General features: G+C 44.1%; 14 protein-coding genes across 19 annotated transcripts; 7 read left to right on the forward strand and 7 right to left on the reverse strand.

The window, feature by feature from the left end:
* Positions 1-245: 245 nt before the first annotated feature.
* Positions 246-93,430, forward strand: LOC118697795 (chromatin remodeling regulator CECR2). Its single transcript, XM_036400672.2, is given in 20 exon segments — positions 246-431; positions 49,482-49,576; positions 69,540-69,723; positions 70,416-70,555; positions 71,016-71,120; positions 71,721-71,770; positions 74,062-74,231; positions 74,954-75,031; positions 79,875-80,031; positions 83,730-83,859; positions 84,135-84,172; positions 84,258-84,349; positions 84,623-84,749; positions 86,127-86,560; positions 88,069-88,197; positions 88,281-89,079; positions 90,610-91,340; positions 91,342-92,006; positions 92,857-92,962; positions 93,168-93,430. Coding segments are annotated over 20 exon segments (4,422 nt in total). The 3' UTR covers positions 93,174-93,430.
* A 17,811-nt stretch (positions 93,431-111,241) lies between these two features.
* Positions 111,242-122,062, reverse strand: ATP6V1E1 (ATPase H+ transporting V1 subunit E1). The gene is made up of 9 exons (XM_036401347.2): positions 121,903-122,062; positions 118,450-118,515; positions 117,474-117,583; positions 116,947-117,013; positions 115,112-115,201; positions 113,784-113,852; positions 113,334-113,428; positions 112,427-112,514; positions 111,242-111,856 (listed from the first exon to the last, which is right to left on the reverse strand). The coding sequence occupies exons 1-9, from the start codon at positions 121,933-121,935 to the stop codon at positions 111,794-111,796; spliced, it is 681 nt and encodes a 226-aa protein (XP_036257240.1). The 5' UTR covers positions 121,936-122,062; the 3' UTR covers positions 111,242-111,793.
* A 1,185-nt stretch (positions 122,063-123,247) lies between these two features.
* Positions 123,248-162,557, forward strand: BCL2L13 (BCL2 like 13). Its single transcript, XM_036400631.1, has 7 exons — positions 123,248-123,404; positions 129,440-129,600; positions 137,732-137,842; positions 138,776-138,932; positions 140,875-140,944; positions 146,051-146,194; positions 155,371-162,557. The coding sequence occupies exons 2-7, from the start codon at positions 129,477-129,479 to the stop codon at positions 156,178-156,180; spliced, it is 1,416 nt and encodes a 471-aa protein (XP_036256524.1). The 5' UTR covers positions 123,248-123,404; positions 129,440-129,476; the 3' UTR covers positions 156,181-162,557.
* A 207-nt stretch (positions 162,558-162,764) lies between these two features.
* BID (BH3 interacting domain death agonist) lies at positions 162,765-181,613 on the reverse strand. Its single transcript, XM_036400202.1, has 8 exons — positions 181,543-181,613; positions 179,118-179,173; positions 170,705-170,806; positions 169,257-169,323; positions 167,256-167,442; positions 165,872-166,014; positions 164,876-165,079; positions 162,765-163,637 (listed from the first exon to the last, which is right to left on the reverse strand). Exons 4-8 carry the CDS (start codon positions 169,263-169,265, stop codon positions 163,626-163,628), a joined length of 555 nt encoding a protein of 184 aa, XP_036256095.1. The 5' UTR covers positions 169,266-169,323; positions 170,705-170,806; positions 179,118-179,173; positions 181,543-181,613; the 3' UTR covers positions 162,765-163,625.
* Positions 181,614-185,008: 3,395 nt separating this feature from the next.
* On the reverse strand, positions 185,009-345,506 carry MICAL3 (microtubule associated monooxygenase, calponin and LIM domain containing 3). 3 transcript variants are annotated; one of them, XM_036400848.1, is made up of 43 exons: positions 345,250-345,506; positions 291,292-291,667; positions 285,634-285,841; positions 284,175-284,291; positions 283,366-283,467; positions 282,641-282,796; positions 282,006-282,106; positions 280,764-281,021; positions 280,094-280,209; positions 278,697-278,823; positions 278,093-278,186; positions 276,802-276,949; positions 275,359-275,555; positions 274,352-274,464; positions 273,814-273,876; positions 272,918-273,091; positions 271,824-271,916; positions 266,347-266,442; positions 264,213-264,269; positions 262,263-262,367; positions 259,701-259,808; positions 256,982-257,089; positions 256,148-256,334; positions 252,710-252,798; positions 251,517-251,604; positions 232,456-232,651; positions 227,910-228,136; positions 226,696-226,785; positions 223,463-223,600; positions 221,269-221,331; positions 218,438-218,542; positions 217,726-217,854; positions 217,241-217,332; positions 214,462-216,343; positions 213,461-213,555; positions 209,873-209,923; positions 208,179-208,286; positions 206,948-207,041; positions 202,077-202,127; positions 193,500-193,565; positions 191,054-191,153; positions 190,002-190,075; positions 185,009-189,917 (listed from the first exon to the last, which is right to left on the reverse strand). In XM_036400848.1, exons 2-43 carry the CDS (start codon positions 291,553-291,555, stop codon positions 189,733-189,735), a joined length of 6,915 nt encoding a protein of 2,304 aa, XP_036256741.1. In that variant the 5' UTR covers positions 291,556-291,667; positions 345,250-345,506; the 3' UTR covers positions 185,009-189,732. The 3 variants fall into 3 exon arrangements, with proteins under 3 accessions (XP_036256741.1, XP_036256740.1, XP_036256742.1); XM_036400847.1 differs by lacking the exons at positions 202,077-202,127; positions 221,269-221,331; positions 226,696-226,785; ... (4 more) ...; positions 266,347-266,442; positions 271,824-271,916; XM_036400849.1 differs by lacking the exons at positions 193,500-193,565; positions 202,077-202,127; positions 221,269-221,331; ... (5 more) ...; positions 266,347-266,442; positions 271,824-271,916.
* A 15,245-nt stretch (positions 345,507-360,751) lies between these two features.
* PEX26 (peroxisomal biogenesis factor 26) lies at positions 360,752-365,881 on the forward strand. Its single transcript, XM_036401421.2, has 5 exons — positions 360,752-361,050; positions 361,400-361,540; positions 361,916-362,232; positions 362,913-363,059; positions 363,450-365,881. Exons 1-5 carry the CDS (start codon positions 360,872-360,874, stop codon positions 363,551-363,553), a joined length of 888 nt encoding a protein of 295 aa, XP_036257314.1. The 5' UTR covers positions 360,752-360,871; the 3' UTR covers positions 363,554-365,881.
* Positions 365,882-369,358: 3,477 nt separating this feature from the next.
* On the forward strand, positions 369,359-378,429 carry TUBA8 (tubulin alpha 8). The gene is made up of 5 exons (XM_036400902.1): positions 369,359-369,435; positions 373,110-373,332; positions 374,370-374,518; positions 375,066-375,746; positions 378,006-378,429. The coding sequence occupies exons 1-5, from the start codon at positions 369,433-369,435 to the stop codon at positions 378,291-378,293; spliced, it is 1,344 nt and encodes a 447-aa protein (XP_036256795.1). The 5' UTR covers positions 369,359-369,432; the 3' UTR covers positions 378,294-378,429.
* A 2,999-nt stretch (positions 378,430-381,428) lies between these two features.
* Positions 381,429-393,684, forward strand: USP18 (ubiquitin specific peptidase 18). The gene is made up of 11 exons (XM_036400938.2): positions 381,429-381,546; positions 384,353-384,550; positions 385,199-385,295; positions 386,732-386,877; positions 388,405-388,484; positions 389,276-389,422; positions 389,823-389,918; positions 390,425-390,595; positions 391,321-391,452; positions 393,026-393,075; positions 393,408-393,684. The coding sequence occupies exons 2-11, from the start codon at positions 384,382-384,384 to the stop codon at positions 393,484-393,486; spliced, it is 1,167 nt and encodes a 388-aa protein (XP_036256831.1). The 5' UTR covers positions 381,429-381,546; positions 384,353-384,381; the 3' UTR covers positions 393,487-393,684.
* Positions 393,685-397,693: 4,009 nt separating this feature from the next.
* LOC118697544 (aldo-keto reductase family 1 member B1-like) lies at positions 397,694-408,257 on the forward strand. 2 transcript variants are annotated; one of them, XM_036400250.1, is made up of 10 exons: positions 397,694-397,759; positions 400,814-400,981; positions 402,248-402,364; positions 403,016-403,093; positions 404,457-404,579; positions 404,789-404,895; positions 405,663-405,744; positions 406,217-406,300; positions 406,714-406,796; positions 407,603-408,257. In XM_036400250.1, the coding sequence occupies exons 1-10, from the start codon at positions 397,694-397,696 to the stop codon at positions 407,640-407,642; spliced, it is 948 nt and encodes a 315-aa protein (XP_036256143.1). In that variant the 3' UTR covers positions 407,643-408,257. The 2 variants fall into 2 exon arrangements, with proteins under 2 accessions (XP_036256143.1, XP_036256144.1); XM_036400251.1 differs by lacking the exons at positions 397,694-397,759; positions 400,814-400,981; positions 402,248-402,364; positions 403,016-403,093 and adding an exon at positions 403,662-403,681.
* A 5,723-nt stretch (positions 408,258-413,980) lies between these two features.
* LOC118697543 (aldo-keto reductase family 1 member B1-like) lies at positions 413,981-423,303 on the reverse strand. The gene is made up of 10 exons (XM_036400249.2): positions 423,176-423,303; positions 422,778-422,945; positions 422,209-422,325; positions 420,803-420,880; positions 420,277-420,399; positions 417,012-417,118; positions 416,777-416,858; positions 416,257-416,340; positions 415,345-415,427; positions 413,981-414,620 (listed from the first exon to the last, which is right to left on the reverse strand). The coding sequence occupies exons 1-10, from the start codon at positions 423,239-423,241 to the stop codon at positions 414,578-414,580; spliced, it is 951 nt and encodes a 316-aa protein (XP_036256142.1). The 5' UTR covers positions 423,242-423,303; the 3' UTR covers positions 413,981-414,577.
* Positions 423,304-428,261: 4,958 nt separating this feature from the next.
* Positions 428,262-436,254, reverse strand: LOC118697548 (aldo-keto reductase family 1 member B1-like). The gene is made up of 10 exons (XM_036400255.1): positions 436,180-436,254; positions 434,348-434,515; positions 433,923-434,039; positions 432,547-432,624; positions 431,873-431,995; positions 430,632-430,738; positions 430,426-430,507; positions 429,626-429,724; positions 428,750-428,832; positions 428,262-428,482 (listed from the first exon to the last, which is right to left on the reverse strand). Exons 1-10 carry the CDS (start codon positions 436,243-436,245, stop codon positions 428,440-428,442), a joined length of 966 nt encoding a protein of 321 aa, XP_036256148.1. The 5' UTR covers positions 436,246-436,254; the 3' UTR covers positions 428,262-428,439.
* Positions 436,255-439,395: 3,141 nt separating this feature from the next.
* On the reverse strand, positions 439,396-445,022 carry LOC118697545 (aldo-keto reductase family 1 member B1-like). Its single transcript, XM_036400252.2, has 10 exons — positions 444,941-445,022; positions 444,691-444,858; positions 444,271-444,387; positions 442,999-443,076; positions 442,602-442,724; positions 442,019-442,119; positions 441,790-441,871; positions 441,218-441,301; positions 440,738-440,820; positions 439,396-440,015 (listed from the first exon to the last, which is right to left on the reverse strand). The coding sequence occupies exons 1-10, from the start codon at positions 445,013-445,015 to the stop codon at positions 439,973-439,975; spliced, it is 954 nt and encodes a 317-aa protein (XP_036256145.1). The 5' UTR covers positions 445,016-445,022; the 3' UTR covers positions 439,396-439,972.
* Positions 445,023-446,953: 1,931 nt separating this feature from the next.
* Positions 446,954-453,900, reverse strand: LOC118697546 (aldo-keto reductase family 1 member B7-like). Of its 2 annotated transcripts, none has more exons than XM_036400253.1 (10): positions 453,835-453,900; positions 453,320-453,487; positions 452,218-452,334; positions 450,944-451,021; positions 450,165-450,287; positions 449,597-449,703; positions 449,354-449,435; positions 448,360-448,458; positions 447,435-447,517; positions 446,954-446,996 (listed from the first exon to the last, which is right to left on the reverse strand). In XM_036400253.1, exons 1-10 carry the CDS (start codon positions 453,898-453,900, stop codon positions 446,954-446,956), a joined length of 966 nt encoding a protein of 321 aa, XP_036256146.1. The 2 variants fall into 2 exon arrangements, with proteins under 2 accessions (XP_036256146.1, XP_036256147.1); XM_036400254.1 differs by having other exon boundaries at positions 448,360-448,442; positions 449,350-449,435.
* A 10,753-nt stretch (positions 453,901-464,653) lies between these two features.
* On the forward strand, positions 464,654-480,074 carry BPGM (bisphosphoglycerate mutase). Of its 2 annotated transcripts, XM_036401252.1 has the most exons (4): positions 464,654-464,745; positions 465,731-465,823; positions 468,215-468,870; positions 476,927-480,074. In XM_036401252.1, exons 3-4 carry the CDS (start codon positions 468,270-468,272, stop codon positions 477,118-477,120), a joined length of 795 nt encoding a protein of 264 aa, XP_036257145.1. In that variant the 5' UTR covers positions 464,654-464,745; positions 465,731-465,823; positions 468,215-468,269; the 3' UTR covers positions 477,121-480,074. The 2 variants fall into 2 exon arrangements, with proteins under 2 accessions (XP_036257145.1, XP_036257146.1); XM_036401253.2 differs by lacking the exon at positions 465,731-465,823 and having other exon boundaries at positions 464,670-464,745.
* The last annotated feature ends 66,593 nt before the right edge of the window (positions 480,075-546,667 follow it).

Consider the following 546,667-nt stretch of genomic DNA (forward strand, 5'->3'; position numbering starts at 1 on the left):
CGCAGCGGCGGCCGCCCGCGGTAGGGGGGGCAGCGGCAGCAGCAGCGCCCCCGCCGGCCCTGAGCCGCCCCGTGCGCGGGCGGCAGCGAGGGGGCAGCGCGGGGCCGCCGGGGGGCGGCCGCTGAGCGGCGTGGCGCCGGGGGGCGGGCGGGGCCGCAGCGCCGAGCGGCGGCGGCACCACCACACGCAGCCGCCCGCGGAGTGAGGGAGGCAGCGACCGAGCGGGCGGACGGCGGCCGCGGGAGATGTGCCCGGAGGAGGACGGCGGCTGCGGCGGCGGCGGCGGCGGCAGCGTAGCCGGCACCGGTGGCCCCGAGGCGGCGGCTGCGGTGGCGCTGGACGAGCTCCGCTCCTGGTGGGAAGTCCCGGCCATCGCGCACTTTTGCTCGCTCTTCCGCACCGCCTTCCGCTTGCCCGACTTCGAGATCGAGGTGAGAACCCCGCGGGCGCCGTGCCGCGTCCCGCCGGACAGCCCGCGGGCTGTGTCCGTGCCGCCGCTCCCGCTGCGCCTCCGCTGCCCGGCGGGTCCCTCACGCCTCTCCCGCTGCCCCGCGATGTGCCCGGGCGCACCCCCGGCCCCCGGCGAGCCGCTGGACTCCGCCGGGATGCGGCGCGGGGCGTTCGCTCCGCTCGCGGCGGACCCGGCAACTTCCCCGTGCCTCCCGGGCGCGCTCGCAAACTTTGGGCGCGCCCGTCCCGGGCGGCGGCGGGCAGGAGCCCCCCGGCTCGGCGGGCGGCGGGGCGCACGGCGGGGGCGCAGCGGGGCCGGCCCCGCCGGGCCGCATTGTTCCGCCGCCGGGCCGGTGTCCGCACACAAAGGTGGCGGGGGGACGGAGGCGGCACGGAGCCCGCCGTGGGTCCCCCGTGCCCAAAATGGTGGCGGCGAGAGGCGGGCCCGGCCCGGTGACCCCCCAGCTCCCCCGGGGCTACCAGCCGCTGCTCTTGGGGGGTTTGCCCGGCCCGCTCAGCTGTGCCCGGGCCGGCTCCTTTTGTTGCGGGTGGGGGTCCCCACCTGGCCGGTGCCGCCGGAGGGTCCTGCCGAGCCTTTCTTGCGCATCCCGGCGAGGCCGGAGGGCTCCGCGGGGCACCGCGCCGCTCATTGTGCGGCTCCGCGGAGCCGCCGGGGCATCGACGGTGCCTTCACCGCCGCCCCTGTGCCCCAGCGAGGGAACGCTCTCGGCTTTCGTACCTCCTGACTCGTTTTCCCTTGTAACTTTCTCGTGTGGCTTGTTTGGGTTTTAGTTTGTTTGGTTTTTGTTTTTTTCCTGCTTGATTTCAATTCTTATTTTCATGTTGCGCCGCTAATGTCCCGTAAATATTTTGTGCGCCGGCTACAAATGTTACAAACAAAGTGTGTGCTGGTAGGAAATCTTTTGTGCTTGCTGTGAAAAGCTATTCTTGCCAGCGCGTTGGCAATAAACCGGGTGAATAACGTGGTGGCGTGTGTTTTTTAAAGACAGTAATTGCCCCGTGAATGCGAATTCCAAAGATGCTTAAAAGTTCAATGGGATGCGCGAAGCCCTAAAGAGCAAAACTCCTCGAGCAGGATGTGGATTTCTGAAGAGGGGGAATCCCTTATGCGGTACGAAATCTTGAAAGGGGATAAGATCTCTCAATGATGCAACTTCTTGCGAAAGAGAACTCCCCTCCCCCTCCTATTGATGCCAAACCATTAAAGGGGGAGGCTCTGCGGGCCCAGCAGCGTAAAGTCTTGAAGGAACCTGAATTTACAATGATAAAAGGGCCAAGGCACTAGCCTTTCACCTTTGGAGGCAATTAGCATCTGGCTTGCTTCACAAATGAAGTAAATGTGGGCTCCCCTTTGCTTCCCGGAGCACGCTGAGGCTGGGGGAGTTAACATCATCACTCGGAACAAATTAACTTGCTTTTTTTGGGGGGGATGCCCGGGAGGAGGAGAGGAGGAGGAGTGCGGGCGCGTTGGTGCTGGGGGTGTTGCAGAGCAAAAGCAGCACACCGTCCAAAACATCGTCCAAAAAACCCTCGGTGCACGTGGATGGCCGGCAGCCCTTGGCAGAAATGGGGTTTAAAGCGTGGCGTTTGTCCGAGGGTCGCTGGAAATTGCGTTTAAAATCGGGATGCTGCCAGAGGACGGCTGCGGCTGTCAGAGCTCGGCACGTGAAGTAAATCTCCTTCTCCGGCACAGTGTGAGCCGCTCAGCACAAGCCGTTTCAAAAGTTGCTGTTCGTTGAAATTCACCATCTCCTTACCTCTCGCCTGGTGTAGTTGTTCCACTCTCACCGCTGGCTTGGGGATATCTGGGAACAGATCTTTGCACAAAGAGCTTGCTCATGTTTTGAAGCCAATTTCATGTTTTGAAACCAATGGCCAGCGATGGGAGTTACACTTTTTTCCTAAGAGTATTGCTCTGTGTGTTTTTGGTTTTTTTTTTTTTTTAATTTGTGCTTTATTTAGCTGCATAAAGAAGATTTCTTCCACGGTTTTGGACCTAATAAAATACCAGTGCTCCTTCTGGCTGGTCTCACTGCTACCTCTGAGACATGCTTGGGTTTCAGGGGTGTCTGAATAAAATGGAGGTGGCTGTTCTTCTAGGGGTTTGTGGAGATGGCAGGATTTAAAACACATTTTACAGGGAAATAAAACTAGCCAGCCATCAAAAAGTGAATCTGCTCATGCGTGAATGATATTTTCTTGCTTTAGCTTTGGTAATTGTGGAGAGGTGTGCTTAGGGCTGAACAATGTATTGGAGTATTCCCCTTCCCTCAAAAGTTACTGCCCCTCGTGAGGAGCCCTGGGGTGATTACCCCAGTCCATTTGGGCATAGAGTGAAACGGGTGCTTGGAGTGAATCTTGATTGCAGAAGGAAAAATGGAGATCTCGAGCTCAGAGGGTTTCATCTGGAGGATGCTCATGCTCAAACCCCTTGAGCTTCCCAGCTCACGTTTGTCCAGTATCTCTAAGGGATGGTCTTACACTGGATGCAGCTGTCTCTTCTTGGATTTTCTCTTCTTCCTAGGAGGTGTCAGCTCCTCTGAGCTTAAATTCTGGCTGGTGGTGCTGTTCTTGTGTTTTTCTGATACCAGTGTATCTCCAGGGAGGAGTTTGGTGCTAAACTCTTACAATATCCTTACAAAAGGCAGAAGTTTTAAACAAGCCTTAATTCTGCTTGAAACAAATATTCCCTGCTCTCGCTCTCCCTCCAGTTTCAGCAGGTGGGTCAGGTTAAGGTTTCACTGCTACCGTCCCTGAAGTCCTCAAATGAGACAAAACCTGATCTTCCAATTTGTGGTGTTCTACTGGTCATTTTTAAAAAGCTCTGGGTATTTTTTGTTTTTTCTTTCCCCCATACCCCTTCCCCCCTGATATTTTTTTCCTTCTGGTGGGTTTCTCCATAGCTAGCTGGAAAGCTCTGTAATGATAGGCCATCTGGACCTATCCCTCCTGTGCTGAGCAGATTTGATGAGGGTATTTGAGAAGTTTGGGGCCTTTAGTAGTTTAGAGAGGCGGAATGGAGCTCTTTTATTTTATTTTATTTTTATTTTTCCCTTCCTTTTCACTTAAAATGCAAGCCCTTTACCCTCTGCTTATTGGCACGAAAGAAAGTGAAGCTTCCAGGCTTCCAGATTTCCAGATGTGGGGCTGCCATCAGCAGCTGGATGGCAGAAACCTGGTGAGCAAATGTTCTCATTTTCTTTTTGCTGGACCTGTGCATAGCCAGAGAGTGCAGGGAAGGGGTGTCCAAGGAGAAAGAGGCGCATCCATCAGGCTGGACTCTGGGCATTGTTTGGGGAGGGGGTGGGCACAGCTGGCCCTCAGGCTGGCTCTGGCAGATGCAGGCGCCTGGGCTCCTCTTTTTAAATCTCTGCTGCAGCAGCATCACCCGGCAATGGGCTCAGGAGGGGCTCAGCTACTGCCAGCAGGTCAAAAGTTCAGTGGGACAGAAGCGGGTGCTTCGGGACGTGTTCAGCTTCATGCTGTGTTTTTACATGGATCTGAGGATGGCAGAGAGCACTTCTGCCTTCTGGGGTGGGTTGGCTGCTTTTTTTTTTTTTTTCCCTTCCTCCCCTTTTAAATGGCTGCCTTGTCAGCCATCTGCTGTACAAAACTTGCGTGCCACTTCAGAAGTGGTCTTTTGGTTCTGTTGGCTTGGTTGTCATGGCGTATTTCTTGGTGGTTTGTAAAATCACAGAATGGGTAAGGTTGCAAGGGACCACACTGAGTCATCTGATCCAACCTCCCTGCATCACTCTAATCTGCATCAGGGAGTTTGTCCTTACCTACTCTAACAGCAGCACTGCAGCAGGAGGAGGTGTGGCTGTGTGGGGCAGGTCTTTTTTTTGGTTGTCATTGCCTTGATGGACAGAAAGGATGCTTTCCACAGTCAAGTTAGTGCAGGTGATGATAGCTAGTGATTTATTTCCCTCTTCAAGACTGGACTGTAATGTGGGACACCTCTTGTGTCAAAGTATCTCCTGGCCGTGTGCCCTTCCTTCCCCTGTGCAACTGAAATGTCCTCCTGGCAGCTGTGGGGGTTGTTTGTATCAAAAATATTGGGAGAATATTTAACGTTTTCAACCGTATTTCAGCACAGCTTGAAAACGCTGGACAGGAGCCAGTGTGGCATGGCCACCCAGCTCTTTGGCATGTGCTCCCAGGAGCTGTGGACTCCAGCATTTAGGAACTTCTACCTGGGTAGGTCGAGGGGCGGTTGGCTTTCCAGAACGTGCTTGAAAATAGTCAAAACATTGTTGTTAACTTAGTTTATTTGGAAAAGGGGGAAAAGCCACATTACACAGGGAAAACATAAATCTTTTCCTGTGGTTTTTAAAAGCACCTTTGGGCAAATTGCCTCTGCTGTTAACTTCACTGCAGCTTTAAGATGCTTTTCCTTGCCTCTTGCCCCTTCCTAGCACTTCAGGCTCTGGCTCTGCCTTTAGGTACATTCCTCCCACCCGCAGGCAGGGAGGGCACTGCTGCTCCTGCCCACCTTTTTCCTTCTCTAGTGTGGTATCTCTGTGCAGGTCCTTGAACAGGCTCCTTCTGTCAGGAATATTATGTGGCTGTTAGAAACCAGCAGCTGCTACTGCTCCCCTGGGTCCCCCAGCAGGAGGAAGAGTGTGGAGAGAGGAGAGCTGGAGAAGGAGAGGGCAGAGAACAGGGTTTCTTCTATCTGTGCAAACTGGATACAGCTTTAAAAGAGAAAAAAATTAATTTGTTAAGCAGTGTGATAGAATTTTAATGCTTTGAAAGGAATTTTTCTTAGTGAGGGCAGGATGGCTAAATATGCTCTGACCTCCACTGTCATATCATGTTAAGTCCTGCTGAAAATTCTCTGTGGGTCCCCTTGCTCTGCCCTTTGGGTGTGTCCCTTGTGATCCGTGACACCAAAATGGCACAACCTTCCTGTTCTGTCAGTGGTTGTATGGGGTTAATTACACAGACAGTAGGGTTTGGTACCCAGGTACAGCCTCCACCCCTCTGTAGCTATTTGGGTCTGGTGCTGCATTCTGGTTGGCATTACAGTAGCATATCCAATGTCTACTGCTGCCTCATCCTGCTCTGTGGTAGTTCAGATGGCCAGGTGGTTTCTGATCAGAAGAATTTAAAATCTAAGTAAGATCAATGCAGCAAGAAGGTGCTGCAAGCTGATGAAAGTGTTGGTGAATTCATGTAGGTCAGCAATGTTCATTGAGGGTAGTTCTGAGTTTAAATGCCTTTTCAGTAGGAAAGTTCAGTCGTTGGGATGTCCATCCCTCCTGCCATTTGCCTGATCACAGTAGGCAACATTAAAGTGGAAGGGAGTGGGCAGTGACTGAAGCAACAGTGAACAATAGATCTGCTGGTTAAAACTTCCCTCTCATGTGAAGCACCTTGCTTTAGAAAAAAAACACACTGTCTGAGGAAAGGTAGAGTAACTGGCAGTGCAGGGAGAGGTGCTGTACAGAGAGTAGACAGGGTTGGAAAAGATTATGGAATTCAAATATACTGAAAAGACAGTGTTGGTCCTGTTGTGTGGAGAGACCCATTTATGGACCACTGTGTGAATTTGGGTTGTACACTAAGGTCACTCTGTGATGGCTCTGCTTCCCCTGGGCAGCATCAGCTTCGTCAGAGTAGAGGGTGTGAGCTGGGTGTTTATTGTTTAAAAAACCAAACAAAATCAAAGGTTGTTTGTTTTTTTTTTTCTTTCTACCTGTCCCATCTGCTGTTTGGTGCAGTTGCTGCAGTGCCCCATCCCTCTCCCCATGTTTGTTCCAGCACCACTTCTTACATTGCTGCTTTTGCTGTCTTAGTTATTCTGTGTGCAATAGAATCATTAACACTCTACATGTCAGTGCTGGGCTCTAGAGTTCATTGAGATTAATGGAGGGGGGAGAGATACTTCTCAGAGCTGTTGTTTCAAGTGGTCTGCAAATTGGAAAGCAGTTTCCATTTCAAATGCAAGTCACATCTTTCCCAACTGTAGATCTTAAACTTTTACACAAGTGTTTACCTTTTATGTAATGATACTCTAGTGTAATTGGATACAAAAAAAAACCCAAAAAAAACCAAACACAAAAACCCCACACCAAAAACAAACCAGAAAAAAACCCAAAATAACAACCACAACAAAAAAAGGCATAGGTAGCTCAGGAGGCTGATACATGAGTTAAAATGTTATCTTAAGCCTGTGAAAAGAAACAAGTAGTGACTGCACGAAACCAAAGGGTGTCTGAACAATGGATAAGGAAGGTTATTTTGACAGCAACATTTTGAATGGATCTGAGTTAGGTGACAGGGGAGTTGGGGAATGACTGTAGCAGTAGAAGGCAGAAGGGAAGGAGGAGCACGATAAGAATTTCAGAGATTTGATGGAGCACATGGAACCTGATATTACAGATTTTATGTGGTGTTAGTATAGGCAATTCTTCTGCTGGCACAGCTGACACAGAAAATCATGCCTGGTGCTAGCTGAAGTGCTTGTGTACCCACAAGTTTAACAGTTTAAGCTGAGTTTATTTTAAGACCGATTTAAGATAATCAGGTGCAAGTCTTTCCCCACTAGAAAAAAAAAAAAACATAATAGTTTGTGCAGGAACTTAAATATGACTTTGCAGTTTGCTTTGTTTGAGAAGACCCAAGTACTACAAACAAACCTGTGCCAATTCAATCAACCCATCTAAACTTCTGCACAGCACATCGAAATCGGTCCTTGAAAGTTTTTCCTTGTGGAATTTGCTCTAACCAAAGCAGCTAAAAGTAACACCTTTAAAGTGTTGCAGCTTTATCTGTAGACCTGCTTAACTGTGGTCTTTCTCTCCCAGTGCATAATGCCGGCAGAGCTGTGCCATTCTGCCCCTGGCATCTGTTAAGTGCCTGCATGAAGGGTGAAGAATTAACTTTTGTAATGGCAATGGATGCTTTCATAGACTTCTTTCAGGCAAAAATCTCCTCCAGAAGAGAGCTATGGGTAGAAATGACAACAGCCAAGGAATTAAAATTCCTGAATTAAAAAGTTTATCATGTAAACATTATTGTAGGTATGTATGAATTTTTTAAAAAAATTTTTCCCCCCCTCCTCGTTACCAGAAGCAACAGCATCTGCTGTGGTGGTGGGAACAATGCAGCCTAGTGATTCCTCCTTCCTTACAGTAGAGAATCCTGTTAAACACACAAGGCTGTGCCTCAGAGTGTATCCTTTCAGCAGGCTTGTTCCTTTTAATGGGTGCCCATTCCTGGGGTCTCCATTGTTTCACCAACAATAGCACTAGGGGCAGCTGATTTGGTTGACAGAAAATGCGTTAATTTAACAGATCTATTCCCTTTAGCCGGTCTCCTTCCTATTGTGCCCCAGTTCTCCCCCAGTTCCTGGGGAGGAGGGCCTCGAGAGCAGGGTCTGTTAGGTGGAAGGCTCCTGCAATTAGGAGGGGTTTGCAGCCTTTTGTGTGAGGAACAGAAAACAGCTGATGGGGAGAAGTGGGGAGAGCGCAGTTTGCTTACTGCCAGAACACTCATTTTCTGCTTTTTGGGGAGGGCTTTACAGACTGCCTTTACAAGGGAGGGGGGAATAACTCGACACTGGGAGCTGATGGCAGTCAAGGTCTTTGCTGCGCTCAGAGGTGGTCTTGCAGCCCGATGTGGCAACGCCTTTCAGTGCTGGCTCAACTTCTTGACAAACTCTTTATATACTATAAATGCTTAGCTAAAACACCAGCTTTCCACTGAAAAAGCAAAGCTTGGTATTATCAACGGTAGGACTGCAGAGAGCTGGCTGGGGAAGGCAGTATGTAAAGTTAACACCAAATTACTTGAAACATGAGGGGTGTAATGGTCCTCAGGGACCCCTACCCTGGGCTAGCTCACCAGTTCAGCGTGGTTTTAGGACTGGTCTGGTTTAAACAGTGCAGGCTCTTCACCCTTGGGTGCACTCAGACAGGTTCAGCCCTTCTCTGCAGTAACTTATCTTGGTTCAGTAACAGAGGGGGGTATCTCTGTTGGTTTTTACATCAGTGTGGTCAAGCAGACACATCCAGCCTGGTGGGAAGGAGGGTGCCTGCACTGCTGAGGGGGCAGTGAAACATGAAGCTCCTCTGCTCCTGGGGGCTGCCGGCTGCCAGAAAGATCTTGGCTGCCAGAAAGAAGATCTCGCTCCCTTTCAAGCCCTCGCTTCAGCCACGCTTCTGACTCTGTGGTTTGCCCCTTTCCTGGCAGCGTCCCAGCTGCTGGCTGGGTTTTTGTGGGGGTTGTTGGTCTGTGGTGGGAGCAGGACCTCCTGCTTTTGGTGGCTGCAAGCTGCTGGGTCAATCCACTGTGGCTCTTGAAACTCTAGCTGTAGTTTAGTTCTGGTTGCTGGGGCTGGTGATGTAAAAGGAGCTCTGGAGAGTCTTTTTCCTCCTCTTTGGTAAAACTGTTAATTCTCTGGCTCTTTCTCTCCAGCTAAGCCTGCTGTAAAGGGGCCAGAGCTTTGCATGGCCATAGAGTTGAAGGCAGATCTACTATTCTCCTTTCTGGTGAGCCCTGTGTGTAGGGAGTTGTGTGGCAGCAAAAATATTTATATATCCATAACACAAGGCAAAGAGTGTTGTGGTTGGAAGGGTTTTTTTGGTTTTTTCTTGCTTGGGTTTTTTTGGTTTGTTTTAGGAGGCAAAGGGTGAGAGTTCACTTAAAGAGCTTGACTCTTAATAGAGCTTGTCATTGTCACTAATATAAAACAAATGATGAGCATGGGAGAGGAGTCAAAGGCTCCCTCTTCTGGTGTTCTGGAAAGGTTCAAATACTGAAAAATAAGCAAGGAAAAAGACCCTTTCCATGCTTTCTTGTGGTATTTTGTGACCTCACTCAGGCCTAACCCATACCGGCCCACCATGCAAGTCTTTTCTTGTCCCATAAATACACAACCTTAACAGCTCTCTGTGGAAGTGAAATGCATTTTCAAATGCAAAATATGTTGCACTTGTAAGTAAAAGTGAGCCCTGGTTTCAGAAGGGTTCCCAATGTGAGCATGGAAGATGGCAGCCCTGCATGTCCCTGCCTGTGACGTTTCTCAGTGCTTCCCTTTGCTTCTCCTCTTTACTGCATCCTCCTCTTGCCATGGCAATGTCATCTGTGTCCCGTGCATTTCCCAGGTCACACGTGTGCACTGGCATGTAAACATGTTTGGGATGATTGGAGGGGCTGAGTATGCTGAGCACTCCCTCTAGGAGAGCCTGTCCAAGGCTCTGGCACTGCTGTTGCTTGCGCTTGAGTCAGTCCAGAATTCAAAACTTATTAGTGGTTGATTGATGGAGAATTGTGCACAAGGAGTAATAGTTTGTTGAAAATTTTAGATGGATTTTCTAAAAACCATTATATAAAAGTGTAGTGACTCTGAAATTAATAGAATTTCAGAGCATTAGAGAAGGGACTTTTTTCCTTTCATATTTTTTTCTTCACTGGAGAGCTGGCCATCATGGGGCTTATTTTTCCCCTGTGTTGTTAGTGTGGACTCATGGGCAGTGTCTGCTGGAGCCTGAGGGATTCTCAACCTGCCTTCAAGGCAGCAGCTCCTGCCACTGTCACAGCCGGCAGTAAAACTGCTCACCCGGATTAAAAACTTCTCTAAAGTGCCCTGTGCCTCCCCAGAAGCAGTTCCCCCAGCCAGCTCCCTCCACAGCCCCACAAAAGGGTTGTACCAGCATGGCTGAAGCAGTGGCACAGGAATGGAAACAGGCAGCAGGGAGGGGAAGGGCTTTTTATAGCTGACACTTCTGCTGAAAGAAACGCTTATCGCACTGCAGCCCTGGGTAGCAGGTGGAGTGAGCCTGCACAGGTAACAACAGGTCATGCAGCAGTGAGGGCACCTGGGGAAGAAACCTTATCAGTAAGACCCTCCCTGAAAGGGCTTTGGGTTATATCAAGCCTTGATTCATTTGTATTTTTCAAGTGAACATTCTGGTTAGAAAAGTTTTCATTTGGAGTTAGGTGGTGAACCTGTAAATTGTTAATTTCGTAGTCAGTCCTGAACGTGCTGCTGAAATCGGTTAAACTTCACTGGACCTGAGAGTCTTGATACATTTCTTTTTTCAAGTGAACATTCTGGTTAGAAAAGTTTTAGTTTGGAGTTAGGTGGTGAGCCTTTAAATTGTTGATTCCATAGTTAGTCCTGAACATGCAGCTGAAATCAGTTAAACTTAACTGGAGCTGAGAATCTTGCACAAAACCAGAAATTCTTTTTGAGAAAATTCAATCTTTCTCAAAAAAAACAAAAAGATTTCCCACAGAGAAGAAGGTTTCTCTGTGGCTCTGATCGCCCAGCAATGCAGATATCTATCCATCAGGAATTGTTTGCCTGTGCTGAAGAGGCTGGAGCAGCTTGCCTTGTGGGACAGGGCAGCCATGTAGAATAAACAGGGAATAGCAGTCTCGATTTCCTTTCTTTCAGCCTGATACAAGGTGCAGAGGCACTGAAGACTATTTTGCCCTTAAGATAATTGTGAGTTGGAGAGGATCAAAGGGCTTGAGGGGGCTTTTTTGGTTGAAAGGGGATTTTCTCCATGGACAGCTGCAGTAGTGCATTAGTAGTGCAATGGATTATCTTTCCATGATCTGTAGGATCTCAACCAGCTATCGAGGGGCCCCACTGAAGGCTGCTGCTTGGGGGAGGCACAGTGAAAGTCTCCTCTAGCAGGGAGACCTGTAATGCCTGGGAGCTCGGACCACTTGACTCCCCCTGCCCCAGCAGGGTGGGTGGTGCTGGATATTCTTAGACTGCAGATAGTGCTGGGAGCATGGGGAAAGGGAGCCCAGCTCTCGGTCTCAGTCGTGTCTAACTGCAGCTGATGCCCTGCATCCACCCTGCTCTCCAGTGGAAGTGCTTATTAAGGAATGTGAGAAGCGAGCTGATTCCAGCTGCTGTGGCATCCCTAAAGGGAAATGTGTAATTTGGGAGGGTGTTGCAAGTCCCTCGGTGGAACAAACTGCTCTCTGTAGTAAACATCTGACATGCCAAATGCCTGGACTTTGTCATTTTGGGAAGTTTTGGATGATGGCTGCTCTGCAAATAGCTGTGCCATTGAGAGGGTGTCCCTGCACATGCCTGGATGGGTATCTGTATCCTTGCTCTGTGCTTTTCATTCACTGCAGGGAGGCAACACATCTGGCCTGACTGTGGCAAGGGTGGCAGGAGGGGATGGGACAGGGCTTGGTGCTATCAGAGGTGGGGATCAGGTCATGCTGTGCCTCCCTGACCTGGTTTCAGGGCCCGGGGATGAGGGGGCTGGAATGTGCAGGGCGGCAGAGCTGTCAAGGAATGCTGGTTCCCAGGTGGCCACGTCCCCAGGTGGCCACTTCAGGGCCTTGTGCTTGGGCTCAAATTGCATCTGTGCTGGTTAATGAGTGCTGGAGCAGCCCTGCCCCACCAGTCCTCCTGTGCACACCTCCTCAGGTAGTGAGTGGGATGCCAGCAAGAAAGGGGTGACCATAGCATCTTGTTGGGTGTTAAACTTACCCTCCCAGCACTTTCAGAATTTTCTGTTAAGTTTAATGATGGAATCCTTATGGCTTTTTGGTTGGTTGGGGTTTTTTGGGACTAGTGAAACACAAAATGGGACAAATCCAGCTTTGGATTTCAGGGCTGAGGTTTTTTTGGGAGAGGCAGTTAGAAAGCCGTGTCTTTATTTGTAAGCAGGACTAGTTTCAGAATTTAAGGGTCGCCATATGATGTTGTGTTGTTTTTCCTTGGAGTAGCAACTACAGTTTATATTCATTGCCTAGTCCTTAGCCAGTTGGCAGAGAGACTGCTGTGAAGGGATTGATTGTTAGTGGATGCTTCATTGTGCTGTCCAAGCCTGACTTTCTTGCTCTAACCAGTTTCCTTCAGTTGGAATGGCTGTAGTCAGCAGAGGGAAGAGAGGGAGATGAGTCTCTTCCCTCTCAGCAGCGTTGTTTCTTGTTCATGGGATATGCTCAGGATAAGAAGGGTCAACAAAAAGTGTCAGCACTTGAGCATTCTCACAGAAAGCCGGCTGGCTGGCTGCTGGGGACTGCTCTCACGATTTTTCTGCTTCCTCTTGTGATTCTCTCAGTGTTTGTTTTTGGAGTGGTGACTTAAAAGTAGCGCTGTTTGGTGTGAGCATCCTGGAGGCTCCGCCCTTTCCCTGGGGGAGGCACGGATGGGAGTGGAAACATAATCAGGAAGATGATCTGGAGCTCAGAGAGGCGAAGACACGCTGGCAGCTGTGGCAATTGAAGATGAGTTAGTGTTTAAACTGGCAGTGAGGACACACGCAAGTACAGAGGCAGCAGAGCAGGCTGGAGCTTGGACAGCAACATCTGCCAGGCTCCTTGGATAGAAGCTGGGATGGTTTGGTCCTGCTCAACCACATCCTGCTGCAGCTCCTCTGATAAACCTGGGCTAGCTAATTAGAGCTAGGCTGTGTGCAGCTATGCACAAGGCAGCCGTGCTGTACTGGCGTAGTGGGTGCTGCCGTTTGGGAAAGGGAGCTTGAGCTGGGTCTGAGCAGGGGGGGTTTGCGAGGAAGGGGAGGTGTGTGTCAGGCTTGGGCTGGGCTGCACATCCCACCCTTAGGCTGAACAGCAGCAACTGGAAGAGGACAGCTGAGCTAATGCTTATAAGGTGGAGGAATGGAAGACTCCACACCAGGTCTTGGAAGTATGATCCTAACCCTCTGCTTGTCTCCTGCTTTCCTCCCCCACTCCCAAAGCCCCTCTTGGGCTGTGTGGAAGTGTCCCAGTTCTTGCAGCTGTGTTAGTTGTAATGGGTCATTTAGTCCTGAAATCCCTGTTTGAAAGGGGCAAGTCCTTGCCTCGTGTGACAGCTGCCGCCTTGCACTTCTCCCCAGGCTGGAAATAACTGCATATGACACAGGAGCAGCTCTGGCATGGGGGAGGGAGGAGGGTTTCTGGCTCCCTCTCAGTGCTGTAATGGCTTTGCTGTGTGCCTCTTCTCCCATGTGGACCATAGCAGAGCCATGCCCCACATATTCAGCGGATCTCTCAGCTGGCAGTGCCCAGGCAATGCCCTTAACAGCCTGGCACTCTGCAGGCTCTGTAGAGTGGAGCCTTCCTGTGCAGCTGGGAGCAGGACAGAAGGGATGTGAGGTGGTGGTGGTGGTGATGCTTGCCTGGAGCATCAGGGAGCCTTGCTGTTGTGTGCAGAGGCAGAGACAAGGAGAGGGAAGGTGGGAATGTTTCTGCTCCCTGCTCCCCTCTTCAAAATCCAAAGCCTTGAGCCCATGGAAACCTGGCCAGCTTTTCCTTCCAGCTGAAGGGCTGTCTCCTGATTGGAATGACAGCTTTGAACTGGAAGACATTATTTCATTAGCGTGCTAATCAGATACAGAGATTACCTGATTGGCTACTTAATAATTAAATGAAGTTGCCTGTAATTCTTTGAGCACACACAGAACTAATTAAATTAACCCTTCACTGCCCTGCATGCCTGGGACACACTTGTGTGAAATGGAGAGGGCAGCTTCCCCAATGTGGGGACTGTGATCAGAAGGGGGTGGTGGTCATGAAGTAGCCACTGCAGGACTGCCAGAGTGGTCTTATCAGGAGCCTGGAGAGGAGAAGATGATGCACTCTTAGAGCCTTTCACTTTAATTTGGCACACCTGCTGTGTGATCAGTGTGTCTGGCAATGGGCTACCAACAGATCCTGTGTCCAAATAGCAAAAGAATGCACTGGGCTCATGGAGTTGGTGCCAAGGCATGGGCAGTAACCCATCCCATCACCTAAGGAAGCAGAGAGAAGGAAAACCTGCACTTGGCAGTTCTTGAGGAGAGACAGTCAAACAGAGAACTGAAGATGTTCTCCTGCACTTTTGAAGCATTACTCTTCCCTGTCCTCACTGGCATGTGGGCACAAGCCAGGTTCTTTCCTTGCATCTGGCAGGATTCCACCAATTCAACTTCTTGTTGACCACCTATTTCTCTCTATTCCTGCAGTGTCTGCCCCAGGAACTGCACTTTGCACATGCTCACATGCTCATTGGGGTGTATTTCCAACAGTTTGAGGAGGACACAGAAGTCATGTCAGTGCCATAGCTTGCTTTCATTATAGATTGAAAAAAAAAAAAAAGTGAAAAGAGTAATAAACAGAAAGTCTCCTTGTGTTCTCCAGCCCCTGTGCTATGCCCAAGCTTTCAGCTTCTGTGATGCTAGAGGTGTGGCAGTTTAAAATTTATAGTGAAAAGCTGATTTTTATAATGTGTGAGAGAATTGTTACCGTGTTGAAGGCACTCTATGTTTGATCATTTCATTGCTAGGGTGAAGAGTTAGCATCTATAATTTTTTTGTATCCATTTTTAGTGCTAAGCACTGGGTTGAGGCAACAGAAAAGCTACCTTATAATAATCCAACTCTCTTCCCTTGCTGCTGCCACTGTCTCCTTCTAGACTTTGCCCATACATGTTAAAATGAAACTGTCAAATTAAGCACATTTCACTGTCATCCAGAGCTAAACTTGGCAGAGAAGAGCCCTTGGACCTTCTGGCCTAAGTTAACCACGGCTGGCTTCAGCTACCCCAGTAAGGAATTGCTGTGGCATGCAGAACAGCTTTCCCCTTCCCCGTGGTCCATGTTGCTGACTCTGTCCTCTTTTTCCCTGAAGATTGGTTGTAGCAGCAGTGTCCTTGGAGCCAGCAGAGGGATAAATATCCCCAACCACTGCTTTGTCTTTAAAATCTGGCTTCCACATGACAGGCAGCCCAAAATGCTTTGGAAAACAGGTCAGGAGACAGAAGAAATCAGGGAGGATGGGAAACAAAAGGGCAGCTTTCAGGGTAATTAGATGGTTTCAGTGCTCCTTCTGGCAGGGAGCATTGGCTGGTGAGACATGACCCCCTGTGCTGACTCCCTGCCGATGTGGGTGTGCTGGCAGAGCGTGAAGGGAGAGCAGAGCCAGCGAGCCTTGGGATGTCCTTGTGTCCCTACTGATCTCTGAGATTTACCATCTCCACTTCCCAGCCCTTGGACCTGCTCTCCCCACAAGCCAACCTTTGCTGTCCTTCCTCCAGTCCCCTCTGCCTCCCTGGGTCAGACCCAGGTCTGTGATTCCCACCTGTGACTCCCAGGCAGGGGCTCTGGGAAGCATAAAATGCTTGCCCCCATTTTATGAGCCATGGGTCTAAAAGTGTGGGTTTGGGAGAGGCAGGGAAAGTGGGTACCATGCATGTACGGTCCAGCTGGAGCCCAGATACTGCTAGGCTTTGGTGTTGTTAATATTTGATGGTGTCTGTTGTAAAAGGGCAGTAAGTAAGGCTGGCAGATCTGTGTCTGGGCTGTTGCTGCAGTAGAAAGAAAGCTGTTCTCAGAGATTTCTGAAACAAAAGGTATTCCAGTGTGTGTTGAAGTGGCCATTTAAACACATCTGACCATAAAGATGCTCCTTTTGAGCAATTTCGATATCAGAGCTTGCGGGACTCACTCCTGTGGGCAAAATCCTGCTCCATCAGACAGAGCCTGAATGCTGGAGATTGGGTTTGGGCATGGAGTTCAGGGAGGCTTTTTACCTCTTGTGTCCTCCTCTTTGTTTTTGTTTATGGGTTTACAAAGTCAGATTAGCATTTCAATGTTGGAGGCAGAGCCCTTGGGCAGTGGTGGAAGGCAGCCTGGTTCAGCAGGTTTGGGATTACTGCTCCTTTCCCAGCAGCAGCGAGGAGCAGAGCCCGAGGCTTCTCCCTGCTGGGAAAGCACCCAAGCTGCAGCCCACCCCTCCAGCGTGTCTGAAGGTGGATGGGCAGTGTCACCGGGAAGGGTAATTAGCCTTCTTTTCAGGCAAGGATAATTGTTTTATTATTTTAAATAATAGCACAAATTCTGGGGGAATAAAAAATAACCCCCTAAGAGCTCTCAATCCAGAAGCTGTTCACTTTTTCTAGTTGTAGCTGCTGGTCTAATAGGTGTTGCCTGTGCACAAGCTTGGCTTTGCTGTAATCCTGGGAATCTCAGAATCCAGAGCTCTCTTCCTTTAGTAAAACAGAGTATTGAATAAAAGAGAAGCCCATGCCCCTTTCCTCTCTCTCAGGCATAATGCTGTACTCAGTCACACTGGTGCAAATTTAGGGCAGGGCCAGTGGGTTCGAGTCAATGTACTCCAGACTCATGTTTGAATTGCAGAAGGTGGTGTCTCTTCTGAAACCAAAGTTTTCTCTTTGGGCTATTCTGTGTTTGTTCACCAGAGCTGGCTGCTGCTCCGTGCAGTACCCAGTCCATGTGCTGGGAATGCAGTGCATGGGAGCAGGCTTAGGTGCTCCTGCAATTCAAGACTCGCGTGTGGGTGGAGCTTGCAAACTTGCATTCAACAAGAAGCTTAAAGAGGTATTTTAAGCACAAGAACTTATTTGTGTTTATTGCTTCTTTATTCTGAAGAAAATGTGAAGATCTTTTTGTAATGTTCCCCCAGTTTGATTAAATTGTTCATGTGGCTTTTCTCCCCATGTGCAAATATGGCACTGTATTCTTTCTTGGAAGACTCTAAAAAAAATCTTCTCAGCTTGTAGCTGTTAACAAGAAGGGATCTGAGTCTGTGTAAAAAACCATATTTCTTTAGATTTGTTCCACCTGCTCAGGTGCCTCAAGTCAATTTCTGATTTCTTTTGTTCTATATATATATTTTGTAACTGCCAGTACTTTGTGCTGCCTCACTTATGCTAGGACACTGTGCACACACCTTCATTCCTCACTCCCCTGCACATTGCTGTTTGTCTGCAGTCTGGGAGAGGAGTCGTTCGGGGTGCCAATATGTTAAGCTGTTGAGAGAATGGGGAGAGCTGAGATGAAGGTATTGTTATGCTGGAAGGTGTTAATTGGTGCTATCAGCCACTTGTTTGATTTCTAGACCATTACAGCAGTCCTTGAAGTTGTGTCTGAGCCAAGCAAATGGCAGGGGCTCTGCAAGTTCCCCATCTTGTCTTTTTTTTGAGTGCTTATTTCCCCACTGCCACTCACAAAAATTAGCAGGGCTCTCTCTGCACGCTTGAGCAGAGAGGAAGTGCCTGGGTGTTGGGGGTACTGCACAGAAATTGTCACATTGCTTGTGAGCCCTGGCCTGGCACCCTGGCTTGGCAGGGGATGGAGAGGAGATGCTGAATGGTGTGGGGATGTTTCTGGGTTCCTTAGAAGCAGAGGAACTCAGGTACTTGGGGGATGTGATGTTTCTGTGATGTTTCCTGCTTTAGAGGCAGATGCTTAATATTATTTAGGGCAGAGCCCTCCTGTAAGGCCAACACCCAGCAGCCAAATAAAACCTCGTATTTATAGTCCAGGATTTCTTCCTGGAGAGAGGACAAGTGAGAGTGTCCATTCCTCCCCCTGTAGCAGGAGCAAGATCTGCAGCAGAAGAGTGGCTGGCTCCTCTGCAGCCAGGGGGGAAATCCTCTTTACAGCTGCTCTTTCTCCTATAGCTGGGAAGTAAGGAAACATCCTGATTTCCCTGATTTATTTTTCTGCTTTTTTCCCGGGTGCAATAAGAGGTGGGATGGGGAGTAGTACCTGCAGAAGCTTGGAGTCAGGGTGCATTAATGCCTCCCCTTCCATCCAAAGGTCCAAGGTGTGTTGGACATTATTCAACCATAACTTTGTGTGGACCTCTTGGCATACATAGAGACACATGAATCCAGCCCCAAGTTCCTGCTCCTGGCATTCCTTTGGTCATGGTGGGTGGAGTGTTGCCACCCTGGTGTTCCTCCTTGGTGTCGTGGCTTTGCTTGCTGCTTTTCCTGAATGTTCATGCTGTGCACCTGGTTTTGTGCTATGTCATCTGTGGAAAATGGAGTGACAGAAGGCAGCTGAAAAGAGAGGTGATGCTAAATGGAGGCTGAGAGCTTGAAGGTGTAAATGGCCAATGAGGACCATTATGAGAGGAGAGTCAGTCAAGACTTGATTTCAGAAAAGACTGATAAGGAAACCCCAATATAGAATCACAAAAATGTACAGTCAGAGTGGACCTTTGGAAGTCTCTTATCCAACCTCTTTGTTGGATTCAGGCTGTCACCAACAGTAAGTCAGGTTAACCATGGTCTGAGGAGTGCATAATTTCTCTGTTCTTTTCTATTCTCTGAATGCTTTTCTCTGTTCCTTTCCCTTTTCCCATTCCCCCAAAAGAGAGCAGAATTGTGAAAAGAGTTAAAAGATCATTTAGCAATGCATGGTCTAAAACTGCTGAAATTCAGCTTGGGCAAAAGGGAGGCTTTTAGTCCTGAAGCAGGGATACACCTTTTGCTAGCATTTTTTGAAACTCCATTTGAGCTGTGACTGACAATAAGTCAGGGTTGGGAGCTGCCATTCCTTTTTTCATTCTGTAGGGAATAGTTTTCCTTTGAGGGATGGTTGCTGCTTGTGCAGGAATACCTTACTTCAGGAGTCATTATGCAGGCACTCCAAATGGGACCTGTGGGTAAGCACCACACAAAATAGCAGCTGTTGCCCTGAGAGAAATGCCTTAGGCCAGACAGGAAGATTTTTATTTGTTTTATTGTTGAGAACAGATAGCCAAGGGTTCTGGCCTTTGGTCTTTTAATACACAGCTTGTTTTCATCCACTCCTACCTGCCTGAAATCTGTGTGATTATCTGGTCTCTAAATCCCTATCAGCACCTCCACAGGTATTCCAGTGCAACTCTTTCTGGGGCTACACTGAAACAGGTCAGGCAGCTGATCTGGACAGTGGATAAAAAAACCTAAAACACCTCGACTCCCATTCCCTCCAGTTATTTTTTGCCTGGATTAGTTTCATGAGCTGGCTTACAGAGTGGCCTGGCAAATAGTTGTGCCGGCCATACCGTGCTGTGGAGTTTGGATAAGCAGTGGGGATGAGCAAAGGGGCAAGAATAATTTAGTGTTCAGAGTGGACTGTCATGTCAGACTGATCATGCAGACATTTATCACTGTCAGTGGAAAGAAATTGAACTTGGAGAGATGAGAGGAGTCTATTTTAGAGTGACATGAATCACTCTGAAGGTGTTCCCCTCTTTTCTCCATGGATGATGATTGGGAACTGAGTGTACCAGCTCTGACAAGACATCAAACTTAAACCTCACTTTGACTCTTGTATTTAATAATGAAAGTATTGGCATGCCTGATTATTGTTTATAATGCTTCACCTTCAGTGCTGTTGTAAATACAGAAAATGTCACCATCTGGATGCAGAATCCCAAACTTCCTAGCAGGGCAGTTGGGGCAATAGTGATGCCATGAAAATCCAGCTGCTAACCATGTAAGTGTTTGAAGATCTAATTATTAGCTTTGGGGAGGGGGAAAAAGCACTTTTAACCACTGCCCATTGCCTTACACCTTTGGGTAAGGCTGCCCAGAAAATGCTGGTGGTCCTGCACACTTTTCAGCATTTCTGTCCTTCAGTGCTGCATTCAAAGACCAGTATTGCCTGCTAATGTAATTTATATTTGAGCTCAAGTGGTGGTGATGGTAGAGAAGGTGCCTCTTTCAAATCACCACTGTGCCATGAGAGTGAGGGGTTTGTTGTACATTATTGGGGTGGTTTTTTGTGTGTTGAAACCGATGCCCAATGATTACAAATTCAATTTCTTGACAGGAATCACTGCAACCTTTAATTCAGTGCCTTGTACCTGTAGATGATGATTTTAATTACAGGGTGGTATGCTTTTTCCATGGGCTTGCTCTGTATGGTGGGTGGTGCTGAGAGTACAAACCAGGGCTGTGCACTGAAGGAAGCTGTTGGCTGTGTGGTTCTCACCTTGTTTGCTAAAGAAGCTGGGAAGTGGGCAGGATATGAGAGATGGAGGCTGCCACAGGGAAAGAAAGGATGCCTGTTGGTTACAGGAGGGTGTAGTGCTTTATCTGCCTAGCCAGAGGCAAGGCAGATGTGAGGTCCAGAGCTTTCCCCTCCTCTGCCCTAAGAGATGACAGCTCCTTTTCATCCACCAGTTCAGCTTTGTGGGGCTGTGCTTGTCAGGGAGGAGAGGCAATGATCTGGGTTTCAGAAGCTAAATTTTGGTGGGATTTTGGTTTGTTTCTCTTTTTCAGCTGAAATTACTTTGGATGTGTGGCTTACAATAAAGCCCTAAAATGAGTGGAATAGGAGTAGGAATGGAGGAATAAGGATAGGTTTTTCCAACTGAAACATACTGATGTTAAGTTGCATTTTCAGTCTTAAGCACTCATTTTTTGCAGATTTATGACTCTGGTGAGTTGCTTATGCCTCATTTCTCACAAGAAATCTTATTTACCTGGCTGGGTAGTGGTGCTCTCCCCCAGAGCAGGTCAGGAGACGTTCCTCTCCTCAGCTGTGGAAACAAATTCTTCACAAACTATTGTGGAGCTGGGAAGGAGCTTAGGTGAAGCCAAGGGAGACTGGCATAAGTTACTGCATCGGCTGAAGCACAGAGGGCAAAGGCTCCTTCACCCACCATTTGTACTCCAGAGCTCCAGCTTGGGCCCTGGCTCCTTCCATGTGTCTCCATTCCCTGCAGCTGGTCATCCAGATGATCCAGTCAAGGACATGTTTTTCATTTGCTGAATTAGCCAGCTGAGGAGCAGCCGTGGGTATTGGTCAGCACAGGGAACCAAACCAGGGAGATGTGTTAAAAATGGCAGTGTTGAGTTTATGTCAGTGCTGCTCTGGCAATTCTGGTTCAGCCTGAAGCATCCCAACTGTATGGCTAAACTTCAGCTTTAGGAAGTGTTGAATGTTTGGTGCTGAAGGTGGGATTGGGAGCAGTGCTGCAGGGAAGAGCCAGCCTCTGTCACAGCTTCTCTGGTGGCCTCAGATAATAAGGCACCACACTCCTCCTTGCTTTCCCTGCCTCTGGGGTGTATTGCTGCCTACCTACCTTCTCCCAGCCCTGGGAAAAATAACAGTTAAGTCTCTGTTGTGTTTTAAATGCTGCCATAAAAATGCAGGGATGGGGCTTGTGGGATTCTTTTTGGGGGTGGGGGGGACAATCTCAATTAGAGGTGCACCTCTTAAACAGAGAGGTGAATTTTGCTGGTGTTGATCAGTTTTTTCCCTACCAATTTCTCATTTGTCAAATAAGATTAAAAATCATTAACTTGTAAATGGATTGAGGAAAAAGTTAATGCTTATTGGATTGAGATGCTGTGTGGAAGCCACCCCACAAAAGTCTGTGAAGCAATTAATAGCTTATTTGGTGGCCAGGCAAGGAAGCAATGTGGCAAATTAGGCATAGGGATACATGAAGAATAAGAAGGATAAAAATCAATATTGAACAGCTGTCTTTACTTCCTAGTCTCACACTCCCATGTACTGAATGAAGCATAATGGAGATGTGATTACTCATTTTATTAGTCTTGTAAAGGGTTTGAATAATGGGACAGACCTCAGGTTGGTTTTATAGTCCTGAATGTAGCATTTCCCCCTTCACATGCTGTCACCTGAACCATTGCAGAGTCTGCAGCCTGCACAGAACACATGAAAGAAATAGGAATAAGTGAGGCTGTGCAGCAATGTAAAACCTGAAATACACCACTTAACAGTGAGTGAAGAGTGGAATAAAGCTTTGCTTGTCCTCATTTAGGGGAGAAGAGGGGGGAACAGGGGAAAAATGACCACTGAGGCTACTGGAATTGAAGGAGCTGAGAAGGGAGGGAATTGCCTGGATCAGCAGTGTGCAGAGTGCCTTACTGGTGGTTGGTTTGAAGTGTCCTGGTATCAGATGGCTTTCTGACTGTGTGATTACTAGCAGACTCAAAATTGTAGGATATGCAGCTCAGACTCAGAAGACATGATTTTTCTGGTATACATCTGTAAGACCTAACTTTTTCTTTTTAATAACCTAACTATTGTAGTCTCAACAGATCCATGATTGCAAAAATGCAAATTTCTGTATGTCTGTTGAGGTCGGCTGGCTGTATGGGGTGGATGTTGTCAACAAGCTGGCTGGTGCTGCTGCTGCTCCAGTCTCTTCAGGGATAATAGAATCTGGGAACAATTAAGAAGCAGAGTAATCAGTTCCTGGGGGCAGGAGCGTACCCTCTTGCTTTTCAGCATTCCCTTGGCTGACTCATGAACTCTGTTGATTGACTTGGGAAGCAAATGAATCCAGCTCTCCTCCACAAGGAAGAGTTATGGAGGCAAGGTAGTGAGAGGAATACATCAGATCTCAGGCAGCTTCTGCCCTCTGTGCTGTGAAATGTGTGGAATTTACAATGGTTACTTAGCTGCTAAGCAAGTGGGATTTTTTTTTTTTAACTTCGTTTTTGCCCTTAAGCCCTGTCCATCCTTTAAACTGAGGACTACAACAAGCTATAGCTGGGAAATGCTCACACATAGGCACAGAGGACAGTCTTGGCAGCTTGCTAGAAAACAAACTGTAACTAACTATAATTGTCCAAAAATGTATGCAGCCATAAGATTTGCAAGCACTTTGTAGGGGCTTTGGTAAATGAAGGAAGTGGTGTGTTTGGATTCCCATCTCCTTGGGCTCTCCTCTGTTATTCAGCTGTTCCCCAGCTGGCAGCTGAGAACTTTAAGGTGCAGGTACACATCTCCAATGCACTCTGTTTCCACAGTTCCTTCCTCCCGGGAGTCCTGAGTGTCCGTGGCTGGTTAGTGAGTGCAGGCAGGCAGGATCCCTGGGAGCCAGGCAGGATCCTGGTCTCACAGGTGTGGTGCAGAAGGGTGAGGTGACGTGCCACAAGCCTGCTGCGTGACCCTGGGCAATCTGCAGCACAGACCAGATCCTCCCTCTTCCAGCCCTACATGTGGGGAACACCAGAGCACTTGAAGCACGAGAGTGCTCAAAACGTTCCTTTTTTTCCTTTGGCGTTACTTAGTTCTTTTGCCAAACGGTCTCTTCTTTTTTCTTTTGATTTTTAACTACTCTGTTTTGATGGTGGTGTACTCTAGGTAGTTACTCATCTCCCAGGCACATGGGGAATAAAAACTTGCAGTACACCAGAGCGTGTGCAAGGCAGGGATGGGCTGCACGAGCAGGACTCGCCCCTAACCAAGTGTGGTTTATGGTATCTTGCATTCTAGGATGAGAAAAAGACCAGTGGTAAAAAATACTCCCAGAGGCTGAGTGTAGTGGTGACAGGAGAAGCCGCTGAGGGAAGGAGAGGAGACAAGCCCATGGAAAATAAGCTCCTGCTCCCTCCAAGACGTGCATGCAGAATGATAGCGGGGTGGGTGTGGGGGCGTGTAAGCAAGTAACATCCCAGAGGCTGGAAGAATAAAATGAAAAGGCAGCAGGATCAGCCCGCAGATGAAAGGCAGCCCCTTTAACATTTGCTCCCGGACTCCGGCAACTCTCAGCAGTTGGCTGGAGACTAAGCTGGACGGTCCTGTGGAGCTCCAACAAAGGGACGAAACAAACCCCCGTCCCCCGGGGCCCCCCTCCCCGACAACGCGTGAAACAACTTGATAAATGATTGCTCTGTCAGGGGACCAGGGGATGGAGACGTCTGGGAGTGCAGGGGGAATGTATCTAATTCAGGCATCAGGGGAGCTCAGGAGGGGTGGGAGAGGGGAGCAGGCCAAGGGGCAGCAGGATGGGACTGTGAGGGTCCCCTGCCTTGGCAGCAAAATTAATAAATACGGCAGAGTGGGAAGGGGTGAGTGGCTCTCTGGAGAGGTTTCTGGGGAGCAGGCTGTCGGGGCTTGGGGGGCTCTGGTGAGTCCCCCTGGCTGTGCCCTGCCTCCAGCCCCCATGCTCGCATTACCTCATTTACTGAGGATGGCAGGAAATACAAACCTCCCCCCAGCTCCCAGCCCGTCCAGCCTGGGCTGCTGATAGCATTGAGAGCTGCAGAAACAGGAGCCCATGCCCTGGCTCTATTCAAGGGAACATTAATTACCCTAAAACAAAAACAAGAGGAGTTCACAGCTGGGGCCCAACACTTCAGATTCCCCCTCCCTCTGTCCCTCCCTCTCTCCTTCCCTGCTGCTCCTCCAGTTTGTGCACACCAGCTATTTATACAGCCTCCCCTCCAAAATGACTGAAACTGGGCCTGAGCACCCCTGGTGCCCCAAACTCTGCCAGCGGGGTTTGTGGGGGCTGTGCAGGCATCTTGCAGGCAGAGATGGTCCAAGGGCTGGGGCTGTGCTGTGAGAGGAGTGGTGTCCCACCACCACCCACCAAAACCAGGCTGTGTATTCTGTGAGAAGCTGTAGCAGCTGGAATAACGAGCATGGCCCTACATGGTCCAGAAACCAAGCCTTGGGTGGCTTATCCTGGCAAGTACAGGAGGGAGCACTGGGGAAACTTCAGGGAGTCCTGCTGGAAGAAAATAAGGATTTGGTGGTGGTGGTGTATTTTTCTCCCTCCCCCTCTCTGGGAGTGGAGCAGAGAACTTAATTTAGAGCCCTCCCGAGCTGCTGGTTAATAGACGCTTGATCCAGGAGGCAGCTGCTGCCACCACTTGCAAGGTGACCCAGAGCCCTGTTCCAGCGTGTCCCAGGCCACTATGTCATGTCCAGTTGCCAGGAATAGAGAGTGCAGCAATGTGTATAAATAAATAAAATAGGGTTTCAGTGTACTTCTGTGTTTGGCCGATGAAGAGGAAGGGCCTGGCTTCAGGAGAACTGAGTGCCGAGCTTTGTTGTCGTTCTGGTAGCTGTCACCCATCCAGAGAAGTTGGCCCCAAGCCTCACTCTTGGGGCACATCAGCAGGAGTTGATAACAAAAATAGGTAAAACGCGAGGAGGAGTGTTCTGAAACATGTGGAGGGCAGTGCTTGCCAGCTGTCAGCTTCCTGTCTTCACAGGGGAATTTGATCTCCCCGGGAGTTGCCCTTCCCCTTCTCCTCTGCCATGCTTTGGCACAGGGTAAGGTGGCTTGCCTGCAGTGGAAGCAAGCAAGCTTCCCTCTGACTGTGCACCAAAGGCTAAAATGCCTGAGTCTTCAAAACCCTCTAGGACCTCTTCTCGTGTCTCCAGAAAATTACCAAATACCCCACAGTTTGTCAGATAATAATTTTTTAACATCTACAGTTGTGGTGTGAAAGCTGTGAGAGGAGCACGTGGAAGTGCTGGGCTGAGCAGCCCCTGCCAGAATCCAGCACCTGGAGTGTGTTACTGCAGGGTAGCCACTGGCATTCATTTTGGGCTAAGTGAGAGGTGTTCAGCTCAGTTAAGCAGACCTATATATAATGTGGAGTGGCCTGGTTCGAGCAGGCCTGCAGATTAGGGGGAGAGGAGATAGGGAATTAGTCAGCCCTGTTAATGCTTTACCTGGCAGTGAGGAGGAACTGTGGACGGCTGTGCCTGCTTTCCTCCTGGCAATGCAAAGGCCACCAGTGCTTTGGTTTGTCACAGAGATTGCTGTCAGCCCTGGTAATAACCCCCTCAGACTTCACTTTTACAGTGTGCCAAAGTTGTACTGTGTCAGAAAAACCCAATGTGTAGAAAGACTCTTTGTGCTATTTGGATTGTCAAGAAAGGAGGCAAGAGTAGATAGAGGTTTACAGAATATTGTCTCCACAATTTTTCTGTACTTTGGTTTATTTCTTGTGGACTTGAAACAATGAGAATAAATAGCCACTAATCCCACAAAAAAGAATTATACTAGCAAGGCAAAGAATGATGTTCTTTATGATCACTTGCATTGGGTTGCAGCACCTACAGTTATGCAAGTGTAACACAGGATACTTTTTAGAATGCAAGACCCTTTCCCAGTCTAGCAGGGAACAAACACTGGATTTTTGCAAGTGTATACAACAGTCAGGAGTGTAGGCAGACTTTTTTTTTTCAACTTGGGGCAAGTTGCCAACTTGTTTAGACCATCATCAACCATCATGATGTAGAACTCCACCTTTTTCCCCAGCACCCTTGCCTAATAGTCTGGGCAATAACCTTTGCAGAAGACCAGAGGGGACAGCTGAATGCAGTGGTTTCTTCTAAAGCCCTTGCAAAACTACCAGAACTTGGAGTCTTACATAGTGATAGTTGTTGGTTGATGGTTTTGGGGGAGGTTTTTTTGGTGTTTTCTTTTTTTTTTTTTTTGAAGGAAGTAATTTCCTTCACAAAAGGGAAGTATTTTTTCATGCAAGACATAATTAAACTGGAATTCATTGCCACAGGATGTTGTGGATGCCAGAAGTTGAGATAGGTTCAAAAAGCAATTAAACAAATTCATGGAAGCGAAGTTCATCGAGGGCAATTAAGCACAAAGATACAATCTCTGGCACAGGAAGTCTTAAGCCACAGCTTGCTGGAAGCTGGTAGGGGGGAAGCCTTATGGTATGCTTACACCATTCTTGCACTCACCAGCATTTGCTGCTATAGGGGCAGGATATCGGGCTCTGTGGACCTTTGCTCTGGCCCAATCTGGCAGATAGATTCATCTGTTGTGCTTGAGGCATCCCAGTTTTGCTAAGGAAGTGCTAACAGCATGTAGAGATGTGAGTGATCCTTCAGAGTCCCTTTCCTGTGTCTTTTTTTGCCTGCAGAAAGCAGAATCAGGACCAGGTCTTCTGGTGGCACAGAGAGCTGGGCTGGCAAGCAAGGGAGGGGGGCAGTGGGGAAGGAAATGAAACCAGGCTGCTCCACCACTGTCCTGCTGGCACATGACGTGGTCTGCAGAGCTCTCATGGTGTGGTGTTCGTGGATGAGCTCCAGACCCTTCATGTGCCTCCAGAAAATTTGTCTGTGTGAGTCCTGTCTTCCAATAACCTGCCCTCATCAGCCAACTGCTTCCTCTGGTGTGCCCAAAACACAGGGCCTTTGAAAGTGGACTTAAAATGAGACTTCATGCTGATTAATAGCATGTAAATACATAGAGCAATTCTTCAGATGGAAGTTAACTTGACTTTTAGCCTTTTCTTTAATTTTAGGCTTCCTGCTTTGCTTGAGAAATTTGAGCGCTGCTAATATGACATTGTATTAAGTGGTGTCACTCAATGTAGATAACACGTGATTGTAACTTAGTTATTAGAAAACACCTGATTTGTCTCAATTGTGCCTCTTAATTTATACTGAGAACCATAAAAGCAATAATCAAACCCCCTCAGGTCCTCCCTCCCTCCCTCCCTCCCTCCCGTTGGCGAGCCTGTAACTAACCTGTGCTGTGAGAGGATATTTATCAGGGTGCCACAGGGCCCAGGAGTAGTTTCTGTCTCCAATTCACTGACAAGTCAGAGGAAGAAGTAGGCAGTGTATTAATTCATTGATGTTAAAAAAAAATGGTAAAGGAGTACTGCTCAAAAGTACAAGAACCTAGAGAGGGATTAAAAGTATGGATAAAGAAATTCAAGTTGGAAAGTTTATGCTATCACATGTGGACATAAATAATATAAATCAGAGGTAGTTGTTGGGAACATTCTGGATGTGAGAACAAGTGTGCCATGTCTTATGACTTTTAGCCAAAACCAGTATTTCATATTTGCTTGAACCTTGAAGGTGCTTAGAGAACATGATCCAAGTGTATTCCCAATTCAGAGAACCAAATTGCACCCAGTATTTATTATAATTTTTAAAGCATTTTGAGTCCAATGGGTCATGTTTGTGTTTTTTTGTGGAGTAAAGCAGATCACTGGATGGATCAAGGGAGGTAGTAAAAGTGTGATGTTTTTCTTCTTAAATGTAGCCCCTGCCCTTTTGTGTAACTTTGTTTCTGGATGTCTTGGTACAAAAAACACTTTAAAAATTGTGGAGAAGTCACAGAGTATCAACCAGAATAACAACATGAGAATGATCCTTTTGGAAAGAAATATTGAAAACCCTGAATATAGTGGATACTTACCTCCATCTGTAGGACAGAGACACCAAGAGAAACAAGGAAATTAGATGATTGAAATAACAGGAGAAAGGAGAACAAAAATAATTCTAAACACAAATAAGTATTCTGAAGCAGGAATAGGAAGTCCTGCTCATGAAAGACTTAAACTAGACAAATACATTATGTCTGGCAGAGAGTAACCTACAAATAGTCCTGGGTTAGAAACAGCATTTTGTATGCCTTTTGTGTCCCTGAATTTTATCCCCAAAAAAGTGGATTGGAAAGCAGGGGATGGTTGGTATCATGGGTTCATCTCAGTAGCCAATATACTAGAATTATTTGAAAAAGCAGGAGAATAGGGACACTTGAGATGTGTGTTCTTTTGGCAGATTTGGGCTAGGCACTGAACAAGTGCCTTGGGATTTATTGGAAAGTCTAAGAAGGAATTAGATGGCACATATACAATGGTTTTGCTGTGCATGTCAGCGCTCTGGAAGCCAGCCAGCTGTGCTCAGAGGTTGGTTTTTGATGGAGATGTTTTCCTTTTCCCTCACCACAAGGAGAAAAGGTTGGCATCTCATTAAATAGTGGTTTTTTACCAACCTGATGGCCATCCACCATCAGTGTAATCTCACACCCACCTTTCTCTTTGCCTGAAGTGGGCCATGGTACATGACCTCCAGGGCAGAAGTGCAACCCTCCTCCTCGTCAACATCACAACCATGTCCAGTCCAGGTTTGGTCTGTGCAAATTCAGCCACAGCTATTCTGCTTTTCAGGCCTTACTCTAAGCTGAATGGATAGGAAAGTGTTGGGAAGACCTGCAAAAAAAGGTCTCCCCTTTGATTGGGATGGAAGAGTTGGTGGTAGTGACTGCAGAGTTGATGTTGGCTCCTACCACTTTTCAGAGAAGACTGAATGTTTTAAAGATTAAAAGCTCTGTTTCTCAGCATTTTTTTCCTGCTGTCCATGTGGTGACTTAAAGCATCTTTTCCTTGAATGTAGCTCACACAATGAAGCTAAAATCATGTCTTCCCAGTTTCCTTCCTCTTTCATTTTGAGCTGCTTTCATGTACAAACCATCCACCTCCTCAGAGTGAACCCTCTGAGCAGGTTCTGGATGAGGCCACTTGGCTCATTTCTAGTCCCAAGTCATGCCTAATAGATACCTTGGAAGAAAGAGTAAAATCCTACAAAGACAAGTGGGAAAACTGCAGAATTCTCTTGACTCCAATTGCTAACACTGTTGATGTTTTGAGTTTTTAATCTCATTAGTATTATTCCTTCAATAAATACCTTGCAGAGAAGAGTTCTGTGGTTACTTTTGTAAGTGTGTGGGTGCAGCAATATTTTCTTTCATCACTTCTAAATCTATTGTCTATTATTTAGTTGGACGACTCCTTGCTCCTGTCCTGTTGGGAGAAAAAGAGGGTGGGAATGGAGAATAAGTGCATCCAGATGGCTTTCTCTGACTGTTTTATGTTTATCATATGGTTGGATTGTTTCACCTCTTACTTACCACCCCTTGAACGTAACCCAGAAATTTGAAAATCATTAGAGTTCCTATTCAGCAGAGTTTTTAATGGACTGTAGGCCATCCAAAGTCATGCTAACAAGGGTTCAGTGAGTCTTGAGTTTTGTAATGTGTGTGTTTTGTAACTGCGTTCTCAGATGAGAATCTTACTGGGGCTGTAAATTTATGTCAGCTTTTTCTGGGCTTTTAAGTTTCTGAGGTTTTGTTTTGTTACAGAGGCAAATGGGTTGAATGCCACATTTGAGAGAAAAACTGTGTTATCCATATTATTCTTTATCTCTCTAATACAAGCTCCACATCTGGTTTGTGGTTTTGACAACGACTGGAAACTAAGCAGATGTTTTCCCTGTGCTGTCCACAAGGCCACTTAGATCTTTCTCCAAATGGTTACAATTAATGTGAAACCCATCCATGTCTACAATTAGTTCAAACTCTCCTTGCCAATTTGCATAACCTTGCACTTGTGTGCAGTAACATTTATTTGCTGTAACTTGGGTGGATGCTTTGGATTCATACTATTAGTTCTTGCTGGTTTTATTTAATTTATAGAGCAGTATCATCAACAACTTTTTCCCCCTATTTCACATTGTATATGCCCCTTTCCAGATCATTTAATATATTAAATGTTGATCATAGTATCCACCCCTGGGACTTCCCCCATTAACCTTCTTGAAAACTGGCCATTTATTCATGCTGTTCGTTTTTCCTAAATTAGCTTTAATCTATTGACAGATGTTTACCTCTCACCCCATGACTAGTTTCCCTAATAGACTGTGGTGATTAATATTACCAAAGGCTGTTTGAAAATTCAAATTAATTATATCTACCAATTTTTCTTTACCCACTGTCTTGGCACTCCTTATAGAAAACACGGGTGTGCCCATTTTTCTTATGGAAATGCCATGCTAATCTGAGCCTGCTGTATGGCATTAATCTAACTTTCATAACTACCCAGTTGAGCCATTTTACCAGGTACTAAGGTAAGGTTTACAAGTGCCTGTAATTCCCAAGCTCACTGTTGCTTTTTATACACAAATCCCGGGTATCACCTGCCCTGCAGCTTTGCCACTTCCTAGTTAATTTTAATGACCAAGCTGCCAGCAGAACGCATAATGCGCCGCTCGGCTCCTAATGTAGTTTGAAACTCACGCGAGCCAGCGCTACCTGGGCCAGTTTGTTTCCAATTTAAATTAATTTTATGTGACTCCAGGCATCAGTGGCAGGCTGCCCTGGGTTTTTACAGCGCCTGCTCTTGAGCTGCTCGTTACTGACGCCCGCCAAGGGCCCCTGCAGGGCTGTGCTCTCCATGCCTTCCATACCCTCCCTATACCTCTGGTACACCAGCCTGTTTGGTGTAGCCAGCCCAGCCTCTCACTGTGGAGATGTTCTTTGAGAAGCTCTTCCAAGTATCTTGACAAGCCCTTACCCTCAGAATTCTAGGAAGCTCGACCAGCTCTGGTAAAACTAGAGTTTTTAACTTTTAAATTCAAACAAGCAAGCACTAGAGTATCATTTGAGTATGATTTTCGTGATTTTTGCCTTTTATGTTAGTTAAAGTTGGATTATTTCTGGATCTTCCTGCAGTCTGGAGGTTTACAGCCAAATTAAGTCTTTACATTCAAGTCAGTATTTTCTTCTGTGCATGTCTGAGCAATTTATGGCTTTAATGTTCATTTGCTTGAATTTGTCTTTAATGTCTTAAGTTAAAAAATCATATTTGTTTCTTCATGTTTGCAGAATGAACTGTTTCTTTTGACCTATATAAAAGTGCTTTTGGTTAAAAAATTGAGTTTAAAAATGAACTACAACTTTTTAAGATTTGGTTTAATTGTCTTGAATGAGATGCTTAGCACCTAAATCTGATTTACTGCAGTTAGCCAGCTGTTCTGGTTTGTTTCCAGTCTTTAGGGTCTCCGTGGCCCATCTCAGCATCTCATCCTCCCCTGAGCACTCAGCTCTGTGGTCAGGCTGTGGGTAGGTGCTTGGCAGCAGCCAGGGCACTGTGAGATGGGCAGAGGAAGGCTGATCCACTGCAAAATAACACAGCAAAGAAAACTCAGCCAGATAAGCAGTGTTATGATTAAAACCCCTAAAACCTCCCCATAGCCTGGCCATCAGTGGTGCCCAGGGCAGTGAGCAGGCACAGGGGTCATGCAGGTGGAGGAACTGGGCAGTGCTGCTCTGAAGTTACCCTGGGAATTTCATCCAGAGCGAAGGGAATAAACAGAAATGAAGCGCGTACTCCTCGTCACTCGCAGATGGGCTCCACACATGTCAAGGCTCAATTTATCCTATCAGTAAGGTCTATTCTGGGCTCTTCTGTGTTTTCTGCCAGTTCAGTCTGGGAGTTGTTTTACACCTCTTGGCAAATATTTGGTTTGGGAGTTTCTAAGTATAATTTAAGTGATTGATTAAAAGGCAGGGAAAGCTTCAGCTCTTACTGGTTAGAGTAATTTCAAATTTACCATTAGATAAGTTTTAAAGATATTAGTGTATGCTAAGCATTTAAGAGTAAAGCAGAGGATCCAAGCAGCCTGTACTGCTGTTCTTGAAGACTTTGTGCTGCTGCTGGTATTCCAAGTTTATATTCCAAGTTTATATTTGCTTTAGTGATACAGTTAATATTCAAATGATTAAAGGTTTATATTCCTGAGGGGGGGAGGGTGTGGGATGGTGGGGAATCAGTAGAAAGCATTGAGAACATGAGGCCAAGCATTGTTTCTTTATTTCTGAGTACCAAGTGTATCTTGGATGCAGACAGACACTGCAGTACTTGGTACATTGTACCAAATTATCCCTTTTGTCTCTCCTCCTGTTAGTGTCAGGCTGGTTCCTTCCCATAGCTTTGCATTTGCAGCATTGTCCTTCAGAGGCATTGCAAACTTGCCAGCTCCTTAAGCACACTTCCTGCATCTTATATTTTTGACTGGCTTGGAAACCTGTTCCCTTCACACCTTCTTGGGTTTAATTTCCCTGAGCTGATTTCCTGCAGTGGAATGATTCTTTCCCCTGTCCCTGCTGCTGTGGTTTCATCCCACGCTGGGACTGCTGGGTGTTTGCTGTCCTAACTGTGCTTCTTCAGGCCCCCACAGTGCATCCTGGATATTTAAAGAATTCAGCCTCATGGCTTTCCTGTGCATTAAGAAAATATTTTCTTGGTTTTGTGGAAGAGCAAAGTGAAATGCAGAGCATTGTGAAGGAAGTCTGGCTCAGCTGGGGGATGAACTCTGATCTCCACGTGTCTGCCCAGTACCTTGATTACGTGATCATCTCCACTGCTTCATCTCAAATTTATCTGTGGAAGTTGAACCATCGTGTCAAACTGCATTTTTCATCTCTTTTCTCTCGACTCTGCTTATAGCTTGAGGCACTGGAGGAGAGTGGAGTTTTTACATGTTGGGAGTCTTCTTCAATACTGCTCTTTTATCCCCTCTTTTTGCCTCCCTTCTTGCATCTCAAGTTGTGAAATCAAGTCTCTTTTCCTCTCTACATCTGAAATGCAGCTTTCTGTATTCATGCACATACTTGCCATCAAAAGTTTAATCTCTGTCCTCCGTTTTAATGCTGTAACAAGATTTTATTATTTTTTTTAGGACCCTCACATTTCCCTTCCTCTATGACATTCAACCCTAGGCAACCAGTATTTTCTGCATTTAGCATCTAAGTCATGTTCTTTCCTGGTCAAATTTTAGTGTCCCCAGCCTGATTCAGCATGGAATAGAAACCCTTTCCTGCCTTGTACACAAAAATGGATGTACAGGGTTAGATCAAAGGTCCCCCTAGCCCAGCATCCTGTCTCTTGCTGTACAGCAGATGCCCATGGAAGAGTGTCAGTTCAGGGCAGTCAAGCAATGATACTTCCCTAGACTGTGCTACCAGTCTCTAGCTCATTTGCAGCTCAGAAACTTCATTTTGTACCTAACAGCTGTTGAGAGATTTTCCCCCCCTCCTTCTGTTAGCTTACCTTTCTTCTGTGAACCCATGTACTCTTATAGCATCCATAATATTCCATGGCCAAGAGACAGAAGAATTATTGCTTGTGCAAGGAAGTGTCTCCTTTTTGTTCTTTCTGTCCTGATAATTTAATTTGCTGTCTGTCCATTCTTTTTTCAGAAGGGACTACAAGCACTCATTCATTGTCCATGCCATTTCTGGCTTTTTATTGTTTTGCATAATTGTTTTTTCCTGCAGAACTTGTTTCATGCATTTAATCACTGTTGTTCTCCTTTTCCAGCTTATCAGTTCTTCTGTCTTCTTTTTCCCCAAATCTGGGGTCCAGAACTGTGTGCAGTGCTTGTGGTGTAGATTCACTCTGCATTCATACAGAGATATATTGATGTTTTATGTTCCTTTCCTCAGCATGCCTACTATTATTATTTCATTTTTGACAGCTTCCACTATATTGCTTCAACTTTCAGGGTTCTGCACACTGCTGCTCAAGCTGCATCTCTGCTTCTTGCACTCTTGCTTGTGATCTGGACCCTGACAGTTACTCTTCCTTCACCTGAATTTTCCTTTTCCTATTTTTTCTGCCTTTTTATGCTCCCACCATATCTGAAAGGGCTTTTTTTCCTCCAGTGCTCCTACCCACCTTGATCTCTAAATTTCTGTCAAAGAGTCATACTACAAAGCCCTTCAAAAGCATCTGCTCTTTTTTCCTCCCTTATCTAGTCTACCAGCACTGTCAGGCAACTTTCTATTATGCTGGAAATAAAAAATGTCTCTAAGATGTGTGCCAAGCTCACAGAATGTAAATCCACATATGTATATCCAATCCACTCTTCTTTTTTCTTCTTTCCTCTTCACCATCTGTCTTCTAATCTGGTTTCTGTGGGCATTAAGGTATAATTTTACACCAGTCCAGTTAATTCCAAGTTTAGTTCTAGTTTCTACTGTTCAAAAGTGTCTCATGCTAATGGAGCTTAATCTGCTCGCACCGTGCACAGCATCTCAAGGAAAGCAGCTCTGATTTTCAGAAGCAGTGCAGGAAAGTCTGGGGCCTCCTCTATTCCTGTCTGGCAACTTTTGGATAGAAATCACTCAGATGATGCATGTAAATTCTGCCTAATAAGCCTGATATTCCTGTGCTGGGTTGGACCCTCTGCAGCCCTGCTGTGCAGATGTGCAGATGTGCAGCCTGTTTGTGTCCCAGCACGCTGGATCACACACAGATGGACTCTGTGGGCAGGGAACACGCAGGGGCCAGGCTGGACACACACCCAGAGCATTGTGGTTGTTGCTTGTACTGAACACTGGGTCAGCACATAAGTTTTTGTCCAGAGTTGTCTTGGATTAGCAGTGCTGGCTGGACCTGTAGGAGAGGAATCTGCCATCAGGTGCAAGTCCTAGTGTTGCTGTGGGCTTTAATCCTGACCAAGGTATTGCAGGGAAACTCTGTTTTTGTAGCAGTATAACCCACAGTTGTACTGCTATAGGTATCATTATTGCAGATGATTGAATTGCCCTGATTCCTTCTCTCTGCCCTAAGAGTGTAGAACCTCTTCCAGAAGGGAGTTGTGAAGGGCTCTGAGCATTTGGAAAGTTGGGTGTTGTGTTCAGTTGCTCCCATAAGGACCTGGGACCTTTGTGACAGGGATATACAACACCCTGTGGGTGCAGTGATCAAGTGCCCTCCTTCCCCTCTCCTCCACAGCCACAGAGTTTAGCTGCAGTGTGGCTTGGAAGGCCAGCAGCATTTCAGATCCTCCAGCTGTGGAGGTGCTGAGGATAACTCTGTCCTTTAGGCTGCATCATTACATTTACACGAGATTCACAGAAAAGCCCAGATCTCTAATGTAGAGCTCCACACCACTTAATAGTGGATTGGCAGAAATCTCTTAGCTGAGCATTAAGTTCAGTTAAACTAAATCAAAACTGATTATTGCTGTGATGGCCAGAGGTCTAGCCTGAGAGTTGTTGTGCTCAGTTTTAGTGCTCTGCATTTGGCTTCCTGTGTGATCCTGGGCAAGTCACTTAGCTTGTCTGTGAGAAGCCCACATGGGTGTTGTGAGATTAAATGCCATAAGGATGCATGAAGTTTTCTTGTGAGTCTGTTACTGGGCTCATACAGAGTTTGAAGCTAAAGTTAGCAAAATCAGTCCTTCTTTGTCAGCCCTTTCTGTGTCCCAAATGGTTTCTGTGGTTGGGAAAAAACCCCACACTTAAAAGTTGCCATATAACCAAATTTCACAATTACACTTGCATATGTACCTGAACACATGATGTCAGCACTTCAGTGATTACTGCTGAATCTGATGTTGATGGCGATACTGGCAGTGTGATCTGCTTCTGCACTGAGTGTGGCTCAGAGCCATTCTGATGTTAAAAAAGGGACAGAAACAATCAGTAACCCCTGCTGCCAGGCAAAGGAAGGATGAGGGCTGGAGCAGACAAAAGCTTAATCTTTCTCTTTCTCTCTTTTTCTAACAGTTGGAGCTAATCGCTGATAACCAACACTAAAACATCTGAATCATAAATCTGTTCAGCTGCTCTGTGACTCACAACAAACAGAGTATGAACTGTTTGTGCCTTAGCTATTCTCTTCCCTGCTGAGCTCTGCCATGAGTTATCTCACATACAACCCCGTCTCGTAGTCTTTTCAGGTTTAAAGCAAAATTCCTGTAATGCTTTTTACATTTTAAGTCGCTGGGGCACTCTTTCCATGCTAGCTCCCTTTTAAGGTAACTTTAGGCAGAAGATAAAATCACAGCAAGGAAATCCAACGACCAGGGATGCAGCCTACACACTCATCTTTCTCCCTTCTCCCCCACTCACCCCCCCAAGAGCTGGGACTCCTGCTTCCCACTATTGTGAGAATTAATCCTTTAGTGCTCCTTGCTGCTCTACCTTCCATATAGCCAATAAGCCCAGAGTGGCTGAAAGATTGGATCTGTGTCTAAAGGAATGAATAGCAATGGATCACACTGCTCTAGCTCTTTTGCAAGTGCTGTTTGGAAAATATCATTTGGTTTTGTTTGAAAAATAATTAAGATATCTCAGTTTATACAAAAGTGAGTCTGAATATCTTTGGATTTTTTTTCTTTCTTCTTGGATCAATGGACTGCTGGGGAAGAGGGGGGAAGGAAATTCCTAACTTTGGACCCCAGCTGGAAATCAATACAAAGATAGTGCTGAATGCTATTCCTTGACTGCTGGCTGTGGATGTGCTCCTGTGTTGACTGAGGCTGCTCACAGTAAATGAATAGGTGAACTTTTTCAACACTAAAATTTATTTTGGAGGAAAAGGAAGTGACGTTACTTTGTTGTGGTTGCTTAACTGTCTTCTGTGCAAGAAACCCTGGAATGAGTAAATTTTGTAGGCTGCAGAGGAGGATGTGATTTTTTTTTGTTTGTTTGCTTTTTCTTGTTCTATTTCGACTGTGTGGAAATGGTGTGGAGGTTATTGAGTTCAAACGACTTCCTGAGATTTCTGCATGCTAGAAGGGAATGACTTGGGAAACAGTCTTTGGAGTTCCTCTTACTGAAGCAATATTATATTAGCAAGGCTGAGTCAGAGGAAATGTTGCCAGACATCAACACAGTGGGACTGAGTTCCCTGGGAGTGACCAGGTCAGAGTCACCTGAACTCATGGGCAAGAAGGTTTTTTAAACAGCAGCAGCATGTGAATGCATTGATCTGAGGGCAGGGGTGTGCAGAAAAGAGCTGTGCTCAGTCTGGGAAGATGTGAGTCTGAAATGTTGCAGTGCAGAGCACCAGTAAGGCTCTCCATGGTCTCTATTAAGGAGCTTTGGAAATCATGGGATTTTTTTAATGCTCAAATGTTTTGTATTAATTTTATGTAAAAGTTTGAAGGGGGCTACTACAGGGACACTAAAATATGAGGAGGATGTACCTATGACAGTTTGGGAGGGATGGCAGGCACCTTCTGAAAGGAGACTCCAAGCCAGTACTGCTTTTCACAGTGGAGATACCTAGGATGAATTTGTTAGGAAGGAAAGTAGTGATCCTTGCTCCCAGCACTGAATGTTCTGTGTCATCTCACACTTTTGGTATTTTTTTGTATTGTACTTTTGAAATGCTTCATTATTCTTTTAATTGAATTTATTTTGTTGTCTTTTGAAGTTGTTTTTAACATTCCTGCAGTGAAATCAGACCCTGAGGAGGAAAGCTGTTTGTTGAGTTGCCCAGGCAGCAGCATGGCTTTTCCTAAACTTGAACTTTCCCCAATTTCTCAGTTTTGCTCCTTTTGAGCACCTCCTTTGGACAGTAATGCTGGATAGGATAAGACATTTCCTTCACTGCTGAAAAAAAAAAATGTAGTTGGTAATGTTGTGACTCAGGATTCTTGCCCATATGAGGTGCCCAGTGCAGGTGTCCTTTTCTGGTATCTGTGAGACCTTCTGTTTGGAGAAGTTTGAGCAACCCTGCTTGTATGGAATGGCTGAACATCATCTGCTTGGAGGGGTCTGTGAAGAGTTAAGCTGTATTCAGCCTCATAGGAGATTTAGGTATTTGTCTCTGCTGTGCACATTGAGAAAGAGCAGAGAATAGTCAAGTGGGTTGCCTGAAGTCATCCAGCCTGGCAGAGCTGGGAATGGGTTTCCTGGCTCACAGTACTGTACTTTAAACCAGTTTTTTGAAAGGGATAATCTGTATGTTCAAAGAAGGCTTTATAAAGCTCCCATTAACCCCTGTGCCATACCTAGTGAGGAATCTAATTTATGTTCTGGCAAATGAAAGCAGCTTCAGAGACCTTGGTGCTGCAGGTCACTGTCAGACCTTCAAGGTTCGTTGCCACCAGTTTAATTTTTCTCCTGGTTGGATTTGACTCTGTCGTTCCTGAGAAAGGAGGAGCAAAATTTACTCCTGAGCAAAGATTTCCAGAGACACCCAGCTGTGGATAACTGAGAACAGGGTCCATGCAAGGGTTTTTGCTCTGCTATGTATTTTAATGTATAGAATGTCTAATGTCCCCATTCCTTCCTTGAAAGAGGGACCTATTGGCAAAACTCCCTCTTTTTTATTGCATTTTATCACTTAGTCAGGATCTCAAGATCTGAATTCCAGTAGCCAATGACTGGAAATGTCCTTTCAAACTAAAATGTTGAACTTTAGAGTTTACCCCTGAGTCCTCAAGCTACCTTATCTGAACAGCAGGGGAGATTTTTTTCCAGTTTTCTCTTCTGTTATCAAGGTGGAACACAGCATCTGAATGTTAGAGGAGTAGCAGTACATTAACCTCAGCCTTGCTTTTACTCAAAGATTGCAAGTGTTCTACAGGGTTGGCTAAAAATTATCTAACATTTGGGTGGGGGAGGAGGGAGAGACGGACAGAGATTTAGCTCTCATCACTGTGAATGCATGAAGTGAGAATAAAAGCCAGGCCTTTCCTGATCCCATGCCCTGCTAATAACACTTTTACAAGCTGGTTATATAATTATCTGTTATTGGGAGCCTTTTCCCCCCACTTCAGGCAGATCAGCTATTTCATCCAACCAAAGTGTTTTGTGCAGATTTTTGTGTAATCCAATGTCATCAGTTCTGCACTGAATTGCAGAAACAAAGCTGGCTATTACAGTTTATGAGATGCAACAGACTTTTGGGTCAGTTTTTTGTTGTCTTTAAGTATAATGAAACAAGTCTGGGTTTTTTTCCCCCTTTGTTTCATATTCTGGATGTCAGGAAAATTTAGAAGAAAAAGGTACTCCAATTAATGTCTGTAGAATAAGTATTATAACAATAGAGCTGGTTTCCTCTATGTCTGGGCAATAGTTTGCTGCCCTTCTCTCAAATTATGAGTCTTTTTATAACATGTGTTTTAAGAGTGTAGTTAGCATTAACATTTATGAACATAATAATAATTATTTGCCATTTCTGGCAGATAGAACTATTATTGTGTAAATAGCCAAGTGTTTGTAGCAATCTGCAAATTTATTGGCTATAAAGACAGCTTTAAATTAAGCTGGAGAAGAATTCCTTCATGGCGTGTGTGTTGAAGAAGATTTTTATCCCATGCTCTGGAAGGAGAGCCACAAGCACTCCATCACCTTTTTTATGGAGCAGCCCTGCCAGATGTGTGGAGTAAAACGCAGAGCACGGCTCCTAAGCACGCAAAGGGCTCTGTGCTGTTTCCCTTGGCAAACACACGTGTGAGCCAAGCTCCTTCCAGATGGGAGTGAAGTGGATGGTGGTTCATGGTCACCTCAGGCCATGGGGAGAATGTTGGGTTGCTTGCAGTGTGTTGCAGAAGCAGCTCCTGAGTTTTTGCACTTTGCTCTGACTCAAAACCCGGGGGCTGCCAGCTTTTTGCTTGGTTTTCCTGAGCACCTCCTTCTCCCCTCTGTCTTTCCCCAGCTCTGGGGAAGGGAATGGGAATTCCCATGGGGCTCCTGGCTGCTCCTAGCCCCAAGAGCAGTTGCCTTGTCACAGGCAGCCCTGTTGGGTCCTGTTTGGGCTTTCATGAGGGCAGCACCTCGTGTTCCACGGGATGCTCGAGCAAGCTCTGGATGGGGAAGGTGTAATAGGCAGCAGTCGCTGGGGTAGAGGCTCTGAGTCCAACCAAGCTCTAAAAGCTATGGCAGGGTGGTCTTTCCCACACATCCAGTGAAATACAGATCTTTTTGGACAGGGCTGAAGATAGGGTGTGAATCTGGAGAGAGAAGTTCTTGTATTTATTTTGACATTAGATCCTGCACTGACGTGCCTTAGGAAGCCAGCTCTGTGTGACTTGCATTACAATATTCAACTGCCTGGAAACACCATTTCCTATTTCAGGCTTCTCCCTTAGTGCATATACATCTCATTAAGGTGGTAGCATCTGGCTTTGTTGTAATGATTTTTAAAAGAAGTATAAAAGCCATTAATTTTTGTATTGAAGTATGTCTGGACTGCGTGAGCATGGAATAAGTTCAGAAAGTCTGATAGATAAACAAGATGATACTTTTGGCAATCCAGAGGAGAGCAGACACAGATCTAAGAGTACAGAAAAGACCCATTAGCTCTTTAACAGTTCTAGCAACTGTTATGCCACATGTTTTTAAAATTTATTCTTAGGCTTGAGACTAAACCTGTTGCAAAGAGGCAGCTCACACATCTGAGTAGCTGCCTGGCTGCTTCATCAGGGTTGATAGCAGTAGGCAGCTATCTCATGCTTTTTCAAATCCTTCTTTGCTAAATTAATAGGAGAAAAAAATGGTGCTGAAACTTGGAAAGGTGGAACTCACCCACCTTTCATCTTGGCAGTGGCAGAAACACGTGGGGCACCTGTGTGTGGCTGCTGCCTCTTTTTCTCTCTCAGTGGCTTTCCTTTTGTCCCACCCGGAGCAAGGAAGAGTTTTCAGTGCTGGCAGCACTTCCAGACCACCCTCCCCACTGAACCCCAGGCAGGGTTTGTTTGTGCTGTGTGTGCTATGGGCTGCACTCTGCACAGCATCCAAGGAGAGGCAGAAGAATGGCTGGCTGTGGAGATCAGAATGAAGGGAAAAAGCAAGAATTTACAGCCTGTTTCTACCTGAATGTGTTTTACTGTTTCACCCTGCTTTTTCAGACAGTGGTGGGCAAGGATCTGTCTTCCTCTGTTGTTGTTTTTGTTTGAGGGGCAGAAGGGATGTGGGGAAATCACCTGACTCCTTAAAGGATGATCTGGACTTTCTGTTTATCTCCAGGCTCATGGAGATAAGTTGTTTCATGGCTTGCATATCACCTGGCTGCTAATAACATCCTGGAGGGGGGAGCAATGTAAATGCCAGAGGAGCATCATAGGTTGCTGTACAGGAGAAGTTTTGTGGGGAGTTTTGCAAACCAGCTGCATAGCTTAAATGCCCTGGTGCCTCATAATGGCAGGGAGTAAATCCCCTGAGAGTTTTGGCCAGTGCAGGAACTACAAAAGTGGATGTTGCTTAGATAAACCAGTCCAGCTGTATTAAAAGCAGTGAAAATTCCCTTTAAAAATTATTTTCCCAGTAAGTTTTGAAATCTTTGCACAAACTTTAGCCAAGCAATCCATTCCAGATTTTGGCACTCATCCTTCCCCTTCCCGGTGCTCATGCTGAGCAGATGAGTGCAATGGCCAGACCTAAAATGAAGAGCATCTACAGTCTGATCTCATCCTCCCTTGCTGCCTTTGGCTGGAGAGGAGGAGGAGCTTTGAAATCGGATTATTACTTCGAGCCTCTTGGCTTTGGAGCTACAGACTGTTCCCCACGTTGCCAATGGGCTTAAAAGCTTAGCAGAACTCCCACTAGGTACCCAGGAAGCCTCTTACCGCAGGAGATGGTGACACGGCAGGATCAGCTGTTCTTTATTTATCGTGCAGCTGAATTGTCTGGGGAGGGACCATCGCTAACCCGCTGCTGTTGTTTCCAGAAACAGCATCCAAACAGGTAGAGCTGGTGCAGTTCCCCACCAACAGGACTGTGATCACCTAAAGTGCTGTGTAAAACACTTGCTAAAATGTTTAGTCTTTAACTGCTGGTAGTGCTTAGGCCATAAATGGGAATGTTAAATCCAGCATATGTGGAGGGAAAGAGTTTGGGGTTGTTTAGGTTGGGTTTTACCAGCAAGGTACTGCTGGCCTGGGACTGCAAGAGCTTAGTTATGTATAATCTATACAGTATTTTCGGTTAGTTTCAGAATGGTGCCCATCTCTAGGTGCCTGCTCACCACTTTTCTCACCCCATCTTTCCAGGGGAGAAAAACAAAAACCAAATCCTAAACCAGTCAGTCTGCGAGTAGTTTACTGATCTGAATAATTCTGACACTCCATCCAAGCACAGCTACTGGGAGAGGGCTTTTCTAGGCAATAAGAAATGATACCTTTCTGTCTGAGGGTGAGGCAAACAGGATGCAATTCAAACAGACTGTGTTTCCCCTCACACTGTTGTGTTTGGAGGCTATTTTCAGCTGGAGGAGAAGAACTTGTGGCTTGGGCAATAGTAGTCAGTCATTTTGGGATGGGGGGGAGGAGAGCAGTGTTTTGGTTTGTTTGGTTTTTAAGACCACAGTGCCAATACTTTTCCCATAAAGGCATAGATCTCTGATTAGAAATTTAGGCAGACTGGTGATAGGCTTGCTTTTCTTATTTGCCCTTCACAGGCCTCTTGGAATTCTTCCACAGGGTCTGCAAGAGGTCTGCAAACCCAAGGCTGCAGGTTCTGCTGAGCCTGAAATTTGCTGTGAAGCCAGCTCAGCGGCCAGTACAGTGCTTGCCCCTCAGCCAGCATAACTGGCTTATGGTAAATGGCATACATTATCTGCACTGAAGGAAGAGGGGATTATTTTGAAAGGGAGAAATTATCCTTTGGAGGGAAATAGCATGATCTCCAAAGGCTTTGGCTGCTCGTAAAACTGCAGAAAAAGAGAGATGATTGCAGTGGCATCAAGTGTCAAGCCTTATGGCTTCTCTCTTAGCCCCACCACTGAGTGAAGCATACTCATGTGTGGATGCTGGGGCTTGTGTCAGTGGGGCTGTCTGCAAAATTGCTCTGCATGTGGGTGTGTGCCTCCCCTTTCTTCACAGGTGACACAAGGCTTTGCTGAATGGTCTTGAAATGCTTTGATGCTCTGGGATGGCAACTGCTTTAGAGGCATAAAGTACTAATATCCAACTGCTAAACAGAAACTAATCACTTGTTACTTCAGATGCACCCTGTCCATCTGAAAAGCTTCTTTGCCAGGGGCAAGAAATGGAATGAGTAGCAGTTTTACATCTTTAAAGTGATGACAGTGCATACATTCATAACAAATGTAGTTCTCAAATCTCTTGCACTGCAGGCAAGATGAGCTAGGAGGAGAAGAAAGCATTATTAGCACTGGTAGATGGCTATGGGGCATGAGGGAGACTGGATTGATCAGTCTGAAATCTCTTTTCAGTCCAGTTTAGCCACACAACATGAGTGAGCTGCTCGTTTGTGTTTGTATTACACAGCAGTGAAAAATTCCACTTGAGAGCAAGGAGCAGAGCAGCATGCTGTGCAAATAGGGGAGGGTCCTGTCCCAAGGGAGAGATCAGGCAGCAGCTTAGTGTGGATGGAGAACTCCAACTGCTCTGGCAAGTGGGATAGGTGGTACATAGGGAGTGATGGTCTCAGAGTTTTAATCCTGATAGTGGGGGTAAAGGAAGGCACAATGTAAGTTTGCCTATAAACCAAGTCTGGAAAATTCTAGCCTGACCAAAATGCCCACTGGCATGGCAAAGAGTTTGCACTTGCAAACCTGCTTAGGCTGAGCTGAGCAGAATTCAGTGTCTGTTGCATCCCCTTTCATAGCTGGAGGGAGCTGCTGGAGGAGAGGATGACATTACCCCTGTGCTGCTGGCACCAGCGGGGAGCATGTGGGATTTGTACTTTGCAAACAGCCATAACGTGGAGGCAATGTGACAAATTCTCCCTGGCTTTCTGTTTATAGCCAATCTCCCTCATACAAAGCTGTCATCTCACACCTCTGCCTAGCCCTGGAGTAACATTATGCTCCTATTTTACAACATGTTTGAAATAGCCTTCAAAGTCTGCTCTCAGAAAGTCGAGGAAGGTATACATTTCAGAAGGCACTGGCAGGCATTGAGGGGGAACCTGAAGAAACGGGGAAAGGAATACCTTTCCTGCTCTTTCTTTGTCCCCCTCCCCAAATGATAGCTCCCTTCTGACAGGATGGCTTTTTTCCTCCCTCAGGTATTTGCTCTTCATCCCCTGACCTCATAGACACCAGAAGAGAGGCTCAGAGAGGAGCTGGGACCACTGTGGTTATGAGTGTCATTAACCCCTTCACCTCACACCCCAAACCTACTGTAGAAGGCCAGCTTGGCTCCCTCTGAGCTTGTGGTCCTGAGGGTGAGGTGAAGAGGATGGTGTTTGCTTGAGGCAGCTGCTGACTTCAACCCACTGCCAGGAGCACAGGGAGGGCATTCAGCACCCATTTTCCTTGCTGTGGAAAGGCAGAGTGAAGAGATTGGGGATCCTTTTAGCTTAGGAAACCCTAAAGCCCTGGAGGATCATAGAGGGAGGGGGCAGCATGCAGGCTCCTGCAGGACTCTGGGGAAGGTGGGAGAGCTGCATTCAGCTGCAGACTTGGATATCACATAGTGTTTCCAACAGCCACTTAAGATGGCATGTCTGGGAGACTCCACCAGGACCAGGAGCTATAACTTCTTTCTGAATTTATGGCAGCCAGCTAAACCCACTGCTGTTTGCCCCTGTAGGGTACCCTGGCCATAGGAACACCCCTAATGCCCTGCAGTGTCCTCCTGCCATGTCGTGCAGAGCACTCTCAGTAGGCTTCATATTTTGGAAACTATTTCCATATGATGGCAGGGATCCCAGGCAGGGAGAGCACAGCACTGGGCTGCAGGCAGCTGCTGGGTGGGGGCTTGATTCCCTCAGGCATTCTGAGAAGGTGCTGGGGGCTGAGCACACTGACTTCACACCAGAGGGATAAATGGTGCTTCTTGGAAGAATTTCAGGCCTGCACTTGACTTTCCATCTTCCTGCCCAATCCCACTACCCTGTGGCATGAGTTTGCCAAACTTTTGCCCAGATGCCTGTTGTCATTAATTATCTGTGAGGAGAAAAGAACATCCTGACTTGACTCAGTGACAGCACTGAAATTTCAGAGCATGGGCTGGGGCTAGCTCAGCACGTCCTGCTGGTGGCTTTTGGTGATCTCCTAAAGCCTGTTGAGTCACTTTGGAGCATTGCAATGGAAAGCTGATAACAGCAGCTGTATGGAAATAGAGCTGAAGGGATTGGGGTTTTTAAACTGATGGCTAACTTGGACAAGGCTTAGCTGTGCTTAAACTCGTTATGTCCATCACATTCAGTTATAGATGATTCAGCTCCAGCACAGAAGAAACCTCTAAACTGTAGTCCTGTTCCTCAGCACCCAGCCTGCTCACACTGGGCTCTTGCACGTTTGGAGGAGTCTCTCTTCTGAAACAAAGTCCCCAAGCTTTGTGAGCTGCCCTTTGCACAGTCAGCTTGCTGGAGCAGGAGCTGGAGGCTGGCTGGCTGCTTTCCACAGCTCAAAAAAAACCGTGTGCAGCAGCCCCGTGGTCACCCCATGCCAGCTTGGGGACAGTGGCATTGCTGTTGGGAACTCATTTGTTTACTTTCATCGGGAAGGTTGACTCAAAAATCCGGGCAGATATCAAGAAGGCATCCAAAGCAGTGATTGTTTCAGGCCCCCAGCTGGTGGGTTTAACCATCCCTGCCCCAGTGCTGGCTGTGGGGTACCCTGCCCTCTCCCAGGGAGTGGGGATGGACAGGATGGTGCCTCTTGCCTACCCTCCCGGCCCTGCTTTGGGCCAGTGCTCCTCCTGGGAGAGGTGGTCACCCTTGCTCCCAGCCTTGCTCTGGCAATTGCCTCTTCCCAACAGTCCTTGCCTGACTCAGGGGGGATTTAGTACCGGGCTGGGGGGAGGGAAAGACGTTAAACAGGCTTTTCCCTAATGAGGTGTGACGCCAGCTGGAGAGGGGGAGAATCCTGCTTTTCTCCTGTCTGTTGCTCTCTCCAGCTAGAGGAGGAGGAGATGTGTGTCCCCCCCTTTTCCTCTGCTGATTTGCTGCTTCTTCTGTTTCCTTTCTGTGCTGTCCCCAAAGCGTTTTGGCAAGGTTCAGATTTCTGTGCTCACAGCTCAGTGCTCAAAGAGAAAAGAGGAAAAACAAAAGGATTGGAGGCGTGGGGAGGATGGTGGCGGGGAGGAAGCTGAGCTGCTCGTCCTGGCCAGGCTGGAGGAGTGTGGGGATGGGTGACCGAGGCAGGGTTTGCCCTTAGGACCAGGGGGGTTTTAGTGGCTTCTTTCTCCTGGCATCAATTCATCTCCCTCTGTTTAGATGTGCTGCTTGGGCAGTGTGCTGCTTTGCTGGCTGTCCCTTGTTGGAGGGAGAAGGCTGGAAAAATCCTCCTGCTAAATGTGGGTTGAAGCATTAGGTGAAATCCTGAAGGGATACTAACTCTTTGTTTGTGTTCCTAAGATGTTAAGATTTGCATCACATCTTCCTACTGTGTCTGTCCTTCCCACAGCACTCTGAGTGTGTGGGAAGAGTCTAGAATTTGGGTGTTTCGGGACTGGAAGCTGGAGAATCCAGTGGAATAGAAAATCATGGCATTCAGATACAGAGGGCTGATGGACCCAGCCCTGGCTTCGTTGCTCAATCCCTGTGTTCATTCATCAGGTTCCTCTCACTGCTCCTACCCTTCTGTCACAAGCAACAATAGTTGAAATGTAGACAGAAACATTTCAGGACAATGTCAGTAACCTTTTTCCAAGAAAAATAATCACAGTAATACTTGGACTGTGCCTTTACCATAATATTCTGGCACTGAGTGTTACTGTTGGCAGGGAGCAGAAGATCAGGATGGGCTTCAAGGAAGCACCCATGGCATTGGGGAGCATGGGGCAGGTGTCTTTGTACAGAAGCACTGAAAACCTCACACCTGCCAGGGATGGGCTTTCACTGGCCCCATGCTGTGTGTGCTGATGAATCTTGGCTTGTTCCAGAGCCCCTTAACCCAGCATGGCACTGGGACTCTGCACCCAGCCCCAAATTGGTCTGCATGCCCAGGCTGTGAGATCCATCTGGGTCTGGGTCCCCAAAATTTGTGCTACACCTGCCCTAGAGTTGAGGACCAGGAGCACCCTTATGGGAGGGAGAGGGAGGGGGAACAGCCCATCCAGGTGTTTTAGTCCCTGCCCAGGAGATGGCATCTTGCCCAGTGCCCCAGCAATGCCCCCCTGCTCCTGGGGTGACCTGCCAACTCCAAAAATGTAAAGGTCAACCTCGGCCTGGAAAACAATGGCTGCAGATAGGGGCTATCTGGGGCACTTGTGGCCACTGCTGAAGGAGTGTTAGTCAAACAGCAGGCTGAAAAGGCTCACGGGAAGCAGTTTAAATATTCCTCATACAAAAGGCTGTCACATCCTAGCAGGGGCAGACTGCTGACTGACAGCTTTAATGAACAAGTGTATGTGGGTGAGGGAGAGGCTGAATGCAGGGAGGCATCCTGGAGACTCACTTTCCCCCTGCCCATCATTCTGGGTTCTGACATGTCATTTTTCACAAGCTGCAGGTTTATTGTGGTAATGTGGTAACACACCTGGGATGGTTTAGCGTATCATGTGCTTTAGGTCGTCCCTGCTCCCCTCTCCTCCAGGGATATTTATAGAAGGCATATGTCCACTAAAATATTTTGCAAATAAAGTAAGTCAACACTTCTAAAATACCAGCCACTTATCAGGGCCAGGGCCAGGAGCAGGACTCAGTCCTTGTGGGTCCCTTCCAGTTCAGGACATTCCATGATTGTCAGTGAATTCACTCTGTAATTACTGTTTATATAACATGATTACTATTTATACAACAATACTATCACTCTGTCCAAGGCATGGCAAGCAGCAACTGCAGATTTTGTGTTAACTTGTCATTAAGCAGGGTGCTCATCTAGAGGCAGGGAACAGAGATTCCTGGTCCTTTCCCTATCTCTGTGGCAGGGACACTGTGTCAGGCTTTGGCTGCTTGCTGCCCTTTCCTTACCTCCAGTTCCCACGTGTAATAGATGTGTTTAGTGCATTCTTCACAGGGCAGGTGTCAGGCTTCCACTCCCAAAGCACTTTGCATGTTGCACAAGAGGTAAATAAGAGCAGCGTTGGTAATGAAAATATGCCATTAATATATTTCCAATAAAAAACTACAAGCGGCGTTTAAGCTGCAATCTGTTATCGATAATTTTATTACTGCAGTTACTGCGGTCTAATAAAAAAAGCACTTTCTCTTCTTTATTGGGTAAGTGCCAAAACGTTTATCCTTTATTCTCTGGCCATTAACCTTTATTCTGTAGCCATTAGCTTAGCTATTTGTGTAACAGTCTGTTGAGTAACATTCAAGTAGGAATTTGTATTCAATCCATTATTTACTCTGAAACCCAAAAAGAATAGCTTCTTCTGCCTATATTGTTTATCCATATTAAATCTTGTTAAATGCTGTATGCTAGTGATGATAAGTCTCAGAGAAAGTGGATTTTTCTTACTGTGAATAATTTTCTGGTATACAAATAAAACTTTATTTAACTAAATGATATTTGGAAAACAAAGCTTGAAACTGCTAGCTGAAAAAAAGATATTTCTTACAATATGTGCAAAATTCATAATAGCTTAATTTCAGGAGTTTATCATTTTTGTGGATCGATTTCTGCATCATGTCTTTGTGAACTCTGCTGTGCAAGAATAACCCGTGCTATTCTCCATCGAGGATTGAGATTTTGGTTCACCAAGTCTGACATCCCTCCATCCTTTCTCTCTTACTGGAGTTGGGGGAAAAAAAGGAGCTGAATAAGAAATAAGTTAAATAATCAAAATGCCTGCTTTTCTTTGAGGCATTTGCTTGCTAGCTTTCAGCCATTTCTGGCAATCCATCTGAAACTGCTACTTCTGGGTTGTAAGTGGCTTTTAGTGCCCTGCTTTCTGAGCACGTCTTTTAAATTGAGCTCACCAGCCTCAGTGAGTGGAGGGAAAGCAGAAGAATGAAACTGTTGATTCCTGTCCATCAGGTGAACATGAGAGAAATCATGCCTTTCTTATTAGGCTGTAGTGTATCTCAACCCCACTGAACCCTATTTTTCTGCACCCAGACAAAAGCATTAGTCTTCTGGCTGGAGAATGACTTTCAGTAAAAACCTTTCAAGGTCTTCCCATAAACTCTTGCAGTGAAGAGGTAGTAGAAGCAGTATTTTTAATGATGAGGAAGGTCAGTTTACCCCATGTGTGCTCTGCTCTGTACACATACGTGAGGCTGCTTGGGTCTTTTTGGTCCAGATGAGCTAGCAGGAAATTTTAAGGAATTAGTTTAATGGTTGGATTTATTTTTTTTCTCTCCTTTCTGCTCATTAGGAACTGGAAGCTGCTCTTCACGGGGATGATGTGGAGTTTATCAGCGACCTGATCGCTTGCCTTCTTCAAGGTTGCTATCAGCGCAGAGACATCACGTGAGTAACCTCTCTCTATGGCTTAAGCACTTTGCAAGGGGAGCTAATTAACGCTGTGGCGGGATGTTTCACGGCTTCGGAGTGATGACATGGCAGTGCTCAGCAGCCACCAGCAATCAGGCCAGATGCTTCACAGAGTGAAAGGGAATTCGGGTTCTCTTGGGTTGAGTTGGCGGCTTCCGTTAAGCAAACCCCTTTGTTCAGATGCCGTGCAAAAGGGAATGTTTGATGCTCTGCTGTGGCACTCACAGTGAACATTCACATCTGCTGTTATGCTCTGCGCTCTGTTTGGTCAAATTAGTGATATTAAGTCATCACATATGTTTTCAGCATATTTGTATGTACTGCATAGCATAAAACTTGCTGCTCTGCACACACCTCACTTGCATGAAAGATCCCATTTGCTTTACATAAGGACAGCAATGATTATTTTCTTAGAAATAAAAGTATTGGAATCACTTCAGCTGCAGGATGTTGGAAAGTGATTTGACATGCTCTCTTGAGGTTTTGACATCCAGAGACACTTTGTCAGTGTCCACTAAAGCAGCCTCCCAAATGGAGACATCTGCAGAGCATCATTCTTTAGAGGGACTGCCACTGGCACAGCCAAATGTGCTTCCAGTGATAGCAAAGGCTTGTTGCAGTGTGTTTTATTTGTTCTCTTGTGAATCATGTTAATAGCAAAGCATAATTGTGGGGACAAAGACAGCTTGGCAACACATGCAGTTGCTTGGAAGCAGTCCTGCTCCCTAAGATCCCCCTGTTGTGGAGAGGCTCAGGCCGGTGCATAGGCAGAACCATAGGTGCTTGCATTGAAAGCTCTATTTCTAATTAACTGATTATGTTCAACAAAATTTATATAGATGATTTATATATGCATGTGCCACTTAATTAAATTCTCTTTCATTGCTGCATAGACATTCAGCATCAGTGGGTATCAGCAGCTGAATTAGGCGCCTTTTTTATTTTTTGCACTGCTTTTACTATCTCCAAATGATTGATTGTAAAGGGTCTGCAGTCATGTGTATCTTCTTCATCAAAATAGCCACACAGCAATATATGACCTGCTTGTAAACATGCAGCAAGTTCATTTCTTCTTACCAAAGCCATCAGAAAGTAGAGGCTTAAGTGTTTTGCCCACCTGTACCAGTTTACCCTTGTAGCAGCAGTGGAAGATTTGTCTTTGATAAAATTAATGAATTTTGTGAGGTTCTCCAAAACTCTCCAGATCTAAGAGTGTCCACTGAGTGATTGCACTGTGTAATTGCCTCCCCATTTGCAACTCTTTTAACTAAGAAAATTCAGGGATGAATCATGGGTGAGTAGTTGGACACTGGCAAGTTGTCTGTCTGTCTGTCACCCTGTCAGTCATGCTGGGGATGGCCTGAGTTGCCTGAAGAAGAAACCAGCTGCACCCTTTCTGCAGCCTCCTGTAGAAGGGGGTTACCTTGTGGGCATGGGGATAATGAGGAAAGAAATTTCTGCAGAGGAGACAGGGAAGAGGACACAACAGGAGCAGTGTGGTGGGAATGGCTTAAGGGATATATCAGGAAAACTGCCTGAAACTGCTGGGATGTTAAAGAGAAGAGGTGAGCTCTGAAACACTTCAGAGGAAGCAATGGGGGAGGCTACCTGGAAACAAGAGGGAAAGATGCTGAATGCAGAGGGATGTCATGAAGGAAGAAGCATTAAGATGTAGTCTAAATATGAACATCTGAAGATAAGTAAAAGTGATGGCTTGGATACACTTCTCAGAAGCAAACTTGCCACACTGTTTCACACTTAAAACTCTCCATGTTCCTTGCTTGTTTCCTTGCAGCACCTTTTTTCCCCTCTAACCCCAGTTCAAGAGGCACAGGCCTTGGCTGGTGCACAGCTTCCCTCCTGTACCTTGTTTTTCCTCAGTTAGTGGTAGGAAGCTGAGCCTCTAATTGATATTTTGAGTGCTTAGTAGACAAAGCCATGCAAGTGTGAGAGGCAGGATTTGTGTGGGGTTTAGACTTGGCTTTTCACAGTGGCCCAGGACTCCATTCTTCTCTGCTGCAGACAGATAAGAGGTATCAGTCTTGGGTGGGAAAAATCAGCAGTGTCACAGATCATCCTGCTGGTGTTTCTGCAGCATCTCTCCAGTCATTTGTGCCCTGCATGCTCGTGCTGAGGCTGTGAGCTGTTCCTGTCAAGGCTGTACATTTCTGTTCCTTGTTGCACCTCAGAGAGAAAGGCAGCAGTTTGTTCTCATGCCTGCTCTCGGGCTGGGGCACTGCAGCTCAAGCTTGGGATGCTTCATAAAACCTCACTTTTCCTACCTCTCCGAGGGGTTTTGAGGTTTAATTAGTTCTGTGTCGGGTCTTACATCTTTGATGGCCAAAATGTTATCTGCCTATGCTTTCTCACAGTCTGTCTGGGAGCAGCTTGCAGCTCTTGTCACATCTGTTTTGACGGTGCGCAGGACTGGGCTGCCTGGCTTTAATCATGCATCATAGAGGGGTATAAAACTGTCACATACCTTTGCTAATTATAATGTGCTCTCAAGTAATTTTGGAAGTGGCTGAGAGCCCTTCTAATGCTCAATTTAACATGCTGTAGTTTGACTTGCTTTCCATTCTTTGAAAAAAAAAAAAAGAGATTTTTACTTTTGTAGGCTTCTATGATCCTTGGTTTTGAAGTAGAGCAACTTTGCCTTGATTTTGGTATTGTTTATGACAGACTTTTTTTTTTATAAAAAAAGAATCACATACAAGAGAGACTGCTTTTTACCCTGCTTGATGTCTGAGGAGCGTTGTCTGGTAACATAAGACTTTCTTTGAGTTATGGATATCTGTGTTTAACTACAGAGACTACTTAATGGGATGCTACATGATCTTCTCCAAAGTCTTATTTATCATAACCCTTCATAGCTGTTAGGGGCACTCCATTGACCCTGGTTCTTGCTGTGTTTAGTACTGTAGAAGTACAGAACAAAAACCAGTTGCCTGCATTTCTGCATCTTTAGCAATGACCCTGTAGCTGCCCTTGCCTGGCACCAGGTAGTTTGAGCACTTGGCCAGGACAGTTTCCCTGTTTCTCTATTTTCACTCTGAGCCAAAATACTTGTGTGTCATGATCTGCAGCTTTTGTTGTTTTATAAATACTCCTCATAGTGTCCATATACCATCTGTATGTAACTACTATGGGTGCAATAGGTATCCAAGGCATGCTTTGGTTTGATGCCACTGAGATTGCCCACAGGTTTTTCCTGCTCCCAGCTCTTTTGCACAGGTCTTAAAATGTCTATGTTTTCTTTTAATTGCTTCAAAAGGCAAATGCCCAGAAAAACTCTTATTAGAATTAGGGGGTTGCAAAAAAAAAAAAAAATTAAGCAGTTTGAAAAAAATCCTGGTGCTTGCTTCAGATTCTCTGTGATATAAATTGGGTAGCTGCATAGTCCCTAGGGGCTGCCACTTTAATTCCAGCAGGAAATGTGGCTTGATGACTTGTATGAAGACAGGAAGATCAGAGCTTCAGCTAACGGCAGCGGCCGCAGCAGGAGCCTTCTGCAGCTGTTTTTAAGTAAGAAGTGATGGTGTGACATGGATGTGTACACTCAACTAAAATATTCCAGAAAAGCTCCTGCTGTTCAGCTTTTCTTTGGGTGAAACTCATTCTTCAATGTTCTGTTATTGCACTTTTGCTGTTTTTCTAATGCGATGGCATAAAAAGTTTCAGTAACTTTATCATGTTTCTTATTGGGAGGCATTTTGTATGCTGCTACTTTGGCTCAAAAACCATCTTTGCTGCTTTTTCTTATGTTTTATTTTTTCAACATGCACAAAGGTCAGAATGTGAGGAGGAAGAAAAATATCTCTTGCTTTTTTTTTTCCCCTAGGCCCCATGAGATTATTTTCTTTTTTTACACCTCAGGGGATTGGTTCATCAGTGTAACTGAAAAACTCTTTTTGGCTTCTGTGCCACCAGAGGGGATTTGCTTCCTTAGGAATCTCAATTGTTTTTTTCTTGTTATTTCTTCCCAAATGCATTGGAATATTTTTTTTCCCCAAGGGGATGATTGGTTTTGCACCCACTTTAAGCTCTTTTGGGATCCCTAAACGATCCTTGGAGCCTTTGGCTTGTAGTTTGCACCGGGTTTGTTCTAATAGGGATAATAAGAGGATATTCCTTAACTCCTCCTCCCTTCCTCACAATTGTTTAAATTATTTCTGTGGTATCCTTAGTGGTGGCATTGAGAAACACTCCCAGTATGGCATCTGAGAGCTGTATTTCCTACTTGCTGTGTTGCCAGTCAAGGACACTGTGTCTGTTCTGTGTATTTTCTAACACTTGTTCTGTAATATTTGTATGTTTAAACTTTCATCAGAAAGAGAGAGATAATCTGAAATCTTCTAACCTACTGAGGAGCAATACCTGTTTCTGAGGACAGTGTTTAATAGCTCTGGATATTTTGCTTCTTCCTTCTGCTTTGTCACTTTTGTCCAGCCTTGTCCTTTATTCTGTGTGGACCGTGTGCTTTGGTAAAAGAGAGCTTAGCATCTTGAAATCACCCTTGTGCATGTGCCTGCATGAACTGTGTCCTCCCAGAACTGCTGTTTGTCAGTCTGGTGTGGGGGATAAGGTGGCAGGCCAATAGGAATGGCAAAGCAGAGCTGAGATTTCAGTCTCATGGATACTGTGTGAGCTAGGCTGTGGAGAGAGCTAAGCCAGGGTACTGAGACTGAGCTGAATGAATTCACCACTTCAGTCCATGCCATAACCTCTGGGGCAGCCAGCCTAAGCTCAGTCACAGCAGACCTGGTGCCCACCACCTTTGGAAAGAGCTTTAGCAGCTGGCTCTTGCACCAGTGACCTTGATTTTAACCACTACTTCCATGCCTGGCCACAAAGCACCTCACTAACTCAGAGTCATATTCATGAATGCCAAGTGAATATCAACAAGATCAGCATTATTTACAGTCTGACTTTTAACAAGTGCTGCCTTGCATACATCATGGATATTGCTGGATGGCCTCTGGAATCAGCCTGGTATCCTCAGCACAGGAGATACCGTGAAGGGGGCAAGGGAGATGAAGTGGCTGCATTGCTCATCTTGAATCTAATTTTAATATTTATTATAGTAATAGCCAAGCCATGCAAGGTGAGCCTTTTAAAGGGTAAAAAGTGAAAATGAAGCAGCTGGCAGGTGTTGGCAAAGGAAGGATGAGATTACAGCAGTAAAATAACACGGTCATTCAGAGATTAATGAGAAGCACAGTGGAATAAAATTATAGAGTTGAAATATAACTAAAGCTAAGTAAATGTCTTTGATTCTCAGATGGATAAAATGAATCTTTAAAGAAGAATTTGAAGAAAAGTTGGTAGCATGTTCTGGAAGTGCTATTCCATGGATAGTGGTGGAGAATAAGGACTGAAAACAGTGAAAGAAAAAGAGGAAAAGCTGTGCTGTTATTGTCAGGGCAGATGGATGAGAGACAAACAGATTGGATTGCTGGGGAGAGGGAGTTATGCAAAACATTGACAGGGAGGAATAGGTGGCTAAACTTCAAAGAAGGAACAGGGAACAGTCAGCAAAGGGTCTTGGAGATTGCAGTGATGTCATCGTGCCCATGTCAGAGCATGAAATATGAAAGGGACAGCTGTATTTATAACTTCTTGATGTTGCAAACCAAGTACTCTGGAGAGGAGGAAGAAAGCAAAGATGAAAAAAGAAACTGAGAAGGCAAGTGAAAATATCTTCTCCTTTCAAGGAAGAAGGCAAAGGATTGGGTAGAGAGACAGATGGGGGTGTGAAGTTCAGTGATGTGAAACCTTTGCCCTCACACTTGAGGCTTGCAGGGATGCTCCAAAACACTGGTGCAGGATTTTTGCTCCAGCACAGTTGGCTTTGCAGGCCACTTCCCAGCACCTCATCCAAGTTCAGAAAACAATGTTTAGTCTAAGGGTGAATATTGGAGAAGATCTGAAGTAATTTTTTTGGAGCCTTTTAGCCTCAGTGGGCTTGATGAACAACTGGAATAGCTGCTGGCCAGCTGCTAGGCCACTGTGATGATGTGGTGTGTCATGTCAGTCTCTGTTCTAAGTCACCTTTGCTTTACTTTTTCTCCCATTTTACCTTCCAGCCTTCCTCAGTTTCTTTCTGCCTCAACCAATGTAGTGGTGTAAACTTTGGAGAAAAGAAGATGAAAGACCTGTACTGAAACAAATCCCAAAAGAGACTTCTTTAGGACCTATTTATCTGTAAACTTGGGTTTATCCATGGTCTCCAGAAAGTTATAATGTGTGGGGCTGGTTCTAAGAAATGAATTTGCTAAGCTTATTTGCTTCAAGGCAGCCCCATGCTAGATTTTATGCCTCACAGGGGACTCTTTTCTCTGACATTAAGTGTATTTTTCTATGAGCAGTAAGGCACAGAAGGGCTTGTTTCATATGGATTTGTGCTGTAATACAGGCATGTGTCCTATTTCCCCATCATCATCATCAAGACAATAACTCCAGCTTCTTCTCCACAGTGCTCATCATCACTGTAATACCCTAAGGTCCTCTCTGCAGCCCCCAAACAATCACAAGTGCTTATGGCACAGCAATGCTGTTGTCTTTCCTTGTGGCAATGAATTGGGAGCATGCTTTCTGTTGATGGGCACTAGGAATGAACAATGCAGCATTAAGCTGGCTTCACTTGTTCTTCAAGGATCCAGGAATGAATAGTAAGTAATGATCCTCTTCCAGTCTCAATGTGGAGCATGTAAGCCCCATTCCTATTTGCTCCTTCAGAATACAGGAGATGTATTTGGGTCTTTTGTAAGTTAATCAGCTCCAGCCCCCAAGGAGCTTCTCGAAAAGAATCAAATAACAGCAGTAGAAAGAAAGAAGCATGTGGATTAAAATTGGCAAGTACATATTGAAGCCTGGCTAAATGCAGGTGAAGGATATTGATGAGAGAAGTGAATTGTCATTGCAGAAAAACCAAAACCCTTGCTGTTCAATCACAAGGTGAAATCTGGGCTGTAGATACATTTGTTTATTCTGGACCATCCAGAAGACTGTGTTCATCCCTCCTGAGATTGAGAGTACTGTGGTTTGAGAGTACTGTAGCTTCATTTCATCATGTCCAGAGTAGCTTCTTGTTGGGGCACACCTTGTGTGGCTGGTTGCTGAGGTCACACAGAATAGGACACTAAACAAGGAACAAAAAATCCATGCTTTAAAAGTCAAAAACATGCACATGAGGCAGCATGTGGCAAGAGCAGGGAGTGCAGCAGCTGTTCTCAGCCTTCATTTGTCTGTGTGGCCATCAGCATCCCTCCCTGCACTTTTCCAGCTCGGAGCAGTATGTGCTGGCTGTGTCCCCATCGTGCAGGAGCCCAGGTGTCCCTCAGCAGAACCCAAGGCAGTAGCCAGCAGCCTGCATCTTGACAGTGTATCACCCCCCAGCAGTGTTACCCAAATCCCCCCAGTCATCTTCCCCAAAGGAACTTGTTCATTCCTTTTTGAGCACTCAGATCTCTCTTGCTCCCTTTTTTCCCCCTATCAAACAACATGTAACTAGTTTTCGGGTTAGTTAATAGTTCTGACACTGGCTCTTTTTGTTTGGATCCTTCAAGAGATTGCCCTTTGTTATTCAAAGCCGAAGGTACTTGACACACCAGCAATGCAGAAGCCCCGGGGCTTCAAGCTGTCCTGGCTGTGTGATCCTTATGCCTGTGAGCCATTCCCATCCTCAGCGTCTGATAAGCCTTGGGGAAGAAATGGGAAAAGAATGCAGCACTCCGAATTCCTGAGGGGTGCTGGGAGGTATCCATCCACGTGGGGACTGGAGGATGTTCACCTGCTGGCCAGGGCCTTTCAGATTCAGCATTTCACTGAATTCAGCTGCCAGGGGACCCTTCTGCCTTTGACTTTCTTTACAAGGCTGACAAAAATCTGGCTTCCAATCTACCTATTAGGAAGAAAGGTATCTTGCCTTTGCTAAGTTATTTGCAGAAATGTCCAGGTCAGGTGGTTTTGTGTTCAGGGCCAGGAATTGCTTTTTGAGCTCTAAAACCAACCCTAGGAGCTGCTGTCTTGGATTTACTGTACAGCTCTCTGGAGAACTCAGGTTCTTTGGCTTTGTGTTGTATTCAAAAAGTGGCATAATTTACTGATAATGTTAACTCTGTTGGTGTCATCCAGCCTGTTGATGTGCCTGTAAAATCTCCAGTTTGGCATCAGCATGGTTTAATCTTCTCTTGGTGATCTTGAGCTTCACCAGGGGACCAGCTGTGCCCCACATTGAAGCATTGTTCCTTCAGTCTTACTCTGCACCTCTTCTTGTGCACCAGTACCTTTGACATCACAACCTATCATGAAAACATCTCTTTGCCTTTATCTTCCCATCCTTTGGTACCAGTGTTTATTTGTGCCTTTAGCACACAGCCTCTGCTGGCTCTGAGGCTCAGGACCTCTCTTTTGCCTCCTGCCATTCTGCCTTGGCCACTGGTCTCTGTCACTCACTTTCTGATTCTGAACATGACAGAGTTATCTGTACCTCAGAGTCTTGGGAGATTCTTGTCTCTTGTTCTGAACATGCTCTGAAGGAAAAATTCATATTCCTGGAATATGTATTATGATCTAGCTGTGGTGATAGATCTCGTTGGACAGGGAAGTGTTGGGCTCCAGCTCTGCTCAGCTCTCCAAGCCTATTCACCAGCATGCCAGGGAATTCATTGCTTAATGAAAGCTGTTTTCCCTGGTCCTCCCCAGCCAAGATCAATGTCATCACATGGCAGGAGATGGCCTGCACATAGACATCTCCCTTGTGTGTTCTTGTAAAATCACAGCTTGACAGCAAAGCTTTTTAGGTGTGATAGGCATTTTCAGTTCTGTTTTTAATTTATCATGGTTGATGGTGTGAGGCGACTTCTTCCCTTGGTCTTTTGCACCTCAGATGTAAAATGTGATGGCATCAGAACTGGAACCACCCTGTTGTAGTGCCTGCTGTGCTTGCCTTGCTGGGGAAAGCTTTCATAACTGATATTGCCTCTTTCTTGGGCTCACATGGTTCAACAGGTTCCTCAAGGCAGGAAAAGAGTAGCTGACCTTTCTGGGGACATGCAGCTTGTCTCCTCTTTGGTTGCTGAACTGTTCAGTGCTACCCCCACCAAAGAAGCAGAAATCTCTTACTTCTCGACAGACATTGGAGCTTTCTTCCCATTTAGCCAGGCAGGAGTCTGACCAACCTTCTCAGCAGGAGTTTTCTGGAAGTTCCTGTATATTTCTAGATGCAGTATTTACAATTTCAGCCATATCTCAAGGAACTGAGGTCTCTATTTTCAAGCCTTCCTCCGTGCTGGAGCTGTAGTGCAAGTTTCAACATGGTGGTTGAAAATGCATATCAGTGACTGATTACAGAGCTGTTTTCCTCTTGCAGTTTAAAGCTACCCTTGCTGCTTTCATGGGCTGTATATCACATTGAATGCAACTGATTTGTTCCTGCACCCTTTGACTAATGGTTTCAGGGTAGTGCCCTAAAGGTAAAATTGAATAAACTGTGAAGTACAGAGTATCTGTGGGGTTAGTGTGTCAGCAAAGCTGGGCAGGTGTGTTTAAACACACATTTGGTGTGAACATGGTCACCCTGAGTCAAAAACAGCAATGCCCATGGAAAGTAGCATTATCACTCTTAATTTATTGTATTTATGCAGATGTAGTTAAGGGACAAGACAGTTTTTAAAACTGTCTCTAATTGTCTGTTCTTTCTACGCATTCAAGGTAAATAATCCTTTCTGTTCATCTAATGCTGCATTAATTAATTCATGTTTTCACAAATATATATAGCAATACAGTTTGCTCAACATAGTGATGTTTCAGGGTCTTTCTGCAGAATTCTTTCCCCCCTGTTTTAATCCACTTATCCAACTCATTGATTTGTCATTATTGGTTTTCACTCAAATTGCAGCATCAGTAGTGGGGGGTGGAGATCCTGCTTCTCTGTCCAAAACCCTGCATGTAGTGAGAGCACAAGTCATCCCTTGGTGGAGATTGTGCAGAGACTTACTGAGTTGGACGGAGGAGTTGAGCTAGAATTGAAAGACAAATTTTATTTTAGTCCTGCTAATATTCCCTGAATCTGTCTGGGCAGTGTTTGTATCCTCCTGCTTATCCCCTTTCCCCCCAGGATTTTCTCTTCCTGTAGTACCACATACCTTCAAGTGTTGTTTGGAGTGTTTCTGGCTGCTCTGGTTTCATTGATACCATGTTCCTATTTCTTCCTTTCCCTAATCAAGCAACAAAACCACTGAAGCAGCCCTTGCTCCTACCTAAAAAACATATGCAGGCCCCTGCACCCAGCATGCATCTAGTTAGCAATATGTGTCTTCCTCATCCTCCAAGAACTGCATAATCCACCACCAGGCTTGGCAAATCCAACCCCTTTTCCCTCCAATGTTTCACATCTTCACACCAATCACTTTCCTTGCTGGCTCACTTGGCCATGTAGGCTGCTGGTCTCTTGGGAAGGGGAGATGGATGCTGGGCATCTGCTCACTCCTTCCTCTATTGTGGTGGTGGGGAGGGTGAGGGAGAAAACAGCAAGGCAGATAAGGGCAGTGAGGAGCAGCTGGGCATAGGTGGAAGAAGGGCCATCAGTGCCTTCAGGTCGTGTTTCCTTCTCCTAAAATTACTTTCAGCTTCTCACACGGAAGGAGAAACAACAATATGCCTTTTTGTTGCCTCCCTGTGCTTTGAGGTGGTAGAGGCAGGGCCACAGCACGAAACACTTGTGGCCCCTCCTGCTGATCCTGGGGATGGTGATGAAAACAGAGCAGCCCTGGCTCACAGAAGGGTGCTTGGAGCTCCTGCAAGCCAGGAGACAGAATATGACAGGACAGTTCAAAGTAACAGGTATGTGTGATTTCTCCTGCCAGTGCTGCCTTTCTCTCACACAGCCCAATTAACAGGGGTCACAGAGCACTGATTAGCTGCCTTGGCGTTTTGTGAACATAAAGCAGTGAAAAACCCAGGGTGAATGGGGGAAAAAAGATCAAATAGACACTTATCTCAGCACTCCTGCCTGTCCCTGGCATTTGCCAGCCTAAGGAAAGAGCCTTTCCAGAAGAGACCAATGCAGGACAGTGCTGTATCTGTGCTGATATCTCTGCTGCTTTTCTGCCTTTCCTCAGGAAAATAACAAACAAGGCAGCCCCAGCAGCTGTGTCATTTGTAGGGTGGTTGCTAGATAAGAGCCAAATCACTAGAGAAGCGTGGGCCACAGGCAGCTGGGAAGATCAGAGCGTGCCCTTTTGCCACACTGGTGTGTGAGATGGCTTCAGCCCCTCCTTGGGAGGAGTGGACTTGCTGCCTCCTGTCCTTTGTGCAAGGGAAGAAGGGTGGGAGGCAGCACATACCAGCCCAGGGGAGGCAAAAGGGCATCTCCATCTAGTTTGAGACTTGCTGAGCGTGGTCTAGTAATGCTAAGGTGCCCAAGCTGGCAACTTCCATGGTTGCTCAGGCTGTAGCTGGGGTGAGAAATCTTGACAAGCACACCTGGAATGTTCCTGAAGGGTGGGCAGCTGTGGTGACCTCGTGCCTTCCCCTGTCTTCCTTCATCCCCCCCATTTTTTGGGGTGGCAAAGCAACGCTCCCACTTCAGCTGTCATAGCCAGGTTAAGTGGCTGCACTTGCTTCTGTCAAGCCAACACATGCTCCTGTGGTGTGATCCCTTATTAGAGCAGACAGCCCACATCAGCTCTCCATTCTCCCTGCCTCCCCAGAGACACTGCCTCGCTCCAGAGCTGTTCCCATTCTGCTTCTCTGTGGGATGCAGCATGTCTGCCAGCTCCCCTTCCAGCTTCCCCAGGGCTGATTGCATGGAAGATGGAGGAACAAGGAGCAGGAGGAGGGTTCTTATAGCTGCTGACAGCCATGGGTTTTCACAGATGATTTTTCCCCCCTCTCCTATAGATGAACACTTTTGGAGTTCAGGTGGGAAGTCCACCATGTAAATCCAACCATGTAAATTGGATTTCTTTTGCAGGATTGTGCCACCCATCTGCTGGTGAACCACCTGTCCTAGCTTAGTGTTACTGTGTTGGAGGAAAGGTCCAGAACCTTGATGTCTTCTCTAAGCATCACTTCAGCATATTCTCGAGGTGGTCTCTGATCTCTGCCACATTTAAGTTCTGGAAGTGAGTTATGGGATGGACAAATGAAGAGCAGGGAACAGGAATTGTTAGGGTGCTGAAATTACTCTGCTGTCCCTCACTTTTGTGGAAGACATGGATGTATCTTTCATGGATGTGGAAGCCTCCAACTGGTCACATTTCAGACTGCCAAATCCTGGAGTTAGGCCAGATTGTTCTAGGGAAGAGCTGCTGCTACTTAATATTTGCTAACTAGGTAATCTTTTGTCCTTCTGTTTTGAAACAAAACAATGGTTCCAACGTAGAAAGATTGTATTCCCATGTTCAGCAATGATGAAGACAAATATCCTTGTGTGGAGAGCCCAGTGCCATCCACCTGCTTAACTCTTCAGATGTCTTTCTCTTCCCTTACCTGACGGCCACACAGGTAAGCCACAGAATTACTGAGGTTTGGGCAATGTCTGCATTCAAAAAACTAGTTCTAGCTTGCCATGGAGGACAAAAGGCAGACCTGTACTTGTCTTGTGATGGTCTCGTGCTCCAGCGATCTCTGCTATCTTTACAACTCTGGGAGGAGAAACTTCACTTTGGAGGTCTGATCGATGTAATTTGAATTTTTTTCCCCCCTACTTTGTGATCTCTTTCAGGGTCCATTAATGTCAGCTGTACTCTTGTTCACAGCCACTACAGCAGGTTTTCTCCAGGCATGATTCAAAACAGGCACTGAAAAGCAGGATGTGTCTGAGTGTGTGTTTCCTTCATCACAAGAGCTCTGCCTTGTTGGACCTTGCCGAGCTCTGTCACAAGTACGGTGTGGAGTTACTGCTCCCTCCAGACTGTCCTTGGCTGGAATTTTTGAGGTCTGTCCCCATCAGTGGTGCAGCTAGTGGCACTGCTAAATGTGGCTGTTAAAGGCCAAGGTCATGACTCCTGGATCTCCTTGGTCATTTTGCTCTGCTGCAGGGAATGTTCTGTGGAGAAACAGAACATTCCCTTGGGCCTCAGGCAGTTTGGTCACCCTGGTGACAGGTTGGCCCTTGGTCTGAGCAATATGTGCTCCCTGTTGGCTTGCACACCTCCTGAGCCAGCTGCACACACAGGCCTTGGAAGGATTCCTCTCCAACCCTCTTCTCCCCCTGGAGGATGGGGTGGTATCTCTTTCCCCCCCTGCATCATACTTGACTTGGTTTCTCAGTAGGGTAAATTGAAGGTGAAGTACAAGCTGGTCCATGAAGCTTCCTCCCCCATCTCAGATAAGAAAGCTCATTAATACAGTAAAAAAAGGTCTCCATTGTTACATGAGAGCTCAAGGTCAGGCTGGTAGTAGTAACTCATATTGCTTCTAAGGTCAGCCTAAGCTTTCTCTTTCTGACAAGCCACGATAGATTGATCATGGGGGCCCTTACATTATTTTTTTTTCTTCTGAAATAGGCTTTGCTTCTCCTGACCGTGTTAATGATGTTTGACTGAGGTCATCCTAGCAAACCCTGAATCCTTCCCATTCCCTTCCAGAGGGCTTGCCTTTGTGCCAAGGCATTGTATGCTTGTTAGGAATTAAGCTTTCCTGTTCTCTGCTGCAGCAAAGGAGCTGTCTTCATTGGAGAGGCGAGAAATATCTTGAATGCCATCTGTCAGTTAATGCTCTCATTAACACCTGAGTGACTCCCAACACCAAGCTGGTGCCTTTTTGCCAATTCAGAACTTAAAAGGTGCCAGCCCATAAGGTGAAATATCTTCAGTCCATAAAATTAATTCCATTATAAAACGTCTGTTCTGGTAAGACCTAGATTTTTGTGGGTTTTTTCTTTTTTTTTTAAACTAGAGAGATCAACGAGGCAAAGCCAGTTCTCTTGAGTGCTGTGAATTAGGTGTCCAAGAAGTCTTTTTTCATTTAGTACTGAGAACCTCCTAAAATCCACACTTGTGCTGGGTGACTGAATGCATTCAAGTCTTTTTCAGCTTTTAAAGCCTTTACTGGACAGAAGTATCACCTCTGTTATTTCCCATAGTGGCTAACTCTGTAATAGGAACTTCAAGAGTAATTACATTTATCTTTAAATGGTCTTTGGTAGAAAGGCTGAGCTCTCCCAGTCTTGTTTTCCATGTTCCTCCCACATACAACTCTTGGACAGGAGTTGGAAGAGGTCTGTTGTTGTTCTTGCTCTCTGTCATCCTCTGGTTTTGTCAGGGTTCTTGGTGTTAATCTCAAGAACAATATACTGTCTGGGATTAGATGCAGGTCAGCCTTGCCTTTTTCCCAGCAGTTTTAGCTCAAGAGCATGCCAGTATTTACTCTTCCATTGCATTTTGTAAATTAAATGAAACAAGAGACTTAAAACACTGTCAACATGATAGATATTCTAGCTAGTGGGTCCAGGCAATTATTTGGCATCTACACTTTCAGAAGGCTTATTTGTGTGTGCCAGCAGTGTCCAAACATTGTTGGTAAATTTTTGTCTCAAATATTTCAGATCCTTACTCTAATGTTTCCTTTAATCCAATATTTGCTCCCATAGGACCACAGATTTTGTGAGGGGTGGGTTTTAGGGTTTTTTTTTAAGAGCTGTGTGTTGGGGGAGGGCTTGTAAAAAAATTGGCAGCAGTAGACCAGATAGGGCAATGTGCTGTGACAGTAATTCCACACTTGGGCCATGGCATGCTGCCTGCAGGAAGCACAGATTGACACGGGGACTCTCTTACTGAATCAGTGTTTGGTTTAGCTTTTGTTTGTTTGGCTTGATTTTGTTTACAGTTTTCCAGCCAAGATTTGATTTACTTTGGAGTCTTTAAAACTAAAAGCACAAGTGACTCCGCTTCCTTTGGGCATGAGGATAAAAAAATAAGCATTGTGTGTCTGTACAGATAATTCCAGCCCCAATTTGCTCAGAAGGAATTTCACGTTGAGTTTGCTCCTACAGGGTCCCTGTGGGGCCGGGGTCTCTAGGTGCAGCTGTTCCCTGCCAAACATGCACACCAGAACTCCAACCATTTTTTCCACGTATCCCATCAGCTCTGTGAAATTCTCACCCTCTGTTCCTGAGGTCTCCAAAGGAGCCCCTCTAGGAAGCCGGGCACGGTGACGAGAGCAGTGGCCAAGCTTCTTTTTTCTGACAGCAGAGCATGACCCCACGCGTTCAAAGCCGGGGAGATGGGAAGGGTGCCTCTCCTTTGAGCAGGGGAAAACACTGGGATTGCCAGGCAGGGGGAGGAGTCCTCAGCTCCCCTCTCTGGAGCACAGAGAAACCTCCCTCTTTGGGAGGCAGCCGGGCAGCAGATGGCCGGGCTGCGGCGCTGAGCTGTCAGGGCTGGATCATTTCTCTGCCTGCTCTGGGCGCTGATACCCATGGTGGGGAGAGGAGCCCCTCCCTCAACTTGCTCCATCTTCTTTATGCCCTGATTTTTCTGCAGCTGCTGCTAAAGATCACAGGCAACTTGAGCTGCAGGCTCGGTGGTACTCTTGTGGATTGTCTGACACTGTTCCTCCCCTTTGACACAGATGTGCTAGGTCGTGTCCTTCCCTGTGCCCCAGATTTCTCTTTGTATATGCAAGATACGATTAAAACTTTCAACCACAGTTGCAATTCGGCTTCGACCTCCTTTCTAATCTTTGCAGCAAAAGACAGGGACCTCTGACAACAGCCCTGTGGTTTCAGAGTATAGCCAGGGATAAGACTAAGAATTGCACTGGGCTCTTGAAAAATCATCTGCATCCACGTGGGATGTACCACATAGAAATGCATGTACCGTTCCACCACTGCCCCACTACAGCTATCCAAATTGCTTGGCACATCGAGGGGCAACTGCAAAGCAAGGGATGTTTTGACAAGTGAGGGAAAGTTTATCTGTTTTATGAAATATTAATGGTACTAGTCAAGTTGGCATGGGAGAAGTTTTAGAGCTGCAGAGTTCTTCAAGGTACCTTTTCTGATCTGTTGTAGCTGGTTTCTGTAGTACTTTTCCTCGGTTACTGAGCTGTGTGGAAGCTGCCTGTGCTACACATCAGGAAGTGGTTGAGAGGTGGTGAGAGTCGTGGCCCGTGGTCTCACACTTTTCTTGTAAATTGTTTCTAAGACTCCCAATTTACTTTCAGAAGAGGGTTGGTTTTCCTTTGGATAGATGCCCTGAGGCAGAATGTGCCCATGTACCGGTTCAACCTCCTTGGGAATGCTCCAGTTTGTAGAGAAAAGGACACAACTGACCTGACACTGCCTCCACTTGCTGAGTGTTTTTATACATCTCAGTGATGCTGAGAACCTATGGAGAAGAGATACATCTGTCTCCTCAGCTCAGTGATTTCCTTCCTGCCCTCTTCCCACTTACAAAAGAGTTTTTGGAGGTTCTCAGGTGCAGGTAATTCCATTCCTGGATCCAGTCTCTGATTCTTGGGTTTTAATTTTATAGGTAATTCTAAACAGTTATTCCTGGGCATTTCTACTTAGAGCAGGGAAGAACCCCAAGGGCAGGGTTCTCATAGATTGCTGTCCTCCCTGCAGATTTTCTTTTCCAAATCAAGAGAGCTGTTTCAGAAACTTTTTCAAAGGGAAATATAAGAGATGGGATAAGTGAAACTTAACTGTAGGTGTGGTAGACAGGGTGAAGACGAGCACCATCCATTTGTCTGGAGAAAAGAGGTCGGTTCCCATTAAGAGGGAAAATATAAATTGGGTAAGATTGAGAGTGATTGGGAATGCCTTGAGACATCTGTTTCCCATCTCTGGTTCTTATTTCTATCCTTATTCAAAGCGACAAATGCACAGTAGCTGTCTTTGAAAATTGATGGGGGTAGGAACTCAAAAGTACTCTTAAGAACAGAGCTTGTAATGCACTGAACACCGGGTGGACGGCGGAAATTTCTAGTGTTAGCCACTTATGTGAAAGTCAAACTAAAACCAAACTGGTTAAATCAACAGAGCCAGTCCCTAGGGGGAAGGAGAGTTACATAGGCAAAGATTTCAAATGATCTTCTGGAATTAAACAGCTTCCTGGATCAGTTTTCTTTGAGAGCAGCCAAAATGATAAAGCAAGATAAGTGAACTCGTGCAAGTGGTAAAAGTATCTGTCTGAGCCATGCCTTCCTGCTTTTTTTTAGGCAGAAAAAAAAATAGGAGTAGATAGAACCCTTTTATTTTTGTGGTTTCTTTCTGGAAATCCTTTTCATCTGCTAGTTATTGAGGATCCTAGGGAAACTGCTTTTTCAGTCCATTTTATTGGAAATAGCCAGAACCTCTGTATCAGATTTGATGAAATAATCTTCTGCCTTGAGCTCTGGCAGAATTGAAGAACTGAACTTGTGGGGCTGAAACTCAAATGCTGTCTGAGAGCTTACAGTCATTTGCCTTCTGGTTCTGGACTAAGCATCCAAATACCAGTGTCGCTTTACTGCTTTCAGGAAAAGATGTTCTAGTCACTGTTTCTGTTCTGGGTAGACAATCAAAGCTGCCTTTCTCTCTTTCTCTCTTTCTCTCTCTTTCTCTCTCTTTCTCTCTCTTTCTCTCTCTTTCTCTCTCTTTCTCTCTCTTTCTCTCTTTCTCTCTTTCTCTCTTTCTCTCTCTTTCTCTCTTTCTCTCTTTCTCTTTCTCTCTTTCTCTCTTTCTCTCTCTTTCTCTCTTTCTCTCTCTCTCTCTCTCTCTTTCTCTCTTTCTTTCTCTTTGTCTCTCTCTCTCCCTCTTTCTTTCTTTCTTTTCTTTGTTTTAATCTAATGGCTTCTATAAATATCTGACATTTAAGACAAGTCATCAAATACCACCCTTAAAATGTCTGTAAAGGGAATCTATTATTGTCCCCCTTTCCCAAATCAAAGTCCTTGCTGGAGGTTAGGTCTTGGGATATTTGAGAAAGACAATGAAGGAATGCACAGCTACTTCAGGTAGGTGTAGTGTGTACTGAATATTTCACTTTGAAAAAGGTTGTTTGTTGTAGTTTTCACCCTAAAATTACTACTTGAGGCAGTTCTGAGGCATTTCATAAAATGTCAGTCCTCCCTTTCTGACTGAACTTTGTCAGCATAGGAGGCTGTTCCAAGTTATATTTGTCTGATTGCTGACATTAGTAAAACAACAACACTTGGGAACACTGATGCTTTGCCTGTGTCATGCAGATGGAACAAACTCCAGGTTGCAGAGGACACTAGGTCCAGGTACACTGAAGCATCTGTTGTTAAATACAACCAGAGGGCTGGTAACAGTGTGGTATGGTGAGAGCAGATATCTCTGGGAGGTCAGCTTGCATTTGACGTCAGAAAGAAGCAGGCTGGTGAGGAGGGATCTGCAGGGTGATCTGTGCTTCTCTCTACCCAAGGAGGAAGGGAAATGCTGCCAGGTGGACATGGCTTGAGGCATCTGTTCCTTCTTTCTCACAGTCACTGTCCAGTCATGGTCCTTGCAAAGAGCTCTGCTCTTTACCCAATGTGTGAAGACCTCCGTCTAATAGCTAACTTCTTGTTGACTTTTAATGATCTTTCTTCAGCTGGATCACACTCCTCCACCTCTTTGTTAAAATATAATAGCTTTTGTAGAAGTTAGCAATTTCTCAGGGAAATGCAATTCTGTAGTGCTGGCGCTGTTCCATTAATCATATAGAGTAATCTGCTTGTGCCAAAAACCTATCAAGTGGAGCTGCCTTTTTGAGAGCTGGTGGGAATGTGTACCCAGTGGTGTTCTTGCTGGCATATGGACTTCCCGTGTGTGCAAGAATGGCTGGGGCATGGGGGGGGTCCCCTTTTACACAACTCCAGCAGGCTGAGCGAGCCTGGCAACTCTCAGGACTCAAAGTCATATGGACAGATCTTCAGAAAGTTTTATATTTAGGGACATGGCCCCTTTTCCTGAAATTCCTTCCCCTGACATTTTGGGCATTCAGAGTAAAAGCTTAAGTGTCATTGAAATATAGACAGGAGTTCTTTTAGCCTTAAGCTCCATCAGTGGTCTTAAACATGTCAGATGGGGACACTCATTCTCAGTGCTAGATGAGGGTGAGAAATATCTTATTCCTTGGGTTTTATGATGAACTGCTGGCAGTGAAAGTAGGACTTAATGTGACTCAGCTGGAAAATCAGAAAGATCATTTTAATAGTAATATTTATGAAGAGCTCAAGTGTTCAGCTTGATGATCTGGGAGAGTACAGACGGGGGCTCCTCTGTAGTACTGACTCCTTTTTGGGAGGTGCACTCCTGTTGGGGATGAGCCTTGTTGTGTGGCAGTGTCCAAGCCACGTGTTTGAGGTGGGCTGTGCAGAGGTCCTGCCAGAGCCACCAGTGGAGGAACAGGCAGAAAGTGGCAGCACCCATGGGGGTGGAGAGAGAGGAGGCCAGGGACCACATACAGCAGCAAAGTGGGGAGGAAGCAATCAGCTATGCAAAGTCTCAAGCCACTGAACCACGGCATGAAAATTTCTTTAGAAGTTGAGAGGAGCAGGGCTTGGCAATGAGAGATGTGAAGGCCAAAGGGAAATCTGAAGAAAATTGTCTCCACATCAAATGGAAAGAGTTGGAAGGGGAGCAGACTCAAATTTTGTTGCACCCCATTTTAGTTAAGGGTGGCTGTTGATGCTAGCACAAGGCACTGCCCGTTGGGATAGAAAGGAGATGAGTTGCTACCATGTTTGGCTCATTCTGCTTAGAAAGAAATAAGAGTCTGTGTATAAAAAGCTGCCTGTGACGTGACATCCTGTGATGTTGCAATGAGATTGCTGTGTTTTGGGAATGTGAATGACGGAGCTGCACCCACCATAGCCGACAGTTTTCCTTCAGGTGCTCTCTGTCTCTGCATCATGTTGGTTGCAGTTGCTTGGTGCACCAGGTGTTTCTGGACATGGCAGACTACAGCAAGTACATGAGATTCTTTTCTTCCTTGGTTAGATCCCAGACGTTTCACAGCTACCTGGAGGACATCATCAACTACCGCTGGGAGCTGGAGGAAGGGAAGCCCAACCCTTTGAGGGAGTGCACTTTCCAGGAGCTGCCCCTGCGCACGCGGGTGGAGATCCTGCACCGCCTCTGCGACTACCGCCTCGACGCAGACGATGTCTTCGACCTCCTCAAGGTGCTTTGGGCAGCAGCGAGGAGGGAAACTGTGTGGCCACAGGAGCTGGGCCAGATCAGAATCTTCCTGGGATGAGAAGGGGTCACAGTGGGTCAGCAGTTCGCTTTGCCCTCCTCTGCCTTGCTCAGAACTTGGGCCCTTGTCCTGTGTGGATGTATTCATAACATGGGAGTCACTAAGGAAGTTGGCTGCATTGGCTACTCTTTCTGCAAAGAGTGAATTTGGAGGTGCTTTAATAGTAATGGCAGGGCTGTGAGAGCAGAGACTGCTGCCTTGCTGAGGGATGCTGTGAGATGAAAGGATGGGGATGAAGTATACTGGGGGAGCTGGGGGAGGGTAGAGCAGGGGAGGGGGGGAGGGAGCTTCTCAGGGCTGTGCGTGACTGTCGCCAGCACTAATTAGACCTTCCCTGTCAGGAGCACCAGAGATGAAATGTTAAAACGAGAGAGGCCATTCAAATTAGAGATGCCAATCTAAATCCCTCCCTGGACAGAGAGAGAACGTCATCTTCCCCCTGGAGTAACATTTTCCCAGCTCGGCCGGGAGGAGCAGCTGTACTGCTGCTGTGGCATGGTGGGAGGGAAGGAAGGAGGGAGGGAGGTGTTTACCGAGGGGTGTCATCATGTTTTGTGTGACAATGTGGCCGCTTTTCAACTTGTCACCGTCTGGCGGGGGGCTCCCGGTGGGCGCAGGGCTTGGACGCCGACAGCCTCCGCGTGGAGCCGCTGGGCGAGGACAGCAGCGGCGCCCTGTACTGGTACTTCTACGGCACCAGGATGTACAAGGAGGACCCGGTGCAGGGCAAACCCAACGGGGAGCTGGCTGCAGACAGGTAACAGCCCCTCACACACCCCCTCCCGTGTCTGGGTGCAGGGGCGAGGGCGGCACGGCCCAGGCTGGAGGGGGCTCCTCCGCCTGACTGCTGTTGTGCCGGGGGGAGCGGGGCCTGGGGAGGGGCAGCGCGGGCGGGACCCGAGTTGCCAAGCAGGCTGGGGGCTGCCATGCAGCCATGCATTGTGTCCAGGCAGCCTGCAGCCTTTGTGGCACCGGCAGAGCCTGCTGTGGGAGCGATGCTGCCTGCCCCACCGCATTCCTGCCTGGCTGCCCCGCACCGGCGGCTCCCAGCCAGTGGGAATCCCTCCTCTCCCCTCCCCGTCCTGTTGCTGCTCTGATTTAATCCCTCCTTTGGTTGGGATCCTAGCAGCTGTTCCGATTTCCGTGCCCCTCTCCCATCCTGCCAGCCTCGGTTGCCTTGCTGGCAGATATTTCATGGTGGTTTTGCCATTTTTCAGGGGATGTGGGGGGCAGACAAACACCCCAAATGTTCCTGGGAAAACGGGCAAGAGACGAGGGCGACCTCCAAAGCGGAAAAAACTACTGGAGGAAAATTTGCTGAGGTATGGAAGGGTTCTCCCTGCAACAGATATAAAATACATACATTCCCAGAGGGAAGTATAATGTATCTCTGGGGTTCCCCCAATAACTATGTATATACCATGCGGCCATCATTTCAAAGCAACTCAGAAGTGAAACAAACTCAGACTTGGTGGATGCTTTGATTACTCTCCAAAGTGGATTCTGACTGAGCTGGAACTTTGAAACAGTGGGCATCACTCTTCCAACCACCTCACTTCAAATGCAGTTCCACCATGCAGTGCTAGGGAATTTGCTCTTGATAAAGTATACTTTCATTGTGTGGCTTGAAGCCAGAAATCCTGGCCACTCGAGTCCATATAGATTTTGGGATGCTTCCCTTAAAAACTGAGATACTGTACTTGCCAAACTTCATCCTGCTCCCTTCACTAATAAAAACTTTATGAAGCTATGATAGATATATAATTGAAAATATGTATCAAATGTGTGTTCTACAGTGTTCTTTTCATGGTTTTGCTCTGCACTGAATAATGCGGTGTTCCCTATTTTTCTCCTCAGAAACAGCTGTGTTTTGGTGATGTGATGTACTTATTTTATCGCTCCTTCTCTTTCTTTTTTGGTAGGGAGAAGGCAGAAGAAAGCTTGCTTATCCACGAGACTCAGATAAGAAATGGTAAAGAGATTTTGCAGTATTGGGGTTGATACCACCCGCTAATAAGGCTCTTAAATTATCAAAACCCAGAGAGATGCCTGAAAGACAGCCCTGCCTTTCTCAGGAGAGTCCTTCTGCTGATGGTTGGGGCCAAGTTTGGAAGGAGGGGCTTGTGTTACAGACTGCCTGGCATTTTGGAGCCTGGGCACCTGCAGGTTTCCTATTTTGTCATGGCTGAGTTGGGGATGAAGAAACCTAACCTGCTGGGATACACTGGAATTCAAAGGCTCACCTAAAAAGGCAGGCTGTGAATGGTCCTCAGTCTCCCAGGGGTAAGGTAAAAACACACCCCTCTTGTTAGCAGGTGTGTTTTTCAGATGGGGAAGAGAGTGGTGTCAGTGATGCTAAGACAGGGAAGGAAGAACCTTTTGATCCTCTCACTTTTCCTTCCTCGTGGCCATCGGGTGGCTGGGAGTGGTAAACAATGTCTTGGGGGTACCCAGGTAAGGGTTAACGAGGCAAAAAGCGAGTTAGCAACATGATGTGAAAGTGAGTTCAAGGGAGCTGGGACTCATTTGTCATACATGTGTATCCACTGGCTTCCACAAAACCCAGGGACCCAGCCTGCCTGTTGCCTCACAATAAAAGGCAAGGGTGGCATTGTCTTTCCCGTGCCTCCTTCCATTTGCTCTTTGTCTTCAGATTTCCTGGCGGCCACTCCGGCTTCTCTGGAGCCGGGCGGCAGAGCCAGAGCGATGCGCGTGAGGCGCTGGGGGTTTTATCAGATCATTGTCTTCAGCAAATTGTGTCACTTCAGCTGCAGAGTAATCTTCTGCTGGCACAAAGCAGTGCCTCAGTCCTGTTTGCTATTGAAATGAGTTGTCCGTGGGCAGCTGGCAAGGGAATGAGAAACAAGGATGCAGGCTCTAGGGGCAAGATGCAGGTAAGCTCCCTGCTGCACGTGGGCAAGGGATGGATGGCTTTGTGTAGCCAGAGCAGCAGAGCCAGCACAGGGCTGGACCTTTGGTGTCTCAGTTACCAGTCCCCTGTGCATTCCCACAGCTGAAACTCTGTGCCACAGCCACTGCACCCCAGGCACCTGACAGAGGGCACGTGCTGGAGGGAGCCTGCAGCTTTTCAGCCTTCCTAGGATGACCTGACAGTTTGCATGTCACAGCCACTCACACTTCAGATCCACAAAGAGCCCAGAGTCAGATTCACCTTTTTTACTTCTTTTTATTTTTCATTGTAAGTTTGCTTGAAAATATATTCAGAAGGTGCATGACATCTGCCAGTGGTGCTGATGACCATTGCTGTCTTTCCCAGAGCCAGTGGTTAGCCCTAGAAAAGTCTGGAGGGAGCTGAGAACCCCCTCAGCCTGAAGGTGTCTGATCCAAAACTTTCCCCACTCCAAAAAAAAAAAAAAAAAGAGCAACAACCTTTTTCTGCTCAGAGAGCATCCTGGGGCAAAAGCATACAAGTTGCAACCCATGAGGCTTCCCTGCTCTGTGTAAACATTTGTGGAGCAGGAACCACATTCCCTTTCTCCAGGTGGGTGTTCCAACCACAATGCAAGAGAGCCCTTCCTTCACAATTAATATTCAAATGTTTCACACAAGGTGGAACAGCTCTCAAAGTGTCTTGGTGGTTGGGACATGCTTCAGAGCAGTGGGTGATCTGCTTCAATCCCACTCTGGATGGAGCAGGGATGGGATGTGAACTTTTGGAACTTCCCCCTCATCTGGCAGCCTGATGAACCCTGTCCTTTGCTTCCTCTTCTGCTCTTTCAAGTGCCTGCAAACAAAATATTTCATTTGCAGAGACCAGGAGGATTTGTTTCCCTGCAGAAATGGTTTGCAGTGCTTTAAAAAAAAAAAAGCTTATTTCAAATTACATTATTTTTTGATGACTTTATTCTACTGCCAGACTAAATCAGGCATTTGCAGTTCCCTATGTCCTGCTCTGGCTGACAGCCCCCATTACAAAAAACAAATTAAATTATTTTCTCCAGTCTACAATAACTGGAATGTGGCCTTGCTACAGGGATGTCACACTACCTGTGTGTTGCCACGTGGCACCGTTATTTCTTCACCTGAGTACTTCCTCTCTATCTCGGCATCACTCTCAGAGGCAGCAGTGCTTCTGGTGCATGAAGAGAGCTTTGGGTCTATAGCAAATGGAATATTTTCTGTAACAGTGGCCTTTGCCAGTGTCTTTTACTCTTCCTGAGCCCTGAGGGGAGAAGAGAAGGGATTGAGAGGAGCTGTTAGTCATAACTGCTGTGGAGATAACATCCTTTCATGTTTTTGAAGGGTCCCAGGGGCCTGGCCGTGGGACATGGTGGTTGCTGTGCCAGACGGAAGAGGAGTGGAGGCAGGTCACAGAGAGCTTCAGAGAGAGGACTTCCCTTAGAGAGAGGCAGCTCTACAAACTCTTGAGTGAAGACTTCCTGCCGGAGATCTGCAACATGATTGCACAGAAGGTGAGGAGACATGACATCCTGTTTACCTCTCTTTGACCACTTCCAAGAGCATGGATGCTTGCTGAGTGAAGGAGAGCTAAATCCAAGCAGCCTGTCAGCCCGTTCTGCTCCCTGCACCTACAGCCTGCAAGTCAAATGGATGCTGGGGCTGTTGAGGATGTGTGGATGGGGGGAAGACTCTCCCCCATGCAGTGGCAGTGCTGGAGTCAGTGCTCGAGGATCTGGTTGGTGATTGCACAGCAGTGTAGGTAGGGTGGCTGAAGGGGTTACTGTCTTCAGCCGTGTCCTGTGGCCCTTTCCTGCTAGCAGGGGATCTCTGTGCTTTTGAACTGCTGCGATTTACAGCCTGGCTTTTCTATGCAAACTGCCTGTGATTCTGCTTTTACTGCCCTTTCTCTGCTGGCTCTGCTGAAGGGGCACTGGCTGCTTAGCTGTCCTAGCTAAGCCCCAAAACTCTGAGGGGTGTTGTCCGTCAGCTGAGTGTTTCCAGGTGGGACAGATCTGGAAAGGGATCCTTCGGCTGGATGGCTTTGTAAAACAGGCTCTGCAGTCAGCGTGCTGTTCTTGGATTGAGTTCAGTTTGCTTGTTTGCTACCCTTGTAAAGATAATAGGGATTTCATGGTCACTTCTAGCCCTCAGAGTTTCTCCTGCCAGTGTCACCGATGTGCCCTAATTTCCTCCACTCTCTTTTTCCTTCCCTCAATTCTCAACCCTGTTTCAGGAGAAGCGTCTGCAGCGGACAGAGTTTTCTCCCAGGTGGATGTCTGACCATCAGCCCATCAAACCAATCAAGCAGGAGGTGAGGGGGGGTGCGAGGGGGAGGACGACGGAGGGAGGCAGAGCAGATGCCTCCTGGGGGAAGAAATAAACCGCAGCATCGCCATTCAGTGGGAAGGAGTCGCTTGAAAGTGCCTGTGCTGAAAGAGAGATGGGTGGTAATGCCCGTCAAAGGCAGGCTGACACCCGGGGTTTCTATGGCGAGCAGGGAGGTGCTGCCCTCTGGATCGCACAGGGAACCGGCCCCGCCGCAGACCCCGCTGCAGCTGCATATGGAAATCTGCGCTCAGTCTGGGGAATTCCACTTCAATGAAAGTGCTGGCACATTCGAGGCAGTTCAAAGAAAAGTTGAAGAAGGATGAGAGGGCTAGAAGAACCGGCTTACAAAGGGAAATGACAGAAATTCAGCCAAGGGGAAAACGTGAGGCTGCAAACACATGAGGGTGTAGATAGCGCCAAGGGAGAGAATGACTGATGCAGTATGGAGCTGAGCTAGGAGGGGGTCAGCTGGAAATGGAAGTCACAATTTAGGCTGCCTAAAGAAATGCTTATCAAACTGCAGCCTTGTGGGCTCAAACGGCGCTTTCCGTGCCTCCTCACCCTCATCTCCTCTCTGCCCCATCAGTGCAACAGCACTGCTGCTGCTTGAGGGTCTGTGCAGTGAACCAGACCCAGGAAAATGACTGGAGTTAAATATAACCTTTTTCTTTGGTCGGGGTTATTTTTAACATAGATCAGTTTTCCGATCCAGTTCACCACACAGCCCCTAACAGCCACACCAGCACAGGCAGGGACACGGGGCTGTGGAGATGGGGGGTCTTTGAACTGGCAACTGCTACCCAAAGCAATCGGTCAGACAGCACCAGATTAGCCTCAGAGGAAAAAATTGTCTCAATTCTATCAGGCTGAGGCATAATCTCTCACTGTAGATGTAATGGAAACGTAGTTACCTGGTGTTTTGTCAAATCCTGGGAAATTAGGCTGCAGGGAATATGCCATGTGAGCTAGAGTCAGGGGTTCCCCCAAAACAAAGGAGAAAGTACAGGTCCCTGTGCAATAAATGTAATTACTTAGAAACAGATGAATAAAAGGAAGGAAGAACCTCTCATCATGCTGCAGATAAAAGCCTGCCGAGAGGAAAATGAGACCCCAGCGATGGTCAGTTTGGGGCCAGAATTGCTCTCTGCAAAGCCCACCATGCAGGAAGCACAGGGACACATGGTTGTTCACAGGCAGCAGAAATCCCAGAGGAGGAGGGGAGTGGGAAACACATGGAGCCTGAATGATGCTAATCAGTACCGCAGGTGCTCCAGGTCTGCAGCAGCAGAGGGCTGTTAATTGCTGCCTGTGGGCCAGTGAAACCTTTCCAGCGAGCAGGGGCCCTCCTGGCACATGCTGTGCCGGGACAGGGAGCCAGCCAGCACCACAGTGGTGATGGTCACACTGCTCCCCAGCAGGATGTGAGGCCATCCCTGCCATGGGACAGCCAGGGAAGTGCCAGCATGTCTGATGGCTTATTCCTCAAGCCGGGGTGGGCAGCCGGCGAGCCTGGGGGACAAAGCCTCAGCCCGGTACAGGTGACCTCCTTCTCCTGGCTGCTGCTTGAGTTGGAGATGTAACTGATCCATGGGCTCCTGATCCTGCAGGGGATTTCTCAACAGGTGGTTCAGATTAGCTCCTCATTAAGAGCCGCCTGAGCAGCACCCTCATTAGGAGAGCTGCTGCGGAAACCTGAGCGGGGGAAGGTTTGGTAGATGAGGGGCCAGGGCACCCGTGCCTTCTGGCCTCCTGCCCCTGAAGTCTGATACCCAGTGTCTGGAGAGCAGAGCTAAAGGCAGAGGTTTGGCTGTTTCAGAGTCTCAGGGCAGGGGACAGCAGCGATGTTGTGTCCTGGAGTGCTCTCTGCCGGAGGGAAGGAGGCGGTGATGCCTTGGTCTCTGTGGTGTTTATCCTCTGAGTGGGGAGGAAGCTGGAGAAGAGTCCTGTCCTTTTGCCACCTCCTTTTGCCTCCTCCGTAGTCAGGAAGGAAGTTTAACTTGTGCTTGGTTCTTGCTTTTGTCATTCCAACAAGTGTCTGCTTCCACCAACCCAGTAGGAGTTTACTGGTTCGTGTTTGTGTATTTTTTTAACCCTGAGTTGAGCACACTCATCCCCAATGGACTTAGGTGGGACATCAGGCAGAGGTACCTCTGAAAATCAGGTTGTTTCTGTGTCTGAAGTGTCTCAAAGAGCCCATGCAGCGCTGTTGCTGCCCTGCAAGTGCTGCAGGGAGTAAGTGCAATTGTGGGTGTCTACTGCAGTCCCTGGGGCTCACTATGCTGTGTTTGTGGTTTCTGCTTTTCCCTTTGCTTTCTAGATCTGGTAGGATGACACCCTCTCCTTTGTTTAAAAGTGCTTTGTTGATGCCATATTTGTGTTGGCTTGCTCTGGAGCATGCTGTGGATCCTGTGTCATGCTGTTAATGCTGAGGGTGCTGAGTGTGCCCTGCAGGCTTGGAGAGGTTCTGGTGTGAGCACTGCAGCTTGCATGTTGTGTTCCTGTTTCCTTAGGCTATGAGTGATGGAAGTTGTATTAATCTAGGGAAAGGGAAGGTCTCACCTGTGTACCAGCAATCAAAGAAATCCTAACATGCCAGGCTGGCTTACATGTAGTGGTTTGAGAATGTAAAGGCTGATGGTCACATCCTCATTACAAAATATCTTGACATACCAAGTTTGGTGGCGGGTTCCTGCTCCACCTCTTTCTCTTTACCTGGCTCTTTTGGTTCCTATTGCAATTTAAAGATTTGTCAAGAAAGTCAGAGGAAAACTGTTTGACAGTGGTCAGGATCAGGCCTGAAAGGAAGTTGTTTGCAGCTCACGAGTAGCAAATCAGATGGCAGAGCTTTTAAGAAAGGGATATAAAAGAATCAGAAGTGGAAATGTGGAACCCAATTCTCTAGGATCTTGACCTGTTGTCCTTGTCATAGCACAGTCCTGGGCATCTTGGTGTTTGGATATTGATCAGGGAGGAAAGGTCTGAGAGACAACTGGAATAATCATGCCAAGGAACTGAAAGGATTGCTTTATAAGAAAACATTTAATCTAGCTGTAGAAATGTGGGAGTGTTGTGTAAGTGTCTGAGGAGTCCATAAGGTAAAGGCTGGAATGTGACTGAAGAGAAGGAGAATTTATGTTCAGCCAGAAGAGCATAACTAGGAATAATTGGATGGAATGAGGGGTTGAGAAACAAACTTCAAACTGATTGTGAGGAGAAGCTGGCTAATCTCAAGGCACCTGAACTCACAGAATGATTTCCCTAGGAAAGAGATAGATGTGTAAAGTGATAACATTTTGAGAAAGATATAAAATGGAAAATAAGAGAATGGTTCCCTTGTGAGATGAAGCTCTGAGTTTCACCTTAAAGGATCAGCACAGAATAGGTGGGTTTTATTGCCCAATCTGTCCCTAAATGCAGGATATGGTCCTAATTTTGTCAAGAGTCCCATGACCCTCTCTTGGACACTTCTCTGTGACTGTTGGTGGGTGAAGCATAATTCTCTTAATGTATTGTTTCTGCTGGTGATGATGCATGGTGCTCATCTACAGACAACTGGAGTGGGAGTTTGTAGGGCAGCACAGGGCTGTGTAGGGGAAAGGGAGGCAGAGGGGGAATGAATGTGCAGTGAAACCAGACAACATTTCTAGGTGTTCATCAAAACACCCCCAGGTTCCATTCCTGGGCAATGAAACAAGGACAAAATAGTAATTGTGGTGCCAGAATTTTTTATTTTTTTCCCTGGGGATTAATAATGGGCCTGGAGAAGTTGATGGTCTGAGCAGCAGCCAACGGACCCCGGCTGATTGCTAATCCTCAGGAAATGCCTTCTGCCTAAGTGGTGGTTGCTGGTTATTCCCTGAAAGTGAAGTTGGAGCAAACTGTAGGGACATTGTTTTTTCTGGTTGATATTCCCTGCTGATATCCCTGTGCAGGATTAGCTTGCTTTGCTCTCACTGGGATAGCATTTGGTTCTTTTGGCCCAATGCATGAGGGAGGAAGAATATCTTGGTCACAGGGGTAGGAGTGGCTGGTGGATGACTGATACATTTGTCTTAGAACTAAATTAAGGTAATAAAGATAATTCCACACTTCCATATACATACCTTATACTTTACTGGAGAAATAGAAGCAGGCAGTCCCCGGTCTGGGAAGCCTGAAGTCTTAAGTAGGATCAAACACAGCCTTGCAGCCTGCTGGCAGTGAGGAGGTGAGAAAGTGGGGCAATAAAGAGCCAGGTGTCCTTGAATGAGAGAACTGGTTTTGGGACCCAGCAGGAAAACTGTCCAAACAAACAAATGAGAGCCAGTTCAGGGGAGATTAGCACACAGAAATTTTGAACAGGAAAGGAAAACATTCCTAATGCTACCTTGACGCAGGGCTGTACCAGATGCTTTTCCTATTGAAGTATTCTGTGTTTTGCAGCAGAGACAGGTTTGGCAAAGTAGTCCTTCTCACACTTACAGTCAGAGCTCTGCTAGCTGGAAGAGGTAGAGGTGTTGTGTAAGGGTGTCAACAGCCTGAATCCTTTGCCCAGAAGGGAAGAGAAATGCGGGTGGTGCATCCCTGACAGAATGGCAGCTTGTCTAACCCATCGCTTCTCCTTCCATTGTCCTTGTGTCAGTAGGATTTCATTGCTTGGCAAATAACTTCCCTTTCTATGTTGCTTTTCATCTAGGAAATCGTACATTCAAATCCTTTTTCCCCCTTTTTTTCCTCCCAGTCATCCATTGTAGGTGTGCTTTAATACCTCCTTCAAGTAAACCTGCCTCTGCTCAGCATTCAACGAGCCACTGAGTTACAATTTTTGGTGCATCACTGTGTTACAGGTAAACCCAAATGTGCTGAGCTCAATGGAGAAGCAGAGGCGCAGAGAGGAAGAGGAGGAGCGCCAGATCCTTATAGCAGTGCAGAAGAGGGAGCAGGAACAGCTGCTAAAGGAGGAGAGGAAGAGGGAGATGGAGGAGAAGGTCAAAGCAGTGGAAGGTAACATGGAGCCAGTGTGGAACAGGAGTGGAAGCTTTCAAAGTCAAGACTGAGATCTTGAATTAAAGTCTGCCATTTGCATTCCTCCCCTGCCAGACTTGCTAATGAGAATCTTTTCTTGTGCTTACCTTTGATAAGTTGGTCTGAGTGTAGTTTCTTTTCCTTTGTCTGTCCTCTCAGTGTTGGTGGCTGTTCTCTAGGGCACCTTTAGACTGTGTTGTCTTCTTCAAATTGTGCTAATTTTCTTCCTTGCCCCAGCTGTAAATTTTTTTCTCCTACTATTCATGTTGTTTCTCAGTTCTGTCTCCCCACTTGCCTCCTCATGATTTCCCTGTGTGCAGGATTAGCTTGCTTTTCTCTCACTGGGATAGCATTTGGTTCTTTTGGCCCAATGCATGATGGAAGAAGAATTCCCTTTGAGGAGAAAGGGAATGGGATAACATGGGAGTAGCAAGAGTAGTATTTTTATATTACTCCTGGCCTTACCAATTGGAGAACTAAAGATGAAGGGACAGGCTACATAGAGCACCAGAGGTGGCAATTTCAGGTGTTGGTCTAAAACGTTTGTGGTTGTGAATTAAATGTTGATTTAAGCTGTTCTGGAGCAAAGAACCATGTTGTGTTGATTGCATCAGATCAAGGCACAGACAGCAGGCAGTATATGTAGGTATGGGTGTCAGAGCAAGCTCATTTCTCTCTGTTGGCCTCCCTTATGGGGCCTTCCTTTAGCTTTCCTTCCACAGTGACTGGCTGGGCTGTTGTAGTTCCATGGAAAGGCTGAACGTCCTCAGAAAGCTGTGGCAATGTGGAGCAGGATCAGTATAATTGAGTCCCAAAGTGGATAAAGAATCAGAAAAGGGAAAAAAAATATTAAGTTCATGCTACCCTTCTAAACTTTCCAAAATGAAACAGTTTGCTCCCAGATGTTTGGTAGGAGGCCAGATATTATCTAAGAATAGCTTCTTTTACCTGCTTACCTTTCTAACCATTAGAGAAACCAATTACTTCCTTGGCCTTCGTGTATTCCTGGTTGCTAGTCCTAGCTAATCAGGTGCTTTAAATCTAGACTCACCCAGCTCCCATATCTGCCACAGATATCTGCTTCCCCTGGCAAATTGCATATTCTCTGTGGTTTAATGCTTCATCTTTATCGACAAAATTAGTCATGAAGTTCCACAAGAGCCTGCAAAGATAAATGTTCCTGTAAAATAGTTTTGGTTTGTTATAAGCCACTTCCTTTTCTGGGTAAATGCAATCATTACATCGCTGGATTCAAAGACATCAGAGCCATGCAAAGAAACTGGTGTGAGGTTGAGCAGTAGCCTCTTTCAAGAGAAGTTAGCATACATTCTTGCTTTTATTGGCACAGGTGCTTTAATTTTGTTTTGTGCAGTTTCTTTCACTTAGTTTAAACTCTTTTCTAGTCCATTTAGGCTTAGTCAGGAGAAGTCTTCTTTTAAGCTGGTGCAAAACCTGTTTGCAAAGGTTATGTTGACTTGTTCAGTTCAATCACTACAGTATTTTTTTATCCCTAGAATAAGCAGCTCTCCAGGTAAAACTGGCTCCTTAATGATCTTTTCTTAGTACCAAGCACACCCACCACTAGCATTTGTTGTCATGACAGTTCTGATGTCAGTTATGATGGAGAGGAAATGATTTGAAAATTAAGTCATTTGTTTTACTTGGTTCAGACTTGTTAAAACTGGACATCTGACAACAGAAATTTTAGGGTAACAAAGATTTTCCTCTAATTTTCAGTCTGTTTGGAATGTAGTATTAATTTTTATGGCCTTCTGTAGAGGGGAGATGTGGAATATCTTCTCTGTAATGAAGTTCACTTCTCAGTTTTGGATGGTATTCCTGTTTTAACATCACATTCCTGTTTCCAGCCCAAGATTACACTTTCCCCAGCTCCAACACAGCCCCCAGGTAGCAAGTTTCCTGCTGGGCCCATCTGCACTCTCCTGAATTTATAAGTGAGGGAAGCTTTCTACATTTCTACCACAACAGCAGGTTAGAGTTTCCCAGTTCTCTTTCCAGGTGCTGCTTCAACATAATCTCTCACATATATGAGTTTCTAACTGTTTGAGGTATTTTTTAGGGCATTATTTAGATTTTGAAAGCTGCTGGGTAGGACTTGACCTGGGCCAACAGTATGAGAATGAGCTCTGGCAGTGATGTTGAACACACAATGTTAATCACTAGCTGTGGTAGAGGCTCCTGCTATTAATCCTAGCTGAGATCTGGTACCAGGGTAGCACTCCTTGATTGCTGTCAGTTTACCAGGTCAGATCCTTGGCAGACGTTGGTGGATTTCTACAATCTACACAAGCTTTACCTCTTGGCTGCTCTTGTCATGAGATTTTCCATTTGCTGCCCAAATAATCACTTCATGTTCTCCTCAGCTTTCTCACTTAGGCAGCCATTGCAATGCCATCTAAGGATTGCAAATTTTATGAAAGCAGCATGAATTCTGAACAGTGCTTGGACTCAGATATTCCCTGTTACCTGAAATGGGGTGTTGGACTTCTGGTCAGGCAATTCTCTTAGATTCTGTGGGACACCTAAGATGCAAGTCCTATAATCCCAACTTCAGTGCTACCCTGAGTCTTCTAACAACAAATCTGGGCTTTCTTTCACCAGTCTTTGACATATCTGCCAATGAATGTCCCTACAAACACTCACCTTGTAGCTATTCCTACTTTTCTTGTGCTCTCAACCTCCATCCCAAATTTATTTTCCACTGACAGAGTAGGGCTTTAATAAACATTTTTCCACCGGAGGTGGTATCTCTTGAGTAGTTGGCATTTTCCAAAGGCAGAGCCTCTGCCAGAGTGTGATAGCCAAGTCTCCCTCATCTTTCTTTCACTCTGGGTGTTCCCTGACGTGGCCTGTTCCTGTGACATCTCTCCCTGAACATTACTTTCACAGAATTCTGCTCCTGCAGAAGGTTGGTCCAACCACAGGTGTTTCACAAGTCAAATGAATTCAGATTTCCTATAAGAAAAAGGAAATGAGGTTCATAAGAGCCCATAAACTTTCTATTATGAAGCAATCTGTTGGCCAGCTGTCTGGTTGCAAACCACAGGTTATATTACCAGCATTGCTTCTTCCTGTGTCTCACTTCTTTAAACAAAAGCTGTCCCAGTGGCCCTCGTGTGTGGCAGGTTGCTCACTCTGGCTGCTGGCCATGAGGACCTACCTGAGCAATCTTCCCAAAGCCAGCCATGGAGGATAACAATGACCCCAGTTACTCATTGCCACTCAGCTGGTAGAACTTCCCTCCCTCAGCGCTGCTCCTCATCCCATTCAGTGCAAAGCTGCCTCAAGTTCACCTGCCTGAGGTGAAGCCCCTAAAGGAAGATAACAACAAGCCAGCTCTTGCCATAGTGCTGTGCTGTGCCTAGGGCTGGGTGTTGAGCTTCCCTCTTTGTGCCACACCACTTCTCGAAGTTGCCTAAGGCAGCATCTGTGTTACAGTGGTGTTTCAAAATCTGTGACTGTAACCAAGGGAGGATGACGAGGCGTGGTGATGGTGCACTGTATTCTCACCTCACCTGCTCCTGTGCTGGTGCTGCTTTTGCTGAAAGAACAAGACCATCTCACTGGAGCTCTTGAGAGCTGCGGGAACACCTTCTGTTTCCCTGCCAAATATGGGCCAAGAGTGCTGAATGGTTTTTCATCTCTTCCCACTGCAGAACGGGCCAGGAGGAGGAAACTTCGTGAAGAGCGGGCGTGGCTGCTGGCACAGGGGAAGGAGCTGCCCCCTGAGCTTTCCCACTTGGATCCCAGTTCCCCTGGCAGGGAGGAGCGAAGGACCAAGGACATGTGAGTACACAATTGGGCATTGCAGCACACAAGTGTATTGAAGCAGAGTAAGTATGGCAAGGAGAGGAGTGTGATCATTCACAGGAATGCAGGATGGAGAGCAGTGAGAGGAGTAAGCTGAGAAACATCTGGGTTTGGTCCATATGAGAGGAGTGTTTGTGAGGAGGCCTGCTGGCCAGCATGATGGCACTGCATGGGTGGAGGAGAAGATGAAGTACAGAGCATGTCTTATCTATTCTCAGTCTGCATATTCACTATGGTGCTTCCCGTTACAGCTTTGAACTGGACGATGAGTTCACAGCCATGTACAAAGGTTAGTCCCACTCCAGCTTTCTCAAAGTGAAATGCTTCTGTGTGTTTGTGAGTGTAACCATTCACCTTTCTCTTGCTACTGCCAGTTCTAGATGTAGTGAAGGCTCACAAGGACTCTTGGCCCTTCTTGGAGCCTGTTGATGAATCCTATGCTCCCAACTACTACCAGATCATTAAGGTATGGAAAGTGGCCCAGCCATCTTGACTGATGCCCTTTGTTGACTGGGATGCAGTTTTTTGGAAGTGTTTTGAAGTTTGATGGGCTGTATTACTCTCACAGTTGATCTCCATGATTCTGGCAGTCCCTTCTAGCCTTACAAGTCAAGAAAACCAAAAATGGTTGGCTGCCTCTCTGGAGAGCATCCTCTGCTGCCCATGCCCTCTCTGAGCTCTAACTTTGTAAGCCCCACTGTGCTTTCTGTAACTGAAGGGAAGTTTGGTTGTATTCCAGGCCCCCATGGATATCTCCAGCATGGAGAAGAAGCTGAATGGAGGTCAGTACTGCACCAAGGATGAATTTGTGGGTGATATGAAGACCATGTTCAGGAACTGTCTTAAGTACAACGGAGAAGGCAGTGGTAAGAGCAGTAAGATATTGCATTTGTCTATTTGCAGTGCTCAGCCAAAGCAAGCAGTGCCCTCTTCCTCCTCACCAGTACTTGATTTGTGATTGTGCTCTTTCAGAATATTTTTGGGAGACCAGATGAAAGGGTAATAGTTACTGAGACCTGCGTTGGGTTTTAGTGAGGCTTTTAGCACAGTTTGGTCAGGCTGAATTGGGTCATGGCATACTGAGGACTGCCATGGTGGTAGATGATGAAGGCAGAGCACACAAAGAGAGGAGAGTCTGTTTCTTTGGAGCTCTTTCCTTCAAGTGTTTATGTGTGCCCCTTTTCCTCATAGTAACTAATACAGAATGAAAAGCATTGCAGTCTGGTTAACTGCCAGTGTTTGTTGAGTACCACAGGAAAGTGAGGAGTGAACCATGCCTGTCCTTTGGATGGAAAATGTAGTTTTTAGCTTCCTTGGCTATTGAAGGAACAACGTGAGTGTGCAAATGGGAAATCCTGGGTTTAATTGCCATGCCAATTAAAATTCTATGTGTTGCTTAGATAAGAAATCAGTTCCCATATGGTGGGTCATCACTGCAGACTGTCTCACCAGCAACACCTGGTGAGAAAGGGAGAGCAGCATTAAGAACAAATCAGCTTGTTGCTGTTGGCTGCAAGTAAAAGCATACCTGCACTGCCAATGGGAGAACTCTGTTCCTCAAGGAACTTCAGGGTTAGTTTTATGGAAACAACTGGAAAGTCGCTTCCTTCAAGGCCTTGTTACCAGCACCTCTCACATGTCTTTTCCTTCCTATCCACTCAACAAAAAGTAAAAGCACATCTCAGCAGAACTGTCCAGTACAAATGATGCAGTGGGGACACTGGTGTTGGCAATAGCTTTCGTGTCAGGGTCAACAAGTGCTTTGGAAACTACACAGATAAATGTGTTTGCTGATTTTCCTCTGTCTTGTGGCCCACAGCAGAGACCTGAATGAGTCCAAGAAAAGCCTCTGAAAGTAATCAAATAGCATTGCTGGAAGTTCACATTTCTTCTCTCAGCACTCCTGCTGGCTAACTGTGCAGGTCACACATCTCTGTGAGCAGAGGTGGCGCTCCCCTAATGTAATTCTTGGCACTAGGCTGGACACTGAGTTAATGCTGACTCTGCAGGCCCTGCTGCCAGTGGTACTTTGTCATGCCTGTGTGCCTGTCCTCTGCTGGGGTTACTGAACAGAACTGATGCTGTGTTGCTTATGGAGTTTAGGAACCAAAGCCAACTAGTTAGAAACAAAAGTCTTCCTTGGAGAAACTTGGCAGAGGGGAGATGATTTATCTGATGTTGCATAATTGCTTAATTGCTTCTCTCTACGAGGCTCTGACATTCTTGGGGGTTTTTGACTGCAGAATACACAAAGATGGCTTACAACTTGGAGAGGTGTTTCCACCGAGCAATGATGAAGCACTTCCCTGGGGAAGATGGAGACACAGACGAGGAGTTTTGGATCAGAGAGGACGGGAGAAGAGAGAAGAGGAGCCGGCGGAGCGGCCGCTCCAGCGCAGGCAGCGTCTGGACTCGATCACGAGACCCAGATGGACCTGGCAAGAGACAGCAACGCCTGGAAAATGGAGGAAAACCTCCTCCATATCGAGCTGCTTCCAGGGCTCCTGCTTCTTCCTCCTCTTCCTCTTCCTCCTCCTTCTCCTCGTCCTCTGTGGATGACCCAAGTGGCAACCCCATGCAGGCTGCTCGAGAAGTGGGCCCTTCCAATGGGCGAGGCTTCCCCCGCTCCCTGCAGTACGGCGGCATGCCCAGCCCTGTGCCACATCCTGGACAGATGGTAAGAGAGCAGCTCCTGCTGTCCTCTGCCCATCAGGACAAGGGAGGGAGGGAGGTAAAGGAGAATGAAACTTCCTACCATGAAATCCTTAGTGCACGTCAGGAACCTTTTCCCAGAGATAAAGGGTCAGAGCTATGGTTCCTCCTTTCAACCCTTAGATTTAAACTGGTGCAATTTAAGTCTTTGCCACATTAGGTGGGGGCAATCTCCTAATGTTTCTCATGGCTCACATGTCCCAGTGTAGGTTGCACAAACTGATTGCCCCCTTCTCTTCTCTCCTTGGAGAGTAGCCCCAGTGTGCATGGAAAGCTGTAATATTTCTTCCCTTACCCCCCAGTTTATGAAGCTGAACAATCTGGTCTTCTTTTGTCTCAATTGTTTACAGATGCCTGGTAACTTTGTGCCATCTGTGTACTACTGCATTTTGTGCTTTGAGTATTTATAAAAGCAGTAAACTGAATCAAACAAAGGCCACCCTGGACTGCAGCAGTGATCTATCTTTAGCCCAGCATTTCTTCTCTGAATGTCACCTCTGTTCTGCCTCCCTTCTGGGCTGTTCCTCACCCATCCTTCACTGCCTTTTCCATTTTAACCAGTGATTGCTTGTGGTGTGATGTATCTGCTGTTCTCCTGAGATCTAGGCTATCCCTTGCCCTTTTAGCTAGAGATCAAACAGAATTTTTAGAGTGTTTCTTGTGCTGCAGATAGTGGGAGGCAGGTAGGAGAGCTGGAGGCATTGAGTATTTTGAAGGAAATCCAGCACATTCCCTGTTGTCTTCCTGCTTCCATACTCTTGTGGTCCATTCCTCTTCTTGAAGCAAACCACTGCCCCCTCCAGCCTTATTTCTTGCAGGCCCAGTATTTGGGTGGCAAGTGAGTGTATTGCAGCCTTAAGTTCAGGGGTGAGTTGTGGTGGTGTTCGCAGGAATCCCAGGACGAGGGAAGAGATGAGAATCTTGACTCCATGTTTCAGAAGGCTGATTTATTGTTTTATGATATATATTACATTAAAAGAAAATTATATATTAAAACTATACTAAAAGAATAGAAGAAAGGATTTCATCAGAAGGCCAGCAAAGAAAGGAAAGGAATGATAATAAAATCTTGTGACCAACCAGAGAGTCCAAGACAGCTGGACTGTGATTGGCCATTAATTAAAAACAACCACATGAGAGCAATCACAGATGCACCTGTTGCATTGCACAGCAGCAGATAATCATTGTTTACATTTCGTTTCTGAGGCCTCTCAGCTTCTCAGGAGAAAAAATCCTGGCAAAGGGATTTTTCAGAAAATATCATGGCGACAGTGAGTGGCTGAGGCGTGACAGAGTGGCTTTGATAAGGCTGTGTCACCTCACAGAAGAGAGTGTGCAGCTTTTCCACAGTGCCTCCAAAACAGTCCAGCTCCTTATCTGTGCGGTTACTCCAGCCTTGGCTTCCCCTCACCCGCAGTACTTCTGCTGCTTTTATGCACTTCACAAATTGTTCTATTTCTCCCCGTTCCTCAGAGACCAGCGGTGCCAGGAACCTTCGGCCCTTTGCGTGGATCCGATCCCACCAAGCTGTACGGCTCTCCGCGAGTGCCCGAGCCCCATCCCGGAGACCCGGTGCAGCAGCACCAGCACTTTGCCATGCAGGTGAGCCCCTCCCGCGTGGGCTGCAGCACCCCAGGCCCCGCAGGTGCCTCGGCTGTCACTGAGACCCCCCTCTCTCTCCGCAGCCGGCCGTGGGACTGAGCGAGCACCGCGGGCACCGCCTGGGCACTCCGGAGAAGCAGGCGTGCGCGGCGCCGCCCCACGTGGCCGGGCTGGGCCCCCGCCTGGGCTCCCTGCAGCTGGGCCGCCCGCCCGATGGCGTCTACCCGCCGGCCCAGTTCCAGCAGGGCTTCCTCCCGCCACGGCACAACGGGCCCCCGGGGAAGGCGCCCGAGGGCTCGGAGGTGCCCCCGGGACACATGTACCGGCCCTACAAGTACCTGAACCGCGCGCATCCGGCCCTGTGGAACGGCAGCCACGCCGGCCAGCCGGCCGTGGGGCCCGAGGAGAAGGCGCCCATGGGGCCGGGGCCCTCGCTGCAGCCCCGCGTCCTGGGTCATATGATGGACCCCCGGGCCATGAGGCCGCCGCTGCCTCCCAGCCAGTGGAGCGAGCAATCAAATTTCCTACCTCACGGGGTGCCTCCCTCAGGGTACATCCGACCGCCCGGCAAAGGCGCCGGCCAGAGGATGCCGCAGCCGCCGGCCGCTCTCTTTGGGGGACCGCCTCAGGTTCAGAGAGGCTGCCAGGGCGGGGACTCCATGCTGGACAGCCCCGAGATGATCGCCATGCAGCAGCTGTCGTCCCGCGTGTGCCCGCCGGGTGTGCCTTACCACCCCCGCCAGCCGCCCCCGCCGCACCTCCCCGGGCCCTTCCCCCAGCTGGCCCACGCTGCCTCTGCCAGCAGCCAGCCCCCAAAACCCATGGGAAATGGGAGCTCACAGGATCCAACCGGCCAGACCATGGACATGGACAGCAACCAAGGTAACGCCCTCAGTGCCCACTGGTAGCACTTCACCTTCCCTGCCTGCATCCATCACCTCCACCGCTCAGAAAATAATTCAAATCTTGATTAAATATTTGGGGGGAACAGAGGTTTTACACAGTTTTGGGGTTTTTTTAAATCGAAGTTGGAATACATTTTCTACTCAGGGCATTGCTTAGATTTTTCTGGGACTGTTTTGTTTCACTGAGACCTGCCAGAGGTCCCCTCTGTCCCAGCTTTACCTGCAAGTTATCAGTGTGCCACGAGGTGCAAATGCAAAGCATAGTCTGTAATGCTTCTAGAGCTCACCTGGAGTTAATTTAAAAATTGGATCTGCAGAGAGTTAGGTAAGGAGAGGAGATGTTATGTGAATAAATGCCTTAAATATACTCCTTTGAGTGTGTGTAAGTACAGCTTCTCCTCTGAAATGCACATCTGCCTTATGAGCTCTCAACATCTTAAAATCTTCACACGCCAGGGCTGCCCAAAAGCCCTTGAGCAGCTGTATCAGTTCAGGTGGGATGGCAACATGTCATGCATGCCCTTACCAGTTTCTTTCTGGTTGAATTTCATTTGTTCTATCCGGTAAACTACAGATAATAAAAAGGAAAGAACCTTAAAAATAAAACCTAATGTAGAGATCAAAAAAATTCAGAGATCAAAAAAAAAACTTTTTCATTAATTCTAGCTGGTAAAGTAGAGATCAAAACCCTTGTATCTTTTATCAATCCCTTGTGTGCCTTGCACTAAGAGGAAACTCTTTCCTTGTGTGGCATTGCTTAAAAGTTATCATCATAATTTAGCTTGCTGGATTTAGAACACAGACAGAGGAGAACACTGAGTGATTGCAGGACAGGGCAGTCTCATCTCCAAACCACAGTTGGTTGAAATATGGCTGTGATCAGCTCTGTAGTATCTCAGGGCATGGTGGTGCTTCTGCCCAAGCTGGATGCAAACAGGTTTTGCGGAGGGTGGGCTTAAATTTGATGTTAAGAAGAAATTCTGTTCTGTGAGGGTGGTGAGGCACTGACACAGATTGCCCAGAGGAGCTGTGCATGCCCCATCCCTGGAAGCGTTCAAGACCAGGATGGGAGGGGACTTTGAACAATCTGGTCTAGTGGAAGGTGTCTCTCTCCATGGCAGGGCAGTTGGAACTACATGATCTTTAAGGCCCCTTCCAACCCTAACTATTTTATAATTCTGTGACCAGAAGGGATAAGACAGCCTGAAATCAAGCTGCCAGTACACCAACACCTTATGTTGCTGTCATGTGGACCCCAACTCTGCCTCTCCTTTGGGCAGCCTCTGCACACCTCTGTGTCAGAGCAAACACGTGTGCCATGTTATTCCAGAGGGGCTGTGACTTAGTGGTGGCTCGCAAACTGCAGTGTCTACCTGTGCCATCATTCACAGAGAGATGCAACTGATGAGCAGTTTTTAAAAGAGCACTTTTAAAAGAAGCAGCTCTTAAAGATCACCCAAATTTGCAAAAGTTACTTATGTGTTTGACTTCCTTCCCTCTCTTTCAGTGGACGCACTGGCGGGCATGGACGAGAAGGCTCAGTGCGTCAGCATTCCCGACGGGGCCTACGCCAAACTCCTACCTCATCCCAAGCTCCCGCTGCCCATGGAGTGCACGAGGCGCGCCGTGCCCCCGGATGGGGAGGGGGATGGCCCCGCTGGGAAGGGCGACCTGAAGGCAGGGCAGGGCAAAGGCGCGTGGTCAGCAGAGAGCGGCTACGCCGGCGACCCGGGCTGCGTGAGGGACCTGGGGCCCGCCTCCGAAAGAGGGGGCGCCCTGCCTCAGAACGGGGCGGCGGGCGAGGGGCCGGCAGCCGGCCCTGAGGGGAAGGGGCTGGCTGCCAGCCTGCTGGAGAAGCCCCTGTGTGGTGGGGGAAAGGCTCTGCCCGAAGCAGCCGTGCCTTGCATGGGACAGGGCACCGGCCTCCCTGGCGTGGACGCCACCTCCATGGGGGCCACCCCCAACCAGTTTCATCCCCTCTACATGTCCGGTCTGGAATACCCCAATTCAGCCGGGCGGTACCACATCAACCCAGGCCTGCAGGGGTTCAGCCCCGTCATGGGGGGGAAGCCACCTCCTCCTGCCTCCCACCCCCAGCATTTCCCCCCACGGGGTTTCCAGCCAAGCGGCGCCCACCCCGGCGTCTTCCCGCGGTACCGGCCGCCCCAGGGAATGCCGTATCCTTACCAGCCGCAGCCCCAGCCCTCCTACCACCACTACCAGCGACCGCCCTACTACAGGCTGCCCGCAGGGCTACTCAGACTGGCAGAGACCCCTCCACGCCCAGGCCAGCCCCAGCGGGCACCCCGGTGCCCACCCGTCCCTGGGCAGGCCCCCTTTCCCAGAGCGGGGGCTGCAGGGCTGCGAGGCGCTGAGCGCCGCCATGGCCTCTCCCAGCCGCGTGGACGCAGCCAGTGCCAAAGAGGTTTCTCCGAGTGACGGGCAGGAGCTGGGGCCTGAAGATGAGAAGTCCGAGGAGTCCCAGGAAAGAGCGGAGAGTCCCAAAGAGTTTCTTGATTTGGACAACCACAATGCAGCCACTAAGAGGCAGAGCTCAGTGGCAGCGGGGGAGTTCCTCTACGGAGCCCCCCCGCCACACCTGGGTGCAGGGATGGGATTTGGCCCATCAGCTTTCCCTCCCCATGGGGTGATGCTACAGACTGGCTCTCCTTACGGATCCCGGCATCCTGCCAGCCACTTCCAGCCCAGGACCTATGGATCGCCCGTGAATGCTCACCTGTCTCATCATCCAGCCTCCGGCCAGGCCAATGGCCTCTCTCAGGAGGGCCCCCTGTACCGCTGCCGAGAGGAGAACGTGGGTCACTTTCAGGCCTTGCTGATGGATCAGAGGGGCAGTGGAGGTGGCATGGGGGGGCCACCCCAGGACTTGTATAGACCCTCGGGGTAAGATCGTGTTTTCTGCAAGAAGGCAAGGTGGGAGGGGGGTGATGCCTGGGTGACCATCAGTGTTGGATACCCTTGAAGGGATATGGCTTCAAGTCACAGGAGATGGCAAGTCAAGTTAAAAGGCTAAGAGGTGGCTCTTGGACTCTTGGAGTAAGAGTGCTAAGATGGAGAGAGAGTCTCATTGCACCTCCTTAAAGCAAGGAGCACTTGCTGTCATGGAGAACCTGTCAGCCTGCTTCACCCATCCCCACACCAGTGCTGAGCTTCCCCTGACAGTGTTTTGCTAATGTCTCATCAAGGGTTGAGCGTCTCTTAACCACACGGACTCTTGCCATTTTCTTTGCAAATGTTTTATTTAATCTTGCTTGTAGTGGGGCAGAGTCACTGACTAAAGTGGAAGTTTGCCTCTTGTTGTGAACATCTTTATGTTGCCCTCTTTTTGTCCTCTTGCTTTGCCCCTTCTCTCTGTGTCAAATTTCCATCACAGAAAGTTACTTCTCACTAAGACTGCGTATCACATTTTATTCCCAAGTGGAAAATACTGCTACTTCAACAATTCTCTGTTCAGTTTTTATGAATGTCCTTCAACTGTTACTCTTTTGTCCTCATCACAGCATCAAGCCCTTCCTTCTTCTAGTATTCAGGGAACTTGGCTTAAAGCTAAGCCACTGGGGGAATGGCATGGGTTGAGGGCTGTGTTTTGGGGGAAAGCCAGACAGAATATACAAGACAAATGCTTGTATGCTAATGTTGTATGTATGCCTTCAGTGAAGTAGTTTTAACCAAGAGTGGGGATTTGCTCCTGACATTCATGTGCTAAAACTCTCTCCATTCAACCTGACTGCAGAATGCAAATGCATCAGGCTCAAGTTCCTTTCCCGAAGATGCCTACAGCAACCATGGCCCGGGAAGATTTGACATCACAAAAACCATCAGCATTGCCTCTGGATCAAGTAAGGGCTGCTAGAGAGAGCAGAGCTGAAATGCAAGTCTTTCTCCTCCCAATGGTTAAGGATTGAGGTGTTTGGTGAGGGTGGGAGGAACTGGAGGGAGCTGTGAACTTGGGCAGATCGCTAGCGTTAGCTTTGAACTGGTTGCATGCAATCACGAGATTATTCCTTCCTAAAGCTGCTCCAACTCTTGTTCTTCCTCTTCCAGAGCTAGTCCAAGAAAGGACAGACTTCATGAAGACGAAAGCCACACGTGATTTGGACAAGGGAGAGGAGGGGCAGGCCCTGCTCCCACCCTCCCCTGGCCCCAGCAGCATGGAGCTTCCCGGGTCCATGGAGCACGGCGCCGTGACGGATTTTGTGCTGGAAACCCGCAGAGGTGCTGGGCCCAGCCAGCCAAGCAGCTGGATCACCACACAGGGCACCCCAAACCAGTGGCTTTCTGTGACAGGAGACTGCGTCTCATTCAGGGTTTGAGGGATTTTTTTGGGTAGGGAGGGTGGGGTGGGGGTGGAAACTTTCATTGACTGCTAAACTCAGGTATATTTTTCAGGGTGGAAGAGGACGATGATGGAATTTTACTTGTAGTATTAACGTGTGTGTGTTTTGGAGCTGGATCCAGTTTACAGAATTTAACCTGTTGCCTTTCTAAATAAATTTCTGTTGTTGGTGAATGTATTGTACATAATGGGGGAGGGGGTGGGCCCAGCTTGTAGTGGGCTTAGCACTGGAGGAATCATTAACTGTTTACAATCATATCACACTGAAATCTTTCAGGATAGGGTGAGGGTTTGGGGGGAGTGGGGAGAGGTGAGGAAATGTGTGATGGATGACTTGCTGTTCTCCTTCCTGTCCTCTGCAACCAAGACACGACCCCATGGCCGGTTGACTTAATAGCAGGAATTGCTCAGGAGCATAACATGTCCTCCTCTCTCTCTTCTTCCTCCTTCCCCTCTCACCCCCACCTCCACCCCTCTGGATCCAGGGCCTGAGTGCACTTCCAGCTCCTGTCATCATGGGGGAACAAGGAAACCAGGACCAGGAATTGAAACCAGGGCAGGACACCCATGGCATTGTCCCTTCTGCTAGTATAGTACCCTTCTCCCTGCCTTTCTGATAGAAGAAATGTGTGCTCTAGAAAACAGAAAACAGCATAACTGGTCATCTTAAAACTTACTTTGGTGAAACCAGTGCAGCTGCAGGTGGAGCAACACCTATCCAGTAGAACAATTTTGTGCTAATCTGTACTGCCCTGCTGCCCAAGAAAAGTGCCCACCTCTTTGTCTGACCCTGGGCTAACTTCACTTCTTAGCAGCAGTGAAGCAGAAAGTGCCAAGGCTTCCTGAGCACTTTTGCTGAGGAGGAAGAGCAAGAGGCTGCCTTGGGGGAATGGCAGGATTACTGCAGTGTGAGCCATTTGTTGGATTTGGCATTTGCAAGTTGCAGGTGAATTGGGAAGCACTCAAGCAGTCATTCAGAGTTAGATGTGGAGGTTGATTGGCTCAGAAGCCAGGGACAAAAGGGCTGCATGCTGCAGTGGAGTTGGTTTTACTTTGTTGTCAAGCAGCAGGTCCTACAGGGCCAGTGGAGTACTGCACTGGAAGAGCCGTCTGTGCCAGTGCTTGGACAGCCACTGCTTGTTCAAGTGAGCTCTGTAGGAATTTCATCTGCATTTATTCACATCTTACAGCTAACAAGCAGTTGATTATTCTTGGGGAAGCTGGAGTAAAATAGGGCAGTTGTTAAGTTATGAGACTGGGCAGCAGGAGCTGCTGGGAGCACAGCTCGAGTGAGCAGGCTGCTGGTTGCACTGGGAGAGGACAGTGGTTGAAAAGAGGATCTGCCAAGGAGTGGGACAGAGGATGGCAGCAGCAGGAGGACAGAGCAGCATGCCCTTTAGTCTGTGTCATACCAGCTAGAGGAGGAATACTGTCTCCAGTTTCTGGAGGATTTTTCTGTCTGCCTTCTTATTTTGGATGGTGCCATCACCCATATCTTTAGCTGGATTGCACCAGGATGCAGGACTGTACTGCCTTTATCCTGCTGTGTAGATCTGCCACTAGCTGGCAGAGCTGTTCGAATAAATGGCAGGTAGCATCTGACTGAGCCATTGCTCCTTCTGTCCTAAGCTTTTGGAAGAACAAAAAGCCTAAAAGATGAGACTTATTCTTTCCTGAAATAGTTGGGAAAAAGGAGGACTGCCATGTTAGTGCTCAGTGAGCCTCACTTCTCTTGCTACAGTACTGCTGCCTCTGATGAGCTGTGTAAGGCCAAGGCATTTTCCAAGCCTAACAGGAGTTAAAGTTCCTCATGTGATGGCACAAGTTTGCTTCCAGATGCAGCTCTTACCCACTGCTGCAGCCAGCCTGGGAGCTGGAGCTGCTGGCTGCTTAGGCCAGGCAATTTCCTGGGACATCTGTCAATGTACTGGGAATGGCTTCCAATATCTATCTACAGATGCCATTACATTAGGAAAGGGAAGGTGGGGTTTTTGGTGTGAGGTTTTTTTTTTTTTTCATTTGTATTCATCTGTCAGGGAGCAAAATGGTGCGAGTGTAACTCCTGTAAGACAGCAGTCCTGGGACAAGCACAGTTGCTTCTCCTTGTAAAGCAGTCTTTACTTCACTGTAGATATAAAAATAATTGAAAATAACAGATTTAAAAACAGAGGAACTGGAAAATATAGCAAAGCATTTTGTAAGAAAGCATTGAAAACTCTGGAAATGTGGATGTAGATTCTGCAAAGAACCCTGCCATACTTCAGCCTGTCTTCTGTATCACAGCCAGCTGAATATTTGAATGGGGCTCTCATTCAGCCCATGGTGAACGTTGCAGAACAGGAGGGTTTTAGATGCTATAAAAACTCTCCAAGCAGGCTGAAGCACACTTCAGCTGGAACTGGCACTGAAAACATGGTTCTAGTGGTCATGGCCTCTGGGTGAGGACCAAGCCTCAATCAAAACAGGAGACAGCTAAGGAGGGCAAGAATTGCTTGTGGTCTGCCTGGAGAGGGTAGTGCAGTGTCAGACAGTGATAGATGAGGCAAACCTGGGAGAAGGGTTTGACTTGCAGGTGTGGAAAACAAAACCAAGAAGTGAAGCTGACTCCTCTGGAGGGTTTCTAGGTAAATGGCTCTGAGGTAGTCAGTAATTTTCATTGAAGTGGCTAACAAGCTGCTGTTGTGAGGACAGATGGTTCCTGTTAGAAGAGTACTTGTAAAGAATACAGGGAGCTATGGCTGGGCTTTCCTGAGGACAGGACGTGCTGAGGCAGAGAAATGCTGCTGGAGTCTTAGATTGGAGTTTCCAGATTTTCAAATGCTTTGTTCATAAGTGAGGGTTGGGGGGTTTTCTTTCCCTCTTACAATATCTAGGGATCCCCTGAAAATCGGAGCCTAATCTCGCTAGGTACAATCTGAGCAAATCACTGAAAATTGGCTCTCCTCAGAGGGAGCAGCCCTGGGAGAGGATTGCTGGGCTGGAATACCTGAGAAAATGTAAGGAGGAGCAGATAATGTGAATTTTATTACTTCCAAACCATGCTGCTTTGTAAATATTGTGGAAGATAGGTTTGAGGGATTTATAAGAGTAGCATTACAGCTGTTTATGTACAGAGTGGTGTTTTGTGCCACAGGTTGGATTGCAGTGCAGGAGAAGTGTAGCTGCACTTTAAAATAACATGGCTTTTGAGTGCCATGCTTGTGCCACTATCCTAAATTTTGAACACAATACAGAGAAACTGCAGTGCATTCCCCAGCATTGTTGTAGTACAGTATATTACCAGGTGGCCCTTTTTCAGAAAGCATCCTGAACTAGTGACTTTGCAGAATTTCCTCTGGCTATTACTTTTCCCATCTGGGGAATGTGTTTTACTATAATCACATATTTCATGTTAAATGAGATTATATAATACATAGAACAATTATGAAGTTGACCATGCCCAAGCACAAAAATTTCCAATGTTCTCAGAAGATCTTTGTGTGCTACTCTACCTTTTTAGCCTCTTGCTCTCCCCCACCACTTCCTCCTTTCTAAGTGGTGTGTGGTGGTGTTCCCAAGCTCCCTGGATGTCAAGTTGCCTTTGCACAGGCTGTTGTATAAAATCCCCCTGAGACTCTGAATCTTTGGGCATCTTAGGTGATACAGGCCCTGACAATTCAGCTGGAAAGGGCAGTCACTGAGGCTTCACTGTGACTTTTAGCAAACTTAGAAGAAGTTTGCAGTCTATAAATTCCATGGTGTGACCCACCAAACCACTCAGGCACCAGCCTGCAATGAGGAGGACAAAAGAGGAAAGCAAATTTGAAGCTTCAAGGCCCAACTAGTTTGATTTGTGATTTTGAGGAGACACTTTTCTTGGAAGCTTCTGATTCTTTCTTGTCTGCCAAATGCCTTTTCCATGCAGACTCTCCGAAGCAAATCGCCTGTGTATATTTTTGTAAGTGTGGTTTCTCAGGGTCTTGGAGAGCTATCAGCTTTATGATGTCTTATCTGAAAGCAAGTCACAGAGACTGTCTTTCATTCTGCTGACTGAGGCAGCTCCCCTGCAGGTTCTCACCCCAGCACTTCTCCATTTAAAATGAAAGTATAATTAGAAAAGAACCTTTCTTTATTTTCTCCACTGATCCCTGTCAGGCTTTTGTTCATCTCTCTGTTCAGCCAGGGTGGTTTCTTTGTTCTTGATGGCTTCATTCTGCTTTCCTTTCCTACAAAGACTGTGTTGCTGTATGCTCTGTGGAATTTCAGAGAAGGTGCTGAAATGAGTGACAGGGAAGTGTCATCCCAAAGGGTGGCTTGGAGAAGACCAGCAGTGCAATCTGTGATGGTGTAGTTGGTCCTGGTTTCCCTTTCTGCAGAGCAGCCATGCAACTGGGTCTGTACTTAATCAGAGCAACCCCTTAAAAAGTTTTTATTGTGGTGCATCAGTGGAGGAACAGAGGAGTTTGCTCTTGCAGAATTCCTGTTTTGCTTTAAGCAGTTGTGTGAGTGCCAGGTCCTTCCTGCAAGGCCAGGACTGAGATAGGCTGTGCAAGGAGGGCTGCAGCCCCTGTGAGCTTTAAGAGCCTGTGCTTATTGTGAGGCAGAGAGCATCTCAGAGGTTGCCCTTGCAGCCTCTGCCCATCTGTACCTGTTTAACATGGTGGGGGTGAGCACACTGAGAAGGAGAAGCCTTTTAACCAGCACATACTGAACTGCTCCTGCTGGCTTTCTCTGCCCACCTCCCACTCTGACAAAGAGCTGGGGAGGGACCCATTTCCAGCTGTCTCCCAACAGGAGCTCCTGGGGACAACCAGGGCAAGGCTCAGTCCACCCCTAGGCAGGGAAATTCAGGACAGGGTTTAATGGATTTGAAACTAGATAGTAACATTCAAGTGTACCTTTAGAAGTGAGCTGTGTTGTGCCCTTCCCTTTTTGATCACTGTCTCACCTTGGCTGACATGCAGGATTTGAGAGACCATGGAGCATTTTGTAGGTCTAACACTGCTGGTCTTGACTTGACTGAGGGCTTTTTTCCTTCATTTGCAGCCATGGCCTAGATTTGTTTTGGCAAAGGTCTTCCTCTTTTTGAAACGTGGCTATCAAAGTGAACAGCACATCCAGGAGAGAGCTACGTCCACCAGGGAAAGAGGGGACAAAGGATTAATTAGGACTGAGGCTTAATTAGGATTTTCACCAACTCTAGCAAGTCCCTCTGTGCTTTGCCCCTTTTATTTGGAAACGCTTGGCTCACTTAGCATAAGGGCAGTAAGTGGAATATCTTCTCAATAAAAGCAGCACTGACTCTGTGTGAGCCCAGCTCCCTTGTTGTGACCAAAGTCAGACCAGGGAGCCACTGGGGACTCCTTTGGGCATCCATGAGTAAGAGACCTGCAGGCGCCTGGTGCACTCAAACCGTGGAACACGGCAGGGGAGCAATCTCCCTTTGTGAAGCCAGCCAGGCAGCTCCAGGAGCCCAGGCCTCAGCTCTTAGTCTGGAAAGTCCTGATTCCCTTCTGTATCATATGCCAGCCCTTCCCCTCTCCTTGCTTGCCAGCTTTCAAGCCTCTTTCCCTCTGCTGGCTGCCCTGCAGTCGAGGGCAGAGATGAAAGCTCACTGCCCACACGAGCACAGGGCACAGGGCTGGCCCTGCCAGCTGCACACACACAGGCAGCAGCTGGGGAGGCACATTTACCCTCCTCATGAAATCAGGCTGTCCTCAGTGGCCCATGAGTGTTCTCTCTGTGCCCCTGGGGTTTGCCACCCAGGCTCAGCAGTGTCTGTCCATCTGCCAGTACAGGGGTTTGCTCCTGGTCCCAATGCAGGGCTCCCACACGTGATCCTGCCATGTCTGCCTCCAGGAGGGTTTAGGTTAAAAATGCCTGTGCATATGCTGTGTACAGCTGTGGAAACTCTTGTCTCTCCTCCTTGATGGATCAGTGAATGCTGCTGCCTGGTCTTTTTCTGAGCAATAATAACATGCAGCAGTGCAGCTTTGACCTTCCTGTTCTGTTTTAGGGCTAAGGTGGTTATGGAACACACTGGGGGGGGGGGTCTTCACAGTCTCAGTGGGAAGCAAGGTGCTCTCTGTGGCCCTACATTTTATCATGCCATGTTCCTGCTTTCCCAGAGACTGCTGGGTTGATTTAGGTAGCCATGAGAGAGCTGGTTGCTGCTTCTGTGTTTGGGAAGGCAGAGAGGGAAGGGAGCATTTGGGTAAAGTTGAGCCTCATCCATCCAGCCATCCATTCATCCAGAGAGCAGAGCACCTGGAGGAGGGGTGGGTGGAGCACTGGTTTAATGCCTCTGGGGGAGGAGAGTGACCCACTGCTGCTTCCCTTGCATTGCTGGGGAGGGAGTGGGGAAGCCTATGCCACTACATCCATTCATTTTCTGAAGTTGGGTAACATTGGGGTTGTCTTTGTATTATTGTAAGTTTGTAAAGAATGTAATCTGTCTGTCGGGGGCACAAGGAGAAAACGGGGGCCTTTCTCTTTTTGGGTGAGGCTGTTCTTATGTTGCTGTGCTTTTTGTTGTTGGGCAGGGGGGGGGGTCTAGTGGCCATGGGGGCAAAAGCCTGGCCCTTGTCAGGCTTGCAGCTGTCCCAGGGTGACAGGAGGGTGAGCTGAGGCTGCTGCAGAGACCTCCCACACCAAGCTGTGAAAATGCCTCTGCCTGTGTCCCTCAGCGGGGGAAACCTGACCTCTGCAGTGGGGCTCTGCACTGGCACGTTTTGCTGGGTGTGCTGGGATGTAACACTCGAGGACTGGGCTTGCTTGTCCTCAGCTCAGTTGGAAACTGGGCTGAGCAGCTGCCCATGCTGTTCAGGAAAGGTTGGACTGGATGGGCTCAGTTTATCAGCTCAAGGAGTTCATACTGGAGCTGCTCATCCCAGCGCTTCTGTCCCCAGCAGGGCCTCGGGGGCTGCACCTCTCCATCCCCCCTTGCCCAGGAGCCCTTTCCTTCCTCCCCATCCTGTAGAGCACAGTGTCAGGGATCCTCTTCTCTCTCCTGCTGCTGCAAAGTTGTGTGAACTTTCCTGGTCAATACTGGAAAGGGGAATGCTATTTATTTTTATATTGTGTATATTTTGTCTTGGTCTGCTGATTACCTTTGTTCCCCAAGAGCGACAGTTACCTCAATAGTTAGTTTAATACTGTGTGTTGGGTAATTTTTTTAAAGAACTTTTTAAAAATCTTGATCCTTGGAGGTCTGTAGATTTTATTTCCATATGAATTGGTTATTTTGTATAAAGTACATTCTTAAAATAGCAATCACCCTTGCTGTATGTGTGTTTTCTTGTCTCCTGGACGGTCTCCCTCTTCCTTTGCAAGGGGAAGTGGATGGGGGTGGGAGGATAACACAGAGGGCTTTTTTTCAGAGAGACAAAGCCCTGGACTGCAGTCAAGACACCGTTGTGCCACCTGTAATCCATTTACAAGAGAGCACCTGGAAAGCTAATGGGGATCATTTCCCGTTCAGGAGCACAGCTGTCTGCCTATGAACAACCCAGCTGTGGAAACGAGATGCTGTCACTGTTTTCCCCCCAAAGTCCCTGGTGGGCTGTGGGTTTTCCTGCAGCCCAGGTGTGCAGGGAAGCCTGCCTCTCTCCCCAAAACACACCGTGCTCTTGGGGTGGTCTGTGCCCCCACATCCATGTGAAACTTCTCTGCTTTAAAAGTGGTGACTGCCCTGAATGGAGCCCATGGGGTGATGCTGCTAAGGAGGAGCTGATGTAACCTCTGTGACTCCCCTTTGTGCTGGTCAGTGATGCCCTCAGGGGCTGTTAGAGGAAGGGAAAGCCTTTGGAGCCCGTGTGTGGTGGTCCAAATGAATACTGGGCCCAGAAGGGCACTTGCTGGTCGCTGTTTATTCAATCTCCCAAGTGAGATGGGACAGGGGTTGCAGCAGGGAGGTGTTCAAGACAGCTTAGCTCTTCCTCACCAGGTATCAGCATCACAGCCAGGCACCGGCCATGCTGGTTCATGCTGGGAGGTGCCTGCTGTAGGTGCATGGAGGCAGCTTGCACTTGGCCATTGCACAGCTGCTCTCTGAATAAATGACTTGCTCAGTTCTGCTGATTCTGCAGCTTTACATCAGGACAAAATTAAGGTGATTCTCCTTAAAATTTGATGCCAGCAAACAGAGGCATGTAGGGATGAACAGCAGAAGGATGGGGGCACAAAGGCTCCCAGGTGCATGCTGCAAGCCTTTTCCTTCTTCTCAGCTCCATCCAGTGAAATCTCCCTCTGTTTCCTCCAGGGCTGCTAACAGACGCTCACATCTCCTGCCAGAACAGCCCTGCAGCATCGCCTGCTTGCTCTGTGGGCTCCATCTGCCCCTCCTGTGGGATCCTCACTCAGGCTGGGGCTGCTCCCAAGCTGAGCACGCTCTCCTGGCTCTCAGCACCAGAGCTGCCAATGCAAAGAGATGCCCAGGAAACATTTTTCCATGGTGCAGGACTCCAAACTCGATGGCCAAGCCAGGGGCCAGCATCTTTTCTGGCCAAGGAAGCTCAGAGGAGCACACGTAGGCAACTTCCCATCCTGGGCCTGGACCCCAAAGCCGCCAGCCAGGTGCCAGAGCTGCCCCTGCTGTCCAGGGCAGGCAGATGAAGTCAAACATCCTAGCAGGGTTTTTCCCAGTCCAGCTGCAGCTCCAGCCCCTGCAAAGGCTTCTGAGGACCCTGGCTCCTTGCTCCTGGGGAGGATGAAGGGCTGCTCTGTCACATATCCCCCCTTCCCCTCTCCCCTCCTCAGGGGCCAGAGTTTGGGGAGACAAGAGCAAGCTGTCCAATTTAGGAAGGGAGGAATTTTGTCCCCCTATCAGTCCCAGGAAGTGTTTGGGTCAGAGGGGATTGGCACAGGGAGATTTTTAATCCTGGGGCTAAGCCGGCACAGAGTGGGGTCGGCACTAATTGGAACCAGTCCTGGGGAAGGGGCAGATGGAGCTGCTCCTTTCAGAGCTGCCTTGCAGCCCAGGCAAAGACAAAGCTTATCTGTGCTGTAGGAAATGCCTTGTCCTGATCTTGACAAAGTGTCAAACCAAGCCACGTGTCCCTTCATTTTTTTCTACCTTTCTTTCTCCTACAGAATTCTTGATTCTTCTCCTATTCCCTTTATTCATGGGCTGGCAAAGCTACTCCCACCCCCTTGTACAAAGGGAGCTTTCCTGAGCTCTTAGGCTGAGGCTTTAAACTCTCTCTCTAGCCTCTTTCTTCCTGAGAACAGGGATGCTTCCCAAACACAGCTCTTCTCCCCAAAAAAAGCCATTTCAAAGCAACTCACTTGTTCATGTAGGCTTGAATTTGGGATGGATTTGATTAATCAGTTTCAACAGGGACCAGTTTAGTGCCCAGTTTGGGTGTGGAAATAAATGGCAGCCACTCACCCCCATGATGGGGCAGACCCTGGGAAAGCTCTGATTCCAGGCAGGCTATGCCACAGCTGGAGGATGATGCAGCTGTAATGGAGCTAAAAGCAGAATTTTGGAAATGCCTAATGGTGAAGGAAAAACCAGAATGTCTTTGGCATGATCAGTGTTTTTTTGGGATTTTCTGGCTTTGGGTTTTGGTGGGATTTTTTTTGTGGAGAAGGGTGTTGGTTGGTTTTGTGTATTTCTCTAAAAAAAGAAGCATCTTGCAGGTAAAGTTCCCATCTTGAATTTTCTCATTAGTCACCACACTTTAGTGAATGAATTTTCTCATTAGTCACCACCTCACAGAAAGGCTGGACTAAGGACATTTGGGATAGCTCAGGAAGACTCAGTTTTTGGCTAAAACAAATTATTTCTAAACGCAGAAATGTTCACTAATAGATATTAGGAAAAACAAATGTACACATAAGTTAAAATATTTTGATTTTTTTTTCTTCCCACATTGAGATGAAAAGTGCAACTTCTCCAAGCAGATGGGGATCTCTCAAAGGGTGGGACCCTGCTGTATCTCCTCCAGCACACAGAGCTGCAGTTTTTACTTGGTGGAGAAGTCAGAGGCACAGGAGGGCAAAGCAAAGCCACTGGCCTGGTGGGATGAGAATGTACCTGAACCCCTTGTTCCCACCCATGAGCTTGGTCTGAGGTGCAGCGTTGGTGCCTGGATGTTTATACACTCACAAAACGAGTATTGGAGTCTCCCAGGTGCTAAAATAAAAGTAAACTTGCTCTGGACCATAACAAGAGCCCCCAAATGGCAATTCCCAAGGGCCAGCAGCAGAGACAGAGAGGTTTTACTGGAGGAGGTGGGAAGGGGCAGGGGCTGGGGTTTGCCGTGGGCTGGGGCAGCATTTCAGGGCTGCCCCCTCCTCTTCTGTCAGCTCCCGGAAGCCTCATGGCCACTTTTTAAAATTCCTTTCCCAAAGAGGCTGCCAGGGTGGAGGGATCATAAAAAGTTCAGCCCCTTGTCACGAACGCTCCCCATCTTCCGGGGCCGGTGGGCAAAAGTTGTTAGCAATTTCCTCGGGCCATGACCTTTGTTTTGACCATGGCAGAGGAGGATTGCAATCCATCAAAGGCTGCCTGGCCTGGGGAGAGGGCTGAGCATAGAGGGGGGAGCCTTGACCAGGGGCAGGGGGCACAAGGACACGGCTTTGCCCCTCAGGTTTGGTGAGGAGCAGAGGGGGATGCTCAGCTGGAAACTCGAACTTCCCAACGTGGGATCCAGTGAGGGAAACTTCACTGTGCGGGCCACAAGAGAAATTTGAGAGTTTGCTTTCATTTTCTTTCCCAGGAGGGATACTGGATTACAATTTACTGCATCAGCAGAGTGGGGAAAGATGTCCAACAGAGCTTGTGCCTAGAGCCAGCCCTGCAGACCAGGCAGCCACATCAGCACCTAATTCCAGCAGGAGCTTGGGCAAAATGGGAGATGCCAGCACATTTACAACCTCCCAAGCCCCAGCCCCTATTGATCTCTGGCTTTTCCAGGCTGCATGGGTTTTTGGAAGATCCCATAGGACTGTGTTTTGTTAGGAAAATCAGCGGCAAACTAGAACTACCCCCTGGGAAATGGCTGGCTCCCACAGACACCTGCCTCTCCACTCAAGTTCCCAGGGGGGCAATTCATCCCTGGAGCATCCCTGGTGCTCCCCTGCACCCCGGTGTCCCCTTTGAAGACATAGCTGCATATGAAACAAATCTCCCCTGCGGAAATGCAGCCATGCATACCAGTCTACTCTGCTTTCCTTGGCTGCTTGCCCCTGACTCCCTGCCTCTGATCTCTGTTTCCCTAGGGAAATGCACAGATTCCCTTGGGAAGTTCCTCTGTCAGTTATCCCCCTGATGAGGCCCTTGGAGAACACCTAGGTTTTGGGATCAGCAGGGAGGGTTGCAATGTTTCACTTGTCCCCTTTGGGACACCAAGCATGGCTTTGTAACACCCAGACCTTCCTTTCCAGCCCCATCACTGGTAGGACAACCAGGGCAGGTTTTCCCTAGGAAGGAGCTGTGTCCTCACTTCCAGGCACAGCAGAGCATGATATGGAGAAGTGTCCTGCTTATTTCCTTGTTTGACAAGGATCTGTTGAGCATGGGGAGAAGAAGAGAAGGGAAAGAACTTTTCACACTTCAAAGTGAGAACCTTAGGCTGTGTGAGGTCGCTCCTTGGACTGGGAGGCACACGAGTCCCCCAGCAATTTTGCAGAAGGCAAACCAGAGCCTTCTGTAGGAATGATCCTCTGCTCCCATGCCAATTGATAGCCTGTGTAGCTGAATGCCCACCTCCCTTCCCTCTGCATCTGTGTTTTGTCTGCCTGACTCACACCAAGGCCAAACTCTCTCTGTCTGTGTGCAGTGCAGTCAGCAGCGCTGGGGTTTGATGTCTGTGCCATCCCCTCACACCATGATCAGTTGTACACTTTGTACACCAGGTGCTGACCCCAGGCCTGCTGCCATTTAGCCCCTGCCAGCACCAAAACACTAAACACAGCCCTCCCTCCTTGCCATCCTGTGTCCATGCCCATCTCAGAGGCCGTGTCACCTTCTCTGGGCTCACCCATTCTCAGGCCTCACTGAAATCAAAGCCCCAGAAGGTGCTCTCCTTTGCCCAGATCCTGCTCTGCAGCTCTCCCTGCAGCCCAGACACCCCTCCATGCCATGGCCACAGCTCCCCGTGGCTCACAGAGCTTTGAGGGGCACCAAAGTGCTTGCCCTGGGCACAGGCAGGTTTGGGAACAGCGAGGAGCCAGGGCTGGAGCCATGAGTGCCTGCCTTTCCAGCAGGGCTGATGCTGCCTGGGTGCTCTGAAGGAGAGGAGCTGTGGAACATGGGAAAGAGCAGCAGCTTTGGGAGAGCAGCCCCCTGTCCCAGGCACGCCTGGCTCTGGGCCTGCCCCACAGGCGGGTGCCCACGGAGGGAGCAGATGTTCAGGGAGATCAAAGGGGCTGCTCTGCTCTGCTCCTGCATCCTCCTGTTCACGTGTGTGCACACACCCCCTGCGCCTCCCAAGAGACTCCTCATGCTCTCTAGCTTCTCTCCAAGATATTTTCCTTCCCTTCCTTTGTTTGCTTTCCAAACCCCCGTTTCTCCTTTGGCACTCCCAGCAGGGGAAGGCACCCTTTGCTCCCACTAACCATATCCAGCCTCACGGGTTTTCCCCCCTGCTGCCCTGCCTCTGGCACTTGGTGCTGCTTGGGTGGGAGGCACAGGGACCTCCTGTCACCCAGGGGGAGCTGCAGCACCCCTGAACCCCCTACCCACGATGGCTGGGAGCAGCTGAGGGGTGTCAGCTTCCCACAGTGACCAGGAAACCCCCTGGAGACGTCTGCCTTTGCCCCCCGCAAATTCCTGCAGCTCTCTTATCCCTTCATAGTCCTGGGGAGTTTCTCAGCGTCTGCTGAAGTCCTGAGACCCCTGTGGATGCACCAGGTGTGATACAACACCTCTAGCACAGGGTGAAAATGCTTTTCATGCTTTTCACCAACATGGAAAGCCTTTTTGATACATCACAGGTCTCCAAAGTAAGCTGCATGTAGAGGAAAACACTGTTAGGGTGCAAGAGGAGAATACAGTTTGCACTATTAATAAATAAAACATATTAATTTATATTTATATAATCCTTTTAAAATTTATAGTTTTGTTATGCTTTATAATATAATCAGTACAGTAGTACCTGCATACTATCATTTATACCTGTATATGTAATTTATAAATCAACGTATTTATTTGGGCATATGCCCCTAGTATATGTTTTTTACTTTTACCAATATGGGTGCACAACCAAAAGGGCTGGCTTAAATTACCAGCTAAAGGTTTGAAATCAAAGCAAAAGGTGACGCCTGAATGCCAGAAATTCAGCAGCATGGACACCTCTTTATGGAGATAAAGTAGCCAAGCTTTGGTGAGCTCCAAGGTTTTGCTCCAAGGGTTTGCCTCTCCCCTCTTTTTCCCCCAGCACAACACAGCCAGAGACCTTCCAGTCACTACATGTAGCTGGTGCTCCAAGAAAAAGGGAAACACAGGATGAAAAATGAATGGTTAGCACAGAGCAATAAAAGCATTCAGATGCAGGGAGATATGGTAGCAATGTATTAAATGGGGAACAGAAAAAAAGCCAGATGGTTGATCCAATTTACTTTACAACTCCAGATGACTTCACAAAGAGGTCACTTGGTGAAACTGAAAGGCAAATGCTTCAGCTTGGATGAAAGCAAACAGCTCATGCCTGCCAACATAACGTGGAGGAGACCAAGGAATGTCCTGCAGCAGAGCAGCACTGACAGAGCTGGAGAAAGAACGTTTTCAAAGGTTTTTAAGAGGTTATCACCTTTAGCCTGCATTGCAGCTGTAGCCACTGTTTGCTGGGATTAACACTTCAAATGCCAGGATTTTAGAGCGTGAGTGATGAACTGCTCATGCTCCTCATCAAGAGCACACAGAACAGCAGCACTTCCTGCCACACAGAGGTGGGATGTGGATGTCTTCAGTGCTAAAATTCTCATATGTCCATTCCTAAAGTCCAGCAACTCAGCAGTACTATCCCACAGAGCCCACCAGTGGTGGCAAGGACACCTGGCAGGTCACCCAGGAAGCAGGTGAAGGGAGCCTCCCAATTCCTGGTGTCCCAGCCCTGACTACAAACAATTCAAAGGGCTTGGAGTTGAGAGCAGAAGCATGGAACTGTATGTGCTTTAACTGCTTTATTTTTTGTGCAGGAGGGGAAAACAATAATAATTTAATTTTTTAGCAGTATTAATTTTCTTGTGCTGCCACCCAAACACTGCTTTGGGATTAACTCTGGCATATTGCTGCTGGAAGTGAGGTTCCTCTCTCCTTCTGCAGCCCTCTGAGGAGAAGCACCAGCCTTTCTCCAGAAGATGTTCCAAAAAGGTTTTGTCTGTGCCCACCTGAGTAAAAGTGGCCTTTGTGGGAAAAGGAGTTACAGTGGCACTGCAGGCAATGGATGAAAGAAGTTTTGCACAAGATAACTGCCCCTCTCACTACCAGGAATACTTCCATGTGCCCCTGTCTCCCTTACTTGCGCTCAGTTCTCCAGCTAAGACAGCTGTTCCCCTCTCCTGTCCACTTCCAGCCCCTGTATTTGGGATCTGCAGCCACAGAACATCCCCAAGGTTTGCACTGGGGTGGGGTTTGTGCATCCCTTGGTGTTCAGGCAGTGCACACGTGGGCCAGGGGCTGACTGAGCTCCTGCAAACCCTCTTGGGACACAGGAAGGAAAAACAGCCTCTAGAAATGCTGGGGGGGACCACCCTTGATATTTTCTTTGCACCCTCTCCCAACAGATCAGCCTTGAACTGGCTAAAATAACGTGGTAGCCTTGATTTCCACAGCTTTTGATTCCCAGCATGTACCAAGGGCTGGGAAATGACATTTTTGGCCCATCATCAGCTTGATTTTAACCCGAGAATGCTCCTGTACAGATGTTTTTCTTGCTTTCTCTAAAGCAAAGCCAAAGAAACAGTATGGGATGCTCTGAATGAGATGCCTAGGAAGACAGATTTGGGGTTTCCCAGCCAGCTCTACTTTGGCTGAGAGCAGCAGGAACATCCCAGCCCTGGAAGGGCCTTCTTGTCACGGCCTGTTCCCTGCAAACATGTTTGAGAGGCAGGATGGGGCCCCCACCTGCCTCTCTGAGCTGCCTGTATCAAACAGCACACGCAGCCAAACCACACTGAAGTCTGTCTGGGCTCTTGCTTAGGGCTAAACACCTTTTGCCAAGCTGCTTTGCTGCACTATCAAGCCTTTGCTCTCCACAGTAACAGCTCAGAGTTCACTTAACTAAAGAAAATTATTTGTTTTGAATTTTCCCCTGGGGTGGTTCACTTTTTTCCCCCAATTTTTCTGTTCCTCCTTCACTGCACTTTCTCTGGAAATGAATAAATGGGTAATTTTCTTTTTACCTCCCCAGCTATTTCAGGCACAGGCTGAAATGTGTGTCCATGGAGGTGGCCCCAGCCTGTGTGTGCTATTTGGCTGTGTAAGGGATGAGCTTACACTTTCCTCTTTTCCAGGAGATGCATATTCTGCTTGCTAACATCAGCAGGTCAGGACAGGGGCATCAACAGGCAAGGTACCATCCATCTGCCAGCTTCTGGGTGTTTTCTTCCACGCTTTCTCTCTTCTGGACACTTGCATGCACTTCCAGGCATCATTCATACATCCTGATTAATGTTAATATGCCTAGGTGTGAAGACTACCTTCTAAAACAGGGTTTTGATTCAGATGTGCAGGAACATTTCAAATCTTCTGGTGACTACTTAAGTGTCAAGCCTGCTCTTAAATTTTCCACTGCCAACTCTGCAGAACAAGTGCAATATTATCCATTTCCCTAACTCCTTTTCCATTAGGCTGAACCATCTCACTGTTAATCTGCAGTGCTTGCCTCTCCCATCACAACATCACAGAGAATTTTTCCTCATTTACTGCCTCCTTTGTTCTCTGTATTTGTCCAGTTTCTTAAGGTGCTGATCTGGCTTAGGGCTTGTTTACTGTGCCCAACTGGAATATTATGCATGCTTATACAAAGATGAATAAAGATCAATATTCTCATTGATTTGCCCTGGGCTTCAGGCTACTTTCAGCAGTAAAGCTCAACTTACAAAGCTGTGTTGCAACAATGCTCCAGGAGGAACTCTGAAATTATCCTGAAGTGCTGCTTTTGCTTCACATGTGACTTGCAAAAATCTGTGTACAAACACTGAAGGAAATTTGGATGAAAACATAACAGGGTTGGTAACTACACTAGGTACACCTGGATGGGATAGCCCATTTTCCTCTGCATCTCTAAAAATCTTGGTGATAGTTCCTCTTAGCTGGAATAAAGGACCAGGATGTTCCAGATAACGCCTCAGTCAGCTTTGGGGGAGCTATAGGGGGTACAAACCCCCTAGTCCTGGACTCCAGCTGTGAGGTACAGAAATCTGAGACCCTTTCTTAATGACCTGCTTTGAATCACTGCTGTCACTGACTAACATTGAACACATTCCTGGGGACACCCAGGAATTTTTTGATCCAAGTGTAACAAGTTTCTTCCTCTTTCCTGAGAAGGAAGATAACAAAACTAACAGAGAAAAGTAAAAGGTAAATAACTCCAACATCTTCCAGTGTGAGAATCACAGTCAAACACTTAGCTAGTTACTATTTGGCTTTTCAAAAGTATGCAAGACCTGGATTTGTGAAGGTCTTGCTACCTTCATGAAAGAAACAGACCATGAGATCCTGCACAAACAGTCTCATTTTGTCACAGACAAGCATCTGCAGATAGCTCACTGATGAGCTGGATGAAACCATCAGAAAGGACCAGAACACTTCTGCTTCAAGTAGTACTCTTTAAATCCAGAACCAACACAGCTAAGCATGCACATGCAAAGGCTCATCCATCACTACACGTGTGTCACAAAACCAGAGCCCAGTGCTTTGTCAGGAAGCTGGATCAGCAACTGTGACAAAAAGCTGTAACAGGTATCCAAAATCTAGAAAGAGGGGGACTTCAATCCAGACACACTTATTGCCCAGCACAGAAATGTGCTGAAAAGCAAATGAAGAAATAAATGCCATAACCATCTATGTGGAAAACAGGAGCTGGAGCCTAAATGCAGCAGCAAAGAGCAGTAAAACCAAAAAACCCAACCTTGCTAAATAATCTTATTTCCTAAGAGCAAATTTAAAGCATTTCTTCCAGAAACAGATTAAATAAGCTTGGAATCAGGATTTCCTTAGCAGTCAATCTCCATTTGAGAGGAATGAGACAATAAAAGGCTTATCTAGCATTTAGAGTTTACCTTACATGAAGGCACACACATTAGAGCCTCAGGTTAAAAACACAGCATAAAACCAGTGTTGCTGCAGCTTAGCAAATGCCCTTCATGGCACAATGTAGAATTCGTACAGTTCCTGGTTCACTGCAATCCTTAGAGGAGATGATTTCAAAACATATTTAAGTTGCAATTAATCAGCTGCTATTTTCCATGGAAGAAATCTCAGAATTGAGATTAGGAAGAGTCAGGGTACAGTTTGGATCTCCTGCACAGAAGCAACAGCCTTGTGATGGGAAATGGATTGTGTTTGTTTTATCTAAGCAGCACAGTTGTGTTATTGTAGTTTTCTCCTTTGACAGAAGATAGAGGGAGCAGAACTACTGACCCATTTTTCAGGGAGAATGATGCTCTAGAATCCTGGAGTCCTACTCAAAAGCCTTGCCTGCAATCCAACATTATTCCTGCAAATAGCTTGACACTGCTCCTTGCTCTTGAATTCCAGCTTCACAGAAGAGCTCAGGTAGGAAGTCCTTGCACAAACAATCCCACTTTTCAAAGGTTGCTGGCAATGCCCCAGAGAGAAGTGACAAGGAACTCCATACACACACGCATTTTTATTTTAATAAATAGAGTTTTACAGGCTCAGGCTTTTTTTTTTTTTAATCACATATACAGAACAGGAAATGCCTCACCAAGTAACATGAATTGAACTACTAACCTTGGGAAGGAATACATGCCCTCTAGAACACTGAAGACCATAACTGAAAGGGGATTTGACATCAGCAGCAGAGTAATTTACTTCACAGATCAGATAACTTGAGAGAGACATGGCCAAAGCAAAGAGAGTGACCCTAAATGCACCACTTGTCTTTAGAGAGTCACAACAGTGTAAGGAAAGCCAAGAGCCCAAGTGCCTCCATTCCCTAGTGCCACTTCTGGATGAATATGTATGTCTTCACATCCTTTGAGCAATGCATTCTAACCACAAGTAGAGAGGCTAAGCACAGCAGGTATGCAAAATTATTCGATTGAAGAACAGATACTGGATGACACAGTAATGTTAAATTTCAAGATTTTAAATTAGCAGATGCTTTTGCATCCCCTTCAGTATGGCAGTGGAACAGATCCCACCTTCTCTCATAGAGGTTTAGTCCAAAAACTTCCTGTTGGCATTAGCACCAAAGAGAGCCACTCTGATTTCTGGCATCATCTGAAGAGAAAGAACACATCAGTTATGTGAAATGGGCAATAAAACTGCTGCAGGTTCTTCCTGCAGGCACTCTGGGATACTTAGGTTGGCTTCAAAATTAACAAGTCAGTTCATCTGAGCTTGCTGAAGTCTTTCCCTGATCACACATTGCCTGCTACTCCATAGACTGAAAGCACTGCCTGTACTGCAGCACATGAAAGAGATGCCAGATCTAGGGTTTTTTGCACTTGGGTGTAATAGGTCTCAGCCAAAGTTTGTACTCAAGCTAGCTTCAGTAATTCAAGTTAGCCTCAGCATTTCAGCATCTTGATTGCAGTGCAGTCATAACCAAGGCCTGCAGTATCAAAATCTATAGAATTTTATGCTTAAGCTTAATTCAAAAGGAATCATTCTGGGGAAAGCCATGTTTTTGCTGTAATTTGCTTCTTTCCATTCAAAAATAACTTCCTACTTGTCATTCCCAATGAAATCTGATGCCATGCACTATTGTGACACTTTGGAAACACAAGGATTTCATTATAAGAACTAGTTAATTGTATTTTGTTTACCCAGGTTGTTGGAGAAACTCACCTGCTGGGCTACAAGGTCCAGCCGACTTTCCAGGGTATTAGAAACTTTAATTTTACCATCACTGTTGTAGATTTCAACACCTCCAGCACTAAAGATGGACAACAAAAAAAGAAATTATTCAGTGAAATCCACAGGCCAGGGTCAGAATGTAGCAAACATATCCCAAATCAGCATTTATAGACAAGTCAGATACATGGCTAACATTTCTCTTTTTTTAAAAAACAATCTTTTTGATCATGTCTTAACAGGAATCAGCACAAAGAGATCCAGTGAAGCAGCAGCACAAAGCATCTTTGGAGTTATCAGGGACCACATCTATGTGCAAGGACCTCATTAGCATGTTTTAAATGGAAATGGAGCTTTGCAATTTGTCCCTTCAAAACAGCTTCTGACTCTGTGTTATTAAGACAGCTGTCACATTTTGGGAAGTGAGGAAAAGAGCTAGAAGTGCTGTTTGTTGGCCCATAGATAAAGATGACAGAATATACACCTTTGTCTATGGTACCTCTATGATACCATATGGAAACAGAGCCTTGCAGACAGAACAGACATAAACCCTATCAAGTGATTATCCTGCAGCACTTCAAGACTCAGTTTGCTTCATCTTCTCTCTCCTTAAAAGACCACTGGCTCAGTTCCTATGCACAGTTATCCCCTGCTCCAGTACTGTGAATCTGGCTGGAGATTGCACAAAACTTTTCCTCATATTTTTTGGTGGAGACAGTGCTTCTCTGCAGAAAACTGCAGAGGGTGTGTCCGATAAACTCAAATAAATGCCAGTTCCACAAGAACAGCAGCAGCCACTTTGAGGATATTCCACACTTAATTTTCTGACACTTATGTGAGCTGTGGCTTGAAAAGTTGCATTAAGTTAGTGTCCTGTACAAAACAATCCCATTTTCCTTACATATCTTCTGGCAGGAAGCTGTCTTGGTCAATATGAACATCCACATCCCTTTTTATGGCGTTTTTGTAGATGGGAATGCTCTTCTGTACAGCAGTCTAGGACACAAGATAAACCTACAGTTAGCACTGACAAATGCTACTGCAGCACCTGGGTTTGATCATTCAATCACTTGTACTAATAAAATGAAGGGATTGAGGCCTTTTTTTTTTTAATTAAACAAATGCATTTCAGTTTGGCTCTTCAGCCAAACCCAGTTATTATTCTTAATACTGTAGCCATGTCTAAAGTTTCCAAGGTAATATCCAAGCAGGGAAACGACCCCCAACTTTGGAAGCACATTGTAGCTGCAACAGAAGTGCAACAAGCAAAGCCTGTTTCCATATCAAACAGAGAGGGGGACCCGAGCAGCAAATCCAGCAGGGCACTGTCAAAATATTCCAGGTGTCTCACCTTAACCATGGGGAGATCCTGCTTCCTGCACCGAACAACTAATCTGGGCTCAAGCAGCTGGTAGAATCCCTGCAAGGAATAACCATTATAACCATTTCAGTTGCAGGAAGTCAATGTTTTCTTTGTCACAATTGTTTAACCCCAAGAAAGGAAAGAAGCTGATCAATTTGAAACCCAAGCCCCAACAATATCAGCCTCATTTATTCAGATCTTTGCTCACGAGTTTACCTCATGCAGCCATTCTGAGAGGACAGCACCAATATTTGGGGAAGAGCCCAAATATGGATGATGTTTTTGGAACTCAAGTGCAACTAAACACATGGAATCTCAGGACTGTGGTGCCCAGTTACACATAAGGATCACTGCTGTCTAAGTAGACAGAGCATGCCACCAAGGCCTGGAAGACATGCAGCAGTCTCAGAAGCCTGTTCTAATAACTCCTGCCTCGCAGTTCCTGTGGTTATACCTCAGGCTAGAACAGAATAAAGTGAGTTTAGTTCCAGTTTGAAGGGACCTACAATGATCATCTGGTCCAGCTGTGAGCACAGATCCCTCACTGGATCTAACATAATGAGCCAAGAGAATTGTGGCCAATTTGAAAGAAGAAGAAAGGGTTTTTTTTGATGTAGAGCAACACCAGACCTGAGTGTGAGAAAGAAACAACAGCACTTGGAGGCACAAGCTGAGAAAACTCTGCCAAGTGTGACAGGAGAGCTCGTGATGGCTCCTGGGAGCTCACAGCAACAGGACCAGTCTGTGCCAGAAGGAGGCACCAGAGCTCACAGCACCGACCTGGCCAATGCTTTCTGGACTTTCAGCTCTTCATTTCTGGGCTTTGAGGATGTTCTTCTAGGCAAGCAAATCTCTGGTTTCTGCTTTCTGGGCCTGCTTCTGTCACAGGCTCATTCCATACTACAGTAAATTTGTCAAGGCTTATGAAGTCTCAAATGCTGAAAAGGTTTTCAACAGGTATTGACTGACTTGAGGGCTTGGAGGAGTAGCCTCTGACAAAGGAGCACTTGATCCAAATCATCACTACAGAGCTTAATGTGTGCACCCTAAAATGAGTGTGTGCACATCTGCAATTATTCTTACAATGGACCTGCTGCTGGTATCCCAGGTTCTACAGCTCAAAGTAAGCCACAACCTTGTCTGCTCAGGACCCAAGACTCAAAGATAATGAAATGATGTTTAAAACACAAGGATCACCCAGATCAGCATTTGATGCAGACTCCAATGCAACTGTAACTTTCAGAGGGCCATTTCTTACAAAAGAAACCGAGGGGGCTAGGGGACAATGATCCATTTTTTACAATTTAAATATTTACCTGTAGAACTAGTCCATCCAGCAGTGTCTGGTACCTGGCAGTATCCTTCACCACCTTGGCAAGTCTCTGCTTGGCCTCATTCAGCAAATCCTACATTCAGAAGAAATCAGATCAGCAGAGCCCATCTGTTTGGCATTTGGTTTCATGCCTACCAACTTTCTGTACTTCTATTATAGCTCTCACACCCTGCCAACACGTAAATGTACACTCCAGCTGGTGTTCATCCAAGCTAGACCTCCATCTCTGTGCATGGCACACCATCCCTGCCCAACACTTCCCTTCCTCCTGCCCTGGGCTGACCTCATTCTAACCTGACAATAATTCCTTTTGTGTGAAAAAGGGAGAGCTCAGGAGTTCCATTCAAAAGAATGGTACTTAAAATGTTAACTTAGATAAATTAAATATGTAGTAAATAATTGCTTCATGTAAAATAATGCAGTTGTCCAAATAATTTTTTTTCAGCTTTATGGTTGAGCAAAGAAATCCAATCTATTTTTCCATCAAATAATATTCAGGTTAGGTATTCTTTAATTGTAAGTAAATGCAAATAAAAATTTTAAAGAGAGAGCTTATTTTTAATTTGAAGTAGCTCTCTCGATTATCTTTACTCAGCAAATTAGTATTGGATGGGATTGAACTTTAAAGAAATTTTTAAAGAGTCAACTCAAAGCTCCTAAAACTGAACCATCAGGAATACTTCAGACAGAGAAACTCTCTCCTGTCCTACCTCATGGTGTTTAGAAAAAGAGTGCACAGTAACACAATCAGTATGAAGATATAAAAGTATCACAGTTTACTGTCATGGTCAAACCTAGTTATTCTGTCCTCCCTAGAGAAACTGCATTTCTGGAACTGCTCGTCTCTCATGAAAGAAGCCAAAGATCTGATATGGAAAGAAAGAGTGAGCAGCATGTGACTTTAAATGTCTTAAAATGAGGAAGACTGTTTAGAATTACTCAGAAGCATGAGGCTGAGTCAACAAATGAATGAGGAAGAGATTACCAGCAGAGACTAACACAACAGAGTTAGCCCTTGAGCAATCCACCTTCCTCCTCTCTGGGAATACAATCTAAAGTTTGAAACTCATTTTAAAGAATCAATAAACTAGTGATTTTCTTCTGCTAACTCTTCTTTTTCATGGTAGCATCAACCTAAACATTTATCCCATCTTTTATTTTTGACTTCCACGGGCCTCTCAAGCTTTTCCAACAGCTCAACAGCCCCATCTAGCAGAATATGGAACACCCAAACTATCTCTGAGGTGGGAGAGCACAGCAAAGGTGCTCAGTGAGCAGAATGGGCACACACTGCCCGTGGTGAGAGATACACACAGGAAACCCAAACAAGCCTGAATGCAGCCTGTTCTGATGAATGATTACTCACTCTCTGTGTCAACACACACAATGGTCACCAGAACAAGAAGCAAAACTTTTCATGGCCTATGGGCCATTGAAGGACACAAAAACTCCCACTGAGTGGTGTTTTAAGCCTCCTTGATTATGCCATGCTGGGTTTTTTATATAAACACTGCTTCAGGCAAACAGAATTTCAAAGTTCTACCAACTGTGTAAGAGAGAGTTGCTGCTCTTTAAGGAAACAAGCTACTGTGCAAATGACAGATACAACACTGCCTGCAACGCTCCTGGCAGACCAATGTACTTCCCTAAAACAGCAGGTAATGGAAACTGTGAAAATACGAAGATAGCAAAGCTGGACTAAACCCTCAAGGGAAGCAAACATCACTCTATCAAAAATCCTATTTTCTGTAGAGAACAGTTCCATTTCCTAACTTATGGCAGAGATAGAGACTGTGTGTCTACTTCAGAGATACTCACTGCAATAAGGTCATCCCTTGCCTTGAGGACCTTCAGCCTTGCTTGATTCATCAAGTTGGACATCTGACTGCAAGTTGCATGATAAAGTTGAATCAATCCATCAGCCTTTGACAGAAGAACTGTAACACTTGCATTTAAAGGTAACAATTCTACAACACTTAAAGCCAAGGTCCATTCACCTGTCTGAATCTGTTTCTGGACTTGCACAAAATATTAAACTGCAGAAGCCCTTTCTTGGTGACCCAGCCAAACTAAACCCAACATGATCATTTGTCCCAGGGTAACAGACCAGGGTAAAGTTCTAGATGTTAATTACATAAAGAAATGGGAAGGATTCTTTCATCACACTGTTATACTATTGTAGCTCAGCTCTGATCATTTCTCCCCCAAAAAAACCAAACTCATAATTATAACTAAATATGTTTAAACACAGAGGAGTGTTTACAGGGCCAGAGAATTTTGTATAAAATGAATAACAAAATTCAAACTCAGGCTCTGAGGTCAGCTGTCTAGCCCAAGCAACTTACATTTTCTTTTGCTGTTCAATTTGCTTCTCCTTCTTTTCATAATACTCCATGATTTTCAGCCTCTGTGTCTGAACAAGGCGACCCTTCTCAATGTTGAATTCTTCTTCTGCCTACAGTAAAAATTAAACAACTGAAGTGGAAATTGATTCCTTGGGCTGAAAAAAACAGAACCAAAATGTAACAGAGCACATTCACAGACAGGATAGGATGATACAATCTATGGTTCCAACCCTTCATCTCTTTAAGTAATTCTTACACAAGGAGGGTTGACAGCACAGCTTTTAATTTATTTTTGTAAAGCCTCACAAGACAGAATGTAAAAAACATGGATAATTGTCCTACTTATATCTGAAAATCCAATCTCAGCTTCCTAATTCTGTCTGCAGATCTTCAGGAATACATGCTTTAGTACTGATTAAATATTTGTGTAAACCTAAATGTTTAAGGGAGATTAAATATTATCAGCAACATGTATGCTGAGTCCAATACCAGCAAGGCATTTCACTAGTGCAGATTGCTGGGGCTGAAAAGCACCATTAATCCTTCTTCAGTAAACATCTATACTCTAACACCAGGTTAATATTAAACCCAGTCTCTTGTGGCTTAAGCTAAGTGAAGCATTCAGCAAGTAATTCAACTCCTGCCTTAAATACTAATTTAGTGGGGGAAGGTGTTCTACTCAATCCAGTTGAGTCACGTTACCTCTCAGCTCTCCTGATTGCTCAAAAAAAGGGTTGAACTTTGATATGAATATATTTATATTCAAGAACCACCAAAACATTGACCAAAACCAGCTCTGAGTCATTTTCATTTGTCAAAAGCTAAGAAATGCTATCTTTGTTTGGTACATTTTTGCTATGTACTAACTAAACAAAAACCAGCTGTAGCTTACAAAGGTTCTCTCTGAGACTTTCAGAGCAGGATGTGGGAGGCAGTTTTCCTTTTGCACTTACTGACAGTGAACTTCCATTTTTACCTTTGCATCTATTTCTTCAGCCTTTTCATTGGCTTCCTGCTCGATGAAAGCCATCATGTGCTTGATCTGTAACATGAGAGAGGAAAGAAAATGTTTTCTGTAGGAAAGGACATTGACCAGAGGAAGTAGGTGTATATATCTACTCATCTGTACATCCTCCATATCCATTTACTATTTCATACAAGAGTTTTGCAAGGAAATGTCATTAAGCGTACACAAGAGCCAGTTAATCTTGACATATATTACAAGAAAACCATTTTCCCCAATAATTCTACATAATGCTGTTTCACTAGCTGCCATTAGAAGAATGTACTTCAGGTATGCAACCACAAAAAAGCCCAAAACAAACCAACCAACCCCAAAGTAAATTTGTATAAACGCGAATCTATTTTTGGGTATAAATGCAAAGGTATTTTTGTTCTTTATTAATGAGCCCAACTTTTTCACCCTTGGGATTATTAAATAAACCTCCCAGACTTCAAAAATCCTCAGACAGCAAAATGAGTCTGTTTGTTACGACATTTCCGTGAAACATAAAGATTACATAGATGGCATCTCAATGAACCTGGGCCTTCAAGAGGTGCACAGTGAAGCAAAGCAAAGTGCCACTGACCACTCTGGTCAGATCTGTACAGCCACAAGCTCCTTGGAACACCAGAGACACTTCTTTTGGGAAACTGTAATAAATTCTGTAAAAACCTATAAGGTCACTTTGGAGGGGCTGGGGAAGGAGACAGCAGCAGCAATGCTCTGTGACCCAGACCACACCAAGAATGTCACATGCTGCTTCAGAGCCCCACAGGAACCAAGAAGTTCTACTTGAAAAACATTTCTGAAGCCACCTCAAAGCACTACAAAGCCCAGGTCCAGCAGCTGAGAGAGCAGGAAAGCAATCAGACCCAGTTCTGTTCATCCATCACATGCCTCTCTGTGAGCAGACCTCAGTTCAGGTTCCCATTTGGGGCAGACTGGAAGGACTCATTCCCAACTAAACTGCAACTGGGATGAGGCACAGACACTTCCATGGCCAGATGGAGCAGACCCTAAAAACTACTGCTTGCACTTAGCAAGGAGACATATTTTGCAGAAAATTCAGTCTGAATAAACTCACACAAAAGCCTCTATTTATAGAATATTTATAGTTAAAATGTTTTAAAGAGATTAGAAAGGTGCCAAGGTGAAAAGTGAGCCAATGTGCAGCACTAAGCCCATAGAGATGAAAAAACAGAAGTGAAGAAACAAGTGGAAGATTTTAAACACATGTTAGCACAGTGGAAGAAGTGAACAGTAACATCTACATCCTCAAAATCAAATCAGCAGGTTTTCTTTTAATTTGTGTCTGCAAAGACTCTCAAGTGCTTGTCCACCTACCCTGCATTTCAGAAAGGACAAGAGAGGCATTTGAAATAAGGATATAATTTTGCTGAATAGCCTATTGTTGAAGAAGACTTGAGAACTTAGCAGCAGCAGCCTTTATGTGACTGAGTCACTTCCTCCAGGGTAGTTGGGTTTCTGAATTTTGGAAAAGCACTTTTAACAGTTCTGGGTGTTCAGGAAACATCAGAGGTGTGTAAAGAAAAGGAATGAGATGGAAGCAAGCTAATATGGAATGCACTTCTCCTAGACTGATAAGACTGTACAGTGTTACTTCCTTCAAAAGCTGCTGTACTCAAATCCCCTTTTGCTTTTTCTAGAAATGAAGAGAGATCCAAAGTGAGATTTTCACATCAAAAAATAGGATTAGTTTTAATAACAGTGACAAAAAAGTATTTTGAAATGAGAGACTTATTTTAAGGCAGTATTTCCTATAGAAAGGAAGAAGGGGTTTTCCTGACAGGAGCAGTGTGATCACCCTTTCCAAGGGAAGTTGTAGATGTTAGATGGGCTTCAGAAGTGACCAGATGGAGCAATGTATTAAATACCTTTGACAGAACAACAAAGCAAGTCTGACAGTGGAAAAAGTCTCAATCAGAGATGAGTTTCAGAGTGACAATCATTAGAAGTGTGGTGGCAAGGAGGACCTGCTGGTAAGTTCATACCAGACTGATCCACATGCAGGATTGCCAGCCATCAGCACTGTCCAGTTAACAGGATCATCCTGGACTCAGGAGTGTAAAACACTGACAGGAATGTGCAGATGTGGAATGCCATCAGTATTACATGTTTGACACATCACCAGAGCCTGAACTGACCTTTGAAGTTCAGGGTCCATTGTGGCTGAGCAAGACCACCCTAATGTCAGCTTTATTTTTATTATCATAAAAGAGGCAGGGAAAAAAAAAACCAAAACACACGAGCTTTGCAGATAAAAGGAATACAATGTAATGTTACAATTCTCCTTCTGGAGAAAGGCAACCTACCAATTTTACTTTCATTGTGATGCTTCCTTGCCAAGAGACTATGTTTACTGAATGAGAAAGTGAGACACGAGTACTTGTGATGCAGAGGACGAAGGGAACTCGCCTGGTCTGCTCATCACCTGCAGAAACTCCCCAGACCAGCGCTGACTGGATCTCCAGGGCCTTTGACACCACACACCAACCCCAACCCAGCTGAAAGCAGTTTTTTTAGCTGAGGACAGTGTTTACTGTCAACAGGGAGAGGGTGTCCTGCCTCTGGAGGGGTGTGCACAGCCAGACTTCAGGGCTGAAAGTTTCCATTGCAAGCCAGCCCCTACTCTGCTTAGGATGTAGAGCTGAAAAGGGCATTCAGGAATGCTGAGCAGCCCACCCACATGCGAAGGTACAGCTAACTGCAGGTTACACAGCTACAAGCCGAAAAGAGATGGGAAATCCTTAGGGAACCATAGAATCATTATGGTTGGAACAGACCTCTGGGATTACCCAGTCCAACCATCAACCATAACCTTTAATACACTAAACCACTTCAGATCCAGACACCTCCAAGGATGCTGATTCCATCACCTCCCTGAGCAACTCATTCCAATGCCTGACGACCCTGACAGCGAAGTATTTTTTTCAATATCTGATGTGAATCTCCCCTGTCTCAGTTTAAGACTGCTTTCTCTGGTTCTCCCTTCTGCACGAAGAAGAGACTGGCCCTCATCTCTAAGCATCCACCCCAGCAGCCTGTAATACACAGTGCTCATCTGAGGCTCTGCATTTACCCGTCCTGAGGTGCAATTAACCCCTGCAGACAGCACACAGCCTGCTCGGGAACCCTCTCGTCACAACCTGGCCTATCACGGCACCAAAACGCCTCATGGAAGTTCCCGTGGGGCCCATCCACCCCGGCAGGGGAAAAATCGCCTTGTCGGCAGACTCCTCTATCCAAGCCAGGATCCTTCCCCTCCACCGATCTTCCGTTCCCAGAGCAGCAGGCCCGGTAGGGCAGCAGGCCCGGGCCAAGCGCTGCGCTGAGGGCCCGGCGCCGCCAGCCCCGCTCGCCGCGGCCCCTCAGGGGCTCCGCTCGGGCCGGGCCGCGCGGCCCTACCTGCTTCTGCACGTCCGCATCGCTGAGCGCCATGGTGGTGACAAGGACGGTGACAGGGGCGGTGACAGTGACAATGACAGTGACGGTGGCAGTGGCGGTGGCAGCCGCAGGCCCTGCAGACGCGGCCGGTGCCGTCGGTGGCCGCGAGCGGAGTCAGATCCGGTTCGGGTCACGGCCGGGGCGGGGGCGCCATACGCCCCGCCCACCGCGCATCCGGACCAATAGGAACTCGAGGAACCAATGACGTAACACCGCCATATATGGTGGTCGCGTCGCTGTCGCTGTCACTGTCCCGGTGTCATTTACCGGGAGTTAAAGCTGCAGCAGACAGCGCTGAAACGCGGGACGAGCTCGCCTGCCAGCCCCCAAAGCCGCTTTATGTTGGCAGCAGGGAGAAGCAGAAGGACGCAGGAAACAGCCGGGCAAGGGGAGGGCAAGGAGGGCCTGGCAGCAGGCTGGCACTGCGGCCATTCTTTTCTTTATGGCAAAATTCAAATAAACTTCATATTTCACGAATTATGGCATAACTCAAAAAAACTTCAAATTCAAACAAGCTTCATCATCTGTAATAGTATTGGTTTGTTCTAATTACCAAGAGGCTTCCACTTCCACTCTGCAGGAACATTTGGCGGAAAAGACAAAACCATTCCTCGACAAATCACTGTCAAATGTGGTATTCGTCACATCCATGCTTCTTTCTGATTTATTTCAATTTCCTTACTTTTTTCTGCGCTTTTTTTTTCCTCTGTGGAAAAGCTTCTTATAAAACTCTGTGTGCAACTTTGCTGTCTTTTCATATTGCCTTTATAATGCCAACAATCAGCTTGTACTTCGGGTCTGGAGAACGCTTTACTATTACTTCAGGCACCATCTAAATAATATTGAAACCAGGTTTTGATAAAGAAAAAATAACATATTATAGCAAATGATAACGATGTCTATTATTATAAAATAAATATTGCTAAATAAAATAACAAATACAGTTGGAATTATATCCAGGCTCTGTTTCTTTTCCGTGTGCCCTCTGCCTTGCCGGGGGCGTTCGGTTTGGGACTCTGACCCACCGAACCCACACCTGTAGCCACATGACCTGGAGGTCAGGGCGGCAGGAACTGCACTGCCAAGGGCTCCTTTTCCTCCGAATCCACGAGGAAACGGGACAGGTTGGCACAAACCCCCCCCTCCCCACATTTATTCCCGGTGCCGGAGGCTCCGCGACCGCCGCGAGACGCTCCCGCCCCGTCACGCGGGCGGAGTCCCCGCCTGGCCCCGCCCCCTCCCTGGCGCGAGCCGTGACGCGCGGCACGCGCCGCGCCGCGCCCCGCGCGCTCCTGCCCCCGCCCCCTCCATCATGGCGGCGGCGGCGGCGGCAAATTAGGGCAGAGCCCGCGCACCGGGCGCGCTCCCGCCTCCCCCCCTCCCCTCCTCACCGCCCCCGGCGGGAGCGACCCGGGAGCTGCGGCCGCTCCTCCACCTCCAGTTCCTCCCCGCGGCGCCCGCAGGTGAGGAAACGGGCGTGGGAGCGGGCGGGCTGGTTGTTGATTTATTTTTGTTTGGTTTGTTTATTTCTTTCTTTCCCTGTCTGTCTACGTTTACTCATTAATTCAAGGGTGGTGGGGGAGCGGGGACCGGCGGCCCCGCGCGCTCCCGCCCCCTCCCGCGCGCGCACCCCCGTCCGTGAGTGGTGGGAGGGGGGGGCGCGGCGAGCCGGGAGCGCGCGTCTCGGCGGGGGCAGGCGCGCCCCCTGGCGGCCGGTGCCGCTGCCGGCCCCGCCGTGGCCGAAGGACCCGGGGCACCCCCGGGACTCCCTCGGGGCACCCCCGGACCCGGCGGGTAGCGGTGGCGAAGGGGCCGTGCCAGGCTCCCGTCGGCGGCTCCCCCGCTGCAGGGGCCGCGGCCGCGCGCATGCTGCGAGTCCCGCACGGCGCCGCCGGTGACTCATCCCGCCGCCGTGCCCGCCCGGGTATAAATAAATATCTCATTCATCGCCGTAGTAACTGAGGGGCTCACGCTGCGCTCCCGCCGGCGGCTCCGGCGCCGCTGAAACTTGGAACGGCTTTTTTCGGCTCCTCAAACCCAAACAGGCACCTTAAGACAGAAAGTGAATGGGAGCTCGTTAATAAAAGCTGTGCTTGTCATAATTTAATGCTGTGATGAGATGGTTTGAAGCTGCAAAGGATTGAGGACCTTCGTGGTGGGTAACGCGTGCAGCTTTTGTTTTTCTTCCTAGAAGAGAAATCACCCCGTTTGCCTAGAATGCCCACCTAATTGCATTTCTGTCAAAGGTCAGCTACAGCCACTGTCCAGATAAAGAACAATTATGTTTTCCAGTATTTCTATCCATTAAGTGCCACCAGAGGATCAGTATTGGCTGCAGTATTGATTCATTTCCAGTAGGAACTGACGTGTTTGAACTGAGCATTTCTCAGTTTATTATAAACAATCTCTTAGTCATAGCCTCAGACACAGTTGGAAAAGTACTCCGGAGAATTTATCTCCCAAGCTGATCACAACTGGATGCTTTGGATAGTCCTGCCTGTTATGGGAAGTCTCTTCAGAGACAAACTGCTGCAAGGTTTAACTAGCCCACACATGCAAGTCTCACCCAAAATCCCCACATCTGGTAAGGCTGCAGAGTGCCTGAATATTTTCCATCTTGTTGATACGGGGTGTGGCTCTGTAGACCTGCAGCTCCTTGAAATTGGGCGCGTTTGGTAAAGGGCACCGAGGCTGTAGGTGCAGCTGAGCTGAGCGTGGCTGCCTGTTGCAGAGATTGATGGCAGGAAGACGACCCAAACCGTGAGCATATCGAGGTCAGGAGGCCCTAAAGATGATTTGAGCTGCAGTGCTGCCGTCCTGCTGCCTCTGTGCCTGCCCTTGCCTGGCTGAGCACTCGCTGGCTGGGGCTGTGGGTGCATTGCAATAATTCAGCAGCAGCAGGAGGAGTTCTGCCACAGCAGCTCACAGGGTGACTGGCTTTATGGCTGGTGAGTGAGGCTCCAGGTGGGGAATGCATCCAGCTCTGGAGCGGTTCCATTTTGGAGTGGAAGCTGAGGGCCGTGGTGCTGCTGTTTCTGAAATCCATAGGTGCCATTGTTTGTAAAAACCAGCTGAACTGCTCTGGGCAGTCGAGCAGTGATGTTGCATTTTGGGGTTTGAATGATGCAAGCAAACACATCTTGATGCCCAGTGGGGTTTTACAGACAGGGGCTGAAACACGGGCTGGCCTCATGGCTGGGGATTATATTCGCTGTATTCATTGGTAGGCTTGTGCTGCCCATTATCCAATTTATAACTCTGCTGTGGATTAGGACGTGACAGATGGGGAAATGTCAGTCCTGCTGCAACTCCTGCTCTCAGGTCGCTTGAGCAGCTCAGCCCACATGAAACAAGTGACAGCAGGGCCGGAGGAGGGACAAGCTAAGTCAGCTTCAACAGGTATAGCCTTCTGTCCCCCAAGGGTGCAGGAACTGGGAAAGGTGATTTTTGTTGTAGGGAGTAATTGGTAATAATGTTGATCTCTGTAGTTTTGTAAGGACGTATTCCTGCAGAGATCTTGTTAAATCAGAAGCAGCCCTCTTGCCCTGGCTTTGAGACCTAGGGAGTCTGTGTAACTCCTTATTTCCTCTGCTCCATTGCACCTCCTGTACAAGCTTTTCATTTTAAACACTTTCTGCACTCTCTTCCATTTTGCTCCTTTAGTGGAGAGCTCTCTTTCCTCTGATCTGGTCTCTGAAGCTGTGTGTCCTTTTTCAATCCCCCTCATTCCTGAAAAATGGCCTTTTCTGAGATATTTACAGGATCTGAGTCAATATTTTTGTGTTTGTCTTTGTAAACAAAACCAGTCATTCTTAATCCTAAAGGAGTCATTCAGTTTCTGTGCTGTGGGCTTCTCTCAGAGGAAAATCAGTGATTCTGAAGTGCACTTCCACTCATGACATTCTTGTATGTGAATTTGAAGATTTCTTCCATTCAAGTTCTTGAGTCACCTTTCTCATTTCATTATAAACTGCCTCTCAAAATATATCCACCAAGGTAATTTTTTTAATCATTCTTTCCCCAGGGGAACTTTACCCACTATTTAAATAAGCAGTGGTCTCATTCTCCCTCTCTCTCTGTTTTTTTTTTCCCCTCCTCCCTTCAGAAGTGCTGAGCTGTAATTTTTGTGAATTAGGCCTCCCTGTTGCACTGTGCTGTTTTGGATATCATGCTTGTTTTCATCAACTATTTTTTATTTAATTTTTTGCATTGTTTTGGAATTATATTTTGAAGAATAATCTCTATTATATATCCAGACTTGTTCTTTGGTCCACAGCACAGTTTCTGGATGTCTCTGGACCATCTGTCAGGCTGATTTTTTTCAGGAGAGATCAGTTCAGGTTGTCTGGAAGGGCTCCCATTCACTGTGTAGGCATTGTGAGAAGCGTTTTGATTTCAGGGCTGTGGATCTCTACTGAACAAACCAGAACTGAAACAGGCTGGGGAGCTTTTGCTTTTTGGGGAATGGCACCTTTCCCACCTGGTGATGTCAACATGTGATGGTGTGGTGACTGCACGTGGTCTGAAGAGCAGATCTATTGTTAAAGGATCCTAAAGTCTTCAGAGCAGGTTTTTTTGTTTTTTTTTTTCTTTTTCAGATCTTCCTGCTGTATAAAAGTCTCAATTTTGGAAGAGGCTCAAGGGTAACTGTTGTTACAGCAAAAGCTGTGGTTCTTCTGTGCTGTGGTTTCTTAGGTGTCTGAAGCAGGATGTGCTGCCTGTGGATCACTTTGGGATGGAAGAGGCAGCATAGATGAAGTGTTGACTCCAAGTTTATTGTTTCCTTTGTATCTAATTTGCTACTTTGGTTCAAGCTGCAGCAAAGACACAACTCAACCTTTCTGGTAAAGCCTTTCAGGCGTTTTTAAATACAAGGAGCAAGAGGCAGGCCTGCCATAGTATGGTCTTCATCAGAGAGCCCTTTTCTGTTTTCAGTACTGAATGAGTTTCAGAAACTAGAGTTTCTAAAGAGAATAGCCAGCCAATTTTACACCAATTCTTTTCCTTTTACAGCTTTGAGTCTGGTGGTAAATTTTTCTTTGCCAAGCTACCTACTCCCACAGCAACCATGCCACAGCACAGTTCTAGTTCTGTTTATCCTCAGTAACCAGTGTGCAACTGCTGTTAATCTGAATTCCTTCTCAGGGAGGAGGGATTAGAAGTTAGCCCAGGCATCTTGAACAGCTAGACAGGCAAGTGCTTTTCTTTTGCTTTCTTGGTTTATTATTATTATTATTATTATTATTATTATTATTATTATTATTATTGCCTCATTTGCATATTGTTTTTTGGTTTTGGAACCTGATTCTTTCTTTAATCCCAAGGCATTTCCAGTGCAATCCCTAATTCTCTTGAGAGGGTCCAATTTCTCTTCCTTGTATTTAGCATTTTGCTCATTCTAACTGCTTTAAACTTTAAACTTGATTAAAAAAATCTTCTAAATATAACTGTGTCTCACATTACTAAATTATCTGGCTCTTTCAGTGCCTGTTCTGTAGCACAGTCTTCCTTGTGTGCTTTTCATTTACACATCCATTCTGGTGGCCAAGAATGGGCTACTGCTTGTTTGGGAATGACTCTTTGAAGTCCTGGAGAACATAACTTGAAGAGTTTGTCAGAAACCCCTGGATAGCCTTATTTGATCCCTTAAGTTGACAGCATGTTGGAGGTAGTTATCCAGACTTGGCCAAACAAAAAGAGCTAAAACATGTTGATTAATCTCAAACATCCTTTTCATCTCTTGCATGGTTTTTTCCCCACTTCCATGTTGTTGTTTGAGATTTTACTTTCACCATGTTACTTTTAATTTCTCTCTACATTAGTTTTTCCCGCAGATCTTATTTGGATATTTGAAAAAAGCAACAAAACAATTAGAGTGAAACAGGGAGGAGTTTTTTGGCCAGGTGTTGCTGTTAGGTGTGGATTTCTGGTTTATACTTAATAATGTCTGGGTGAGAAATCCAGGACAAACAACCATCTGTTCTTCCAATCCCTGCAATGAATGTGGAGTTTACTCTGTAGACCAGATGTTTTCCATTGATGTTGGAACAGTAAAATTAATTCGAGGCAATTTTGGTCACTTTTTCTGTGTTTCAATTTTTGAGAATCACAGTAGCAAATCTGTGAAAGCAGAGAAAATATTCATGGGAGGCTTTGGGAAAGGGAGACTCTTCAGAACTTGTCTTTTCACCAATGTTGTGGTTAAGGAAATGTTCAGAATCTGTCAAAACATGAGACTAATGGTCCATTTCTAACTTCCATAAAAATCCATAGGCTCTGAGCCCTGACTTACACTTCCAAGCGTGGGATTTATTTTCTGTGGGGTGTACTCCAGCTGTTTTGTTCTTGTAACAGCAAGGAATTAAGAAGGGCTGTGGAAAACTGACCTGTGCCAGTTGACAATTCCCCTCCACCCTACTGAGGCTTGCTTCATCTTGTTTTTGGCCTACACTTTCAGCTCGAGGTGTAAACTCAAAATCTAATATAGAACTTGATCAAAATGAATTAAATACCACAAATATTGGGAAAAATTAACTGTGAAACGTACTGTCATTGAAAAGCATCAGTACACCTCTGACCAGTGTGTTTAAATGGAACCACCAAACAATGGGTGAGCATTTTAGTCAATGAAATGAAGAGCTGGACTCTTCAGAGACTAGAGGATGGCCACTCTTAAGTTTAACCATCCTGCAAATAGAACAAATTAAAACACAATTTCAGCTAACAGACACTTGCCTGGTCTCTGACAACTTCTGTCCTTTTCAAGTTTGTGACTTGGATTACTAAGAGGCTTGTAGAATTGAAGGTCAACCTTCTATACACATCTGTGGGGGCAAAAAGTGCAGTTTTTTATTAGTCCACAACCCAAGGAAATTATAGACTCAGGATAATTCTAATTCTAAATGCAACTTTTTCATGTGAATGATACAATAGACTCAATAGTCCAGATTATTTAAAAGATAAAAAAATCAGAAAATAGAAGCACCTTTAGTATCATAATGAAAAAAAAAAAAGGGTTAAATAAATAAAAAAATAATTCTGTTTTGGGGCAATGGATAGCCCAAAAAATAAATCCCTGCAGCCACACCAACTTGACAAAAACCTGTGTTGAGGGACTGCTTGTTTTGCTTGCATGGGAGCGTGACCGTGGCAGGTCAACAATTTTTGATAATTCTGTTTTGGGGCAATTGGTAGCCCAAAAAATAAATCTCTGCAGCTACACCAATTTCACAAAAACCTGTGCTGAGGGACTGCTCCTTTTGCTTGGGAGTATGACTGTGACAGGCAGGAGTGGGAAATGCCACTGCTGGCAGCAGGCAGGAGCTGCACTGAGGCACAGCTGGGCTTACTCCGCATGGTTATTATTAAAATAAGAATGCAAAAACCTGGATATTGCTTCAGGATTGTTACATAATTCCTTGTTACGCGTGGGTTCATGACCTGTTGCATGTTGCAGCCTTATAACCCAACCAACAACCCCTTTCCTGTTCCCTGACAGCCCTCCTGGCTCCCCCGAGCGCAGCACAGCCACCCCGATGGCGTCCGCTACTGCCGTGCCTGTAGGATTTCACTATGAAACCAAATACGTAGTGCTCAGCTACCTGGGCCTTTTAGCACAGGAGAAGCCACAGGAGCATCCTCCTCCTCCTCCAACTCAAGGTAATATTTGCATATTCATCTCTAGCCATTTCCGTGTGCAGCTGGGTTTGCAATTAGTTCTTGGGGTGTTTCTGCAGGGGTGCAGAGCGTGAGCCTGATGTTCAGTGTAATGAATCTCTTGGTTTGTTCAGTGAAAAACGAATAAGTTTCAGTTTAAAGATGAGAGATGCTGATGGAAACAAAGCTGTTTGTGTGTAGATTACTGTTTTAATTTGAGCTATGCCAGGGCTGACTGGTGTTTGGGAGGCAAATAAGTGGTTTTAGTTGTTGTCTTGAGGCTAGGATATATATTACCTTTGGAGGGATATATATATTACCTTTGTTGAGCCAGCATGAGAATTTCAGCCCATGCCTGCTATTTTTTTGGGACACAAGTGGAAGTAAGCAGGGGTGAGGTGATGTTTATTGGCATAAACTGAGTGGTGCCTTGAGCAATCTCCTGTGCTAAATAGTTTTGCCCTATTACACTGAGGCTGCTGTTGTCACTCCGTGCTGGTGCAGAGATGTGGCCTGTGCTACTTGTGTTTGTTTATTTATTTATTTATTTATGCAAAGTCAAGGGCTGCACAGAGTCAGATGTTTCTTCCACGACAGGTTTATGGAAAAAAGAGGGTAAATAAATAAATAGAAGGCAGAATTAAATAAGTTTGGTAGATTGTGTTTCACATAAAGCTAGGATATAAAACTGTTCTTTATTTTGTGGTGGCAAGCACTTAAGCAATGTTGTTTGTCAGGATTGCCTGTGTGACTTGTCACTTCTTAATGATGTTTTAGTCACTACTAGTTCTGTGATTCAGAACTTATTCTGATGAAAGGAGACTTGAAAAAAAACCCAAACCAAACAGAGACAGTCTTCAGAATCTTTGTTTTCTTTGAACAATCATTTAAGAATGCATATGCTGTCATTTACTGAACTTACCTGTCATCAAGTGAGAAATTCCTGAAAAGAAAAGATTATGGCAGACCTGCTTTTCTGCTTGGTACTAAATCACATAGCAAATATTATATTATATGTAATTCATTAAATTAATGTTATGTAATTAATAAACTGTAATTCATAAATACCTTTGTGTATTTAAGGTATGTTTGCTACTTCCATTTTGTCTGCATCTGTGGTCCATGAAAGGAGAGGCACCTTAGCTGTTTCATAAAACCCTTTGTTGAAAAATGTGCTTATTTTAGCAATGACATCTTATTCTGAACATCCCACCCATTTATAACTGGGCTGTAACTGGAAATGTATTGAGTACATATAAAGGTTCAATGTGTAAGAGTCTGCTTTGTTCTAGAAATAGAAGATTCAGAAAGGGAAATGCTAGTCTTAAAGCTTTTAAAATGATTTGGCTGTAGTTACCTTTGAAGTATTTGCAAATTGAGGTGAAACCTTTCATTTTCAGAATCAGTTGATTCTCATTACTGGAACCTCTAAGCTTCTAATCTGAATTTCAGAGGTATATTTAAACTCTCTAAAGAGGAAGCTACAAATTCTTAAATTAAAATTTTGTAGTGACTTAAGATTTTACTTCTCAGATATTGTTCAGATGTGTTAGCTTGGGTCACAGCAGCCCGTAGTTTGATTTGCTACTGAAATACTCTAAAGCATTCATACTTTACAACTTCTAAGAGGAAATCTTCCTACATTTTCCCCGCCTCATTTCCCAAACCAAGCAGTGACCACAATGTCTCCTCTCCTGATCATGTTTCACTTTAATTAGGTCTGTCTTTCAGTGGTTTTGCTGTTTTCTGATCTTTATTTTTAAATAATTTTGCCTTACTTTTAATTTGCCTACTCGTTTCTCACTCTGTATTGTAATGCTTTGAATGGCCTTCATGCTGTATTGAACTAAGCAAATGCTTTATCCTTCTGCTTCAGGATTTGTTTCATTCTTTCCTAACTCACTTTTCCTGGTGGTGCTTTTCTGCCTTCCATGCTTTTGAGTGGTTTCTTTTGTGTGCTAGCTACGTTTTAAAAATCCCTTCTCCCACTTTTGCTCACCTTGCTAGTAATGAAGCAGGTTTTGAGGTGCACTGCTGGGCTGTGTGTGGTTATTCCAGAGTTCTGTGTGCATCCCCACTGATGACTGAGCAGTTTACATACCCAGTGAGCGTCTCCTTGTTTTTTGGCACCTGGCTGATGCCTGCTGGCTGTAATCTGCAATCCCCAGGAGGGGAGCACAGCCCATAATGGATATTTCCTGCCCTGCCTAATGCACTGCTGGGAGGTGTACTGGGTGTTACAGTCCCCAGTGTGAGCTGAGAAACCTGGTGGGAACAAGAGATGAGAAAGCTGGGAAATAGAAATGAGCTGTTGTCCGGAATCCCATCTTGAGGAGGAGACTTCTGGGTTTGGTGACAGACACAGGAGGAGTAGCAGGAGCACAGCATTCCTGCCTGCCAGTGTGTTTTCCAAGCACTGTCACCAGTTGTTGATTCAACACTTTGAGTGATCCCAAATTCCTTCCATTGTAGATTTCTGTGGCACTTCAGAATGCTGGTCAGGAGTCTTTCTACTCTACGGCTGAACACCATTGATTTGTGAATTGAGAGGATTCCAATAAAAAACACCTGTCCTTAATCTTATTTTGCTTTCATTTGGATGTTGTGCTGACAGACCTTCCATGGGAAGCAATGAAGCAGCAATTTTACCTATTGCCTGTTTTCCTTTCCACTTGCAGAACAAACTCCTGTATTTTGTGTTTCATTCATATGAGGTCTTGACTAAGGTTTGCAGCACCTTCTCTTCACTTATTTTTCTTAGATCCAAGTAAGACTGTACTCCTGGTAAGTTTTCTGAATCATATTCAGTGTACTGGGAGTAGCCAGGAAGACAAGTTTCAGCTTGCCCTGGTGGAGTTGAGCTCCTTGTCTGCCTGAGAGGGAGAGAGAGGGACTCCTCTAGAGGGCAGTTCAGTGCAGGATCCCAGTTCCAGCCACCTTGTGTCACCCACTGGGGGATCTTCTGCCTCTCCACTGCATGTGTACCAAACATGGGAGATGAGGAAAAAAGGTGCCCTAGGTGTTGGTAGGGTTTCTGTATTTCCCTTGAGTCTCCTTCTACCTCAGTGTCCCAAATTTTGGTGAAGTTTTGACACTCCAGTTAAACTAGAAGGTGTATCTGGTGGGTCAAAACCACCCAACCAAAAAAGTGATCCTTCCCAACAGGAGTGGTACTGTATTATCTCTGCCAGAACTACCTCTGTTACCACCTTCTGCCTCTGTTTTCCTGCATTTTGTACTACTTTTTTTTTTCTGGTGTATGTCTTTCTGTTCAAAAACTGAGATAAGAATAAAATTTTAAGATAGATTGATAGATTTCCAGTTAAAACTTCTCATTGTTTGTAGGTCTAATGTGCTTTGTAAGACTGATGATTTTTGGAGGATTTTTTTTTTTCAGTAAATAAAAAATTCAGAGAAATTACATAGAAAATTACATTGCTGTGTTTTCTTTTGGGTCTCTTGGTTGGTCTTGGTTTTGTTGCAAGAAGGATGGCTTCAATTACAAGCACTAAAATCACTTCTGGCTCCAAGCAAACAAGGTTGATATAAATCAACACCTGATGAGGACTTGGAAATTTTTATTTTGCTATCTTCTTTTCAGCACAGGGACTGAAGAGAAAGCCATCCACAGTTTTCCAGACTCTTGAAGAAAAGACACTTTTACTGAGCAAGCTAATCTTTAAACATTATAGCTCTATAGGCTTCTGTAATGGATTTCAGTGTCTCCAGAGGAAAATCCAGCAAATTTAACTGGCCGATGCTTAGAGAGCTTTTTCTCATTAGTTTTTCCAGATTAATGATTCTGCATAACAGTCACTGCAGTTTATTTAAAGCAAAATCCATTAGCAGTATATTCTGTTACTTTTTGGTAGGTGAACACATCAGATAATTTGATAAAACACATAGAGTAGCATCACCTGTATAAGTCAATGTGGTTTGAGGCAACAGATGAGTACCTATATTTAAAATGTGTGGAAGCCCTCAGTACCTATATTTAAAATATGTGGAAGCTCTCAGTTGTCTGTTCTTTAGATTGTGCAGAGATGCTTTGTATTTTTTCAGAACTCTTTTCATACCTATAAGAACTGGTTCAGACACAGAAAATAATTATTAAGTATTGGAAAATATCTCTACACTTTTCCCCCTGAAGTCACTCTCATTACAGAAGCTTCCACTCTGCTGCAGTTAGTATTATTAACTTTTCCAGTGAGTCAAAGTACTTTGGTCTTGTGATTCAATGTATTTATATTATAAATGTTTGTTTATATTTTATCAAGGAGTGACTTTTGATGTATTTCTCTATTTTAATCTACTTCCCCATTGCTTGACATCATCCCATGAGCTTGTGGCTACAACAAACACTGTGAAGAAAATTAGGTTTTCTGTGTTTTTCTGACAGAGTGAAAAATCTTAAATAATCCCTTAGTTTCCAGAGCATCTGCAAAGTTTATAGTCAGTGCCACTACTGCATGGTGACATAGGTTAGTCAAGAGGTGAGCAAGGTTTTGACAGTTTTACAGTTTCCCTGAGGTGCATGCTATCCACAGCACTTTAATCCAATTATGGTCCTCAGTGTCCTTTCGGCCATTCATTGTCTTTTTGGAATTACCATATGAAGTGATGCATGGAGTTAGTGATCAAGCCATTTTCCTGGTTTCCCACACATGGTACCTACTGTTGGCTTGTAGGAAACTGTTTTTAGGTTGGTTTTGGGCTGTTTGGGCTGTAAAGATTCACATTGTAGGTCAGAGCAGTCCAGTTCATGGTAATAAGGAAGTTATTCTCTTAAATGAGGCAAGGAAAAGGAGCTTTTTGGGGTGTGAATTCCCACTTGGTTAAGCTTCCTCTCTGCTCACAAAAAAAAATAGTGTTAATTGGCAATATCTTGTATCTTTTTAATATTTTAAACTTTTTCAGTTCCTTTTAAGCTGAGCATTCTTAGAGTTTATAAAGAGCTTCTTTTAAACATCTCTGAAATTGAGGGCTACTTCTATGTGTGGCAGTCCATGGTCTGGAGTTTGCTGGTGTAATGGATGTATTTTCATTAAAGGAAACAGATAAATACATTTGTAAAGAGATTTTGTATATCTTTTTCACTTCTTAGAGCTTACAGTAATTTTAGAGTGTTACTTAATGTTTTAAAAAATGAGAGATGTTAAAGAAATATTACAGTCATGCTGAAAGTAAATTTTTAAGTCAACTGGACAGAAGTTAATATAGAGACCTAGGAGAACTCAAAAATGAAGATATTGTTAAATAAATTACAGGCATGAAAGAAAAAAAAATTCAGGAGCAATCTGTGACATCAGTGGCTTTCTTTTCCAATCATCCTTCATTCCCTTGGACTCCAAAGGCATAACATCTTTTTAGTCTCTCTTTATAGTCCCTGCTGTCCCTTGTTAGCTGAAATTTTGGCTCAAGCACTGTAGAGTGAGGTGTGCAGACTGTCTAGCTCTGATGAATGACTTCCATCCCTCCTCCTCCTGAGATCAACCCTGGCAAACAGGTTACTCTTGTATTGCTACTGAGCTTCTGGAGTTTTACTGAAGTATTACATTTATTTAGTAGTCAGATGCTCCCTGATGCAGTGCTTGATGGACTTTCAGAACACATTTTCTTTTGCTTTTTAGGTTACTTCCAGATACCTGAAACCCAAAATCTTAACAGGAACATAATTGTGCCAAAGTGAACATTTATTCCATAAAAAGAAAGTAGAATGCACTAACTTGGTTGTGTAAGACTGGCTTGGGAAGAGCCTTGCAGAGTTGATTTACCAAAAGCCCAGAAGAGGCAAACTCATTTCTGGAGCACAGGAAAGCATTCAGTACTTATTATGGCTCTTACAAACACCATTTCTGGTGTGACCATTTGCATCTTTGACAATGAAAATATATTCTCACCTAAAACAAGCTGGTTTTACTGTTTTCATCTGCCTGTTTGTGACTTGGAAGTTGGATAATTGAGAAGAAGATACCCCTCACTTAGGACCTTTGCTGTGTGCAGTGTTTGCTGGTAGCAGTCAATATCCAGGAGATGCAGAAAGCAGGAATCCATTCTTTATTAGGGGAATAAACAGTGCAAAGTCACTGCTGTGGGAGGGGTGGGGTTTTGATGTTTTGGCATGGCTGAATAGTCAGGTGCTCTCAGAATCAGCAGCTGCTGCAAAGTTGTGGGTGTTGGGAGATGGAAACCATGGAGTGCTGTGCTGATTATCTAAACAGCTCTTTTGTACACTGGCAGCAGTGGAATTTCTCTTCCTTCCATTTTCTGGGTGACTTGTTATCAGGTATGACAGCTTGTCAGGGGTGATCATTGTCACATTATTCCTGTGAGAATGGCTGCTCCTCTGTCCTTCCAGGCTCAGGGAAAGCACAGGTTCACACAAGGGCTGAACTTGCACACACTTGTTGCACTTGACTCCAGAGCAGGGACTCCTGACAGGGACTGACAGGGCATTAACCAAAAGGAGGAACAGCTTGCTCCTCTCTGGAATTTATTACTCAGCGTGGCAGAGATGCTACTTGGGAAGGGATTTAAGAAGCTAAGTAAAGTTATTCTGAACATATGTGGTTAAGTCAAATGGAATTAAAGTGACTGGTCACAGAAATATATGAAAACATTTTATACTGACTTAAGCATACATTGGTTTAGAGGGATCCTTGTGCTGAGTTTTTAAGCATTAACACATGTTCAGTGGGTTGATACTGTGGATTTTTAACATCTTTTTCAGTTGTAGGAGACCTTGAAAGCTTATTGTCTAGTGTATTTTTAATCACAGAAAATGCACAGTGTACTTCACTAGTGTGTAGTTAACCACACATCTGTGTGTGTTAAGTGCTTTTACAGTTTTTACACACCCTTTTATGAAATTCAGTGATTATATGTGTCCATTGTGGAAGAAAAGGGAAGGCAAGACAACACTTAAAGTGAGTTCCAGCAGAGAACCAAACCAAAGGAGACAGGCCACAAAGCTGTCATTCACGAGACCACCAAATTATGATTTAGTGCCTCCAACCCAGGAATGAAAAAAGATGTGCCAGACAGCTCCCCTGGCTGTTACAGGACTTACCTGAAGATATGGGTGTGAAGTGAAAGTGATGAGGAGGAAATTGAGTCAGATGGCACCAACATTACAGATACAAATCCTTTCCCTTTTTGTTTTCTTCACTGAGTGAAGAATGTCTGTAGAGCAGAACATTGTCTGGGTGTCTGGGTAGAACTGTAGCCCTGGGTGTAGGTGCAGAAAGGGTGAGAAATTCAGATGTCCTGAATACCTGGGTTTATTTGGAAACAGTTTTGTGTCTCTTGGTACAGAATAATGATTAAGATGACTGAGAGTCTGTGTAACCCTGACTGATATGGCTGAAACAACTTCTGTTCCCAGTATCTAGAGTCAGCACATGGAAAATGTATTTGTGATCCCAAACCATGACATGGGAGTTCTGGGGATATGTAGCCATTTCAAATTCCTCAATTTCTTGGTTAAGAGAGGAGAATTGACAACTGACTGACAATTGTGAGGTCCTTTGCTTCTAGTCTTGCTTGTGAACCCTGTGTGGGTTGAGCTGTGGCCTGTGGACTCCTCACGGCCAGGGAAATGATGCACAGTTCACAGGCTTCAGGATTCTCAATTGATGTCATTGCATAGTTGCTCTGAGAATGTTGTAGATTTTGTAGGCATCAATATAAATTTTATATTTTGCTGCTAAAAATCAAGCTTATGCCGGTCTGCTTTGTTTTGGTGTAGTTTGATAGTAAATGCATTAGGTGTGATGGCTGATTGTTGATGTGCCTTGGTTTGCTTCTGGTCTTAAATGGAAGACGTTGCTGTTAAAGTTCCTGTGTATCCTGTTTGTAGCTTTACAGTTCTTTTTTTTATTTTATTTTTCATGATTTGATTTTTATTTGAAGCACCAGTTCTACCTTGAATAGGCCTGGAAATTTATCTGTTTCTGGGTTCGTGTAATAAAACTTTCGTAGTAAGTGCTCTGGAGGGATCATACTTGCTGCTGTCTGAAATCCAGTGTTCACCTCAAATTCCTTTATACTTAATATTTCAATACCATCTTCCATTTTCTATCTTGTTTGAAACATGGAATTAAAATATTTGAATGATTTCTCTGGTTTCTTTCAGGGACTCAACAACAGCTTATGGCACAACATGCTCTGGAGAAAGAGGCTTTGGAGAAGATTAAAATAGAAATCGAGGAGGAGCTAAAACGTCTTGATGAAGAAATCTTGGAAGGTGCTCTTCAGGTTTTCCAGTTTCAATCCATAATCTCTATGCACTGTAATGGTGGTTAATTTGTAACAGGTACTCCAGTTAAAGAGATTTTTGAATGCCTTGAATCTCTTTATCCTCTTCCCCCCACAAGATTTGTACACATTGCCACATGGAGTAAAGTAGTTAAACGTTACCATTTGGAGTGGTGGAGCCTGGCCAAAGCAAACAACTGGATGAGATTTAATAGTCTACTATAAATAATGAAAAGTAAGCAACCCTTAAAGCTGCTGCACTTGATGGCAGAAGTCCTCAGGAGCTGATATGTCAGGGAGTGTGCACTTAAACCTTCAGATTTCTCCCTTCCACAAGGTTTATTTTTTGTGATATGCTTTGACCTGGAGATGTGGCTTTTATAGGACTCCCAGCAAGGAATGATTTCAAGCCCATTTTTGCTTTGTATGTGTGTTGCAAATCAGAAATCTGAAATAGAAACACTCTAGAGCTGTTTAAGTTCTTTCATATGGAGCTTTCTTAGAAGTTTTAAACTGAGAAGGGAAAGGTTATATGAACAAAATAATATTTTAAAAACTGATACTCTAGTACTGATGCAGAGATGTCCATGTGAGGATCAGTTCACTATGAGAAGATGCCAGGGTTGGCATCAGCTTAAAATGGGAGAATAGCTGCACATTCAGCAAACTTGCTGCTTAGGATGCAATTGTAAAACAAGAGCTGGTGGGGAAATGTAGCTCAAAGTCATCTCTGCCTTGTAAGTAGCACTTTCAGAATGTATTTGGACAATTTTACTATGATTTGTTCATTGTATGCTTTGACTACAGAGCTGTGATTTCTTTTGTCCCTTATGTAAACTGTGTAAACTGCTGGGATAAGAAATCTGAGTCCGTTGATGTTCTTCTGTGAATCTGTTTGATTTTGTGTACCTTCTTCTCTCAGCATTTACCACTACAGGGTTTGACTGCCACACTTCCCCAGTGTTCAGCCCTGCCAACCCAGAGAGCTCAATAGAAGATTGCCTGGCTCATCTGGGGGAGAAAGTGTCCCAGGAATTGAAGGAGCATCTGCACAAAGCACTGCAGAGCTTGCTTAGCAAGTGAGTTTCCATTTGCTTTTTCAAAGGTGTTTCCTTTTGCACTGTGTCTGCTGCTGGAATGCTGAAGTTGGGACTGCATCTTGTATTGCATTTCCTTCTTTTTCAATCTTCCTTTATCTGGCTGGGTGTTTTGTTTTGTTTTGCAATGTAATGTGCAAATACTTCTTTGTGGTATTTGCCCTTTGCAGCAATGTAAGTTCTAAAATTTTTCTAAGCTTTTGTTGCTGAATTTTTGAGGCTGCTTCAAGCAGTTTGAGTTGCTGCCATTGCCAGTTTCATTAATGCTGGGCTGTAGCCACATTAATGTCCTTAGCCTTAGAGAGTGGAGCTGAAGGTTTGTTTGTGGTCTGGCCCTTGATGAGAGGGAGAGTCTCCTGGAGAGGATGGTATTACAAACCTTGTGACCACCCTTCAGGTGCACATCTGAAGCAGATGTGGGCCCCTGGGCTAACCTTGGGGCCTTAACATCTGTCCTGCCAGCTTAAGCTTATTGTGTAAATAGCACATTGCAGTTGACGTGCTAGTACCTTAATTAATGTCTTTGCAAATTGGTACAATTGTTGTGGTTGCTTGGTTTTCTGTTATAAATGATGAGCCTGCAATTAATTGGATCTACATGAACTACTTGAGGCTTTTCTGAGTGACCTCCAAAATGTGTTGGTAGAGAGCTGGAGTTGGAAGGTGCTGCTTTAGGAAGAGTTGCATAAATGCAGCCATGCATTTAAGGGGTTCTAGTTTGTTGATATTCTGATGTTCTAGGCTGTCTAGGTTTTCTATAGGAAAATATTTGCTTTCTAAGTAATTTTTTGTTTATGCATGTACATACATAAAGTCAGAAATGCCTGTGAAACCGTGTTGCCTTTTTCTAAGGCAAACTAGAGTTACTGTTTAATCTCTTGATAATATCCTTCCTGCAGCTGTTCCTGCTCTGCTCATCCCACTGATTGATTTAGATTTGGTTTCAAAGAATTAATGTGCCAAGGAAGTCAAGAGAATGCCCTTAAAATGACAAACCTAAATTATGTTTTCCCCACTGTGCTTTAACTCAGTTCTTTTCCGCCTGTTGCTAGAGTAGTGCTATTTCATGCAATACTTATTAACTTGGCTTTTATTTTCCTGCCCTCTGATAGGCATATAAACAAGTGTTAGGGTACAGTAGGCTGTTAGATCCTGACAAGTTCCTGGAGTTCAATAAGCAATTTTCTCTGCAATGCCAGTTACCACTGTTTCCATTAAACTGAAGTTTGAACTTGCCTTTTGTAATGGTCTGGGCTGACAGTTGCTTTTGAAGCAGTGCATCTTCTGCTGTCACTTGGCAGAAAGCCTTTGCTGCTGTTGACTCTTAGCTGCCAAATGATCTTGGAGGAAAGAGCATTGGAAGACAGGAATTTCATCATCCCAATTCAGAGAGGTAGAGATGTGATAAATCTAGAATAGAGGTATCTACTGAAGTATGAAGGGGTTTTGTGATCAAAAGTGCTGTTTCTTGCAAATAAAGGTTTCAACTCTGACATGTTAATATAGTCAAACAGTCTGTATTAGTCCATAGCATTTTACTCTGCATTGGCCTCAGCAGGTATGAATTTCTTAGTCGAATTTTCTCTTTAAAATCCTAGATTATAAAAAAACATATGCAAGAGCTTAGAAATGTTCTAGCATATCAGACAACCTACTTATCTAATGTCTTTTAAGTTGTAGAGTATCAAATTATTAGGAAATTCACCAGTTACATCAAAGTGTACAAGTGGGAGAAAGGTGATGCCTTCCTGACCCTGTCTGGTGCTGGTGTTTTATGTCCTGAACCACAAGACTTGGTAGCTCTTGAAAATGACTTGCTGTAATACATGTGCAAATATTTTGTTCTCTGGAAACTGAGAACTTTGTTTTATTCATGTTCTTTTGTTTCCTTTTATAACTTTCAGTGTTGGTTTAACTTCTGCAGGCCGGTGACATATCAGGAGTATCGGGAGCGCACGCAGGAGGCATCTGCTCATGCCAGTGGGTGGAGCAAGGTACCACATCAGTCTCTTGCACTTGGATGTGTCCTTGGATATGTCTTTTATCTCCTTGATGTCCATATTGTTTGTACTAGCTGCAGCTTTTCTTCACAGAGGGCCAGAAATAGAAAGAACTTGGTTTTAGTATGAAATAAATGGCACTCTCAGAGTGGTAGATGTGCACATAGCGGGTAGTTTTATAGATAATTTAGCTAGAAGTTGCTGAATTGAAGTGTTAGGTCAACTTTCCTTTAGTTTGGTAAAATGGAAAGTTAGACATGTTGCTTGACTTATTTTTTTTTAATTCCCAAGAGAGGTTAATTCGTGCAGCAGTTTTGGAATGAAATCTGAGATGGTTTTTTCATAACACTTCTCTACTCTTTCTCTGCTTCAATATCAGGTTTAAAATAAATGTAAAAAAGAGGGCTGAACATGGTGAAAATAAAAATTGACAGTATCTTCATGATATTTAAATTGTTCAGAAAACATAGGGATGGTGTTCCTACCTGATTTCAAGAGTAGTTACGTCAAATGATAGGAATCTTCTTTTTTAAACAAAATGCAAATCTGTAAATGAATTATCTTAAATTACTTTTAATGTAGAATGAGTAGATTACTCTTCCAAGATTCATCTTTCATTAATCATTCGAATTCATCACTGTAATCATTCTCTGATGGGTTCAGTGGGCATCAAAAAAGAATGAAAGAATGAAATAACTACTTGAAAATGTAGTCACAATTTGAGTGTTAAAATGTAGTCTTTTTCTTAAAATGTAGTCTGAAATCTTTTCCCCCCCTTTGCATTTTTTTTCAAGAAAAACTTTTTCCTGACTAGATTTCCCTGCTTACTTCAGAAACTGTTCATCTAACCAAGGGTGTGGGCCCTTGTACAGCAGTTTAATAAACATTGCATGACAAGTTACTGCCCATGGCTCCAGCAATTATCATTGCTTTATGTGTGTGCTCTTTCAATTTGTCATCTTGTGATTCACAGCATTTTGGTTTAAACAACCATGAAATCTGATTATCAAGAAGGTGGCTTAAGCTAGCACATTTCACTTTTCAGCTGGTGAAAGCTAAAGCCAGCATAAAACCAGGCATTGTGGCTCAGCTGGCAAGGGAGGAGGTGCATGGGGCTTCTCAGGTCAATGTGCTTTGCGTCCCCACCTCCTGAAGATGGATGAATCCTCCTGGCTGGATGAGTGGGCTGCGTTTGGGGCTTTCTGATCCAGCCTCCTTTGCTGCTGCATTCCTGCAGCTCCTGGGGCTCAGGATTTCAGTCCCCATCAGTTGTGGTGGAGAGCATCATCCAGAACATCTCTGTCATCAACTCTGCTTGCCTGTAACATTTGCTGCTGCAAAACACACAGTCCATATGAAAATGCCATAAAAGCAAACCAGAGGGGAAGTTTTGTACCCCAGCACAGCATCTGTTTGTATTGTTTTTCTGGTAGCTTGGAGCTCCAGGAATGCCCAGCAGTTCCTTCAATAATCTTTGTTTTGAGGAGATGAAGTACATTTATGTTGGTTTCATTTCCTTTTAATTTCCTTTATCATTTTAATCAGAATTGTGTTTTGTAACAGAAGAAATCTGGATACCTTTCCTGCCATCCCAGCTCAGCTTAATTTTTACTCTGAAGAAGCTGTTACAAAAACACGTTCATGTTGAATTCTGGAAAGGACGAGGGTCTTCATCTTCTATTTGAAATAAGGCTCTCATTTAAAAAAAATTCCAAACCACCTCAGACAGGGCAAATTGAATTTCTATAATAAAATGAACATAATTTTTTTTTTAAATACGGCACTGCTGAGTTTTTATGCTTTTTGCTTAAAACTGATTAAATACATATGTCCAGAATGCATAATCCCACTGTTGTGCATCATCTGAAAGGACAACAGATACTGGTATGGAGAGCCAGTTGAACTGGTGAGTAGGGTAGCAGTTATCTCAGTGTCCCATTCTTACTGATTAAGGGGGGCAAAGAATAGTGCAACAAAAATCTAAGAAATAATCATGTGAAGAATTGGGTTAATTTTAAGTTGAAATAGTCAAAAGGTACACAGAACTGCAATAATTTTGAATCTAGTTTCCTCAAAAAAATACAGCTTCCTCTGAACTTTCTTTGTCTCTTTTTTGTGTACATTTAAATTTGTAACATTGTACAATGGGATTGCAATAGTGTAGTGGACACAAGAGTTTCATTTACACAATCAGCTATCTTCTGATAGCAAAGTGGATCTTATAATGATTCCCTAGAAGTTTTCTCCTGCCAACTTTTTTCTCTGTGTGTTTTTCTTCAGTCAAAATATAAATAGCCCCTAGCATTCCTTCCCAGGCATGCTGGTGGAGGGAGTTGCAGTTGCTTTGAATTGCAGAGGCTGTGTTTTTACTTTGTTCTAGTTAAATCTCACCACTGTTCACACAGCTGCTCTTCTGTACACAAAGGTGGTGTTAACATCCATGGAAGTACTGTGAGGTGATTTTTTTTTGTGAATTTAGGGCCAGCCTCTCCTGTTCCTGCTGGTCTCAGGGGCAGGAGTGTCAGAATTTCAGCAGGAAGAGAAAGCTGGGTGGTGTTTGCTGGTCTGTGTGGGACTGGATGTTGGAGTTTGAGCTTGGTCCCTCACTCTGAGCCCTGAAGAGGCTTGCTGAATTTGGGGTCAATGGGTAGATTTGGCATCAAGCTGGCAAAGGAAGAAGGCAACAATCATATTCACTATGCCAGCATTTTAGCTCCCTTCATTTCCCAAGCAGCCCTTCCTTGCTTTTGTTTCTTTTGCCTTCAGCCTCATTAAATGTGAAATATTTTGAGATCTCAGTGTTCATGCTGCTGTAGAGTTATGTGGGTGTGCCCAAAGCCTCTGAAAGATCCCTAGCTTTGAGTTTGAGTTTTTTTGATTCCTCTTGACACCTCATCTTGACCTGTTCCTTATATCTCTGCACTGTGATCTTGCACCTCTTCTGCCTCTGAGTTGAGGTTAATAGTAAGAACCTCAAAAACCCCAACACTTTTAAAATTCAAACACTTCTAAACTTCTGGCACCATGACACATCCCTAGTGAAGTGTTAACAGTTACCAGTGTTAACTGTTCAGCACAGATCAACACTACTATAACCTTGTTGTAGGAAGTCAGCTGAGACTCCATGTTCTTAGTGCAGGAAAAGCCAATTCTTTATTCACACAACTCATTTTATACAGTTTTTACAGGCCTCATGTGCAACTTTAATTGGTTAGCAGCTTTCTTGCTGTTGGTCAGTAAGAGATATTTTACTTCTCTGTCAAATCTCTCTATTCTTGAATTGTTTACATATTTTCTTCACTGATTCTCATGGGACAGATTTCATGTTTATGCAGGTGCTAGTTGTTTTTCTCCCCTAGAATTGGTTGTTGTGTTAACAAACTACTCATACCAAGATTGTTTTTGCATGGGAACTTGCAAGTACTCAGCTGCACCTAGAAGTGACAGGCCAGCTATTAATTTAGCAGAGCAGGCCTGATCATATGAGGCCTGCTATGCTAAATTAATTTATAATATATTCGAAATATAATAAATAATTTATTTCTTAAATAATTCTAAATTCTTTTATAAATTCTTTTATTAATTTCTTTTATAATTTCTTTACCTGTCTGCGACATAACCTGCTGTGCTAAATTATTTTATGATATATTCTAAATACAATAAATAATAAATATATTCTAAATTCTTTTATAAATTTCTTTTATAATTTCTCTGTCTGTGACATAACCTGTCTGCCACACTCTTGTACTCCTTTGTTAATCGGCTGGAGCATCTTAAATTTATCAGATTATGGGCATTTTTAGGCCCTATCTGGTTTTAGTAGTCAATCTCAGTGTGATGCCACCATGAATTTAATACAAATCTCAACTTCAGCTTACTTGCCTATTCATCTTCCTCCAGCTTTGCACACTAAGGTGTGATTTCTGGTAATAGCAGTGCAGGATATTTACAGAAAGGAGAACCAGGCTGATGGGGGAAGAGACTGGAGAGCAAAGGAGGCATTAGGAGTTGAGTATGAGCAGTAGCAGAGCCTTCATGTCCCTTGTGCAGCTGGGAAACAGCATTCCAGTCTGCACAGTGAATAGATGTGCAGTGCAGTTGACTCAATTAAAATGCAGTAAAACAAATATTTTTCTCTTGTGTCATAATAAAGCTTTTTCAGATGCTAATGACTGCAGTTCATGCCAGCTTCCTGACCTTGGCGAGGTGCTGCATATGAACGAAGCCCAGAGGGCCACTTGCATGCTCTGTGAGAATAAATTTAGAGTTTAAAAGTTCAACTGCATGTTGGTTAGATAAACAAAAACATAATGTCAGAAGGAAGTGTCTAGAACTGTATAACGTGAAGGAGGTGGATTCACAGTCTTGCATCTTCCAGAGCAATTTAGGTTAAGGCTGAACATTCAGTTTAAAGGTTTCTAAAGAGGAATGGGAGTAGGAAATGAGGGAGGAAGATCTCTCTGTGTTAAATTTGGTATCAGAGGGAGAGTTTGACATGGAAAGGGCTTTGTGCTTGTCATTTTAAACGTGTTTGTAATGCTATGCTGCTGGGTGGAGGTGTTTGTTTCTGTCCTGCCTCAAAGCTAAGTGTGAACTTCTAAAGAGACTGTCTAGTGCAGTGTCCCTGTTCAAGAATGTGTATGAGTTTGCTGTTTGCATTTGGATGCATATCCCTTTAAGCTGTTTATGATGTTGTGTCTTTTCACCTCTGGGGTAGCAAGTTCTGGACCTGTTCTGCTTCTCTACCTGAACCCTGTGCTGAGAAAAAAGTGGGGCTTAAGAAAACACTGCAGTGTTGTTCTGTGAAATTCTTTTAGATTAATTCTAAATGTGAAATTCTCTTAGTCTAACTCAATTAGACTGTGGGTTTTTGCTTAGCAGATTAAGTGCTTCCTTTTTAGTGCATTTTGTTGTGTGCTTGCCTTGTGTCTTCTCAGAAATGAAGTGTATAGTCCCTGGTACATTTGGACTTGAAGACTCAGACCTTTTCTGTGGACACATGAATTCTGCTCTAGCTGCAAAGTAGTATTGATAATGCTTTCTGTATTTATTTATTCACACTCTTTTCTCTTTTTTTTCTTTTTTTTTTTTTTTTTGAAGGTCTTGGTGCCCCTGGTTCTGTTACAACAATTTCTGATGGAGCTGACCAGACGGGGCCAGGAACCACTGAGTGCCCTTGTGAACTTTGGGGTGACATATCTAGAAGATTATTCTGCAGATTATATCATTGAACAAGGAGGATGGGTAAGAAGACCTCATTTCTAAGTGTGATCCTAGTAGGAGTGAAAGCTAAGAGGGGTTGCTAGAAGTAAATAGATGCAAGGAGGAATGACTCCGAAAAAAAAATTTTAAAAATGCTCAGGAGGTCAGGAGCAGAAAGGGATCTTGGGCAGTCATCTCTTTCTCTTCTCTGCCCCAAGGCAGAACTGACTTTCAGCCATTCATTTCTGATGTTGATATTAAAGACCTGAGTGATTGGACTCCACAATTTCCCCAGGCAGTCTGTTCCAGTTTTTGCATGGTTTGTTGGATGCTTGTGGTGGTTTGACAATGCTGTTGAAATTGAAGAGGTCCTTAGGTGTCAGATAACAATTAATTTTCATACAGTGTGTGTTAAGGTGCTAATTTCTTGCAGTATGGTGAGCTTTGTGCTGCCCTGTTAATATACATGGAGCACTGCATTTGGAAGCAGAAACCTGTAACAAGAGGTTATATACCCAAAAAGCTCCTCTTTTTAATGGTATCTTCGTCCTCTGGTGACTGCTGGAAAAGGAATTTGGGTTTTTTCCTCCTCTTAAATTTCAGAGAGTTTCTTAGCAGATAGGTAATTGGCGAGCACTTCATACAGAAATGTCAATAGGTACTAATTAATTTTTATTATAAGTGATAAGATAGCTAAGGCATGTTAGAGTTTATAGCTGTAGAGGAACATGCATAGAATAAGCAATCAGGATTTCTTTGTGCTGCATTTTTCCTTGTAGAAATCATTAATTCATGGTAAGCAGTGTTCCTGAGTCATGGCATGCTGAGAAAGTTTCATTTAGAAATCCTTCAGAAAGGCAGCTCACAGCTGATGAGCTGAGTCTTGAAGGCTGAGCCTAGGATTACTGGGTTTGGGAAGAATGCCAGATTTGAATGGAATTAATCTGGGATTTGTGAAATGGCTCCAGCAAGCTGATTTATTCTAAAAAGAAAAGCTGTTCAGGAAAACCCAGTGATAAAAAAGTACTAGTAGGAAAAATCTCTTTCAGAAGCTTCTCGTATTTCAAGAGTTTACCTGAGGGGTTTTTTGGAAGAGTAGCTTGTTCCAGAATTCTGCACATCTGCACCTTCTTTACCTGTTCCCTTCCTGGCAGTTGTGGAGAGCAGTTCTCAAGGCCCATGGGAGGGATTGTTTGTCTTTAATGGACAGAAGCACTAACAGCACACAGCCAAATGACCTTGGGTCATTTGATAAATGCACTCATATCTCAAAAGTATTTTCATCCCAGGGCAGGCCCTTACTTGCAGCTTTTACACAGATCAATGTTAGTACTTCTGTGCTTTTCTGCCTTGTTTTTTGACCTCCAGAAGGGCTGTGCTGTGTTCTCCAGCCCCTTTTTGAGGCCTGCTGTAAACACACTTCATAGAGCTCAAAGCTTCTAAAAACAAGCAGCTTTCCAGCACGGCTGTGCTTGGTGTCTGGCTGGCTGTGCAGGGATGGACAGATCAGGGTGGGGGTGTCCAGTGAGCTCCCAGCCTGTCTGTGCACATCCAGCCAGGCAGAAAATCAGACTGACACAGGCAGGGCAGCAAACAAGGCAGAGCTATTTTTGAAACAGCACAAGAGGCGAGGAAAGAGACTAGGTGATGAAAATCCTTTCCAGATGAATTAATGTAGCTGCACTAATCTTTGTGAGTTGCTCTGGGCATGGGCTTGGGGACCCACTGGGCATGTGGCTTTTTGTGGAGGAAGGGGAATGTACGGTTATATTTTATTTTTTCCTTCCTGTGAGGAAAAGGTTCATTTTCACCCTGTGGTGCATTTCTGGGTTTGTTCCCAGTCTATGGGATGGCAGTGCTGGGAGCAGGGCATGGGGCCAGGATGGGAGGGGTTGTGTTCTGAGAAGGGCCAGGAAGAGCCTGTCAGGCTGGTAGCCACAGGGAAGTGTTGGAGTGTTTGAATTTTCTGAGATAAGCATCTGCCACGGGGGCTCTGTGTGCTGGATCAAGTTGACAGTAATTTGCTTGAGCCATAAGGGCAATGTGTAAACCTGAGAGTCTCCGGTGACTCATGGTGCTGTGACAGTAAGAGGTTCAATTTTTGTGTTATTTTGGAGCTGTATGAAGTTAGGTCTTTCCTGCAGCAGCTGAGAGTGAGATTGCTTAAAAGTGAGATGCAAGAATAGCCTGTGTGGTTTTCTGTGGATCTGGAGCAGAGGAGAGCTTCACAGGAGTCAGCTTTTCAGGGCAGACCTGAAAAGCTCTGTAGTGTCTCTGGTGATGTCTCATCCCTTGGCACATTTGGGATCTTCCTCAATTTTTGGATTGAAGTCAACCTTTGCCAAGAGGGGAGTAGCCAGTCAAAGGTAAGGGGTCAGCTGAGCCCTTCCTGTGCCTCACTGCAGATCTGTGGAGTCAGAATCCCACAGAGCTGTGTCATCCATTTGCTGCATCATTCTCTGCAGCCACAGTGCAGCTGGAAGAGCTCCCAGGGTTCTGCATGTGTGTAAGACTTGAGGCTCTCCTGTGAGCTCAGGAGGCTTCTGGGTCCAGGAAAGCATCTGACTGAGGATGGTACACAGCTAACCAGAAGCAAAATTTCCAGCTCAAGGGAGTAAAGGTTTACAAATTGGGTAGCTATGCAGCAGGTTTCAAGAAATTGGCATGGCTTCTGGGAAATGAGAAATTCGATATCCTGGAGGATGAGAAGTTGCTTTTTTATTTTCCACGCCAGTCCCACAGAGATATGGTGCTGAGATGGTGTGTTGAAACAGTGAGTGCTCCCCTCCCATTCTCCCTTCAGGCACTAAAATTGTAATTCAGCTAACTTTTGATGACATTGTGGGACTGGAATGTACTGGTGGATTGGTGAGGGAATGGCTGGCATAGTTTTATGTTCCCTCTTTCACTAATTGCTCTGATAGGTTTGGCTGCAACTCTTGCATTTACCTGTTTGACTCCTAAGTTTTAGCATGACCTCTCTTTTGGAGCAAAAAGCATGCTGGGCTTTCCAGGTTCTCCAAACAGACACATGGGGGACACACATTTCTTCCTCCTGACTACTGGGTCCACTGGTCCTACTCAGACCTTCCTTTTCCATCTTGAGCCATTGCAAAACAATACCCAGCTGGATTTACAAGTAGCTTTGTTCTTTTCTTTCCTTTCCCAAAAGCAGTCAGGGCTCTACAGACACACAGTGTGTAGAGCATGCTCTCCCCTCCCCTTTGCTTTCCTCTTTCTCCCCTCCCCTTTGCTCTTCTCCCCTCCCCTTTCTCCTCTCCCCTCCCTTCTCTCCTCCTACCTCCCCTGCCTTCTTGCTCTCTCTGACTTCTCCAGGGCTGAATGCTGCTGCATCAGAAGCAATTCTTGGTCTCCTGGAAAAGTGCACAGTAAGACCAGTCTGTTGGTAAGGATTTTTTCCCCTCTTCTTTCCCACCCCTTCCCAAATAATTCATTTCTTCTCAAGTTCTGCAGATCCTGTTTTCCGTGGTTAGATTGCATCTTTTTAGAAATACCTGGGAATGTCTATAAGGAGGAAAGAGTGTAAGTTTTCTTAGAAACTAGCTGCCTTTTTTTTTTTCTCTCTGGTTCCCCTTCCTGTTACCAGCCCCTCTGCTTTCCCCTTGTTTGGACCTGTTTATCAGAGTGCAGTTAATAAAACCTTTCTTCTCAGCCTGGGAGTTACATTGTGACCCGTGGCAGAAATTGTCTCTACCTTCCCAAGGGTCTTGTCTCATGGAGTTCAGACCTGGATTTGCATTTAACTAGTTAATTGCCCGTGTTGAAGGGGTAAAAGTAAATTTGCTTAAAATTTCCATAGTGTTTACAGTTTCCTATCTCAGCCTCAGAGGAGCTGTTCTCTCTGTGTCTCCAGTGTTTTGTCTTGGGCTTTGCAGCTGGTTTAGTTGTTTTCTTTGCTGCTGGTGATTGAATAATGCACATATTACAGAGTGTTGACAATCAGGAGGAGAAAGAGAGTAAAGAGGCAGTTGTTATCCTCGGGAGGTGAGGTAGTCAGTTTGTGCTTCCCAAGATGAAAATCTGCAGCAGTCCAGGTGTCTGCCCTGGGAATGACAATGCAGAAATAGAGACGTGCTCTGCTGGAGAAGGGAGAAGTAAGTTTAATGTGGCAGAGATGCAAGAAAAGGTAGTCTAGTTAGAGGAGTTCTAGAAAGGAGTTTTCCTTTCAAAATAATTCTGCTTGATGTTTGGAATACTGCAGTGAATGGTCCACTTTTATTTATATGTAACTTTTTTGGTACAGTAACAGATTTTTAAAATTTTTAGGCACTGTGGCTGAAGAAGGACATTAAATAGTAAAGAAGCAACTAGATCTCCTTTCTCTTTTCCCTTCCAACAACTTCAAATCTGAAGAAGTGGTCTATAAATAACTGAATTTACCTAATTTTAAACCCATAAGACTGAAACCTAAAGGGTGTTGCTTTGATGCTGGCTTTCTGCAGGTTGTAGAGGTTGTGTTGGAAGGCAGGGATGGAAGAGAATCATTTCTGCATTCCTTGAAGGGAATGAGAGCAGTGGCTGCAATATCAGAGTGCTTTGATGTGGTTCACTCGAGCCTTTTCCTTTTTTTTTTCCTTAATAAAAAGTGCAATCCTATTTGTAAGAACTCTGCTCTCTTTTTCTTGGCTCCACCTATCTTGACAGTTTCAGAGGGATGAGCAGAGAGGCACAGTAAGCGCCTGAGGGCTTTTTGGGACTTCTTTATATTTTAAAATGTTTTTTTCTGTATCTGAGTGTTGTCAGAAGCTCCTTTATAATGCATTTCTCTGAAGGATTAGCTGGGTGATACTGTCAGATCTGACTTCCACGAAGATCTGAAAAGGTTTGGTATAACTGGGCTGGGCATGGAAACAGGAACACATGGAGCCACAGCCTGAGCACACCCAGGTGGGAGTGAAGCCATTCCTGGGCACAGGCAACCCTGCCCCAGCACACAGCTGCTTCTCTGCCACAGCTACAGATAATGGATGCAGCAAGCACATTCCCAGCTTGTTGCTGTGGGAAGTTTGCTTATTTCCCTGTGGGAGATGTCTTAGGATCCCTGGACATAGGCCAGTTCTTGCCTCTTGTTTCTGGATTTTAGCACAAATGCATTTGATGGGTTCCCAGTGCTCATTGCTGTGACACTCTTGGTGTGGGGAAGGTAGCCACAGAAGCATAAGAGTGTCCTGAGTTGGAAGGGACCCCCAAGGATCCCTGAGTCCAAGCTCTGAACCACACTGTGTGCCTGAGAGCACTGTCCAAGCACCTTGGGAACCTCATTTCTGTCTGGGATGGGTTATGTTACAAGATAGTCAGTGCCCTCACCTCAGAAACTTCCTAGCTGAGTTGAGTGTTCGAAATTTTTATCATAGCCAAGATTGCTCTCCTGGGACACTGTGTTCTGCAAGCATTTCCTCTTGAACCTCAGGATACTCTTTTTCTCAGGGATTTTATGTGGCTCTGTTCAGTTTCATGTTGAGGGGTTGAAGCTCAGGGAACATGGAGGTTTTTTCCTCTGGTGGCTCTCTCTGACCTGTACAGAATTTTTGCCTGTGTTGGACAAAATCAGGATCTGGGGGGTAAAGGTGGCTTGCTGGGCTGTGTATTTTTCAGGTGGGGTTTTTTGTGTCTTCAGAAATGAGTTTTGTGTGAGCTGCCTATCCATATATCCATGCTTGTTTCTACTTTAGGAACTGAACCAGAGAGACCAGTTGAGCTTTTAAGAACACTTAAAACCAAACCCTAGAAGAAGCTTCAACAGCAGTTAGACACAGCTCTGTTGCATTTTCCTGGTCTTGGGAAGGACATTCAAAGTCTGCTCTAAGATGCAGCAAATGCTCTGTTGGACACCTTAATGGGGATCTCCTGTTCTAATCTCATCTCATCTCTATTACAGATGCAATGTGTGTTACTACTCCTACTATTTTTTGTAGAGAAAAGAGTTGCTTTTATCTTTGAGACATTCAGAATTTTGATTTGAGTATCTCTTGGCACCAGAAGCAGCTTTGCATAAATCATGCTGAAATTATTGTTTTGGTAAATAAGGATTTTTTTTTTCCTTATGTGCAGTTAAAGGTTTTCCTGTTTGCCAAATATATACTATAGGTAATGAGCCTGTTTGTTTGTATACACTTAATAACAGACATATTGGAAAACTATGAAAGATAATATAGACAACATAAGAGTCAGGTTCTATGTTTTGGGGGAGGTTTTGTTATGTTTGCTGTCTTTAAATCGTAATTGAAAGTTAACAGGTGTTTTTAAGTAACAGTTCTGTACTATATTATTGTAGGATCTTTCAGACTTTTTTTTCATTATTTTGTTACTATCTTGCTGCTGTCCAGTGTGGCTCACCATACTGTAGCCTCTCCTGAGGGCAGGTGTGCCACATTTGTTCACAGTGCTTCCTGTCACTTGTAGAAGTGGAACTTGTGGATTGTGGAGCATTCCTGGGTCAAACCCCATAGGCTGAGGACAGTGATTGAATTCTGTAGCTGATCTTTTCCCCAGGACTGCCTCATGGGATGTGGCCTTTCTTGCTGTGTTCTAACCAAGCAGGGGAATGTGCAGTTCTCTGTCTCCTAAGGTGTGCCAACTCTTCCCTCAAGTGGCAGTGGTTGGGATCAGGAGTGGCAGGAACTGCAGTGAGGGACTCCAGCTTCTCTACCACACCTGATGTGGTTCTCTAAACATGCTGGATGAGGAAAAGCACTCCCAAGTTTGCAAGTTTGCAACTGCAAATATGAAAAAGAGCAACCCTGATGTTTCTGGTTTGAAGCAGTATACTGTCTACTTACAATAAACAAAGCAGATAAAGAAATGCTTACATACATTCCTTACTTACTATTAAATCTAAAGTGTAGGGCTTATATAAGGCCTCCTCAGGTTATTAAAAATCCTTCCATCCTGTCCTGAAATAATCTGCCTGTTGGAGCTTTGCTTCTGGGTCACATCTGTGGATGAATCAAGAGAATTGTCCTAAATGTCACTCAGTTTTTATCGCAGCTGCTTTAAAAAGAAAAAAAACCCACCAAAGTGCAAACCTCAACTGAACCAGCACAAAATCCCAGCTTTATCCGTTGACTTTACATATTAAATCTTAATTCAGCTCAAGAAATATTAATCATGTATCCTAAATAATGCCTATTACTGTCTGGATTTTCAATTAAAGCTTCATGAGCTTTTGACGAAAAAGTGCTGGAATTGCCAGTGTGTCAGCTCTGCCCCAGCCTTCCCAGCCAGGGAGATGTGTCTGTCCAAGCCTGGGGAGTTGTGGCCCTGAGGCACTGACACGGAAGGTAAATTGTCTGTAAAGACAGAAAGGAATCAGCCAGGCTGCATAAGGCTCTGATTTATAGGGAGCCAGCAGCTGATAACTCTTTTGAGGTCAGCACAGTTTGCAGGAGAAAAGGAACAATAAAACTCTTGAGTCCCTTTGGCCCTCCTGCTGAAGGCAGGCTGTGGTGTAGTGTTGCTACACTTATTAACAAGGTATTTGAAGCTAGGAGGATGGCCCATGTTCCTTGTGTAACCATCCCTTCATTTCCTTACCCTTTCCAAAACAGTTTATCTTGCATGTTACCCTCTGGATGTGCCCAGATCTTGCCTGTATTTTGTGAGAAGCAAATCTCCAGTGAGAGTATGTATTTAGAAGTGTCAGCATGGTTGTAATTTCAGGGCAATATCTGTCCCCACTGTCCCCACGACTACAGGTGGCTCCATTCTCCCTTCTGTGGGCTGCTGAGTCATGGCTCAAAGCCTCTTGGCTTTCACCAGTGCACAGGGTGTGACTTCAAGGGAATTCAGGCCATCTCAGTGTAGCCCTTGTTGGTGGGTTATTTTTTTTTTGTACAATCACCAGAGCTCACAAATCCTCAGCAGCATAGTGTGGTTTTGGAATATTTTTGTATATGCCTTATGCTGAGTGAGTCAGTGCATGTGTGCACTTCCACTGGAATGTTAAGAGCAGAGCTGCTATCAATGGTGTGTGTCCCTGTTCTTTCTTCTAATGTCATACCACAGGCATGGTCTAGTGTGTTGTGATGTGGTGTGGACAGGAGATAAATTCATCCTGATCTGTGGGAGTGGAGAGCTGAACAGAGAGGAGGATAGTACAGGGGTTCATGATACTGCAGGTTTTACCCCTAAATATTTTGTTGTTTAATTGCAGTTTTTCTGAGTCTGTATCACCTGTGGAAATAAAAAATTTACTTTGATTGTAGGTGTCTGTTAGTGGCTTATATTCCAGTGAAAGTATTTCCTACTTAACAACATCCAGGGCAAAACCTGCTGGCCAAAGGAGTGAGTGTACAATCTTCTCAGTGTCTCATGCTGTGCCAGTGAGGAGAGGCACAGGAGGCTGGGAGGGAGCGTGGCCAGGGCAGCTGGCCTGAGCTGGCCAAAGGGATATCCCAGGCCATGGAACATAGAGCCCAGGACATGAACTGGGCTGATTGCAGGGAATCAGTATTTAACACTTGCGGTTTCTCCAGCTGAAACCCATTGTCCAGTTTTCAGGATGCCTACAGATTTTTCCTACCTAAATAAAAGCAAGCAAACCCTGTCACCATGTCTGGGTGTCTGTGCTTGGTTGTTCGTTTCAACTTCAGTTGTGTAGCCAAAGTTACAATGGCAGTTTTTGAAAGTGAACTTGTTGAAGAATAGCTAAAATTGTAGTAAAATACTAGAATTACTGTAGATTCCAACTTGTTGGTACAAAGTAGAAATTCATACTTCACATAGCACTGGAAATGGGATAAAATTAATATAAGAGGAAGGCTGTTAGATGAAAATGGACAAGCAATAGAGAGCACTTGCACAGAAAGGAGTGGGGAGTGGTATTCAGCTGGGATCATGTACTTGTGTTTGCTTTCTTTTTCTTTGTTCCATTGCAGTTTGGTTTCAGACTTCAGTGTCTTGTCAGGTTAATAATGACCATGTGGTGCATTTTGGTGATGTCATGGTGATAAAGTCAGGGAAAGGAGGAGCTCCCAGCAAAGCTCATGTGAGGGGTTCCATTCTCTCGACACGTCAGCTGGACCAGCTGGGTCCTGTAATCTCTACTGAAATGTAGGTCAGGCAGCTGCTGCTCCTGCAGAGGCTCTCTCATCTTTCTTCCAGCTCATCAAGTTTCCAGGTGTCCTGTTCTGTTCTGTCCCATACAGGAGGGAACACTGAAGGAATCATTCACGTGTTGTGTCCTCCTTTTTTTCTAGGGAACAGTCTTCACTTTGGAATCCGAAGAGGAAGAGTATCCCGGGCTCATTGCAGAGGACAGCAATGACATCTACATCCTGACCAGTGACAACTCAGGGCAGGTGAGCCCCCCGGAGTCCCCCACGGTGACCACGTCGTGGCAGTCAGAGGGCCTGCCCGTCTCCCTGTCGGCCAGTCAGAGCTGGCACACGGAGAGCCTGCCAGTGTCCCTGGGACCTGAGTCCTGGCAGCAGGTGGCCATGGATCCTGAAGAGGTCAAAAGCCTGGACAGCAACGGAGGGGCTGAAGAGAGGAGTGAGAACAACTCTTCCAACTCTGACATTGTTCACGTGGAGAAGGAAGAGATACCAGAGGGGATTGAGGAAGCAGCGGTGCCAGCTGGTGCTGCAGAGACCATACAGGCAGCCTTTCCAGAAACCTCTGCTTCTTTACAGGAAATAAAACCTCCTGAAATTGCTGCTGCTGAAAAAGCACATCCCTCTGCACTTCTGCGTACAAAACAGGAGGAAAAGGGAAAAGCAGCTGAAGAGCTTGTTGAACCTGAAATCCCCGTGTTAAGTAAACCTGTCCCAAAGTTAGCCCCATCAGAAGAAAAGGCTGCACCAGAACCTGAGAAAATACTGCTTCCAGGGGAAAAAAAAGCGGGGAAAGAGGGCCATTTGGAAGAAATAGAAGAGAAATCCTCAGCTGCAGAGGAGAAGCCTATCCTGTTGCCAGAAGGGAAATCTATACTGCTGTACGGCGGGGCTGCCGCGGTTGCTATATTGGCCGTGGCAGTCGGAGTAGCGCTGGCGCTTAGGAAAAAGTAACAGAGCTCTCTCTCGAGGAGGAGGGAGGAGAGAAGAGAGCACATCCAATTTTTGTAGTTGTGTTACCTAAAGGTTGAGCTGCCTGCTGTTTAATTGGACATTTGAGTAACTCAGTGGTGATGAGGTGAGGTTGTTCAATAAGCCTCCAGCTACGGACAATCATGTTTTTAGTAGAATTGGGGCGGGGACTGGTTTTTCGTGATTAAAGTACGGGGGTATTTTTAAAAAAAAAAACAAAAAAAATCTGCAAATTTAAGAACTTAAAGTGCAGGTGCTGAAGAAAGGGGTGCTCATACTCTAGGAACTGGAACAAAAAATCCCCAGGGGAAGGGGAGAGCCAGCTGCTGCCAGCCCCTGGAGATTCTGGCTTCTCAGATTGATCGCTATTGCAGCTGTGCTGTCTTGTCACTTCCAGTTGCGCCCCCGAGTCCCTCCTAACAAACATTAGTCAACCTGAGTCCTGTAGCGAGAGGCTGGTGTCCCTTTTGTCTCAGCTTCCTCTCAGGTACAGCACTGCTCCTCATAACCTTCCAGGTTCCTCCTAAGCCCCAGTGGGACAGTGCTTATTCTTACCTCTTGGCTCACACTGGTTTTGGCCCCTAACCTTTACTGGAGCCCCATCCTGTGAAGATGCTGCCTCTCTATAGCTGTATTATCTCTGAGCATCCTGGTGTTGCTGGGGCAGAGGTGCTGCCCAGGAGGGTGGGAGGGACACTGCTATTTGCTGGTTTGAGAATCCATTTGCTCTGCTCCTGCCCAGCCCACTTTACTGCAAACCCTTCAGTTACCAGAGGTACGAAATTGATGCTGGACACGGTGCCCTTGGGATCCCTACTCTGATATCTTGGGTATATTCAGCAAAAATACAGCAAACCCGTGTGGAAGCAAGGCCAGTGCCTCAAGTGCAATTCAGATATTAAATGCTCTGCTGTCCTGTGTCACGCTGCAGTCTGCATTGTCTTTCCCAAGTTAAGCACAGAGTGTATTTAGTCCTAACTTGGTCTTGCCTGTGGCAGAATCCCAGATATATAAAGCAATGGATTCTAGTAATTGAGCAAAAGAGCATTAAACATCTCTATCTGCTTGTTCCTGACCTGGCCCGGAGTGCTGTTCAGTGCGACTTCTTTTGCGACTGTGAATCTGTAATTACCTCACTTACAGGTTCACAAATCATGAGCAATTAACTTTGGCAAAAAAAGGAAATCCCCCTTCCTGCAGTCACACCACTTGAGGTGTGCGTGGAGAGAAGCCTTTTGAGTACTGCCCTGCTCCTTAGTGGGATCCAGCCGCAAGTGTCCCTCCTTCAGCACACTGTGTGTCTGTCCTTGTCCAGCTGCAGCTCTGTGGGCAACACCTTGGGCTTCCCAGGCAGGACTGATGGATCTCTGAGGGTTGGTGCTGGCACTGTGGCTTAGACCAGATGGAGGAAGGTGAAAGGGAACTTGTGGTAATGTAAAAAACAAAACATGAGCTTATGGGGGAGTCTTCGCAAAGCACAAAGACAAGGTACTTTTATTTCTAAATAACCATATCCAGAGTACATCTCTTGATGAGCCTGTTTCTTAAGGGATCTCAGAATGAAGAGATCTTAGCATATTCTCTATTTTAGGATATTCTTGCTGCATTTTCCTATCCCAGGATGCTGGAAAGTTAGTCAGAATGTGTCAGATTCTGAGGAATTATTTTTGTGTAAGCTTTTGTGAAATGGATTTTCTAGAAAACTTATTGGATTTTGAACTGTGTGTGTGTAAAGTTGACTATTAAGAGGAAGGGTTGTGTGTATACTGCAGCTGTGGACTGAACTTGAGAGCGCTGGAGTTCTGGATGGTACTGTTGATCATTGATTGCTCTTCTTCCATGTACAAAACATAGCAGGTTGGCCTTATCAGAAAAAAAAACAAACCCAAATCTTTTATCACATTTGAAAGTGGAATTGACTTTTTTTTGCCATTTTCTGGTGCCCTGCTGGTACTCATTGCTGTGCTGTGTCCCCAGAAGGGGTCATTGGGACCTCCTCATGCCACAGGGGCTCTCTGGTGTCTGCCTTCCCACCAGGGCAGTTCCCCCTCCTGGCCCCTTGCAGGAGCTTCCCCCATGTGGAGGAGAGGTCTCTTCATCTCCGTCTGTCATGGACATGCAGGAACAGCTTTGCTTCATTTCACATGTTGTGGTTATCAGGGTGTGGTACAGTCTCTGAGGTGGCATGGGCAGCTTTATTTATTGCTTGGTCAGGTTGGGGCAGGGCTGCTCTCCTGCTGCTTTGCTGATGGCTTTGGGTTCCTCTCTGGGTACCACCTGTTCTTAACTTACATCCCCTCCTTCCTGAAGGGAATGAACCTGCTTTTGGTACAGCCCCACCTCTAGGCACCCAGCAGGTTACTCTGAGGCAGAGATGGAGTCTGAGGACACTCTGCATAACTTGTGTACCAATGGGGGAGGGTGGAGCTGGTGTTACTTCATCTTCTCTGTGGATTGATGGGGTTGTTTCAGTAGTAGTGTGGAGATGGGTAGAGGACAAACAAGAATAAATCCAAGCTGGCAAGGGAAGAAGTTAAAAACTTATTGCCACAAGGAGCCGAGTGGGGCATGAAATAAAAAGCATCCATGCACAGCAGTGAGAAGGTGGCAGCAGTAGTAAGGAAAATAAATGACTGTCAGGCATTTTCATGGTCAGGCAGAAGCCTTGAGTATCTGGTGTGTTGCTGCACTTCATGGAGCATCAGTTGCACTGTATATTTTGGTTACTTGGTCCTTTATTTATAATATTCTTTTCCTTCTGGGGTCCTTTAGATTTGGCAAGTCAGCAAGAATTTGAACTGACCACATGTTCAGAAAATTTATTGTATGAGTCTCTTTCCTCTGGGAGTACTCCACTAGTTAAAAAGGTCAGCTGTGGGCTTGAATTCTGCAAAATTTGGAGTCCTGTGGTCAGGGCTGGGCCTTGTGGAAGTCACCAAAGGGGGTTAAGCTCAGATGGCAGTGTTCCTACAGATCTGAGTGAGAGGCTGCTCTCTTAAGAGGTGAGAATTAGAAAATGGAAGTTTTCTTCCCCTCTATCTGCAAATATATTACAGTAACCTTAAACTGCAGGCTCCAGTTACCCTGAAAGGAGTGATGCAGCCTCTCTGTAGTGGATCTCTCCTAGCTGGCAGAGGGAAGGCAGGAGCTATACACTTGCAAAAGGGCATATAGAATTACTTCCACTTGTGTTGCTCATCCCCTTCTCAGAAGTGCCTCAATATCTGTCCTCTAGTGGCCTGTACTTTAATAAAATATCTACCTTAGACCCATTCTTATCCTTAGCATACCCTAAAGCTGAGATGCTAAAACAGCAGAGGGCTGGATCTGTGAAAAAAGTGGGAAGTACTTACGGAACTGCAGTGGGCAGCATGCTCAATAAGGAGCTGTCAAGGGAAAGGCTTTCAAGGTAAGGTGCAACTTAATTCAGCTGTGCTTAATTCTAAGCTGTGCTTAGCTGGGCATTGTGGCTGGGAGCTGGGCAAGGACTTTTTTCAGCTGGCACTGTAGGAACAAGAGGCTGAGAGCACAGACAGAATTCCTGTGTTGCCCAAAAGCCCAAACTGCAGATGCAGGGCCCTGTCCCAGCCAGCTCCTGTGTGCTGGGTGGAGCCTGGTGGGCTCCTGAGGCCCTTGAGCTGTGGGGCAAGTCAGCACTACCAGGAATCCATCCTTGCTGTGTGTGAGGGCTTCCTTTTTCACTCTGGCTGTGCTCAGGCAGCTGCAGCTCAAGTGCCAGGTGGAAGCTGCAGTGCTGAGTGCTCTTACACAGGACAAGTTTTGCTGCCAGAATCCCATTTCCTTCCTTCCCCCTTACCCCTGATCACAGCTAGGCTAAAACTTTGGACTGGATTTTTAAACTAATCAATGCTTTCTAGTGGTCACAAATGAAAAGTTTAATTGGTACTAAACAAGCAAGCTGCTGAAGTTTGGTCTTCTTTCATTTTAATGATTGTAGAAGATAAAATAATCTGAGGTCATAAACCTTCCCTATATTCATTGTCAGTTACAGGGTTATGGCAGTACTGCAAAGCCCTAGTAAAGTAGATGTTGCTATTCTGGGAAAAACTAGAAATGCTTCTGGCTCTGCAGTCACTAAGCCAGAGCAAGTTCCTGTTACAGTTTCAGAGTGTAATTACTACAATCTTTTGTTGTGAAATGGGGGAGTGGAGAGGTGCACGTGGCTGGCCCAGGTGTGATGCCTACAGGCATCAGAAAGCCCAGGACTTCAGTAGAATGTCATATTTTGGGCTCTGTGTCTGCTCTTGTTGGAGCACAATGAGAGAAAGTGTTTCCCAGTGAAAAATTCCTGGTTAGTATCTTTATTGATGCTCTGGATGAAGGCATTGAGTTGAACATTAGCAGATTTGCAGAGGACACCAAGTTGGGTGCAAGTGTTTGTCTTCTGGAGGGTAGGAGGGTTCTGGGAGGGACCTGCACAGGGCTGGATCCATAATCTGAGGTCTGAACCACATAGAAGGTTCAACAAAACCAAGTGCCAGGTCCTACACTTCGGGCACAACCCCTGCAGTGCTGCAGGCTGGGGACAGAGTGGCTGGACAGTGGCCAGGCAGGAAGGGACCTGGGTCATGACTGACAGCAGCTGGACATGAGCCAGCAGAGTGCCCAGGTGGCCAGGAAGGCCAATGGCCCCTGGCCTGGATCAGGAATGGTGTGGCCAGCAGGAGCAGGGCAGTGATTCTTGCCCTGTACCTGGCACTGGTGAGGTCACACTTCGAGTGCTGTGCCCAGTCCTGGGCCACTCAGCTCAGGAGGGATGTTGAGGGGCTGGAGTGGGTCCAGAGAAGAGCAGCAAGGCTGGTGAGGGGTCTGGAACACAAATCCTGTAAGGAGCAGCTGAGGGAGCTGGGAGTGCTCAGCCTGGAGAGGAGGAGGCTCAGGGCTCGTCACTCCACAAGTACCTGAAAGGAGGGAGTAGCCAGGAGGGGATCAGGCTCTTCTCCAAGGCAACAGCAACAGGACACAGCCTTAAGCTGTGCCAGGAGAGGTTTAGCTTGGATATTGGGAAGTTCTTCACAAAAAGGGTGACTGGACATTGGAATGGGCTACAGGGAGCTGCTGGAGTCACTGTCCCTGGAGGTGACTGATTTAAAAGACTGGATGTGGCACTCAGTGCCATGGTCTGGTTGGCAAGGTGGTGTCTGGTCATGGACTGGAGTTGATCTCAAAAAGTCTTTTCCAAACCTCAGGTGATTCTGTGAAAGGTGGAGGGGTGTGAGGCACAATATCTGCTCTACCTAATGAGGGCAAAAGCTGTGGCTTGGACTGCTTAATTTCAGCATCAGGAAGGTTGCAAGAACAGTATTTCTTTGACTTAATGGATGTACCTGTGCTTAAGAGTGCAAGCTCTGTATTGCCATAACAAAACAAAAAAAAAATGGAAGGGGAGGTGTTTATAAAATTTAAGCTAGCACTACTTGACTCAGGTAGAGCAAGCTCTCAGGCCCAGAGGGAGCAGGTCTAGGCAACAGAATTCAGTTTGTGTCTGGTACAGTGAAGGTACCTGACCAGGACTTGGCTTGGAAGGGTCAGTAGTGTTAAGTCCAGAGGAACCACAACACATCACTCTGCTCCACCTCCTTCAGTTAAATAACTTTATCTTTTTTTTTTCCTACTTAGAGCTGACCTTCTCTCAGTCTCTTGGGTAGGCTGACTTGCTTCCTCCAAGCTAGAGGTCTGTGGTGATGCTGTAGAAGTGGGGGAACTCCTGTTGGCTTCCAGTGGAAGCTGCTTTTGATCTCCCTGCAGTATCTGCAGGGCAGGCAAGGGACACTATCAATGTGGACACAACAAACTGCAGAGGATGCATCTTACTGCTGTACCTTTAGGGGCTTTGCCCTCAGTTTTAACTTGCAGGATAAGCTTTTATTCAACTGTAAACCTAAAAACCCACGCAGACCAAAAGAATGCCACTTGATTTGTTAAGTAGTAAAGACTAATGGGACTGGCTCTGAAGCTGCAGGTTAGGGGATCTCTTCTGCTGGGTGTAAGCAAATAGTGACAGACTTGCAGGGATTTTGGATTCTGTTCTCAAGAGGCCTGCCTGGGGGAAGAGACCCTGACTGGTCCTCAGGTCACCCATTATCCCAGGAACTCGTCACACTGCTGTTCTTCCAATGTGCAAGTGCAGCCCTTTGGGGAAAACTGTCGAAAGCTTCTTGTGCCATTTGGTTAATAAAAGTGTTTCCACCTTGACAAGAAAGTTCTTTCCAGCTTCATTGTTCAATATTCAGTTCAAGTGAAGGGGTATGTACATTTTTCCCTCTGCTAATGGGACACTGCTGTAAGACCATGCCCCCAGGTTGCACTTTAATAAATGGTACAGTTTTCAAAAACAATGTGTAGACTACTTCTGTGCTTCCACTCTCCCTGTTTTAGTGCAGGCACCAGAAGAAAAGGTGGTTTTACTTACAGGAAACTTGCTTATTCAAGGCACAGGGACAGGACTAGAGTGTCTCTACTGCTGGCAGCTGCATCAGAAGCCATGGTGCATTAGAAGAATACCATGAGTACTTGCACAAACAATTTTCAGGTGGAGACTGAAAGTCTGCAGAGCCGTAGTAGCCATCAGAACTCAAATTTTTATTTAAGTTAAAAAACCCTACAAAATATTTACATACTTGGAAAATTCCTGAGGCAGATGGGTCACAGATGACACATTCATCACCTTGTCTGATTATTTATCAAACAACCTGAGTCCAAGTTTGTTCAGCCTGAGACTACAAAATATGCTAGTTTTTCTTAGGCATATTCAGGTTGCAGTCTCAAAAAACTTTCCCTGTGCCTACTCCACCCTTTTCTTTACATTTTTTTCTGTCAGTTTTATTTTTCAAGGAAACAGAGGAGGATGGTGATTGATACTGAAGTATTCTGTGACTACTGAAGTCACCCTTCTCTGGGCACACCCCACCCTGTCCTTCAGGGACCTGTTCCCTCCTGCTTCCGGCTTCTCATCAAAATAAACCTGATTCCCACCTACCCCCGCTGATGGCCACCCATTCCATATCCTGAGGCCTTCCTGGGAACAACAATCAGCATGGCTCAGCTGCAGGAGCAGGGCTGGGAAGTGAATAACTAAAGCAAAATCCTACAGCTGCTTAGAAAAACCACAGAGGACTGGCCCTGTGGAGGCACAAGGCAGGCTCTGCACAAAATCTGCTGCTGCTAAATTAAAAAAAAATACTGTGAAAGGAAAGAGGCAGGCACTACTCCCTACAGGTACTGGCAGAGCTGGCAGGCAGCTCACACTACTATTACTGCTGTGCTAGTCTACAAAAGCCGATCTATGAAGCCCTGCCATCCTTTTCACAGGTGTATATCAAAAGTTAAGGGTAAATAATAGGGTAATCTTCATCCATCAGAGAAAATCTTCAGTAACTCCCATGCTCTACACAGGCCTGGAGAGCTCACTCACCCAGCTGGAGGGAGAGAAACAGAAGGGGCATTATGAACAGCAGCAGGGTTCTTCTCCCGTGCCAAGCCCTGCCCCGTGCCTGCCCAGGGCAGCTCCAGCGTGCACCAACACTGCCACCTGCCGTGCTCCTTCCTGCCCGAGCCAGCAGCAGGGACACGGCCCCGGGGACAATGAGGGACAGCCCCGGGGCCAGCTCCAGCCGTGCCTGCCCAGGGCAGCTCCAGCGTGCACCAACACTGCCACCTGCCGTGCTCCTTCCTGCCCGAGCCAGCAGCGGGACACGGCCACGGGGACAATGAGGGACAGCCCCGGGGCCAGCTCCAGCCGTGCCTGCCCAGGGCAGCTCCAGCGTGCACCGACACTGCCACCTGCCGTGCTCCTTCCTGCCCGAGCCAGCAGCGGGACACGGCCACGGGGACAATGAGGGACAGCCCCGGGGCCAGCTCCAGCCCTCTCCTTGCCCTCGGTGCTGCCAGCCAGCTGGGGCAGCAGCACGGGCCAGTCTCACACAAGTGACTTATGTCTGGCATAACTCAGCACGCTGGAGCCAAACTGAGTGAAGGGAAGGGCAGAGTTGAAGGACACGGCACAGTGACACCATGCCCAGGGTGAGGCAGAGTGACAGTATGAGCCAGGCCCATCTGCAGGTTGCTGCCAACACTGTCCCTGGCAAGGCTGCAATGCAGGAGTGTTCCTGCGTCTGCCCAAGTGCCAACAGAGAACAGGAACAGATTTGACTATTTCTCATTGCTAGTGTTAATTCTCAAGAGCAATTCCTTTCCCCTTCCAGCTCTCCCAAGCTCTAGGGAGCTGAGGAAGACAAGAGCAGAGAGCTCAGGGTCAAGACACTGGGGAAATGCAGCCAGTAGAGCTCAGGTCAGGCTTTCTTTCCCTGAGGGAATGAAAGAATCATTAACCAGAATGTTATTGGTAGAGCTCCCTGAGGAGATTGCAGGAGGAGAGGAGCAGTCACAGCTCTCTCTGCCTGACAGAACAAATGCACTCTGTTCACTGGCTGCTCTGAGGGGGGGGGGGGGCAAGCAGATGTGACATGACCCCCTGAAGCACGCTCACTTCCAGAGCTCTGCGGGGACTGGCATTGCCTTCTGGCCCAACCTCCAGAGCACTACAGGGAAAGCAGCAGGCCACAGGCAGTCCAGAGCTAGGCCACCTCTCAGGGAATAACCCAGGACAGCTAAAAGGCTGGCTGTGACTCCCACAGAGCTGTTTGACAGCACTCACCATATCAACAATGTAGTTGTGGAACTGCCGGTTCATGTAGTTCACGGTGGTGTCAAAGACACGGCGCAGAAGGGAGGGCACTGTATTCACAATTTTCTTAGTCAAGACCATTGCTAGCACCAACATGGCCTTCTCCTGTTCCATGTCTGAGGGGATGGCTTGTATGAGCTCTCTCACTACCCTGGACATGTGCCGGGTTATCTCCTGTGTGGAAGGAAGAGAGGGATCTCAGTGCCACAGCTGTGGCAGCAAGAGCTCTCAGCGCTGCCAGGACTGTGCTAATAACTGATGTGCTTGTTGCAACACTCCAGGATGCTGCTCCCCTTCCTCCCAGCCATGGCAGCCAGCCTCTTACATAAAAAAACACCCCCAAAAAACTATGGCCCTTGATCCAAAAGTAGATCTAATCCTTGGATAGCCTTCCTTTTCCTTTTTAACATAGGAGACCTCAAACTCTACTTCCCTTGCACAGCAGCAAGGCATCTTAGATGATGGGCCAACTGCATCTAGGAAGGGGCCTAAACCCACTGCTACTCCCAACACTGTGTCTATGAACACACTCACAGCATCAGAAAAGGGTCTCATGACTTGCTGTCTCTTCAGTGCTCAGTAACAAGCACAAGTTAAGCTCCTGTCACTAACCTGCTCAATTTTTAACCATATGATGGTCAGCAGATATACAGGACTTGGCACCAAAGTGTCAAGATCTTAAGTACTAAAACTAAGCCTTAGCCAGACCATTCATTTTCCAGGGCCATCAAAAGAAGGACAAAATGCCTTAGTCAGTCCTTTTCCACAACCACCATTTCATCATCTGCAGAAAGGAGATGAGTCCAAGGAACCCAATTTACACATTAACTTCTGCCACAAAATCACCTCTAACAAATCTTCAAAGGTAAATGTTTGGGATTAATTTTCAGATGCCTTCAAAGTCACAGCAGGAAGGATGCAGAATATTTTAAAGGAGAACTGCTTATCAGGCTGCTTTTCACTCACCTCATTAGACAGATTCTCATTCATAAAATGCTGCACTAGGCCATTTACTACTCTTTCTTGGATTTCTTTATCTAACTGATCTCCAATCTCAGCGAGCTGAGCAGCAATGATCCGGAGAACCTCTTCATTTGTTGGAGGCAACCCTGCCAACACCAAGAGCAGAATTTAGTTCACAGGCTGTAGTCAGACCAGGTTCAGTACAGGACACAGCATTTTGCTAATATCCATTAGCAACCTCCTTCCCACCCCTGAGTGTATTCATGACAGGTCTAAGCACAATTTCTTTAAGTGTACCCAGGTTGCTTACAAGAAATTGTGGCAAACAGGGGTTTGTATCTGTAGTTTAGGTAAAGTGCAGCCTCACTCTGCCCAAAAAAATCATTGCAGGGCATGTTAGAACGTCTCCAACCAAAATTTGAACAGGACAGTTACTGCCAACATCCTGCCCAGAAAGGGGAATTGAGAAGCTGTGCAACACATTGAAGGTCTTTTTCAACCTAATTATTCTAGACTTTAAGCGACTTGTCAGGACTTGTCTCTTAAGCACCACCTAAAATACAGCAGTCATAGAATAGTTGGAGTTGGAAGGGACCTTGAAAGGCCATCTCATCCAAACCCCCTGCAATAAGCAGGGACATCTTCAACTAGATTAGACTGCTCAAAGCCCCAACCAAACTGACCTTGAATGTTTCCAGGGGTGGGGTGTCCATCACCTCTTTGGGCAACCTGTGCCAATGTTTTACCACCGTCACTGTAAAATCTTCCTTAGATCTAGTCTGAATCTGTCCTTTTTCAGCTGAGAACCTTAGACCTTGTTCTACCTGCTTTTGGCATGAGACCTATGCAAATTTACTGTGGCAGCTCCTCCTCACGCTGCTTCAGCTGAGGTCAACGTGCCAGCTGACACACCCTGGGCAAGGGGCAGTAGCCACCCTGCAGATGGCTAGCAAAGCAGGAACAGGACCAGAAGCTACTTGAGGAATAGTTTTCACCAGACTGGTAGAGCAGAAGGGGATTCACCCAGTACCAGAACTCGAGTTGTTCCAAGATCCTAGTCCAAGTATTGACACTGCCTGAAAAGCAATGTGAGGCCTAATTTAACTGCTTGGTTATCACACTCCTTGAGGGCAGCTATCACCAGTAGCAGCTTTGTGCCTTTTTCTGGTGTACTGCAGACAAAACCCAGTGACAGGTGCTCTAGAAATCCACGGAGAGAGAAAGTGCTAAGCACTAAGTGCTAAACTCCCAACCAACAGCCACACAGTGAAGTTTCTCAATAGAGAAAACATTACTCTGAAACAGACAATAAATACAAACAAAGATAGGAAGTGGGGAAAGAAAGCCCACGTTCAGAGACATGTGGGATGGAGCAAAGCTTGCTCACCTACGTCACCATTCCGGAAGCGGCCACTGCGGTTGCCATCGGTCTGCAGCTCATCGTCATCGCTCCCTTGGTGCAACATGATCTGCTGGCTTTGCAGGGAATGCAGCTGGTCTTTGAACTTGCAGTCAGAGGATACCTCCAGGAAGGTGAACAGCAATGCATGCTCCATCTGAAGAGATCCATTGATCTGAAACATAAGGAGATCACCGTTAAGCCCGTGCCTAGGAATGTCCCACTCAGAGCATCCAGGCATGCACCGTTTTCCAACCCTGACACATCTCTGTGGCCTCCTCCATCAGGCAGGGGCTCCACAAGACCTCAGCAAATGCAGACTGACTCCTGGATGTGGACACACACAGGACTGTCCCACGGGGAATGACAGAAGGCTCTGCTCTTACAAACTGCTGTTGAAAACCCAGCTCACCTTCTCCTCACCTTTCCAGCTGTGGCAATGGCAGCAACCCCAATCTGAGTTCCTCTTTTGAGACAGGTGTGAGTTCAGCAAAACCCATCCATTTCCCTTACTCAGACACCTGTGTTTGGAAGGCTTTTACCCTGTGTTTGGGAACTGGGCATTCTACTTGCTGTGCATAAAGAAGGCAGGAGCTCCCCACTTCCATGTAATCAGAGCAGAGCAGTAACAAGGTGGGAAACAGAGATAAGAGCATAAGGCTGCAAAAACCCCAAGGTTCACATTTCTTCTCCCTCTTCAAAGGAACCTCAACCAGCTCCCTAATAAACCTGTTTAGCTCCTCACAGAGACCCAAGCAGCTGCTCACAAGAGAAGTGACATGAGATGGCAGATCAGTGCCACCTCCAGTGGCACATTCACCTCCAGTAAATGGGCACATGCTGCCTCTATGGCCACACAACCTGCAGCCTTCAAGCAAGGCAGCACAGAGTGCCCAAATTAATTAGGTTCAGGAGGTCCATGAGGCAGGCAGACTGATGGGAGCAAGAGGCCACACTGGAACACCAGGCCTCATAACCAACTAAGGCCTCCAGAAAACCAGGAGACCCTCCAAAAATTTTAGTTAAACAGGTAAGAGAGTAGGATGTGGTATAAGCACAGAAATAAAGTCAGAAAGAAAATCTTTACTCTGGTATGCAGATGGTCTGCCTCTAAGAAAATACTTAGGCCTAATTTTATTTAGGGAGAAGAAAAATAGTTAAAGAATGGTTTGTTATGCTGACAATATGCAACCAGGATGAACTTGGTAACTGAAAGGGAGTTCTGGGGATTGGAACCTTGCAAAGTCTTGACATGACCATATCTGAATGGGGAAACAAAAGGAGGAACAAAGTCAACAAAAGGCAGGGTTCAGAAATGGAAACAAATGGAAAATAAAGGACATGATCAGTCAGAGATGAACAGAAGGCACACCTTCCATGGTCTGAGCATGCATGTTTACAGACAGTAGTGCAGGTCACCTGGTGGCAATCCCCTCCAACAGCCTGCTGGGCTGGTCATTGGGTTTATCACTGATACTTTTTTAAAATGATATTGTGTTCAAAAGGCTTGTGGGAGGGCAGAGTAGGGGATTACAATTGTATCCTAACATGAGCTGGGCTGGGGGAGGATGACAGACAGTTCAATGTGTAAGATTTAAGTGTGCTCAGTAACAGCATCGTAATTGTGTTTAACACCACAAAAACCAATGCCATGCACTGATCAGAGGGCTGTGCCCATTCCTTTATTAGTTTTGGCAGTTTGCAGCTTTATCAATAAACACTGTAGTCTCTTATATGGCTACATCTCCAGCTTGCAGTCCCAAGGGGAAGTGTTACACTGAGAGCTGCAAGGAAGCAGCTTGCAACCTAACTGGTTCCATCCACTTCCTTGTATTCAGAGCAGTGCCAGGAACACTGCACAAATTCTGGGAAATTCAAGAAGGACACCAGCCAACACAGACTTCTTCCCTTCAAAGCATCTCAGGACAAGTGTACCAGAGAACCACTGCACACTGTGAACAGCTGACTTCAGACACGTTTGATTCTAACCTGTTCCATAATGGATTCAGGGACAGCAGCTCCCGTCACCCTCTGCTTCAGACCAGAAATCCTTGTCCTGTGAAGGAGTAAGAAAGAAAAGTGTGAAAGGAAAAAAATTCCCATAAATCCACATCTTGCAGCTGTACTTATGTGTCTGGCCATGTCTCATAGTAAATGTCCCTTTTAGTGATGCATATCCCTATTTCTGGAGAGAGCTGCCCATCACACACCATCAGTCATGAAAAAGGGCTGAGGAAACGACAACTGTCTCAGTGAGAGTGAATGAGAGGCACAAATCTCCTTCCTGCCATAGACTGTGCCAGACAGTGGAGTCACACACCCTACAAACAGGGCTTTAAAGCCAAGAGCTGCTGTTGGGTAAGGGTGAAACAACCCTCCATGGAGCCATGAAGAGCAGGGTGATCAGAGAGAACTCCCGAGCACCTCCTGAGAGCAGGTGAGCTGACAGGTCTGCATGCACAGCAGAATATTCTGAAATGAAAAACCCAGCTGACACTGCTGCACATCCACAGGGCCTTGAGGGTGCCTCTCCCCACCCTCCATCCAAGAGATCCACATGGATACTCAGGCTCATTTAAATACTTCCCAATGAATATTATGATGGGAAGGTTGGATCAAGTGGCAACTTGAGGACTGGAGAGGCCTCCAGTCCCCTGAGTGCAACTCTGCAGAGCCTCCAGGGAGGCTAGCCAGGAAGAAGGGAGAGAGCAGGACAGAGCCCAAGGGAAGAGGCACCCAGCAAAGGAGAGCACAGGGCACAGGGGAGCCTCCCTCCCTCTCTCCCTCACAAAGGGGAGATGTAGGAGCACAGTGCTCCCTCCTCATCCTGCCAGGAGCAGCTGATGAGTGGGTCAGAACCTTGCATTTGGTGCCTTAGACACAACAGTCCCACACAGCTGCACACACAAATCTCTGGTTCAACTTCTGATGAGCAGGGCCTGGCTGAAAGTGGTCACTCCCTCCCTACCAAGCCTTCTTCACCCAGGGCAACAACCTGGTTGTTATGCAGCCACCTTCTAAACCAAAAATGGGCTGGAAGCACTAAGGAACTCAAACAAAAGGCCTGTTTAAGCATCAAAGACCTGGGCTAGTGATAAATGACTATTTCACAACAATCCCTCACATCTGTGTTTTAAATAACTAAGCATGCTGGTAGAAAAGAGGGAAGTGAAAACAGAAAGAAATTCAAACTCTGAAGCAAACCACAGTCATATTTCAAGAGATCATGAATCTCCCAACTTTTCAAAGGCTCTTAGAAGTCCAAGACCAAAACACAACCTGCAATATGTCTAAAACACACAGCAGCCCACAGGAAGCCTCTTAATCATGAGCTCTTCTTGTCATGAACTTATGTCAGACTAACTGCAACACAGGCTTATCCCTCGCTGCAGTGCATTTTCCTCTGTTCCATTCAAATCCCTATTGCTGCTACTCACCTCTGCCCAAAGGAGTGTTCTGGCTGGGGAGAGTCCTCTGTCCTGTTCTTTGAAGGGGCTCTGAAACAGGTCTGGGTGACTTTTCTTCTGGGATTCACTTTGCTGGAAGAGACATAGATGTTAATTCAGGTTTGAGAACTCAAGACAGAACACTGAGATTAAGAGGAAAGTGGGGATTTAGAATTAAGCCTGTGGCAGGACTTTGGCTTTGTGCAAACTTGTCCACACAAGCAATATTTCTGTAGGTGAGGTAAAGGCTCAGTTTGCACATATTCTGGTTTTACAGATAACATTCATTTTCAATGCAATTTTCCCACTCTCTGCTTGAAATGAAGAAGCACAGACTGCTCCAGCCCAGCCAGGTGCCTGCTGCACCTGCAGATTGGCTGTGCAGGGAGAAGAGACCTACAACACATGTGGGTTCTTCCCTTCCCTCAGGGATCAAATCAGCTCTGTGCAGATACAGACACTCCTCAGGCCAAGTCCACAAAAACAGAGACATTAAAAAAGTCACCCACCATAGCTGCAAATAGCAATTTTGTCTACTCCTGCATACAAGCACAGATAAAACAAACACACAAACAGAACAATGAAAACTTCCACCACACTCCAAAGTACTAATATGGCAGAAATGAGGACAAGGGAGTCTGAACACAACTTCACAAACCGAATTTCCTAAACCAAAGATCGACCACCCATGCAGTGAATGACCCTGAAGGCAATACCTGCCCTCAGCTAACAAAGTTCTGCTTGGGTGGTCAAAAACACACCAGAGACAAGGAAAAAGGATTTCTCTCCATCCCCAAATGGCTTCCTACTTCTACAATACAGGGCAAATTATTTTTAATTTTAGTTAACTAGTAATTACGGGAACCTCAAGTTTTGCATAACTACTTTGAATCAATGCAAAGGGCTTCAATACTCATGAAGTTCCTGCTGAGAAGTCAAATTCCTTAATGGGATCTCAAAAAAAAAACCCCAAAAAAGTCCAATGTAATCATGCTGATACCACCCCAATTTTTTAATCATTAAGACTTTAGAATCCTGGTAGTTTTAGATTCAGATTGAGACTGTTTCTGGTGGAGGGAAAAAGGTTACTTTATATTGGGTAAAAAGAATCTTTAGTTGGAGAAGGAGAAAAGACTGATAAAGGGTACAAACACCATCTGCACTCAGATTCAAACTAGAACATTTGCTAAGGCTGCTTTAGGACTGCTGAAATCCCGAAATGAATTTTTACAGAATATGATATTTTAATTGAAACATCAACTAATTTTAATACATTGTTCATTTTTTACTTCAATTCACTCATTAGACAAATGAACTTTGTGAGAAGCTCCTATTTCTTTGTGAGAAATGAGCTGCTTCTGAGAAATCACTAAATGCCTTGAAGTGTTCAACACATAAGACTACACCCAGTTTTTTAGACTACAACCTGTTCCTTCTCTCTTTCTTCAGAAAAAAAATGAAGGGGGTACTTTAGCACAAGTTTAATACCCTTCAATCAGCTCTACAGAATCGAAGTAGGGCATGTTCATTCCAACTCAACATTGCATGGCATGCAGGACTGTGGGGGAGGCATATGGCAAGAAAACAATTCCAGTTGGAGAAGCACATCCACCAGCAGCCTATCAGTGCAGTAGGAAAGACTTCATTCCACCCACACACAGCAGTTTTCTCAAGTGAATTCTGTGGATGCTTCCTCCAGGGCTCTTTAGATGGGGCTGAGCACACCCTGAGGGATGGGACTGACTGCTCTCCAGCCACTCAGCTCCTTCAGGTCTGGTGTCCCATCTTCTGTTTCTCCCTCTCATTCCCAAGTTACACCATCCTTTAAACCTCACAAGGAACTCACCAGAGGAGCTTTTCCCACCTGCAGTCCAGCAACGAGGGGTGGCATCACTAGAGGCAAGAGCAGGCAGGGCCAGAACGCCCTGACTCCAGGGGAAGGAGAGATGGCACTGCAAGTTTGTAGGGTGGAAAAGAGGGAGAAGCAGGGACTGCAAGACAATTGGCACTCCATGCCTCTCTCCCACATCAAGCAGTGAGGGGTAATCCAAAGGAAAAGCCTCATACACTGTGTAACACCATGGTTACCTGCTGGGGGAACTCCCCACAGCTCTCAGGGCTGCCATAACAGCAGCAGGTCCCAGAATCCCTGCAGCAGTGCTAAGTCACCCTACAAATCAGTTTTCATCTCCACACTTGTGTTACATCTTCAAGACAGCTCAGAAAAGAAGCCACCCCACAAACAGTGCCTCTGCTCACCATCACCTCCCCTCAGATTCTTCACCTCCCCTCACAGCTCAGCCTGGAGTTACTATTTCAGCTCCAGCAGACATGTCTGCTCAGAAAAACACTGTTTCCAGCAGGGAAGGCACAGGCCTGTAAAGACTGACTCCTTTAATACAGCGTCTGGACCATGGGTCAATGGACCTATTGTGCGAGCTGTCAGGATGTTTATGTCTCACGTTGGAGTTAGGAGCAATTAAAATCTCCAAAGCAGAAACCACAATAAAGCATCAGTCACTGCAAAGTCAGAAACTTCCAATCTGACATTGCTTTCCCTGTGTGGCAGCTGAAAGGTAAGAACTTTGGGTGTGGCAGCCAGGATGACATCATTATTGGAAGAAGTAAAACAGTGACTGTTTCTCCCTTCCAGGGCCTGGTGGCACTTCCCTGTCCTGTAGGCAGATATTTCACTGCTGAGCTACAGAGCCAGGACATTGTTCTACAGGCAGGGAAACCAAGTCTTTGGTATGTCCTGACACTTTAAATCCATATATCAAACCAAAACCACTCAATTTTAATGTCCTCATGAGAACTTGCCACAGGCACAACTACTTTACATATCCAGTCACTACTTCTTTATTTTACTGGAAAATAAAGAAAGAGAAACAGCACCACAGACTTAGGAAGTTCCTTACTGGAGGATATTCTGAGCTGTACCACTGTTGTCTGCAGCACTTCAGGTCAGGAGAGTGTAAGCAAATACCACATCACAGAGCCCAAAGTCACCAAAAGCAATGCTCCACTTCTAGCCCATAGACCAACAGGAACTAAACAGCTCAGGGAAGCTGTTTACACACCTTGTTGGTGTGCCAAAGCAACAGTGCTGAGTAAATAGGATACTATCATCACCACAGGAAACCTGTCCCCATTGCTCCTTACCCTGCAAAGGATTTGCCAGCCCGTACCAGTGTTCAGAACACCCCAGGATTTTGCCTCATTTGAGACTCACCCCTAAGGCAGAATTTGCTTCTAGGCTCTGGAAAGAGCAGCAGTGTGGTGGGAGGACAGAGACATTGCAATGTGTAAGCCAGGTGAAGGATGGGCTCAACAAGACCCTCTGGGCACGTATGGATGCACACACACAGCTGTGAAAACTGTAAAACTAAAGGATGGTTTGGTACATGTGGTTAACACCAAAGCTATTGGCTTGGTGAGTGTCAGGACTTTCCCAGCCACAGAGAACACTGCTTCCAAACCAAGGTGTTTTCCACCAGTTTGGCTCTGCAGGAGGATGCAACATCAAGAGCTCGTTTGGGAAGTGGCAAAGCTGACAAGCCATGAGGAGCATTCTTGGAGATACCAGCAGCTCAGTGGCCCAGAGCAGGACACACCTACTCCCCCAGTCAATTGCCCATTTATTTGCTTGGCTCTTGGGAGGAATGCCCTGTTAGTCAGGAATCATGAGACTACTTAAAATCCAACCAGGACAACCTCTGCCTTAGCTGAGGCATTTTTACTTTCACTTCTTTATGGTGCTTTAGCACAGAATTATCATCTCAGTCTGGACACCAAGACTCTCAGCTGTGTCTTTTGGCTTAGAAATACATTTCACTCTTTGTTTAAAGGGTTTTTCTTCTTTGGAAGAAAAAGTTTATTAGAGACAATTCTAAAAAGAAGCTCTCAATAGGCTTTTTTGATAGAAACTTATGTAAGTTTCTGAAGGTCTTCTATCTTTTCACAATGGTGTGAATTGCAGCAATCTTCCAGTTATCAGGACAGTACTCTGACTTCTTAGGAAGAAAAGCCTCCAAATCCCTCATCAATCACCCTTCTCATTTGGCTCAAAAGCCTCTGGTGACCAGCCCCACGCAGCACATGGATGAGAAAGAAGGAGCACTGCCATACTACTTATACTCTTAAAAAAGCAGGCAGGCAGGAACTTTCCATCAGCGTGGTTTCTGTACTGGATCAGTGACAGTCAGCATGACAACATTTGCATTCTTCAGCAGCCAGCCTACAGACACAGCTGAGCTTAAACTGAGTCAGCAGGAGGCCTGCAGCTGGAATTTGAATTCAGCTAACTACAGCTGGACCCAAACAGAATTTCCACATCCGTGTTTTGGGCATAGCCAAGCCTAAGAGGCAAGGGCAGGACTTGGATCTTGGCTATCAGAGTGCAGGCAGATTCTTGGATCTGGCACTGGGCTCAGGTTTTCCCCTCTGCTGTTGAGCAAAGGAACTCCAGCCTGGTAAGCTCCTCCTGCACGTCACCTCCTCAGTAAGGCTAGGGAAATACTTCTATCTTTCCTTGGGGCCTGGCTGGAGGGAGCAGAGCAAACCCTGATGGAAAAGCACCATCACCACTACCACACAAGCCTGCTGCTCTTTACAGGGCTGGCTTCCTGTGCAAAATGTAACTATTGCAGCCCAGCAGCTGCAACAGACCCCTGCTAGAATGGCACAGTGCATCTGCAAGCAGTTCTTATGTCTGCCTCATGGAAATGATGGAAAAGCAGGAAGCACTGAGGAACCACAGTTCCAGTGTTTTGACATTATCAAGGAAGGACAGACTGAGAGCAGGCAGTACTGGGACAAGCTCCAGCCATCACTGGTGATGTGCAAGTGATGGTGTCCAACCAGAGAAATGCAAGAATTGCTCCTGGATTTAGAGCATGCCCCAGCTGGGCCATGGGCACTGCACCCTCGCACTCTGGCAAAGCTGTTCTTACACTGGAGTAGGGACAAAGTGCCCAGCTCCTGCAGCAGACACAGCCCCAGCACCTGGCAACTGTGCTCTGAGTGTTGCAGGTGCCACTTGCACAGGCTCTGCCAGCCACAGGCTCTCAGAAAGTGGCACTGGATACAAGAACTGCCATGCCACCTACAGGACAAAAGAACGCTCCTAATTCTAGTTTTAATGCATGCACTACTGTTCAGTGCCAGCATGAGCACAGAGCAGCCACCAGTCAGAAAACCAGGAATGCTACATCATTTTGGAACTTGGATGCATTTCACAGCTGATACCAGCAGTAAAGAGGAATGTAAATCTGTCTTTCCTTTGCCTGACTGGCAAGTTAGATAAGCAAAGCAAGAAACTGGTCAGAAGTAATTAAAAAAAAAGAGTTCAAAAAGACAGCTTTATGCACACAGGTGGCTCCTAACAGTGGCATTGCCTCTGCCTTTCAGGCCATATGAGTAGGCAAGAACTGCCTTTCTGGACTGGTAAGCACCAGGGATATCTGCACTGTTTTCTGGAATAAACAGAAGCTGTAAAGATGCTTCAGTATGAAGTTTAAATACTGGATCAGAGTGGCCCATCAGAAATTACATCATAACAACATTTCAGCAGCTCCCTGCTTAGCTAAAACAAGGGTGCTGATGCAACAGCCAGGATTGCACTCATGGAGCTGCTAAGCAAGGATTCAGTGCACTGGACAATTTACTGTCAAGGGAATTCTCAGAGCTGGTATTCTCCAGAATTACATCAGTGGAGCCTGCTCACCCTCCCAGGCCCTGAACATTCATCATTAAAAAACCCAAAGCATTTCTAAGAAAGTGGTACAAAGACAAATCTTCACAGCTGCGCGCTCATGTGCTCTGACAGCATCCACGACCCTGTGCGTCAATATTTGACATCTTTCCCAGAACATGAAAAATGTATTTTCAACAGGCTGTCCTCCTCCTAAACATCAAGTGTATCAGAGATGTTAACGTCTCTTACGTGCCTCAGTTTTATGAAACAGCTGTGCACCAGCACAGACAGCCAGAGATGATCCCCAGAAGGAAAGTCTGGCACAGATCCTGTGATTCCCTTCTCCCACTGTGCTGCACTGCAACCTCCATTCCCACCATGACAGTTAAACTGATGAAGCCAGTACAAAAATATTTTTTTAAAAAGTAATCATGATAATCTTGAAGGAATCTCTTATGAGAAGAGCACAGAAATCCTCAAGAATCTTAAAAAGAAAGTTGTGCATCAAACCAGGCAGCCAAAAATAATAGTAACTCCAAGTAGCATTCATACTGTGATCAAAGCTGTTTGACAGCAGCAGCTCATACACTGCCAGCATAAAAGAAAGCATCATCTCTTTTAAACACCTTTCACAGTGATACAGAGCTAAGAAAACACTCATTCTCAAAGAAACGCTGCAGGAGCCATTTGGGAACTGTGACAGGGAAATTGTAAATAGGTGCCTGCAGGAGTACACATTTCCTAGTGCCAGGCAAGCAGGAGATGCCTCAGCACATTGCTTCTTCCACTCAACACCTACAGGCTCTCTTAGCTGTAGGTCTACACACACAGTGAGAAAACATCTGTTCTAGGAGAAAACACATGACTGTGCATGAAACAAAGCAAGACCATTTCACTTTCAGTTCTACCTTAGGAGGAATAGGCTGATGTTGAAACGCAGGAAGAGCTTACAAAGCCAAAATACAGCAACTGCTGATCTAAGGGGATTTGTTTCACGTGGCTGCCAACCCAAAGGTGTTACAGCAATTACACTGAACAACCAGAAGTTACACTTACCGAGGAACATGTGTCCTTAAAGGAAATAGTCCAGAATATTTGAGAGACCTGGGTATTGCCCATTCTATAAACAGCAGTAAGAGCACTAGAAACTGGCCAAAGGTCATAGCAACAGCATTTTACCAGGAAATAGAGCAGGTCTGCAGACATTTAAACAAGAATGCAACATCTGTGTGTGCCATGATGGCACACACCGCCCAGCTCCCCTGCTGGTACTTCAGAGAAGCTGAACAAAAACTCAAAGTTTAAAGGAAAGTGGGGAGCAAGCTACTGAGGTAGGAGGAGTTTAAAGCCACAATGACACTGTCCTCCCATGGCAGAAAGAGCAGAATGCCCATAATGCATGAAGGGCTACAGCCCCTTCCTCATGTTTGCCAGCAAGGGCAGTCCAGCCAAAGCCCACCCGTGCCAAGCAGTGCCACGGTGGTGCAGGGACACAGGGAAAGCAGCAGACTGGATCCACAGCAGAAGTCACCAAGTGCCCAAGGCAGTGCTAACAAGGCTCCCAGCCATGGGGCTACTCAAGCGGAGGAGGCTGAAGGACTCTTGGAGCAGCTGTTGCCAAGAAGGGTGTGAAGGAGACACCAACGCAGCCCTGTGCTCTGCATGGAGCAACTGCTTCAGGATGCAGACAGGAGGCAATCCCTGCCGTCTCTTCCAGGTGCAAGGAGGTGCCTAATCTACACCACTGGCAGCTCCACAGAGTCCTGTTCTCTTCCCACTACAGCTGAGCTAACAGCAGGATGTCAGCACATGGTTCACTACAGACATCTGGTACAAATCAAGGCAGAAGCTTAACAGATTGCTACCAAACCTAAAGAATGACATTGGACACTGTGTGACTCAACATTTCCTTATATATGTTATCCCTACATCCTTCTTATCTTGTCTGGGTCAAAAATATCAGACTTGTAAGATACCTGAGGAAGGGACCCCCCTCATGCACATACCATAATCATAACTGATAAGCTTTAGTTAAAGCTAAACTCAGCACCCTGCAACCTCTTCCAACCTCAAGCAAAGCCATCCAAAACTAAAAGGGGCTCAGACCACCAAGACTTTTACATGTTTGGCTAAGCCATGAGCTCCACTCACTAATTAGAAATACTTTGACATACTTGGCTTTGCACAGTACACAGATGTGCAGGTAATTCCAGCCCCCAAAACTCTGTAATTGGGCTCAGACAAAAAGCCAAAGCATGCCAAGAAAAAAAAGGAGAAGGCAGCTGCTTGAGAAAAAAACAACCCAAAAAAACCAACCCAAAATTGATAGTAAATTGTGCTCTTTCGCTCATCTAGGAACTGCTAAGCAGAGAAAATGAAACCTGCCCATCTGCATGCAATTCCCCTCAGCAGAGAAACCGCAGACCAGGCTGGCTCTTTCCTGCTGGGGAGTTCATACCCAGAGTCCAAAGGAGCTGCCTTATCAAGGAACCAACATCTCAAGGCTGCTCCTCCACAGTCACACCAGCACTCCTTGCACCAGGCACAAAACCTGTTCAGAGTTATTAGAGACAGTCCCTTCTCCCCCTCCCGTGACTTCCAAGCACCAGGCTGCCCCAGGAAGGTCTCCAAAGGTGACAGTCACTAGATTTATGTGTCTGCCTGCTTCCACTCTAAACATTTCATTCTATTACAGAAAAAAACCCCAACCTTCTTTGATCTGTCAGCTCCTCAGACTCCTGCTGAGTGTGGATGACTCCGGTATCCTGTTGCAGAGGAAAAACAACAGAGGGAAACATGGCATAAATGACCTCGGGTGAGAGTGTTCATTGAACATACAGCCCCCCATATAATTCCCTAATTACATATCACAGTTCTTACTGGTTCAGGATCTAACAGAAACCCAGGTTTGCACAGACAGCCCTGGTGGAGTGCTGTACACTGTTCTGCTGGAGAAACTGAGCTGAACTCACAGCCTCAGCTGGCCTAATCTGGTTTTAAGAAACTGGGAGGGCAGGAACCCAACAAAACCACGTAACCAAAAATCTGTCACATTTTTTCTTCTTAAATTCAGCAAATGTTACCAGATGCAAACAAGAAGGTGCTGACAAATCAGAAGGGGAGGTTTGTCACACCAGCCTTTCTTGGTACAGGGCAGCCTATCCACAGGTTTACAATCACCTGTTACACTCTGCACATGCAAAATGAAGTGTTTCACCTCAGCAGGTCCCTAAGCCCTGCTGGTCACCTCTAATGAAAGACAAGAGACCCAGAAAGGAAGACAAGAAAACGGGAAGAGACAGGTTGCAGAAATCCAAGGGAATAACAGGGTACTAGAATGCTACTTTTTATACAATGCATTTCCCCCAGCGTTTTTGTGTAACACCAGTGGCACAGAAGAGATCTCCAAAAATGGGTGTTGCAAAGTTATCCTAAAGACACCAAACAGCGCTAAAGTCATGTACAGAGGTTGCAAAGGAGAGGAAAAAAAAAACCCACACAGAAAACCCCTTCTTTTTAAATAACACCTTTTAAGATGTTATGCTTCCACAGGCAGGTGAAAACAGTTTCAGTCTGATTAGTGACAAGAAGTTAGAACAAAAACCACTCTTCCCCACAGGTGGACTTTTGCAAAAAGTCCTCTACCAAAAAAACAAACCAAAACAAAAACTTTAAAAATTAATTTCCTGTCGGGGAACCATTTTGCCCTTTCCCCCACCAAACACTTAAACCGTTTTGAACAGATAACAAGTATCCCATGACAAGATTACGGCCCAGATACTCCAAGAGACAAAAAGAAAAGTTCACCGTTTCTGAAATAAGCACTGACTTCCTGAATGAAGACTTTAGTGATTTAAATAACTCTGAGGCACTATGCCTTCTTTTTTAAATTTATTATTAAGGCTACAAAATGTCATTTAAAAGAAGACAAGAACATCCGCCCCTTCGCCAGACTCAGCAGTTTCAGAGCCAGTGTCACTCCAAGGTACAGAGACCATCACCAGAGCGTGTAACTTGCGGAAATACCCTTCTAAGGAAGGAAACCTGCTCACTCCGTCCCTTCCACTTCACACACACTGCGCAGTCTCCTGCTCCAGCCTTCCCTCAGCCCGAACCCAACACACCCGTGTGTCACCGGGAACGTGAGCGCTGCTCACGGCAAACAAAGGGCCAGCCAAAGGCGCTCGCCACTTCCACAGGCAGCCAGACACCCACAGCTCTGGGGAAGGCAAGGAGCGGACAGAAAAGCTCTGCTAAAGAGCTGAACTGACTCATCTGTACAAGTCACCTGCTCTTCCTTTCAAACACGTTAGGTGAGCGCTATTATTAGAAAACCTTGCCTTCTTGCTGGAGGTGCCACTCCCACATCCCTCTGCTGCGGGAAGGCTGAGGGGTCGCCACCATACCATTAACTCTTTGCACTGCCCGGCCAATACCGCTCGCGTCTGACAACTCTCACCAGACACTGAGGGCGAGATGCTGCAATTCACCGCGCAGTGCAAAGGCAAAGAGAACTGTGTGTGGTTTTAGGAAATACCACCCGAGCGGGAGGGAGGCCGGTCCGCCACAGAAGGGGGGACGAGGGGAGGCGCAGGGAGGCGCGGAGCGGGCGGACCCCGCCGGGGGAAGCAGCGGAGGGACCGGGGTCGATGGCAGAGCGCGGGGTGTGGGGGCACCCCCAGCACGGCCCAGGAGGGACGGAGGCAGCGACCGAGCACGAAACGGAGCAAAGGAAGAAACAACCGCACCGCTGAAGCGCAAGGCCGAATTCCGAGGGCAGAAAGGAACCGGGAGAGCGGCCGGGAGGCAGAGGAGTTTCCAGCAGCCAGAAGAAAAAGCAGAACGCGCACACGGACCCTCGCAGGGTCACTTCACCCCCCCCAGGCTTGGGGGGCTGCGAGCTGGAGCCGGCACCTCCGGCCCCCGCGCTGATGCCCCGCGGCCCAGGAGGCAGCGGGCCCGACACTCGCCCCGAGCCCGCCACGGCCAGCGGCGCTTCCCGGGCGGGGCCGCGCAGCGCCGAGTCTCGGAGCACGGCCGGGACGTCGCCCATGCACACCCCGCGAGCTTCCCGCCCGACGCGGTGCCGCCGCCGAACCGCTCCTCCAGGTGGGGAGCCACATGCAACACTCACCGGGACCCGAAGCGCAGCTGCCGCGTTGTGCGCGCCGCTCCCGCTATTTGAGCGCCCGCTGAGGGCCCGGCGCGGCCCGGCCCCGCCCCGGGAAGGCGGGCGGGCGGGCGGGAAGGCGCGCGGCACGCGCCCGCTGAGGGCCCGGCCCAACGGCCCCGGGGCTGAGGGCGTGAGGGCCGGGAGGGGCCCGGGAGCCGCCCGATCCGCGCTCCCCCGCAGTTCTGGAGTTCTGATGGGTCCCGACCTGGTGCTGCTTGGCCAAAGGCTCCTCATACGCCATCTACAACCACTTCTCGCCCCGCCATATAAATGCACCTTTTCGTTTAATATCGTTTTATGGGCTTAAAATCACAGAACCACAAAATCAATTAGGTTGGAAAAGACCTCTGAGGTCATCGGTTCCATCTTGTGACCAGACACTGCCTTGCCAACATGGCACTGAGTGCCACATCCAGTATTTCTTAAACACCTGCAGGGACGGTGACTCACCCTGGGCATCCCATTCCAATCTAATCACCTTCCTGTGAAGAAATTATTCCCCGTGTCCAACCCGAACCTCCCCTGGTTCAGGTTAGGACTTTGTGCTCTTATTCTGTCACTTGCTGCCTGAGAGAACAGGAGAGCCCCCATCTTGCTACAACCTCCTTTCAAGTCTAGCAACAGAGTCCTACTCAACTAATTACTATTTAATACAGCCTTACACTTCAACGTAGCTCTGTCTAGAGCAATGCTTACCTGGCATTCAGTACAGATGTCCTTCCTGACACATTTTCCTTCCTAACGTGCCCAGTCACGGTGCCAGTGCCACGCTCAGGCTTTGGACGAGCTGAGTGTGCTGGGGTGCCTGACTTTAGGGCGCTTTTTAAAGTCTGGAATTCTAAGAAACAGAGCCATTCTGATTCATGTTTGTGTCATGTTGGCTTCCCACTAGGAATAGTGTTGGGAAGAAAAGAATGACACACAAATATGTAAATTTCAAGGGAAGAAAAGAATGACACACAAATATGTAAATTTCAAGGAACTGAAGTTTCTCTTTCCTGAAGCTGCTTTGTCTCTGCAAAGTCAGCACTGCCCCAAGCAGCACTGTCCCCCTCTGTCCCTTCTGCCCAGTGTGTTTGTTTTTTTGAGAAATCACTGTGGGGTTTTTTATATCCGTTTGTTTCTGGTATCTGAGTAATATGGATCATATATTTATATAGAACATGTGAATAACCAGAAAGAGATGTTATCTCTGGCTTACAGAAAGGCATGTGATTTCTGCACCTGAGACATGCAGAAAAGCACCCTCAGCAGGTTAGGAAATACTAGTTTATCCACTTTCCTGGTATCCACAGGCATTCATACTGTTACCAAGGTGCCAAGGCCAAATGGCATTTTTTCCAGAGCAGGGATTTTTTTTTTTTTTTTTGTTCCTTATTTTGAGTGCTTGTAAAAAGATGCAGGCTAAGGAAGGAGGCAACTCTTCATCATATGCCTCAAGTAGTATCTATAAATGAAGCATGAGGCCCCTTCTTTCCTGTGGCTCCAGGAGGAGATACAGCCACACACCAGCACTGTTGCTTTCACCCACTATAGGGTCATTTTTCTGCTAACTGCTCCATTGCTGCTGATGCTTAGGATTTAAAGCAGAAAGATACACTCAGGACCTGCTGGAGTTCTTAAGAGATGTGTGGCCAGGTAGAATCCTTGCAGGATTAGGTATTCATTCTCCAGTATGTGTGACTTAAAAATGCAGTTGCTAATTGCTGTCACAGCACTGATGGTGAGGACTCTTCAAAAAAAACCCTATAAAACATGAGGAAAGCCAGAATGGCAGGGGGATTGGAGGAATGACTTTCCCTTAGTTATTTTTCCTGACAAGTTACATTCATTGTCTTTAGCCAGGCTGAGTCGCTTATACAAGCTTACACAAGCTCCTGCAGCTTATACAGGAGGGCTGTTTAAGATAAAATATATCTGCTGCTGCCAGAAAGAGGCTCTGCACACTTCTTGATGAACCCACTGACAACCTTCCTCCTCTGCTTCTGAGGGAACATTCACCTTCCCACCTCGGTAATTTCCTCACCTCTGCACGGAGGGGTTGTGGTTCTGTGCCAAGGGGAACTCGCAGGGTAGGTTAGGCAGCTTCCTGGGCATGGAATGCCACTTGTGGAAAGGGTCAGAGGCTTCTGGAGGCTACTTTCATTATCTAGGGAAAAGGAAAGCAGCAGCTGCCACCAGGCTGAGCTCCTGGGGTGGGGTTTACTTGTTACAGGGTCTTTCCCTGGTGCAATTTCAGAGCTAATCTGTGCAGGAGCACTCATCTTGAAGGGCTGGCGTAGGTTTTGCCCAAGCTAGGAACAGATAAAGCTCTTCCTGGCCCCACTTTCCATCCAGAGTTTGTACAACAGCAGAATGTCTTTGTTCCTAATGGGGATTGAGAATTAACAAATTTGCAATATAACTTAAAAAAACCACGATAAAGTGTTGGAAACTATGGATGTGAGCCTCCTGTGTCCCAGACTCCAGCAGCCACTTTCTAGACATTCCATTTTTCTTCTGGCATCAAGTGAGAAATTCTCATGACTGGCCTTCTGACAGCAGAAAGATCCCCCATCCCTGGGTAACCACAGCTTTCTCCCACTACTATTTTTAATCCCACTACTATGGGGGAGAGCAAGGGACCAAAAGAACAGGAAGAATTGTAAGGTTTGAAACGTAAGCAGTGAGCTACTGCCCTGCTGAGCTGCACAAATGAGAGCTGTCATTCCTGCCACCTGCAGCACAGCCTGCTCACCCAGCCCCCAGGCAGCCTGCAGGCAAGGGGAAATCCAAGGCTGTCATCCTCCCGCTGCAGTAATAGGTTTCCTTTTATCACACCACCATAGGAACACCAGGGTTTATCCTTTGTTTTTTTTGTTTTTTTTTTAAGAATGGTGGAGGGTCAGGAAAATGAAACACATTGTTTGGGATTTCCCCGTCTGGGAAAATGAAACACATTGTTTGGGATTTCCCCAATCATCCTGTGTAAAACTTCTGCTTCTTAGAAAAAAAATTTTTTTAAAAAGTCAACACAGAGGCATTGATGTAATTCTCCCCATATTATCCTGAATGCTGCTACATGACCATCAGACTACACCAGATGTTCAGGCTAGTACTGCAGGCTGAGGAAGTGAGCTTCAGCTACAAAAATGAAATCCTAGTTTCTATAACCCAATTTATATTACCTTCATCCCTTCTTGGCTATTTGTAGTAACTTCACTGAGAATCTGAAGAAACAATGTAGAATATGCACAGGTACTGGGGATGTTTGTTGATTTTTTTTCATCAGATAATCCAGAGTGGCTGAGAGTGAGTCAGCAAAAGAGTAATTGAAGGCAGGCACTTTAACACCCAGATTTATCTCTAGATCACCTCCTCTCACGTCCTTATCAATCATCAACCAAAGAAGTGACATCAGAGGAAAGAAACAATAGCGCCACCAGCAAAAAAGAAAAAATAATTAATGACTTTATTTTTTTTTTTTTTTTAGTTCAGTTGGCCATCTGAGGTGCTAAAATCTCAACACCAATGAAGCAAGTGTGCATAAAAACAAACGATAAAACACAACCAAATAGAAGAAAACAGGCTGGAACAGAGTTGGTTTTGTACAGGTAGGGTATTCGCTTTTCTGTTAACGCTCCATACATGCCAACCGTAAGCGCCTTGAACAATCTGAATATCAGAGTTCACGTTCATACAAAAGGGCAGATGCCAAAGCAACTCCCTTTGCCTGGAGTAGACTTCACACACACACGCATGCACCCACAGAGTATTGAAATTACTGCAATGCCATCAGAACATGGCATCCTCCCTTCACATCTGCTTTCAGTCACATCCTCATCTGCCTGCTACCCCGCCTAGTAGTAGGCATGTACAGGCAGGGTAGCAGGGTAGCACAATCCAAAAGCAGGAACTTTTTGAAAGCTTCCCATCTCTGTTACTTTGCAAAGGTCAACAGCCAGCGATCTCTTTCTCTGTGAATTATATACAGACTGGTTTTTAGTATGCTTTAGAGCTCTCTTCCTCGCAGACAGTGACAACTGAAATTCCCATTGCAGCTTTTCAGTTTGCACATGGGAGATTTTACAATGCAACAACACCTCTCTCAATCCACCGGTGTGTGGTGTAAACACTTAATGGAAAACTCATTTTAGAAGAATGTTAACCAAACAAGGTGTAGCTGCTCACAAAAGGGAACTGCCGGCTGCTCTAGATCATGCTGTCTAGACCACTTAGAATACTTCATAACGTTCAGGATTAGGATGTATAAAAATATTAAAACCCACCAGAGTGCACACAAATGTGGTGACTAGCTCTACGCAAGCACCGTGTTCTAACAGAGGCCTAGGCATTGCACAAAACTCAGATTCTCGACCATGGGGGTAGCCCAAGGATCCACTGGTGCCTTTACATACAAACAAATATTTACAGAAAATGCAGAGACAGAGAGAGAAGGACAGACTTTTAAAACTTGCGGTTTGCTCTAAAATATGTTCAGCAATGCAGTTTATAACATGCCCTAGTGAGACCAGGGGGTATTGATTAACTGAAAGAAGGAATATGTCTGAAAGTTGGAGCTGAAATGTCTTGTCACCTCCCCACACATTAGTTCTCCAAAGCTCAGAATTTTACAGCCAGTTGTGACTTTTAATGAGAATATGGTTAAAAGGAACAGAACAGTTTAAAAAAAAATGATACTGTGAAAACAGCAGATTAGTTGTTCTGGCAGTCCTCACTCCCCCATCTCCATTTACCTCCTGGGCATTTCCTCCCAGGAGCTGGTGTTCCCCTCCCTTTCCTGCAGGGGGCTGAAGGGCTTGCCCCATCCTCCGTGTGCCCATTTCAGAACCAGCACGGCTCAGGTTCCAAGCTCAGCTCTCTTCCCACCTGCTGCCGGGATGAAGCACAGCCAGCCCCGGGTCAGGACCGTGTCACCTGGGGACAGCCACCCTTGTGTGCCCACGTCTGGGGAGCTGAGGGTCCCCTGGTTCTCCTCACACGTGAAATGGACAAACGTCATCGAACGCACGTGGCTGAGTGTGCGCTGCGGGCAGCGCAAAGAGCTACAACATCCTGCTCGGATTCGGATACAAATAAGGAATCTTGTGCTCACAAGAACCTTCTTCAGCTTTAAAAATACAAAATTTGAATTAAAAATATTCAGAGAGTAAAAAAACCCACTATCTGATATGCAAGTCATATTCTTAAAGTGCAACTGAACAGCAAATAACAAGTTGTGCCTTTTACAACCATTTTGATATAAAAAGGCCTTTTAACATTCCCTTTTGTGTATTTTAATAAATTTGTGTGTGCGATGTTAGCTCTTTGTTTTCATTCTCGCTGCTGGAGGCCTTCAGCACAACCCAAAGAGTTTAGGGTTAGAATACGTGGGTTTTCTGTGCAATAAGGTATTACATCCTGAAGTGATCTCCCTCTTCAGCATTGGAAAGATCTGGCCAATGTCCCTCAGCATGAAAGGGAAATCATCTGCTGTTTCTTCTTCAGGACTTCTTTTAGTTCTACAGCTCACATTCAATGACCTTTTGTTACAAGTTAGATGTGGTCCATATACCCAGTGCACTATAAAATGGTCTGAGGCCAATTCTCTGCACGAGACAATTTACAGTAAACTTTCCATCTTTCTTCCCTCTTTCTGCACTCCAGCTTCCAGTTGCCCCTCAAATGCAGACTGTAAACTATCATTGCCAGTCTCACTTGGGCAGCAGGCCCTGCACCAGCAAACAGGAGGGAATTCTGTTTGTTAGACATCCTGCTGGTAAAGCCAATGCTCTGGGATGCTGGAATGGCAGGTACCACTTGCTAAACACACACAGTTATGAAGTAGCACTGCAGCTGCCTGTCTGTCTGCTTGGTTTCACAAGTATCTGGAATTAATTTGTAATGCCTTATGTGGAATAAAGGGAGAACACTTTGGGTGGAAAACAGGGGTTTCCACAGTTAGCAACCAGCACTGCTCAGAGTCCCCATGGACACTCCTACCCATTCTCCCTCAGCCTGGGGCATTCTCCCAAGTCAGAGGTGAATTCAAATCACAGGCCTTGGCTTACAGGAGACCCCTCTGAAGGAGGTAGAGAGCCAACAGAAAGAAACCTTGCAAACTTCTGTGCCAGGGCAAAAGACTGAAGAATGTTCAGCCCTGCTGGGGTGCCTCGCACCGGCAGTGTCAATCCAAGCTGGCAGAGTCAGTAGGCTGTACAAATGTGCTTGGGAATGGGACTCGTTCTCAGAGACTTCAGAAAGCAGCCTTGGTACTTCTTGAACAGGAAAAGAACACAGTCTGCATCCCAAGGAGGGAAACCCTCTGGACACATCGTGTGAAGGATGGGACCCATCCCCAGTGCACGGTGCTGTTTCAGCTCTGCAGGATAGGTTAAGGACACGGCTTGCCCGGGGAGTCTGTCCCACAGGGAGTGGGGCTGAGCTGCTCAGTGCACATCCTGCTCATCAGTCATCGTGTGGTTACAGTCACGACCCTCCTGGCTGAAAAGCAGCAGATTCACTAACTGGGCCAAAAGGAGCTTCTTCCAATAGATGCAGCAGGAAATGTGCTGGTTTTGTTTTCATGGAAATACCTCAAACTGTATCAGGACCGTGAGGATCCCCTCTTTCAGTGAGGAAGAGACATATGGGATATTTCTACCTCACAGTTTTGGCTTTCTTGTTATAAAAATGTAAAATTTAAATAAATATAAGTTTGTTAGTCCAAAAGAGAGAATGTGGGATGTGGAAGAAAAGGATGCTAAGAACACAAATAGATTATTAAACTCCATGAGTGCACAGGATTTTTTCATAGATGAAAACTCCTAGGGCAGGATGCATCCATGGGTACATAAAGGCTGCCCTTGCTGTGAAGCAGGGACCAATCCGCAGTAGTGTCTTTCTCTAACAGAGTTAAAACACTCCCTCCACAATCAAATATGTGTAACAATCAAATTATTATTAAGAACACTAATAAATAGCCACAGGTAACAACGTCCAGTAATTTTGAAGTGGAAGTTGTAGGATGCAGCAGGCACACACACCCATCACTCGTCCATTTTTTTTCCTAAAAGATACAAAAATGAATCTTCTTTCAAGTATTAAAAAAATAAGTTAATTGACATAAAAGGGTCAAAGTGACTGAGGGCCCAGGCAGGTCTTAAGCTTTGTTTCCAATGTGCAAAAACAAAATACAGAGAAAAAAAAAATAAAAACACTGAAAAGTCTTAATGGTGGTTCAGTCACTTAAGGGCTTCTCCCTTTTAGGGGGCCTAATAACCAGGGAATGCTGCCTGGGAACACCCCTGCCCCAGCACACACTTACCACTGTCCCACAGCAGTATTTTCCAGTGTCAAAACAGTCACAATAAAAACAGAACAAGGAAGCCCACCAGCCTCTGAGCTGTGGCCATGAAGACTAAGGCCAGCAGTAGCTGCCTCTCCAGTGTAGCAAAGCACGTGGGCATCTTCCCTCTCTCTTCTGCTCCCCTTGTTCCCCACAAGAAGATTCAGGAGGCTAAGGTAGGGAAAGAGTCCACTGATGCCCACTTCTCTCCAAAAACCAAGAGGCAGAGAGTTCCATCACACATAGCGGTATCTTCTCTGTCTTGTATTTCTTCATATCCATGCATAAGGATCAACTGCAGGTTTCTTTGGTGGGGAGGAAGACTAAAGCAAAGAAGGTGTTGCCCTGGGCTTCTGGAGCTCTCTTGGACAGCTGACTCCACTGCTACAGGCTGCTGTGGTTTTTCAGGAAAGGTTGCCACTTTCCTCCCTTTTATTAGAACTGGTGTAGTAAAAATGGGAAAGGAATGGACTGCCTTAAATCCAATGTAGTTAAGGGTACTCCTTCCCTTAACCTCCTTCCCCACACATGGATTATTCCCCCCTCCCTCCTACCACACACAAAATATGGTCCATCGTACAGGACCTCAAGGAGACTCCACAGTCTCAACTCATTTCTTCAACTTGGCTTGCAGACATGTAAAACTTAAGCTTCTGGAACCAACACACTTATCAAAAGGCTTCTGAGTGCTTCAAACCAAATCCTTGCATGCTGTTGGACCTTCCAGAGGTTTCCCCTTCAACATCTTCCTATCCACGTAATTCTGGCAAACTCAGGGTAGGCCAACTGGACAACACAGACCAGCAGAGGTAAATGTGCTAAGCTCAGGACCAGTTCAAGCTAAAACCTTTGGAAAGCATGACTGCCTCCAGGTCCTTGTCTTCTTCTTTTTCTCGAAGCCTCTGCTCCTCAAGGAGAGCCACAAGGGAATCTCTCTGCTCCACTACTTCAAGCATTTCGTTCAGGATCCTCTTCTCTTCTGAGAGCTCCTCATCTGTCTTCAGATGATCTACAGAGATATCAGGAACTATGAGCATACACAAGGCTAGAAATACACACATACAATCCATGAAATATTCCCTTTTGCTCTCACCTTCTACTGCCATCCTCTCACGGAGTTCCTGCTGCAGTCGACTCTGCCTGTCTTCCAGTTCTAGCTCCCGAGCGCTAAAAGGAAAAGAGCAGAAATCCAAGTTCCAGATGTAATAAAATACTGCATACATTGCTTCATATTCATTCTCAGCTTCTGCTCCCTCTCTGGATATCTGCTGTGCATTTTACCAATCTTGTTTGGAACAACTCTTCAATAACTTAAGATATATAACTGTATTTTTAAAAGCTTTAATTGCACTTTTAGCATTTCACGTTATTTGCCTGAAGCTAGGAAGTGCAATGCCAAAAGTGGAGCAAACTAAATATACAGCAGAGTCAAAGAGCAAATAAATCTGCAATGCCTCTACATATCCCCTGCTACTTCCCACTCTAAAACAAAAGTTACTTATTAACAAATTACTTATTACTTAAGGACACTATCAAGCTATTGCAAACACCACCTTGGGACTTTTCTGCCACTAAGGCCAGCAGCTTCCACATTGCTGAGGTGAGCTGACACACTCAGAAATTAATTTCAGTGAATTTGCACAGAAATTCACTGAAACAGAATTTGGGGGGAACAGAATTGGGGGAAACAGAAAATGCCCCCAATTTCATTAACAGGAAAACACCTTTACCATCTGAGCCCATGTGAGAGGCACTGGGGTCCCACTAGAGGCAGAAAGGAGAGCCACAAGGCAAGGTGGCTGAATTAAATTCTTTTGGCTATACTTAGAAGAAAACTTTACCAAAACCAGGAGTCCCATGTTATTTCTGCATAGCTCAAAAACACTTTCACAAACAGGATGTGTTTTATACAACAACAGCATGAGAAGGACCCACATCCCTGTACTTCTGCATGTGCACAAATAATTGGAACTTTCATCCCTTACCAATATTATTCTTTCTTCTACCACTCCTCTAAAATGTACTTTGGGATTCCTATCTCAGCCTAAGAGGCTGCTGACCTCTTGGCCTTCCAGGGAAGTCAATACTGACAGATCTTCCACTGCTATTTATGACAAAATCCCCATTTTTTCCACATTCACTCACAATATCATCAGTTCAGACTCGTAGCGAACCAAGGCATTCTTCTCCTGCACCAGCTTGAACCACTCCTGCATCAGCTTGGGGTCATCCTTCTTACCCATGCCTGCCAAGAAAGAAACCTGGTAAATTTTCAGGTAATGCCCTGCAATCCTTACAAGCCCAAACTGCAAAAACAACAATGGGGCAAAATGTGCAAAGAAAGCCGAGCAAGATGCTGCCAGAGCACTCCCAAGCCGGGTCCGTTCACTTTGCCTACAGCACTCAGCTGAGTGGAAGTCACCTCCAAAGGGATTCTCTTCTCTTTGGAGCCTACTTTTTTTTTGTTTCTGATATTCTTGTGATTACTTGTTTCTTCCTCACTCTTACTGCAGAAAGCCCCAATTTCTATGAGTATTTAACTTTTCCTTTCATTAGAAGAATTTTATAGATGCTCATGCCAGCTACTTAAATGTATGCTCATCAGAAAAGGATTCAATTGCCACTCCATGTGTTTTACCTTTGTTTTCTTCAGTTACATGTCCTCTAGTTTTTTTTTACTAGCCAAAAATAACATCTTGTCTCTTCTTTTTTCAACAGTTAAGTAAATCTTTTCTGACTGCTCCTCCTAGCCACACATATCTATTAATCTTGAAGATCCCCCTGCACAGTGAACACAGAAACTAATTCTACTGTACTGCATACCAGCACTAGAAAGAAAAGGAACCCCCAGACACATTTGCTAATATGAAAAAAGAATAAAGAAACCTTGGGCCTTGACCACCCAGTACAGAACTCTTTGCCAGTCCTTTTATTTTAGAACAAACTCCTAAACTAACTCAATAGTCCACTGATGAGTTTTGTGTCTGTCAGGAGTCATGTGGAATAAATGCAGAATGCTGTTCCCAAAGCCTTCTGTTGATATTTAGCAAACACAAGAACTTACCAAGGAGGCTCCTCCTGGCAAGCTCTTGGTCTGGGCCACTTATTCCACATTGAACCACCTGCACCTGAATGCTGTGATTAACACCAGACCCCATCAAGGCCAGTGGCAACATTGCTGCCTGTGTGGCAGTAGAAGCAGGAGCAACGCCTCAAATCAGGCTGAGCAGCACTTTTGGATTGCTGCATCCCATCAGCTTGCACTGCACGTGCCCTAGGCATCCCAAGGTAACTAACACCCCTGTCTCTGCTTGTTATTGTGGATAGGTACTCCCTACATAAGAACAAAAACTCCCAAACAGTCCATCTAATGCTAAATTAATCAAGCAGCAAGCTCACTATTCAAACTCTACGACACAGACACAGCACAAATACCACATTAATGGCTACTTAATTCTGACCCATACCACATTAATGGCTACTTAATTCAGAGCCATGCCCTGCCTCATCTTCAGTAGTCAGAGAAGCGCTGCCCTGCAGTTACACAAGGGAGAGCCTACAACTCCTAGTAAGCTGCAGCTTGGGCTGCCTTTGGAAATGTGTCATAGCAGCCCCTGGGGGAACACCAGGCTGGGCTGTACCACCCTAAGAGCCCCTGAGGACTTGATAGCAGTGTGTTGCTCAGTTCCAAGCATTCCTTTCTGAGCATCTCTGCACAATATGCCCACGTGGCAACAGGAGAGGGAGACTGTACATGCAGATGTCCAGTGCTGTGGCGCTATGAAAACACTGGGAAGTCTCCCCTTCCTTTCCAATGCCAGGATGTATAGAAAACAAATGCCTCTAAGAAAAAGCCAAAAACACAATGCTACTGACCTATGGAATACGTATTTTTAAACAGCCAATGAGTAGAGGAATAATGGGAGGACTGGAAAGGGAGCACTGACAACTGATGTGAGGGAGCACTATGGAAAGCAGATAAGTGGTTAGCAAAATTACACCATGAACACACATAAAACAACCCCTTCCCCATGCCTTGGCAATGGAAACTCTACAGCAAACTCCATTTGGGATAGTTAAAGAATGCACTCAGCAAGACAGATGAGGGAGAACTAGTCTAACTTAAGGTCTGTTGGTTTTTAAAGTTCACGGATGTTTTTCAAATCAGTCCTTATAAAGACACAGTATTCCTTTAATCCCTATATGCTAATTAAAAGGCTGTATTTAAGGAAACAGATTGTCATTCCCTTACCCCACCTTCCAAACATGTTTCAGGAGGACTAGAGTAATTGAAGCCACCAAATGAAAATAGAAACTTTTGAGTGTGACACTTCTGGTCCCACAGCTGCTGCTCATTGTCCCTCCCAGTCACCGCACCTTCTGTTGCACAGCTGGGACTAGCAAAAGGGATACTGTACCTTCAACAGCTTGCCACAGGCTCAGAGAAGCTGGTTACCAGGTAGCTATAGACAAGGTTGGCTTGGGGACACAGCAAGAAAAGGGCTGGGGGCCCTGTGGTCACTAGCTGACTAGTGCTGCTATGAGAACCCAGCTGTGGGCAGGAGGACAGGGGTGTGTGAGGTTACGTTACCTTCATGGGCACAGCAAGGGCAGAAGGAGAGAGGTCTACGACGTGGTGTCCCGCCATTGGGCTCAACTTCAATAGGACCAAACGAGGAAGAGGAAGAGGCAGGAGAGGAAGAGGAAGTTGGAAGTGGAACGGAAGAGGAGGAAAGGGGTGAAATAAAAGACAAGCAAAGGACAAAAAGCATAAGAGTGAGAAAGAAAGGAAACACAAGAAGAAAAAGAAAAGAAAAAATACAAGAAATGGAGAAGCAGAAACAAGGGATACAGTCTACAGATGAATAATGTCCCCTAATAAGCACAGATAACAGGTAAGAGGTAGACTGAGGTACTGGTGAACTCTTACTGAGCTGTACAAATACCAGGCAGGAGGTTACTGTTACTGCACTTTTCCTAATGTACAGTTTGCAGGTGCAAGGTCTTTAACCAAAAGCTTTGCAACCCAGATGTTAGGATGAGTAGAGACACGTATTTAACTTCTGCTGATAAATGTCAGATTTCAAGCAGAGTTACAGTAAGTCTCACCTGCATGCATAAGACACCAGCTGTAAGCAGCCACCCTACCTTCAGCTCTATCAGGACCATGCTCTTATTACCGTGGCAGCATCCACTGATGGTAAAAGTGTCCTTTGTAATGGAATAGAATGTCTTCAGACAGGGAACACCACAGGGAGAATCTGATTACCATGGAACCAGCCTGCCAGGGTCTGTTGTGTCAGGTATGGTGAGTACACAGGTACCCCACCAGATTGCTGTGCTTAGGGGGGAAAAGGCTTTTACACAGATAGTGGTTCACATCAGGGTCTGTGGGGGCAGTGACCAGCTGAGGACTCTGCAGAGTTAAACCAGTAAATTTAAAGCTCTCCCTTGGCATTCTCATTCAACAAAGCATTTTAAGGCTTACAAGTCCTGTTAGTACCAGTGCCTTACTGAATCTTTATCATCTTTTCCATCAGCCAGCGAAGGACAAGCATTTCTCATCTCTCAAAAGGTTCAGCCTCTTTAAAACCAAGAATTTGCTTTTCAGTGGTACTTAACGTTACAGAGATAAACAGTACGCAGTAACCAATATCACTAATAGTTACAGGAGAACGTGCACCAGGGAGATGATGAACTCTGAAACATCAGAGCTACCAGAATGGAACACTTTGGGCTCAGGGCACAACTGCATTTATAAAGAGGAGGCATTTCTGTGTTGGGAAAAGGCATAAACTCCACAACAACAGTATGGTAAGAATAACACTCATTTTGGAGAAGTCAGCAGAGTTTGATGTTTGTGGTTCACAGAAAGCTCTACAAAATTAGAGTACCAGTGGACTGGGAAGGCTTTAGAAGGGACCATCACAGAACTAGACCAGCACATGGATGACACACTGGAGCAAGAGGGAGAGCACACCAGCTTCAAAGCCCGTGACTGAGCAGCAGGGCTTTCTCAGAAGAAGAAACCTCTGCACTGGAAGCACGAAGGGGCAACATCAGGAGAGGTGCCACAGCTGGCCATAGGACAGCTACAAATAAAGCACTGTACCAACAACATCGAGAAAGCACCAGTACATTAATTACAGCTGTTCTGAATTTTCCAATTTCTTCATTAAAATACTAAGGCTATTTTTCCTACAACTGCCATTTCACAGATCAGGTTACAAAAACAAAACCAAACAAGAAAAACCCCAAACCACAAAGGTATGGTGAAGAATATGCTTCCACACAAAGCAGAGCATTTAGTGCATGATACTTGGTAAATATTTTTTATTTCCCATCCTATTTTATTCAAATTAATTCTTTAAGCTAAAAGCTTTAATACTCTAACTTGGTCTAACCAGTGTTTTGATGGTGGCCAGGGAGATGGAGATTTAACTACGGAAAAAATCCACAAGGCTTGAGATTTCATTCAGAACAGGGGGCTGGGGGGATTTGATACATTTCAGGCCATGAACATAGAGACTTGGTGAGGAACTTCCAGTTTTCCATATTTGAGCTGAAAGGAGATACCCAGTATGTGAAAATATCATTAATCTCATTGTGAAATGGCCATACACTGCTAGCTTTGTCATCAGCAAGCAAGTGGTCTGATACTAGGAGAGGATACCAGCTTTGGTCTCCAGTAAAAAGCCCCAGGGATCACACAGCACCTGACTAATACAGAGCTCACTCCCCACAACTGCAATTTCCTCCCCTGCTCTTAGTTATCTTCCCACTCTTGTCTAAAGAAAATTTGTCCTTGAATCAAGTTACAAAGTCCATGGTATCTACACTAATCCTGCTACTACAAAAGTCAACATGTTTTTTCAGTAAGATAATAAACATAACCTTTGCAATTAAGATCCTTTCCAGCTACTCTAGATGTAAATTACAGTTAATTAAATTGGTGAATACAGGTTATGATCATTGCAATTCTTTTGAAACAATTTCTGTCCAAAGTAGGATGATTAGCAAGGCTTTAGATAGTCTTCCTTATGTATTGGAGTATCCTTAACAGCAAGAACAAAGTGCAACCTTAAAGTTTACTTCCCATGGTTCTCTAAAGCTTATTTTATGGCTTATTGCTCCAAAAGCCATTACTAATCCTATAGTAAATAGTATTATTATAATTATTTTTATTAATATTATTACATTGTTTAGAGAAGAGAAATCACCACCTCCCAGTCTCATTAAATTACAAATAGGATCATCACTGCAAGACAATTTTTCTGGATGTGGAGCCAGGGCCAGATAGGGAAAAACCCATTTGTTGTGCGAATTAGAAAAACCTCAACAAATCTAACCTCCCTTTCTGTTTAAGTCCCCTTCACCACCAAAAATATACTGACACAGGTATTCACCCACAACATGGAGAAGTTCTGGCAGCAGCAATACGCACTGAAGCAGTTTGTTTGGAAGGAGCTGAAGGGCAAGAGAAGAACCATTTCTATAATCTCCCCTTCTTAGGGTGCTGTGCTGCCAGCAAGTAAGGTGTGGCTATATAGCCTCTGGACAGAAAATTCCCATTTTTTTCACCAGAGGGATAAAGCTGCCAACTGACTATGTTAGTCACGAGTTGCTCCCTTTCAGTGCCACAAGCCAACTCTTCTTTTGTGCAAAGCCTTGTAAAGCAGCCCAAGCTGCTTGCAAGCCAGAGCATGGTTTGAAGGCAGGAGCTGCAGCTTATTAAGGAAAGGAGTTCCTAAGCACACTGAACATTCTCAAGATGCAGAAGCTCTGCCTTGCACACCAGACACACCCCATTAATAAACTGACCAGAATTATTTTGCTTCTGTGTAAAAAAGCCACAAGAATGACCTTGTTTGTCACAGTACTCTTGAGAGATTGCTACAGTGGTGGAAACCAAGAGCCAGGTGAAGAATAAATACCACCATAGCTTCAAAGTCTCTTCAAAACAAGGACCAGAAATTGTATAGCCACTATGTTCATTTCCACTGCACATTGTTCTTTGTTACAGAAGCTACATTGGACTGCTGCATTCTTTTCTAATCTTCATGTACCTGTTGATTAAAGAGCAATTCTTCAGTCTGGTTTTGTCCTTTTCCTCTCTAGCTCCATAACACTTCTTCACAATCACAAGCCCAGTGGTTAAAATGATTGATCAGGACGAAAAAGCACTGCACAGAGTTTGGGGTGGCAGACCCCATTATCCCCAGGCTACAGCTCACACTGATCCCTTCACTGTTTGCCTCTGTTTTTTGATATGAGAGCTGTGATGATTTCTGAGAAGTGGTGAGTCAATGCAAGTTAAATTTACTTGAACAGATATACCACTGACCAAGTGGGATCACATCATTTGCAAACTTTGCATCCAAAGCCTTGGATTTCTACATTGTTGACTAATCACAGTGGTTTGGAAAACAACAACAATGGACAGAAAACCCCATCTCTGAGGCCAATCTCAGTTCTGTGGAACTTGCCCTCACAAGTTACAAGCAGGACACTTTGGAAACTTATTCTGCTAACAAACACCATCCCTCTATTATCAGGAATACTGAAATCTCTGATTTTAAATCAGTGCTTAAAATATGGATCAATCCAGTAAGTGAAAGGGCACTGATCGTAGTAAATGTCCTCTTTTCCACCCTTAAGATCAGGTTATGATCAGAAGCCCAGGTACTGAAAAAAAAGCACTCTTAACTTCACTATTTGGTGAAGCTTTTCAACAGCAGCGTTGTTAAAAACCAGAGATACAGAAAGCCAACTCTTGGAGAATAGCATCCACAGAACTGCAGGTTGAGAGCAAGGATTTTGGCAATGTCCCACAAGCACATCACAGTTTATTAAATCTGGGTCAAACTCAATATCCTCTATAGTACAATCACTAGAAGAAACCTGGGGAAAACTCACAGAGAACCAGATTGTCATGCAAACTGAACCACTTTTATTTATCCAGCAGAAAGGGGTGGGGGAAAGGCAGGGAAGGGAAGGGAAAAAAATGGGGAAAGCAGTGGCTGGAGCAGAACACACACAGAAATGACTCCAGAGAAGTGTCCTGCTTCTACTCGACCTTGAGGCACTTCAGAATGCACTCAGAATGAATACAGTCTTGCACTGACCCTGCCTCCCAAGACTGTTGTTTTTATGTGCAGAAAAAAGCAGGTAAATGGCAATTGCCTAACAAGTACTGGTACTTAACAAGTTCTGCTTATCAAGTGCTCTTTCCTGCTCAAAATTTACAGCAAAGAAAACAAGTTACCAATTCACTTCAGAGTCAAAAACGGCTGCAGACTGCAAAAACAATGTTTATCTTACAACTCCATTCCCCTTTCAGAAGAGCTGTGTTTGCCAATCACAAGAAATAGGACGGATCCCACTTGAATATATCAGGCTCCAGCCTTGCAGAGTTAGACCTGCAAGACTTTAAAAGACACAGTAAGCTCAAATGTTTTAAATAAGTTTAAAAAAAAGGTGAAGTTGTTGTAGAGTGTGCTTTAAATAGAGTACAAAGATTTTTTAAAAACCTCAAACAATTGCACTTCCCTGCCCTGTTTACCTGATGTCCTAAGGCCCTTGTCAAGAAGTCAAAGTATGTGTCTGAAATCAACACTATCAAGCATACCAGCTCTCTTCCCTACATCCTTCTTGCCTCTCTTGGCATCCTCCAGCCAAGAAAAAAGCATGATGAGAGTGTGTGGCTGTTTATTTGATGATTCCGTGCTGGGTGCAAGGAAAATGAAACTGCTCACTTGACACAGAGGAAATAATGGAAACCAACTACTTCCAACTGCTCACTTGACACAGAGGAAACCAAGGAAGCCAACTACTTTCCAGAGGCAGACAAGGAGCTACTGGGTTAGGAGGAATTGAGGCTGGGACTAAGGAAGCAAGGTGACTAATGGAGAACTGACAAAAGAAAGGGGAAAAAAGGGTAAGGAATGAAAGGAGAAGGCAGATTTGAGAAGAAGGCAGGACCTAAAATTTATTTGTCCACAGACAAATAATCTTGGGCAGAAGAGGAAGCAGAGCCCCAAAATTTTGGAAGTCCAAAGGCTGGGATTCAGACTGTGTCAGTGGGAAGACAAGACCAGGAATAGCTAGTGGAGAGAAATAGGATGGCTGAAGGGTAGAATGCTAGGATTTCTTTGTCAAGAAGGCAGGATTAAAATTAAATGCCTGAGAATAAAAATGGAAGTGGGGTAAGGAGCTCTGGATGAAATAAGACAGGATCAGGATATGGACTGTCTCAAAAGAGGGAACAAAAAGACAAAGAGTATATATCCACCAGACCAATGCATCCTTCCACTGTCTGGCTCAGAATTCATATTTTCAAGTCTCACTATTCCACAGCTGCCAACAAACATCTATTAAATCCACTGATTGTGCCCCATTTCCTCTCCATAAGGATCTACCCAGAAGATGACAACCTAGTGTTGCTACCAATTATTCCATAAGGACACCATACAGCTCTCTGAGGTGGATCTGGAGGTTATAAATCTGTTGATATATCAATATAATATAAAGTCTTAATTTCAGTTGACTTTTTTCTTTTAACCACACATGCATACAATATACACACAGGAGTAATTACTCAGAATTGAAATGTGACCATCTGTAGCATGAAATGAAACATCTGCGTTACAGCAACGGTACAAAACATTTCAGAACAGGAAGAGAGGATTATGACATCTGAGCAGAGCAACAGAACTAGTTAAGATAGCAATTTGTAATCCTACACACTGGAAGTTGACCAGGATGTCAGAAGTTACCACTCCCCTTGCAGAAGTTGTTGTGCAATCTGTAGCAACTAAATATTACCAGTTTGCAGATAACTTTCCAAAGTGCTTTGCAATTTTTGTTAATATTCTAGAATTTTGTTAATATTCTATTGACTAGAGCCATGCCCATGCCTCAGAGACATGGGCTGTCGATAGAATAATTAACTGTGCAGCATCCAAGCTGCCTGCAGGACTCAGCAGAACCTCCAGGGATTTTGATGGCTCTCTACCCAGACACGTTAATCTTGAAGCTGAGCTCTGTATCTGCCACTTGAGCTGACAAGTATCACCAGAGCAATGTATCCCTTCTGGCAAAAGTGTTCTGGCAGCCTCAAAAGCAAATATAAAGCAAATTACACGGAGGCAACAAAATAATACTACAAAGCCACATACTCCAGGCTATACTGGCTCATTGCATTTAAAGGGATACTGCCCAATATAGTTTCTTTAAAATTTGTTTGGAAAATAGTGGTTTTGAGACATTTAATAGAGTTTTAAGATGTATCAACTGTTTTTAAAATAACCATGAATATTGCCTCTGACTGTTGGAAGCCCAAGTGACTGAGTCACCACACAAATAAAGCAGCCTGTTCAAAAATGACCACTCTGAGATGACTGAGCTCAGAGAAACGGAAGAGCAAACACGCAAAGAGATAAACAAATTCCATTTCCAATGAAGATTTTTACAGCACAATTAATTTTTTTAAGTGACAGTGTCCCTTTAAGTGAAGACTGTATTGCTTTTCTTAAAGCCACTATTAGTGTTTTGGATGGGATGGCTGTCTCTAAAGAGGCATTAGGAGCAGAGGCAGGAGGAGGGAGAGGTGTAGTGGAGATAGCATTAAACAGGGATAAGGGTTTGTTAAGTGTGATTCAGCATCAACCCTTTTACAGCTCCTACTCTATGCACATCATGAATATGGGCCAGCCCTGGTGGATACAACCAGGAAGAGGATTTCAAAGTCTCTCTGCAGGAAATAGCCCAGGAAAGAAAGCCAGAGGGACTGAATGGTGAATGAAGCACAGGGCTAGCAGAGGACTATCACATCAAAATTAGCACAGGGCAGCTGGGCAACAAGCTAGATCTACTAAGGAGAAAGTCTTCCATTCTGAAACTTGCACTTGGGTGGATATTCTGAACTCAGGTGGATGTTCTTCAATAAAAGTCTATTGTGCCACAAGTAATTCACAACAGGTAGGTACAGGTAGATACTATGTGGGACAGTCTCCCTGGAGCAGGAGAAAAAATGGCTGTCAAAAATCTGGGCAAGATTATATTTAAAGGATCAAATACAGAACACAATGAAATCAGGTAAGACTTCCAGGGATGTGTCCTGGATCAGGCCTAGAGCATGTGGATCTTTCCCTCTGCAGAGCTGGTCTGCAATGCAGTCCCTCAAAAAAACACAGCTTAGATCAAGCAACTTCCTACTCTGAAAGATAAACTAAATGAGACCCTCAGATAACAAGGCAACTGAGCAGAGTTTGCTTTCTGTTGGATCTACTGACAGACAGACATGTTCACTTCGTAAGAACAGATTTTGGGTGGTTAAACTAGCAAAGGAAATTTTAATTTTCAAGATAGGCAAAGGCTAATCAAATGTCATTTTGCAACCCAAAAGTTAATCCCCTACTAAGGGACTCAGGAAGTAACATTAATTAAAGCAAGGGCAGAACCATGGTATAGAGTGATGACCAGATTCTTAAGTGAAAATGAGAACTAAACACTGCAATGTGTGTTTAGCACTAAATGGGGTATTAAAGCAATAGCATACCAAGAGGCTTAATAGCTGTGTGCTGATGCAAACCGGATTCCAGCAAAAAATTACCGGAACTCTTTACAGCAAATTCTTTTTTAACCTTACAATAAGACAAAACAAGAAAGAAGACATATGTGCCATCTGCAAATGTTTTCAAAGCCCCTTGAGGGAGCATTTTTGTTTTCTTATATCAACAACACACTCTGGCTATTTTGGCCGGAAAAAGCAAGCCTCAGAAGGGCAAGACGGAGGCAACAGCATGACTAATCCTTGACAGTGCTGTTTTCTCTGCTGCCCCCCTTAAAATACTGGACTTTTCAAAGGAGAAGCAAAAAACCAGAATCACCTTCTACTGCTAGCAGGGAAGGTGGCTGGAGTGAAAACAGTAAGCAAATTTATAAAAAATCAGCACTGTGAAAAATAGAAGAGGGAGCCTTACACATGTTTTGTAGAACATGCCAGGATCTCCTGTTCCTGAGCTGGAAAAGGGGTTCTGCTATCATCAGTCATGTGCAAGGGCTGCTTCTTCTTGTTTGTGAGCCAAGGATGGGAGAAGTAGGTGAAGGGAGGGTGGGGAGGAGTGTCAGCAGGGTTAGTGTCAGCAGGAGGTTCAGCCATACATACCACCCAGATGCAAGTCGATGAGGTCACTGTAATAAGACTCTCCCCAATAGTCTACAACAAGGAATTGGTGAAGACAGAGTTATTGAGTCAGATACCCACCCTAGCCCCATACCATCAAAGTAATATATGAGAAAGACATAGAAACAAAAAAAGGGCAAACAAGAGACAGGCAGCTACACACGTGGGCACACACACACATATATAAACAAACACTATATGTCTCTTTCTCTGGATATATACATATATGTACACACACACAGAATATATCACAAACATAGATATTGGGAAGATGAAGAGAAAATTTCCAGGAGGCAGGCGAGGACTTCCAAGGGGAAAAATGAAGAAGTTTACACAGAGACACTTCACCTATTTGTGTTTGCAGCAGTACCTGACACTGATGTCTCTCCTGTTCTCGCTGAGAAAAGCAGAATTAATCCTGTTGCTTTGGAGCTGAGCAACATGTCAGAAGGAAACTGTAATGTCTTAGGATAGCTGCAGGAAAGGTGTAAGGGCTGATTTTCTGGAGGTGAGTGAGTGGAGGATGGTGTGTGGCACACAGGTGAAGCACTGGCTGAGTGCTGACACAGATGGCAAACACTCAGGTGTAGGAAGATGGGATTGTGTGCTCCTGCTGATGCAGTCCCTGTGCCAGGGAAGAACTGCACAGCAGTTTTCAGGACAGAGATGTGCATTCCCACAGCTGCTAGAGACAGGGGCACCACGAGTCTAGCACTGTGGAACATTTTGTTGGGAGGAGACAGATGGAAGTACTGAGAGCAATATTTCTCACTGCATATGATTCATTTGATGTAAAGAGGTGGCTCTTAAACTTTTCAGAATTGATCTGATGGGAGATGTTTTCCAAACTCTTAAAAATGACTATCAAGGTTTATGCTAGAGGGAATAAAAGAAAGGTTCAGGAAATTTCTGATTTGACATATTTTTAAGTTAATGATTGACAAAAAAAATTCACAGAGGAAATCCAAGTCATTAGCATGTCCAAACAGGCGAATGCACTAGAATACAAATACACAAATATACAAAAGTACTATAATACAAATTACTGCTGCATTAATCATATTGTATTACATTAATTAACTCATTCAGGGTGTCCCTTAGGACACCACAGAAACTGAGAAAATTCTTCATTCATGATGCAATAGGAAGGGGGCAGGGAGGGAAGGAAAACAAGGGATGACAGTAGCTCAGACCACCTGCACCTCCCCCTGAAGCAGAGCTTACACTGCCACTCAAAATAGAGCTTACCCCCCTAAGCATTCATTCTTGCTATGAATGCAGCTATCAAAGGCTGAGATTTCCAAAGATAATCATAGAGAACCCATTAAAGCAATAAAGTAATCATAGGTTGGGAGATGTTCTGAATCAGAAACGAAATGTTAGATTGAGCATTCAACTTCTGAAAGAATACAAGAGCAACTGTACCATGCCTGAGGCTGAGCTAATTGAAAAAAAGAAAAGACAAGGAGGTAGCCAAGAAGACACAATTATTTTGTTAGGATTAAAGTTGATGGTGAACTCCAAAATGTTTCTGAGTTTGATTAGTTGAAGAGCAAGCAAGTATCACCCCCATAAATATTCCACCCTGACAAATAGCAGATAATGTGTGAAATTCCTGGAAAAAATACTGAGTTGCCTGTATCTATTGCTAAGATCAAAAGCTGTAATCTCTCAGGAAAACAGCAGGCCATCACTGTGAAAAATTGATTAACAATCTTCTCAGTTTAAGTTACTTCCCAATAACATATGAAGGATGATGCAAAATGGATAGAAAGTAGAAACAAAATTATTCTTAGTAAATATTTTTTTATCTATAGAACTGGTTTTTGTTCTTACCAGTTGAACTGAAAAATACTTCTTTCTAAAAATGGAAAGTGGTCCAGATGTGAGAGATTTGAGGAATTAAAGTTAGTGGAAGACCTCTACAAAAGAAAAATTTGCAAGATGGAAAGATGACTAAGAAGCAATAGTTAGAAGATGATAAACTACATCGAGAACTAGATCAGTTGGTCTTGTCTTCTTCTATCATAGAAGAAGAAAAGAATCCTTGCAAGTTACTGAATTCTGTTTCTTCTGTCTGGATTTTTAAGTAGTAAGAAACTACTATTAACATTACCCAAAACTTCATATTTAAATGCTGATCAATAAGTGTTTTTTTTCTTTCCCTGCATGGAAGGAACCTGAAAATCCCACTCATTACAGAGCCTAATACATTGTCCCAGAACAGTTAATACTGGCTGCTGCCTATGGAAGAGCCATTATTTGGATGCTCTACTGCAATCCTTCTCTATTTATGTGGACAAAGTGCACAGCAGACACACCTCCCAAGCTCCCCATTTTTCTTCCTTATACAACCTTATAAAGAGATTTCTTTTTTAGATGGCAACACCACTTTATACACTGCCTTTCCCTTTTTGAACTTTTGTTTTGATAATTTCCTTAGGGAGGGACTGATCAGAGACAAGAGCATGACTCCACACCTTTACACAGCAGTCCTTGTTGATGTAGTGGCCACTGTTGGGTCACAATGCAGATGACAGAAAAATGATACTTCCCTCTTGAATAATTAGTGGATATTGCAGGCAGAAATTAACTTTATGGAATGTGATACTACAGATCTCAAAAAGAACTAATTCAGTTATTTTTATTGCAAACATGTAAAATGTCTGGAAAAGAAGAAGCTGAGGAGAAACCTTACTGCTCTCTACAACTTCCTGAAAGGAGGCTGTAGCCAGGTGGGGGGTGGTCTCTTCTCCCAAGTAACACAACAAGAGGAAATGGCCTCAAGTTGTGCCAGGGGAGGTTGAGATTGGATATTAGGAAACATTTCTTCATGGAAAAGTTTGTCAAGCCCTGGAACAGGTTGCCCAGGGCAGTGGTGGAGTCCCCACCCTGGAGGTATTTAAAAGATGTGTGGATGTGGCATTTTAGGGATGTGGTTTAATGGTGGGTTTGGCAGTGTTGGATTAATTGTTGGACTCATGATCTTAGAGGTCTTTTCCAACTTCAATGATTCTATGGCCATGCAAGAGGACCTAGAGAGGTGAAGCATGGAATTGATTTATAATCTTGTGTTTCAGTCAACACAGATTAGAACATTATTGGAGAACATGCTGTTTTTTCCCACTCCACCAGTGTGTTTCTGGGTAATCCCCTGAAATAGGGGGAATAATTTAGGATGGTGAAATCTTCATGTCAGAGTTAAGCTTCTGCAAACACGTGACCTGTTGATAGAAATATTTTGCAAGAGCAAAGCATAATGCCTAGAGACATTCTCAAGAAAAGAGATCCCTTTTGCAAAGCAGGACCCACAATTTCACAGTTCTTCTAGGGAATTCACAAATACACAAGCTCATCTAAGACTGCTTCCATTTGGGAGAGCTGAGAGTGAGAAGCTATTTATCCAAATTCTGCAGTATCCCATATAAAATTGTAATTCTTACTCTTGGTCATATTCTGTCGTCTCTGAACATGTTTTAGGCATTCTATGATTCTTCAGTGAGAAAACTCTATAATGAATAATATTTTCTCAGCTGCTAAGATTTCCCACTTGTGCTGGCATGTCTTACATGAAAGTCATTCAGCAGCTCAATAATCAAGATTATTTTGACTTCCAGATGAAAAGAAGCAAAATGAAAAGAACCATTGAAACAATGGAGGTGGCTTTAGTAAGTCCAGTAACTAACTGGCAGGCCAGAGAACAGAGTGGGGCTACACAGGAACACATAGCATAAGGAAGGAGGCAGCCCACAAAGACAGGCATTTGCACAAGGCCATTTTTTTGATCCCACAAATGAATAAAGACAGTCTGATCATACTGAAGTCCTCAAAACTGTTCTTCACACTCGTAGTACCTATTTGCTTTGCTGAGCACTCAGTCCAGCTTCTTTGGCACACCCTTATGGAGCACCAGACCTGGCTAATTCTGGCTCAGTAGTAACTGCCAGGGAGCCACAACAGACTTCTTCTCTGGTGCACCCTCACTGCTTAATCAAGCTCCATCTTCAGAGGTACAGATGCAGCTCTTCAAGCAACAAGCAAACATTTTCCAAACATCTGTTCCACTGTTCCCATTTCTGAATTCTGACCCTTGTGATCAGGGACATCATCCTGGCCTTGTCAGGTATACATACACTGCATTTGCCTGTTGGATATTTGACTCCTTGCAAATTGAGGAGTTTTTTCCCAAATCATTATACTACTATCAGCATTATCTGAACCAGGTACTGCTCCACTGATATGTTTGCCAGATCAGATGACACTCATTTAATTTAATTTCAAGTACACACAGCATTTGTTTTAACAGCTTGACATGGATACCTTTCAGTACACATGGGCATTTCTGTTCTGCACAACTGTGTCAGAAGTAGCCAGTGTGCTGGGCTGTGCAGTGAGGAAGATGTTCTGTGATGGTCCCTTGTAAGGACACTACCTTGATAATCCAACACAATAAAGAAAGCACACACCATTCCACAATTATTTCCTTAACATACAAACAGGGTTGTCTCACTGTGACAACTCTGTGTGAATGGCAGCTGTGAAACCCCTGCAATTTTCCAGCTGTAGGATCCAGTAGTATGCAGAAACAGCCATTAGTAGTAGCTGGATAATTACCTCCTACACCTCAGGCAAAGGTAAATGATCTAAGTCTCTGCCAATAGGGAAGTCCCAGAATTAGAAGAAACACAGGAAAAACAAGGCCTCAGATAGCAGAGAAGGGAGAAGGGATTCACATTGGGATCAGTCTCTAGGCTACAATGGTCCAATTGCCTCTAAAATCCAAACAGCTACGGATTACTGCACAAGCACTTGGGAAGAAAACATGGAAAACCAAACCAAGTTGTGATGGATACCTGCTTCTCCTCGAAGGGCCTTCTCCACAGCAACTCCTCTCTCCTCGAGTTGCCTCTGCTTCTCTTCCACTTGTTCCAACTGCCGCTGGATAATCTGTTCAGAGAAGAGTGGAGCAGAACATCACCAAAGCAATTCTCCTGCTCTGTCTACAGCACACATCCAGCACTGAGAGATTTCAGTCAGATTTGCCTTTTCAGAAACAAGCATTTGTATTCAACAACACCCTGCTTTGTAGCCATAGCTCCCTTCATAGAGAGCAGGCAGGAAAAACTTCCCAAGGATATTTCCTGGGAATCGCAGCGAGGAACCTCAGAGAAAGAGAAAACAATTCTTATCTCTACTTGCTGCTCCTGTTATTTTTGCACATGTAGAATGTGTTAGGAAGATTATTTACCTGAAGTGATTTATCAATTAGATTCTACTAAGGATGATTTTGATTCCTTGGCCTATTGGGTCAAAGCTTGTCCTGGCTGTCTAGAGACAGTCATAGGTTTTTCTTTAGTATCTTTTTAGCATTCTTTAGTATAGTTATAATATAGTATTAATGTAATATAGTATAGTTTTAATAAAGCAATTGTTCAGCCTCCTGAATCAAGAGTCAGATCCCAATCTTTCCTCATTCCTGTTGGAGGCTCCCTACATTCAATACTGCTTCAACAGCAAGCATCACAGATTCCAGTGACAGCACACTCCCCACCCTGTTGTATCTTAACTCTTAAATTTGCAAACACCTTGATATTTATTTATTTGCTACAGCTCTTAACACCTTCCTGAACATTGAACTGAAAGGTGATGCTACTCAGTCAGCTGAGCCCCTGCCTTGAGTTTTTGACAAATCCCATCACCTGTAAATGATGTTAGCAGTTTTCCAGCAGACTCTCTGGTAATTAAACGTTAATTTGATAACACATCACCCACCAGCATAACCTAGCAAAGCAATGATAGGTGCAGCTCCATCAGGCATTGTGTGAGTATCACTGCTCCATTTCAGTGCATGATGGCTGCTAGAAAGGTGCTATGGGCATGATTTTTCTCACTGTAAAACTCTCATGATAGGTTTCAGCCATCCTTCACTTCTCTGGGGCATGACATGAAATTTGAAAGAGGGAGCAGGAGTGCTCATGTAGAAAGAGAGGATTCTGTTCTGATACCCTCAGAGGAATGTCAGGATCAGGGTGCTGTCACACAGAGTTGTCTGTGTGTCATGACAAGAGGCTTTTGAGACACTACCTGAGCTCTGTGTAACCTCTTTAGCTCCTCTTGCTTGGCTTGTCTGCGGGCAGCTTTCTGTACTCGCCGCGTCAGCTTGGCATTCAGCTCCTCCTCTGTGTAGGCCCTCTGAAGGAAGGAAAACAGCAGCAGATCTTATATACATGCTCAGGGATATGAGGGCAGGGATGACCATTTTCTCCTCCAAAAATCTCAGAAGGGAGGTGTTCTGTCTTTGCCATGGCTGTGTCAAAAGTCAAGCTTCTGTAGGCAAAGGTGTTCATGGTGCAGTGAGCAACAATTTCAGGATCAAATCAGGAGTGAAGAAGCATCTAAGCCAGCTGCAAAGCTGTGATTTTATATGACATCCCACCCCTGCCTTCCCCTGCTATATGAAACCTCTCCCAAAGATCAAACCAGTTTTTATTCTCAGTAGTTTTAATTTCTCAATAAATTTAGCCAAATGGATTTAGATAAATCAATGAGTGCCGTGTAGAGGGTTCATCTTGATAGGAGTCCCCTTGATTTCATTTTAAAAGAGGGTAAAGGCTTGTCTACATGAACAGTTACAGCAGTGTAAGCTAAGAAATTACTACAGACTAATGTAGAATATTGCACCACCAGAAGCCATCCAAAAGGGGAAAAGCTATGTTTATAGAAATAAAAGGGTATTTAATCTTCTTTTCTGTCAGTGAAACTAGTTCATGAATATGTCTTTCTGACATTACTGAAATTTGGTTTAGGATCTCACCAGATACACTAGTTGGATATATCATGGCCTAGAAAGGCTTTCTCTCAAAGAGATTTAACAGAGTCAAAAAACTTGACAACTGCACTGAGTAAACTACAGCAAAGAAAAAGCCTCTTTTCTCATGTACATGTATGTAAGCTTTAAGGGGCTGCTGTAAACATACGTCTTCCACTTCTGGAAAGAGATCTCCATGGACAGTCAACTTCAAGAACAGAACGTTATGTCAGACCACCCTGAAATTTGCTTGATTTAGTTATTGTGCTGCCACATTGGTCAGTCTACCTTTGTTGATAGTTCTCAGTGAACACAGTTCAAGGTAGCATCACAGCTTAATTAAAAATCCCTCAGGTAGGTCATTGGCAAGCACCACTGTTAAAGCTTCAAAAAGCTCAGACTTTACTCTTTCTTTTTTGAAAACACAAATCCACGATGGTACTCAAATTAGAAGGTGAGGAGACAGAGCACATGAACTTTCTATCCCATGTAACACTGTTGTGACTGCAAAGACAAGACAATAAGAATTTCAGAAAGCAGCAACTTCTGCCTTGATTTTAGCTTGATACAGAATTTCACTAAGATTTGAGCCAACTCAGCAATTTTGAAAGCTGCTGATCGAAGTGTGATGATTCATTTGAATTCACATTCGAAGCATTAAAAAAAGAATATACAAACATATTTAATTTCCTTGAAAACCAATTTGTTCTGAAGCTCATAGACAATCCACATCACTGCACAGTGGCGCACTGATAAATGCATGCATTCCAACCAGACATTTCGGAGCTTAATGCATTTTTGGGAGACATCCTCTACAAAGAATTTGCTGCCCATGTCTGCTAACATCTCAGGCATGCACAGTCAGTGTTGATGTTAGTGCACATGTGGTTGGAGCTATGGATTCAATGGGTTAATGTATAGGGGGACATGCAATGCAACAATGGCCAACTAGTGGGAAGGGAGACACTACCTTTGACGAGTATGATCTCTTGAATGCCAAGGCGTGTGGTACATAGATCGACTTTAAAGGGGGAATGGTAAAGGGAGAAAAATAAAAAAAAATGCACAAAATGAAGCAAAATCAGTTCAACATTGAAAACAGATGCACAGTAATAAAACAAGGTGGTTTTTACATGAAACGAAATTGTGCAAATGCTGAACGTGACCCAGACTGATGGAGCACAATGGAACTTCTGGCCACAAAATCAAGTTTCTAGCACTTTCCTGAAGGCAATTTGTTTTGTCACTCTCCTTGAAGATACAGTCAACTAGGAAATACCTTTTTTCTAGAGGAATTATTTGCCCTTTGTCTACCTGTATGAGTATGAAATTCTGGCTTAAGATTTGGAATAATAGCTTATTTCTGGAACATATTTGGTTTGAACTGGCTTGGCCAACCATGTATTACTCTGTCACACAACTCTCCATTTACATTACAGTCTCTCCTAGGAGTTGTGTTTATTCCACAGTTTTAAATTATTTCCATTTCATAGAAATGATAATTGACATTTAACCAACATCATAAATCTTATTCACTGCTTCATGAACTAGGAAACACCAGATGGGCTCAGAGTGGGTTATGTGTCCTGCAGTAGTGGAACCTCCTTGTCTAAAAGGAGAGTCTCCAAAGATCTTGAGGAGCTAAAATTGGAGGGGGAAAGGAGCAGGAAAAGGAGGGGGAAATCACTACTTACCCTAGCCAAGGACATTCTATGCTACCCTATAATATAATATATTGCCTTATGTAAATATAAGGCAAGTAAAGCACTTAGCTTTATTTGCTAAGAGGGGAGGTAAATTTCCCTTCATGTCATGAAGTCCAGAAGGCATTGTGCCACTCTGGGCAAACAGACAGCATTTTGCACTCTCACATTCAATTAACTAAAACCAGTCACAAACGAGAAGCCAGAGAACAACACCAGCATGTTTGCAGGCTCCAGGAAAAAGCAAGCTACCTGTGGTGGTGAACACCTGAGCACAACACCACAACTGTACAGGAACAATGACAAACACACACATGGTGACAGTACACCTACAAACACAACACCCACGGGGCGCTCACGTCAGGAATTCTTTACAAGATGCTTCTCTTGAGAGACACCACATTAAACAACACTGAATTAATTCACTGCTGATCACAAAGAGCAGGCTAAACAGAGCAGGCTGTCTGGGAAGCAAGCTCACTACATTACCAAAAAAGCAGCACAAACAGGATTTCAGTTTGGAGAAGGGGTTCACATAAAAGTTAAGTAGCAAACAGTAAGTCAGCTCTTACCCATAGAAAGTAGCAGGCAGGTTATAACTTAAAAAAATACAACTCCCACCCCAAACCAGTACAAACCCAGCTTGGTCAGACTCAAAGTTTGGTTACATTTCTTTTGACAGCAAGGCATTCCAGTGTTTGCATGTATATTCTACATCCTTGGATAGGATGCAACAAAATGAGGTAAGTCAAGCTTTCAGATCCATATCCTCTAAATAAATACATTCTCAAAACTGTTCTTAAGAGAACAGATGCTGAGTAAATAAATTCTTAATGTAACTTCAGCAACTTCAGCAATGAGTGAAAATGAGACACTACCACCTTGACAGAGTTTGTGAGATATTTTCAGTATGAGGATTCCAGGCATCTGTCACTGTCACTTATCATCCCCTCCTGTGCTGAGAGATGTGATCTGTCTTTCTGAAAAAGCCATTTTAAATCTAAGTGCTACAGCATAGAAAAAAAAATGACCATCAAGGCAGACCAAAAACTCTGTAACTCTTATCTGAACCCCAGGTATTGGGTATCTGTCCTCTGCTGGCCCCAGGTACCTCATTCTTCTGCATCTCTTGGAAAATGCAGAATTTCTCATGAAACGCCTTGAGGGCATGCAAGGAGGAATGGAAGGGGGAGAGAAAAAAGGGAATAAAATAAAAACAAAATAATCTTCCTCTCAGATGAGATCTAGACCAACTAGGGAAAGAGATTAAAAGAGAGATAAGTAAATACAGAAAATTCCTATTTAGTTCATCAATTTCTTCCACCAGCCTTAAATGCATTCATTAGCTATTCTAGTTCATTCTAGCATATATACTTAGAAAGCATTTCATATGACACTTCAATTTGCAGTAGTTCCACACCTTTGCCATCTCAGCCAAGGATCAGCTTGGCATCTGAGACTGATTTGTACTCATGGGATGACAGATTTGGGACAGGAGGCACAGGCCACTGTGTCTGTGACATTTCCCTCCCAGCAGCTCTTTTCTTCTTGAGCTTTTTTTAACATGTGTACCAGGCACCACCAGTGGGAACACAGTTTTCATTTCATTCCAGAAGAGCCTTCATGTTCTGAGGGGTCAATAAAATCTCTACATATTCTAAACCTTGCCAATTCTGTCGAATAGTGACATTCTACAAATGAATCAAATAATTTAAAAAGAACTAGCTTTGAAACTTTGCTTTCACTATACATTTTCCACATATAAATGTGTGCAATTAAACTAAATTCTTATACTAGATCCTTAGGTCAGTAGGGAGGGTGCACAGCAAGCTCCCTACCCTGGACTTCAGGAGAGCAGACTTTGGCTTCTTCATGGATCTGCTTAGTGGAATGCCATGGGATAAAGCCCTGGAGAGAGGAGGGGCCCAGGAAAGCTGGTTAACATTCAAGGAATGCTTCCTCCAACCTCAGAAGCAATGCATCCTAACAAAGAGGCAACAATGCTGTGTGGATGAACAAAGGGATCCTGGACAAACTCAAACAGAAACAGGAAGTCTACAGAGGGTAGAAGCAAGGGCAGGTAGCCTGGGGGGAATACAGAGAAATTATCCATGCATCCAGGGATCAGGTTAGGAAAGCTAAGGCCCTGACAGAATTAAATCTGCCCAGGGACATCAATGGCAACAAGGAAAGATTCTATAGGTATGCCAGTGATAAAGGAAGACTAGGGAAAACATGGGCCCTCTCCAGAAGGAAACTGGAAACCTGGTTATCCAGGATATGGAAAAGGCTGAGGTGCTCTAATGTTGCCTTGATTTTCACCAGCAAGTGGCTCCAGCCACAGCATCCCAGTCACAGAAGGGGTTGGGAGAATGAAGAACTGCCCATGTAGGAGAAAGTCACATTTGAGAATGTCTAAGGCACCTACAGGTGCACAAGTTCTGAGGGAACTGGCAGAGAAAGGGCCTCAGCCACTATCCATCTTATTTGAGAAGCTGTGGCAGTCTGGTAGAGTTCCCACTGACTAGAAAAGGGGAAACAAAATCCCATTTTTAAAAGGGGAAAAAGGAATACCCAGGAGATTACAGGCTGTTTCCTCTTAGTGCCCAGTAAAGTAATGGGAGAGTGAGACAATGGATCCTTCTTACAATAACAGTGCAGAGCAGCTTGTAATCATGAAAACAAGTGAAACCATCTTATTTTAGATAGGAAAGTCAGCCAACTTAGAGGAAAACCTGCTCCATGGGAGAAAGTAAAAACAACAACATTAATCACCTAGGTTTCTGATGTGATTCTCTGAGTCTGTGACCTGACTGGTGCTAGATCCATCTAAAATGCATTTCCCACCTACATACCTCTCGTTTGGATTTCTGGGAGGAGCGTTCCAGAATATCATCACTGGAGAGGTCAGAGTCCTCTGAGAAACTCAGGTGCTGACGGAGCTGTAAATCTGCCAAGTTGGGAATAAAAAGGAGAAGTCAGAAAAGTGGTAACAATCCTTTCTGTAAATCTTTTTGCTCAGCTGTAGGTTGTTTGATTAGCACCAAAAATACTCAGTCCTTTCGTGTCTGTGTCCATTGTTTTGCCTGGGAGGGATCAAAGAAGCCCTGCTCCACAAAACGACCAGCATGAGTTTGAGCTGTTCTAAGAGAGCATCACTTCCTCCAAATGCTGTTAGAAATAACGATCATGGTTCTCTTTTGTGTTGTATCAATGCTCTTAGGATAGATACAGCACTTGGAATGACAGCAGCTGGCTCTATTTTGGCTGTTTGTACAATGCTAGAGAAATGTAAAATGTTTGCTTTTAATCACATTTATGGGTAACTTTTTTACTGTATCCCAAGCTGCCATCAAACATCTCTGCCTGCAACTGGTGGGCATGTGAAAGATTTACAGGAGGCTGCCAACTCCCTCCTTCAGAGATCAGCAGACAGCCACCAGATTACTGAGAACAGGAATAACAGCATCTCTGCAGTCTTCAGCTTCTGTGGAACCAGGTAGAAAGAAAGAGAGATCAGACAAAGAAAAGATGAAGATCAGATTTAAAGTAGGGAGGAAATGTCACAAGTTCCAACAAATGATGCTTATTTATCAAATCTAAGACATAAAACAGATGTACCTTGTACATATTGAGAATTAAGCTTTCAGTTAGGGTTCCATTTTTTTTCAGAGGACTCTGTCAATATGCAGAAACACAAATCCAGTCCCTAGCACCTATCCTACTCTGCCCATCTGACACTGGGAGCAGCAGCATTCACACGGTAGCTGAATAACAAAGCAAATCAAAACTACTTTCAAGGACACCTTGGAAAAGTAGGAGAAGTGCAGAGTGCAGAGGCACTTATCTGTTATACCTGCAGCTGTAATCAGTGGAGCAGAGGGTTTGTGCTTGCCAGAATCCACAGTGGCATTACTTGAGGGAGTACTTGGGCAAGACTTTTCATCAGCCTTTTTCTTCTTGTCTTTCTTATAGCCAGAGAAAACAGACTTCCATAAGGACCTAGGCTTTGTTGCTTCCTCTGTCCCACCACTAGATTTGTCAGAAAGTCTGCTATCGTTTTTGGATTTCTTCTCCTTTTTGTTCTTACGAGGGGAGAAGAGGGAACTTCTTTTCTTGCTCTTCCCACTGGAGCCTTCTGAAGAGCTGACAGACCCTTCAGGTCCAGCCATGTCAGCAGGAGGAGTGGAGTACTTCTCAGTAGCAGAATGATGTTTTCGTGCGGATCCCTCTGCTAATTTCAAGGCCAAATGTTTTGGAGACTCATAAAACAACTCTTTGGTCTTCAAGGGCATAGAAGATGCCTTTCTTGCCCTTGTGGCCGCAGTAGCAGCAGGAGCAGCAGTCATCTCCATATCTTTCATCTTACACAACTGTTTAGCCATGGCATCTCGTAGTGCTGGGCTCTTGACAGACTTCTCTCTGGCTCTCATTCTTTCTTCAGCGAGCTCCTTGGCCTCCACAGAAATGTCAGGGAACACTCTCTTCTTATGGTGAACCCTTCCTTCCATGGACGGTGGACCACCATTTTCTTTCACCAAGGGCAAAAGATGTGGTTTCTCTGGCCTTGGCCTGCTGGTAGGAGGTGTAAAGAACTTCTCGTGAAGGCTTGAGTCCTCTGTCCTGTCATCGTACGTGTCCTCCACGTCATCAGCAAACGGGATTTCATCCACGCTCTCCGCAAACGACTTCCGCACCTCCTCCCTCTTGGCCGGGGCTGGCTCCTTGGCAGGAGGGGCTGGCTCCTGGCGCCGGGGAGCAGGAGGGGTTGATGCTGGTGTTGGAGGTGACCTGGCTTCCACCTCATTCTGCCAGAGTGCCTGGTACCTCTTCCTGCGCAGCGTGGCCGGCTCCTCGTTCTGAGGAGGTGGTGGGGGCGGGCTCGACGGGGGAGTTAGCATGGTGGAGTCAGAAGTGTTGAAGCTCTGGCTAGCCATGGTTCTCATGTTAGATGAGCTCTCCTGAAGGCCAAGCCCAGAGCTGCTGGACACATCTCCCCGTACTTCATTGGAAATCTTTAGCTCTTTTTCTGATGGAGACTTTGGAGTAAGCAGAGAAATCTGCTCATTTTCTAACTTGGATAGTCCCTGCCTTCTTGGGGCAGGCTGGGGTTTCACAGGATGGATCCTCTCATCCCCTGAAATATTCCTGCTATTGAAAGTCTTCTGAGGAGTTGCCTCCAGAGCAGACACAGTGAAGTTGCTCTCTGAGCGTTTGTTTCTGTCCACAGGGGTGAGCCCCAAGCTCCGTCGGATTTCAGCACTCTTCATCCAGAACTCTTCCACGAGGCTGCTCCGTTTCAGGGCTTCTTCTGCAGTAGTGGGGCTCCCCAGTTTTTCCACCTCACCATCCTGGCCCCTCAGGGCCAATTTGGCTAAAGGAGTAGATGTTAAGGCTGGGACAGGTTGGAAACATACTGGAGGCTCCACTGGGGATGGAATGGATGTTTCAGCAGAAGGCAAAGGCTGGGAACAGATAGGCATTTGAGCAGATGCTGGGGATGAGGCCAGTGCTGGTGCTCCTGGCTGGGACTCTCCAAGTGATGGGGCTGCAATGGCTTCTGGTGATGCAACTGGCTGGGACAACACTGGAGATGGTGGCACCAAAGGGCTCTTAACTTTCCTTTCTTTGGGAATTTCATCCTTTGGTCTTTCCTCAAGAATGAAAGGCTCAGGAAAAAAGCGTGGCTCTGGGGATTTTATTGCACGGCACACTTCAGCCAGGGGATCTTCTGCATCCTAGAGAAAAATGAAAAAGGGGAACGTTAATAGTCACTGAGCACATGAGAATACAATTCCTTTTTTTTTTTTTTTTTTTGCTTTTAACAAAGCTAGAAATAAGGAAACCATTCAAGTATCAAAATACTAATTTAATGTCCCAAAGTCTGCCTGCTAAACAAAAACTCTTTCGGACAGAATCATTAGATGGCTATCAAAAAAACAAGCTTTATTTTAATAGAAAGTGAATGCTGTCAGCAGGCCAGACTCAGCTCACTGTAAAAGTAAATTGGCCTATGCCAAAGCTCTCTAAGACAATATCTTAGCAATTCCTTAAAAAAAAAAAATAAAACATTTGGAAGGGAAAATTTGAATTGAACATTTTAAGGGTCATGTACTTCCAGCTCTTACACACTGCAGTACACTTGCAAGCTGACAACATGACAGGACAACACTGACATGCCTCACTTCCTTAAGCTGAGCTATGTTCAGCTCTGGAACAAAGAGGCACTGCTTTGGTTACTACTGTAATTTTCAATTGCAGATGCACAGAATCTGTTTTTGGCACATCAAAGACAGCCAGACCAGGATAAACAGGAAACACCTTACTTATGGCTCCCTACATTTATCACATATACCTGTTCCTAGCTGCTCACTGAGATTAAAATATCCTGGATAATTCTGCCTGGAGCTTTGTGATAGGAACTTGTGTGGCTGTGATAGAGCCACTGAACTCTGAAGATAGGAAAACAGACAGTATACATTATATTTTAAGGCTAAATGAAGTCAGATTTCAAGATCAACATAAATATTAGAAAAGAAGGAGAGCCCCCTGCTGTCAGTCCTCAGTTTATCCAACAAACTGTTTTATTGAACTACAGGAGCTAAGTAGAAAATGTCAAAGACTCCCTTTCTTACCTCTGCTTGTTTTGCTTTGGGACTAGCAGCTGGAGACAGAGGAAGAACACTCTCACTAGAGGGCTGGATGGGGATGGATGGCTTGCATGGACCTAGGGAAAGGAAAAATGTTACCAAAATACATAAACCATTAATATTCTATCATTTTTAAATGTCACACACAGCAAGTAGAGACAAATTTCTCAGCTTTTTACAAATTTTAGATTGGACATCTGGAACACAACAAAAATTTTTAAATGTCCAAAATGATACAAACTTTTTAACAACAACTTTTACACAAAAAAGCAGTTAGAAGGGTTCTCACATTTTACAAAGCTGTAATTAATGGATTCAGAACATTCTTCTCAAAATATTAATGCAAGCACAGACCTTGCCACTGAGAGCGTGAGGTGATTCAAATCCAAGAGACTCTCTTCTCCTAAATCCCATAACTGTATACTCAAATGCAGTTGACATCATTCAAGCACTAAAGAGAAAGTGATTACCTTCTTCTGTCACACTGTGAGAAGCACCTTCTGCTTCTTCTTCTTCTTCATCCTCAGAGACTTTCAGCTCTGCCCCTCCTGCACCACTCTGACGTAAGCGAAACTCTGCTTCTGCATCAGAGGCAATGTCTGATCATGGAGGGAAAAAACAAGAGAACTTGGATCCAAGTCCATCAGGGCATAATGCTTTCTATTCACATGGTGCTAACCACTTTCATAACCTGAACACTTAAATGTTCACTCCTGTTTTTGGTGATAATTAGTCATTTAAGCAGTAAATGTAAGCAGTAAATGATTGGACTGTTAGTACGAAGAGTTAAATCAGTAACTGAAGTTTTTCTTATCAGTTCTCTGGAAAATTTTCCATGTTTTCTGCCATATGCAGTTAATTTTACAATAGCACAGGAAGCATTCTGACAGTATTATGGACCTTTCACAAATTTAATTCTATTTCTGTTATTCATCAGGATTAGTATTGAATACAGACACAAGACATGGGGTGAGAGGACATGAGAAATTCATTACATAATCCAGGACATTGAGGTTCTTCTCTTTCTTTTTGTCCCTCACTCCTGGCTCCCTCTCAGATATTTGAAACAAACTCCCACACCTCTAAAAATAAGACCAGGTTTAAGTACCCTCATGCAAAGTGTTCATTGCCAATACATTCTGCTCACACAACAGGTTTAAAGGCTGCACAGTGGTACCCTACCATCGTCCAGCTCTGCACCCGTGTCTCCCTCTTCACCTGCCTGCCCTTCTGTGTCTGCAGGCTCTGTGCCCAGCTCATCCTCCACATCATCCTCCTCACATGGAGCTAGAATATATTCAAATATTGAGGGAAAAAAGAAAAGGAAACAAACACTACACAGTGAAAAAGTTCTATATTGAACGGCACCAATAGTTTACACCAGAGATGTTTATCAGTTACTGTCAATACAAGAAATCCTGAAATGTGTCACCTGGAGAGACATCTATGGTGAAGTGACACTTCCAGACTCCAGTGAATCAAGGAATGCCTACCCTTGGGAGTATCCAAAGCATTTACAGTGAAAGCTGCCAGGGCTTTTCTGAGAAACAGGTGTTGTGAAAAATTAAACAAGAGGGGACTGGGAGGACATCAAACCAGAATAAAGGTTACTGTTCTTCCAGGAACATTTAGGGTTTTTCTTTACCACAACAGAACAGTTACCATCACTTGATAGCACATGTGTGTTAGGTCAAAACTGGAACCTCAAAATTAACCAGGACTGTTCATCTTGAAATTGAAACTGGCTTTGAGGGTGTAAGTCAAAGAGAGAGTCTGGGTATGGGATTTACCATTATTACACTTGGAAACTGTTTAACTCTGTGCAGCTACAGCAGTCTTTGGTAATAAGGCCTAAGAAAATGCATATGCTGTACAAGTGACTAGTGCACAAATTGAAATACTTTGAAGTAATTAAAATGACATATATAAAACCTTTTTTCTGTTACAGATCATTAATTGAGACACTTCTAAGTAATTCAAATTACTTATTCAAAACTTTTTTTTTCCATTTACAGACCACAATTTGATTTACTAGGTCAAAACAAAGAAGAGATTCTTGAATTTGTTACTCTCAAAACTATGACATCTGACACTACTGCTTTTGACAGCATTTAATTACAGGAGGAGAGACAAGATCAAAGTGTGGAGTATAAATCTCATTATTAAATGATATTAAAAAAAAACCCTGTACAATGGATGATTTCCCGCTTTTTTTTTTTTGTTAAACATTTCCATTAAACATAATTTAAATATTAAAAAAAAAAGTGAGCACTTCCAGTTCCTGATCCTTTTTATTTAATAGTGATGATGTGGCTCTTGGAACTATTTGCATCATTGCATTGCTAATTAAGGCAGTCTTGAAAACAAATCAACCTTCCCTGAAACCGAGGTGTTGCAGCCTCTCCTTTAATACAGGTTTTTGCTTATTTCAAAAGACAGCCTTCAGCAGCTGGTTTGTGTTCTTCCTTCAACCTGAGAATTTCCTTTTTTCCATGCTCTGCAGCGAGCATGAAGTAGTTTATTTTCTGTCAGCTACTGTGAAATGCAGTTCCACTCATGTGTGATAATGTACTGGCCTATTCCTTTACATCAGAGGATTATCAAATCCAGACCCTTACCTATGTCAAGCACAGGAAAACTGAATCATGTGGAAAAGGCTGGAGTGCCTACAGGAGCATTTATAAATCTACTGAATAAAATCAAACCATATCCCAGTCTGATCATTGCTTAGGTATGCAATAGCTTATGTTATTTTGGAAATGATAATGTTATGGAATGGCTTTACGGTAACAGCAAATGTGAGTAATCTTAATCAAAATTTGCAAAAAACATAAGTAATGTTAAGAATATCTGAATCCAGTATGTATGTGTGGGTCTTCAGATTCAGAACCAGAATGGATGTGACACACACGGATTATGTTGGAGAGAGAGGAGAAAATCAGGTTTTAAATAGGTTGGTACAAAAAACTCAATGGTAAGATTACAGATGCATCAATAAGTAACAACTTGGTGCAAGGGTGGGTCCCATTCTGAGGGACACAGGAAGCTTGCAGTGGCTGGTTATATGATACATATACTGTGCATATACATATATGCAGTTAGGATGAGGAGCAAGAGGCCAAAAGCTGTCACACAATAACTCAGAAGTTACACACTACTGCAGCCAGAAACTGGGATCAGCACTTGGTTCATATTAGCTGGCAGCTGTGAGCAGCCTGCATCGTGTGCAGACACCTTGTAAACACTGCTGACTTGCCAAAGCAGCAGCAGAAGCAAAGTTTTAAAGGCAAGCTGGCTATTCTGATGTGCCAAAGCAACTCAGCTGTAGATCAACTACCCAGCACAGACTGCTCCACTAATTCAGACACCTTCACAGCTTTACACAATGTACTCCCTCACGATCATACCAGAATCTTCAGGCTCATCGATTTGTAATAGAGCTTAGAGGACCACGCAAAAAAAATCAGCTGAGCTCTACCATCCTTCAAGGTTCCTGAGACTTTCCTGAATATAAAGAAATACAACCACCACTATTCCTAAAGATCTTAGCTTCAACTTATTCTTCTTTGCTGTTTTCTTCACCACACAACTACAGTTTGCAGTTGCTACAGAGAAGTGCAATTGCTTTAAGCATTCTCTGTCACTTAACCTTTCAGCTGCAAGAAAGCCCCGCTTTCCTTGAGTCTAAGGGTTGGGGGAAGAAAACCTGGCCCATCTTCAGTTGCCCAAGCAAATCTGAGCGCTCAGCTGGATCCCTCCTGCATTGCTGCCCCCAGGATGAGCTGTCCTTGGCCTGCCTGCCGAGGGTTAGGGTGAGTGTGGAGCTCATGCGAGAAGGGGCTGTCTGAGCAAGGCGGACATGCACACTCCCCGTCCCCCCTCCACCTCCACTCATGCAGTAGCGACAGGGCCGTAAGTTCCAGGGTTAAAGGACCAGCTCAGCTGCTGAAGGCACGGAGAAGAGAGGGGCAGGGTTATTGTGCATTGGAATACATAGAACATCACCAAACTACCTCCAGGGACCGTCTCCAGCCACGCCTGTACCGCCTCATGGCGTACGGAGGGAAGGTCGGATGCTGAATTTAAAAAACAATAAATTGTAAGAAGTCAAAATTAGACCAGCAGTCAGAGTCTAAAACAGAAGAGTGACAGAGGGAAATTTTTCAGTAGCAAATCCAGGAATAAACCTATGAAATTTCAATCACCCGATTCCAGGCTTGAGAAGTAAATTGAGATAACACACAAGTGTCAGGAGCCTAACGCTCCTTTGGGATCTGTAATGTTAGAGGAAATATTCCTGTGTGGCACAGTGAGAAGAACACCACATCTGACCAGCACCTGCTGCTACCATGCTCCCCTTGGAACTCTGCAGAGGAGGGAAACTGAGAGAAGGAAGAGCTGAGCAGTGAGAGAGGGGTCCCACGTGTCCCAGAACCTGCTGCCCAGCAGAGGAAGGCGCTCATTCTGCTCCCAAAGCGGAATGAGAGGGATTTCTGGGAGCTGTGACACTGTCCCAGGCTGTCACATCAAACCTCATCACTGCTGATGCCAATGGGCTCTCCAAACACCTCGGATCACGGAATACACCTCCTCAGCCAGGAACAATCTGTCTCTTGAACTCAGGTTGGAAACTTACAGCATGTCCACAAACAGATGTTGGCAACAGCCTTTGACATACCCAAACTGCTGATAACACCTGCACACACCTCTGCCATATGACAGAGCAATAGAAGCAGCTAATTATACATCAAGATTGTCCTAGGTTGGCCCAGTTTCAGGGAACAGAAAGGAAATACTGACTCCCTTCCCAAAGGAATTTGGAAAGATCACCTGTTGCTGGCCACTGTAATAGCCCCCCATAGAAAAGTAAGGATTGAACTCATGACCTTCAGACTATGAGAATAAAATACAAATTAAAATAAAAATCTAGAAACTAGAGTGACACAGACCCCCCAGGCAGAAGCACAAGTAACCTTAATTGTTGTAAACTTAAGAAACATTGTTAACATTTTTAGCTTAGTGCTTTTTAAACATTAATCGACCACTCTAGCAATACTGAGAGTTACAGAGAGTTAGACTCAGCCTATTTCTGTGGCTGTAGTGGGAACAAAATACCCATCTCTTATTTGTAGGGAGCTGATTTCACACCAGAAAAACCCAGTGCATTCTACAAACTGCAAATAAGTATACCCAAACTGATCTGGAATTGTTTATCAAGCTAGACCAGGATTAAAAAAGCCCCTACATCAAACATCTAAAACTGCAAGGAAAAGATAATTATCTGGAATAGAAAAGAACCAAGTATCATGAGGTAGAGCTCTGGATTTTTAACGTAATTTCATTTTTTCTGTGAAAGACACCGCTTCTTACAGCAGATATACTCCCTGTACAATTGTGTCACCATGGCTGCAGACTGAGAGAAGACCACAGCTCATCAGCTGCATGGTAAACTTTGATTTAAGCCCACAGATAAAGTACTTATGACATACTTACCTTAAGACACGCTGTAACATAGTCTAGAACAAGGTCAGCAGGGACTGCTGGAAGGTGCTCACATGAGATCTAGACTACCAGCATTTTCCCCCTCCAAAGTTTGCCTTTGAGTAACTGACACCTCGCACATTAGAGGTAGATACACTGTCAAATCTAAACACAGGGAGTCAAAGCCATCACTGATCAGATTTGCAAGCCCTTTGACTCCCATCATTCCCTGCTCATACCAGATGCAGTTACATACTTGGAAAAGAAGCAGCAGAGAAACATACTCAAAACAGAAGCTGACCCTGTTCAATCTTTGCTCTAGTAGCTACATAACACAGCCCCTCAGCTTTCCCTAGAAAGTGTAGTTTTCCCTGCCACAAAAAGCACGAGACTACTATTAGCATCCCTAGTCAGTTACAGAGGGCTGATTGCCAGCACTACCAAATCATGTGTGGTGAGGAAAAATGCTATAGAGTCAAAGCAGGCAGACAAATAGGCCAGAAGTCACACTGTCACAGAGCTGAGAAAGCAGCAGTTCTAAACAGACACTGACCTGAAAAGCAAAAAGTTTAACCAAGTGTAATTTCAGTGCAATTTGAAAGCAGCTCCTTTCAATCACTGCTGCCCCTGCTGAAGTCACTGGTCTTGAAGGGTGCAGAAGCAACAGAGTTAAACAGCTGCAACTGGGATCCAGGAACTGCTGGTGTGGGGCTTGGGGGAGATTACCTCTGGAGGTGGAGGACTTTGAGGCTGAGACCATTTTTTCCTCCTCCTCTTTCTCACGGATGTGTGTCCAGTGCACATCTGCCAGGATCTCCAGAGGATCAACCGGATTTACAATCTGCTGCAGCCTAAGGTTTCCAGCTAGCAGGAGGAGGGCATGGCATAACAGGTTGTAGGCAGGGTGTATGAAGGGCAGGGAGGAAAAGATGGGAGAACAGTGGAAAGGAAAGGTAGCACATCATAGGAAAGGAAATAAGAAAAGAAAATATTATTGGCTAAGGTCAGTTTGCAAGACAGACAGAAAGCTCAGCACTGTGTGCACACGCATCCACCAGTACAGCTCCTCACACCTCCCATCCAAGCTGTGTCACGCCATTCCAAGGCAGAGGGATGCCATTAAAGCATCATCAGACATCATGTCTATTGCAAGAAGCTTTGCTGAAATGAAAGAAGTTCTCTGGGTGTCCAACAGAATGTGGTATGTAAATACCAATTTAGCAGAAATTCCCAGCTCCTTCAGCCTATTCGTTATGATTATTGCCAAAGATATTGTCTTGCTGTTTAAGGTGAGGAATAATGTCCACCTGACTGATGCACCAAGACAAAAGGTTTTTTATTTCCTACTATTGGGCTAGGCACTTCTTTCTAGTCTGGGTACACACTTTGTGAATTAAATAATATGATGGATCTGAGAGTTTCACGTGTGTATGTGCATATGGGCACATGCTAATTTTAGCACCTAAAACCATTTTGTTTACTCCTGACTCTTTTGTACTAACTTGTTCAAAGGGAGAATTTTTTTCCTGAAGGATAACAGCCTTTTGGTTGTGACTTAACAGCTCCCCAGAAGGGAATTCCTGTCACACAAATTATTCTGTTTAAGAGAAATAGCATTACTCTTCAATTACTTGCCTACACAAAGCTCAGCTACTTATGGAATGTCAAAGAGAACAATGGGCACCTTAAGCAATTGATGAGCTTGTTTAAATTCTGCAGAACACCTGCCCTGGGAGCACTTACTCTGAGGTATTAAATTTATAGACCCTGTCTCTATTGCTGTCTGCTCTGGCTCTGTAACTCAGGCTTCATTTATCCATAATAAAATAACTGGTTCTGCAGGGGACAGGTGTTCACCTGTACACTGTCTGCAGGAGTGGTCTTCAAAAGCAAACACCTCAGCCTGAAAGGAAAATGCCCACTTACTTTTGAAAGTAGGAAGTCAATTTTCACAACTGGGTTACCACTGAGTAGGGCAAAGCACTGTTGCAGCAGTTTAGAACCTCAAAAGCAGTTAGATTTTCATATGGTGCTCTAGTGTTTGAAGGAAACAAGACACATTAGCAGCATTTAGAGCTTGCACTCATTATTTCCTGCTGTCTCATTTTAACAAGTTCCTCTCTCCCAGCCATGTTTTTCCCAGACATGACAAAGTGTTTGGGATTTCCATTTCAGGAATGACTATGTGTGAGATTTGGCATTAAAACCGCAGAAGAAACAGGCAGAAGGAACTGCAGGAAGGAGAGAATCAGCAGATGGTCATTAAAGGGAAAGGGGCTCAGAGGCACAAACCAAAATGCAGAGCAGGATTCACAATGTAGCCAAGGATTCTGCAGCTTTATGTCTCTGTTGCCTCACCAGAGTGTTTTTGTATCAATTACACAGCCACAAGGGCTACCAGAGGCGCTGGCCATCCTGCAGGGACAGGAGCCTGGGCTGTCCCCGCTCCGTCCCAAAGCGCTCGCATGCAGCCCCCAGGATGAGTAGGGTTAGCACTTGCATCACCACACAAAGGTCTGTGTTAAAAGGTTTAGGTTTGCCAGCAGGGGCTGAGAAGTACAGAGTCACTCAGCAAGGCTTGGAAAGAGCAGGTCCCACATGATCTGCATGTTTTCAAGTGGATTGCTCTGGGATTTAGACCACTGTAACCTACACTCCTTTAGTTTTTCCACAGAGGCTTGAGCCTGTCCTGTCCCTCTCACCTTTTCCAATAAGTAATGAGCAGCACAGCCAGACATGAAGGGCTGCTGCTTGGCCTAGAGGCAAACCTAACACTTCTTTAATGCCTAAGTGCTTGAGAATTTCAAACACGTGGCACAGCCTTTCCTCAGGGCTGCCTGCTCAGCTTTGCAGGAAGCTGAACATTAATTGCACTTAGATTTGGAATGGTAGCTTTTCTCCATTTCCACTGCAGCAGCAGCACTTTATATGCTGTGGGCAGGCTCAACGTTTTCACTTTATTGGCTCAATGTTTTCACTTTATTGGCTCAAGGTTTTCACTTTATTGCAGTAAGGAGCCACTTGAAAACCAACTCCTTAAGAGTCAGGTCTGAAGCACCCTGACGACTGAAACAGGGGGAACTTCTTCAGGTATTCCATGCCCTTCAGCCACCTTACTAATACTTCTCATTCTTATCACAGAAAAGTTAGACGGCAAAAAAGTTATAATGCTTCTTCCATTTTTTTTTCTCTCTTGGAAAGAAAAAAAGAAAGTTAGAAGCTAAGCTACTGTTATTACAACCATCAGCTGTAAAATATGCAGTTTGACAACTGCATATGGCCCCTTACACACAGGAAGGCACCTGGATTTTCCTCTTATGTATTCTGGCTCTAATGAACCACATTGAGGGAATGAGGGGTTGACAAGCTATTGGGACCATGTGTTACAAAAACCCAAAAATAAACTGCAAGAGAATGCATCATGGAAAATGACACAATCAGTTAGATTTGAATGTTTGATTAATTTTATGACTATTATGTAACAGCTTGAAGAATCTTGAGGGATTGCTGTAGCTAGATTAGTTTCCTTCCAGACTCTCCCCACAGACAGACAGACCCACAGAGGACAACAGAAAAAGCAACTTTGCTGACACAAGCAGTCTAAAGGCAGTACTTCTAATGTGTCCCATGTGTCTGAGATAATACACAGGTGCAAGTAGTCTGCATGTGTAGAACAAATCTGATACTCCTTATTACCTGGAAGTCACTGTTCATGCAAATTACAGCAGCAAATTGTCCAGGTTTTCTAGAAATCCTGAGGTACTTGGTAGCTTTATCACCTTCCTAAAACCAGTGGCAATGACAGATCTGATTTATGGCATTTGAACCAGGAGATGAACAAGGGCTACTGAATCAGTTTTGAGGGAGCTGGTAACACAATGAAATAAAACACAGAAACTCTTCATGTGGGACCTGCTCTTTAATACCTTCCCCTGGAGGTGGAGACAGTGTACGGGTACCTTTATGTGTACCCGAGTCCTCTTCATCTGAGAGACGTTGAAGCCAGAGGCCTTGCTGCAGCTCTCTCTCCCAAGGGTTATACTCCCCCTCTACAGCAGAGGGAAGCACACATCCACATTTAGCACCAGGCACACGTGTACACACACAAGCCATGGAGAGAGGGAAAGAGAGAAAGAGAGAGGACAGCATCAGAAAGAGAGACTGCCTGGAAACACTGCAGCTCCCCGTACTCCCGCTGTGTTCCAAGTGCCTGGCAGGAAAACTGCTCGAATGAAACAACATCCATCCAAGAACACCACTGCTCAGCAGGCTGAACACACAACATGCATGTTGCCATACTCATAAAGAAGTTTTGGTTTCCACAGACTGCACTCACGGACATTCAGCTCCTAGGTTGAGAAGGTAGCCAAGGAGCCTGCTGAGCTCATCAACAACACTGCCACTAAGACTCAACACTGGACCTCTGCTGGCAGTAGGCAGCCAAAGACCTTTACAAAAAAGCTCTTTGGAGTCTACAAGTCTCCTCAAAAAGGAAATGTGAGTATAAAGACAGAGACAAGAGCAGTGAGAAATTTGGCATGGTGGTGAAACACTGGAAACATGTCTATTCTGAGCACAAACTTTGCATTTTGATGACTGAGACAAACACAGGGGAAGGAGTCTTTCCCTAAGGTTTTCCACAGAAATCTTTCAAAGCTAAAATGGGAACTACCTGAACTCCCTTATTTCTCAAGGCCATCTTTTAACTTGGGAGAGGTACAAGCACCTTCTTGTGCAATGCCCTGCTGACAGTGACAGGGCACTACCCCTTAGTGAGGCACTCTAAAACTGAAAACACTGCAACCACAATGCTTCCAGTTCCTGCTGTCAGAGAACAAAGGGCACATTCAAATCTAATTCCAAATAACTATAAAAACCAACCATAAGCCAATACAGCAGCACAAGGCTGTGAATTGACATGCTGGCATGGTGTATGGGAAGCATATTGTGTGAGTACTGGTACTCTAAACTGTCCTGTGGGCAAAGTCCTTCAGCATCCAGAATGAACCACCTCGAGCTTTCCTTGACAATAACTCCCTCAAAAATCAGAGCAACAAAGAAGCAAAAGAAGAAGTAAAGTTTTCCAAGGCAAATCTTTCTTATTCTGTATGGCCAATACTCAACTCATTTTTTCCCTGCTGGCTGGCAGAAACAAAGGATGAACCAAGCTAACCTTCACTTGACTCCTCATCTTCTTCCTCTTCGTATTCTTCCTCCTCATCATCATATTTGTACTCAATCTCATGATTTTGCTCAGCCTCAATCTCTTCTTCACTCTTTCCCTTCAGGAGGGCGTGGATACGCACAGCCTCTTTCCATGGCACACCACCCAGGTCTGAAGGGGGTTGCTGTTCATCATCTTCCTCTTCATCTTCCTCCTCCATCTCAGATTCTGAACTACTGTAAGATTTTAGGAAAAAAAAAAGATTATATTGCTAATAATAAATAATAACATTAAAGATTATGAAGTCAATGCTTTCTTGATCAGTCTTAGATCACTAACAAGTCATTTCAACACACATAAGCCTAAAACATAACACTGATTTTCAGCTTTCAATGTTTCATAGGCTTTTTAGTGACAGCATCACCTGCAGGCTGCGGTATGGTCCTTGCCCTCCTTTTAAAGAAGGAGAGGCAGCAGAAAAGTGCCTCTGAAGCCAAGACCAAATATTTGTGCAGCATTTGTTGTTACAGTTCAAGACAATTGAATGCAACAGAAAGAAACTATTTTCTTCATATCACATTGCTCTTGATAAATCAGTGCAGGAGTTCCTCACAGCATCAGAATGTAGAAGGCCATGGCTTTTGATACAGCAGCTACTGCTGAGATACCCAAGATAATTTTGGTACTTGCTCCTGTGAACCAGAGCAGTCTTTGGGAGTAGAAAGAATACAAAACACATCAGGCAAAGGATACAGCATGTGAATTAAGGAGATGGAGGAAAAAAACCCCAAAATTCCTCACTTTTCTGCATCACAGACAGAAATATGTATCCAATTAACTACACAGTGTACATGCTGGCAAGAAACTGTAGGAAGCAGTGCAAAGATAATTACAGTAATGAGATTATTATTCCCACAGCAAAGTCTAAACCATGCAAAGCAATAAATCATTAGTGCCTTTTAGAAGTCACCTCTGTTTAATTCTAACAGTTCCTCAGCATATGCAGCAGGGGCAGGAAATGTAACCACTCATTCAGCGACATTTAATCTAGCTCACTCTTACATGCCAGACTACCTGGAGGGACTGAGGAGAAAGATGGTTGCATTTGTCACTGGAAAATGAATGAGGACTACAACACACTCACAGATCCTCTCTGCAGGGTCAAAAGGTGCTCCAGCTTTGTTTTACCTGAACAGACCACTGTCATGACAGAACTGCATTTATTAGAGCAACTGTTGGATACTTCTCCTATAAACCTTAAAAGGCCCAATTCATCTGACTGAAGGATAAAACTATTTGTGAATAATTAAAGTTTGGGTGAATAATCTGAGAATAGTATTTCTGCTGCTTCCTTATGCCCACGACCACTGGCTTTGGCAGAACCCATTCCACATAGACAATGAAAGGGAAAACCAACAAATAAAGAGTAATGAAGGTTATACTTCATGTGGGTCTATGAAATAGAACTTGTACAGTTGTACTACCTTATTTACATAATTTTATTCATCTGCTAGTCTGAGAGCCTATTTTTGATAGCAAACCTAATAAGGAAAACCCTTTGTCCATGCTCTGATTGTCACACACTTCTGTCCATAGGCTTTTAAATTCTTCTCACTGGTCTGCATACAAATAACATTATTTTGCTCAAATTACAAGCCACTTTTTCACAGCATAAACTCAACAGTTATTTTTAACATGCTGCCTGATTTTCACATGTGAAATACTGAATACAAACACTGTTGGCAAGCCATGGGCTTGGTGCATGAAGACCAGAGCATATTCCAAAGGCTTTATGCAGATATTGTCACAGGGTTAAATGTGATGTTCCCCTTCTCCCTGATTTACTTTCCCACCCTTTGGTATGGAAATAAACCTGACAGGTGCTGCATGCTGGGGGCTTGGTGTGCTGTCAATAAGGTTTACTGCTGCTCAAATTGTTGCCACGGGTGCTAAACAGGATGAACTGCTGCTCTTCCACCAGCCAGCTTATCGCATGGAGGAGTGACGACACAAATTCTTCACCACACAGCTCACTTCACCTTCTTTGGGTTTTATTTATCACTTGGCTTTTGTTTGACCTTTGAATACTGAGAAATGAGAAGCTGAAATACAGCAGTAAGAGATGGCCTGGTATAGTGAGCATTCCTTTCACATGGAAACCCTGTGCTGTAGGAATTCACTCAATAGCTGAAATTTTATTTTTCTATAAAGCAGAAATCAAAGACCAAGGCAGGTTGCTCTATAGAATTTGCATAAGCAGTTGAGTATCTCATTAGAAAAAGGTGTATGTACAGATTTAGTGCTGAGGAGAGGAACTGAAACCCAAACTGTGGCAATGAATCTCTTCCCTTGCCATACAGACCTCTGCAGCACAAGCTGTCCTACGACACTCCTTTGAAAGGCCACAGGACATGACACCAAAACTGGAGATGGCACACTGGGGGCTACTGCAACTTAAAGGCAATCAATAAGGCATATAAATGGTTTCCTACACCTCACACTACTGTGTAGTCTGGCTTTAATTGCTTAATTGATCTTTTTTTTTAATTGAAACTTAAATAAGATTAACTATCTTTTGAAAAAATATACCTTGAATGCTCTTTCCGATTAACTTTCTCTGCAGTGTGTGCGTGATGGGAAGCTGTGCACCAAAATGTGAGGTCTCTGCCTGATTTTTATCTGCCACTTAAGTGAACCCTGAAAGCCCAACCCATCCTTTGTAAGACACAGAGGGAACAAAGAGTTCCCCATCTCCTCTGCCTGCTCCTAGCCCTGCAGCACTGCACCAAGACAGTGAAGATGATTAAATCAGGGCCTTGGTTGGCTTGTTGCAGGAGTAAAAACTTTTTTTTTTTATTGCTGAAAAAGTAGTCAGACTTCTCCCCCCTTTTTTTATGTCTTTGCAGTCTATCCATGGAATGAATACAGCTGACGAGAGGATACCCAACAGCTACACCTCCTAGAAAATTCTCCCTCTGCTCTCTCTGATATTTGGCCCACACAGCCTTGTCCATTTTCTGAGTAAACTGCTTGCCATATTTAGATTTGGAATATAAAGTTTTCCAGGTCAAAACAGGGGAATTTGATGTATTTCCTCTTTTCTCCTTTTGATAGAATGTGAATTGCCCATGCTGCTTCTCACATGGAAAATTATACAATGCAGTCTACTACAGACAGAAATTCTCATACTGATAACAAGTTATAGGGATGAATGTAGGACAAAAGGAACTGTAACACCCTACAAGACAAAAACCAAATTTGCTAACCTAATAGTGTTCCACCCTCAATCTTCAGAATCTCACAAAACACCTCTTGGCAGTGACCATCAGCTTCATACCAAAATGCCAAAACTCCACTTTTTTAAACTAATTATTGGCCTTTGTAAGTTTTCTGCCATTTATTGAACAGGCCTATTGTGTCCTGATTTAGTGAAATCAAGACAAAGAGTAACAACAGTCAATAGCTCTACACTTTTGTTTTAGAGGTAGAAATATAACGGAGTAAAACCCCTGAGATCATCAATGCTTATTTTGTCATAGTTGATGTAATTCCTAAGCCTAAGCAGGTAACTAAAGGAAGGATGAGTTAAGAAAATATAGTTTGAATCTCCCAAAAATAGGCCAAGATTATTGAATTTCTCATACAGACCTATATCTGCAGGCAATTCATACATAGAATATGACTGTAGGATCTAAGTTTCAGGAAGCAAACAATAGCATTTTCTGAGTTTATTTCAAGTCTACTGGACAGACTCAGAGATGAAAAGGTAAGGGCTGCTATTGCTACAAAGACAAGTAGATGAGAAATTGTGTTAAGAGACCAAGACTCTGCAAAAATGTGTGATTGACTATAAAGTTCATGGGCATACTTCCTCAAGGATTTCCTCTCAATGATTCTTGTAAAAATTGTTTCCACTAGCTCTGCCTGCATGGATGTGGATCCTGGTGTGCTTGCACATAATTTTGCATATAAAGAGAAATTCATGAAGGTGCAACACATTTATACACCTTCATTTTATTACCGTGAAGGTACAACACATTTTTCAACAGCCACAGCTATTGCTTCCATTAATACCTCTCAGGTATTGCACCAGCATTAAGTCAGGATTACATGTGTGCCAAGCCTAAATCTTGAAACCAAACATGGTTTTGAATTGTAATGCAAAGCATAGAGAAAAGAAGGTATATAACTTTATATAGCTATATAAAAGAAGGTGTATAAAAGAAGGTATATAACTTTGGAACCCCCTTCCATTTGAATGCATGTTCTATTTGCTCAAAAGACTCACTTACCTTTGATACAATTGAAAAATTAAGTTTAAAAATCCCTTCCCATTTTGGACCTTAATCTCATGGTATTAATCTCATGGTATTACAGTGCTAGAGGTGTCTTCTGATAGTAGTGAGTTATTGAGAACAGAAACTACAAGATGAAAAGTCTCTGTGTCTCAAAAGCTTTAGAAAGCGCTACATGGTAAATAGTTAAAGAAAAAGGAAGGGCAGGCAAAGCCAGCTGGGAGGGGTGCAGAAAAAGCTGCTGGGCAATGTGTGCTGACCTGCTGGGCACATCCTCTTCTGTCCCTTTGTCCAGCACGCTGCTCAGGTTGTGCTCTGCCAGGGTCTCCTCGGGCACCTCCTCCAGCTCCTCCTCGCGCTGCAGGGACAGCCGGTAGTTCTCCAGCTCAATGCGCTCCGGAGTGCCCCGCAGCCGCTTGGCCAGGCTGGGCTCCTCCAGCCCGTTCACACTGGGACCTGAGGACAAGCCAGGCAATAAACAACAAATGCAACAGTCAGAAAGTCACAGTTTTGAGAGAACTGAGCAACTGGGAGAACAGGGGCACGAGGCAGAGGGAGGTAAATAAAGCGAGAGAATACCTTACGTCATTATCCTGTTCGTCACTACTGGGAGGCCAGACTGCAAAAGGGAATCTTAGTGGTTTTGGCTAATAGATGCTAAAAAGAATGTTAAATGTCCTAGTTGAGAGAGGAAATAGGGCCATTTTAGCTGCAAAAACTAGAGATGCAATGAAGTCTGTGTGGGGAAGGCCTGGGCACAAGGCTGGATGTATTATCTGAGACACAGAAGGAATGCTACAGGGCAACCCTGCTGCATGTTTAAACTGGCACCAGCCAAGGGAAATGTACAGAGTTAATGAGCAAGGCAATATTGTTACTACTTAAAGATGAGGGAAGGAATGAAAAAGGCCAAATTTTAAAACTTTTAATAGACTTGAATTGATTTACTTTTCAATCAGAATTTGTAATGAAATTAATCACAGGGACAAATCTCAGAGAGACATTTGCAAGTAAAAATCCCAGAAGTCCCCCAGAATTGCAAGGATATGTGAACCAGACAGTTGTAGAAATGTATTGAGAAGCTTAATTCACAGTAGCACTCAATGAATTTTATTCTATCCTGCTTTCATCCACTTATTTTTTAAATTGCAATATTTTAGCTTGAACACCATGCCACTATTGACCCCTTACCCATATTTCCATGCCTTTGTTTTGCTTTGTTAAACAAGCCATGCCTTCTCACTGAAGATAAGCTCTTCAGTGCTCTCTGATCATCCCCTAGGTCTCTGCACCTGTCCCAGTTTGGATTAATCTTTCCAGAACCTGAGTGATTAAAAGTGAACGTGGCTTTCCAGATGAGGCCTTATCAATGTAACACACAACCCTGCCACAAATCTCTCATCTGATACATGCTGAGAACACACCTGCCTATTTATATGTCACATAATACTGGTGGCTTTTATGACATTTAGATCTTCCTCCTTTGCTTTCAACTGATAAGCACTTTGTTGGTAGCCAAAATTCTCAACATTTTCTTAGTACATGACCTGGTACTTTCCACTATTACATTCCTAAGTTTAATCTTACAGTTGGCAACATTTTGCAGTTCTTAGTGGATGATGTGCTTGTCCTCCTCTGCATTGATGAGGATTTGAAACGTTGATTCAGCCCTGAATTTCATTAGCAGATGTTTTCCTTGATATTTTTTTTTTTTTTGGCTGGTAACTTTAATGACAGTATTACAAAAATCAGACCCCATATCACTTTTTGGGACACTGCATAGTCTGTAGGTGACATCCAACCCCCTTATTTCCTCCTTTAATAAAACCTCTCATCTCTAATTTAGCCCAACTTCTTAGCTACTCACACTTCATGTACTACTCCCCCGTTTTATCCAGTTCCAATAATTATTTCCATGTGTCAGCATTCCTGTGCTTTGCTCAAGTCCAGACTGTTCAAATGCACTACAATTTCCCTCATGGGAGGTATCAGTTGTCAATAAAAGCTGTCAAGCCAGTCCAGCACAGTCTCTGGTGAACCCATGCCACATTTTATAGCACTTACCTGCATGAGGTCAAAGGACTTCCCTTGCAGAACTAGCAGGTTTTAGTTACTCCTTAAAAGATGCTACACCTACTGTTTAACTGATATGTACATGTTCAGATCACCTTTTAAAGTTTATTTGTTTTGTTTTCTTTTTAGTTTATCTGCAGGATATACTTCTGTTACCCAGTGGTCCACAGTATTTCCTGAATGAGACAGTCAAAGTACATTAGGACAGCTTGATTTAATCACAAATTGTTACCACAAAGCTCACAATTTCATTTTACATTTCTCCCACTCTTCTGAGACAAAGACTATTTGCTTCATTGTATTAGTCTTCATTTCCCAATCCTGCTCTTCCCCACTGACTCTTTTGCTCCCATGTCCATCTGGATTTACTATATACAAAATTGCATTTTTATGTCAGCTCCATCTCCACTATGAACACACTTCTGTTTTCCCTTACCTTGCTTTTACCTACATGCCTACAAAACAGAGCTCTTTGGTTTGCTCTCCTTGGCAAAGTCTAACCCAGCATGAGCTTTGGCAACCTTTACTTTATCCTCACACATTTTAACTTCCAAGACAGCTTTTGCTTCCTTTCTTCATCCTCTGTAGTTTCTCACTTTATTCCCAACAGTTTTTGGTTTTTTTCCAGGACAATTACTCAGTACCACCTTCATATTTCACACAAAATTACACAGGTCTTTACATAATTCCTGGCATCTATTTCCTATCCCCCTCCTCTGAGATAAAATCTTGAAGACAATCGCCAGAAGTGTTTTTCTCTCTTCCTTAGTATGATTTAACCCTTCCACGACATGGGCAAGTGGCTGCCCATGCCTTTAGCTGGAACTCCAGAGCTTCTTCATGGTACAAACAAATAAGCTTGGTCAGGTGGCAACACTGCCTTGCATTTCCAGGGATACTGTGGTCTCCACCATTTCCTGCTGTTAAGCCTTCTGTTGTGCTTTGGTTTGCAAAGTTTAATGGAACTGAACTGCCTTTTTCACTGGGATTCACTCTTTTTCATTCTCTCTCTCTCTGGTGATACCTACTCAGCCAAATCCATTTTTGCAATCCATGTTACATTACCCAGCCCTGAGTTCACAGTACCAGGGGAACTGACCTCGAATTTTGCTCTGCCACTTTGGCTGACAGTAGAAAAAAACAGGACTCTGGGTAACATAGTAACACCAAGGTCAGGGAAAACAAACAAGGAATATATTAAAATAATGATTTAAAAAAGAAGGTTTTGTACTACTCAGAACGTTTTATACACATGGAGTCATCAGCAAGGCTCAGCTACTTTAACAGGAATGTCTTTCCACAAGCTGTTTTTAACTTACTATCTTCTGATGCAAACCCTGACATAGCTGCAAAGTTCACAATAAAAAGGATTCTGAAAACCAAAGAACAAGAACTTTTATCTGTCTGATATTATTTCACTCTTTTTGTTTTCTAACCATCTTAGGGGCTTTTTGTCAGCCTTTTCGAAGAAAAAAACCAACAAAAAACCAAAACAACCAAACCCAAACAAACAATTGCCATATAATTAAATTAAATTGAGTAGAGTTCTTTAAAAAAAGGCTGTTTCAGTATTCCAATATCTAGTGTGGGGAGAAAGACTGGCAGCAATCACTGCTAGGTAGAGAAGGACTCAAAAATCAAGCTGACATCTTTTTACATGCATTTCATGAACATATATGATCCTTCAGGAAAGTTTTTCAAGACACAAAGCATCACTGCCCTTCTCATCACAAAGACCCAGTGTAACTGGGACACAGAGAATGAAACAAATCCTGTCACAGCAAATCCTGTAAGTGGGAGTGACACAATGCAACTGTGTTAAAAAAATCTTAAAAGACAGAAAATCAACCTGAACTTTAATGCAAAAAACTGTGGCCAAGCCAAGATGTCCTGTGAGCTTGACAAGCACTCCCTGCCTCAAAATCTCAAAGTAGAAAGGACATTCCCAGCACCTTCTCTTATTAATTTATATATCCATATAGTTGAGATGCAAAAGTGGTCACATCTCTCCAGTCTGCCAAGAAAACAGCTCTGCATCAGAGAATATGATGCAGAAACTCCACTACCAGTTTAAGCATGGGATTTCTAGGAATTTACACTACACAGACTATTTAGTTTACTTCACATATTTGTTTTGTTTCTAAAAGATGCCTGTTTCTACAAGATGCCATGCATTTAGCAGATATGGCTGTCTGCAAAGCCACTGTCCAACTTATTAACAAATATGAAACAAGAGAAATGCTACTGATAGCCATGCACCACGAAGCCATCAACTATCAGAAGGAAAAGCACTGCACTTCACAAACTTATACAAGGGATGAAAGTAAATGTGAGATACAGGCATCACTGAAGTGTCCAGATGATGGACAATTCCCCCATTTTATACTCCAAAGTTCACACCAACTAATTTGATGCTACAATTAAAACCCCATAAAGACACTACAACAAAAATATAAGTAAGACTGAGGAATTCTGAAGCTTACTGCCTGCTCTCATTTCTCCCTCATATATATATAAGGTGCTAAATGCATGGGCAAAGTCTGTTCCAATGCAGTTCTTGTAGACCTGAAGTCCCTGCAGAGGGGAAAGCTGCCTCTCTTATTAATTAATACACTGTATTCCCCATACTGTTCAGAGTGCCCAGCCAGCACCTGACCTTGCACTTGGTCCTTGCCTCTGGGCCCACAGGGACAAAAGTCAGCAACCATTCCCAAGTGAGGAAAAAGGCTGCCATGGCTGCATCAGCCAGGAAGAAAAGCTGTGTTACTACCCAGAGAGGGGAACTACCTCAAAGCCAAGTGTAGCTTCTTGAACAACCAACTGATCAGCTAAAAATCCACAAACAACATCCAAAATAGGACACATTTTAAAATCTGACTCTTTAATTTGGAAGAGTCAGTGGGCCATGAACATTACATAGATCATCTGAAGGGAGCTGTTTTTCTTAACAGGACAGGCTGCTTAGCTGCTGCATGAAAGCTGCCAGAGCCCTTAATTTATCTCAGCTTTGACAGAGTTTACCTCCTGAAATAATAAGTGTCTGATCAGAGATAACATTCCTAACAGAACTGCTCCTTGCCTGCATGAGTGTGTCCTATTCCAGCAACTCAGGCAATTCCTGGAAGGCTTGAGAAGCTCCTCTTGAGAGAGGATCCTATCTCAACTCACCTCCAGTATTACCTTGTTCTGTAAAATCTACATGTTACTCCCATGGGCTCAATGAAATCTTGCCAAGGTTACTCCTTGACACAACTTCCATGCTGAAGATGCAGGAGAGAACTGGGAATCTGAGAACAATGAATTCTTCCCAAAGGGAAAATACCTGTCTATTTCACTAGAAGCTGTTTTTCAGTTACCAAGCAGTACCTCTAGACTTGCTTTTCTTAGCTTGCTATCTCAATATCTGACTAAGGTGCATGTCCTCTCTTGTCCAGTATTTTGCACAGACTCAGCTGTGGCCTTGGGGAATTATGGAAATTCAAATAAAGGAGTCTACTTTGAAAGACATGCAAAAGGGGGAAGGAATTAATATACTCTCAGGAAAATCTTCATTATGGATTTCCCAAAGCTTGTGGTTTTGTGGTAATGTGAAACACTGTACCTGTTTGTTTCCACTTGTCTTTTCCAAACACTTCAATTACTTCTACCTCCACACAATTGTTTGAGAACTGTGTCAGATAAAACAAATCCTATAGAAACAGCAGTATATTGCCTGTGACCAAGTACTGAAAAGGGAGATGGGAACTTTTCCAGGGGAGTTAAAAAGTGATGCAATGAACTTTGAGTTTGAAATGCTGGAAGTCCTCATATTCCCTTGCAATTAATTTCTACGAAATACCTTTTGGGGTAAGGTTTCTGAAGTGCATTATCCATTCAGCAAACATTATCACTGAGGTCTATACCTCAAAGGCATAGACCTCAAAGGAGAAGGCAGCAAACGAGATCCAGCAGTATTCTTAGCTTCTCATTTTTCATCTGTGTTCATGTCACATTGAGTTTCAGGATTTTTCCTGGAAGTTTCACCCTCACCCACTTCAGTTCCACTAACTGCCTGTTTGTATTCCAATTCCACTTCTCGTCCAAGGGCCTCAAAAGGCTTTACAAGCACCAGCAGACTAAAACAAACCTATTTTGGAAGTAGGTAAGTACTGTAGAGGCACTGCACAAGTCCAGACACAGAGATTAAATACCAGCAAGGCAATCTCACAACAGTCTGGTGGCAGCACCAAAAACAGGATCCAGAATGCACAATGCCAAGCACTTCACTCTCAACTTCACTTCAAGAAAAAACACTTTTGATGTAAGGAAGTGCCCAGCACTGTGTGCACAATAAAAAAAGGAAATCTTGGTATTGAGGCTCATTTGTTAGATGCTGCACACATTCAAACAGAAAGTCAATTAAGACATTCCAACTGCTTTCTTCTGAAATCCTTTCCTTAATCCTCTCAAAAACTATTATCTGTAGATACTGTTAAAAATTTCTGTACTGCACAGCAACAGATACATAAAGCATGTCCATGGCGATTCTGAACTGACTGCAGAAGGGTGTCAAACGGAATGGTTTTTTTAAGGGTTAGTAAGAAGTTCAAAGTCTTAAGTCTGGATTCATCTGCTCTTTTACATTTATCTTCTCTTATAGGAAATTTCTCCAGGAAACCCCTGGCAAGAGCTCAACAGACCTGCTGCATTCTTGTCAGTGCTTGTTTGCACAGCCTCACATCATGAGCTGCAGAACTGCACATTTCCTGCTAGGAGGCCCTGAATTTGGACAAGCACATCCTCAAAGGCAAAAGGGGCAATGCAACACCTCCTCAAACAGACACAAGAACAAATTTATTTGAATCTAAATGCTTTATAGTATCCTGGTTTAGGCTAGGATAGAGTTAATTTTCTCCCTAGTAGCTGGTACCATGTTTTGGGTTTGGTGTGATGTAACATTGGTGACAGGCTGATGTTTTGGCTGTTGCTAAGCAGTGCTTCCCCCGAGTCAAGCACTTTGCAGTATCTCTTGCTCTGCCAGTGAGCAGGTGCACAAAAGGCTGGGAGGGAGTGTGGCCAGGGCAGCTGACCCCAAATGGCCAAAGGGATACTCCATCCATAGAATGCCATGGCCAGAACATAAACTGGGGGAGATCGCCAGGAGAGACTGAGAGCTGCTCAGGGATCATCTGGGAGTCAGTCAGTGGGTGGTGAGCAAACTGCATTGTGCATCAGTTGTTCTTTGGGGTTATTCCTCTCATTCCTTCCTTTTCATTGCAATTATTGTTATTGTTATATTTATTGTATTTGCTGGGATGCCCCGACAAAGGCAGGAATGGTGCATCTGACTCCATGTTCTCAGAAGGCTCATTTATTACTTCATTATACTATATTATATTAAAGAATGCTATACTATACTTAAGAATACAGACAGGATACTTACTAAATGCTAAAAAGATAATTATGAAAACTCATGACCCTTTCCAGAGTCCTGACACAGCTTGGCCCCAATTGGCCAAAGAGTGAAAACAACTCACACCAGAATCCAATGAAACAATCACCTGTGGGTAAACAATCTCCAAACACATTCCACATGAGCAAAACACAGGAGAAGCAAATGAGATAAGAATTTGTTTTCCTTTTTCTCTGAGGCTTCTCAGCTTCTCAGGAGAAAAATCCTGGGTGAAAGAATTTTTTCAGAGAATGTGAATGCCACAGTTATTATTGTAATATTCTACTTTGTTTCAATTATCTCAACCCATGAGTTTTACTTTCTGATTCTGCTCCCCACAGCTGTGTGGTACTTAGTTGCCAGCTGGGGTTAAGCCATCACAAGCAGCCCTGTTACTTTGATACAATGCCTCAACTTTCTCTCTTACTATGGTAGGGTGTTCCCAAGCCCTCAGCCTGAATTACTCAGATACACTATGAAGCCATTACATCTTGAGTTTTCTGATGTTTCCCATTTGATCCATAACACATCCTGCTAAATATAAAAGGCCTGAACTCAAAGAGGATGGTATGAAAACCAGTCTACTCATAAGCAAGATACCCAGTATCCATGAACAGCATTCAAAACGTGCTCAAACCTGAAGAGAGCCCTCCTGAAATTGTTCTGCAATGCACATGTACCAATCCTAGCAGTAAATACTAACTAAGCTTTCCAGAAGATGCACTCTACTGAGTCAAAGCTCTTGGGAATCGTAAATGCAAACTGGCTTATGCTGGACCTGATCAATAAAACTGTCATTAAATTGACAAGAACCAACATTCTCAAGATCTCTGCTACCATGTCAGGCTCCATCCTCACACCATCAGTCTAGAAATTCTCCCCAGCAAATTTGGGACCTAAACAGAAAAATGGGGAGATTAAGCTGTACAGACAGAAAGGTGTTTAATCAAAAAACTATCTGGTGCAGAAGCACCCAGTAGAGTTACCAAAGAACCACTTCTAGTGCTGGCCAAGACGTTTTACAGCACGGATTCAGCAGCACATTAAATAAAAATCAGTGAGATGTTCATATCTACTGGTGCCCTGAGCAATGAAGAGCAGAAAGCCCCCCTCAAACCACTCTAATGTGTATAGGAACAGCTGACAGATAAAATACTCAAGGGATTCTGAAACAGCCCAGAAACAAACACATGAAGGTGTAAGTCCTCCTCCACACATTCCACAACGTCCAGCTAGAATTAAGTTCTCCATTCTCAGATACTGTCTGTAAATGTGGAAGCTTGTTCTCTTCATAACAGTGAAAATTAATAGGACTGACTACTGAATGAAATTGAAAACTCACACATTTGTCTTATGAGTGTTGCAATGTTTTGCCCCACTCCTCCCCATTATTTTAATTAAAACAGACTTCTGGAATTCCCAAAACAGACACTGACAAAACAGTTGCTTACTGCATCAGTAGGGCTGACTTTAGAACCAGCTGGCAGTTGCATTGATCTGACCTTTCTCTGGTTTTAGTGGAAGCAACCAGAAGTGAATATAATTAGCCAGTTTAAGATCAAGGTCATCTGTAATTTATCCTTATGTCTTGGAAACAAAAAGAAATTCATCTACCTCACAGTATAAGTTATGTTTGAGGAACAGTGTTGCCCCTATGCAGATGCATGAAGTAGAAGCATTATGTAATGAAGGTTAGAGTTCAGTATGTGGTTTAACAATACAGAAAAGTTGCCTTCCTTACAGCAGAGGTACAGAATCATCCAGGAGCGTGGCTATTTTTGACTCCTGGAAAGTGGCCAGTGTTGTCACTGGTGGGTGGAGAAGAGAATCAGGGGAAAGGAGGTATTAGGTCACCTAATCCAAGCCCCAGGGAACACTGCTAAGCTCAATATTCCTTATTACATCTCTTCTGGCAGGAAAATCTTTATGTTTGTACAGAATTCACTTTCACTGCTGCCCAAACAGGTTTCCAGTCCTAGAGATACAATATGAGTTATGTAGGGATTTTTAGCCTGTTAATCACTCAGGAACATTGGTAAGTCAGTAACCTATTACCAATCATGCTCCATTTTCCTGGTATCATCCAGGATGTCAGAGCTCTCCTTGGTATTTAGATCAGCTCTATCATATGTTGCCTGGCCTCATTTCCATTCTCTGAAAGAAGCTGAGTGTGGGAAGGCTGAAGAGGATAAAATAACATTACTTTGCAGGCATAAATTTTGTTCTGGAAGCTATTCAAGGTACAGTACCTCAAAGAACCACCTGGGTTCTTGATGAGGCACATCCAGGGACTGGCAGGGAGAAAAAAGAAAAGAAAAGGCCACACTAGATTTTAAAACCACCATGACCTTGGTTAATGAGGTTTCCCACTTTTTGAGTGAAGCATTCTCTTTATTTTAATTAAATAACTTAGAAATTAATATTTAAGACTGATTGTGCAGTTATGATCCAAACAGTGACCACTTTTATGTTGTTACAAAGAAAGCCTCTGCTATCCTATCTACTACATAACACTTGGTATCATTTTTTCATGGTGGCATCGATCTCTTGCCACTTGTCTGTAGCACAAGTACAGTCTGCAATCCCTCTGCAATCTCCCATTTCACTGTGAGGATCAGACAGGTGATCCCCAACGTACAAATCACACCAAGCCAAACCAAAACTGTTTCCACCTAAAAGTAGGAGTGGAATCTTCACTGGCAAGTGTTCCAGGCACATAGCTCAAATCCCAGAAGGCAAAGGCAGGGAACCAGGAGGATGAAGAAGTGCCTGATGCAGAAGGTTTGGAGAAGGACTCAAGAAGCTCAACATGACCTGTCAACGTGCACTCACACCCCCAAAAGCCAAACATGTCCTGAGCTGCATCCAAAGCACAGTGGGCTGCAGGGCAAGTGAGGGGATTCTGCCCCTCTGCTCTGGTGAGACCCCACCTGAGTTCTGCCTCCAGCCCTGGGGGCCCCACTGTAAGGAGGAGGTGGATCTGCTGGAGCAAGCCCAGAGATGCCACAAAGATGATTAGAGGGATGAAATATTTCTCCTGTGAGGAAAGGCTGAGAGAGTTGAGGTTGTTCAGCCTGGAGAAGTCTCTGTGGAGGCCTTGGTCAGTACCTAAGGGCCAGCAAGAGCTCTGAGGATGGATGTTTTACAAGGGCATGGGGCAGTAAGACAATGGAGAACGGCTTTAAACTGAAAGAGCATAGGTTTAGATTGGATGGCAGGAAGAAATTCTTTACTGTGAGGATGATGAAGCACTGGAACAGATTGCCCAAAGAAGTGGATGTTCCATCCCTGGAGGTGTTCAGGGTCAGGCTGGACAGGACTTTGAGCCACTTGGTCTAGTGGAAAGGGTCCTTGTCAAGGGGTTGAAACTGAACAATCTTTAAGGTCCCTTCCAACCCAAACTGCTCTGTGATACATTCTTTGAATCTTTCAGTACAAATTTTGCTTATTTTTTATAGAAACTGGTACTTCTAGTTCCACATTGGACACTAGACAATATTTTGATCATTTAAGAACAACGCATCAGAAACCTGAAATTTTATCATGCATAATAAAAGTGTGAGATGTAATGCTTTCAGGCTCCTGTTCAATTTGTGATCAGATTCAAACCACCACCTGTGAACAGCTATCTTCTTTCTCTTTACTGAGTTAATAACCACTATATCTCTCCTGAGGCAATGTCCTAGAGATTTCCATAATCACTGGATCTCAGAATCCATTTACATACTAAGCATGGCTTTACCTAATTTCTACCCTTTGTGTCAAGATTATCAGGTGCTGATAATGGAACAGGCTGAAATCTTAGGCTGGCAGTTACAGGAAAATATAGTGGGGAACACTTGTCACAAGTAAAAGATCCACATACTCCAAGAAGGCTCAACATCTGCTCCCTCATTGTGTTGCACACTTTTCTATTACCTACACTTATGCCACATACTCTTGTGTAAATTTTACAAAGCAATTGAATATTCCAAGCAATCCAGAGCTTCACACCTTAGTGGAAATTTTTCCCAAAACTAGGAAAATTCTTGTAATTATATATGCAGATATATTAAAAATCTGGCATAGTTTCAGGAAGCAAGCTTCCAAAAGACTTATTACTGATTAAAAATAGTTTACACATCAGTTCTGATGAGTTTTCACATCAGCCTGGAAGTATTCAAAACATCTCTTGGGTAAAAAAAATCCTATTTTTAAACACGTCTACCCTCAAGCCATCAGATAAACGTCTATAACAGCAGAAAGGAGGATTATGAAATTTTCCTAAAAAAGCAAACACAGCCTTCTGAGATGACAGCAAACATGAGAAATGTCAGACTAAACATACATTTTTGAGAGCAGATGTAAGCAACTAAACAGGGCACAGAAGTGCCATCTCATCCTTAAAGAGCATCTGCCCAGTTTTGTTCAGAAAGCTCAAGCTAAACTCCATGTTGTAAGGATCAGCTCAGCTACTAATTCACCTTCCTTCAAAAATACACATCAAAAAAGCAGGAGAATAGCTTTGATGTTGACTCTGGATTATCTGCTCTTTCCCTTGAGATTATTTCTATTTGTTTTGGTTTTGTGGCTTTTTGTTTTGTTAGTTTTGGTTTGGGTGCTGTTTTGTTTTGGGGTTTTTGTTTGTTTTTGTTTGGCTGTTTTATTAATCTGGTTTTCTCCCCTTGTTTCTTGCATTTTAAGATACATCACCAACTACATATCTAATAAATTACACTGCTGATCACAAGCAGGTGGTAAAACCATAACTTCCTTGTTTTAATTTGTATTAATTTTTATTCACTCATAATTTTAGAACTACCTTCATACACTTTCTCAGCCCTGTTACAGAAGCCATGACACTAGAGAGGCAATTTCAAAGGCATAAAGCAATTACCTCCCTCCAAATAAGGAAATTTTACATAGATCAGAACTGGTTTGTGGTTGTAGCTCTGTGACCCTGCCATTTAAATGTAATCTACTCTGGCCAAATATTCACAATTGAACTTTCAAAAATCATCAGCTATACCAAGCTTTTAGCTGCAGATGGTGGAGTAGGAAGCAGGAGAAGCATGTGAGGAACAAATGCAGAACAAGTCCCTAATGTAGACTAACTCACTGTAATTTTGAGACCAGGAAAATGCAGCTCAGAACAACAACCCAGGTCTGTTTGTCATGGTGACAACATCACAGAATAGGCTCTTAAGGGTCCTGAGGAAGGCAGGTCACCTCCTTGTGTGCAGTCCTCAGAAATGACAACAGTTCAGCTAGAACATGAGACACAGGATTTGGCTACAAAGTATTTACTAATTTTCTGTCTTTTCATCACACCAAAACATCCCACCACACAGCAGATCTACACCAAGCAGAGGAACCAAAGCCTGTCAAGGCTCTTGTCACACTACGGGTCCCTGCTCTCCCATGGGTGTGACTGCCTTGGTCACAGAGCATGACAAAGACCTCTGGCCTGCAGCAAGCCACACAAAACAACCTCCTCAAGACACCAAACTCTGTGAAGCCACAATGCTGAGAGCACATCTATCCAAAGTCAGCTTTGCCAAGGCAGCAGAATATCTCGCAAGGAGGTGCTCAGCAGGTCGTGCTGTCTGTGCAATGTGTGCCCTGCACTCTGAGCAAACCACAACAGCAAAATTTAAAATAAACACCACAATACAGAAAGAGCCTGAAAAGTACTTGGCAGTGACAGATGGCACATGCCACAGAGCTCTCCAAATGGCTGTTGCATTTGAGCTCGCTAGAGCTATTCATTTCACTGTCCCCCAATTCTGTATCCCCTGCAGCATCCCTCACCTGCAACCAGTGCAGGGACAAGGGGGAGGACAAAGAAAAACTCAGAAACCTGAAGTTTATTTGGAATTTATTCCCTTGAACATTTCACACAGTTGAACAAAAAAAAATCTCCATTTCACAGCAACAGGGAAACCACGTGTTACATAATTCAGAGACACACACACCCAAAACAAAAACAGGTTAAAAACAACTGCATAAATCAAAGTTTTCAAAGGGACTGTACAGCGGAGACATGAAGCCTTTCTGAGCACTAAATCATCTCAGTTGAACATTATCTGTCACTGAACTTATTTTATGCACAGTTCCCTCCTTTTCTCTGAGGGAAGCAAACTCAAAATAGTATTACTCAGATTCCACTTTTCAAAAAACCAGACATTTTAATTCTGCAATTAAAAAAAAAATCCAACTCTTTCCCACAAACTTGATACTCTTTTTCTAAGACACATAAACATTCAATGAAGCTCTTAAAGTGCCCAGAAAAATTCATATCACCCTTCAGAATATACACATACAAACAACAAATATTCCAGTGGCACAAGTCTACAGGTCTGAAAGCTAGAGAGAGAGAGGAGGAGTTGGGAGCCCAGTAACTCCCAAGAAAGAGTGTTCTTAGCAGGATCCAGCCATGAGAACAAACTCAGCACATTGTTGTTTTGTATATACTTCTCAGTCCTCAAAACATTTTTCAGGATTTCTCAGTGAAACTCCATCAGGTCAGCTGCATCTCCTACTCTTAAGAACAAATAACCTTCCCAACACATCTTTTCCTTTCCAAATTTTCTGGGCTTCAAATTGCCAATCCTTTAGCACTCTCCTTTCCTTTATGCCAAAGCCACTCAAATCCTGATAAGAACACTGAAAAGGACCATGATGGACTGGGAACAGTCAAGCACTTATCCTAACAGATTCCTGGCTTGTTACTGAGAGATGATTCACTGGGCACTGAACCCTCATTCTAATCAGGTAACCTGCACACTCTCCTCAGATTCCAAAACTACAGGGTCTGGTTCTTAATCTGTATTGTTAATGTTTCAGAGAGAAGTCAATCTTCCATCAGATCTCTCTGCAGTTGTATGATACCCCAAAAAAGGGTTCAGAATCCTGTGCCATGTCCTGCTAAACACACCACCATGGCTCCTCCAAACAGGACAGACAATATTCAAGGCACGCTAGTAGAGGAAATAGCTTTCATCCCAGTTTGGTGGTGCATCCTGAAATATGAATGCTTTCCTTTTTCTTTATTTTTGGCAGGGAAAAGAGTGGGATATATTTGTAAACCTTCATTGGTTTAAAATGAAGGCACCTCAAACAGAATGTCACATCACAGAATTTGTTTGCTGTTATCTTCCATAATTTAATGTTTAAACTAGATCAAATTAAAACAAGAACAAAACCCAAAGGTGAACAGTAGTGAAAAGAAGTGCCCAAGTAGAGGATTTCATCATGATGTTTGTTTGCACAGCAAACAAAGCAGTATTGCTTTGAGCTAAATCATTTTCACAAGTAAGGCATGTTCAATGTATGCAGAACGGTGAAGAGGCAAACAATAGAGGCAATGTTTATGAACAAGAAGCTTATTCCTAAACAGAAATATATATTTGTGTTTTGTCAGACACAAAATTGAATTGTGCGCAAATAATACTGGAGGCATTCAAAAAATACTTATACTTGTACAGACGCTCAAGATCCTTTTCCAAACGTGGTTCAGATAATTTACTTTAAAGGACATGCCACTTAGAGGAAACAGCCACTCTTTCCCAGCTCTCCAGGTCAGCACAAGAACTTCCTCATGTATATTGCTTGCTATATACAACAGTACATGTTCAAGGGCCTGCTGTGAAGGCTTTGCTCTGAATATTTCTCCCTGAAAACCATTAAGGCACATCCATTGGAGGATTTTAACTTTTCAGACTGCATACCTATTATCATAAACACTATGTATTTATGTGATATTAAAGCACAAGTCCTAGTACCTCTAATTTCTATTGCATTTTAGTTTTTCATACTATTGCTTATGTTTGATTTCTTAATCTTTCACAGGTCAAGTAACTAAAGCAAAAGATCTCATGGCTTCCCTTTTATTGCTGTACAAGTATGAGTTTCCCTAGGCAGTCTTTCCTTTATCAACTTCCTATTGCTGATAGGACAGAAATGCATTGCTGTGAAAACATGAGCCTGAAATGGGAAATATTTTACAACAAAACATTGCTGGCTAACATCACCCCAAGCAGCATATCATAAAGCTGATAGGGGTAAAGACTGTTCCAAGTCCATCTGTCAAGAAAGAGCTGAAAATTTGGAAACATTCTTACAGACCTTTAGAACAAACAGAAGAACAGCATTTGCATTAAAAGCACATTAAAACCATATAAAGTACTGTAAATTATATTAAAAAAAAATCCAAAACACAGCAGTTACAGATTATCAAAGGGAGAGACAGTTGAAAAGCAAGTTTTTTGTTCAGTTGTTGTTTTTTTTTTTTCTTTGCAACAGCAGCATTTTGGCACAAAGGCAAATGCAGAAGATAGAGAAAAACAGGCAGACAAGGTACAGAGAAAGTTACAGAATCTACAACAAGCATGCCACAGTTCAGCAGGACCAAAAGCACAGTAAGAGCTGTCCCCAACTTCCCTTTCCCAGAGAGAATGGCAGCCACTGCTCAAAGCTTGTTGCCACTTCCCCCACTGAAGGGTTCCAGTTTGGCCATAACCTGCCCTGGGAGCAGCAGGGCAGAAGCCACACAGGCTCTGAGCAAGCCCCTCACACAAAGGGTGATTCCAGCTGAGTGCTGAACAAACCTCAACCTGCTGATCGCAGACTGTGCCCTGCAACCATCACTCTACAAGGGACAGACAGAATTCACTCCATGCCAGCCAGCACTGTGGCCACCCAGGCAGGGACTGACATCTTTAGCAAGGTTAATCCGTGCCAAACAGGTTAGTGACAGCACAAGAAAGGACTTGTTGGGACCAATCTCACCCCACCTGACTAAACCTGCTGAAGGCTACTCTGTGGTTGAATATATTTTATGCATTAAGCTGGTTAAAAAAGTTTGGTGATATACAGTGAATGTAGGGAGAAAACCCATGCAATTTGCATCCATTTGGGATTTCATGGCAACTACTAAAAAGCAGGTCTTGCATGAGTCACCATAAAGCTCCCTGAAAAAAGCACTTTTGGTAGCTCAGGGCTGAATTTAACTCTCAGGTATACAATTTTTAAATGGCTGCCTTTTTATATATTCCACAATGGATGTTACTGTTGTACACCTTTCCTTTGCCTTCTAAGCTATATTTGCATCTCCACCAAATATCAAACCTGAGCATGTTACACACTTTTCTGCTTTTACTTAATCCTTGTAGAGGCAACTAACACTCTGCACCAAGACCTACCCCACCATGAGGATCAGTTCAGACCTCAGGGCCTGAAATTGCTATTGCCAAATTCCATTTGGTGGTCTTGCCCTAAAGGAAGTAAAACACTTTCAGATGTATGACCTGTACTAGGGGAGTGACTGATGGATGAAGTGGAGGCTAGGAAACAGATCTCTGCCTCTGTCTTCATCTCAGACAGGTTTTTGCTCAAGGTATTTGTCTAGGCTACAGTGAAAGCTTGCCAGAAGGAATATACACAAATAGTTTAAATTCAGGAGTTACACTGAGATGTAATCTTACAGACTCCTTTTGATTATTCAGGAATAATATCCTGTTCTTCCACTGTATAGGTAAACTTGGTAGTTCAAAAAGGTTTGTTTTTTGAAACCATAAATAACTGTAAAACCCACCACAGGTTTCCTGACCCAGCTACCCAGCAGGAAGGGGAGCTGAAGGTAGGTACCTACAGGACATGACTGTAACAGAGAACTGACCTGCCTTTAATGCCACTCTGGATTGTTTCTAAAGTACATTGCATTTTGCTTCCTCCTGCTTCTTAACCATTGCTAAGTCAGTAGTTCCAAGAGTTACTTAAATCATAATGCACAAAGAAAGCAAAACTCAGCCACTACTGGTATTTCTTTAGCACAACAGAGGCACTGCTCACCTCTTGTAGCACTGAATGCACTTCTGCCATGCACACATGAGAATGCACCACAACACCCTGCCTGAACGGTGACCCAGCTAAGCTGAGCATGTCCTAATGCACTCAGGGCACTGCAAGGGGCAAGGCTTTAAAAGGTCCAAACGCTCTGAACATTATGCTACAGTTATACACTGCTCTAAAAAGCAGAAAGCAAACAAAAGGAGCCCTAGATTTCAAGTTTTGCCATTAGACAAAATGGTGTCTGTTCCAGCTTACTCCTCTGGAAGTACTACAGTGCTGCTACAGGATTGTGCCACCACTGCAGAAGGAGACATCTGATTTATAGAAGTTTATCATAAACTATGCCCTATTGTTTGCTCTACCTAGCGGTCATTTAGGTGCTACTTGCTGAATGTTCCTTTGTAAAAGCAATTAAATTTGATTTGTTGGAAGGACTAAACCAAAGGAGATTTTCTGCCAGCAGTAGCTGTGATAAACTAATTGATAAATGTAATTCAAATCTCCTCCTTCCAATTATCATCACCTACAGCTTCACTCCACAAAACCCCTTATGCTCACATCAGTTGCTCTGCGTATCAATAAATATTTTTTCTATACATCTTTAAGAATATGCTCCAAACTACAAAAAACCAGTTTTTTCACTTTCAGAGAAAGCAGTTTTAAATCTATCCAGTTAGGCAAAAAATGCTGCAGTTCACACATCTGTCCATAGCATTTTGCAAATATCATTCTTCCCTACCCTTTTCTCACTTTTGCCATATGGAAATTGCACACACACAAAAGAAGAAATCTTGAAAGTAACTACACTCCAAAAATCAACATGCTATGGATAAATTTTTGTCAGATTGCATTCAGTTACAATCTTAGAAACACTTGTATAATAATATAAAGTCAAAGAACACCATGATTTTTATCTGCTCCTGTGTTGTTAAGGCCTTCTCAACTGGCACTACGCAAACATTCTTTTCTCAAAGAATTGCTCTAAGTATGTTCCCTTTCTAAAAGCAGCTGATTTAGCTTATTCATAATCTTTTGAACAAGTACTAGAAATTAATATTTCTTCCTTTTTCTGACATCACAAAATGAGCACTCGGGGGCTGGGCAAACGAGCATTTGTAGCACAGACACTTCTCTCGTGTTAGAAGGAATTAGAATTTCAAGTTAAAAGGGAAAACTATGTCACAGTAAGACACACACATTCACCACCCCATTTCCAAAGCCACGACCAGGAGCAGCACAGATGCTGGCAGAGGGAAGAGCACCATGACCTGCCAGCACCACGAAATTCAAGGGGTTTAAGGAATCCAATCCCATTAGCTGTCAGACACCCAGAATTCCAAAGGAGACACAATCCAAAGATAATGGGATCTTTCCCATTCAAGTACCAGATTAATAAAGAGAAGCTTGGGAGAACGAGAAACCACACCCAGAATTCAGGAAAACACAGAAATCCAGTTTGTGAGCTATTCCAGTGCTTCACAAAAACTTTCAATTTCACTGACATTGAGCTGCATACATTACAGGGTTCTTTATCTGGGCTGACTCAGAGGAGACCCTCAACTGAGCATCTGTGTTTTCCTGGTATTCTTTCAAACAATGTCCTTGAAAGAACTGAGAACATCTAGGCCCCAAAGCCACAGTGCAAAATAATATATTGAGATTTCCACGTAGCACACAAAATTCACAAGGCACCGCAAAAACCAAACGAGTTACACAGCTCAAAGCTGGGTGACATTAACTCTCACTGGTCAGCAGGCTGCCCACAGAATTCCCCTAGGATCTGCCCGAGAACTTCTGACTGGACATAGAGAAAGGGAACCCCAAATGCCAGCAGCTGACACATGAAAAAGGAGTCCAGAGGGTTCTGGGCTACGTGGTGCCCAATGGAGGAGACTGTGCTGTGCAGGCGCTGGCTCAGCACCCTAACTCTGCCCACGAGGCCGAGCGAGAACTGCACCACCCTGCCAAAGAAGGAAGCGGAGCTACCTGGGGCCCTCTCTGCTGAGGTGGGGAGGCTGCTGGCCCGTCCGTTCCCATCGCTGGCCATGGCGTCCTGCACAGCTCCTTTGGTGTCCTGGAAGAAGGTGGGGGAAGTTAAATTCATGTTAAAGTTGGAATTGCTGTGTGTACTGAACAGCTGAGCAAGGAACTGGGATGCCTCGCAACCATCACATAAGGCAAGGTCTAAAAAACAAGCATGCTCCTTCTCAATTTAAGGCTTTATTAAAGCTCTGAAAATCAAACTGGATAGCCAAGAAAGTCAAAGCTGTAAGAGCCCTGAAATGTGCTCCTCTGGGAAATAAAACAGGTACCATTTTTAGTCTTTATTTTTGGCAGGAAGTATGGTACATACTGGGATGGATGCATTATCCTTCCAGAAAGGAGCTCCAGCTTGTACTAATAAAACCTGAGAATCAGGCGGGACAGGCACCACTGCTTGCACAAAGGAAAATATAATTTAAGGGACAAGGGCAGCTTGCAGCATGCAAGCTTAACAGAACTTAAGAAATAGCATGTAGCTTGCTCAGAGTACGTGAAAATACTGAGAAGGGGCTTGAGGAGAAAAATGAGGTGCCTTGGATTAGAACAGCAAAAGCTGAGGGACAGCTGAGCCCTTTCTGTATTACAGTGTCTCTTCATTCTATATTTACAGCACAAATACTTCTATTATGATGGTATAGGAAAGGGGATATTCTGTCTTTTCATGCAGCTTCCTGTTAACACACAGCAGACCTTCAGAAATGAAGGTATGTGATCTTCATATCTTATGCAAGAGGGGTAGAACTTTGTGTTTCAAAGGAAATGCAAACAATTTGTTTCATCTTAAGTAAAACCATGGAGAAACAAAGCAAAACCAGAACTGGTAATATTATTCATTTAGTCTCAGCATACACTGAGAAAGTATTTCAGCTGACAAGAAAAACAAATCAAAATTCTGTTTTGAACATGATTGCACATAATTTGATAGTAAGTACCATGAAAAGAGCAGTAGTAAGCAGAGGAATTGCTTTTAAATAAGATTTGGTTGAACTGTAAGCTTTCATGATGGATAAAACAACTAAATGCACCCCGAATCTTTCTACTTTCTGAAAAAAAACCCAAACCATCACACATAATTTTGTCAATGTTAAGAATCAAAATCTATTAACACGGCATGTTAGATGAAAATAATGAGTTACCTTTCCTGACAGAGGACCCACTGCTGGCCTCTTCCTCTGAGCATAACCAGAGACTCTGTAACAGTAGTGAGGTTTACAGTAGAATTTACCTGCAGATAAAACACAAATGATGGTCAGCAACAGGAACACAGGAATTTAGCACAATATAAATATCCATCTCACTGCAACTTATTTTCTGCTGCCACTCCTGTTGCTCTCTCTAATTTCTTCACTATATGCAGAGGCAAACACTAGCTGAAGTTTTAGCTCCAGCCCTGCTCTCTCCCCTTGTAACTAGGCTCTTTTCCATTGGGTGCCTGACAGCCATTTAGTTTAAAATCCTATCAAACACCAAAGCAAAGCTGTGAGGCTTGTGTGGTATCACATGCTAACAATGCGGCAGTGTGTGAGGAACAAAGAAATCATCACATGAAAAGCTGGCAGAAGCACTTTTGGAAAAAGCAAGAATGAATACAGCCAGCAGAGGAAAGTGGGAGAGGACAGTGTTAACTCCCAAAGAACCATCTCTCAAAATGCACAGTGGCTACTTGTAGAAAGGACAATGACTCATTTTCACAAATAAGACCTTTTGTGATCCTGCTGGTTTTACTAACACCCCAGAAGTCTAGAGAGGTTTTTCACTGCTATCTGAGCACTGTCAGGAAGACAAAGCAGCATTAGCAATACCATCATGCAAATACTACTGGTACTAATAAAAGCAGCAAGCTGATGCCTCATAATTATCTTCCACTGTACCTTTGTCAGTGTATCCTGTGTGGCATATGCAGCCCACAGCACTCCCCACTGCTATCCCACTCCTACAGCTTTGCCAATGCATTCCCAACACACATTCTGACCTCTGCCTCTAATTTCTCTGTGCTGGTATTTGCAAAATACCAGCACAGAGATGGAAAAGTGACAAACATCTTTCTAGAAATCTTTACTTCAATAAGTATTTCTTAATGTTTACTCATACCAGAAACCCGCTTTTTGAGATTGTCTGAAATGAGCAACAACTGAAAAGCTCTTACATAAAAATTCTCAGACACTGACTGCAGAAGGCTGCAGAATGCTTGTCAGCCCAAACAGCCAGATGAACAGCAACAATGTGTGCACAGCTTTAGTGTTTTAGCTCTCAAAGAAAACCCAGAATGAAATACAAGCTACATTTTCACAATGATTATATCAGACAGATACCACAGATTTCTATTTAGCCACATCTGCTTCATATACACACACAACTGTTGGGCATGTAATATTTCAGAATCAATGCTATAAGCCTGCTGAAACTCCAAGCTTTGTGTTTGCTTCACTGAGAACTGTCTGGCCATAACTGCACACACAAGCATGCCTGCGGAGGGAATCACTAAAAATCTGGTGGTAAAAACTGTTTCAGCCCATACAGCTGACAGAGGATCTCAGTCTGTTAGTGCTTAACAGACAGTCAGATATTCAGTTACTTGTGAGTGCTCAAAATAACAGCAGTGCTCAAAAAATGCTTTTCCCCAACTTAGATTTCTGACAAAGACGTTGCTTTTATATGTTGATTTCAAAATCACCACTGGCCCCTTTAAACTTGCATGCCAAGTCTGCTGACCTTCCAGACAAGCAATAAAGGGGTTTCTATTCCTTACTGGGAGTCTGGTTTGATGATTCTAAGTTTCCTCAACTCTTCACAACCCAGCAAATCCATTACTTAACGTCATTATATAATGCATTATGAACACACAGTTTTAGTTCTTTTTGCCCCTTAAACCAGATGGTGTTTCCACTGCCATTTTTCTACCCAGTATATATTAAAAGATTGTTCTTACACAGAATGGATACCCATCAATTTCAATCTGCAGTAGAATATCTTGGAGTGTCATCCTGTGACATCAATTTAAAATTTTTACTTCATCTTCACCTCAATCAGCGGGAAAAATACAGCTACTAACACTTTTTTCTTGTAATTCTGTTTTCTACACCATTATATCTGAAATAGAATCCTTTGCACCCTACTTGTCACTAGTTTTACACCATTTTGCACTTATTTTCCTACTGGGATTGGATTAAAGATAGGTAGCTGTGTAAGAAAATAAATGCATACCTGCTGACGTGAATCAACATTTACCTCAAATACTTTCTCATACATTTTCTTCAGAAAATGTGACATTTTTGTCAATCACTGCTCAAACAAAGATTGTAGTACATAGCTACCCTTACAAGGAAATGACTTTTCACAAGTGATGGATGCTCTTAAATTATTACTTTCAATATGCACGCTTTGTTGATGAACTGAGTTTCACCTCCTGCCATACTGTCTGGTTTCTCAGACTTGTAGGGTATATCTGAAGCTTCCCTTCATTCCTAGCATGTTAGATTCTTTTAATTGAGGCATCAGCAAGTTTTGTAATCATATTCTTTTCTCCTTAGTCTATCAGATACAAAAAATAAATCATTACTGAATCTTCAGTAACTACTGGTACAACACTCTTAACACTGACTTACCTCTACTCAACTTTAACATTCCATATTTTCTATATAAACAGAACTTAGCTTGTAATGGCCTATTATTGACAGCCCCTGATTATGAAGTTCCTATTTTATTACATCTAAAATAAACACACAGAGTTGGACAGTGGTGGTACCTTCAAGAAGAACAAGCTGACCACATTTCTCTCCAACTTGTTATTTTCTCTTAAGTGGTATTAAACACTCAGAGGTTTTATTTAAATACTGTCAGATGAGGACAGTAAAAAGTCTAGTCCTCAAACTCAGCCTGTGAAGATTTTAAAGCCTCCAGTTATTATTTGTTTACCCTGCATTCTAGCAGCTGTTAATGATACTTTAATGAAGCTTTAGATTTCATATTTTCTAGGTTCTGTGCTGCCTTAGTGTGTGACTCTGAACTTCACACAAAGTGCTCGCAAGTTCTCTTCACAGTTTAGTCAGACAAAACAATCCTTTTCCAGCCTGAGAACCAAGGACACTGTTGCAGCTTTGGGCCCAAAAGTGTGAACAATGGTGAAGTGAGGAAAGCAATTTGATTCACAACCTGAAGCTGCAATTGGACAATTAACCCATATATGGAAATGGACCAAAACTTATAAAAGTGTGAAAAATCATGACTAGTCATCCATCTTGGGTGGAGCCACAGCAAGGCTCTTGTACTGCCCAAGGTGTAACCTTTGAAAGCTTTTTAAATAAATCCCTCCTTTATTCCCTTTAACTCTGTCCAGTTTCTGTTCCAGGCAGCCTCTCCAGGCACCACTACAATATTGTATTAACGCCTATAAGTTTGTCTGCTCTGCTGCCGCCATGACCCGGCCATAGGAAAGCCCCGAAGCTCCAACAGCTTGAGAGATGATGTCAGGGGAACAGAAGTCACCCTCTTCCCTAACTCACCAAACAGTTTGTAAGTGGCAGAAGATCTCCCAGGCCAGGAGGAGCCTGGTGAGCAGAGGGCCGTTCCCTTACCGTCCTCGATGTCGTAGGCGTAGGAGGACAGGCGCAGCGTGGTGGCGCAGTACTCGCACTTGAAGCAGCTGCGGTGGAAGAACTTGCCCTCGGCACTCAGCCGCTCCATCACGTAGACCCGCTTGCGGCAGAAGTAGCACACGTCGCTGCCTCCCAGGTTCTGGGGGAACTCCTTCTTGAGCGAGCCCTGGACACAAACAGGGATGGCTGAATTTGTGTGTGTCCAGCCTCATCGAGATCACACACCCATGTCATGTTTTATCTCTTCATTTATGTGGATACGGGAGCACTTGGATGCTGCTGCAGTTCTTGGACACAACTCACGTTGGTTTTAACCAGGACACCAAAAACTAACCTTGTTGTCCAGGAAAAAGGCTCCTAGGATGCCATGCCTACATATATCAGGAGCAAAATAAGTTCTGGGTAGATGAGTGGACACCAGTATTATTAATGATGACCCTGAAATCAGTGACTTAAGGAGGCATATGAAGAAAGGCAAAACCATTAGAACACCCTCAAACAGCAATTCTTTGACCTACATTACCAAAACCAGTGTCTCCTCCAGAAAGCAGCAGTGCAGAAGTGTTATGAACAGTTTGCTCAAGTCATTACACCCAGTCTATGGACGCTGGCATTAGGTTAAAATATTTGGCAAAGGAAACAAGGACAGGAGTGAGGGTGGATGGAGAAAGGGAAACAAAAATGTCTCACAAAACTATGACAGATTCCATCAGTGGTGTAACAAAACTCACAAAACTGGTGGACACTCACAAAACTTGAGATCTACACAACATCTAAGCACAAACACACTTCATCTCTGGCACATTGTCTTACCAGTTCCTTCTTGTCTAGAAGGGTTTTGGGTTGCTCTTTCCTTTGAAGCTGATTGGCTATCTGCTCAGCCAATGAGCTCACTCCGCCTGTGTACATCTTTATGTACTTCTACCAGATGGGTTGAATAAAACAAGAGTGATGTGAGAAAAGAAAAAAAGAATCAAATTAAAAAAAAAAAAAACTAGAATGATGAGAGGTTAGGGGGTGAAAAGGTGCAGAGAGGTCAAATCATGCCAAGACAGTGGACAAATAAAGTGACAAGTAGTAATAGCAAAGCCAGTGTCATCAGAAATCACCAGTACAGTCCAGGATCACCTGTAGGAACAGACAGGAAGGCTTGTATTTTGCATTTTTTAAGTGTTCCAGAAATACTATGATGATGAAGGAAGCAGATCCTGTTTTCATCTGTGGGATATTTTGTCCCTGAAAACTTGAGTATAGACACTTGGAAAAGATGAGGCTAAATATAGGTTAGCTTTTAGGTTCCAGGTAAAATTGACATCAGAAACAAAGATCTTTTAGAAGGCATATTACCAAGTCTAATGCAACATGTTGATTTATAACAGTATATTTGTGTACTTTGCACCTGGAAAGAATTAATTTACAGAACATTCACAGAGCATGGAGAAGTCCTTAACTAAAGAACTCACAGTGAGTCAAAAGTATTAATTCTTCCAGTGGTAAAAATACACAGAGTTTTAGATGGAAAAAAAGATGGAAGAGTCTTCATCCAATGCATTAAAGCCATACCTGCATACATCTGGAACATATATTTGTTCAACCCTGAACATGGCTTTATGACTTGGCTTTTCTCCACCATGGGCACAGACTGACTCTGTAACTCTGGCTATCTAAAAACCCTCCAGTATTTTCAGCAGTCTAGGCAAGTTGGCTGTTACCTTAGATGGTACCAAATGAGTGTCTGCAAGCCAAATTCAATCACTGCAGGAGTGGAGAAAGTGTTTTTCACAGGAAACACAAACAACTGACAATAATTACATGGTTAAGAAAATGAGGTGGTTACATCCACGTTAGCTCAATCCCACTGCAAACGCCACGGATTTGACTCGGAGCAGCAAAGAGCACGCCAAGCAACTTCCCTTTTCCACACTAAGCAGCATTATGAATGTTTCTAGCTGGATTCTCAGCTAATACAGGATCAGAGAGCCACTCAGCTTCTAGCAAGTGTGAAATGCCAAGGATAACAAAAGGAAAGTTGTATCTTAAAACCCCCTTTACTTATAGCAAAACTTGCTTGAAGCACAGTAGTTATTTCCCTCAACTAATAACTAATTTAATATGTGTGGTTATTAGCCTTTTAGGAATGTTTAAAACCTTCACAAGTTCAGACAGGAGAACAGCAGGAAGCATCAGAAAAATTGAAATTCAGCACAGAATGGGTACTTCTTTGGGGAAAAAGATTATGAAAATAGAGTGCTCAGCCAGAGATTACTGCTGCTGTCACTACAGTCCTAATTCCTTAAGCTCCCTGTCACTGCAGCAGCAAGGGGAGGGTTTATTTCTACCCAGAAAGAATTTATACCTGTCTACTGATTCCATTCCAAGAAGTAGAACGCTTGCAGCATTTCTATATGCAAGAAATAACAAATGATTTGTCTTTGAGTCTCCCAGGTTCCATGTGTTTCTAAGTTCCACATACATATGCGCAGAGTTGCTTTTCAATGACATATATCTTGTCAAACATTACATTTTAAATGGTGCTCACTTCTCAAATTTTCTTCATCATTGATTTTTAACTGGCAATCATAATAATTTGGCCAAGAGTTTTCAGTTTCCTCTGAATGATCAGAGCTTTTGAGGCTTTTTGAGTTTTCTTAGAAGAGAGATGAAGCATTTCCAGGGGAAAAACTTCCTTCTAGCTGAACCAGGTTTCCCCTGATCAAGCTTTGATTTGAAACCTTCAACTGCAGATCCTTCAGGATCTTTAAATTTCTACCAGCACATAAGCAATTCCATGCTAAAAAATGAATATGTTAATGAATATTAAAAATGAATATGTTAATGAATATTAACTCACAGTACCCTGGACTATTTGGTGTGAGAAATTTATTTGCTGAATTTTTAATTTGAGGTTGTGTGTTTCTGATTTGTTTTGCTTTTTCTGCCTACATACCACATCTGGCCTAATTATGGCTATTAAGTGAAGGCATTTTCTCTTTCTTTCCATGGTCTTCCAGACACAGCATTCTGCAACATTTTCAAAAGCATGCAAAGAACCTACTCCAGGTTAGGTCAAATCAAGTTCCTGCTGTTCATGTAGGACAACTGTAACTAGTTCAAATTCTCAGTGATCTTTCAAAAAGCCAAAGCACTTTTTATTTCACACTGTCCATTAACCACATATGCACAAACACAATCTGTTGTTTAGCTCAAAACTTCAACAAAAGCAGCAAGCAAAACCAGAAAGCTTCACTGCAAAGCCAGAAAGACTATCAGTGCTCAAAACCCCTGGTTTGAGTGAGAGATGCACCACAAACTTCTCACAGACACCAAATGTTACAAACATTTAGTTTCAAACTGCTTTATGGCTGGCAACACCCGAGCTGGGCCAGGCACAGGCTGCCTCTGGCTTCTCCTTTGCGTAGGGATAAGCACAGAGGCTCTGCAGGTGAAGCAGTGCCAGCCTGGCTGTGTCCTGTGAGTGTCCTTGGCAAGCAAAGGCAGCTGAGTGCACCTGGAGTGCTCAGGTGAGGGCTACCTGGCGCAGGGAGTCGGAGGAGGGTGAGGAAGGGCGGTTGGAAGAGCGGAGGCTAAGGGAGAGCTCCCACTGGTCAACAAAGAATCGGCGAGACGGCTCCGTCTCGGGCTAAAACATAAAATAAACATCAACACAATCATACTTGTGCTTTTCTAAGAGAGAAGAGAAAATAATAATAATAAAAAAAACCCAGCCCAGGCCTTTCTGGTTATCATCAAGAACAAATTTTTAAGGACTCTTACAGGAAAACTTGGAGAAAAATATCCAGGGTATCTTTACTTTCTCCCTAGCGAGGCAGAGTAGTTACTCCAAATTTGCTCTTTATTAGGTTTTACATTATTTAGGACCATTTGGAAGCAGTTACCTACTTCCACAGATGTCCAACCTCCTGTAATTCAACCAACTAAGCCACTGGCAAAGACCCCAAATCAATTTCCTCTGCTCCTTCTGTATCTCCCATTGTTCTCTATTACTGGCCCAAGGCACTAAGATCATCTTTCAGGCCATGTGAGACCTCTTCTTCATTTTAACTATATAAACCAAAAGTCTGCTCTCCTGGGGGATAGAAGAGAAAGAAGTTAGCTTGTATGTATTTCCAGTAATTAACAGCAAATTTCCAACCTAAAATTTACTGTAAACAAATTAGAAACACGGAATAAAGAATGTATCAATATAAAATAATCTGCTGATCTTGATTATCAAATGGCAAAGAATAAATCACAGACTGAGAACCTGCATCCTTCTGAAACTGGTACCTCACAGGAGAACCCAAAATTTGGTCTTCTAATATGTTCTTGTCATTATCTCTACAAATGATTATGCCCATCCTCCAATAAATACTTCATATAAGTAGGAAAAAAGTTGGAAGTATCAGACAAACAGCACTGGAAGAAACTGTGCATTCCTAAAAATTACAGTCTGGAAAGAAAAAAATGTGCACATTACAAATAACTGGCTTTCTTCAAAAAATAAATTATGGTTTTAGTTATAAAAAGGAAAACTAAATGTCATGTAACTGCATGACCCATGAAAATAGCTACTTCTAGCCACTTGGAATAGGCTAACCTCAAGATTAAATTTACTGAGCAAAATGCAAAAGAGCTTGGCTTTCACAATTTCCCCAATTTATGGAAATATAATTGTTCATACAAAAATTTTCTGTACATCAACATTTAATCAAGTTTCTTCTCTGAAAATGTCCTTACTTTGCTAAGCCTTCTCTCTCAGTATTTTTCTTGTTTTCTTCTCTTAAATCCCACATCATAATCCATCATTGCTTGCAGTGTTCCAACATCTGTTTCCTTTTTCCTCTCTGCCCTACCCACTTTATGCTTTCCTCTACTATGTGTTCTCAGTCTCTCCTTCTTTTCAATTCTGCACGATACAGAAATTAGACAATTTTAAAAAATAATTTCTATCTTTGCATCTCCATGCTCAGAAGGAGCTTAAAAATTACCAGAAAGCCCTACAAAAGGTAGGAGCAAAGTATTTTGGTCTAGATCTTCATTTCTAGATCACCATTTTAACTGAATAAGGAAAATGCACATGAGTATTGTGGGCCTTGCTTGAGATATTAAGTCATGGCACCCAATAACAAAGAGGTACCACTTTGTTTAAAGCAGTCTTCTTATTCAGGCCTTCACAGCTAAAATTTCAAATCTAGCCAAAGGTTTGCTGTTCCTTCTTGGAGAACAGCTCCTGTGATTTTAGCCATCAGAAAAAGATGGCATCCCAAAAAACCCCAACAAGATGAAGTGACCTAGATGTCAGAAAATTCTTTTTAGTAGGGCTTGCAAAAGTTCTGGCACTGTTTATGCTCCAGCTCAAGAAGACAGCTTCATTTGGGATGGTTAACTCAAAACAGTTAAGTTATGAAACAAAATCACTTCTGTAGATGGTGGTTTCCAAAAAAGCACTCTGCAGTTTGCCAGGCACTGCTGAAGGTAACTGAAAACAGAGAGCAACCAAAGAAACCACAGTTCAAACTGGCATGCTCCCATAGCCCAAAGACAACAGACTGGGGAGAAAATTAGGCACAAAAACGAAACAAAACAAAAGTGTACACTGCAATCAAAGACAATCTGCACAAACTGCCAGCTCTACCATTGGAAACAACTGCACAGGAAGGATGGACACACAGGTTGTACTACAGAGCCAGGGATTAAGCTTGGAAAATGTGAATATTCTTGCTTCCGGAAGCAGGTAAAATTTGAGAAGGACTGACTGCTAAATGACCACTGTGAGATGACTTGATCCAGAGCCCAGTTGGTTTTCAGCATTTATTCTGAAGTTTACTGGCTGCTTTTTACTTCATGGTTTATATCCTGTTTTGAGGAACAGAAAGGGTCACTCACCAAACAAGGAGACAGCTAAGAAAAGGCAAGTCAAATAAAGACACTACAAATAAAGACAAAAATAGTCTTGATGGCTGTTTCAACCACGTGACTGTAGAGCAGTGGTCATCATATTTTGGTGATTCTTTTCTCTCTCTGCCCTAAGATTTCACCTGTACCCAGAATCCCCCAGTGCTCCAGGACACCAGATAGGCAGGGCTGTAGTCACCTGATGCCTCAGTGCACGTCTGGACTCCAGGAGGGCAGCCAGCTGACATGCCCTTTGCTCAACACTCATGGGCACATGGTCATGAGAAAATAAACGAGGAGATCTCTGCGAGACGAGGAAGGAGGCAGGATGTAAACAAACCAGCACAAAAACGAAGGGACACCAAAATGCCAGCCAAAAGGTATGACATTCACATGCACAACAGTAACAGAAGCTCTCATGTGAAAACTAGGAGTTTTTTTTCCCCAGCGTACTTTTCTAATGAAGTGCTACATTTTGACCCTCAGGGACAAGAAAAAAAATGGTTACAGTAATGGTTATTCACAACTCTTCCTAGGACTGCTGCAGCCAAAATCAAACAAGCACACAGCCTTTCTCTCTGGCATTACCATCAAAAGAGAATTTTAAAATGTGGCTTTATCATGCACAAAGGGCCTTATTTGTCAGTTTATTTCTCCATAGTTCTGCATTCTCAAGGATTTCCTTTAAATACCGCAACCTGTACCTATTTGTTTCTCAGATTTTGTGTACAGAAACACATTTTAGGGTAATGTATTTTGATTTGCATAAAGAATGAATTAATTTCTTAAAGATGGTGGAATATGCAAAGTAAATACTCCACATGCCAAAGAGAGCATGTTTAATGAGCCTGTCTAAATAAAGCAAAGAACAGCAATATCAAACACTCACAGAAGCTGCCAGTTTTACTTATGCAACTTCACTGTCCTACTTGTTCTTATTGCACTACCATGTCAATACACCCTAGGCACAATATTTGACACCTCTGCTATTCTGGTCTTTCATATCAATGTTCCTAAAGTGTTGTGTAGTGCACTTGGTGACATGGAAAAAGACCTGGCAGGTGGCCTGCTATAAAAGTCAGGACTATCACTGCAGTACCACACAGCCTTCAGCTAATTTGTTTGTGGAATACAAAAGTAAATGGACAGGAATTACAAACATGTGCATCAAGAAATCTGAGGTTGATCTGTCAAGAATGCCAGGGTGTAGCTCTGTATTACTAATTGTCCTCCAATGCAGAACAGAAAACTGGGTTCACACCCAGTTTACAGGAAACACTCTTCCCATTCAGATCCATTAACAGTACTCTCTACTTTCAAGCTGCTTTCTGTTCCACCTACTCCTTCCTACTAGATCATTTTCACTAAAACTGGGGCCTGTTATGAAGCTGTGGGCTTCTGTGTCATTGCAGACACGTGTATTCATTTTCTACTGCCTGTCAGAAAACATTCAGCCCACAAAAGGCTTTTGTTAGAACACATTCTGGAAGTTGCAACAGTTTTATTGCTGGCTCCCATTTATGACTTAATTCATTCAAAGCCTGTACTGGAATGTCAATTAATTTGTCAATATGAATTCAAATCAACCGGTCCTTTTGAGTGCCTATCTTTTATTTTCCCATGCTTCTGTATAATACTGAGCCATTCAGACAGACTGTTGAATATTTCATTGTTAAGAAGGCTTCAAAGTCTCTACACTAAATAATCCCTCATCATTTTTCCTTTTACTTTGGCCTGTAGGAGGCAAGATGGAATGCCAGTTGTTTAACCATCCAGAAAGCAAGCGGTGAACACAATGCAACCACGTTTGCATCAATTAGCACAAAACATAACTCTTCTTGTTCTGCTACAGCCACAGCATACTTCCCTAAAGAGGTGTAAGAGACAAAGAAGAATGAGAAGAACTCAAGTGCTCGACCTAGGGCAAAGTAAAAGCATATAGCAAACTGCTGATGAAAGCTTGCTATGCATTTCTGTGGGTGTCACACAGGAGGGATGGCTCCTGGCTGACTCTCAGCAGTTGCAGCGTGTTAACAGCAGCATCAGGATAAGTGTGCTTCACCACCCCCTGTATCTGACCTCTGGATTGCACACATCCACCACAGCTTTGTGTCATCAGCACCCATGCCATTTGTTCATGCTTTTTTACCCTTTCCTGTCTGGGCCTCAGATCCCCGGGATAGCCAGCACCAGGTTCCCTGAATCTCTGCAGGCAACAAATGATGAGCTTAAAAACAATCACAGACCAACTTCCTAATCAGAACACACTTTATCTGATTTTTCTTATGATGCAGGCAGAAAAGAAGCCACAACAAGAGCAGAAGTTTATTAAGAATAATTTAAACCTGGCAATAACAAGTTGGCTCCGATAGAGAAGTTTTTTTAAAAGTATATATTTATATTAGGTCTATAAACAACAACAGAGTACCACAATGTAATCAAATTAGTGCAATAAAGATGGTAAGGCACTCAGTATAACTGTGATGTTAGTTCAGAGGAAGGAGATGGAGAGTTTAAAAGAAGTGGCAGGAAAAATGCAGTAGAAGAGCAGAATTAAAGGTTTTAAAAGACATCAGTGTAACATGGATACAGATCCATCTGACTTGCTATGAGGCCTGGGCCAAGACAATTTTAGGGAAAAAAAAATCATTCCTAAATGATTCCTAAGGAGAAAGAATGCCTCCAAAAGCAGATTACTCTGACTGAGTCTAACATCAGTTCTGTAGGACTTTTATCAGAGGATAAAAATTCCTGAGTTAAAAGAAGGAAGACTTCCATAAAACACAACATAGAAAATGGTCAAAACACACTTGGCAGTAGCTGGCTTTCATGACTGAACTAGGCAACCAAAAAGACACAGGACAAAGACTTGGAGAGGTGACAGAAGGAAAATATTGAGCTACAAGATCCTGTGAGTGAAAACAAATTCCTCTACCTGGAAAATGAATCCCACACTATAGATTAGAAGGTAAAACTCAGCATTTAACTGCCTTTGTTTCTCCATCTGTAAGGTTGGGGAAAACCTTTCCTCTTTCATAAAATGTATCCAACAAAATTTTCAAATGATTTTGAGACAAGGCAGGCAGCTAGCTATCACATCATCTGCTAATATTACACTGCAGTGTAAATGCAGGTTTTGCTCATGAAAAGAGCTTTCCTTGCCCATTCTACCCAGATGTTCTTTCCTGCATCCTTCTTGAAAAGGCTGCTGTTCACAGCACGGCAGAAACCCCCTTTTTTGTTAGGACAGTTTCAAATGGGATCAGTAGGCAGAGCTGATCAATCTTGCAGATGCAGACACCACAGAGGCAGCAAAGAACGTGTGTCCTGGAGGCTGACAATAATTAGACCAGATAAACTGCAACATGTAATTAAAATTTGAGAAATCAGCAATAAGGCAAGTCAAACTTTCTGCCAAACAATAAAACTTGTCTACTCTGCTAAAAGGTAATGCTCCTTTACAGTTCAGAGGCTCTAGAGCTCAGCAAAGACAGCTCAGCTTCACCTCTGGGGAAATTAATTTGTACAATCCTTGTGTGATGTCATGACAGCTCTATGGGACTACAACTGCCTTTTCAGGACCTCTAGCACAGGACTGATCAAGAAGTAGATTTGAAAGTAGGAAAATTAAACAATTTTAAAGGATACAATTCAAGCACAATGACAATATACAAGAAGACAGAAATATTAGAAGGATTTCAGGAAATATGTAACTGGGACAACGAATACATGTGCACAAACATCTGGATGCACATTTATACAGCGTGCTCAGAGCAGCTCTCATTGCTCCAGGTTCAAAGCCAGACTGAGACAAGAGCCTGGTGTGGGAGAATCAGAAGGACCACAGTGGACATGTGAAGGCCACTACAACACTCAAAAGCCACTTCAGATAAGCAATCCTATAAAAGTCTAATGGATACAAGAGCAATTTTTCAGTCATACCTATTTAAAAAGACAGTGGAGATGGAAAAAAATTCAATTTTCTTTCCCTATATTACTCCAAACTTTTACTTTCTACTTTGCTGCATCTCAAAACTGAGAAAGGATACTGTGATAAAAAAATCTGCCTACAGCAAAATCTCAGTCTCCAGTGGAGACTCTTCATGCTTCCAGTGAGTTAATGCTGCCTTATCTTCCTAACCTAAAAGATTGAGAAATCCCCATCAGCACCTGAAAGAAAGAAAACTGGAAGTGTATTTGTAAATAAGCTGTTTGGTAACTGAGCTAGCAATTTATACAAGCAGCAATGAAGAGAAAGGGACAGAGCATGCAGAGGGAATCACCTGCTGCCTGGGATACGATGGAGAGGAGGATGGAGTGGAAGAAGAGAGCATGATCACTTTTTTGGGGCAGGTCCGAGAACGTTCCTTATGCCTCATCTTTTTTTAAAACAGAAAAAGAAAAAAAAAATCATAATAATGGTAGAAAAGAGGTAACATTAGCAGTGGTTTGGTGAGACAGGCAAGAATGCATGAACTGAGACCATGATCTTAAGCTCACACCTCTCTCAAATTAGCTAAAGCCACAGTGTATCTGAAACTGAGAGACCTAAGTTGTTACCCAGAGCCACACAATCACATTTGACAGTCAGTGAATACAGATTTGTATCAATCAGCAATTAAACCAACAGCTTTTGAGTCAAGGTCTTACAATCAGTTAAAGGCAAACTTGGAACTCTCCTTAGCACAACTGGACTGCTCTCTTTGCTTCATGAAAAATTACTTATTGCTGAGCCTTAAAATGCTTAAAAATATCCATCCTGTTGACCTAATTACTCCTGCTTGCAGCTCATTACTAATACAATTGAAGTCTCAGAGTTCTGCTCCCATCTTCAGACCCCTCCTCTCTGACTTACAGACATTACACCATCTCAGGCAAGCTAAAATGTACTACATTCTGTTAGAACAGAAATCCAGCTGGTTTATAGATAAAATGGAGCTGTAGTTAATAGTCTGCATATTACACAATGCACATACATGTCCTCAGTTTAACACACCAGAAAACATGCCCTTCTGGTGCTGTGTAGAGATTTTCTCCACCATTTCTTGTTTATTAATGAGCCTTCAGCCTGATTTTTCTTTTCCCGTTGAGTTCTCACCAGAGCATATCTGGAAATGGTTGCAGTGGGAAAAAACAAAATGCTGTGTACCCAAAGCCAGGGTTAGATAAGGCTCTAAAAAACTGCACGTGGTGTAGAGATATTACAGACGTTTATTACTGCCCTTGCAGATGAGCTAGCACTAACATCGTTTGGGGGCTCTCTTCCTTTTCAACAAAACAGTTAGATAAATAGTACACTCCTCTATCTCAAACAGATGCTAAAAGCAGCTTAAACTGAAGCTTATGACTTTGCACTGCAGTGGATGAGGAACATTTATATGTTGCTTCAAAAGGCTTAGCTATGAAGTCACTAATTTCTAACTGAAAGAATGGCAACATTCTCAACCACAGAGCTGCTCATGGATTTTCATCTGTCCATGGCCAAGTTTGCATTTCTAATGTCAAAATTTTCACAAACTTGCTTATTTTTCCAAGGCAAATCTCAGAATATAATATTGGATGAATGCATGAAGTATGTGTTCCATCAGTCCTCCAGCAGAATGTACTTCTGAGCATGCAAAGAAAAGGTTGACTATAGGAAAGCAGAAAATAATCAACATATTTAAATAAAAAATTAAAGGTAAAAAAGCAGTATTTGCAGAAGTCATTGGTGTTTTAAGTTCTCTCCTGTTGAGGTTTCAGCTCTTGCTGCCTGTAGTCATCTCAGTCATCGCTTATCTTCAATAAACACAGTTCCAACAAAAGTACTGCAAAGTTTGCACTTCTGCCCTTTGTCACACTTTAGGGAATGGTCTCAAAAGAATAAGCAGCAGATGTCCAGAGGCAGAAAAGATGTGCACCAAAAGACATGGGATCTTCATCTTACAAGTATCTTTCTACACATCAAACATGATTTAAGCTCATGTATGACACACAAAAGCTGTTGCTGACAAGAGACCTACAGAACAATAGAAGACTGCTGAAGGCTACAAGATGAAGGTCTGGAAAACCAGGGCAAAATTCAGTTAAAAAGGCTTGTCTCTCACACTATGCCCAGTGAGATCCTCTTCTGGATAGCCCATATGACTTTCAATGGCTTCATGATCCTGGATGAGATGCTCTTTCCCAGAAGCAGCCAAAATGGCTCAGAAAGCATAGAGAACATGATGGAAGATGTTCTTATACAAGCAGGCATTCATTTGAGGAGATTAACCACCACACCAGGAAACACAATCCAGCCTTTCTAGGTGATATTACTATAATATAAAAAAATATGTATTTCCACTGTGCACATTCACTTCTCAATATCTTGATGCATCATTAGATGCTGCTGTGGTGCTCATAAGAACACAAAACCAATTTTCACAACAAAAGCCAACATACTCAAAGTGTAACTCAATAAATTCAACTTTATAAACCAATTCACAAGGTATGCAGGCCACACAGAATGCTGTGAGGAGCAGATTGGTGAGGTTTTTAACCCCTTTGCTCTTTGGAAGGCATTGCCCTTCCAAGAGAGACAGCATTAAAAATCATGTAGAGAAAGTAAAAACTGTTGCAGAACAGATTCCTCCAGGATTTCACTCATTCTAGGAATTCTCTCTTAGCAAGATACCTCTACCTCACCTGTACAACACACAGAGGTATCCCGCCTTACAAGCTCAAGGAAACTGCTCACCTAATATCTTAATGCAAGGGTAAAGCAAGATTCTAGATTTAAACTGGTAAGCAAGTACAGCTAAGGATCTCCACCTGACAGACACCAGCAGGCAATACCCCAAGGCACGTGCCAATTTGTCATCAGAACTGTGGGTCCAACCCAGACCACTTCCTTTGGAATTCTCTTTCTTGGAACTACTCTTATGCTTTTGCAATATACTTTCATCTTCCATGCAGTTTCCAAAAGACTGGAAGAACCAAACCTGTCAATCATACAACTGCCCTTCTCCCAAAGAGAGGATCTCAACTTCATTTTGCCAGCTAGTAAGAACATCAGGCAACCTGTGGTTTCTTTCAGTAACACCCAACACCTCCCCTTTGTCCCCTTAGGAGCTGTTTTGCTCCTCTGCAAAGCACTCTCCTCTAGAAGGTACTTGCTTGTGATATATTCAGTCAGTAGCAGAAGTTTCTGCTCCTGAACTTCAACGCCTGTGCCAAAAGAGAAGCCTTTCCAAAAGCTTCATGAACAGCTCTTTCTAGCAAACATATATCATCCCTAAAGAAATTGGCAGAAGCAATAGTAATCCTTTAGAGTATGAGCAGTGATAAAGTTCTGGAATGGCTGCCCGGGGAGGTGGTGGAGTCACCATCCCTGGATGTGTTTAACAAAGCCTGGATGTGGCACTGGGTGCCAGGGTTCAGTTGAGGTGTTGGGGCTGGGTTGGACTCAATGATCTTTGAGGTCTCTTCCAACCTGGTCATTCTGTGATTCATGACAGGTTCTGGTATTCAGCAGCACTTCTCTGTTGGCAGTCTGTCACCCAGGGATGAGCTACAAGCCAGAGTGACCAATGTCACCACAGAAGACCATTCCAGCACCATCAAAAGATGCAGTCTCACAACTATCAGGTTCTGCCTGCCAACGCAACCAGAACCAGAAATCTCAGCAGCCACCTGAGGTACTGCTCCAGCAACAACTTCCTGCAGGAGGGGATTTCTGTCCAGGCTTGGCAAAGCTGGCTGCTTGGCTCAGTGGTCTCAGCTGTCTCTGTTCAGTCAAGAATAAATGGCTCTATGCACATCCATGGCTTTTGAACAAAGGTAACCCATATTCTTCCCTTCCCCAGGCACACAGTGAGGAACCTTTGGAACAAGGACCCTGTCCATGGGGTTTTGATCCTTCTGTACCCTGCAGATTTTTCATCCTTCAGACCCAGTTTTATACTTCTTCATTACAAAAGCACTGCAAATCCTGCAAGACATCTGGACCCAGGAATCAATCATCTTCTGCTGATGCAGTAGAACTAATCAAGGAAAGATCATCTCCATGTGCAACATTGAGAGGGAAATCATCCACACAGGGAAATCACGGCCAGTATTGAAAAAAATAATTTAAATCCTCTGAAAGTAAAATTGTGGCAGAAAGATTTTTCAAAGATATGCCCTACACTTATTCCTATACAGACACGCTATCAACATCAAGGAACAGAAGGATTTTTTCTTCCTTTTTTAAAATGTCTTTTGAATTGTATAGTGCAGGTATAAACAACAAAGAAACCCAAAAAAATGCTCCCTGGTGAGGAGAAAAATCTTCAATAAAAACAGGAAATAAAACTTTGTCTTTTTTTTTTATCAATGACAAAAGAATGATAATAAGAAGTTTTGTGTTTCACTATAAAGGCTTAATTATAAAGGCTTCATAAACTTTCAGGAACAAATTCAAATAGAAATCTCAAGGGTGCAGGAATGTGGCATTTTCCAAGTGCTAAAACAGAAAGACAGCCAGTGCAATCCAGTTTTTCTTTTTCTAGGAGGTAATATAAGCAGTGCTCATCAACTCACTTAATACTGTACAGCTTTTTTGCTTCAGGGGGTTTTTTCTGCCTTAATAAGTATTCTTGAGAAATAAAATTTGTCTTAATCATGAATTATGTGAATCCATCTCAAAATGTTCATTAGCCTTTAAAGAAGATTTTGATGAGACAAAAGGTAGAAGAACAAACACTGAGTCAGGGAAGCAAAGCATCCTGACAATAATTTCCCTGGACTTAGGTCTTCTTCCTGGAAGAGAAATCTTCTAGATCAGGGCACCAGTCATGACATGCAGCATTAATTGTGCTGAATGCCTCAGACACAAAGATCACCATGAATCCATATTCATCAAGAACAGTGAATTTCCAAAGCAGTGTCATCTTCTTCCTCTTGACTCCAAAGTAGTACACTCTGATTAAACTACAGCCAGAGAGAAGTAGATGTTTCTCCAAATTAGGGCTGTCAGCAAAATACCTCTGAGCACTCTCAGAAACATGAGGAGGCCATTTGCACAGGGAAACAGTGGAAGCAGATGAAGCCAGTGAGGTTAAGTATCATAAAATGCCTGAAAAGATTACAGAAGCCTTATTTTTGGAAAGCACATGGCTGAAAGAAAAACAGCAGCAATGACAATGGCCCAAAACGTTGGAAAGAAAATAAAATTCAATACCAGCTGATTTTTCTGCTGTTGGTCCCTATTCTGTGCAAGAAAACCTAAAATGTACTGAATTCACAGTAACACAGGAGTCTGCAAAGCAACAAGTGTGAGAAGCTGGCAAGGAAAGCTGCATTAAAGAAAGGGAAACCACAGGAAAGTCTCCTGCAACTACAGAGCACCTAAGATTTCACATAGGAATAGCAAAACTGATAACCAATTTTACTATTTATATGAAGGAAGAGCTTTAATATCATAGATGATAAGACATCTTTACGTCATAAGTTTCCATAATTGGTTACATGTTTCCCTTATTTCTAACAGAAGAATCTAGAAATTCTATAGCAAAAATTTCTGCTGCAACATCCACGAAAGTCTTGATAAGTTGAAACTAGCATAAGAAGGCAAGGAAAATTTGATTAAATATTTTTTGAAACATTAAACGGTACATCATCACCAAAGGGAGATGCTGACTTTATTCACTGGAAGTTATTTAAACTAACAGACTCAGACAAGGTGCTGGAAAAGGACTGGCTTAAAAACACAACAGTGATGGGTGACGAGGTGCATTGTAGTGAGAATGAGTTTCTTTACCTGTTTCCACTGGGGTATGGGGGCAAGCCGGCCCTGCTCTCGTCTGCTGGATGGTTGGCTGTGGACACGCTCTTGGTAAGGCAGGACAGGTGGCTGCATGCAGGTTGTAGGGAAGGTGGGACCAAGGAGGAAAGATAAAATAGTGAAGGAAACTCAAAGAAAGCCATAGGAATGGAATACAGAATAAGACAAACATTTAAGAAAAAAAAAATAGGGGAGGGGGGAATTCATTTAGCAAGTAAAATGTAAAAAGGAAAAAAAAATCAAAAATGGGAAATTTCACATATTTTTGGACCTTTCCTTTCACTTCATTGTTTCTTCAAATCATTGGCTGAGTATGCCAGCCAACGTGTAGCAGCTGAAGAAACATTTTATGGTGTGGATAGACACGACCATTCTGATTATGTTACACTACTAATGCTGATATGTAGTGTGGCAGAGACAAACCTGAGCTGGCTTTCAAGCAGCCAGGTCAGGTCCCACTCGCGATGTGGCCATGGCACAGAGCTTGGCACAAGCTGTGGGGATGGACTCATGTAGCAGAGCAAGGACTCTGGCACTTAAACCACACTGAGCCTCCTCCTGCTGACACTGCACTGCCAGCAGCAGCTTGAAGTGACTCAATCTAACTTCAAAGACAACTAGGCTGCAGTTGCAGCAGTTCAGATACCATCCTGGAGAACAAATGAGCCTCACTTGGAATGACACAAACACCCTGATTGCCAAGAAACTCCCAGGCATTTATCTGCTGCACATACACACGTACAAAGCTTCATCACAGTTCACAAGAACAAACAGATGTAACCTGATATGAAAATGTTCAAATCAGAAATCAAATGGTTGTTCTTAAACAGCATAAGGAGAACATTCCTGGAAAGCTTTTAAAGAGCAATAGTAGTTGTAAAAGAAACTCAGTTGCTGGTCTTCTCCACCTGTACTTGTAAAATTTAAGCTTTGGGTAAACTTCACTCTTCTTTAGGAGAGCCTTTGAAGTAGAAAAGCAACACTAGCATCCAGTCTTGAGGAATGCATGCTATCATCCATGGTTTTCCTCTACAATTCCAAAACAAAGGGGTTTATTATCCATCTCCTACCTGTCTTCGTAAGTGTGAGGACGGCACTGGTGCATTCTCTTCAAACTTGGCCAGCAGCTGGGTTGCCATGGACTTGACTTTGTTCTGATTCCCAATGGCAGCATCAATTCTCCTCTCTGTCAGAGCACTCACCAGTGTGGGCCTTTCTTCTCTGTAACTTCGTGGGAGGTCCTCCTAACAATCAGTGACATCAAAATTTAACAAGATACAACCAGATCACCTTCTCCTTTCTACCCCTTTGCTGTGAAAAGTCTCTTACACTATAGATAACAAATCTCTTAGCCTCACTTGAAAGCTCAGATTTTAATTTCCTTTGGCAAGTCATCAAATGTTCTGTTAAACTTTACTGATCTTTTCAATCTTATTTCATATCTACCAAAAAGACCTCAGCTGAAACATCCCTATGAAGCCCTTGACATAAACCAAAGGCTCATCTTCAAACAAACCCAAAGCACTGAATTTTAATTCACCTGTACCCATTTGGCTACAAACACTGAATTTGAAAAACTGCCTTGTGGGCATACTGGAAATGTATGCTTTTTGCACAAACCAAAATTAAAGTTTAAATATGTGTCAAGCTTCTGACAATACCACACGACTTCACTGAGAATTTTTGAGTGTTGATGCCCTCACCAAACCATAGTAATTTGCAGTAAAAACAGAACATCAGGGAACTGCAACATTTCATTTGTTATGTAGTATTCTTTTACAAACATTAGTAAAATATTTGCACTAAAGATACCATGAAAATGTAACCTCTGAAGAAGAATTAAATTTTATCTTAAAAATCCTATATAATCCCTGCCTGGGTACTAAAAAAAATGAAAGAACTGAAGTGGGGAAAAAGGTACCTACCATTTATTTTGCTCCCTGACACATCTCACTGTAATACTTACATCCTCAGATTGGCTGGTTTTCCTCCTCTTTCCTGCACCATCCAGTTCCTTTTCTTTTTTGTCCTGAAAATAGAAGGAGTAGGGGAAAGAAAACAAAAATAACTCTCACACCTCTCTGGGTTGAGATAAGTGTCATCAGTGCTCTTACATCAGTTTAGTTCCAAAGCTTATTTAATTCCCTGTGCTCATTCTCTATTTAAGAGTTTTTTTCCTAGATACTCTTAAGGGCATTGTAACCTTCAACTGGAAATTCTTCTACACTTTCAAATCATAAAAAACTGAGCAACTAGCTATGTTCCAAGAGAAAATATATACCCAAATACTACCACAAGGCTAAGCTTTTAAGACTGAAATACACCTCTGAGAGTACATACTACAGATGTAATTTTACATTCATTCATGTCGTGTATCATCCCATATCAAGAGCTGGTGAACACATGGCCTCTTGCAAACTAACAAACACTAACCCCAGCATTTTTAGCACCATGCTTGGACAGCAGGCTGCTGTCCAAGTGCCTCCAGGGCTGTGCCTGGTTACCTTGGGAGTGCGCTTCCGAGAGATGCTTTGTCCCAGTTTGCTGAGGAAGGAGATGGGAGACTTGGTACTGGCAATCAGGGCAGCCTTTTCCTCTGCATTCAGCTCCAGGCTATCTGTTAGTGACAACAGGCACAACAAGGCAATGCCATGAAGTTTTTTTCTCTGGTGCTGTTATTAAATACTCAACTGAAGGACCCACTGATTATTTTTAATGTAGTAATCTTTTTCTTGAATTCTCTGTAAAAAATGACTAATGTCTAGAATTAATGCCTTTCTCAGCTATTCTACTCTTTCCTTTTGCCCAAAGCAGTTCTTTCAGGGTTTATAATCACCCATAACAGATGCTGTGTTTACTCTATTTACTTTCATGTTTAAAGAGCATGATTTAAGGAACATGAACATCAGTATTCTTAAAAAGAGTCCAGAATTTTAGAAATAATACATGATACATACTATATTTTTAAAACACTATTAAGCCCAATTTTTCCCCTCACCAGAGAGACACATGTGAATTAAGATCATCAGTAATAAAGAGCTGTAACAACATTATCAATATTTAAAGACTGGCCATATTAATTTGGGTTAGGTAACTACATCTTTCAGTTCTGATCAAAGATGTTTTGTTCCTCAGTGGCCTGAAGTTAGTCTCACCATTCCCAGATGATAAATAGGTATAAAACTCAGCTAGTGTTTTGAAACTACCTGTTCAACAACTACTAGCAAGGCACATTAGCTAAGACAAACAAGAGTAAGAAAGCAGAAAATTTATTTAGTAGTGCTGAAGTGAACTTTTGAGGACATTATTGTATATTAACTCCTTATTTAGCTCCTGCTGCTGCTAACATGGTTTTTATCAGCACCAGTAACAAGTCAACATTTTGTAACATAAAGCTACAGTGAGTAACTACTCAATGTGCTCAAGCAGAAGCAGCATGAAGGTAACTGAAGCACACACATTCACCCTGGAGCAGCCTTTAAAGACCACAGAAGTGCCCCAAGCTGCTTACCACTAGAGGGGATGGTGTCTTTGAACATCTCATAGAACTGTGTGAGGTACATCACCATGGACAGCTTATCTGGCTCTCCAACAGATGCCATTTCCTTTCCAGTCATAATGGGAGAGATCCCAAACTCTTTCTCAGCGATGTCAAAGGCCAGTTGGTTGTTCTTCTCCACATCATGCTCATCCAAGGAATCAAAGTCTCTGCAAAAAAGAGGCCTTCAGTTTCTACTGAATCAAGTAGAAACCAGTCTTCTGAAAGAACTCAGACATCCTTTTATTTTCTCCTTTGAAATCTTAATTTTATTTGCCACCAGCATAGCAAAGATGATGCTACTTAACTACAGTGAACTTTGGTTCAAATATATGCTTTTAAAATTTGTTTGCTCCTCCTAAACACCTAGACTTTTCTTCTTAAAAAGCATCATCCTCTGAAACACATCTCCATTTCCTTCTTTGCTGAAAGACTGGACGGTGTCCCCTACAGAAAATCTTCTGTGTACTTGGAACTAAATTAAATCTTGACTTTTTGTCCCCTCTTCTCTTGACTGATCCATATTTTTGTCCTGCTAGCTTTCTCCAAAACTTGTATAACTATATGAAAAACTTTAGCTTGTAGAGAGCTACATGAAGCTTTTTAAAAGCTGTCTGAACTCTCCACAAGCTATAAAGGTATTAAACAGTGTAGCTCAGGCTCACTCAAGTACACCAATATAGAAGTAATTCAGTGCATATGGATTGGAATAACTGCACAATTTTTCAGTATGTTTTACAGTGGATTATGTCTTCAAGTACAGCTCTAGAGTTTACTTTTTCTGATATCCTTTTGTGAAGTTGGAGACATTTCAGATTGAAGTACCAGAATCTTTGCTATCATCACTTTTTGCAGCCAGTGTTTTCCCATTCTAGAATCTGGGCACTGTTTTACCCAATATATCACTGAAGAGGACACCTCTGCCATTCACCCAACCACCAAGTCAGTGTGCAAACAGTAACAACCTCTTTATTTAGGCTGTGGGTCACTATTTTAGAAAGAGAGCCTGAAAGTCTTTAGGAAGAGCTGCTTTGTTAACAGGAAATTTATAAAGGACTGTGCAGAGACCTGTTCACAAGAGATTTAACTGAAGCTATGAACTGTTCCTTACTCACTTCACACATAAAATCTGTCAGTCAATAATGCTTTCCAGTCAGTACCAATTTGAAGCTTAATTCTGCCAAGTCATCCAGAAGGGAAAATGACAACACATTTATTTTCGAATTCATCAAGCTATCATAACCTTCCACTCTGCTAGTGAATCACTGGATGTTGGTTTCTCTCAAGTTTAATTGAATTCATTTCAATCTATTTCTTCATAAGTCACAAATGCACTGCCTCCAACTGCATATTATTAGTTCTAAACACCACTAATTTCCTGCTCTTCCCAGTGATCTGAAGCAGCCTATTACTCACATTAGGTCTGGACGGTATCTGTGGATAATGGCACACAAAGCTAAGCCACTTTTCCATGACATTGTCAGATCTGTCACATTAACACCAGCATATCCATCAGTCTGCCTCTGGCACCAACTGAGCAATTTACTAGAGCGAGCTACAGACTCTGTAAAAAAAATAGCACATTTCAAAATAGAAATGAACAACAGCTCAAATTCTAAGTACAACACAAACCCCATGAATCAACAAGCAAAACCTTAATATAAAAAACAAGCTCCTTCTACAATGGGTAATGGAGGACAGGATTCTTATTTTCTTTTAAAAATACTATCAATATCTATTTTGAATCCAAGAAAGTATTTTTAATTTGCTGGAAAGTAATTATCTAAGTTGTAACTTGCCAGACTTTTCACCCTAGCTATTGTAAAAGAGCCCCAGGAAATATAAAACAGTTGCAAAGGCTTGTTAAATATGATCAAAAGGACATACAGTAGCAATGCTCTCTAAAGCCCAGATATACCATTTCTAGTGGAAGAACAGACAAATGTACTTCTGTAACTTTTTCTTCTCCCTTGAAAACTTTCCTTTAAAAGCACTGACCTATTCTGACCTTGTCTTACCAGAAGATCTGATGAGATTGCAGCCTAAAGGGACATGGCTGCAGGGCAAAGAGCAGAGACTACACAGCTCTTCAGCAGTGAAAGGGAGGCTTAGCAGCAAAGAGCCACTCTGGGAATCCCAAAACACTATCTGGGCATCCAAGACAAGGCATGCAAAGGGAAAAGTCTGACATAGCCCTCAGGGTAGAGACAAGGAGACAGCTACTGAAATGCTTATCACAAGGCATCTACTCTCAGAATAATGCAAGCAAAGTGAGGTTTCATTTAGTTGAGAGATGAGACAAAGAAAAGGAAAGCAGGAGCATGCAAGACTGCACAAGCAATACCTCCTGATACATTTCTAAGAGTTCTGAGTCTACTGTTAGAGTGAACTCAGTCCAGGCTTCTGCACTTCAAGGAAGAGCATTGTTAGAGATAAAGGAGATGAAAAGAACTGCCTATACAAACAAATATGCTTAGAAAATTAACAGCACTATAAAGCAAGGGAAATTGAGCAAACAAAAATAAATTCCCATGCTAATGGAAACTTGAAAAATTGTAAGCTCAGACTTGTTGACAAAACAATTACTGGATACATTTTCCAAATGAAGAGAATGGTTAAATAATATCCTACAGCCCTGCTGTTCTCTAGTTCCTGCGCTCATCCAGCTCCAGAATACCAAAAGGAACAGGACAGCAGCCAGGCCTACCATTTCGAGTCAGCTTTGGTGTCCTGGAGTTCACAAAGTTCTCTATCTCCAGGTGAATGTCTTTCAAATCTCCTGTATTATACAAGTGGCGTACCTAAAATGAGACACAAAAACATTTAAGATGATGAATATGCCATGCACCCCAGACACACAGAGAAATAACCAGGAGACAATAAGAAGACATCCCAAGGTACAAAAAGGAAGCTGAGTACATGTAGGTAGCAAAAATCCTATCCCAAGAACCTCACAACAGCAAGGAGCAGCTCACCAGTGCTGAACAGTCCAGCTGACTGCTGCTGCTTAGTGGATACCAAATTGCAATGACAGACTGCTAGACTGGATTATTACAAAGAGAATGCACACATAGAAAACACAATTTTATAGGTTTCCTGTACTATTATATCACACTTAAAATTATCAAAATCAACCATTCCTAAAAAGGAATTTGTTCAAGTACAAAAGCCTACTCTTGACTGATTCAACAGCCTTTCACTGCTTCCATGCTACACACACATCACTCTCTGTTCCCAAAACACTGGCACAGCTTCACCTGAGGAAAGCCACTGCAGATTGCAAGCACTCAGGAGCACCGTCTGTGACTTACCTGCTGTGGCCTCAGGAAGTTGACGTTGATATTGGGATATCGGGTGGCAGGATCAATGCTGTAGTGGCTGAAGTTTTTACTCACGTTCTCTGGGGTGGTCTGAGGCAGCAGCCTATAAATGCTTTCCCTTGGGAAAATAACACAAAAAAAAAGTTTGGGGCTTTGTTTTGGTTCATCTGTTTTGCTTAGGCTTTGTCGTGGTTTGGGGTTTTTGGTTTGTTTTGGCTGGTTTGAGGTTTCGTTCTGTTTTTGTTTTTTTTTTTTTAAGAGATGCATCACTACTACTATGGCTAAGTAAACTCTGGGGAGATAAACATTCAAATCAGAAATCTAACCACTTCAGACACTGCATAGCTAACAGTCAGCATAACCATATTAAAATCTGCACTTTAATACAGCTACAGAATTCGAAAGGAGGGCAGAGAACAACACACTGAGCAAAACTGAAGGGGCTGCCCAGTACAATAAAGGCATTGACATACAGGAAGGGCTCAGGAAGAGGGGCCACCAAGGGGACTGGAGCATTTGTCCTGTGAGGAGAGGCCAGGAGAAATGAGTCTGTTCAATATGTGGAAGAGACAGCTCAGGGAAGATCTTACTGCTGTCTGAAGTGGCTAATGGAAAGGTGATCAAGTCTGGCTTCAACAGCAACATTATTTTCCACACTTTTTTAAAATTCAAACAAATGGAATTTAAAGTATGAACTGTGCCACTGCGCAATTTTAGAAATTTTACTATGGTTCCTGATGTTCAGAAGGTGCAGTTGCTGAAGTTTAAAATAGGACCTAAAAACTGTTGCTTTTACTCAATCCCTCTTGTAATTACCCGAGTTCTATCTCCAAGAGAGCCCCTTGAGTCAGGGGCAAACTGATTAACACATCAGGGACTCAACACTTCAAAAGAGACAAGATGCTGTTTGGCTTACATGAAACAAAGTAACCAAGGACAACATGAAAGATAGCAAGTCACAGCTTCCTTACAAGGAAATAATAAAAAGTATTCACAAGATAATAGGAGACAGCAAGAACTTTTGTATCTGGTGCTTTAAAGGCATCTACATCTTCATCTGGTTTGCCATTGAAGGGCTGGTGACATTTAGTCAGGCTCACTTTGTCCATGCAATGTCAATAAGCACCTAAAAAAAAGATTCCTCATCTAATCTTTTAAAACTAGGACCAGGAATAGCAACATTTCTTACTCATCCATACACTTCAGTTTATCAACTCCTTTGAAATTTTTTTTCTTTAACTGAATTATACCCTCATGCATTCTCTAAAAACAGTGAGAGTCTGTATCTCCCATTCTGTCTACAAATTTGTACTAAAAGAAACTGTAATGAATGATGAGATGTTGGAGGATTGGATTAGAACTGTAAATGTATTCACTTTCTCCATTACCTCTCTGCAAGGACTTCCAAAGGACTGGCTCCGAGCGACCAACTTCGTACCATCCAAGCAGAGTCCATTGCAGCCAAAAATCCCCTGGCTATTCCAGTTCCCATTGGCCAAAATGGCTGATATTAGAGGTTACCAAAGGAAAAAAAAGCAGAGAAAGGAAAAGCATCACTTAGGGAAAATCTTAAAGAAGTATCAAGTACATATTCAGGCAGTAATCTGCTAGGAAATTTTAACTCAGTAATTAGCTACAAGTTCCACTCCCACTGGGCTAGAGGAAACCAGATGTACAGTGAGCAGCTCAAGAGCTCTCCCAAAGCCAGTGTTCCTCTATTTCCAACAGTAATTCATAGCCTGGGGTGCCTTAACAGCTTCTCTTCAAGACAGCACTTTTTAAACCAGCTACAAAATGCTAACTACCAGCAGACCCACAGTAGGTTCTGTAGAGAGTCAACAAGAAGCAGATGGGACAGACAGAACTTCAGAAAAGCTCTGCACACATTTTCTTAAGCACAATCATTACCACGCTAAAAATTCTGTTTTCCCAACACTCCCACCCTTCCTTCCAACCTCCCACTTTCTTCTGTAACAAACAGCAGCTTTCCTTAGAGTGCCTCTCTGTCAGGCAGCACGGATCTCAGAGGTTGGTGCTCATTCAGAGCTGACCACGCACCTCCAGGAGGCTGTCCCCGACCAGCGCCACGAGGAGCTGGTGGCCGTTCTGCTCGCGCACCAGGGCGGCGTTCTCGGAGGCGTACATGCACGTGAAGTCAAACATGGCCACGTCGGGCTGCCCGTAGTGGTTGATGGCAAAGTCCAGCGAGGGCAGCTGCTGGTTAGTGGAGAAATCTGCTGCCTCCCGGGCGTAGTTCAGCAAAGCCTCCTGGTCCACGTTCTCCCGGGACAGCAAGACCTCTGTGTCGGCATGGTCCTGCCAAAACCAGCACCATTAAAGTGCTGTGGTCAAACTCACCAGTTTGTTTTAAGATTGGTATATATTGTAGCTGGCATTAAAATTCTGACAAATCTACTCATACAAATTTGCCTGCTAATTTCTTTCATTCCTATCTGTGTTAATGCTTCCAGGAGAAAATCTATTGTACTTGCGGGGTTCCCCATGGCAGGAAGGAATGATGAATCTGACTCCGTGTTCTCAGAAGGCTAATTTATTTTATATTAAAGAATGCTATACTAAACTACACTAAAGAATACAGAAAGGATACTTACAGAAGGCTAAAAAGATAATAATGAAAACTTGTGACTCTTTCCAGAGCCTTGACACAGCTTGGCCCTGACTGGCCAATGAGTCAAAACAATTCACATGAAAACAATGAAACAATCACCCGTGGGTAAACAATCTCCAAACACATCCCACAAGTGAGCACAACACAGGAGAAGCAAATGGGATAAGAATTTGTTTTCCTTTTTCTCTGAGGCTTCTCAGCTTCCCAGGAGAAAATCCTGGGTGAAGGGATTTTTCAGAAAATATGACTGTGACAAAAATATATAGATCTTTTATTCCAGATAGTAATCAGTCCTGCTTGCATTGCTCACTGTGAAAGGGCTAAGAAACTTTTGAGCATTTTTCACTCCCATAAAATAAGGGAAGCTCAACTAAGCTATTAAATGTTCCTTCAGCATATTTTATCTTAGCATGAGCAAAACTCCCAAATCCACAAAAGGAGACAAATTTGAAAAGGACAGGTTTTGTAACACTCGTCTGATGGTTTAAAATACTTCAGAAGGGCATTAACTGCCCCTTTTAGAACACAATTACATTCATGTTCTAAAATAACAACTGTATAAAAACATTATGTGATGGAGGAAAAGCTTATTTTCCTACTTTCACCTTACCAAAAGTAAATTATCACCACAATTTTAGCTTACAGAGAATACAGGAGAAATTAATACCCACATGCCGTATCACTCCTTTATCCAGCAAGCTCTGCTTTTTGGCAGTCATGACAAAGTAGTGTGTATCATCCTTGTAGTAGACAATGTTCTCCAAGTCAATGCCTTGTGACAGAACAAAAGACATGGTAATGAAGGAACAAGTTAGGAGTCATGTGCAACAGAAGTTCTACCAGAAGAAAGTAAATTGAAACTGCATGGTTAGAGAGAGAATGCCAAGCAACTTTCTACCATGGCTCTGGGTGACTTTAAAATCTGAACTGTCAACAAAAACACAGCATATTTCACCTGCATAAAACTACTTCTTTAAAAAATCCATTTACCATCACTCTAAGGTTTGCATTCAAATGTGGAGTGCAAAAAGCAGAACGCTGGATTCATGACCTCTTCCCATTTAGGGCTTTGATTTCCTGAAAACCATAAATTCTCCACTTCTGAATCAAAATGACACACATCTGCTTTGTACAGCAGAACAGCTACAGTATACAAGAATAGAGAAATCATATTTCAGAGGCAGCACTGACTGCCTTGCACAAGATGCTTGTTTCTTGGTTAAACACACAAATCTGAGCTGCAAAATCGCAATTATAAAAACAAATAGTTTATATTTCACTGGAAATCTGTCAAGTGCTGGCAAACCTGTGGCATCTCGGAGATCCTGGAAGAACTTCTGGTTGAAGATGAAGGCCACACCACTGATCTCTTCTACTTTGGCTTCAGCTGTGGTGTTGCGATTGATGAAGTTTGCTGTGATGGCGATTGCAAGCTTGCCACGGAATTCCTTTCGGCGAAACCCTGCAGGAAGGATAAAGTGGCAATGCTGAAAAGCAAACATGCCTTCAGAGAAGGATCAGCATGCCACAGGCAGGTACACTCACAAAGTAAAGGGAGAGAAGGGAATTGATGAGCTACAAACTCCTCCAAAGAAGGAAAGAACAATTGCTTCATCAGAACAGTGTTGTTTAGGGGAAAAGCTCCCCACCTGTCTCTCATCTCTGTTCCTAAAGTTGCAATTTCCATTAAAAAAAAAGGGATTCTCTGCTACACAGAATAATACTCAACACCTCACTTCCTACACCCAAAGGTAGGAGTGACACTACTTAACTAAAGAAAAAAATGTAGGAAAAATTATCCAGATCAAAAACTCTTATGTCTTTATTAGTTTAGAGGAAGAAAACAAAGACCACCCACATCTCTGCTATAAATGGATTTTTACATGGACTTTTAATCTCCCAATCACTTGTCACCTGTCCCTATCAGACTATCAAGTGTCTTTCCAGATGTTGATTGGCATGTTAAAGGCCACTTTTGTTCCAACAAATTTAAGAATAACTTCTGTTTGGAGGTGAATTATGAACCATTACCTTCTAAGGTGTTTCTCCTGCCATCCCCTCCAATGATTACTTCAAACTCATACTCAGACACTGGATGGGTTTTGGGATGGACCAGTGCACGCCAACCTATTCCTGTAGATAAACTCCAAGTTAGTGACAATATAAACGGCAATAATAATAATAGAAAAAAAAAGATAATAGAAATAATAATAATTTTAAAAAATAGTTCTTACTATCAATAAATCCTACAACACATGACCAGTAAAGAAACCGTGCAGGACAGCTACACTGATGACAGGGCTATTCCTGAACTGTGCAGCAATTCCACGTGAATCAGAGGCAGACAACTCTGCTAAAACTCCCCTGATTCCTTTAAAGGCCCCTACAAACTTCTCTACTGCCTATACAATTAATAAAAGGCCAAACTACAAGTAAGCTACATCTCCTGTGGTGATCAGAGAACAGGTTTCACAGCGATACCAAAAGCATTACAAGGATCATTCACCAATATAGTGAATGCAAAGAAAGGAGTTGTTTCAAAATGTTATCAAAATGTTATGTAATAGGCTTAAGTATTTTAGAAGCAATTACAATTTACCATGCCTTGGTCTACTTCTGTGCAGTCCTTCTGGTGACTTTGTTTCATACAGTAACTAATTTGGATTTGCCAATAGAAAAAGCAAATCCTACTAAAAATCCAAGCAAAAATGGATTAATAACTATTCTTATTAATGGAGCATGAGGAAAGGACTTAACATCATAAGCAGAGTTAAGGAGTGTGTCCTGTGTATCCTACCACAACTTCCCCCATCTCTACTGCCCATTTCAGTGCTACTTGCTTTCATTCTCCTGGTCCTCTGGAGGGTAAACAAGCCCCCGGAACTCCACATTGACATGGATCTCTATTCCCAAGATCAAGGCAACCTTCAAAAGGATCAGCTGGAGCTGACGGATACCTGCAAAGAAAAAAGCAGATGATAAAGAAATAGAAGGAAAAGAAAAGAGCCCAAGTGCCCATGTCTGTCTGTGTGACATTACTGATACCCTGACAAAGGCCAGCTGCTACTTTCCTCTTCCCCACGGAGTTCCCAGCATTTCATCCAGGCACCACTGCTGTGTGAAATCACAGCATGCTAAGAAAATTCTACACAGATGAAAACCCAACCCTTTTCAAAGCATAAAAAGTAATTTTTTAGTGTTTCAGTCCCCTAACCAGCAACAAGGGTAACAACCAGGACATGAGCTGCAGGAGAGGGAGGGAAGACAGCACAGGCAGGACTGCACTTGTCACAGATGGCAGAGAGCCACTGGATCAGCCTGGCTGTAACACTGACTGCACCTCCATCCCAGCACCTCTGGGTTACTGAGGGCATAGAAAGCTCCTCGCCACCTCTTCTCTTCAGGTAACTTTGGCAATGAAAATGAAAATTACAGTGTGCAAACTCAATGAATTTGAAGAAAAACACCTTACTGTTATATTTCAGATACTGAAATGAAAAAATCCTTCACCTAAACACTAAATTTTAGCTGTGCTGATACACAAAAAAAGATAAAATGCATAAAGACAGGAAGAATAAAAATGAAAATAAATTAGAGGGGAAAAGCAATCTGCAAGGCTGAAGTTACAAAGAAAACTTCTAGTTTTACCATTTGTTGCCAAATTAAAAAAAAGACAACACAGACTGGTGGGCAACACCTGGCTGTGCCTTGTACAGTCAATTTTGGGGAAGAAAAAAGAAAAGAAAAATAACTCCTGCTCCACCAAAGCATTCAGCTTTCAAAGAGGACTGATTTAACAGAATATAAAAATCATCAAGATTATTCTCAGTTTTAACACAAACATCTATTTAATCAAATCGTATCTTCATCACTCTCCTGAAAATAAACAAAGTTTTTACATAAAAAACTGTTCCTCTTTTCTCCAGACTGAAATTCACAAGAATGTTCAAAAGCATGCACTAGTTTTTATTTACAAGTTGCTCAAGAGAAACAGAACAATGTGGCAGCTGCAGCAATGTATCAGCAAAAACCAGAAAAATTATCCATTAAAAGAAAAACAACGTTTGAGCTTTAAGTGTACTTTTCAGTGTAGGAAGAAGCTATGCCTTAGGAATGTCTAAGAGATGACAGATAAACACTGCATGCTTTAATCTCATGACTAGCCCAGAATGCACAAAGTAACGCTGAACTGTACCACAAAAACTTGAGAGCAGGGACTGTGTGGGCTGAATTTTCACCCTCACCTTCCTCCCCCCAGAAAGAAGCAGTGCTGCTGTGCCCAGCCCTGCCTGTACTTACTGATATGGTCTATGGAGCCTGCACAGAATTTGCCGTAGAACTTTTTGGCGCCGAGGCCCCTGAGGTCGTGGATGGTGAAGGGCCAGAGGTGCAGCACGTTGTTGCGGGAGAAGGCGTCCCTCTTCTCTATCACCACCACCTTGGCTCCCAGGAAGGACAGGTCGATGGCTGTGCGAAGGCCACAGGGTCCAGCCCCAATTATCAGACACTGCAAAACAACCAGCACTGAGTAACTGCACGGTCCTTGGAGGAAATGGATTTCGGCAGCAGCTTCCGAGCATCCCATGGCTCTTAGGAAGAAGCGCTCTTGGTCTGAAACATAAGCTGAAATTTCACATCAGTCTGTCTCTACCTGCTAAGTTCTGCCATTGATAAGCAGAAACCACAACCTGAAAATGAAGAATATTGCAGAGCAGTGAAAAGACTCAGGAAGCAGGCAAGTCAACTGTGTGCTTGCAACCCTTGCTCTAGGAAGAGCTGCCAAGTCATACTCTCCAAGCTACCTGGAGAACAGCAATATTTCTGAAGGCTTCTCCCTCCCACATTCCACTTTTTTTCTTAAAAAAAAACAAAACAGAAAATCAAAACAACCCCCAAGAAACAAAAACAAAACCACTGACAAGTTTTCCTCTCATCTTCCAAACACTGAGCTGGCCTTTCTTAAGAATATCTTCAGTAGTATTGCAACAGCTACAGCAGACAAACACAAGACACTAATGTTTTTATAAACACCATCATTTAGAGTAACGGAATAAAAGAGTAGCCAAGTCAGAACACAATATTTTATGCCTTTGGTGGTGCTTTGGGGCTTCTACTACTGCAGCAAAGGAGACGTCAGGGAAGTAGACATCATGTAAACAAAACCTTTGTGTGATCAGACAAATCTTTTCTCCAACCTAACCTTTGTCATATGAAAGGCCTTTCACCTTCCCTTATCTTTTTCCACTTTACTCACAAACACCATCAGATGCTAATAAACAACTTGAGAATGTAAAATACGTGCGTGTCTAGTGTTGAAGTACCTTCTGAGAACAGAATGATGCAGCAAAATACTTTCCAATTAAAAACCCAAGATAGTCAGGAGACACTTTTTACCCACAGGAACTGATGTCCACAGAGAAAGCGTTGGTATGTGCAGTCACATAAACACAGTACACAGTCCATTTCTTCATCGTTATTGTACTTTGATTTCTACCGAGTAAACCAGAGACCTTGTTACCCAAGTGGCTGCTGCTGCCACGTGATTCTCTTCCAGATCCTTATGGCTGCACAAGAAAGCTCTTTGAGAAACTCTTAATTATGCCAAAATTTATCTATGAGCCAGTGTTCTGATAAACAACCAATCCCAAAAAGCAAAACTTGGTGTTTGGTGGTCATCCCCATCTGAAAATTTTTACAGGCTGCCACGTTCTCACCACTGGGGCATAAACTCTGCAGGCACCATGAAACTGCAAATGTAAAGCCTGAATGATGGCAAACCAATTACAGCAGTGATGACATAGCTATTGACATGCAAATTCCACGTAGGACTACTGAATAAGATAAGGAATCACATAAATCTGAGGGCAGAGATCCAAGTCTAGAGGAAAGGGAAGGGAATAATAACACCACTGCTTCTTTAGTGGCTTCAGGAACCTGAAAGCATTTGGGACAAAAGGCACACCCAACCTCTGAGCTAATAAATAACTAAATAAAATTGTATATTGAACAGGTAATCTTGAACAGGATCCTCAGTTAGATCTATATTCTTCCAATTTTAATATTGCTTTCTTTGTAGCTAAGTGTAATTCCCAAACACCCCCTTGTCTTTCTTTTTAAAAACTTTTCAGAAAATTAGCTCAGCACATTATACTTATTCAGGTAATAACTACAATCTTCAAAGAGCCTGGATTTCAATAAGCAACACGAACACACTGAATTGGGTGATTTTCATTCTTTGACAAATTTCCACATATAAAATATTTATGATGGAGTACACAACAGCAAAGGAATTGTACTAAAATCAGACTATTCAAACTCAGGTTTCATGAAATTATAAGCTAGTTGCCTGCAACTTTGCCACAGGAACTTTAAAGTTTTTTATTCTCTCTATCCTTCCTCCCTGCTCTCATAGTAGGATGTGGTTAAAAGCACTTAGGTTTTGATTAAGATTCTAGATATTCTGAATGTAAAATACTCAGACAAGTAATTTATAGTCAAAGTTGCCTTTTTTTTAATTCCATCACAAAACCATTAAATTATGTTGTTATAAAACATAAATTCTAAGCACAATTAAAAATAGAAAATATTCTTTTCCACTTCTAATGCTTCTTCCAGTGTCAGATATCTCATAAAAACCCACCTTCTGGTACTCCCAGTCAGCAGTAACTCCATGACATGCCAAGTACAGCCAAATAAAGGCAGCTACTGTTATTCCTTGTTCCCTTTCCCCTCAGTGACTCCAAGCAATTGCTGCAATTCCCTGCACTGAAGCTGTCTCACCCCTCAAAAACACTTCTTGCTCAAGATCTTTCAGAGAGATTATATTAAGTTTCCAGTAACAATGCCATGGTAATGGAACAGCAAATGCAAACTGAAATGCTGTATTCTCTGTATAACCAATGGAGAGAGAGCACCATTTGTAACTATTTACATTTGAACAACCCATCATGTTCAAAACACTTTCATGAACTCTGATTATCTGAATTCTGGTTAGCCTGGATGCTGGCCATGTGCACAAACTGGCCAACTCCAGGCACAGCACCTCATCCCTGAACAATTTTTAAATGGGCAATTAAGAGCTATCCTACAAAGTATGAAAACTTCAGAACTCATTTATGTTCAAGTGTACAGAAGCCAGGCTCCCTAAAGAAATTACTGACTTCTGTTCTGACATGGATAAAACCCTAATCTTTATTTTAAATTCTATCATCTCCACATGGCCACTTAAATCTCTGTACCTTTTAATCAGCAGTTTGCAAATTACATTAAACATTAGGAATATAAAGCCAAGTGAGTTAGGAAACAACAAATCACACATGACTCAGTTTTCAAAAGGCCTCTGCTTTAAACAGTTATGATTACCTCTTAGGAGTAAAGTAATTTAAACATTTAATGGCAGATACTATTTTGATAGGAAACAAGAAATTAATAGAAACATATATGAAAAGATAAGAGGAATACATGATGAAATTTGATTTAAAAAATATGTTCACTGCAGTCATTGCCCAGTCCCATCACAGTGGTCCTTCACACCAACACCAGCAAGTTCTGAGGTTTTTGTCTCATCATTCAAAGAGGGACAGTCCCACATGACCTCATGAGCCTCTCTGTTTATGTCACCACCACCCAACCACATGCTACTTTTACAATCACTCTCTTGATCCCAGCTCTCCAATTCCATTCTCACTCTCTTTAACTTGGCTTTGGTGTATGAAATAGGTTAAGCTTTTGGAGGATACAAAATCCCTAGCAACTTCTTCAGTCAAACATCACTCCCAGGATGCTTTACTCCTTTTATCCACTTTATAACTGTACTTGAAGAGAGGTTTTAAAGACCCTTGCTTACATGTATTTACTCAAAGCACACCCTTTTCTGATGACTTTTGAGCCTCGGTACTCCTCTGGATCTCCAGTTATTCTTTCAGAACACTATCTCAAGGACTCCATTTCTCTCATTCCTCTCACTGCCAACTTCCCAGGGGGCTTCACCCATGATCTCGTGCAATCTTCCTCTATAAATTGTCTTTGCATCACCTCATCAGAGACACTGGTTCAATCAGCTTTGTCAGAGCTGTCAAGTCACAAAACCTCAAGAGTTGGCTACTTCTTGGCCAAGCTAAAATCTCTACCTTTCTGACATTTCCTTGTGGCTGCCTAGTTGTTAATTCAAGCTCAATAACACCAAATGGAGCTCTAATGTCCTTCTAAACTCAGCTCACCACTTCCCGTGGATAGAAATGTCACACTCAATTTTCTGGATGCCTTTCATAGCTGGATGTCACCCTCCACTCACATCTGGTTTTTGTAGCTCTCACAATCAAGCACTACCCACTTATATGCCTATAAAATCTCATCTTTAATGTTTCATCTCAATTATTGAACCAACCTTTTCCACAGTGTTAACAAATACAGTCAGAGCCTGGATGCAGAAATCACTCTTAGAGTCTATTATTCAAAGAAGTTAAAAACATCTACATCTTGCTCCTTCCATCTCTTTGTCCTAAAAGCATAAACCACCTATCTTCATTTCACAGACTTAAACACCCTAGTTCAGCTCAACCCACTATGTTTCATTCAAAGTAAGAGCAATTCCTCAATCTAATGAATGCACAAAGTGATCAGTTTTACAGAAAATTTAGAATTTTTCTCCATGATGATCTTGGAAGATTTACTCCTAACCATACACGAAACCTATTACGTTCATCTTCTGGTAAACCCTTCCTTTATTATCTTATGTTGCCTGAAAAATGTAAACTTTAACAATGGTTGGATTTTTGGGGTGTTGAAGCTGCTGCCCACTGTGACTACCAACAGTGCCCAATTGTTTGATTTTCAGAGTTTACCAAGCGTTACTACCGTATTTCATTGTAAACAACTCCATCCTTATGAAAATGGCCACTGGAAAGTGAAAAAAGATAAACAATTAAGAAAAGAATGTAACTTTCTAGTATCCAGTCGGGGGAAAATATAAGTTCACAGATCTGAAATGACATTCTCTAAACAAGATATATTTCTCCCTCAATTCCATACTGAGGAATTAGTCATTAACTCTACCAATTAAAGCACTTCTCTCAAAAGGTGCCTATTCAAGAGAAAGAGCAGCACCTATTGTCCTCAATGAAAGAGGACAGAAACCTGTTCTAATTTTATCCTATTCTGCACTATTTGTCTATTTTGGAAAAAAAAAGAGTGCTTGATTATTTATAAAACCAACCTATTCTATTCACATTTCAATAAATTATATAAAGAACTGCTTTCAAACTGCACTGTCCAAGGGGAGCAATACATAAATACCAGCTCAAAGTAATTCAGGTTTAAAAAATAGTAAAATGCTGTGTGTGTGTGTGTGTGTGTGTGTGTAAAAGCAGGAATTCCTGCAGTAAATACCACACATACCAACCTTTTAAAAAGAATTGGTATGAGTTTCCACAGCATATTTTTTTCTTTGAACTTAGAATAAAATTGATCACTTTCTAAATAATGGGAAACAGTCTGTTTTGCCAAATTGGCAAAAAAGTTCAGTTTTCTTGAGAGAGTCATGAGAATTTTCAAATTACAACTGGAAATTTCCAAACATGCATATTTTGGATCCTAGACTCCAACAGCATTCCTGTTACTGTCAAAATGCAAAAACGAGTCAACCAAGATTAAAGGTTTACCAATTAAGATTTTCCAAGGCATCTATCTATAGGACTGATGCCACAAAAAACTTACATTGTAAGAACTTGCTGGCTGCTCCTCCTGAATAAAATACATTTGGGGGGGCAGTCACATCTGGTGACAGAAATTCCACAAAAGGAATTTCTGATTGCTGATCAAACGCTAAAATTGTGAGAACATTCCTGATACTTCCCTGGCTCACACCAGGCAATATTTTCCTACATCCACACCTTTTTACTGTGTATTCCAGAGGGATTGGGTAATAGCTGCCTGGCCCATGGTGACTGAACCTCTTACCTTGGTGTTGGCGCATGCTTTCCCCTTCTTGTAGTCCTTGTGGCTGCCTCTTTTATCCAATTTGGCCCACAAGGCTTTGGCTTTCCAGTAATTGAGCTTGGACTTGAGTTTGTGATAGAAGGAACGATAGTCCTTGGGCTTTAGCTCCAGGTAGTCACAGAGCTCCTGGAAAGCCTTGAGAGTCCCCTTGCAGGTGGAAGCCTGGACAAATCTGTCGAAGAGAACATGAGCCTGGTTCACCTTCTCGTTTTTACTTTCCTCCATGCTTCACACGTGGCAGCTGCCCAGGGGGGCAGCTGTGCTCTTCCAGTCTGCCAGATTTCCTGATGTTGTTCTGCTGAGCCACTTTCACCGCTGCCTTACAAGCATTATTAACCTATAAAACAAAAAGAAGAAAGAGCAAGTTCAGTTACTCTTTTTCATTCCAAAATTTTGTCTAAACCCGCTGAACTGAGAGCCCAGGTTCCCAGTCAGTTCTCAGGTGATAGATATCCCAAGGATTTCTACTCAGGCTGACTGAAGAGGAGGCTTCCAGAGTTCACTGAGCCTCACTGCAAACAGCGGCACATCTCACATCTCTGTTAAATGACAAAATACTTTAACCTGAGCCAGTGCCTTGGAAGTTTTAGAAGTTTTGTCAAAACTCATTCTGAATGAAGAGCAGGGAAGTTCCCAGTAAACAGGCAGATGTTACACCGTGTCTGGAAGAGGGCAGAGGTTGTAAAACAGAACAGGCAAATCCTACCATGTTGCAGTTACTGTGTAACACCACAACAACAGTTATGGGCTGGTGTTAAAAACACTACTGCCACAAAACACTTCAAGAGTCCATACTCCATCAGTAAAATAAGCTTTTATGCCTTCATTCTAAAAAGACACACGTCTTTGGTTGTGATAAATAGAGATAAGAGGATGGCATAGCAGAAGCTGATATAGAGTCCTTGCCAAGACTGGTTTTTGCACAGTGATGCTTACTGGGATCTTAAAAATAAGTTAAACCTGCTAATAGCAATCAATTTCTTGGAAAAATTAGTCAAGGCTGTAAAAACGAAGCGTCTGCATTGCATAAAGCAGTATAAACATTTCCCTTACCTAAAGCCTACACACATAATTCTGTCCATAAATGAGCAGTGTAAGAGTGAAACATGGCTGGTGCATGAGCCTTCTATGATCCCACAGTAATTCCCCTATTTTGTGTTTTTCAGCTTCTTTTGATATTCAGGTCCGTACAAAATTTTAGGCGGTAGCTGGAGTCTCCTTTAATCTGCTGGGGCAGAGCTGCTGTCATGAGCTCTGCTGCTCATTTCTGGGATGCCTCAGAAGCAGGCTGGAGACCTGCAGCATTGTTTGGATCACGTTTAAAGCACAGGTATCTGCTCTTCCTCTCTCATTTATATAGAATAAACCCTTTTCTTTCTTTTATAGATAACTCTAAGTATATTCTAAATTACCCTTCTTGCTGAGAAAGAATAGTTCTGTTTGCCTTCAGATATGAAGGCAGTATGGGAACACAGGCACAAACTATGCAAGTGAAAGCACTTCCAAGGTGGTTTTTGCCCTTTGTTTTTTTGGTTTTTTGGTGTTGTTTTTTTTTTTTTTTGCAAAGGGTATTGAGGCAAAAAGGGAAATATGTGGACTTGGATACAACTTTTTAGATTCTCACCAGCTCTTTTCCTGCTTCCAGCAGACAGGAAGCCAAGCCAAACATTACAGCTCATGTCTCTTCCCCTCCCATATGACAGCTCTCCAGTAGTTTATTTGGGCACTCCTGCTTTTCAGCCTAACATGGTATTTATTGTTTATGTTTAGAAACAGCAAAGGAGTCCTGGAAATGTTTACATACAGCCACAAACTGGTAGTTTTGAAAAATAAAAGTTCCTTCAGATGTCAAAGTACAACAGTCGGTTACAGTGCAGAATGCAATTCTAACTTTATTAGGACAACCACCCTGGAGGACCCAGTACCAATAAAGCTGTTTTTCTAACTGCTGATAGTGATGCCCATGTCCATATCAGTGCTGCTCACTAAGCAAATTGGAACTGCTTGTTTTCCATCATAATTTCACTGTTGTGAAGCTGGAAACCTGCTCCAGCCTTGCACCCCAAGGAAACCACTGCACTGCTACAGAGGCCAAGTCACAGAACCCCGAAATGGTTTGGTTTGGAAGGGAGACCTTAAAGGTCACAAAGTTCCAACATCCCTGCCATAGGCAGGGACACCTCCCACTAGACCAGGTTGCTCAAAGCTCCATCTAATTTTTCTTGAGCACTTCCAGGGATGGGGCATCCACAGCTTCTCTGGGCAACCTGTGCCAGTGTCTCGGTGCCCTCACAGCAAAGAGCTTCTCAATATGCAACCTAAACCTGCCCTATAACAGTTTGAAGCCATTCCCCCTTGTCCTATCATTCATGTCCTTGTTAAAAGTCCCTCTCCACCTCTCTTCTGGCCCAACCAGGTACTGAAGTCCTGTGCCTCCTCTTTTGTTCTCAAGAAGAATATTATAATGGACTCCAACAAAACACCTCTAACGCTGAAGGAGTCATTTCAGTGTCTCTGTGTCATACAGACACAATAAAATACCTACAGCCTAAAGTCATATGCCTCATTAATCAGCACAGCATTCCAAGCTGAATACTCTTATGTTCCCCCCACTTCTGGCATCCCCCCTCCACCACGCAAACACCCACTTTACACCAGTGCTTTGGATGACTGAGACTTCTACAGAAAAAGCAATACAAGTTACATGACCTAAATTAAGTGGATTCACAATTCAGGTCTGTTAGTCCACATTCCACTTCTGATATATCCAGATGTAAGGACAGCATAGGGATCATTTCTTAGACTTGCTTCTCCCATAGCTTTTCACCAAGGAAGTGAAGCAGTATTGGTTTTGCAATGCTTAAAGACCCCAAAGCTAAAACCCAACTTCCTTTTGTCACATTATATCACAGTACAAGCTGGCTTGTACTGGGCAATTAATTTGGCTATAAATAAGAAAACCAGCTGGTCCCTGGCTTGAAAGAAAGGATTCTCAACCAATTCTGTTCCATCCTAAGCTGCAGACATCTCACAGGTCCAGGAGCTGGGTGGTGTCAAGGAACACACCAATAACTGGGTTTTTCAAAACCCCTTTTATAAACAGGGCTTCATACAATAAACTTGTTCTTTTGCCACATGGACATTGGGGTGTGTGTTGTTCCTGGCTCTGACCACTGACCCCACAAAACACGTGGATATTAAGCATAATATCCTTTCACTCTAGGAACTTACTGCTGTGTGTGTCTGAGGTTTGCCAAGCCAGCAGCCAAACCTGGAACAAACAGGTCATTTGAGCCAGCACATTCCAAGGGGTACCTTAGCACGGCAGCTCTGCCCAAATCCCGCTTCACACAGCCTGGGAAATCAGTTATGCCCAAGGGTGAAACACCGAGGCTTCAGTCACCACATTAGGTCACTCCCTAGAACTCTGCATTCCTGATGTAAACACCCTGAGCCCTTGGAACCCAAGAGCAACACGTCAGAGAACATGGAAATTACAGGAGGAAAGCAAGGGCAGGCAAGAATTATTTGCTAGGTTTCCAGGGTACTGGTGTGCCTTGCTGGCTGTTCTGCAAGTCTGCAGTATCCTGCATGTTTTGTCTCGAGGCAGCTGATTGCTGACTCAGATGCTCTGTGAATTCCTTGGCTTGGGAGCTGGGCGAGTGAAAGACAAAGCCCGTGGAAAAACGCATGCAAGAACAGCGTTCACGTTGCTATTTACAATAATAGCAGGAGGTTGTCACTGACTCATGGCTCCAAGTACCCTCAGGATCTCCAGTGCTCGCCCAGGACAAAAGAAATCAATGGAAAACACAGAGATGCAGGCAGTGAATAATTCCAGGTGGTGGTTCCTTCCCACAGTCACCACAGATGCAGGAATATGAATATTTCATCAAATGCATACACGAGAAAGAAAGCCCAGTGCCCTACTTCTGCCAAAGGCAAGAGATAAGAGGAGATTTTGCAAATTCTACACATCATGAATTTGGTTGTACAAATTGAAGTTCTGCAGCAAGTGTTGCAAATGCAGGGCTTATATATTTCAGGCAAATAAATCCCCATTATACAAGTCACCACCCCCTCTACATTTCCATCCTAATTTTGTTCAAAGTGTTCATTCAAGCAATGACTTGAGCCTGGGAAAAAATAAAATACTACAGGAATGTATTTTCCAGCCATCTTTTTTTTCCCCATCAGAAATTATTGAGTTAATTCCATCTACATTCACAGCTTGTTCTCTCCACCCTAAATCAGGAGTGAATAAAACATTTGCCAAAGTAATTGCCCAGCTGCACTTCAGAATGCTGAGTTTCTCTGAGCACTATTTAAGTGCTTTGTTACATTTGAGTTGTTTCACAGCCAGGCCAACACCACAGATGCACCCTTGACAGACAATCCTCTGAGAAGTCAGGCATCAAGAAGCAGCAGTAATACCATATGGAATTTGACAGCAAACTGGTCCATGATCATAAAACTACTCTCCAGCAACATTCCCTATGCCCTTACCTCCCTTTCATGGCTCCTTCTGTAGCTTGTGCCTAAGCAAGGCTCAGTAACAAGCTCTGCAAACTCCGAGATTACTGCAGTACCCAGGCAGCCAGGACACACTTGCAACTTGGCTAGCAAAAGCCTAAGCACAGATTACAGTTAAGCTCATGCTACAGACAGTGGGGACACCTATTTTTGTCTCTCTCCTCCACCCAGCATCCAGTTTTCTTGTAGGAAACCAATTACCTTTGAGACTTTTTCCTCATTGAATCTGGATGAAATTGTTCAAAAGTTATTAAGGATGAACTGAAAAGCAGATGAACAAATGGCTCAATCCCATAAGCCTCCCCTCTTTAGGAAGCCAAACACAAAAAAAAATCTTTATTCCAACAAATGAAAAAGCTCTGTTTTAATTTCTAAGATTTACATTCTTTTCAGGCTAAAACTGAAAAAATGGATTTTCTACAATATGTTCATGACTTTCCAAGTGATTACAATACCAAAAAGTGCAGCTTTAGGGCAGTGGTAAGACTGTGGAACAGATGGCAAAAAGAGGACAAGAGGACAAGAAAAACTACAGCCAAAACTGGCAACTATTTCAGTTCCATGTAATGCAGACCAAGAATGGGAAAGCAGGAGGACAAAGGCGTGGTTGCCATTGTTTGCAGCTTCCCTTTTACACCAGATGGAAAGGGGCACGTCAGTCCTGTCCACAGCACGTCTTAAAATGGGATTTAGATCTGTTCCTGTTCATAACATTCAAGACTCAAGTAAATAAGCTGTCAAAAAACTGTGTTTTAATATACCATGAAACCTGATCTGGTCACTTCTGCCCACCACATGGGAGACAGTCTTGTGGGTCTCCACATCTCTTTCTGCTACTCTCTCTTCCAAGCTAAGCCAAAAGTGGGAGAAAGAGAAACCAAGTACGAACTTGACTGCAAATACCAGAACCGGTTCTGGTATTTGCACATACATAAAGCACATACATAAACAGTTCATAGAATGCTCATGTCAAGAAAAACTCACCCCAGTACTCACTTGAGAAGAAATGCTAATTATACACAAGAACATGGAAACATACAAACAGAGAAGCAGTTATAGAAAATATTTTGGTTCCCAAATTCACACTACAGTAGAGAAGGAAAAATGTGTACGTTGCTTATTACTAACCACTTCTTCAATGCCACAACACAAATACTGAAAGCATTTGACCTACAAATAACAACCTTTTCTCTGTGAGAACTCAAAAAACATACTTTGTTGCTGCTGTCATACACAACTCTTTGATCATAGCACTCCCCACACTAAATGAACACTAACAAAGAAAGAGACCAAGAAACAGATGAATGCTTTTCTTTGGAAGAAAAAGAAAAAAGGAAATTATACCAAGGAAGAGGTAGCTGTTTCCTCAAAGGATGATAAGGGAATAACAGTAGGACACCTGGATAGGTGTCATTCTCACACCACGATCTAACAGAGCAACACAGTTGAATGCCTTCATCTGAAGTGCTTTGAAGCTGTTCCTGATGTTACATTTCAACACAGAAATGCATCCTAAAGTTAGTTCCCGCCCAGTTTTACAAGCTGGATTTCCCCAGAGCTCTGCAAATACTATGTAATAACCCTTGGAAAGTGCCTATTTAAAAAAAAAAACAAAACAAAAGAAGACTCCTAAAATTACCAGAACGGCATTTTCATATAACTTTATTTCTATGACTTCAAATGGGGATAAAATAAATTTGTTGCCTTAGCACAGCAAGGTATATCAGCTTTTGACACCATACAGGACATAGACCCATTCATTTTTCCAAGCTAAAATGCTGTGCATGCCACAAGAAAGAGCAGAAACAGCAGCTTTGAGAAAAGCTTTACTGAGCAGTAGAGAACAAGAGCACTGTTCTGCCCCAAGTAGAAATTCTGAGCAGAACAAAGAGTGGAGGCCACAAACACACTTTAACAGCCTCTGCAGCCCAGAGAGCCAAGTCCACTGAGGTCTCCAGATTCTGCTGGAGCACTGATCACCCCAAACCATTCCGTGGCACAGGGAAAAAACAAATAGAGCCTCTATTTGTATTTTGAAAAAAAAAATAGTAATCTCATTAAAGAAATTGTCTAATGAAACTCACATGAACACATTTGCAAAAATTTATGTGAGTGAAAGCTTACATAAGTGCAAGTGAAATTTTGGTGTTAGAACCTAACACCAAAACAGACTGCATTGATCACTGAAGTGATCACAGAGGAGAAAAGATAACAGAAACAAAGAAACAGATAGAACCATAGGATCTGCAGCTGACAAGAGGATAAAAATTACCAATCTTTATTGGGCATGTAAAATGGTTGAGACCAGAATGAAAAGGTCCAGCACCCTCTGTAGTATGTGCTTGCTTTCTCTGTATCTGCACTTGCCTCCACCTCATGTGCTTCAGTTCTCCCTCTCATTACCTAATTAGCCAGGGAAGGGTCTGAAGCACAAATCCCATGAGGGGGACTTGAGGGAGCTGGGGTTGTCCAGCCTGGAGAAGAGGGAGCTCAGGAGTGCCCTTATCCTCCTGAAAAGAGGGTGTAGCCAGGTGGGGGGGGGGGGGGGGGGTCAGCCTCTTCTCCCAGGGAAGAAGTGAGAGCACAGGAAGAGTCTTGAGCTGTGCCAGGGAGGTTCAGACTGGACATGAGGAGGAATTTATTCAAAGAAAGGGTGGTCAGGCACTGGAACAGCTACCCAGGGAGCTGGTGGAATCACTGTCCCTGGAGGTGTTTAAGGAAAGGCTGGAGGTGGCACTGAGTGCCACGGTGGTGTGGGGGCGTAGGTTGGACTTGGTGATCTCAGAGTCTTTTCCAACTTCATTGATTCTCTAATTCCCCCTTATATAGGTCAAAGATTACTGATCACCTAGAGATCCAAAGGAGGCTGAGTTTACCAAAGCCCCCTTCATTTGCAGCAGTCATTAAGAGAAATATTTGGCACCTCAGAAGCAAGCTCAAAGACTGGCCATTTGTGCCAGCATTTATTTTAGTCACAGCAGATAGATCCCTAGACTTTCAAGTCCAGGGCTCACCCCTCTGTGGTTTGGTAAATCCAGACTCTCACAAAATATTCCAGTTACAGACAGTAAAAAATGAACATGGGAAAGCAAGTTTTATTTGTGCTGCTTCCAACTCTCAGCTGTAATGGGTGTGGAAAAGAGGCAGGCACTTCCTGAAAGGAAGTGGTGGATGACAAGGGAGCTAGAAAACAGGATTAGAAGATTCCTAATTTCACCATTTTTACACAGGCAGCTAGGTATGGCATCACGAATCCCCTGCACGGAGCAGTTCAAACAGATTACAGATTATTTAGTGGGTGTATAACCATTTTCTGTGCAAGAAGAGTGATTACAGAAAGCAGAGGAAGTTTAAAATCTTGGAATCTTCTTCCCTCTAGACATCTTGCAAGACTCTTTTGGGAGCCAAGAAATCTAATGTAAATAGACATTTGAATAAAAGAGCTGTAAAGATTTCTCCAACCCACAAACCACCATTTAGAGATGGCTGAACTTTAAAAGAAAAAGAAAAACAAATCCCAAGCTTTATTGTAGGACAAGTTCAGGAAAGGCTGGGATCATGCTATAACCCAGGGGTGCAACCTTAGCCTGTGTAATTACCACGTTAAAGATACATGCAGAATCAAAAAAAAAAACACCTGAAAAATCAGACCTTAAACCCAGACCTCCAGAACTGCCACCTCCTTTCCCTTAACAAGTAAAGTCCAACCAGGAACAGCATATCAAGATTCAGCTGCAGATGAGGTCACTCTGCATCCCAGCTATTGGATGCTCCAATCTGCCCCTGTCCCCAGCCCATGCATGGCCAATAAGGCCTAAGGTCCCCCAGGGCAGGCTGACACCCTCAAGCTTTCACTGTTGCCAAAGAAAACCCCACAGTGTGTTTATAACCACTCATGGGTGTACCCTGCTCCTGTAACTCAAACCACTACCCCAGCCTTCCTTTCTGCTTCCAAGCTATGCACAAAAATATGTGCTCTGCAGTCTGTCTATACACCTAAAATCAGAAATGGCAACGACAACAAACTCAATCTAGGTTGGATCAGGCTGTTTCTAACACCCCACAGGCTTCACAGCCATGTGCTGTCCTCCCACATCACTCACTAGATTAGACAATAATGTACAATTAAGCAATTTCAATTTGTTTTGCAGAGGTGGAGAACTACACACCTCAGCAAGAGCATTACTGACTGAGCAGAGTCTCAACAGGGCACCAAGCAGGATTTGAAACAAACCAGGAGACTGCTTTCCATCATGGCTTATCTTTTTGATCAGATTCACTATGGAGTTACACCTCATTTTTACAGTAAAACTTATTGATTAGACTCTAAAGGCATGGGGCTTCTAGATAACCAGAGAGATACTGACCATGTTCAATCGACACAATGTTAAATCCCAATTTGTCACAGGAAGAAAACACACCCACACATTCATCCTATAACTTTTATTTCATAAATTAGATAATTTGGTGGAGGTCTATTCCACACAAGCCACAAACTTCCTCTGTAACCTCTCCCAAGCTGCATTCCTGTAGACACAACTTTAATTTCAGAGGGAAAGAAAGTCTTTATCCCATCCTTTCCTCAAAATACTCTTGCTATGCTTACATTTTGGGGTTCTTGACAGTATGTTAAACTTAGTTTAGTATTAACTCTCAATAAATTTACTCACATAAATCTTTCCTCTTTCCAAGATAAGAGACCAACGCTTTGCACTCTAGCATGTTCCACAACCCTGAGTAAGGATGATAATTTTAAAAAGCAAAGCAAAATCCAGTCCTTAGTAACTAACCAACTGTGAGACCATCAAATGACAACTGATGAAATTTAGCAGCTTAATGAAAGTTTGTCTCTGTTGCACCATCTGCTGTGTCTAATGCTTCCCCATCATTCATATTCCTCAGAGGTACAAGGAAAGATTTACCAGGAGACAGGAATGTATTGTAAGCAAATAACCAGTTCAACATTTTGGCTCAGTCTTGTCAAACAGACAGAATAAAGACTTTGCATTTTCTCATGCTACAAAATAGCCCAGAATCTTGAAAAGTAATCCAAACTGTAGGCAGAGAATGGCAAAACCAAAACCCAAATCATCCAACTTTCCGTTCAGCTCCGGATATCAGATAATACCAATTGCACATATTGTACATGGGTTATAAATAGTAACCTGGCAGCACCTTCCCCACTTGGCTGGACATTTGACTCTCAGTAAACACTGAGCAGTTTCAATTGCCCAGATAGCAACTTCCCTGCAGCCCTGGAACCTGCAGGATGCCTCTCTCAGCAAAGCCCATGCCAAGCTCAGTGCCTGGAGCGAATGAAAATCTGTTAGGAAATCAGTTAGAGGAAGGAGCTGGAGGTGGTTCTGTGATTTACTCTCCTCTCCCTGAGGCTCTGGCAGCCTCCTGGAAGAAGAAGGCAGTCATCACTTCCAGAGACAGACATTACCAATCTCCTCAAGTACAGCTGCACTGGTGGGGGCATGAAAAGACTTGGTACGAATTAGTCAGAGATTAAATCCAACCTAAGCGTAAAGGTGCCTTGGCAGAATTTATTCCCAGTAGCAAGGACACATCTCTCTTTGCCTTTTATCCTCAAAGACTGCTCTGTCCTAGCCTTTTTAATTCCATCCTCCTTTGGATAAAGGCCATTCCTCTGCAGGGATATCTGAGGGTCTGAGGCAGATACCTGGAAGGTTCCACTGAGGCTATCTGGCAGAGAAAGCAGCCCTGTGAGGGGGCACGGGCATTTCCTTTGCTTAATGCGGGTCTGAGAGCCCTCCCCCAGGGAACTATGAGCACTTTTTGTGCAACACACCTGTGTGCACTTTGTTAACAGGCAGAGCCCCCCATGCTCACAGACTGCCCTGTGGAACAATGACTGACATGGTTTGACAGGACTGAGGCACTGCTTTGCTCCTGTGCTGCTCACAGGATCTCTCCTGTAGGGCAGTTCAGTATTTCCACTGGCAGATGATTCAGTTCTGGACCTTGGACTCAAACTGTGTAATTTCCATAATCTCTTATTCCATAACATCCTGTATTTGAACACTAGCCAGAATGACCCTTTTCCAAAATGCTTTTAATGCAGCAAGAAGGAGCACAGAGACTGCAGGTCACTTGTGACTTTTTCAGTGACAATACCAACAGGCTGCTGCTGCTGTATCTGAAGAGAAAAATACTGAAATTAAGAAATATTTTGTTCAACTTCATTCAACTCCTGCTTTCAGGTTCAGTCAGCCAGAACAGACTGGTAGCAGAACAGAGCTCAGTAAACTGGGAATGACCAAGACTGGTGGCAGCACCACAGTACAAAAGTAGCTGCTTTTCTGGAAATTCATACAGTGCTCCTGGAGAGCATTAACTGTACAGAACAACCTGGGGTCTTTGAGACCTGAAAACTACCCTCTCTCTAGTTGTTCACTGGCAGTAAACAATTTAATATCTATATATTTACTATTAGTTTATGCTAACAGAAACAAATACTGCTGTTGAGAAAGATTAGTTTCCTCCAATTTAAGGACTGAGAAATGTAAAGGGTTTGTTTCTCATTACACTGGGAACTACCAGTAAAATCCATGTCTACTCTCCACTCCCCTGTCATTTCCCATGCATACACCCCAGAAATTATCATGTGTTTTTTCCATGGACCCAAAAGATCTGGCTAACTGTAGAAAACTTCTCATTTCCTAGGGCAAACCAGAAAACACTTCAGTATTCGGTTCTTGAAATACTTGGGAGTGACCACAAGTAATAAGCAATGTTTGCTTTTAACCTTTCATTTCTGTAGCACTCCTGTTTATTTTCTAGGACAGAACAGACTATTGCAGTTGGAAGAGCCCTGCAGTGGCCATCTGCCTGGCTGAACAAAAGCTGAAGTTGTTAAGGGCATTGCCATCATGAAAGTTCATTTCCCTTCCCTGGCTGACACCACTGTCTGGGCACGCACATTTTGTGGTAACTTCTGCAATATGTTCTGTAACTATAGGGAATAACAGGGAAATGCTCATTTGAAGAACAAAAGGATCTAATGTTGATAAAAATGGGCAATTTCCTACCCTTATCACACTGTGCCCAGTGAGATTATTAATGCTTTATGTCTCATCCCTGTTATCAACTCAGACATTTCTTCCTGAGCCAGTTGTTTTTATGATCAATAGCTTTCTTTTAATTTCCAGGCCAAGTTTATACCTCTCTGTTCCTGTGATGATGCTGACCTATGCATTAGCTTTGCCTCCCTTCCCACATATATTTATAGACAATGCCACATCTCCCCTTGGCCTTCATTATGCTAAGGTCAAATCAAGCTCTCATGGACTAAGATAAGCTTTCTTTTCCCTCTCCTGCCCATTCTGGGATTGCTTTAGCCTCTTCCACCTCTACAATCCGCAACTAACATACATTTTAATGTACTCATTGATCACAGGAATCACTCTTTCTCCTTTCTTGGTTATTTCCAAGTCAAAGGCCATCAGATTGCCTCACACTATTGAATTTAATTTCATGTGTATCCTGTAAGTTCTAGTTCTTTCTACAGAATGCCAATGTAAAGGTAGAGTTGGTCTCACAGGCAGAGAAATACAGCCCTGATCCTTTAAGACAGGAATCCTTCCTCCCCAGACTAGTTTCTCCCCCTTCTAAACACAATTTGGTCTTTCTGTGAAAGAGACAAATATGATATTTGGATACAGCAGTCTTTTCAGATGTAATATCAATGCCATGAGCCAGAAGACTGGTGGAGCTTCATGTGGAAGATTCCCACAGGCTGTGATCAGCACCTGTGATCGACCCTTCCAGTCTCCTCTACTTCCTGACCTACTTACTGCAATATAAAAAAATAAGGTAGAACACCTCCAGGAAGGGCAGAAAAATGTGTTGGCTTTTGTCCTGCAACGCAGTATTTGAAATCAGGGTAGTGGGGTTCTAGAGCACTGTCCAACAAGAAAAGCCCAAGGCAATTACTCAGTTTATTACCCCTTACCATGACTGCAAACATGTATGCAAAGCAAAACAGCTTTATTGAAAGTTCATTGAAGGCTGTGCAAAATTATCTGGTTCAAGGCCTTTAGCTGCATGAAGCTGAATTTCTGTGAAAGCAGCTGATACTGTAGCCATTTCTGTAACCCTCTGTCCTCTGACAGAGTGTGTGGGGTGGAAGAAGTGAGAGGGAGGTGACCCTGCCATTTGAAAGTCGTGTTTCCTTGACAGTATGGATGGAATTTTGCTTCTTCCTCTGTTTTAAAGAATTACAGCCTTGAAAGTTGAAGGTGGCAAGAGACTTCCAGAATTTTGCCTGTGTGCATAGAGCTGCCAGAAACAGTGTTGTTTGGAAAGGCTGTTCATACAATCTCAAGAAAACTCTGGTTTTGCTACAACAGCTTACTAAAAGCTGCTGATATGCTCCTGCACGTTGTTTACTTTGGAAAATGAAATTTGAATGTTGTTTTCCCTCAATGGCAAAGCTATGCTATGCAAAGCAATACTTCAGGCAATTTATGCCATATCTGTGCCCTCACAGCTAATAAAGGAACGTAAGTGACTACAAGCTATGCAGGTATAATCACTTCACCAAATTACATAAGAGAATTTAAGAGATAAGTACTGCTCTAAGTGCTTCAAGCATATATTATACATTGCCCAGGAGTCCCTTATCCCAAAAGAAGAAAAATTATTTTGTGTCTTTGAATTGCTCTTAGAAATATCTAAAATACTCCAAGAGTGTGGTTGATTCAGCATTGCTCTACTCCGATCTTGAATGAGCTTGGTTTTCCCTTTTCCACATATGCTATGGAGCAGTAACTTCACTTTCATTAGTCCCCTGGCTAACTCCTTAGATCTGACAGTAATACAGCCATTAAGCAGATCAGCAGGGTCTCAAGTTTAACAGAAAGATCAGTATTTAGACATGTCTGACTTCAGTCCAAGGTTGCTGGCACATTTATAAACAGCCATAGATTGAGATGCAGTAATATCTTAGAGAAACAGAACAAAGCAGCAAGTTTACAGTATCCAGCTGTAATGAAATGTGAAACTCTGCCCTTGACAAGCATAATACAGCATTGTTCACTGGACACAAGAGGTGCTCCCTTCTGCAGCTTGGACTCCTACCTGTTCCAGTGCTTCCACGTGCCCCTGTGCTCTTCACACTAGCTGGTTTTGGAGAAAACAGCCTGCCAGGCTATTGCACACAAGGTCTAGAGCTCATCTCACTCTAGACTGTGGGGAGTAACCCCAAGGTTATTCAACATTGTGGCATCCCAGTAACTCACAGGACATGCTGGAGAAAACATCTGTGGTACCCACACCCCCTGTCCATGGACTCACCCAGCACTTACTGACCCTGTGGGTCCAGACCTAAGCATTACACTCCACATTCCTCCACTGCAGAGGACAAGGCAGTTCACTTCTAGCACAGGGCTATTTATTACTTACACCACATGCCACATTAACACAAGCTTATGTAAGCAAATTCAGAGCAAGGTAACATCTAATGAAAATGGCCAACAAAAAACAGGTACCATGCTACTAAAGGGTGTTTTCCCTGGAAGAATTTAAAGCCACCCAGGGAATGTGTGGGAGAAGCTGACAACACTGCAAAGCAACCTGCAGCAAGGCAGGTGAGGATGCAAAACACCTGCAAACAATCCCAATCCATTGCTAAAGGTGAGCTTGACTTTCACTTAGAACTGAACCTCACACACAAACTGTGCCCACACTGATTTCAATCCCACCTCAGGTCAGCCTGACAAGTGTTGGGTGTGATGTCCACAGACACACAGATGCCCACCTGAAGTGAACAAGAGCAGCTTCCGCTCTCTGTAACTGGAATGACCAGGCTGGCTGGCTCATTCTCACAGCAGTCTTTTCTACAGAGTGGAGCACAGAGAAGCTTCCAGCACACTGCTCTCCTGGCTTCCTTCACTGAACACGAGCAGTTACAACCCATTCCTGGAAAAACAGCCCTGTGCATGCAGGGAAAAACTAGGCTGTCCCAACTGGGCTACACTCAACAACTGGAGTCAGTACTAAGGTGACCCAGACAGGATTAAGCTGGAGGCCTGCCACAACATTAGCTTTCATCAGATCAGTATTTGGCTGCAGAAAAAGACAGATCATTTCTGGGGAAAGGCATCCATGTTTCCTTTTCTCTTCTTGGTTAAGAAACTTGATCTGGCTGTTGATTAGGGAAGTACATCAATCCATATTGTTTAAAACTCTTGCTTAAGGAGTAGGTCAAACTAAGAAATTGTGAGTCACAGAACCACAGAATAATTAAGATTGGAAAAGACCTCTGGAGATTGCCTAGGTTGATCCCACTGCTCAAAGCAGAGTCAGCTAAAACAGGTTATTCAGGACTGTGCCCAGTCGGGTTTTGAGTATCTCCAAGGATGGAGTCACAAGGGATGCTTTAAGCCTAACATAATATCTCTTGCAACAGACAGACCTGCATATTTAACCTCCAGGCAGATTAATTTTTATGTAACCAGGCAATACAAGAGAGGATAGATACTCAAGTCCCAGCACACATCACCCTAAAAGGTAAAGTCAAGGGTGCCAAAAACAGCAAGTCACTTTTTCCCCTATATCCATGAAACTCATGTCCTCAGATTTCCTCCTTACTCTGAAACAAACTCAATTGTTTATTCCCAGCCCTAATGGAACATTAAACAAAAGAAAGCTTAACCCGTGAAGACAACACAAGAAGCTTCTCTAGCAGATACTATTGGAGCTCTGAATCCCATTTTACATTCTACTCCCTAAACAAAGGCAACACCTAGTGCAAGGCAAGGGTTTAACTAAACTGCCTCTTCTCTCCTTGGAAACAGTTCTTACTGGTCAAGTTCAGTAACAGCTGAATTTGCAGTAGACAAGCTGCCAAAATCAAAAACAACATTTAAGAGACCCTCAAGAAGTGATTCAGTGTCATCTTGGTCCAGATGTTGACCCAGAACATGTGATTTTCTTACAAGCTGCAAGATGGAAGAGGTACCTAATGATACCAAAAAGGATATTCACACCTAACAACAAAAAAATTAGGATCAAAAAATCCATGCTATGTTTTCCAAGGGCAGAGTGCAATTCCTGGCAATGGGGCAACAAGGAACAGCTATGCAGCTGGCAAGTGAACCACAAGGTTTTAAATAGATAGTTCAAAGCCAAAGATTACTCTCTTATCCTGCACTGGGGGTGTTACAAGGCTGTGAGGAAAGATAATGATGTACAGAGAAGAATCAAAAATGTATCACTTCAATTTTAAATTATCTACCTCTGCCTTTACAAAACTACTTTTTAGATGACTTGCAATGTGTCAATATGATTTAAAACAGTAGCTGTTTGTAGAATCCAAAGACCCCAATTCATTTTGGTGTAATCAAGGGGCTTTTAGCTCTTGCAGGGTTGCCATTTTAATTTTGACATATAAAGAACAGAAAATAAAGTTCACCTCAGGGATGAGAAGCTGTTTCTAGTCTCAGGTCATGGAGGCTACTTAGAAATACTCAGGTAAAAAAGTGATTTTTTTCTAGGAAAGAAAAGGTCATTCATGGGGGAAAGACAGGTTAAGAAACCAGCAGAGCAGGTTGACCCTACAAAGAGCAGATTTTTAAAAAGCCTTTTTTGGTGGGAATCTACTACAAACACACATGTGGGACTGGAGATTCTCCAGCAGGTCAGCCCTCCTACAGCCAGGGTCCTTCTTTGCTCATCCCCTAATAGGAGGGTCTGGAGACAGGATTTGAGGAGATTACCAGGGCAAAGCTGCAAGTGCCTTCCCGCCAGCAGTCTAAAAGTGAAGTTAATCACCTCAGCACTTCTAGGGGCAAACCTAGGAAAGATTGAGTGGGGCTGCTTTCAGCAGCTGGCCTGAAACCAATCACCAGCCACAGAAATACCAAGCCTGATCCTGTGGGCAAACAAGTCCTGAGCAATGGTTCCTGGAGGTAACATGGTGAGTGATACAGAACATACTTCTTTACACTGTTCCACACAGAACATTTCAGTAAGTCCCACTGGAACACTGAAGTTCTCCAGTCAAAGGTCAATACTACAAAGAACTTTTGGTAAAAGAAAACAAGCAATAATTTGTGTGTGCTTATTTAGAAAACAACTACCTTGAGTCAAATCCTCTGGCAAACAGGGAAAGTGGCACTAAGCCTTTTCCAGGGAAAAAACTTCTAGATTTAGAAAAGGCTTAGTCTAGACATGGATACCACAAGCACTGAAAATGTGAGAACTTTTCTGGTGTCCTCAGTGCACAGGACAGGGACTGTCTCCCTGTGTCTCCCTCCTCCGGAGGGCAGCCCAGGTAGGGGTCCAAGGCTAAATTCAGCTACCACCTTACCACACCCTGTCAGGGTGCAGACTTGCTTGAAAACTTAGGAATCTATGCTGAAACTTGGAAAATATCCAGCAAACAACTTGCAGCCAAAACTTGAATGGAGTCTTTAGCCTACAGAAGTCAACTAGTGACTACAGAAGTATTCACTCAGTTTCTTCTGCATTTCATACATACACACTCATCCTTCCCCTCACATAAAAAGGAAAGTCAGGGATTCTATTTTTAAAACAAGCTTGTTTTCATTTAAAGAGAGAAATATGCACATATGCAGTTTCAATATCAACTATTCCAGATTTTATAGGAAGTTTTTTCTTCAGTGACCTGGCCACAGTTTAGTGGTTTTCTTTTTTTTCTCCCTGTGTTTTTAGATCCTTCCATGGAGAGGAAACCTTTCTAGAAAGAAGAGCTATTCCCTGCAGTACCACCTCTCCATTGCACGTTGCCAAGAACAGTGCAGGGAATAGTTTTTAGCATAGGGACAGAGAAATCTTCCAAAAGTTTAAGGACACTCTTCTCAGACTATTTCAGTCACCAATAATTGCACTGGAATGGCACTGGAGATTCCAAAGGAAAGCTGTTATCCATCGCCAGCAAGTCAGCTATGCTCAACTCTGTAAATACATCTCAGAAGAATCAAGCGTTAGACTTTTCCTACATTTATAGTACTGCAAGTACAGAACAAGGAATACAGTCTGCTTAGCTTTTATTTTTGAATTGATATGTTTCCATTCTGAATTTCAAAATGTATTCCTGTCACTGAAGTGTACGTTTCTTAAAAATGAGAACTTTCAATGCAATCTCAGTCAAAAATGACCAAGAGAAAATTCAGTACCTATGTCCAAAGAAGACGACATTTCCACCTTGAGAAAGGCCAGAGACAACAAGCTTGTTCATCAAAACCAGTTCCTGAATTTTACAACTTTCTCTTCCAGTCCTGTGGTTTCACTGGGTTTATTAAGTCCTATCAGCTGGTATTATTAAGTACTTGATGATAATGCAGAAAGGAACAGCACTTTGTGGTCGGAAATGTAGCCACACAACCTTCCTGTTAATGCATAACTGGGGCTGTAACAGCAGATGCACCCAGATCTCCATACATATGGGTCCATGCTTTGCTTAAATCTACTTATCTGGGACATCTATTTCATGCTACCACTGAAAGGTATGTGTTTCCCTTCCCCCTGATTTTGGGAATGCTTGGAAAGTTGTATTTTTCAACTGAAGACCATGCTGGAAGCTCCCCTGCCTAACCAAACACGAGCAGCCTCTTCAGTCAGGTCAGAGATTTGACCTGACTCCTCACACGGCACAACTATCACAGGAGAAATGGTAGAGGAAAACAAACACAAGGTTTGTGGTGAGATGAGATCCATCCCTTAGGCAACTGTGGGATCTACAGCTGTTTCATGCAAATCATGAATGTATCCATATCTTTATAACTTAGGGCAGAGGCTGTAAGAAATATAAAAACCTCCCTTAGTTTTCAAAGTCAGTGAAAGTTGAAAAAAAATTAAAAATCAGCAAGGTCTTGGCAGAAGAAAAGATTTACGTCAGTATTTAAAAAAAATGCAGTTTCAAATCACCTCAGTATGACATGTCTGGGAAAACAAGTTCTTTTTGTTTTTGTTTGACTTCTTAAGTTGCATTACCACTAAGTTTAACTAGAAATTGCATGAGCAAAGCCAAGAAGCCAGTCTGCTTAACAGCCAAAGAAAGAATAAAAATTATTTGTCTGGACCTACCCATTACATCTTCTGCATGCTTTAAGGACATAGCTCTTTAAAAATGCAGACATATGTCATCTTGCTTACTCCTTTAAGAAAGGCTCCAATTGCTCTTTTAACATCCCCATATTTAACTTCAGTTTTTAAAACCTGTAGATTTATCTCTGCCTTTTTCTTGCACTCATAGTAGCTGTACACTAAGCAGAATTTTGCTCCAGGACCTTAATTGCACTTTTTAGGGCTACAGGTAACTAGCTTTCAAAAAAATTCTGGAGAAACATCAGTTAGAGCAGTCCAAAGGGCTGCCATCAGAAACTCTGACAAAGCAGTACAGAAAAGCTCATACCCACATCAGGGCTATTGTGGAACAGAGTCCAGCTCAATGTTTGCTCTATTATCAACTTGGCACACTCAAGGGAAGTTGTGGAAGTCTGTTGTTCAAGTAATTTAAAATTAGACTACTTAAAAAATAACAGGAGGAATAAGCCTTAGCTGTCTAGATTATGTTTCCTATAATTTTTGCAGGAAAATTATACAAATATCCACAGATTTATTTTTGTGCAAGGGTATTAAGCTCGTGGGATGTAAATTACCATAAAGTTTGATGCTTAAGGACAGAGCATTTCAAGTGCAATATTCTTCCCACTCTCCAGGAGTGTCCTCAGAGCTCTTGGTGGGGTGCCTGACAAATGTATTTGTCCCACTGAGGTCACAGGTCAGCACCTGAGACTTCCCAAGTGTGCCAAGACATTCCCCCTCAAGCCCTCTTGCACACAGCTACAGAACAAGACAGAAGGCAATCCTGATCCTCCTTCTTCTGGAATTCTGACACAGGGCATGTCCAATATCTGTGCCAACTGACTGGCATGTTTCCTTGCACAGATTTCAGATGGAGAGGCAGAGATAAGCACGGGGGAAAAAAGAGGCAAGTACACAAACAAGACATAATTAGAGCCCGTCTGTAGTGGTAAAAAATACGTTGGGTGTATTGTAACTTGGAAAAGATCAACCTTTAGTCTCTGACACCTGCTCTATTTTAGGTGTGATCATCCAATTATCTAAGAATTCAGAGCAACACTTCACAAGCTTTCATACCTTATTTACACTAGGGTTTCTCTCAATGAAAGAAAAAATTGTAAGCTACCAATACGGCTCTGAATCAAAAATATGGTCAGAAACGTAATTTCCATAAATTACTTTAATTCAGCTTGAAAACCTGTCTGACTTAACATCTTCAGGTAGCAAGCTGCACAAAGAACAGAGCTCCAGAGGATGCCTACTCTTGTGGACTATGTTTTGTTCAGGAGAATGTATGCCAGCTGTGAAGTTCTGTCTTTCATGGGGTGAAGTTGTACCACAGAGCTAAAGATATCACAATTATTATATGTTTGCAAGAAAGCAGTTAATTAGGCCTTGCCTAGGCAGGCAGAAAGCAACCACAGCTTAAACAATACCATTTCTACAATGGTTTTTCATCTTTCTTTCCAGAACCAAAATACATATTTGTCCAGAATCTCTAAAAGGTTATGACTCAACTAGACAACCCAGGTTAGATCTTACTTTTTGAAATCAGCAGGGATTTTCATGTGGCATCATTAAATCTGAGTTATACAGGTAACAAGTGCTCCCAAAGGTCCAGAAGGGAGACCTTTGAGAGGAACAAGTTTAGTTGGAAACAATCCTACAGCCACAAAAGCACATACTGTCCTTCCTATAAAAGCTATTTACTCTTCAGAGCAGCAAGATGAAAGATTATTGAAAAACTGCTGGATGAGATAAAGCAACAATTAATCTCAATTAGTGCCATTCAGTTTGTGTTCAGTCTCAAGTCTTTCATCTCCACCTTTTTTAACTCCACTTTTTTGCCAGCTCGCCACCATTTTAAAGGAGAGCTACACGAGACTCCACAAAACCCTCAGAGGAGGATTATTTGACGGCAACACAAAATTAGGCCACTTCCAAGTAATTCCCAAATCCTCAGCTGAGGCTGCTGTCACTTAGGTGGTGCAGCAAAGCAAGCTGCTCCTGCATTTTTGCTGCCTTACTTCAGTGTTCCCCTAGAACAAGAGCACACATCCTGCTGGCTGAACTGCCTCTCCATTCTGCACTCCAGGGAAATGGATGCATTTCAATTATGCACACTTACATCACCACCTCCCATCCAGCAGGACACGCAGAGTTCAGCTCCTCCATTAAACTGTGCTCTCCTTGGCAGCCAGGGAAGGAGGTGCAGGTGGAAAGCAGGAATCCCATCTGTGTTTTGAAGGGCAAGGGTAAATCAGCTACAACAGTGGGCAGCTGGAATAGCAGTGAGGCATGAGACTGAGCTGAAATTCTGAGAGCACATGCAGACACTTCAGCAAAAACTGAATACTCTCACTTCTGTGTCCCCATCACACAAACACAGAGTGGTGGGCAGACAGAACCCTGGTGATGTGGCAGCTGGTTTCTCTTCTCTCCCTAAAGCAGATGATTTCATGTCAGAGTGTACACTGATTTCAGTCAAAGAAAATATCCATAACTGTCAAACTTTTTTTAAAAGCATTTCTGACCACAATGTGGCAAGATGGGGCTAAAAAGGGAGAAGACAAAAAAGCAGTTTTGTTTGAGAGCTATTTTAAGTTCACATCTCCAGGCAGAACAGCTTTTAGCATTGCTACGCTCAGCAAGAAGCTTCAGGGTCAGTTACTTTCATTTGTTGTTTCTTCCCTAAGGAATAACTAGGTTTGCATGAATAGCAGTGAGGAGCTTGGCTTAGACCATGCATGTGGGGGAAGGTGGAAAAAGACACAAGAGGGCTGGAAAAGACAACAAGAAAATTGCAGTGCAAAAGCTGTTTACAAATGCTACACCACACTAAGACAATTTCCTCAGCTGCTCAGGCAAACCATCACTTTAAATCCCAAGCAATGGCTACAGAGGTGGAAAAAAGCCTGGTACCATCTCATCCTTCCCACCAAGGGTAGGTGGAAGGGCAGGGATGTTCCATGTAAAGCTTCCAAGAGGACAATAGAGGAAATCTTGAGTTTTGCCCAGGAATTAAGCACTTGGCTGTGGACTCCAGTAAAGGAAAGTGAGACTCAATTTCACCACAGCAGAACAGACCTCTGATGAACAATATACACAAGAGCTAGACAGGACTCTGAAAAAACCAAAAAAGTAGTAATTTCCTACACACAAAAAAAAAAAGGAGACAGAGTCAAAAGGAACTCAAGGACTGCCTATTTCTGACCATGAAAGCACAGATTTGCTGGGGCCTGGCTTACACAGGTTTCTATTTTTATCTGGACAGTGAAAATGTAGATGATGTAGTTAGAAGTTTCTCACCACTTTACTGACTGGTTTTTGGTTTTTGTTTTTTTTTTTTTTTTTGAAGTTCATGAAGGAATGGATAAACAATCCATTTATCAGCTGCACAAGCACAGTGCTCAGTGTGCTCAATGCCTGTTACTCCCTGTATCCCAACTTCATTTCTTTACATTAACATTGACACCTGTTTCTTTCTTTGACTCCAAGTTTATTTGCAAGTACCATTTATGGTTGTTTTTCAGAAAGCTGTGCCCTAAAAGCCTGACAGAATGCCAGCTCACTTCATTAAAAAACCTCCTGTGGCAACAGCTTTCTTCCACTGGTGACCAAGCTGTGTTTGAACAGATGACCCCAAACTGAAGCGCTTCCCATGTCGAGTCTGGGCTTTGCCAAGTCAGCCTGTAACCCCTGAACATGGGGAATTCTTGACACAGAACTTTAACTGTGGCATCTTTTATTCCCCAGAAAAGCAGAAGAGCTAGTAAACATGCTTTTACAGTCATCTTTAAGCCTCTAGAAATTACTCTCTTCGTCTTGACATGCCTTTCCTCCTCTTGAAAATTCAGAATTTTCTATTACCCCAGCACATTTTAGAATACATTCTTTAATCCCTTTGCTGATTGACAACTTCACTTAAGATTTTATCTTCACCCTCTTGGGATTACTTACATGGTCAAACTCTGCTCTTCAAATAGCTTGTAAAGTGAGGATTGAACAATTAGGGGCGGGAGAAATGAGTTTAGCATCAGGCAGAACAATTCTGGCTCCTAGGGTTGAGCAAGCCTTGGAAAAGACAAGACTTGTTGCCATCATACTGCAGATCACCTGCCAAATAGAAACAAAACCCCCCCACAACAGAACAAAAAAAACCCCCAATAACTAAAAAGATCACAAAAAACCCCAACTTCTTTCAGATCCAGTTACCACCCTGAAATGCAAAGGAACAGGCAACACTACAGAGCTGATAGCCTCCACCCTTGCTACAGCAATAGAGCCTGCCAACCAGCTATTTATCAAGAATCCACAGCCACATGAGCTGCAAAACACTCCTCTCTTCAGACTCTTGACAACTGTCCCAGCTCAGGTTCATACCAAAACCCCAGTCTGGTACATGCAGAACCTCTGACAGGCTTCACTACACTGAGAATATGACTAGAAAGGTGCTGCTTCAACACCTTGTCAGCTTAATACTTGTGTTAAGTCTAATATTAGAATATTCTCAGTCCATTAGGGGCAACTGCTTTCATTGGCCTTTAAGTAGTTTTTCCATGGCAGTATTTCTGAATTCTCTCTTCAAGCACTGGGGGGTACACTGTTTTCTGAGGATGGCACAGGGAGAAACACTAAGAACAACTAATTAAAACAAAACCACAGCCCCAAAATACAGAAGGTTCTGCCAGCATAACACTGAAGAGCACACAAGTGTCAGAGAGTGTGCATTGTGCTGCTCTCCTGCTCAGGTTTTTGCCACAATATCTGGCCACATGCTGAGCTCTGCAAAGGCATTTGGGAAAGCCATTCTCTTCCTCGGGAGTACCAAGCTCAACAGGACCTGCATCCACAACAGGGTTCCCAGAGGTTGCCACAAAAGCTTCCTCTCGTGCTGATGCACCTCAGAGGCACAGAGATGGTCAGCCTTGGGTGTTACTAAGGGAGGAAGCTACAATTACCTTCATTCTGCTCTATTAAAGCTCTTAGGATGAATCATGTTGCACCAGCACCTTTTTAACCATTCTGGTTAAAAAGAGGCCTCTCCAAGCAGTGTTCACACATGGACCTGCTCCTTCCAAAGCTGCTGTGCTACAAACCTGGAGTTCCTCCTCTCCACAGCTGATGTGCTCCCAACCTTGACAGAACAAAACAAAATGAGAGAAACACACAAGCCTTTCAAGTCTAATTTCTGAAGCCATTTAGACACTGAGAACAAAACTGTTTGATCAGCAACAAGCAGACAGGAATGGCTCGGTCCTGAAAAGACTCTGAAGGGAGAAAAAGAACATAGCACAAAGATTTGTTTCACTACTGCTGCTCAAGGACCTAAAGATAACTTACACCTGTGTATATCTCAATTTGTGGTACCTTACAGGCCCTCTTGACCAATTCTTGACCCAGAAAAAAAAATGCCCTAAAGGGACAGAGAGGAAGCTACATGAATATTTATGCTCTTTAAGAACAATAATATGTGTATCAAAATATGCAATATATAAAGAGTTTACTAAGGGCCAGATTTTGAGTGTTCCATTGTCCAGCCAAAATTTTTTGTTTATAAACCATTACATGAATCAATCTTTTAAAAAATCTGTGAGTCTCCTGCTGGAAACAAGCAAGCATTAGTCCTTGAAATCTCACACAAGCAGTAATTATTTTTAGACTAAAGGATACAAAGTGAAGGTTATGAGGTGAGCAATGTCATTTGCAAATAAGCTCTCTGAAGCAGGAAACATCTGAATTTGGGCCTGTGGCTGTTCAAAACAAATTATCTTGTTTCTAGCCAAAGGCATATTTTACACACAAAAAAGTGCTGGTTTCCAGAAACAAAACACAACTGACACTCTGGAGCACCTGTGATATAAGCCTCCAGAATATAAGACAATGACAGAAGATAGACCTCCCTCCTACCCCAATTACTTGAATGCTTTGAACGGAGAAAGGGGAAGGAGGCTGCATCCAAACTAAGAGAAAGCAAAAGGAGGGATGGCTTCTTTTCAACAACAAACAGGTACAGCCATGGTTTCAATTCAGGTAATGGGACTGAGATTCACATGAGCTCAAACACAGCCCTCAGCACAGACCAGTGGGGCAGGAGGAATGAAATGGTTACCCTGGACATTCCTATTCCTCTTCCTTCAAACAGACCACCAGGTGAGCAGCACCCTGCTTCCCATCACTACTGGTGCAAGTTAGGAGCAGTCAGAGGATGTGAGGATGAGTGGCCCTGCTGTATTTTGGACAATTTGAGATTCAAGGAATAAATATTGTTCTTTCTCAGCCTTCAAATTAGATTTCAGCAGAGGAAAAGAGACTGGCCTGCATACTCCACATTTTTGCACCAGCAAGGAAGAACAGGTTAGTACAAGAGCCTCTGGAAAATATCCTGTCAGGAGCTTCCCTGTACAGGTCATATTTCTGGGCTTGTTCTCTTGAACAAAAGCTATCCCAACATAGCTATGTTCATTTCACCAAAACAACTTTTTGGGAGTGTGGGGAAACCTACAAATATCAGAAGTACTTTTTATGGCTAGGTGGATTTCCACCATCACCACCCTCCCATGGATATTTATTTTCCAGATTATGAAACATGAGCCTTTGGGTACTTCATATTCAAAAGCAGTTATTTTTTTATTCTAAGTTCCAGCCTTTTTTACTGCTGTTACTGTTCCCTACATATACTCCTTACCCTGCCTACTTAGAGGACTAAACTTCAAATGCAGCAGCATTTCAAGACTCGAGATCTTGCCAGACCAGAGTTCTTCGTGCTTTATCACACACTATGTCTCTCACATAAGCTTTTACACATTTTATAACTGGCTGCATTACTTTTTTAAACAATTGTTATTTAAGGAAAAAACAATATTTTGTGGTGTGCCTTGAGAAAGGCATAACATCTGCAGCTGTTGTTCATTTGAGACAAACCCAACTTCTAGAGCTGAGTACATGAGCACCACAAAATTCCTGAAAGGAGGAGGTAAGCTGAAAGGCAACAGCTCTACCATATAACTTTAAGACACAGCTTCAGACTCTTCCCATCAATGATGAGCATTTACATTTATGGCTCAGCATTTTCTTCAGTATGGTATCTCCACATCAGAAAAGTTCTAGATTAAATACATTAGAACTGGAACCAAACTTTTAAGTCTTACATATACTCTCAAACAACCAAAAGAATAAGTGATTTTAGCCTGCTACTCTGCATTCTAGAGCAGTCTGAAACCATGACCAAATTTCTGAACCATAAACTTAACACACTTGACTAGAAAAGATTTTGATTTTTTAAAATCAATTTATTCAACAAGAGAGTTGTCATGACTTACAAATCTTTGTACCAGTTGTGGCTACCAAGCTCTGCAAGATGGACAAAAATGTTAAAGCAATACTGCTTGAAAAATCATAGAATCATAACATGGTTTGAGTTGGAAGGCACCCTAAAGATCTCCTAGTTCTAACCCCCCATCATAGGCAGGGACACCTTCCACTAGACCAAGTTGCTCTAAATCCCATCCAACCTGGCCTCAAACACTTCCAGGGATGGGGCATCCATAGCTTCTCTGGACAACCCCTGCCAGAGCCTCAGCACCCTCACAGCAAAGGTGTTTTCCTTACTACCTAATTACACAGGAAAGGAAAACATCTACTGTCACTCCCCGACATCAGCTTGAGCCCAACTCCAGCTGGGAAGGAAAGAGCACCAGTGACCAGCAGACATGTCCAGGCTGTTCTGCTGGCCTATCCCTTCTGGAGATGTTATAAATACTCTTCTTTGAACAGCACAGATTTCCTCCCTAGCTCTTCCTGGGGGCTGGAACTAGATGATCTTTAAGCTTGCTTCCAACCCAAAACCATTCTGTGATTTTATGAATTCCCAAACATTTCCCTCAATTAAGAAGCACCACAAGCACTCAGTGAACTCAGAGAGCAAACCTGTTGCTCTCCTACACAATAACCTCACTATGCCCTGAACTTCAAAGAGCCCTTATGGAAATGTTCCTGAATCCAGTAGGAAGGCTTTACAGTAAGCATTAAACAAACATATGACTTGGGGTGCTTTTAAGAGGCTACTTCACTTGATAAACTGATAGAAATATCACTGATAACAACCTACAAGGAGGAAGGCCCAGCTTATCTTAACAGCACAAGTGGCAGTATAATCTTCCCCATATTCCTACTGCTTTAAGGCAAGAGGAGTTGAGGAAGGCAATAACTCCAACTGCCCCTGAACTTAAGCACAGAAAGATAATCCCCCTTCAGGGCTACAAACCAGCTACTTACAGTCTTCAAAGAACTCTTAGCTAAAGAGCCAACCAGAGGAGCAACGTGACCAGAAGTTGCCTGGGCAATGGATAGAGAAGGGATTTACAAATTTGCTTCATTTTGTACTGAATCACTTTGGTAGTTTTATAGCAAGAATTCATAGCCAGCAGGCCAATTCCAGGGGACACTTCAACTTGCATCCTACAAATCACAGTTATACAAAGATATTTGTATAACTGTGGATTAACAGGCTCTTAGACAAGAAAATACCTTCCCTTAACAGTTAGTGAATAGACTCTACTGCCAATATCTGAGACCCGACTGCTTGTGTTATGCACCTGCTAAATAATCCATGTGTGAAGTCTGATCAACAGGGGCCAGCCTCAGAAGGAACCATCTCTAGATTTACTGTGTAAGTGAACAGAAGCCAAGGCTCAGTCTCTGAGCAAAGCTGTAAGAGTTTAGCTCTAACTCTCACACAAACAAAATTATTCTTCAATAGGAACTTTCAGTGTAGAGGTCTCTGTGTCTATCCCACATCATCTTTCCTTTGAAAAGTCAACTTATTCCAAGTAATGGAGACTTATCAGTAAAATGTTTTATTTCACACAAAGCCACAGCAAGTGAGGGTTGATGAAGCAAAGTCCAAGCCTTTGATCTGTGCAAGAATATTACCTTAAGATGCAAATGGGGACCACTAGCACCAGTGCTGGAAAAATTAAGGGAGACAGAATATCAGCAGAGAAACTGAGGCCAGAGTTAAAAGCAATATCTTAAAGCCCTCTCTCTATCCTCAACCCTGGAACTCCTGTGATCAGGTTTATTGTCCAATAAACTGATTTGTCCAAAGTCACAGGTTTTCAAGGATTCAAGCTTCTCATCATATGGTTGAATTTAACTCCAAGCTTATTCTTGGGTCTATCAATTTATTCCCTGAAAATTATAGTAATGAACAAAAAGAAAAAACAACCTAACACCAAACCCTTTATTTACCAAATTACCCTAATCACATTGGCAGAGCCATTAAATGACATAACAGATGGCTGCATGACACAAAGGCATCCAAATTTTAAAAGCTAGTACCTTGGGTTTATGGCACTTTACTCTTTAGTACTTCTATAATAACCGAAGTTTTTTAGTCAGTTCTTCAAAAATGCACATCTCTAGCCATTTGTTTTGAGATAGGCCCTCTAAATGTACATTAGATGACCTCTTTTCAGAAGACCTTGTTCTGCACATCTAAATCCCACTGAGCCTTACAACAGTTTGAATCCTGTTTTCCTCAAGCCCTCCAGGAAGCCCTACCAGAAGCATGCCGTGCCACAAAAAGCCAGCTGTTCCTGCTGAGACTGTTCCTAAATTCTAGAAAGGCTTCCTCAGAGACTGGGAGCATAACTAGGAACACAGAGCATTACATCCTCACATTTTAGGATGACACTAACATTCTTGATCAGTGTAAGGACAACTTCCACTCACACAGTGTCGGAACCCAGGACATTCCTCTGGCTGCCCTGGATGGCTCAAGCCCTTGCCAGGGGGCTCAGAGACCTTGGCACAAAGCCAAAGACACCTGGTGCCTTTGATTTTACCCCATGGAGAAAATGACCAACTTTATGTGAAGATTTACAAGCCACAAGAGTTTAAGTAGAATGATAGTTAGTTTGTCACAGGGTCAAAAAGTAAAACTGGGGTTTTTAGAATGGGAGCTCAGGAACCAAGATGGAGGGATTTGGGTGTGCCTTGTCCTTCTTTCTTCTTCTTAGCCTCCATCTTCTGGGTGATGGTGGCACTTTTGGATTGGTTTAGAGTAGAAACCAACTGTCTAACATAGGTGATAGGTAAATTATTGTAAATAAAGTACACGTAGTTTTTAGCATAAAAAGATAACACCGCCCCCCTAAGGCGGTCAAGTGTGCCTCAGACTGACTTGCTAGACAGACCTCAGCAGGTCAGAAAAAGAATGTTATAGATAACAGAGAATAAAAAACCTTGAAAACCACAGCCAAAGAATTCTGACTCCTTCTTCGATCTTGGGGCTGGGAAAAAGAGACTTTGTAACACCTCGGGGTCATCTTGACCACAGAGACTCCGAGAATACAGGTAGCTATGCTGCCAGAAACCTTCACAGTAAAACAGCAAAGTCATAAGCAAGGGCATTTGCCACAAATTCCAAACTAAAGAACATCCTCAGCCAAGTTTTGCTATGTTCCCTTTCCATCTGCCTCAGCCCATGCCACCAACCTCCCTTCCTTATTCCTGCAGAAGCCAGTGCAGACCTCACAGTTATACAAGCAATATAAATTCACTTTGCAGTTAAATGCCACCCTTCTCAAGGGGAGGAAACACATGCACAAACACATTCTGTGAGCACACAGCTCTCCCCAGCCAGGCTGCAGCACTTCACCACAGGCACACAAAGATCTGGCTCTGGAGAGCACTATCAGTCCTGTAACAAAGTCCAGGGCAGGCTGACAGCAGCTGGTGATAGAGCCAAGCCCTCTCCTAGAAACAGCGACTCCATGGTTATCTGCCTCGCACAGCGCTTTGTGCTCCTCCAAACATGGAGCTCTCCTGACAGGAGAGGAAAAAGTCTGACAGAGCAAGAGCCAAAGTGGCTGGTTTGGTTTATGGGCCGTGGCCCAGAAAAGCAGATAGCCCTGGCACACGAGCTAACAGCACAAACACTGGAGCATTCCTCAGGAACAGAATGGGAAAAGGTTTGCTACTTGTACAGTCAGAGAGATGCCACATTTCTACACCTCACTGCAGACTACAGAAAAGAGTCGTACCCCTTCCATTTAGAGGGAATTAAGTACCCAGAAGTTTTCTTTAGGATTTCTTTATTCAATCCTAACACATTCAAAGCAATGTTTTCAATGCATGCTTCAGAGCTGTCTTCCATTTGTAGCAAACAAGTTTTATTTGGACAGGATTTATGAGCACATTATTGCTGAAAGCAATACCTAAAACCAGTTTTTAAAGAAGAGACTAGAACAGGGCACCTGTGTCAGAACTGGGCTAGTGTCAACAGGCCTGCCCTCAGCCAAAGAGTGCAGCAACCCCATCAAGCCAAATGTGATTATTTGATGCCTCTGCTTCTGTTTCATAGAAGAAAAACATCACTGCAATAAATTTAGTTTTATGTTTTAAATTTAGTGAGATGAACAGCTCTCCTCAACTGCCAAGTCTGAGCTCCATAGGCAGAAGTGTTCCTACAAAGCAGACTGCAGGCATGCCCTAATACCTATTACACTTGTTCAAATACAGTGTGTTCTCTTGTTCTAGTAAAGTTTATAAATGTCTTTTCAGCACAAGAGAAAACCAGCCATGCAAATGGAAAATCTGAACATGACACACTGTCAAGCTGACAAAGATAAAACTGAAATTCCCCTGGCTCTGTTAGCGTAGCACACACTTGAGTAGAAACCTGTAAGCAGTAAAGCATTTTCAAGGAAACAACAGTCAAGATAAGGGCATCTCTTCCATCTGCCACAATGAATCTCCACTGCTTAACCATAACACAAGTGATGAGCAGAAATGGATAGTGCTGCTCTAGACTCTGTGCAACAATAGGAGGAAATGGAAATCTTGCCTCTTTCAGTCAAAATATACAAAACACAAATACAGCATGAACACTAACCATCTTCCAAGTAGCTGCTCTTCTACAGAAAAGCAGGGGAAGTTTTCACCTCTGATAAAAACTCCAAAGCCAGAGCTGTTTCAGTAAGATCTAAGCAGAATCCTTTCCTCCCACAGTTCAGATCCAAACCTCTGCTTCCCACCATCAGGAAACTGGCACCTACTGGAAAAGCACAAAGTAAATGATTCACTTTTCCTCTGATAACCACAGAGCAGATTGTTGCTACAACAGACCAGAAGAGAAATGGGAAAACGTGGTTTTCCTTGTCCTTAACCAGAGATCTGGAACACATATGGGGGCTGAAGACACAGCTCAATCCCAGAATAAATATCTCCTACACCTCCAGTCAGGACTCGTGGTTCCAGCTTCAATGTGTGAGCTCTGCTCGAACCACCAAGGAGGGGATTTCTGTCTTTAGGAGAGAAGTTAAACAGCACAGCTTAGTATCAGCCAGGGCACACAATCTCTTTATTATTATTTTCACTACTGCTGTTTACCAACAAAAGTCCAAGTTGTGTCTTCATATCCAGCAAATAAACCATTCAAAAAATCCTGCCTGGAATCTGTGAATGTACCTCAGATGAAGCTGTGAAAGAACTAGCCAGACCAGGGAAAGAAGCAAGTCATTTGCTCACTTAAGTGTTTTAAAAAAAGTCAGAACTGAGCCAAAAAAAGCAACCATACACACTTTCTTCAGCTGGCAAACCACAGACTCTCACATTACGCTTTTAAGTAAAAGAAAATAGTCCAGGGGTTGTTTCAATTTCTTTTCAAGCTGCATCAGCAGTGACAATACTGATCTATGAACCATTCCCTGATTATCCTTCTACAAAATAAAAAGTGAGGCCTTCTACATATCATATACAGGAGAATCTCCCACTCATCTAGAAGTGTTAAATACAGTTGTAAAATTTGGACTCCTTCAAAAGCCCAATAAAAATATAAGTCAGGTTTACTACAGTGAATAATCCAGCATAAGAAGACAGAAGCCACATGAGGCTGCTGGGCTCACTTCCCTTCTCAGGGCAGTAGTACTAGCTTCATTTTTTTCTTTTCACTGTTATTTCACCCTTATTAGCATGCCAAGCAGGAGCAGGAAGAATTCCACGAGTTCCCATACATTAGCCCTGGCAAACTGAGCTGCCTCTTTTCCATCAGTTAACTTGGTACACACAAAGAAAGGTCTCTGAAACGCTACCTGACAACTTGTGAAATTAGTTTCCATAAATTAATCTACAAGCAAATAACTCTGTGTGACCAGGAATTTAAACAAACAAACAAAGGCACACAGGAACAAGCAGGGAAGAAATGATCTGCAGTCAGACTGGCCGATATTAAAAAAGCACACCCGAGGGCACAGTGATTTCCAGGGAGGAAATCCACCCACATCAGAACTAGATGGAGCACATACTCTCATGCCAGAAGCAGAATGTAACATATTCCAATATGAACAACTGCTTCACTCACTGCATATTGATCCTGGACTATTTATTCACTAGTTTTCACTGTAGGAAACAGCTCGTGCATTGATTTTCCCTGCCTCCATTTTTTTTCACCTGTTGTGGCAGGACACCTTGAGAAGGCACCACAGGTATGACTGGTGCCAGAACCAGAATTATAACAAAAAATGTCATCCTGTGTAGTTCAGTGCAACTCCCAGGACTGGCCAAGTTATAGAAGGTTCAGACACTGATTAGTCATATAGTCTACATATTCTTTTTAAAAGGCTGTAGTTGGAATGTTTGCAGTGAAGAACCCAAATTTAGTCCATACTCAGGATCTGTGCTCATTACATTGACAAAGCCACTAAACAGCCATAAATCCCGTTTATTTCATGGTTTTTTGAAAAAGAACTCTTCATGTTACAAAATTACAAAACAGACTGGTTAATTAACTCGGGACTGCCCTGAGGAACAGAAGGCTTGAACAATAGAAGCTTCCAGAAAAAAAAGATAAAATACACAGTGAAACAAAAGTTTAAAAAAAGATCCTGTGAATGCCAAAAGCAAAACAGGCTGCCTCCACTAGGTCAGTCTTCTGAAAAGGTCAAACACCTTTTACAAACAAGAGTACAACAAAAGAGATGACAGAGCAGAACACTGCATTCTTATTTCTCAAGTTATCCAGACTGCAGTAAAATAATAGAAAGTGTGTTCTCTCCTATGAATCAGGACTCTCTCAACATTTAAATCAGAATGATAATTCCACAAACAAACATTTCAGAATCAAATACTGAGGCTCTTGCCATAAAACAATTTTGTTAAAGGAACAGAAGTAGTTCATGGGGGCCATCAGGTGTGACAAACATTTCAGAAACACTACAAGTGCCAAGGAAAGGCTTCTGGAACACTGTAGGTAGATAAATAAAACACACTATCCACTTCAGAAACAAACATTCTAGCGACCAACCCCCAGACTTAAGCAGGTCAGATTTTATAACATATCTGTGAATCACCAATCTCTTAAAAGCAAGCGCAGAAGGAAGAGGCACCTTTGTCACAGAAGGGGCTCAATGCACACATCCCTAGAAATAACTCCCAGCATGCAGCCCAATGCAACTGCCAACCTCACCACCAGCCACCCAAATTTTTAATTTCACAGTATATTAAAAAGGGTTTCAGGTTCACTCAAACAGCATTCACTTTCCCACAAAGCAGCACTACTTGGGGAAGTAGTGGTCACAAAACAGTGATTCCCATTCAAAAAGTCAAGAGACAGAAGCACAATTAATATTTTCAGCAAGGGATAGTTATGCTTAAAAAAAAAAACCAAACAAAAAACCACCTAGGGTTCGTGACTCTTTTGGGAAGGGAGGAGAGGGTGGAAATTTTTATTTTGTCTTTTAATACTGTTCTACAAGTAGGCATTTGGACACATTGTATGTGCCAAGTGGCTCAGTTACAAGCTATCACAATTTTCCCAGGCCTGCATCTCTTCACACCCACACTGGTATCTTGCAAGTCCATACCCACATGACATGCATCTGTAAAAACAGATGTAGGACTTCATTAGTACATGTACAAATATTCATTAGCTGCTACTCATGCCCAGAAACACATCTATCACATCTGCAAGACAGCAAAAGGTTCCCTGTTCCTGGGATCAGTGTATTAAGAGCCCTGGATTCCTATCCTAGCTGTGTCTACACTCATGAAGGTCAGCTCCAGAACAATCATGCTGCATTTCATTTATCTCCCTTCAGAAACTGAGGGGACAAAGCTCATTACCCATTTGGTAAAAGGGCAGGGACACCTAGAGATGAAGGAATTTCAGTGCCATGTTAGATCAATAGTATTTTCATCACTTGAAAAGGTAATTGCTGCTTTCCTAGATAAGGGCAGATTGCAGACAGAAACCCTGTCAGGCTGCAAAAGCCTAATCTCACCTAGAGAGCAAAGTACAGGAGACAGGCAGAAAAGCAGCCACCAATGTCACCAATGTCACACTCCTGAGCAGTACAGAGCGTGTGTGTGGGTGGGGAGTCCGCCCTGCTCGTGTGTGCAGCTGGAACAGGAATGAAACTGGGTCCTTCCTTCCCAGTTTTGTTTGCTTTCAATTTCTCTTTAGGCTGAATAACATTCAGACCCATCAGGGTTAGAAGCTCTAATTTTTCTCCAGAATTTGTTTAAAGACTGCAGTGACTCCACCTGCTTTTACACTCCTCCTTCACAAAGCAGGCAGGGCATCTTATTTCAAGTTTCTCAGCAGAGACACAAGAAACTCCATTCCTGAGGGTGGCTGCTCATCCTGAAGCAGTGAACAGGTCACTTCCCATCACTCTGAGTACAGCCAGGATTTAAGTCAATTCCATTCCAACGCTTCACAAAAGTCCTGGCATAGTCTGCCCCTCCTCTTCTTACATTAAATCAGCATCCCAAGACTTCACTACAGTAAAAGGTGCCCTCCTGAATCAGTGCCAAGCCCTTTGAAGGAAGCATAAAAGAGGCACTACGTGGCAAGACATATCAACCTAACACAATTAGGTACTTAAATATCCACCTGAAAACTAACAATACAAACCCCCACCAGACCCCCCCTCCAAAAAAAAACCAAAAACCACCCCCAACAAAAACAAACAAGCAAAAAAAAAAAATCCAGAAAACAAAACCAAAAAAACACAAACAGAAAACCCCACAGCTTTTTAAGTACCAACTGCTTTTCACCAAGCTGCTCCTAATCACCAGTCAACAGGAAAATGCAGTCATGTGTTCAGTTATTAAAAGCTTTGATTGTTTTACATACTCAGTAGTAATTAAGAATGAGCAAGTAGCATATATTTTGTTAGGAAAAATATTATGAGGTCATGTAGAGGAAGAGGCAAATTTTGTTATAAAAACAGCTGGTACAGGCAGAAGTGACAATGTTCACTTGCCCAAGCACACCTGAAGCAGCTGGCAGAGCTAAGAGGAGAAGCAGACAGCAGCTAACAGAAAACTACATTAATTACTGCTCCTTTAGGTTCTCAGCTGGGGCCCTGGACACACACAACAGTCAGAATACCAGCCTAGGAACCAAAACCCTACATGGGAAAGGAATAATGGTTCAATAAAAATGGTGATTTTATGGCACCTCATCTAACCACTGCATGTATTTCTCTCCTTTAATAATTTGCATTTCTTGCCTCTTTCTTTCATAAAAGCTTGTAATACTTCTCTTGGAACATTCCTCCCTCTTCTCCACAGGCACTATGTCCTCCCAAATCCAACATCATTAAGCAACAACTTTTCCCTGTCATTCACCACAAAATCCTCCTCCCTGACCAGCAATGCCACCGTGGCAGTTATGGATCCTGCAGTGAACCCACCCCGTTTCACATCTTTTATTCCAACAAGGCTATTTTTAAACCCAGATCAGATTTCTGATAAGACTCTGTGCACTCTCAGACAGCTGTGCTGTGTGACAAGAGCAGGCAAAGAGGACACAGAACCCCAGGATTTAAAAACCAAGCAACTGGAGGGCAGGGGCACTGCCCAAGACACTCCTAAAAATCCTATAATTGTTTTTTCTTTTGTATTTAGTCGTAGTGATTGCTGCTGTTGTTTCAGATCTGAAGAACCTGAGGGCCTTAAAGCCTGTCTATTTACCAAAAAGGAATATACTTCACTGCACAATGTAGTCATAGGAGAGCTGTATCTAAAGCCTGTTTAGAAAACAATGAACAATTGTCTTGACTTAATATCTTCAGAACTGTAACTCCACTATTATCAATATTTAAATCAAGTGTAAAAGATAACTTCTCATAGCAAGCACTACATACTCACTTTATCCCACTGGCTCTAAGCAATAAAGCTTAGTTGAGAAAAGTCCTAGTTCAAATATGCTGCCATATCAGGAAAAGCAGGAAAATCGTTTTATAAAGGAAAAGCAGAAATCAAGAAAGGAATTTTGTTTGTTTGTTTCTAGAGCTGCCTTTTCATTTAAAAAAACACAATGGAAAGCATAAAACCCTCAGAAGAATGAAGCAGACAACAGTGCCCTAAGGGAAAGAGAAAGAACACAGATGCTGTGTTCCAACAGCAGGCAAGAATTACTGGGCTGGAGATGGCTGAGTGCTGCAGAACCAAAGCCCCCAAAATCCATAAATATAAATTTATGAATATACCTGGGCTGCCTTCTTAACAGCTGCCATGCTACAGTGCACCTGCTAAGCACCTATTCCATTCTGTCTGTGGGGTTTCCTGAGTTAATTCAGCACTCACAAAAGAGCCAGCACATCTTGCAGGAGCCTGGGGATAGCAGCATTTACAAGATCACATAAAAAGGTGACAAGCAGCAGCTATTACACTTCCACTAAAAAATCAAAATAGATCTCTGAGCAAATGCAGGACATTTCAACTGCTTATCCCCTAACAAAAGGGCCTCCAGGAAATATTTTCCTAAATACCAGTCACACATGGTATTGTTTCTTTCACTAGAGCACACATTCAAGGTCACTCAACCTCCCCAAATCCTACTTCTTCATTTAGCTGTTTTCTGTGGATCCTCAGATACAGGACCCTTAAAAGCTTTTTCTCTCTTCATTTCATCCTGTCCAAGCCCTAGGAGAGCCTGCTAGGTTCAGCAGACTCCAGCACTAAGCAATGCTCCGTCCTATACATTTCCCCAAATTCTCTCCAACAGCAGGGCAATTTGATGGATTTCCCCAGCAGCCTCGTAAAGCGCATGCCATGCACCAGATGTTCACTCACCCAGAAGCTCACAGCCTGCCACCAAGGGGAAAAAAAGGTGGGCAACAGCTCTTAATTCTTCCTATCTGGCTGAAGAAGCATCTCCCTCCTGCGTGCTGCATTCCTGCATTCCGTAGAGCCACTGCAGTGCTCAGAGCAGGCAGAGTTGCAGGAGCAGCTGGAAAACAGCCGTGCTCTCCTACACTGAGCAGAGGTGTCCATCCAGAGCCAGGGTGGGTTTTGCTCAGCAAACCTATGTTCCACAGCCCCCTTACCACAGGGTGGGGCACACTGACAAGTGGCCATTGGAAGGTGGTCACCAGGGCAAGAGAGGATAATTAAAAAAAAAAAGCCAGAAAATTTCCTCCATGTGTGTAGGAAGGGAAAAGAGTAAGTGGAGCAAATAATGAGTGAAAGAATGGAGTCAGTATGCAAAGAAAATTATTTACTGAACAGACTATTCGTGCTGCTGACCTCAGTCCATTCCTCTCCAAGTTTTAACTCCTTAGAGTCAGGGCTCTGCCTGGGAGAGGAGGTCACAGCTCATCTCCATTGCCCTGCCATTAACCACTGTAGGATGTAAGCAGCAGATCCTGCAGTGAGACTCCAGGGAATGCTCTGCTGCTCCATTTCACAGCTCTAGGGAGCTCTCACCAACCAGAACACACATCAAAAGCCTGGTTGGTCCAATCATGTTTCCCTCCCATACCTGGTAAGAAAAGCCCCTCTAAACCCAGAGCTGAAGAGGCTGGCTGGAGTTCATGTTGCCACCATTTCTAAGACCTTCACAGAAAGAATTATTTTTCTGCAGCACTTGAGTATTATCAGGTTTTAGAAAGTCGATGCCTGCCAAACATTCTTTTCCACAACAAGAAGTGCTGTATGCAAGTTAATCTCACACCCATGACCTTGTTCTTGCCACCTAAAGATTTTGCTGTCATAACAAACCCCATAGACATTGCACACATTTAACTGTGGCATAAACTGGAATATGCCACAGCAGCTTGTATTTCACACAGCAGCAGCTATCCCAGCAAATGGGAATACTAATACCTTTTGCATTTGTTCTTGGGGATACAGGTTTTTATAACTGAAAAAAAAATGCTTCAAGTCATGACTGCGTTTGAGAACAGGCTTAAAGAACCTATCTGGCTCTCAGATTCCCTGATACTTATTAAGGATATTCTCTCCATATTGGAGCCTACATGGTGAAGCAAGCATCAAACCCCACTGATACCATGCAACATCCAATGTAACAACCCAGCATTTAATTCACAGCACTGGAACACCTTCTACCCCACACCATTGCAAAGAAACTTTGCTAAATACACAACAAAGTCCCTGACTTTGTGGACAGGTTGAAAGCTGCTCCCAAAGGACTCCATTCAATCAAGTAAGGAATTAACACTGAGCACTTGCAAGTGCCATTGTAGCCTATGAAGCACAATTCTAGTAAATAATCCAACCTAGCTTGAGCTAAGGCAGCTGTTAGGAGAACCAAGCTCAGCTACCCACTCTTGTGAATCATTTCCTGAATTGCTGTAATTAGCACAGCATTGTAAGGCAATTCATGCTCAAACCCAACAGAAGTCAACACTCATCTTAATTTACTCTGCGAATCTCAGCGCACTTGGTTCCCAGACCATTCCCTTCAAGATGCACCTCTGCTGTGACACCAGCAGGAGAAGGAAGAACTGAGACCAGCGTGCAGGAGGCACTGGCCTGCTGGGCCACGACTGACCTGCGCATCTGGAACCTGCTTGGCCGCGTCCTTTCCTCTCTTTTCACGACTCTCAACTTTGATGTGTGCTTCACATTTCTGAAAGTCTTTGCTTTCTCCACAGCCTAGAACCAAAGCACTCTGCTCGACAGCTGAATGCACAGGCAGACCCTGGCTGTGAGAAAGGATTGTGCCCAGAAATCATCATCACTGCTTGCATGAATGCTAAGAAGGATTCACCAACATTTTCCACTGGCATTGGAAAAGTCTTGACTGTCTGGGATGTTTTCCTGTGTGCTGGTTGATCCCTACAGCTTTATGAAACCTGTTAGCTTCTCTCACCCTTGGAGAGCCAGACTTTTGATATTATAAACCTTGAGCTCATTGAGAGTTTGATGAAGCATAAAATAAGCATAGTTTAACAGTCAAATGAACAACAAAGGGCCTTTTGTGATAGCTGGAGAGTACAGGAATGGAGCAGCAAAGAAATTAGGACTAAGAAAAAGACAACCCCTTTTACATGGAGGTGACATCCTGTGACTTTTGATTAATAATTTGATTTATCAGTGACATTATATATTTCAAATTAATACATTAACTTTAATTCTTGTCCTGACACAACCCATCTGAAGACTTTAGATCTAGACAGAAAATTATATAAAGTAGAGGAGTACAATGTGATAAGGAAATCTGACCTCTGGAAAAACATTTTCTTTGAATTTTTTTGGCAGAGGGTAAACAGTAAAGTCCCCAGGTTTTTGGCACAAGGAAGGAAGACTTACAAAATCCTTCTCTTTAAAAAAAGTAAATTTATTTTTCTTGTGTAATAGTACCTTACTGCTCCATGGGAGCTACAGTTCCAAGGTGACTATCTCAAGATGAAGCTCACCTTAAGATGGCAGAATTCACCACAGGTGAGAACAAGTCATCTTTTTATAGCAGAGAATCAAGGACAGTGCACAGCAGCCCCTGAAGTAAAACATTTGGTTTTGGCAATGTTTCATTTTGGGAACACACACAATTTAAACTGGAGGGGTTCTGATGAAGCAAAACACAAAGTAAACAAGTCATCTTTAACACAGTTTCAACCCACCTTAGAGAAGGGAAGATACAAATGTATTTTTTTTCAATCTAGACTTTCAGAGGATCACTAAACATTTTAATTCCTTCTACCCTAACACTGCAGCATTTTAGAGGACTGTTGCTTCAGTAACTATTTAGAAATAAACTCTCCAGAGAGCACATGGCACTAAAAACAAGCCACTCCAGACTGATGAGCCATCCAGACAATGGTCCAGAAAAGGGCACATTAGCAGAAGAATTCTCCTAAGGAGGAAGCAAACATCTCAAGTGACACTCTGCAAGCAATTTAGCTGGGGTAGATCACAGCTGATACTGTACCATTTCTAAATTAGCATTAACCAATTCCTCTCCCAGAAAAGAACACAGCAAAGTGCACAGCTAACCCAACCCTCGAGGCATGTCCTGGACACACTTCTTGGTCCTACTGGCTCATGGCTATTGCCACCAAAATGTGTAAGCAGCCCTACTATTCCTGGGAAGTCTCCAGTGTGTTTACATTCTGTTTATAAGCAGCAAATGACACAAAATCTGGAAGAAACCTGAAGTACCTGGAGTGAGGCACCAACTTTCCCAGGCTCACCAGGGAAAGCAGCCACAAAGGCTAACTCCAAACCAGTCTTCCTTTACAATCAGCACAGCAAGAGGCACAGCTCTAGAGAGCCCTGAATGGGAACCTTGCCTAATTAATGAATTAGTGATTTAGTGCAGCAAAGTGAATCATCAAAAGCATGGTGCATTCTCCAAAGCTGTTTACCCTTCCAGACACAGAAAAACCATATTAGACGTCCTCAAATGGAGCAGAAGCAGAACTCTGTTTATACCAGATGGAGTACCATACACCATGTACACAGACTGCTATTAAAGAAATTACTTTCTGCCACAAAACAAACAACCCAATAATAAAAAAAAAAAACAAACTAGTGAAACATTGCTAGATTTAACTGTTTAAAGCATGATTACCAAACAAACACCTGCCCTCATTCCTCATTTCTGTGCACATCACCACAGAGGAGAGGAGATAAAGTCTACTGTCCTCCCCGTCATTCCTTCAGTCACATAACCATGCTGTTGGAAGTGCTGGAGGACACTGCTCAACACAAGATCCAGAATAACCTATCCCATGGGAATCACTGATGGATATCAACTGGGTTTGTGCTCTTACACTGGGTTAGAATCACATTTGCCTTCTGCCTGCTTTACACTAAATTCTTTAATGAGCCCTGAAAAACATGTAAGTGTTAAATGGTGCAAATCACTACAAGCTGCAGCATCTCACAAAATTGAGCAGATTTGATATTGTCCTTTACATCCAACACAACAAGATTTTTTAACAGTTGTGTAAGTCTACACAACATATTTAGAAATAACAAGAGGAAGGCAAAAAGGGGCTCCCAACCGTTTTGTTCAACCAGGGCAGCTCCATCATGCTCATAAAGAGATAGAAATATTAGATAGGACTCACACAGCCACAAGCACTTTTATTAGTACAGCAGAGATATGATCCCACAAAAATGCTGCTGCTCTGCCTACACTTCCAGTGAGAGCTCTCCCCACAGACTCAGAGTAAAGAGATCTCAGTAATCTAAAGGGAGGTCACTGCAAAAGTTATGCTATCCATTGTCACTTCAGAGGTTGCTTAGAAGACTGGAAGATTATACCCTAAGACTTCATCAGACACGTCAACCAAAGTTCATTCCAAAGCATCTTACAGGCATGAAAATGAAAGATATAAAGTAAAGCTTGAAAGAGTTTTATTAAAAGCCTTCAATGCACTACAATGTCCTCTTCCCTCAACCACATCAGCTCCCAGCATGCCTTGCCTCACTTCAAAGCACTGCATTTTCAGAGGAATTATTTCCAAACAGCAGGGCAGAGAGCAGCAACACAGAACAATTTTCCTGCTGGCCAAAGAGGAAATTCATTCTGTAAATGGGCTATTTCCCAGATTTTAATTAAGCTGTGCAACTGGAATCCTAATGCAGGCAAACACAGCAAAAGACCCACAAGGTAAGACAAATATTCCTTCACTGAGGTTGGAGCAGAGAAAACTGCAAGATTTCACCTTTGTTTTGTACCCTACAATAACATTTGAGATCATCAGTCTAAACCAGAACTCCAAAATGTAACATGCTACATAGGAGCAGAACAAGAAAACACATCTCTTGCACAGAGAGATTCCACCTCAAGAGATGAGATGACTGATGGACAAGTGGATCCAAGGCAAGAAGAGAACACAGCAAAAAGGCAAAGCCACTCAAGGCAGATAAGCAGGGGCCTGTTGATTCCATTGCCAAGCTGCTCTGGTTCAGTCAGCTCATGGCAGGTGAGAACATTATGAACTTCTCTGAAGGCAGAAGATGAGGCAGCAGCAGAAATATCTATGGGTCCTTTCTCCATGATGGCTGAGAAGCATCCATCTGCCACTCCTCCTTCTGCACAAAGCAAAGAAAGGCCACAACAAGGCTTTGTTGAATGCCTCAAAGCAAGCAGCATCACCAACTGGGACTACGTGTCAAGTGCTCCACAGCATTTCACTCCAGGTAACAGTAGAAAATTAGTTTATGTCTGTAGCTGTATAACCCCACATATGAATGACTTTCAGCAAAAACAGTCATTGTTTTGAACAGTTGAATGTCAAGAAGAAATCCAGACACTAGACTAGTTTTAACCATGTGGCTAGACACAAAAGATCATATCTCAAAGACTCCGTGGAGAAAGAATGAAAAAGGTTAACATATAACAAGGATAAAGATCTGGGAAGAAAGAGATGACAGGCTGAGAGAGACAGGAATGTAGTAAAAAGGTTTTCCTCACAATTTCCATAGCTTTCTTCAGTGACCCTTCTCAAAAATGAAAGGCAGTTTCTCATGTTGTCTATTGCAAAATGACAGGTTCAGAACAGTTGATCCCTATCAGAGCAACCAAGTTTTTGTCTTCAGCAAAAGAACTACGCTGCTACTGCCCACCTTCAGCAGAAAAGTTATGAACTCCCTCAGGAAGTGTGGGATGAAATACATTCCTCTTTCCTGAAGCTGAAATAATTCTATTGTTAATTTACTGCTGTCTAGGAAAAGCAAGGACTTGCATTTCCTTTCCTAGTCTTACTGAATAACTTTTGAATTGAGTAAACTTAAGTATCTAAAAAAAACCAAGAAAGAACAACATCCTTCAGTTTCCTCTCACTCAAGGCAAATGATTGCTGCTTGATTAAACTTTAAAAGGAGAAAAAAACAAAAAAAGGAGAGGTATGAGAAGAGAGGCTGCCCACAGAGGTGAGCAACTTCCCCTTCCTTAAATTGCTGCCCATATCTGGGCACTCCATTTCCATCACAAGTCACTCCATACACAAGAGTACCACAGTGCCTCTTCAAACCAAGATACAGCACAGGCAGAATGAGAAGAGCCATGTCTGTTTGCTGTTAACACAAAGAAACCAAATGCTGCTAGAGTCTTATCAACTCATTAATCCATACTCCAACTACCTCAACATTAGAAGGACTCCACAGGTACAGACAACAAATAATTCACTGAAATTGAGCTCATCCTGTGCCCCAAACACTCAGCTGAAATCCAAATGTTTTCAAACCATTCACAAACACCGTCTATTGCAGCTCTCATTCCTTGGCATGTAGGTATTCCCAGGTTCCCCTGGATGCACTTTTCCCTTTCTCCCTCTCCCCTGTGCAATTACAACGTGAGATGTCATTCAGCTGGGGGAAGGAGGAGGAGAAAAAGGAAGGAAAGGGTGGTGAGCTGATGCTCCTGTGCTAGCTTACCTCTTGCTCTATCCCCACGGTTTTGGGCTCCACTCCTAGTAAACAAACAGTGCCTGCCTCTTGTATCTATCACATCATTTCCAAACAGCAGCACGAGCTCCAGCTTGGTGTCACTGCTATTTTATTTCCACCTCTCTCATCATGAGCAGCATCCCTGGAGCTGACATCTAGGTTACATCCTGCCATAGTCTGCAAAGGTCAGGTCAGTTCTAGGCTCCAGTGCTGCTGGGAGATCTAAAAAACACCTATGAGCAAACACAGCTCCCAGGGGAGCTCACATGAATCCCCCTTCCTGCACTGACCATTGGGAACTGTTCCCTCCTCCCCTTTTTGGATAAAGAGATGAGATTATCATCAGGATCTGCGACAGTAAAAGCGCTCCCAGGAAACCTCTCAGGGATCACATCCACACCAGGAGTACCTCAGCAACACAGCAGCTGGGAGAGCTGCACCTTGCACCCCTGTATGGACAGCACAGCGTCAGAGCAGCCACAGGGCAGGCGTGTGCCTTGCTCCTGTGTGATGTCCCTGCAGCTACACTGCACTGATGGGGTTTCCTTCACTCCAGGGTGTTAGGACAGAGAAAAGATTCCTAAATCATCAGGCTCTAAGAGCACACACAGGCTCTGCTGTTGCTCTCGTGGGCAATTTCCAGTGGCACAGCCAGAGTAGGAGTTTCCTGCCTCCACCAAGGACAGACAGCAGCAGCACAGACAGCTCTCCCTTCACCTGCAGCTAACCTGAGCTACTCTAAGATTAGGACAGCCCCTGTGACTGCAAAGGGGAAAATGAACAAAATCCTAATCCATTCATGGATTACCCAAGTGACTGAGAAGTAATTTTTAAATCCTGCAAGGAAAGAGGAACAAGTCCAAGCTCTGCCTCAGCTTTCTCCAAGAAGTGTCACCAGCTCTGCATTACCATGTGTACACCAGGAATTCAAGATCACTCATGGCAAAGTAACAGCGCCAGAGCCTTTATCAAGAGAGCTGCACCTGCAAAAGAACTGAGATTTCTCATGTGAGGCATGTTCATAGGATATCTGAAACCCAGAGGGGCAAGAAAGCTTAGAATAAAATGTCATCCTGACCTCAACCAGCTGCATTTATGTTTAGCCCAGGAATACACAGTTACATATTATTTACAGATCCTTTCTTAATGCACAGCATAGTCAGAAACAGGACTTGTACTCAAATTTATTGAATATTGATACATGTAATTCAGCAGCAGCATAACTATTAGTTACTTCTTCTGCACAAATACTTAGAATTAACTGGTAAAAGAGAAATATTTATGGTAGTCCTGTAACACTGAAGAGGAGTTCCCCATCCATTAATACAATAATTACAGGATTACCAACATCACAAATTAGCTGTAAGGTGTGCCTTCTATGTAATTTAAGACATGAATGAATACAAGTCCAGCACACCTGGTTAAGCCATCTACTTAGACACAAGTATTTCAGCAAGCTGCAAGCTAAATACAAACACATTTCTTTTCTTAACTGTAGGGTGATTTTTAAGGATGAAAGTGCCATGGACTTCTGGCTAGTTTAAAGAGGCACTGTCAACTTCAATCTAACTCTAAGTCTAGTTTTGTACCAGAAAGCTTACACAGACTCTCAGGCCAGCAGAAATATTCCCATGATTGAAGAGCTTAATTCCCATGCAGGGAGTTATTTTTACTGAACATATCCCTTGGCAGTGCAACCAACCCAACCACAAGTACTGAAAATGTGACAGTGAGAAATAAATAGAATATGTATATTATAAGAAATACATATATAAAATATATGTATTTTATATAAGAAATATAAGAAAATATATTAGCATAACTTTCAGTAAGACTAGTACATTTCAAGCAAGTGCATAATTACTGAAAGAAAACCTTGTTTATTTCATTTTTCAAAGCTCAGTTACCTTGTATATTTCAAAGTTTCTAGCTAAAAGGAGCCTCATGGATAATCAGTTTCAGTATACCCAGCCTGTCCACTGAGAGGCCATTTATTTGCTCAGCTTCCCCTAAGTCCACTGCACCAGCACAGACAAAGTTCATTTAAAGTGCAGAATAACCAGGAACGCCAATTTGGAGTCTAACACTCAAAGATTTCCCGTAGATTCTTCATTTTTTTTCAACTTTCAAAGAGGCCCAACAGGACCAACAAGGGAAGCAGCATTTTTTTGTCGTGTCAGACTTAACAGCAGCTTTTATCGAGATGGAGGGATCGTTTCCAGGTGCTCCGGAGCACTAACCTTAAAGGGATGAGGTAAGAGAGGAAGGACTGCATGAGGTAAGAGAGGTCTTCTTCAGTATACGGAATTAAGGCATTGCAGTGAATGGATAACCGGGTTTTTATTATCATACAAGAAAAAAACTATCTTTAGAAGCAGCGGCCCTTGTTAAGTACTAAACACCTTAAAGACATCTCAGGACAACAGCCCGCAGAAATTAAGAATGAACCATAACACAACAACTGGAGGAACAGAGGCACAATTATTACAATCCCTCGCACTGCCTTTATCTCGAATGACAATACAAGGGCTAAAGGCGAGACAAGCAGCAGCCTGTGCGAGCTGCGGGCAGTTTATGCCGTGCCTCACGTAGGGGTGCCGTAAGCTCCGTGTGACGGAAGCACCGGCAGCACTCCGTGACCCTGCGGCGGCCGCGGCCGGCGGGCGCTGCGAGGCACCGCTCGGGGCGATGAGGCCGAGCCGCAGCAGCCGCGCGGTGCCCTCGGGGCTCAGCCGCCCGCTCCGGCCCGGGTCCGCCCCGTTCCTGCCCGGCGCCGAGCCGTGTAACCGGGGCACGGAGCCGGCACGGACCGGCGGCAGGGACGGCGCTCCGCTGCCCCGCCGCCCGGTGCCCGCCACAGCCGCCGCTCCCCACACGGCGCGCAGACCCCGCTCCGCGCCCCGGGGCCGCTCCCCGCGCGGTGCCGCCTCACGACGGGGACCCTCCACCGCCGCCCCCACCCCACCTGCCGACCCGCAGCCCTCCCGCCCCGCCGCGGGCACTTGCCTTCGCTTCATGCCGCTGTTCGGGGGCGGCGGAGCGGGGCTGAGGCTGGAGCAGGGCTGAGGCTGGAGCGGAGCGGGACCGGCCCGTCCCTGCCCGCCGCGGGAGGGGCGGGTGCAGCCGCGGCGGCGCGCGCGCGCACACCTTGGCAGCTCGCGCTGCCGCTGCCCCGCCCACCGCCCACCGCGCGGGCAGAGCCCCCTTCCCGCCCGGCCCTTCGGGCGGCGCACCGGGGAAAGGGGAGGGGCGGCGGTAAACGGCGGCTCCGCAGCCGCTGGGCACGCGGTGGAGAGGGGGGACAAGGGGAGGAGAGCGAAGGCAACGGGAAAGCAACAGGTGTGGCGGAGAACGGGCACCCATGCCCCGCGCGGTTCTCCCCCGACAGCCCCTAAACCCTCCCGCTGCTCCCCCGCCCCATGTGGCAGTGGTACGCTCCCAGCGCTCGAATTGCAACCGGCCGGGCGGGGATTGGCGGAGATCAAAAAAAGGGGCGGGGCCAGGCAGCGGCCGTTTAAAGCGCCCCCGGGCGGAGGGTGCGCGCATCGGGGGCGCGCCCCGTGCCCCGCCGGTGGAGCCGAGCGATGGCACCGCAGGAACCGGCAGGGGGAGGGCGGCAAATGAATCATATCTAAGGGTGGCCGCAGAGACGCTTGTAAAGTCATCTTGAGAAAAGCCCGGGGATGTTTTTTGGCTCGGGGGTGGCCGTAGCAGCTCGTCCCGTTGGGACCGTGATGCGCTCGGGGACAGCTCCGTGCCCCTGCTCTCGGGAAGTGCAGTAATTACATATCCTCTCAACAGAGAGAGACATAGTTCTCCCAGGAAAATCCTGGGAAGCTGTGTAGAAGCTGTAGGAAACTTAGAAGAAAGAATTTAAACAATTATTATCTCTCTTTCTGTAATTGCTGTTTACAGATGAGTTCTCTAGAGTGTACTATTCATAGCTCATAATAGTGTGAGAGAAGATTCCTAAAGGCCAATCAGGTCTTAAGTCCACCGTTGTTTCTATAAGAACTGTAGATTTCTAATAATAAAGTGTCTTTCATGCCTTCTGATGATGGAGTCTCTGTATCACCTTTACCTGTCCCCAGTACCCCTACAGCGACAGGGAGGATGAGCAGCGTTGCAGCAGGTGGATGCTGCTGCCATCATCCTTGTCTCCTGCTAATCAACTCAGCCTGGGAGCCCCAAATATTGGCTAATCCCTCAGGTCACACCGAGGTGACAGTGTTGGTACTGGCTGGACTGAGGAATGAGCCAGCCCTGGTCTTTGAGACAGCACTGAGAGGAACCCAGAAATGTCCAGCCACAGCCTTGCAACCCTACCTTAAGAGAAGTTTTGGTCTCCATAGCATATTAGAGATTCTGGTATGAAAAGTAGTCAGGTATTGTAGTAACACAGAATAAAGCACCAAGCAGATATCATTCATAAGAGATGCATAAAATGAGTTAATGATATGGCTGAGCAAATTTTTACTACAGTGGGGTATGACAAATATCAGCCAGAAGTGCACAATTCCCAACTCACTATCTATATCCATGTCTGAGAACAGATGGAGGAAAGCCTTTAGCTGATCTAAACTTGGCTCAACCCACCCTGTTTACTGATGGAGTTTCCATGAGCAGAGAAATTAGAGCTACTGGTTGCAATCACGGGAGAGCCTCTGCCTGCTGATTCACCTTCCATTATCTGTTCAAAACCAACATTTGCAGGTGTCCTCCCCTGCAAAGACGCAGGCTGGGGGTGTGTTAATTACTGAAAAATGAAAGCAGATGGAGGAGGGGGTTTATACACAGTGATAGATGAGATGTTTGGAAATGCTCTCCCGGGGCCTGACTCGCACAGAGTTTGCAGTGATTACTGGCTGAGCACTCTGAACAGTCAGGAGGAGAGCTGGCAAGTTGAACAGAAACCTTTGTAAAGTGCTAATAAGGACCCAAACAATTCCCATTAGGGAACTGCAGAGCCATCTGCACTCTAGCATCAGGCTGCCTATGGCATCCACAGCAAGGCTTGTATGTCTTGGCTCGATATTTTGGAATCCAGCACCAGAGAGGCTAAGTCATATGACAGGGTTATTTGCATCATTATGCTGCTGGATTCCCAGAGAAGTTTGCAGCAAGAGGAAGGGTTTAAACAAGTAGAACTGAAGCAGAAACAAAGGACTGTAGTGCCTCTGCATGTCCCTTGTCACCGGGTGCACGTGGTGGGCAGAGTGGGAGGAGGGTGGCAGGCAGTACTGTACAGAACTTTAGGCTAATAAAGCACACTCACAAAAACTGCAACATCAGTACAGAATGGGCTCTTTTGCAACACAAAAACAAGCTAAGGCAGCTGAAATCACAGCTCGGTTAGAAGCCTGATGTTCCAGGCTGGTGATGGGCAAGGCAAGCCCAGCACCATCATCTCCCCCGAGGGTTTTACAGAACTGCTGGTTTGCACCGGGCTAGGGAACAGTCGATGGATTCCCTGTGAATTCCTGCCTGCAGGCACTGTAAAACTGGGTGTTGGCACTCCAGAAGTGACCTCTAGTGAGCAGAGCAGCTGTTGAGAAGTAGTTCCAAACTAACCCAGGGAAAAATATTGTGGTTCCAGACTGAGCTTTTTCAAGGAGCTGAGCTGCTGCTGCTCAAAATAAAGTCAGAGTATGGCACACTGTCCCATTTTCAAAAGTCTATATGGAAAAATAAGAAAAAATAGAAATTTTATAGAAAAATAAGTCTATATAGGAAAATAATATACAGAAAAATATTTTTTATGTATTCCAAGAGAAATTTTTGAAGGCTCGTAAGGCCCAGGTGTTGCTCCCAGTCAGACAAGGAGTATAACAAGGAAGGCAAGTTACAGAAGAAAATTCAAGAAAGTTTTTGGTATCGCTAGGAAATCAAAGGTATTTTCACAGTAAAAATAGCCAAGGAATCTTAAATTCTATTTTGACAACCTTCCAAGGTTCAGGACTAGCCAGGTGCATGCTCCTGTGGGAATTTGTAATCTCTTTTAACCAAGAGCACCGAGTTCCACAGGAAGCATACTGTCCCAGAGCAGAGTCCCCACATCTGGAAACAGGAAGTAAAAACACAGCAAGCAGATTTTCAAACAAGGAGGTGATCACCAAATTAGAGCACTGGAAGGGATACTGAGAGGTCATCTAACTCCATCCCTGTGAAAGCATCTCTGTCCCGTCTGTTTTACCTCTTAAAGACCTCCCCAGTGCAGACACCACAGTCTATCCAGGAAAGATGTTCTTCTCTCATGATTTACTCTTCTTGCCTTTAGAAAGTCTCCCCTAATGGTAAAGCTGGATCTCTTTTACCATAATTTACATGTACTTCTCATCCTACCCAACAGAGACAAAAAACCCATTTGCTCCTCTCACTGCTGCAACAGCCTTTTAGATGCATGAAGATTTCTTATGTCACTTTTCACATTCCCCAGACCTAAAACTCCATTTTTTCTTGTCTGTCCTCCTAGTTTAGATTGGGTGAGGCTCTGTTGATTCATGGTGCTCCCCTTTGGTGGCTCTCCCTTTAATCCATGTCTTTCCTGAATTTCTCTCAGCGGGAACAGCATGCAGTGTGATCCCAGCTGAGGCCTTACCAGTGCAATGCAGAATGGAAGGAGCACTTGGTGTGCTGTACATCCCTCCCGTTTGTACATTTTAGTGTGACATTTACAGTGACAAAGGATTTGTTGTTGTTGTTTTTTGCTTCAGTTTGTAAAAGTCAAGGCCACAGCATTAAACCAAACTGCCTCTGAAGCCCCTGAGACGCTCTCCATTAACAGGAACTCTTTTCTCCTGTGCACAAGTGTTTCTGTTAAAAGTCACTGTATTTGAATTGCCATCTGCTGTAAGAAACTGAGTTGGGATCTTGATGAGTTATAGTCTTGTTTTCTCATGCTCACACTTACTGGGACAGCTAAACCTGTTTTGTTTTTTTTTTAATGTAAGAGTAATCGGTATACAAATGAGCAGCTAAGAGCTTCCAAAAGATGAACTGTTTTCAGAAGAAACTGAAGGACTAGTCTAGTCTACAGAGGTTTTAAAATTTGCTGGTTTCTGTCCAGTTGTTCTGGAGCACTGACTTCCTAAGGAAGAGCACAAGTGTTCAATCTGTGGTTCAAATGCAAGGCAGAAGTCACCAAGCACCCAGCATTCTCCTGATGCAAGTGATTATTCATTGCACAGGCATTTGAATAGCTGCAATATTTATGAAATGATGTATTCCAACCCCTGAACACACATGCACACCCTAATCCTGACTGATGTTGTGTGCTGAGCTGGGAGCTGAGTTTCAAATGAATTGCTGGTGTTGTTTGGTTGCAAGGAAACAAATACAAGTCTAATTCACGTCAAAAAAAATCTATCTCTTGGCTCACTAAGTAGAATCTCCTGTAGGTAAAAACTTCTGCAGTTAAAGAGGAAAATAAAAAGCCAGCCCATCAGAGCCAGTGAGTTTTGATCATGTAGATAAAGATTTCTAACCCATCAGGCTGAAAAAATAAGTGCTCTGATAGGAACTAATAAGGAAGATTTCTCTGGGGCTACATGCAAATCTGCTGAGTGTTCAGTATAGACTTCAGCATCTGGAACTATTTTAAGAATGAGGGAGGTTCTGGGTCTGTGCATACACACTGCAGACAATTTCACTGCTCACAGATTTTGCCAAGCAGTAAAATATAAAGTTGCAGCTTTGGGTTTGCTGCTATGAGTCAGGACTGTGGGCATATGAGAAGCTGATGAGAAACACACACTTTCACTTCACTATACTGTAAAGCTTTAAGTAGAATCAACACAAACCAAAGGCTACACAAGTGCAGAAAACTCCCTCCCAAAATGGCACATTATGCCAAGGCTGGGAAGAGTAGCCCAGCTGAGTTTCACTTCATGCTTTAGGAATAGCAGTTCAAGTGTGTAAAGAGGTATGAGATCATCCAAAGCAGTAAGACAAGAGTTTGTCAAGGAAGAAAATATGGATATTCAAGAACACCATACCCACATGAACTACTACTAGACTGCTGGCCTACAATTAATACACCAACCAAAAAAATCACAGGTACAGCATTTCCTTGTACTCAGACAGTCCCCAGAAGGACCAAAGGGAATGCATTCAAATGTGCCTTGGTGAAATGTAATGGCAACTCCTGCAAGGTCATTATTGAGACCCTTCATTGGTTCTTCACCTAATTTGGACAATAGACGTTCCCCACAAGAGCTGCCTGTGAAGCAGAGATTGGTTTGCTCCACAGAGCATGCATCAAGGTCTAAAAGGCATGTTTACTATTTGGAGTTTGGATTAGGGAGAGCCTGAGCTATGTTTACTATGCTTGTTTATAAAACAACAGCTTTTTACTCCTTTAAGGAAATGTACAGAGCAGCTCCCTCGTGGTGTTGTGGAAATAACTGACAGCCCCTTCCAAACAGATTTGGAAGTTTCCTTCAAACTCTTAACCATGGTTAGGCTCTCTTTAGCTGTGTTGTCCTGGTTGGGAAGCTTAATGCTTTATCAGAGCTACTGGAACTCTTCTTTGACAAGCTATAAAAAAGACTCTACCTGTGTTCAATCCAAATTCAACACTGTTTAGAGAAGTACTAATAAAAAGGGAAAAGTAAATCAATGAAGTCACTTTATTGATCTTGAGAATGTGGAACTGCTATTAATAAAACATGTTGATGTTGTTTTATAGGATAGGTCAAAGTCCTGGTAAGGGTGTGTTTGTCATTCTAATTTTTGTGCAGTTTCATCAACAAAGTATTTGCTCTTGCAGTATTGTAGTTATTCATCTCCTGTTTTCCTCCCCCATAGCCAGAACATCTGCTAAATGTTTCTGAATCCGAGCTTGTTGGGCTAGGGCCCGTTGCTTTTCCATATTTATGAACTGTGTGGTACACTGGCACTCATTCAGCAGCCTGCTTCCCCAGGCTCATGCACAATGACATCAGCTGCTGTGGGTTTGTGTGCAGGAGATCCACATGTGCAGGGCTCACACAGGGGGCTGCAAAAATCCTCTGGCCTCCAGAAGCACTCAAACTCCACTGCTGCCCAGGAACAGAACTATCAATTAACATTTGAGCCATGCAGGGATGAGGAAGAGGAGGTAGAGGTAATTATGGTGTCACCTGGAATTGTAATGAGGAGTAATGGGCTAAAATTGAATGAAAACAGTTCTAAATGACTCCTGAAATATCATCCAAATATGTTTCAGTTCGGTCAAAGAGGCCAACTAAACAAAAGCTACTATGCTTGTGTTAGTTGGGACAAAGCAGGGACAAAGCAGAAACAGGAGTGCTTCTGGGGATGGAGAAAGGAGCCCATAATTAATTTCTGACTTCTGTTTTTGCTCTGTAGTAGCCCAGGCTGTCATGCCAACACTCACACAGGCACAGCTTTATGCTATTTACACACTGAGGGGAGGGTGCTGTGCCATTCTCGTGCCCACACGTGACTCCCATCACACCGAGAGAGGCTGTGCTCACAAACTGCCCTTGTGTGCCTGGGCTGAGTGACCTGTCCCTGCTCCCTTCCCAGCTGCTCTGCAAACTGTGCCTTTCCAAAGTCAAGGATGCAGGATTTTCAAACCTCATGAGAAACAAGGGACCCCCATCTCTCAACTGTGAGAGCTCTGAGGACCATTTGTCTGCCCAAATGCATGCCAGCAACAGACCACAAGCACAATCACAGCCTAATAGTCTTAATGAGATTACAGCTAGAGATGCCCCAGTGCTGCTGTCTGATTAAGGAACAGAACAAGCACCAAATTCATCTGGAGAAAAAGAAATCTCCTTGCCTTTCAACCTGCAGGTTGATCAGGATTTCAGATCTATGGTGTACAACCTTTGATTTCTTTTCCCTTGTAATTCCTTACGATTGTTTTTTTTTTTTTTTCAATGCATTACTTTCTTTACAAAGCAGTGTATTCATTTCACAGATGACTAAGTTACATTAATATTTTTCAGGACATGATTTGAAACTGATGATCACACTTCTCAGTAACATGACTACATTTATAGATGCCTATTGTTAGCCATGGTAGATTGATCTCACCCATGGCTACTGTCTGTGTGCTTGACTATGACACCCATGTGCCACAGGGGAATGTGGTGGATCTTTGCCAGTATAATAATTCCTTTTATCAGCAGTTTATCTGGAGCATCTGTTTGTCTCATCAGAATGAAACTGCTTGTAACTCTATCCTACGCAGGGCAAATACTCTTTCTGCACCTGTTCAAGCATTTGATTTACTTACTGCTTCAATTCTTAATCTCAATGAAAACAAGTAAGTCAGCTTGTACAACAAAGGCTGGACCCATGAATTAAATGGAAAAGCTGATATAGGAGCATATCAGCTGGCTAGAGCACAAACCTGGCATTAAGGTAGGATTGTGCAGTGCTCACTGCAAACTGCAGATCTCATCGAGCTTCCTGCAAGAAACCTGCTGCTGATGGCAAGGCTGCAGCTCCTGCAGGAATTCATGCCTAGGACAAAAAGCCAGTAGCAGTGCACTCACGGATTTTGCAAGAAGCCTAGAGCTAGCACAAAAGAAAATCCCTCCCCTCAGACACGAGAAACCCCGTAATTTCCTGGCCAATGACAAACAATAAATAAATAATTTGCAGCAGAAGGTAGGAGAGGCTGGCTGGGTGGGTACTCACCGGGAATGACCTTCTTCTCACATGAGTCACCTCCTCCCCGACAGGTGCTCCCAGCTCCCCGCCTCTGCAGGGGCAGACACCCAAATGAGAGCCCCTGCCCCTGCCCTGCCCTGCCTCACACGGCTTCTCTTTGCAGCGATTTTCTCCTTCTCCAGGCTGTGAGGTAAAGCCAAAATTTAAAGGAAACGGGATCTCGGATGCGAATCTCCTTGTGTGAGCCTTTGCCAGAGCATCTCCCCGAGCCTCGAGGAGGCTGAGTGATGATGGCTCTGGCTGCCAAGTCGTCACGGTTGCCACAGAAACGGAGCAGTGGTCCCCTGTGGCTGGCTAAGGGAGTGGCAATGGGAGCACCGAATGGATGCCCTGCCTCCTCCTTCGAGGATTCCTCTGACCTGGGTAACCCACCCATTTCTTTAAAAAGGCTGTTTTATGCAGAAGGTATTTCCCTCACACCCCCCCTCCCACCTTGGTTACTCCACTCACAGAGCTCTACAGCATCTTTAATCTTGTTTCTGCGGTGGAGGAAAGCTGGCATAACCCCGAGAGAGCTGCTGGCTTCCCCTGAGAAATGCCATGCCTTGTGAAAAGAGGAGAAAAGAAACCTTGTTCTGGTGAATATCTGAGCAGGAGCACACGCTCCCCAGTGTTTGAAGAAGTGCTGGGACAGTGTGATATAATCTTGTCTCTGTGAGCAGGTGAATGAGCAGTTGAGAGAGCAGGAGGGGATTTCTCTGCCAAGTGTTTCTCTGCCAACAGAGCCGAGCACAAGTGTGTCTGTGAGGCCCTGTTACAGCTACGGGGAAGCTCAGGGCCGGCAGGATTCCTTTGTTCCTGTCCCCTCAACTGAAAAGTCTTGGTGCTGTCATTTCTAAACCTTAATATCGCTGTTTTCTACTTATTTTTATTATAATATAAAAAACATTAACATTAGCAGTAATGTTAGGCAGGACAGTCCAGCACAGTGCAGATCTACAGAGTCTGGGCTGTAGTCAGAAAAGCAGCCAAGGCTGCAGAAGCAGGCGTTATTTTGCTGGACAATGAACAATTCAGCCTTGTTTTGGAAAGCAACTCCTTGGATAGTTAAATAATACCACTTGTTTATGAGACAGACTATTTATCTCATCTTCTTTATAAAATGTTGCTAACGGTTCTTTGTTGCTTTCCTGATTATTCTCTCTTAAAGCCAAGTGCTTCTTTTAAGGTAATGGGTTTCCTCTCTCAGGGCACCAGTAACAAACACAGCTCTGTGTGCACGTAGGTGGTGTGGACAAAAACAAACACACAGAAGTAAAACCCACACATTTGCTTTCTTAACTGACTCTCCTGTCCTCACTTTCAACCCAGGTTGTTTGGGCAATCTGTGACAGTGGTTCATCCCAACTTGCTAGGTAGGGACAGGCCTCCAGGGGCCAAAATCCAGATGTTGAAGATCCCATCATGACAATGGGGTTAAGTACCTTTTTGCTCCACTACAATCTGCAGCAGCAGAGATGGGACTAGTTAAGAACAGCAGTATCAGCCAGAAGAGCTAAAAAGAGTTGAACTAGATTATAAAAGCTCTAAGGAGACAAAAAAAAAAAAATCTCACTCGTTAAAAGAAGTAAAAATTCTAATATTTTTGTTTATCTTTGCCTCTGCCTTCAGACTGAGTTTTCCAGCTTTCCTCCAACATACTGTGAGAATTAAAACTTAATTTGATTTAGAAAAATCCTTCCATTTCTCCTGTGTTTACAAGATTCTTAAATGGGACTTGGAGAACATCACCAAACACGGTGATGGCCATGACAACACCACTGGGCTTGGCAGTGCAGAATATCTCTGTGAAGTAGGAAAGTCCATCTAGGCCCAGCCTAAGGGAGTCTGGAGCCTTCTGATTACAGGTGCTGGATTTAACAGCATCACCCCCACACACAGGCACCCTCCCTGCACAGTGCCTTGTTCAAAATCAGTAATTGGTACAGTCAGACTTAGGAGCACCCAGTTCCACACAGGTGTGAGGGTACTAAACATATGAAGGCATCTTCTAGAAATTCAAGTTATCACAAGCATTTTATGTCTGTTTCCTCAGTAACCCTAAATCAGAATGCAGCAAGATGGAAACTGAGCTGCACACTTGGTCTCACGTAGGAAAGTGGTGCTTGGTACATATAATTAAATAAATCTGGTTTGCTGACACTCCCTCCCCCACCCTTTCCCTCAGCTATTTTTATGCTTTGCTTAGTGGAAAAGACTTGGTGCCTCTGGGTGTGAAGCATGAAGCCATTCAAAATGAAGCTGTCCCCTGAAGAAGACAATCCTGAGAAGGAATAATGCTGGGCTCTCAGGGAGTAGGAAAGCAGCAGAGGAATGTAGGGGAGAGGAGGTGGCTGGGCTTGGCCTGCAGCACTGAGAAGTCTTTTCCATTTGCAGCTTTCTCCTCCTGCAGTCAGAGCTATTTCATGGGATCACGAGGGCTGCTGTAGCATTACTCAGGGAAGAGGGTATAAAAATGACAGCAGCTAATAAGCACCCATTTCTCATCAGTGGCCTCATAAGGCTAATTGCACAAACAGAACGTTTCGGAGGCTAACGGGCTGGAAATGACATTCTGTCTGCTGGATCCCAACCAGCACAGAGACACTGCCTCCCTGAGCCTGGACACTAACAAAGGGAGGGCTAGCCCTAAAATGTGTGTCCACAGGAGGACACAGACTTCAGAAACTGAGCTGGAGTGCTAAAGACACAGCACAGTCATTCTTCGTGATGATCAGGAGCAGAAACATTGAATGTTCCTTTGTCCACAAATGTCCAGACCACATTCCTGGTTCTGAAGTTCCCTCACAGAAAGGAAGGCTTTGTCTGGAGCTCATGACTGAGGACAGCAAGAAAGACTGCAAAAAACCTGAAAAAAAAAAACAACCCAAGCTTGGTGGAGCAGGGTGGAAACACACCTTGGGGCCTTGGTTCAGGGGAGGCATTCATGCTTCCCAGAGGAGAGGCTGGCTGATGGGAAGGACAGACACTGGACAGAGCTGTGTGTGGTCCCAGAGCAGCATAAAGGCAGGGAGTGTCTGTTTGTGTGTGTAGGAAGGGAGCTGTTATAGTGGGAGTGCAGCCCCTGCACGTGAATTATAGATGCCAAAGCTGAAAAAGTGCTTGTTGGCCTGTTCACTTCCCCTTCTTTTGTCTGCTGAAGATTTGAAAAGTTGAATCTTCCCCTCATTGCACCAAAGCATCTAATGCAGTATATTTGCTCTGGTATCATCAGCCACTAATTAGATCATTCTGACTAAAAAAATACTTGACAAGATTGGTTCTTTCGAACATCCAGGTTCATTTTGCTCTTAGTGTCACTATCCAGGTTTATTTTAAACCCACATTTATTTTTTTTTTCTCACTCTTATCTATAGTTAGGCTTGTTAGGAAGTGTCTGTGCTGTTTTTTCTATTTTTAAAATATGGGCCCACGTTTGATGGGTTTTTGCTTGAGATTCTCTGGTGAACTGCTGGTAAAATTAACTCAAACCAGTTTTCAAGGCTATTGGAAAGCTATGACCACATTCAAATATATTCTGTTCTAAATGATTTGGATATGCTAGGCTTTTTTTCCCCCCATATTTCCACACCTGATTTTCATGGAGATCCATGCTCCTGCTTGTTTATACTCCTGCTAACTGCAGCTATGGTCATGCATGTTATTGATGGGTTACTGGAAAGCTCAGCAACTCATCAATTTTATAACTGCATTATAAATAATTCAATCAACTCTTCCCACATCTACGTCTCATTTATTAATGGACTTTCTTTCTAGGCAGTATTTTCTTCTCTCATCCCCGTCCCAGATATATAAATATATATATATATACACTTGGAGGAGGAATTTAATTAGTTTCGCCGTCCTTGTGCCAAAACTTCCACTGACTTCAGTCAGAGATTTGCCTGAAGAATGCCTGATTATAGCCTGTAGGAGTTGGTCCTATTTCTGTAGCCCAGAACAGGCTGAAGTGAGTGCACAGAGTGAGCACTGGAGTCCCATGGGGGTTTGAACCCAGAGGCATTGGAAGAGAAGCACCAAAGTGTGGGTTTATGAGTACCACATAAAGAAGGTGAAGCACACAGAGGGGAGCCAGGCAAACTGATCAAGGATTCTGTTATACAAGAGCAGGGGAAAAGGAAGATTTTACACTATTAATTCATGTTAAACTTTGTTTGTTTGTTTGTTTGTTTGTTTGGTTTGGTTTGGTTTAACATTTCAAATAACAGAAGAGTGGATTTTCTCTTTCCCCCCCTTTTCTGTCATCAGACAGCTGTGCAAATATTTTAACATGTGATTGTGGAAGCACAACACTGCAAACTTCTGCATCGTGCCAAGAGAAAAGTACAGAAAACAAAAGGCAAAAGCCTGGGGTAGATCTGGCTGCCAGGATCTTCTCTCCCCAGGGGAACCAGAGAGAGGAAAAGGGAGAGAAAAAGGAGAACTGTGATAGCTTTCACTGCTTACAGTGACAGTATCCCAGGTCAGAAGGAAACACAGACTGGAAGGAGGGTAGCAAAGGTATCAGAGCAATTAGCAGTCATAGAACGACATCTTTCTCTTTTTTTGTTGGTTTTATCTGCATCACCAACTGATTGTATTGTACCTGCCCTAAGAGTTCTCAGGTTGCAGGTAAATTGAAAACCTGACTTACACAGTGCACTAAATCAGTCTTTTAATTTAAGAAATCAGACCTACATGCCTGGTTTGTGGTTATACTGGCCTGGCATCAAACAGGACTTTTCCAGCAGCTTGAGGGGTTCATCAGCAAGGCAGTGATTCAGGCCAGATGACTGAAAACCCATCTCTTCACAAGTTCCCTCAGGAGTTTATGCTACACTAGTGTGGGCAGTGGGTGATAACACAAACCTAAATATGCCACAGCCAGGAATCAAGCTGACTGATTCTCTGCCAAAGAATCCTATCTTGTTACTGTAGGGGAATGAATTAATCTATTAAAAAATTAGCTATCACTTGCAACATTCTCAGTGGTTTGCCAGGCTCATTTCAGTGATTCCTTTACATCAAATGACAGCATATCTTCATCTTTCACTGTTAAAGTGAAAACAATAGGTCACTGTGTAATGGGACTCCATATCAAGACTCATCCCTGAAGCTGGTCATCATTCTGTGTCCTGAAATACAGAGCTGGGGATACTTCTTTCTTTTTTTTTTTTTTTTTCTTTCTTTTAGGCCCATAAAACTGCCAAAGTTACTCAAACAAACAAGGAACTCTTGGCTGTACTGCATGTAATCTCCCATCCCAGGGAATTAAACAGGTGGTTATTAAAACTGTAATAACACCCACACTGTGAGAACATTTAAACCCTAAAGGAAGAAATTCTTCCTCCATCAAAGAGAGCAAAATCATTTAATGGTTTCAGGAAGTCTTCATACTCCAGCTTCCTCTAACCATTTGCATTCCACTTCCATTTAATTACCTGAATGATTAATTAACATCTATCAGCTAATGTTTTGCACAGTGCTTCAAACAAGTAAAGCACTGTATAAATCCTCGATAGGGATTGTTAAATTGGCTATACTATTTATGCCACTGTTTTTCTGGGCTCTTCCTATTGCTTTCCATATTCACTTTCATAGGCTGTGGTCAGTGCTGCCTACCATGGCTGTTATTTCCAGCCCAAGTTAATCAGCAGCACCATCCTTCTAGAGCTGTTTCAAAAATATGTAGCTTTTCTGGCATTGTCACATGTACTTTTATGGGACCTGAGTCCCCAGCAAACACCTTGCATCCTGTTATCCACTTTAATAGCATTTTTACCTCTCAGCAGCTCTCCCCTGCCCAGGAATGCACAGAGGTGAGGATGGAGGCTCCCTTCACTCAGTGTGACAGCACAAAACAAGGGTGGGTACAGCTCCTCCCTACAGGACACCAGCTTTCCAAACAAGCCCTGGAAATATCTGCAGCTCCATCCTTCCTTTAGGAAGCCTCAGCAGGGTTCTCCTGATGCCATAGGGGCTGAGCACAAATTGCAGCAGAGTTGTGGTCAATGTGGCCTCTCAGGGCACAGCAGAGGTTTGTCTGTAACAGAAATCCCACCCACCTCCACATGGATCTCCTATGACTCTGGGCAGGCCATTTACAATCAGGTGTACAAGTGCTGAATTTGGGTGTCTCTGTCTTGAGAGACCAGAGACATGACTTTTAAAACCAGGACATATCCCTGCAATTGAAAGCAGTTGTCTCTGTAGTTATGGTCTCTGCAGATCCTGTGAGATAAGCACACAAAATACTGCATTCGTTTTGTTTTCCTTTAACTGTCAGCCATACAAATTCTGCTTCATAATTGAGCATCAAGTCAAGTTCTTTCCTTCTTACTCATAAGTAACATTCAACAAGCCAAAACAGGCCACAGGAATGCCAAAAATATAACCCTTTGGAACTCAGTAAACACTTTTGTTGATACTGCTGAAAAGGGAGCAGACTCATTTTCGCTGAGTGCACTCAGAGGTACTGAGAGCCCATTGCTTTGAGTCACTGAACTCAACCTGAGTGCCAGTGGGACAGGCTGGATGGTGAATCTCATGATCCTTCCCTTATGTCTCAGTTTATTTTAACTCCTTCTAGAGTCTCCAAAGGAAAACACTCTCATGCTCAAAGATACTGAAGCAGCAAAGGAGAAGTCCAGAAATAAAGTCCCTGTAATGTTCTTTTCTTCCTCGCCTAGATCAGTGCTAGACAAGCATAGGGCTTTCTAAGCAGAAAGGTCCATGGAGAGAAGGGAAAGAACCTCATAATCCCCTTTCCTTCTGTTTCCTCGCACTGTTTGCAGCTCTGGGTTTGTGGGGACTGCGAAACCCTGCTTTCTTCTAATCTTTATTGGCTTGGTCCTTAATAACTCTGGAAGTAGATTGCTAACAGCACAAGTTTTCCACATAAGTCCCACAGAGATGTCCAAGGGTTTGCCCAGGACAACTGTCTGTGACAGCCTCCAGTGCTGAGAAATGATGGAATTTGCACTAAGTCAGCACTGGAGGAGAAAAGAGAGAACAAAATGGAGGAAGAAAAAATGGAGAGTAACAAATGGAGAGTGCAGAAAAGAAAGATACAAAAAACAAATCAGAACCACATAATATGGGTTAACTCCTTCATGGCTGGCATCTCTAAATCCTAGGAGAGCTAGTTCAAACACCAGAAAGGCAGCAAGCTTGCTCTGAGACCTGCATGCACATACAGATATAGAGACAGACAGGCAGTCTGGAGAGCTCAAATGAAGGGGGTAAAATCTATATGCAACTGTGTGTATGTGCATGTTCCATGGTATGCAGCACCAACAGCTCTGGGAGTAGAAAATCACAAGCCAGGCTTTACATTATAATGCAATAGACTTTGAAACCTTAAGATTTTGAGCTATAAAAAAAATTTAAAAAACCAACCAAACAAAAAACAACCCAAAAGCCCCCCAAACAAACAAACAGAGCCACAAAACCCAAACAAAAACAGCAGCAGCAACAGCAACAAAACAAACAAAACCAACCAAACAAGACCCCAAGCCCTACAAACAAATAAACCCCAAACAAACAAAAAACCCCAAACCAGGACACTGAGCACTCTTTTGCAAAAATCCAAAAGTGGCAGAAGGAGGTGAGGATGAGCAGAAGTGGTTGCTGAAGTTTGTCTGGCACCCCTTGGTGCCTTTGCTGGAGAACACACACAAACCTGCTGGAGTGTCCTGCACCCCTTGGCAGCTTTGTGTCCAAACTGTCCTGACTGAAGGCTTTCTCTGAGGGGTGTAAACAAAGAACAAATTTGGAACAAAGTGCCACAAAAGGCTGATGAATCACTGCCTGAGTGACCCACACAGAATGTGAGGAGCAGCCTTGTGGAGAAGACTGGACAGAAGGAAGAAAGGATCTATGAGGGGTTTGATGTTTTTTCCCCCCCACTGAATCAAGATGGAAACAGTGTATGGGTCTTGCTTCTCTTTGTGGCTCTGGGGAGAGCAGAGGGATTGGTTTCAGTGGCTCATTTCCCCAGGCTCCTGCTGTTTCATGGAGATCAGTGTATCATTTAATAGGGAGAGGCTTTTCAGCTCTCTGAGATTTTATCTGCTGATGGCTTCCATGATATTTATAGACATATCTATCAGCATAACAGCAGGAAGCAATTCTCCAGGGGTCAAATTGGGTGGATTTCCCCTATTTAAAGTGCATTATGGATGCAGCTTTCTGTATAGGATTAACCACTTAACTCACTGAATCCCGAACATCATCGGCTATTGCTCACAAAAACTGATGATCTCCACGGCTTAGTTGTGGGATGGTCGACTTGTTTTCAGCTTCAATTATCTTTTCAAATAATAAGGTCCTTTGTTAACCTCTGACTTGCTGAGCACTGTGTAGGCAGCCTATTAAGTACTTCACAGTCCTCTTTTAACCCTATGATTCAGGCAGCTCTAGAGATTTAGTCCCACGATTGTCCTATTTCTGACCAGTCTGAATCTTGCATTGCCACATGAACAGCAACACCAGAGAACCTGCTTTGATCATGGCAGCCTTAGGAAAATAAACTACAGTGGCTTGGAAGATCGAGGCAGAACCTACTTGCTTATTACACAAAGTGTTTAAATGCTTTCAGTCTAACTTTTGGCAATGATTTACAGAGCATACTTCCCTGCTAAGGCTATTTAGAGAGTCAACTCCTTTGGGGATTTAGGATGCAGTGATTCTATCTCCTAAAATTATTCTACTAACTTTCTAGTGTTGAATTTCTCCTTGTGAGCACACCTTTTGGAATGAGACAGCCTTGCAAGGGGAGCTCAGAATAGACATACTGTTCCAGCAGCTCAGAGTGCATTGGAAATGTGAACTGCTGTGAACTGCTGCTTGATCTGACACAGAAAGATGGATGTAGAGTCCTGACATGGACAAGTGCTCTTGAATACAAATTTGAGTTATTTAAGGTTTTGTTTCGAATCCCCAGATCTATCATCAGTCATGTCTGTCCATCCACTCTCCCTTTCAAATTCACCATGACCTCCTCATGGCCTTATTTCACTTAACCTTGCTGTGTTTAGAGTGACCTCCATCCTCATGGCTTGGCTGTACTCTGAGGGCCAGGCTGACACACCAGCATGCAGCCCTCTCACTCACAAAGACACTCCATGAGAAATGTAAGGGCAGCTGCTGTCTATCCCTGAGAGCAAAAATTAGGTTCCCAATCCCTGGCAGAATTCACCCCATTTTCCATCCTTGAAGGTCTGGTCAGAGTTCATACATGAATCCCATTTCCATTACTTTGCTCTTGAGGGATTTTATTTTGCTGGTGTACACAGCTGTAGTGTACTCTTGATCCTTTGCTTTACCCTCATCCATTTCTCTTCATTCAGATATATTGGAACACCATAAATACAACTGAAATTACAAATCAAATAAGCCTTCTGTCAGGTAGGAAGGACAATGACATTATCCTCTCTGTTCCCTGGCTATATCTGCTGAAGGATGGTGGCAGTGGGAGACAGGTGAGCTACAGCCTAAAGTCCACTTTGAGAAGCTAAAAATATTATAAATACAACTTGTCCCATCCACAGCATAGTTCCAAAATATATTAATTACAGCTTAGTAGCTTTTTTGCCATGTTTCAAGCAAGTTCTTTCAGGCTGTCTACACTGAGTCATTCTTTGGAAATAAACTTTTTGGATCTAACATTAAGTGATAAATTATTTCAGATTTGGTAATACAGACTGGGTTTTCAACTTCCTCCTTGAACAGGCATCTGGAACAAAATGTGTCTAGAAAATTTTGGCCTGCCTTTTGAGTCTGCCTGGGCTCAGGCTGCTCCCAAAGCTGAAAACCTCACTGAGACAAGGGCTGGAATCCTCACAGGCTGCCCTTCCCCCAGTGCCAAGAAGTAACCACGTATGTCTAAGGCTACATAAACTAATTAGACATCTAATCCTACCTTTGTCTGCACCTGGCATTGCCAAGAAAGACGAGAAGGAGCAGCAAGGAAGGGAGGTACAGAGGGCAAGGGAACATCAGCTCGTTAGGGAAATAGGGCAATACACTGCTTGAGACATTAATCCTACACACAGTGTAAGCACACCTCTCAAACAGGTAAGACCCTGAAATAGCACACAGATCTTCAGAGGATGGGAGAAATCCTCCCAGCAGAAAGGTGCTGCACACTCATTGGCTACGTTAAAAAAAAAAAAAAACCTCGCATGCCGTTCATAACAAAGCAATTACCAGTTAATTACTGTATCAAGTTCAGGAGCACAAACAGCAAGCAGGGGAGTTCTGCCCGCCACAGCCAGAGGGGCACGCAGGGAGTGCTCTGGGTGAAACACAAGACGCAAAGGTTCCACCAGCATCAGTTCCTTCCCTGGGGATTTCTCCCGAGGCTCAGGCACTGCTACCACTGCAGCTTTCCTAAAGCAGCCTCACATCACAGCTTTGTGAGCGCCACGAGACCTGGCCAGGCAAGAGCCAGGACCAGAAGACTGAGATGGAGAAGAGTTTGTTAACTTCTGTAGTATATTCTGAAATGTCCAATTTGAGATGCAGAAGATGCATTGCCTGCTTGTAGAGATAATTAAGGCAGATCACAGTAAATGTGCATTCAGAATGAGGGACAGACTCTGTGAAAAGAAATACTGATATGTCAGGAAGTTAGGTCAAAAATGAGAAAGAACCATTTTCTCAAATCACCTTGTTTGCCTTGTGGTACAAATAGTTCCATGATTCACAGTGTCAAGCCTTTCTCCCAGCCATGAGAGCACAAGGCTTGCTTTTGAAAAAAGAGGAAAGGTGGAGACTAATGGATGAGAGTTGATTTTGGCAAGCTGGGCCTTGAGAAGTGGTATTAACTGTTAGAGGGGTTGTGACTCTAAAGTGATGAGCAAAGAGATGCTGTGGTAGGCAAACAGGGTGTAATTGACCCACAGTGATGACAGGCTGCAGTATTTTCAGTATTTTCTCACAGATAATAACTAGCTGAAGAAAAGAAGATGCCTTAGGCCTCTAACCAAATTGGTCACCTTACAGCTATGAAATGCCCCACCCAGCACTAATTATGACTGTTATAACAGTAACAATTAAATCGAAGTAACTGCTGCTATTCTTTGACAGGAGCCTTGCCAAGGCGAGTACTTTGTTTGATTATGAAGAAAAGAAAGGGACTTAAGTTAAAACTGCCCTTTGTTTCGGAAAGCTTTTGCTATTATGTGAGTAAAACTCAAGTTTTGACAAGTTGTGAACACAACACTGTGTTCCCAGTTTCCCAATTTCCAGTGTTTACCCCTCACACAGTGTTTGTGCATCTGTGATGAAGGTTGAAACAGAGATAGGCTCTTCTGTTTTATGTGATACCCCCCAGCTGGACTGTGGCTGTGGCTGCCCCATAGTTGCCTTTTCTGCCTTGTACCATTCTCACCTGCTGTTTACATAGGTTTGGATGTAGCCAAAAAAATCAGACATCAGTGCATTTAAACACACTGACTAGGAACATCAGCAGGTGGGCTCAAAATCAGGTGAGTCTCCTCTAAACAGTTCTATTTTTGAAACAAACCCCAGGTTTGATGCTGTGCCACAATGCTGGGTGAGATAAGGAAGCATCACCACGGGCCATCTGTTCCAAGCACAGCCGGAGAGCGTTCACCTTCCCCCAGCCCTGGGCTCTGCAGACTGCCTGCCAGCAGCCAGGGAAGCCCTGAATCTGGGCTAATTGAGGGGATCTGCAGCCAGCCAGCTTCATATTTAATGGGGATTTACTGCTGATGGAAATTACAAGCGAATTACAGATTCCAGCACGTCATGGTCTCGCCAGAGTCAAACAAAAGCACGTGGTGATAAGAACAGAGTGCTGCACACTGGGACCTGAGGTCTCCATGGACCTCACTGCTTTGTTAAAGCATTGCTGATAAGCTAAGAGGTACTGCAGAGCTCGACACCTTTCCTAGACACTGTGCTTTCCTCAGTTGTGTTTATAATGCCGTTCATAATTTCCAGCTCTCCTGTTTGTTTTTATAGGAGTGTAGGAGGGTTTCTTTCTCTTCAAATCAAATCATAGGGCCTCACCATTTCTAGCTCAAAGTCTCCCTAATGCTGCTAATCTCCTATTAACAGCCTACTGACACAGAAGAGACAACAGAAAAAGACTGATTGCCAGCCCTCTGGCCCTGTGACCGTGTGCTGGTCAGATCGGGATTAATAGCTGAGGCGATTTACCTCAGGAGGCCTTGCCACAGGTGCCTGTAACTCTAAACTCTCCTCCAACTGCCTGGCAGGAGAGGGAGGAGGGGAACCAGTAAATCCACAGATGATACACACACAAACAAGGCCCTGCTGAAAATTATTTTTCTTCTCCTATACAAAATCAGGATGACTGCAGGGAAAAAACTCCTTGACTTTATACAAAAGGCAACAAGCTGGGCATGGGCATTCCACCCAGGACACAAAATCCACCGTGGTACTCCCTCATACTACCTGTCACTGACAGCAAGTTGGTTTAGCTTTTCTGGTCACTAGAAATTGTTATCCAGGAGCACAGGCAAACACCCTGCTTCCCTCCTGTGCCTGTGTAGTAGGATAGATTGCCCTGCTCCGTAGCTGCTTCAAGCACGAGAGGGACCCTTTCAGCTTTAAGACAGTTTAAGCTGCTCCCATTCAAGGAAAGATGGAAAAACAGCATCATTCCTATTTGGAAACAAGTATCCATGTGACAGTTCGGTTCAGCAGCCCGAGCAGCCTCAGGCTCCTCTCCCGGGCTGGACTGCACCTCCTACATTTGTCGTGCGGGCTGTGCTGCTCCATGACCCTACATAGCAGGAGGAGGGTGCTGGGAGGATGGGTGCAGCTGACCAGCTGCACTTGACGTCAGCCAGCAGCACAGTGTCCACACACAGAGCATCTGAGCCGCACCAGGACTCTGCCTGACCGCCAGCCAGGGAAACGCAGGCGGCAGGAGCTGCTGCTGCCCAGGTCCGGGTCAGCCGCCGAGGATGCACGTGTGCCCGACAACGGAGCTCGAGCATCCCTCATCTCCACAGAGATGATTGTATTTCAGAATGATTTCATTTTGCTTGTTAGCAAATTGCCGCTAAAATAGGTAATTGTTCCTGGCCTGAAGTTAAAAATCCTGTTACTGAGTGTTATTTGCAGGTCAGAGAGCTGCAAGAGGTTTGGCCTTCGAGGCACCACACTGTCCCCTCTAGGAAGAGGGGTGAAGTACAAAAACATTCCACCATGCCTTACAGAGAAATTAATTTAACCTATAAACATTGGTCTTACAAGGCTGCTTGTCCACCTCGGCTTCTCACACAACCACAGGCTGCAGCTCATAAGGAGCTGCCGTTCAGAGCAACTCCCACCTCCCCCTGACCCTTCCCAGCCCCTAAAATAACTGCATCAGTGTTGCAGCTCTGTCTTTCCATAGGTCTTCATTCATCAGGTGCATCTGCAGGGAAACAGGATCTGACTGTTCACTGCTTGCTCCCCCACCTGAAGCAACAGCCCTGTTCCAAAAGCTGCCTCCGTGACTGCAACCCCTACTGCAAACACCACCAGAGCAATGCTGGGCTGCCCCTCTAAGGCACACAACACTGCTGGCTGCTCCCCGTGAAAGAAATCCTTCAACAGCATCTTTGCCTGACACAAGCTTACCTTGTTTTTCTGCTGTCTCACTCCTTTTCTGAGTCTCAGTGAGGAGCATCCAGCCAGTGTGAGTCTTTTTCAAACTTGATTCCTTATCCATATTTGGGAATTTGTGCTGGGCACTAGCTGGTACGAGGCACGTTCTTCCCACAGTGCACTTTGGGACTTGTAGTTCCCAAAAAGGAATGTTGTTTTCCAAATTGCAAGCGCCGAGCAACAGGAACAGAAGTCTGAAACGCCTTTACCTCTGCCTTTGCTTGCTGCTGGGCCCTTTCACATGTTTTCTGTGCAGTGGTTTCACCTTAATCCTCTGGGAACCTCTTCCACAGTTAGGGCAGTGTGCCAACCCCTTGGATGCACCACTGTGTGAAAGCTGCTACTGCAGAGTGCTCCTGCTGCAGCCCAGAGGGGCAGGTACGTGGTCCTGCCTCCTGGAAACAGCTACCTAGAAAAAGAGAGCTCTGATCAAGTCTTTGATCGTATTCGCCACACTGAGATGGCATGGAAAATCCCCTTTGTAAGATATGTTTCACTCTTTACCATGTCTTGTATTAGCCCATTTGATTTTTTAATTACATAATCATAGTAGGGGGATAGATAAATGTGTCAGTTGTTCAAAAAGGTTACAGGATAAATCAATCCTGTCTCTCCTGTAGAGATCCATTTTTGAAGAGCGTTTGCACTGACTGCGGTAATTACCTTGTAACCAAGACACCCTGTTGTTTTTAAATAACAGCCCAAGGAGAATGCGAACCGCTGCCTGCCGGGCGCTGCCGGAGACGCTGTCATTACACCCAAAATGCATCAACAGCGTAATGTGCTCAGAACTGCGGGCACGGGGAGCCGGAGGAGAGGTGCCCGGAGGAAGAGGCGGCCGGGAGCGGAGAGCATCCATCACCCGCCGGGGCCGCGCTGCGGGGAGCGCTCTCCCGTTGGCCCCGCTCCTGCCCGGGGCGAGGAGAGCTGGGACACCCTCGGGGCTGGGACACTGGCGATGCTGGGACACCCTCGGGGCTGGGACACTGGCGGTGCTGGGACGCTCCCAGGGCTGGGACACTGGCGGTGCTGGGACACCCTCGGGGCTGGGATACTGGCGGTGCTGGGACACCCTCGGGGCTGGGACACTGGCGGTGCTGGGACGCTCCCAGGGCTGGGACGCTGTCGGGGCTGGGCTGACGCCCGGCGGCCGCGGGCAGAACAGCCGAGGCGGGCTGTTCCCTCGGCCCCTTTCCCTGGGCAGCCACACGAGGGAGGAGATGAAGGGAGCGCGTTGTGGCAGGGACGGGCACAGATCCTGGTCCCGGAGCTGCGGCCGCAGCCGCTCGGAGCGGCCCCCGAGTGCCCGCTTGCCACCGCTGATCCCCGCAGAGTGACAGCTGGAAGGCACCGCAGCGGGTCATCCTGTCCCACCTCCCTGCTCAGTCAGGGTCATCGCAGGGCACACGGCACAGGAATGCATCCCGGCGATTCTGGACTATCTCCATAAAGGGAGACTCCACACCGTCCCTGGGCAATCTGTTCCAGTGCACGGTCACCGCACACTAAAGAAGTTTTTCCCCCTGTCCAGGTGGAACTTTTTGTGCATCAGTTTCTGCCCATTGCCTCTTGTCCTATTGCTCGGTACCGCAGAGCAGAGCCTGCCTTTATCTTCTTAGCACCGCCCTTTAGGTATTTATACACATTAAAGAGGTCCCCTCCCAGTCCTCTCTTCCCAAGGCTGAACAGACCCAGTTCCCTCATCCTTTCCTGGTAAGAGATGCTCCAGCCCCTCAGCCATCCCCGTTGCCCTCCTGCAGCCGTGACTACACGTCCCGGCGGCCCGCGGGGCCGGGATGCTCTCCGGGCCGGCCCTTCCGCTGCCGGGCGCCTCCATCCCGGCTTTCCGGTGCCTGCCCGAGCCGAGCGGAGCCGGGCCCCGGCGGGGGCGGTGGCGGCGCTGGAGCCGGAGGCTGAGCCGGGCCCGTGCGGGGCCGGGGGGAGCCCTCCCGCCGGTGCCATGAGGGCCGAGCCGCCCGCTTGGGCCCCGGGGCCGGCGCAGGCGGCCGCGCTGTTGGAGGAGGCGGCGGATCTGCTGGTGCTGCACCGCGACTTCGCCGCCGCCGTGGAGCGCTGCGAGGCGGGCTGCGACAGCCTGGGCCCCGGCCCCGGCCCCGGCCCCGGCCCCGGCCACGAGAGGTGCGGGCGTGTGGAGGGGACGGGGAGGCGCTGGGACGCTGCTCGGTGCCGCCTCAGCGCCGGGCTGGCTTCCAACTTCAGGCCATGCCTGCACTGCTTTGGGGTTTCTTTTAGCCCTGTCGATATTAAAATGTTTCATCTGCGCGTTTTTGAGGGAAGTGCGGTGTGCCCAGGAGCCTTTCCTTCGTTCTCTCAGAGATAGTCACAGTGCATATCCTCGAATTGGCCTTTTTATAGGGGACAAGTAGAGGGGAAGCAGAGAACTGTGTTCACTGAAGGTCACTGGAGGGGATGCAAGGGGAAATGTGGGTTGTAAGAAGCACTTACTTGGGTGTCTGTTCCTTACCAGTTTTGCAGAAGTGAAATGCTCCCTTTGTGTTGTGGGGATCCAGGCGCTGGCCGAGATGAACCGGTGGAGAGAAGTTCTGTCTTGGGTTCTGCAGTACTACCATGTGCCTGAACATCTGCCTCCAAAGGTTCTGGAGCTGTGGTGAGTTTCTGTCTGTTGCCGTCAGATATACAGCATATATCTTGTGGGGTCTTGTGTTAGGTTTAACTGCAGGCCAGGCTTGGGTATTGTGTGATATTTTCACTTTGCGTGGTGTGAGTGAGATCTGGCACAGGCCTGTTGTGTGTATGCTGGAGCGTGCCTGCAAGATTGCTTCATGGTGATCAAGGTTAAAATGGGTGATCTCGAGAGAGTAACATCAATAGCTGCACCTGTTGCCTGCCTCAGAATTCTCTCTGTGCTTTGATATTGACCCTGATTGATACCTCATGAGAGCCGCTTGTGGGTAATCTCTGTCAGTGATGTCAGCTTCCACAGAGACTCGGGGTTTTCTCATACTTCTCCCTTGCATCTCAGCATCCTGCTGTACAGCAAAGTGAGAGAGCCGCAGGTGATGCTGGAGGTCGGCAGCAGCTGGCTGGGATCCCCGGCCAACCAGAGGCTGCCCGAGTTCGGCTCGCTGCTGGAGCTGTACCTGGCGCAGGTGCTGCTGCCGCTGGGGCGCTTCGGGGCCGCGGAGGAGCTGGTGCGGGGCTGCTCCGCCTTGGACAGCGAGCGGCGGCTGCAGCTCCTCGGCACCATCGGCGACAGCCGCAGCCGCTGGGCTCGGCGGGAGGAGGAGACACGCCCGGGGGCTGAGGAGCGGCAGGACCCAGCCACAGAAACGCTTCTGGGTGGGCTTTCCCTCTGTTGTTTGTGCCCCTTTGTTACAGTTTCAGTTTCATTTCAGTTTCATTTCAGTTTCAAACTGGTGAAGGGGAGCAAGTATTAACTGCACATTAAGAATATTGCCATGATGAACAGGCCATGAGGAATTCCCATTGTGTATCACAGCAGAAAATAAAAGACTTAGTGATACCTTTGCTGAGAATTGTAAAGCATATTTAGTCTCTGCCAGCATCAGGAGATGACAATTAATGCCTAGGATCAAAAGTTTTGGGTTTTTTTTTAAGTAAAAAGAGGAAAACTAAGACTACCTGGCAATCCTTTAAGGATATGTTTGTTGGCTCTGTGTACAGTTTGCTTCATTTCCATTTACAGTTGAGTCCAAGTAGAACAATGCCTGTCTAGCATTTAAAGTACTGCTTGTTCTCCAGAGCTGTAAATCATTGGATGTTCTCTCCTTGGCACTACTGTGTTATAAGATCATATTGTAGTAAAGTATGTGCCTAAAAAGAAGTATAATGAAGTGTATTACAAAATTGTACTGTTTCTCTGTTGTATAAAAAACCAAACCCAACCCAACTTTCATGCAATCAGACTGCCAGTACCTTAGTTTCTTATTTGCTACATCTGTGTGATTACTTTTTAAACTTTACTTTGCCCTAACAGCCTTTCTGTTCTTGTTTTCCAGGAGTGCTGTCCCAAAAGCTCCTGACCATGCTGACATTGCTACGTAGAGCACTGAGGTCCATGTCAAACCACTTCTATTTACTTCCTTACAAGAAGATGCTCTTGGCTACTTTTTTGCTGTACCTGGTGGTGGTGAGATTAGACCCAGGTATGGGATTAAGATTTCCAATTTTTAAAATTCCATTGTGGTTATGGAGAAGAAATGAGTTACTTTTAATAAATCTGGTCTGTGTAAATGTCTCAGGGAGACAAAAAATCTGGGTGACTAGGAACTTAATGTGTTTAATGTTTCCAGCTGAAGTGCATGTAGAAAGATGAAGCTCCACCAATGCCAGTTTTCTGCAAACTCTTTTCAGCAGCCTGTGAGAGGCAGGCAGAGCTGTCCTAGACTCAGCCTTTTCCTCATTGTAGGAAGGAAGAGAAATTGGTTTTTATTAATTCTACTTGGGGGTAGTTCTTTCTTAATATGTTTAGTGTATGTTAGTTTTACATAGCTAGTTTTACCAAGTTAGTTTTACCTTTTTGTTCTGCTTTGCAGCTTCTCCCACGTCCCTGCCATTCATTTACAAACTGGTCCAGCTCTTCCGACAGGCTTGGGCAGCTGTGCTTTCTCCAATCCACAGGCCTCCAATTCGAGACTGAGTGTCTGCCTCCAGTCAAAGTGTCACCTTGTCTTAGCCATGCTCAAATCTGAGCTGTGGACTCCTGGAGTTTCTCCAGACATGGAATGGTGGTGTAGGAATTTCAAAGCCACGGCAAATATTCCTGGCATTTTGCTTGGTCCTGTCCAACGCTAGGGTACAGCCACTCCTTCCATACCTACAGCTGAGTAAGAATCTAAGAATCCTCCTTTTCAAACACTTTGCTTTGGATGTGTCTCTTGAGTGAGTGTTGTGTAGCCAGTTATGAACTATGGAAGAAGTTCTCATCCTTGCAAATGCTGAGCAGTTCTCTGAACAAGTGCAGTTCCTGGAGGACCAGTGATTAGGGGAATGTTCTGTTTTCCCTGAAGACATCTGAAAAGCCCAGTTCCTGCAGCATGGGATTTAGGACAAGCACATGGAAGAAAAAAACTCTAGAGAAATGAAAGCCTATTGCATTTTGAAAGCCATGGTTTCTCTTGTGAATGATGCCTCTTTGGACAGGCACACTGGATTTTAACATATTTAAGCCAGAAAGATGAGGGGGTGGGCCACAAAGACTCTGTTGTATTGTATCTACTCTTCTTAAATGCAAATTACAGCACTCAGTGCTTGCCTGATGCATAGTGATTCCTAGAAGCACATGGTGGTGGTAAAGAAACAGACTTATTTTTTTAAATTATATTCTATGTTATTGTCTAGTTGAACAACGAAAGTTGTTGCTTTGTTTTGCTCTTTCCCTACCTCTTGCTTTGTTTATGTAGATGTCAAAAAGTCTCTCTGTCTATCTAGAATTGCTCCCCAAGTCCCCAGTATCCAAAGTCCTGGGTTAGATGGGAGTCATGTAGCAATGCTCTGTCATTCAGAACAAAAGGGGATTTTTTAATAGAAAGAGATACTTCTCTGACATCACAAAACTTTCCCCAGATCAGTGGCAAGAAAATTGTACACCTGCAGGTCTGTCACCAGACCAACTCCATTTCTGACCACTTGGGGCAGAAATTAGAGGTTTGGGCTGGGACATTAATTTCTCCTCCATCCATTCATCCATCTATCATCAATTGACAAAAGGTAAATTCCAAGGAGGGAGCACTGATTGAACAAAATACTGCTTTTAAACTGTTGTGTGCTGGAGGGGACAAGTTAAAGGTGAGAAGCCAGGGACAAATTTGCCTCTGTCATGCCAGCACCTGTGCCAAAAGGGTGTAAACTCACTGATGCCAGCCCAAACTACAAAATGTTGTCAGAGCAGCCTTTTTGGTGGGAGCACCCCAAAGCCATGAGAAGCAGCCAGTGTAGATCCCAGTGTGGTGTCTTGCAGCAGTAGTGCCCTTTGTCTCTAGCAATAACCATACGCCAAGGTGGTGGCTGTTGCTGTTTTCTTCACACAGGGGGTGTTGGCACCCTCAGACTGCATGTGATCTATTGCTTTGCTCCCTGCTGGGGCACTTTGCAAACAGTCTTATCTTCACTACTAAAAATACTTGTTTGTTTCATCTTAAATTGTCCCAAAAAGAGCTGCACCCCAGCATTATTGTCAGACAAACTCAGGTTATTTGTGAGTGTAATAATGACCTTGCCTAGTTGTCTCAAGAGATTTTAAAACCCAAACCAGTCCCATATGCCTCCCCAAAGTTTTTGTCTCTGCCAGGACTCTACACCAGGTTAAGTAGCCTATAGCTTTTCCATATAAAAAAGTAATTTCTTGTATACTCTGCACACCAGGGAAGAGCAGCCTTTGATATTGCTAAATGTTTTCTGTAATCCAGCTCTAAGTGTAGTTAGAACACTGAAACCAGCACTTGATGTGAAATCAGATAGAATGAAACACAGAAGCTCTGTCTGGAGTTGAGCTTTTCCAAGAAATGACCAGGATCAGTCCTCTGCCCCTCTGCTTTGCAAGGCCTCAGGTTGAGTCCTTTGTAAGCCAGTTAATGAAATGGCAAACTTCACTGAAGTCAGGCCAAAATCTGATCAAAGTGACTGTTAGGTAATGAACACTTTTTGCTGTAGTCTTCTGGCATCATTTTTAGGTGGATGGCAGAGATGCTGTTCTGGAGGTTGGTTTGGACCAGTGGTTTCAGCAGACCACACATAGTTTTTAGAACGCTGTTAAGTGTCATTTACCAGGACTTTTAACATTAAACTTTATTTTAAGAGTAGATTGGTAACCTTGACTTTGAGTACTACTGATTTAGAATTTATATTGTTTTTAATTCATTATGAGAGAGAAAGAAGCAGAAATAAGCTATCAGGAGTTTTTTGGAATTAATACTAAAACTGCAGTATCTAATTTTTATAATAAAGTGACTACTGATTTACCTCTGTAGAGTTGTTTGTGCTGTGATTTGAGTACGTGAAAAAAAAGGGTTTATTATATTTATACACTACAAAGTATATCACAGTTTTCAATAATTGTTTCACATTGTTTCATAGTTTCAGCATGTTTGAATTAAGTAGAGAATGTCTTCAGTGTGAATCTGATGAGATCTAAGCCACTGATGATGTTGGTAGAGTGTAAGTCTGCATTTTGGCATGGCCAAGAGCAATACTACAAGAATAAAGTACCTGGTATTCATCATTATTAGATGAATGTATCTTTATATTAGAACTAACTACAGTTCTGACCTTGCTGTATTAGAGGAGAAAACCCTACAAATAAAAAGTAAAAATACATAGCACAGTTCTCTGTTTCAGGGATAATTCCTGAAAACCAGTATTTTATCAATGTAGCAGTGTTACACAGGTACTTAATTACTGGACTTGGGAAGTTCAGAAATCCTGAAATGAAACGCTGCTGGTTCTCCCAGCAGGTGGCAACAAACTAACAGAAAACAATCATACAGGGAACACCAGGAAAGTGTTTAAATCTTCATTCACTTTCTGAGGAAGGTATTAAAATGAGTGGGAAATGGCAAAGACTTACACATCCCACATTAAAAGAAAAGGAGGATTTTGTGTGATCACCTAAGAACTTACTAAGAGTGCACTGTTTTGTAAAGTGGCATCATAATGTTCTAAAATAATCCATGATTCTGACACTGCTGGTGAGTCATTCAAGTAATGAGCCTGTAGGGAGGGAGTGATGTACATCCAGTAGAGGAGAAAAAGCATTTAACTGTCCTTCATTTGCCTCTTGATGTATTTCAGTCTCCAGCATATTGAGTTGGGGGAAGAAGGAGAAATCACATCACATTCAGGGTGATGGTGTTTGTCTTCCCAAGCCAGTGATGGAGCCCTGCAGTCCTGCTTGTAGCTGAACACCTGCCTGCCCATGGGGAAGTGTGAATCCACTCCTTGGTTTGCTTTGTTTGTGTGCACAACTTTTGCTTTGTGTGATAAACTATACCTCAACCCAGAGGTTCTCTCTGACTTCTGATTCAGTGCTCAGTTCCCAGCTGGGGTTAAACCAGTACAGCAGTACTTCTGAGTTCTAGATTATTCAAAAATGCCATTTTCAGAGATGTATCTGTCTTTAATTAGAGAAAAAGGCTTTAGGTTTCATATGGCAGAGGTTTCTGCCCACAGAGGTTGAATGCCAGCATCCATCATGACTGACTTTCCAAGAATCCAGGTCCAGGCCATATCTGCCTCATGTCTCCATGCCTCCCACTGGCAGAGAAAATGCCACAATGCACTGTTGCAAATAATTTAATAATTCACAGACCTCTTTTAAATTTTGTCACTGCTTGATCTGACACATTGACTCAAAGTGTGCCTAGGAGGTTTTGGGTGGTGGACTGCTCAAAGTATTTGCTGTGAGACTTTTTCCTGGTTCTCTGAAGCTGTGAGTATTAACATTTCAGATTGTCCAGAGCACCAGAGCTTGTCTGGAATGCTACCACTTCCACTAGAAGAAGAACACTAGAACAATCTATTCCTCAGTCTCAAAACAATGATCTGCTGGTTTTCTGAAGAACTCTGAGATTCAGCTTAAGCAAAGCAGCAGATGGAAATTATCATGGAAATTTGTTAAAAAACAATTATGGCTCCAGAAATTATGACTCTGTAGCTTTTCCCAGCAAAAATCAAAGAGTAATGATTTGCAGGTTTATGTAAAGAACAGCAAAATGAAGACTATACCAAAGTGAGTTTATAAAAAACAGTATGAATTAGTTCTCACTGTTAAAATGTAGGTGTTAAAGAAGGTACTTCTATGCTGGTTGCCAACAATGGCAGAACAATCTATTGATATCATCATAACAGAGTAGACTGATCTACATTTTAGGAATTGTCTATTTAATGTCTGCTGATTAAACATCATCATAAACAGTTAATTTACAAAGTGAGGGGATACATGATACAGATTAAAGCTTGTGGGATCTCAGCACATTGTTCCTGATGTCCAGAGATGCCAGGAGAACCCTTGGGGGTCTCGAAAATCCTGGAATGTTGCCAGAAGTGTCTGGTGGCTTGATTTTGATCCATCCACAGAAATAACAAGAGTTTGAGGACAAGAGAATCACTTTAGAGTAAAAGGTGTAAAAGAGACACATTTAGAGGGTGAAATATAGACTTTAAGGTTTTTGGTACAGGGGGGTTATGGAGACAAGATGGAGGGATCAGGGCGTGTCTCGTCCTTCTTCTTTCTTCTTCTTGTCCTCCATCTCCTGTGGTGATGTTGGCACTTGGGGATTGGTTTATGGTGAAGGTGCACTTGCCAACATGGGTGAAAAGCATTGGGAAATAAAGGTAAATATTATGTACGTAGATATTAGTATAAAAAGACATGACCGCCCCGTGGGTGGTCAGAGAGTGCCTGTGACTGCTTGCAGATCAGACCTCTGTTGGGCAGACAGAAAATTTTGTAGATAAGAAATAATAAACAATCTGAAGACCGAAAAGCTGAAGAGTCCAGACTCATCCTTTAAAACGCGTGCCACCCAAGAACCACACTATCTGTGTCGGGGCAGAGACAGACAGCCGAACCCAACAAAAGCTATTTAGTTTGCCTTCCTCTTTGTTACATAAGGGTTGCAACCATGAGGATTTCTCTGAGAGAAGCTGCTGCTTTCCAGTGGTGAACTAGTGCAGAAGGAGCAAAGTGGAGGAGGTGACTGCGCTAATTTGGTGTCAGAATGTTGGGGTGATGCCTCCAGCTCTGTCCTTCAATAAACACTGCAATAAGAATCAAATTTCTTTCTGTGTTTGGGCAGAGAAGTGAGAGTCTGTACTGAAGGCTATCCCATACTGCTGACAGCCTGGATGACTGCACATGGAAAGAGAAGTAATAGAAGTAAATTGAGATGTTAATAAAGAAGCCAGGAGATAATTTAAAAGTGCTAGTAAGCACACTTAAGAATGGTAGTTATGTTTACTAAAATGGTACTATGTTTACACACTAAAAGCACACTTAGGAGTGGTAGTTATGTTTACTTTCCAGATCTCTATTTTTGTTTTTCTTTTATCCTTCTCTTTTCCATTCATTTGCTCTCTTATGCCTTCTGTACTGGAATTTAGGTGTGATTTTCTACACTACAGAAGCACTGTAGTGTAGAAAATTTGTTTGCCAGCCCTACAGAAGTTTGTGCTGGCAGAACATGGGATGGCGTGTGCATTGCAGGTGATGTAAAACCCCGAGGTGTGAGAAAGCACAGCCTACAACGTGTTACATGGCCAGGCTCCAAGTCAATAAGCGTGCCAGCCCTGGCTGCAGTGGGTTTGCAGCCTGGGGTGTCTGTGAGCCCGGGCTGTGTGGGAGGATTTGCCCAGGAGGGTGCTGGAGGCAGCGGGGTGACCTCGTCCCGCGGCGCTGTGACGCTGAAGCGCAGCAGCAGGTGCTGGGGCTGGCCCTGGGAGCCTCCTGCCCTGCAGAGCCAGGCTCCTGCACAGACCTGCCAGCAGTGACCCCAAAGGGAGGGAAACACCTCTGGACACACCATGGTAAGGGGGATGGGGGAGCCCCGGGGACACAGGGACTGGGAGGGCGGTGGGGTCTGCTGTTGTTTTCAATAGGTTTTGCCACCAAACCCTGATCTCACGCACCACTCACCACGTAACAAAATGGGAAAGGAGTGCAGAAAATCTCACTGAAGCATTACAGCATTAAGTTTCTTCAGAGAGTCCCTAACTAGTGGGATTATAAATTAAATTACATGTGGAATCTTAGCTGTTTGGTACTTTCTGTTGTGAACACATTTTCTCAACACCAGTTCATTTTAATACGACACAATTTTTTTAAGAAATAAACCAAAAAAGTTATTTATCTTTGTGTCTGTTTTAAATTAATTTAGCCCCAGTGGCTATACTGTCCATAGCTATACAGGGTATGCATGTGTGTTTCTGGAGTCCATGAATTCTTTTATATACATATGCATTTAAGTAAGTGAAAAAATGCCCTTTGTTTTTAAGTTTTGGTGGTTTGTTATAAATTTGTATAAATCTCTCAAAACCTCTTAGAATGTGAAAAAATCCATTTCACCTTGTACCCCAGCATATCTCTAGCACTGAGTCTAATTTTGGTGCAGAGGAAGAACCACGTTACTTTCTGCCAGCTCATCTCACAGGCAAAATACTTCCACAGGCTTCCCAGACCTAGGGAAGTGAGCAAGTTTGTGGAACAGCTGGAGGACTAGAGTCTCCCTTTTGCAGTAAATCCTGGAGAGAGATTGTTTTTTAAGAACCAAAGCTGTCCCAGGTGTAGTTTCACAAAGGATCTGGGCCTTTCTACTGTTTCTTCGTTGGACCTATCCTGGGTCTACAGACATTAAGTGGTGGGATGTGAAACATGAGTTTGGCAATGGCTCCAAATTAAAATATCATGTAAGGATCAGTTTACTCTGGCTGTGACGCTGAAGAAGGCCCACCCTCTTCCCTGCTAAAAGTCTGGCATCTATTTTAATGCTGTTCACTCTGCAAAGTCAGAAACTTATTTCTCACTGTCTTCTCTCTTTGGCAGAATATTTCCAAATTACTGCTGAGGAAGGAGGAGATTAAATGGCTTAAAAAGCAGGTTTGAGATGTGGTTTCAAACTAGTGCAGCTGAAAACTCAGTCTGAAAAGTCTTCAACTGCAGTCCTATATGAAGTTTTACAATACTAACTTCCTAAGGCAGCATTTACTTGTTCTATCTGTGAAAAAAACAGACCAATTCTGAAGAAGTGAGCAAAGCAGCTCTTTAGGTTTAAAATACTGCTCAGCTTGTAATCGTAGTTTTGCTTTAAAAGTTATTCCTTTTAAAAGCCAGCTGGCCTCATTGCTGTGTTTGAAAAGAAAAGAAACCCTTATTTTTCTTGCTGCCTGCCAGCCTCACAGACTCACACTGGGATTTGAAAGAAAAGGCAGGAGCCTGCCCTGTGAAAAATCAGCATTAATTGAATTCTCTAAGCCCAAATATGCCTTCAGTGTCTCCTGAATAATCCTCCAGATTGCAACACACTGATTTATGAAGCCCCACTGTCACTCAAATCACTCAGAGACTTTTGCACAACTCAGTTGACAAAACCAGGGTTGTGCAAGTACACTTGAGAGCACATGCATTTGCATAGTCAGCAAAAACTTTCAGCTTAGAAATTAGTACTGAATAGAAATAATTTGTTTCATTGAATAAAAGATTTAAATAGATTTTAAAAGATTTTAAAATATTTAAATAGATTTAAAAGATTTAAATATTCATGTTCATTTGAACTTCTGGGGATGACTAGCTGGGGCAGTGCTAACTTTTGAAATTCTAGTTGCTTCTGAAAAAATATCTTCAGTTATGTTTCTTAAACACAAAGTTATCTCAATTTGTGAAGAAAACACTGCTCCAGAGATGTTGCTGGTCACACATTGTGACTGAAAATTTAGTTTTTGGGGAGGATACATTTAATTCTCAGGTCACAGAATGATTTTCCTGGGTAAGCATTTACAGAATTTAATTAAAAAAAAATTAACTGGTCAAATCTGATAGTGCCATTGGTTATCTCTAAATGCAATATTACAAAACAAGAATGAGTGAGGACCATCCTCTGCCCTTAAAGCCAGGCCTGCTTCACAGCTGGGCATCTCAGTTCTCCTTCCCTCTCCAAAGCCTGGCAGTGGTCAGCGAGCTGCTCACTGGAAACCATTCTTGACAATGAATTGTTTTCTGCATGGTGCCCAAACATTGTCTGGAATATTAACTCGCCTAAGACAAAACTCTGCCAATTTTGTAGAATTATCAATCAGCATGGGAGATCACAGGCCAGTGTTCAGTACTATGTCCTGACTTTATTTTACTCCTTAGTACAGACAGGGCCCTGAGGGGTCACAAAACCAGAACTCAGGCAGCTTTAATTGCTCCAAAGCAGAAACTAAAACTGAAAAAATCCACATGCCTGAAACCACTCTTTCCTCAAAAAAATGCCTCTCACTACACCCAGTGTTGCAATTTCTGGGACTAACCCAGAAGCATTTGCTTTGTAATTCTGCTTGTGAACTTATGAAATCCAGCAGCAGGGCCTTCATGCTCATATACTTTTAAGTGTACAGGATTTTAGAGCGATTGACACCTGCCTACTTTAGGCTGGTGTTAGACAGTTTTCTCTTCCTGGCTGCCACAGAAACAATGCTGGAAATCATGCAAATACACTTCACTGCAATGGCACTGCTTGACAAGCAATGGAGTAAAATTGTGATGTAAAATTAATGGCTGCTCAGGAGCTGGAAGGAAAATTTATTTTGACCAAGAAAATCTGGAATAATTTCCTCAGGTGAAAGCAGCTCTTCCAAGTTTCCACGCTAGCCTGCTATCAGAGGGTAGAAGGATCAAAAGACATTGCCTGCCTTGGGTTACATAAGGGTGAGGGATGCCACATGGCTGTGTCAGGTTCCAGCCAGGAGTAAAAATAAACTAAACTGGGATGTGCTCCTCAGCAGGGCCAGTCCAGGAAGAAAGGTGGGGTTTGTGTAATTGAAATTAATTTTTCCTGTCTGTTTTAATATACTTCTGTAGCACAGCACACAGACCTCAATTTTTTAAAGAACTGTCCTGTCACTGTCATATTTTCTGAAAAATCCCCTTTGCCTAGGATTCTACTCCTGGGAAGCTGAGAAGCCTCAGAGAAAAAGCGAAACAATATTATCTCATTTGCTTCTCCTGTGTTTTTGCTGCTTTGGAATGTATTTGGAGATTGTTTATCCAACATGTGAATTGTTTTGACCTAAAGACCAATCGCAGTCAGGCTGTGTCAGACTCTGAGGAGAGTCACGAGTTTTTGGTTAGTATCTTGTTCAGCCTTCTGTCTGTATCCTTTCTCTATTCTTTAGTATAGTTTTAGTATAGCATTCTTTTATATAATATAATATCATAAAATAATAAAATAATAAATAAAATAATAAAATATAAATAAAGAACATGGAGTCAGATACATCATTTCCTCCCTTCGTCTGGGGACCCCAAAAATACCACACTGTCCCAGTATCTGGCATGTGCACTCTCATTGTGGTCACAGGGCTGCACAACCAAACGAACAGCTGACAGTGACAATTCACTGATTTTTTGGAAAAGCAATACACTGGGAAAAGGTATTCACCAGGAATAAGGAGGGCTAAGGTACACTGATTTTCCTGACCCTGCCTCTCCTCTCTCCCCCCAGCGTGAGTGCATCTCTGTTCACGTTGGCCAGGCTGGAGTGCAGATAGGAAATGCGTGCTGGGAACTCTTCTGCCTGGAGCACGGCATCCAGCCTGATGGCACCTTCAAGGACCTGCAGGACAAACTCAGCTCTGATGACTCTTTCACCACATTTTTCAATGAAACAGCCACCGGGAAGCATGTGCCACGGGCTGTAATGGTGGACTTGGAACCAACTGTGGTAGGTCAGTATGGAAATAAACCTGCAAAATGCAGATGAGATTGCTTTTCCTCATATCACCATGGTGTGCCACCAGTCTCCACTGGCACAAAGTGGCCCTTTGCACCTCAGGCTACCACTAGGTAGCATGAAATCAATTTTCTTGTGACACAGGACGCCAGATTCTGTCACAGGGCTTACAAACATAGGAACAAGAGGATCCCCAGCAGTTTAATGGCTGGTACACGCGGTGTGTACAGCTTCTCTTTGCATCAATATTTAACTTTTGGGTTTGTTTATCATGACATTTTTGCCATTCAGATTCTGCTTTCCTTCAGTTTGGATTCAATGCAGGAGGCTGATCGCTTCCCTCCAATAACAGAAGAATGTCTAAAATTGGGACACCTGGATTTCTTCACACTGTTTTTTCTGGGGACTTGTGGATGCAGGCTGTACTTGTCACCAACAAGCTCATGAGAAGATAAGTGGCTGGACTGAAGATGCACAATAAATCAAACAAATGCAACACTGAAAAAATGCTCCTGAGACATTTCCCTTCTCCATTAGCATCTGTCTTTTGGCATCGTGAGCTCCTGTGACTGAGAGCATGCACTGATGCCAACAACAACCAGAATTTGTTGGCACTGGAGCATATTCTTACTGCCACCATATTTTCTGAAAAATCCCTTCGCCAGGATTTCTTCTCCTGGGAAGATGAGAAGCCTCAGCTTCTCCATGTTTTGCTGCTCTGGAATGTGGTCTGGAGATTGTTTATCCAAACATGTGAATTGTTTTTAATTCACGACCAACCACCATCAGCTGTGTCAGACTCTGAGGAGTCAGTCACGGGTTTTTAATATTCATTCTTGGTAAACCTTCTGATGTATCCTTCTCTTTCTTTAGTATAGTTTCAGTATAGTATAGTATAATATAATAATATAATATAATATAATATAATAATAAATCAGCCTTCTGAGAACGTGGAGTCAGATTCTCATCTCTCACCTCGTCCTGGGGACCCTCACAAAGACCACATTCTTACAATTTCTCTTTCTTCTTCAGATGAAGTACGGGCTGGCGCCTTCCGGGAGCTTTTTCATCCAGAACAGCTGATCACTGGAAAGGAGGATGCAGCCAATAATTATGCCCGTGGCCACTACACCATTGGCAAGGAAAGCATTGACATGGTGCTGGATCGTGTCCGTAAGCTGGTAAGTCCCAGCAGCTCTGAACAGCAGTTTGGACTCTGCAGAAGGAAGAAGGGCAGAACTAACAGCTTGTTAATTGCAAATGATAGCAATGCTTCAGCGAAGAGACAGCAAGTCATACAGACAGGATCTTGGACATGGTATAGAAGAGAGAAGCCCAGTAGTTCACTTCCCAGCTGCATGCTTCCAGGCATTTTTATAAAGTGGTTAGGAATATGTAATTTTTAATTATTAGCACAGCCCTACAGCACCAATACTGATACCGAAGGGTGGATTATGCAGTTGTATTTGCTGGTTTCAGCTAGAATAACAGAGCAGTGTGAAGTTCAGAGAGAGAGAGACCTGGACAGATCCCTATGTCATAAGTTGAGACATTGAGGAAAGCAAAGGCTGGAACTATCACCAGCCCTTTCCCAGGAAAACTTGACATGAAATCTATGCCGTATACTGCTGTGACTGCTCACTCCTTCAGCTCAGGGTGAGCTCACATAGCAAAGTCTTTTCCACCGTTTTCAGCCACTGCTGTTTCACTTTCCCTTTTGCTTTCTAGACCGATGCCTGCTCTGGGCTGCAAGGATTCCTGATTTTCCACAGCTTTGGTGGCGGTACTGGCTCTGGATTCACCTCCCTGCTGATGGAACGCCTCTCTGTGGATTACGGCAAGAAGTCCAAACTGGAGTTCGCCATCTACCCAGCCCCTCAGGTCTCCACTGCTGTGGTGGAGCCCTACAACTCCATCCTGACCACGCACACCACTCTGGAGCACTCGGACTGCGCCTTCATGGTGGACAACGAGGCCATCTACGACATCTGCCGCCGCAACCTGGCCATCGAGCGCCCCACCTACACCAACCTGAACCGCCTCATCAGCCAGATCGTGTCCTCCATCACCGCCTCGCTGCGCTTCGACGGCGCCCTCAACGTGGACCTGACCGAGTTCCAGACCAACCTGGTGCCCTACCCGCGCATCCACTTCCCGCTGGTGACCTACGCGCCCATCATCTCCTGCGACAGGGCGCACCACGAGCAGCTCTCCGTGGCCGAGATCACCAACGCCTGCTTCGAGCCCAACAACCAGATGGTCAAGTGTGACCCGAGGCACGGCAAGTACATGGCCTGCTGCATGCTCTACCGGGGTGATGTCGTCCCCAAGGACGTCAACGTGGCCATCGCTGCCATCAAGACCAAGAGGAGCATCCAGTTTGTCGACTGGTGTCCAACAGGCTTCAAGGTGAGTGGATGCAGTAGATATCAAGGTGAGTAGGGTTCTGTTTTGTCCCACGTCCAGGAGGAATGACGCATCTGACTCCATCTTATCAGAAGGCTAATTAATTACTTTATTATACTATATTATACTATATTATATTACATCTATATTACATCTAAACTGAATCGGCCAAGCACTCAACTGCCCAGCATCTCATGACTGTCAGCCAACAGTCCCAACACACTCACACACCTGGATTCAATTGGTCAGTGAATCAAAACTCACACCAGAATCCAATTACCAATTCCTTTCAGGTAAACAACCTTCCACAATGCATTCCACTTGTGAACAAACACAGGTGCAGCAAATGAGAAGAGAATTGTTTTGATCATTCTTTGCTTCTCTCACTGCTTCTCTCAGGTTCAGAAAATGTGAATCCCACAGGGCTGCCACAAGTTTCTCTTTAGTGTTGAAAGGGGAGGTTCAGTCTAGCAGAAAACTTGTGTTTTTAAAGTTTTCTAGTAGAAAACTTGTATTTAAAGTTTTCTATCTCATCTATTTCTCCTATTTCCCCCAGAACATGGGGTATGGGGATACCCCAGTCATCAGTTTCTCTGGGTCTGGATTGAAGGCACTTGAGACTGTAATTCATGTTGGGACTCAGGTGTTTATTATTTCTTCTCAGTAAAACAGTCTCACTGCTGTGAGTTCAGCAGCAAGGCACAAAATGGCCAACAGTCTCTTGTTCCAAGGTCTTTTAAGACTAAACTATCCAATTAAGAACTGGCACCTAGATTATTTCCCCTTTTAACCCAATAACTGATCCCAAAGAGCCCAAATGGGGACTTTTCTGCCCAATTACAAAATGCCACCCCAACTCATGAAGGAGGAAGAAGCAGCATGAAAAAGAAACTCAGGACAACACCCTGTGCCCTCCATCTTGCTTCCACCCACAACCCACTAAAAATCCCAAAACCTCAATTTCTCACCAAGTGATACACCTACACTACTCTCTATAATCTATTTCACACTTTTGTGGATTCCAGTCTATCTTGACGTCCAGGAAACTTTCTCCATGAATGAGGGTCAGAGTCAGTGCTGCCCTGGTGGTCAGGGCAGCCCAGAGCAGACAGAGAAATATTCCCAGTGCCCTGGGTTTCCACAATGGGGGAATATAGGTATTTCCCAATGAACGTAAGAAGGATACATTTATATAAAATGTGCCTTTTCTCCTTTGGACGTCCCATTGACAGAGGCTCTTATATATTTAAATAAGTGGAAATTAGAAGTGTGTATGGATTAAAACTGAAAGAAGTTTTAATTTCAGATCTGACCTTTGGAAGAGCCAATGAGCATTGCCTCTGAGGCAAAATCTAAACTTGAGGAAATACCAAAGTTGATAAAATTAATAAAGGAAGGAAATGCTGATATTAGGGAATCTCTTAGTTAACCCAGAAATATTATACAGCCTCTCACCACTGCTTACACAGCAGTGTCTGGAAATACATTTTCAACAATAATACAGACATTAGCAGTGGAAAAGCATTTGTCACACAAACAGCTCCTTCAACAATGAAAACTTTCAACTGGGAACCAACTTTTTATGTTAGTTTCTACAGAGTATCTTGGTGAAACTCTATGTTCAGTATTTTCTGTTAAGAAATCTACAAACTTGTCTGTGCATTAATGTCACAGACATATTTTATGAAAAATCCCTTTGCCAGGATTTTTTTTCCTGAGAAGCTGAGAGGCCTCAGAAATAAAAGGTAAACAATGGTTATCTGCTGCTGTGGAATGCAATCTGTGATTGGTGTCATGTGGTTGTTTTTAATTAATGGCCAATCACAGTCCAGCTGTCTTGGACTCTCAGTCAGTCACAAGATTTTATTATCATTCCTTTCTTTTCTTTGCTAGCCTTCTGATGAAATCCTTTCTTCTATTCTTTTAGTATAGTTTTAATATAGCATTTTATTTTAATAATATATATATATCATAAAATAATAAATCAGCCTTCTGAAACATAGAGTCAAGATTCTCATCTCTTCCCTGGTCCTGGGACCCCCAAGAACACCACCACACATTAAACAGTAGAACAGTATAGATATTAGAGTGAGTTTCATGCTGTTTGACATTTGTAATGGCCTTTGCCACCTGGCACCACTGTACCCCAGCACCTGTACCTTCACTCACCTTCCTTCAGTTCTTTGGCTGCCTCCTGCTGTTAGGAAATAAATTGCACATATAAGTAAGTCGTACAGCCTTCTCTCCCACCCCTGTTTCCAGGTTGGGATCAACTACCAGCCCCCTACAGTTGTTCCTGGAGGAGACCTGGCCCAGGTGCAGCGGGCAGTCTGCATGCTGAGCAACACCACGGCCATCGCCGAGGCCTGGGCAAGGCTGGACCACAAGTTTGACCTGATGTACGCCAAGAGAGCCTTTGTGCACTGGTACGTGGGAGAAGGCATGGAGGAGGGAGAGTTTGCAGAGGCCAGGGAGGACCTGGCTGCCCTGGAAAAGGACTATGAAGAAGTGGGAACTGACTCATTCGAAGAAGAGAATGATGGGGAGTAATTAAAAAACACATTTTGTCTCTGTATCACTGTATGGCACGTGTCAACAATTAGGTCAGCTTTTCTGTACGTTGTAAACATAAATTTAGGAGAGGACATTTTTTATTGCATAAATAACAGGCAAATTATCCTGTAAGATATCATCAGCTGTAGTCTGGGGTCACTGGGGCACACTAGGGAGGGACTGGGGGCACTTGAGAGGGACTAGAGGCACTGGGATGGGACTGGGAAGATGAAATCCAAAAGAGAAAGAAAAAGGATCTTCCCTGTGCTGCCCCACCTGCTCAGGTGTGCTGCTGCCCTCTCCTGCACTGCTCTGGGGCACAGGGATTGTCCCTTGGCACACCTGAGCAATTGCCCCAGGAGCACCCAGGTGTTCCCCCTGCCCTGCAAATGCTGTCCCTGCTGTCCTTTGGGAGATTCCCGGGGATCACCCCCTCCAGCAGGTACAGGAACCCCCCTGAAAGGTACAGTACCCAGGAACCCCCCTGAAAGCAGCCCTGAGCAGGGCCGGCCCCTCCTCATCCTCACTGACCACACCTGGGGCTGCTTCACCCCTCCTCATCCTCACTGATCATACCTGGAGCTGTCCTGACCCTCCTCATCCTCACTGACCACACCTGGGGCTGCTTCACCCCTCCTCATCCTCACTGACCACACCTGGGGCTGCTTCACCCCTCCTCATCCTCACTGACCACACCTGGGGCTGCTTCACCCCTCCTCATCCTCGCTGACCACCCCAGGGCTGCCCTGGACACGGATTTCCGCGGGGGTTTCACTGAATGCCGCTCCGAGCCTCACTCACCAGGCCAAGCAAACCTCGCTGCTTTTCACATTAAACCTGAGGCTGCCTGGGATGAAGGAAACCAGAACCCACCGGGATTGCAGCATCCCAAAGTTACCGGGATGGGCCTGGATGGGGCACCGCGGAAAACCCGGAATGGATTCACCCGGAATACGGAATGGGGGGAAAACACGGACTGTTTTTTTCCCCAGAATACAGAATGGGTAAAAAACCCGGACTGGATTTACCTGGAATACGGAATGGGGGAAAAACCCGGACTGAGTTTTTTTTTTTTTCCCTGGAATATGGAATGGGGGGGAAACCCGGACTGGATTTTTTTTTTCCTGGAATATGGAATGGGGGAAAACCCGGACTGGATTTTTCCCTGGAATACAGAATGGGGGGGGGGGAAACCCTGACTGGATTTACCTGAAATACATAATGAGGGAAAACCCGGACTGGATTTTTTCTCCCAATATGGGAATAAATATGGAATGGGGGAAAAATCTGGACTGGATTTTCCCAGAATATGGAGTGGGGAAAAACCTGGACTGGATTTTTTCCTGGAATACAGAATGGGGGAAAACCCAGATTGGATCTTCCCAGAATATGGAATGGGGAAACCTGGACTGGATTTCCCCAGAATACGGAATGGGGGGAAACAGGGTTTGATCCCAGTCTTCTGTACAGAGGTGTACGGCAGAAACCATGTTCCTAAACCAAGAAACCATGTTCCTAAACCAAGAAAACCAAATTGTTCCAGCAGTGCATGCTGCTCAAACACTCAACCATCGCTGGAACAGCCCAGGTGCTGTAAGAGACTGGCTGTTGGTGCTCATGGCTTGAACAATCACTGGGTGCTTCTCCAGTGATGCACGGAGGGGCCTCCCAGGTGCAGAAGGGTGTGCACACCTGAGGCTTCAGCCTGGGTTTCCAGATAAAGAAGGGGCTGATAAGAGGCAATCCTGCAAGGTGGGATAAGTCCTTGTCATGCCTCCCTTACACAATGACTCAGCTGTGAAAACTCATCTCCAAAGTACTGGGACATTCACATCTCAGATGAGGCAATTCACGTTGGCTGATTGGACATAACACTGGATGTGGAATTCTTAACTTCCCGAAGGCTTTTTAGATCTCATTCTATCACCATTACGATTTATTTCATTTGTAAGGACACTGAGTGATCAGGAGCCCTGCTCTTGAAGCAGTTAATGCACTTTTTGGAGCTATTTGGACATTAGGAGTGCCATGGCAATTATCAGCAGCTGGCAGCTTTTGTCCAAGGGGCAGTGTGTTTGGACACTCAAACACTGCTACCTTTCAGTTTGAGTTTCCTTTCATCTGCCATTCTGTGCTCAGACTTCTGCCTGCTGCCTGCTTTGGAAGGGCCATGTCATGACTGAGTTCTGCAGGCAAAGCTTAAAACATTCTTAAGACATAATAATCCTCCTAACTGAGTGCCCAGGCTCTCACAGGGGTCAGTACCAAAAGCTGTTTCAACTGCACACTGCTTTACCAACTTCCACCTGGCAGATCTAGCTCCTGTTTAACCTCCAGTGTCCTTGTGCACTTTGCTCAGGTGGTTTCGTTCTCTCTGGGCAATTACGGCTTAGAGGTTCTCCTCTCTCCCTTCCTTCCTTCCTTCCATCGGGCAGTCGCCACACGAGCCAGTAATAGAAAGGGAACATCACTAAATTTAAACTGTTGCTGAGAGCCACTGCCACAAGCCAAGACACTGAGTTATTTGTGAAACTGAGCCCTTCTGCTCAGAAGTCCCTACAGATACCCACATCCCCTCTGTGACGATTCAGGAGAGTTTTCACTGTCCCTGTGCCTCGACTGAAGACCGGCTAAGAACTGAAGAGTTGTCCTGGCTCTGACAGAGCCAGGCAGTGTGAGCAGAGGGTTTGCAGCTGGAACCCCTCCACAAGGACAGCTCTGATGGGTTCCAGATAACCCCTGTGAAATCCTCCCGCGTGTCTCTCCTCCCCACGGCTCAGTGGGGCTGCACAGAGGTCCCTGACACAGGGCTGGGAGTGCAGCTGTGTGCGGACAGTTCCGCCTCACAGTGCTTCCCCCAGCATTTCCATTCAGGGACAAAGAACCGGCGATGAAAACCCCTCGGTCCCTTTCTCCCAGCCCCCTCCGTGCCGGGAGGCAGCGCAGGGCGGCTCCGAGTTTCACTTTCTGTGCCTGCTCGCGGCCGAGCGGGAAATGAAAACTGAGCGGCTCTGAAAGCGGGGCGGGCGCTGCCGCTGCCTGACGCGCCGGGGCCGCTCCTCTCCGCTCCGCCCGCTTCCCTGCCGAATCCCTCAGCCCTGCCGGCTCCTGCAGCCCTCCCGACCTCGCATCCCTCCCGAATCCCGCATCCCTGCCGCTCCCCCGGATGCGCGGTCCCTCCGGTGCGGGCAGACGCGGTGCGCCGTGCGGGGCTGCCCCGTGTGAGCCGGCGAGCTGCGAGCGCGAATCGGTAAGAAAGCGTTTGGCTGCTTTGTGAGATTGGATGCTGGAGGCGCAGTGTGTCAGGAGGGGGGGAAATAGAGAGGGAATAATAACGGAGTGGTTTGGCAGCTAAGTGGGAAGTTCTCCTTGCAGTCGCATCCCGTTGAAGTGTGGAGGTGATGCGCTCTTAGGTGCTTCCTTCTCCTCGAGGGTGGTCGACACACTGAGTCTCTGCTGGAGCCAGCACCTCAGGGGGACCACAGAAACATAGAATAGTTTGGGTTGGAAGGGACTTTGAAATCATCTAGTTCCAGCCCCCATGCTGAGGGCAGGGACACCTTCCACGAGAACAGATTGCCCAGAGCCCCATCCGGCCTGAGCGCCCTGCTGCAGCCACCGCCTGCCCTAGCATCACCGGCACCCCAGGATCCCGGGGAGGAGAAGGAGATGGCAGGGAAGGGACAGGGGCTGGAGTGGGAGCCCTTCTTGGGCAAAGGACATGGGGAGTGAAGGGACATTTTGGGGTTTGTCGTGAGAAGCCGGAGTCTTGGGCGGGCAGATGGAGACTGGAGCAGGGCAGGGAGAAAAGGAGAAGAGGCTGGGCTGGTTGAGGGAGAGGAGTGTGAGAGTTGTGATGGTGATGATGATGATGATGATGATGGGCTGGAGGGTACGAGGAGGGTATCACTGCTCCCTGTTCTCTGCCCAGAGCTGTGCCAGCTGGGGCACTGAGGTACCAATCCTACCCCTGACCTGCAGAGGAAACCAAAGCACGCGTTGCTGCTCCAGTGAGAGAGGAGGAATGGGGAGCAGGAGGAGAGCCTGCTGCTCAGTTCCTTGGCTCACTCACCTTGTTTTGTGTACCTGGGTAGGGAAAAGGAGGTCAAGTGCATGTCTTAGGAAGGTTGTATTTCTGATAGCTGAAAGGAGCAGGTTCCAAGGGTTGGGAAGTTCTGTTTGTGTCCCTGCTCCCACAACAGGATCCCCAATATTGGTGACTGGGAGAAAATTTCATGGAACCAGAGACACAAATACTCCTGTATCCCCCTGCACCTTCCTGTCCCAAGATCCCTAAGATCTTTCTACCTTTTCCTCAAGCCACCCAAAGCTGTTCAGGCCCGTGCTCGCTCTTTAATCCCACTCTTAGTCCTCCCTTTCCTGTCAAAACCTGTGTCTTGCATGTTTTCTTTATCCCCAGTCCATCCCTAGCTATGTTTAGCTACCTCTGCACTGCCTGCCCCTCTCCTTTCTGTCTCTTTCAACAGCATCCCCACTGCCTGAGAGCATCCCTGACCTCCTGGCTGATTCTACACCAGCTAAACTCCAGCTCAGCTTTCAGAAACCTGAATGTGCCATTAAATCATCTCCAGGAAAACAGGCAGTCTGTGTTCAGGCTCTATTTTGGCAAGAGAGAAATCAGATGAAATTCATCTTTTCCTGCGTAGCTGTTCTAATCACCATGTTTGGGTGCAAAAAGTAATGCTCTTGAATCCGTCTTTGAGAGTTTGTTTTTTGTTTTTTTTTTCCCCCAAAAAAACTTCTCAGCAAATTTGACAATATTTGGTGAATCTTAGTGTGTGACACCTAGGGCTTAAAAGAAATCTTCAAAAGTAAACAGTCAAAAGTACAGTTGGAAACAAGTATATTTAAGCTTAAAGGTAATAATCAGGGAAAAAAGTCAATTTCTAGCTTTTCTGCCTGAATCTTCAGTAACTTTGATATCTGACACTATTAGGCATAGTTAACCCAAAACCATGCTTTTAAAGCAAAGATTTTCTTTTTTTTAATGAAAGACAGAACCAGGATTTTGCTTATTTCCCTTTCTTAGTAGTTTTTCTTCATTCTTTCAATGCTTGGCCTTAGGTTGATTTTATGTGCTGTTTAATATTTGTAGAATAATAATTTCTGAGCATTTTTTGGGTCTTCACCGCCCCCCCCCCCTTCCCCGTGAATATCCACTTTTTTCTGATTCTGTCTCCATGTTGGCAGCGGGCTTTTAGAAAGTTTCATTTTTGCGTAGTTGCATTTGAACTTTTATCAGATTGCTTTGCTTGTGTGTTTTTATTTTGCTTTCGTAGCTGAGTCCCAGGACACTGTCAGAGTAATGGTCTGTTGAATAGTCCCTTAAAAATCAAGGCATTATAATGGTTCTCCTGCATGAACAGTTACTGTGCCTGTGATCACTTGAAGGAACAGAAAAAGAAACTGCTGTGTTGGTACTTAAATATCTTTCAAAATTACAGTCCAAAGTGCCACAGTAGTGCTGTGACTCAGGGCTTAAAACCAGCGCAGGGAGCCCAGTGCAGAAACCAAAGGTGCTCATCTGGCCAGAAGAGAAGGTGAAACTTCACCTTTTCAATACTTGGGCTATTTTTTTAATAAAATACTGCTTTTTCCGAAGCAGAGGAGTTTCACAACATCTACTTTTGGGCAATTTTAATCCTCTTATTTACCAAGTCTTCCCGAACAGGGATATGTGGGGTTCCTTGGCTGGATGGAGCTGTTTCTGTGGAACTGAAGGCTCATTTATTTATTTATTTAGCCACCAGAGGAAGACAGGATGAGCAATTGCCGTCAGACTCCGTTTCTGTTCCCTTAGCAATAGCCTGCACACCTCGACACCCATGTTAATTCAAATATCCCACCTGCTCTTGCAGTGATCTTACTGATTTTATTGATATTCCAGGCTGGGCTGGATGGGGCCCTGAGTAACCTGATCTAGTGGGTGACATTCCCTGCCTGTGGCAGGGGGCTGGAATTAATTATCTTTAAGGTTCCTTTCCAACCCAAACCATTCAATGGTTTTTTGATTTCACCTCTTTCGCAATGGGAAGGTCTCCTCTGTCCTTGAGCAGTGCTGTTGATGGGACAAACCAGTGGACATCAAGAAAGAAGCAAGAAACCAGAGGTGGCACCAAGCGAGGTCATGGAGGCAGAAATTGAAGTACAGAATAAAAAAGAGGAAACCAAAGAGGTGAAGGCCAAAAACCAGAAGTTGACATCAGTCTTCGGTCTGGCAGACTTAAAAAATGGTAATAATGTTTTGCCCATTCTTCACTGTCATGTTTTCTATTTCTCGTGCCTGCTGTTCCCTTCCCTGTCCATAGGCTTAATTTTCTCCTATTCCTTATCTCTTCACTGAGGAATATAATACAGATAATTCTCATTTTGCCTTGCCAAGTAACCATTCTGAGTTTTTTTAGAATGGAATACATGAAGATCTCAGAGCTTTTTCCGTATTTAAGTCCTCAAATTTTCCATTGCAGCCAAAAATGCCTAGCTGCTGGCTCTGTCTCTCCCCAAACAGAGCCAGCATTGCTGGATTTGCTAAATCATGGGCTAGGCACAGGCTTATTCTCCTCCTACAGGCAATCTTTGCCTCCTGTTGTTCTATTTTATGTTTAGATGTGTTATGAGAGGACTGAAAAAGAGGAACTGGGAGAAATCTGAGAATCATTAGCCAGATTTACTTGAATTTTTTCTGCCAGTTGCCAAACAAAACCAAATATTACCTGCTTGAGCAACAGAAGAATAGATTGAACACTTTATCAGATCCGACCAAGATGCTGAGCCCATAGACTGAATGGCTGAATGTGCACAAGAAGAATTTGCCACTTTCAAATAACTTTCTTTTCTTGTGCCTATCCCCAGACCTCACTTGGTCTTTTTCTCCCCTACAGAAGCTATTGGACTGTACAACCTTGGGCAGAGCTGCTGTCTGAACTCCCTGCTCCAGGTGTTCCTCATGAACATCCACTTCACAAGGATACTCCGGAGGTACCTCCTGTTTCACCTCCCTGAGATGTTTCCATTGCTGCACTCCTGTCTCCACTCTTTCTTTCATATGGGATGTGCTTTTGAAGGCATCACTGCATCACTGAGGGCCACCAGGATGCTTTTGGTTCCTCAGCAAGGTCTCTGCCTTGTGGTGCCCATCATGCACTGACAGGCCCTGCAAAGGTAGAAGCTGCAGTGTTCAGACTTGTAAATCATCTCTGGTTTATGTCCTGAACTGAGTCTTTATGGATTGTATCTCTCTCTTTTCCCTAACAGGATATATATAATTTTATATATAATAATTATATATATAGCAATTATACTTATTCAATATATTATATACTATATACATATATATTATATGTATATATATACATAATTATTATATGTATATAATATTATAATATATATAATATTATAATATATATAACAAATCTATATAATTTACAATTCTATATAATATATATTATACAGAATATAGAAATATATATTATTTATTTACATAATAATTTATATAAATATATAATTATAAAATATATAATAAATTATATAATTTTCCAATAAATAATTCATTATTAAATAATAATTAATAAAACAAGAATTCATTAATAGATTCTATAATGATATAAATTATAGTTATGATTTATAAACTTATAGGTTCATAAATTTATATTTATATAAATAAATATATAACTATGAGATGTAAATTATTATATAAATATATAAGGATAATATATATTTCTATATTCTATATAATATTTTCTCTCTGTATATATATATATATATATATATATATAAATATTATATATATATATGTGTGTGTGTGTGTATATAACATATGTATAATTTAATATATCTATAATATATATAATTTTATTCCAGGTTTACTCACCAGCCTTATAACAAAAGATGTGTCATGTGTAGCCACATCCAATATTCATTTTGTCACTTGAAGCATGTAAACACAAACATACCCTAATCCCTGGCCTCTGGGCCCTGACTGCCCTGGCTAGCCCCTGACAGAGGAGGGAATTAAGATGTTTTGTTGGCATATAGCTGAAATAGGAGCATTATGATATATGTGCCCAAGAAATTCTGAGGGCATGTTGAGAGCGAGGACATCAGTGAGTGGGAGGTAAAAAAGATCTGGAATTGGATGTAACTAATGTTGTTTCTAGAGACACAAAGCACTTGAGGTCCTGCTTGGCTTGTCTCCTATTCAGGAACAAGCCAACTTAAAATTTTGGCCTTTTGCTTTAGAGCTGTCAGCCTGCACTGTGGGATTCCCTTTCTCTTTTCTTTTGCTGAAAACGTTCCCATTCTGGTTCCTCTTGAGCTGCTGTCTCTGTTGCTGACCTGTGCTCCTTCAGGTGTGATGTGTGACATTTCCCCACTGAACCTCTAATCACCTCTGGTGTTGCTTCTTCCCCCTCCAGGATCACAGTGCCACCCTCTCCTGCCCAGAGGAGGAGCAATGTCCCGTACCAGATGCTCCTGCTGCTGGAGAAGATGCAGAGTGGCAAGTGCAAAGCTGTTGGTCCCACAGAGCTGGCTTGCTGCCTTTCAGAGCACAGAGTGGAATGTAAGCAGCCCTGCCTCGTGCCCACCTCTGTCCGCATTTATCCAGCACTTACAAGCAGCCCAGACCCCAACATCTCCTCCAGAAATTCAGAAATGCCAGGAGTTAGGTTCACAGGGACACAGTGCTCCTTGTAGCTGCCTCCCAGCTGAGTGCAATGCTGTGTCTTACTGAAGAGAGATAAAAAAACCAACCCTGCTGGGTGTATTTGCTGATATCCAAAGGGTGGGAGGACTATCAGGCTGCTAGAAGATTCAGCTATGGATGCTGTGCAGGGCACAGAGGACAGTTCATTGTTTGATTTGTTTTGCTGTACTTTGTCATGATAGTGAAATAGCTGCTGTTACTTTTTAGAAGAAAGGGATAGTGTGGAAAAGAGAATGAGTTTGCACAATTCCCTCTCCTGCTCCTTCTTATAAGGGCAGAGGGAAGAATTTGCAGGCTAAATCTCCCAGCTGGCCAAAGTTCTAAAAGAGAGAGGTTTTTAATGCATGAGTGACCAGTGACAGTGGGATGCCAAGAGTCTGTCTGTGTGTGCAATACACAGGGTATAACCAAATGCCCCTATCTTTGTCATATAAAAGCCCAAACAGCAGTTTTCAGAACTGAAAAGGGAGGTGCCCTGACATTTATGAAAGAGGAACACAAGATAAACTCCGTATCCCTGTTTGCATCATTTTTCTCCTGACTCTGAGTGGCTTTGCAGTCAGCCATCACTCTTCCAGTTATAGAGAGATAGGGATCAAGAGGTTTATCTTATCTGTGTGTGAGACATGTGGATAGGCCCTGCTGTCATTTTAATCTCAGCACCCAGAAGCATTTTAGCCTTCCTGGGGCATGAGGGGATGAGGAAAACAGGTCTGTGGAGTAATAAAGGTGAAAAAGAGAACAGAATCTTCCCTGTATTGTTTCTGAGGAGGATTCAAAGGGGACTGTTTACAAAGGCATGGTAGGACATGTGACATAGAAGTGAAAAGATAAGGGGTTATGGCTTGAAATGTAAACCAGCTGGTTTAGATTGAATATTGGGAAGAAATTTTTTACTGTGGGAGTGGTGAGACACTGGAGAAGAATGTCCAGAAAAGCTTTAGGTGCTGTGTCACTTCAAGTGTTCAAGGCCAGATTGGAAGGTATTTGCTGGTCTAGTGGAAGGTGTCTTTGCCCATGGTGGGGGTAGTGGAACCAGATGATTTTTAGGGCTCCTTCCAACCCAAATCATTCTCTGATGCTATGAAATGCACCCCCCAACTCAGTGAGTCATCTGAGCCCTCCTCTGGTAGGTATTGAGCAGCCTCTTGTCCCTGCATCTGGTGACACTGGGTGATATAAACACTCCTGTCTTCTCCCACTGCCTGCTCAGATCACGTGGAGAAATTGCAGCTCGTGCCCAGTCTAAGCTCTGTCTCTGCAGGGAGGAGCAAGGGACAAGAAACTGTGTCTAAGAGGGGACAAAATTCCCCCTTTGCCATTTGTGGGAAATCTGTGCTCAGTGCTGTTCATGATACTGAGTTGTGTTTTCTGCTCGTGCAGTGTTTGTGCAGCATGATGCTGCTCAGCTCTTTCTGACTCTCTGGAACTTGTTAAAGAAGCAGATGAAAAAGCCAGAGCTGGTAAGGATGGTGACTGAAATGAACCTTTGCCCCTTATCCTGTGTGGTTTCCTCTGCTCCTTGAAGGATCCCATTCACTGGCAATTGTCCTAAGTTAAAGTTTTAAAATTATCTCTTCTTTCATTGCATCTTTCAAATGGGACAGAGAATCTTTGTTTCATAAGCTTTGACATTTTGAATCACAGTAAAGTTTTGCTCATTCTGCTTTCAGGGCATGCCAGTGTCCATTCTAATGGGAGAGCTGATTAATAACTAAAAGATTGATCTTTTTGCAGCATTGTATTTAGTTGTATTTAGTGTCTGTTTCCCCCCAAATTTCTGTAAACATTTATTGGTGTATCTTGACACAGGCTTTCCGTTCTTTGAAGTCAGCCATGTGCATTTCACTCTAATTAGTCACTGACAGTATGTGATGTATGTAACAGCTCCTCCCATGGGACTGGGAAAAATGACTCTTCCTTGACTGACTGTCACAGATTTATTAGTACAGAAGACAGGCTCCTGTTGCAATTTCAAGCAAAACAGAACAATTCTGCATCAAAGCAGATATTTAACTCTCTGATCTTACAGGCTGTGTTTTTCCCCTCTGTTAAAGAATGAGGGGAAGGAGTTGTTCTCCTTTAAATTGTGGGAAGTACCCTGTCCACGTAAGTCATTGTCACATCTTGGTTCCAACCTCAAAGGAATAACCTTTTTTGAAATGTGTGAGCACAGGGACTTTCCCACCCACAGGGAAACAGCTCAACTATCTTCTTTATACACCTTGTTTTGGCTTTTTTCTCACCCCTCCAGGTTAAAGAGCTGCGCGATTTGTACACGATCTGCATACAGGAGCATGTGGCCTGTCAGAAATGTTCTTTTGAAGTAAAGAGCAAAAGCACCATGTTAACCCTTCCACTCCCAGTGCTGGATGCCAATTCTCACAGGCTGAAGACTCTGGTAAGTTTAGCAGCAGCACCTTTTCCTTAGGAGATGACTCTGTTCATAGTGGATTTTTCAAATGCCAGTGGACCACTGGACGTTATAGATTCTCTGACCACTTCATACTGTTTCAGCATGAAGGAGCTGCTTTGAAAACCTTTAAGGCTTTGAAGTATTAAAAGCATTTATACAGCAGTACCTTCTTTGTGGAATATGTGTACCCCTTTTTTTTCTAACTTTTATAATCACAGTGGCAGCTGGGAGAAATAAGGTACCTTTTGTTTCAGGCTGCAGTCTTTTGTCCTTTGAATAAAACATGCCTTCTGTAACTTTGCTGTTTGCTTGGGCCCCCTGAAATAATGTAGAAATAAAAATCCAGCTGAAGAAATTCAGTTGAAAGAAGTCTCTGTCTTCTTAGGAGGACTGTCTGCAATACTTCTTCCACCCAGAGGAGTTGACTGGACAAAACATGTGTTTCTGTCAACAGTGTGGGAGGAAAACACCTTTTCTACAGGTAATTGGAGAATTATTTCCCCATGTCTCATACCCAGAATCCCCTTGAGGACTGGGGAAGATGGGGAAAGGACTCAATCATAGGAAATTTAAGAGGAGATCAACAGCTCAGATTTGCCAGCACGGCAGTGTCAGTGAGATAAAAACCACAGACACCTTTCCTCCTATTAGGAAGGAGGTCCTGTGGTCTGGTGTCTCAAGGAGGTTGATTTGCCTCTAGTGCTACCAGCATGGGGCTAGGAAAGCACATGAGAGGTGAAGCAGCCCTTGAGACACCCAAGGCTGGGTGCTGATGACACTAAAGCTGAGAAACTTGGATCTCACAGCTCTGTTTTGTGTGCAGATGGGTTACAAAGGTTTGGCATCTGCTGTCCCTTGGAACTGGCAAATATTTACTGGAGCACTGGCTGTTCTCCATTCTGACACACTGGGTGGCAGTGGCTGTTTGTACCCCACCTCCCCCAGGGTTTGGCCCCAGTTTTCAGTTGCATTATTGATTCTTTTCAGAGCATGAAGCTCGTCCATCTGCCACAGACCCTGACCTTGCACCTGAAGCGCTTCTGCTTTGAGAGGTCCTCTTGCACGCACAAGCTGAGCCACTCCCTGCCATTCCCACAAGAACTTGATCTCAGGCAAGTCTTGACAGAAAGTCAGTGCCAAGCAGATGACAGTGAAAAGGTGAGATACTCCTGTTCAAAAAGGGCAGATTTTCTTCTCCTCTCTGCTCCTTTCTCATAAAAATTTGAGGTCACACCACTACTTGTCTCAGTTCAAAGTACCTGTCTTAAAAATTTGTATCTCAAACTTTGTCTGTGATTGGTGTTGTCTCACATCCCATAGTTTTAACTGATTCAGCCATCATTCAACATTCTATGCTCAGATTAAATCATCAAAAGGCCCCAAAACTGGAGCTTCCTGCCTTAAGGACAAAAGCCAGGCTTTGCAGATCTCACCTGTCCAAGACAGGGGAACTCTGCTCTTGCTATTTCCCGTGCAGTATTATTGATATTTTTGGCCACAGAGTCTGGTACTGTTGGCCACAACAGCTTTGCTAGGTAGCTGAGATGGATCTGCCCCACTGTGGGTCTGTTCCTCTTCCTGGGAAATAACAAGGGGAAGTGTGGCAACAGCAGAAGTCACCACTGCAGGGTTGGCTGTGGTGAACCTCTTTGCTGCTCCTTTGCTGTCCTGCTGCCTTTTATCACAATCCTCTGGTCTCCAGAGGATGGAGGCTGCCAGCCCATAGCTGAGGGTAAGAACAAAAAAAGGCAGGATTCTTGAGGCCAGTCTGATCTTTTTTCCTTACAAAATGTATGTCCTCGCTGCCCTGGCTGCTGCTTCTCTACAGTCCATGGCAGATGGGAATTGCTGCACTGGAAGTGTCTCTTTGTGTCTCTTGGCAGGCTACCTGGCAGTATGAGCTCTTTGCTGTGGTTGCTCATTCAGGATCAGCCAGCTGTGGCCATTACTGTGCCTACATCCGGAGGCTCACAGACTGTAAATGGTATTGCTTCAACGATTCTGAGGTTTGCCAGGTGAGCAGATCCAGCCATCTTCCCTTTGTGCCCTCCTGGACATCCCTCCAGCTCTCATCCAGTCTGACTGGTGCTGACTGAGAGAGCCAGGAAAGGAAACTGAGGCTGCAGAGCTTTGTCCTCCTCCACTACAGGATGCTCTGGGCTGAGGGCAGAGTGACTCTCACTTCTGCACCAAATAAGGCCTCAGGTTCTGTTTTGTGTGGGACTCACATTCTCTGAACCTGAGAGAAGCAGAGAAAAGAATGATCAAAGCAATTCTCATCTCATTTGCTGCTCCTGTGTTGTGCCAAAGTAGAATGCAATATGGAGATTGTTTACCCACAGTGATGGGGTTTTGTTTCCTTGGCCTGTGAGGGCCAAGTACGTGTCCAGACTGTTGGTCAGGAGACAGTGACAAGATTTTGGGCAGTGGAGTTGGGTTGGGTGCTTGTGCAGTTTCAGTTTAGATGAGGTGTAATATAGTATAGAATAATATGATACGATATAATGTAATGTAATGTAATAAAATATAACATAACATAATATAATATAACATCATATCATATAACACAATATCATATCAAAAATATAATATAGTATCATATATAAAATATATAATATATTATCCAATGTATAATATAACATAAAGGATATATAAATAATATAACATATAACATCATATAATATATAGTATAAAGTACATACTATACTATAATATACTATACTATAATATACTATGATATACTGTAGTATGATATGATATAATATAATATAATATAATATAATATAATATAATATAATATAATAATTAATTAGCCTTCTGATATCATGGAGTCCTGCTCATCATTCCTCCCGCCAACTGGGCGAGAATTACACCCATAGTTTTGTGCATTGCAGAATGCAGGAGCATATTGCAGAATATTCAGGATATTTGCTGAATATCCTACTTGATGCACTCTACATCTGTTTAATGTATACTATTGATGATATTTTTGCCCCTGATGAGGGGGAGAAAATGACGAGGAGGACTCCATCTTATCAGAAGGCTAATTAATTACTTTATTGTACTATGTTATCCTGTATTACATTACGCTCTATTACATTACATCTAAACTGAATCTGCCAAGCACTCAACTCTGCACACAACTGCCTGAATCTCGTGACTGTCACCCGACAGTCCCAACTCACACACACACCTGGCCCTGACAGGCCAAGGAAACAAAACCCCATCACTCTGGGTAAACAATCTCCGTATTGCATTCTTCTTTGGCACAACACAGGCACAGCAAATGAGATAAGAATTGTTTTTCCTTTCTCTGAGGTTCAGAGAATATTTCTGGGTTTCACATTCTTGGGAAGAATTGTGCTTTGCTTTTCTCTGTGAAGAGAAATGTGGTGACAGAGTACATTCAGAACATTCGGATCTGTTTTTCCTCCAAGAGTAAAAGCAATAAACCAATTTATTGAAAGGTGTTTAGTTCCTGGAAGTGCCACTTACACCACTCCTATGAGAGCTCCTGGGATGGTATCAGAATTTTTGCATCTCCTAAGAGTTTTTACCAGCCTCCTCCTGTGTGTTTTTCTTCTCTAGGTGTCATGGGATGATGTTAAATGCACCTATGGACGTTCCAACCTCTACTGGTATGCAAATGTATCCCTGATTTTTCCTAATGCTGCTCTGGACTTTGGAATGAGGGGAGACAAACTGGTTTGGGGACATATTGCCTGGGGTGTAGTGAGGATGCAGGAGATGTGTTAATCAGGATTTCTCCACGCTTTTTGTTTTGATGCATTGTAAGAAAATGAGCTTACAGGAGGGAGATAATCTCTCCTATAAACCAGCAAATCTTGGGAACACTGGAGAGGACCAGCTTAGTTGACCTAAAGCTCAGGAAGCTGAGCAGGAGCAATTCTGGGATGTTACCTAGAGCTTCAAACGTACCTTGTGATGTGCTTTCTCTTTGCCTCCACAGGAGAGAAACAGCCTATCTCTTGTTTTACATGAAAAAGCAGCCTCAGCAGCCCTGGCCAAGAGTATCAGAATGTCTCTGACAGCTGTGCATTGTCCCTGGGGCTCAGCACCTCTGTGCCAGTGAGGACATGCACAAATGTTTCACAGGAAAGACATTCTGCACTCAGCAACTTCAGACTCCACATTTTGAGAAAAAAGTGCAGCAGACACTCAGCCAGAGAAAGGATCTAGGAATTGTTGCAACTAGAGAACTTTTCTTTTGTGTTGTTTTGTTGGTTTTTTTTTTTTAAATATTTATGTGACTCTAGATGTTCATTTCCTCTTTAAAAGATGGTGAAGTTAGTCCTTGTCTCTGCTGCCTTATTATTTTCCTTAGTGCTGATGCCTGGATCCCATTCCAGGGGAAGTGTTTGGCCTGAAAGCCTGTGTGATGCTCCAGGGAGGTGTGTGCTATGTCTGGAGAGCTGTGGGAGCCATACAGAGCCTGTAGACTTACTTTGAGATTTACTTTGTCCTTTTAGCACCATGTTAGAGGCTGGCAAGCTGGGCAGGAGACCCAAAAATCACCCCAGAAACAACTGGGGGAAGGATCAGAACCCTTATGGCACACACTCCTGAAAACCTCCCTGAAAATGAATCACTGCAGGGGCTGTGATGTGTCAAGAGCTGTTTTAAATCAGGAGCTATTGGAGCAGTTCTGATTCCCAAGATGAGTTTGTTAAAATTTGTGCAGGTGGTTATTATTTCAACAGGCTTATCAGGCTTTTAGATGCATTTTCTTTCCTGAAGAGGAAAATATTCAGAGCAGCAGAGATTCTGGAGCTGGTTAGTGATTTTGCACAATACAGGCCATACATGGTCATAAAGGAAGTGAGATGCCTTGATGTGCTTGATTTTTTTGGGATTTTTCATTGTGTGGCTTTTAAAAGACTCTTGCTGATCCTGTTGGATTGAGCATCCCAGCAGTTTGGGATCTGGAAGTACCTTCACCCTAATACACTCTATGACTGTATCTCTACAAAGGTGCTGTTTTTGTGAGATAGAGCAATTGTGAAATTATATTAAAAGTATATAAATTATAATAAACTATAAAACTAATATAGATATACTGCCATCTATGTATAACCTATTTTTTGTGAGGTACACAAATCATGTCCATTTTCTGAAGGTAAACTGAAAAATCTTAGAGCATAGCTGTAAAATTACTCTTTCATGGTTTAGCAGGTATTTATTTCATTGTACTAGCAAGGTCCATTAATCTGTCCAGCTGTGTATTTGTATTATTTATTCTGTGGGAAAAAAAATCCTAGTGTATTATTTGCCATCCGGATGAGGAATTTTCAGCCAGTTCACCTTCAGGAATGCATTGCACCCTTTCTAAAGCATTGAAATGGGTGAGTAAGAAAACAAAGTTTCTGTTTGCTTTTCCAGCACTTTGCCTCTGTGAAGGAACTGAATAAGCTGCATTTTTCTTAGCTGAACTGAGAAGTTAATGGGATTAGAGAATGACATTTCTAATTATCTATAACTTGAAATTAAAAACCTTAGGCTTATGAAAAATGCCTTAAATGCATCATAACCTTCCAGGGATGTCACTCATCAAGGAAAGAATTACATAGATATATTTAAGAATCTTTTCAATCTGTGAAAAAAAAACCCATTTAATTCCAATGAAAAGTAATTAATTTTTTTTTTAATAAAATATTATGGGATACATCCCTTAAAATCAATCTTGTGGTTTCTTCTTCATCTATTCTTCCTAAACACTGAATGCAGGTCAAGTATTCAGGGTAGAGCTGCTGTTAATGTTTATCTCTAAGAGCCATGGTGTCTTGCTTTGAAAAGAGAGATGTTTGTTAAGGAAGGCAGGAGCCTTCCTTCAAATGGAAAATGTAAACCCCCTCCCTCCCTCTGAATTATTGTAATTTTTGAAACTAAGAGGCTCTCAGGAAAAGATATGGGGATAGGAATAAGAGTTCTTTAGCAGGAGAATCAAAAATACAAATGCAATAGTGCTGGAGATGGGCCTGGGCCCCTCTGGGAATGCAGGGCAGCAGAAAGCTGCTCCTCTGGGAATGCACTGGGCAAAGGCTGCTGTGCTGTCCCAGGCTCAGATTGGATCCAGGTAGGAATGCTTGGCTCCTCCCCTGGGCACAGCATCTCCCATGGGATGATGGAATTGGATCAGCCCTGCAGGGACACTCAGTGGCCATGGACAGCAGAGATCTCCTGGAGGGAGGATTGGCTGTGGGAGAGATAAAGAAAAAACTGCCCCATGACAGAAGGTAACTGCCCCACCTCTGACAGATGGCAAATAGAATACTGTCACCCTGTTTTATCAAGTTTTTCTAAGCCTTCTGATGTTTGCATTCTTGTAACAAACTTTCTCACTCCCTTTATGTAAATAACTTATTGTTTTGCATTCTTTTATGGAGGAGGAGAAATGTGATAGACTGTTGGTTTGTCCAGTGTCATTGGAGACATGGCACTGCCATACTCCCCAATCCACTGTCACTTCTGGAAATCTATGAATGTTAGAGATAAAAATTAGATAATTAGATACCTTCTTTTTTACCTTGAAAAAACAAACAAACAAACTCACAAAACCAAACCAACCAAACAAAAACCCAACAAAAAAACCCAAAATCTAAAAACAAACAAACAAAAAAAAAACCCAAACAAAAAACTCAAAAACCAAAAACAACAGAATACCCCCAAACCGTATCTTACAACTCAGGACACAGGGAAAACCAGCTAAACATGGACACTTCACCCTTGTGCTGGAGGCACTGTGAGTTTGTTTTCAGATTTGCTGTCAGGTGAAAGCTTAAATTGCTTCCACATGGAGATGGGAGAGCGGGAAGGTGAGTGAACTGCAGTGCAAAAACTCTGCTTTAAAAACTCCTGAGCTGAGCTGCTTCTGCAGAAAGCCACCTTGGCTGCCCCTGTGTTCACAGCAAAGCCCAGCCTTGTGCTGGATGAACTGCCCAAGGAGTTCTGTTCGTTTCAGCCCAGTGCCTGGGGTTCAGTGCTGGTGTGCTGCTGGACAGGAGAGGGGTGGGAACCTCTCCCCAGAGCTGCTGACATAAAACAGCTCCTGGCATTTCTGCCAGAAACACTTTTCGACCAAAAAACTGCTGCAAAGGAGCTGGGATTATTTGCCCTGTGTTTGAGTCCCCGAAAAGCCCAGCACCAATGGCAAGGGTTTTGAAAAGCCAGATAAAGCCAAGAGGCTGTGTTTGGAGAGATTATTGCAGATCCTGGTAACTCCTCATTTCCCTTTTTTGTTTGGTTTAGGATTACCATGCAGTAGCAAAGTACACATCCTCATCTCTATCCCTGACAGGCTCTTCCTCAGATTCAGATATTCCTCACCTTCAAGAAACACACAGAAAACCAGGAAAGAAAAAAAAGTAAATACATCTAATAAATGTCTCACAAAGGTATAATTTCTAAAATGTCAGTATGTAATTTACAAAATCACTGAAGGACAGGGAAACAATGATTCAGAGAGTCATGGTCATCACAGGTCTCTCCTCTACATAATCCCCTTTTCTCACAAATAAGGAGAAAATGCCATGTAGGGGAATGAAATCTCTACCTATCAGCTCTGGGCACTACAATTGCTGGTTAAACCCTGCTTTCATTGCAGAATTCAGGCCAACAGACCTGATCATTTTGAGCTCAGAAATAAAATTAAAAGGGTTCTGAATGGAGTGGCCACTCATCATACAGTGGCTGAGAGCAAAAGCTATGGGGAGCCTTGAAATCAAATATATATATATAAAATAAATAAAAATAATAAAAGGAATATAGAAAACTATAAAACATGGGTGCCTGGTGCTGTGGGGATGAAGCCATATTGGGAATTTAAAAAAATTATTCCTCCTGTGGACAGGTTACTGCTTCCTCCTAAAAAAGCAGCTATCTGGCAACTTCTGGTGATGTGTTCAGGACAGGTGAGATGAGAAATGGTTTTGGGGCATGTGCCAACTCCCCAAATACCACTTTTCTTGCAGAAAAGCAGAGACTGAGGTTTACAAAAACCTGCACCCTCCACCAATGCCAAATTGCCATGACGAGCTTACTCAATAAATTCTTGAGGAGCCTGCAATCAGTTTTTATGTTCTTCAAAGGGTGAGCTAAACCAAACTCCCTGCCTCCTCTTAGGATAGCACCTCTGCCCATATTTTCCTTGTCTGCAGCCAGTCAGCAGGTAGGAGGGAGGGGCAAAGCTGATTTTAAAGGTTTTGCAAGAGCCCACAGCCTCTCCTTGCCTGACTGCACATGGCCACTCACCTGGAGCTGCCCGCTGGTGGGAGGATGCCCATCCTGGGACTGGGGACCTGGCAGGTACCTGCTGCAGCTGGGGACCTCTGGTTGCTGGGAATACTCACAGTAGATATTGTTCAGCAATCTCCTCTTCGGGTCAGGAGAATGTGGCAAATCCTCTGGGCAATATTTCCTTTTGAAATATCTCAGGTAATGCAGGTATTTATTCCCAGCCTTCAGGAAATCTTAGGAGTGAGTGGAGGTAGTGGAGCAGGTACAAAATTTTTTCTTAGCTATGGAAAAAAATTACATGCTGCAAAAGTAAAAGCTTTTGCCCAGCTAATTTTTCTTTGTATTTTTTGGTTTGTTTTTCTTTGTTTTGTTTTTTTTTTCTTTTGGCACTGTGTTAATATCCCAGCATGTCATGTAGGTGTCATCTGTGATGAGTGTGTGTAGATATAGGAATTTAAGGGGCAATAAGTAGTTTTGGAAATGGGAACTCACAATAATCCCTTAGAGACTTGAGGCTAACTTATTTTTATTGGCAGCAGATAAGTGTGCAGCACTTTGCAGGAATATAGTTTGGGTGGTTCTTTACCTGGAAATGCTACCTAATGGACTTTTGGTAAGAGAGAGTATGTTAAAGAATATACTGAATTATAAATGTAAAAAGAGTCTGTAAATGAGCTGAAAATTTTAAGAAACTGTTATTAAGAAAGATAAAAAGATTTTAAAAAGTGAACTTTCCCCTGGATCTGAGACTGGAAACAAAATATGTCAAATCACAACTTCCCAGCTCCGTGAAACACTTTTCCAGTCATCATAAAAATATCTTAAATTCCTGCCATATTTTTGGGCCATTTGACCTAACCAGCATTTAACTTTATGTGCACAAACAGGTGTGAGTTTGTTTAGCCCTTTCAGTCTTTATTTTTCTGATGACAAAGGGACACTAAGAAGCATAACATAATTAAAGTAGGTTTTAAAAACCAAAGTGTGCCTTGGGGGGGCCTCCTAGGGCCCAATGCTGTGATGGGGGAGCTCTCTGAAGGAACTTGTTAAGTTGCCAATAGAAACTGGTCAGGACCGAGTAGAAGGAAAATTTTGGGCACATGATCCCTGCCACCACAGAACAATGTCTTCTGTTATGCAATGAAAACAAAGCCCAAGCCCATGGTGATAATTTCATTAAAGCTCTTTGATTTCAAGGTTCCCACAGCAGCTTCCCCTTTACCTGGCAGCTCTGACTCAAATCCGAGCTCAGTGAGCACCTGGGCAAATGAAATAATGGATTATTTTCCCTGGAAAACATCTCACGTGACAGAGTTTTATGTAATCTCAAGGGCAGGTTGTTGCCTTTGCTCACATCCAGGGAGGGATGGGATGGGGAAAGGGACTGCAAAAAAAGAAATCCTGTGAAACTTTCAACTGGGTCTTTAGTTGTGTGTTGAAAAAAATTAGTGTGTTTTCTATGTTGTTGTTGTTAATTTAGGTGAACCAACTAAATGCCTTTTGACTGGAAAAACTTGGAGTAGTGATATAATTAAAAAAAAGAAAAAAGTAGGAGGCTGTTACTGCCATATTTTTTGAAAAATCCTTTGCTAAGATTTCTTCTTCTGGGAAGCTGAGAAGCTTCAGCTTCTCCATGTTTTACTCCTCTGAAGTGTAATTTAAAAAATTGAAAATTTGTTTACCCAGTATGTGAATTATTTTTAATTAATGGCCAATCACAGCCAGCTGTGTCAGACTCTCTGAGTCTGTCACAACTTTTTTTTATCATTCTTGTCTAACCTTCTAATGTCTCCTTTCTCTTTCTTTAGTATAGCTTTAGTATATAATTTTCATATCATATCATAATAAATCAGCCTTCTAAAAAATATGAAGTCAGATTCATCTCTCACCTCATCCTAGAGACACCCCCAGCACCACAACAATTAATGACCACAGGAGGTGGTCATGGCTTTGAATCATGTTTCTGTTTGGAGTGCCATTTTCTGGATTCAGTCATCAAAGAGCTCTGTGGTGTCTCCAAGCCAAGAATCTGAAGTGGTTTATTTTGCTATCAAGTACCAAGTGTGTGTTTTACCCAGGAGGTGGCACTGTCTGTAGTGTTTTGAGTCCCGTCACCTCCCTGTCCTGTGTCAACAAGAGCTGGGTTGTTTTTGTGCAGGGCCAGCATTCCAGAGGTGATTGGTTTCCTCATGTCACCAGTATGTCACACTAAAGTTGCTTTTAATTTCTGGGGAAATTAGAACTTATTTCAAGATAGCCTCATGTCCCAAGGTGAACTTCCAATACTTAGGAAAAGGATGGATCAGCTTAGGCACATCATCAGTGACTCCCTTTGCCATTTGATCTCACAAAACTAATGAAAGCCAGATCCAGGCTGGTGTTGGAATCCTAAATGCTGAGAATTTTAAACTTTCTGTGCCTAAAGGCACAGACCCTCAAGAGAACACTGCATTTGACCTGAGGCTGTGGAGAAGGCTTCCAAAATTGATTGATAGCACTGGAATTACAGGGGTGTGTAGTCGGTTAGAAGTGTGTGATATCACAGGGTGGAAAACTTTAGAATTTGGAGTTTTAGAATATAGTAATAAATATGAAGCAAGACAGAAGTTTTAGGGCAGAAGCAGGTTGTTCTTCTTCACCTTCTTCTTCATAAGTTTGGGTGATATTTTGTAATTGAACAGAAAAGTCCACAGTGTGGACTTCGAAGAATCAGTTATTGGGTTAAAAAGAAAATAATTTAGCTATCATTTCTTAATTAGATAGTTTAGTCTTAAAAGACCTTGTAACAAGAGATAGCAAGCCATTAGCAAGCCATTTTGTGTCTTGCTAATAAAAGTCTACAGAACTAACTACAGTGAGACTATAACATAAATAAAAACAATAATCACCTAAAGCTAAACAGATAAATAATAATAATAAACACCTAAATCTAGACAGAAACTATAATCTCAAATACCTTAAATCCTAATGCCCATAAGAAACCCCTCAAAAAACAACAAACAAACAAAAAAGCCACAGCTGGACTATCTCATTATTCTGGGGGCTTAAAATTGCCAGATTTTCAGAACAGCAAAGCTCTTAATCTGCTATTTAGCAAATCACTGGCTTCTCTTCTGGTTTCAGTCTCTGCAGGGGGCAGCCAGGGATGCAGTGAAGTTTGCCATCGACGTGGGGTACCGGCACCTGGACTGTGCCCACATGTACCAGAACGAGAGCGAGATCGGGGACGCGCTGCGGCAGAAAATGGAGCAGGGCGTGGTGAGGAGAGAAGAGCTCTTTGTGGTCAGCAAGGTGTGTCTCACATGGGGCCAAGCTCAAAGTCCCACCATGGAAAGTGCCATGGGATGTGTCGGAACCCAGGACATTCCTCTGGCTGCCCTGGAGGACTCCAGACCTTGGCAGGGGCTCAGAGACCTTGGCACGGAGTCACAAACACCTGTGCCTTTGATTTTAACCCATGGAAACAATTGCCAACTTTGTGTGAGGAGTTACAAGCCACATGAGTTTGAGTAGAATGATAGTGAATTTGTCACAGGGTGAAAAAGTAGAATTTTGGGCTTTTTTAGAATGGGGGTTCAGGAGACAAGATGGAGAAATCTGGGCGTGCCCTGTCTTTCTCCTTCTTCTTCTTGGCCTCCATCTTCTGCTGTGATGGTGACACTTCTGGACTGGTTTAGAGCAGAGACAGACTGTCTAACATAGGTGATAGGTATTGGAAAATTATTGTAAATAAAGTACAGGCAGTTTTTAGTATAAAAAGTTAACACCACCCTGAGGGTGGTCAGTGTGCCTCAACCCAACCTGCTGGACAGATCTCGGCAGGTTGGAGAAAGAATATTACAGATAAGAGAAAAGAAACGACCTTGAGAATGAGAGCCAAGGAATCCTGTCTTCTTCTCCAGTCTTGGGGCTGGGAAAAAAGAGACTTTCCAATGCCTTAGGGCCATCCCAACACCAGCCACCCCGTCAGGGATGAAGCTGGGAATTACCTCCTCTCAGTCAGGGCAAAGCAATCAGTGGATGGTGAGGGGAAGGGATAGGTCACCCCCTGAGAAACAAAAGGCTGGGTTTGAGAGGGGTTTTTTTGTAGTCCATGTCCATTGTCAGCCACGGAGACAGGAACTGAGGCCGTGCTCCTGGTGGCCTCTGGGATAGGAAGCAGGGCTATTGTTTTTGTGATCACTCCTGCTGTGCTGCCGGCCTCAGCCTGTCAACTCCTGTATGTTATGCTTTGTTTTGTTTTTTCCCCCAACAACAATGGTAGGAAAAATAAAGTAACTTCTATCTGCTGGAAGCTGGTGGGTCGATTTTCACCAGGTTCACTTATTTTCTTTGTTTTAATTGTTGCAATAATTGATGGAATTTCAGAGTATCCCATTTTCATTTTAGTTACTTAACAGTACCACAAATAAATTGAGGTGCCTCAAGTGGCTCTTCCTCAAGATGAGAAGATGTGCCACACCCTGAGCTGCCTCTGTGCCCTGTGTTTCCCTGCCAGGGATGCTCTGCCACCATGAGGGCAGGAGAGCAGCTCCCAGGCTTTGTGTTTCCCCACAGCTGTGGTCCACCTTCCACGAGAGATCCCTGGTGAAGGAGGCGTGCCAGAAAACACTTGCTGCCCTCCAGCTGAATTATCTGGATCTCTACCTGATGCACTGTCCCATGGGATTCAAGGTATTGCAGCTTTAAGTCCCAGGATCTGTCTGTCAGGGCTCTGCCCCTTTTGCCTTTGGGACCAGACATCTCTTTAGTCCTCTCCAACGAGGAGTGTTGGTAAATCTCATTAGGGCATAATGATAAACCTCTGCAGGGAGAGCCCAGGAGGAAAGGAAAGGTCATGGCTGCTTAAACTAGGTTGGTCTTGTAGTACAAAAACCACCTTATTTTTCCCTGCACAGCGTTTTTAAGTCATGGATCAAATTAACATCCAGATCACATTCCTCTTACAGTGTGGGGTTTGGCTGCCATTTCCTTATCAAGAATCAAATGTGAACTACTTAGTTCAAAAGAGATTTTTTTCTTCTTTCTATACCCCCAGGTTAAATAAATGCTGATTTCCCCACCGTGTCAGCTCCCCGGCCTTCTCCCAACCTGAGGCACACAGAAATGCCTGTAGGACAGGGTCTCAAGAGACAGGTTTTCCTGAAGATTTCTCTGTTGATACAGGCTAGTTGTTTCAGCCATGTCTCACCCCACCACAAACATAACTCAGGATATCCATCTCACCCTCTCCAGCTCCACTTGCTTGCCCAAATTTCTAAATGATTTCTTGAAGCACTTATAATTCACCTGACCTTCTTGTTGCTTTTCCTTTTGTGCTGCTAGGCAGGAGAGGAGCTATTTCCTGCAGATGGAAACGGCATGATCATTCCCAGCGATACAGATTTTCTGCATACGTGGGAGGTACATTCATTTACAGGCCAAAAATATCTTGCTAGTTTGAAATAACAGCCTGAAAACTCTAAGCTTTCCACTGTGGGAATTGTTCAGAGAGAATTTCTAACATAAAGTATTTGGGATTGCTGATTTGTCCGCGTCCTTGGGCTCCTTTTTGTGTCACTGTGCCAAAATTTAGGTATTTTTATATCTACTGCTTCCTAAACTGGCTGGGTTAGCACGACAAGAGGAAATCTTTGACTGTGTGTTTACCCTGCAGTGCCTTGAGCTAACCAAAGGCTGTCTCTCTCATCCCTACCCCACTCTGGGCAATTTTTGGTGGCTTTAGTTGTAGCCATGCTTTTACCTCCTGTTGTACCTGAACTGTCCAGACCCCAGCAAAGCCAACATGCCTGTGCCAGTGTACCACAGCACCCAAACTTCTGTCTCTGGAAGGAGTGGGAGTTGGCCAAAGTCCTTTGCTAAGCTCTGTGTGCAGCACAGGCTGCCTGGGAGGCCAGGCTTGGCTGTGAATTCAAATTCCTGCTTGGCTGAGGCTTTGGCCTTCCTTTCCCTTCCACTCCCGTGTGCTCAGCACAGCCAGGCCAAAAGCAGGTAAGAAACTCACCAGAGTCAGAAGAATTCACTGGTGCTTTTTGCCTTCTGTCAGGTGAAGAATAAGGCACATTTTTGTTGCTTATTTGAAGGGAAAAAAGTGGACATTTCAGGCTGCTTCTTATGACAGCAACTTTAAACGAAAATTATTTCTGCTTTGGAGCAAGGCTATCTTCTGCTCTAAAGGCTGCTAGCAGATTGTTTTCCCATTTCTTTTCTGCTGGATGTGACAATCTAATTAGGGCTGTCTGGCTGTTTTATTGCTCCTTAGTGTGAAAGAAAATAGGTGATGGAAGGGGAACACAGTGCTGCTTATCCTATAATCCAACTGCTAAATGGTACATCTCTCTTGGGAAATTAATCAGTGTTGATCACCAGTATCCATCCTGTTCCAGATGTCTTGTGACAGCTCCTTGTTGAGCTGCTCTGTTCCAAAGAAGGTGCTTTTTATTATGGGATGGTTATTTGGTTAGCTGAGGAATTATTCTAAAAGAATCTCTTTCATCTGTGTGAAGGTCTGCCTGGGGATAGTATTTCAAAATAGTCATATTTTACTGAAATAATAATAGTTTAGGAGTTGTGGGAATATTGCTGTTATTTATCTGTATGGTGACACAGAATGTGAGATCTGAGTCTGACCAGAGCCCCACTGTTCAGGTACTGTTCTCACAGCACAGCACTGGAAGATTTTTACCAATCAAGTTTCTGTGTGGGTGTTTTTTCCATATAAAAATGAAAGAACTTAAGAGGAAGTGTGGTTCTGTGGTGTTTCTAGGCTATGGAAGAGCTCGTGGATGTGGGAATGGTGAAGGCTATTGGAGTCTCCAACTTCAACCACAAACAGATCAATCAGCTCCTGGGCAAACCAGGTTTAAGACACAAACCTGCAAACAATCAGGTAAATTGTCCTGCAGCTCCTCAGCACTGACATCACACCTGTCTGGGCTGTTGCACTGGATGGAACATCCCTTAAAAGTCCCTTAAAAACCCCACACCTGCAAAAAGAACTACCTTTTCAAAGCTGATGTGGCACAGAGATGCTAAACCTTGAAGTACCTTCTGCTTCTGAGAGGTGAAAGCTATTTTTTTTTTTTTTTTTTTTTTGAGATTGAGAGCCACCCCTATCTTCCTCAGGAAGAGCTGATTAAGTTTTGCCAATCCAAAGGGATCTCTGTCACTGCATATTGTCCCCTTGGAGCACCCAACTGGCCAGGGTAAGAATGTTCTGTGAGATTTCTTCCTCAGATGTAGATTGCAGTCAATGCAATAAACCAGTCTTAAGATGAAACCTCTGAGAAAAACTACTGTAATCAGAAAAAGACTCACTAATTAATTAAAAATCACACCCACAGAAACCTCACACTTATTGTGATATTCAGTCCACTAGTTTCATATTTTGAAGAAAAATGATCAATTGGCTGATGAAAGCAGAGAATTCTTAACTGAGCTTTAGTGAGCTTATTAAACATGTAGGAGAATTTCTGAACTAAAAAAAAACCCACCCACAACAAACCAAACAAAAAACCAAAGCAGCAGATGCTTATGGAAATAGCAACTTTGCAGTCCTGCTGAGACAAAGGGATTAAGTTTGTAAATGGGGAAGCTGCAGAAATTTTGCTTTTACTCCCATCCTCATGGCTTTCTCTGACCTGGGACAGGGCTTTTGCCAGAGCAGCTGTGCTTGTAAAGGACAAGATGAAATTCTTGGGATCTGGATCAAAGAAATTCCCAGCCTGATCTCAGGCTGGACACAAATGTGTTATAGTGACCTGTTTTTACTAGAAACTACAGGCTTCTTCTCATGTGTTCACTTGTTATAAAAGGGAAGAATGAAGACAGGAACTGAAGTAACAAGATGTTAAATTAAAGTGTGCAAGATTATGCTTTTTAATAATTTAAACAATCTTGTGATACAGGGCTTGAGGGAGAAGACAATGAGTTATTCAACTACTGAAGCCTGTTTTTTTTTTTATTTTTACAGGTCCAAGCCTGACCATATTACCCTTCTTGATGATCCTCAAGTTAAGGAAATTGCACTCAAGCACAACAAAACCCCAGCTCAGGTTAATACTGGTCAGAGTTGTTTTCCCTGCTGACATGTATTCTTCCCACTTGTGCTAAAGTAACTACTTACAGAGGTATTATGGAATAATAATATGGACTTCCAACTGTGCCTTGTACACAGTTTAATGCTTTAGAGAAATAGTCTCTCTACCTTAGTTTTAGTGATGGACAGAAGATTAGCAGTGGCTTTGGGCTTTACCTGGCACACTGGCTGCCTCTCCACACAGCATCCTGCCAATCCTGAACTCCTGCTCAATGCACTGCCTTGTTGTCATCTCAGCTTCAGAGATGGATGAGGATTTAATGAGCTCATGTAGTAACTAGGAAGGGTTTAAGTAGTGCTTCTCCTCTGTGAGCCCTCTCTGGTTACCAGTAGAGCTGCTCTGTGTGACCAGGCAGACACTTTTGGTTTTCAGCTTTCAGAAGACAGGCAGCACTTCTCATCTGTAAATTCCCTATGTGGTCCTGCAGGTGCTTATCCGGCTCCAAATCCAAAGAAACGTGAGTGTCATTCCTAAATCCGTCACTCCTCAGCGTATTGAAGAAAATTTTAAGGTAAGAGGGCACCTTAGAGAGTCCTTAATGGTGTTACACAGGAAAAAACCCCACTCTGCCAACAGTACAAACCACACTCCTCAAACTTAGAGCTGCCAAAACCTTCATCAGATCCCACATATATTATTACTTCTTTATGAATGCAAAAAGTCACTCTGAAAGTAAAGAGCCATGTCCTCATTAGAACACATCAGGTAAGAGTCAAACTCTTCCACCTTGTGGTACAATTTTGCTGCAGGCAGAGCCCACCAGCACTGTAACCTTACATATTGAATCACTGCTCTCCCTGCACGGGTGTCCCCTGCACACCTCCTCCTAGTGCTTCAGCCTGCTTCTGCTCTTCTTTCTGCAAATAAACTTCCTTGTCCCACTGCAAACTGAATTAACCCAGCTGTTTTGGGACCTTCATGCAGGTGTTTGACTTTGAGCTGACTGGAGAGGAGATGGAGACCCTCCTTGGTTTCAAGAAGCGCTATCGCATCTGTGCGTTAAGCCAGTGAGTACCTCCTCCTCCTCCTCCTCTTCCTGCAGGCTTCAGCAGGGCTGGATTTCCACTGGATAGCTCGGATTATCTCTTAGATATCCTCTTAACAGACACTACCTGATAGCCCCTTAAAAATAAAAAGAGAGGGAGGCTCAGCCAACACCTGGTCACATCTGCTGGAGTCTCACCCTTGGTTTATCAGAGCCCGCCCTGTCCAGGTTGGGAACGCTGGGATTTCTGCAGGCACAATGTTCCTAAGATGTCCTGTACTGGATGCATACCAAACTGATGTCTGAAAATCAAAATCAGCTGGAAATTCCAAAAATAAATAAGCAGCCATTTCCCCCCTCCGTTTTCTTTGGCTCCTTTACATAAGGGACAGTCAGAGTAAATAAACTCCATTTTAAGAATGAGAGTTGTAGGTGTTTTTTGAAGGGAAGAGCTGTGCCTATGTACTCCTGCCAATGTTATCTAGATAACAGAATGGTTACAGACTCACCAAGATCTGCATTTTATTCAGTTTTCCCAGGTTATCCACTTGTCTAACAGCACCCTAGGGGCTTGGGAGTTTCCAAGAGAAAGGTTTAATATCTCAGGGAACTTTGGCAATTTCAGCTGAGCATAAGATACATTTTCCTTTGAGAAGGAGGTCACTGATACATGTGAAGGTTACAGAGAATTCACTTTCCCTGCCCTGGATACACAAAGCAGACATGTGTTTTTAATGTAGTTCAGTTTAAGTTCTTCTACCAGGGAAAAAAACCCCTTTTCTCTAAACTATATCCTTAAAATGTTTTAATCATGCTCTCTTTCTCTAGATGCAAAAATCACAAGGACTATCCTTTTTTAGAAGACTGACAGAGACATCAGCTTCAGATCCTCTGGGGGATCCAGACCATTTATTGTTATTTCAAGCAACTTGCAATACTTCCTGCATTAATTCATAGATAGAAGGGGAATATGTATTTAAAAATGGGAGAAGGTAACTCACAGATATTCTGAAGAGTCATCTTTGAACATGGATACATTCGCTTCCCTTTTTATCAACCAGTTTTCCTTTATCTGCTCTTGTAACACGATTTTCAGTTGCAGCAAAATATATATTCTCTCTAATTTAGTAATGATAATGAGGTTTAATAAAGCCATAAATTGGGATTAGAGAAAAGCATTTTTTGTCATAAATATAAATCCTGACTACGTTTAGAGAAAATATAAATTCTCTGATTAGTTATACTTTTGGACAAAAGGTCAATACATCTACTATCTTTTAACTATCACTACAAGACAGTCCATTTAACATCAGAAGATCTCAATGACATGACATGCTGCTTGAGATGCTGAGTTCAGTAATTTCAGTGTAACAGACTGAAAGCTCTTTAGAGGACACTGCTGAATTATGATTCAGGAGCTCTTTTCTTAATGAGGTTTCCTATTTATGAACTGCTAAAAACTAATAAACTACTAGGACACTTGCATGTTTGGTTTATAGTATCTGCAAGAGTATATAAATACTGCCTTTATCAGTAGAATGGCTGCAGTTGAGACTGAAAATCTCCTAGAAAATCCAAAGTCTGATAAAGGAGACACACGGGAATTATTTTGTTTGGCAGCTATCATATTTAGCAAGCAGAAAAGCAGGGCAGCTTCACAGGAGCCAACAGCAGATTTTCACTCTCCTGTACTGTTCCCTAGGTACTGTTTGCTTGTGTTTTGACTCAAAGGATGTCTCTAGATGCTGTTGCTTCTGGTTGAAAAAAAAAAAGTCAGTGCTGCTGCAGCCCATGCTGGTGTTTTAATGAGACATCTGTTAATTAAGACTTGCTCTTTAACAATTGACTCAAAACCCCTGTACTTGCTTTAGGCTGTTGCAGATCAGGACAAGAACAATGTGGCTCAGCACTGCATGCAGAGAGAGGGACAATGTGGAATTAAGGTTCAGGACTAGGATGCACACTTTATGGATATCCTTTTCCAACTGATTTTCTTTGTAGTTAATAAAGGAAATGATGACATATCTTTGAGCTACTTCAGGCTTTTCCAAGATGTTTGAATAACAGGTACCCTAGAAACAACAGAGCAAACTCTGACTTCCCACAGCAACTCTCCTAAAGAAAGGCCTGAAAACTCTACCAGGAATTGACACTGAACAGTTATACTGCAGTGATATGGACAGGAAGGTGCCTGTAATGGGCATTTTATTTTTTTTCTCCTCCTGAACACACTACATTTACAAGGCCAGTTGCAGGATATGCAATTAGAAAGTGAACTCTGTGGAAGGTGCTCTGCTGCCTGTGGTCACTTGTCAATCCACAGCACTGGCAGAAATCCCCACTTAAGGCTGAAGCATACAGCCTGTCTTGAAATATTCTCTACTTCATAGGAATTTTCTAACCACATTCCAATTTAATCACAGCTATCAGACTTGAAGCTATTTACAGGATGTTTATAGACTGTGGTAGGCAGGAAGTCAGACTAGATGATCACAGTAGCCATATAATAGTAAAAAATTCAAAACAAGTTAGAAGCCAGAGATTGTGCATTTGTTTCAGAGACAATAGATCTTTTTCAGCTGCAGAGACTTTAGTAAAGGTAAAAGGAGAAGAATTTGGGTGGTGTCAGTTGCTGGGAAATAAAGCCCCCCTGTTTTGCAGCAGAACCACAGCCCTATTTACAACGTGCCTTTCTAGAAGAGAGTTGCTGCCTCACAGCAAGCACAGCCCTGAGCCTGCTGCCAGGAGCTGTGTGGAAAGGTTTATAGTATCCCAAGTTAATTTTCAGTTTCTATCAGCTGTGCAGCAGTGCTCTTGCACCAAACCCACACATACATCATTCCTAGTCAGCAGTGACATTATCTGAGCCCAGTAAAATGAAAACACCTTAGCTTAGCATTTTGTCTTTGTATGCCAACACATTGTCCCATGACTTCAGCTTTTTATTGTGGAGTTCATCCATTCTGGTAGAGTCAAGCCTCATGAAAAGTTCCAAAAGGGCTGGATGAAAAAAGTAAAGTGTTATGTCTGTGTTTTGGAGGGAAAACTGGACAACACAGGTAATGAACAACAGGTAAAAATCCCAAACTCTTTGCTGATCATTGCTGCTCAAGTTCCCCATCTATTGGAATTCCAAGTTCTCTCATATTGTTCAAAAGAAAACTGAATGAGAAGCCAAAGACTGTCAGATACAAACCTACTTCATGAACTTTTTGCATTCACTCCTACACAAGAAATACTGCTCCTTGCCTTCCTCTGAATCTTAAAAAAAAGACTTACAGAAGACTGATTAGGATAATCAATGGCCTAGGAGTAATTTATACAGATGGCAATAAAGATTTTCCTTGATCTGACACCAGTAAAAGGAGCTGTGCCAGATGTTTATCAAACCTGCAAAAACAGACCACTTATTAATTCCTCCACTGTAAAAATCAGCAGAATCAAATTTATCTATCAGCAAATCAGCCCAAAACAAATAAGAGATGGCAATTCTTCAAACTGTGAGTGTGAAGCATCATTCCCTTGGAACCTAACAGGTTCAGAAGGTAACCTAACAGCAGAGTGTTAACTGATGGCTGTTAAACATAAAAGAACAAGCTGCTGTCAGAATATTTAAATAACACTTTGCTGTAATGCTCAATTTACTCATCTTTAGCAACTGATTTTGACCACAGCTGGAGACAAGATGCTGCAATATGTAGATACTTATTCTGATTCAGTTCAGCTGTTCTTATGAGCAACTACCAGCTGGCTTGTAATCAGGCCTGTTTCAGTTTAGCAAAGTTTGATTTTGCAATCAGCTTTTATTTTTTTTTCCTTAAGAATTTGAGGGGGAAATGGAGTTTTGCAGCTGTTTGCACTCGTGGTTCTGTATCATGCACTTGAACAAGTTAAAATGCAAGAGCAATGTGGCCTATTTCAGGGTTTTAAGAGCTGCCTCACAGCTAAAATAAACAAGGTCCTGCCAGAATAAGACAGGGCTCTGTACTTTTAAGGAAACCAAGGACAAGGCAGAAGGAGGGATGACAAACAGTGACTGACAGTTTGTAGGTGACATACTAGGGAATTAAGTGACTGAAACAAAAATAATTTATCCCAAGGTAACTGTTCTGTGCCCCAGTTAAGCAAAAGACTCCAGATTTCTAGCTGAATCTTCAACACAGTGAATACCAATTTAAATCCAAAGACAGGATTTTCTCTTCCCGTTTTGAATACTGGAGTTTCCTGTGCCCCAGTTTTCACAGTTGAAAACTGAAACAAGTGCATTCCATAGCATTTGTGCAGTCCTGTGAGCTGAGCAAGAGGAGAAGTCCTGTCTCCTTTTTCCCTGAGGGAAGCAAACACCAAGTTCGAGAGCATCATTTGAAAAGTGATTTCAGCCAGGCAGGCCTGTGTATTTGTGTTCCAGTACCAGAAGTAAAGCTATTTTCTCTCAAAGGAACATCAACTGCAACCTGAAGCAAACATGCTGTGCCTGTCAGACTATCTCTGCTGTCCTACCTTCAACCAGCAAGATGCCAACTCCAAATTATTGTATTCTCCTCTACTACACAAAAAACCTTGCAAAAACAGTATCTTGCCTTCTCTAATGAGATAATGGCTAATTTTCTCTACCTGTTTTCCCTGATAAATCAGTTCACCATCATTCCTTGCTACCAAGTAAATGGATTTGTCCTGTGAGACCCATTTTCTCCTACACATGAAATAAAAGCCTGCTAATCTGGTATCATTTGGAGCAGTGAGTACAGCTGGAAGTGAAACAGATTTTGTGCAAGTACCGCTTTTACCAGTTTCAAGGACAAGTTTTTTTCTGTTAGCTGCTCCTAATCTTTCCTGTAGGCTGGAAATCCTCTTCCCAGGGTGTGCCACAGGATCACACCAGCTCAGCTGCTGCAGCAGAGTCCCCAGAATGTCTAGGAAGAGGCCGACAAGGTGGAGCTGAACTACAAGTTCTTAAATTAAGAACACAAAACAAAACAACACCAACTTTTCATTGGAAGAGCTACAAGACTGTATTTGTCCTTAAAAAGGCTTTGATCAGAAACCCAGAGATCTGTCAAATCACAATACAAAAACAAATGCTGTGAACAGTTTCAGCAGGAAGAGCTCAGCTGGCAGCAATGCTGAGCTCCGGATACTGAGCTCTTTGATCTTTCCACTTTACCTTTTAGGAGATGAAAGGAAATCTCTGCTCTTGGAGGCAGAGAGAATGGCACAAGCATGGGGGTACAACAGCCTCTATTTTACTGTAATAATTCCTAGATCAACCTAGACTAAAGGAAGACTGCCCCTTCCTCCATCTCAGCCTTAATTGTATGCTTGGAGAAGCAATCCAAAACCGTTAATCCAAATCCAAAACCATTAAGGGTGACAAGGTTTCCTGTCACTCCCTTCCCAAGCTGACAGCAGCCTGCTTTCTGTTCAAGCTTGTGCATCATTACCCCTGCACTCAGGTGCTTCTCTGCTTTCCCTCTATTCCCACTCTGACACTTCAAGCTCCAAGCCCTCTGCCGGCTAAGTGCTGCACTGTGCTCCAGAACGACCCTTTCCAAATTCCTTCCCACTAAGTCATGCAGTGAAATACAGAGAGAGCCTGTTACAATGCCACTCCACCCCAGTGCTCTCCCTTCTGCTGTGGAGCAGTCTGTCTCCAGTAAAATTCCTACTTCCAGAATGGAAAATTTCATTTCTAACTTCCATAAAGCTGCAGTGAAATGAAAACAGAGGAAGCTAACAGAACCTGATGTACTATTTTGGAAACCCTGACCCTCAATGTAACTTCTTGCCAGAACACACTTGTCACAAAAAATGTTATTTGCAAGCAAGTCAACATTGCCCCAAACAGTTTTCTGCCACAGCTCAGACTAAGCAAAGAACATCACATCTTCTGGCTTTTTAGATGCCTCAGGGCTTTTGTTTATCACATTAGAGATTCCCAAAAACACTTGCAGAGCTGAAGCTTTCTGTATGTGCTTTTAAGTCCAGAATTTAAAGTGATTTATAATCAATTTATATTAGAAGAACCAGCATAAGAGGAGCATATTGCTTCAAGTCAGACACTGATTCTTTCCTTCTCATATTTTAAGTTAACTCAATCTGGTCTGTTCAGCCTATTGTAAATTATTGTGACCAAAACCATGTTGCATGCTAATTCTGGTCTTAGCATTTCTGGAAAGCTTTTAAAATACTGTTAGAATTTTTCTTTCTAATAAATACTAATCATTACATTGATAAAGCAGATTTTTTTTGTAATTTTCAATTAGTATGACTCCTTAGACTCCTTTTGCTCAGAACCAGGAAACAAACCACCTATTTCACAAATACTTTGATATCAAATTGCCTTCATGTTACATTTTAACCTGGCCAAGTTCACTTTAAGGTTAGCTATACAGTTATGGAATCACAATCCTACATTTACCATTTAGATGGGTTATGCATTAACAGCCCTGGGATCCCCTTCTTCCATCTGTTCAGAGAGAACCTCCTCAGAGGGACCCATTCACATCCCAAACCTACTCAGACATCTGAAAAACTCTCACAGGAATATGCAAGAAAGTTCCCCAACATTAGTCACTGCTTTTACCAGTGCCCAAATGCATTTTGTGAATAGTCTTGAGCAGCTCTCAGGTGGCAACAGCTTTAAAACCACTATGTGCAAGCATTGTGAAAAGCACAAACACAGCTCACAAACCAGAAGTTCAGTATCAGCCTGTTTTTCTGTGCTCCCCGAACAAAGCTTTACACAGGATTTTCTTGGAAGCCCATTTTTTACTATATTTGCCAATGGTATCTTGTACAATCACAGAATTCCTTCCTGAATCATGTGCTCCCTGCTGGAGAGGGCAAATTTGCTTATTAAAGCAATGCTGTGTAGGCTTCAAGTCTTCAGTGGAATGAGTTTTCTACTAGCAAAAGTACACTATCACCTCAGTAAGATAAAAACTGAATTAAACATGACTGCACTGCTTGTCAGAACCAAACCAGTTCTATTTAAAGAGAGGCACAAACAGACTCAGTGGCCACAAATTCAACCATGAGAACAGCAGGCAGCTCCCAGAGCACATGCAAGAAGTCAACATCAACAGATGATTTTGTGGGGGATGGTAATTTTCTTGCTTTTGTGTAATCTCTAGAGACAGCTGATATTATACAGCTGCTCCAGCATTACCACCATTAGAGCATGACTGAAATAACCATCTCATTACACACAGTAATGAAACTGTATTTTATTATAAGCAAAACAGCTTTTATATCACCAAGAAACCAGGATCTATACACTTTTCAAAGAGCTACCCATGTAGAAATCACTTAGAAATCAACTTATACTTCCAATTAGAGGGAAAATAAAAAGGTATGGAGTGTTAAAAAGAAACAAAACCAACCCCAAAAGTAACAAGAAAAAAAAAAAAAGCAAACCTCATTATGCAATATCTGCCAATATCCTGGTCCTTCCAGACAACAATAGTCACTAGCTCCAAATCACAGTATTCCAAAATAAAAGTGACTGCTTGCTCAAACTTGCTCAAGGCTTTCTGCTTACCAATTCCAGACTTGCTGTTTGGCAAAGAAAATCTACTAGTCCACACAGTGTGCTCTCCAGAACCATTTCAGCATTTCCTTCTTCCAAAAAAAGAAAACAGCACAAAGTCACAGAGTACATATACTGCATCTTTGTGGGGGAAAAAGAAAGGAAAAAATGGGGGTGTGGAGGGGTGTCTGATGCAGTGAAAAAGCTACACAGACAACTCAAAGGCAACAGCAGAAGCATATCTGGGAAGCCTGGAGAAAGGCAGGGAACCATCTTCAGTATTCTGCATTGAAAGGGTAACCCTTGTGAGTTTTGCACCTGGAGGAAATCAAAAAGCAAAGATTATCTCACATCCCAAAGCCATTGCATGCATCTGTAACCACTTCAAAGACCCACCAAGGGAAGAGATTAACTGTATTAAAGCAAAGTTTGTTTCTCTTTTCCTTGGTGACATGCTGTATTTCCAAACAAAAAAACTCTTCTGTTGTTTGGGTGATGGGACCTAGAGATGCTTTGTAGACAACTAAGTCAAGATTTTTCTATTTACTGACAGGAAGACCTTTTTTTGCAGCTTTCCAAAAAAGATTTCATATCTGGATCTACACTTTCAAGTAGCAAATCCTCATGTCATATTTTGAATGTTCATCTACCTTCCCAACAACTCCTGAAGAACACACAGATTTTGTAATGTACTTCAGACAAAACAGCATGAGCAAAGCTAATCAAGTTTTAAAGTCTGCATCATGCTCATTCCTCCAATAGGGACAAAAAAATTACAAATAAGAGGCCTCCTGTTGCAATTCCAGCTACAAAGACTTTCTTGGCAACTGAACTGAAAATGAAGTTTGCTCAATAGTCACCATGTTTTGGTTCACAAAATGAACATTTAAAAAAAATCTTACTCTGGACAGCTATTTAGAAGATGACCCCTTTGAAAATTGAGTTTGCATATCCTGAATTTCAGTCAAGACTACCATCTGTAGCTTCATTTATTGAACTATGTGATAACTTAATCATTTAAAGAAAAGGAAGTGCCACTTACACAAACATTTCACAGGCTCTCCAGTTTCTATTAAAGCTGAGAATAGTTGCCATCTCCTCTTTAGTCAATTCAAAGTCAAACACCTAACAGGAGAAAAAGCCAGAAATCACCTCTTTGAACAAAGCAGTGCTTGTAAGCAAGAAAAAAAATTAGGAAAAAAAAAATCCCACAATTAAAGAACAAGTCCACAGTGTAGGTGCTTGTTGGAAGTGACTGCTTCACAAGGGAAAGAAAAAGAAAAAAGATGAGACTCCCTGGATTTGTGAGCCTCCTCTAGCTGGAGTGGGAGAGGGAGATGAGCAGGAAGAGGCAGGAATTATAGACTCTCAAGTTGCAGTTACACCTGCCAGCTGCTTGAAGAAGTTTGGGGAGCACTGTGTAGCAGAATGCCTCCATCTCTCATTGGCCAAGAATGCATCTCTCTGTGCTAAGCCAAAGTAGCAGCTGCAAGACCTCCACATTCCACCTAAAGCCACTGAGTGTTTGGAAGCAAAATCCTAACACTGGGTCCAGTCCAGGACCACTGAATTCAGAGCAGCAACATGGTTTATGAACACCAGGACTACTTCCTTAAAAGTGCTTGCTTTAAGAAGTCTTTTGGGGTGTGCTACTGCACTCAGGCCCCAAAGAAGCTGTCAAATGACTCATTCACATGACACAAAACAGGAAGAATCACAATGTGACTGCTCAGATTATCAGGATAGAGTGTTTCCCAAAGCTTTGGTCACTCCTGCTCTCCCACTGTAATAATAAATTCAGCCCTCGGGAGACAGGTAAACACATGGAGGAAAAGCTCAGTCCTCTTGTCAGAAGAGCACCTGGGAAGGGTGAGAAAGGCTCACTGCTGGCTGTGCAGGGAGAAGCCAAGCCATCCTTGGACATGCCATGCATCAGCTCACTCCACTGACCCACCTGGAAGTTCTCCACAATGCGCTGTGGGGTGACGGATTTGGGAATCACAACCACGTTCCTCTGGATGTGGAACCGGATGAGAACCTGCAAGAGGCACAGCACTGCATCAGAGAGGGGATGGCTCCTGCTCCATGCAAGCACAGCCTGTTTAGCTCTGCTAAACAACAAGTAATTTACAGGTACTTCTGTAAATGGTACAGTTCAGCAGAATTAACTCACTCTGTGGAGCTGCTTGTAAAATTTTATCTGAATTCTCACCCAGATTTTGAGCAGGCTATTCAAATGTTCCCTTCTTTGCCACAACACTTGAGATGGCAAGACAAACAAACATAGCAGCATCTCAAGATGGGTCAAGAAAATGTTTCTTGTGATGATCAGAGCACCCTTGCAAGCATGCATGGAAGGCCACAAACCTGCACTGCTACCTAACACCACAGGTGACAGGGGACAAACAGCCAGCCTGTCCTCTACACTGTCATGAGCTTATGCTACAAGAAGGGGTACTGTGGCACCCACCCACCTGTGCTGGGGTTTTGTTGTGCTTGGCTGCAATCTCTTTGATCTTGGGGTCATCCAGCAAGGAAGGATCCTCGGGCTTAGCCCTACACAGAGGAAAAAAGATCAGTGGCAAGAAACCTCTATAGGTCCAACCTAGTAAAGATCTGTATCTGGATGAAAAATTAATGCTGCACATTAGCACGTAGTCTCAGTTCTTCCAGAATAAACCACACAGCTCCCTGGCAAATCAGCCTTACCATGGTCTGTCAGGGGAGCCCAGGGGGCTGTAGGCTGTCACAGCAATCCCTTTGGATTGGCAGTACTTGATCAGCTTCTCCTGGGTAAGGTATGGATGACACTCCACCTGCCAACATAAAAACATAGAGACTGACAGTGACTTAACTGCTTTAACATGTTCTAGGGATTAGTTTAATCAAAGGCTGATTTTTGTGCTAACTCAATAGTCTCTAAGCAATATTATAGTCTTTATTTTCTCTATGCCCCACCCCCTTACTACTATTTATAGTAGCTCTTCTTGCAGTGAAGGGTCCAAGGACTGTGACAAAACTCCTTAAAACTTGGCTGATTTGGATCATCTCCAGCATATGGGTGACCAGCTACACAATTGCTTTAATGGGACAGTAAAATGCACACCCAGGAGAGCTGTAAAACCACAGCAATAGGATTGCAGACCAAAGTTCTTTTTTCACCCCTAATTAAACATGCCAGTAATATTTTTTCACAGCTGCCATATTAACTTCAAGGTCAGCATTGTTCCATTAGTCTTTATTTGCTTTGTGTCAATACTCACACTAAACACCTCTAATGTGAAAATGTTGAGAATGGTTGGCTGCTACAGATTTTAGACCTTCAGCCTAGTGCCCATTACAGACCTTTTACAACCACACGTGCACTTAGCATGAACTTCCATAAGAAGAGCTGCATAATGGAATACAGCCTCCTGCCCAGTGGGTGTGTGTTCTGGCAGGCACATGCACAGCTAGGGAGTATGGATCAGGAACTGCTCACGTGTCAGGAGGCAGTGAATGAGCATGAATATTTGATACTTTGCACAGAGGGACTTTCAGGATAGCTGCACACCAGGGAGCACTACTTTTCTTCCAGCAGGCAACAGCAAGAACCCTTTGGACTATGCTGCCATTTGAGCCTCCTGCAGCTGCACTCTGAGGGCAGTCCCTGGAAACTTGTGCTGCTGGCAGGTGGAGCAAGGCAGTGCAAAACATGGAATCAGTTTACAGCCTGGAGCTCTTTATTTGTGGTTCTAGCTGCCTGCTGTTATCAGAGGCCTGCATGCCTCTTTCCCCTCTGAGACATGCTGGAATATTAAACAGAACAGAGAGCTCCATTTTTAGGACATACTATACATATTTATTTTGCTTCAGCAGTTGCAGAAAGACAGCTATTTAAGAGTAATAGAGCATCTAGTTTTCTTAACTATTCAATAAGTAGAATTTATGCAACAAAAGCAAGGCGCAGTCATCCTCACCTCTCCACTGGCACTCAACTTGAAAAATTAAATTAAGTACTAGCATCATCGTTCTGTAATTACTACCTTGCCAAATTAATTTCTCACTACAGTTGAAACCAACTCAACCTGGCTGCAGTCAAATAAAGAATAGGAATGACAAGAAAGACAGTGGATTACATGTGAGATATCTGCACAGAGTTTTCAGGAAACACTCTATTAGCCCAATTGGTAAATGTTAGTAACAGTAAGCTTTCAAGCTTGCAGGCATTTCTTCAGAAGCCATAGTTTATAAAGGACAGGAACCAAAGACCCAATGCTTTATGCTAAACTTGATTAAAATCAATAATCATTTAGAGTCTGAGGGCATTTCCAAGTGTCAGAGGTCCAAGATCAGTGACCCCTATGAAGCTAATTGGTATGATAATAATGATACTAATGATATTGTATACATAATAATAATGTAATTGTCATATAGTGATCGTGGCAATAAGGTGTGGCAGATGTTGAAAGGTTACCATAAAACTCAGTTTTCCGAAAGTGCTTTGGGGCAGATAATGCTCAAGTTACCACAATAAATGACCACAATAAATGTTTTAAAAATCAGTAATTGACTAGAGTCCTTCAAATGCCCTAAGAGTCAAGGTTAAGTCTAGGCAGACCCCACTGGGGCGTGTCCTAGGACTTGTCCACTTCAGCAACCTGTGCCAGTCTATAATCATGTCAATCTTGAAGATGATGTCAAACTGGGGAACAACCACTCAAGGGCAGGACTGCCACTGCAGCAGGACCCATTCAGGCAGAAACAACAGGCAAACAAAACCCTGAAGGAATTCAACAAGGCTGCACACAAAGCCATGAACCTGAGAAGGAAAAGCCCCTGGCAATAGCACAGGCTGGAACCTGACTACCTGTAAAGCAGCCATGCTAGAAAGGACTGGGGGCAGGACATGAGCCAGCAGTGAGCCCCGGCAGAAGGAACACAGCCAGTAAACTGTGAGAAGGGATCATTTGCCTCTACTCATCCTTGCCAGACCACCTTCATTACACTGTGTCCAGTTTTCCTCTTCCCAGCTCCCCTCAGCAGCAGAAATACTGACAGACTGCCATCAATTCAGCAGAGAAACTCCAGGATGGGGAAGTGCTGGAGAACCTGCCAGACTGGGAAAGGCTGAGAGAGCTGGGCTTCTGGGAAGGGAAGGCTTCAGGCCTCCTAGTAGCAGCTTTTCAGCACCTAAAAGGGGTCATTCATAGACAAGCCAAGCTCTTTAGTGGTGCTTGGAGGAAGGCAACAGATGCAAGCTAAAAACAAGAGAGGTTGAAACTGGATGCAGGAGAACTCCCCCTCCCTGTCATACACTCGCAGGGGTCAGGGAGCAGAGCACACTGCCTGGGGAGGCTGTGCAGCCTCCATCCTCACAGGTTTTCAAGATGGATAAAGCCCTGGACAACCTGGTCTGATCTCAGGGCTGATGTTTCTCTGAGCAGATCATCTCCCAAGGTCTCCTGCCACCTGAATTTTCCTAAGATTTCATTCAAGTGCTGTCTATACAATTTCTACTCTATTGCCCACCCTGCAAATCCATCTCCTCCTAACCTTCATTAACTCTTGAGTCCATAAAGCACATTCCTGATCAATTCCCTCAATCATCTGCAACAGGAACTGGCTTCTCCACAGAAGTATCATGAAAAAGTCATCCAATTCTCTCTATATACATACACCAAGTCTTACTCTACTGCAAGGAAGTTTTTCAAGCTCATCTGAGTTCCCCCTCCTTTCCTCCTACAAGGAGGGATTCTGGAGCTGCTTATTGCCAGATTTCCAAGCAGTGGCACAGAGTTCATAAAACCAGCATTACCTGGAGGGTGAGATTGAAGAATATGTAGTCTATGAAGTAGAATATGTCTATTCCAGTCTCTTTCTATAGCCTGATTTCCAAGTAAGATCTTTGTAATTTTCTTAAAAATACCCGCAACAAATGACCACACAAAAAAGAACACCACCAAACACTTGCCTCTGCCACTTTGCAGCTCACCTGATTATTTGCAGGTTTGTACTTCAGTCCTGGCTTGTTCAAGATTCTTTCAATCTGCTCATGGTTGAAGTTGGAGACTCCAATGGCTTTTACCAGGCCAGCATCTACCAGCTCTTCCATGGCCTGGCAGAAAAGAAGCACCAAGTCAGCATCTAATACGCAAAGGCAGGGCCTGAACAGCACATGCTTCCTGACATGCCTTGTTTCCTTCACAAGACACCTAAATGAAGTGTTTAGATTTTCAGAGTTCAAGTTTGAGGGAAAAAACCCCAGAGCACTGGTGTATATCTGCCATGCTTCCCATACTCAAAGGACTCATTCTTTGAGATTATGGAAATTCCCAAGTCAGAACTGGAAAATGATGAATTGATACATGACAATTTGCTATTGCACCAGTGAGTCTTTCCAAGTAATTCCAAGTACATGAGATTGCCTTCTGCTCTCAGCAGTCTCTGATGCTCTCATTACCTTCATCAGTCTGCTCTCATTACCTTCATCTACCTTCTCCTGATGTGGCTGAACTTACCTCCCACGTGTCTAGAATATCTGTGTTGCTGGAGATACCAATGCCTTTGTCATCTACAGGGAACAGGTCCTCTCCTGCCTGTCGGTGAGAGAGAAATTGCTTGAAACACACATTATTGGGAGGTTGGGTTAACACCAGCTGAAGACCACAAGCCTATAAACACTTATTAACTAATTATCTACATATGTGTTAGACTTTAATACTATCTATACACTTCAGTGTTTTCTTTTGTGTTCTCGTGGTACTGTGGTGGTTTTTTTGCCTACAGTCAAGCCAGTAAGGACAGATACTTCTGATGGACACTGTGTCCCCTGGCTCATCAAAATCCATATGGTGAAACTTAAGTCTCCACTTGTAACACAGAAATTAGAATCACAGCCAGTTTACAAAAATACACAGCTGTCACCTGCTCATAATGAAGTGTTTTAGTGAAATGCATAATAAGGACCCACTTAGGACTTGGAATGTGTTCACCTTATACTGGACCAGATTTTCTGACAGATCTTTCACGGGGAGTCTCATTGCTTAAATTGCTGCACAGGGAAGGTTAGAACACCCTGTGTCCCTGTTAGGACTATCTGCCAGGTATCAACTTCATTCAAAACTAGTTATTTTCTACTCACTCATTATTTACACCGCAACACATTTTCACTTTGATAGTTCTGTCCATGTGAAACTAATTTTAAAAATACAGATGTTACAAAGAACAGTTCATCTTGGTAGCAAGAGGTAGAGAGAAAATCTTGATCAAATTCTCACTGAAAGCCTAAGCTTGGACATATTCAAGCTGAGACATCAGTTCCTTTGCATGCAGACAGTGGAAGAGTTAGGAACTAAAAAGCTTAACTCCTTTTAGAGTTAAAAAGTTTAACTCTTTTTAGAGCTTGTAGAATGCTAAAGCTCCTCTAGCAAAGGTCAGTTCAAGCTGGATTGTATTTAAGGACTCAGTGGTTAAAGACAGAAATGAAACACAAGCAATCTCTTATTCTGTGATCCTGTAACATGCAGAGGAAAGAACTTCAGTCATGCAGCAAAGTATAGCCCTCTTCCCACAAAGAGGGAACCACACTGAGTGTGACTTTGGGCTTTTAGAAGACAACATAAGCATTAATAAAAAGGAAAGAGATATAACTTCTGCTTCCAGCAGGGAAACCCAACCCTAGGGTTCAAGGTCTGCCTCTTCCATGACCAAAAGAGCAGCAGATGCCATGCAAGAAGGTATCTCAGAGGCAAAAATCAACAGCCTGGCTCACATGTGCACAGTAAAGCTGAGCACCAGATCAGTGCTGTTACACAACACACAGAGAATGATCTGTGCAATTGAAGCAATCACTGGGCTATAAAGCCATGTAGCTCCTCATAATTGCCACTCACAGAAAGAGCCAAGGACACTGCTGTTACTGTACCTTCAAACCAAGGGGCCAGTGGATGAGGTACAGATCCAGGTAATCCAGTTTGAGGGCAGTAAGAGTCTTCTGGCAGGCTCCCTTCACCAGATGCTTCTCATGAAACGTGCACCACAGCTGGAGACAAAAAGCCAAGGCACATTGTGACCTCTTGGGTTAAAGCTTTTGGGATTCTTCTGTACTGTTCAGCAGGGTGCCTGTCCCCTTGGGAAAGTGATGTGAAACCAGGTCATCCTAGAGCGCTTCCAGTGGGGCTGTTCTGTGAGCAGCACTGGCCTGTGATACTGGGCAATGTGTGCAGTGGCAGCACAGAGGACTGCACGGTGTCCTGGCAGACAGCAGAAGTGGTCTTGTTTCACTTATTAAGACTAAAGCTGGAAGCATTACCCAGATTTGTGGTAGGGACCCTGCATAATACTGAATACAGGATGAGGTAAAGCAGGAATCTCAGGAATAGCTTAAGCGATGCTCTGAATTGTTCCCAGCTGCACAGAGTAGGCAAGTAAAGAAGTGGGGAGTTTAAAATAAAAACGTATCCCCTGGTATATCCTATATTACCAGACACGTACCTTACTGACGACAAAGAGGTCCTCTCGTTTCACAACGCCTTCCTTGATTTTCTGCTGGATCCCTTCCCCAACTTCGTTCTCGTTCTGGTACACATAGGCACAGTCGAGGTGGCGGTACCCGGCATCGATGGCAGCCGTCACCGCAGCTGTCACCTTCCCTGGCTGGGACTGAAAAAAGCGATGGCAAAAAAAGCGCTCATCAACACAGCATCGAAGACCTTTCTCGCGGCAAGATAGAACTAAGAAAGCCACCACATCCAAAGCAAACCCCAGCTACAATAAAGCCAAATCCCGGCGGCGGCCTGGCCGGGCCGGGGCCAGCGTTCACAGGGCCCGAGCCGCGCTCCTTCCTCCCTTCCTTCCCCGCTCCCCATCGCCCAAGGGAGCGCCCCCGGTACCTTCCACGTGCCCAGCCCCAGGATGGGCATCTTGGCCCCGGTGTTGAGCTGCACGTAGCTCGCCATGGCCGCGCCAGCAGCACCACCGCGGCCGCGGCCGAACCCCGCGCCTTTAATAGCGAGCGGGGCCGGGCCCGCCCCGCCCGGCGCGGCGCGGGGCTCTCGGGGCGGCGCCGAGCCCGGGGCCGCGGCCGGGGAGCGGAGCAGGCCGCGACTGGGGCTCCGGGCTGGGGCATCGGCCCGCAGCCCCCGGGCTGTGCTCACCGCACACGGGCCCTCCTGCAGCGCCTCAGCCCCGGGGCGGGGGTGGCACAGGGGACATGGGACACAGCTGTCCCCGCTGAGCCCCTTGTCCCCACAGGGGTGGCGGCCCGGGCTGGTCCCCCCTGCCGGAGTCTTGTGGCCCTGTGTGTGTGCTGCTGCAGCGACACGACAGCAGAAACCTCGCTGGTTTCTGAGAGCCAGGAGAAGCCTCGCTGGTTTCTGGTCCCCCTTGCCGGATGCTTGTGGCCCTGTGTGCTGATGCAGCGACACAACAGCAGAAGCCTCGCTGGTTTCTGAAAGCCAGGATAAACCTCACTGGTTTCTGAGGGCCAGGAGAAGCTGTTCCTGCCAGCCAAGTGGGACAAACGCAGCTTCCACTGCGAGCTGTGGGTTAGGAGTAATTTAGGGCAGAATGAATCTAAGAAAAACCCCAGCTTTATTTTGAATTTTGGAAGAGGTTTTTTTGAAAGTGTTTTGAAAGTCTCAGAAGAGGAACAGTGACTTTTTAATGAGTGACATAATGATCGTGTTGTCCCTCTGTCTTTAGGGAGGTGCTGAGGACACTGCAGAATAAAATGCACGATTGTAATCACAGGCAGTAGTGGCCAGCAGTCTCCCATCACAAACTGGCTTTGATGCTCTTGCAGACAAGCATTTGCTGTTCTGCTGAAGACGTCACAGCACAGTGGAAAAACCCAGACTTGCCTGGGAGGCTTTGCTGCTTATTCACATGTGAAGAGTTTCTTCAGGTGCGAGCGTTTGCTCTGGGTGCCTCTCCCTGCTATCTGCAGCTTCATATTTTTTTGCTCCATTTAGCTAAGGACAGCAAGATAATTGGTTTTCCTCTTTAATGTTCCTCCTGTTTCATGTCAGCACCATCAGGCACCCCTGTCAGGATACGATGTGCTTTCACTTGGATCACAAAACCTTTACACAACTTGGTGCTTATTGCTTGCTGATTGGGTTGAATTTTCCCTCGTGGTTTCAAGTCAGAGAGATGCCTCCATCCTGTCACAAGAGGCTTCAGGCAAAAGTTCTGTATTTTGTTTTTGCTGTTCTGTATTTTGTTTTTGCTGTTAGCTCTTGTGAGTTGGAGCCTTTCCCCTCAGAGCTGTAAGGCCAGTCAGATTTTCACTGTTTGCCTCTCCCGAAGGTCTGGTGGGGGCCTTGGGGGAAGAAGAAGTACTGCACATGTCACCCTGTGACAGCCAGCCTGCTAAATCTCGTGCTCTGTGTCCTTGATAACATGGCCATGTCTTTACAGAGAGCACTGACATTGAGGAACTGCAAGGGGGAGGAGGGTCTTGCTTTCTTTTATTTTTTTTTCCTTGATCCACGTGCACTGGAACAGGAGGAGCAATCTCATCAGTTTTCAGTTTGTTTTGCTGACTTTGCATTTAGCAACTGTAATTTCACCACAAGTTGTTACTTTGGTGACCAGCAGTGTTTGGAATCTGAGAACAGGGCCCAAAATAAGGAAGTGGGTATGTCCTTATGGACAATGTTTACCAGAGAGACCCACTGAGAACACATGAAGGCAAAGTAGGGAGGTGACAGTGTTGCAAGGTGTGATCATACCTAGGGGAAGAGCTGCAGGGGTCTGTACAGACACAGGCACAGCCTAAACCAGGGTTTGGAGGTGAGGGCACGCAGGTTTCACGCTTGACTCACTGGGAAGCACAGCAGGAATTTCTGCTTTGCTTGGAGGGGAGATTTATCTTGCTCAGTGGGGGTTCCAGTTCCACCTCTGGATGCCAGGAGGCAGATCTCAGGGGCTTGGCCAGCCCTGGTGTAGAAGACCTTGGCTACTTTTTCACTCTGAGCTCAGAACTGCCCAGGAGCATATCTTGGTGGCTCTCCCATATTCTCAGAGCTGATGAAGCTTTTTGTCCTCATGCTTTTGTGCTTTAATTGCACCTGCTGAAATAACAAGCTCCAGGCACAGCCGAGGGTGAGGAATTGATCTTTCCACCCCTCTGTGGTGATTATTGTGTGGGAAGGGCAGGTTTAGTGCAGCTGGGGAAGCCTGGACAGAGGGAAACCATGAACTGCCCCAGACTGGTCAGAGCTGATTCTGGCTGGCTCTGAAACTGGTGCTGTACTTGGGATGACTGAGTTCTGGCACATGGGAAGCACCTGTGTGTCCCCCAGAGTCCCTCTGGCCCCTGGGAAGTCCCCACCTCACTCCAAAAGGGGCTCCTGTGGGCTGGGCAGGACAGGGGCAGCCGTGGGGACAGTGGCAGCCCTGGGGACGGCACACTGCTCACCCAGGAGCTCTAGGACACAGTAAGGACTGAGTGGTGAAAGGAAGCATCAGGCACCCAGCATCACCCTCTGAGCCACCCTTGGTTCCAGGGAGGGACTGGGATGTAACCTGTGGTGACAAAGGCAGGGTGGAGAGGAGGACAGGGGGATGAATTGGTGTTTGGCTTAAACACCGGCTGGGGAAGGGGAAGAAAGGCATTTACTCATTTGCTCTACTGTGTTCTTTCTTCTCTCCTCAGTTACCCTGAGTCCCAGCCCAGAAGTGGAGCAGTGAGAAGAACTCTGGAAGGGCAATGATCCTGGCCCTGGGAATACACAGTCCTGGAAGTGGAGCAGCCAGTGCATGTCCAGGGGGGAGTACACACAGTGTGCAATTGCCTGAAGAGAGGAGGCACCTGGGCAGGAAGATGACTTGGAAGAGAGAAACAGATGCTTTCTGAAAGCTGATGGCAAATCAAAACAAAGCCTCTTCAGGCAACCTGAGTTGCTAGGTTAGGTAGGCCTGTGGAGGTGGGAGTGCTGCTCCCCAGAATCTGAGTGCTCTCTTGACAGTCCTTTGCTCAGAATGAAACTGCAGAAATATTGAACACTTAGTGAACTGTCCCTGCAGTAGCTGTGTCTGTGCTGGGATACTGAAGCAAGTGGGATGCAGGTTTTTGCCTTGTAAGAGCAGAGTTCTGGGAAGTTTGGGGTCTCTGCTACTAGCAGAGACTGTCCTTCCCAAGGGAGGAAGGCTTTAGGACCCACCAGTGAAGGGCTGTGAGGACAAATCATCTGATTCTGCTGATCCCATGGGTGAGACTCCCCTGCCGTTTCTTGGACTGCTGGGTTGAGTTTACAGGCAAGGGGAAAGGGACCCTGAAAAAGTGGTGATCACTGATGCTGTTGCTTGAAAGCTGCAAGGTCTGAGCACAGTTACTGCTGGCATCACTTGATAAGCTGTTGGGACACCAAAGAGTGACTCACACGCCTTGTTCTGGATGGTGCATGCCAGGAGATGGGCAGATCAGTGCCACAAGCAAGGATAGTGCTGGAAGTTCAGCTTGGAAAGCATTTTAGAAGTGGTTGGAAAATATGTTGACTGTTGCAGTGTTGATGCTGATAATTTTGTCTGTGGGAGAAGGGATGGGTTTGGGATATGTGCCTTATGTTTGCACTGGTGAGGTGTTAACTACACTGGTCTGCAGGGGCAAGGGGTGGAGTTTATAGTGAATATGCAGTCAGATGATGATTATAGTAAAGATGGAGTTTGAATAAGGGTGAAACAGTTCTTAACATATCTTTCAATAAAGTGCAGGATGGAATGTAAAGAACATAAATTGCAGATGGTATCAATTGGGATGGCAGTGGTGACCTGTGTTGAGACCACTGAAACAAACACCCTGTCTCATGCTAGAATATAAGCTCACACTACTGTGACTCAGGAATACTTCTGGAGACACAGGTGCACTTTTTGAAGGAGATCCATGCTGAAATGACGTAATTCCAAGGGGTCTGCAGCTGGTAGATGAGTTATACTTAAAGAAGGAAACCACTGAGGGCTCTATGGGCACTGTGTAACCCGTGCTAGAGAAGGTATTCTCTAAAAAGACAGTGCTCCAAACTTGTGCATCATAGTAACATTGTACCTTAATTGTTCAATAAAAATGTGTATTTGATCTCTGCAGAGCCAAGTCTCACCTCAGCCTGGGGACTACAGAAGGTTTTATGGGTTGCTTTCTTTAGGAAGCTGCAAAGCAAATGTTCTTGGATTACATTTTCATGAATTGAAAGTGGAAATTTTGGAAAAGAGTCCACAAGGTGCTCATTTTCTTCAGCCAAGGTTTTGATCTTTTGCCTTGAAAACCCAGTGTGCAACTTGAGGATTGTGTTTGGCCACCTGCCCAGGTGCTGGAAATGGAAAGGTGACACAGCCCCAAAAGCAAATAGCTCGTGATGTCACCTGGGGCTGTCACCAGGGGCAGTGGCAGAGGGTGGCTGGGCTCAAGGGGGAGGTGGATGGAGCTACAGGGGCATTGGTGCGGCCAGGAGAGTTTGGCCCCGAGGCTGACGGGGCCAGAGGGAATGCTGGCACTTCGGGGGCTGAGCTCCCCGCGCTGTGTGACATCAGGGACATCAGTCCCTGCACTGCCGGGGAGGGGACAGCGCGGGTGGCTGAGGGATGGTCGCCCTCTGCTGCCCGCAGGGGAAGGGGAGTGTGCCCTGTCCCAGGGAAAATCCACACGCTCAGGAGGAAACCTGACTGAAAATACCGCCAAGCACACACCTCTCTGTTTTCTCCTTATGAAGTTGTGTTTGTTTTTTTTTTTTTTTCCTCTAAGGGAAAGTTTTTCCTAAGTAGAAAAATCTCCTTTTATCAGTTACTTCTGGAGTGATTAAACTGCTGGCCTTTAGTTCACATTTCTCAGATTTTTCTCCCATAACTGCCATCTATCCTCCTCAGCCTGTTGTGTTGAAGCAAGAGAAATTAAAAATGTGAATGTGTAGTTCAAAGTCTCTCCCTCGCTAAATGTGGATTACTCAATCCACATTTTGATAGAAAATTATTACAGCCCCATTTTATTCTTTTGGAGCAACTTTACTGTTTCTTTCAGAAAGAATAACAAAAGATGAGCACTGAATACATATACTGTGACTCCACTGGCTGCAGGAGGAGAAATGCAAGAAGAAAGTCAGATAAATTGATAGGAAGAATATCAGACCAAGCTCTGAAGAAAGGCAGGATATGAGCATCTTCAGTATTCTGCATTGAATGGGTAGTCCTTGTGAGTTTTGCCCCTGCAGGGAATAGAAGACTTCCTTTTAGTTATAATTTTCCCTTCTAGTTTTGCTTAAAGAAGCCACTAAGGTGGGATCTGAACTCTGTAATTGAAGGATGGGTTCAGTCCAGATTTGTTTTCCTCTATAGCATGTCTTTTTTGTACACTTGGAACATCCCAATTACTTCATCACTGCATTCTAGGCAGTATTTAGATGTAAAATCTCTGTGTATATGGTATTCTTAACTTATTGGTTTGGAGAAGAATACTGAATGCTACCACTTACATGCTCATTGTATAGACTCTCCAGTTTCTGTTAAAGCTGAAAATAGTTGCCATCTCCTCTTTGGTCAGTTTGAAGTCAAACACCTGAAAAGAGAAACATCTGGGAATCACATCTTTGAACAAACCAGAGAGGTTGTTAGCTCACAGAGGCTGTAAGCAAAATCCACAAAATTAAAGAACAAGTCTGCAAGGGAGGGTAGCTGGTTGGAAGACATGACTGCTTCATGAAAAAGGCATCTCTGTGTCACCAAGAATGCACAAAAGGCATCTCTCTGTCACCAAGAATGCACTGGCAGAGGGAATAGAAAAATTCATCCAAAGTTGCAATTACACATGCCAGCTGTTGCAGGGCACTTGGCAGGCTCTTGCATCTGCCACTTGTGAGAGATGCATCCTTCTGTCCTATTCCAAAGGCACATCTAGAAGATTTCCATATTTCACTTAATCTATCTAGGCTTTTTGAAATCCCAATGACCAGCTGCAGTCAAAGACCACTGAATTTACAATAGAGCAGCATGGTTTGTGAATACCACAGCTGTTTTCTTAACACTGCTTGCTCTACATAAGCCTTTTGTGGTGTGCTGCTGCACTCAAGTGCCAGTGAAAAGCCATGTGGCAATTCATCTCCAGTCTGCAGAATACAAGACACCACATAAAGTGACTGCTAGAATTACCAGCATACTAAAAAAAAGGACTTGGTTCATTCCTGCTCTCCAACTGTAACCTTTAGTTTAGCCCTTAGCAGAGTGTGTAAACAGACAAAAAGCCTGGTCTTGCCTGAGCAGGGAAGAAGGATAAAGGATCTTTTCCCTTGCTGTGCAGGGGGAAGCCAAACCATCCCTGAGGGGCAGCCCCCAGCTCACTCCTGATCCCTCACCTGGAAGTTCTCCACAATGCGCTGTGGGGTGACAGATTTGGGAATCACAATCACATTTCTCTGCATCTGGAAGCGAGGAGAACCTGCAAGGACAGACAACTGAATCATTCCTCTTGCTCTGGAGGAAGCAGAGCCTGTTCCAGCAGCTGTTATCTCTGTTTCAAATCATTCCTGTCCCTGCAGCCCTGGTTGCCCTCCCTGAAGAGCAGAGAGGGAAGTGCTGGAGCCTCACATGAAAGGGCTCCTTTCCCATCCAGGTTTGGGCCAGTCAAGCCTTCCTGCTCTCCCAGACTTCTATCAAGATTTCATTCCCTGCAAGAGGACTTGAGATGATGACTGAAACATTCCAGCACTTGAAGACAGGTCAAGAAAATGTTTCATGATGACAGAGCACACCTGAGAGTGTGCATTGCAGGCCACACAGAAAACAGAGCCTGCACTGCTGCCTCTCACACAGGTGACAGGGAACAAAGAGCCAGCCTGTCCTCTACATTGTCATTAGCTGTCCTGTGTTACTGGAAGGGGTAGCCACAGTCTGTGTAGTTCAAAGTCTTTCACTCACTAAATGTGGATTACTCAATCCACATTTTGACAGAAAATGAGCCCCCATTTATTCTTTTGGAACAACTTTACTGTTTCTTTCAGAAAGAATAAACAAAAGATGAGCACTGAATACATATGCTGTGACTTCACTGGCTGCAGGAGGAGAAATGCAAGAAGAAAATCAGATAAATTGATAGGAAGAATATCAGAGCAAGCTCTGAAGGAGAGCAGGATTTGAGCATCTGGCATCCATGTACCTGGGCTGTGGATTTGTTGTGCTTGGCTGCAATTTCCTTGATCTTGGGGTCATCCAGAAGGGAAGGATCCTCTGGCATAGCCCTACACAGGGGAGAGATAACACCAGAAGTCTGTTTTGAGATCAATGGCTAATAGTACACTCACTGTCTCAGGGCTGCAAGCATTATCCATGCCATCTCCCTCACAAATTGCAAATCAGCCTTACCATGGTCTGTCAGGGGAGCCCAGGGGGCTGTAGGCTGTCACAGCAATCCCTTTGGATTGGCAGTAGTTCACCAGCTTCTCCTGGGTAAGGTATGGATTGCACTCGATCTGCCAGCAGAAGAGTACAGAGACTGATAGAATGCAGCTGTAGCTCACTGCAGGGATTATCCCCTAATCATAATAATCCCCTTAAAGGCTGCTCTTTGTCCTCATGGACCACTCTTTGCAAAGTGTTATCAGCTCTAGGGTTCTACAGTGACATTTCTTGTACCTCTGTGTCTTTGCTCTGGAGAAAGAGCATTTCATAAGGCTCACTTCTGGGTTCATTGGCATGTTCTGAGGTCCTTCTCAGATTTCTAAGCAGTAGCTTAGCAAATATTGAAGACCCCAATGCCCTGTGTATTCAGCAACAATGTGGAGTGGGATGAGAAGGACATGCTGCATCTGCTCTGTTCTCCCCCCCCCAGTCTGTTCTAGACATCAAAGCTCCCTTTCTCAGGAATTGGTGCTCCTTTCTCATCTGCAATAGGTAGGAAAAAGATGGGTTTTTTTTCCTTTTGGCATGCTCTTTTTTTTTTTTTTTAACTACATGCAGAGGAAGGACTGGCAGGCTCTGGAGACTGAGGGAACTCAGTACTCATAGTGAATATGCAAAAAGTTCTGAATTCAGAACTGTAAGAGATGTCTGAGTCTGTCCAAGACCCCTTGAAGGGATAAACTTCTGCAGCTCCTGCATACAAAGGGGCAGTTGCTGCTGTATGCAGACAAAGACTAGGTAATTTATATATATATATGTGTGTGTGTGTGTGTAAAACTCCTTTATTTTTTATTTTACATAAATCAGGGCAGATACCAGGAAGCCACTAGTGTGCCAGTATATGCTGCTTCTGTATAGAAGTTAAAACTGACCTCCCTTTCCAACTGGGTGACTGAATTGTGGATTCCTGCATGACAAAAACCACATGATAATTGTGTGAACAATTATCTTCTATTAATAACAGATTGATGCCATTACTAATAACAGAACAAGTATTTTAAGAAGTTCTTGTAATTTGTGTACCACAACTTCATTCCCTATCAGAACACAGATCTACAACATCTTTATGAGTACTCAGAAATAATCACAGGTTGTAATTGTGCTGTGTCTGCTTTGTTCTTCCTCTTTGCATCTCCTCATGCAAATTACAAGCTGTAATTGGATCTTTATAATCCCAAAAAACCCGCAGTCACTTTGCAGCTCACCTGGACATTTGCAGGTTTGTGCTTCAGTCCTGGCTTGTTCAAGATTCTTTCAATCTGCTCACGGTTGAAGTTGGAGACTCCAATGGCTTTTACCAGGCCAGCATCCACCAGCTCCTCCATGGCCTGGCAGAAAGGGGAGCACAGTCAGCACCAGTGTACAAGACAGGCCCTGAAGGAATTATTCCTTGTGTGGCTTTATTTCCCTTCATGGGCAAGGAAAGACAACTGTTTGGAGCTGCCAAGATTGTCTCTTGGGGGAGAGTGACCTCTGGTGTATTTGTGCCACCTCTTCCATCTCACCCAAATCCAAGGGCTCCTTTCTTGAGATGGTAGAAATTCTCTCTCAGTTATTTTCACATGGGAAATAAGGATAATCAGTGATGTGTTCTTGAGCCAGCACCAGAGGGCTGTAGTGCAGGCTGTGGGTATGATCACAACCTAATTTATTTCAGCAGAGTGTATTTGAGCAATTTAAGAGTGGTGAGGACAGTTCTGTTATGGTCAAACAGTCTGGCTTGCAGATGCACTAAAGGATTGAGCATGTATGTTTTGAAAAGCTACACTGTATATGGTGCAATAAATACATAAGAACTTTGTGGCTGCTGAAGGAAATGAAAGCATGTGAAAGGCTGCCAGCAACAGAAAACATGATTTCCCACCCTGGCTGAACTTACCTCCCATGTATCTAGAAAATCTGTGTTGCTGGGGATAGCCATGCCTTTGTCATCTACAGGAAACAGCTCCTCTCCTGCCTGTCAGTAAAAAAAAAAAAAAAAAAAAAAAAGAAAGATTGAAAGATTTAAATACTCTTTTTATTGCCAAGTTAATACCAAGACAACTGAGGACCATGATGGCTTTAGCTACTAGTACAGAAAATATTAATATTTGTCTACATTGTTCCTGGCAATTTTGCCAGCAATCATTCCTAGTAGGAATGATGCAGAATCATTCCTACTAGGAATGTCAAGTGAATCTCCTAGACCAAACAAATAGTGACTCACTAAAACACATACAGATAAACAATTGACTTATTTATTGTGGAACAAAAAAGCTTCCTGTAGTCCTCTGCTATTCCTTTAAGAGAGAACTGGGGTAGGTTTTTTTTTGAAGGATCTGTTAAGGTCCCAGGAACATTTAAGTCCAGTTTAAGCTGAGCCACATCTATTGAAGAAGATTTTATGTAAACACACATGTGTCCTATGAGGTGAGCCTCAGCTTAAGTTGGCGGCAAATCAGAACACCCCAGATGTACAAACTCAGAAATAGAGCCCCACATCTGCACATTGCTCCCCATCCAGTGTGCAGCTGTCAGAGTATTATGCCATGACACTTTTACTCAAGCTCTTTGTTCACATAAAACTAACCATGACAGCTTTGCAAGTGTGACAAACAGCTGACAAGCTCAAAAGCAACAGATAGGATGGAGGTCTTAACCTGTCTGCAGCAGAAAGAAACAGCCAAGACTAGACACAGACTGAGGCATCAGATCCTTTGAAGTACATGAAGGATGAGATGTATTTCATGTACTTCTGACATGGATGTCACAAAGTCTCACCTTTTGAAATCCTGGGTCTGTGGAACAACTTTAAGGCTCCTACAGCAAAGGTCAGATCAATCTGTACAGTATTAGGGACTCAGTGATTAAAGAAAGAAATGGAAGACAGAAACATTCTCTTGTTCTGTGATTCTGTAACACGCAGAGGAAAGAATTTCTTTCAGGCAGCAAAGTACATCCTTCCTTCCCTCAAAGCAGGAAAGGATGATTTAGCCCAAAGTTAAGCAGCATGAGTCAATCTTGCAGCCAGAGGCCTGACCTTGTTGCTGGGGCTGCCTCTCTGTTATCAGGAGGGCAGAGGACGCTGTGCAGGCAGCACTGGGGCAGAGATCAGGGCACAGCAGGGCAGGGTGGGCAGCACTGGGGCAGGGCTGGGGCAGGGCTGGCACAGTAGGCACAGGCTCTTTCTAGAGCAGCAGTGGTGCTCCAAATGCTCCTGGCTCTGCTGAGGAGCTCTCCCAGGAGAGAAAACCAAGGGCCCTGCTGTTACTGTACCTTGAACCCCAGAGGCCAGTGGATGAGGTAGAGATCCAGGTAATCCAATTTCAGGTCAGCAAGAGTCTTCTGGCAGGCTCCCTTCACCAGATGCTTCTCATGAAAAGTGGACCACAGCTGGAGAAAAAAACAAGGCATGTTGTGACCTCCTGGGTTAAAGCTCTTTCCCGAAGAAGGAAAGAAAGCTAGCACACTTTCTGGGACCATTTCTGCTTAACATGTGTTTAACAGTCCCATGAAAATGGAGAATGTGGAATACATCTTAAATAACACTCTATAAAATACAGTGACAAAAAAAAAAAAAGATTTTACCAAGTATGGGCCTGAACTATTCTCCTAATTACTCCACACTATAGCACACAGCCTTTCCCCACTACTCTGAATTTCCCTCTATGCATATGCAAAGCTTTCCCCTGGATCCTTACCTTGCTGACAACGAAGAGATCTTCTCTTTTCACAACACCTTCCTTGATTTTCTGCTGGATCCCTTCCCCAATCTCACTCTCATTCTGGTACACGTAGGCACAGTCGAAGTGCCGGTACCCGGCATCGATGGCAGCCGTCACTGCAGCTTTTACCTGCCCAGCTGCAGACTGGAAAAAAAGAAGGTTAAGAAGATCCCAAATCAGAGCATACAGGCCATTTCTCAGTTATCTAGCAACTAAAGAAACATACAATTTAAGTAGAGTTTTTCAATGCCATGTTCTTAAAGCACTCATCATCTTAAAAATGCAGGCTGCTATAGGAATGTGCTCTTTGTTGATGGAGTGACAGACAAAACTATCTTTTGTCCCTTCAGAAAGGAAAGAAGTTCAGAAGTTTTTCTCTTCCATTAAGTGAAAAAGCCACTTCATAGGCCTAGGGGACTTCACATCAAATTTAAGGATAGCTAATTGGACAGAAGCCAAAAAGTCCCACTTGGCAATTTACTAGAAAAAGAAGAGAAGAAAGAAACTAATGGCTTTTGTGAGGTGTTTTACCAGGAGCAAGAACCTCTTGCACTTGGCTTGGTTTTCCTCTGTTTGTAATTTGCCTTTTATTAAACTTTTTTGTTTCCAACACTGCAACAGAAGCTATCTTGCTGATTTTATGTTTCTATTAGTAGAGTTTTTCCATGCCAAAGCTCTCTTCATCTCACAAATGCAGGCTGCTGGGTTTGAAGCCAGCCTCCAGCCATTTATCCATTAGCCCAGTCCCAAGCAGGCTCAGCCAACAGCCAGGTACAGCAGAGCCCCTAGCACTGCCAGAAATGGACCAGGGAAAACTAAGTTTTGTGCCAGGGAGTTCTGCAGAGCCCTTTGCTCAACACTCCTTGCTTCCCAGTGCTGTGTCTAGGAAGAGAAACAGTCAAATGGTCCAGCTGGGAGAATTTTAATTCTATGGGGAGGGCAGTGGTCTACACCTTAGTCATCCACATCACTTTGGAGTGTTACACTGTGCTCTAGCCTGGGGCACATCCCCCCTGTAGTTGGAACCTTATGTCAGCTGCTTCCCTCAGAGACAGAGGAGGAGTGTAATTCTATTTGTTTCTGTACCCTGCAAGGGTGTGTAAGAGCTGTGCACAAAGAAATGTTGGCATATCTTGTTCACACAAATCCAGCAATGTTTGTTTCTAGGCATTGTATAGATCAGTGGTTTTGTAGTCATCGTAACAACAGTGCAAACTTCTTTGTCAGAACTTGCTCAAAACGCATGAATGGTTTTCTAAAGCCATCGGCTGATTTCCGGGGACCTCGCCCAGATTGCACATCACGGGAGCAGCAGGGAGGGCTCCAGTGCAGTGGCACGGGAAGGGGCAGGGAGAGGGGCCCGGGGAGCCGCGGCAGCCTGGTCGGGATAGGGGATGGATGGATGGATGGATGGATGGATGGATGGATGGATGGATGGATGGATGGATGGGATCCGCGCATCCCTGGCGGGTATGGGAGGGACGGAGCCGCCGCCTCTCCCAGGCTGGGACACCCAAGCGCCACCTCTCCCCCGCGGCAGAAGGGGGACGGCGGGGAAGGAGGGCACCGCAGGGACGGAGGGCACGGCGAGGAAAGCGGCTTTGAAAGCAGAGCTGGGGCTGTGCCTGCGGAGACCAGCGGAGGGACAGGGCATCCCCGGCAGCATCCCGGGCGGGATGTTGTGGATGGCGGCGGGGACGTGTCACCGAGCCGAGCTGTCCCCGCTCCCTGCGCACCCCTGACCCCTCCGGACCCCTCCGGGGGAGGAGCCCGCCCCTCTGAGAGCGAGCGGCCGCTGTCCCCGTTACCTTCCATGTGCCCAGCCCCACGAGGGGCATCCTGGCCCCGGTGCAGAGCTGCAGGCAGGTGGCCATGGCTCCAGCCGCGAATGCTGCCCGGTAGTACCGCCCGCCGAGCCCTTTAATGATGGCAGAGCCGTGCCCGCCCCGTCGCGGGCCCCGCCCGGGGCAGCCGCCGCCCCGCAGCCCGAGGGACACCGGGCTGGGCTGGGCTGGGCCGGGCTGGGCCGGGCTGGGCCAGCGCTGCTTCTCCCCGAGCCCCCCCAGCTGCAGGGTTCCCGCCGAACACGGGATGATGTTTGTGGTAACAGGAGAAAAAAGGTGATCTGCTTTGTAGGGGTAAATTAGAAAGCAGTTATTTTAAAGAAGAATGTTGGTTTTAGGGTTGGGAGAGGCTTCTTTTAAAATGTTTTTTGAAAGCTGCTGAAGAATAATAGATGTCGTGTTGAAACTTTGCTTCGTGTTTGTGGTTGGAGAATCATTCAGTTGGCAATAGTGCATTTTTCTCTGTGTGCCTTTCCCACGGCAGATGCCCAGCTGCTTTTGCTCTTTTTCTGCCCTGCTTACCTGAGGGCAGACAATAGTTTGTCTCTAATCCTCCTGTTTTTTGTCGGCACATTCAGCCATCCCCAGCAGGATGTGATGTGTCAGTTAACATCACAACATAGTTACGTAACACAGTGTTTGCCTTTTACTTTTTCCCCCCCCCCCGGATTCCTTCTCTGTACAGCTGCTCTGAGCGTGCTCAGACTCTTGAGGTTTTGTTCGGGGAACGGTGAAATAAATGGAAAGGTTGTGATATTAGGAGAACAGTATTAAAGCCAAGCTGTTCGCATGAGAGGCCTGCTGCCGTCCTACTCTGGGGTTTTTTCCCCAATGGTTTTTTGACTGAGAGGTCTCTGTCTTTTAGAAAGGATTTTGGGCAGAAGGTTTGCATTTGCTGCAATGTATCCAAAGTCCTGTTTCCCATAACCAAAATGCTCAAGCCAAAAGCACAAGTTTTGTTCACACCTCATTTGAGAACAAAAGCTTCTTTTTTTTAATCACATACAAAGGCCAAGTTCTTTTTGCATCTGTCAGGGGGTAAGGGAACACCAGACGATGTGATAGGGCTAAACTGGATTCACCAAGTTCATCAATGAAGGAAAAGCCTGGCAGAGAAAATGTGACATATGCACTGAAGGAGTCTTGGTACATATGAGCTATGGGTGATAAAGAGACAGGAGAATGACACCTGGAAATATTCACAATGTATAGTAGTGTGTGCCCCACATAAAATATCCCAGTGAGTCAGGGTGGCTTCACCTGGGAGAAATACAGCACTCAACCCTGACCTGTGTCAGGCTCTGGGCAGTGGCTCAGCACTAACACATGCTCTTACACCTCATCATTTTACATATCTGCATGGATGTAGTCATGTTTCCCCATAGTCTGTTTTATTGAGGGTTTGTAAAGCTAGATTGATGTCAGCACAGCCTGGCAGCCAGAGCAGTCCACACTTTGACCGCAGAGCTTTCCAGAACTTCCAGCAGAACTTCCAGTTATTGTTCTCCTGGCACTTTCATACCATATGTACCAAGACTCCTCCCACAATTCTTGTCTGCACCAAGTGGTCAGTCATGGTTCATTATATCCAGTTATTTTAACTCCTAGTCACGGCAAGTTCTTGATGCTGCTGTGACATTCAGTCTCTCAGCCTTTCTGTCATCTGTCAAGCACCTTTCATCCATGCACTCACACCTACAACCCAACGATGTGCAGTGCAAGTAGCTCAAGCTTGTCTAGGTGTATCCACCCACTGCACACTGAGTTAAACACAGTACAGCACATGGACTAAGTCAGTCAGCACTGGGCCCTAATACTATTAATGTGGTATTTTCTGAGACCCCTGTCAAGGGAGGAATGATGAATCTGAGTCCATGTTCTTAGAAGGCTAATTTTTATTTTATGATCTATATTATAATAAAGAATGCTATACTAAACTATACTAAAGAATAGAGAAAGGATGCAGACAGAAGGCTAGAAGATACTAATGAAAAACTCATGACTCTCTGGACAGAGTCCAACACAGCTTGGTTGTCATTGGCTAATAAGTAAAAACAATTCATATGTTGGATAAACACTCTTCAACCACATTCCAAAGCAGCAAAACACAGGAGAAGCAAATGAGATAAGAATTTGTTTTCCTTTTTCTCTGAGGCTTCTTGGCTTCCCAGGAGAAGAATCCTGGGCAAAGAGATTTTTCAGAAAATATGACACTAACACTATTAACCTTCACAAATGCTGTTTTTTGTTAATCATCTTGTTCTCAAGGAAGTCTCTTGACCACTCAGTTGCTCAAGACACAGCTCAAACTTCACATGCCTTTGCCAGAGCCCAGAGCTTGATCTGGTGTGGATGTTATGATCAGAATGCAGATGTTCTGCAGCTGCCCTGTGCCCACCAGCCCGAGGCACACATGGACACATGGACACCTGAACTGGCACAGTGTCACAGCACCTCCCAGCTATCCTAGCACTGCCCAGCCAGGCTCACCTGCACCCTCCAGAGGAGGGAGAGGCTTTGTCAGGGGCAGCCTTTACTCGTTCACATGGGTACAGTGAGCAGAGACCTGTCCCAGTGCCTCAGCACAGCCTAAGGGAACATAACACTGCTCCAGAGCCAGGCTCTGGGCAGCAGCTCAGCATTAACAGGTACCAGTTCCAGCAGGCACCCTCTGCTTCTGTGCTGCACCAGAGCCCTGCTTAACACTGCTGATCTCCCCCAGCCTCTGTCACTCTGGGCTTTTGATAGCCAGACAGCAGCACTGGCTGCCAACCAAACCAGCCCCCAGTGATACCAGTGCAGAGCTTTCCAGCAGTTTCAGGTGTTGGGTCTCCTGTTGCTTGTTAACCTACAGTCCACACTAAGGCTTGTGTGGTGGTGTTCAAGGGTCTCCAGGATGAGGGAAGAGGTGAGAATCCTGACTCCATGTTTCAGAAGGCTGATTTATTATTTTATGATATAAATTATATTAAAAATGCCATACTAACACTACACTTAAGAAAGGGGAAAGGAGACAGCAGAGGGCTAGAAAGGAATGATAATAAAAAACCTGTGACAGCTGCCAGCCTCAACACAGCTGGCTGTGGTTGGTCATTAAGTAAAAACAATCCACATGAGACCAATAAAAGATGCACCTGTTTGTAAACAATCTCCAGTCTGAATAGAACTTCCAAACAAGCAGTAATTCAAATATTTTTATTTTGGTCAAGAATGAAATTGAACATCAATCTCTGTCCAGTTTCAGCCTGTAAAAAAGTGACTGAAATAAGGCCCAGTATGAGTTACACATCTATACGTCTGGACACTTCTCCCATTTATTCTTATTTCCCAGAAAGCTTTGGGCTGTACTCTAGAAGTTAATTTTGTCTTTTACCTTCAGGAAGTGATTATGTGATTATTCAGGATGGATTTTTCTCCTGTACTTACACATCCTTAACCCTGCAGCCTTAAGTGGTGCTGATGCAAGACAGTAGATAAAAATCAGTTGTTAGTTCCCTCTTCTGTTTTCTCCTTTTCTATTTCAGCCATGCAGAGACACTCACATAATGAGAATTATCACAGCTCACACTTTGTTCTTCGGAACAACTGTGCAATTCCCTTCCACCAAAGAAGAAAACCCAAAGTCACTGAACACATATCCTGTGCCTTTGCTGGGAGGAGGGATACAGTGTGTCAGCTACATAGTGCACAATTTGAGGCAATGGTAGAAGCTCATTAGACCCTGGGGGCCTGAGAGAGGCCAGGAAAAGAACCATCTTCAGTATTCTGCATTGAAAGGGTACTCCTTAAGATTTTTGCACCTGGAGGAAATCAAAGAGGAAAGATTACTCAAGGCTAAAATAATTGCTATATAGAACAACAGTGGGTGTACAGAGGAGCCTTCAAAGGAGGCTCTGAACTGAATAACTGCAGAGTAAACTTAATAGATTTGATAGTATAGAAACAGCTTACAGGACCAACACATTCCAGCCTTTTTCTATTATTCAGGCACTGAACAGTGGTGGGACCAAGTTACTTTGTAGATAGAGTTAAAATTCACACCGCTTACAGAGACAGCAGCAGTTTCTGTGGCCTTGCAGCCAACACTTCCTGTCTTGGTGCACATTCTGCAAGCAGCTGTGCTTTGTACTGCACAACAGGAGGTCATTCCCCACCACAACCACCTGGGTAAGAGCTGACATCAATTTATAATAACCCACAAAAAAAAAATTACCCCAAGTTTAAAACTGCCTGATGCTCATTTCTCCCATATGGACACACCCAAAGTTACCAACCAGAACTCTCATTTTGGAATTCCAGGCATACAAAGTTTCCTGGAGAATGGATTCACAATGAATACACAGCATGACTTACACTTGCCTTTCAGTTCAATAAACTGGAAGTATAACAACAGATGCTTCATCCCCAAAATTGTTTCAGATTTCAAAATACACCCAATTTGAAGAGCTATACCAGTTCCTGTGAGATCAGGATAAAGACCATAGAAAATGTAAGAGTTTGAAGGACACAAACTGTCACTTACGTGACCATTGCACAGATCCTCCAGTTTCTGTTTAAGCTAAGAAGGGTGGCCATCTCCTCTTTAGTCAGTTCAAAGTCAAACACCTAAAAAGAGAAAACCAGCTGGATTTTACTTCTTTGAACAAATCAAATCAGAAGCACGATTCACAAAATTAAAGAACAAGTTTGTATCAGAAAGGATGCTGGGTACAAGTGATGGATTAATGAAACACAGTAAGGAAAAGAAATATTCTTGGATTTTCCAAGATATATCTACTGGCAGAGGGAAGAACAGAACAGGAGACACCATGTAAAGTGCCTGATAGTGTTATCAGCACACTTTTTCCAACAGCTCCCTCTATTCTTCACTGTAGTTTTCACTGTAGCCCTGACTTCCAGACAAAAAGAGCCCAGCCCTCTTGCTGCAGGAGCCCGTGGCAAGGGTGATAAAGGATCCAAACCATCCTTGAGGGGCAGCCCCTGCTCACTCCTGATCCCTCACCTGGAAGTTCTCCACAATGCGCTGTGGGGTGACAGATTTGGGAATCACAATCACATTTCTCTGGATCTGGAAGCGGAGGAGAACCTGCAAGGACAGACAACTGAATCATTCCTCCTGTTCCAACAGCTGTTTTCTCTGAGCTATCCCCACTTCTGCAGAGCTGCATTTCAAATCATCCCTGGCCCTGCAGTCCAGGCTGCACTGCCTGGAGAGCAAAGAGGGAAGGGCTGGAAGCCTGCATGGGAGGTCTCCTTTCCATTCTGGCTTTGGGTCAGTCAATTCCTTTCCTTAGCACCCAGAAGTTTTGCACTACATGCAAGGTTTTAATTTCTTCAAAACGACTTGAGAAGTGATAACTGAAGATGAGTCAAGAATATTTTCTTGACTGATGGCCAGACTTAGTAGTAGCATATCTTGCAGGCCACAGAATGCCCAGCCTGCACTGCTTGTTAACATGACAAAAAAGCAGCATTATTCACAGGTAACACCACAGAGGCTGTTCCCTCTCTTCAGCCGTTTTTTAAAATTTCTGTGTTACAGGAAGGGGTATCCACTGTCTGCCACCTACCCACCTGTGCTGGGGTTTTGTTGTGCTTGGCTGCAATCTCCTTGATCTTGGGGTCATCCAGAAGGGAAGGTGCATCTGGCTTAGAACTAGACAAAGTGGGGGAGAAAAGGATGAAACAACACAGAACCAATTCAGAAAGATTCCATCTAGCCCCATTAATTAAAAAAGAAAAAAAATATATACACCTGCAGCATTACTCAGTCATAAATCACATGAACCCACTTGGAAATTACCCATCAGGACGTCCAAGGGGACAGTATGCTGTCACAGTGATCCCTTTGGACTGGCAGTAGTCAATCAGCTTCTCCTGGGAAAGGTATGGATGAGACTCAATCTGCCAACACAGAAGCATAAACTGAGAGCTGTAAAACTACTGTAGTTTTCCCCTGCCCCAGAGGTTTTTCAGAATCCTAATTTGCTAATTAGAGGTTGCTTTCACCCCACCCTGCAGGTGGCCTATGTGACAATACAAGACTATAATTCTATAGGGCACCAACTTTTGAGTCTTTATGTGCTTTTTGGATTTTTTTCTGAGAGGCTTTATAAGAGACAATCATTATGCCAGAATGATCCCTCATATGTGGATTCTTCATGCCTCCAGAGAGAATGATTCCTAGGAAAACACTCCAAAGTTCAACAAGATGAGACAAAAAGGAAATATTCTGGTTCTGTTTGTATGAAGAAATGTCCAGAGAGAGGGATTTAAACTACAAGCTCTCTCTACTTTGTTCTCCCTTTTTCCACCCCCTCATTCAACTGTAATTGGATCTTGATAATCCCTGAAAAGTATTCCCCTGCAGTCACTTTGCAGCTCACCTGATTATTTGCAGGCTTGTGCTTCAGTCCTGGCTTGTTCAAGATTCTTTCAATCTGCTCACGGTTGAAGTTGGAGATTCCAATGGCTTTTACCAGGCCAGCATCCACCAGCTCCTCCATGGCCTGGCAGAAAGGGGAGCACAGTCAGCATGCAGTGGGTTCAGAGATGACTGAACACATTTTTCATGACATGCTCTGTTTGTCTTCATGGGAAGCAATGTTTAAATTTTTAAACAATTTTTTTAAACAATTTTTTAAACCGCCTTTTTAAAACCGTGTGCTTCTCTGAGTTCTTTCCAACTAATTCTGCATCCATGGCTAAACATTCTGCAGCTGCTGAAGCCAACAGCACTGCTGAGGACAGGAGATGTGACTCTTCCACTCAGGATGAACTCACCTCCCATGTCTGCAGGATATCTGTGTTGCTGGGGATAGCCATGCCTTTGTCATCTGCGGGGAACAGATCCTCTCCTGCCTGTCAGTGACAGAGAAAGTGCTTGAAAATCTCTTGACAAATCCACTTGAGTGCTCACAACCACAATATCCTAAACTTCTAGTGCAAGAGTGCTGGCTCTTGTCTACACTCAGTCATTCCTTCTGAGAAGTGAAGGAATTTAAGGCATTTTTGCCAGTAACCATTCCCAGTAGAACAGGTTTTTCTGCCAGAGCCCTGGAAGCGATGGCTCACCCAAACACCCACAGGGAAACAAACCAGTCAGAGCTGCAGCCTCCAGTCTCACATGTGCTCCCTTCAAGGGCTGTTCTTTGTTTCCCACTTAGCAAGAACTGTTTTGTTCTTATTCCAGGGGGCATCAACACTTTGGTCTACACAACACCAGATCTACTGAAAAGAGCTGTAGTGTGCACTGACAGCTCTTCCATGACTACGCTCAGTGCAAAGCCACCAACACCAGGAAAGCTGGAAGAGCCTTTGTGTACAAGTTATGAAAGGATGCCAAGACTGAACTGTGTTTAGCAGCTGTTTGCTGCTGTCACCATGAGACAGTTTCATCTTCATGGCTCTACTCATATAAAATTAAAATAAAGCATGCAAAAGCCATGAGCATCTCAAAGGCAACAGGTAGAATGGGGAGGGATCAGACTGAATGAGGATACAAAGGCTGTAACTAGAAATATTCAAACTCAGACATCAACACCTTCACTGATCCACTCAGACATCAACTCCTAAACACTCTCAGAAATTTCACCTTTTAAATTCCTGTCTCAGTGGAACAACCCTAAGGCTTCTACAAGCAAGGCCAGCTCAATCTGTACTGCATTATGGACTTGCTGATTAAAGAGAGAAATGGAAAACAGAAATGCTTTCTTTTGCTCCCTGATTCTGTAGCACACAAAGGAAAATTGCAGAGAAGCAGCAAAAAGCAATCTTGTTCCCACAAGGGGTGATTTTGAGATGAACACACACTGGATTTGCAAGAGAAAAGGAAAGCAAGCCTTCTCTAGATTTCAGGCCATCATTCCCAGGATCAAAGGGGTATGAAAACAACTGCCTCTGGAGCAGAGACCAAGAGCCTCAGTCACACAGGGTCAAGCTGAGCACCAGAGCAGTGCTGGCACAGATAACAGCACGTAATTGTCAGCCAGAACAACTGTTGGGCTGTTAAGCCACACACAAGAAACAAAGTTAAGGGCATTGCTGCTACTGTACCTTGAAGCCAAAAGGCCAGTGGACAAGGTAGAGGTCCAGGTAAGCCAGCTTCAGGTCTGCAAGAGTCTTCTGGCAGGCTCCCTTCACCAGAGGCTTCTCGTGGAAGGTGCACCACAGCTGGAGACAAAAACAGGGCAGACTGTGACCTCCTGGGGGAAAGCTCTGCAGTGCTCTCCTGCACAGCACAGCAATGCTCCCTGTTCTTGGGAACGAGCTGTGGAATGGGCCTGCCCAGTGCTCTTCACACGCAGCGAGGCTGGGCTGTGTAGCAGCACAGGAAACAAGAGAACAGTATCAGGAATTACCTAATTTACTTTACAAAATTCTCCAGTGCTACGGCGTTTAACTGTGTTAAATGTTAGATGTTCCTAGCACAGGTAAAACCAGTGTGTCCATAATCCATGACTATCTGATCCATACCTTGCTGACCACGAAGAGGTCCTCTCGTTTCACAGCACCTTCCTTGATTTTCTGCTGGATCCCTTCCCCAACTTCCTTCTCATTCTGGTACACATAGGCACAGTCAAAGTGGCGGTACCCGGCATCGATGGCAGCCATCACCGCAGCTGTAACCTTCCCTGGGGGGGACTAGAGGGAAAAAAGGGCAGGACAGGTCTCGCTGAGGGATTCTCAGGCGCTGCCCCGTCCCGCAGCGCGGTGCCCGCCTCACCTTCCATGTGCCGAGCCCCATGAGAGGCGCGCTGGCGGCGGCGCCGAGCCGCACGTACCCCGCCATGCCGGCCATGTTTGCCCCGCGCCCGCAGCCAATCAGCGCCGCCGCTCTGCGCGAGCCCGCCGCGCCAACCAATCAGCGCCCCCGTTCCGCGCGAGCCCGTCGCGCCAACCAATCAGCAGCGGAGCCGGCAGGCAGTGGAGCCCGCTGGGCGGTTATGGGGGATGCAGTGAGGGGGGAGCCCGTGTGGGAGGGAGCCCGTGTGGGAGGGAATCCCGGTGTTCCCGCGGGAGAAGGATGAAATTCCTTACGGAAGGATAAGGGCTGAGCTCTGGGGTGTCCCGGCCCGGATCCTGCAGCGCCCTGTTCCTGTCCCTCGGGGTGTCCGTGTTTATCCTCCTTGTGCCATGTCCCCGGGTGTTCTGACGCTCGCTCGGTTCCCTGAGAGTGACACCAACATGGGACAAACAGTTTCACTCTGGGCTGAGTTTGCGAGTCATTTCGGAAATGATCAGTGCAAATCACTTCCTTTTAAATGCTTTTCCTTTAAGGGAAAGCGTGTTTTAATGCGTTTTCCAAACTCCTGAAGAACGCTGAGTTTACAGCGAATATCACAAGGACCGCGTTGTCCCCGTGCCTTAGGGAAGTGCAGACCGTATTTCAGAAGGAAACACACAAGTGTGGAAATAAACGGTAGGCGGCCTTTTAATTTCACTTTAGAAACTGACTTTGCAATTTCGGAGAGGCTGAGCAGATGGGATGTTGAAAGTGCAATGAAAAATAAATTAATTTATCAACAGGATCCTCTAAGTGCTCCATAATGGCCTGTCAGGGCTGCTTGGGAGGCTTTGCTGTTTGCTTGTGCTTGGAGAATTCCTTCAGGTACAAACAAATCTGAAATATGCACTATGGGGTGTTTTTCTCTGGATGCCTCTCCCACAGCAGACACCCAAGATTTTTCTGCTTCATTTAACTGAAGGCAGACAGAATCATTAGTTTTAATTAAATCCTCCCCCAGGTTTCTGGCAGTGCTGTCAGCTGTCCTCTGCAGGATGTGGTGTTGTGGTTTAACCACACAGGAGAGCAGGGCTGAGAAATGCAATTTGTCCTTCCGTGAACTGATGTTCTCCTGTGAAGGCTGGTGCTTGGTTTTCCCAAGGCATGCTGTGAGAGACACCTTGGTTTTTTAGGAGAGGATTTTGGGCAGAAGGTTTTGTGTTTTGCTTTGTTTGCCTTGCCCACACCGTGCCAATCTCCAGGAGGTGACATTTGTGTCTGTCCTGAAGGTGTGGCTGGGGCTGTCAGGTGATGGCAGGGCCTTTGAGAAAAGAGTATATGTTGGAACAGAATATTTACATTGCTAAATGGTGTGCATTGGTTCAACTTCCAGATGCTTGTTTAGGCAGGAATAAAACAGGGGGGTAGAGATTTAATCTGATTTTAAATATTGGCCTCCTTCTTGCCTTGAGTTCAGATCAAGCCAGGAGCATCCTCTGAGGTCCCACCAATCTCTCTGTGTCTTCTCAAGAGGTTTTTTTCCAAGATCTGTGATAATTCTTGTATGTGTCTATTCAAAACAGGGCTGTGGCAGGTGAGGAGAGGACATGGTGGGTGCTGAGGGATGGCAGGGGAAAATGCCGAGTGTCCCAGGCAGGATCTGTGTCCCCTCTGTGCAGTGACTGCAACCCACCCCTCTGTGCATCTCTGGGCGGGACGGTTTTGGGTTTCTCTTACAGTAGACAGAAAACTTTCCACCAATTAGGTTTTTGCATTTTAAAGTTAATTTTATTTAAAATGCATGGCACTTCTGATGGAATAGTGGATCTGTGGGGTGTGTTTGTCAACATCTGGTTTCTGCTGATTCAAGACTGAAGGGAACCAGTGAATAGTGGTGCTGTAGAAAATACTCTTTCCTTCTTCCAAAAACCCCAAATGTTGTGGGATCAACATCCCATGTCTTCCCTGGCAGATGGCACCAGAGGTCTGGTGAAAGCCATGTTACAAACACCTTCAGTATTCTGCATGGAAAGGGTATTCCTTGAGATTTTTGGACCTGAAAGAAATAAAAGCGGGACTGTTATTTTCACCCATGATCTAAATGTGATGTGGAGATATGTGGTGTGTCATAGAAGAGCCACCAAGGGAAGACCTGCATCACAGAGTTACAGCAAGAATAGGTGGAGATACATGTTCTCCTTTCTCTAATACACACAGAGATGAGTTAAACATCCCATTCTTTTGTAATTCAAGAGAGTTCCCTGAAAACTAAGAATTAAAAATTAGAATGTAGTTTGGTTTAAAGTCTGTGTTGTTTTTAAAATGCAAATATTAAGCCCTCTCCTGAAAATGTTATTTTTTTGGGACAAACCAGTTGAGTTGGCATGATATTTAAAAAATTGAATTTAATGTTACCTAGAAGGTGTGGCACAAAATTCCTTGTAAAGAATATCCAGAATTTAAGATTTAGAAGAAAACAAGCAGCATCACTTACACGTTCATTTCACAGATCCTCCAGTTTCTGTTGAAGGACAGAATAGTTGCCATCTCCTCTTTAGTCAGTTCAAAGTCAAACACCTAATTAGAAATACAAGTGGAAATCACTTCTTTGAACACACCTAAGAGAAATACAAGAGCTCCACACTGGAGATTCCATTTTCACACATGGACCACTGAATTATGAAGAACAACTTGTTTTATGGACATAAGGATTATTTGATGAACATTGCTGATTCTAGATGTTTCAGGCATATTCCTGTGTGGGGATTCCAAGCAAGCTGTGACCATGATATTTTCTGAAAAATCCCTTTGCCAGGATTTCTTCTCCTGGGAAGCTGGAAAGCTTCAGCTTCTCCCTGTTTTGCTGCTCTGGAATGTGGAGATTGTTTATCCAAACATGTGAATTGTTTTTAATTCATGACCAATCACCATCAGCTGTGTCGGACTCTGAGGAATCAGTCACGGGTTTTTAATATTCATTCTTGTTAAACCTTCTGGTGTATCCTTCTCTTTCTTTAGTATAGTTTCAGTATAGCATAATGTAATATAATATAATATAATATAATATAATATAATATAATATAATATAATATAATATAATATAATATAATATAATATAATATAATATAATATAATAATAAATCAGCCTTCTGAGAACATGGACTCAGATTCATCTCTTCCCTCGTCCTGGGGACCCTCACAGACACCACACTCATCCATCCACAAGCCATGGAACAGGGAATGCTATCATGCAAAGATTGCTGATTAAACTCTCAAGAAGGAGGCCTGGTTTAACACCCAGTCAAGTGTAGTTAAGCAGGAAGAAGCCCAGCCCTCTTGCTGCAGGAGCCCGTGGCAAGGGTGATAAAGGATCCAAACCATCCCTGAGGGGCAGCCCCAGCTCACTCCTGATCCCTCACCTGGAAGTTTTCCACAATGCGCTGTGGGGTGACAGATTTGGGAATCACAATCACATTTCTCTGGATCTGGAAGCGAGGAGAACCTGCAAAAAGAGACAACTGAATCATTCCTCCTGTTCCAACAGCTGTTTTCCCTGAGCTATCCCCACTTCTGCAGAGCTGCATTTCAAATCATCCCTGGCCCTGCAGTCCAGGCTGTGAGAGAAGCAGAGAAAATAATGATCAAAACAATTCTTACGTCATTTACTACTCCTGTGTTTGTACTCATGCAGAATGTGTTCTAGAGGTTGTTTACCCAATGTGATTGCTTGATTAGATTCTAGTAAATTGTTTATGTTAATTAGCCTATCAAGTCCAAGCTGTCAGGAGAAAGTCACGAGTTTTCTTTAGTATTCTTAAATATTCTTTGTAGTATTTATATAATCTATAATATATGATATATAATATATATTATATATATAATATATAACATATATGATATATTATATATAATATAGAATGTATATTATATATGATATATCATATATACAATACATAATATATAATATATGATATATGGTACATACTATGTAGTGTGGTAATATAATATAATATAATATAATATAATATAATATAATATAATATAATATAATATAATATAATATAATATAATATAATATAATACAATATAATACAATATAATACAATATAATACAATATAATACAATATAATTTTAATGAAAGGAATGTTCAGCATTCCAAAGCCTTAAAGTCAGATACCAATCATTTCCTGCCTCAGGGGTCACCTGTGACTGCTATAGAGGGGAAGTGACATCTGAAGGTGGTCAAGAATCTTTTTGATGGCCAAAGAGTTAATAGTGTGTCCTGGAGGTAATATAATAAAAAATCTGCATTGTTAGGGAAAAATCAGAGGAGTGCCACAAATCATGGGGAAGGGACAGAGGTTCTGGACTTTCTGGAGCTCTGTTTTCCTACATTGGGAAGGAGTACCCACCTGTGCTGGGGTTTTGTTGTGCTTGGCTGCAATCTCTTTGATCTTGGGGTCATCCAGAAGGGAAGGATCCCCAGGCTTAGCCCTACACAGAGGAAACAAATCAGTGGCAAGAAACCTCCACAGAAAGATTCAGCACAGCAACAGAGATCTGTGTTTAAATAAGAAATGAGTGGTGTATGTGTAGTCTCAGGGCTTCAATCATAACCCCCAGCAGCTCCCTGGCAGATTGCAAAGCAAATTTACCATGGTCTGTCAGGAGAGCCAAGGGGACAGTAGGCAGTCACAGCCAGCCCTTTGGACTGACAGTACTTGATCAGCTTCTCCTGGGTGAGGTATGGATGAGATTCAATCTGCCAACACAAAAACAAAGAGTCTGACAGTGGCAGAACTGCTGAAATATTGTTGTGCTCCATAAATTATCTCCTGGTCCAATTAGAGGCTGCTTTTTTCCCTAATTTGACAGTGGCCTGCATGATAATACCCATCCTTAGTATTAAAACACCTATTTTGATACAAAGGGCTTGTACAGTTTTTGCTGGGGGGGGGTTCACAAAGCTCATCTCTGGCTCATTCATTATTCCAGAAAGGCTGTTTTCAGGGAACTTCTCCAACATCCTTAAACAGTGGTTCAGCAAGGTGATACAAAACAAATAGTAGTATCCAAGTGCTGTACTCTGAAATATCCATAGAGAGGCATTTAAAGTACATGCTGTATCTTCTCTGTTCATCCTTCTCCTATCTCCTCATTCCACTGTAAATGGATGTTTATAATCCCACAAATCCAGTCACCTGCAGTCACTTTACAGCTCACCTGGACATTTGCAGGCTTGTGCTTCAGTCCTGGCTTGTTCAAGATTCTTTCAATCTGCTCATGGTTGAAGTTGGAGAATCCAATGGCTTTTACCAATCCACAGTCCATCAGCTCCTCCATGGCCTAAAACAGCAAAATCATCATCCAGCGTGCAAGGCAGCTCATGATGATGTTCTTCCCAATGTGACTTATTTTCCACCATGAGCAGCACAAAATTACTGTTTGAAATTGCAAAGTTCTCTGAGGGAAAAGCAGGTGCTGGCACATTAATGCCATCTCACCCAAGCCCAAATGCTCATTCCCTGAGTGTGTAGAGATTCACATTGGGTTGCATGAGGAGAAGAATGATGATACTCAGCAATCCACTGTTGTCCAAGCTTTGGAGGGCTGTCCCACACATTACAGGCCAGATCTCAACCTAAAATGTCTTTATTTCTCTGAAATTTGTTTGAGCAACTCAAGAAAGGCACAAGAACAGTGGTGAAAACAGTTGTATAGTTGTTGTTGTTCCACAGTGAACATTTTCTAGTTTCAGTCTGGTGTGCAGCTGCACTGGAAGTGCTTGTGCAGCTCCAGTCAAGTAAGAACTCAGAGAGCACGGATAACCAGGGAAGGATTAAGCATGCCCGGTATGAAAAGCTATTTTGTACTGCCTTATGTTCCTTCCAGCTAATTTTGTGTGAACAAGACAACAGTTCTGTGACTGCTGAAGGTAGTGGAAGCATGGCAAAGACTGATGAGGACAGAGGACATTGCTCTTCTGCTCTGGCTGAACTTACCTCCCACGTCTGTAGAAGATCACTGTTGCTGGGTATGGCCATGCCTTTGTCATCTTTGGGAAACAATTCCTCTCCAGCCTGTTAGAGAGAGAGAAAAGCCTTGAAATAATCTCTGCTGAGACATTAGCTGTGTGAAATCAGCCAACAGGGATGTAAGGAGCTAAAGCTAATACTGCATTAAAAAAAATCAAGTAATGCTCACCATAACTTAACCAGTTCTTCAGTCACTTCTTAGTTCATGCATTTTTGTCATCTATTATCCCAATAAAGACAGCTGTTTCTGCTGGACCCTCTGAGGTGATGATCCACAAAGTGCATGCAGGGAAGTGGTTAACTTATAGAACAATATTCTGGAGTCTTACATGAGTTCACTCCAAGTATTGTTCAAGTAACAGTTTCTGTAGGTGTTTTTAAAAAGCTCTGTGGAGGACTGACTTTGGCCCTGTGAACACAGACATTTATACTGGAGTGCATCTGCTGACACATGTCCCATGAGGAGGCTCACTGTTGAAATTGCTGTATTAGAAAATTTAGAACAGCTTGTAACTAGACAGTGTGGCCAAAGTATTTTGAATTATTGGAATTATCTAAATGCCACAATATTGTGCAGTTTCACTTGACAACTTTGTCCATGTAGAGCTAACTAAAACAATATTGAAGGAATGGAGTTAAGCTCAAAAGCATAAGGGAGAACAGAGATTTTGATAGGTATCTTTTTGAAATCCAAAGTCTGTGAAACAACACTAAGGCTCCTACAGGCAAGGTCAGCTCAATCTGTACTGTATTAAGGATTTGGTGATCAAAGAAAGAAATGGGAATTGGAAGTGTTTACTTCCACTGTGTGATTCTGCAACCTGCAGAGGAAAGAATTCCTGTCAGGCAGCAAAGTGCACCCCTCTGTCCCAGAGGGTTTTCTTTCAGCAGAGCACTCCTTGGGTTTGTAAAGGAGAGGGAAAGAGGCACAGCTTTTGTTTGCAGCCAGAGGCCTGACCTTGTTGCTGGGGCTGCCTCTCTGTTATCAGGAGGGCAGAGGACGCTGTGCAGGCAGCACTGGGGCAGAGATCAGGGCACAGCAGGGCAGGGTGGGCAGCACTGGGGCAGGGCTGGCACAGCAGGGCAGGGTGGGCAGCACTGGGGCAGGGCTGGCACAGCAGGCACAGGCTCTTTCTGGAGCAACAGTGGTGCTGCAAGTGCTCCTGGCTCTGCTGAGGAGCTCTCCCAGGAATTCTTCCTGGAATCTCCCAGGATTTCAAAAAGACCTGCTGCTACTGTACCTTGTAGCCAAAGGGCCAGTGGATGAGGTAGAGATCCAGGTAATCCAACTTGAGCTTGGCAAGACTCTTCTGGCAGGCTTCCTTCACCAGATGCTTCTCATGAAAGGTGCACCACAGCTGGAGACAAAAGGGGCAGACTGTGACCTCCTGGTTAATGCTCTTGGGTGCTCTCCTGCACAGCACAGGAATGCTCGCTGTTCTTTGGGAGGTGATGTGGCATGAGGCCATCCCAGTGCTCTTCAGATGTGGCAGGCTCTGGGCTGGGCCTGGCCTGTGGCTCTGAGGGCACTGTGTGCCAGTCTCTGGTTCCATGAGTTCACCCATCATGGGTGCTACCCCTTTCCCCAGGGTGTGCCTTGGCAGTAGGGGGCTTTCAGAGGCAGTGCTGTGTCTGAGTGTTGTTCTTGAGCGTGCACAGAACTCTGCACTGCATGTAGCAGGCAAAGCCAAGAAGGTATAAGAGAAGCCACAAAGAGTGGTTGCCACCAACCTTTACTTAGGTAAGAAGTAACTCCAGATTCCAGCTAAGTATTTGCTGGAATATGTCTGATTTTTGTAATAAGAAATAAAACCCACCAACCCCACCTTCCCTGGGACACGTGCTGAGCAGATTACAGTGTCCCGAGGTGGCCAGAATGACTCCTCCCATGGCAGGGACACCCCTGTGGCAGTGCTCTGAGCCCAGCTGCTGGAAGAAGCAGCAGGCAGTGACAGCCTGTGTGCCCTGCTATGCTTTAGCATCAGCAGGGTGTCATTAGCAACCTGCTAATGACACTGAGTGCTCTCTGGCCTCTGCATCACTACCTTGCTTGGGGCTACCTGGTCCCCTCTGCCTTTTCCTGCTTCCCTTCTTTTGCAGGAATCAATCCATCCCTCAGGACTGCTGGGTCACCACAGCAGGGTGCAGACCCAGTGTATCCTTCCTAACTCTCCCTGCAGGATGGGGTGAAGCTGTAAGCTTGTGTCAGGAGCGACCTGAATGCTGTTCTGATTTGCTTTATCCTGCAGCATCAAGTTTGTCTCCATTACCTACCTTCCTGCTAGGAGAATACTCCACACAAAGCATTCCCTCAGCTGTGCTCCATGATCATTGGATCCTTACCTTGCTGACAACGAAGAGATCTTCTCTTTTCACAACACCTTCCTTGATTTTCTGCTGGATCCCTTCCCCAATCTCACTCTCATTCAGGTAGGCATAGGCACAGTCAAAGTGCCGGTACCCGGCATCGATGGCAGCCGTCACTGCAGCTTTTACCTGCCCAGCTGCAGACTGGAAAAAATGCATAAATATTAACAATCTCAAAACAGTGCTTGTTAAACACCTGTATTCTAGCAAAATAAAACCATGTTAAGGAAAGAATTCTCCCCCCCCCCCCCATCCAGGTTGATGGGGTTTTTTTTCCTTTGCATGAACACGATTTCTTGCAGTGATAAACATGGACTCCAGGGTTGGAAATCAACCTCCAGCCATTTATCTGTAGCTCCACTCCAACTCACTCTCAGCCCAACAACCAGGCAGAGCAGAGCCCCAGGCACCAGGACAGCTCTCCAGAGCTGGACCAGGGGCACTGCAGTTTTTTGGGAGCTCTGCAGTACAGCTGCTTTACTCTCTCTTACCTTCCAGGTGCCCAGCCCCACGATGGGCATCTTGGCAGAGGTGTTTAGCTGCACATGGGTTGCCATGGTCCTGCACTCCCTCCTGCTTGCCTCCCCACAGCTGCCTCTTGCCTGTCTGGTTTGACAGTGGCCACTGGCCAGGGCAGGGGACAATGCAGGGGTGTCACTGGTGCTCTGGGCCCTCCCATATGCAGCAAACAGGGCTGTGGCTTTATCCCTGTACACCCAGCTCACACAGGTTAATGTGAAAGCTGAAATAAATTAAAAATTGACAAGGTGATTTACTTGGGGCGTGGCAGCAGTGTGCCCTGTGGACCTTTCCCTTATCAAAAGATAAGGCTTGAGGGCAGGTGTTTCCTGATCAGGCTGGTGTTTCTGCTGGGATCAGCTCCTGCAGTGCCCTGTCCTGTCCCTGTGTCTCTCTTGTGCCATGTGCTGAGGTGTTCTGCAGTTCCCCTTGTAGATTTCCTGAGAGAGAAGGTTTCCTTCAGTGAAGTGTCCAGGTTTCCAGGTTTCCAGGTGTCCAGGTTTCCTTCAGTGAAAGTGCCCAGGTTTCATTCCTGCCCAGTCCCAGGGCAGAGTGTGATGCAGAGGCCCCTCACTCCCAGAGCTGCTCCCTCACTGCTGGGTGTGTGAGTGTGGGCTGAGCCCTTGGTGTGTCCCCACCACAGTGCTGGTGGCCTGGGCTGGTCTCCCATTGACAGAGCCTTGTCACCTTGTGTGCTGATGCTGGAGAAACCTCAGTGTGAGGTTGCAGAGGAAGGAGTTCCTTTTCACCCTCCAAAGGTGTTTGCTGCCACTCCTCAGGCTGAAAGATGAGGCACAGTGTAGAACAGGGAAGTTCACACAGAGCATGCATCCCAAATGTGAGAAGTAAAATTAAGTCCCTGTTTTTCCCCAGTCTTAACAGGATCATGCCTCTGGTAAAATTCCAGAAGTGCCTTTTCTTTTTTTCTTTTCATCACTTCTCCTTGTTTTATTATTGTGGGCAGCAGGCATATCTCTATGGCTTGTTTTTTTAGCAGCCAGTGCAGTCATAAAGGAGTTTAATAATGCAATAACATGTGAGTGTAGAAGAGAAAAGGTGTCGTGTAGCTGCATGGTCATTGTGAATGCCATATATTATTACTGCCACAAACTAACACACCCTTTAGCACAAAACCAGAGCAGGATCCAGGGTGGATGGATGTATTTTAATGTTTGCACACATGGGGGCAGAGTTAAACTTGTGTGTGGCCACTGCTTTTGCATTTCTTCAGTCTTAACTCAGCAGATTGAATTGGGTATTGTATTCCTTAAATTTTGTAATAATGAGGAGTTGGTAAGTCTCTCTTCCTCTGCCTCTTTTCCTAAAAAAGTATAAGAAGAAAAAAAATAAAGGTAGCTTACGTTTGTAATAAATAGACTTGAAAATTTTCTGGTAGGGACTTAAAAGACACAAACCTGGATTTAAAGAGGAAATTAGCCAGTTATCACTAACATACCAATTTTCTGAATTGTCTGATCCTTAAATTAAAGACACAAAAAAGAATTTCCTTTTCCCTGCTGTCTTTTGCATTGAAATGTATGAGACAGTCTCTTGCTTCAACTTACCACTCTGTCTCTAAGATGTTCCAAAACTTGCACTTTTAAGTGTTGCTATGCACGTGGAGAGGAAATCAAGTCTATTTTCTCCCTCCTGTTAACAAGGCATTTACCTTCAACATTTATGTCCGAGGAGAAGCAGGACTACCTAAAATTTAGTATGGTTGGATTTACTACAGCTGGGAGCACTCTGCTGTGCTCAGCAGCTCCAGCTTGTCTTTGACTGCAGCTCCCTGTGGGGACTGTGGGCCATGTGCAGCTGGTGGGAAGCAGCGTGTGCTGTACAGACCTGGGCTGTTCGCTGCACATTTGCAGCCAGAGGCTGCTTCCATTGGGAAGTTTGCCATGGATTCAATAGCACGGAAATGAGCCATTTGTTAAAATGTCTGCCAACAGTGCCAGCTCTTTGTTCTGCCAGTGCAGCACCAAACTCTGCCTAACCTATTCTGCATGTTGGTGTGCTCAGAATGGCTGCATGTTGTGATTTCAGCACTGTGCCTCATCCCCAGAGATCCCCTGTGTTCCCCCTGCAGCAGCAGTGGTGGCTCAGCAAAATGGGCAGAGAAAATTCCTCAGCTCTGCATCACAGTGTTGGCCTGGCCATGCTGGACTCTGGGGGACAAACCAAGAACAGAAAGAAGAAGGATTGACCTTTTCCTTCTTCGCAAGGACATTCCCCACTCTATAGTGCAAACCAGTGAGCTCAAGAGGTGCTGGGATATCATGCAAAGCTGAGAAAGTAGCTGCTCAAAATGGCCTTTTTTCTAATTTCTCTCACTCACTGTATGTCACCCTCTGGAGCAAGGAGGGCTTTCCAGAAGCAATAGTCACAGTCTGACCTTTCCAAGCACTGGGCACACCAGAAGTTGTTTCAGAAGTTGTTTCAGAAGTTGTTTCAGAAGACTGAAGCAATATATTTTGGGTTCTGAGAAAAACCCAGCCAGTTGTGTTCTGAAGCTGGAGTAACTTGTACTGTTACAAATAGAGGAAAGGGGAAAATCTGGGGAACACCAAGTTGAAACTACCCTAAAGAGGAACCTTTTAACTTAGCAGAACTGCAGGAAGCTACAGTTCTTGAGAACTACATCAAATGAGGTGGTGGTTTGGTGATAAAGAGAAGTGTAACTTGCCAAAAAGTGGGTACCTGAGGGCAAACAGGACAGGAAGATAAAGTTAATAAAACTGTCAGGCAGTGGGGAGCAGACCCCTGGAGGCAGTGGAGGAGGTGTTGACAGCAGACAAGGGCAAAACAAGGCATGTTCGTGATATTCCCAAAGAATAATATAGTTATATTTTCTTCTGAGTCTTGTCTACATGAAAATCTTGCACTTTTTCATTATGCTGATGCAAATGCCTTTTTTGGACACATATCAGTTGAAGTATGTTGTGTATTGATTTAGCTTAAATCCCTTCCTTACCACTTCAGTTAAAACTGTAGAAACTACTCCAGCGAAATAACATCCATCCTCCTAAAGACTTCATATTAATTTAACAGCATCAGCTTTTGAAATGGTTTAATTAAACTGCAGCTTCCTTGCACAGGCCAGGACTGGTTGCTGTGGAAGCAGAAACATGTCAGTGTCTTTTGTGTCTTTTCTTTAACTTGTAAAAAGAAACCTTCTGATCACAGACTGGAGAGGTGGATTAATGTGGGACTGGCAAATACTTTGCTTGATTTTCTCTAGGTCAAGCCCTGTAAAAAGAGCAGGTACCAAAGCATCAGCACAGACCAAACCTTCTCAGTTGTTTCTGTGGGAGAATAGGCTTTGTAATGAGGGGATAGGCAACCTCAATTAAATAGGAAGAACACCATGGCCAGCATCCAAACCCATCTCATCTATAAACGGAAAATTTACCCATCCCAGATCTACATTCCTGTCCAGTTCTGTTGGTAGGCATGGTTATCACAGGAATGGGATTTTCCTTTCTCCTATATGCAGACTGTAGGTTTTCCAAAGCTCATCACTTTAGAGAACAGTTGACTACTTCTCTTGCCAAGTAGAGGCTCTTGTTCTCATGGAAAAATATTTTCATGCTTTCTTTCAAGTTTCAGCAGTGAGCCATGTCTGGTTTTGACAAGGAAAAGGATGCTTTGAATGTCCTAAGAGTGGAGGAAGAGACATGTTTTCCATTTGAAAAAACACAAAAGTTTTGAAAAGTGTTGGAAATATTTTCCTCATGTTTGAAAAACAAAACAAAACGAAGCACGCAGTAAAACCAATGAGTTCATCTTGATTAGGAACAACATGAAAAAATACCAGTGTGGGATCTGTACAGTTAGAGCTGAATAGAAATTGCTTTATAACCTGAACTCATACACAACAGGGGAGCCAGATGGTTTTAGCTGACTGAGTTACTCAGGTTTTGTAAATACGAGAGCAGAACCTCATGTGGTGTTTCTCCCGTCACATGGCAGGACCCGTGGGCAATCTGAACATTTAGTGGGGATGTGAAAGGTCCAGTGATTGCCACAGAAGTTGGGCTCATTGTCCTTCACTAATCCATGGCTGTGCAGTTACTGCACTCTGTGCTCCAGGTCTGCTCTAGGGTTGGTCAGATGGGCTCCTGCACTCTCAGCATCTGTCATTTCCAGAAGGAATTCAGGATGTGCAGAGAGGTTGTATTTGGGTTGCGCCCAGACGTAGGAAGGAATGATGAATCTGACTCCATGTTCTCAGAAGGCTAATTTATTGTTTTATGGTACTATGTGATATTAAAGAATACTAAACTATACTAAAGGATACAGAAAGGATATTTAGAGAAGGTTAAAAAGATAATAATGAAAACTTGTCACTCTCTCCAGAGTCCTGACACAGCTTGGCACTGATTGGCCATTGAGTCAAAACAACTCACACCAGAATCCAATGAAACAATCACCTGTGGTTAAACAATCTCCAAACACATTCCACGTGTGAGCACAATACAGGAGAAGCAAATGAGATTAGAAATTTGTTTTCCTTTTTCTCCAAGGCTTCTCAGCTTCCCAGGAGGAAAATCTTGGGCAAAGGGATTTTTCAGAAAATGTGAATGTGACAGGGAGGAGGCCATGGCTGAACATTGTTCTAGCATGAGGCTTCCAGCAATGGTCTTGGCTGGGGATTCTGCTTGTCCTGCAAGCAGGACTTGTGTGGAGCCCCAGGGGCTGGGAAGGGATGGTGGCCATGTGTGGGCTGCTGCAGAAGCCAGGAAAATCAGGAGAATTGGTTTGGCCTGTGTGTACTCCCAGCTGTGCCCCCCAAATTACGTGCAACCATAAGAGCAGATAAAGTGGCTTATTCGTCTCTACAGTTTCTGTATTTTGAGAAGGGCAAGAAGTCTTGGTCCAACAGCATGGGCCTCATTTGTGGTGTCTTTTAGAGACATTGTACCCTTCCCCAAAAAGAACACAGGTTGTTGCCAGATGTATTCTACTTCTGCAAATTCCTTCTTAAGAAGGGCAGGACCGTAGTGCCCATTTTGTCCCTCACACATCCCTCGTATTGACCTTGGCTCAGTCCCTTGTTTGACACATTACAGGTGCAAACTTGTACAGAGAAGAATAAGGACAGCAAAACTGAATGTTTAAACAAGTATACTTGACCCATCCAAAATATTGAATGTTGGATAGTGCTGAAGCAGAAAAGTCTCTTTCTTTGTAAGATAAAAAGGAGATACTGAATTACAGGCAAAATATTTTTTTCCTGGCCCTTCCATGGATAGCTGATGACAATATAGAGGAATAGACTAATTCTGATGACAATATAGAGGAATAGACTAATTCTGTTAGAAAAAGAGTGGAAGTCAGGCACAAAATTGTTTAGATGAATGGTTCTCCATGTAAGTAAAACAGATGAAAATTAGAATTGAAAAACTCTGGGAAGTTGGATATTCTGACTCCCCATCATGCATGATTTATTAGTCCTGTCTGACTTTCCACTCATGCTCCTTTTTTGTTAAAGAAATGAGGTGGGGTGGGGGGGGAGGAAGCATGAATTAACTTGTGATACACAGCTATTTATTTAGCAACATAACTCCTAAAGTTTCCTGGGAAACAATCCCGTAAAAGAGAGGCCTGATTTTGTTGCTTTTTATGGTCAGGAGCAGCCCCAGTGAATTCTGAGGAGTTACAGTAAAAGTAGAAGAACAATGTGACTCAATCCTTCTCTTGATATTGTCTAACCATGACACATAGGACAGACTTATGTAGGAAGCTCATTTTTGTGCTCCATTCAAAACCAAACTGAGCTTCAGCCAGTCTTGTTTTGTAAACTGCTGTGATGCAAGACAGCCACATACCATGAACAGAAACATAAGCACCAGAAAGGTCTTTGTGGTTTGTAGAGAGTTTGTGAGAAAAGAAACATCATAAATACAGACAGAGATAACTCTACAGACACATCAGAAGCTGAGGTTCATTGTAACATGGAAGTAAAAGACTTTAGAACAATTTTTTTGAGGTGAACCATTCATTTTTCACAGCAAGACATTAATACACGTGAACTTGAGTATGTGTGGTGTGTGTTTGTTGTTCTCACCATTCTCTGCAATGATACTGAAGTTCCCATTTTACCCTTTTTGGTTGTATTTGCCCAGATTGTTATGTGCTGTCATCATGCTCTAGTATCAGCACTATCCAGTCTGTTTTCAAAATAACTTATCACGACTAGACACCACCCTGCTGCTTTCTTTTTTTCAAAGCCCTTTAAAATTATCTCTTCCCAGACAGTTCCTTACTGACGTCTGGTGTCTGGAGCACTTTGTTTATCATGGGGGGAAAAAAAAGCAGATTAATCACAGGATTTTCTTTGCTTTTGATGCTGCTACAAGAAGTTAATTTGTACAATACTGTGACTAAAAACCAGTGAAATGCTCCAACCCAAAATCTGAAATGTAAACTCTCCCAACCCACAAAGTTTAAAAGTGAACCTTGTAAACCTTCAAATTGTGTCTCTGGCTCTAGAAATAGGAAAACTTTTGATTGTGAGAAAAATTTTTGTTTTCCCAGCCATTGATACCTTGTAAAACTTTTTTTAGAGGCATTTTTTGAAGACTAGAACTATATTCATGAGGATTTCTTCAGAACACTGTGTTCCACACACTTTATTGTATGTTTTAGGCACCTGCTGCGCTGAGGTGTTTATTTGAAGATGACAATATAATGGTTTTAAGGGCATAGAGAATATAAGCTTTTTTCCCATGCATATGTTCTCAGCTTGGGATATGCAGAAATAAAATAATTTTTTTTGAGTTAGTATTTCAGAAGAACAGACAGAATTCACCTTTTTTACTTCAGAATAACATTACCAGTACCTAGCCATTGGGATTACATAAAAAATTCAGTTCCCACTTCAGGTTTAGAATATGATGCCTCCCAAAGCAGTTTCCCTCCATCTGTTTTGCATATAATGAGGGCTTTTATGTATTTTCTTCCTCCTTCTCAGTAATTCTTTTGGTATTAATGATTCAGAAAAACTTCTGCACTTACTTAAAGACTAAAGCTCTGATTCTGGTGACAAATGCAGAGTGCTTACACTCATCTTTTTTTTTTTTTTTTTTTAAGATTTTCCCTCCAAGTAATGCAGTTAGAGAGAGAGAGAGAGAGAAAAGGGAAAAAAGGTAGAATACTTCATTTTCTCTTCACATGGACTTTACACTTCTGGTTTTGATATAAAGAGAATCTACTGAAGTTGTGTATTGCCTCCATACCCAAACAGGATGAAAGCCCCACTGTGTTAAAACGCTAAAGCAGCATTGTATTAATATTAAGCAGGTGTCAAACACTGCCTAAACTAGTAAAACAAAAGGTGCAAAAGGGCCTTTGCTAAGGAGCTTAAATTGCAATTAGGTGGCTGCAAGGTGTGCCTCTGGGCTCTGGTAGGTGCACCCCCAAGTTTGAGGTAATCCTAGGCTGGGTTTAAGATGTGGTGGTGTGATATGTTGACAAATAGGGGGAGGTGTGTGATGAAAAATTCCCCACGCACAGGTGAGCTCGAGCCAAGGAAATGCTGAGAAAGAACCACGTGTGTGGGTACTGCAAGAGGGGTGAGTGGCTCCAGCAGAGAGAGGGGAGCCTGGCACGTCCTTGCCAGGAAAAGGGTTCATTTTCCTTGTGTTACAGGCTGAGGTCTGGTGTGTGGAGAGATGGATTTAGGCAGGGTCATTTTACAGTGTTGTAATTCTGAATGCTCAGGAGGCAGTAAGGATGATTTTGTCTTTGTAGTGTGTTAGACTCCCAGAACTTCCTCCATACCAATTTGTCTGTGGGTGGAAGTGGGCCATCCTCAATTGTGGTGTTGTGAGGTGCCCAGGATGAGGTGAGAGATGAGAATTTGACTCCATGTTCTCAGAAAGCATATGATATGATATGCTATGATATTCTAAAACTATACTAAAGAAAGATAAAGAATAAATCAGAATGCTTTACAAGAATGATAATGAAAGCTCGTGACTGACTCAGAGTCTGACACAGCTGATGGTGATTGGTCATTAATTAAAAACAATTCACATGGAACAAATCAAAGGTTTAGCTGTTGGTTTACCTGTTGGTAAACCATGGTTTACCATCTGGTTGGTACCAGATGGTTTACCTGTTGGTAAACCATCACCAGACCACATTCCCAAGAAATCAGATAATTATTGTTTTCATTCTTTTCTGAGGCCTCTCAGATTCCCAAGAGAAAATCCTGGGCAAAGAGGATTTTTCAGAAATTATCATGGTGACAATCAATAGAATAGGAATGTGAGACAATAGCATGGATAGCAGACAGTATCTAGGTCTTCTGTAGGGGAAAAAATGTCAAGTGTTGGAAATGAATGGGCCTGCACCCCAGAAAAAGGTGAGGGAGGATTCCCTGGGCACACATATGGGTGGCAGAGAGAATGGGAATAGGGAGGGTCTAGAAAAGGAGACAAATTCGTGCGGTAGGAAAACACACAGGAGAGCTTTCAGGGAGAGGGTTTCAGGGTTACTACAGAGTGCAAGGACTTGATTATAGAACTTTATTTTGAGCATGAAATTATTAATGAAGACAGATCATGCATCAAATAGTTGTAAACAAAGAGCTCAGGGTTTCCTGGAAATTAAAATGGCTATGTCTGCAATGCTCTGTGGCAAACACTGGATCTGGCTTTGAACAAAGTAACTATTCTGTGAGAGACTACCAAGGGCATAATCAGTGAAGAACGCTCCTGTTTGTCACTGTTTTAATCAATCATTAATCAGCCTTTCTTCTTCCCAGTTCTGTTTTCTTCTGCTTCTGCCTTGCTCAGCTCCAAGCCTTTATTGAGAGTGGCGCAGTTGCACTGGTGCCCTGGCAGAAGTTTGTGCATTGAGGAAAGGAGTTTCCTGGACTCATTCTGCCACAAACATTCCAGCTAAATGCAACAGCCTGGAAGGGCTCCAGAGCAGAGACCCTGAAAAACACAACCCAGCTGGTGTGAGAGATAATAGCTGCCAAGTGAGGGTAGCTGTCTGCAAGAAGTCACGCACAGGGATGTGGCTTGGACTCTACTGTCCTTGGATTTTTTGAAATGTGAATCAAAGTCATTAGGCTGCTTTTGCCATGCTAATGAAATGGTCTTGCCTAAGACTGAAGGAGACAAAAATCTGTATTTAATGGCCATAGAGGTCCTGGATTGTGGCATGGGTTACTGTCTACTCACTCACAACTGCATATTGGCATGGAATGTTTCTTTCTGTTAATTGTATTCTTACAGGCTGATATTCAAGAAAAGACATTTTTTCCCTTCTATCTCTAGGAACTTTGCCTCTTTCCTTACAAAGTCAATAGACCAGTTTGCCTGAAGGCATGGTGACTGCAGGTGTGTGGTTGGGCGCACCTGGATGTGGATATGGAACCATTTCTCTTCACCAGCTTGAGCTGATGTGTGGCAAATCAAACTCTTCCACACTGTGAACTTGAGCATTGCTTCAATTACACAGGCTGGACTGGGTTAGTGCTCTAAGTTCTGGCTTAGACAAACCTGACAGAAATGAAAGGTAGCTGTTAATATTCAAGTTGGTGGATGAGGTGAAAAGGATTTTATGTGTAACTGTTAAGAAAAATGCACATCCAGTAGAAATATTCTGCAGAAGCAGCAGGTTTTGTTGTGGTTCTGTGGTGAAGTCAGGAACAGCTCTATCAGGAAAGGCATTGAAAGTGTTTTCCCTGAGATGCAGAATGCTTTCTGGAGCTTCCCAAATAAATGAGGAACAAAGTGCAGCAGCCACCAAAGAGATGCAGATGCTGCTCACCAGCAGCCTGGCCACTCTTAGCTCAGTGCTGTGAGCCCAGCAAAGCAGGTTTCATCTGGATTAGCCTTCTTTCCCACTGACATCTTAGCATCTAGATAGCCCTATAAATCTAAAATTAGACAGCATTTCTCCTCACAGCACACTAGAGACATTATTTTAACACCTCTGCCCCTAATTTTCTTAAATTTACTCCTGTCACTTTTTCCTATCAGAATCTGAACCCCTCATCTTTTATTTTCACGCACTATCTTTTCAACTTATTAAAAAGGGAAGATCACCTCTGTTGCCTGTAGGGAAGGATGACAGAGCACATTTGGTGTACATCCAGTTTGTGGCCCTCTGAGCTTTACCTTACATCTGTTCAGGGGTAAGCATTTAGAGAAGAAAATGTGACTGATGTGGTATGAAAGATTTGCCCTGCTTATTTTTAGAAATAAAATCAGACCTATGGCAATAGAAGGACACTGCCTTCCTACACTACTTCCCTCTTGTTTTGAACCAGAGCTACTCCATCTACTTGTTTTTATTTACTTCATATTAGGATTACAGTCTACGGGAATGAGGGAGCTGCATGATCCTTACGAAAACTCATGTCTGGTTTTGGTTTTTTTTTTTTTTTTTTTTTTTTGGTTTTTTTTTTTTTTTTTTGCTACTGATTTCATTATGAGTAATTAGAATTTGGCCCCTTGCTTTTCTCCAAAACATGAAGGTCCTAGAGTGGTTTCGGGAGGTTTGGACACCTCCCGTCGTGCTCTGCGTGCCCGGACGGGCGGGGGTACCCAGCATCTCTGCGGGAATCCTTGGCACAGGGACCCGCTCCGGGGGCCGGGCTCGGCGGGGCGCGATGGCCGCGGCGTCCCCGAGCCCCGCCGGGCACGGCAGCACTGGCCTCGGCCCGCCCCGGGGCATCGCGTCACCGCCCCGCGCCGCGCCCATTGGCTGAGCCGGCTGCCCGTCCGCCCGACCGGCCAATCAGCGCGCGCCGCTCTCGCGGGCGCGGAGGCGCCGCGGCCGCAATAAGACGCGCGGTCCGCCCCTGGCCCGGCCCGGCCGCGGCTCGGGCGCTCCCCGTGAGGCGGCGCAGCGTCAGCCCGGTAATTCCCGGGGGCTCGGGGTCGGGGCCCTGGGTTCAGGGGGGGTTTCCTCGGCGGGGCTGTTCCGGCCCTCCAGGGAGGGATGGTGGTGCTGTCCCCCGGGCGAGGGGACGGTGGCCGCGTGTGTCCGTGGCCGCGTCCCTGGGAGCCCGTGGTCGGGTCTGTGTTTGTGTGCCCGTGGCCGTGTCTGTGTTTGTTTGCGCGGGTCCCGGAGGTGCTGTCCTGCTTGTGGCCGAGCCCCCGTGCTCGGGGAGGGCTGGGCCACGCAGGTGCTCCGCTCAGGGACGCCTTAGGAAAGGGATGAGCTCGTCCCGGCTGGAGCAGGAGCCCTGGAAGTGGCCGCCTCTGGTGTTAGACCTTAAAGCTGTGCTTGGCCCAGAGATTCGCCGGTGTGAGATGTTATCCTGGGCACTCTGCGCTGCTCTGCTGAGCTGAGCTGGGGCTCTGGGTTTCTGTTCTCTCGTAGAGTAAGCCATAGAAGGGTTTGGGTTGGAAGGGTCCTTAAAGGCCATCTAGTTCCACCCCCGTGCCATGGGCAGGGACACCTTCCACTAGACCATGTTGCTCAAGACTCCAACCAGCCTGGCCTTGAACACCTTTAGCGATGGGGCACCCACAGCTTCTCTGGACAACCTGTTCAGTGCCTCTGTGCTGCCTCCAGGTCTGCTGTCGGTATCCTCCGTGGTCCCCCAGAGCTTTTGGTAGATTTCTGCACACTAAACCTATGGTAATTGCAGTCTAAACAAATCTTAGGGAGCAAATGATGTCCCCGGGCATGTGGGAGAGCAGAAATTTTCCCTTGATGGAAATACAGGAGGTGTGCATTGGCATCTTTTTGGGAGAAGGCATTTGGTAGCTTTCCCAGCCCATACAAGCGGTGTGTGCTCTATTTTTTTAACAGCTTTGAGAGCAAACGGTGGCTGGCATGGCCATTTGCACTTGTGGGCTCTTTCTGTGAGCACTGGTGTTTATTCTTTCCCTGCAGGTAACCAGCCAGGAGTGTGTGCTGGCCTCTGTATAAAGCAGCTCTTGAGCCTGTGCTGGGATTTGTGTAGGTTGTTGCTTTGCTGTAGGAAAGGTGAGTAGGATTATTTCCATGTGTTGCTCTAAGGCTTTCTAGTTTAAATGCTTCCAGAAGTGGACCTGATATTCAAACAACACTGTGACTTGCTAGTTCTTTCTAAATTTGAGAATTGTGCTTCTGCCTAATGTTTTATATAAGTGAACTGGAATTTATGACACCCAGGTACTATTTGGTCTCTGTGTAAGTGTATCTCTTATAGTAACTAAATTTTCTATTGCTTTTGGTTAAAATGCCAACTAAACTTTGGCAAAGAGGTGCATCACCCCTATTGTTGGGTCTTAATTTGGTTTTGTAGATTATGTAATCTATTCCTGTGGACAACAGAATCAATATCTGAATAAAGAAGTATTTGCAGAGATAGAGCTTTCTTTGCAGCTATTTTATGTGTAGTAGCTCATGCTGTGAACACGCTGCAATTTTTTAATTGTATCTGTGGTATATTGAGTAAGGATCAGTTGCTTTAGGTGGAAATGCTGTCAAATACTTGTTTTTGTTATAAGCCTAGGATCTTACAGGGTGCAGCTTAGTGTGGGATCTGATGTGACACCTGAATCCTAATAATAACTGATTTCTTTGCTTAAAGTGCAGCTGATTATGGGGAGTGGAAAAAATGGACCATGCAGGGGATTTTGTCTGAGACGTTTCTTGTCCTACACAAATCTCAGCCTGCCTTTGCATGAAATGAGACTTTCTTTTGTATTTTTCAGCTGTCTGGTGGGTTTCAAACAATACCTCCTGATATTCTGTAAGAATCTCAGTCCTCAAGGGCTTTTTAATCCTGAGCTGTGCCATTAGGCAGAAATCAGCACTGGGGGGGTTTGCAGAGTGCCCTTGTGTGATGTAGACTCTGTCTTAATGTAAGATTAGAGGAGAACTAAGCTGCTGTTATAAGCAAGATCAGATTCCTGAGTCTGTTAATGAATTCAACTTTTCTAGATACTTTTTTTTGAAAGCTTGTTAAAATGAATGCTGGTATTGTGCTGGGTGTTTCCCAAAACCCAGAATGCATGGGCCTACCCCATCCTGCTGACCTAATTCAGGGTCACAGAGCGCCTGAATTTGAGATTCTTGGAGTGTGACTGAAGCAGCTCCAACTGATTTGAGATGAGGGGAGCTCCTTCAGTGTGTCATGGAAATCCAGCCCCAGGCTGGGAGTGCAGAAATCAAAGCTCAGTCTCCCACTGCCCATGGTTTTGAGAGCACTTAATATTCATCTGAGGTACAGCAGTCCCCCAGTGCAGAGAATTGTATTTTTATATTTTTTCCCCTGCTCTGTCCGTTGCTATCCAGCCTTGTCTCAGGTCAGAGGGATCAGGGGGGATTTTCAGAGTTGCAGTCCTGTGTTAGATGGGCCTTTCAGGCATCCCATTGTCTGCTAGCAGATCTTGGCCCACCTTGGCAGACCCTTGGGTGTGTGGTCAAAAGGTATCTACCATTGAAGACAATCCAGAGGCGGTGTTGCTTGAAAGAAAAAAGAGAAAGGTGCTGTTTGACCTTATGAATGTGTGGCTGTCTGACTTAATGAGGACAGCAAACAGGCTTTTTGTGCTCACTCCAAAAGTAAAAACATTAATCCTGCTTGCTGCCTAAGAATCTGGCATTGTAATTCACAGACAGCAGAGGAGAAATAGACTTGAAAGTCAGGAAGAGGATGGGATAATCTGTGAGGTCACTTGGGGATTCAGTGCAATGAGGACTCACTGGCTGTACATTGCATCCCAGAGTATCTGTGTTGTCACACTTGAGCGTGGAGGAATGATGGAGGAGGTGGCCTGGGGAAAAAATTCAAGCATAGACTGGCATAATTAACAGGACAGGATGGGGGATATGAGGAAATTATGCAGAGTGTGACTGTGTTGATACCTCCTTTGAGAAAAGCTGATAAGGTTTTGTGTGTTGCCAGTTGCAGTGCTCTGGTCCCACTCTGCAGTTCCTCTGGCTGAGGGCCGCAGCTGCTCTCCGTGCCTGCATTCCCTTGGAGCAGAGAGGATCTGGACAGGCCTGGTGGGCTCCAGCTGCATGGGGCACCTCAGAGTTCCCCAGTGAGGGAGATCTGCTGCTCTGTGAGCCTGGGATACTGAGTGAGGCTCTGTTTAAGCACTTGAGGGAAACTGTAGGCTGGAACAGCTTGTACAAATCTGCTCCTAATCAATGGTTTTAGTGGGCTAGTTGCAACAAGCTGGGTGAAGGGTGGCACTTTCCTTCCCACATGAGGTCTCCTGGTTTGGAATTCCTCCCACTCTCAATTGTAAAATCACACTCAGCAGACACTTGTTGCTTTGCTTGTTTTGATTCTGATAGTTGTTTACTTTTCACTGCCTTATTGCTACTTGTACTGCATTATCTGTGGGATGTTTGATGTGTCTGTCTCGTGTCTCTGTCCAGATGTGTCGCTGTTAGATGCCAGACCAGCTGCCCTCTGTGCCAAGCTGCAGCCAAAATGGCAAAGTACAGGCTCGTTCTCCTGAGACATGGGGAAGGAGCCTGGACCAAGGAGAATCGCTTCTGCAGCTGGGTGGACCAGAAGCTGAGCACTGATGGCATAAAGGAGGCTCAGAACTGTGGCAAGCACCTCAAAGCCCTGGGCTTCGAGTTCGACCTCGTCTTCACCTCTGTGCTGAGCCGCTCCATCCAGACTGCCTGGCTGATCCTGCAGGAGATGGGCCAGGAGTGGGTCCCCATCCAGAGCTCCTGGAGGCTGAACGAGCGTCACTATGGAGCCCTGATTGGGCTCAACAGGGCAGAGATGGCTCTGAACCACGGCGAGGAGCAAGTGAAGATCTGGAGGAGGAGCTACGATGTCACCCCACCCCCCATCTCTGAATCTCACCCCTACTACGCCGAGATCTACAATGACCGTCGCTACAAATGCAGTGATGTCTCTCAGGAGAACCTCCCAAAGGCTGAAAGTCTCAAAGATGTGCTTGATAGACTCCTTCCCTACTGGAACGAAAAGATAGTGCCAGAACTGAAAAGTGGCAAAATGATTCTTATCTCTGCTCATGGCAACAGCAGCAGGGCGTTGCTGAAGCACGTGGAAGGTAAGGGCCTTTGTTTTAGCCTTCCCCTCTCCTCCTTGCTCAATGCCTTGGAGCTTTGTGTGTTGTTCTGTAGTGTATATTACTTACCTGGGCAAGGTAAGAGTGTCTGTGGTCTCCAAGGAGGAGGTAGAAAGTTGGTCAAGGAAGCAAACTGGGAGATGTGGAAAGGGGAGAGTATAGTGATCCCCCAGTCAGGGAATAATGTGCTCTGACTCCATAATTCAGGAGGCTGAACAATTGCTTCATTAAGCTATACTATATCACACTAATACTATACCAAAGAGACACTGTACTAAAGAAAAACCCATGACTGTCTGAGACAGGACACAGCTCTGACCCAACTGAAGCAAAACAACCTTCACCAGTGTCCAGTACCCAAATCACTTTGGGTAAACAATCTCCGTAACACATTCCACACGTGCAAAACAACAGGAGCAGCAAGTAGAGATAAGAATGGTTTTCTCTTCTTCTCTGAGCTTCTCACTGCCTTCCCCAGGAAAAGTCCTGGGAGAGAGTTGTGCCTGCTGCTCTCTGTGGAAAGAATTCCTTAGGTTAATGTAGTTAAGGAAAGGGCCAGATGCTTTCATTTTAATTCTCATTGTTCATTTAAAACTACTGTGTTCAAACAAAATTTTTGATTGGTTTAGATAGACAAAAACTCTGCAGGCTCACATTATTCTTGGGTTTTTTTCAGCTGCTTTGTCAGGTTTGTGATAATCATCTCTTAATTAAAAAAGCATTGCTGTAACACAGCAGAATAAAAGTGCCTGGCTTGGGTTGTAGAAGATGTTGTTACTTCAATAGGTTACCCTGATAATTTTTACTTAAAAGTTATGTGACAGAGTTCTGCAGAGAATAGGCACTTGCTAAAGCTTGTGCAAATACTGCAGTATATCCCAATATAGAAAATGCATCCCAATAAACAGCCAAGTTGGTAGCTTAGCATAAGATTGTTGATTTACCACAGAATGGTTTGTGTTGGGAGAGATCTTTTAAAGGCCATCTAGTCCAGTCCCTGTGCAATGATCAGGGACATTTTCAGCTAGATCAGGTTGTTAGGAGTCCTGTTCAGGCTGGACTGGAATGTTTCCAGGAGTGGGATATCTGCTGCCTCTTTGGGCAGCACGTTCCAGTCTTTTACCAGCTTCATCATAGAAACTTTCTTCCGTATATCTAGTCTGAAAGGATCTTCTTTTGGTTTAAAACCATCATCCCTTGTCCTATTGCAACAGGCCCTGCTAAAAAGTCTGTTTCCATCTTTCTTAGAGGTGTTTCTGGAACCTTCTCTTCTCCAAGCTGAACAGTCCCAGCTCAGTCTTTCCTCAGAGGAGACGTGCTCCATCCCTCTGCTCATTTTTGTGGCCCTCTTCTGGTCCTGCTCCAACAAGTCTTACCTGGGCTTAAAATCCCAGAACTGGTCTTGAAAATTATTCATTTTTGGCTTTATGATAAAAACCATCCTTTTCATTGTTAGAGTCTTACCTCCCTTCCTCTTTCATCTCCTGACTTCTAGACTCTCCTAAACTATATTAATTAATTATTAATCATCCTTGAACTATATTAATTTCTTTGTGGGTAGAGCAGAATTCAGTGGTTACATATGTGTGAATGCAGCCTGCTACAGTTGTAGTTACGAATATGCACAGACTGATTGTGTCCACTCAGGTTTTTTTTTTTTTTTTTTTAGTTTTAAAATCCTGTGTTTTGTGGCTCTGCCTGCTGATTACTTTTTGCATTTGGCCATGCTGGAACAGTCAGGACATCAGGAGTCTGAAGGCTGTGAAATGAGCAGGTGCAGATGGCTTCTGAGACTGGAGAGGCTGTGAATCCTGGGGTGCAGATCATGGATGAAGGAGGAAGGGCTGGTTCAGTCAGTTCCATGATGTGGTCAGAGTGGTTGTCCACACTGTGTGAAATGATAAAGGAAGAAGGGGAAAGGGGATCTGGGGACTTCCCTGTCTCCCAAGAACTGAACCAGCTCCATGAAACCACGCTGGCCAAGCCCTCTGGGGGTGAAATGGTGACAGCTGAGTGTAGGTTCCAGCAGAGATCCTGGGCCACCTTCTGTGCCCAGAAGGTGAGGCTGCAACAGGGGCTGGCAGCCTCAGGGAGTGGGAGGGTTGCTTTGGAGTTAGCATGGCTCACTTGGATTTCTTGCTGCGCTGAGATCAGGGAGGAGCAGTGCTGCAGAACCTTGGGACAGTTGCCAACTCTGTGTAACTCTTCAGGACTGCCCATACTCAAGGTGTAATAGAGTTGTCCTTTGTCTTGCAGTATACTTTCACCCTCCCAGCACGTGCTTACAAAGGGAAATGTGAACTTACAAAGGGAAATGTGAACTTACAAAGGGAAATGTGAACTTACAAAGGGAAATGTGAGCAGTCCTTGGCAGAGGATCTGGTGAGCTACCCCAGCTCCCACACAGGAACTACTGGCAGGTACCTGCTTGGCTCTCCTGCCCTTTAGGTAGTGGAGAATGGATTTCTGAAGAGCTGGCCTGAAGGGTAGCATGGACAGAGCTTTGAGACCCCCGGTATTACAATCTACCTTTGTTGTTTTATTTTCCCTTTTTTTTTTTTTTTTTCCCTTGGCCTAAATCTAGCTTGATCTAAGAGATTCCTTGTCTGCATTGCTGACTGTCTCCATTTCTCTGCTGGAAGGTTGTGAGTTGCTCTGGAACCCTGCTAGAGTGGACCTCATTCAGCAGTGCTTAAACTTTGCCAGTCTACTGTATTTATAGCACCCACTGTGAGATGGGCTGTGTTTTTGTGGATTTTTCTTTTTTATAAGATTAGTGTGTCCTGCACTTCAGTGGAGTTTTCTAAGCCTCTCCAGCTTAGCTGGAACTATTTTTCTTCCTTTTTTTTTTTTTTTCTTCTTTTTTTTTTTGGCATTTTGATAACTAGGTTCCGAATGCCTCAAGCAGCAATCTTGTATGGCTGCTTGGATGTCTTACTCATGGTGTTAACTTGATCTTGGAAGATGTAGATCAAACTTTAAATGGCAGAAAATAGGAATGTTTTCATTCAGTTGGATCTGATGAAACAATTATAATTGTTTTAGTGTCAATTTGATTTTTTTTTTTTCCGAAAAGACTACAGAGTATCCCTTGAAGTTACTATTTCAAGGAGGTATTTTCTTGAAGCAGGACTGCAATTCTCTGAATCTGTGTTTTCCTTGTTCTGAGTAATCGGTAAAGAGCTGGAACTGTAGTTCTGCTTTCTACTTGCATGGAGCAACAGTATCATGCTCAAAAGGCTTTGATTGTGGGTTTGGATTTTGTTCTTGTTTTCTCATTGCACAGAGTGGGCCTCATTAAGATGTATGAAATGTCTGTAGAATATGTCATGCTAAATGAGCATTCTGGATGCACAGGATCTATTTGCAGGTGTTTTTTCTCAATTCTTTGGGGGAGGATAGTTTTCTCTTTATCTAATAACCAGTGCTTCATATTAAACCCTTTTGACAGTGTTTCTTTATGAAGATATTAATGTAATACTTGTGACCACCTTGCCCAAGTGCTGACTGGAGACCAAGTCCAATGGACTGATTTACCAGGAAGGATTGGTGGGCTGTCTCAACATTTCTTTCTTCCCAGCCATTTAACCCTGGGCACTGGTATCAGGTACCTCAAAACAAGGTTTGTGGAATGCCTGATTCTAGAATTTCCAGTAGTATTCCAATAATTTACATGCTGGAGCTGGTGTGGATTGTGTTGAGGGCTTCTTAATAAGATTATTTCACTGATTTTGCTGCTTATCCTTCTTCAGGAAATACTGCTTATGTGAGTGTGGTGTTGTGAGTGCAGGTGCAGGAAACAGCTTGAGATCTAAAACTCAGTGGTCTTGAAATGAGATGGTCTGGCTCTCCCTGTCATTTCCCCCAGTCTTTGATCAGTGCTTCTGCTGCTTATTTCTTGTGAGCTTGCTGGGCCTCTTTACAAATAACCTTGGCCTGTGTTTTGGCCACTGCTGCTCCCACAGCATCAGGAATGTCTCTCCAACATTATCCCCAACAGGGCTGGGGTTGGGCAAGCTCTTGGGAGGGGACATAGCCAGGAGAGCTGACCCAAACTGACCAGAGGGATATTCCTTAGCCTTTATGATGTCTGCTCAGCAGGGAAAGCTAAGAGAAAGTGAGGGAAGGGCATTTGTGATGGCATTGAAGCAATAGCTCTGCACACTGAAGCTCTGATTAGTGGCAAGTGATTGGATTGCCTGCTGATGGGAAGCAGAGAATAAATCCTTTGTTTTCCTTTGCTTCAGTGCTTGGCCTCTACTTGTGTTTTAGTGAACTGTCTTTATCTTGACCCACAAGTTATTTTTGCATCTTTTCTCCCCTCCCATTGAGCTGAGGATGGGAGTGATAGAGCAGCTTGGTGAGCACCTGGTGTCCAGCCACACCACCAACCCACCACAGTTCTTTTTTGGTGCCCCACTGTGGTCCCCTGCCACTACAGCTTGGCTGTGCAAACCTAATACAGACAGAAAGTCTTGGCAGACATGAGTGGAACAAATGTAAATTATATACCACAGCCATGGTTGTAGCCCACCCTTCTTTCTTTCCTTAAAATTTGCACAGCAAGGTAACAATCTGTCAAGATCAAAAGCCAGATTCTAACACTGTGCTTGTTTCCCTCCTCTGCCCTGTTGAAGTTAGATCTTCTGTCAGCCCTGCAGGGAGGGCAGAAAGTGGCTCTGAATATTTACATTACTAGGCTAAAGGTTTGGTGTTTTCATTAAGCATATGGGATGCTATGACCTGATTTAGAACTCAATTAAAAAGCACTAGTATTAAACAAACTTTTGTGGCTCAATTGATGCATTTGATCTTGTGTATGATCTTTTATTGGATGAATCATCTGGGCATGCAGAGAGGAGGGTGTTGTTATTCTCAACAGCTCTTGTGGGTTTTGGGTTCCTCTGACCATAAGAATAGGAGGGAGGAACTTGGTAAGAACAGGTGAGAGGGAAGGGGAAGCTGAACCAGCCCCTCTGAAAGTGCTGTAGTGCTCAAAATCAGTGGGGTTTGTCTCTGTAGGACTTTGCAAGGTCCAAATATTTGAAAACACCCCATGGGCTACCACATGAAGGTGATTTCTTAGGCTTGCCTGGAGATATTTCCAATTTGTGTGTTTGGTTACCCAGTTTGGTTAAATGGAGGTTAAGTGAGCTGGGCAGGAATTCTGAATGTGATTTTGGAAGGTCTCTTTTATAAAAGGTGCTGTACCAAGCTACTGTAGTGCTCCTGTGCCTGACTGCTCCCTGCTGTACAGGTGAGGAGCAGTGTAGGTGTCAGGTCACTCAGGTGTCCTGGGAACAGAGCAGGGCAGATGGCCACTTGAGGAGTGCAGCTGCCTAGGCAGCATTTCATCTGGACTCCTCAGGAAGTCATCCCGAGTACTTCAGTAATGTCTGTGGGTTCTCACAACTATAAATATGTAGGACCTGGTTTTTAAACCTCCTTGGGTAAAAACTGCTTCCAGCAGCTCAGTATTTCAGCAGTGCTGAGACCCAGGCTTTGGCTTTAAACTGAAGGGAAGCATGTTGCTTCTTCATGGTCTTATTTACCATTGCACCTTGGAGTCAGCAGTTGAGGTCTTGCCCTGATTTCACCCTTCTTCCCTGTGCCATGGGCTGGGTTGTGACTCAGGCTGGCTCAGATGGAGCTCAGGAAAAGGTCAGCTGGTTCAGGTTACAGCACATGGAGTAACTGGATAGCAGTCAGCTCACACTGCAGCCATTGCTGCTGCAAGGTGTGATCCCTTTGCTGTCCAAGGTGTGTCCTTTGCTGGCCTGCTGGCTGGGGAATGTTCTGGTGAGCTCTCCTGCAACCAAAGAGCTTGTGTGACCAGCCTGCTCAGCTTCTTGCTTTCTGAAAAACAGAAATGCTACACACAGCAACAGGCACTGTTGTTTCTTTAGGGTTTTCATCTGACTTCAGCTTGTGTTTCCAGACTTCTGGCTGTGGGGCTGCACTTGTCTATGAGGAAAAGTCCTGAGGAGAAAACCATCATGTTTGCTGCTCTGTGTTTATCCTAGGCTGCACTGTTTTGCTTTGTAAATCAATACTAGTTGACATTGTGGTCACTCCATGTTCTGTAAAAACAGTAAAATCCATTTCTGAATCCGTGTAGCTACAGCTAGTTTTGTTTAATCCATCTCCAGAGGAAACTTTTAAATATCATGTCTCCTGACCACATTATGTGGTTAGCCTAAACTCTCCTGCATGACTTCATCTGCTGTGTATGTATTTGAATGGTTTAGTCTGGGAGACTGAACTTAGGAGGTGGTCAGAACACTTCCTAGGCATGGATTCTCTGGGAATACACATGGAGATGTGGGTGTTGTTAAAATCTAATGCTTCAGAATCCTTGGAATAAGAGCTCAGGCAGCTTGGCTGCTTCTTTTGCAAACCAAGTCCTTGAGAACAGTGCTTGTGCCTGGTGAATGGATGCAGTATTTTTCCCATCTATTCCTGCACCATTTTTAAATTCTAGGTATTCTTTGAGGTTTTTTCCCTGTAGGTCTGATTCTGTGGCCTACACCAGGTGAATTACTTGTCCCTTGTATGCAAGAAGTGCTTGAGCTGTCTAAGTGTGACTTGTTTCAATGGACTGATGCTCAATATGTAGCAAGGTGTAAGTTCTTTGCCAAGGTTTCTTTCTGGTGCTCCATGCCCTTCTGGAAGTTGGGGCTCACCCAAGTGCTGAGCATAAAGCAAGAATAGGGCACTGCAAAAGTTGGGTGCTGGTGCAGTCTCTGGGCAGGGGCACATGATCCTCACCTCATGAACAATTCTGGTTTTTCTGGCCTGTTGTCACCCCACTGCTGCTGAGTTGTTTGACTCGTGTGTTTTCCTGTTAATGTGATGGCTCTGCTTTTCTACTTAATGTGCAAATCTCTGGTAAATTTACACCCCTGTGTTCTGAGGACCATCTGTTTTGTCAGCTGCTCCAGGAGGATGTTTGCTTGGTGCACCTTGGTCTGGTTCATATGGTGTCATCACTTCAGAAGCTCGTGGTGTGCATTTTCTGAGTGAATTACTCAAATCTGCCCTGCTTCACAACAGCAGGCTGCTGCTGGGACCTCAGTGCTTCCAAAAAGGGGGGGGGGAAAGGAAATCTTGACATTCCCAATGACACCAGCTTTCTTTTGCCTGATTTTTTTTTTTTTTTTGAGGGATAGTATCTTTGCAGTCACTGCTTTTAATGCAATTATTTAGACTTTGTGTGGAAACTTTACTAGGATGTTTGGTCTTGAAACTCACTTGGAGGCTTTGGATGTGTGTTTGATATAAAAATAACCAGCAATTTCATTGAGATGAGAGCCCAGAGTATTTTAATTACATGTCTGCATAACATAAATATTATTTTCCAGGTACACATTGCTTTAGTGAAGCGGGGAAAAAAGAGGAATGCTCCAAGTACAAGTTGACTTTCTGCTTCCTTTTTCTTCCCCTCATTTGAAAATGGAAATGAATATCTTGTATGTAAGAATTCTGAGAACAGTACTGTGGACTTGGTTGTGAGAAATCGGATGTGGGCAAAGAGTGATTCTCACACAAGTAGAATTAAATACTGATTTTTGTGACAGTTTGTGTGATAGGAGTTGCCCAGAAAATTTAAGAGAAAAGCTAACGTTGTTACCCTGCCTCTTTAAGAGTCTATATAGGCTGTGCAACAGAGGTTGTTTCATGTTGGAATAGCACATGTGGGATCCCATCTTTTGTGATTTGTGAGTTGGGAAATGATGGAGGGGAACCTATTGTACTCCATGTCCTGAATTAAAGGAACAGTGTAGTCTCCTGGGCAATCTCTTCCTGTTTATTTCACATGTGTAGGCTTAACAAGTGAAGAAATTTCTTCACCTTGATGGGAATTCTCTCCTTCAGCTGTTCCTAAAGGACTAGCTGGGAATTGACCCTTGAATGGCTGGTGGTGTCCATGGAGGCTGGAAGGTGTCCTTGGCTGTTTTGAGACTGGGTAACCTCAGAAATAAGGCAGGAGGCAGTGAGGAAGCTGGAGGTGTAACTCTGTTTTGTTTTTCTTTGGCAGGCATCTCCGACGAGGACATCATCAACGTCACCCTTCCCACTGGTGTGCCCATACTTCTTGAACTTGATGAGAATTTGCACCCTCTGGGCCCTCACCAGTTTCTGGGTGATCAAGAAGCTATCCAAGCTGCCATCAAAAAAGTGGAAGATCAAGGGAAAGTGAAATCTGCTGAGAAGTTAAATCCCACTGTCTAACACAGCTGTGTTCAGTGTGGTAGTGAGTGATGATGTACGTATGACTGCTAGGTTGCACTGTGTGAATGTCTCAATTTCAAGCACTAAATAATTGGAAGGGACAATTGTTGAGTCTCAGGTTGGTAGTTTACCCCTCTGCCTTTTCAAAAACTGGAATTTAGATTGCAGTGTGGTTTTTGATACTGGAAAAGGAGGAGATGATTCAGGTAAAGGAAACTGGCAGGGCAGCCTGCCCCAGATCCACCACTGAGGATGGCCCAGTGGAGAAATAAAGGGATGTGATATTGGTGTCAACAACAATCAGTCCTGATCTGTTAAGGAGAAAAGCACCAGCTTACTGGACTAATTTAGTCCAGGATGTTATAGGCATTAAAACTGTCACTGATAAAATGTCACTGTTACCAACTAGGATTTTTCTGTGTCGCAGTAGCTGTGTCAATTTGTTCTCAGTGGATTTCCACCTTCAGCTGGACAACTCTCTGCCTTTGTTATTTTGAGTCTTCTGTGGCCAATTCATGGTCCAGAGAATTTTGTAGAGATGTTGTGACTACTAGAGTTATCATAGTTATCTTTTTTTACACTCTATTTGGTTTTTAAGGAATGCAGATGGAATCCCTTTGCCTCCACCATCTTTGCAAAGCCTAGCATCACTGCATTTTGCTGGCTTGCAGTAATAGGATTTAAGTCAGACTTTAGTCCACAAAAGAAGCACAAAGGTTTTCTTCTGCTCAATTTTTAAATTATGTAGCTCCTAGTGAGGGACCTGAATACTTTTGAAACACTTTGGTAAGGTGTACCAGAGGTTTCATCACCCCTTAGTCAGTTGATAAATAATTCCTGCTCACCTCAGCAAAAGTGACATAGGAAAAACCCCTCTAAGCTTTCCTGAGTTGCAAAGGTATCTTGATAAATGTGTTCCACAGTAACATTAATGTGGCATTATCTGTATCCAGTTCTCTGAAGGGCTGGGAGAGATGCACGCAGCATGTCACAAGTGCTGCTGCATGCAGCTCCTTCAGCCATCCTGCTGGTAAGGAAAGCTATTCTGCCATGCCTGAAAGAGTTCTCCTGTGAGCCTCTCCTCACAATCTCAGCTTCATTCCTGCTGGGTGTTTGGCACTGGATCTGACCAGTTCACCCTGTGGCTGGATGCAGTGTAGCAGCTGTGGCAGCCTGGTGTCCTCTTCATGTACACAAGCACCAGGGTAATTCCACTTCTGAAGACTTGCTCTTAATCTTACCTGCAGATATGACACTGATAAAAAGTTTACATCTGACCCAATGTGCCAACACTTGAGCATCTCAGTCTGACCTTGGATATCAACATGGGGGACACCTGTGTGTGTGCTGCTTGAGCTGAATATGTTCTCAGCATGGCCCAGCTACAAATCTCAATATTGATGGGAATTTCCTTGGTATGAGGATAAAGTTGTGAAATCCTGGAGGAGCTGCAAGCTCTGTAGCTTGCTTTGTAAGTGTGAGAGGATGATTTTTTCCTTTTGAAGAGAGCAGTGTGACAGTGTGGTGTGCCTCTGACAGTCTTGCTGACGTGTGGAGCTTTGCAGGTCTGATGCCAGCTCACATTAGAGTAGCACATACTCCATAAAAGACTTCTTGCTAGAAGGTAGTTTCTCATGCATGAGTGGTGCTTGGGCTTCTCTTTGGTTTTGTTTTTGTAGCCCTTGCAGTAGAAACAAAGTTACATATTTCTCTTTTTAAACATAAAGCTGGTAGGTTTCATCTTTCTTTGTGCAAGAGACATATTTCAGTGTTTTTTGGTTGTTTTGGTTTTTTCCCCTCTGAAATGCTACTAGCAGCTTCTCTGCTACTTGATTCGATACTGGCTTAGTTTCTGGGGTTTTAGTTTCTGTGCTTAGAGTAACTCTGACTCTTAGTTGATAGTTTCCAAGTGAGTGTTACAGTGTTAGCATGCTGATCAGCAAAAGTTCACCTGTGAAAGAAAACCTTGGGAAGGGTCACTGGCACTCAAGTGAGTAAATTCTTCCCCAAACATTAAATAATGTGTGAAGCTTAATATCAAGTAAATGTTACTGTAGGCTTGTAAACAGAGCCACCTGTTGCCAGTGGGAGCTGGGTGCATCCAGGTGTGTGAGCACACAGGCCACGTCCACATCCCTTTGGCACTGTGGAATTGGAATGTAGAATGCTTCAGGATGTGACATGCAGCTCCAATATCCTTGGAAATGAACCCAGCTGAGCTGGGAGACAGGCTCTCTCCTCCCCTTAGAATCCATCATCTCTTCTGTGGTTGGAGAGGGGAATGGAAAGGTGGATGAGGGAGTTTAGGGAGCATTAATTGCAGCTGAAATCACCCTTTGAGTCGTGGCCAGGAAGAAGAGAACAGCAGTGTGATGTTTGCAGGAGGTGCTGTTTCTGCAGTGCTGCTTGAGATGTGAACAGTGACAGTGCTCTGGGAAGCTTGACTTGGTTTGCTTGGATTGTGGCTCCACAGTGATGACAGGATTTTATGTGCACATCTGGCAGCAATAACACCTTGCAAAAGTATCAAATGGAACCAACTGGGGATTTCATTCTGCTCTTAAGGATTATTTTAATGCCTTGCAATTCCAAGTAACCTTTTATTTAAAATCCTGATTCATAAGCCATGTCTACTGAAGAACAGACACCAAGTTCCAAGGTGTCAGACACCAAGATCTTCAGGCATAGCTACATCAGAGGGAGAAATGAGAATCTTGCTGTAGAGATCAGTGGTTGGGAAGCAGTTTTTCCCCTATGTTTGAGTGTGCCTCAAAGTCCTATAAGGTAAATGATGTTTTTAACATAATGGATGTGGTTGATTTGGTTTGTTTATGCATTTTTAATGTGTGGTTCAGTAGCAGTAATAGCTCTAGATCCTCTTGAAAACCTTTGTAAATATGGTGGAGCTGGCAGTTTCTTTTTAACTCAATAAATTCACCTCAAATAGAATTTAATTTGGCTTCAGTCTTTTTTTTTTCCTTCTACTCCTATCCCCTTTGTTTCCTTTTCAGGGCTGATAAGTAAATAAAACTGACCTTCAGGATTCCAAAACTTCTCAAACAGTTGTTTATCACAGATCATGCAGTAAATTGGGTTAAAATAGTGCTGGAGCCAACACTTCCTTGTGTTTACATGTCAAGAAGCTCTGCTGGAGGGAATACATACCCCTCCAAAACCGTGGGGGCATTTCCTTAGGGACTTTACTTCCAGAACAGTGCATCTAAACAAATGCTTACTGATTCCCATGCTTGCTTTTCCTTTTAGTGAGAAGCATTACTGTTCGATGTGTGTTTAAAGCTGTGGCTTCTGGAGACAAAGCCAACCCCTTCACTCTTCAAAGCACTCTGGTGCCAAGCAGAGTTGGAACTCCAAGGACAAGCACATGGAGCTGCAGGCCTGCTTCTTACTGCTGACCTTCACACAGAAAGCCTTGGATGCTGGGATAACGGGAGGCTGTATAAAAGTCCTAACAAAAGTTAGACATGCAGATAGAAGTGGGGAACACCCAGCTGTGGGGCTTTAAAAGCATACTGAAGAAACAGACTTTTTAAAACTTGGTCTTGTGGTTGTGTTGAGTGGGGAATGGAACAGATCTGTCTGAGCCATTTGTGTACTGATGCTTATAATTTTGCTTATAATAATGTGGCACTGCTGCCAACCAATTGAAAATTTTATTGGTATTTTAGAGTGTATTCTCTCCCTTTCCCTGTCACTTTTTGTACTTCGCTCTGATAGCACCTCACATTGTTCCAGAGCCATCTCCACTGTTTCTTGTGTTGGGAAGAGACCATCTGAAGAGCAGCTTGGTTTCAGTCTGCCATTCTTTTGTGCCAGGGACTTTGCTATGAGCCTGCTCTGCACAACCTGAGGAGAGACTGACTACCTAGTCACATTTTCAAAATTTCAACTTTGCTTTTATTATTTTTCTTACTTTTTTTTTTTTAATTTTTTTTTTTAAGTTTTGGTTAGTGGAGAGTGCTCATTCTCAAAGTTCACAATAAATGACATTTGCCTTATCTGTTTTCTCTGCAGCTCCTCAGCCTTGCATTCCCATGGGCAGGAGAGGAAGTTGACATGACAACCCTGCTGTTCAAGGAAGCTCAGAGCTGTGGTGGGAACTCTCTAATGATTCAAATAGAGGGTGTAGAAGGGTTTGGACTCTCCCTTTGACAGCTGTGCTGAGCAGGTGTTGCTGCCTCTTCTTGTGTTAGGTGGCCAGAGGCTCTGGGTGTGGGTGATAGAAGAGGCAAGTGCAGTTTAGCCCAGAGAGCAGGATGGCTGTGCCATGGCACTCCTCAGCCCTTGTTACCCAGCAGCTGTTCCAGCCTTGGGGCTGTTCCAGCAGAATTGAGCAGCCAGGTTTTGTCCCCACAATGCAGAAAAAAAGGGAGCAGGGGAGGAGGCTCCCTGTCCTTGCTGTTCCCATTCTGCTGGCAGAGCAGGGGAGGGCAGCAGACACCAGACTAAGGCTGTGCTGTGCTGTGCTGTCCTTCCCAGGGCAATGAAGTGGCCTGGAGATGTCTTCTGCTGGCTCTTCTGAAAGGAGGGGCATTGACCCACAGCTCAGTTGGAGGTGGCAATGTAGATGATCCTTGTAGGTGCCTCCCAGCTCAGATTATTCTGTGCTTGTTGCTGTGGTGCTGCAATTACTCCTATCAGGCTCCAGAAAGCAGTTGTGGCCCTAGTGGGACCCCAGCACTACAAATGCTGTCTGCAGGCATTATTGCCTCGTTAACAGAGCCATGTTCCTCCTCAGGTCTGTCCCAGCTCCCCCTCAGCACAGCACCTGAGTATTTCCTCATCTTTGCTCTGGAACTTTCAAGAAATTTTGGAAAAGGAATTCTCACTCCCAGGAAAGCAGTGTGAATCCAGAGGCAGCAAATACTGTCAAATTGGGCTGCTCTTGGCCTCAGAGGAGCCAGGCACTAGTTTGCTGCCATCTTCCAGCTTGGTCATACCTGCCCATGAGGAGCAAATGGCACAACTGAGCACACTCTTCAGTGGAACTGTTTCTTGCAGTAAAAGCCTTTTTTTTTTCTCCTTGTTCCTGGTGACAATCTAGCAGAAGAGCTGGAAAGTAGGAATGTGCATGTGCTATTAATCCCTCAACCTAGGCTGGGGATGCCTTGCTGTTAATTAACTCCCAGTGCATCCTGCTTTCCTGACAGGCACGTGCCAGGCTCTCAGTAACTCCTGTGATTAAAGCTGAGCTAGACCTCTAAGAGCTGTGGTTCTTCAGCTGTTCCTGAACTGTTTTTTCCGGAATCTCTATGGAAGGCAGTGATCCTGTCTGTGCTAGGGGTGAGAAAGCAGGCATAAAGATCCCTGAGCATCCCTGAAGGCAAAGCAACTGCAGAAATTGCAGCTGCCGATGGACTTGTAGAAAAGCAAGTGGACAACAGGTGGAGCAAGTGCATTGTGGTGAAGGATGCAGAGGAAAAGGGGTGGGTTTTACACTCCTGTGCCCACATGGGCACAGCGAGGTGTCATCAACCTCTCCTGAGAGGCAGCACATTTTATCTCACAGCCAGAAATGCCCTGTGGTGGGACAAGTGGTATGAGGGTGAGTTTGTTCTGCTGGGGATTAAATTGCAGTCATCATCTGGGCTCGCTTGTGCAGATTAGTCCTACTTTAGTCCAACATCAGCAGCTCCACCAGACCAGTCAGTGCTGCGTGAAAAAAGGTGCTCAGCAATGAGCAAATGCCAAATCAAAAAGAACAGGAATTGGAAGGTGCCTTGGATTTCAGGGGTCTGATTTCAGATACTCTTGTACTAATTTTCTCCAAGGGCTCTTGTATTCTTCTCTCTCCCTGTCAGAATTTGTGGAAATTTTATAAGTGTTTTGCATTCATGCTGTCAAATTGAGCTTTGAGAAAGACAGCTCAGACCTCCCTCACACCTTGCCATATCTTGAAATGTGTGGACTGATGTGAATTGCCCAAGTAGAGAGAGTCTGATGTAGCTGATAGGAAAAGACTCCTGCAAAGTAAATGCTCATTCTTGTTCTGCAACCTTCCCTAACACATTAGTGTGAAAAGTGCTCGTTAGTGATGCAGAACTCATGAGCTTTGTGTTTGCACTTGGTGTATATTTCAACCCATATCTCTAAAGGAATTTTCTCAGTTACGTACACATTTCAGTTTCATGAGATGGTGTGGGAATAGATACGTAATTTTTGTTGGACAACAGCAAAACAGAATAAACTTTCCCAGACCTCATTTTCTCAGGTGAAAGCTTTAGGAGGCCCTACAGAAATTAAAAGTACTTTGTTTCAGTCCTGGAAATCTTATATTCAGTGCTTTCCCTTCTGTGTGGTTGGCTTGAGTGTTTTCCAGGGCCAGAATTACCTCCTTTTAACTAGCACTAGTACTTTGTATCCTATTGTCCTCTAGTTCCTTATTTAACTTCTCTGCCCTTCCCTTCTGATACCTTAGAACTCAAGTTCCACAGGAGCTTGGATTTTGGTCCTTTTTACTTAGCTTGGAAAGCATGAGTCAGATTTGGTCAGAATCCACCAGAAATACTGACATCTTTGTTCAGAACAATGAAAAAAAAAAAAGAACACTGGCAAGTGCCAGAATGTTTTCCATAGAAAGCTGTTGTCTGCACAATGAGGAAACAAATTCCAGTTGGCTGAAAACTCACGTGGTCCTTCACGTTTGTTTGGGGGCAAGAGTTATCACTTGGCTCTAGGTGATGCTTTTGGCTACTGTGTTTCTCACATTTTGTGTTTTTTCCCTGTCCCCTGCTGTGGCCCTGCCCTGAACTTCTCCATCCAACCACAAAATACCCTCCAGGTGCTCCCACACACCTTCTTCCATGACACCTTCCTGCACGGGGTGTCCTGCCAGCTTCAGGCTGCTTATCTGAGGTGCTGAGATGGGGGGAGACAGGGTCAAGTGTGGAAGAGGTTTGAGAGGGAGATACATCTGAAAAAGCCTGAGAACTGCTGTGCTGAGGTATGGATTTCCAGCTGGATCACATTTTGTATTTTACAGTCCTGTCTGCATTCCAACGATGCACAGGGGAAAACGAGGATTTTTATATTTGAGCTGGAAAAAGCCACCCACGTGAGAGAAGCACTGAGTGACCTGTTTTCCTCTGAACAGTTTTTATCTGCTTGTTCTGTTCTCTCTGTTCCTCCAGTGGAGCTCTCTCCCACCATGATGCCCAGGGGCTCTTGCAGTGTGTCTCTGTTGTGCCTGGGCTCAGTGGTGCTGCATGACAAATGACTTTTTATGGACTTTTTACACACTGCCAAGGACCAGTGTGTGCCTCCACCACTGCTGCTGAGATCTGTGGTTGTTCATCACCTCATGGATCAGGTCTTTTGTTAATGATACCCCTCCAAAAAAGCATTGTACTCAACAGGCACTGCTTGATGTTAATTCCTTCAGTGTCCAAGGGTGGCGTGCCAGGAATGAGGAATTGGTTGAGTTAATGAATGGAAAAATCAATTACAGAAATATTAGGGGTGCTGTATTAGATATGCCTGTACTCCCCAAAGGATCATCTAAAGGCTGTCAAAACACTGGGCAATCTATTTTCCAGTTTTATGTGGCTTTGACTTGGTTTTCATGGAGATGAGAAAAAAGGCTCCACAAACCCTGGTTATTTGGTCTTGGTTCAGAAGGTGCTTAATAGCTTTGCCTCTCATGTCCCTGTTTTTGAGTGTTAATGCACAATAATTTCCACTGAACTCAGCATTTCTGTAACAGCAGGTCACTTGAAGAGCTGTCTCAACTGGATGCAGAGAGTGTGAATGTGTGATGGTGTCCAGCTCTGACACAGCCCAGGGAAAGGAGAAGGAGCCTTTGGCATGCAGGACCAGCTGCTGGACAAGTGTTCAGCCCTCCTGTGTTCGACATGTCCACTGGTGACCACAGAACTCCTGACTGGAAACACAATACTGAATTCAGCTCTTTACACTCTCCTTTTGTATGTGTGGTCTTCCAGGAAATACCTTTTATATCCACCTACTAATATTTTGCCTTATTTTATGTGGAAAATGGGGTTGTTGGTTGTGCAGTTTGCCCCTGTCCCTGATATATTTTGAAGTCCCCTATGTTCCTGCATGTGTCCATTCCAAGTTGCTCCTAATTACCCTAATTAACCTCTGACTTTGAACAAAGCAGCTCCCAAGCATAAATCATAGAATCACAGAATGGTTGGGCTTGGAAGTTTAGGGAAAACAAAGCTTCTTGTCCTGGGCTCCCACCCAGAGCTCAGCCTACAGCAGCTGCAGCCCCTGCCCTGAACGTGGTCCTCAGCAGGAGGAACCTTCCAGAACATCCAGTTCCAGCCCCTGCCATGGTCAGAGCCACCTTCCTCTACACCAGGGTGCTCAAAGCCCCATCCAGCCTGCCCAGGGCATCCACAGCTTCCCTGGGCAACCTCTCCCAGGGCATCACCACCCTCACCCCTGTGAAAAGCTGTATGCTGTGTTCACCTTGATTCTTATAACCTGGGATCCTGATCCTTGTTTCCCTTGCAGTAAATTCTGGAGGTCCAGCTCTGCAGAGGGAGAGGGCCAGACTCCCCATGAGCTCTTTTTTCCCCCTGGATGCAGAAATAAAGAGCAGGCTTTGAAATGCAAGCTTTGTATCTTGTCAGAGTATTTCTTGTAGGATTCCTGGGAGGGCCCTTAATGACAGCAGCTTCCATGGACAGGCAGGAAGAGGGCTAGACATTGCAAAGCATGAATAATCCTGAATTCTAGCCTGGTCATCAACCTAATGGAGCTCTGAGTAATAAAATGAGGTTTCTGGGAAAGCTTGAGATTTCTACCTGACCTTCTATTTACAACAGCTTTGTGCATTTTATCTTTGCAGTGTGCTTAAAAGATCCATTTGATTTTAAAATGGAGCTTCCCTGCCTCTTCACTCATGCTACAAGAACTGTAATAAGCATTTATTCTGTAAAAATTGTAGAGAGACTAGAGCTCAGAAGTCTTCAGTGGCAATTTTCATTCCTTTGGTAGAAGCATGGCATGGGTGTCTCTGCAAGAGTTCATTCATGCATGTAAATCAATGTCTAAAAACAGCCTGGCCACTGCCAGCTCTGCAAAAAGGCATGAAGATCCTTCTCACAAGTCCTTGTAATGCTGCTGCAAATGGCCAGGAAGTTTTCCAAGTTCAATTTAAATATCCATGATGCCAAGTTGGAAGTAGAGGAAGAGTTCCTGCCTCTGTTGATGAAGCACTTTCAAGGCTTGTCCCTGAGAACAGTGTTTTCTTTACCAAGGGGGACTGATGGGACAGGCTTTAGCTCACCTCCTTGGACATGTCTGCAGTATGAATATCCCCACTTGAGCAAGGCTCTCCCTTGGCTCCTTCCATTGATAAGAAGGACTAGCAGTCCTTTTTAAGATGTGAATCATCAGACCTGTTTTAGACATTTCATTTAGGTGAGATTAATAGTGGCCTCCCACTATTTTCTTCTCTCCAGTGACTCAGGGAGCTCCAGTGTGCCTAGATCTGATTCAGGATGTGTTTTATAGAAGCTTCTATCTGCACAGAGGCACCACCATGCCTGATTAGATTGGTTTCTGAGCTGCAGAGTTGATTTTGGTAGGTGATACACATAGCATGCAAACAAAACCATGGATTTATACATTTATACCCTTTTAAATAATTTGTCCCAAAGCTGGATTTTGCTGTCCATAAAGGTGACTCAGCAAACCTGGTGTTCTGCATGACTTCAGCTCCTTTTCCACCCCATTTAGGGCCATGGCTTTTCCAGCATGCCTTGCAGTGTCCTGTGCTGCCCAAAACCACCCTGAGAGGATGTCTGCAGACTGATGTCTTTGCTCCTCAGCTGCAGCACAGGCAAATCCAGTGTCCAAAGCCATCCTGGGGAGGTGACCCTGCTCCTGGTTCTGGGCTGTGATTGCACAAGCCAGGAGGATTTCATCAGATTCAGGAGAGAAACACATCCCCATCTTTTCTTAGAAAGCCAAATGCTTCACAGGTCTTTGCTTTTCATTTTCTCTAGGCTCCAGCAGGTCCTGCTGGGGAGACGGGTCAAGGTGGAGGGAGCTCTTTTCTCTCATTATTGGAGTGTTAAATCTTTTCTGGTGTTGAAAGCTGCAATCTGAACAGCTGAGAGAAAGTTCAGGCCTGCGTACTTAGCTTCCAGAAAATGCCCACATGGATTTCTCTGATTGAAGTGCAGCAACCACAAGGGAAATTCTCAGGACAGACAATTTCAAATTCTAAATAGAAATGTAACAGGAAATTAAAGTAAAAAAGAAAGACCTATGACCAATATCCATAAAGAACCATTTGACCAGTGTCTAGATTTCAGCTTTGTAACAAATCTAGGCAAACCACCAAGAAATATGCATTTGTTATGCTTTCCCAGTTATGTTTCTCCAGCTCAAACCACTTGAAGTAAATAAAACAGCCTCAGGAAATTAGTGTATTACAGTTCTCATTGATGCAATTGCAACTGTAAAACACATTTTACAGTATTAATGTCAGCATCCAGTCATTACTTTGCAGTCAGTTTAATTGGAAGCATCTGATAATTGAGAGCTCAACCCTGACCCCAGTGATCCTTTGAGGACTTCTTCCTTTGCACAGCTGAGTCTGTGTTTGCTGTGTATAACCAACAGGTAGGAGAGATTTCAAATAATGGAGCTCCAGTCTCCCTGACAGCAATTCTCAGTTGGCTCTCTGTTTTTGGGAGACAGTGGAGACAGCTCAGAAAGGACCTGAACCTGTTGGAGCAAGCCCAGAGGAGGCCACCAAGATGATCAGAGGGATGGAGCACCTCTCCTATGGGGAAAGGCTGAGACAAAATTGGGATTGTGCAGCTTGGAGAAGAGAAGGATCCAGGGTTACCTCACTGTAGCTTTTCAACATCTGCTGGGAGCCTAAAAGAAAACTGGAGAGGGACTCCAAGGGCAGGTAGTGACAGGACAAGGGGGAATGGCTGCAAGCTGAAAGAGAGCAGCTTCAGGTTGGATATCAGGAAGGAATTCTTTGCTGTGAGGGTGGTGAGGCCCTGGGAGAGGTTGTCCAGGGAAGCTGTGGATGCTCTGGGCAGGCTGGATGGGGCTTTGAGCACCCTGGTGTAGAGGAAGGTGGCTCTGACCATGGCAGGGGCTGGAACTGGATGTTCTGGAAGGTTCCTCCTGCTGAGGACCACGTTCAGGGCAGGGGCTGCAGCTGCTGTAGGCTGAGCTCTGGGTGGGAGCCCAGGACAAGAGGCTTTGTTTTCCCTAAACTTCCAAGCCCAACCATTCTGTGATTCTATGATTTATGCTTGGGAGCTGCTTTGTTCAAAGTCAGAGGTTAATTAGGGTAATTAGGAGCAACTTGGAATGAACACATGCAGGAACGGAGGGGACTTCAAAATATATCAGGGACAGGGGCAAACTGCACAACAAACAACCCCATTTTCCACATAAAATAAGGCAAAATATGAATAGGTGGAGATAAAAGATATCCTGGAAGACCATACATAAGATAATGGATATATGTACCTCCTCCTCATGTAGGACCATAAAGGCAGCACAAAATTTGATGGTGAGAACCCAAGCAAACCTGAGTCAGAGACCTCAGTCTGACTGTGTGCACAGGCATTTATTGGGATGAAAGAGATCATGCAGCAGTTTGAGGTGTGCAAGCTGCCCTCTGCTGCAGAAATCCTCCTGTGGGACCTGGGAGTCTTCATCTAATCCTGCAGCAAGGTGTGCCTATCTCTATATGATAGAATGCAGAAACAAGCATGTGCTGCTATTGTGAAGAGCTGGTTATGGTTTTGTTTTCCTCCTTAGAGTATTTCAGAAGACAAAAGAGGTTTTTTCCTTTTTTTTTCCATGGATTTAAAAAAATGAAATGAGAAACCACAACTTTTGGGTATAAATATTTTGTTTATAAAAACTGGAAATTATTTTGGGAAGGTTTTCTTTTTCAGAATTCTTTTTTAATAGAAAATCATCTATGAAAACAAGAAAAAACTCCGTTTTAAGTCTGTACTTCTTTGTCCAACAGGAAAATATTTTGTGAGGACACAAAGATGGAGGGGAAAAAAAGCCATTGTCATCTGCTACAAAAATACTTGGCATTTTAAGGGCATTTTTATGCCTTTGTTTGCATCTTGCTCTGCCTCTTATTTGTTGTAATTTAGCCTTCTCAAGATGCAATATTATTTACCCAGGCATTCTGTGAAATACGTCACGCTCTGAAAGGAAGGTGGCAAAAAGGACAGTTCCTGTCCCAAGACAGCATTCCTGGGGGAAAATCACTGTGCTGCAGCTCTCTGGAAGGCAGAGAAATATGTCACAGAGGAATTTCATCCCACTAAGAATGTTTGCTGTGAGCTGTTGTTTCCTCAGAAGTACAGCACGTACGTCATCTCGCCAAATGATTGTTCTCACATCAATAATGAAATTAATATTATAATTCCCATGCTGGGAAACTGCAAATCTCTGTGTAAAACTGCAGCTCCCTAAAGGCTGAAAGTTCAGGGTGGGACTGGGTTATGGGGTGGATTAAGCTGGGGAGAAAGGGGATTTTTTTCTCCTCATGTTGCACCAAAGACTTGTTCTAATCCTCAGTTATCAAACACTGGGGAGAAATGATCCTTCTTGTGGGATTTGTTGTTAACATGAGACAGTTTCTCTAGCACTTTGCAACTTTCTGTGCCTGGATTTCTTTTGTCCTGTCATTTCCTCTGGTGGCAACAGGGCTGATAATTAATGTTGCCAAACATTAAAAAAAAATCCTTAGACTTGTCTACATCCTATTTTATTTTGTTAATATTTTTAATATTTTCAGCCCTAGAGAATGGTGGTGTTATTGTCCACACCAGAAGCTTTTCTCAGAGTAGAATATCAAATGCCACGTCACAAAGGGCTTGCTGACTCTCCAGTCAGGAAATAATCAGGTTTTCCACTGTAAGGTATCAGGAAGGAGGAGGAGAGGATGCAGTTTGCCTCAAAAGTGCAGGGGCTGGCAGGGAGCTGGGGGTTAAACTGTGACACTTTGCCACAGATCTAAGGATGTGGGAGAACAGGAATAACTCCAGGGGTGGATTTAACAAGAGCTGCCAGACAACCTGCAGAAAATATCACTCCATCAATCAGCACAGCCAGCAGCTCCCACCCCAAGGGCCCCTGCAGCCCTCCAGGTATTTCTGAACTGGTGGGACTCTGTGCTAGACCCTCTGTGCTGGTAATACCCAGGAGGAGTTTTACCAGGGACTGAAAATTGCATTTATTTCAGCAAGGGAGAACCAACAGTGGCTACAAGAATCAAATCAGCTTCCTGCCATGGGTTTGCAGTAGCTGAGGTGTCCCTGCACTGTTGTATTTGTGGGGTGCTCTTGTGGCAGGAAGGAATGATGAATCTGACTCCATGTTCTCAGAAGGCTAATTTATTACTTTATGACACTGTATTATATTAAAGAATGCTATACTAAACTATACTAAAGAATACAGAAAGGATACAGACAGAAGGCTAAAAAGATAATAATGAAAACTCATGACTCTTTCCAGAGCCCTGACACAGCTGGGCCCCAATTGGCCAAAGAGTGAAAACAACTCACACCAAAAACCAATGCAACAATCACCTGTGGGTAAACAATCTCCAAACACATTCCACACAAACACAACACAGGAGAAGCAATGAGATAATTATTGTTTTCCATTTTCTCTGAGGTTTCTCAGCTTCCCAGGAGAAAAATCCCAGGTGAAGGGATTTTTCCAGAAAATGTGAATGCCACACTTGCACCAGTGGTAACTCAAACCTTCCCATGGGGGCTGAGATGGACAAGAGAAACCAGCACGGAAAATTCCTGTTCCTCCAGGAACAAAGCCAGCAGGAGCATGGTTTGTGTAGGTCTGTCAGCCACAGCATTGCTGAGGCTGGGAACCAGGGTGGCAAGAACCCTTCTCTGAAGACATTTACCATATCAGGGAATTCCCCCTGATTTTGGAGTATTGCTCAGCCACTGAAGCAGAGCACTGACATTGCTGGAATAAAAGACAGGAGCTCTGTGGTTTTCCGAGGCCTCTAAATGAAATTGGGCTGTCCCAGTTCTGAGAGTCCCATTACAGAACTTTGGCATACCTTCTACTATCTAGATGCTCTTGCTCCATCTAGTGAGGAAATTTATTGCTCATCCTGGCTTAGTGTTGGCTGTGGAGGAGGCCTGGGGGAAAGTAACATAATGTATGCATTTGACCTATGCAAAGATGGGAATTACCCAGGAAGATTCTAATTTTGATTTTGTTAGAAGAGTGAGAATGACAATGATTTTAGCTTACAGCTGCTCATTGACATATCTATTAAATTATTTAGAAAAAGACTTGAGGGGTTTTTTTAATGAACTTTCCCACGAAAATCTATTTATGTTTATGTTCAGTGGGTGGATTTGCTTGTTATGTGAATTGAATGGGGGCAGGGCAAAGAGATAAAATGAAAAAAGTTGGTTTATGGGGTTTAACTGTATCTGTTACAACCCATCTTTACTGCTCTTGTTCAGCAGCCAAAACACATTCCTCTTTCATAAAAGAAGGAGCACAAGGGCACCAGCTCACAGATTTTTGGTGCAACAAAGTTGTCTCTGAAGCCTGTGTGAGGGGCTGTGTCCTGCTGGGCATGAAGAGGGATGAGCAGGGGCAGGGTGAAGAGCACAGAGGCGCTCAGGACCCTCTCTGGTGCCTGCCAAACCCTGGGTGAGCTCAGAGGGGTCAGGATTTGCCCATTCCTTCTTCTACCCTGCCTTGCCAGACACATTTCATGTCCTATTCCCCCTTTCCTTTGCCATTTCTCTTCCCAAAAGACATTCATTCAAAGCACGAGTGGAAAGCAGAAAGAACAAGTGAAAAAAGCAGACAAAGAAATGACAATTCTTGCTGGGACTTGCACTTTTGGGTACACAGTAAGTGCCATTTTCTTTGGGTAGGAATTTCCTAATTTTATTTGAAAACTCCTGTTATTACTTCTGAGTTTGTTTAGGCTCATGCAATAGATGCCATATATCTATTGTGTGTGTGTGTATATATATATATATATGATGTATATATATATATATATATACACACACCATATATACCATATATACACCATATATCAAAAAGTATGTGTATATTCTGCAAACATACAAGCTGAAGACACAGGGCTGCCATGTCGAAAAGGGATTTTTGGCTTTTTAAGTGAAAATAGTTTTTAGTTTTAAAAAAAGATTTAATAGAGAATGTTCCCTTCCTCCACCAAAAAAAAAACCAAACAACCAACCTGAAACCCAACCAAAAGAACCCCACCAAACCAAAAAACCAACAAAACTAAATATGAAAAGATATTATCTTCAGAGATAAGATATTACCTACAGAGGGCCTGATGCACTGGCTCCCTCTGTACAGTGCTTTGCTGTTAAATGGCTCTGCTATAATTCTTTTTGCATGGTATGATTTTCATGTCTTCTGGCTGTCATCTTCAATGCTATCATCAAAAATTCACATCTGACCCAATGAGCAGAATAACGTTTGCAGGTAAAGTTACAACAAAAGTCAAAAAGTGGCCTAGGGGAAATCAGAATCTGCTTTCCTGAGTTAAGGAACACATACAGAAAGGCAGAGGGAAAGGATGTAGAAGGGGAAAAGTTCTGGATTGGTTAGAAATTGTAAAAATCTGACAAACCAGTATTATTTTCCTCTAGGGCAATGCTAAATGCATTTGAAGGGCAAAAGACAGCATAAAACAAAGCTGATTTTTGACACCATGGAAGAGGAATGGATGCACTTTGGTGAAAAAGCAGCAAAGAGAAGATTTGAAGCCAAAATCTCTGACCTTGGAGCCTTCTGATGAAGTTCAGGAGGTGTTGGGTGCCCTGTGCAAGATCTGTGCTGGTCTCAACCACTGCTGCCCCTGGTAGGGTCCTGAAATGTTGCCATGGGGTTTAGACAAAGGTAAATTCACTCTGTATTAGGGAAATGGGACAACAGGACTGAGAGCTGCTTTTTAAAGACCAAAAACTGCCCTGGAAGTTTTGTATTTAATGAATCAGTTTACCTAACAGATAACCAGGCATTTCCTGCCATGAACACAAGCAAAGGCTTTTAGCTGTGCCTGGGAAAATGGGGCTGAATTCAAGAAGCTCAAGTGATTCCTTGACAGAAGTAAGGAGGAAGATGGATGACAGGGAAAGGACAGTGAATTTAGGGAGTTCCTGTGGAGTAGAAAGCAAGATGTTACAGTGGGGTGGCAGCTGCTGAGCAGACCTTTGGGGTGGCTAATGTATGTAATTTATCAAAGGCAAAAGAGACTGTCGAGCTTTTTAAAACATGCCACAGTTTCCTGAGTACAAATGAAGCAGCCCTCTGATGAGTTTTTCAGATCTCTGGTCCTTTGGAAGTTTCATGTTGGAGGACATTCACTTCCCTAGAGCTGGTTTGTGTGTGCTGCCATGGGGGAATGGGAATAGGGACAGGGACAAAGGCTCCTCTGGTGACAAAATGCCTGAGGGCAGCTTTTCATGGAGCACAGTTCCACCTTCAATCTCTTGTGAGAGACCCAGTCTCTTAGCTATGGGAAGCTCTTGATCCGCGTTGTCTGGGGGATCACTGCCATGGAGTCTGCCAAGACTTGTGTTTCTTCTGGGAGACTCCCAGCAGGGCTGTGGAAAGGAAATTTCAAGGAAAGGAAAGGAAAGGGAAGGGAAAAGGGAAAGCTGTGCTGCTTTCCTTGAAAGGAAAGGAAAAGGCTGGTCTTTTCCCAAGGTTTTCCAGCCCAACCTCACAATTCCTGCAGGATGTGGAAAGCTCCAAGGTGGGATTTGCCCTTTTTAGGGTCTTTCCCCAAGGTTTTCCAGCCTGCCCTCTGGATGAAGGAAAGCTCTGAGGTGGGATTTGCCCTTTTCAGGATCTTTTCCCAAGGTTTTCCATGACTGATTTGATGGAATCACAGTCCAGATTGCCCAGAGCAAATTGATTGTTGGCAGAACCCAGCTTAGTTCAGACTCTGCTTTAAACAAAAAAAAACAATCCGAACCCCCAGATACTTTGCTTTTCTTTCTCAGCACCCTTGACATCTATCCTAGAAAAAGAAAATAAAAAATAAATGTATATTAAAAAGACATTTCCACAAAAATTCAAAGGCACTTTATGGAGTTTAATACACTCTGTAGTTGAAAGGCCAAAAAGTGCTTTAAATTAAAATGGTGTATTTTATGTGGGGTATGAGTTGGCACCTGAGATCATCCCCTTGCACCCTTTGCTTGTGGGCTCAGCCTGAGCACCAGGTCTTGTCTGAGCCTGATCCATGCAGGTCTTCATCCCTGTCTCAAGTCACAGCTGGGGCTTGGCTTTCAGAGCACACAAGGGATGGGCTGATGTCTCTGTGCTGTTCCTAAAGTCCTAAACTTGGTTATGCATTTTTATTCAAATGTTCCTCTTTCAAAGAGTGAAGAGTGCAATTCCACACAGTGTCTTTGGATGCACTACAGAAGTACAAATGATATTGGCAGCTCACTGCTGTTATTTTTGCAGTTTATTTTAATTAGTAATCAAACATAATTTTTCAACTCTGTGTTTTTTTATTCCATGTCTTTAATGTCTTCCAGATCCACTCCAGGTTCACTAGACTGGGTGGTAACAAAATTTCAATTTTGATCCAGAGGAAACCGCCATGCCCATTTTGAGCATTCCTTATTTGCTTACTTTTGCTCTTTTATTTTTAGCTGTATTTTCTACTGCCTTTCTTTCTCTCTCTCTGTATTTAAAAATTATTTTAGACTTTTCATTATTATGTGGCATCGATTCTTGGCACTGAGGTGCGAGTCTGGAACTGAGCAAACCATGAAATTACTGCCTCAGCACAACCACTTGAAAGTCTCTGTCATGTACTTGGCACTGTGTTTGTCAAAGCTCTGCTCACCCTTTGTGTAGCATCCTACAAAATGTATTCCTCATCCTACAAAATGTATTCCTCAGCCTGGGAAGAGGGAGGAAAAGAGAGGGTTGAGAACACCAGTCACTCATCATTTACCTGCTCCAGGATTTGCCTGCTGAGACCTGAGATGAAAAGCGTTCAAAGCTTGTCCTTGGAAGTGAAACACTGCAAGCAAAACCCTCTTCTTTTTTGTATGTTTTGTATGCATCAACCAGTGCCCCAGCAAGAAATTTGCTTTACCAGGAGGAAATGCAGCAGTAATGGCTGCTGATGTTTTTTTCAGCAATGCCCAGGATGGACAAAGTTCTGGGCTGGTGACTGATATTCCATGCATGGAAACACCATGACTTTGTAATCCCATTCTCTGCATTTTTGAGAAGCTGGAAAAAAGGAGAGAAAGTCCCTTTGCATAGGAGAGAGAGTTCTTCAGTTTCCTGGTCACATTCTGTGCTTCAGGAGAACAGTCAAACAAAGCTGTGATATTCCTGCTCGGCAGAGGTGTGACAGAGAACTTGGAAAAGGCTCTTAAAATCATCAAATCCAACTGTAAATCCAGCACTGCCGAGCCCACCACTAAACCACATCCATGAGTGCCACATCTACACACCCACTAAATCCCTCCAGGGATGGGTGTTGAACCACTTCCCTGCTCAGGCTGTTCCAGAGCTTGCCAAGCCTTTCAGTGGGGGAATTTCCCCCAAAATGCCACAAACAGAGGTGTTTCAGCACAGTATTTTTGCCATTCCCACTTTGCCATTCCTTCACAGCCCTGGCAGTGCCTGTGGAGCAGCCAAGGGGCTCTGGGTGCCAGGGTGGAAAACTCAAGGGGTAACACCATGTGCTGAGGCAACAGGGACCATTTCTAACCCTGAAAATCTCCATGAGTGTCATGGAACTGTGGCTTCATTCCTCCCCTGGCAGCCCGGTGGTGTCCCCAGTGAAGCACTTTGGTTTCTTTCACTGTCATATTTTCTGAAAAATCCTCTTTACCCAGGATTCTTCTCCTGGGAAGCTGAGAAGTCTCAGAGGAAAAAAAGGAAAACAACAATTATTTCATTTGCTTCTCCTGTGTTTTGCTGCTTTGGAATGTGGTTTGGACACTGTTTATCCAACAGGCAGTTGTTTGATTGGTTTCATGTGAATTGTTTTAACTTAGTGACCAGTCATGGTCAGGCTGTGTCAGACTCTGGAAGCAGTCACGAGTTTTCATTATTATTCTTTGTAGCCTTCGGTCTGTATCCTTTCTATAGAATAGAATAGAATATAATTAATATAATTAATATAATATAATATAAGCCTTCTAAGAACTGGATTCAGATTTAATCATCTCTCCCCTCATTGGGGTTGCCTGCAAATTCAAGTTTCTCCCTTCTCAAGGGCTGGTGGCCCAGCAGACCCCAGCCCCAGCCCCTCCTCTGGAAGTGCTCTTGGCCAGGGGCAGAGCCAGGAGGGGGAGAAGCCAGGCTGGCACAGCAGGCAGCTGGCAGCAAGGAGGCCTCATGTTCCCACAGAATTGCATTTTTCTTGATGTTAAATTAATGTACAATGGGGTGTTATGGATGTTCCTTCTACATCTTAGCCACAGTTAGTTGTTCATGCCAAGTGTAATAAAAATGTTTTCTAATCTTGATGGAGTTCTCCCTGACATCTTATGTTTCACTGTCTTTTTTGACTTCCAGCACTTCTCTTTCTATCAAGATTCTTGTGTGTCTTGGCTTTCATAGTCTCTATTCCTTTTTAGGGCTTTCTTTAGTTGGTTTCAAAGTGCATTTTGACTTTTTGCTCTTACTTTGCTAACATGTTTGTTTGTCTACAGATAAACAGTGAGGGAGTGCTTGGGGAGGATCTCTGCTTCTTCCGTTTGCTTTAATTTTCTGTCCATCATTTTGTATCACCTCCCCCCTTCTGTGTTGTCGAAACCTGTCATAATCTCTGGACTGATGACAGCACTGCCTCACTCATGCCAGGTTCCCCTGTCCTGTGTCCTTTCCCTCTGATTTTTTACAAAACAGAATATCTTGAGCCTTGCAGGTTACTGGATGTGCAAGGTCCTAAAAAGCAGCAGGTGAATCCATGCAAAGTAGAGATATTTCCCTAAAATCCAAGCCACAGCTGGGTAGATGCTTCTGCCAAAAGCACCAAAGCAGCAAAGTCAGAGAATCATAAAGGGGACAGCAGTAAAATGTGGGTTCTCCACATCTTTGTGGAGAGTAATGAGAGAGGGAAGTTTGAAAAAATATTGTGATTAAAAATAGCTTATAAAAATTCCTTGTCCTGTTATAGACCCAAATTGGTCCAAATCCTTGTGTCCTTTTCTTACTATTTTCTCCTCTAGTGCACAAGCTGAGGGAGGTTTCAAATAGTTCAAATACTTCCAAAAGACTGGAAAGCCTGGAAATGTTTTTCCCGAACTTTTCGTGTGAAAACTTTCTGGTGTTTTTTCCTTTTCACTGCTGCTGACTAGAGAAGCTTTACCATGGAATAATGACATGTGCCTTGCCTTGTGCAAGCTCCTGAGTCACTTCTGAGCCCATATATAGGGATCATTCCCTTTCCTCTGGACAGGAGGCAGTGCCACTTGGACTTCTCTGCAGAGGGGAAGTGAAGAGGCATTTTTGCTCTGGAGTGACAGTGGAAAGTCTGACGTGGGCAGCAACGTGATTACCTCAGCCATCATTTACAGGAGCACCCAGGGCTCCCTCTCAGAAAACAAATGTGTTTAAAGAGCAGAGATGTTCAGAATGTCTGTGAAACACGTGGGCTGTAGGATAAGTCTCCTCTTTCCCTGAGAAGTTGATTTAAAGTGGCAATAAGCATATTGAGAGGCAATAGGAAGATTAAAGGATGCTAAATATTGCAGCTGTTTTCCAAAGTATTTTGCTCAAAATGTCTGATATAATACCTGATATCTGATCCTCTGCTTGATGGAGCTGATGGCCACATAAAATGCTGCTCCATGGGTCACTGGGGCCAGGATGCTGGAGGTACCTTTGGTATTAGTCTTTCTTCCTAAGCATCTGGCTGCCATCATCAATAACCCTCCCAATCTTTTACCATCCAGGTTCTTGCTTGATCTCTGACCAAAATTGATTGTTTGAAATGGTAAAGTCATTCATCAGCCTTCCTAAAGCCAGATTTGGGGGAGAGGAAAGGAAATTTCAAGGAAAGGAAAGTTCAAGGAAAGGAAAGTTCAAGGAAATTTCAAGGAAAGGAAATTTCAAGGAAATTTCAAGGAAATTTCAAGGAAAGGAAATTTCAAGGAAAGGAAAGGAAAGGAAATTTCAAGGAAAGGAAAGGAAATTTCAAGGAAAGGAAATTTCAAGGAAAGGAAAGGAAATTTCAAGGAAAGGAAAGGAAATTTCAAGGAAAGGAAAGGAAAGGAAAGGAAAGGAAAGGAAAGGAAAGGAAAGGAAAGGAAAGGAAAGGAAAGGAAAGGAAAGGAAAGGAAAGGAAAGGAAAGGAAAGGAAAGGAAAGGAAAGGAAAGGAAAGGAAAGGAAAGGAAAGGAAAGGAAAGGAAAGGAAAGGAAAGGAAAGGAAAGGAAAGGAAAGGAAAGGAAAGGGTTTAATGGTTTTCTTTGTAAGAAAGAGGCTGCTGAGACAGCAGAGGCTGCCTGAGAGTGTCCAGGGCCAGCTAACACTGCTTTAGTATGTGTCTGAATATAAAAATGGGCTCTGGCAAGAACAAAGAACAAGGAAGGAGCATATCTAAAGCTGGTTCACCTCATCCTCTGCCTGTTTCTTTAGTCACCTTTCTTTCCTCAGACCAGGAGCACTGCTCACTCCTTCCCTCTCCAGCTATGATTCTGGTCCTTACCATGGGGATATCACCTGTCCCCAGCCCAGCTAACACTGCTGTGGCAAAACATCTTCAGGGCAGAGAGGGACCACCTCAATGTCTGCTTTATGTGAAGGGTTTTTATGAGCAGTGCTTCCCCTTTGGACAAGAGGATGGCATTTTTGGCTGCAATCCAGAAGCACTCAGATACTCAAAGGTGAGACAAGCTCCCTGTCAATAGGAGCATCACACAAGTCTGAGTGAGGAGGGGACAAGAAAGGAGACTGGGAGGTGGGAATTTGTGCCATTCACATTCTCTCTCTCAGGGTTTTTCCCTAGAGAAGCACAAAGAGAAGAAAGAGAGAACAATTCTTATCTCTACTTGCTACTCCTGTTGTTTTTACACATGTAGAAAGTGTTAAGAAGATGGTTTATCTGAAGTGATTTGTCAATTAAATCCTGCTAAATATTGTTTTGTTTCCTTAGCAAAACACTCAAAGCTGTGTCCTGGCTGTCTGGAGACAGCCACCAGTTTTCTTTAGTATTCTTTGTAGTATTTAATTTAGTATAGTATAGTATCTTTTTAATATAGTACAGTATAATGTAACATAATATAGTTTAATAAAGCAATTGTTCAGCATTCTGATGCCAGTCATTCCCTGCATCAGGGGTACCCTGTTTTTGACAGGGTTTGTGGGGTAAGAGGCTTGTGAAAAACGCCAATCACTTGTTCTTAAAATTTTAAAAGTTTAATAGTAATAAAATGGTTATAAAAATAGTAATACAATTAGAGTAATAATAAATTGGACAATTTTAATTAGGACAATATGAGACAACAAATACAAAGAGTTATGGACATCCGGGTACCTTTTTCTGGGCAGCACCAGCCTGAAAAAGGACTCACGTTAACAGAGGATTAACCCTTAAAAGCAATAGCCTGTTGCATATTCATACACCCCATACATGATGCATAAATTCCATTCAAACACAGGATTCTGTCTGGTCAGTGTCAGCTTCTTCCTCCAAATCCTAACAGCGCCTTCAAGGCGGGAAGAAGTTCGTTTCTTCTGATAAGAGAGCAATCCATTCTTTTTCTCTGAAAGATTTAGGTGTCCTGTGGCTGCTATCTCTCTGTGAGTCCTTTCTTTAAAAAAGTATCCTACATAGCACAGTTTCTATTTTAACAATTTTTATAACCTAAGACTATATTTAACACAGTACTTAAGAGAATTAATACAGCATTACTTTCTAACATAACACATACAATATTTATTTAATATTTACGAAAAGCCAATCATAAAATACCTGCATTTTTCACAGGCTGTAAGTAGTGAAATGAGGACAGGACATGGAGAAGCGGCACGCTTCTGGTTTGGTTTCTGTTGTCTGTTTTGGTCAGGAAAAGAGTTCTGTGTTTGGAAGATAAAGCAAGCCCCAAGGAGAAGGAGCTGATCCAGGCTCCATGGGTGGTGTCAGGCCTTGCCTGGCTGCAGAGCTGGGCCAGCCCTGTACAATGGAGAGCATTTTTGTGTGTGTTTGGGCTGTAAACCTTGCCATGTGCTTTGCCCCAAGGGATTAATGCTGGTTGCACTGCAGTGCTCAGCTCTCAGAGCAGCAAGCCAGCCACCAGTGAGCCCCTGTGTGAAATGCACTGCTCAGCTCTGGCCTTGCCATGCCCAGCAGGGTGAGAGAGTTCAGCTCCTTGCTGTAAATGCAGGACTCCTGGGAGGGGAACACTTGGGCTGTTCAGATGCAGCTCATGAGTTTGCCAGCCCTGGTGGAATGCATCCCTGGATAATTTTTTTTGTTTTTTGTTTATGTGTTTGTTTTTTAGCTTCAGCTGGCAGGGTGGTAACTAGCTACTTCAAGTCAGTAGACTCAGGGGGTACACACAGCCTGGATTTCTCCCAGTTTTTTTTGGATAGTTGTATGAAACTGTACTTTCAAAATACCTACTGCTCTGCACTCCTCTCTGGCAGCAACTTCTGCTGTTCCAGGCTTTGTAGTGTGCGTGATGTAGCCACATTTAACTAATAACTTAATTTAAAAGCTGATGAGCAATTTATTTCACCCTCTGTAGCCAGGAAATAATGATGATCAGCAGTTTTATTGAAAGGATGGCTTGGACTCTGACTCCTTTTGCTGCAGGTTGTAGACTTGCCAGCCCAGTTACTTTCTGCAAATAGCTGATTGTTTTTCTTGGCAGTTCAGTGGCCCAGTCAGTTCTAGACATCTGGCTGCTGCATAATTCCAGATCAATTGGTGCACCTGTAATAGCTCAGCTTTGAAAAGTGGCTGCTGCACATTCCTGGGGATGCCAGGGTGGGTGTTTTGGTTTGCTGTGTGTGATCAGGCTGGTCCTGCCTGCTGGTAGCTGACCTGGATGCTCTCAGGCCTGAACTGGGTGAGTGCTGTGTGGCAAAACTGCTCAGGATTCCAGCTGATGGAGCAGGAATCCAAAATATTCCATCAGGACAGGCTCAATCAGGAATACACAGACAATTCTGCTGTTGCAGTTCAGCTCTGGCTTTGTGGGTAGGTGAAAAGTGATCCAGAACTTGCTAATCCTCCATGAGCACTGAGTGAAAGTTGTCCTTCATTAGAATGTCAGATGTGTGTCCTAATGAGATCTTGCAAAATGAACACTCATTTTGCATGTAAGTGACACAGCCAAGAGATATGAATCTTTTCATGCCTGGACAGCTCAAGCTCAAAAGCAAATTCCAGTCCCCAGAATGTGATGTGCTGCAATCTCAAAGCTGTGATTTCACATTTCCATTCACTGTGTTGAAAACCTGTTGCACTGTGGGACAAAAAACACAGCTCAGAAGGAAGAACAATGCTTGAACAAAGACTTTTTTCCCCCTGCTGTCCTTAAGTAAGCCAAACCCCCATCCAGGACACATTTAAGAGCTCCAGCTGAACAGAGAGCAGTAACTGGTGTTATTGTTGTGTTCTGTCTCTCTGAAATGCCTGATAGCCCTGGCACTCTTATTTAAGGTCGTGGCACTGGGGAGAAGCTGACATGCAAGTAGGGAGGACCCAGTGTGAGGTGGTGCAGGATGGAAAAAGCAAAAAATAAAAATCACCATTTCCCCTGTAGCAGTCCTGTTTATGGAGCTGGCAGAGGAACAGGCTCTCTAGGAGCAGCAGCTAAAGAGAGCAGTGCTGCTGTGGGAATTTCTCTCTTCTTTTATATTCCCCAAATCCACTTTTGGCACCTCTGGAGTTAAAGGCACAAAGGCAGCTCATTCGGGGCCTTATCCAAACCCTGTGGATGTCACTGGGAGCTTGTGCCAGCAATGGGACTTGGTTGAGTTTAGTTATGAGCCTTTATCTTCTCTCCATGGATAACTTGTTTCTAGCATATAGCAGTTTTGTTTTTTTTTATTCCTTAATGCATGACTTTGTATTCTGTCCTTTTATCTTCTACTTAGGTCCCAGAAGACTTTCAGTTCTTCTTTTGTGATATTCCAGCTTTTCTCTGTATTGACATTTTCTCCCAACCAGTGCTGTCAGGGAATTTCATTAGCACATTTCTCATGTCAAAATAATTAATGATTTTTCTTAAATGCTGCTAGGTTTTATACCTGTCCCTTCTCTTCAGCATGATTACTTATTATTTCTTCATTAGCCAGTTCTAATTATTGGGGAACCAAATTCTTTAGCCTATATGGTTTGACTATACCAGTGTGGTCCAATAAGTACAGGACTCTCATATGGTGCATTTTAAAAGCAAATGCATTTATATTTACAAAAAGCAATTGTATTAGGTAAGACAACAATAAAACAATGAGACAAACTAGTGGACTTTATAGGTAGTGGAGGAGGAGTGCTTGGAGCTGGCATTGGGTGAGGAGTGAAGGGCTGCTGGTTCCTTGGGAGTCTCTAAGGCTAAAATTATTAAACAAGATTGCAAATCAGTCAATCTCCGTATGTGTGGAGCTCTGGGATGAAACTGCAGGTGAGTCCAGGTGAGTCTCACCACCTGCTCCTTCTCTATGGGGTGGCTGCCGGGCTCAAAATTGTGAATTGAACCTCCCCCTCTCTCATAAAGGCTCATCCTTTTTTTCCCTCTGCATCCATTAGCCAAAAAGACATTATCTCAAGTGAAAACACATTCCATTATTGTAGTTCTGCTCCTTGGAATGTTATGACACATCCCTCAAATATCAGCTTTCTTAACTGTCAACAAATTAGTGTCCTCTCACTCCCAGCATGTGCACTCATGGGTCCTCTTGGCTCCTGCCCTTACAGAGAGCAGGACCAAGGCTGCAGTCCAGGGAACGCTCCCTCTCCTGACCTTCTGCCCCAAAATTCACCTTCTTGCCAGCTGAACTGTGGGACAGCATCCCATCAGCTAGGGAAGCTTCCTCTCCTTCTCCAGCATCAGGAGAAAATGGCTGGCACTCAATTTATTCACTGTTGAACTTGAGGCTAAAGCTGCTGGGCCCAGTCCTGAACCAGCCTGGTTGTCCCTCCCATCCAGATTTGTTTCATATCCTCATTAAAGCAAATAAGGGCCTTGAACAAAACCACTTGGATGGTTCTTGCAGCAAAAAGCTTCTCTGGGTGCCTGACCCAGCAGAGAAACTGGTGCTGATGGGGGAAACCACAGACTTAAAGGCAGGGCAAGGCAAACAAACCCCCAGCTTATCTCTAATCCCATGTTCATCTCTGTTTAATCTCTTATCTCATGTTCATTTTATCTCCAACCTCACTTGGACAACAGGAGCAGAGAGTTTTCCACAGCAACCCTGGTGAGTTTTCTGCACCATCCTGCTGAGTTGTGGCTGGACAAAGGGCTGAGCCTGTTTTGCCTCAGCAGATGAGCCACAGGACCACCTTTTCCCCCTCTCAGTGGCCCAGAGGCTCCCCTTGGAATCCTGGTGCCATCCAGGCAGAGCAGCTGAGCTGGGAAAGGGCTGAGGGTGGCTCTGCTCCCTGCACTGCAGCTCCCAGCCAGAGCTGGGGCTGATCTTAGGCTTTAAATCAGAGTCAGAGATCCCAGGATGTGGGGCTGGCAATTCTAAACCAGGCATTTCAAGCACATGCTTAGAATTTAGGTAAACACTCAGGGAGTAACCAAGGCACAGGTCCCAGCTGCAGTGTCAGAGACACCATTTAAGGGAAATGAGAGGGAAACAGCTTTGCTCCAGCCCAAGGCTTGTCCTAAAGGTGTCCCAGCCCTCAGCTCCAGGCACTGGCAGGAGGAAGCTCAGCCTTGCAGGCTGCTTCACTCCATTCTGCCTGCAAAATGAAGGTGCAGCTTCACTGCTGCCCCAGGCTGTCTCAGGCAGCTGAAGGAGCTCCTGTGTAGGCCCAAGGTCAATAAATTAACTGAATTCATGTTAATGAATAAATAATAAGTTAACTAAATTCATATTAACTGTGCAATGGTTCTGTACTTTCTGCTTGCTCCTGAAGATGGTAAGCAGCTGAACCAGACTTAAAAAAAAAACCCAAAAAAAACCCCAAAACCCCCAAAAAACAAAAGTAAAAAAACCCCAAACAAACAAACAAAAAAAAAAATCAACCAAAAAAAAAAAAAGAACCAAACCAAAACAAACCCAAAAAACCAAAGCAAAACAACAAGAACAACAAAAAACCACACTCCCCACCAAAAAAAAAAAAAAAACAACAAACAAAACAACCCAGGAAAAAAACCCCTCTGAATGTTCTTGCTTAGAGATCTGAATTTTAGAAGCAGATGTACCATATCTGAATTTCTGGGGGGCCTCCAAGCATTCAGACTGACCATAACAGTTCATCAGATCAAATGAAGGGGAATTGGGCATGCTTATTAGTCAGCTCTGCTTTTTCACCCTCACTCTGATTGTCCATCCTGCCTTTTCTCCTCTTTTGAAAGACAAAAGGTAAATTTAGGGTGAATTAAAGCACAGAGGAGAAGTTTTTGGATTGTGTTTTTTTTTTTTTAATTTTAATTTCTTTAATTTTAATGTCAGTCTTGCTTTTAAAGTATAGAAAATGCTGCATGGTCTCCTGTGAAGTCAGTTTACACTAAAGTCAAAGCCTTGCAAATATTCAATTAGGAGACCAGTCAAGTATGTGGGATTAAGTTGTTTATATAAATGTTTGCAGAAGCAGAGTGTGAGTTCACAGGCAGGCATGGGAGCTTTGCTTTCCCAGCTGATCCATAAAAAGGGTCAAACACAGTATACTGATAAATGTAGCACACGTACAAAAAAAGCCAGCCAGCCCCAATCCAGTCCTGACTGGAGCTCCCAGTACCAATTCCCAGCTGTTTATCAAAGTTAAGTTGGAGGCTGATGAGTTTGCAGGATGTGTAATTTAAAAACAATTTCAGAGCCTTCCCTGGGCAGCACTGCACATCTCCACACTGCCATGTGCAGTTGGGAGCTAAAAGCAGATTCTGCTTTAAGTAAACAAAGAGCTCCCACTGATTGCCCAGAAGCAGCTCTGGTGTGAGCAGGAGTGGAAGAGGCCCCATGGAATGAGGTCTGAAGATCCAGGGTAGCATCATTCCTTGGAATTTTCTGCATTTCCTCCTCTTTGTTTCTGCTTCTGGCACCAAATTCCTGAGAGAAGCTAGAGAAGAGTCCTGGTGTTCAAACCCGTGGCTAAAATGGGGAGGTGAAAAAAAAACTTATTATGAGGCTCTCAGAACAAAAAACATGGCTAAAATGTGGAAGATAGAGGAGAAAATTAACTCCTCTTATGAGGAGAAGCAAAAGATTTCTCAGCTCCAGACAGAATTTTGGTGAGCCCTGGTGGGACTGGTGGAGTGTACAGTGGGAGAGAAAACTGGGCAAAAGAGTAAAAGGTGAAAAGAGGAGAATTTAATACAATTATATTTCTAAACTTTAATTTGGGAGTGGTGTCTTTTTTGCAATAAATTTCTCCAGTCTCTCAGGAAATAGAGAGAAAGCAAGGAGTGCAATGCTCTGAAGGTGCTTGGTGCCTGCTTCCCTGATCTGCTTTCTGTGCTGGTCAGGACAGGGACACAAGAAGCCATCAGCAGTCAGGAATTTACCCAATCCCAGTGGGCCAGAAGGAGGAGTGCCTGCATTATGACTATTTTTTCCCCTCTGATTACCTGGCATGAAGTCAGGAAGTCCCCTACACCCTTGTATTTTTTTGGGGTGGTTTCTTGAGCCAGGTCATGCTGTTGAGAGTGTGCACCTGGTCTCTTTTGGGATGAAAGGTGCTGTGTCAGTGCAATATGTTGCTTTTTTCCTTGAATTTAAGCACTGATATCTGTACTGGAGTTATTAATAGACTGAATTGTCCAAACAGGGATTCTTCACCACTCCTGCTGCAGAATACAGACTGTATTCCTGTTGCTGCAGCATATACTGCTAAGTTACAGCTAGTACAGTCTGTTTTTCACTAAGTGCATCAGTGAACAGTTTAAACAAAGTTAAAAAAAAAAAAGTACTGGCAACAAAGAGATGACTTATCATTTGCAACTTTAAAAAGGAGCCTGCAGCTATAAGAATCTGGAAATAATATAAACTTAACCCACAGGACTGTTGCATTGGTTTTAGAAGAGCTTACTTTAAAGCTGGTATGTGGGCTCACTAAGAGACTGAGTGGTTGGCAAGGATGCTAACAATTTATGGAATGTGTCTTTGGAAAGGATTAAAGCAAAAAACATGTTGCTTCTTACCAGCTCTGAGCTGGGAGTATAGCTCTAAGGGGCGAGTGTTACATTTTAAGCATCCAGTATGTAAAGCTTTTAGAGAATAAACTTTTTTCTTTCCTTGCCCTGCTGCTTGGGATCAAATTGAGTCCAGACTGGATAGACCAAAAATCATTCCCATCTGACGTCCAGGAAAAGGTCAGGAGTTGCAGCAGAGCTGGCAGTGCTGGAGCAGTTCCCAGCTTGCGTAAGGGCTGTTTGTGAGCTGCCCAAGATAACAGTCAGCATTTTAGCTCTGAGTGTTCCAAGCCTCATAGAGCTCTGCCTGTTCAGTTTGTGCCTCTAAGCTGCTTTTTGTACCCAAGTAAAAGCACAATTAAAACTGGAGCCTGAGAGCCCAGTCAAAATGCAAAATCCCTATGACTAGGTTGGGAAATCTTTCATTTTCTAGTTTCATTGGACTGTTATGACTCTTTCTCTGCCTTAAATACTCATGGTCCAGCCCCTCACTGTGTTGTCTTCTTCCTGTGGCACTCCCTGTCCCAGCCTGTGCTGGAAAAGCCAGTGAGGAATGTCTCTGAGTGGCACCATTTCCCTCTGACAGAAATTCCCTGCTCCTGATGAACCCACTCCACTTTTCCCCCCTGTTTGTGGGTGGATGTGGTGCTGCATCTGCAAAAAACACTGCGAGAGGACTTGCTGCCAAACCCAGTTTTGTCCCCAGCGTGGAGGAGAAGAGAAGCATGGTGCTGTTCCCAGCTCTGACATCTATCAGCAAGAGCAAAGATCTCCTCTCAAGAGTCTGTCTGTCCAGCTGCTGCCTCTGGCAATGCAGTGGCCTTGGTTACTGGGCACCTCAGAGTCCAAAATGTTTGCAAGGTTACAGCCACTTCCACAAGGTGAGGGCAGCTGCTGTTGGGAACAGGACATAGATGCCTTAAAGGTGTTGGAGATAACTTCCAAGGGGGACAGTGTCTCTTTTGCAAGCATGTCTGTCACCCCCTCCATCTGCTCTTTCTCCACGTGCTCACGTGGCTGTGCAGGGACAGCCCTGCTGTGGTGGAGTTTGAGGGTCCCCAGGACGAGGGAAGAGATGAGAATCTTGACTCCATGTCTCAGAAGGCTGATTTATTATTTTATGATATATATTATGTTAAAAGAAAATAATATATTAAACTATGTTAAAGAAAGAGAAAGGAGACATCAGAAGGCCGGCAAAGAAAGGAATGGATGAATAATAAAATCTTGTGACTGCTCAGAGTCCTGACACAGCTGGACCTGTGATTGGTCATTAATTAAAAACAACTCACATGGATCAATCAAAGATGTACCTGCCACATTCCACAGCAGCAGATAATTATTGTTTCCATTTAATTTCTGAAGTCTCTCAGCTTCTCAGGAGAAAAATCCTAAGGAAAGGACTTTTCAGAAAATGTGTCTGTGACAGCCCTGGTTGATGGGGCAGTGCAGGGTGATGCCAGGGTGTGTGGCATCTGTGTTATCTGCTACTTGTCAACACCCTGGGGGTGAAACCATGGGTGAGTCTGACCCTCAGCTGCAGAGCTGGGGGCTCTGGATGTGGAAGATCACATCAGGGGGTCACAGACATTTTGGAGAGCTTCCACTGACTGTGGGAATTTCTTAACAGGATTCTTCCCCTAAGAGATTTTTGGTTTTCTTTTTCTCCAACCATTCATGAAACCCAGAATCCAGCCCTGTACCATGAGGATGTGAGACAGGATGGGCTCAGTTTAGGAACGATCCATGTCACTCCTAAATGTCATTTAGTTCAGGAGTGATCCATGTCACTTTGGTGCCTTCCTCTAGATTTGCACCAAATGGCTGGAATGTCTGTAGTCTCACTGTGAAATCTTTGATGTCTTACTACAGAAAGTGACTGTGACGGGGTTTGTGGATGACTCAGTTTTATCTGTTCAGTCTGGCATGTTTTATTTGACAATGAAAGTGTACATCAGTGCCATAAAAGCATGCTATCACCTACTTATTATGAGGCTCTCAGAAAAAAAAAAAAAAATGGCTAAAATGGGGAAGTGGGCACCTCTTTCTTCTTTAAAGCAAAAATTCTAAAATTCTCCTGTTGAGAATAAGAGAATTTCCTTCCAAATGAATTGCATTCTATTGAATGCTCACCTTTTTTTCCCCCCATATTGCTTATGCTGATGAAGTGGCAGAAAAGGTCACATCAGCTGTTCATTGTGAGGCCCTAATTGGCTCTGATGGCCCTGATCAGCTTCACCTGAGCCCTGCCTCCACTCCCCTGGGCACAGGAGCCCTATTTAAGCTCAGCTCCAGCAAGGAACTGTTGGTTGCCAGCCTTGTGCTTGATTTTTTTCTCCTGTGCTGCTGTTGGCTGTGTGGTTTTAGTGGCTGTTTTCTGCATAGAGTTCTCCAGAGTGAACTGTACATTTCCAGCTCTCTGACTCTGTCCTCTGCTGCTCTTGAGAGGATTCCTGGATGGGCCTTGGGCCTTGGGCTTGCTGGCCCTGGAGCTGCCTGATCTGTGTCCTGCCTCCACTGTTTTGTCTTCAGCATTTGGGAGATTTTGTGTTCAACTGTTTCACAAAGGTAAGAGGAAAATGAATAGCTTGGAATTAACCTGGTGGTGATAGAATTTGCAAAGCCTGGTTGTATTTTTGTCCTCCTCCCCTATAATTCAATGATTGTGCTGTTTTGAAGCTGTTTCCCATTTCCTTCTCCCACACAGAAGATCTGTACCCTTGCCTTTGTGTGCCCCTCAGTTACTGAAAGGCATTAATAATAACAATATGTAAGGCAATAACAATAATATGAAAGGCAACAATAATAACAACATGTCTAGTTTTAAATTGCATGTGTACTCTAGCTACCTGAAAAAGGTCAAGCAGCACCAGATAACCTGTGCTACAGTCTTGCTCTTGGGATGGGTGCGGGTAACTTGCAGAAATCATCATAATTGTAGTTGCAAGGGTGTTAGGATAAAAAAATGAAGGTTTGGATGAAGTTCTTCCAAGAAGGCTTGCTCCAGAAGGGCTTTAAGAGCTCAGTGAGATGAGTAGCTGCAATCTCATCTCTGTGGCCCTGGGCAGACCCTTTGGAGAAGGGCAGTGCAGGAAGGCTGAGCTGGTTCATGTGGTGTTCTGGGTTCAAGGACCAAGCTGTTCCTCCAATTTTTCTTCTTCTGTGGCTTTACTGCTCTTATGACCCCTAGTAAACTTTCTGGAAAAGAACCTGAAGCTAATTAAGAGGGTCATTTTTGTGGCATTGGCTAAATGGGATATGGAATTTCTCCGCATTTACATAAACAGAGATCTGGCAGCAGTTGGAGCCCACTGCTGGAAAATCAAGGGGGAGAGGTCTGAAATGGGTTTCAGAAGGAACAGATTTGTTTAAAATGAGGGTTTACAGATCTGTGTGCCTAGATAAGAAATATGTGCCTTCATGTATCCTGTTCTGGCCCTTAGTTGTGAGGTAGGTCGTTAGGCATCTGACCCTGTGGGGGATTTTCAAAGCTGTGTAAAGACACTTAGTATTTAATGCCCCAATACTCTGCCTCTCCTATTGCTGCACAACTAATAACGTGAACCCAAATTGATTGGATGCCATCATTGCCTCGGGAAGGGGATTCTTAGGTTGCCTTTTGTGTTATGATGTAACCATAGGCCTTCTGGTTTGTTTTGGCAATGGTTTGGACTTGAAGCAAGCCTGGTTAATTTGAAATTAAAACAATTGGGTCCTTTATGCTATTTATAATTGGTTTTGCAGTAGTTGCTTACTTATAAAGGTGATTTCATTGTCCATTGGGGGTGGTTCATAACTGCATGGTTGACATGATTAAATTTGATCATTGATGGATTTCTGGGTTCCAAATCCAGATCTGTACTTAATTCTGTTGTCCAGACTTGAGATATGGAAAGGTGTGACAATGGGTTTATTCAATATTGACAACACTGAACATTCCAGTATCATGAGTCAGACTCCTCCCAAATTCTGTGCTTTAAGTTAATGAGACTTAGAAAAATATTGAGTTATCCATTTTTTCCCCTCTGCAATAGTATGACCATCATTTCCAATGAAACCTGTAATTCTCCCATGAGCTTTTGTCTCCAGGTGCTCTAAAATATTGCCAATTACTGAAAAACTTGAAGTAAAATGTTATTAGTCCTTCTGTTTTTAAGCTAGAACAATGGACCTGTTAAAATATTTATGGTTAATGTTAGGGCAGCCTGTGGGAACTGGGTTTTAGAGTTTCATTCAGACTTGTTCATTTCATACATATATTTATGTTCTTACTGAGTAAGCAGTGGTTGCTGCAGAGCTGGGAGATGGGTTTGGTCTGATACCTCTGCATTTTATTGTCTTAATTGTGAGCTGTGGCTTTGGACAGAAAAGAATATTTCAATTTTTTGTTTAGCAGAGCGTACATCTGATGGTCTGGGAAATGTTTCTCTGCTGGTTTCTCCAGGCAGTGTTTATGCCATGGTATTTTCTGCACTCCTGCTGCCCCTGTCCTGAAAGCATCACCAGTTCCCCATTTTTTAGTGCTGAGATGCTGATTTCTTTTCATTTAAAGAGCTAGAAGCCTCAGATGGGCCAGGATGCTTGCCCAGATCAGGCAGTAAGGTGATTTTTTTTTTTTAATGGAAGTGTAAATTGTGGGAATCCTGACTTGCAAGGTTCATTTACATTGGGAACATTTTCCCACCTTGTTGAAATGCCACAGAAATTGGTGAAGGCTTCCCTCAGCTGTTTGTATCTTAGAAGATGAATTTTTTCCTAAGCACACACTGGACTCACTCAAGAATTAGCAAAAATTAGGCAGGAGCTAACCAGATAATAAGTAATTCTACCTGAACCAACTGTAACTTCTGTGAAACCATGCTAAAAAAACCCAGTTTTCTGTTTCTCCTTCTCTACAGCAGAATGTGTCCTCGCAGGAAGAGGACACTGCTGTTTTCAGTGAGTGTGTTCAGCTGCTGGTATTTTTTTTTTACATGTGAGTTTTATTTCAGAGGACTCTGCTAATTCTTTAGTCTCTTTCTTTTCAGACCAGACAAACGCATGTAATCAATCTCAGATTCAGTGTTCTGCTTACCTGCTGTTGCCCAAACCTATAGACTCTGTTTGCCCTCAAGCTTTTTTGTCTTTTGGCAGCTGCTCTCATTCCAATTACAAAACATCCTTGGAAATTCAATACCTCATTTTTCTATTATTTAAATTATGGCTCACATTGTAGTTCCATGAATTCAATTAAAGCATTTCCTTACACACGTGGTGTCCATGTGGATAGGGAATAAGAACTTTTAATCCTTTTAATCCTAAAACTGGGCATGTGTAATAGTTACAGCACAAGAGATCATTCCTCCTTACTGCATCCTTCAGGCAAGGTGAATGTTGATGTTGCCTGGAGGAAGACATAATATGTAGGAGCTGGCTTTAAATCCTTAGGTACCAGAGGGAATGACCTCTTTTAAATGGCCATGTTGGAAGAGGTGACCCAGATCTTCGTGGGATACTGGTGGGGTGGGCCAGGACCTGCAGATCTGGGGGCTCCCCAGTGGAGTTTTGGCTGTTGCTGCCTCAGCCCTGGCGAGGGGGTTGAGTTATTGGCTGCTGGAGGGGGGTTGTGAGCAGAAAGTCTCACTTCTCATCACAGTGAAGGTTTGCAGATCTGAGTGTTAATTTTGTGGGAGTTTGTCTTCACAATATCCAAAGCTGGCTTGTAAGCTTTCTTTTTGAAATTATTTTTGCTAAATTCAATTTCTGATGCACTGAGGAGGATGCTCAGCTGATATCAATCCTTCTCCACCATCCTGCAAGCCTGTTGGGTTAAATTTGATTAAACTTCTGACCTTTGGCCAGCTTTAGTATCCCTTTATTTATTTTTTTTTTAAGGTGCAATTCCAAGAGAAACCCAGCATTTGTGTGTGAGACAAATGCAGGCAATGCATGCAGCATGGACCTGATATGAGTTTGGTTTGTCCCAGCAGCTGAATGGTCCCTGTGGTTCCCCCATTGGATTCTGTGCCTTGGCTGCTTGGTGGCCCCTTCTCAGGAGGTGAAAGGGCTGAAATGTTTGTTCCCAGTGTGAGGAGAAATGAATTTGCTAGGAGTGAAGAAGCTGTCAGTATTTTGTGCTGCTGGGAAGTGAAGCTGAAGGATGTGGGCTGTAACCCATAAATAGTGGCCTTCAGTAGTGCTTTTGCTTTTGTTATGACTTGTTCTGCTTCTACTGGAGTGGGAGAATTGTCATTATGGGCCAAGCCAGTGGTCTGCTAGTCTGTTAACATCACTGAATGGGCAGTATCAGAAGCATCCAGGGAAAACTGTAGCTGGCAGCTGTTGAAAAACTCCTTTGGACCAAGCATCTGCTGCAAACCCATCTTCCTTTCCCATCCTTGGGCACCACTTTGTTTATTGCTGCTTCCTTCAGGAGCAGCAGGCACTGCTGTCAGGGCTGTGTGAGCACTGATGTTGATATTGTGACTCTACAGTGGGGTCTCTTTGCTCTCTTGTCGAGTCTGGGGTGATGAACTCTTCTTCCTTTGCTCACCATTCCATGTGTTTTCCTAGAAAAATGACAAAGTAAATGCAAACCCAGCTACTGCATGTTTAAGATAACACAAGTAAACACATGCAACAAATTAATTGGTAGTTGTATTTGGTATACAGTCAAGTCTCGTAAGGGCAGAAAACTTGAAAATTGTGAAATATGCAATTTCACCAATTTCCAAACCATGTATTTACTGGCTTTTGATGCTTTTGCAAAGAGGTTTTCTCAATCCCTATCTGAATGTCAGTGATTCTATTTCACCATGGTCATGCTGCTATATGGAGATGACCTAACAATTTAGCATTCTAGTGAGATGATTAATTCCAAATGTAACCACGTGCTTGTGTAAAAAAACCCCTTTAATTTACCAGGCTCTTCCCTTGGTCATAGCTCCCAGTGTGGGTTTGGAGACTGCTTACCTCTTCTACTTTAAAAACAGGCAGCTGGTTTGCACAACTTGGAGAGGAGGTCAGCAGCTTCTTTTTGGGCAGGTGTTGAAATAAGAAAATATTTTCCCTCATTTAGCAAGTTCTCAGTAATAGTGGCAATTCTGGTATGCTGCTGGTCACTCTCTTGGGTGCAGAGTAGGAAGAGGCATCTTCAGGATGCAAGTTGTGTCAAGCATGCTCTTAAACAAGAGAAGTGCTGTGCAGTAAATAAGATTATAACACCTTCAAGGCAGGGTAGTCTGACTCCATGGTGCCATCTGCACTTGACAGCTTGTGATAACACTGAGTTAAACCACTGCTGTGGCTGTACAAACCAAGGAAAAGTAGTTTTTAATGATAAACTAATTATGTACACAACTACAGGACCTCTGCACCTTAGAAATGAGTCAATTATAACATTTTTCTTTGCTGAAATATCCTAACAAGGAAGCTAATTTAAGCTAAAAGTAATCCATGGGTAGCTTATAGCTGACTGCTTGTTTTCACAAAGCATCAGTTTTTGTAGTTCTTCCTTCCAAAATGATTTTAAAACATGTCTCAATATAGTAACTGTGTTTTCAGCTACCAAGGTGCTGTCATTGCTGAATGAAGTGTGGTGCCAGTGTGACTTTGCCATGTTTTAATTTCTCCTTTGCCTTTCCATGATATCAGTGAGAACAAATGTGTTACCAGCTGCACTGAGCACAAATAGATTCTGCTTGCATCTGGCAAGAATTTGGGGGAAATCTACTTGGAAGAACTTGTTCTGCTTTAATAGCAAGGAACTTCCAAAACAGGGGTTTCCTGAACCCTTTGGATGTGAAAAACTATCACAAATGAGTGATTTTCAGTCAGCCTGCCTTTCTTTGGAGAAGATCCTAAGCAATGAGAGCATGTGCAGGGAGCTCTATTTATAACTCAGCAGACACAGCTAGGACCAGTGTCTTTGGCCACTTTTATTGTGTTTGCAGAGCAGTTACTAAGATTCTCTGTTTTGGAAGGGCACAAGAAGCTGTGCAATCTCCTCCCAAGCTCCTGAATTTCAGCAGCTAAATGCTGAGAGGATGTTTTGCCTGTCTCTGCAAGTCTGGGATAAGCACAGTGCAGGGTTTAGTGTTTCTCTGCTGAGCTGACTGTGCTGCTGATGGATCAGTAGGATTAATTACTTGGGTTTTAGTCTGTAGATGAATGAGCTCTGTCACCTCCCTGCTGAGGGGTGAGACCATTTCTCAGCTTGCTGCAGCACTTGTGGCATGTTACACCTGCAGAGCAATTAGTTGTGCCACGCTGTTAATGGCTGGTGGGGATTAGCAGAGGGCACCATGCTCCTGTTGTGTCCTCTGCCAGTGCTGCCTGCTGTGCTTGGGCTCTCATGGACCACCTGGCTTGGAGGAAACTGTGTGGAAAATATCACTCCTGCTCAGCTGGCTCATTGCAAGGAGAAAGCAGATCCCAGGAAGAGTTTCCTTCCTCTCCCCTTACATGGAAGGAATGGCTTGGGATGGTCTCTTGATTCTCAAGGAATGCATGGCAAGCAGCCAGAGGAAAACCCAAATCGTTTAAGTTGCTTGTTAGTATACGGAATGCCAAAATTGGCTTTTTTTTCTTTGTCTGCTCAGGGCTGGTAAACTCCATAATTGCCTTTGCCAGTCTCATGTGTGTATGGCAAGAGAGGATGAATTTTGCCTAAAAATTAAATTAATTTTTAAATGTCTCACATGTGGGAACACTTGTTCTGTGCAGTTTGAGGTTCTCAGTGACAAGGAAGGTTAGGAAAGATGCATGAATGAAACTTGTATGTAAATACAAATCACAGAGGGACACCATGTATGGTTTAAATCCACTGTGTTTTAAAATCAGTCCAGTATCTCATATTTCTGATTTTAGTCAGAGTGAAAGGCTTTTTTAAAACCCCCAATTAAATCACTCAGTATAGAGGGATTACCTCATGCTACTTTTACCATGCCTAAATACCCAGATTGAGGCATGACACAGACACAACAAAAAAAGATAATAACTTCTCATTTTTCTGTGGTTTTGCCACAGTTAGTTCCTTGTACTTTTGTTGGAGAATTGGAAACCAGAAAACTGCTCACCATAGTCCAGAAGAGAATGTGGGCATGTGAATTAATGCTGGCAAATGTTTTGTTGAGTTTAAGGGCAAGTATCTGAGTTAACTCCTTTGATTTCATGGAGCCTTGCATGGGCTTTGGACATGTGCAAGTTGGCACACAAGATAAAGAGCCACAGAAATGGAGACCCTTTGGCAAGGATTGGATTAGTCTTGGGGAGATCCTCTGAAGGCATTTATGGTCACACCCATGTTGCTGTGGCAGTCTGAAATCCTTGCAGCGTTGTACAGCAGGACTGCCCCTAAATCAAGCAAGGGGGCAGATCCTCCGTGTGCAAACTTCCTTCCTCTTTTTGGTCACCCCTTTGAAGCTGTTTGCTCTTGACACAGAGGAGTCCTCAGGTTCCAATTTGAGTGCTTGAGTCTTTTAAATGGCAATTCTTTTCATCAGTGGCTCTAACAGTACAAATAAGCTGCTTTACTGAGCTTAGGCACCAAACATTTAATTTGGAAACCAAATGATGCCTTTTTTTTGTTTGTTTGTTTTGTGGATCTGCAGCAATAAACATTTGGCAGCACATTTAATTAAAACTATCTTTTCTTATGATGCCATATGTTTCTTTCCTCCCTGTGTCCCTGATTGGTTCCAGCAAGAAGTGTGGGCATTGCCCATAGTTGTCTGTAGGGGGATACAGTATGGGTAAGTGAAGGTGGTGTAGAAGGCAATCTTATCCCCTAAAGAGTTGCAGCTGAGCCAATTACTAAAGATTAGGAGCAGGCCTGATGTTAACAGGCCACACCTGCAGCCAATAAGAAGAGTGTTATAAAAGTGTGGAATGGTGGGAACTGGAGTGAGTTGGCTGCTGTGAGGACAAGGAAGAGTCAGTGCCCAGAGGAGCTGCCTACAAGAAACATCAAGGAGGTATGAAACTCTAGCAGTATGGAACCCTTGCAATGTAATGACAATTGAACTCTTGCACTACAGTGGCAACAGTTGTCTGTTTTGGAAATCAGACTATTAGTGATGTACTACCTTTTTGTAGGTATGAGATTTAATTTTTTTAGGTTCTATATCCATCACCTTTGAATAACAATTCCTGCTGTTCCAGGTTATTTGTTCCCAGCTTTGTAATGACAAGGTTTTATGGAGAGTTATTCAAACAACTTGAAGAAAAGCAGTACAATCAAATTCTGAGCTGATCCCCATATTCTGGATTTTAGCATAATTATAAAGCATTCAATCTGCATTTGATATTCATTTTGGGTATGATTTTAGCTTGGGAACTATATTCAAGTTGCTATAAAGTAATGGCTTATATTGGAGAGCAGAGCTCTACTGAGATTTCTCATCTAAAGTTCTTTGCCCCTCTTAGAGTCCAAATGAGTTTATTAGAGACAATGCTCACAGTTATTTAGTGTTTATTTCCATAAACTTGTTCAGAGCTGTGGCTGCATGAGGCATGGGTTTGGTGGATGAGCTGCTCAGTGAGTGAGGAATTGCCTGGGTGCTCACACTCAGGGTTGTGGTTGATCATTTGGTGAGCAAGTGGAGAGCAGAGATGAGTGTTGTTCCACAGGGTTCAGGATTTACAACTAAAGAGGGCCTGCAACAAAGCTGGAGAGGGACTTTTGCAAGGACATGCAGTGCTAGGACAAGATGGAATGGTCCTAAACTGAAAGAGGGAAGGTTTAGATTTGATATCAAGAGGAAATTCCTCAGCTGAGTTGTGGAAATGCGTTGTCCAGAGAAGCTGTGGGTGCCCCGTCTCTGGAAGTGCTCAAGGCCAGGCTGGATGGGGCATTGAGCAACCTGGTCTGGTGGAAGGTGTCCCTGCCCATGGCAGGGGGTGGAATGTATGGTTTAGGTTGAAAAGAACATTAAAAATCCTATCTATGATTCGATGTACATGGGTAGTTTTTGTTAGCATTGCCTGGTAACTCTGAGAATTATTAACCTGTCAAGACATCTTTAAGGTTGCTGATCCTGTGGAATTTGCTGGATGGTTTGTGACTGCTGTATCCTTAGGAGACCAAACATAGTTGGAGGCATCTGGTACTTGAGATAGTATGAACCAAATGTTCCCCCCTTATCCTGAAGCTGCTGCATTGCACAAGCTGCCAGGTCCCAAAAGGAGAATTTGACCTGTGCTTTGTGTGTGTGTGCTGAGCCACAGTTACTGAGCAAACTGGGGAGACCCAACTCTGCTGGCTATCACCCTGGTGTCTTTAGGGGGGTTATGCAATATCCTGAGTTCAAAGGGACCCACAGACATTGTAGAAGTTCAGTTGGTCATGTACAGGACAGCCCCAAGGATGTAATGTGTGCTGCTTGAGAGCATGGCCCAAATGCTTTTTGCTCTGCCAGCCTTGATGCCAGGACCATTCCCCTGGGCAGCCTTTTCTGGTGCCTGACTGCACCTTGGGGGAAGAACCTTTCCCCAGTATCCAACCTAAACTTGCTCTGCCATAGCTTTGTGGGGTTTCCTTGAGTCCTGCCTCTGCTTTATGAGATCAGGGCCTGCCCATCCTGAGCCAGTTGTAACTGCAGTGAGGTCTCCCCTCAATTTCCTCCTCTCTGGACTGAACAGACCAAGTGACCTCAGCTGTTCCTTCCCACCCAGACACTTCACCACCTTTGTTTCCCTCCTTTGGACACTCTCTAATGACCCAATGTCTTTCTCACTTAGTGGCACTCCAAACTGCACACAGTATTCAAGGTGAGGCTGCCCCAGCCCTGGGCAGAGTGGAACAATGCCTCCCCTGCCTGGCTGATGCTGTTCCTGATGTCCCCAGCACAGGGCTGGCCCTCCTGGCTGCAGGGCACTGCTCCCTCGTGTCCAGCTTGTCATGAAAGGGCACCAGACCTGAAATGGAGCCCTGCAGATCCCCACTGCGGACTGCTTGCTGGGATGTGATGGTGATTCCCAGGGGGACTGGCATGGCTGAGCTCTCATGGTCTTTCTCATGATTTGCTCTAAGAAATCATTTCCCACTTTTGTAAGGGTGTTTTGTCTCTAAAAATTGATGATTTGTGAATACTTGCCATTAGAATGAAATTTTTTTTAAGCTTTCAAGGAGAAGATATTAGGTTCATTGCTCACCAAGCATAGGGATGAGATGGGCTTTAGGCAGTCATAGGTAGGGACCTTGGGTGGCAAGTAAAACTGGTTCAGCTGGCCCAAGGTTAATGAAAGATGAAATAATATTTGCAGATTCCTGAAGTCAGTATTGAAAATTGTCCTGGTGTTCTGAGGTGTGGACCCCAAGTTCAGTGCTCCCTATCTTTCAGATTCAGGTCTCACAGGTGCATACAACTTTTTCTAAGTTAGTGGAAGCTGTATTTCTATTTTGTTGGATCCTTCCCAGAGTGAGTAGATTACTGGGGATGTACATGATCACCCTAAAGGACCAGAGCTGCATGAAATGCTCCTATATATCTTATGTAACCCATTCTGGATTTCAATTACCTTAAAGCTATTTAATAATTTTTTTTTTTGTCAACTTGGCACCTCAGAAATGAATGTGATTTATTTGTGGACAGAGGAAAGCATGAAATCTGCTATCAGAAGCCTGGCTCTTTCAGTAGTGGTGAGAAATGGCAAGAAATAAACATGGCCACTTTGTCATTAATGCAATTACCATAGCCCATCAAACATGTGCTGATAAATTTGGGAGGCTTGTACTATTCATTAGGCAAATACATTCATTAGAGTAGCCATCATAAAATAATGAGGGGAGTGTCCAGCTTGGGGAAAAATTCAGAGGACAAGAGCTCACATTATACAGAGCTATGATGATAAATGTCTCCTGTGGCACAGTTTTAACTCTTACCATCTGTTATTCCCTGTTGCCATAGAAACTTAAAATAAATATCAAAAATAGTCTGAAACCAGGAAAAGCACAGCAGGGAATGTCTGTCCTGAAAGAAAACAAACCCTCAATGTTACCAGGAAATAGCAGGGAAAAGGACTGATGAGAACTTCAGGAGATTTAGCTGGGAGAGTTTTCAATATGCAGGGGTGGATGAGAGAAGGATCCCAACCCAGTGTTTATAAGCAGCTGTAGCTGGGCTACCAAAGCACCCTCAGATGCTCAGTGCTGTATTTGCCATCTGTTTGCAGCTTTGAGCTTGAGAAGTAATTTTACTTTAACTGTTAGAACATTTGTGCACATATGCATAAATATGATTTTACATTTTTGAGAGTTTTTAAAAAAGCTGTGAGCATTGTACTGGTGTTGATCAAATGATGCCATTCAAATATTATTAGAACTCAGTGTTTAGGCCAAAGGCAAGGCTTAAAAGGAGAGCTTTACTTTCATGCCAGGCCAGCACAGGAGCTGTTTCCAGAGGCTTCTTTCTGGAAAATACAAGAGCAGGAAAAGCTGAGCTGGGAAAGAAAGGCTGAGAGAGTGCATTTGGTGTCAGGGCCATGAAGAGTTGTTTAAATGATTGCAAGTGCTGTGAAACAACAGCAGGTCAAGAACCTGGGAACTTTACTCTTTTTGGGAGCAGTAAATTATTTGGGGATGCCCTATCTAAAGGAATCCTTGGTTGAGAGATACTCTGCATGGGAAGAGCAGCCCTGCCTGGGGGAATTGCTAACTGTTCTGGGTGGGTCCTTGCTTTAGTCTAATTATAATGAGGATTTGTTTAGCTTCCTTGGGGAGTGCTCCTGTATGTTTTTTAGCATTCTCTTTCATTTGTTTGGCAGTCACTTAAAGAGTGATTTATGATAAGAGAGGAGAAAACAAACTGAGATTTGATGTTAGGCAGTAGCCTAACAGGGAACTCGGAAGGAATCAGTGCTGCATAACATCCTGTGCAGTGCTGTGAGCAGTGTGTGCACCACAGTGCACTCCAGGCACAGGATCTCATCGGAGCTCACCAACCAGGACAGACTGGATGTACAAAACAGCCTGGGCATGCAGGTTGCATATACAGAAGAGCCTGGGCATGTGCAAATTAAGGGTCTGTGCATGGGACCTGAGGAACACAAATCAGGAATTTTATTTGGTCCCGATGCCCTGACAGGCAGCTTTTTATTTGCAGCCCTGTGGTTGCTCTGTGACAATAACAAATGCATATTCTAAAAGGCAGCCAAATGTAGAGGCTTTGATTTGCAGGGAAGCTCTGACCCACCAGAACTGTGACTTGGAGTGATAAAAGTCACTTGAGCTCCAGTTACAGCCACTGTATGTCTGAATTTTCCTAGACATGCCTTTTCCTCCCCTCTTCTGTGCTCTGCCACCTCAGAACCCTCGGTGTAATCTGAGAGTTTTCTATATTTGGCCAGAGCAGCAGATGAGGGCTGCCCTCAGCCTGCTCTGTGTCTGGGAGCTGTGGACACTTCCATGGCACAGCAGCAGGATGCTCAGCTTCTGTGCACTGAGCCAGGAGCTCTGGGGGCTGTGTTCACAACAGCTGCTGGAGGCATTTCAGAAGCCTGATGCACCTCAAAAGCCTTAGGTTCACCTCCAAACCAACTTAAGGGAGGCCCAAGGTTTCTCACAAGGCTTCATATTGCTCCTGATCAGTTAATAATGCCAGAAATGAGGCATTGCCTGTGGGGATATGATCTGGTACAGTCTTTCCTGGTCTTGCTGTGATTTGGGAGAGACCTGGAGCACTGCACTTTGCTCTCACTGACACAGCTTTTCCCAGGCTTGCTGTCCTAGTCTGAGGTGAGGTGTGGAGAGTTCCAGAAGGCTTTCTCTGAGACCTGTTTTAAGTGGTGATAAGGGAGCAATGCTGTGATATGACATAAGGTAGTGTCAGTCTTTGTTGGTGCTCCTCTTTGTCCATGGTGGACTCTCCTGCCCATGACCAACTGAAAATTCCTCAAATCCCATCTGAATCTCCTTCACCTGATCAAATAGTTCAATAGATAAAGCTCTACTCACTTCATCTGTGCTTCAAGTATTAATTCCGCAAAAGGGTTTCTGTGGAGCCTTTGGAAAAATAGTATGCAGTCTTCTGAACTTTAGTCTTAATTTTTTTTCATTCTTGTACTCTGTCATGTTTGCTTATTTTTGTGGGGAATCCATGCTAATGCTGAAGTGCTTTCTGGCATGCTGCAGGAGGGGAAGGGTTTCCCAGGAATTCTGGGAAAAATCCAATGGCTTGGAAGTCCTGCTGGAAACACTGCTTGCAAGATGCATAGAAAATAATAAACCTTTCCTGCTTGCTGCTCAAAATAGGCTATTATTTAATAGCATATCTAGTTAGATATGGTGGAGGGGGGGGGTGTGTGTGTGCTCTGACTGTGCTCAGTGTGTATGTTACTTAACACAGGTCTTGTGCTTGGCAGTCTCTTCTTACTACTGAAGATAAAATATTTCCTGCTTTGAGGAATTTACAGCTTGGATGAACACTCCAGGAAGACTGGAAATCCAACAGCAGCTCAAGATGGAATAGTTCATTTTTGGAAGTTTATCTCTATTTCATGATGGTGATGACATAATTTTTACTTGGAGGAGTAGGATTTATGCTGATGGACTTTCAGCTTCTATGCCAATCTCCTTATGTATTGCATTAGACAGACCCTGCTGCAAAGGTTTGAAATATCAGTTAGATTAAGGTATCTGATCTCTGCTTCCCAAAAATTCCACTGTGTTGTCAAGTGGAAGCAGAAAGCTGATGGAAGACATAAAGTGTGCAGAAGGCCTGCCATATTTCACTGGGATTTACTCTGACATCTGTGTGTAGCTCGTTGATTTTTTCCTTTGACCCGAGTAGTGGTGTGAGTTCAGCAGTGTGCATTCTTTAATGCATCCAGAGAATTCAAATTATTGTTTTATGGGCCAAGTGATAGCCATGCAATTAGGATTTCCCTCTACTTTGGAATGGTGACAAACATGTAGCATGAAATCAGCTTATTACAGCTGTGGGAGGAGAGCTAAGGTTGAACTTCCCTGTTTACAGTTTTGCTGTAGAATTTCACTTTTTAAGGAAACTTTGCAGATGTTTTCATATAGCTGCTTCCAGAAGTTATGCCTTGCCTTTAATCAGAACTGAATGCTTAGATGGCCCAGAAGTTCCCTGACTCCCTATTTGCACAGAAGCCTTGCTGCAGTTGGCTCTGGACTTGTGCTGTCCCCTTAATGAAAAACCTTTCCTGTGTCCTCTTGTATCCCCCTCTTTTACAGCATAGATTATCTACATTTCCAAGCAATCCTGGCCTTGTTTTCCATGAACTGCAGTTTAGTTTGGACCCAGTTAAAACCTCTATGCTGTTTTGCATTTATAAGGGATATGTGGGTTTGTATTTGTTAGAGAAACTTGTTCAAAGTTTAGGGCTGGATTTTTTTGACTGAATGCTATTTTGCAATTATTAGCCATGTTATGCTGTCTGTTTTCTGAGCTGGAGATGGATCATCAATTGTAAATAGCTTCCAAGTTGCAAAAGGCATTTCCTTCCTTATTCCATCCCCTTAGCTTTCTTTTTTTGTGCGGGCAGCAATAGTTTCCACACTCACTGTTCAAGATCCCATGGATCTGGAGAACTCATGGTGACTATCATTTTATTCTGCTGAGTACTTTAAAAGCTGTAATGAGACTGTGTGGTAAAGTTAATAGAGCCTCCTGGTTATTCTCACAGTGCTTGTAAAAAATTACTTGGTGTCATGACTTCATATCCAGATGACTGTATAAAATTAAGAATACTCTTAACGCTTGTTCTCCGAGATATATATGTAACTTTAATTTATTGGTGCCATGAAAATGCAATCATTTTATCAGGGAGATAACTTGGAACTTTCCAAATGCTGATGGATAGCATGCCAAATCTTTTCAGTGTTCAACAATAAAGTTCAAGGCATAACACATTGGACACATGGGAAAGTTCCCTTTTGCAGGTGATTGATCTGCCAACCTTTCCTTCTGCTTCCAGTGTGCTTGTGCTTTGAGAGGTAGATTTTTTTTTTTTAGGTTACAGGTATTTCAGATTTTTTTCTTATTTATACTGTTTAGGAACTTAATGTTTTAACCATTAAGTTGAATGAAAATTGTTTCATGTTGCCCCTTGCAGGATAGTGTTTAGGGCTTTGTGGAGTAAATGATTGTGCTCAGAAAGTGTCATCCACTCAGCTCATTACCTTGCATCTGTAATAATTAGATTTGTGTGTAGGTAGCTTTCCTGTGGCATTGTATTTTTTATTAATCAAGTGAGAGGTGGAAATAAAATGCTAGCATGGTTTTCATCAAGAATGGTCTTTATTCTTACAGGTATTTATTGCTTTCAGAACTTTATACCATTATACAGCTTTGTCAGCCCATTTCAGGGAAACTTGTTATGGCTAAAAAATGATGGGCAAGGCACTCATTTGGATTTATTGAAGTGTGCACCCATAAAAAATGGTCCCTTCCTTGTTTGTAATCTTTCCTGTTCTTTTCCTTGTTTGTAGCTCTTCCTTTGTCATTAGCCTTCTTTTTTCTTTTTTCCCCTGAGAAACTAAAATGGAAAAAACTGCGTTGAGTGTTAATTCTGTGCTGAAATGACCATGCTGCAAAAATCAACCTTTGCCTGCAGCTGGCTTTAATAGTCCCACACTGAGGATAACACAGTCTGTCCTTACAGAGCAACAGTCACTGGGATATTCTTGTATGCCAGCAGGGGAAGAGATGGTTCTGGTACCCAGTGTCCAGGAGGTTTGGATGTAGCCCTTCAGACACAGATTTTATGGAGTCTGACAATGATTTGTTGGGTAATGCTGGAAAAACAGTTTTTCTTTTGCCATGGCACATATGAACTCCTGTGACAAATGAGAGGACTGATTCTTTCAAATGCTGGGGTGCTGCTGGTGAAATGTGTGGCACAAAAACCAGGTACCAAGTGTGTCTTAGGATGCTGAATGCAGGGCTTTGTGGAGATGTTGAATGTCTGGGGTTGAGCAGTTTGGGTGATAAGTTCCAGAAAATGTGGGTGCTTTAACAAATAGACAAACAGACTTACTGGACTGGGTATTCTGTGATTTCAAAGTCTATTGCTGGAATCAAAACAAGTATAATGAACAAAATTATGGATGTTGTTCTGAGGTTAGCTCAGCTGATTAGAGCATGATGATGATAATGAATTCCAAGGTCAAGGATTTGATTCCCCACATGGGCCATTCACTTGAGAGTTGAACTTGATAATCCTTGTGGGTGCCTTCCAGCCTGGAATACTCTGTAATGCCTCATTAGCTAAAGCACAGGGAACGCATGCATGATATGAGATCATCAGCAAGTGTAATATATGCTTTGAATAATGTCATAAGAGGCTACTGAAGCTGATGGGAATTTTTTGCAAATTTGGGGCTCTTCCCAGGGTGGCTCTTTGGCCCTGTGGCATTATTGGAGGCCTCCTGGCAAGTGTTTATGTTTAGGAGTAACATCCTGGTGTTCATTCCTCATGAAGGATACGTGGCTTCAAGGGAAGGGTCTGTACCTGTGCAGGGTGGGCTCCTTCCAGAATGGAGGATCCCCAGTAGGTGCCTGCTGGGAATGTGGTTGCCAGCATCAGGAGCAGACATAAAGGGACTGAGTGTCCATCCACATACCTACAAGAGGTGGCATTTTGTCACACATGCCACCAAGCACAGTAAATCAGTGTAAGAACAAGAGCTCATCCCTCCCAAAGTAGAGATACCAGTCACTGACAATTCTGACTTGGTTTTGCTGTGAACATCAGGAACTGGTGGGGTTTTTGGATGGGAATTCCCTGTCCCTTAAGGATATTTTTTTACCTGTTGGTGTCTCTCCATGGCTGGGTTGCCATAATGGCCCAAAGGAAGCTGGTACAGTGTTGGCAATGTCTGCATGAGCTCTTTCAGGGGGGAGGTGGTGCATGCTCTGGCCATAATAACAACTGTGAGTTACTTGGTACCCTGACTACCTAGAAAAGCCAGGGTGCTTGTTTTTTCCCCCAACAGGAATAATTTTGCAGTAAATGGGATAGGCTCAGCATTTCTACCATTTAATTGCCATATTAATAAGCTCTAAAAGAATAAGTCTACATTTTTAGATGTTAGCCACATGCGATTGTGTAACTGAGGCCAAGTAGTTTTGTAAAAGGTCACAAGAATGATCCTCTAGAACCTAGTAGTCACATTTCACTATAGTCTTTGCCTGATATTGATGATGCCAAAGAATTACTGAAGATAAATAAATGCCTGGGGGAAAATCCTTAAGGCAAAGGGTACAAATGGCACCTACAAATGTCTGATATTTCTTTTTTATCTGAGAATCTAGACTGTGTACTCAATCAAATGTTCTCTTTTAAAGATGCAAAACCATGTAGCTTCTGGCTCATCTGCCTAAAATACAGGGTTGAGAGCTATTTTGCAAGGGCCGTGTTTCTGCTAATTGTTAATTTGGCAAGCTGGAGATGATTATCAGCAGCATGAGAAGGGTCATCTTTGGCCCACACAGCTGCCTAGACTCAAGAATTCTGCAAGTACTCTGAAGCTGCTCCCTCAAAATACCTCCCTCTATTAATTTGTATTTTAATTCAACCCTCAAAGGTATGTGAGAGCTGTGGAGTATTGTACTCCTGATATGATGTGCCTGTCAGTTGTATTCTGTGCCAAATTAAGCAGCAATACCTCTGTATGGCATATCTGTAATTAAACATGGAGCCCAAGCCTAGTGTCTGACCTTGGGGAATTTAGTGCAGTTGATTGTAGTGTTGGTGGGATAATGAATTCCATAATTGAGGCTGAGATCTGATGTCCCCCGTGGTATTTGAGTATTCAAATACAAAGTTTTGGGGGAAGTCCATTTCTAATATTCATGCTAATTTATCATTTTAACTGGCATATTTGGATTCCAGAACAATTGCAGGTTAAACAAAAGGAAAACAGGATATTAAAGGATCTGATGGGTCCCATCCAAGTTTTGTGTGAGTCTCTCTCTACTGGCTTTAATGGAATGTGGCCCATTTCTATAGAAATAGTTCTTGAATTCCTTTCACTGGAAACACTGATAAAAATTAATATGGCCCTAAAGTGAAAGAGACCTGGGAAACACAGTAAAACTTAGCTCTTGGAATTGTCCAAACCAGAGGAAGTGCAGAAGTGAAACAAATACCATGAGAATGCAAGAGAAAATTTATTCTTTCAGTTTTAATATTTAAAGCATGAATAACAGAGATAAGGTAATGGTGGTCTATCTGATAATTAGAATAGTGCTGTAGATATGGTGAAAATGGAAATTTTAAATGTTCAGAGCCTTCCTGGAATAGAGACAGTGGGTACTACAAAGACATTTTTAGGATGGTGCTGAAATGATGTGAATCTTATTGACATAAGTCTTAAATAACCAAAAGTGTACAAATTTGAATATGAAGCAGTTTTTTGAAATCTCAATACACCACCTTTCATTGGGAAGAAAGGGTTCCTTAGTGAGTGGCATTTTCCTTTGTTATTTCAATTAGCATGTAATTGTTTCCACTGTGCCTGTAGTGTGATGGGACTATTTTTGTAGTGATGGTTCTGTCTTGGCCGTGTCATGCAAATGGTAATTGTCAGGCTATAAAAACCTGGAAGTCATACCAAAAAGAATAATGAAAAATATTTTGTCTTTTTTCTATGCATTGACTGCAACGAATCAGATTATGCAGGATCCCTTTGTGGTTGGTGGTTTTTTACCTTTTTCATTTTTTGAGTTGAAATTATTCTGTGTAGAGTGCCACTGTGGGAAGTCCCCATTCTCCAAGCTGAGAGTAGTTATACTGTGACTTAAATGGTGCCAGTCAATTTATCTTTAAATGCAGTGGGTTTTAATCCTGCAGGAAGGCATTTCTTTGCATGAGAGGACATGAAAGTTCAGTTGTTCTGTGGGGAAAAAATACTAGGAGGCTGTAATAGCATTGAAATAAGTATCAGAAGAATACATTTATCTATTTGGGGAGCAAATAGGTTCTAGAAACCTCCTTTTCAGAATGCAGTAAGGGGCATGTACAGATTTTTATATATATAATCTTTGTGATGGGTTGTTTCAAGTTTTGTTTCAAGTTGGTTGGGATTTTTTTACTTGAATTTTGGCCTCTGGTTTCCAACTATGAGCAAAGCGTGTTTGCTCTGAATTCTCTTCAGCCGTGGTTTGCAGCATGAGGTACAAAGCCCAGAACTCTGCCCAGGTGGAAGCTTGTGTGCCTGCTCAGCACTGGTGACTGATGAGCACCCAGACCTCGCAGTCCTTGGTGCCACTGGAGTTGTGCTCTAAATAATGTCTGGACAAACACCAAAAATCCTGAGGGTTTAAGTCAAGGAAAATCCCTCTAACCTTGCAAACAACTTGCAGGGGTAAGTGCAGAGTGCAATCTGCATGAGATCACTCATTGCAGCACACCCTGGTTAGAAGAGCAGCATGTGATCTGCTCCTGCACTGTAAACCCTAGAGGAAAATCTATTTGCTGAGTTTATTTATAGGCACTTGTGTGGTGCTCACCACTGCAACATCATTTAATTACTCTTAGGGTGTTCATGCCTTTAATGGAAAAGGACAAATATTTTTTCTCTTCAGAGTTTTGCGAGTGAGGGCTCATCAGTGAGCTTAATCTCAGGCCTAAATTGTTAATATAACTAAAATAATGGGGTTTTCTTCTGAAGAAGGCTACTGTTTTGCAGCAGTTCTTGGCAGGTTTCTTAGCAGAAAAGAAATAATGAATGTACTCTTCATGTTTCCTTAAATGCCTTGTGTAGTAAATGGGAAATTAAATTTTAAAAATTCTACTATGCATAATTTTTCTGACTTGCAGCCATGTTTATCTAGAAATTTGCTTTTTCTGGTAGAGGGAGTACAGCTGCTTGGAAAATATTAATCCCTTTAGTGGCCTCCTTCTGTCTCAATCCCCCAAATTCTGATGAAAATGAAAAGAATTTCACTCTTAACAAGAAAATTCTATTGAAAGTTTTATTTGGGGGAAATGAAAGAAACTTAACCATAATTTTTCTAAGTGAAATAAAAACATTGTGTTGAGTGATGGTCTCAAAATTTTGCTGCTGCCCTCTGCAGTCCTTCACAACCCAGGGCATAATTCAGATTTTTTTTATGAGTTGGGCCACCTTGAACAACATCAGGAGAAGCCAGAGTCAGCTGAGACTAGGTCTCAAAAAAGTGATGCTTAGAGGCATTGGTCCTAGAAGTCTTGCTTAAGAGGCTGTGTCCCAGCATTTCTCAAGTTAAGGACTATTTTTAGATGAAACAAAAGTCTATTTTATATTTGAGATTGGTTTAATCCAAAAATTTAGCAGTTCTCAAAGGAAAATATTATTTTTATGGGGAGGAAAAATGTCTGGCAAAATACTTGGTATTTTATATCAATTTTTTGGACTGGGATTTTTTTATCCTAAGAAGAAAATAAAGCAGCTTGAAATCTTAATCCTACTTCTGCTGCCGATGTAAATCCTCAAAATCAATTTATTTCTTCTGATTTTTGAATACTAATATGAAGCCACTGACTGGAGGAAAAAGTGCTATAAAGATTTAACTTTGATGGACCTTTGCACACCTGAAACAGAGTAAATAAGTTTTAATATTCTCTGCTATTATTTTGGGCCAAAATTCCCTTTGCAGTGTGATCCAAAAATGAGAACAGAAAGATAATTTAGGAAAAAATGCTGTAACTGTCAATCCTTTAATCTACATTATTAGTACACCATGTGTGGTTTCCCTGAAAACCAAAAGCAAGCTGAAGGTTTTGACTCTCACAACTCTTATGCACAATGAGTTTGTTTTCTGGTGTATGTTTTGTAAAGTTTTTGCCAGTTCTGAAAATGTTGAAACTTGTACAGGAGCCTGAGGCTAGAAAAAGAGTTTTCTAAGTAAAGAATAAATGGAAATTCAGAAGAAGAGAAGTAACCCTGGAGAGCTTTCTGGTAATGCAGAAAGTCTGAGGAGGAAGAGGTGTATGCCTCTTCAAAGCCATAGTTGTTGGAAATGAACTATTCAAAGTGAAATTACAATGAGCAAAAGAACAGAGACTGATGTAAGGGAAGAGAAGGATTTTTTCTTTTTTTGGTCAGTGTCTGGAGGGACAAGAACTTGTGCTGGTCCTGCAGATCCTATTGTGGAGATACTTCCTGTGATCAAGGAGGTGAAAAAGTTGCAGGGATAGGTGGTTCTCCAAGAGCAAGGAATGGGAGGTCCTCATCAGTGTAATGTGCACACCAGGAACAAACTTTTTGTCCCTGTTGAGAATACTGTTTTTAAGGCTGGGTGACTAAATGCCAGCAGCTGCCACTTATCCTGGGCTTTGGGATTTTGATGTATTGAAATACAAAATGGGGCTCACAGGTGTAGTGGAAGATTATCTTCCCTTCCACATGATATGGGGGACAAACTCATTTTAAAGGCAGCAGGGTTTCTGTCCAGAAGTTATGAGGAATTGTTTTAGGAGTTTTAGTTACAGAGAAAAAAATGGCTCATTGATAATATAAGCCAAATCTGTGTCAGCAGTGTTGCAAGCACAGCAGACAACTATGTTAGAATTACAAAGCTCTTTGTAAAAATCATAATATTGGTTGTAAAGCTCAGATTTCAGAGCAACATGTCCCTGGAGTTCAGTCACTCCAGTTGGGTGGATGACTCTAAATCTCGACTCTGAACTCAAGGAACTTCAGTGGAGCAAAAGTTCCTTACTGTTTAAAATGAGAGACTTCCTTGGCAACCTAAGAACGGCTTCATTTCTGTCCTGTGGGATGCTCCACACACAGAAAAACCTACTGCCTGACCCTGTTCTTTCTGTATGGAAACAGCAGAGTAGGAGTGTGCTCATGGCTGCAAGGACGGGCCCTGATTACAGCAGATTTCCATGTGCTCACCTGCTGACCTGCGAGATGATGTCCCAATTCTCAGGTCTTCAGAAAGTCACCAGGAGTTCCCTCTCTGAAGCTGCATGGGTGTGAGACACCACAGAGACTGGAAGTGCTCCGGGCCAGCAGGTGCTGCACTGGTTTCCAATACAGAATACAATGTGGTGTTGGGGGACAGACCAAATCAGACCTGGTACTGTAGGAGAACATCTGTGGGTTGAGTTTTAACGCTGAGCTTATACACATTTTTATCTGGCATGCTGGTGGAATGACTTGATGAAGAGAGAGAACTTCAATTCACTGACTTATGTTCTATCTAGCCAAAAATTGCTCCTGCATTTTCCTCCTCCCTCTGCTTGTTGGACCCTATTTTTTGGTGCTTTCTTGCTGAACAATTCCTTTCTTTTGCTCTGAGTTTTGTTTCATTGGTTACTGATCCAATTCTTCTGTTTCTCTCAAAAACCTTGAATCTCCCTACAGTGAGAGCTAATATATGATACAAGATATGTTTAGGTGTGTTTGTGTATTTCCAGCTCAACAGGTAACTTCTCCACTGCAAAAATGCCATCAATTCAGGCTCCTACACTGTTCAGATTTGGACAGCTGGTTTTGTTCCTTGCCACCCCAAAAACCCTTTTATGTACCTTACACTTACGTGTCAGTGATTATTTCCTTTTGGATTATTTTCAGTGGCCTCAAACAAGAAAAATCAACTGTACTGCAGACATGTGCCTAGCAGGAGTTTTTCTGAGACCACCAGCTCATTTCACATAGGTCATCAAATGGTTTTCCAAGCATGTGCTGGCTTGGACTGGTTTTGAACCATTGACTGAGAGTGGAAATATTTCATATTCCTTGCTAATCTCCTGAGCCTGCTGGCCTCCCACCCCTGTGGCCATTATTTTTAAGGAGAATCAATTAAGTGCAGAAGTTCAGCTTTGTGTTCTTTCACTTAGGTCTCCAGCATTCTGTGCTATGTCAGGGAACTTTTATGAAGTCTGGGGAAAAAAAAAAGTAAAATCAGGTGATTGCAAAGGAGTGAAGCTTGCTTTTCTTTCTAAATAGTAACAAAAAATATACTTAACTATAAAAAGATGTCAAATAACTTTGCCTGCTAATTACAAATTTCTCAGCACAGTTTGAATCCTGGTGCTCCTCTTTGGTCAAGCTGGGTTACTTGATTTCAAGAGGTTTTATGATTTTTGTTTTTCATTCTTTGCAGAGACGAGATGATCTGATAATGTATATCTTGAGTCTAAGTGCTTTTTCTGCATTTTATTCCCTATAAAGATTGTGAAACTGGCATTTCTAGTCACCACAATATTTCAGGGAGCTACATCCTTGGATATGAAAGTAGAGGAGGAGCTGCAAAAGTGTGTAGAACAAAATTATGGGAACTTGACATACTGTCTGGAAAATACGTCTGGAAAGCTGTGGGTTTCCTTTTTACTCATATGCCTCTAAGTGGATTTGCTTTATTGCAATGCCAATAAATAATTTAAGCCATTTATTTGACAGCTTGTGATCCTGTCCATTAGGCTAGTGTGTTTTTGCTATGAGGGTAGAAATTTCCTTGTTTTTTTTTTTTTTCTGCTGGTTCTGTCATGGATAGCATGGATAGGTCTAGTGCTTTTTTTAAGCCTTAATTGCATGGATGTCTCTTGCCTTACCAATGCTATTGTAACCTCTGCTGAGTAGAGCACTGATAAATGTCTGTTCCCATCTGAAAAGAAATGATGAATAAGAAAAAGAGATGAATAAGCTCAGTGTTGTGCTACACAAGTCAGGAAAGTGACAGCTGCTTTCCAGTTCAGGAGTCATCTTTAAGCTCTTTAAGGATCTGAAGCTCTTGAACTGCAAAAGGGATGTGGGATCTTGGCTTTCTAGAAAGTTTAGGAAACCTTTCCAGAGAGAGGTTAGGAAACTCTTTAAGAATGCTTGTTCTGGGAGTTCCTCATTGTGAAATAAGATTTTTTTAAATTGTTATTGCTAGATATTGACCTGCCCACATTGGTGTGTTTGGATGTATTTTTTACCTTTTTTCTCCACTTGGTAACTTCTGCTGGGATCAAGTGTTAACAGTATCATCCATGGTGTCTAATTTTTTTGGTAGTTCTGTTTGATGCCAGTTCCAAACCAGTATTTCCCTGCCACCATCCTTCTTCAGCAGTGGCTGGTGGCTCTACCTATTTCTAAATGTAGCATAAAAACCTAAGCAAGACTTGCGGTGAGCTAATTAAAGGAAGTATGGCAGAAAGTGCTAAAAACATGCCAGTCCTAAGGGAGGAAAGTTTTCAGTACTTGCAGAGCTCCTTGCTGCTCCTTTTTGCCTGGCAATTCTTAATGACTGTAGTTAGGGAATTGTTTGAATTCTGAAGATTTGCCTTGGGGCCTGACATCTCAGTGAGCTTGGTGTTAGGGGATAGGTCCTGCTACTTCATGGAACTCCTCTGAAGTCCAAAGGCTCAGCCACATCCCAAAATAACCAATTTGCTGCCAGTTCAACATTTCTCTTAGTTCAGAAGTTCTGAAGGGCCATTTCTCTATCCTGATGTGAAAGCGGTGTGGTGATTGTTGCTGTCTTACAGAATCTTGCTTTGTCTGTTTTACCTTCCAGGTGAGATCCAAATGTGATTTTCCTTCCAGTAAACTCCTGTTGGGAGTGCTTTCTTTCTTTCTTTGTGTTTTAGTTGTCTTTGACTTTCAGCTGAGCAGGAGAGCAGCAAAAGTGTGATCAGATCTCTGACTTGGTGAGTTCGGTGTGCTGCTGTGCATTTGAGTTTGAAGGGAGGGATATGAACACTGCTGTGGTCCCACAGACTTTCTTCCAAAGCTCAGTGAAGATAAAGATTCTGGATATTTAGTCAGCTTCTGCCAAGATCAACGAGAAAAAAAAATTAAATCTACTTTCTCCTGTAAGAGCAAGACCTTTTTTGTAAAGACTGTATTTCTAAGTTTTTTCCTGATTTTTGTGGCTAAATGCACTAGAGACCCTGAAGGTGGATATATCAATATATCCAGTCTCTATTTGGCAACATGCAACTCAAAGAATAAGTGCTAGGAAGGAAAGGTTCTTCATCTGTATACAGCAGCTTTGTGTCTCATTTCCATGGAAAAATCCTCCTTTGTGGAGTTTCAGGTTTTTCTCACATGCACTCAGAGTAAGATCAAATCCCTTCCAGCTATCTCTGCTGCAAGTAGGCAGTGGGAAAAGCTCCAGCTAGCCCCAAGAAAGCATTTTGTAGATGTGTCAGTTGTCAGCAGCTTCCTTGCCTCTGACACTACCCCTCACTCCTAGAAAGCCCTTTCCTGGGGAAGTGGCAGTGTCTGCTCTCAAAGCAACTCCACCTCAGAAGCCCTGGAAGGGAGATGATCCTGCCTGTTTTCCTGATGGGCTGTTGAGACAAGTGAAAGGAGCTCCTTTGGAGTCACTGTGGCTTTGCTGATTTACATGCAAATGATTTGTTGACATATTTTTATAAACTATTTCCATCTTGTCTGGAAATGAGAAGGATTAGTGTGTGTCATACTTGCTGACTTGACCTCTTCTGTCCCACTGAAGCTCATCTTCTCCCTGCAAAACTAACTTATGATAAGAATTTCTCTTCCCTTGTCTGAGTTTAAATGATCCTTTACAGTAAGGGCACTAACTTTCTGTTAGTCCTAACAAATATTTTACCCTGTGTATTTTATCTTCCTTCCAGAAGCTGCTGATTTGTATTCTTACCCTGTTGTCTCTTCCCCTCTTGGTTTTATGCCTGCTCAGTCCCACTTTGCATTGCTGTCATGGAACATTGGAACTTCTCCCTGTTCTCAAAATCATCACTGTTGTCCTCTTTCATGGCATCCTCCAGAACACTGTAACAAAAAGTGAAAATTTGTCAGCTGATGTTTCACCTCCCTCAGTAGCCATTCTGATGTTCTTCTTGCTGAACTTTTGGAGCCCAAATAAATTCCTAGGCTGACTTTCCTACTCCAGCCTTCCTCTGCAGAGGGAGTTATCACAAAGTAGGATTAATAATCAACAGGAGGTGTCTATCTTAAACTAAAATCTAGGACTAAAATCTTGGGAGAGAGGTGGGGTAAGTGCCATATCTGGGATTTCACTGCACAGGAAAATCTGGTGGCAGCTGTTGCCATAAGAAGTGGGTGGAAGGCCATAGTGTGGATGAGGGTTCACAGATAATTTCAGACACTTTTCCAGCATTGAGACACTTGGGAAAGGTGCTTTCCTTGAGTATGAGAGGTTTATACTGCTCTGCATGAAGCCTTGCCCATAATAAATATAAAAATGCAGGGAGGAATCGCTGGTTGTGTACTCGGGAGTTGTAAGTGCTGAGCTCTTGGGTCTCTTTGCTCCCTGTGGCATGGAAGCACTGGTGGCCACAGGGTGTTACTGGGTTTGAGCAGTGTGAATAATCGTGGGAAATTAGGAACAAAGAGCATTTGAACTTCTGATCAGCAGTTCAGCTATGCACCAAAATGTAAACATTTGGCAAAACTGTCTGGCACACATGTTTTGTATTTCAAAAGATGAGTTAAAAATTTCTGGAAGCTTTAAGGGCTTTGATGTTCTCCAGTTCTTTCAAAATGAATTCCTCCTAAATGAATCTGTGAGGAATAGATTCTCTTGTCTAAGAATTTATGAAATGTCTTGGAGTTTTTACTTTTGCCTTTACTAAAGGGAAGCATGGGGATGCATGAAATGAAAAAATGGAAATACAGAGACAGTACCTAGGTTAAGGCTTACCAAAAGTTCCAGAGTTCTTGGCTGAGGACAAATTCTGCACAACAAAAAGACATTAAAATTTAAAGTAAGAATATTAACTCTCCAAGATCACTGTCCTTGTTCAAGTAAAACCACATGTACAACAATTCTGCTGAATGAGCTATGCATGCATCAAGCCCTACAGAGAAAGGCCTACCCAATGCTCATGAGGAAAAATAATCCCAAAAATATTTCATATTGGTATTTTTGCCATTTTGGGGAAGAACTTTGACTAAAACAAACAATGTCTACCTAATGTTGACCAGTTGTGAAAGGCCTTGTGTCCAGGAGAAGCATGGCATGTCCAAGTGCCAGCAGCACAAGAGATCTGTCCCTTTGCGTGGGACACTCACACTCAGTGACCTCAGCCCGGGCCCCTTCCTCTGCCTTCCCATTTGAACCTCGAGATGACAAAACACTGGGAAGGAAATTTTCAGTTCAATCTTGTAGTGCTGATTCTTCCCTCCAATGAACTTCCAAATGATTAGGGAAATCAGGATGTTGGGCCTGGGATACCAATGTTTTTCCCCAAGTCCCCAAAGCTGAATAAATGCAGAGTAAAATCTACATGTGGAAAATCTTCTGCCACTTTTTTTTTTTGGTGCAGGTTGTGCTATGAAATTAGGAGTAAATCTATCATTGATGTATTCACAGGCAGAAACAGGCAGTAAAGATACGTGGCACCCTTATATTTTACCACCAATCTGCAGATGTCACAGTATCAGACAAAAGCTCAGGGGGCTGCAGCCTGAATTTTGAGTGCAGGCAAGCTGGGTGACAGAGGTGGAAAAGACCAAGCATGCTTGAAATTTGCAGCTCAACTAAGATGTGTCTCTTCCTTTGGCAGAAACTTTGGATTCTCTTGTGCCTAAAGATCAGATCCTCTGCTGCAGACTTTACCTGTTCTAGTGCTAATAATCACTACTTATAATAATAATGATCTAATAATAAATTTTAATCACTACTAAATAACTAACTGACAAGAAAAGGTGCTCAGCCTACTTCTGTAGTTTGGAAATGATGCTGGTTCTGTGTGCAGGGGCAGGATTTCCATGGAGAGGAGTCACAAAGGAATGAGTGTTCAGGGAGTATTGCCCAGGACAGAGTAGCAGATGTCCTCTCCCTTTTCTCTTGAAAATGTCAGAGGTCATTTAAACATCACAAGAACCCCAAACCAGCAGATTCCATTCTGTTTGTTTAGAACTGTGGTTTGGGATCAAAATGGATTTTTAACTTTTTCACTGTTGCTGAAGTCTATGAAGGATCTGCCCAGAGTAAAGGAGATGTGGAACAGGATATCCACAAGTAAGTCCAGAAGTTAAAAATGCTGGAGTTTTTGTCCCCTAATAGGCATGGGGTTTTAATTTTTGCTATAGATTTGGTTTTATAGGTAGGGGAAATGTAGAAGAAAAGTATACAGCTGCTCTTGTACAGGTCCTTATGTCCAAAAAATTACCTCCTCTAATTTAGATAGCTCTTTTGCTTGGGCAGTAAGTATTTGTGAGCACAACACCCAATATTTAGTCAGTCTCAACTCATCAGCTCAGCACCAGCATCCTCTGACTGCAGCCCAGGCTCACTCTGCAGGCCTGGCTGCAGAAGCAGATTCCAGAAAATTAGTTTAGCATGTCAGTCCAGCCCAGAGCTCCAGGCTTTGGGAGGGAGGGATGAATGGAGGCACAGTTCTTGTGCAGACCACATGGGCTGGAGGCTGCCCTCTGATTTACACACATGCTGGGCTGGGGGGAGTGCACAGGTGTATGTGGAGGCAGAAAAAGGCACATTTGTGTTTGTTTTTTTATTAAAAAAAAGCTGTGCAGTCAGATCTGTCCCAGTCTGGCACATGCTTTGTGTCCATCCAGTAGCTAACTTCATACCTGAGGCTAGATTACAGAATCTGCTGTTGGTTCAGAGTGACTTTGTACTGCTGCCAAACAAGGAACAGGCTCATTGCTTCTTCTCCCAATCAGAAATACATTGTAAAAAACAGCAGAACCCAGAATTAGGCTTGCATGGTTTAAACATTAAACAGCCAGCAGAACCAAAGGGAAAGATTTCTGTGTCTGCATCAGCCCCAAGCCAGGCTATTGCTGTTGCTGTTTTGCCAGCTAGACGTGCAGCTTGTGTGAGCAGTGCTCGCTCTTGATGAAAGCAGTGACATTTTTGTGGTGTGGGAGGCAAATGGAGCCTCTAAATGGGCTGGTGTGAAGAGGTGCCAACTGTGCTGTAAACCTCCCCGGTGCATCTGGGCTGCTTTTCAGCCTGAACTGACCTTAAACCTTTTCACAGGATGAGGGATGTCTTGGGATGGTGTTTGTATGGCTGGACACAGAGGCCATGGCCTGGCTTCCTCAGGTAGATAATTGTAATATCTGGTGAATTGGGCCCAAAGGATGTGAGCAGGTGTGTGCTGCAAGCTGCAGAAACATTTTCCCCTGCTTAAACAGATACAATTTAGAGATAGTGAAACACACTAAGTATTTTGAGTGCTTTATCTTCCTCCCACCCCTACTCCTGTGTTGTAGCAAAGCTGGGTCTGGCAAGAAGGTTGAGTCTATCCAAACCAAGCTGGTAGCAGGAGTTAAAAATGGACTGATCTGCTTGGTCACCCAAGGAAGATCAAAACTGCGCCCCAGGGCCTTTAGTGAACTGAGTTGTTCTTCCATGTGTTAACACAGCTTGGGACCCTGACAGTTCTGGAGTATTTCAGGTTTTTATCGGGGAGTAGCCAGCCTTGCCCATGAGCTGTTTACCATGCTTCTGAGGCATGTGGGCTGTAAATTGGTTTAAGAAGCTTGAGGCACAGATTGTTGATATCTCTCTCCCCAGCCATGGTAAATGCTTGTGGAAGTATGCAATGTATGGATTTGCAGCTGGAACAGTTGTGAAGGCTGGGCACAAGAAAAGCACAAGCCTCTGTTTGGCAAACAGAGCCTAAGGTTCCACTCCACTGTTATTTGCACATCTTATTCCAGGTTCAGGCTCAATGGGTTTGACAAACTCATAGTTTAAGATTCCTGATTAATGGCCCGAGAAATAAAGCTTGTGTGTTTGGTTTTTTTTTTCTGTGTTCTGTTCCATACTCCAAATTTTCATTTGCAGCAGATATTTTTCTCTTGGGAGGGGTAGGGAGGGCAGAGAAGTCCCTGTTCAAGTGATGGCTGCTGAAGTTTGAGTGCTTGTTCATGGATATAGGGTTTGATACTGCAGAACTCCAGTGTGGAGAATGTAAATCCCTCCAGGAAGCCAGCAGACAGTGTTGGGTTGATGCAGAGGCTGTCTTTCTATCAAATCTGAACTTCTGTGCTCCAAAACCTGGAAGTTATCTGTGAAACAGCTATAAGAACATTTTTCACATGGTCCAAAATTTTACTTTCACTTCTGTAAACACCCAGAAAAAATCCCCAACCCTTAACAGGCCCCCCCAGACTGTCATCAGGTAACATGGCACAAATGCAGAGCGTGGAAACTTCTATTCAAACATTTAATACTGAGCAAAGTTATAAGCTACTGCAAAGGGGGTGTCCTGTAATGGAAAATGTTATGCAAGATGAGCTAGAGGAGAAGCTGCCACTGGTATGTGAGGCTGCAAGAGCCATGGGTGGCTTGTTTTCCTTCTGCCTCTACACCTAAGTTGTATAAGCAGCATCTGCCACCAAGGTTATTTTTCCATTAAATTTCAAACTTGAGGTAGAATTTACGAGCTAGTTTATGGTTGTGTTAGAACTTTTTTTTAAGTTATAAATATACATGCTTTCAAGTAGGATCTTTCAAATTTAATGCTGGTGGAATCATTCATACTCAGATTCTGAAAAAAATAAGTTTTTTTTTTTTCCTCTGAACCAGTATGTAAAATGTCAGCTGCTTTTCTCTGCTGCTTTTCTCCCTCTCTCCACCCCAAAAGATGACATAATTTCTCTCCAAAATGCCACAGTGGCCATTTTTCCAGCCCAGCTCCTTCTGGGAATTTTTAAGTCCTCGTTTGAAGACTCATAAAGGTTCCATTACTCTTCTAATTAGGAAATAAAGGAGGCTCATTATTTTGTGAGGGGCAAAGGACTTAAACCTTTAAAGCAATTATTTCCATGGTGAAATCCTACCCATAATTGTGAAATCAAAATGGAAGCCAAAGAGATTAAGATCCCAACAACTCATTTGGCATGGGAAGGAAGGGGGAAAAGCCCCCAAGATTTGATTGCCCCTTTTGTAGTAATCCTTCTTGCCAGAATGCAAAAAAAGCTCCCAAACATCTGGCAGAGTTGGGTTAGCAAGAGTGAATGAAAGAATGGAGACACACACAAAGGGTTACAGCAGCAAGCTAGAAGATGATTTGTAGAAACTGGATGTGCAAAATCCCCTGTGCCTACAAACTGGGAAGGAGAGGAGGAAGAAAACAATGACCCAGTTTTGCCAAAATCTTCACATTTTAGGAGTCGAGGAGTACAGATCTTGCTTAATATCCAAGGTTTCCCAGTTGATTTCTACCACTGCAGTAGGTAAGGCTGGCTGTCTCTTGCTGAAGCTGAGCCCATTGAGTTACTTGTGCAGAATTACAGTGATCCTTCCTTATTTGAAGGGCACAGGAGAAAATAGGAAGGGGTACAAAATCTGAAGGATGTCTCCAAGCCTAGCTGTCAGCTTGCTTCTTGATTTTATTATTTTCTTCTAGGTAAAAAATGAACAAATTTAAAATTAGGGCAATAAGCTGGTATGTCACTGACAATCTGTTTCAAGAAGTCTTCTCAGTTTCCTATCTAAGAAATATGAATTTGGGGGTGAAAATGTTTGTTTTTTTTTTTTTGGCCAGCCACTTCACAGTGCAAGCTACACAAAAAGCCTGTGCAGAAACTGCTGCACACCAAAATCTGTAGCTCTTTAGTCAAGGAAAGGCTTGCACTTGTCTCTGGACAAGAAAATCCTGTGAAATCCTAGCTCTGTGTAGCTCCAGCCCCCTCCCTGCACTCTGGGGTCTGCACTGAAGGCAAACAGGTCAGGGTGTGACAGAGGAGCAGCCAGCAGAGTGAGGATGAGGATGGTGGATGTGACACAATAAAAACTGGAGATTTTAGGGGGCTGATCTATGCCTGGCAGGATGCACCTTTTTGATAAGAGCTGAATGAGGTTTCAGTGTTGTTGTCTTGATTGAAGGCACCTGAAAAGCTCTATAAATCACAGCTGCTCATCAAGGTGAGTTTTAAAGTACATCACCTTCAGGACCTGGATTTGCTGTTGATTTAATAGAAGGAGGATACTGTACATAGAGAATTTGAATTAGGTTATGTTTGTGTGAGTGTTTTATAAGGAGGGAGGTATAGCTGAAAATATTCTCAGAAGACTCCATGCACAGGGGTGGGAGAGGATAAAAATCTAGCTTTCCATTTTCTTTGGAATATTCTGCATATTCAGAAGAGGGAATGTGTCTTAAAACAACAGGGAGAGTTCACTTCCTCAGAGTTTTAAAATCCTTCATCACTCACTACTGTCCCACTTGATTTATGCTGCCTAAGGTGGGCCAGCCACACTTTGAGCACTACAATAGCCAAATACATAGTAAAAAGCTAAAAAAGTCATAAAAGTTTTACACAGAGGATGTGACCAGCATAAACAGCTCACAACATGTGTCTAATGCACAGAATAGGTGTCTGTGGAGCAAGAAAACAGTCATTGTTTAAAACAAAAAAAGAAACCTTGTGTTACACTAGACAGTCTAAATTCATAATAGCTCTGACCCTGGTGCCTCCCTCTGCTCATGTGCTGAGATCTAGCAGAACAAAACAATTTTGCACCAAAATCTTGGAATGTTTCCATTTTGGCAAAAAGTGCTGTTTGGGGCAGACAAGCAGTGCTGCTAAGGTACAGGGATGTGGGAGAGACTGATCCAAGTCTTTGCTTCCTTCCTTCCTTCAGGTCCCAGTTTTCCATCCCAGATTTCTCCTGGCTAATCAGGGCAGGGGCTGGAGTAAACTTCAGGCCAGGGTCAGTGGTTTACTTCTGCTGCAGAACAGAGAAAACCCAACAATACTAAATGGAAATCAAAATGCAAGCTTCAGTGAATGAAGTGATAATTCATCTGAGAATTGCCCTTTTGTGCTCATTCCCACTGAAAATTTATTTTACAATCATGCCTTCACCCCTTCCTTTCAACACCTCTTGTTGAAGATGAACTTGCTGTTTGTGTGTCTGGGCAGCACAGAAGCCTTTTATAGGGGAATGCCCCCCGCTCTCCTGTGTTATCTCTTTACTCATCTGAGCAAAGCCTGCTGGCTTGTGGGATCTGCTGTTGCTCTCTAGGAAATACTGATTGGCTGGGCTTGGTTTTTGAGCAAGTTGGCTTTGGTGAGGTGAGCAATCCTGAGCCTGTGCCTCTTCATTTCAAGCAGAGAGTGGGACAATTGCATTGAAAAGAAATGTTATCTCTAAATCCAGAATATGTGCAAACCGAGGCTTTACCCAACCTACAGAAATATTGCTTGTGTGGACAACTCCTGAGGAGTTTGCACAAAGCCAAAGTCCTGCCACAGACTGAGTTCTAAATCCTCACTTTCAGCTGAATTTCAGTGTTCTGTTCAACACTGTCCTTGTGTTTGCCGGACTTTGCTGGAAGAGACACAGATGTTCGCTCAGGTTTGAGAACTCAGAGCACAGATTGGAGTGCTTGACACCTCATTCAGGCTGCAGTGGTGTGAGGCACGGGGCTTTCTGTGTGTCTGTGCTGACAGTGCTGTACACAGAATATCCTCAGAATATCCCCAGCCTGCTCTGGGCTGCAGGGCTCCCTGTGGAAAGGAGATGCAGGGGCTGAGCACTGATGACAGCAGGAATAAAGTACTGGGGTTTTTCCTACACTTTATAAAGTAAAGCTTGGCTATAAAAAAGGGAAGGGTTTGGAAATTGCCTGGCTTGACTGATTTATTCTTGTTGTGTATGAGGCCTTAAGGCTGTGGCTGTAAACACTGTCTTGTATCCATCAGGGATGCTGCCACCACCACCCATGTACCTAATTAGTTCCCAGTAATGGACCTGCAGCCTTACGCATCCAGCTGCCACCTTGAACTTCACCACTGACCTTTAAGCTACTCATTTCTGGGTGATCTTCAGATTTCTTGGGTCATGTGCTGCCTTTCAGCAAATTTCTGGGGTTCAGGGTGTGTCTCCAGTTCCTTTTGGGGGAGCTATGGCTCTGATGTGGAGTTTCCCCCCATTTTGTACAGACTTGTCTCTCTTTGTGCTATTTCCAGATCTCTACTCTTGTTCTCTGGGCTGCTGTTTTGTCCTGTTGGGGCTCTATGATGAATGGTGAAAGCAACAAACATGGATATTTTAAAGGCACTTTCAAACCTCCTGTACACTGCACTCACAGGCACAGCATGTGATGGATGCACAACTACAGAAAAAAGCAAACACTGCTTTGAAAGCCTGGGCTCATTTTCCTCCTGCCACTTGTAAGGCTCCTCCAGGGAGTGTATCCACCTCCTTTCTCTTCCCTCTTTATCCTGGTTTCTGGTAGAGATTTCTCTTTTAACAGCTCTGAGGCCTTTTCTCCTCATCTCTTTTGAGGGTTGATCAATGCTCCTGCTCCGCTTCCCCAGAGTTTTGCCAGTGCTGAGTGGAGGGCTGCAGGCCAGGAGATTCCTTTGGGGCAGAGACAGGAGGGCAGAAGCTTTTGGCAGCTGCTGTTGCTGTCTGAAGGCCCAATGCCTGGGCCATCTGCACCTGCTCTGCACCTTTCCCCAAATCCTGGGGCCTGGATGAATTCCTGTGCTGCTCACTCCATGGCAGCAGAGTAATAGACAGGAGGACATTTAATATCAACAGTCCAGGAGATGCCTTCTGCAGATTTAGTAGCTGTTAAGGTTTTGTAAATGTCTTTTTCTACCCATGCTCTCCTGATCGTGTTGTTACATATGAATTTAGTACCCTTAATTGCCAAATAAGCTAAAAAAAATTAGGAGTTGTCCATGTTGGTGGGAACCCTAAAGATCCTGTCTGGATTTGAGTGTGGTGGGAAAAGATACCCAGCTTTAAACAGGTGTGATCCATGGGAGCCCATAAAATACAGCTAAAATGAGCAGCCCTGTAATAACAAAAACTTCAATGTACCGGGATAGTAAAACAAAGGATACAGGAAAATTTTAAGATGGCTTGATGACTGAACTATTTAATACTTGGACTAGTGGAGCAAACTATTTACTTCTTGTGTTTGTGCACTCCCTCAAGTGATATTTATATCTCAGAGAAAAACAGGCAGTGTCTGGAGAGAGATCTTGCAAGGTTGGGTCTGTTTGGGGCTGGGTTTTGAGAATTCCACAACATTAACATAAGTCTGCTTACAGGAAATGGAAGGAAAGCATGATTTTTGGGACAGGAATTAAAAAATACCTGACCTTTTCAAAATGGAAATGCTTCTGTGTGAGTCAAGCCCTCTCTGATGGCATTGCCTTGCAGCTGAGGGAAGCACAACCATCTGGGTTGTTTTTGTTTTGTTTGTCAAACCAGTCTCTCATGTGATACTTTCTGAAAGCTGCCAAATCCTCCTAAATCTTGGGTGGCCTGGGCCTGAAACAATGAGTGGTCCAATTTCCCATACTTTTGCAGTATGTAACCACCAATATATTTTTATTCCTGATTAAATTTGGACAGGGTTTATAGAAAATGCCCTTCCCCTTGGAGACAATGAATCAAAATGCCTTTTACTAATCCCTTTGAGCATATGAAGTTGAAGTTCATAAGGCAGAGCTTGTACTGTAGGAATCTCCTAATCAATCACAACTAATCTGGAAGATAAGATGAAAAAGCAAATAGGGAAATTGGTCACTGTGTCAAAAAGCTTAAGCTACATTTTTCTGGATATTTCTCTGTGCTTCTTCACACATCCCTAACAGCTGCCAAGAAATCATAATAGAAAACAATGAATGAATAATATCATTTCAGGAGCTGAAATTAGTTCTGTTGGAGTCTTTATTTATAGATTTGCTGAATATCACTGGACTGTATTTCAGAAGAGTTATGTTTTTGTTGCTTTCTTTGTTAAATGTTATTGAAGGGGTTCTGAGAGCAGTTGTTGCAGCATTATTGGAGCGTTCATTCCTATTTCTGGGAATACTTAATGACCAAGTATTTATTATAAAAATCATTTATTATAAAGTTCAGTGGAGAATTAGAAAGGATGTCATTTGACATTATGAAGAGGAGATATACATCAAACTTAACTGGAATTTTTTTCCTTTTAATTAAATAACAAGCTCTAGGAGAGTTCTGAAATGTTGGAATCCCCCACGAGACATCTGGGACTCTGACCACCCCAGTGAAGGGCTTGAGTAGAACTTGGCCTGTTCATAGCATTGTGAAAATTCTGTTTAGTGCTCAGTGTGCCTCTGGCACAGGTGGGGATGGAGCTGTGGGAGGGAGAGGGAGACTTCCCTTGCATTTTCCTTACATTTCCCAACAGCTCCTGGTGGCTCCAGGCAGATGCTGGGGGCTGGTGGGATTCCTCTGCTGAGCACAGTGCAAACTGAGGAGTAATCCCTGCTCATGTGGGCTGAGGGGAACCAGCAAATCCTCTCTCTGTGGTTTTATGAGCTCCTGACATGCACTGGGGGCGGGATGACAATGGTTTGAAATATGGAGCTGTACATTGCAGCTGCCCCACTGCCTGCTCCTGCAGCCAGCAGCTCAGTGGTTTTATGGTGTGGCTCAGGGGCTGTCAGAAATGGGGCTGGTGTCTCCCTGAAGGATGGGGAACTTATCCATGATCCAATCAGAAGTGGGGAGTGTTGCCAGGAGGGCCATGCAGGGACTTCAGCTGTTTCTGTGGTATTTGATTTGCATGCCTCTGTGTAAGAAAACTCTGTGATTTTGAGGGAGCATTCAGTTGTGTTTAACTGCTCAGAAGCCAAATTCAATAGCCTGAGTGGCATTTTAAAAAATCAAATATGGAATAGTTAAGGCTTTTTTTTGGCACTAAAAGTTGGCAACTAAACCCCAGGGAGGTGGGGGTGTTTGGCCTGGAGAAAAGGAGACTCAGAGGTGACCTTATCACTCTCTACAGCTCCCTGAAAGGTGCCTGTGCTCAGGTGGGGTTGGGCTCTTTCTCCAGGAACTGACAGAACCAGAGGATGCAGTCTTAAGCTGCACCAAGGGAAGTACAGGTTGAATATTAGGGAAATATTTTTTACGGAGAGGGTGATAAAGTTCTGGAATGGTCTTCCTGCCTAGTCACCATCCCTGGGTGTGTTTAACAAAGCCTGGATGTGGCACTGGGTGCCAGGGTTTAGTTTGGGGTGTTGGGGCTGGGTTGGACTCGATCCTTTGAGGTCTCTTCCAACATAGGAAAAAAAAAAAAAGGCAGGAGTGTTTCTGAACCCATTATCATTTTAAAGCCTCTTTGAAAGCTAAGGAGACTTCTTAGAAAACATATCAAATGTTACTTTGTTTTTCTTCTTTGCTTTGCTATGTGGTGTCATAGTGTGCTAAATTCTAGAAAAAGTTAAAATTGTGATATTTCTTCTAATGAATCCAAACAATGGCTGCTAGCTAGGAGTTCAACACAGATTCTAACACTCAGAAGCAGCTCTGACTCAAGGCATGTGCATGTTTACCCTGATGGTTATAATATCATATGTGGTAGATGCTGGCAAGGACATCCCTCCCCTTTACCCAGAAGCATTTAGCAGTGGTGAAAAGACTTTTGTCAAGGCAGGCATAATTCTTTCCATATTTGTGCTTTAGAAAAAAGGTTCACTGATTATTTTTTATTTATGAATGTTGTCTCTGTGGCTGAAAATAATAAAGATGTTAACCATGAGCCACTGGTGACTAGTTTATATCATCAGTATCTAAACTTGCAGCCCTGGGAATTGCTCCTGATGACTTGTGAGGCTGAGTGCTGGAAGTGAGATGAGTGTGGTAGTGGGGCTACCTTAGTAAAGGGTAGCGTATGATAATCTAGAGAGTTTCATGAAAGAAGAGTTTATTTTCTTTATAGGAAAAAATTAATGAATCCTCAACCAAATGGTCTTAAAGATGTCTTTTCAATGTTTCATGGGGAAAAGGCTGCTGCTGCTGCTGTTTTTGAGCTTTGTATCCTGAGATTCTTATCAAGCCAGCTCTGAGGTCTGTTTTGTGAGGGATACTATGAACATCTGTCACAGACACATAGCCATGTTCATTTTTGTGCTAACTCATGAGTCAGGAACACAAAGCCAATGAACACCCATAGAAAACTGTGAGCTGTTTGCATTGCTGGGTTCCCCTGATATTGCTGAAGCAGATAAGCAGTGATTCCTTACAGACATTATTTGAGGTCTCTGGAAGCATTTCTTGTATCCATCGTTAGCAATGCAAAAAGATTCAGGAGCCTTTCCTGATGATAAATGGCTTCTCTGAGGAAGTGGCATCTGAGGAGATACCTTTGTCTTACAAAAGGAGAATTCCAGACAGCCAGTTGAGAGTTGAGTATTGCCTTTCCATTCCTCTAGAAACAGAATTGCAGCAAGGGCACAAAAATGCCTTAAAAAAGCATTTCAAATATAAATTCCAAGGACTGAGTGCCAAAGGGATGGAATTATTTCCCCAGCATTGTGTGTTGTTAATTGATGTCAGTGTGCTTTGTGCAGCTGGCACTTGGTGCTCAATT

Source organism: Molothrus ater, chromosome 5 (assembly GCF_012460135.2).
Source record: "Molothrus ater isolate BHLD 08-10-18 breed brown headed cowbird chromosome 5, BPBGC_Mater_1.1, whole genome shotgun sequence".
Taxonomy (NCBI): Eukaryota; Metazoa; Chordata; class Aves; order Passeriformes; family Icteridae; genus Molothrus; species Molothrus ater.

Bases quoted from the DNA above. Each gene is read 5' to 3' on its own strand.
- ATP6V1E1 (XM_036401347.2), bottom strand. From the start codon at position 121,935: ATGGCGCTCAGCGATGCGGACGTGCAGAAGCAG. The intron at 115,202-116,946 runs GTGAGTATCTCT...TTCTGAATGTAG, and splicing joins CAAGGGATGACCTTATTGCA to GATTTGCTGAATGAGGCCAA. The intron at 113,853-115,111 runs GTAAATATTTAA...TATTCCTTGCAG, and splicing joins TGGATGGACTAGTTCTACAG to GGATTCTACCAGCTGCTTGA.
- BCL2L13 (XM_036400631.1), top strand. From the start codon at position 129,477: ATGGCGTCCGCTACTGCCGTGCCTGTAGGATTTCACTATGAAACCAAA. The intron at 129,601-137,731 runs GTAATATTTGCA...GGTTTCTTTCAG, and splicing joins TCCTCCTCCTCCAACTCAAG to GGACTCAACAACAGCTTATG. The intron at 137,843-138,775 runs GTGCTCTTCAGG...TTCTTCTCTCAG, and splicing joins TGATGAAGAAATCTTGGAAG to CATTTACCACTACAGGGTTT.
- BID (XM_036400202.1), bottom strand. The intron at 166,015-167,255 runs GTGAGCAAGCTT...TGGTGTTGGCAG, and splicing joins CTTCCGGAATGGTGACGTAG to GGTTGCCTCCAACAAATGAA. The intron at 165,080-165,871 runs GTGAGTGAAAAG...CCTTCCACACAG, and splicing joins ATGAGAATCTGTCTAATGAG to GAGATAACCCGGCACATGTC.
- MICAL3 (XM_036400848.1), bottom strand. From the start codon at position 291,555: ATGGAGGAAAGTAAAAACGAGAAGGTGAACCAGGCTCATGTTCTCTTC. The intron at 278,187-278,696 runs GTAAGTCACAGA...GTCTCATTTTAG, and splicing joins ACTTCCTGAGGCCACAGCAG to GTACGCCACTTGTATAATAC. The intron at 218,543-221,268 runs GTAGTTTGGTGA...AATATATTCTAG, and splicing joins GCTGGAGACGGTCCCTGGAG to CTCCATGTGAGGAGGATGAT.
- PEX26 (XM_036401421.2), top strand. From the start codon at position 360,872: ATGAGGGCCGAGCCGCCCGCTTGGGCCCCGGGGCCGGCGCAGGCGGCC. The intron at 361,051-361,399 runs GTGCGGGCGTGT...GTTCCTTACCAG, and splicing joins CCCGGCCCCGGCCACGAGAG to TTTTGCAGAAGTGAAATGCT. The intron at 362,233-362,912 runs GTGGGCTTTCCC...CTTGTTTTCCAG, and splicing joins AGCCACAGAAACGCTTCTGG to GAGTGCTGTCCCAAAAGCTC.
- TUBA8 (XM_036400902.1), top strand. The intron at 374,519-375,065 runs GTAAGTCCCAGC...TTTGCTTTCTAG, and splicing joins TGGATCGTGTCCGTAAGCTG to ACCGATGCCTGCTCTGGGCT. The intron at 375,747-378,005 runs GTGAGTGGATGC...CCCTGTTTCCAG, and splicing joins GGTGTCCAACAGGCTTCAAG to GTTGGGATCAACTACCAGCC.
- USP18 (XM_036400938.2), top strand. From the start codon at position 384,382: ATGGGACAAACCAGTGGACATCAAGAAAGAAGCAAGAAACCAGAGGTG. The intron at 389,423-389,822 runs GTAAGTTTAGCA...CTGTCTTCTTAG, and splicing joins CTCACAGGCTGAAGACTCTG to GAGGACTGTCTGCAATACTT. The intron at 390,596-391,320 runs GTGAGATACTCC...GTCTCTTGGCAG, and splicing joins AAGCAGATGACAGTGAAAAG to GCTACCTGGCAGTATGAGCT.
- LOC118697544 (XM_036400250.1), top strand. From the start codon at position 397,694: ATGGCCACTCACCTGGAGCTGCCCGCTGGTGGGAGGATGCCCATCCTG. The intron at 397,760-400,813 runs GTACCTGCTGCA...TTCTGGTTTCAG, and splicing joins TGGGACTGGGGACCTGGCAG to TCTCTGCAGGGGGCAGCCAG. The intron at 406,797-407,602 runs GTGAGTACCTCC...CTCTTTCTCTAG, and splicing joins CGCATCTGTGCGTTAAGCCA to ATGCAAAAATCACAAGGACT.
- LOC118697543 (XM_036400249.2), bottom strand. From the start codon at position 423,241: ATGGCGAGCTACGTGCAGCTCAACACCGGGGCCAAGATGCCCATCCTG. The intron at 422,946-423,175 runs GTACCGGGGGCG...CGCTTTTTTCAG, and splicing joins TGGGGCTGGGCACGTGGAAG to TCCCAGCCAGGGAAGGTGAC. The intron at 417,119-420,276 runs GTGAGCTGCAAA...TTATGTTGGCAG, and splicing joins ACAAACCTGCAAATAATCAG to GTGGAGTGTCATCCATACCT.
- LOC118697548 (XM_036400255.1), bottom strand. From the start codon at position 436,245: ATGGCCACCTGCCTGCAGCTCTGCACCGGGGCCAGGATGCCCCTCGTG. The intron at 432,625-433,922 runs GTACAGTAACAG...TTTTACTGACAG, and splicing joins ACTGGCCTCTGGGGTTCAAG to GCAGGAGAGGAGCTGTTTCC. The intron at 429,725-430,425 runs GTACATGGATGC...GGAATGATTCAG, and splicing joins ACAACAAATCCACAGCCCAG to TTGTCTGTCCTTGCAGGTTC.
- LOC118697545 (XM_036400252.2), bottom strand. From the start codon at position 445,015: ATGGCCGGCATGGCGGGGTACGTGCGGCTCGGCGCCGCCGCCAGCGCG. The intron at 442,120-442,601 runs GTGAGCTGCAAA...CTGTGTTGGCAG, and splicing joins ACAAGCCTGCAAATAATCAG to ATTGAGTCTCATCCATACCT. The intron at 440,016-440,737 runs GTAAGTGACAGT...GATTTCCTCCAG, and splicing joins AGGATCTGTGCAATGGTCAC to GTGCAAAAATCTTAAGGAGT.
- LOC118697546 (XM_036400253.1), bottom strand. From the start codon at position 453,900: ATGGCAACCCATGTGCAGCTAAACACCTCTGCCAAGATGCCCATCGTG. The intron at 453,488-453,834 runs GTAAGAGAGAGT...CATTTTTTCCAG, and splicing joins TGGGGCTGGGCACCTGGAAG to TCTGCAGCTGGGCAGGTAAA. The intron at 451,022-452,217 runs GTACAGTAGCAG...TCTCTCTAACAG, and splicing joins ACTGGCCCTTTGGCTACAAG to GCTGGAGAGGAATTGTTTCC.
- BPGM (XM_036401252.1), top strand. From the start codon at position 468,270: ATGGCAAAGTACAGGCTCGTTCTCCTGAGACATGGGGAAGGAGCCTGG. The intron at 468,871-476,926 runs GTAAGGGCCTTT...TTTCTTTGGCAG, and splicing joins GTTGCTGAAGCACGTGGAAG to GCATCTCCGACGAGGACATC.